This window comes from Mesoplodon mirus (assembly GCF_964341445.2).
Source record: "Mesoplodon mirus genome assembly, chromosome: 10".
NCBI lineage: Eukaryota > Metazoa > Chordata > Mammalia > Artiodactyla > Ziphiidae > Mesoplodon > Mesoplodon mirus.
This window is the reverse complement of record NC_138986.1, coordinates 18,836,511-19,355,636: the sequence shown is the minus strand read 5'-3', so window position 1 is coordinate 19,355,636 and position 519,126 is coordinate 18,836,511. Positions and strand designations below refer to the sequence as shown.

At 37.1% G+C, this 519,126-nt stretch overlaps 2 protein-coding genes and 1 long non-coding RNA gene across 4 annotated transcripts; all 3 read left to right on the top strand.

Annotated features, from left to right (window-relative positions):
• Positions 1 to 35,563: 35,563 nt before the first annotated feature.
• On the top strand, positions 35,564 to 392,131 carry GRM1 (glutamate metabotropic receptor 1; the record flags this gene model as incomplete). 2 transcript variants are annotated; one of them, XM_082633883.1, is made up of 8 exons in its annotated part: positions 35,564 to 36,278; positions 143,979 to 144,228; positions 276,417 to 276,652; positions 327,573 to 327,819; positions 332,207 to 332,375; positions 342,832 to 342,958; positions 353,984 to 354,914; positions 391,198 to 392,131. In XM_082633883.1, 8 exons carry the CDS (start codon positions 35,579 to 35,581, stop codon positions 392,129 to 392,131), a joined length of 3,594 nt encoding a protein of 1,197 aa, XP_082490009.1. The 2 variants fall into 2 exon arrangements, with proteins under 2 accessions (XP_082490009.1, XP_082490010.1); XM_082633884.1 differs by lacking the exon at positions 391,198 to 392,131 and adding an exon at positions 383,681 to 383,741 and having other exon boundaries at positions 35,579 to 36,278.
• An 85,449-nt stretch (positions 392,132 to 477,580) lies between these two features.
• RAB32 (RAB32, member RAS oncogene family) lies at positions 477,581 to 497,465 on the top strand. The gene is made up of 3 exons (XM_082633988.1): positions 477,581 to 478,091; positions 492,362 to 492,639; positions 496,954 to 497,465. Exons 1-3 carry the CDS (start codon positions 477,842 to 477,844, stop codon positions 497,098 to 497,100), a joined length of 675 nt encoding a protein of 224 aa, XP_082490114.1. The 5' UTR covers positions 477,581 to 477,841; the 3' UTR covers positions 497,101 to 497,465.
• A 14,968-nt stretch (positions 497,466 to 512,433) lies between these two features.
• On the top strand, positions 512,434 to 514,058 carry LOC309811320. The gene is made up of 3 exons (XR_014295131.1): positions 512,434 to 512,531; positions 512,833 to 512,945; positions 513,992 to 514,058. It is a non-coding gene; the product is annotated as an uncharacterized lncRNA (long non-coding RNA).
• The last annotated feature ends 5,068 nt before the right edge of the window (positions 514,059 to 519,126 follow it).

The following is a 519,126-nucleotide window of genomic DNA, read 5'->3' as shown; positions in this document are numbered from 1 at the left end:
CTAAGTGAAATAAGCCAGACACAGAAAGACAAACTACTACATGATGTCATCTATCTGTGGAATCTAAAACATTTGAACTCATAAGAGCAGGAAAGTAGAAAGGTATTTGCCAGGGGCTGGGGGATGGGAGAAATGGGGAGATGTTCAAATGGTACACGTGTTCAGTTATGCAGGATGAATGGTTTCTGGAGATCTAATGTACAGCATGTGACCATAGTTAATAATATTGTATTGTATACCTGCAGTTTGCTAGAAGAGTTGATCCTAAGTGTTCTCACTACAAAAAATATAATAACCATGTGAGGTTATGGATATGTTAATTAACTTGATTGTAGTAATCATGTTACAATGTACATGTATATTAAATCATCAAGTTGGATGCCTTAAATACATACAAGTTATATTTGTCAATACCTCAATGAAGCTGAAAAAGGTGGTAATTGAGAAATTTCAACAGTTTGAACTACCCTCATCAAAAAATGATTCATTTGTAATCAAATAGGTATTATATATCTCATTGTATTATTTTGATCCTTTGAAAGGCAATTATCCATGTAGAAGAAACTCTTAGCCAAACGATATTACAATAGCTAGAAGCTTTGTGTGTCCCAAATATTTTTAACAAATGTGGGTTTTCTAGATTTTGTTTGACAAGGGGTGGGAGGAATTTCACCTGTTCTACCAGAAACCAATAAAGGAGTCCTGTTGCTTTAATGCCTGTTTCTCCTGTGCAGAATATTTGTTCAATTTTTTCCAGTTAAATTTAATATATGAAAATCAACTTGAAAAGCATAAATGTGTATCATTAAGGAGGGTAATTCATAATGGATATACTGGCAGAAATGAAATATTTAATTAAACATTGAAAATAAATCCAAATCATCAGTGAGTATTACCCTGATTACAAAGTCATCTTCTTATGCAAAATAGAATATTTATGAATGTGTGTTTTCAGTCATTTTGAATACAGATATGTATTTGGAAAACTCTTCAGATTTATTGAAGTTCCTCTGCCCTAAAGAACCAGTTTTAGTTATGTTTTTTATCATCCTCATCCCTTTTACAGTGCAAGCTTAAAGAGATGTAATATTTCTATAGTGACTGCTGGCTATATAGTCATTAGAAAATTCAAAATACTGAAATGAATGATGGAAAAAATATGTTTGTAGATGTAAATAAATCTCACTTTTAGTTTCTCTGTACCATATGCTTTATTTTCTAATTAGAGATAAATATATAACTATGTGGAAGCTACAAAAAATGTTTCATTGCTATTATGTCATAAGGTCTCTTTGCTATTTTAGAGTGTTTTTTTAAAACCTGGTATGTTAAAATCTTTTGTGGCAAGTATCAAAATATTGGTTTAGACAGATTTCCTAACTTAGTCTGAACTTCTCTTTATAATTTAATATCCTTCCATTTCTTGGAGAAGCATGAGTGCTTTTCTACTGTACAATAAGTCTCATAGGAAAATGATCATCACCCACGTTTTGAAGGAAAATGCTGTGGCTTGTAGAGACATTGCCTGAAAATTATAGTAAGCTTTGCTAGTTTGAATGAGGTTTTAAATAGTGCACAGAAAAGGTAAAAATACAGACCAAATTCTGTACAGAGTTGACTTCTCTGCTACCATATTGCTATATAATGCAAAGGAAAATTTATGAAGTCTGTGAGGCAGGTGTACCCTAGGCAGACATAGTAGAAGCACTAACAATATGAGAATAACTTAGAGGATATAGAAACCAACACCCCACTTCTCCATATCTAAAATATCCATTCACAGTTGCTTTGGTACTTGAAAGTATATAATTAGATATTTATTTCTTTGGATAAAGATATTACATATGCAGGAAATTTTTTTTTGCTTTACATATGATACATTCTGTTCAGCAAATATTTTACAGAATTGTATGTCAAATGCTTTACAAATTGTGGGAATATAAAGTTGAATGAGATAGAGTCCTTGTCAATTTCTCTCACTGTCCAGTAAGAAAAGAAAGCTGTGTTAAGATTAGTGTAATGAACTTTTGTATGCACTATGATAGAGTGCTGATTATTGTGAGGGCATAAATGAGCGAATGACAAACTATTGGGATGGTTAGAAACTGCTGAGGATAATCGAGTGTTAGGTAATTGAGTGTTGAAGGATTAATAGGTATGTTCCAGGTAGACAAGGAGATAAGGTATCCTCAGTAAAACGAGCCTCTTGAGTATGAAGGCCTGGAGGTGGATTCTTTGAAGAAATTGTAGGCTGTTGCACATGGGTGGAATGAAGGGTGAAAGTGAATACGTGGTAAGGGAAGAGCAAGAAGTGAATTAAAATGGGGGAGTAGCCAAGGGTTTGATTATGGGAACATTTTATACCGTGATAAGGCCCTTGGAATTTATTCCATTATGAGTATGGGGGGCATAGAATGATTTTAATCAGGGAAATTATATGGTCAGATTTGTGTAATAGATAATTCTAGTTATGCTGTGGGGGACAGAACGGATGGGAAGACTCTGGAGACAGATTATTAGAACTTCATTGCAGCTAGTGAGCCCAAATTTGGTAAGGAATTGGACTAAGGCAGTATCAGGAGGAATGGAGAGGAGGGGAGCAATCTGTGAGTCAGGTAGTGCCTTTTATAGAGATAAGGAGTACATCGGCAGGTAGATAAGGGGTACATCAGCAGGTAGATAAGGGTACATCAGCAGGTAGATAAGGGGTACATCAGCAGGTAGATAAGGAGTACATCAGCAGGTAGATAAGGGGTACATCAGCAGGTAGATAAGGGGTACATCAGCAGGTAGATAAGGAGTACATCAGCAGGTAGATAAGGGGTACATCAGCAGGTAGATAAGGGGTACATCAGCAGGTGGATAAGGGGTACACCAGCAGGTAGATAAGGGGTACATCAGCAGGTAGATAAGGGGTACATCAGCAGGTAGATAAGGGGTACATCAGCAGGTAGATAAGGGGTACATCAGCAGGTAGATAAAGGGTACATCAGCAGGTAGATAAGGGGTACATCAGCAGGTAGATAAAGGGTACATCAGCAGGTAGATAAGGAGTACATCAGCAGGTAGATAAGGGGTACATCAGCAGGTAGATAAGGGGTACATCAGCAGGTGGATAAGGAGTACATCAGCAGGTAGATAAGGGGTACATCAGCAGGTAGATAAGGGGTACATCAGCAGGTAGATAAAGGGTACATCAGCAGGTAGATAAAGGGTACATCAGCAGGTAGATAAGGAGTACATCAGCAGGTAGATAAGGGGTACATCAGCAGGTAGATAAGGAGTACACCAGCAGGTAGATAAGGGGTACATCAGCAGGTAGATAAGGGGTACATCAGCAGGTGGATAAGGAGTACATCAGCAGGTAGGTAAGGGGTACATCAGCAGGTAGATAAGGGGTACATCAGCAGGTAGATAAGGGGTACATCAGCAGGTAGAGTTTGGATAAAAAGATGATTTCAGTTTGGGTCTTGCTGAGTTTCAGATGCCTGTGGATAGAATGCACAAAAGGGGCACTTGATTTAGGCAAGTTGAATAATTAAATGAATGACCACATGAGAGTAGGACTAGAGAAAAAGTCTGGCCTGGAGTTGGAGATGAGCACACAGGTGGTAGATGAAGTCAAGGGAAATGATAAAATCACTCAGAGATGGCTTGTAAAGCAGGAAGAGATGAAGGCCAAGAATAGAGCTCTGGGGAACACCACCATTTAAAGAGCAAGTATAAGAGAAAGAGCTGAAAAGGAGACTTAGAACGTGTGGGCTGAGTTGTAAGATGGAACACCCAGAAAGCATAATGTCATAGAAACTGAGTGAAGAGAGACTTTTAATATTGGGGGGAACAAATGCTGGAGAGAAATCAAGTATCAGAAAATGAAAAAGATTCTATGGGTCTCTCAGGAGGTCATTAGTGACTTTTGCTTGAGGAGTTTAAGTAGTGATGAGGGGTGACTTGCTTGCAGTAGGGTGAAGAGTGAATGAGAGGTGAAGAGAAGTGGTCATCCAGTGTAGATTTTCTTTCTAGGAGGTGGTTGTGAGTGGAGAGAGATGTAGCAGGAGGTGAAGAAGAATCTAGGGTCATTTTTTTATTTACTTTTTAATTGTTTGTTTATCTTACTTATTTTTAACAGCTTTCCTGAGGCATAACTGACATATAAACATTGTATATGTTCAAGGTGTACACCTTATAGTAATTCTTGCCTGTGTTTGATGTCCATTCCCACCTTTAGCACCACTGTCTTCCCAAACAGGGATCCATTCTGCATTACTCATTCTGTTCCTCCAACAAACCTACCCAAAACAAGTACTGAACTAGGAACCAGGAGACCTGGATTCTGGTCTCATCTTGCCCCAGTGAGCTTTTTTTTTTTTTTTTTTTTTGCGGTACGTGGGCCTCTCACTGTTGTGGCCTCTCCCGTTGCGGATCACAGGCTCCGGACGCGCAGGCTCAGTGGCCATGGCTCATGAGCCCAGCCACTCCGCGGCATGTGGGATCTTCCCGGACCGGGGCACAAACCCGTGTCCCCTGCATCAGCAGGTGGACTCTCAACCACTGCGCCACCAGGGAAGCCCCCCAATGAGTTTTATGATCCTGGACAAGTCACTTAATTTCTATGACTTTGTTACTTATTTTTAAATCATAACAGCTGAAAAGACCCTTTCCATCTCCATCTTTCTATATGTCTTTGACCACTCTTGCATACAAAGGTGTAAACATACTTGTTAATTGATAACAACTTAAATGGCATCTGTTTTTAGGATCATTTGTATTGTAATAGTATTTAAAACGTTTAAGAAAAGTTCAAACAATTTAAATTCCAGACACAAAAAAGAGGTGGGGGATTTTGGAGGGCACTATACTTCCCTGGTACTTGGAAATCATACCACATAGACACCTTTTCCATGTATAGAACTCACTCTTACTGATTATATTGTTTAATATGAGAAGCTAGCTAAGAAACAATAACCAAAATTTGTTCCAGGCCATGGTAATGAGGCAACTTTTAAACCCTGCTGGTAGTAACAGTTGATTACAGCTCCATCCTTTCAGAAATTCCTTGTCAAGCCCCAAATCTTAGAGTCATCCGTGATTCATTTTTTAAAAATTCCACTCCACATTCATTCCTTCAGAAAATCCTACTGGCTCTACTTAATAATCCTATTGACTCTATCCAGAGGCTGACCATTTCTCACTACCTCTATTGCTACCAGCCTGGTCTAATTCAGCCACTATTATCTTTTGTCTGTATTATTGCACTAGTCTCCTAACTGGTCTCAGTACTTCCACACTTGCCTCTCTACAGAATATTCTTCTCAAAGTAGTCAGAGTAATCTTATTAAATTGTAAGTCAGATCATGTCACTTCTCTCCTCAAAACTGTTCAATGGCTCCCCTATTTCACGCAGAATAGAGACCAAATTCCTTACAATGGCTTGCAAGGCTCTGTATAAACTGTTCCCCATTTCTTTTCTGACCTCATCCCCTACTGTCTTCTCCCTCATTCACTTTGTTCCAGCCAGAAAGACATCCTTATGTGTCTTCAGTCACACCAAGAGCCCTCCAACCTCAGGGCATTTCACTGGATGCTTCCTCTGCTTGAAACACTCATATATATCTTCAAGGCTCACTCCCTCACCTCCTTCAAATATTTGTTCAAATGTCACCTTCTCAATAGGCCTATCCCATTTAAAATTAAATCTTACTTTCTGGTCTCCAATTTACACTTCTGTACCCTAATCTGCAGTTCTATTTTCACTAGGGTACTTGTGACATATATAATTTACTAGTTCATTATGTTTAATATTTATTTTGTTTCTTCTTGATAGAAGGAAATCAGAGATTTTTTTGTGTAATTCACTGATCTATCCCAAATCACTTAGAAAAGTGCCTGGCATGTGGTAGGCACTCAATAAATATCAATTGTTGTTGAATTGACAACAATAACATCAACAGTGACTATTATGGTCTGAATGTTTATTCTCTCCCCACAAATCCATATTTTGAAATGTAACCCCCTAGGTAATGGTATTAGGAGATGGGGCCTTTGGGACGTGATTAGGTCATAAGTGTAGGGGTATCGTGAATGGAATTATTGCCGTTATGAAAGAGGCTCCGCTTAGATCTCTCGCTGCTCCTGCCACGTGAGGATACAAACAAAGTTTGTAACCTAGGAAAGGGCCCTCACCTGGCTGTGCTGGATTTCAGACTTCCAGACTCCAGAACCTTGAGAAATAAATTTCTATTGTTTATAAACTACCCAGTCTTTTGTATTTTATTATAGCAGCCTGAACAGACTAAGACAATGGCCACCTATATTTACATAGCAACTTAGAGTTTTTAAAATATATTTATGTTTCAGAGGCTGTAATAAATATGACAATGGTGTGGGGCTCCTCCTAATGAAACCTTGTCAGCTAGATTAGTATGAGATTCACCAGGGTAAGCAGAGCCTTAAGGAACTGGAAAGAAGGTATATACAACACATATGATAAGCAGCGACCCTGCAAAGTCCATTATGCTCAGCTGCTTTTGTGAGAGTGGCCAGTTGAATTAATGGTTTGTTGGTTGGGGCTATAGAAAATAGAAAGTATTGTTCCAGAGGTGAGGTAAAGAAGCCATTAAAAAATGAGCATTGGGCCTCCCTGGTGGCGCAGTGGTTGAGAGTCCGCCTGCCGATGCAGGGGATACGGGTTCGTGCCCCGGTCTGGGAGGATCCCATATGCCGCGGAGCGTCTGGGCCCGTGAGCCATGGCCGCTGAGCCTGTGCGTCCGGAGCCTGTGCTCCGCAACGGGAGAGGCCACAGCAGTGAGAGGCCTGCGTACAGCAAAAAAAAAAAAAAAAAAAAAAAAAAAAAAGAGCATTGCCTAAGTCACAATTTCATCTATATCTGTCTCTTTTAGAGCATTATAATCAGAGAATATTGTGTTTGGTTGGCTAAGACACCAGTTAAGAAACAGAAAAATTTGTTTACTTTTCAAGTTATTCCCAGATTTGTGTATATGTGGTTTATACATTGTGGATACAATGGGGAAAAATACCATGCAAGAAATGAGAATAGATATACTGGGAGACTAGGGCCTTTCTTTTGAAACGTGCACATTTAGTCTGTGATACACAGCTTAATGATTCCTTAGTGGTAACAGAAGAAAATCCCAAACGAATTTTGTTTTTGAAATATTAACAAATTTAGCCTGAGAATAGTAGCATCAAAAATATCTGTCTTGGGCCTCCCTGGTGGCGCAGTGGTTGAGAGTCCGCCTGCCGATGCAGGGGATGCGGGTTCGTGCCCCGGTCTGGGGGGATCCCATGTGCCGCGGAGCGGCTGGGCCCGTGAGCCATGGCCGCCGGGCCTGCGCGTCCGGAGCCTGTGCTCCGCGGCGGGAGAGGCCACAACAGTGAGAGGCCCGCATACCGCAAAAAGAAAAAAAAAAAAAATATCTGTCTTACATAACTTGTGGGAAACAAAGCTGCTTGAACCTGCATAAGCAAACAAGTATTTTGTTTCTCCGTGAAAAATCAAATCTCCAACCAGAAAATAACCATTTACTTTTAGCTGCAGTAACTAGACTATAAAGCAACTAAAGGACCGGTATAGCTCCCTTGGGCAGAAAGAGAAAGAGGCTGTATTTGTAAATTCTACGTATGGTTATTTATCTCATTTAATTAGTTAAGTAAAATTAAATAAACACGATTTTGTAACTGGAACATATGTTGTGATAGGAAGATTAAATATAAAAGAATTAGATTTCAGGATATAGGAATATGCAACTCTGTTTCTAAAGTAAATCTGGAATTAAAAGTTGTATAGTTGTCTAGAAATATATTAATTATGTATTTAAATAAATAGTTAGAATATGGAAAATAACACAAGTTGAAAATATATCATTAATGTAATGAATTACCAACTCTATTGTTCTTGTTACATGCATGATGGGCTAAATTTAATTTTTAAAAAGCTTTTTCCTTGCAAAAATATGTATGATATAAAACTGTTCTTGTAAGCTCTTCTAAAAGACTCTACTGAAATTACCTGTTCAGCAAATAATAGTAGAAATTAATGTCACATAGCAGTTTCTCCCAAGTTTAACCATCTATATCTCTGCCAAGACAGATGTTCAAATTATGGGGATTCTTTTGATGTCATATGTGACTTTACTTTAAAAGTTAGTCTAACTCTGATTTTTCCATTTGTGACACTCTTTAGAACTTTATTTCATTTTTTACTGACTCTCTAGCTCCAGCTACAGGAACTAGATGCTTGATAGGAACTGTTTAGTTATTTTTAAAGAAAAATTATTTTTTATTTCCAATCCCTTGAAGTCACAGCTATTGAAGATAATGAGACCAGTGAGTAATTATTCCAGAAGGCAATATTTAACCTCTCATACTGTTAGAGAGACTGTCATCAAGGTAGAGCGTGTTTACATGTCCTAATATCTGGGAGGAAATTATCTGGAGATAAATATAATTTTTTAATGAAAAATGCATGGCCGTTAATAATTTAACCATACATTTTTAAAGCATTAATTTTATCAGTTGGGAAGGAATTTATATGCAATTAGAAGAATTCCTGATGGATTGTGGCTTATATAAGAAAGGCAAGAAATCTGAACGAAGGTGATGACAGGTTGCGTATAGCAGCTCAAGGATAGCATTTCACTTTGTTAGCATCTCCACGCTCTCTCTCAGTGGCCTTCCAGACATAGTCTCAAGACGGCTGCAGCAGCTGCAGGCACTGAAACCACACAACCAGTATCCTGAGTAGAAAGGGCCAGGGACATAAAATTTCTTCTTGCAAAGTCTATCTTTTTATATGGGGACAAAAATTTTCCCCAAAGTCTCCTAGCAGACTTTCTCTTATGTCTTGTTGAGCATAACTATTGTGATATGGCCCCTCTATCTCCCAGAAATTTGCGAAAAAATATTTAATGAAGGAAAGTGGTATAATAGGATTTCTGTGACTAGTTTTTATTAATCATGGGTCATTTTCTAGGGCTAACAAAGGACTTACCTTCCCTGAGATGAAGGAATCTTAGCCAGCTACCTGAATACAACTAAGATTCTGTTAGGGAAGACTTGACAAGATATGGAATAAGATTTTTCCTGATGTTCTGCAATTATGGCTAACACCCAAAGCTGGCAATAAAAACAAAAAGTATTACACCTATTGCAATCTATACCTATAAGCAGTTGGGGCTGGCCATCATCCTTGGGTTTGTATGTCAAGTACACGGTTATGGTCATATCTGTGCTATAGTGTGTGTCTGTTTATATAAGTATAGAGGTATGTACAAATTACTTAGTAGTTATGAACTCAAAACAGAAAATAGAAAACTTATATTAAAGGACAGCAAATATTTGAAACAAGTGAAGGTCAATACTAAAAGCCAGGCATCAAGAAATATAACTGTGTGGAAAATTGATGCAGTTAATAGGATATCAGTGTTACACTGATACAGTCCAGGAACTTTACTCATGGAGTAAGCATTATTCTTATGGAGCATATATTCTCCTTATTTACTTGCTGTGAATCAATCACAGATTTTACTTTGAGTTTTCTAGAAGCCAGTGCAAAGCAGAAGCATATTTTAATATGTGATTCAAGGCAATATAATGTAGGAATTAGTTACTTGCTTAAAATATGGTCCACTTAACACTAAGACCAGAAAGAGATGTCACCTGAGTGTCTCAAAAGAACACTTGTACTACAGAAACAATATCCTCATTATCATCCTTATTGAAGAGCCAATGATGAATTTCCTAAGGTGCTATAAAAAATGAAAATGTAGATGAAATGGAGTAGCAATAGCCATTTTGATTACAAAACTAAGTGTATCACCTAAGACAAACATTATACTATTTTTCAGGGGGAACTATTAGGATTTTTCTTGTGGCTCCTAATTTTATGTTTGAATGCTAGGGTTATCTGAGATTGAGGAGATCACAAGTAAATTTGGCATTTCCATTGTAGTTTCCTCTCCTGAAGGGGAGCGATGTGCGTTGTTAACATAAAGTATAATCTAATTTGGGAAGAAACGAAGCTCACTGGCTTTTATTCAGAGTTAAATACTCACTTGTTTGTTATTTCTAGTTCTTAAAGCTCAAGATAGGGACTCCCCTGGTGGTGCAGTGGTTAAGAATCCACCTGCCAATGCAGGGGACACAGGTTCGTGCCCTGGTCTGGGGAGATCCCACATGCCACGGAGCAACTAAGCCCATGTGCCACTACTACTGAGCCTGTGCTCTAGAGCTCACGAGCCACAACTACTGAGCCTGCGAGCCACAACTACTGAAGCCTGCGCTCCTAGAGCCCATGCTCTGCAACAAGAGAAGCCACCGCAATGAGAAGCCCATGCACCACAACGAAGAGTAGCCCCTGCTCTCCGCAACTAGAGAAAGCCTGCATGCAGCAACAAAGACCCAACACAGCCAAAAATAAATAAATTTTAAAAAAACTAGAAAAAAAATCAGTATGAGATTTAAAAAAAAGCTCAACATATTAGAACTGAAAGCATGGTTTGATAATCACTGATCACTGCAAAAGAGTTTGGAGTGTGTGTGTGTGTGTGTGCGTGCTTTGACCTTTAATAAATATTTGTTGAGTAAATGAAAAGATGGATGAGTATATTGCTTTTAGTCATTCAATGGTCTGACTCATGAACTTTCTGGTATTATGCCTTATGTCTGAGACAAAATTTGAGCACTTCCTATTAAAATAGAGACACTGAGCAATATTACTAGAATGCTTTATAACATGGCTTATAAAATGACACAATTTTTAATAGCTTGAATACAGGATACATATGTGATTGCACAGTAACTCTTTTACTTTTAAGCTTCAAAGTGAAATCAATTACAATAAGGACCTGACCCAAAATTAAGATCTGAAAATACTTAGTAACCAGTCATTAAGAACAACATATATCTAGAAGCTATTTTCTTTAGCCGGCTGTTTCTGTGTTGAAATCCATAATTGTCAAAAACGAAGCCAAACAAAATTAGAGGCACAAGGGAAAATAGTAAGCCAACTGAAACTCCTTTGTACGTTAGAGACTTTCACTCTCTTTTTGTTACATACCCTGGAGCAGGCTACCAGGACTTGATAAAATTTCTGATTTGGAAATCCTAAAAAACAATAAACAAATAAAGAAGAACAGGTGTTGTATCTTTTTACTTATATCTTATGCCTTTTACCTTATCTCTTTTTACTAAGTCATGTTCCTTTTCCCCTTTAAAACGAAGCTCAAAGTTTGCTGCCTCTGTCAAGTAGTCTCTGACTCTTTGACCATGATCCACTATTGGGTGTCATTTCAGCTCTTAGGGGTTTAATGAAACATTATTTGTCATTCATGGTGATGTTACATCACATTGTTCTTATACCTTTCTTGCATTTTAAAATTTGGAATCTTTACCTATTTTTGAATAGAAAACCGCCAAAGTAATACAAAAAGTGATGTATCACTTAGGTGATTTGGATTTCTAGGATTATTTTGTCAATTGGTTAACACTAAAATGATTTGATTTTGCAAAATATGCTCCTTAGGGTTTATTAGAACAGTAGATCCTGACCAGGAATACTGGGAGCACTAGAGGCTCCTCAAAGATCACTTCGTGGGCAGCTAGAAAATATAATATTTTTTTTTATTGAAGTATTGTTGATTTACAGTGTGTTAGTTTCTGCTGAACAGCAAAGTGTTTTTATATATATATAATTTTTCATAATCTTTTCCATTATGGGTTATTATAGGATATTGAATATAGTTCCCTATGCTGTACAGCAGGACCTTGTTGTTTATCTATTTTTTATACAGTAGTTTGTGTCTGCTAATCCCAAACTCCTAGTTTATCCCTCCCCAACCCCTTCCCCTTTGGTAACCATAAGTTTGTTTTCTATGTCTGTGAGTCTGTTTCTGTTTTGTAAATGAGTTCATTTGTATCACATTTTAGATTCCACATATAAGTGATATCATATGATATTTGTCTTTCTCTGTCTGACTTCACTTAGTCTGATAATCTCTAGTTCCATCTGTATTTGTTGAAAATGGCATTATTTCATTCTTTTTTATGGCTGAGTAGTATTCCATTATATATATATATATATATGTGGTATATATATATATGTATATATATATACCACATCTTCATTATCCATTCATCTGTCGATGGACATTTAGGTTGCTTCCATGTCGTGGCTATTGTAAATAGTACTGCTATGAACATTGGGGTACATGTATCTTTTCAAATTAGAGTTTTCTGTAGATATATGCCCAAGAGTGGGATTGCTAGATCATATGACAACTCTAGTTTTAGTTTTTTAAGGAACCTCCATACTGTTCTCCATAGCGGCTGCACCAATTTACATTCCCACCAACAGTGTAGGCAGGTTCCCTTTTCTCCACACCCTCTCCAGTATTTATTATTTGTAGACTTTTTAGTGATGGCCATTCTGACTGGTGTGAGGTGATATCTCATTGCAGTTTTGATTTGCAGAAAATTTAATATTTTTTAAAAAGTCTAATGGAAGTTTTGTTTATCTGAAGTAAGACCCCTTAGGCTAAATAAACCATTAGATTTTCTTGGTTTTGCCTAGATTATATCAATTCAACAGCATAATTTTGCATTGTTGTAAATAAAGCCTTTTAATTCTTGGTATCCATGATGGGAATATAGAAGGATTGGTTACCATTTGGATAGACCCTCTTCAGGTCTTTATTAAAGGTAGTATATATTCTACACTTTAGATATTCCATATATGATAATTTATATTAAAAAGCATAGATCACCCCAATTATTGCTTTCTATAAATGTAACCATAGGAATAACAATATAATTTTAAACTGTTTTCTCTAATAACAGAAATCACATATTGAGTGTCTTCTTTGTGAGAGGCAGTCTTAGTCACTGTTCATTCATAATCTTGGTCTTTAAAATGATTCCATGCTGTTATTATTTGTATTTTAATATTAAAGAAATGGAGACTGATAAGGCACAAGTAACTTGCTAAATGTCACCTAGTAAGTAGGCAGAAAATCTAGGATTCAAAAACAGATCTGCCTGAATCCAGAATGCATACTCATACATCTATTCTACGTTGCCTTTTGATGAAAAATGAATGGAGATACAACTTTTATAAGATTTAGAAGAAATATAACATGCAGGCAAGAGTGTAATCCTCGTTAGCTTTAAATTCTATGGTTTTCTCATGTCTAGTTAAGTATCGCTTTTCTATCAAGGAGCTTGATTTAAATTCTGTTTCTGTCCTTTCTGTCTTTTAAAAGCATTTCCTTATCTCTGCCTTTTCCTGCATTTAGAGTTCTTTAGTTTATGAGAGATTACTTTAGCCTCATACTGATTTCTAATTAGTGATTCATTATCCCTAGGCCCTATATATGACAGCCTGGGTCTCAGTGCTGTTTATGAACTGTTTTACTCTTTTCCACGTGAAAACTGAAAGAATAAAATGGTATATCTGATCTTCGTTTTAGAGCAAGCTTTTGTCCCTGTAATAATGTCCTCCAATAAGTTACAGTTAACTCATGGCAGAATCTGTTTACTACCAAAAACTATGACAATCTTATTATACTAACATGGCTTCTTTTTCTCTCCCCAAGTCAATATTTGTAAGATATGATGCTTTATTTTAAAAATTAAAAAATTCAGCCCATTTTGAGTTCAGCTGTTCTTAGTGTTTCACAGTCTCCTTTCTTCTCCCTTCTTTTTAATAACAGTTTTTAGATTTTTTTATGATTTTATTTTGGCATGATAGTTACTCCACTTTAAAATTTTTTAATTAGTTGCTCTAAGGTTTATAATATGCATCTTTACCTTATCACAATCTACCTAAAAAAATGTTGTAGCACTTCACAGTAGAATGTAAGAAACGTTCAAGAATATGCAACAGTGTATTTCCATTTTCTTCCTCCCATCCTTTGTACTGTTCTCATACATTTTACTTCTGCATTTATTTTAAACCGCATAATACATCATCACACAATTATCTTTTACATAGATTAAAATAAGGATAAAACTGCTTTTATAATTGTACATATATTCCCCCCACCCCCTAACCCCTGTATCTGGCATACTTTATTTATTCCTTTGTGTATACCTAAATTTCTGTCTGGTATCATTTCTTTTGCCTGAAGAGTTTCCTTAAATATTGCTTGTAGGCCAGGTTGGCTGAAATAAATTCTCTCAGCTTTTGTTTGTGTGAAAAAGTCTTTATTTTGCCTTCATTTTGAAAGATATTTTCCCTAGATATAGAATTAAGTTGGCAATCTTTTATTGTTTGGTTTTGGGCTTCAAAGGTGTTGCTTCATTGAGTTTGGGCTTACATATTTTTTGATAAGTCTGCTGTCATTCTTTTATTCATTCCACTCTATGTTATGTTGCATTTTTCTCTAGCTGACTTCAAGATATTCTCTTTACTTTTGGTTTCAGTGTGCTTAGATGTGCTTTTCTTTGTGTTTATCTTTATTTGGATTCCCTGAGCTTTTTGGAACTGCTACTTGTTGATTATCTCTCTTTGGATTCCCTGAGCTTTTTGGAACCGCTATTTGTTGATTTTCATTAATTTTTCGTTCTTGGTCAGTGTCTCTTCAAATTCATCTCTGTGCCATTTTCTCTCTTCTTATTTAGTTCATATATATAGGATCTTTTGATATTGTTTCAGAGCTGTTGGATTCTATGTTGTTTTTTCTCCACTTTTTTTTTTCCTCTTTGTGTTTCAGTTTGTTCTCTGGCTACTTTCAATTGCCCTGTCTTCAAGTTCACTAATTTTTTTTTTAAGCTTTGTTTTGTCCGGTCAGTTGATAAGCACCTTGAAGAAATTCTTCATCTCTGATTTTTTTTCTGGATTTTCCATTTGATTTTATATTTCCTAAATCTCTGCTGAAATTTCCCACATTTCCATGCATATCATACACCCTTTTGACTAGATCCTTTAATCTATCAGCCATAGTTATATTAAATTATTTCCATAATAGTTCTAGTTCCAACATATGAGACATCCCTGTATCTGTTTCTGCTTACAGTTTATCTCTAGACATTGAGTAATTTTTTCTTGCCTTTTTATGTCTAGTAATTTTTAATTAAATATCTGACATTATATGTAAAAGAACAGTTGAGATATAGGTAAATAATATTTTTACTCAGAGTAGGCATACTTATTTTTCTGTCAGCAGAAGACTGAGTTAATATAGTCAGGAGTTGAACCAGATTTAGGTTTTGCTATTGCCCTAGTTATCTTTAGTACACCGCAGTCTTCATACTAATCACTAGGGACTGCTATTTTCTTGTGGATATCGTGAGGCCTGGAGTAAGGGGGCATTTTTCTCTATACTCCTGCTGTATCCTCAGCTTTCAACAGGACTTGAACAATTGTGTCTCTGAGGAAGTCTCTCTACATGCTTCCTTCCTCAGCAGTAGACTGCTGTTTCTTATGCCTTGATGCAAGGCTCATGGAGTATCTGTTTGTTTTTTTCTTTTTTTTCCATTTCTCCTGGATCAGCCTCAATATTAGTCAAGTCCTATGTTCCTAAGCTTTAGGAGTGGGGATTTTTCCACATATGATGTGCTTTTGAAAGAGTTGATTCCTTGACAAGGTCCTTTTCCCCCTTTCAAACTTTAAAATATATATATAATCATTTTTATGTGTTTAATCTTTTCATTATTATCAAGGATTTGAAACTAAATTCTAGGCTCTTATCTTTATATCAGGTCTAATCATCCTGGGTGGCTTAGATACACAGCTAAACCTATCCCTGCACCTATTTTATTCCTCATTTTGCTCCATCTGCCTCTCCCACTGTTTTCCTTTTCATCACCTTAACTTGAGTTGTTGGCCAATGACAGAGAAAAACAAATAGATTGGTGCCACAAAATGCATAAATTCCACCCTGAACTGAATCCTCATCTTGTCTTTAAGTTTCCGTATTCAGTTCTCTTTCTGTTTATCTAAGTGGTATTTCAACTTTAGTTATGCTCTACTTTACCAACTCCCTGGCATTTAGTAGGAACTAAGGACGTGATCATATGGTCATTGACCTCACAGAATTTTTAGACCAGTGCTGGATATTGATCAGATTTGGCAATAGCACCTTATATTTACCATTCTTCATTTCAGAATAGCATCTCATATTCCTCATGTCTTGCTGTGAATCTGTTTGTGCTTATCTTTCTTAGAGTTTGTTCATCTTCTTGGATGTGTAGATTAGTGTCTTCTATCAACTTCGGGAATTTTTTGACCATTATTTCTTCCAATATTCTTGCTGGCCCTTTCTCTTTCTTCTCTCCTTCTGGGACTCCCATTATTTCATGGACTTGTACACTTGATGGTGTCCCACAAGTCTCTGAGTCTCTGTTAATTTTTCTTTATTCTTTTTTTCTTTGTGCTTCTCAGACTAAATCACTTCAATTGAGCTAACTTCAAGTTTGCTGATTTTTTTTCCTTCTGCTTGCTCAAATCTACTTGTGAATTTTTGTTCATTGTACTTTTTAGCACCAGAATTTTTTTGACTCATTTTCATAACTTTTATCTCCATTAGTATTCTTTGTTGAGACATTGTTATTACAGTTTCTTTAGCTCCTTTCAGTTGCTTCCTTTTGTTCTTTAAACACATTTAAGACAGTTGATTTAAAGTTTTTGTCTGGTAATTTCAATGTCTGTGCTTCTCAGGGACAGTTTGGTTAATTCTTCCTATGATTAAACCGTACTGCCGACTTCCCTGGTGGTGCAGTGGTTAAGAATCCGCCTGTGAATGCAGGGGACACAGGTTTGAGCCCTGATCTGGGAGGATCCCACATGCCGTGGAGCAACTAAGCCCATGAGCCACAACTACTGAGCCTGTGCTCTAAGAGAGCCCATGAGCCACAACTACTGAATCCCGTGCCCCTAGAGCCCGTGCTCTGCAACAAGAGAAGCCACCACAGTGAGAAGCCCGCACACCACAATGAAGAGTAGCCCCCGCTCGCCGCAACTAGAGAAAGCCCGCACGCAGCAACAGACCCAACACAGCCAAAAATAAATAAATAAATAAATAAATAAATAAATTTATAACAAAACAAAACAAAAACCAAACTGCCTTTTTTTTGCATACTTTGTAATTTTTCTTGCAAAGTGGACATTTTAAATATTATAATGTGGTACCTCTGGAACTCAGATTCTTCCCCTCCTCAGGATTTGCTTTTGTAGTTTGTTGTGGATTGTAGTTGTTTGTTTAATTACTTTTCTAAACTATTTTTGTTACTTCTGTACTCTGTTTTGTGTGGTCTCTGACATGTTTAGTTTGCATTCAGGTCATGTTTTGATAGAGTTTTCCTTGAATGCCTGGAGCCAAGAGGAAAGGAAAAGAAAAAGGAAAGGAAAGCAAAGAAAAGAGGTCTTCTAGTTTTTGCAGATTTGCTCTGTGTGTGTTGGTGGCACTACTTCCACTCAGCTGGGCTGTTTACACCTCTACCTTAGCCTTCACTTCCTGCTTGTGCTAAGCTTAGAGATCATCCAGAGGTGAAAGTATACAGTCTTCTCAGGTTTTTTTCTGAGCATGCATCCTTCCCTGTTCATGCATGTGGCTTTTTATATTCCCCTGTTTATGTGATACTTTTCAATGTTCTAATTTTCCAAAGAAACTCCGCTGCTTTTCTTCCCAGGCTTTCCATAGGTCCATTGTTCCTCTCAATTGTAATCTCTGGCTTTAAATGACAGTGGTTTGTTTATTTGCCTTACAAAGTTTTCAAGGAATTCTCTCTGCATAGCAACATTTCTATTGGAGAGTTCTGAGTTAGGTGAAACAAAGGCAAGTATCCTGAATCACTGCTTCAGGTAGCCCTCAGATAGGTCACAATGGACAAACACAATTCTTTGAAAACAAAGTCCTCTTTGCTCTTTCACAAACCAGGGGCCAGTGTCCCACAGTGGGAATGTAGGCTGCTATCTTCAATATCACTCCAAGCTGGGGAGGGGGATGGGGCAAGAGCAAGTATAAATGCCATAAAGGTTTCCTACCATTTTAAAGTTGCCTTTTCCCCGCCTTGATGCAGTATTCACTTGATTGCTATAAATCTTTGATTCTTTTTCAGAGTTCTGACAAAATTGATTTTGACGGCTTTTGCATTACTTTTTGGTGTTTCTGTGGAGGAATGGGCCCTTGGAGTTAACTATTCCATTTTTGCTGACATTGCCTCTACAAATGGTTTTATATTTGAAATGTTTTTAAAAACCAAAAGAATACTATTTCATGGTTTGTGAAATTTATATGAAATTAAATCTCAGTGTGCACAAATATTTACTAGAATACCTCCACACTCATTCTTTTACCTATCGTCTGTGTCTCCTTTCACACTACAATGGCACAGTTGAGTAGTTGTGTCAGAGATAGTATGTTATTCAGCCTAAAATATTTGTAATCTGGTCCTTTACAGGAAAAGCTTGTTTTCCAACCCTTGTTTTAAAATCTCTCAGCTTCTAGTCTTCTCTTTCTCTCTTCCAGCCTCCAAATTGTTATTATAAAAATCTCATCCAAAATTGTTTTTACTTGTTTGAAATCTTACTTTCACGTATATGGTGCTTCTCAATCTGACCTCAACTTGCTGCTTAAGCCTTAGCTACCATCCCTTCTCCAGGTTCATCCTAATTATTTTGCACTTCTTATTTCTTCCCCTTAAATGGCATGCTTTTTCATAATGTCTGTATATTGGCATATGCCATTATTTCTTAGAATGCCCTTTCAAACTTTTCTCACTTGTGAAATCCCAAACTTTGAGAAAATAAAATTCTGTTGTTTTCAGCCACCAAATTTGAGGTAATCTGTTATGGCAGCCAGCCCTCACCTTCTAAAGACCCAGATCAAATGTTACTTTATGAAGGCTTACCTGATTCCCCTAGACCTAGACAAAATTATTTGCTCATTCTTCTTTTGTATTTTGGCATTAGCCACCTTATACTTCAATTTATATGTTTAAATATTTATCTCACCTAACAGATGTGACCTTGTCCAGTGTAAGAACTTATACTTTTGTCCTTCACACTTAGTATGTTATGTGGCATACAGTAGTACTCAATGTTGAATGAATGAATCATAGTAGAATATCAAGTGACATATCAAGCATTGCTTGGAGTGAGGTTGTTAATATTCTACATTTGGTTCTGCCACTTAAAGGCTCAGTCAGATGCCACTTTGGTCCTTAGCTTGCTCATTGATGTACTATGAGAGTAGGACTAAGGCTTTTCCCAGCTCTAAAATTTTAAGATGTATTGTTTCTTTTGGGTGATTTCTTTCATGTCATTCTGTTTTTGTGATTAAATATGGAGAATAATATCTTCTAGATTCTTTAAAAAAAATTGCTACACTACTAACACTTTAAAAGGACTTTAAAGATTTACCTCCTTTTATTTGTGGAGCAAAACTGGAAATAATTTGATAAGGATATGTGAAAGAATTTCTGTTGATACTTTCATGATATGCAAATTTTTAGCTTTAGGGGGTGAAATTTTTATGTTTTAATAATGAATATAAATTAGGAACCAAATTTTTTACAGAAAGTATTTTACAATAGTAGTTATTTATCATTCGAGGTGTACATGTAGGCATTAAAAAATAGATGCATATAAAATACATCAAATTTATTATATAAAAGACAACTCTAATATACATGACTAATTTATTGTTTGTAATCAGCTCTAAAATTAGTGTTCTTTTTATATATAGCTCAAATTATGTATTTTCCCCCCACATTGTCTGTTTTCAGTATTTCTGTTGTGGTAAAATGCTAATATATCAGTCAATTGATGATATATGCACTTTGTATCCACATGATAGGAAAGCCACTTAGAAGCCAACAAAAGATGTTATTTGTACATTATTTGCATCAATGAAGATGCAAATATATATAAGCCCTTCTTCAAAGTGCTATTAAAACTTTAACTCATCAAATCACTTACAAGGAAATTATCCCCACAGAGAGATAGAAAATAGAATTTTCAGTATAGTTACGGAATCAAGGCTAAAAGTGAAGCTGAATTAGAGTCAGAAGTTGAGAACCCAACTTCACAGTGAAGCCAAGTGTTGTTTTGAAAAAGAATTAGGAATCCCTATAAAAGCTCCTTAATTTGGGACACACTTAAAAGCACTTTACCTGCTTAAGCTAGAAGGAAACCTAGAAATCCCTTGCATTCCATATTTAGGTTTTTACTTCCCATGTTGTTCTCAGAATTATCTCTTGGGAATTCCCTGGTGGTCTGGTGGTTAGGACTCCGTGCTTTCACTGCCGAAGGCACAGGTTCAATCCCTGGTTGGGGAGCTAAGATCCCATAAGCTGTGCATGGTGTGGCCAAAAATAAAAAAATTAAAATAAAAATGAAAGTATAAATAAAAATAAAAAAAGAATTATCTCTTTCACTATTTTTCAATACAACACATTTTTATTGAGGATCTATTATGTGCATGTGGAACTGTACCATAAGTTACATGAATACAATTTGATCTGATTCTTAAACTCAAGAATCATGTAGTTTTTCCTCTTGATCATGTAAGAGATGTACAGTAAAGATATTTTCTTGCTGTAAATATATGTGACACAGTTCATAAGAGATCCAAAAAGGCAGCAATTAATGCAGGTCAGTGTTTTCTGAAGGCCTCCAAACAGGAGATGAGACCAGAGTTGGGCCTTCCAGGATAGATGAGATTGGCATGGCAGGGAGAAGATAAGCTTGAGGTAAAGAGATAGTAGTAAGAGTACCATTTGTAAGGACAGTGGAGAATGCATTGGTAAATGGATATTAACTGTGGGATGTGAGTCAGGCTGGAGATAGCTGCATTTAAGTCATCTTAGAAATATAGTGTTGTGTCCTTTAAAATCTCATGCAAGATTGAACTCTACTAATTGAAAGAACCTTATGGTTCTTTGAAGTAGAAAATACCCTTATGAAGTCCAACCCCCAGCTTTATAAAAGGTTGGGAACAAATTATTAGGCTTAAATAAGATTTGCAAGTGTGATACATACATCACGAGTCTCCCTACACAGGTACTAAGGTATCTCGTATTGAATTGAAACCGGTAACTTCATTTTTGAAGTTGCAATGTACTTCAGTTCATTTAATCTCACTCTTCTACAATGTGTAAATTACTTATTAATCAATCTCAGTATTTACAGTTACATATAACTGTACTGGCATTGGTATTTTCTTATTTCTTTGTAGAAAGATCAATTGATGGATTAATCTATTGATTAATTAATAATTTAATTTCCTGTACACTGACCGACTACAATCTTCAAAAGATAATTGAAGATGTTCTTGGATGTTGCGGGACCTGGATTGGGAATTATGGCCTACCAAATTTCCATATCCCCATTAATGTCCCTGTTGCATTTGCTTTTATTGTTTCCTGCTGTTAAGAGAGCAATTTTCATCTAAAGTTTGAATTGCTTTAGGAACATGAGAAGAGTTAATGTTATTCACAGTAATTGTCAGGGAAGAATGAGGCGCAACTGTTACCGATTTTTTTTAAAGAAAATCTGTGCATCCACTATGGAAAACAGTATGGAGATTGCTCAAAAAGTTAAGAATAGAACTATCATACAATCTAGCTATTCCACTTCTGGGTATTTATCTGAAGCATACAAAACCAACATGAATTTGAAAAGAAATGTGCACTCTGATGTTCATAGCAGCATTATTTATAATAACCAAGATATGGAAACAGCCTAAGTGTCCGTAGATGGATGAATAGATAAATATGTGTATATATATACAGAATGGAATACTACTCAGCCATAAAAAGAATGAAATCTTGCCATTTCAGATAACATGGATAGATCATGAGAGTATTACGTTAAATGAAAAAGCTCAGAATGTGAAAGACAAAAACCATATAACCTCAGTCATATGTGCAGTATAAAAAAAAGAAAACAAAAAATGCAAAAAATAAATGAACAACCAAAGCAAGACAAAAAAACCTCATAACACAGAGAACAGATTAGTGGTTACCAGAGAAGAGGGTTGAGGGTGGGTGAAAAGAGTGAAGGAGTAAATGGGTTAATACATATAAAATACTTAGAATTCTTAGAATAGTGCCAGCATTCTCCTACCCACTTGGCCAAATCTCAAGCCTGGTTAAACCCATGCAACCGCTTTCTGTATGTTTGCTTCTCATAGTTGGGCATCATTGGTGAAAATTACTCAACCAGTCAGAGTGGTACTCACTAATAGGTAAGTGGCCTAGTAAGCCTATTGCTAGTTAGTGCTGTCTTCTGGTAAAAAGCTGATCAGAAGCTTTGATGGTCATCTGATTCTCATCTGTGTATGGCAGGGTACTTGGGCTTGGCTTCTTTCTTGGGGACCCTCCATATAAGCATTATTTTTGGATCTATCACCCATCAGATTACCCAAAGAAACATCTTTCAATTTCCTGCACAGAAAACATAAACCCGGATGCCAATTTTCAGAGTTGAGTAGGGGAAGAGAGCAGGAGAGTGGGTCTTATCATCATCAGATCTCTATTCCCCCGCCCATCCCCTGCGACTTGAGGGAGGAGGGGCAGTCACTTGGCTATGTGGAGTGAGTAAGGGGATTTTAGGATCTAGCTGCTTCTTAAACTTTCAACCAATTCTCTTATTTTTAGCCTCACCCTCATCTCTACTCTTGGAGGTAGATGGTGCATCCAATTTCTGAATGTGGGTTTTGTGGTATAACTGAAAATTGCTTATGGATTTTCTCACTGCCAACCTATGATTAAATTTGCCTGAATCTTCTCAATCAGTTGCCTTTCTTCTATACACATTTTTTTAATTACTTTTTTTCTGATTTCCTGTTCTCATTGCCTTACAGATTTATGCCTTAAACTTTTCTTTATTATCATTTCAATGAGGTTTGTTGAGGGAACAAAAGTAAACTAATGTGTTCAGTTTGTCTTTTTTATCCAGAACTAAATAACATTTTTAATTAGATTTTTTTTCTGTAACCTGTTAGTATCTGGGAAGGAAGTTGGTTTTGGTATATTTGTTTTATATTTCACACCTGTGCAAAACTCTCTTATTAATTCTAAAAATTAATTTGGGACTTCCCTGGTGGCGCAGTGATTAAGAATCCGCCTGCCAATGCAGGGGACATGGGTTCAAGCCCTGGTCAGGAAGGTCTCAGATTCCACGGAGCAACTAAGCCCATGCACCACAACTACTGAGCCTGCGGTCTAGAGCCCATGAGCCTCAACAACTGAGCCCGTGTGCCACAATTACTAAAGCCCGTGTGCCTAGAGCCTGCCTGTGCTCCGCAACAAAGAGAAGCCACCACAGTGAGAAGCCCACGCACCACAACAAAGAGTAGCCCCTGTTCTCTGCAACCAGAGAAAACCCACATGCAGCAATGAAGACCCAATGCAACCAAAAATAAATAAATAAATAAATTTATAAAAATAAAAAATAAAAAAATAAAAATTAATTTGGCTATACTATATCTAATTAACTATTCAAACCACTTCAGTCTGTCCTCTGCTCCCAACACTTGACCAAAATTGCTCTTGCTAGGACCACCCATTTCCTCCATATTGCTAAATACAAAAGACACTTTCTGTCTAATCTTAATTTATGTGTTTCAGTAATATTCCACAGAATTTATCCATTCCTCCTTTTGAGGTACTCTTTTTTCTTAGCTTCTTCAACATATAATCCTTCCAGGTTTCCTTATACTTTTCTGGATGCTCTTACCCTTAGATAGGCTCTCCTCCTTCAGCCCATTTGGAGTTTCTTAGAACTTGTACCTGGGCTTTTTTCTGCTACTATTGTTATCATCGTCACCACTAACAACTGTCATTATCATTATTACTACCATATAATTAGTTTTGCAGCTATCACAACTGTTTTAGAACACCATGTTTCTATGACATAGAGCTTGAAAAATCAAGATTATAAATTTCCTAACTGTTCAAGGAATCGACAAATCTACAGACATATCATTTCTTGTATGGTAGGAAAAATGATGTTTAAGTAGGAAAAATTATTAATTACAACACATGCAGAAAACTTCTAAGAAATTCTTATATTTCAGTATTTAAGAACTTGGCAATAATAAGCTTACTTCAGAGTTTCAATCTGGCCTGATAGATGGCCAACCAAACTAGACATTCTGGTTTGCTGGGGTCAGATACTAGAATCAATAGAATTGTTTCCAACTATATTAATTATACAGCATAGTATACTGATTGTTAAGTACTTCTGTGGTGAACTGGATTGACTGGTTTGGCCATACAAAGGATTTATATATTGGTATTGATCCAATATATCCAAAAGGCTTAAAGAATCTTATTTAAGTATGGAAAATAGCTTTATTATTAAGCCTACAAAATAATTCTTTCCATGAAAATGTTGAACTTTAGTGAATTACCTATACCCAAAGAATAGACCCTTTTGAACCAGATGTTATCTTCTCTAGCACCTTATATTATAACAATAATTATAATGATATTGAAAATTATTTATATTGAAAATGATGAGTCAGCCTACTAAGCACTTTCATGTAATTTTCAAAACAACTCTACCAGTGTAACTATGATTATCCCATTTTCTTGAAGAGGAAACTGAAATTTGAAGATGCTGCCACTTTCTCATGGTCCTACAATTAATAAGGTATGGAGCTGGGATTCAAATATAGGTCTGATATGACTGCAAACCCTTCTAATTTGTCAGCTATGCTGCTTTCCTTCTTTTTACATGTAGCAGTAGGAAATATATATATAAAATTATATATATTATATATATATAAAATTTCCTCCAGGTAATCTTCTTTTATAGTTAAATTTTACATTAGGGGACAATTTGCTTGTTTCTTTTTCCTTCTGAATTTATATGTGTAATTTGACCTTAATTTTGTGTTTAGAATACATTTTATAATATAATTCTAAATCTCAAACAGTATTTATCATTTGTGTGCAGAATTCTGTGTGTGTGTATGCAGTTATTTTTGTTATACCACAGTTATTGGTAAATAAATATAAAGGCATTCAGACACTTGAAAACAGTTATAAGACTCATTTTCTGTTTCCTCACTCCCATTTTCCACAATCTGATGTCATTCCTTCTTGTAAAACTGCTTTGGAAATATCACCACTAAGCTACTTTTTGATAAATCCAATGAGCTATTTTTGGTCCTTTGCTTTTTTCAGTTCTTAGTACTCTTGGTTGCTCTCTTCTTGAAGGACTCCTTCTCACTGGTTCTTTGACCTTACATTTCTTACAGTTCATCTGTTTCTGCTGTTCCTTCTTCATCAACTTTGTGGACTCCAGTTTCTCTACTTTCACCATAACTAGTATTTTCTTCTTACTCTGTGTATTCTGTGGGTCATTTTATCAAGTTCTGTTATTTTAACTTATGCCAAGTGTCCCCACAGATATTTCTTTTATACATATATCATTTTTACCCCTATATGTGTACACATAGTTTCTTATGGGGGCATTTCCTTTGGAATGTCTCAAAGATACTTTAATGGGTCTCAAATGAATCTCATTATCTCCCCCTACTCCAAAATTCTTTGTCCTGTTTTCTTTTGTAATAAATGAGACGACTATCTGCTAAACTTCACTGAAGTCCAAAGTAGGGAACTATTTTGACTTTCTTGCTCTGTCTTCACAGCATCCTCTACCCAGCTCTCCCTCTAATTTTTGTCCTTTTATCCATCCTCACTGTCAATGCGTTAGTTTGGTTCATCATCATCTCTCACTTGATTACTTGTAATAACTTCTTTTTAAATTAACTAATTTTATTCAGATATAATTTACATACAGTGAAATACACAGATCTCAATTGTACAATTATCAGATTTTTGACAAACGTATATACTGTGTAAGTAACATTTTCATCAAAATATGGAACATTTCTATCACTCCAGAAAATTCTTTTTTTCTCCTTTCCAGTTAATCCCCTCCCCCCAATCCAAAGGTAATTACTCTTTTAATTTCTGTTTGTGCAGATAAGTGTGACTATACTTGAACTTTAATATTCTTTTTTTATAACAAATTTAATCAGTTATACATATACATATATTCCCATATCCCCTCCCTTTTGCGTCTCCCTCCCACTCTCCCTATCCTACCCCTCCAGGAGGTCACAAAGCACCAAGCTGATCTCCCTGTGCTATGCGGCTGCTTCCCACTAGCTATCTACCTTATATAAATGGAATCAAACAGTATGTGCTCTGTTGTCTTTTACCCAAAATAATGTTTTTGAGATTCATTCATGTTGCTTCATGTATCTCTAATGTTTCTGTTTATTATTGAATAGTGTTCTAGTGTATGAAGATATTACAATTTTGTTGATATTTGAATCTAGTTGTTGTCTACTATGAATAAAACTACTATGAGCATTCCTATAAAAGTCTTTTTCAAACATATGTTTTTATTTCTTTTGGGTAAATAGCTAGAAGTGAAATTGTTTCATCACAGGACAGGTGTATGCTTAAATTTACAAGAAATTATCAAACATTTCCCCAAATTTTCTGTATCATTTAACAATTCCTTCAGTATTTTATGACATTTCTGTTTGAGTCATATTCTTATCGCCATTTGATGGTTTCAGTCTTCATAATCTTTATAATTTTTACTGTTTCATGTGTGTGAGGTGGTACTTATGAGGTTAAAATTTGTATTTCTCTGATGACTCATTAGTCATGTTGAGCACTTTTTCAGGTACCTACTGACCACTTGTATATCTTTTCTCGTGTGTGAAGTGGCATTCAAGCCTTTTTCTTATTAAAAAAATTGGGTTATTGGTCCTTTTATTATAGATTTGTGGCAGTTCTGCAATAGTCTAGATATGACCTTTGCCATATACATCTCTCTATATATATCTGTCACATATTTCCCACCTGTAACTTGCATTTTCATTTTCTAGTGATGTATTTGAGGAAGAGAAATTTTTAATTTTGATGAAGTACAATTTATCAATTTTTAATTTTATGGTTGGTACATTTTGTGTCCTAAGATTTCTTTTCATATCTCAAAGTTACAAAGATACGTTTCTCTGTTTTTTCCTTAAAAACTTCTTTATAGTCCAGCAGCTTTTAAACAATTCTTTGTTTCTCATATTGTTCAGGCCCATAATTTCTCTCCAGTTTAGTCAGAGTCACTTTTCCAAATCTTAAATATAATGATGTTACTTATCCTTCACCCACCAATTTCAACGTCCTGGGCGTTGTTTGATGCCATCTCTCCAAACTCCTTAACATGGTTTATAAAGCCCTTCATCACGTCTTTCTTTTTTAAAAGACCTGCCTTCCCCTATCCCCACCCTCGACTATTCTTTGCATTAGTTTTGCCAAACGATTTATACTTCCCTCAAAGCACTACATGCTCTTTTTCTTCTGGGCTATTGCACTTTCCCTGCCTAGACTGTCTTTTTGCCTACTCACTCCCCTCTCCACCTAGGTAACTCCTATTTGTCTCTCACTCGGTTTCTTTCTTTCTTGTTTTTTAATATTTATTATTTTGTTGGGGTATAGTTGCTTTACAATGTTGTACTAGCTCCTGCTGCACAGCAAAGTGAACCAGCCATATGTATACACATATCCCCTCCCTTTTGGATTTCCCTCCCATCCAGAGTCACTTTCCCTAAGCAGACTTTTCCTGATCTTTGAACACTGATGCCCCTCCCACATGGTCCCAGAGTACATTGGGGTTTCTACTCTTATAGTGGTTTTCATACTATTCTGTACTGGTTGTCACTAAATCCCAAGTTCCTGGAAATCCAGAGCTGTGTCTTGTTCACTGTGGTATCTGCAGTACTCAACAGAATTCTTATCACATAAAAGGAGTAACAGAATACCTTAGATGGTAGTTAGAGCAGGTGAAGATAGCAAATGTGACCCAGTAAACTTTGATTCCTTGAATCCATCATTATTTATAGTAGATATTTAATAACCATTTGATTTGTTTTCCATCTTAGTATAATATTTTAATACATCAACACATATTCATTACAGAAACTTTAAGAAAGAATACAGAAAAATGAAATTATTTATTATGCTACCTTCTATAGCTAATAACTATTAATATTTTGATATAATTTCCTTCCAGTCTTTTTTAGTTGTATATGTGCTTTGCATGCTATTTAAAAATAAAACAAATAGTATATGCAGTTTTAACTTTTAATAACTTTCTTAAATATCCACTGAAATGAATGCATACACAGATGTGATTAAAATAATGATGATTTAAAAAGATAGACTCATATTTTTATATTCAAGAGATTGTTGTTTCCTTCCAAAAGCCACTGATTTTGCAGTGTTCAAACATTTTTGGAGCCACTCTTCAGAAATGCCTTTAGAACCAAAGAAATATAATTTCTTCAGAATCACACCTGATTTTTTTATTCAAAACTTATCAGTTTATTGAACAAATACTTAATGAGTTATAGACACATTTTTTAGGTTCTGGAGATTCAACTGTAAGCAAGACACAGTTCTCTTCCTTCAAGGATCTTGATTACTTTTTATTATTTAAGAATTTTCATGACAATTTTCTTCTCCCAGAAAATTAAATCTGCATGCAAAGATGATTATTTGCTATGATTAATATTTCAAAAACAATACATTGCTGTTTATTAAGGACTTTCATAACTATTCCAAAATATTTTTATTAACTGCATTATAGTTGGATTAAGTCACTTTTGAAAGTGATCACAGCAATTGTGAATGAGACCAGGTGAAGCACAAATTTTTAAAAAATCAGTAATATTATTTCACAGTATTATCTCATATAAAAGTGCCACATAAGCACTTTTTTCATGATTTCCTTTAGAACTGGAAGCTTTCATGGATAAGTTGAATTCGACATAAATTTTGAAGAAGGGCAAGTACATATAAAAGAAATGAAAGGTGGGTGAATTTTTTTTGTGGCGCAAGAAGCATGAGCTGAGGCAAGGGAAAATGTAAGGCTTATTTGGTTAGAAAAAGTGTGAGTAGGAGAATGGGATGAAGTTTTATCAGTGGCTTTCAACTAAGGGTCAAATCAGAATTAGCTAGGAAACTTTAAAATGTGTCTTTAAATATGTCTTCATTATTCTGATAACCCCTTGGGCATATCTGAGCCAGAGTCTCTTTCTCTTAGGACTTAGAGAATGAGAGAAGGGAAGGGTTGGTTATGAATAGTTACCATATTTTGCTTCTGTGAACCTCTTCCCCAGTCAATGGACTTTGGGTACCAGGTTAAGGAATTTAGACATCAGTCTGTTGGCAACTGGGACATATTATAAGTTTTGAACCATGCGACTGAAAGGATAAACACTATGTTTTAGGTAGATCAATATTTTGGTGGTTTGCTTGATGGATAATAACCATGTAGCTTTTTGTTACAGTGAGATGGGAGTACAACATATTGTTGTTAAAACAGGAAAATAATTTAATTTGTTGTGTTGGTGAAACTGTAGTAAGATAAAGCCTTTTCTAATGAAGGTTTTTACTGGATCTGAGAATTTAGATACTTTTTTTGCTTAATTGTTCAAAGTTGACTGTGAGACTGTGCAAGTAGGTTACTGCCATTATTAGAACTGTTATAAAAGATGGCTATTTTAAGCAAATAGAACAATCACCTGTAATGCTTATGCCCTCAACAGATGAAAGGCCCAAAGGAAAGTAATTCAAATTTATTTTCTTTATTAAGCATTTTCTGAGAAGAGAGCCTCAGTTCAAAGCTTAAGGAAAAATGAAGATAAGTATCATTTAGCTCAGTTAATGTAGTCAGTTTCTATAAACATGAATTTGGAATAAAGGTAGTATCATGAGACAGTGCTCCTAATTTGTTCACTAAGCTCAGGCAAGGATCAGATTCTTGGTGTCTCAATTTTTCCATTTGTAGGACTGGGATAATATACCTATTTTATGCATCTCATGTGATGGTTCTGAAAATCTTTTCAAATGGTTATTCTCAAATCATATAGCTGCAACATTAGATAAGGTTTAGTTTCCATTTATGTATTCTCTTCTTTTTACCTTTATAAAATTTCTAAGTTTTATTTGATATTGGTTAACATATGCAGTACAGTAATGAAAATGGTTTCTTCACGCTGGGAACAAATTTTAATACTTCATGTGTAATAAAGTTTGTAGTATAAATATGTTTCTAAATTATTTAATACTAATTAGGTTGGTTACTTGAATTTGAGAAACAGTTGCTAATTACTCTCTCTACATTATATGAAGAATAAATTAGAAATATCAGTAAACTGCCTGGCTTTGATCTTCTTAAAGAAAGTCATTAAAATGAGGTGATTTTTTAGCATTCAGGGAGAATGTATCCATTTATTTATTCAACAAATATTTTAGCACCTATCATGAACCAGATGTCTGTATTGTTTTAGACACTGGGGATACAGAGGGGAATAAAACAGACAGTAATTGTGGCCCTCATTGAGCTTCCAAAATAACTGTGCTTGCCTTATTTGCCTCAATTGTATTTTAATACTTTAAAAATAAATGTTTGGACAGTTGTGACAGAACAGCATGTGGCCAAATGTATGTTTTCTAGTGCATCCACATTAGTCCACAGAGCCATTGATGAGTTCTAATTGCTTATGGAAACTGATATTTTTGGTTCTATCTCTGCATAAATGGTTATAGCCTAATTCATTAGGTTAATGAAACAATTGAATATATGTAATAAATTTGGCTTATTTTAGCTCTTTTAAAATATTTTGTTTACTTTTTAAATCAACCATGTTTTATAAAAATGTTTTGAATTTCTGAAAGGAAGAGGTTTTATTTTACAATTTGTATTGTTTTTGATCAGAGCATGAAGTCAATGAAGATATGGCAATTTCCCTCTTGATTTAAGCAATGTAGATAGCCAAATTGGATAAATAAACTGAAAATTCTCACTGGGGCTTAAATTATCTTGCTGAACCCATGAATTAAATATAAGAATGTAAGAAATGTCACACTAGATTAAGTCAGCTGTCCACAGAGCATGATATTTTATGGAGAAGCATGATATTCGCTCCCACAATGCAGATCTACCTTGAACATCCATTATATTCCCTTAGTAATACATTACATATCAATAATCAACAAATCAGTTTTCTACAAAGACCTTCTTTAATCCTATTTCTATTTTCAGTCAGTGCTACCTTTTCAGTAGTGAGTTTATTACTTCTTGTGTGTACTTCACTTCCATATTCCAATGACTGTGTAAACTTTAGTTTTCAAAATACCCATTAGCATACCCTCAAATTTGGAATATGTGCCTGGCTTATCCCTTCTTTCCTTTCTCTGTTTTTCTTTCTTTAAGCCTTGTTCTTGATCACCTCTTACTTTTCTCGTTTGAAGAGTCTGAATTTTTAACTGATTTCATGTGGAAAACTTTACAGCCTTTTGTTCATTTATTATCTAGACCAGCTCCTCTGTGATGTTCTTTATGATGGAGAGCGATGAGAATTGTGCACACATTCCTAAAGAAAGTGACCACAGTTTTGTTTATGGGCAATATCTGTTTTATTACCATATAAGGCTAATGAGCATTTTGTTGTCCTTATTGTTATAGCAACACATTTAAATCATTGTCTTGAGATAGTATGTTTGATAATCTTCTGCTCGATCTCCAGTATATTTTTTTATTAAATAGATTCCCCAAACCAAATTACTCCTAACTCCTTACTACTGCCCTGCTACAGATCACATACTGAATGTAAGATAGTACCCTACCAGCACTGAATAAATATTCATACTGATAGTACTTCTGGATTCATACACTTTAACATTCTGTGATAGAGTAGCTATTGACCTATATTTGTTAATTTGTATATAATTCATTCTTTTAGTCATTCTCTTCAGTTCTACTAATAGAACCTTCTCTAACATGTCTCCACATGCGTTACATCATGTTTTCCTTGGTAAAGTCTTAATTTCCAGAAATTAAGCATATTTGGATATGAAGCATATTTGGATCATCTTGTCTTTTACTTTCTTGGGCCTTCTTCTTGACTGATTTTTGTCTTTGTGCCTTCTAAAGTTTGTATAATTATCAATACAGTTAAATGATAATTTCAAAGTGATGCAGTTGAAGTTAAAAATTTCCTTAGCATCTATCATATATAGTTCATGCATATGCAAAAATACTCTATGTTATGATCGCAAGTTGTTCTCCTTAAAATGTTTTGTTTCAGCCAATCTGAATGTGTAGGTTTTACTTGGACTGTATCGAGAACAAATAAGTCTGAATATTTAATTATTCCTTCAGTAGCAGAATCTTTTCTAACCTATGTCAATGTGGTATATTAAAAATATTTCTTTGAGGAACTATATTAGAGCTTCAGAGACATTGCTTTCTCTACTCCTGCAAATCATATTTGATGGTTTATATATGCACTGAAATCTTTGTACATTCATTGTATCTATGAAATATTCCAGGAAAATCATGTTTAGGGCTTAACTTACTAGAATAGAGTTATCTAAAATGGAGTTTAAATGGCTAATAGATGAAGTGAGATACTGTGGGACACCGTGAACACCTGTGACTTGCTCTTAAAGTTGACATCTTCCTAAGGGTACAAGCAGAGAACTATTTTATCCTATGTGTGAGACAGAAACTTACCTCTTATTTTCCTTGAGTAAATATATAGTTACTTCCAAAACTGAGATCTTTTAGGCCTAAAGGATGTGTCCCTGGTTCCATGTATTATTTGCTGAAAAAGAAAAAAAATTCCTATACTCTTTAGGTTACTTAAGAAAAATCCAGAAAAATCTGACACTTGGAAAAAAGACCAAAGTCAGAACAAGAAAGAGCTTCTGTTCCTGACTGGGGGCATTTCCTGTCCTGTTTCATGGAACATGCTAAAAAGTTTTAAAAACTGCCTCATGTGGTTTGTCCCCTCCAGCCTGACATGAGCAAGGTGATTATAAAGGGACCCAAATATGCTGATCTCTATTCTCTGCACATGGCACAAATAGAAAGCTTTGAGCAGTGGAAATGCGCACTGTCACTTGTCTTTCTCCTCTGAAGAAGCTGGGACACATTCTGCTCAGCCAACATGTTCCCAGAGGAATGTGATTTAACTTCCACTTTTCACACTGTAAGAAGCAACACTGTAGACCTGTCCGGGAGGGTGATGGCAGCCTGAGAGGAATTTGGATAAGTGTTTTTCACTCCAGTGTTTTCATGTGACCTGACTCTCATTCTCAATTTAGTTACATCTTGACCTGGAAAATGTAGCCAAGGTTTGCCTCTCTTCATTTGCCTTCCCTTGATTCATGTTGTGCCTACCTCTCCTTCCCCTACTCCCACCCCATGCAGCCTCTTCCCCCTTTCCCTTGCAACCTACTAGTAGAGCCTGTATAGATGTCTTCAAATGCATTTACTCTATTTCCCTCAGTAGGGGTTTTACTTCCAGGGAGATAAAATGTGTTTGAGTCCCTGAAATACATACAAGGAATATCCACTGTAAAGCAGCCGAAGCCATTCCCCACTCCTTTCTCCAGATCTGACTATTCATATAGCTGGCAGCTTCTTTAAGAACCCTCTAGTAGTAAAGGAATTAATATTCTCCACTTATCCCTAGATTTTATCCCCTCCCCCCTCCATTAAACGACTGATTTTCATGCGTGAGATAATAGACAAGCCTTGGGTGACCTGTTTTTTTGTTTGTTTGTTTTTTCTCTCCCTCCTCCCTCTTTTTTCCTTGCGGTAAAATAGTGCTGAAGAAAGAGGGCACTAGTGTACAGCCCAGATCTCATCCTTGCACCGTCTGGATTAGAGCTGAGGCGTCTGCGAACCGAGCTTGGCCGCGGTACTCTGGCCCGGGGACCACAGCGCTGCCTACCCGGACTCAGGTCCGTCTCAAGTCCAAATTCTCCAAGCAGACCCAGGTGAGCAGACACCTCCCGGCGGGGGAACCCACCCACAGTGGCAGACACAAGTCCCAGTCTATGGGATTTTTCTCCTTGTCCCAGAGGCATCCTCGATGATTTCTTTCTTTTAGTCCGGCTTCCCCGGGAAGCGTCGGGACGCATGGGTGCCTGGGTTGCCTTTCTTCTTTTGCCTGCCTCACCTCCCGTGCTCTTGCTCCTCGCCCGCTCCCTTTGCTCCTTTCTCGTCTGAGTCTCACCTTGAAAAAGGGAGCCGGAGAGGGACGAGAGAGAGAGCCAACTTCAGCCCCTCAGGCGGCTGAGATTTGGCGCCTTTGCCCCCGAAGTGGTAGGGTTTGAATATACCTGGAGGAGCACTAGCTGCAAGGCGAAGAGAATGAGGATGGAGGGGTACTGGGGAAACGAGGAGGTGTGTGTGTGTGTGTGTGTGTGTGTGTGTGTGTGTGTGTGTGTGAAGAACGCAGGGAGGGGGGTTGAAAGAGTGAAGTCGCGGGGTGGCGGGCTTGGGGGCTGGGGGTTAAAGAATTGCAACTCGCTGGTCAAAGCGTCCGCAAACGGCGCTGCGGAGGAATGCCTCAGCCGCTTGACCAAGCACTGTCCAGGGTTCTGAACGCGGCAGGACTGAGCTGCCGCTGCCAGAGCAACCCGGAAGCTCCCCTCTGTTCCCTTTCTAGCAACTATGCAAAGCCAAAGGTCTGGATTTAGGGAAGTGCGGGGACCCCTCCATTCCCTCTCCATCCTGGGTCGCGGGAAACAAGTTACCTCATCCGTACCCTTTCCCCCTAAACGTCTACAATAAGCTGACTTCTTGCGGGGGGAGGGAGGGGGGATGTACCAAAATCCGACATGCGGAGACTTTACCAGGCGTTGCCTTAGTAACTAATATGGATTTCCTCAAGCTGGCAAATTTATATTTACTACTTAGGTAGTATGTTAGGGTCTCTTCAACCCCTCAAAGTTAAAGTAAAATGTGCATCCCTGGTTCGAGTTTATTTTGAAGTAGCGCTTCCGCCTTCATAATGAGAGTTTCCAAATTTCTTCTGGGGAAAAAAGTTGATCTTTTCAAATCCGGAAAGTTCTCTAAGGTCGAAAGACGTAGCTCCTTTTTCTCCCTCTTCCCTCCTCCCCCTCAAGTCAGTAATCGTGAGGGTATTTGGGGACCTGGAAGAGACTTGGAGCTGCAGGAGGGGACGGGTCGGCGAGGCTTTGAGCCTCCGGGGACGGAGGAGGGTACTGGGGGCCGAACGCGCCACCTTCCGCCTTGACCAGAGCTGCCGCCCAAGCTGTCCCTCCAGCCGCTATCATGATGTCCTTCCAGCCCATATCATGAAATGCACCGGGCAACTCTTAACCAGCACTGACCCCAGAGTTTTGACACACGTCCTGTAATAACGGAGCTTTGACTTCCTTCCTGTTTTGCCGGCAGCGTCCAGCTCACCCGAGCCACCACGACTCCCATGGTACCATTGGTCAGTTTACCTGGATGCACCAGTGAAGAAGGGGGACTCGAATTGCCCTAGAGACGCCGCCAGGGCGTAAAGGTGGTCGTGGAGGACCAGAAGGAGGAGGAGGAGGGGAAGGAGGCAGGGGTGCAGAAGCTGAAGTCGTCGGACGAGCGGCGTTGGCGAGGTGGGGAGAAGCAGGCGTCAGGCGTCGGGTCCGCACCGTGAGCGCGCAGAGCCTGCTGGCTGGACCAGCGTGGGAACGCGGCTGGCCGGCTGTGGACGGCGTCCTCAGCATAATGGTCCGGCTCCTCTTGGTTTTCTTCCCAGCTATCTTTTTGGAGATGTCCCTTCTCCCCAGAGGCCCCGGCAGGAAACTGTTGCTGGCCGGAGCCTCGTCTCAGCGCTCAGTGGCCAGAATGGACGGAGATGTCATCATTGGGGCCCTCTTTTCAGTCCACCATCAGCCTCCGGCCGAGAAGGTCCCCGAGAGGAAGTGTGGGGAGATCAGGGAGCAGTATGGCATCCAGAGGGTGGAGGCCATGTTCCACACGTTGGATAAGATCAACGCGGACCCGGTCCTTCTGCCCAACATCAGCCTGGGCAGTGAGATCCGAGATTCCTGCTGGCACTCCTCTGTGGCTCTGGAGCAGAGCATTGAGTTCATCAGGGACTCTCTGATTTCCATTCGAGACGAGAAGGACGGGCTCCACCGGTGCCTGCCTGACGGCCAGACCCTCCCCCCAGGCAGGACTAAGAAGCCCATTGCCGGCGTGATCGGCCCGGGCTCCAGCTCCGTAGCCATTCAAGTGCAGAACCTGCTCCAGCTCTTCAACATCCCCCAGATCGCATATTCCGCCACAAGCATCGACCTGAGTGACAAAACTTTGTACAAATACTTCCTGAGGGTTGTCCCTTCTGACACTTTGCAGGCAAGGGCGATGCTTGACATAGTCAAGCGTTACAATTGGACCTATGTCTCCGCGGTCCACACGGAAGGTAGGCATTGCATTTGGGGAAGAAAAGTGCACAGAAAGCCAGGGCATTGCTTGATGTGCGCTTGGGATCATAGTGTTGTTCCTGTTTATTTCTAGCACTGTGGGAAGAGACCTTACCCTTCTCCGTACATGCCCATCCAGGCATTGCCTTGCATCCTCATCCTCCTATAACTATAGTGTAGGAAAACTGTCCCATGGTGTTTCCGGGGGTAGCAGGAACCAAAAAGACACCAAACTCAACATGAGCAGTGCCCAGTTGTAGTTTTTGGACTTACATATTTGTTTGCCCTGATATTCTGAGTTTGTGTTTATTTGCCCAAGATGTTATACTACCCTTAAGTGACTGGCTATGATTTTCCAAGCTTAATAGACTAATCCAATGTGAGCAGTTAGAAAAACAAAAAACAAAAAGCAAACTGCTGTCCCCTAAACTGGACTTGAAAGCTTTATCTTGTCATGAACAGCTGAAGGTGCTTCTTTGTTCTGGTGTGCCCCCTTCTTACACATTTATAACTTACCTGTAAATATTGGATTAATACAGTCATCTCCCTCAATATATCAGAAACTTATGTTTTAAATTCTGGGGTGCCTTAGATACAAAGGAAAAGTAAATAATTTAAATAGTTTATTATTTTTTTCCTACTTAATATGTTAAAATTGTCCATATGCCCTCACTCTCCCCAAGAATTATCTTGTCTTATGAGCAACAGCACTGATGACCTCTTGAATTTGAATTTTGGTTTCTAGGTTGTTTGTTTGTTTTCTAACACAATGACTTTGCATATTAGAATTTAAAGTTAGACAAATTATAAATTACTAATAAAATGATAGTAGCTATCATGTTTAAAATAGCTTTTAAAAGTGAAATAGATTTTACCTGAGGTTAAAAACTTTGATTTATACAGAGTCTTACAGACATGAATTCTCAAATAATTTATTATATATAGATTTTCTTTACTCCTCTCATCTTACCCTATACTGATTGTTGGATAAAATGAAACTTTTGAGTCATCTACTTTTAACTCCCTCAGGTTTATAGAGAAATTGAGACCCAGGTTACGAATTAATGTCCAGGACAATTCACGTGTATATGCTGGCATATGGAAGAGAATCTTGAAGGTATTGCTGCATTTATATTTCTTAATATCAAATTATTAACAGAAAGGCCATAGGTATGACTTCACGTTCTTTTAACAGTTACACAGTACTCAGTTACTGGTGTGAAGTCTGATACAGAAATTAAGAAACATTCTTACTGAAATGGTGATATGGTTATGTTAATGAAAACTGATGCTTTAACTTTAAAGGGAGCAGAGCTTTTAGGACAAACAAAAATTGTGTCGAAATTTCAGACTTCGATTTTGGAAAAAAAAAAAAACAACCAACCTTCCTGCTGCAGTGTTGTAAGTTCTAAAAACTGACTCCTATTTCTGAATCTTGATTTTTCATAGTGAACTACCTACCTCTTTTTCAACAAAATCGCATATTATTTTTTTAAGACACAGTTAAGACACAGTTAAAAGTTCAGATTTTAACTCCTTACATTTTTATGGTTAATGGTTAATTTCCTACATTTTTTTTGTTTAGTATAGTTTCCTCCGGTGCTTAGATGGACCATCTTGAAAGCACAAGTTAAAAATGTGTTAATTATCAGCATTAGAGCAATCTCTCTAAAAGGGAATGGCAAAAAGTAGATTGAATGTGATTTATTTAATTATTTAATCGTTCTCCCTCAAATGAGCTAGGTAATTGATTATAGATATTAAAAGTGTAAATACGTCCTTCAAGAAGAACTAATACATCATTTTTACAAGGTAGTTTTATTTTCTATATTTTATTATGTCATTTTATTTTGGGGGTGGAGAGGAGTGGAGAAAAGATTCCCCCTCCCCCCTTCAATATGTTTTCCAGTTGCATCATTTTGCTAAAAATAATTGCTAATAGTGCTTTCTGACAACTAGAGTTGTCTTTTTGGAAAATTAATTGGACTTGTGTTTACAAATTTTGTTGAGGAAGGGCTGATATTAAAATTCCACCCTTGTGTTAGTTTGGATTACTTTGTTCCCTTTCTGACTTCTGACTTGGGTTGTGTGGCAGGGATAATGTCCGATAGCATTATAATAGTTGATTACAGACTAGATTGTGTTCATAGAACAGCATCAGAGCTAACTTTCGTGTCTATTTTATTACTAAGAAATGATGCCATTCACCTTGCCTTTTATATATATCTTATTTCTTCTCAAAGAGAATTTGTTTCCTCTCTTATTAGATATAATTCTGTGGAAACTAAATTGCTTTTATTTTCTTCTATCTGCAAAGAAATATAACAGTGTCCTTTGTATAAGCTCCAACTGAAAATTTATTTTTTTCTGAGGTTCTGCCCTCCTGATTCTCAGGGACTCATAGTATACTGGCCTGCAGGCACTTTCTTGCATCATCTAGTAATTTTCCTGTCTTCAGACTGATGGGGTCACCTACTGGTGACAGTTCCCTGTCAAAAAGCATCTAAGACCACATATCAGTGTTGTCTCTGCCATCTGGGCCCTATTCAGGAAGGAAGCTAGATTGCCTGGTTATTAGCAGTTTGGAGTTTAGAAATTCTGGGACCTCCAGTGACCTTCACCTCTCCTTTCCAAATTAGCCATTCTCTAGTCAGTTTATCATCACAATTTCTTTTATTAGAAGTTAGCCTAGTATAGTTAACATCAAAAGTAATAGGTGACTAGATTAGCATACCTTCATTTCTATGGTTCATATTGCTTGACTTTAAAACCATAGATGGAGCATCCTATTCTTTCAAAAGTTTTATATCCCTTTATTATTTTACTTTATATTGAAGTTAAGCTTGGAGGTGTTTTCTGGTTTTGTTTTAATCAGTTAGAATTCAGTTGTTACAGTCTTTTACATACTTTTCAATCTTCTACCAAGTCATTTGTGCCACACTTGTCCTCTTGTCATAACTGTCAGTTTACCTGACATAAAAAGAGGATCAGTTCACATGAAGTTACCAGCAACAGGCTCTCCAGAAGATTTTTCAGGATTATTTCCTGAGAGGAATATTGAATTAGGATCTGTCAAAGGGAGGGTACTGAAGCAACAGAGCCTTGTCCACAAAGAAAAATCGAGTGCACTTTGGAGCAAGGTGCTCACCTGGCATGTGTCTTTAAATATGCTAATCATAGAATACAAAAATAGCCTACTTCTGTGAAGAATATCTCAGCCAAGGACATTGTATTCCATCCTTCTGATAAAATGTAGATTCCCCATCAAAAACCAAATTTATCATTTCAAAAAATTGTAGAGAACAATACTTAAAAAATAATTCTAGTTGATTAAATCAAAGCTTTGGATGAGTCCAAAAAGAATATTCTTTGAGTATGTAGCTTCAGAAAGTTAAGTTTTTGGGTTGAATACATTTTCATTTGTTTTAAACCTTTCTCTTTTAATATTTTGTCTCATAGTGTCAGAGGAGTATATGATAAGGGATTTGGTGATGCTGCTGTACGCTTTTGTTTAGTTATGTTTTCATTGTGGTGCACCTTTTTTTTTGGACATTTGCTTACACTTTACATGAGATTGGCCTTCTTTGGCTTCTCTTCAAAATCTGATCTTTTTCTTTTTAGAAGCTTTGCTCTATTTGATATAAAACACTCTAAAAGTCTAAAGGAATCAGAGGAAAATCCTCCTAAATCATAAGAACATCAGTTAACTATGACTTTAGCTAATGCAATTACATATAAGAATTTTATTTCTACTAAATATCATATTTTTCTATATATGCACCGGCAACTTTCTTTATACTTTTCTTATCTCGATTCCAAACTATTTTCACAGTAAGTCACCTTAATAAATGTTCTGTTTTATCACCATATAAGGAGTAGAATGTCTTGAAAGGTTATTTAGGCCAACCAGTTAAAGATGCTTAAAACACCATTATTACATCTTTGCCCAGAAGTCGTTCCCATATGCTCTAAGTTTCCTAATTGTGATTAAGATTTCTAATGAGAGTTGGAGAATATACAACTTAAATTCAGAGGCAGAATTTCACCTATTAGTCAGTTTTTCTATTTAATGACCTGACTCCCTGAAGTTTCTATCGACTACTGGGAATCATCCAAACAATTCAAATTTCTCTTCCATGTGATATTTATTATCAATGAACTCTCTCTCTTTTATGCCATACCTCACCAGTTCCTTCACCCATATATTCTAATTTTTAGTTCCCTTATAATCATAGATAACTCAAGTAGATCTTAGATAAGTTATTATCCAAAAGTCTTTTTAAAAATATGAGTGGATACTAGGCTACATCTCCTTTCTTTTATGCTTGGGTAATTTTTAATATTGTTATTATTATTATTATTCTAAGAGTAAGACTTTGTTTTTGTTTCCTTTTAAATGTAGAATATTTAGCTTAAATCTGCCTTATCAATAAGTTGTGGGACTTTGATTATTTAATTCATCTTAGCATCCCAGCTTTGTGTCCTCAAGATTTGACTATATATGATAAAACTGAGTAAGAGAGAGTCAAATATAAATTCCCATAGCCCATTACTAGCAAACTACTAATCTGGGTGGTCACTCAGCCTGTTATGAATTTCCTTGACAGTAAGTGTTTTCATTACATACTATACTACTTTATAGATAAATAAATAAATAGCATAAAAGTAGAAAAATCATCACAGAATATTTACAACTGTAATAAAAAATTACTATCCCAAAAACTGTTTATAAGAAATTTGAAGACTTGGTCTCAGTTACTAAGTTCTTTACACTCTAAAGGGATTACAGTTTGAACACATGTAAAATGAGTAAAAACAAATTATTACAGTATAGACATTTAGAAACATGAGTTTATATGTGTTTAGGAAACACTGAAAGAAAATATTGGTGAGTGTAATTAGCTAGAAAAAAGCTGGAGAAAAGGGAATTTTGATTAGTTTTTTAACATGGCATTTGTAAAAGATAAAAGCAGTAGTAAGAATGTCCCCATGGGGAATAAAATAAGCAGGTCTTCTTGGCTGGAGTGGAGAGTGTGGGCTGGGAACTAATAATAAAAATAGCAACTCAAATGGGGGTTCTTATATTCTGTGATTCCATGACTGTTTATCTATATGAAGGACAAATAATGGAGAATCTTAAAGCATAAGCCAAAGAGTTTTGATTTCAAGAAAGAAATGTCAAAGCAGAGTTTGATATGATTCAAAGATAATTAAAAGAAAGTAAATTCTTACTGAAATGTGTAGGGAAGCTGCATTGGATGGGGAGGGAGAAAACTAGCCATGAAAGTTGATGTTTGTAGAATTCTAGGTACTAGGCTGTTAAAATAATTAGGAAGAATAAAAGTACTTCAAAGGAATACTTTATAGGAGAATTCGATGTGCCAAAGAGTTAGAGACAAATAGTCAAAGATATCTTCAGTTTTGCAATCCTGAAGGACCAGGAGAATTTTGGTGTAATTAACAGGCCTGCAATAAGTAGGTTTTAAAATCACGATTCTTTATGTTTAAACAACATGGACTTAGATTTAATATGTTCAACTTGCTGTGAACTTTGACTAAGAGCACATACATTACTAGCAAGAGTGGGTGTCTGGACAGAATAAATCCAGGCACAGTCATAAGTTACCCTATTTGTGATTTAAAAAAAGTGTTTGCATCCTCCCTTGTTTACCGAGAACCTTGATTCTCTTGACTGACTAACCTGGGTACTTGAGAGTTGACTTCTTTAAACTCCAACCTTTTACACTTTAAACATGTTACAAGGTGGTCTTTGCAAATTATATTATATAATTCCCTGGCATCTTTTAAAGAGAGTGCTGAATTTAATAGGAACTTTTTTTGAATATATGAAGTAATCATTGTGAACGTCAACTGTTACATATGCTGGGATACAGTGGTAATCTTGAAGCCTGTTGAAAAACATAAAGCCACTCACTCTTATCAAAAATGGCCCAGATTGTCATACTTTTGAGTTTCTGTCTTTGTTATTTTTTCTATATTGACTAGACTTATTAAGCCATTTTCTAAGTTATTTAATCAGTATTTAGTTAACAGGTTCTATGTACAAAGGATTAAGGTGAAATACAAAGATGAAAAAATGAGACACCTTTATTATTTTGAGAAATCTTGAACTCTTCTTGATTCTTCTGCCATACCATCAATCACCCTGTGGCTTCATTTGCTTTGGAACAAAGTTTACAAGCAGCTGGCCTGCATAGGGTAGATGGTGATGGCAACTTCTATTTTGTGTTTCTATCATGTGGCTTTGCAGTTGCCATTCCTCTTTAAACACTACAATTTTTTTCTCCTGGTGGTCTATGGAGCTAATATATAATGATGGTTTTATGGATTTTTAATAACTTTCTGGGAGGTGGCTGGAGTGGTGTCATCATAAAGAAATTTGTCAGAAGCCATATTTTCAGCAAAGACCACAGAGGTCTGGGAAACCGTGGCTGAGGACACAATAGTTTAGTAAGCACCTCCAACCACTGAAAAAAATCAGCTCATAGTGCATGCTGTTCTGATATTATTTTGGAAGCAACATCTCAGTAGGAGAGGTTGTCAGTTTTCAGAGAAGCTGTAGTTGAAAATCGGAGTCAGGCTGAGACATAAAGTCTTGTCAGAATGATGTAGCTGTCTTATCCATCAAAGAGCTATCATTAGGTTTTAAACTTATGTAGAAATATTTATGTACTTTATGTGTGCAAGTTCTACTAATTTTCATGCTTAATTGTCTTCTATAAATGTCTACATTCTAAATTTTAATTTTCATGAAAAATTATAATTTTAATTTTCTTCAGTCTCATGGGAAGTTTTGCTTTCTTAAACTTAAGGCATTGTGGTACCAAATACAGCATTAATGCTTTTATGAAGAGTATTGGCTCAAGTAGAAACTTGGTGATCAGAAATGATCATTTATCGATTTTAGGATCATCTATTTTAGTTACTTCATGGCCAACAAATTGAAGATTCAAGGCAACTATCTAAATGATTCAGATAAAAGCCTTAATTGTCAATTGAAGGACAAGGAGATTTGGGGGAGCATTTCTTTTTTTGCCAAGTAACTTATTTTGCTTTCTAATGAAGACATGACCATTTATTCATTGATAAATTCATGCAGCTGCTATGTATCAGACATTGGTCTTGGCACTAGGAACACATAAATTAAAATAATAATAGTTATTATTACTATTTCATTACTGTTATTATTATTGTCCTCAAGGGTCCTATAGTCTGTTGGAAGAGACATAGAAATATATAGGTAGTTAAAGGCTTATGGGTTACAGAAAGTATATTTAATCACTTGAAAGAATAAATGCATAAAAGACTATGGGAAATAATATACATTCATCTCAGTTTTATTTATAAAATTGGAATGATAATCACTACCATGTTATTTACTCACAGCAGTGTTTCAGAGAACAAGGAAACAGTATGTATAACTAGCTTTCATTTGCTTTTGTTAAACTGCCATCAGTTAGCCTTTCTTAGCTGATGAAAGTTGAACACGTACATGAAATCAGTTAATAAGGTGAAGACTTTTGAATCTAAAACTTAGTAACATAAAATAAAAATGCAATTCATGGTTAAGATAAAAGTTCAGCTTGTGCTATAGGTTTTAGAAACCTTTCTCATGTTGCAAATGAGAAAACAAAGGCCCCAGGGAAATAAAATGACCTGCCTAAGACAATAACATTCATTAGTCACAAAGCCAGGACTTATTCAAATTTGTGTTAGATACTTTCCTAACCCAAGGATCTATTGATTGTTTATTTTTAAATCACATGGGCCACTCACATGCATTCCTCTCTCCTGTGAGGTAGGTTTATATCATCTGGCCCAGCTATGTTCTTCCCAACATTGCTGCAGTCATTTAGCAGCTTGCAGGAGACTCTTCTGTCACTTAAAACTCATTCTCACTGCTGAGAGTCTTCCTTTCAGTACTCTTGGGTGATTCCAGCATTCATGTGTGTGACCCATTGATACCTACCCTCATAGGTCGTTGATCTCAACTCTGTGTCCTTCACCTTCACTTCAGCAGCCCACCCACTCTGTCCACAGTCTGGCACCTTGAACTCACCAAGAACTCATAGCTCTAATCTCTTAAACGCCAAAAAGCCCTTGAACAATACAAGCCTATTTAACTTTTCTTGCTTCCAACTCACCTGCTCTCCACATTCCCCTGGAAAGTCTGCGTCAAGCATTTTCTCATTTGATCTGATTCTTCCTTGGATCTGAGCAACTCTACCTCTATATTTGTGCTTATTACCAACTTGAAATAAAGGTGCTTTCTCAGAGGAAATGAATTTCCAGCTTAAAGTGTCTACTCCACATGAAACTCTAGTTGAGGAGATTATAAATATGTCATTCCCCGCCCCCCCCCCAGCTCCTTCAGTGCAGAAAAATAAAGACTGCAAAGGAGGACTTTTTTTTTTTTTTTAAGAAAAGAAAGAAGGAAACATTCTATCCCTGTGAGGTCTGTGGTCAAGAGTGGGAGATCACATTCACTCAGACAGCTCTGTGGTACCATCTCTATAACAAGTAACCAGGGGTGCTGAATAGTGAATAAGGATGTGAAAATTAAAAAAAGATGGGCAGGGGTGGATTCCAGGGGTCAGAGATAGGACTGACCCAAAGTTTCATGGAATCAGCCATGTTTAGAGAGCCATCAAGGTAAAAATGTCCAAAAACAATCCCTTAAGGTTATTGTGCAGATGAAATGAGACCTGTGTATAGAGCTCAATAAGTGTCAGATCTCATTATTCTTACCAGGCCACTGTAACATTAAATAAGAAGATGTCCTTAGTGCAGGAGAGCCTGTATGAAGTAAATACAGGAATGTCTTGGAGTGAAGGTGTGCAAACAAAGAGAGAAGGGGTATATCTTGCTAATTTGTTGACTCTGAGCAGCACATTCAGCTTCTTATTCTCTTCCTTCATAACGATTGCATCCATAGCAAGTGGCTCTAAGTGAAAGCTCTTTGGTTGTATAGCTTATTCTGCAATTATTGCTGGATACACTGAGGCAGTTTCCTCTGTTCTTTTTGGTACTCTAACACATTATACAATTTATACATTATAAAGGGTAGAACAAAAAATATCAATAGACAAGTTGCGGACAGTATGTTCAAGAGAAGAAACTGTTTACAGTAGAATTTAACAGGTGATTCGAGGATATTGAAACAGTAGAAACAAATTACAATAAACAAATAATATCACCTTTTCCTGGCTAAATAAATATACAATGTATATTTTCACTTTTTGGTCAACAGATATTACACTGTTGGGGAAAAAGACAATTTCACATTTCTCTTTTAATTGAGTAAATGTTAGTGAGCATCTTCTCTGGGCCAGGCCCTCTGCTATAGTCATTGATGACCAGAGATAGATGAACTATAGATAATCCCTCTATCAGGAAGCACACCATATGGTGATTACCATTCAGTTTGATAAGTGCAACCATAGGAGTTGGTATGAATTAGAGAGGTGACAGACAGAGGTGTGACCAGCTTTCTCTGGGCCAGGGAAAGAAATGAGGAAAACCACATAGAAGCTTCCAAAGGAGGTGACATTTGAAGTTCACTTCATTAGAGGAATCAGAGGAGGACACAGAGAAGTGTAAAAATATTGATGTATAGAACTAAGTATGTTCAGGAAACTCTAAATATATCACTAATTCTGGAATATATGTTCAGGGAAAGGAGTGGGGAAGGATCAAACTGAAAATGCAGGAAAGGCTGAGGTCATGAATGGACAGACTTGACAAGCCAAGGAATTTAGACTCAATTTTGTAAGTTTGGTAAGCCAGTGAAGGATTTTAAACAGGGAGGAAACATGATCAGATTTATATATTGGAAAGGACATCCTGAAAACTTTGGCGAGGACAGATTAAGAAAAGATGTCAGTTTAGAAGTTAGTACACAAGTTGACAGGCCATTGGTAGTTGGGGGAGTGATGGAGAAAAAGCAGTTTAATCAACTTATTCAAGATATGATAAGAGCTTTACTAAAGGAAGTGTCAAAGGGAATGGGTGGGAAATAATGGATTTGACAGCCGTTTAGTAGGGAAATTAGGATTTAGTGACTGATTGGCTCTGAGGATCAAGGAGAATGTCTAGAATGACTCCCGTGTTTCCATTTTATACAATTAAATAGGGAATAAAAAGAGGAAGCACAGATTGGGACAACATGAGTTTTAGATGGGTTCAGTATGAGGTATCTATGGGACAATAAAGTTGAGTCATCTCATAGGCCAAATATCTGAAAAGGGAGGTAGATTTGAGATTTGTCAGCAAATGGCTGTGGCTAATACCACAGGAGTAGATGAAATTGCCAAGGGAGAGAATATAGAGTGAAAAGAGAAGAGAGCTAAGGGCAGCACTTTGAGGAAGGTTAAAATGAGGAAGAGGATCCAGAAAAGGGATGGAGAAGGAACAGTTAGAAAACTAGAAGGAGAAAGAGGAAGAACTAGGAGAGAACCAGACATCACCGAAGCCAAGGGAGGAGAAAGTTTCAAGAAGAAAACAGTGACAAATATCACTGAGCTGACAGGGGAGGGAGGGTTACTGAACCAGTGCTCCATGCCAGTAGCCTCTACTTCCTCTTAGCTTCTGCCCTTCAAGAATCCCTTAATTTCTAAACCCATTGGAAGGGCAGAGGCCAGGAGGAAGTGCAGGCTGCAGGTATACAGCCTTGTTCCCAGAGACTGAGAAGGGAAATTGAGAGATAGGATGGTACCTAGACAGAAATGCACTTCCAAGTGAAAACATTCTCTGGGATGCAAAAGACTTGAGCAGTTTTGAAGGATGATGGAAAAGAATGGTAGAAAAATAAAGTTTGAAGATAATTGATGAAGCAAAGTTGCGGAGGAGGCAAGAAGAAATCATGGCTGGGCCACACGAATGGGAGAAGTCCTTCCCCTGGGTGATGGCACTCTTAAGTTTGGGGAAGGAGAGAAAAGAAGGGGCAACCTTTGTTTTCTCAATTATTCAATGAGGCAGATGGAAAGGGATAGGGAGTAGGTCAAACACAAGTGGAGCAAATTTTTAGAGGACCCAATTGTTACTGGAAACTATGAATTTCTAGTAGTGTCAGTTTATACTGTTTTGATATTCTTTCCAGTAGTGTATAGGCCCCAGATACAACGGAGGAGTCTCAGCTTTCATAGCAGTTCATTAACTTGGCCACCTGCTAGCCCAATGTCCAAAACACCAGAATATTTCTCTAGTTAATGACATAGGATACCAGGTGATCACCAGAGATCATAGCCTAGAATTATCCTTTATCCAGCTCCTGTCACAAGGCCAGATGAGGGAATTGTAACTTAAAAATATTGTCTAAGAGATCACTATCAACCACTTTGCATAAATTAAGTTTCCAGAATACCAAATACCTAACTCTATTTACTCTTCCTAAAGAATTGCATTTTCCAAATTGCATTTGAATACTGTCCCTTTTCATTTTTTCAAGGTCAGAACAAGAATTGGAAATGTAAATAATGCTTTATAGTTTTCATTTTTTGTTGTTGAAGATTTTGATTATTATGTTGTTCAATGCCCCTTGTATAAAGTCCGTCGTTAACAATTCTTTTTAGACTTTAAATATGATGAAATCATTTCTCTCTTGAAGAGCTGACATGTTTCATCTTAAATGGTAATGAGAGTATTGCCTTTTCCCTTTCTCTCTTTGCCTGCCAGGAAGCTCAAACCTAAATTTGATGCTCAAGCACAGAAAATGTTTAGTTTATATGTGTGAATATTAGCGTCTTCCACCTTACTTCAACAGCATTATTTTTTACTTTCTATAATTGCAGAACCCCTCAACTCCATTTTAAGAGGAATGAGGATATTAATACACACATGTATAAATGAAAGTGACTCTAATGTAGATACAGATCCCTACTGAAGTTTTTGTATGTTATGAAACAGACAGTAATAGAGGCTGAGAGGTTTTCTTAAATGTAGAAGGTTGGGAGGTTATGTTACACTCATAGTTGAATATGTGAAAGATGGAAGAAAAATTTCTTGTATGTTTAGTGTGAAGAATCTTTGAGCGTTGATCATGGACCAGAGGAGAATCATACTCCTTCAACTTAGTGAAAAAGGCCTTCCTCTGGCTCACGGATTCTCTGCTCACTGCTGTCTTTTCCTTTTTTCGGTGCGTTCTGGGTCTGCTCGGTGGCCATGCTGGGGTATGTTGCCCCATTTTGGCAGGGTGTATACTGTGGGTGAAACATGCTCTCTCTTTTCTGAGGTCAGTGCTGAGTAGGGCTGCTGTGCCTCTGTGAATTTTCAACAGCCTCCTTTCCTGTTCTCCCCTCTTATTCTTAGGAAAAGATAAATCTGTTTATAAAGTGACTGCTCGGTGACAAATGGATAGGCAGCCTGCTTTCTACCCACTTCCTAACTTTTCCTGGTGTTCTCATCATGTGCCTGCCAGACCATAATTCCTTGGGAAACTAAGCTTGATGTAGGATGAAACATCCAAAAGACCCTATGTCTCTTACACCTGTTAGGGAAGATGGTCATTTAATCACAGTGTAGAGGGAGGCCCTACACATTAGTATATGTGAGACATGAACTCCCCTTTGTTTTTGGTTAGCTATGGTAGATTTGAAACCGTGAAAAGGCAAATTTCATTTTTTCTTCTGTGTTGGTACGTGCCAAAGGAAAGCTTATGTATGCAATATCCTTGATCTGTCATTTTAAAAGTAAAATTTTACTTGAAAAGAAGTGACTTCTTAAAATTATAAGACAATATTGAGTGAATGATTACTTTTTGAAGTGCTTATATTCTCCTTTTCAGAAGATTATTTTTAGGCTCTTCTAGGTGCAGAGGAATGCACTAGAGCAGTGCTTCTCAAACGCTAGTGTGCATACAGATCACCTGGAAACTCGATAAATTGCAGATTCTGATTCAGTAGTCCTGGGATGGACCTGAGAGTCTGCATTTCTACTAGGCTCTCAGGCGGTATTGATACTGCTGGTCCATGTACCACAATTTGGGTAGAACCTCTGGAAGCCCCTTCTGATAATATATACATTTTATGATAGTGCACTGTGATGGTTTATGAATTATTTCCTTCAGAGTCATTTATACATGTCTCAAGGCAATACTCTATGCTCCTGAAATAGGCAAAAAATGACTTTTAAAATGTACATATTTAGTAAATAATACTAAAGATATTTATCTATTCATTTCTTACATTCAGTGATTTTTAAAACTATGCATTAACTAGCCTGAATAATTGCTGAATGTAGCAGTGTAGTTAATCAAATTTCTGGTTACATGTATGCCTTCTCCTACTAGAATATTCTGCCCCAATAGAATATATCCCCTGATGGAAGGTAAATTTTTGGAGTGTGGGTTCTTTATTTTGTTGAGTTCACTGGTGTATCTCCAGCAATTAGAACAGTGCCTTGCACATAGCTGACACTCAATAATTTAGTTGAATTAAGTGAGGAGGGTTGTTTCAGTCCCTTTTTCTGCCTTAGTAAGAGGTTTGATGATTTAAGAGCTTGCAGGGCTTCACATCAATTCTCATTGCCTAGCCCTATCAGTGTAAATGAAACAAGATAGTAGACTAATTTTTCAGTTTCCAAGGACCAACAACCTTGAAAGTGTTTGGTTGTTACTAAATTCTTCATAAGTGATTTTTCTTTTTGTTCACTTCTTTCTTATAACAGTGGAATAAAGCAAAGAACATATCCAATTAATTGCATGTTTCCTGGGTAAACTCTTCTTCATTAATATCCCTCTTTACCTTTCACCTTTCTAATTATTAAGGAAGATCACTACATTTACTGTCAATTAAAACTCTCAAGTTGTTATATTTTTCTCATTTTCTTCCTTTTTATGCATACTGGTGTCCAGTACTAATATTCCCTGTAGAACCCACATGCAGTAGGAAGTGTACTGAGTGGGAGGAACAGGGTTTGGTCTCACTTCCTCCATCGGGTACCCGCATGACTTTGGACAAGTCAACGAACCACTTTAATTCTGCATTCTTATCTGTAAAAGGTCAGGCATGGCTTTTTTCTAGGCCTCCTATGAGGTTCATAGGAACCGATGTGGAAGTGCTTTTGAAACTGTAAAGTTTCATATAAATATAGCTAGTTGCGTTATATTATACCATAGCTTATATTATTATTTTCTCCCTTTAATTATTAATAACTGCCTCCTGGCTTCTGCTTTTCCCCCAAAGTTACAAGCAATCACTTCTATTTAGCATTTATTTAGAATGATAGAGTTTTCATTGAAGGAAACATTTATCTAAGTCCCTGATATGAAAAGAAAAACTAGATGACTTACCTGAGGTTGCATACAGAGAAAAGACTTCCACTGCAGCCCAGGTTTTGCTCTCTCTAAGCCCTGAAGCATCTCCAAATCATTTACCTTCATATATTCTGCCTACTCTCTAATTTTCTTCCATCTTTAATCTTCCTCTTTTGCCTTGAAGGGCAAGTGTCAGCTTTATATCAATAAGCCAACCAGTTAATTAACTTATTCAACAAATAAAGATCCTACTAATTATCCGGCAGTGTACTAGGCATCAGGTATCAAAAATGAATCCAGATTGCAGATGTTAAGTTTGGTAATGTAGGGAAACATCCATAATAAATTATCAGCTATTTTATTTATAGTAAAAAAGATATATATGAATATATGTTCATATTGTTATACAGTAAAATAATATTGTCTATGTGTCCAAATTTTATGGAGATTCTGTAGCTCATGCCATTGCTTATGGTCCAGAAGGAGAGATAGAGAAATAATTGTTGCCACATCAAAGAGGCATGGATGAGAAGAGGATGAGGAGGGGGTGTGGAGTTGTGGAAGAGTTGATTTGAAAATTTGACCCAGGTGTCAGAGTGCTGAGCCTGTCAGAGTTTAAATTTGTCTTCCACCTGTTAATTTAGTCAAAATAGAGTGGACCCTCTTTTGCAAATTTCTACCAAAGAATGATGAATAGGGACTTATTTTTAACTTTTCCTGCCCACTCATTTTTCTGGTCCTTTCCCCCTCCTTTAGGCATCTGTGCTAGAAAGTGATACCTTTGCAGGGAAGCCACCTTCTTTGTTTCTCTGGCAATATGTCATTAATCATACAGTCCATTTACATTTTCTTAGCAATATAAATATTTGATTGTAAGAAGAATGCATTGCAACGTTTTGCAGCTAGAGATGTGGCCTTTGTGGACATGTGGGCCGCCTCTCAGTGAACCAAAAGGCATATTACAAGCTGGTTGCTCAGCTGTGAAATGCCACTACTTAGGTCATATGCCTCAGTTAAAAAAACTGCCAGGAGTAATGCCTTCTTCTTGGCGGAGAGGCGTGCCACCTGTCACCCAAAGCTGCCGTCCCCTCTGGCATCATGCACGGATAACTTTGATTCACTTCAGCATATGGGGAGGTTGTGTTCCCTGCCTTTTGCAGCATATTTCTCCATGGTATTTATCTAAGGTAGAATTCACTCTGTAACTCATTGGATTGAGGATTATTGCCCATCCATATAGGGGCCAAATCTTAATCTAGAAGAATAGTTGTAACCTTTGGGAATAGCACTTGATGAAAAATGTGAATTGTCTTACATGTGAAAGATAGCATATGCCAGGCATATTGCCATATGACACCTAGCCCTGAAGCCACCCTTGTTGACATGACAAGATCATACCTTATGTCACTCCTTAATAATTCAAGGATTCCCGGAAATTGGCCTTAGAGAACACACATTCTGGATCCACTAGATATATTGTCCCATAATTCTTAAGGCAAACAAAGCAAGAAACATAATTCATATCTTCACAAGCAGGTAAAACACTTTTTACAGCATTTACCTTATTTTATATTTCCTCCATACCTCTGTAAGGTCTTACAGGGTGTCAAGCACCAAGTAAGTACTTGATTAATACAGTGTTGAATGAAAAACCAAATGGTGGTCTGTTACAAGGTAATCTAATTGGCATTTGGGCTGGCCATGATATTGGAAACCTTTGGCTTCCTATTTCTCTAAGAAGGATATATTGAAAAACCAACAATGCCTTACTTTTATGAAGAGATAAATGTTCCTTCTGCCATAATAGTGCCACCTTGACACAAGTGTCATACTTAATAGTTTACAACATGTTTTCTCTTGCATTTTTGAGTGGTTCAAGAAAAAACTATATTAAAATGCGTATCTTCCAAAAATTTTTCAAATATAATTCCTATTTTGGGGCATCTCTTTTTTTTTCTGGGTTGAATTGTATCCCCCTCAAAAGTCTTGAATCTTAATACCCAGTACCTCAGAATGTGACCTTAATTGGAGATCAGGTCTTTGCAGAGATAATCAAGTTAAAATGAAATCATTAGGGTGGACCCTAATCTGATATGATAGCTGCCCTTATAAAAAGAGGAAGTTTAGATTTAGAGAGAGACAGGCAAACAGGGAAAACACCATGTAAAGATGAAGGGAGAGTTCAGATGATACATTTACAAGTTGAGAAATGTCAAAGATTGCCAGCTAGGAGGCATGGAACAAATTCTCCCCCACGCCCCTCAGAAGGAACCAAGCTTGTTGACACCTTAATACTGGACTTAGAATAATAGATTTGTGTTATTTAAGCGACTTAGTTCATACTTTGTTACAGCAGCCCAAAGAAACTAATACGGTTCTCCTCAGATTATCATAAACCTGGTTTAGGTTTAGGCACTTCCTGAATGAGCTGAGAAAAGTTAGTCTTTATGGTACAACTGATGCTCATCTGGTTTATAGACTGTTAGTTGCTTAACCTTTAACCTTCTCCCACCATGTGACCCGCTGCCTTCTACCCATAAATAGTAATATGACTTAGATGTCTGTTATTATTGAAAAATAATAACAATGCCAGTACCATTGATCAAGCATTTATTGTGTGCCAGGCACTGTGCTGTGACTTTATGTATATTACTTCATTTGATCCTCCTAGTAATCCGATAAGTTAGGTACTGTTATTATTCAGGAAAAATTAAAAATGTTTTTCTGAGTCATACAGGTGAAAAATGACAGACACAGGGTCAGAATGTGTGAGTGAGTCTCATTCCAAGTGTCTGACCACTATATAATCTGTATGATAAGGCACTATGGTACTTAACAGGCTTATGACTTTGGGGCTAGATATTGTCAGCATTTGAATTCTTACTTAAATGATAAGGAAAATGTAAACAACCAGGGCCCAGACTGTATTAGTATGAGTCAGATGATACCTTTAAAAAAATCAGGTCCTCGAGTCATACTGTGTGCAATGTACCTGTCCTACTCAACCAGGAAGACCACCTATCCCAGCCCATTACTTCACAAGAGGATAAAATAAATGCACACCAGCGCTTCCTTTTTAGTCCTTTTCATGTTCTGCAATGAGTGTTATTCCACACTAAAGCTTGCCCCTGTTTGGCTGTAGGACAGGCAGAGGGAGTATTACCAGAGCATGAAGGTGGCTACATATTGATTTATTTTAAAGCATAACCTGATACTTCTTGAGAAACCTTCAAATTTGTAACTCCTAGAAATGATGATAAAAAGACATGTCTTCTTTTTGTGTGTGTCCGGAAAAATCCTGCAGTTAAATAAAAACCCAACAACATACCTATATTTCTAAAAACAAGGGATATTTTTCAGTGGGCAAGGGGGAAGAAAGTTTTTATTTTCTCTGGAAATTTCTAGGGCTTTAGTCCTGGGGAGTTTACTACATTTTTAAGTTTAACAAATGCTCTGAACTGACTCATTCTCAAAAGCAGAAAGCACACACTGCCAATTGATTTTCCAGTAGAGTGTTAGTTCATTTGGAATCTATCCTCTCTTGTTTGGTCTCTAGTGTGATTATGGGAACATGTTTGTGAGATTCTTGGATTGTTGTAGGAGGAATTCTGGTGTTAGGTGGAGTTGGACTGAATGAACCCAAAGACCTGAGAAGCTAGGATTCTATGGAGAGGGGTTCATGGAATCTACGGCTTTGTAATAGAGTGGTGTGACCATCCCTTCCTGGGAGAAGTGGACCTCTTACTTTGGTTTACCGATGTGACTATCAGCCTTTTAAATTTTGAATCTTCTATTTGTAGTTAGTGTTCAAGTAGAGGCAAAACACGAAGTGTGTGTATAAAGAGGGAGATTCATGGTTAGAAGGGAGGCCTCTGGAGTTAGACAGACCTGGCTTCTTTTCCCATCTCTGTCATATTTGAGCTTTGTGACTTTAGGCAAATCACTTAACCACTCTAAATCTCACTCCTTCAATCTGTAAACTGGAGATTATAATTATATTTATTTCTCATGGGATTAAACCAGATAATGACTGGCAATAGTAAGAATTCAATGAAATACATATGTATGTACATATAGGTTAATAAGGTGATTGTGTGATATGGCATATTCTACTTTGGTTAGCTTCTCTTGGTAATGACCTTTCCTCTCTTTGTAAATATAATACGTTTCAGAGCTAGCATAGAATAATTTGGTAGAGGGAAAAAGGGAGGTGCCATATAATTCCCCTCCCTTAACTACTTTTCATCCGGGGCATTTTGAGTGTTTAATAAGCTCCTGGTAAAAGATAGTATCTTTGGAAAGTGTAGCACTAAAACCTATTTTCAGTTATTACCTCAGGGTTATCAGATAAGCATTTAAGGTGGGCAGAGGGGCCAAGAGGGGAGAGCCAGTCCTGCATGGGCCAGTTGCAGGACATCAAAGGTTATTTCTATTTTAAAAATTGTATTTGCTTCTAGCTATGAACACATGTATAACATGTGTTTCCTGAAAGTCCCTGATGATCATCTTTAATCATCATCACTATTGTTTCCTAAGCACACTTATATAATCTTGGTTTATAGAAAGTAAAGGCTTCTATTCTCTGCAAGGTTGAAATCTGAAATGGATGACACTAGGAAGGAAGTAGTGAGGTTCAAGTCATGTCAATAAGATCATGAGACTGAAAGTAGATATTTGTAGTCCTGGTTGTAACTTTCTTGAGGGTAGGATCCATTTTATTGTTTTTGTGATTCTTATAGCACCTACTAAGACTCCTTGCACATAGGTTGCAAATGTTAGTTGAAATAAATTGATCTTTGAAAAGTAGGACTTGTTTCTCAGAGTTGTGAGGCTGTGAGGAAGAGATATTCTTTATTTATCCTAGGAAAGAGGTTAGTGATTTGGGATTGTATTCTGTGCCCAGATGTTCCCAAACATTATATTGACTTTATTACATTCCCTTTCCTTACTATTTTCTGGGCCATAGACTCAGCCCCTCTTCTGTTTTTATATTAAATCTTCACTTTTTTGCTTAGGGCTGTACATTAGAATCTTCTGGGGAGCCTTAAAACCTATAGATGCCTGACTTCACCAGCAGAGGTTCTGATGGAGCCTGGAAAGCAAGTAGAGGTGTAGACACATGTGTGTGCAAGGCTTTCCATGGGATGAGGGTCTGGAGGTAGAAAGCAAAACGGGGAAGAGTGGGTCTGGCCCTGCAAATGTAAAGGGTGAACCTGTTCTGGTATCATCTCGTATCACCTGTCCCATTCTTCCTCACACTCTAGCCATGGGCCTTTTTGCCATCTTTGAGCACATAAAGGGTGCCCCCTCACAGAGGCCTTGGTGTTAGTTGTTTCCTCTGTCTGGTATCCACCTCAGATCTTTTAGTGACTGGCTGCTTCTTTTCATTTAGGCCTTAGTTCAAGTGTCATTTACTCAGGAAAACCTCCTCTAGCCAGCATATCACCCTTCTCCTCTCACTTTCTATCCTATTGCTTCATTTTATTTACTTTATGCCACTTAACGACTATCAGAAATTATCTCATTTATGCAATTGTTTATACATTTATTCTTAGTCTCACCTACTAACAGGACACTATTGTATTTCCAGAGCCTAGAGCAGTGCTTGGCAGCCAAAAGTCTTGCAATATATATTTTTAACTGTTGAAGGGTTTATGTTTACAACAGGATTGACAAATATGTCTAGACATTGCTAATTGACTGTAGTATCTTTTCTCCTGGGTTCAGTAGCATAGTTCTTCCAACACAGTTCTCAATCATCCACAGTTAGCTTCAAGATAAAACCCTTTTTTATATCCCTAGTTTCAAAGGTAATTTTTGTACACAGATTTTTTTTAGTTGAGGAAATTGAGACTCAACTAGGAAGCGATGTCTACTTGTCCATTCATTCTTTCGTTCATTCCCTCAAAAATATTTATTGAGAATTTAGAATACAAGAAGCAAGATTCAGGTTTTTCCCAACGTATTTCCAGTGCTTGGATCTTGTGCTATGCTTGGTTATAATATGTTTTTCAATATATGTTAGCTGAATTTAATTCAATAGGGACCTTAAAAAGATGCACAATTACTTTTTATAAGGCTCCATATGATAAATGCAAGTAGAAAGATTATGGTGTAGATTATAGGGTGAAATTAGAGGCTGAAGAGTTTTCAGATCATCCATTCCAATGGCCTAATTTTGCAGATGAGGAAGTTGACACTCAGAGAGGATAATAGTTTATTTTCCATGAATGCTTGCAGGATGAATAAAGGACTAGCACACTGAGTGCTGCTCAAGGTCAAGTGATTCCTTTGTGGTGCAGCAGGTATCAGAACTCCCTTGTCAGTCCAGGGATCTTTTGTCTCCACCAGTGAACCCCAAATATGAGTTCTTAGAACCATCTGAGGTTCTAAACTTGCTGGGGATGGTGTCCTGGGACTTGAATTTTTACCGTCCTTCTATCCCAGGTAATTCTATCGTACAGTCAGATTTGGGGACTACTGTATAAACCATACTATTAATATATGAGTTTGCCTCACCTATACCTGCAGAGATGAAGAGGTTACACTTAATGTATGGAGAGCTTTTATAGAATATTTACAGAACTTTAAAAAAAAACTAATTTTTGCTTAGCTGCACCGTAGCTGAGCTAAATCTCAATAAACTCAAGACTTGCTTCTGACATTTAATTAAATTCGACAGTTATTGAGTGTGAGGGATAGAAAAATGAGTAAAACATGCTTCTTAATAGAGTCTTTAAATCCTGCTTAAATAGAGAGAAATAAGTCAAAGATTCCTGATATTCTCTGAATTTTAGATAATCATGACTTGTCTGGCTTCTAGCAACATGTCTTGTACCTTATGAGGTATACAAGGATGCTTAATTTGTTCTGATATACTGTTAGATGAAAGTATCAGCTTTTTACTTACTCAAACTATTGTGGAATTATCCACCAGTTTATAAGTACTCGAAGTATTCTTTTATTATTTACATCTTATGGTTGATTGGAGGAGGAATGGGAAAGACACCATATTTTGTTCCTCCCATATTTTCATATTGAACAGTAATGTCATAGATTTAATTATATTATTGATATAACAATTACATAACAGAAGTAATTTTTCTATGGAGGTAAAACCTTCATAGTACATGTTGCTTTTTCCTAACCACTTTTCACTTTCTATGCCTTATATTTAAAAATATCCTATCCATAGCAGTTCCCTATATGATCTCCACAGAAGGTTGGGCCTGACATGTTTTATTTCAGGAGACATAAAAATTCATTTCTCACATTTATGGAAAAGAAGAACAGAAGAGAAAGACTGTAGAGATAGTCATTAGGCTTAAAGAGGCATTGGGAAATTCAGTGTACACTTGGGTGCAATATGTTTTCATATTTGCTTTTTAATGGTCTACCAGAAATGTTTCATAGCAAGAGCAGGACAAGGATTCAACTTCCAGAACAGTGGATTTTTTTTTCCCCTAGAGGCTTACTGGGACTCGGCAATTGTAGGAGAGGGATGTCTGGGTCACTATGAGTGTCACCAACAGTCCTCTCCCTTATCTTCTGTGGCAGGGAAGATGTATGGGTAGGTGTGGAAGGCAAGTGACAGGCAGGGGTGATTGTGGTGTGTGGGTGAATGGGGAGAGCTGAGCCCTGGCTAAATGAAGAGATAGGAATGAGGAGGAACAGATTTGTCTTGGGTCTGGGCTAAGCTTCCAATACAAACAGGGACCTACCTGTCTTGTTTATGCTGTATTTCTGGAGGCCAGAACAGTGCCTGTCACACAGCAACATAATTAAAAACATGTTAAGGGACTTCCCTGGTGGTCCAATGGTTAAGACTCTGTGCTCCCAATGCAGGGGCCTCGGGTTCAAGCCCTGGTTAGGGAACTAAGATCCCACATGCCACGTGGTGTGGACAAAAAAAAGAAGAAAAATAAAAAACTTTAAAAAAATGCAGTAAATGAATGTTTAGATGAATAACTGTTTGTACAATTATGCCAACTATTTTGAAGAAATTGAGATTGAACAGATAGGATTAGCGATATTCAGATTAATTTCTTGGTTCTAGCATAATACCTTGCATGTAGTTGGCACATAAGGAAGTTTGTGTCAAGACTCTAGCATTGTCTATGCTCAACATCATTAATTAGAGAAATGCAAGTCAAAACTACAATGAGATATCATCTCACACCGGTCAGAATGGTCATCATCAAAAAAATCTACAAACAATAAATGCTGGAGAGGGTGTGGAGAAAAGGGAACACTCTTGCACTGTTGGTGGGAATGTAAATTGATACAGCCACTATGGAGAACAGTATGGAGGTTCCTTAAAAAACTAAAAATAGAACTACCATACGACCCAGCAATCCGACTACTGGGCGTATACCCTGAGAAAACCATAATTCAAAAAGAGTCATGTACCACAATGGTCATTGCAGCTCTATTTACAATAGCCAGGACATGGAAGCAACCTAAGTGTCCATCAGCGGATGAATGGATAAAGAAGATGTGGCACATATATACAATGGAATATTACTCAGCCATAAAAAGAAACGAAATTGAGATATTTGTAGTGAGGTGGATGGACCTAGAGTCTGTCATACAGAGTGAAGTAAGTCAGAAAGAGAAAAACAAATACTGTATGCTAACACATATATATGGAATCTAAGAAAAAAAAAGGGGCTCATGAAGAACCTGGGGGTAAGACGGGAATAAAGACACAGACCTACTAGAGAATGGACTTGAGGACACGGGGAGAGGGAAGGGTAAGCTGTGACAAAGTGAGAGAGTGGTAGTGTATATATGGACATATATACACTAGCAAATGTAAAATAGATAGCTAGTGGGAAGCAGCCGCATAGCACAGGGAGATCAGCTCGGTGCTTTGTGACCACCTAGAGGGGTGGGATAGGGAGGGAGATGCAAGAGGGTGGAGATATGGGGATATATGTATATGTATAACTGATTCACTTTGTTATAAAGCAGAAGCTAACACACCATTGTAAAGCAATTATAGTCCAATAAAGATGTTAAAAAAAGACTCTAGCATTGATATTGAGATAAGAATTATAGATTTTAATATTTTAAATACATTAGAAAGGGCTGAGAACACAATTTTTAAAATTTTTCAGAAAGCATGTTTCTGTGTTCATTTTTTGTATTTTAGAATAATTTTTCCTGAGAAAGAGAACTCATTCCATTCAAAACTGAAGTTACTCCAAAATTATGGTTCCCAGTTCCTAACATATTAACTTGCTTATTTCTTCTTTTGTAAACACCAAATTTTGGATTGAAACTCTAAGTACAAATTAATATGACTATGCTGAAGTGCATGTAGGCAGCATGTAGAGCAATAAATGATTTCCCTTGATAGCTGTAAAGTGCATAATCTTTTGTTTTGCATTTGTAAATAAAATGAAATAAAAATGATTGCCAACAAAAAGGGGGAACACAACTGTATGAAATAACTTGGAGAAATGGAAACAGGATTGCCAGTGGTAAAAGAAATGTCTGTTTCCTCTATTTAGTGAATTTTAATGATTTTTATTTATATACAAGCTCATTAAATAAAAAGGCAGAACAATTGACTTTAGTCAATCACTAAATTAATTTGAAGGGAAGCAGTTAGAGACTAATCAGTGAGAAAAACCTTCCAACTGATTCATTAGTTATTAACATATCTACTGTTTATATAAATTCAGTCTCACTCAATACCATACAAAGAATGCTTTCAAATAATGTACTGTCGTGGGCTTCCCTGGTGGCGCAGTGGTTGAGAGTCCGCCTGCCGATGCAGGGGACACGGGTTCGTGCCCCGGTCTGGGAAGATACAACATGCCACGGAGCGGCTGGGCCCATGAGCCATGGCTGCTGAGCCTGCGCGTCCGGACCCTGTGCTCCGCAATGGGAGAGGCCACAACAGTGAGAGGCCCGCGTACCGCAAAAAAATAAAAATAAAAAATAACGTACTGTCGTAATTTTTCCCCTTTTCTCCCTAAACCTGCTTGCGTGTGTGTAACCACCGTCAGATCAGAAATCCCATTTCTTGTCTCTGTGACATAATGGAAAAGTTGATATTGTCTGGAATATTGTATCATTCTATAAAATTAGTTTTTAAATCTGTTTTAAAGAAACCAACTGCATAGCAGCAGCGACCACAAACTCTAATGTCTACAGAGGACAAGGGGGTGGGGATAAAGGGTGAGGCTCAGTATGTGGGAACGTGAGGGATCAGGAGGGCAGGAGTTACGTCACCTCCAGCCAACTGCAGCTGAAGGAGAATGTGGGCTGGCTGTTGCCAGTTCTCTTATTTCAAGAAAAGCTATAAATTGGAATTTCTATGTGAAGTGTCTCTGTCTTTAAATTTCAGCAGCTAATTAATTTTTTAAAACATCATGTAGACCAAGCAAAGCCTAGGTATGTCCTGGCAGCCTGTCTGTGGCCACTGCTTTAGATGAGCAGCTGTTGTCCGACCAGCACCGCCCCTAGGCCTGGATTCTCTGAGTTCTAAGTAAGAACTAAATGTGGGGTCCTGAGCAAGTCACTCTCATTTTTAAAATTATGGAATTTGGGCCAAACAATATGTTATTTAGTATCTTTTCAAGTTTCACAACATCTATGATTTTATAAGGCGCAAGAACTGATCTTCACATTCATCACCATTCTTATTTTCACTGACTTATGTGATTTCCCCAAATGTTTGAAATCTGCCTACTGTTGGCCTGAGAGTTGTTTATGAACACTTGTTGAAACTGACCAGAGAAAATACTGTCAACTTGTCTCTGAGACTAAGCACATTGTTAGCAGAGTTGCAGAACTTGGCTATCCCCTGCTGTAGTAAACATACTAATAAGTTCTCACCAGAACTGTGAACAGATGCAGTTCTTGAAAACACAGTGTCCTTGTCACATATACTTGTCTGTTTCTCTTAGTAAGGCAAGAGTTGCTTGTGGTACCCTAGTAGATACTCTCCTTTTTGTCATAACTGGATCATAGCTCAGGAATTCAGTCGAAACATCACTGTAACCAGTATCTTTTAATACACAGATCCAAGCCCTAAGGGTAGATATACAATAACATAAAATGACAAGTTTTCCCCCTCTTTTCATTTCTGTCACATAATTTTTTTTATTCTATCACATAATTCCTTGGGGCCAAAAATAAGACCAGTACATTGCCTTTGTAGTCACTTTTGAATGTGAAACTTTAGGTGGTTTAAATATTATATAATAAATGTATCCACACAACATCTTATGTGGTAAATTGGGAACCATCCCCAGTGTAGTGGAACAACTTAGGCACGACACTTAAGTACCTCTGTCTTTGCTGATATCTAGCTGCATGACCTTGAAAGTTGCATACCTTTCTGAATTTCTATTTTTCATCTATAAAAATGCTGTTTAAAAAAATCCCTATCTCATAGAGTTGTGAAGATCACATGGGAAGCAATTAGATGTGAAAGTGCTTTACAAAACATAAAACGCTGTATGTCAGTGAGATAACATGCTAATCAACCACTTACCTCATTCCAACATGAGGAATGGAAGTACAAATTGAATAAAGCAGCTTGTATATTGCATGCTGCTGCTGTAATTCTTTGGGATTTGGAATTGGCCTCAAATTCTCTCCTATCATTCCTGCTTCCCTCCATTTAAAACCATCTCTCATATCTCAACTGTTTAATTAATTTGTCACTGGATATATGGAATCAAACTTGGAATCTCAGAGAAGAAAGATTTTGTTTGTTCCTTGAAGGACTTTAAAAATATTCCATTGGATTTATTCTTTAAAAAGAGTTGTGTCTAATCTCCACTTTTTTCCCTTCTCTCTGGACTTCTTTCAGTTTTTCTACATTAGTGTTAGAATTGAGGACCTTGGGTGATTATAACATCATATACACAATTATTCAGAGAAAACACTACTATCTTCTTTTCACATAATCTTACATAATAAACAGTTTTCTAAATTTCTACCTAGTCTCAATATCTGCAATTTAAAATGGTGCCATGATATTTGAGAACTGGATGATTGATACTAAAATTCCCTTAATTTTAAGCATTCAGGATATTTCTGGTCTGTTTTGTTTTTGTTTTTCCTCAAACACATCCAGTAGTGTGCTGCTCTCTAGAAAACTTCTCAAAAAGCCCTGATTTGCAGCATTTGCTGATTTCCATAGTGTACAATCCCCCACTATATTTGATGTCAAGCTAATGAGTTTATGTCACTGAACTTGGAGTTGGGAAGAGATGCCCAAATGGATCTCATGAGCCAGTATGAGCAGCTCCAGCCCATAACTACACAGTGTTATGATGATCATATTAATAAACATGGAAAAGAAAAAGCTCTAAGTAGTGTTTTATCATTGACTTCCTATTATTGATAAACTATACTTAATGTTTATATAGTATTTTATGCAGCGAATACTAAGTATATTCATTATGTATATATCCATATAATTCCATATTTTTATTAAAAGAATAAAGTAAATAGATTCTTAGATTTCAAGATTAACTTCATTTGAGTTTTCTTTAGTTACAAAAATTATTTATATTCACCAGTCTCAAGCTTTTTCTAATTTAACTTATCATTATACCTTTAAAATATTTCAAAGCTTACCTCAGTCATATTCTATCATCCATTTCCTCATGATGTGCTTCTTACTTCATCTCATAGTGTACAACATTGAGAGAATTTTGCAAAAAATTTATTTTGGTATTACAGTTTCTGAGATGTCACGTCTCAGAGAGTCGCCCAAACCTTTGAATGTTGCTTCCTTGTCCTTTTGTAGGCACAGTTACAGGAGAAAAATCTATGGAAATCCCAATTTGATTTCTTTTGAAGGTGAGGTTTTTTTTTTTCCCCAGCCTAGATGTTTTTTCAGTCTAGTGCTCTTGACTTTTGTGGCAATAATAAAACTTACCAGTATGTATCTAGATTGTCAAAGTTCCCCCATCCCATTTTGTAAATCCTCTCAGTTTCCAAATCTCCCACTAGTTCTGGTTTTTGTTCTCTCATTGTTTGTGATAATTTCTGCTACCCTGTTGTCTTCTTTGCTGTCAGGCATTGCTAGTCTATGTCTTGTTTTGCAAATATCTTTTAAATTTGTCTTTTATTTTTCATCATTCAAAATTTATTTTTGTTCTATATTTAGGTTTGTTCAGTGTATTATCAGTTTAGTTTTCTACCATGCTGTTTCAGTATTTTTATTCCAATGTTATTGTTTTCTTTTTCTTTTTTTTTTAATTGGACTACAATTGCTTTACAATGTCGTGTTAGTCTCTGCTGTACAAAGAAGTGAATCAGCTATATGTATATGTATATCCCCTCCCTCTTGGCCCTCCCTCCCACCCTCCCCTTCCCATCCATCTGGGTCATCACAGAGCACTGAGCTGAGCTTCCTGTGCTTTATAGCATTTTCCTGCTATCTATTTTATGCATGGTAGTGTATATATGTCAATCCTAATCTCCCAGTTTGTCCCACCCTCCCCTTCCCCCCCGTGTCCACATGTCCGTTCTCTACATCTACGTCTCTATTCCTGCCCTGCAAATAGGTTCACCTGTACCATTTTTCTAGATTCCACATATATGCGTTAATATATGATATTTGTTTTCAGTGTGATTTTTTTTTCATCTGTTACTCTATGTTTTATTTGGCTATAATCTGTTCTTATCCTTTTCCCTTACCTCAGTCAATTCTTGTTTAATGGGAATGATATCCTTTTAAAAACCTCATTTTTAAACATCAAGTAGATATTTTCTAAAACCACTTTACATTTACTCAAAAAACTATTTTTGAGGCTCCCTACCCTCTGCCATGCCTTTAAAGAATTGTTCCTTTTCTTTCTGCACCACAAATTTTCTTTCATGGACCCATGCTGCCTATTTTTCCCATTGTCCATCGTTGAGTGAGGCTAAGTCTGACCAGGTCTGATAGGTCAAGGCAACCAATAGGCAGGACTTTCCTTAGAGCTGCCATTGTCTGCTCCTCTGCCAGCAACCTCCATGTGCAGACCTAGGATTGGAGGACAGGCTGACTTCAGAGCACTGGGCGTACTTCTACTACAAAGTGTCAACAGAGCAGCCATTCAAAAAATGATAGTTTCTCCTCCTAGCTATGAAGGGAGTGGTCAGAATTCAAATGGAAGGGAAAGTTCCTTAAAGTGTATGAGCAGAGCTTGGATTGCTACTTATGCTGTTTCGTAATTCAGTCCTATCAATATGAGAGTTTGTAGAAATGTTGACTAGATTCTAGAAGTTCATTTTATTTGTGTTAACCAGTTTCCAAACCTACTGAGAACATTTTTTTTCCTTCAATTCGGACATTTTCTTGGACTTTTCATAAGGATTTAGGAAGGGAGCTTTCTATTACTTTTATTTCCAGATCTATGTAACCTCTGTACTCAGTTTCTACTTAGAAAAAAAATCATTGATTGTTTTTTGTTTTGTTTCCTACCTCATATTTTACTTATGCAGTTCCACATACATGATGAAGCCAGATGATTTTTCAGGGCTATGTTTTAGACTTTTATTTTAACACAGGCTAAATGATACATCATACCATGTATTAACAGTATGGACCCTTATGTATTTCTTATGTTGCATACTTAGGTCAAGGACAGTCACACATACTACACTGGAATCACTGCAAAGCCTGTATTAAAAGGATAGGAGTAAATGACATTTAAATAAATCGCATACTCAAGTATAGTCAATCTATTATCTATGCCAATTAAGAGGTACAATGAACAGAAATATAAAGCAATCCAGAAATCATTAATGCATTATTTTGAATTCATATACATTACAACTTTTCCCTGTTTCATATTTGCATAATTACAATTTCACCTAAACTTATATGCAAATTAGCTTGGATTCTCTGAGAACATACCAATTGCCTAGATTAGCATGCTGGCTCATAACCAAAAAGAAAAAAACAACCCAGGATATAAAATTCAAAGCAGATAATTCTCATAATGGATAATCTGCAAATAGTTCAGAATTGGCAAGTCTTCCCCAGGAATCTGTAAGAGTTCCTGGAATGATGTACGTGTGTGCATAAGTGTGTGTGTATGTGTTTTTCTGTATTGAAGGTGTAATTAATATTAGAAATAATTTTATTAATTCTAATTGTGCTATATATTTTTCTGTAGCATCAAATTGAACATTAGAGTTGTTACATGGTTTTCATCTAAATTCATTAAGTTTGTTTTTATAGACTACTTCAATCTAATTTAAAATACTTAAATTAATAAATAGATTAAACAATATAAGATTTAACACCAAACTCTGCAATTCTGTACCAATGTTCTATCCATGCTTTCTCTATTTTCAGAAAATATTCAAACATATGACAACGTTTGAATCATTTTTTACTAAAACGTGATGTTTTTCCTGATTCTTACTGTATAATACCTGTCTGACTTCCTTGATCCACTAATTTTAAATTTCTCACAAAAACAAAAAAAGGAGGGGTCAAATCATAATACCTTTGAATCTCCAAATAACTCTTTTTAGACTCTGTGATGTAATAAATGATGTCAGTGCATTCAATTTTTCTATGTTTTTTTTTTTCTCCTCCTCCTGAGGTTAAAATTAAAATCTGTTTCCAAGGTAGGGAGAGAAGACCCAATGTGTATGTTGTGAAGAAAGTCTATTTGGAGTTAAACTTCAGGCCATAGCTAATCTGAAAAGTGGATAATCAGATAATTGAAAATGATCTGTCTTGAAAAACATAATTGCTGTGAACCCATGGTATAGCCTACCCAGTTGAGAGTATACCAAAAGAGGAAAATCTGTATCATGGATCAGAAAGTATTGTGAAGTAGTAAAGGCAAATAATTGGCTTGAATTCTTGAGATTCTACTTTGTGGTTATAATTACTTACCTGTACAAAATATGATTTTGCCCAATAACATCTCCTTATTAAAGAAGTAAATGTTACTTATTTAACCCAGCAATCCTTGAACATCAGCTGATAATTTTATGTTTTTTAAAAACGTATTTTGAAAATCTAGGCTATGCTTTCTTTTAAAATTTTATTATTATATTTTTGTTTCAGGTTGGCTGTTTGGAATTTCTCTGCTTCTTGACCTATGTGTTTCTTAGGAGGCTTCTAAATTCCTAACAGTTTTTGAACGATTGAACTCATAGTCTTTCTATATCAGTGGGGTCCCAAACATCAAAATGACATGTGGAATTCTGAAATACAGAGATTATCAGACTTCTTTATAGACCTACTAAAGGAGAATAGCCAGAAGTGGAGTCCCAAATTATATCGTTTTTCAAACTTTCCTGTTGAATATTATCACTTTTTATGTTTGGGAACCCTTGATTTTTTTTTTTTTTTTTTTTTTTTTTGCGGTACGCGGGCCTCTCACTGTTGTGGCCTCTCCCGTTGCGGAGCACAGGCTCCGGACGCGCAGGCTCAGCGGCCATGGCCCACAGGCCCAACCGCTCGGCGGCATGTGAGATCTTCTCGGACCGGGGCACGAACCCGTGTCCTCTGCATCGGCAGGCGGACTCTCAACCACTGCGCCACCAGGGAAGTCCGGAACCCTTGATCTTATACAACTCTTAGGGCACTTGTATCTTAACTTACTGGTTATTTTTGGACATTTAATTAAATCTCCTTTGCCAGATTGTAAGCTTCTGAACAACAATTCTCACATTATATTACATTAATGCTGAGGTTTAAAAAAATTTTCTAAAATAACTTTTGCATGTTAAACATTAAAAACATTTTTATTACTGAGTGATTCTAGATTCCTATTAGGAATATGAGAGTGTTTTTTTAAATATACAGATAAGATTCTAATATATTAAAATATTTCCTATTTCCTTTATAATTTTTAACAAAAATTATTCAGATTCCAGTCTGAATGGGCCAGTTTCCAGTCTCATCCACTGGGCTTCCTTGTAATCAGTGTCCAATCTATAGAATTACCTTGGTAAAGTCCATGAATTAAATAAATTTCTTTCTACCCTTAGCTGTGTTTAAATAGCAACTATGATTCCAAATTGAATTTAAAATGTGGATTCAACATTTTCATATGATGAAACGTTTTTAATGTTGTTTTATGAAAGTATGGAAACTCCTGGAAAGCCAATGAAGCAATCTACATTGAGGTTTAGTATGCTTTTTTTAGTATCATCATCAACATCACGACCATTACTTCCTCTCCCACCATTGTTTACTATATGCTGAATGCTATGCAAGGTGCTTTAAATATATAAGCTCGTTTACTCTTTATAACAACCCAACTAGGGAGGAAGAAACTGAGGACTAGAGAGTTTATAAACTTTGCCCAAGGTCATGCAGCTATAAAGTAAGGAAGCTGGAGTTTGAAACATAATCTCCAAAGCTCATCTTTTTTTTTTTTTTTTTTAAAGAAGATGTTGGGGGTAGGAGTTTATTAATTTATTTATATTTATTTTTGCTGTGTTGGGTCTTCGTTTCTGTGTGAGGGCTTTCTCTAGTTGTGGCAAGCGGGGGCCACTCTTCATCTCGGTGTGCAGGCCTCTCACTTTTGCGGCCTCTCTTGTTGCAAAGCACAGGCTCCAGACGCGCAGGCTCAGTAGTTGTGGCTCACGGGCCTAGTTGCTCCGCGGCATGTGGGATCCTCCCAGACTAGGGCTCGAGCCCATGTCCCCTGCATCAGCATGCAGATTCTCAACCACTGTGCCACCAGGGAAGCCCTCCAAAGCTCATCTTTATCTGCTATGTTTTTCTGTCATAGTAAACACCCCCCAAACCTAATAAAAGTGTTTATTTGCTATGATTCCTTGTCTGTGTTTGGCCTCAGGGAAACCAAAATAAATAGGACCTGATCACTACCCTTGAGGAGCTTATAATCTCAGAGAAGGCCCTCAAAACACTTCTCCATCTTTCCTCCAGTGCTCTTAAAGTTTTTTTTTTTTTTTTTAACGAGTTTATTCCTTAATTGTCACCTGGACCAATTTTTAAGGTCAGTTAAAATATCCTAGAAAGCTCTCATAAAGTTTAAAGCATAAAAATATAAGTGAGAGAATACATTAGGGAGAGAATGGGCACATTTTGAGCCACTTAATATACGTGAATTCAATGAACACTTATAGCAATCTTGTGGTATGTGTTTTATGTAAGGTTTATTAAGGGGAAAAGTGAGACTTATAGAGGTTAAAAGATATGGTGAAGGTCACTAACTTGTAAGTAGAAGTGCCAAGATTTTAATCTTGTCTGGCATCCAAAGCATTTTTGCATTTCCTTGGAATCATGCCCTTTCTGTCTCCCATGTGGTTTAGGTGCCTGATGTCTAGTCTGGCAACTACAGAAAAAGGAGGGTTCCTCAGGGGGTATGAGATTTATAGAGCAGTAGCAAGTTTTGCTATCATACCAGGTAAATTACTAGAATGTATGTTAAAAATATATATATATATATATTTTTGTGTGTGTGTGTGTGTGGTACGCTGGCCTCTCACTGTTGTGGCCTCTCCTGTTGTGGAGCACAGGCTCCGGACGCGCAGGCTCAGCGGCCATGTCTCACGGGCCCGGCCGCTCCGCGGTATGTGGGATCTTCCCAGGCCGGGGCATGAACCCGTGTCCACTGCATCAGCAGGCGGACTCTCAACCACTGCGCCACCAGGGAAGCCCTAAAATACTTTTAAGATGTAAAAGTAAGAGGTACCAAACCAGACTTAAACTTTGTTCTGACATCCATCCCATAAGAAATGTGGCTAAACCTATTTGTCAATGCTTGGCAGCAGAATCCTGACCTTATTAGTCATCCATGAATCCACTTGGTTCAAATGCCTCTGTAAATGATTATCAGGAAGGATATTAGCCTGAGACCTTATAACATAAATATTAGTTGAAAATGGCTAAACTTACACCACATAATGAAAACTATCAACACTTAAGCGAAGCGTAATTATATGCAGCAATTATAAGTACTATAAGGCAAGGTTTGATATAAACGTCTAATTTAATTTACTAAGGAACTATTGAAATATTTAGCTTTATGGAGCTGGAGGAATCACTTTGCTTTTGGTGTTTCTGGATTTTTCTTCCAAATTTGTGAGTCATTCTCTTTGTTCATGCTGTTCTTGCTCACCCTGGTCTGCTCTTTTCATCCAGGTTATTATAACATTGATGGGAAATTCTTGGGCTCTGTCCATGTGATTATTATTCAAAGGTCACTTTAAGTACAGAGTCTTTCTCTATTGTTTTTTAAAGGGAATTACTTCTAATATACTTCTGTTAGATAACTTCCATCTTAGTTCTTCTCTTCGCTGTGGTGCTTTAACACTGCCCTGGTACCCACTGTCTGCATGTTTTACTCTGTGGCAGAAGGAAGGGATTTTTACTCTGTTTATTTTCTGGAGAAGAAATTTCAAATAGAAGTCTACCTAGAAATGGATCTCATGTCATACAAAATTATGGATGCCACATGACTTCATGCTTAATACTGCCACAGATCTTCATTCTCTTAGGCATTCTGAAGTTTTGCTCTATAATCATAGTTTTTCTAAAATCACTTGTGCTTAAAAAGCAAGACTTTTTGGAAAGGTAGTGTGGTCTCTTTAAGATGAATGAAGCATTATTAAGGTCTCTTTTTCTTCTGTTCTCTCATGTCGGGTCCCCAGGAAGCAGACTTTGAGACGGAGATTAGCCTGCAGGAAAGCTTATTAGGAATGCTTTAGAGATCCACATCTATGAGGGAAAGTGAAGGAAGGAAACAGGATTGGGTAGAGGGATGTGGTGCAGTAACATCAAAACCTTGGTCAACACAGGACAGGGAACTCTGCAGGTGGAACATTGTACGCATCGGAGATGTGTTCATTTAGGCGGAGGGCCTCGGCATTCATACCTCTGCATTATCACTGGTTGCAGGCTGCCCTTGACATTGACCTTGGGTAAGGGAAATCTTTCAGTGGAGGCAATTCTGGAAAAAGGTTGACAGCTGAGAGCTGTCTCAGTAGCTGAGGAATAAATCCGTTATTGCTAAAGACAGGATCTTGGCAGTACAATGCAACATCCATGACACTAGTATTTAATGAAGAGGAAATGATGACATACATTAAACCAATCTTTCTCAACCTTTTCAAAATCATTCTACCTTTTGTTCAACATAGAATGTGACTCTAATATATGTGTGTGGGGGGTAGTGTGGCTCTTGGTTGATTATCTGCACACGTTGCATATTCCCACTGGACAAGAGTATATCCTGAGCCCTGCTGTTCATTAGGAGATATTTCTTTTCTTTTGCTTTCCTCCTCTCCTAAATTCCCTTCCCAGCATCCCCTATTCAGGACTCTGAACAGTGACATATCCTGATATTTTCTGCAAAATATCAGGATAAAATCTGCACAGCAATGTTGTGATATCCCTTTCTCCTCTTGTGCATTATTCTATAATATCCTGCACAGTGCCAGGACCATACCAAATGCTCATAAAACATCTAGTGATTGATGTGAAAAGGCAGAATCAATGGATAGTATTCATTTATACTTTCAAAAATTTTAAACAAGGGTTTAAATCAAAATCAAAGAAAATGAATAAATAGAACTTAGATTGGATTTTTTTTTGATCCTGAAAATAAATTGAATTGATACTAATTCTGAGGTCAGACAGCATATACAGCTATCAGATACATATCATACATAATCCGTGTTGAAATATGGGAGTCACTAATTTGTGCCAGGTAGAGAAAGGAAAAAATCTTGTGGATGAAAGAAAATTGATTCTAAAGCAAAAGGCAATGTTAAGGGATCAAAGGAGGAATTGCTGACAAGAGCAAAAACTCTTTATAAATTTCTGAACACACTTGATATATTCACCAGTGAGCATTCAGTCAGTTTTATGATATGCTGGGTCATATGCCAGGCACCTGGCATACAAAGATGAATAAGGAATGCTACCTGCTGTCAAGCAACTTGCAGTCTGGTGGTGATGTACAATGAAGATGTGCACAATGAAGATGTGCAATGAAGGTGTCTCAGTGGCCACCTGAATATGCAGGTCCAAATGCTTGCTCTCTTAGGTAATACTCCTCTAACTCTCCCACCTAATACTCTGTCCCTCATTGAGATTAATATTATAGGTTAGTAAAATAGCTATAGAGTAAATGCAATTACATATTATCAATAATTATACTTACATATCTCAGGTGTGCTTATTAGGACTAGGGATATTTATTACTGTGATTGGAGGGACTGGGGAGAAATTGATGGATCTGAAAGGGAGAAGATTAACTGATTACGTGCCAAACTCTATGTTAAGTTTGTTGACTTTGGTGGCTAGAAGTGGGTAGCTTGCACCAAAGCTTAAGAAGTCAAAACATTTTTAGTGTGGGTTAGAATGTTATAGAGGTTTAGATGATAACATTTTAAAGTATTCTTTCTTAAAAGGAGAGGCTTGCACTTTTGAATACGATGTGCTGTAGTAAAATGTGGAAGTAGGATAAGGGTCAAAGGCTCCACCACTTATTAGCTATGTGATGGGCAAGTTGTTAAACTTTACTTTTCATTTGTATTTGGGGCTAATCCTTGGCTTATTTATATAACAGAATCAAAGGACACAGCCAATATAAATACACTATAAAGGATAATAAAATGTGATAAATTATTATAAAATTATAGGCTATAAACTATCAAATGTGATCTAAAAAGGAAATCTAGGAGTCATTGTAGGTTTTTGTCCACAAAACTAGAAATGGTGAGGGGGAAAGCACCTGAAAAGCCTTACAGGTATCATCAATAATAATTTTAAATGGCCATAAGAATATTAAACATCATCTGGAAAGGCACTGGGAAAAATAGTTACAACTGAGCAAAACCTTGTGCATACGCACCTGGAAAGATAAAATTCTAGCACTGAATTTTGAGAAAAAAATAAACACATGTGGATCACAAAAAGAACCGGTTGTGAAGACAATCAAGTGTATATAGAGACATATATATACACAGAATGAGTAGAAATTTTGATATTATTTAGTCTTGAAAAGTTGATGACTAATGTAATCTATGAATTAAATTCTGTAAAAATCACCAAGATTAAGGATTGTATGGATGTTTCATCATTACAGGAATACTAGATTTTGGGAGCAGTTATCCTTTGAAGTTTGAAACAGGTGCTGAGATAAAAAGATGAAAATTCTACTTTACCTAGGAGGTCATTATCTTGAAAGAGCACATATGCTGGAGATGGACTGGGTGAGAGCTGTTGTGCCCAGATCATCTCATGTCCCTTCTTATCTTCTCTAGAGTGGGGTTGTAGTGGGAGTGACAAGATCCCGCAACCTTTTCTTTCTAAAGGCGAGGGGTGCCCCATTTCTGAGTTTTTGTTTCGTACCTTTCTAGTTACCTGATTTATCCTTGGTGGAGTATAAGAAGTGAGTAATGGGGCCCCCATTATGTGGCTACTGTGCTCACTTACCTCTTAGCCCTCAGGCATCTTCGATGCCTGAGAACGTGAAGGGTTATCAGGATTCCCTTGAATTCAGGGCCACTAGTCTGCCTGGATTAAACTCCACCCAGAGACCTGGACGTCTTTTAATGAATTAACCAGTCATTCGTGGGATATTTCGTGACCATTTCTCCTGTGCCTATGGCTGTACTCACCTTTGGCCTGGGTACAGTTAGCCATTTCCTGGCAGGTTTCTTCATTAGAAAATTGTTGTTTGTTTTTAGATGTTGGGTTCAAAGCAATATTGCCCAACGAGACTTATTCTTAATTTGCTTTGGCTCCTTTTGTTTTTGGCTGTGATTACTTGGGCTTCTCTCTTTTATAGGTAGCAACAATGTTTTATTGAATAGCTCAGAGTAATAAATTATCAAATATTCCACAGAAAATGCCTATTTACTTTCACATAACAGTTTAATGACATTAAAACTTGGTTCTGTGACAAATAGAGAAATCCAAAATACCTGCCAAAATTATACATAATCACAGGCTGTGGCAGCTTAGGGAAAAAAGTTATGCTGCCAAGTAAGAGCATTTTAATTTATAGAAACTAGAATTTGCTTTTCTTCCTATGTCTCCTCTACATAATTTTCCACTTTATCATTTAAATAAGGATCTATTTTTCCAGAGTTCATATATTATAAAACTACATGATCATATTTCCTCAAACTGGATTCCGTATATCTCAGTGCTTTGATTGGTTCCTGATAGTGTTCTGTATGGAAGAAATACTAGATGTTAATCCTTTGCAAATAACAAGGAGATATTTGAAACACTCCAGAAAAAATAATATACCATTGCCTTGATTAACAAAGCAATCCCATAGAACATTTCATTGTGAAAAAGCCCAGTGTCAGACTCTAAAATGAAGGAAGCACAACTATTTCTCCTCATTTATTTAGCAAATATTCATTGATTACCTTCTCTGTGCCAGACACCGTGCTAGGTCCTGGGAATACATCAGTGAGCAAAATAAACTGTCCTCAGAAAGCTGCTATCCTACTGGGAAAAGACAATAAAAATGATAAATAACTAAATTATATAATATGTTCAAAGCTAAGTGCTTTGAAACTATAGGGCAGTGTTATGATGACGAGGAGAACCAGAGTGCACTAGGTCTTAAATAAAGTGGGCAAGATAGGTTGCACTGAGCAGGTAATATCCATACAAAAAATTAGAGATGAGTGTATTAGCATCCTGTGGCTGCTATAACAAAATACCCCACACACAGTGGCTTAAAACCACAGAAATTTATTGTCTTACAGTTCTGGGGGTTAGAAGTTCTAAATCTTGGTATTGGTAGGGCCATGCTCCCTCTGAAAACTGCAGGTTAAGGACACCAGTCATGTTGGATTATACCCCACTTTAATGACTGTTTTTTTTAACTTGATTATATCTGCAAAGACCTTATTTCCAAATAAGACCACATTCACAGGTAGGAGGGATTAGGACTTCATATCTTTTCGAAGGACACAATTCAATCCATAACAATGAAATAATCAGTCATGCAGATATTTGTGTTTTGAGTTTAGGGTTCAGTACAAAGACCCTGAGCAGGGAACATGACTGATGTATTTGAGAAACAGGAAGCTGGCCATTTTTCTTGTACAGAGTGAGTGAGCGAGGGGGAGAGTAGAAGGGAGTGAGGTCAGAGAAGAACCAGGGAACAGCCCATGAGAGGCTTTGTGAGCCATTAGTGGGACTTGACTTTTTAATGCAGGTGAAATTGAGAACTTCTGAGATTTTATTTTCATAGAAAGTCTGGTAACTATATGGCAACTATATTGAGAATACATTATGGCGGCAAAGGAGGATACCAGGAATCTGATTAGAAGCCTATTGCAATATTCCAGGTGAAACAGGATGTTGACTTGGATCAGGGTGGTAACAGTGGAAGTGGCAAAAAGTTGCTGGATTCTGGGTATGTTTGAAAGATACAGCCCAAGGATTTCCTGATAGTTTGGATGTGGGTGTGAGGAAGAAGACTCAGGGATGATTCCAAGTATTTGGGCATGAGTAATTGGAAGTTTGAAGTTTGGAGGCAGGATTAGAGGCTCAATTTAGGTCATGTAATGCCTTTCAACATTGGAGTGGAGATTTTGGGTGGTTAGCTGTGTATAAAATTTTGGAGCTCGTGGGAGATACTGACAGATGAGCTGCTTCTTGGCAGATGGTATCTGTATAAATTAGGAAATGGTACCTCTTCTGGAGAACAAAGCTGTGGACCAGGCAATTTAGCACCCACCTTCTCATCTGCCTGGGAGATTCATGCAGTGTTAATGATGTATACACTGTTGTGAGAATGGTGTCCACCAGGCCATTTCCGTAGGATAGTCAGATTCTGATTTTTCATTCCTATAAGACAGAGTGAACTTGGACAAGGTATGCGGAAAGTAGGGGTGTAAAAGTAGGGAAAGAAAGTGATGCTAAGATATTATTTCTAGGGATGCAGGGGTCTATTCTTTATGGGCCTTTCCTGGTGCTGAGAGATTCCTTGTGGGAAACCAGGAACCTTCCCATGGATCAGGGACTAGTTAGAACATGCAGATTTTTATTTGTTTGTACCTACCAATGACACACTTGGTCTCATTTTATATCCTCATTTTAAAATTTATGAGTGAGAGATACTTACTGGTTATCTACAAACTGTTAAGATTACTAGGTTTTGATGATAAAATTTAAACAAGGGCATTTCAAGGCTTATTGAGAACTCTAACTCAGTATTCTGCTAAGAAGTGTGGTAGCTGCTCAACACTTGGCCTTTTCTGTGCAAGCCCTCACATGAATTATTAGACTTACTGCAAATTTCAAAAAGGAACCTTTGCTATGCATGTATTATCAGCCTTGTCCTGAGTTGGTCATGCTTGTCATTTGCTATTCTTTTGGCATTGTGATTAAAAATGACCCTTAATTTACCTTTCTCATTTTCAATTAAATTTATTATGCCTTTTGTGATTGAAGCCACAGTATGGAGTGAGTGATACATATTTAAAACAGAAATACGTGATGCCCAATTTTCCAGTAAATAGACTTGAAGACACTGAGCATTGTGATTTGAATAGAAGTATGAATTATCCATAGCATCATTGCTAAGGCATGTGCAGACAGGTACACACAATACATCTATTCCTTTCATATTTTACTTGGATAGTAGCCCCTCATGGGGGTACCGGAGATGGAAGAGGGCAGCAAGATATTTTACTTCCACCCAAGTGGGTTTTAGTCCGTTGCTGCTCTGTTCCAGAGGCTAAACTTATCCACTCCTCTTCCTGCACTCTCCTTCTTACCTCCCTTTTCCATCTCCTCACTCACTGCTGCTCCACTTCAGCCCTGAGGAGACAGAAATTTTCCACAACACAAAGACAACTTCAAGGAACAGACTGGTGCAACAGAACAAACACTGTCTGGACTGAGCATCAGAGATATCAATAGGTATCTGTTGAATTTCAGAAGGAATAAAAATAATAGCAAATTATCCTCTGCTTACAAAAATTAGAGAATAAATTTCTTATCTAAATAGTGAAGAGGCAAAAATCTAGCTTCACCTAAATTTTTACCAGGAAATTCAGAAGACATCCCCTCACCTTCAAAAATTATTTCTAAATTAACTGGCTCATTTTTTACATCCACACAGATTTACTGAATGCCTTCATATACCAGGCACTGGTCTTGGCACAGAGCTAATTCTCTACTTCACGTAGACAGAAGGACTTGGACTAAGAGGTCAAGGCAAGGCAGAGTGACTCAGTGTTTGTTGTGCTGATCAGAGGAACCAGAAGGGCAGCTGATGAAGACGGCCCGGAAAAGGTCAGATACTAAGCCAAGTGGGAGAGAAAATGCAGAGAGTGGACAAAGGTGTTCCATATTAAAATGAGACACTGGGTTTTGCTTTAGTTACTTCGACAAAGCAGATGCTAGTTTTTGTTTTTTTTTTTTTTGCGGTACGTGGGCTTCTCACTGTTGTGGCCTCTCCCGTTGTGGAACACAGGCTCCGGACACGCAGGCTCAGCAGCCATGGCTCACGGGCCCAGCCGCTCCGCAGCAATGTGGGATCTTCCCGGACCAGGGCACGAACCCGTGTTCCCCGCATCGGCAGGCGGACTCCCAACCACTGCGCCACCAGGGAAGCCCCAGATGCTAGTTTAGTTGACACATTCAACAAAATATAAACAAATGAACATTATTAGGAAAAAGATTTCCTTTTTTTTCTTCTGTTTTGTTTGCTGTGAAAGGAGTAGGCATTGTCAGCAAAAATTTTACACAGGTTGGAAATGTTTCCTAGTGTTTAGTGTAACATCACACATAAAGCACCTTCATTATTCAGGTTGAGATCTGCTAGTGAGATGGAAGATCAAAGACAGGATTTTTCTTGCTAAATTCTTCTCCTGTGCCGTGTCTGAAATGGCTTCTTTATGTTGTTTCTGACGGCAGTCTGAAAGACCTCCAGATGAATAACTCACTTGAGATAGCAGCTGTGGAAATACATTGTTTTAAAAAATGAAAGATACTGGCTGTTCAGCCCCAGCGCTAAGACCGGTATTTGGATATGTGTTGGTTCAGCCAATGTCTGCTGGGAGTCATTGATAGTCCTAAAATGCTGGGACAGAGATATTAAAGAAAATGAAGGGAATGCATTTATCACCATTCCACTGGCATGAATTGTTGATGTAGAGGTAAAGAAAGATTTATATTATCACTAGATTTAGTACACTTGTATGATGCATGGGGCAAAATTATCTTATTTATTATTATTTATAGTATTTAAAACTATTTCAGCAAGAACTTAGAAAATGAATGTTGTTGGAACACTTTAATAATCCCAATCTCATGTTTTGTTTCATAGAGCCTTTCTTATGGCTCTAAGAACATGGTACCATTACCATTCTAATAGATGTTGCATAGAAACACTTGTTGCAAAGTTCATGTGCTGGATATCAAGATGATAATATGCAGTTTCTGGGGCTATTCTTAGTTTAAAAGCAGCATCCCATTCAGTGCCTTGGATATGAGATTTGTGCAACTTTGAGGTGATGGGTGGTAAAGGAAGGCCCTCTGTGAATAAAATGGGAGAGAAGAAAGGGGAGAAAGAAGAAAGGAGGCAAACTCCTCTGAAGAAAAGCCTCAAAATTAATCTTCCTTATTGGAGCAGGTTGTTGGATAACAGTTTTCCTGTTTTTTTTTTTTTTTTTTTGCGGTACGCGGGCCTCTCACTGTTGTGGCCTCTCCCGTTGCAGAGCATAGGCTCCGGATGCGCAGGCTCAGCGGCCATGGCTCACGGGCCTAGCTGCTCCGCGGCATGTGGGATCTTCCCGAACCGGGGCACGAACCCATGTCCCCTGCATCGGCAGGCGGACTCTCAACCACTGCGCCACCAGGGAAGCCCTGTTTGTTTGTTTTTAAATTGTTGAAACTTTATAAGAAACACTCCCATTATTAAAATGTATCTTGTTCCAATACTCAAAAAATAATACTTTTTTTAGCTATATGAGAGAAAACTAAGGCACAGTCAGGGAGTCTGTCCAAGCCCATGCCCTCTTGCCCTTCTATATGGTACCCAGAAATGCAGAGCAAGGACTCTTGAGTGCAAAAAGCATTGAACATGTCTTTTCTTTTTAAGCAATCAATAAGAGCCATGCCTTCTCAATTGTGAGGATATATAACATTGATAGCTCATGGATCATCAGAAATGAAAAACAGACTGATGTTGTCTTTTTAAGCCAAGAGTTGTAGAGGAGCTATCAACTAGAATTTTCGTTTTCATTGCCTGTTGGTTCACATCCATCAAATCTCTTTAAAGCTTTGGAGAGGTTAAGAAGCGGCTAAGGGTGGTGAAACAGAAAACTGGATGTCACTTTGTACTTTGTTCTCATTCTCTTCAGTGAAAATGAGGCTTGAGAGACTCTCTAAATCTTCTTTAGAGATTTGCCACAGTGACAATGCATAATTGTAAAGTGAGCATGACAATGGCTGACTGCCACCAATAAAGTTGGTAAATGTGTGATTTTGGTGGCTCAAAGAACTACAGTATCTTCAAGAAATTTTGCAGAGACAGAGTCATAGCTTCCACTGGGGATGGTGATTTTACTTTGTTAGTATATACAAGAAGCTGATGTTGAGGTCAGTGGAGCAATAAGTTTACTCACTATTTTATGCGTTTTGCTAACATAAAAATTTTATGTATACTGTCATATGGGTGGCGTGATAATACTTTGAACTATTAACCAATTACTTTCCTCTCTTTCTTCTGAGTATACAAGCTTCTGGCTACACTGCTTCAAAGAAGGAAAGATAAAAAACACATAAGCAAAGATATTAAATCTTACCTGCTGTGTTTCAAAAGATTAGGTCCTGGTGGGGGGAGCTGAGGTGGAGACACAAAACATAGAATTATGATGCAAGGAGAGCCAGTTCTTCATTCCTGAAACTAGAAAGCGTCCTTATGTGATGAAAGGAGGGAGAAAGCTACAAGGTAAACAAAAGGGTTAGATGTTGTGGGTTCCTGAATAAGGACCCTCTACCCTACCGTACTCCCCTGGGCCGAATCTGCAGCCCTCAGATAGTTTTGGGGGATCTCAGAGCAGAGAGGATCTAGGTTTGAGAAAATGGGGTGGAGCACAGGGGCTGGGAAGAAGAAGGGGGAATGCAGGTAACAAGACTATCTTTTTGTGTTCCCAACTGTGTCTTGGAAGCAAAAGAGTAGAAATGGCTGTTGGTGTCCAGGCATACAGGGCTAAGACCATTTTATGATTCTCTGTACCTCAGTGAGGGTGATGAGCACACTGCTATCTGTCTGCTCTTAGGTAGCTTTGGACTACCTTACACATTCCCACAGAATTTCCCACAATCCTCAGTGGAGTGGGAGCAGCTAAATGTTTTCCAAGTGCCCAGGAGGGATATGGGGATGGCTGGAAGAGCAGCACCTGAGCAGCCTTGCTCTTGGTGGTAGTGAAGGGTGATGCAGTAGCATCCCATGAGAGTAGATAACCAAGGGCCAAGCAGAACAATGTCCATCATGGCAAAGCATCATTTAAAACACATCGAGTTACTAAAGTTCTTTGAGATAAAGGGGCATCATGAGCGCAACTTGCTCACAAATGGTTGGGGGTGGGAATGGGAAAATGGTAAAGCAATTGTGATGAAATATTAACACTTGGGGAATCTGGGGGGGTCTGCAGAAATTATTACTATATTCTATACATCTGAAATTATTTCAAAATAAGAAACTAGGGAGAGAGAGAAAGAAAGAGAGGGAGAGGAAGAGAGAGGGAGAATGATAACCAAGAAATAAAAATGAAAGCTTACAGAGAGGTCTGCGTTGTATTAAAGATATGCAGATTCCATATATATGTGTTAGCATATGCTATTTGTTTTTCTTTTTCTGACTTCACTCTGTATGACAGACTCTAGGTCCATCCACCTTACTACAAATAACTCAATTTCATTTCTTTTTATGGCTGAGTAATATTCCATTGTATATATGTGCCACACCTTCTTTATCCATTCACCTGTTGATGGACACTTAGGTTGCTTCCATGTCCTGGCTATTGTAAATAGAGCTGCAATGAACATTTTGGTACATGACTCTTTTTGAATTATGGTTTTCTCAGGGTATATGCCCAGTAGTGGGATTTCTGGGTCGTATGGTAGTTCTACTTTTAGTTTTTTAAGGAACCTCCATACTGTTCTCCATAGTGGCTGTATCAATTTACATTCCCACCAACAGTGCAAGAGGGTTCCCTTTTCTCCACACCCTCCCCAGCATTTATTGTTTGTAGATTTTTTGATGATGGTCATTCTGACTGGTGTGAGGTGATACCTCATTGTAGTTTTGATTTTCATTTCTCTAATGATTAGTGATGTTGAGCATCCTTTCATGTGTTTGTTGGCAATCTGTATATCTTCTTTGGAGAAATGCCTGTTTAGGTCTTCTGCCCATTTTTGGATTGGGTTCTTTGTTTTTTTGATATTGAGCTTCATGAGCTGCTTGTAAATTTTGGAGGTTAATCCTCTGTCAGTTGCTTCATTTGCAAATGTTTTCTCCCATTCTGAGGGTTGTCTTTTGGTCTTGTTTATGGTTTCCTTTGCTGTGCAAAAGCTTTGAAGTTTCATTAGGTCCCATTTGTTTATTTTTGTTTTTATTTCCATTTCTCTAGGAGGTGGGTCAGAAAGGATCTTGCTGTGATTTATGTCATACAGTGTTCTGCCTATGTTTTCCTCTAAGAGTTTGATAGTGTCTGGGTATACTAACACATATATATGGAATCTAAAAAAAAAAGTGACATGAAGAACCTAGGGCAAGACGAGATTAAAGATGCAGACCTACTAGAGAATGGACTTGAGGATATGGGGAGGGGGAAGGGTAAGTTGGGACAAAGTGAGAGAGTGGCTTGGACATATATACACCACCAAACGTAAAATAGATAGCAAGTGGGAAGCAGCCGCACAGCACAGGGAGATCAGCTTGGTGCTTTGTGACCACCTAGAGGGGTGGGATAGGGAGGGTGGGAGGGAGACCCAAGAGGGAGGAGATATGGGGACATATGTATATGTATAACTGATTCACTTTGTTATACAGCAGAAACTAACACACCATTGTAAAGCAATTGTACTCCAATAAAGATGTTTAAAAAAAAGAAAAAAAAATTATTTTAAAATTAAAAAAAAGGTATGCGGTAAAACATTTATTCAAAAATAGCAGCCCTGAAGTACTGAATTAATAATAACCAGGAGCCTACCTCTTTTCATCTGAAAAAAGAAAAGGAAGAGCAGACTTAGAGAGGCTTGAGGACACACAGGGGCAAGAGTTGAAGAAGAGTGTTAAGTATTTTTTTTAACTTTTTATTTTATATTGGAGTATAGTTGATTAACAATGTTGTGATAATTTCAGGTGTACAGCAAAGTGATTCAGTTATACATATACCTGTATCTATTCTTTTTCAAATTCTTTTCCCACTTAGATTGTTACATAATATTGAGCAGAGTTCCCTGTGCTATACAGTAGGTCCTTGTTGGTTATCCATTTTAAATATAGCGGTGTATACATGTCAGTCCCAATTCCCTAACTATCCCTTCCCCCCACACTTCTTTTAAGTTGAAGTTAATATAAAGTGAACTGAATGTGACCTGAGGCAGCCCATAACTTACAGAAAGATAAGGTTTAGAAAACTTGAACTTTTGGTGAGTTAGTTAGGGGTCAAATATCTGATTTTGCCTAGAAGCACTTATTTAAAATTAAGTTAATATCGTTATTTATTATTGAATTAATTGATGAAATGTGTACAGTTTTATATAATCTTAAGCACTGTGTTCTAGTTGTTATGGGGACTATAATGAATATGGCTGAGTTGTAGCTATAAAGATATGATACTTTCAAGGTGTCTGTGAGACTTTAGGAGTGATACACACACACACACACACACAAAACTATGGAACAATAGAATGTAAGAATTACTGTACAAAGCATATAAGTAAAATGTTAAGGCAGCAAGATAAAAAATATTTTTATTGGAGAGCAAGGAAAGGTTTTGTGGAAGAGGTGGCATTTCAGATGGGTTTTGCCAGATCAGTAGAATTTTAGTGGATAGAGATGCGATGTTAAGGGTGGCCTTTATGAAAAGATGAATATAAGATAAAATATAGACACAGGTGAGGGTTCTGAGTACTGGGTGGATAGGTATTCTACACAGTGCTACTTTGGGAACCAGGTATGGTGGAGTAGGTAGGTACATCGGCAGATTGGAGCATATTTTGGAGGTCTCTGATTCTTTAAAGGAATCCGGTGGTTTTATCTTTTTAAACATTTCATTTCTTTTTCCATCTGGAGTTTGTTTTGATATCTGTTTTGAAGTAGGATCCTTTGTAATACTCTCCGTCTTCCCCCCCCTTACCTAGTCTATTGTCCTAAACACCATTCATTAAATAATTATCTTTGTTTCCTTCCTTTCTCTACCCTCTTACAAATCCAACAAATCTCTGAGTTCTATCAAATCTACTGTAAATAATCCTCAAATATTTCCATTTTCTCTATTGTCATTGTCAACACTTCAAGCCATAATCATCTGTTACCTGAACTACTTGAACAATTTCTTCTAGCCTTCTAGCTAGTCGTGGCATCTACCTGTTCCCCCTCTGATCCATTTTAAAAAAGAAAATCAGATCATTTTTCTGCTAAAAATTCTTCAGTAGCTTCCCAGTGCCCTCATATAAAGTTCAAAATCTAATATATCACAGAGTCTTGCATAATTTTCTCCTACCTACCTCTGCAGTTTCATTTTTTACCACATTCTCATTATTCTCTGTGCTCCAGTCACAGGGAACTTCTTTCTGTTCACCATGCCCTTCTCTATGCCAGGATGACTGTTTATCTACTGCTTCAGACCTCAGCTTGTAAGCCACTTTCTCATGGTAGCCTCCTTGGATGCCCAAATATAGGTTGGTTCATGCTTTAAAATACTCCCATCGTGCCCCACACATCTTCCTTTACCGTGTGTGTAATTACTTATCTTGTAGTACCATCTTCCCCACTAAACTATAGACTCAATGAGGCAGGACCTTGCTTGTTTTCTCTTCCCAGCACCCCGCATGGTTCCTAGTACATGGAGATGATACAGATATATTTACTGACTGATCAAATCCATCCCTTCCCCTATTGATTTATGATGTATTCTTTGTCATATATTAATATATTTTATTTTAAAGTCTGTTTCTAAGCCATATATTCTATTCCAGTGATCTTGATCTCTCTCCCCTCATCAGCTCTCTATCTTCTGTTTATCATCATTCATCTACTTTTACTACCATTTATTTTAGCTGCTACAACTTTTTTTTTGCTATGACTTTTAAATATATTTTGAAGTCATCTTAAAAAATAAATATTCATCAAACCTATTCTTTCCTGTTTATTTATTTTGTGAGATTAGCCTACAAATCCTTAGAATTTTGACTAGGATTATATAAAGCTGTATTTTAGAAAGAACCGACACCTTTACAATACTATCAGTACTTTGCAATACTTTTCCCATACAGAAGTATGATAAGCTTCTACATTTAGTCATGTGTTTCTTCAAGTCTCTAAGAAATGTTTGCAATTCTTTTGTAGCTATAAAAAACCTGGAAGACAATACAAGTGCATGTTTATTTAATATCTGGACAGAAAATGATTTTCTAAACATTAAAGCAATAGAAGAGCTAACAATGGAAAAGGAGGATTGATATAACTACATAACAATGAAAACAACAGCATATGTTTAAACACATTATAAATAAGATTAAAAGACAAGTGAGAAACTGAGAGAATAATTGCAATAGTGATGCCAAATGGTTTCTATCCTTACCAACTAAGAAATGACACAAATTGATAAGAAAAATACTAGTTTTTCAAAGAAAAATAGACAAAGAACTTGAGCAATTTTCAGAAAAGGAATTTAAAATGTCATAGACTATTCTTTTAAAGCAGTTCTATTTCTGACATGTCACTGTTTGCCTCAGCTGTTTTTAGGTCACATTAAGACTCTTTGGTTGAATGATACCTACCAGGTATTTAAAGTAACTAGATCCTTTGTTAAATATAGGTTACAAACTTTAAACTTTTTTTTTTTTTTTTGTGGTACACGGGCCTCTCACTGTTGTGGCCTCTCCCATTGTGCAGCACAGGCTCCAGACGCACAGGCTCAGCAGCCATGGCTCACGGGCCCAGCCGCTCGCGGCATGTGGGATCTTCCCGGACCGGGGCACGAACCCGTGTCCCCTGCATCGGCAGGCGGACTCTCAACCACTGAGCCACCAGGGAAGCCCTAAACTTTTATTTAAATATCTTCTCAGTGCTTTCCTATTTAGATATATAGGGGAAAAGAGATGAAAGTAGCATTTTCTATATTTCATAGAGAAAGGAGAAAGACTTTGGTACTTTATCGACTGTAGACATGTATAAACCAGTGTTCTTTTCAGTGTATGTTGATTTCAATACCCTAAGTGTTTATTAGCATTTTCTTTTATTGTCGTTAAGCCAAGTATTATGCTTTTAGTGGCTTTGGGGAACAAGCACCTGAGTTTCCTGGGATAATTTCTCTTGTTATACACTTTTAAAACTGAGAATGATACTTTGAGGTAACTGCTGAAAATCATCGTGGAGTTGGTGAGTTTATTTAGCAAAAATTGACAAAGTTATTACTTTATGCTGGGGATACAAAAACAGAAGACTGTGCCAGCTATCAAAACAATACTGGAGTGTGTGAATGGTGTATCTTGCTTTGTTATGATAGGTGATATATATTAGATTTGAAAGCAGCCAACGCATAATACCCCTCTTCTCTTTCCAGCTCAGGAATGATTACGAAGGAATCTGAGAGATAGTAATCTAAGTATCACTTTTCTTTTTTTTAAGGTGAAGTTAGAGTATTTGGCTCAACCTATGGCGATAATAAGTTACACAAATTCTGATTTGCTATTCCTCCCCTCAGCTCCCCACTGAGTTGAATCCATCCAATCTAAAACTGCAGCTTTCTCCCCAAAGGACAAAACTTGTCCCAATTAGCTTACAATATTGTGGCAGAAAAGTGTGTCCCAGAGGCAGACCATTCTGTAAGAGAAAGTGGCTGAGCTGCGCATGCTCAGTCTTCCCCAAACCGCTAAGCCCGTAAGCCAGTCATCCTACCTTGAAGAGAGGCCTGAGAGAGGGGTCAAATACTATTTTTACCAAAGGAGTAGAGTTTTCTCTCCTGTATAAATGTGTGAAAAGTAGGAGATAGGGCTTCCCTGGTGGTGCAGTGGTTAAGAGTCTGCCTGCCGATGCAGAGGACATGGGTTCGTGCCCCGGTCCGGGAAGATCCCACATGCCACGGAGCGGCTGGGCCCGTGAGCCATGGCCGCTGAGCCTGTGCTCTGCAACGCGAGAGGCCACAACAGTGAGAGGCCCACGTACAGCAAAAAAAAAAAAAAAAAAAGTAGGAGATAAGCACTACCTCTAACTCTCCCCCAGCTTTTTGTTTTCTCAGTCCACTGAGTTTAATTCCTAACCCTGTGGTCATCAGGGGTGTGACTGTCTCCCTCAGAGTGAGGAGATCATAAATTTATCCTACTCATACCTTCGGGAACTCCTACGCCCAATACCACCATCGTTCCTAGTCTGTCTTCCTGACATCACTGGTGGGCAGTGTAGATGTGCAGTGGATCCAGAACTGCACATCAGTTGAATCACTTCTAAGACCTTGCTGTTATGTAAGCCTAGCAGTCATTCCCTATTCTAATCCCAAACCCAAATTATGTCTAGCCTTGTGATCAACGTAACTCCCTGAAAGTTATTCACGGAGATCAAATGGCAACAAAAAGCTGCTCTGATAATATTACAATGGCAATGTACAAGTATCTACAAATGTGGATTTTTCCCTCTTTATAAAATTCACATGCCAAAGAGATATCAAAATCACCTTGCTTTTGTCTAAAACATTAAGGTCCACAAATTTTAAGCCAAAATTTAAAGGAATTAATTTTCAAAAATCATGTCACCCATTTTCTGTTTATGTTCAGTCTCAGGTAGAGGCAACTACTCCACACTCTAGGTAGAATTGGATTCCTTTCATTGGCTGCAGCTTGAGCTGTCTAGTATTGGATTGATAAGGTTCTTTTAACCTTAACCTTTCCTTGTGCCTCAGTATTTTAATCTTTTTATTTGACATGATTGTAGATTTTCTTGCATTTGTAAGAAGTAATTATGGAGAACTCCTATGTATCCTTCACCTAGTCCCCAATGATAACATCTTACATGGCAGTTAATATCATATCAAAACCATGAAACTGACATTTGTCCAGTCCATAGATATTACTCAGATTTCATCAGTTTTACATGCAGTTGTGTGTGTGTGTGTGTGTATAATTCTGTGAGACTTTGTCACATGTGTAGATTTGTGTAATACCACCGCAATCAAAGTATGGGACTGCTTCATCATCATAAAGATCCCTCATGCTACCACTTTATAGTCATACCCACACTCTTCAGCTGTGTCATCTCTAATCCTTGGCAACTATTAGTCTGTTTTACATCTCTATAATTTTGTCATTTTGAGAATGTTGTATCCATGGAATCATACAGACCTTTTGATGTTAGAGTTTTTCACTCAGCATAATGCTCTTGAGATCCATTTAAGTTGTTGCGTGTATCAGGAGTTCATTCCTTTTTATTGTTGAAAGGTGTTCCATGGCATAGATATATACAATTTGTTTAACCATCCCCATTGAAGGATATTTTAGTTGTTTTCAGTTTTTGGAACTTTACAAATAAAGTTGCTGTGACCATTTGTGTGTATGCTTTTGTGTGGATAAACTTAATTTCTTTCTAGGGTAAATACCCAGAAGTGCTATTGTTGGTTCACAGGGTGAGTATCTGTTTAGATTTTTTTTTCATAGAATATGTATATGATGACTTTATTAAAACCTTTATGAATAGTCTTATTGTAATTCAAACATCAACAAATCCATGATCTGCAGAGTCACTTGTTTGTTTGCATGTTTATGATATCAACAGTTATTTATTGGGTACTTGTATTGTGCCTCAGGATGCATGGGGAGGGAAATACTGTCCTTGCTCTTGAGGAATGCCCTGTAAACATCTTAGAGATGGAACAACTGAAGCTTAGCAAGGTCAGGTGACTGGCCATTGACCAAACACTGGTTGGCCTGGACCATAGTTAAGATTTTTTTAGACACTGCTGAACTATTTTCCATTTGCACCAGAAGTGTATGAGTGTTAAATTTTCTCTACATCTTCACTAGCATTTGGTGTTGTCACTATTTTTTTTAAAGTTTTAACTGTTCTGATAGATGTTCAGTAATAACTCATTGGGGTTTTTGATTTGTGTTTCCCTAAAGGCTAGTGATGTTGAACATCTTTTCATGTGCTTATTTTTCATGTGTGTATCCTCTTTAGTATAATGTCTCTTCACGTTTTTTTGCCCATTTCCAAATTTTTTTTTTACTGTTGAGTTTTGAGTCTTTTGTCAGATATGTGATCATATGCCTCATTTTTAAAGTTCGATAAATAATTAAACACTTGACATTACAAGACCAAACCCACAGAGATGAAAGTAAAAATTTGAGCTACTCGAACTGTAATCCCAAGCTAAATAATGTTTCCAGAACCCAGTGTTTAGGCTAATGCAGATTCCTACTATTGTGGCCCAAGATCACAACAGAAATTCCATGATGCTTGAGGAAAAAGGTAGGCAGAGGCAATCTTGCCAGGATATCAGTGTATGCCAGTGATCTAGATACCATGATACATAAATTTAAACTCAACTGGGGGAAAGTGGTCATGAAGATGTTAGTTTGGAAATACGCATTTACTATAAGTGGGGAGAAAAATCTACTTATCTATGAGCTCATCTACTTTTACAGTGGCTGCCACCTATGCCTCTGGCTATGAAATAGGCCTATGAAACCCACTTCCTAGGAGCAATTTCCCGCTGTCCCCACATCTGTTTCTCCCTTAGCTGACACCTTAGGAAAAGTTGCTGTTATTTATTCTAAAAGCTGAGCCTTTAAGAGTCCATCAAGGGGGGTAGATTTATTGTTTTATAAATTTAGGATAATATTATTCAACTTTGTTGCATTTGCATTTCTCATTCAACAATACCTTTGGAAATCTGTCAAATCAAGTGATATAAATTTATTCTTTACAAGGACTGCATAACATTCGGTGGTATAAACACATGACGATTTACCTAACCTTCCTTAGTCTACACAATTTGATTTCTGTGGAGGCACAGATGGCATTCTTGGTGTTAATACTTTTGTATAATCCCCTCCCCTTGAATGTGTGGAGGACCTGTGGCTTGCATCTAACCAACAGAATATGGCAAAGGTGATGGATGTCACTCCAGTGACTGTTACATTATATAAGACTATCTCACTAGCAGACTCCCTCTAGAGACTCTCTTTACTGGCTTGATGAAGTGGCCATGTTGGAGAAGCCCATCTGGCAAAGAACTGCAGGGCTCCTACAGATAACCAGGCGACATTTGAGAGATGAGGACAGTGTCTAGCCAAGAGCTAGCAGGAAGCCAGAGACCTCAGCCCTGCAGTCACAAGGAAATTAATTCTGCCAACAAACTGAATGAGACTGAAAACGAATTCTTCCCCAGTCAAACCACCAGATGAGAATGCAGCCTGGATGATACCTTGATTGCAACTTCATAAAACCCTAAGCAGAGGAACCAGTTAAGCTGTGCCTTGAGTTCTGACCCACAGAAACTGTAAGATGATAAGTGTGCGGTGTTTTGAGTCACTAAATTTGTACTAGTTTGTTACCTAGCAATAGAAAACCATAGAACTTGCCCCATTAGACTTTATTTATTTATTTATGACTGGAAATAATGCTCAATAAATATTTTTGTTTATTATCTTTATATATTAATGTTTCTATTTTATAGGATAGATTTTTTTCAGGAGTGTAATTACTGTTTATATTCTTTTTAATTAAAAAGATATGATGTCAGATTGTGTTCTAAAGAAGTTCTAACAATTCACATTTTACCAGCAATTATAAGAGTATACCTTTAATTAGTAATAGTTATTACTACTAGTAATAAGTTTATAATTCTTTCCCATCTGATAAGTATAAAGGGGTATTTCATTGTTACTTTAATTTATATTTCATTGACCATCAGTGAGTTTGAAGATATTTTCCTGTTTCTTCATCAAGAGGGTTAGCTCTTCTGTGAATTTCTCTTTCATATTTGCCAATTTTCTCCTCTTGGTATTTTTTTTTGTCCCCATTTTATTTTATTTTATTTATTTATTTATTTTGCAGTATGCGGGCCTCTCACTGTTGTGGCCTTTCCCGTTGCAGAGCACAGGATCTGGACGCACAGGCCCAGTGGCCATGGCTCATGGGCCCAGCCGCTCTGCGGCATGTGGGATCCTCCCGGACTGGGGCACAAACCCGTGTCCCCTGCTTTGGCAGGCGGACTCTCAACCACTGCGCCACCAGGGAAGCTCGTCCTCATTTTATTTTGTAATAGGTCTTTGTGTATTATAGATATTAACCTTTAGTCTTGTATATTGCAGAATTTTTTTTATCCTAGTCTGCTCTCTGTTGACTTTGCTTATTAGAGAATTTCATGGTAAAAATTAAAATTTTTGCTAAAACAGATATTTTTATTTTATTAAGAACTGCTGAGTCTCCAATTTTGTCTAAGGAGATCTGTCCCCTTATTTTCCCCACCTCCAGCCCAAAGATATTTATGCTTTTAAGACTTTTTTCTATCTAGAATTTCTTTTTGTACCTGGAGTAATTAAGATTGAGATTTATTTTCTTCAAGGTGTGTAGCCAGTTGTACTAGCAAAATATAAATTGCCAAATTAACTCAATAAAATTTAGAAAACTTGAATAAATGAATTATAACAAAAGACATTAAAAATTAAAAAATATATTTTTGAAAAGCCCCAGTGGATTTATAGCTGCATTTTAACTGCCTGTAAATAACAGGTAATTCCAATGTGATTTAAACCTTTGTTAGTCAAAATGTGGTCCTAGGACCAGCAATGTCAATATCACCTAGGAGTTCATTACTAATTAATGCAAAATCTCAGCTACCACCCTGATGTATGAATCAGAACCTATATTTTAACAAGATCCTAGATGATACATATATACATTAGTGTTTGAGAAGCACTGATTTAAATCATTGCAGGTGATAGAAGATTTGGAAAGCTCCCTCTAAGTTTGCAAAGTAGTTGCCATAGAGTTCCATGCAGTGATCACTTTTTATGGTTTTAATTGCTCCTGCATCCTACATTTCCTTTCTTCTTCCACACTTTGACTACTTTGGTTTATTATTATTTTCCCTTAATTATGCTTATAATATATTTATCAATTTTACTGGTCATTCAAAAAAGAACCATCTTTTTGATTCTGCTATGGTGTTCTCTCATTAATTTCAGCTTTTAGCTTAATTAATTCTTCTAGTTCCTTTTGGTTTAGATTTTAGCTAATTTTAAAATAAATATTAAGTAGCTTTCTTTTTTTTTTTTGCACAATGAAGGCATATGATTTTTATGCTTTCCTCTGAGTATAACTTTTGCTCTTCTCTTTAAGCCAAAGTTTTCTTTTTCATTTTCCTTTTTTTTCTCTTTTGTCTAAGTGTAATCTAGAATTATGATTTTTAATTTTAAGTAAATAAAATATTTTTTATGTAACATGCTTGTTTTATGATTAGACTGAGTCCTCTTTAAAATAGCTCAAGATTTCATTTGTGTACAGTTATATATTTGAATTTTATAAATGTTGCATGGACATACAAAACTTATATACTCTCTATTTCTATTGAATCGATGACTATTCAATTCCTCTGTGACTTTACTTTTTAATTTAATTTTTGTCTCAAATCTGTGCAGAAAAAGTCCTTATTTAGTGCTCTGGTTATAGATATAGAAAGAGATCAAAGATTGCTGATTACTATTCTTTTTTCATCTTCTACCCTGAGATCTCTTTTTTGTTTGTTATTTGATTAAAAAGTTTTTTTTCAGACAGTGCACTTGTTGGCAAAGTCTCCGAATTGTTTCATATTCATAAAAAATATTCGATATGTGAATGTCTTCTCTCCTTTACTTTTTCTTTGTTTTCAGGCCCAGATATTTTTTGTTTATAACATAGTTTGCCATTGCCCCTTTGCTTGAATTTCTGTTCATAAGATCAGGATGTGTTCTCCCATGAGAACCATGTCTGAATGCAAGTTATTGCCCTGCCTACCTTCCCTTTACTATGGTGCATCTTCCTTGGTCACTGTCAGTTGTCCAAATTTCATACATTTCTTGGTCATGTGCCTTCAGGACATAAACAATAACTGCATTCCTATTATAATAACTGTGTTTCCTTAAGGCTCATCTATATGATTTCCCATAATAGCCTGAGATTGTTCAGATTTTTGAGAGTGGTTGCCCACTTGCTTTTACTGTAGATTCTCTATAGGTAACTTTAAGAGTGTACTTCTTAGTAATTTCCTGCATCATAGTTCCTTCTAGGGAAGCCTTCCGAATTGCTCTCTGAGATCTTGCTTCTCTTGCTTTATTAGATTTCATTGGGTTTTTACTAGAGCTGTCTGCTCTAGTAAATGCTAAAATACTTCTTCATCTTCAAGCACCCTCTTTATGAGCTGTTAGACCTAGGTTCATTTTTTTAACTTGCTATTTTTCTAGCCTGGCCTTCAAGATCTCATTTTTTTTCTTTGACAGCTGTCTAGCCTGTACTCTAAGATCTTAACATTCCATCGTAGGAAAACTCTTTACCTCCAGCTTATTCAGCATCATTTTTGTTCACTATCTCATTGCTTCTGTTTGCACTAAGGCTGTAGTATAACTAGCCAATGCAGCCCCTCCTTGGCTTCCTCAGTAAGCATGATTCTTAACAACAATATGTTCCAGGCCTGGGCATTTTAAGTTCCTCTTAGTCTCTGAGTTTGCAGTTATTTCATTTGTGGCTTATTTTTCTTCATGCATAAAACAGTTGTTCCTTTTTAGTTTTTGCTAATAGCATCCATGTCCCTTCTGTGTGTGAGGCCCTAGTAAACCTCTGAAATGAAAAGCTGGTGTTTTAGTCACTTCAATAGCAAGTTACAGCCTCTTTGAGGCCATTGGTTTGGAGGATGATTCTCAAAAACTTGTGAAAAAGCTATATGAATCCAATAGGTTAGTTTCTCCATAGTTTTTAACTCTTGTATTTCAAAGCATACAAAAATGCAATTCGAGGCAGCATATTTAGAACTATATTACCTATGCCTGGTTTGAGACCTACTTTAGTAGAAGTCTGTGGCTGCTTCTGTACTTTAGAGACTCAGCCTATGTATTTGACTGAGAAATACAATAAAACAAGTTAAATGTGATTTACCCACAAATGCCTAAAGAGCCTGTGTGCTAAAGCTCTGCTTACTTTAAAGTTAGCCTTTACTGGAACAGAAGAGACTCTTTTACCCATAATGTAATCCCTGTTCCATTGGTCTTTTTTAAGCCATAGCTGTGCTGTGCTGTATAAGTCAGGTCAAGGTTAGCCACAAAGAAACACACAGACCATGATTACTAAGCCCCACATTCCCTCAACAATTAAAGTCCAGGCACATAGTTACAATAAAAGCCATGGTAAACCACTGAGGTAAAAACCCAGATGGCTTAGAATTCCTAAGGCATCAAAGGTTTCCAATTTCATCCCTGTCTTTCCATGCACTGGCCATATTCTGTCCAAGGGTTTATTACTCTGTGTTTCCAGACCATGAACCAGTAAGTTAGGGCTGGAAAAGGCCAGTCAACAACATTCCTCTTCTCTTCCTGAGTTTGGGAAAAAAAAAACCCAAAAGTACATTCAGGAATTCAAAAAGATGTTGGGAAGAATATCTGCTTTTATAGTGACGGCAATTAGAGAATGTTTCTTGACCTGTAGCTGTACTCTGCTCTCGCTCATATGTTCCCTCAACCTGTGAATTGAACTTATCTCCTGATAACTCAGGCCTTGTAAAGACAGAACCTTCCTAGTAAAGTTACTAATGGATGAGAAGAAAAAATGTGTGCCCTAAAGATTTTGCATTCTGAAACAGACAAAGGAGCTGAACTATTTGTCTCAGTTCTTTCTTCCCCTTATCAAGATCAGTGAAGTCTCTCCTCCCTTGTGAAAGTATAGGTGAAGAAGCAGAGAGAGCCATCCCAAGAATCAGAGCTCTCTCTCCACTATGGAAATGTGAGGAGTCAGGGGGCAGGTAAGCTCCCCGCCCAACTTTATGACAGTGTTCATATAAAAGCTCTTCATAGCTGACGAAGTACTTAGCTCTCATTAGGACTTGGGTTGAGAAACAGGAGTGTGACACGGAGGCTGAGCTATGTCAGAGGAATAGAAACGTGCTAGATGTTTGGTAGCTGGAAAAGTATTTTAGAGTCAGGAACAGCATAAATGAGGAGAGTCATAAAATTGAAGGGTGTGTTTAGGGAGCAATGAGGGGTCCAGTGCATCTAGAGCACTGGGGAAAGTGGCTAGAGATGAGGGTGGAACGTCATGCTGAAACTAGGTTTTCAAGTGCACTTTCTTTTCATACTAAAAACTTTGGAGTTTATTGTATAGTTACTCACTTAAGGTTTTAAGTAGAAAAATGATTTTGATATTTACATTTATGAAGGATAACTCCATCAGTAGCTACAATGGTGAAGGGACAGCTTTGAAATGCAGATATGGAGTTCGGCAGATAAACATGGTTGTAGTTAAGAATTGTGAACAATTCTATGTCTGCTCTTTTCATAGAATTAAGAAACAAACACCCTGATTAATTTAGAGAGTTGAATATACTTTAATTAATGCCATATGGATGAACATTGCGAACTCAGAGAAGGACAGTCTAGAAGAGAACTAAATACAGTGGCATCTTTGAATTGTTGAGATTGCATGCTGCACCCTCCATTTACCCTATATCAGTCACCCAGGCTATGAATTTTCCTTTGAAGTAATACCAAAGCCCATGATTCACTTTTCAATTTCCCAACCAACTCCATTTTTTCCAGACCCTCATTACTTTATACCTTGGTGATTTTGGCCTGCATTAATCATTTGATGATCTTAACATCTTCATAGAGTTTTGGTTCTCTATTATCTTTAGAGATTAAATTTATGGTGTGATCTCTTCTCACTTGCATGGATCTGGTTGAGAGTTTACACATACAGAGCCATATGGGGGCATGAAGTATTGGCTTTATTACAATGTGTATATAGATGAAGGACATATACAGGCCTTCTGATTCTCTTGCAAATTTAATTTATCCGTCTTGTCAAAGGTGAGATGCTCTGACACACATTTGAGGGGGCCTACTGCCTGGAAACTGGAAGCCCAATGCCAAATGCATCTGAAGAAGCAGAACCTTCGGATAAACAAAGGAAGAGAATAAACCTTCCTTCTAACTTTTGAGCCCAAATGACTCCCACTGGCAGAAACTTAGGCTCTTACTGATTTCACCAAATTGATTATTTTTCTCTTTCCAAGAGGAGGAACAGCTTATAGAGTCTGAAATGTTTCTAGTGACACCAACCTTCCCCTTCCCAGAGACTGGAATAACATTTTCTAAACTTTTAGTTGGGGAATGAATTTAGGGGTAAGCAGGAGTAGGATCTTACACTGCATTATTCATCTTATGTATTATTTTCTAATGTTTTAGGGTGTGTGCCTTTTATGTCTAGTTTGGAACCTCTCTTGAGATCAGAGCCCATGTATATTGCTTCAGTTTCTTCTCACATCCATGAATATTCTGAACAGATATATTTAGATTTTGTTGGAAACATGCAAAATGGGGTGTCATGTGGGAAAGTCTCACTGCTACTCAAGATCTAGGTAAGATTGACTAGAATGCAATAATTCCATGTTTTTGCAAGATTTCTGTCAGTTTTCAGGGCTTTACATTTTCCTGGTCTTGTCTGAATGCTGGTCTTCTGCTTCCATATGTGCTGTCATAGTTGTGCATGAAATTAATTCAGAAGTGGCCCTCAAAATATTTTTTGGTTTACACACACTCAAAGCATTTGTGAGTTTACTAGGTTAGACTGGTGAGCTGATAGTCGAGGAGAGGGGTCTCAATGAATAACTCAGTCAAAACCTAAACATCCACATTATGCATTCCTGTTCTCTAAACTCCTTTGCATTTACTCTTTAGATGGAGATTTGCTGTCTTAGTCCCAGGCCCATGCATTATGTTTTATATCCTTCTCTGAGCCTCATTTTTTCCTTTTTTTGCTTCCCATGTTTCCTTTCCATATTTCCCTAGAAATTCTAAATAAGCAAATCTCTATTTTACTAAAAAAATCTAGGCTTCTCCAGCTCCTTTTCCTAAATACACATAACCAAATCCATTAAGGTGCTCAATACAGGACTACCAGGCACCTATGATCCATTAAGTCTATGATCTATTTTGAGTTAATTTTTTATGTTATAAGGTACACAAATGATATTTTATAATTTCATTTTACAATTCTTCAGTACTAGTATATGGTTATATGATATATAATATAATAATAGGGTCTACCCCCTTAGGAGTGATTTATGATATATATAGCAGATTATTTTTTCTGTTAGACTTTGGATAATATTCTTTCATTTCTATATTAACTTTTTCCTACTTTATGATAGAAAATGCATATTAAAACTGTATTAAGAAATCTCAGCATTCATATCATATTAGGTCTTCTAAAATGTAGAATAAATGCGAGTTTGAGAATAAGTAAAATTTTGCAGAATTTTATTAGGGACCCAAAATTTAAATGTTTGCCTCTGCTAAGAGTGCTTATAAAAAACCAAACCAAAAACAAAACCCCAAAGTTTTCCAATATTGATTGGTCATGTGCCTTTCTTGTATACAGATACATCTGGGATACATAAAGATACAACCAGGGACAAAGAAGTCTAGTGGAAAAGTTAACCTTATTAAGTTATGGTTAAACACAATGAACTCCAGGTCTCTACAAACAGGAGGAAGTGAGAGGGATACCCAAAATATACAGGCAGTGTGTGTGCTGGGAATAGTAAATCTAAGGTGACTATCCATTTTCCTTATCTGAGGAAACTGCTCCCTCCAGGTAACTAACAGTCAGTAGTCCTGGTCAAGGGCATAACTTTTCCAGTAGTTACTACACTCAAATAAACTTACAATTCGATCTCTTTTTTTCATACTTGTATTATTAGCATTTCTATTCTATAAGTTCCTGGAATCAATTACAATATTATCTTATCTTCATGTGACTGCTACAGCACATATTACTGTATTTTTTATACTATATTCATCATTTCATAAGTTTGGTAACACCAAGAGGTCTGCATTTCAAACAAGTTCCTTTGGTTACCCTATGTAAGCATAATTAATCATTTCATTGTCAATGGAATGATGTCAAATTTTGGGAAAAAATTTATTCTAAATGGCATGTACTCAAACACAGCAAAGACTTGAACACTCATTTGAAACTATAATTACTTGCACTGGAATAGGATAACAATCCATCTCATTGAGATTTGCAGCTGAGGATCTACTATAGGCTCATGACTGAACTCTCAAATCTGAGAAGATGCTCTAAGGATCATGTACTAATTCTAAAAGGGGGCTCAGGGCAGTGGTTATGTAAAAAAAAAAGCTGGCATCTCATATGAGCAGCCATTAGACAATTCTTCCATAGAGTCAAAGGTAAAGTTTCACTGGTAATCAAAATTAAAAGCTACTAATGAATTCTGATGTTTAAATAGTAGTACATTGTCCAACTAAATGATCTGTCTGACCAAGGGGATAGAAGTGCACATAAGGTCAGCACTATATTGCATGTGTTTTTATCACTGGAATCAAAATTTCAAGCCAGTGTCCATAGAATGAACGTATTATATAATCCTACAATGTCTTTTTAAAACTTGGTCTTACCATAAAAATTGCATATGATGCCTTCAGTTTGCTGGCATCACCCAAAGATAGCCATAATGTGATCCTGATTCTACATCTAGTGTGAGCCCCTGTCCTGGTCTGACTTCTCCTGATAGCAGGGTGTACCCCATTGACCCTTGCCTGATTAGCCTAATGGCTAAAGGAGTTGGCAGACTTGGCACTTTGAGGTAGGGGAACTAGCATATCTGTGCTCATTTTCATGTCATTCTCAGCTATTTGTGAAGCACATGGAATCTCAGGAATGGAAGGATCTTAGAAGTCATTTGTTTTCCTTCTGCATCCCTTGCCTTTCTTCAGGTCTCTGCTTCACTTTCATATCTTCCATAAACTCTTCATTAGTGCTCCATCTTTACTCTGCAAACTTCGAAGTAATTTCTCCCCACCTCTGATCTTTCTTGATTTTTGTGCTTCTTCTGTGCACTCACCATTAGCTGGTAGCTATCACATTTCTGTCTTATCCCTCAGAAGTGTATTCCCTGAATCATCATTGCATGCCATATCAGACTTGCACAGTGCATGGTCCAGGGTCAGGCTCAAAAAATGAGATGCTGTGTGGGATCCATGAGAGCTAAGAACACGGGATTCTGGCATAGCAGCTTATGGTGACATTTTGCATCCTGTTTGGAGAAGATCTTAGAGCTTGATTTACAAGCTCCTCAGCATCCCTACCAAGTGAACTCCCACCCTCTCCTTGAACACCTCCCATGATGATGAACTCATCTCTTCTCAAGGCAGTCCTTTCCATTTCAGAGATCTCAAGTATGACTCTCTTCCGTTCTTTCCTGAGAGTACTCTGACCTCAAGACTTAGATTTATTATCAGCTGAAACTGCTTTAACTTAACTAAGCTAAAAATATTCTCTTGTTTTAATCAGTCTAAAGCCTAGAGCTGTCCACATTCTACCTGACTTTGCTGGAATTTTCTTCAGCTTTTTCATTTTAATTGTTATTTCTTTCACAAATTCAGAGGGCTGGAAGAGACCTAGAGAGTAGCTAGTTCACCCTACTTAATTTTCAGAGGATCAAATTGAACCTCGAGAGAGGAAGGGACCTGCTGAAGGTCACACAGCTTCAGTGGCCTTAGTTGCAGTCATCAGCCGCCCAGGGAGTGTGGGTGCCTTCTCAGCAGCTGGCCTGCTTAAAGGAGCCAGTAGCTATTTATGCCCACATATTTCACATAGGCAGTAATACCATATGCCATAACAGACGGTTTTCACTTTTGAAATACAACATTAATGGCATGAACTTGGTTACAAACATAAAAAAACTGTCTCCCTCCTCAACCCCTTACTTCTTTACTTGCTGGCATATCGCCCATGACCAGGCAGACCACTCTGTCTTCTGACAACTGATTGAGGAGTGATGTTGGGTGGGTGGAATTCTTATGAAGAAGAGAGAATCAGAAATTCACCATAGGAACATGCTTGAGTAATAATTTTGATGATATAATTTTTAGCTATGAGACAGTTTTGATTCTCAGAAAGGGATAATTTGTTATAATGTTAAGTAGCATTTAATGTTATCCACCAAAATGCCTTTGGATTTAGCACAGGAAACAGATGATATTTGGTCTCAAAACACTCTGTGAATTTACTTTTTTTCACAGATTGTTGCTTACTTCTTAAAAATTGTATGTTCTACTATGCCAGGGAATAACAGTTATATTAGATTATGTAACTGACAATAGTAAATTGGGGAAATAAATGGTTTGGGTGGAAAGGTGGTTCTGTTTATGTGGAACATACTCAAAAAGGTTCATATTGTCCATGTTTTATCTATGTTCTGGAACTAAAATATGGACAATATGTGGGACAATCTGCTAAATTTTAGGGAGACTTTTGCCTAATGTTGGGGGGAGGTTCCAAAGTGAATTCTGATTATACTGTTTTCCTCATCTCTCTGACATGCTGCTTCAGAAAAACTCTTTATATCTGTGTATGAGGTTGTTTTATTTTAAATTCATGTTCTGACTAAATTAGTTGTTTTTGATAATTTCACAATTTTTAGTAGAAAACAGTTTTAATCCTCTGCAATAGAACAAATATATGAAGATACAGGACTGGTATTTGCTAGTACAGGATGGGAAGTACCTCAAGGACCTGGGTAAGGAAAATTTGTTAAACAGAATTTCATCAAGGTTTATAATTCTGGAATGTATTTGCAAAGCTGTGTGATGGACCACATTTTTTCTGTCTTGTGCTAGAGTCACTTTAACCCAGTTACTTTGTAAAAGCTAAAGCTACATCTGTATACTCAAACGTGGGTTCACATTGCCTATTCAGTAGGTTCTTCCTTTACATCCCTCTACAAAGTAAATGTTCCACTTTTATCCATCTCTTTTACAACCTTTGACCATATCTAGGACTTCTATCTTTTGCTTATGCAGTTTCCTCATTTTAGAGTGCCTGAGGAACTTGTTTGAAGTCATGAACTGGTAAGGGCCAAATCTGGATTATCTGTCAATCTCCTTCAAATGACAGTCTGTCCTGATTTACCCAGCCTGAATGAAGTATTCCTACAGCATATTACTTACACCTCCATTAAGCATTTATATGAACTTCATTTTATTCAATTATGTATTTTTGTACTTTGTTTAGTTTTTTTTAAACATCTTTATTGGTGTATAATTCCTTTATAATGTTGTGTTAGTTTCTGCTTTATAACAAAGTGAATCAGCTATACATATACATATATCCCCATATCTCCTCCCTCTTGCGTCTCCCACTTACCCTCCCTATCCCACCCCTCTAGGTGGTCACAAAGCACCGAGCTGATCTCCCTGTGCTATGTGGCTGCTTCCCACTAGCTATTTATTTTACATTTGGTAGTATATGTTAGTCCATGCCACTCTCTCATTTCGTCCCACCTTACCATTCCCCCTCCCTGTGTCCTCAAGTCTATTCTCTACAGGTGCATCTTTATTCCGGTCCTGCCCCTAGGTTCTTCATAACCACTTTTTTTTTTTTTTTTTTAGATTCCATATATATGTGTTAGTGTATGGTATTTGTTTTTCTCTTTCTGACTTACTTCACTCTGTATGACAGACACTAGGTCCATCCACCTCACTACAAATAACTCAATTTCATTTCTTTTTATGGCTGAGTAATATCCCATTGTATATATGTACCACATATGCATTATCCATTCGTCTGTCAATGGGCATTTAGGTTGTTTCCATGACCTGGCTATTGTAAACAGTGCTGCAATGAACATTGGGGTGCATGTGTCTCTTTTTGAATTATGGTTTTCTCTGGGTATATGCCCAGTAGTGGGATTGCTGGGTCATATGGTAATTCCATTTTTAGTTTTTTAAGGAACCTCCTTACTGTTCTCCATAGTAGCTGTATCAACTTACATTCCTACCAACAGTGCAAGAGGTATCCCTTTTCTCCACACCCTCTCTGGCAATTATTGTTTGTAGATTTTTTGATGATAGCCATTCTAACCGGTGATACCTCATTGTAGTTTTGATTTGTATTTCTCTAATAATTAGTGGTGTTGAGAAGCTTTTCATGTGTCTCTTGGCCATCTGTATGTCTTCTTTGGAGAAATATCTATTTAGGTCTTCTGCCCATTTTTTGATTGCGTTTTTTATTTTTTTTAATATTGAGCTGCATGAGCTGTTTATATGTTTGGGAGATGAATCCTTTGTCCATTGATTTGTTTGCAAATATTTTATGCCATTCTGAGGGTTGTCTTTTCATCTTGTTTATAGTTCCTTTGCTGTGCAAAACTTTTTTCATTAGGTCCCATTTGTTTATTTCTGTTTTTATTTCCATTACTCTAGGAGGTGGGTCAAAAAAGATCTTGCTGTGATTTATGTCAAAGAGTGTTCTTCCTATGTTTTCCTTTAAGAGTTTTATAGTGTCTGGTCTTACATTTAGGTCTTTAATCCATTTAGAGTTTATATTTGGCTCTGGTGTTAGGGCGTATTCTAATTTCATTATGTTACGTGTAGATGTCCAGTTTTCCCAGCACCACTTATTGAAGACTGTCTTTTCTCCATTGCGTATCCTTGCCTCCTTTGTCATAGATTAGTTGACCATAGATGCATGGGTTTATCTCTGGGCTTTCTATCCTGTTCCATTGATCTATATTTCTGTGTTTGTGCCAGTACCACATGGTCTTTCTCATTGTAGCTTTGTAGTATAGTCTGAAGTCAGGGAGTCTGATTCCTCCAGCTCAGTTTTTTTCCCTCAAGATCGCTTTGGTTATTCAGGGACTTTTGTGTCTCCATACACATTTTAAGATTTTTTTGTCCTAGTTCTGTGAAAACTGCCATTGGTAATTTGATAGGGATTGCATTGAATCTGTAGATTGCTTTGGGTAGTATAGTCATTTTCACAGTATTGATTCTTCCAATCCAAGAACATGGTATATCTCTCCATCTGTTTTTGTCATCTTTGATTTCTTTCATCAGTGTCTTATCGTTTTCTGAGTACAGGTTTTTTACCTCCTTAGGTAGGTTTATTCCTAGGTATTTTATTCTTTTTGTTGCAGTGGTGAATGTGATTGTTTCCTTAATTTCTCTTTCTGATCTTTCATTATTAGTTGTAGGAATGCAAGAGATTTCTGTGCGTTAATTTTGAATCCTGCAACTTTACCAAATTCACTGATTAGCTCTAGTCGTTTTCTGGTAACATCTTTAGGATTATCTATGTATAGTATCATGTCATCTGCAAACAGTGACAGCTTTACTTCTTCTTTTCTGATTTAGATTCCTTTTATTTCTTTTTCTCCTCTGATTGCCGTGGCTAGGACTTCCAGAACTATGTTGGATAATAGTGGCGAGAGTGGACATCCTTATTTTTTTCTTGATCTTACAGGAAGTGCTTTCAGTGTTTCACCATTGAGAATGATGTTTGCTCTGGGTTTGTCGTATATGGCCTTTATTATGTTGAGGTAGGTTCCCTCTATGTCCACTTTCTGAAAAGTTCTTATCATAACAACTGGAGAGTGTTGAATTTTGTCAAAAGCTTTTTCTGCATCTATTGAGGTGATCATATGGTTTTTATTCTTCAATTTGTTAGTATGGTGTATCACATTGATTGATTTGCATATATTGAAGAATCCTTGCATCCCTGGGATAAATCTCACTTGATCATGGTGTATGATCCTTTAATGTGTTGTTCGATTCTGTTTGTTAGTATTTTGTTGAGGATTTTTGCATCTATATTCATCAGTGATATTGGCCTGTAATTTCCTTTTTTTGTAGTATTTTTGTCTGGTTTTGGTATCAGGGTGCTGGTGGCCTCATAGAAAGAGTTTGGGAGTGTTCCTACCTCTGCATTCTTTTGGAAGAGTTTGAGAAGGATGGATGTTAGCTCTTATCTAAATGTTTGATAGAATTCACCTTTGATGCCATCTGATCTTGGACTTTTGTTTGTTGGAAGATTTTTAATCACAGTTTCAATTTCATTATTTGTGGTTGGTCTGTTCATATTTTCTATTTCTTCCTGGTTCAGTTGGAAGGTTATACCTTTCTAAGAATTTGTCCATTTCTTTCAGGTTGTCCATTCTATTGGTATAGAGTTGCTTGTAGTAGTCTCTTATGATGCTTTGTATTTCTGCGGGGTCCATTGTAACTTCTTCTTTTTCATTTCTAATTTTATTGGTTTGAGTCTTCTCCCTCTTTTTCCTGATGAGTCTGGCTAAAGTTTTATCAATATTTTTATCTTCTCAAAGGACCATATTTTACTTTTATTGATCTTTGCTATTGTTTTCTTTGTTTCTATTTCATTTATTTCTGCTCTGATCTTTATGATATCTTTCCTTCTACTAACTTTGAGTTTTGTTTGTTCTTCTTTCTCTAGTTCCTTTAGGTGTAAGGTTGGATTGTTTATTTGAGATTTTTCTTGTTTCTTGAGGTAGAATTTTATTGCTATAAACTTCCCTCTTAGAACTGCTTTTGCTGCATCCCATAGGATCATTGTGTTTTTGTTGTCATTTGTCTCTAGGTATTTTTTAATTTCCTCTTTGATTTCTTCAGTGATATCTTGGTTGTTTAGTAATGTATTGTTCAGCCTCCATGTGTTTGTGTTTTTTACGTTTTTTTCCCCTGTAATTGGTTTCTAATCTCATAGTGTTGTGGTTGGAAAAGATGTTTGATATGATTTCAATTTTCTTAAATTTACGAAGGCTTGATTTGTGACCAAAGATGTGATCTGTTCTGGAGAATGTTTCATGTGCACTTGAGAAGAAAGTGTAGTCTGCTGTTTTCAGATGCAATGTCGTATAAATATCAATTAAATCTATCTGGTCTATTGTGTCATTTAAAGCTTGTGTTTCCTTATTAATTTTCTGTCTGGATGATCTGTCCTTTGGTGTAAATGAGGTATTAAAGTCCCCCACTATTACTGTGTTATTGTCGATTTCCTCTTTTATAGCTGTTAGTATTTGACTTATGTATTGAGGTGCTCCTATGTTGGGTGCATATATATGTATAATTGTTATATCTTCTTCTTGGATTGATCCCTTGATCATTATGTAGTGTCCTTCCTTGTCTTTTGTAACATTCTTTATTTTAAAGTCTATTTTATCTGCTATGAGTATTGCTACTCCAGCTTTCTTTTGATTGCCACTTGCATGGAATATCTTTTTCCATCCCCTCACTTTCAGTCTGTATGTGTCCCTAGGTCTGAAGTGGGTCTCTGTAGACAGCATATATATGGCTCTTGTTTTTGTATCATTCAACGGGCTTGTGTCTTTTGTTTGGAGCATTTAATCCATTCACATTTAAGGTAATTATTAATATGTATGTTCCTATTACTATTTTATTAATTGTTTTGGGTTTGTTTTTGTAGGTCCTATTCTCCTCATGTTTCCCACTTAGAGAAGTTCCTTTAGCATTTGTTGTAGAGCTGGTTTTGTGGTGCTGATTCTCTTAACTTTTGCTTGTCTGTAAAGCTTTTGATTTCTCTGTTAAATCTGAATGAGACCTTGCCAGGTAGATTAATCTTGGTTGTAGGTTCTTTCCTTTCATCACTTTAAATATATCATGCCACTCTCTTCTGGCTTGTAGAGTTTCTGCTGAGAAATCAGCTGTTAACCTTATGGGAGTTCCTTTATATGTTATTTGTCATTTTTCCCTTGTTGCTTTTAATAATTTTTCTTTGTCTTTAAATTTTGTCAATTTGATTGCTATGTGTCTCAGTGCATTTCTCCTTGAGTTTATCCTTCCTGGGACCCTCTGTGCTTCCTGGACTTGGGTGGCTATTTCCTTTCCCATGTTAGGTAAGTTTTCAACTATAATCTCTTCAAGTATTTTCTTCGGTCCTTTCTCTCTGTCTTCTCCTTCTGGCACCCCTATAATGTGAATATTTGTGCATTTAATGTTGTCTCAGAGGTCTCAGGCTGTCTTCATTTCTTTTCATTCTTTTTTCTTTATTCTGTTCTCTGGCAGTGAATTCCACCATTCTGTTCCAGGTCACTTATCCATTTTTCTGCCTCAGTTATTCTGCTATTGATTCCTTCTAGTGTGTTTTTCATTTCAGTTATTGCATTGTTCATCTCTGTTTGTTCTTTAATTCTTCTAGGTCTTTGTTAAACATTTCTTGCATCTTCCCAATATTTGCCTCCATTCTTTTAACGAGGTCCTAGATCATCGTCAGTATCATTATTCTGAATTCTTTTTCTGTAAGGTTGCCTACGTCCACTTCATTTAGTTGTTTTTCTGGGGTTTTATCTTATTCCTTCATCTGGTACATAGTCCTCTGCCTTTTCATTTTATCTATCTTTCTGTGAATGTGGTTTTCATTCCACAGACTGCAGGACTGTAGTACTTCTTGCTTCTGCTGTCTGCCCTCTCCAAACCACTTATTTCAAATAGATAACATGTAATCAAGTGCCTTGATAAGTTGCTTATCTATTTGAAAAGGAAATAAATATTATTGCTCTCCTGTAAGGAAATCTACACAAATGGGCTAGGATTACTGGTAACCACAAGTAGTCCTAAAGCGTTAAAATATATCTTGCAGTATTTCTGAATTGAAAGAAAAAATCCAGCTTTTAACAGCATTTTTCTTTTTTTCATATTGACTCTTCTTTACAGGTACTTTAATATTATAATTAATATACTTGAACATGTGCCTCATCTTAGGTGTATAGCTAAGCATGTTAGCTTAGCTAACATGCTAACAATTCTTAGCTAACAATTCTCACAATAAGTTACTAAGTAAATGTTATATTTTCCCACTATTGTCTAAAGTTAATCTCACCACCTATATTTTTCCCCCAAGTCTTTTCATTGAGAAATATAACTTGCACATGGAAAAGTACATAAAAACCCATATGGACAGTTTTATAAATAACTATAAAGCAAATACCTGATTAACACTATCCAGACTAAGAAATAGAACATTTTATATAGAAGATTTGGAACAGCTACTGAAGGCAGAGGGAGCAGAAACCAGCCAGGCAAACTCATACCAGTTGCAAACTCATTCCTTTCCCCTTGTGTTTATACTATCTTGATTTTTATAGTAATACTCTCTTCACTTATCTTTATGATTTTGCCAACTATGTATGCATCCCTAAATAACAATGTTAGTTTTTTTGTTTTTCAACCATGTATAAATTGAATCATATTATATGTATTCTTTTGTGCCTTGTTTCTGCTTAACTTTATGTTGGAAAGTTTCATTCATGTTGTTGCTTGTGACTTTGTCCATTCATTTTTTAATATTTCATAGTGCTGATTAAATGAACAGTCTATTTATCCATTCTACTGATATTGGGATGTTCCCAATAGTTCTCATAGTTCTTGGCTATGAACAATGCCTCTTGGTGCACACATTTTTTTAAAGTGTGTATGTAGCAGTGGGATTATTGGGTCAAAGTGTATGTGTGCTTCAACTACACTAGATAATACTGCATTGTTTCCCAATGGAGTGTATGAGTTTATATTCCCACCAGCAGTGTATGACAGTTCCTAATGTTCCAAATCCTGGCCAGTGCTTAGTATTAGACTTTTATGCCTTTCCAATATTAGGGATGTTTAGTGTTAATTCATTGTTTTAATTTTCACTTACTCTAATTGCTAGTGACGTTGAGTACCTTTAAAAAAATAAATTTGGGGCTTCCCTGGTGGTGCAGTGGTTGAGTGTCCACCTGCCGATGTAGGGGATGTGGGTTTGTGCCCCAGTCCGGGAAGATCCCACATGCCACAGAGCGGCTGAGCCCGTGAGCCATGGCCTCTGGGCCTGCACGTCCGGAGCATGTGCTCCGCAGCGGGAGAGGCCACAACAGTGAGAGGCCTGTGTACTGCAAGATAAATAAATAAATAAATAAATTTATTGGTGATTTGAATTTTCAATTTTATGCAACTCTTTCAAATTCTTTGCCTATTTTTTATTGGATTGCTTGTGTTTCTTTTTTCATTTATTTGTATTTCTCATCGAGTTGACTGTGTATTGAGATCTACTATTATCAGTCTGCAAGTATCTTCTTCTGCTCTGTGGTTTATCTTTTTACTTTTTCATGGAGTCTTATAATAAGCAGAAGTTCTTAATTTTATTGTGCAAAATTATCTAATTTTCCTTTATAGTAGTGATTTTTCTGTTTTATTAAAAACCCCTATCTCAAGGTTGTGAAGATATCCACCTATATTGTCTTCTAAAAGTTTAAAAATTTTGCCTTTTCCAGTTAAATTTTTAATTCACCTGCAAATGATTGGTATATATAGATACTCAATCTTTATTATAGTTACATTGGTTGAAAAGTCTGTCCTTTCTCCACTGCTCTGGAGTGCTAACTTGTTATAAATCAAGTGTTCTTTTGTGTGTGGAGTTGCTTCTGGACTTCAGTTATATTCCATCAATATAAATGTCTACATTTGCAATAAAAATTCACCATCTTGATTACTGTAGCTTTATATAAGTATTGATATCTGGGCAAGTCCTTCTTAGTTTTCTTCTTCAAGTGTGTCTTGGTTATTCTTGGCCTTTTTAATGCACAAGTAAATTTGCTTGTTAAGTATCCCCACACACACAGAAATAACCTGATGATATGAATCTATAAATTAACTTCCCCAGAGAAATATTTATACTAGTAAACTTGCCAATTTTTGAATTTGATATATATTTCAGTATTTTTAAAAAGTGTTTATGTACATTTCCAGATACATTTTTCTTTTCTTTTTTCCCCAGTTTTATAATATATGATTGATGAATAAAAATTGTATATGTTTAGGTTCCACAATGTAATTTTTTAAAGGTGTACAAGTGATGATTTAATATACATATACACTGTGAAATGAGATTATTTCAGTTTGGGGGGTCTTCTTTAATGTAATTCAGTGACACTCTATACATTTTTGTTAGACTTTTTCTGAGGCACTTGGTATTTTTTGATACTGTTATAAGTCCACCTTTGTTCTTGAACATAGTCCATCTGAATCTTCCAAGACTTTGCTCATTATTTCTTCTAACTCGTATCCTCACTATTTCTTCCTCCACTAAGCTAGCCCCTTTATTATATGAGCATACTCTCCATGCATTTAAAAAAATCTTCTAGAAGCTCCCTATCTACTCTCCTCTCTCGTTCCTTTTATGGTCAAGAATTTGGACATGATAATCTGCATTCGAATGTCTTCTTTCTTCCCTCTCAGGCAGTCACCTTCCAACCTGCTGTGATCTGATTCACTGCCTCCACCACCACCAGCACGTTGTATCTGTTCTCTTCAAGGATGTCCTGAAGATTATAGACAGGGGCCATTTTTTTCAAACTTCTTATGTTGACGTTTTTGGATTATAGAACATTATTGATAATGATAAAACTATTGGTAATAGTCATAATAATTATAAAACAGTGAAAATAATAATATCAGTGATAAAATTTATTTTTGAGTGTGTTTTCATGGCAGGACTCTATATCTATTATTTTTGAAAACCAGATGTTATTATCACAGATGAGATGGCACATTCTATTGTTCAAGGTCATGATGAGTAAGTTCTACAGTCTTACTGAGATAGTCTAAACTCTGTCCAGTACTTCTCTCTCCCTTAAATTCAGAGCTCTTCATCTCCTCTGGTTCTCCTTTTGCCCACCCAGCCTCTTTTTCTTAGTCTTTTTCTCATGTTTCTCTTCCACTGCCCATATCTTCAATGTGAGCTCCTCCCCATGGTTTTGACATTTGTCCTCTTCTCACTTATCCTATCTCTCCCTCTGTGATTTCATCCTGTCCCACAGCATTAGCTATCATTAACCACACTAACTTCTTTATATCTAGGACCTAGCTTGGTACCTAGCTCATAGCTAATTGAATGATAAGTGAATAAATGAATGAATAAGTGAATGAGTCTGTACACTTATGTCTGCCAAATTCATATTCCTAGCTCAGCCCTGAGCAGATCTAAAACTATCTTGTATCTTTACTGGATGATGTCCAGGTATCTGAGCTCAATATTTACAAAACTGAGCTTATAATATTTTCTTCCCCAGCCTGCTCCTCCTCCTATATATCTTTCCTGGTTAAAAACACCACTCTTCATCTATTTGCTCATTCACGAAACCTGGAAATCACAGAACTCTTTTTTTCTCATGTCAGCCTCAGAACTCAGCAATCAAAATCTACCAATGCAGATTTCTTGCATTCTGGTCTTTAGCACCCTATCTCCTGGTGCCCTCTTTTAGAACACTTTTATGCTTCATATGTTGGTGATTTTGATGGGCTCGTCTAGAAGGGATAGAATAACTACAGATTTTACTCTTTCTGGGGTAAATAGAGTTACTATTTTTCCATGTGAAGAAAATGAATCCTTCTCGTTTGACAGTTTTTTTTTTTGAGATTGCCCAAGACAGAGTCATATAAGTATCCACTCCTTAAAATTGTTTTCTTTTTTAACACTTTTAGGTATATAAAATAATGGAAGAAAAAACTTGGAAAGAAACTGAAATATTCAGCTGGAAGTTGGATATTCAGATGCTTTGGCACTTAGTTAAGATTTTCAAATTTTTCATTTCCAATGTTCACATAAATGTGGCTGAGAATACTAAACTGTGCACTTCACTAAAGTTAACTGGTGAAAAAACCAAATATCTAGTTTTCTGTTGCTTAAGTCTTCACAAATGGAGTCACATTAAATTCTCACTGCAAGGGTCTCTGTGTACAGTTTCTAGGATGTCCTTCTGGGAGGGGGTCTCTGGGGCAATTGTCCATTGGGAATGCTGGCACAAGCCTGGAGAAAACAAAAAAAAATGCCTAGAGAAAACAAAGAAAGTGAAGTCAGAACAGAAACTTTTATACCAAGCATGGTAATATTGGCAATTACCATTTTTTTCTTAATGATATAAGTACATCTTGAGCCACTGGAAGTCCTACCTAATAGACATTATACATAACTCAGGAGGCTGATTTATGAAATTCTTTTTAGCAGAATTTATACTGTGATGGACACTGTGATGCTAGGACCAGCTGGCAGTATCTCTTTTGGCTGTCAGAGCCCTCCAGGGATTGGCCAGGCTAAAGAGTTCATGCCCACCTCTGATGCAGATGAGGGAACACAGAAGCCCAGCTCTCCTACCCCACCCTAGGACATTCCAGCCTCAGAATTCCCTGTAGTGTCAGCTAAGTCTTCCATTGCGACAGCATCATAGCTTGACATCTTCCTGTGCACAGTCTTGCTTCTTTCTCTTTCTTTTCACTTCCTTCCACTGGTGTTGATCCCAAGAGTTTTCTGTAACAAAACATCCTGCGTGTTAATCTTCATCTCAGAGTCTGCTTCTGAGGAAACCCAATCTTTAACACCCTCCCCATATAAAAGTTTGATGCATCTTTGGCAGACAAGCACAGCACGAATGTGAATGCTGTAAGCCTTCCCTAGCATAGGAAATTCATAAAGGTTACCAAATAAATAGATTCTTTCATTCTGGCAACATTTACCCATTGAACACTCCCAGGGATATAGAGATGAATAAGACAGGATTCCTTGTCCTCTCATGTAGAAGATAGGCACACAAATATTCACAATAGAGCATAGTAAGTGCTGTAACAGAGGACTTCACTATGTGCTCATGGAATACAGATGAGGGAACAATTAAAACTGCTCGAGCGTTCCTGAAGATTTCAATGGAGGAAACGTTTGATCTGGAAATTAAAGGATAAAGAGGGGAAAGGGAATTCCTGGATGGAGGAGTAGCATATGAAAAGGCATAAAGGCAAGAAGGAAATGACATGTTTAGGGGGTAGCTTTTTCAGCAGCTGTGTAAAATGGCTAGGGGGAAAAGAGGGGCCAGGCTGGAATGAAGGTGAAGGAAGGCAGGAAGTCATGAAAAATCATCCTAGAAGAGTAGTTGGGGTCCAGAGCTAAGGAAGGAGTGGTTGCCTAGTGATAGTGTGTAAAAAGCAGAGATAAAGAAAGATACCTAAAGAAGACCAATATTTCGTATGGGGAGCACTGAGGTAGAGCTGTTAGTGAAAAACAATGAAGAACCATCAAAGTGATAGAAGGGAAACTTGGGAGAGTATTACTGTGAAAGGTGGGAGAGAAGAGAATTTCAAAGAGGCAATGGTCAACATTGTTACATGTTCCAGAGCTGTTCACTGGGATGAGGACTTCAAAATAAGCCACTGAGCCCACAGCGGAATGGGCAAACAAATGGAGATATATTTATAAATAGAATTCATGCAAGAGAAAACAATAAATCTTGCAAACGTGTTGTTGGAGATTAAAGTCAGATAAACTATGAAGGCAGGTTTAGTTAAACCTATAGTGCTTAGGAATACCTGCTTAGTTGGTAAGAATGTAAAAAAAGCTAGAGGAATAAATAAATTAGGATACTGATTACTTGAAAGAAGAAGGATAAGGACCTGGAGTAGGCATGAGGGGAGCTGCTAGGATCTCTTTCTTGATCTGAGTGATATTTTTATGGGTATTTTCCATGGGAGAAATCTTTGGGCTGCACATTTATATTTTGTGAGTTTTTCTGTGTTGTAGTTTATATTTTACAATAGGTAGGATGAAAAAATAAGCAACTGGGGGCTTCCCTGGTGGTGCAGTGGTTGAGAGTCCACCTGCTGATGCAGGGGACACGGGTTCGTGCCCCAGTCCGGGAAGATCCCACATGCCGCGGAGTGGCTGGGCCCGTGAGCCATGGCCGCTGGGCCTGCGCGTCCGGAGCCTGTGCTCCGCAACGGGAGAGGCCACAACAGTGAGAGGCCCGTGTACAGCAAAAAAAAAAAAAAAAAAAAAAAAGCAACTGGGGTGATTAATTTCAGAGTTGTGGTAGCTTTAGTGAGTAGTTTCAGGAGAGTGGTGTGTGGTGAAGATCTAACTGTGTTGGGTTGAGGAACTAAAAGAACAGAATCCAGAAATGAAGATTATCTTTTTCACATACTGGTGGGTGATGGAAAGAGATAATCTGCCATTTTGGAGTAAGTAGCCTTTAAATTAGTAATATTACTAAGCTAAATGCCTGTACTTAAAATGTATAACACAAACAAATAGACAGGAGTGAGTTATAAATAATGGAAGAAAACATTGTAATCAGTAGTTAAAAATCATGGTGACAAGCAAATAACCTTATCTTTTTCAAACCAGGTATTTATACCTGGCCTTGTTTATAACTGTTATTTAATGTGAATGATTCTTAGAAACTTGGAGTTATAAAAAGGACTACTTGAAAAGGAGACAAATAAACTATTTAAAAGGACATGCAACTCACAAACATATGTCATTAATAATTTGCCTCTAAGGGACTGGAATCTTTGGTATATTAGTATTTTTCAGTTTTAGCATAGTATTTGTATTTTGTAATAGTTTTTATAAAACAAATTACAATATGTTTAACTTCATGAAAACCAGAATTTTGAAGTTTGCACTATTGCAAATGTTAAGAAATATTAAGAATAAGAAGGGACATGGAAGATAACTCATTCAACTGGCTTATTTGACAGACTCTGGGACTTGGAAGTTTTGGAGACTGAATGTCAACATCCAGGTCACACAGTGATTGGAAAGCTTAGCTAAAGCCCAGATCTCTCCCCTCTTAGTCCAGAGAGTCTTAGAAATAGCTCATACATTAAATCTTTGTGCAACAAAAGAGTCCAAACAGTCTCTGAGGTTTTGTTACAATGGAATTTGGTCTGCACCAATAACTGAATGTTCTGTATTTGGAAATTGTTTTCTTTCAAGTTATAGCTTTAAAAGATTTAATATATGGTTAAGTAGTCTTGGAATGGTATCATTTATTTAGGGAGAACTCATCTCCTTTGCAGAATGTGATTGGAAAATATCTTGATTAATGGACACTCACTGTAAATGCAACTCCTAATGCAAGCCTAGAGTCTGAGACAGAAGGTCAGCTGCATAGCCTTGTCAGCTTTCATCGCAATATGAGCACAGTTATGTTGTCTTATTACAGAACCTCAGATATCTTTGTGGATGACCAGTGCTTCTCTTCTCATGGTAGAGGGAGAAAGAAATCTCTGGCTGATTAAGCAGTGGTTCTCGGGCTGTATTCTCATACAAACCCTGGACTTCAGTAAGCTTATTCTTAGTCTGCCCTTATGCTTCTTATAGGAAAATTACCCTCCTTGAACAGTAGTGTCCCTTGTGACACACCATATGGCGCAGGGGGAATTTTTTCAATTTAGTTCTCATTAGAATTTTTCTTTTTTTATTTTATTCTGCCATTGACCTGTCATAAGGTTATGTCTCCCAAACTGAGGAGAACTTTGTCTCCAGGCAGACTGTAGATCTTTATAGCCATTGACCAATTCTGTAACTGTTAATGGAATCTTCTAGTTTATCACCTCAATAAACCACTTTCATCATCTGTAACTCTCAACTAGCTTAAAACTAGACAACTTTGTGGGATTACTCCTTATGTATCAGAACTGATTCCTCTACTAGACTGTAAGTACCCTGAAGGCAGATTATGAGGCTAAGTAATTTTGTGCACACAATGCACCTAGAATGGTGATATGTGCAGAGTAATAATTATTCGTTAAGCAAAGATAAATGCTTTCTAGCCTTATCACTTTATTGATTTAGTACTTCCAAGGGTAGCTAACCTGCTTTTTAACATCTAAGCAGAGGATGAAAATATGATTATACGTGCTTTCTCCTCTCCTGGCCTCAGCGTCCCTCTAATGTGCCTTCACTCCAGTAAGTTGAGTTTGCAAGGTTCCCCTTGACACTTTTCCTGCAGTGTGCTGTCCCTGTCACCAGGAGGATGACCTTCTTTGACTCCTTTTATTCTCCCTCTTCTAGGATTAAAAGCATTTAGCATGCTTTTGAAATTTTTTGGTATATATTTATTTTAAATAGTATTACTCTCCTATAAGAGACAAAATACAGAAATATAATAAAGGAGCAATATATAAAATAAATAGAAACATCCAGGCAAAATGTAGTAGTATGCTAGCTTAAGCAGTTATTTTGCTATTGTCAGTTTCTCAGGCTTTAATGTTCATGTACTTATCTACAGAGCTTCCAGGCACTGAAAAAGAGCCCCAGAGCTTGGCTAGGTGGAGACTCCTTACAGGCTTCCTGCAAGCAATTGGAGACTTTTCTCCTACTGGCCTGAGGTGACTTCCTGGAGCCTTCACCTTTTGAGTCTGAAATGGAATTAAAATTGTCCCAGAAATTCTGTGCACTCCGGGGAACTCACTAAGTCCCTTTCAAGTGGTTGTTTATTTTGTTTCCTTTAATCACCTCTCAATTACATTTATCTCACAAAATGGTAGCTATTTGTACATTTGACAAGAAGATTTTGGGAAAATGGACACTTAAAATATATCTGTGGAATCCCGGAGGCACGCTTCCTATCTCTCTTACCTGAGAACCTAATTTCCAAATCAGGACGTGGTTATCTTACTCATATATGGGGATGCATTTTTCTCCTTGTAAGCCTCTCCTTGATTTTCTAATTACTGGGTCATAATCATAAAAGTTTCTCATTTATGTAATTGTTTACTTATATTAACTGGCATTACTTAAGTTTTCTGCTATTTAATTTGCTGTCTTCTATTTATGCTACAGTTGTCTTTTGCTTTCAGAGAGCTATACATTTTTCAAGTGCTTTCACATAGACATTTATACACATATATATATGAATATATATGCTATATGTTATAATCATATTATGTGTTAACTTACATTATATTATTATATTACACATCAGTAATATATTATATATTATTCATATATATATGTTTCCATTAATCATATTAACACAGTGAAGTAGAGCAAATTTTACTAATGTGAAAATTGAAAATCAAAGAAGTTATATGATTGCCAAGCCACCTAGCTGATAAATGGCAATGTTCGTACTGAAATGTGGGTACAATAATTCAAAATTCAGCGTACTTCAATCATCTTCTACCAGAATGTTCTCCCTACCATCCCAGAGATGGCAGGTGTGTCCCTTCTGTCTGTGTTCACCCAGTTCCTTTTTTCTGCCAATCCCAAGATGACCCATTTTCCAAGGCTCAGTTCAAGGCCAACTTCTTCTTGAAAACAGTCTCTGACAAGCCAGTCTGGAGTTATTTTTCTATAAATACTTGTTATTATGCCATTTACTTTATATTTACTCATAAGCTCTTTGTGTCACTATTTGACCATGCCAAATTAGATATTTGGAGATAAGGAAGAAAACATGGGCTTTGAACACCTGGACTTGGGTTCAAGTCTTGATGCTGTGAACAAGGGCTGTGATCATACTGGTAGGGGTGAGGTTGCTGAGGAGGGGAGGGATCAAATCATGTGGGGCCTTTAGTTGTAGTAAGGAGTTTGAGTTTTAATTGCTATAGGAGGTCAATGGAGAGAACAACAAAGCCCCCATATAGTTGAGGGTGCTGAATGGGTTGACACAGAAAAGCAGTTAGCATAATGCTTGACAGTTAGGTGTTCGAGATATTTTTATTCCACCTTCATATACATATTTTATTATTAAACTGCACTGTAAGCTTCTTAAATACAGGGGCTGTTTTCCACTGTACTCTCTATATAATGTGGCACACTGTGACACAGAAAACCTGATAAAGTTCATTTTATATGAGTGTCAGCCTAGTGTGCTACTCAGCAATAGCCTCCCATGCATAGACTTCCACTATTCTGAGTAATTCAGCCAAACTGCCTAATACTGTCTGTGCAACATTCCCTCATACACGAGGTTACCAATGAGTTTTGTAATAGCAACTTGTGTATAGTGGAGTATGCAAGTATGCATAATTCTCACCTCAATCTATATTTAATTGCCATTCTGGAAAAACATTGACTTCTATATGGTTATCCAAAAAAAAAAAAAAAAAAAGGAGAGAGAGAGAACAACACAAATATAAGGGATGAAGAATCCATTTAGCATTTTGGAAAAGGAATATCTTCAGAAAAGTTTTTTTCTTTTTATTTGCCACACCATCTGCTTTTCAGATAAGCAGAACTAGTGAGTTCTTTATTGAGATACATACTGTTACTTAGACCTTGAAAATTTATTTCTTTTTGAAAATGCCAATGCGTATGAAATTTTCTGTGTTTCAGAGCATGTATTCTTTTTCTTTCTGACAGAAGAGACATCAAGATAGAAACCCCTCTATCTGGACTTCCCTGGTAAAGGTTTCTTTCTGAAGGACAGCTTCCCAAGAGCCATTTGTCACTGTTTCTATGCATTCAAGAAGTGGGAAGATTCTTACTTTTTTCCTTTGTATGTTCACATTCAGATCACTCACTCAGGGACATGCACAGGTTTTTTAGCTATCTATGTAGCGGTAGAAATAATCAATAGAGAGAATAAAACTTTTATAGTTTAAAGGCAAATCATTATTTGATGAAATTCTCTTCATCTCCTTAAGTCTTCAAGCTACATATTTCTTTTTGACAAAAACATCAAATAAAATCTACCAGAAAACCATGAAATCAAAAGTACTTTTCTTCCTTTGATTTATCCAGTCTTTAATTGTTTTAAGTGGGATGTAACATTTGTTTCCCAACCCAAATTGAAACTCCTTGAAGGCACAGCTCATGCCATGTAGTCCTGACTCCTCCATAGTGCCAAGATCTTGTTAGACACTCAACACACATATAGTAAATTGTACAGAATATTTGGAGCCATTAGACTTGTATTGTTGTTTGATGACTCCTTCCTGCAGCTTAAAACCTGACAATATTCCACTTGTGACAGTAATTAAACTATTTTTAGTCAAGATAAGGCCCTGTTAGTCTTATGAAAATAAAAATATATGGTTCATTTCTCTCAGGTATATTGTGAAAGATTTGACTGCAAACCATTAGCCTGTAGCCATTTTATATGAGAGAGAGTGGGTCTGGGGCAGGTGTTTTGAGTCACCAGTCCTGAATACTCTCTCTGGGCTGAGAAATGCTCTGCTTTGGACATGGCTTCTTGCCATCAGTCTCAAAAATTAAGCTATGTACTCCTCCCAGATCTTAGCTACCCTTAGTGAATTTGTGGATCTATATGTTGAACTCCTCAAATAATTATTGCATTTGTTGATAACATGTTGAAACTGAAAGAAGAGATATAGAGGATGCTTATTTAACACTTTGAACTGTGGACTCTGATGCTTAATTTTACTACCTCAAGAATTTGAAAAGGAAGATCTCATTTCTTAAAAACAGCTATGTTATTAGGGACATTGTTTTAAGATTTCAGTATAATAATGATATTTTAGAGCCTATTAAATTGGGAAAAGTCTATTAAATAATGAATACTGAAAGTTGCAAAGAGTTTGAAACTGGTATTCTTCTACTTTGGTGGTAGATTGCTCTTCCACAAACTGGAAAGCAATCTGGCATGTGAATTGAAAATAAAAATATTTATAATCTTTTTCTGAGGAATTCCATTTTCTATAGAAATAATTGGAAATATGGAGAAAATTATATGCTTGAAAAAATTCATTGAGGTGCTATGCATAATTACAAAAAGCAAAAATAACCCCACACCTCAAAATAAAGGAACAATAGTTGTGGAATGCTTATGTAAATTAGGATAGCTCCACTCAGTGGAACATTATATGGCCTTCAAACTCATGGTTAAATGGCAACATAAACATGGTAAAAAATGTTTATTATACAGTAGTAAGTGATAGTAAGCTGCCTCTTAAAATTATTCTATATTAATATTAACAGTATTACTGGTTAGAAAGAATGTATTATAATTACAATATTAGTTGTATTTGGATGATAGGATTATTTATTTACTCACCCAACAAATAGGCTATGTAAATCACATATCTCATGTAATCCCTGAAATAATGCATTGCTATTCCCATTTTAAAGATTTGGAAAACACATACAATAATATGCTTTAGACCAGAATTTTAGACTTTAAGTCTGTTGTTTAGTCATTATTCCAGTACTTTGGGTCCTGAAGATATGCTAGGATCTTTATTTTTCCTTAAATCTTATTCATTTTATCAATTGCATGATTAAGGACTAAACCACATGAAGATTCTTTCAATAATCCAGAAAGTCCGCACTTCAGATGTAATTATAGTTCTCGTAAATTCCTGATTGAGACAGTTGCTATTTAAGAGAGAAAACTGAGCAACTTTCCTCAATCCTATAGATTTTTAAAGTGCTACCTGTGTGACTTTAGGTAGGTTACTTAACTTTTCTGTGGTTCATTTCCTCATCTTAAAAAGGTGATAATAATCATACAGCTATTTTGAGGATTAAATGAGTGAGTGTGTGTACATAATATTTACAGCAGTGTTTGGCATAGTGAGTTCTCAACACGTGGCAGCCAGTACTGCAGTTCTGTTGATCTAGGTGTAGCTTTATACTCCCATTATTCATTCTCTATATTTCGTGATTATATTATCTGCTTATTCTTAAAATTAATTTCAGCACTAACTGTTAAATTTCAGTAAAAAGAAAAGCATTGAGAATTAAGCTATAATTTTATAATATTGTGTTCCCATTTATATAGGTTTGGCACATTTCTTATTCAGTTTATCCCTAGTAATTTTAGACTTGCTACATCACTTGTGAATTAGAGTTTTTCATAACATTTCTTAATTGGTTATTAGAAAAACTATTGATTTTGGTTGAATGAGCTTGTATCTGGTCAACATTATGTGCTTTTGTTTTAGTTCTAACTAGTTTCACAGTTTTTCTCTGGTATTAACTAGCACACATAGTCTATAAAATAACTATTGTTTCTTTCCAGCTAATATTTAATGATTCATCTCTTTTTTTGTCTTGTTGCATTGGCTATGAATAATTTCTTCTCTTGTCTTTTGCATTGACTATAAACAATGCCACATAATTACACTGTAGTTACAGTATGTAACTACATTTCTACAAAGAAACAAAAGTATCTTTGTTTTGTTTAAAATCTTTCCAGTGTTTACCTCTTAATATTTTAAAATTTGTATTTGATAGGTACCATTCATCAACTTAAGAGAATTTCAGCTATCTTTAACTCAGTTTAATTTTTAAAACTCAGGAATAAGTCTTGAATTTTATTAAAGATTTTTGCCTCATGTCAGGATGTTCATGTAATTAGTTAACACAATGACTCATTAATACATTTTTTAATGTTGAATGATTCTTTTACTTCTAGAATCAACCCAGGTTGGTAATTAACTAATGTATTCTTTTAATATTCTTCTATATTTTGTTGGCTCATATATTATATTTAGGAATTTTCATTTGTTTTTCATAAGAGATAAGCATCCCTAGTATATTGTGTGTGTGTATGCACACGTGTGTTGCATTTTTTTCAGTTTTGTGACCAGCTTTGAATGCTTTTCTAGAATCAAACAAAAAGTTTACTCACTTTCATTTCTTACTATTGTTTAAAGCTTGTAGCTTTGATAATATTAACCTGGAAAGGCACCTGAGCTTAGCATATTTTGCAGGGAGATAAATCTTTAGTTTTATTTTCAGTTCCTTCTGTGTTATTGACCTATTAAAAATTTTTCAACCCCTGTTAGGTTATTGTGAAAATTCATATTATTTCCTGTTCCATATAGATTTTAAGGTTTTGTCATAAGATTGTATTTTATTAAAACACATCTTTGGTATATGTATCACTATATCTCTCACCCCTCACTTTGATGAACCAGTGTGGTTCACTTGTGCTTTTATTTTCTTTCTTTGCTTTTTTCCTTGATCACATCTGGAAGAGATTGGTCCATTTTTTCTATTTTTTTAAAAGTCTGCCATTGGTTTTGTTTTTGTTGTGCTTATTTTGGTATATCATCTATTTTATTAATTTTCTGTTCTTTTGTTCTTTTTCAAAATTCCTTGGTTTCATTTTGCTCTATTTTTTTCCCTAGACTTTTGTGGTGGATGCTTATCTATTAATATTTTGACATTTGATTTGGATAAAAATTATGTTTTTTATATCCTCTTTCATATTCATATAAAGCTTTTTACTATAAACCTACTTTGCTATTAATATATTGCTGTTATTCCTTTTAAAATTATTGTTGTTGATATATATGTCTTGTGGGTACATCTATTCATTTCTCACCTTTCTGTGACATTTTATTTATTTATTTTTGTATCTTGCATATATTTGGATGTTTGTTGGTCCAATCTGAAAGTTTCTGTTTTAATAACATCTAATTTACATATTTTTATTGTGATTACTTTTATATTATGTAGTTCTTCTACCATATTATTTTATGATTTCTTATTATTTTCTTGTTTATTTTCTTTTTTAATGTTTTTGGTCAGATTGATTACATTGCATTTATTCTCTAGTCAAGAACTGTCTTGATATTCTTTTATTTCAGTTCCACTAATGAATATATTTATATAAACATATTTATCTTATGTTTTCCTGTCAATTTCAAAACAATATCTATAGCCTCCAACCCAATAAGAAAAATCAGCGTAAGACCTAAATAGACATTTCTCCAAAGAAGACATACAGATGGCCAACAGGCACATGAAAAGATGCTCAATATCGCTAATTATTAGAGAAATGCAAATCAAAACCACAATGAGGTATCACCTCACACCTGTCAGAATGACTATCATCAAAAAGTCTACAAATAACAAATGCTGGAGAGGGTGTGGAGAAAAGTGAACCCTCCTACACTGTTGGTGGTAATGTAAACTGGTGCAGCCACTATGGAAAACAGTAGGGAGGTTCCTTTAAAAAGCTAAAGCTAAAGCTACTATATAATCCAGCAATGCCACTCCTGGGCATATATCCAGAAAAGATGAAAACTTTACTTTGAAAAGATACACGCACCCCAGTGTTCATAACAGCATTATTTACAATAGTGAAGACACGGAAACAGCACAATTTTCCATCAACAGTTGATTGTTTTAAGAAGATATGATACACACACACACACACAATGGGATATTACTCAGCCATGAAAAAGAATGAATCATTAACATTTGCAGTACCTAAGGAATATCATACTAAGTGAAGTAAGTCAGACAGAGAAAGACAAATATTATGTGATATCACTTATATGTGGAATCTAAAAAATAATACAAATGAATCTTTATACAAAACAGAAACAGACTCAGAGACATAAAAAAACAAATTAATGGTTACCAAAGGGGATAGGAAGAAGGGGAAGGATAAAATAGGAGTATGAAATTAACAGATACTAACTACTATACATAAAGTAGATAAGCAACAAGGATTTACTGTATGATACAGGGAACTATATTCAATATCTTGTAATAAACTGTAATGGAAAATAATTTGAAAAAACGATATAACTGAATCACTTTGCTGTATGCCTGAAACTAACACAATATTGTAAATCAACCATGCTTCAATAAAAAACTCTATAGCCTCCATACCTCACTTCCCTTCCCCTCAAAGAGACTGAGAACATTCATTTTCCTTTTTCTTTCCCCACTCCAGGATTTTGTTAAAAATTAAGAATTTAAGGGACTTCCCCGGCAGTCCAGTGGTTAAGACTCCACACTTCCAATGCAAGGAGCGTGGGTTCAATCCCTGGTCAGGGAATTAGGATCTCACAAACCACGTGGTGCAGCCAAAAAAATAATTAAGAATTTAAGCTCTTGGGTGTCATTTTTAAGCAAACTCTCTCTCTCTCTCTCTCTCTCTCTCTCTCTATATATATATATATATATATATATATATGTACACATATACACATATATAAAATATATATTATATTAAAATATATGTTATATATGTACACATATACACATATATAAAATATATATTATATTAAAATATATGTTATATATGTTATATAATATATATTAATATATATACACTATTAAAATGAATTACTTATTAATAATGATTTATGCAGCTTTTTATACATTTTACTCAATTCTTTACCACTGTTACTTACATTCTATATTTTCTTTTTCTTGAATTCATTTTTAATTTTAATATAATGCATCATGAACTTTTTTTAGAAAAAATTACATGGGTAGCAAATTTTATGTCTTTATGTATCTCAGATGTCTTTACTTTTTTACTTGAATTATTATTTAGATCAAAATCTTTTTCTACCAGCAACTTGTAGATATTGTTCTTCCTTCAGCTAGACTCTTATTTTGTAGGTAACATAATAATTCTGATGCCAGTCTGATCTCAGTTCTTTTGCAAATATTTTTGCTTCCTTGGTAAGATATCAGGCTTTCCTCCTTATTTTGGCACTTGCAATTTTTTTAGGTGGTATCTAGATTATACTTCACAACTTACTTCATCCACACCACAACATTTCTGTAAAAAATTCATCAAGCCCTGCTATCTGAAGATGCTAGTACTTCATCAGCTCTAGTAAATTTTCTTTTATTATTTTCTACTTCTTACTTCTTTCTTCTTATTAGGTAGATGTTAGGTCTCCTGGATTTATTCTCTGCCTGTCTTTCTCTTATAATTCTCATCTCTTTGTCCTGTTGCATTGAACACTGGAGATTTTCTCAGCACAATCTTTTATTTCACTATTTCAGCTTTAAGCCTATATCATTCTGATATTTTATTTGAATTTTTCATTTATATAATCTTAGTTTTCATTAAAAAACACTTTACTGAGGTATGATTGATATACAAAAAGCTATGCATATTTAATGTATACAACTTGATGAGTTTGGTGTTAAGTGTATATCTGTGAAACCATCACCACCATCAAGTCATAAACATATCCAATTGCTTCCTTTCTATAGTATTGATAGATTCATTATTTTTTTGTGTATGTAACATCTTTTCAAATCTCTAAGAATTCTATTTATTTTATAGATATCTGCTATTTCTTATATGAGCTTTTTTTCCTCAGATATTAGTTCCTTGGTTGTTATATACCTGTTTTGACACTGTTGGCTTTTCTGTGGTATTCGTATTTATAATTGAGGGCTGAGGTTGGTAAGTAATGATAGCTAGAGATGGTTTCCCCTACAAAAGTGAGTAAAATAATTCCTTCCCTGAGTGAATTTAAATTTAGTGAATACTTTCTTCTTTGAATGAATTTATGGAGGAGTTTTGTGTAGAGACAGGGTACATGGTTGTGACCAGAAAGATATTTCTGCTAGATTACCCAGAAAGTTTGCTTAATAGATGTATGGGCTGCCATACATCTATTAAGGAAACCAGAAGTTACCTGGAGTACCACTGAGATACTCTTCTTTTCTCCAATAACTTCTGGAAGTTTCTTATGGCAGATCCTTTATTTTATTTAAAGAGCTTTTCTTGAGGCTTTAGTCAGAGGGTCATGATACAATCAGCAGTTCAGCTTTCCATCCAACTGGAGCTCACCGTTCTACTACCCAGTTGTGCTTCCAGTCCCTGCTGTCTTTGATCTTGGTGTTCTTCTTGGATTCTGAAAAGAAAGAACACACTTCTTTAGTACTGTTCTCTTCTGCATTTTCAGTGCTACAGGTTCAGCTCTATCAGATTTTACTATCAATCTGATCCCGTCTGCCTATATCTTCTAGAAATTCCCCACTATTCTGGTCTGCTGCTGGCACCCTTCCCAGGTTCCTAGTGCTACCATGGATTCATTCTTATTTTTATATCTCTTCTGTTATTTCAGTGACATTATGGGAAGTAAGAAAGATTAATACATATGCTCAGATATCCATCATAAAGCAGAAAAACAGTTTTTAATAATAGCAAAAAAATTTCTTCTGAAATTTTTCAGAAATTTTTCAGGAATCAGCATAGTCTATGTTACAAAACTCATAATTTTTCTTTCAGTTTAAGCTTTGACTGTTTCAGAAATATTAAGTGCCAGGTACTATACCACATGATTTGTACACATTTTTCTATTTCTTTATAGAAATTCAATGTTATTTTCCTATTTTACAGATTAAAAAATACCTGAGGAATTTGAAATAGTAAGTGATTTTAATCAACATGATGCTTTCCAAAGCTGTATTTTTTTAAAAGGACAAATTGATTTAAATATAGAACACTGGAGACTTCATAGCATAACTTAAAATACTAAGTTTTATGACGTTGTAATTTGGTTCAAGACTACTGATAAACATAATATTTTCCTTATTATAGATTTCAAAGAAGACCTTAAATGTTTGTATTGATTTTGGAAGAGATTGTCTCTAAATGAACTAAATATTTAATTTCTCCAGATATATTATTTTATTGACAATTTTGCGTATCCCTTTTGAGACAGTGATTACTATAATACATTAGTAAATGTGTATATATTTATCTACATTTATTTCTATATCATATGTTGGCAGCAATTATTTCCATGTTTTAAGTATCAGCTATGCTTATTTCTGTGGCATAAGGATTCGTCATACTATACTAAATATTTCTTTTAAAAAATCAACAATGGTTCAATGATAATATTCATGAATAGGGATGAAACTGAGGGCATTTTGGTCCCCTCCTAATTTTAAAAAGCACCTTATCTTTTAAACTAGTCATCTGTGGTCATTTATAATTTAGAGAATCTAGTCCAATGTATTTCTTCAGTTTGCATTAATGGCTGCAGAGCTCTGAGGAAAGAAAAATTGCTTAGGATTCTCAAAATAAGGAAATTTAAAAAATTCCAGTTCATCATTTAAACAAAAAGAGAAAATTATCTATGAATGGTGTGAGTAAACTTACTTTAATTATCTAATGCTAATGACATCATTTAATTGACAAAAGAATTCTTTAAAATATTTTAACTTGGTGTAATTTACAGTCACTCCAAATAGCTTTGAGCTTTAAGAATGATCCAGACTACATTTTATATTTCTTCTCTAACTTACCTTTGGTAACTGCCACTTGCAAATTCATAGAGTCTAGAATTAGATAAAAATATATCTTTACCATTCCCATCTCTGAAAAGTTAATTTCACTTTATTTTTAACTGATATTATTTCAGTTGGGACAATTAAATATGCACAGAGAATACTGTCTGCATCTTAGTTCAGTTATTATATGAGACTATATTTTCTCTATGTTCTGGCTATTTTTGGCCATTTGCAAACCCTTCATTGTAGTATAGCTGATACTTAGATTATAAGGATAATTTCCCCTCTTCTCCCTTCCCTTCCCTCCCTTCCCTTCCCCTTCCTTTCTTCCTTCCTTCCCTCCTTCCTTCTTTCCTCTTCCTCTCCTCTCACTATTTTTTTTTCTTTCTAGCTGTCATCACTTTATTCTTAGACCGAAGGTGTAATTTATAAATTGGGAGTTTAGGTCAATATTCTAAGTATATCTGAGGCTAAGATAATAATTATGTCTTTATCACCTTTAATAGCTTCTTTAAGCCACTAAGCTCTTCTATTTTTTTTCCTCTTTTCTTATTCTGAGTTGTTTTTTATGCAAATGCTTATCATACTTGCATATGTTCCCAGATTTTTTCCATTTCACTTATTCAGACTCCTAATTAGTGTTGAATTACTCCTTCATTTTATCACCTAGTTCTTGAAGGAAGCACCCTATTTTGAAAATGTTTAAAAGCAATGGAAGTCAAAACATTAAGTGAAAATGAATTCGTGATTTAATTCAACTGATGAGAGTATTTGTCTTAGCTTCTTAAACTTCAGATTGTTTTATAATCACTTTTGTTTTTAATCTGCTTTTTAAAAAATTTTTGAAGTGACATATTCCTACCCATTTCTACTTATAGCCATAAATGAGAGAAAAATAATTTTCACTTTCAAAAAGTTTCTACTTAATTTTTTTTTTTTTTTTTGCGGTATGCGGGCCTCCCACTGTTGTGGCCTCTCCCATTGCGGAGCACAGGCTCCGGACGCACAGGCTCCGGATGCACAGGCTCAGCGGCCATGGCTCATGGGCCCAGCCGCTCCGCGGCATGTGGGATCTTCCTGGAACAGGGCACAAACCCCTGTCCCCTGCATCGGCAGGTGGACTCTCAAACACTGTGCCACCAGGGAAGCCCTCTACTTAATATTTTTATGTAGATCCTTAGGGAGGCTTCTTATAACAGAGGGGCCAAAAGTTGACCCAAATTGTGAATAAACTGAATTAATGAAGCCTGAACTAAATGCAAATATGATTTTATTTGGACCAACACTTGAAAAAAAAAGGGATTCTTAACAATGAATTTTTATCTTTTATTTCTGATTATAAGCATAGTCCACAGTTACTACAAAACATTTCTAAAATAAAGGAAAGAAAAATCAACCATAATCTCACCACCAAGAGATATTTACTGCTAACTTTTTGATATATTGCTTTACTATATCTTTTTGGCATATAGATGTTTGTACACAAATATACACATATTTTAAAACATACTGTGTATATAGTTTAACCTTTAAAAATTATCAATTTTATCAGTTTAAATTGGAGACAAGCTCATTTTCTAAAATGACTGAAGCAAAGCATCAAAATAGTCTCTGAAACTAAACAATGATCTCAACTCAAACTGATCTATTACCGAAGAGTTTTCAAATACTGGCATGTTTTAAATATATCATTAGTTGTAGCATATCACTTGAATTTGTAATTATTGGGGGGTAAGGGAAAGATTCCCCTGTGTGTTTGGTTACTGAAATTCTGATTTTATTCCTTAATTTGAGAAGCTCCAATAAACTTTACTATTGAAGAAAGTTCTAAACTTACTATGAATAAGCTGTTTTAACTTTGCTGTTTTCAAAGTGTTTTAAGATTTTAAGTTAATGCAAAAACCACTCCTATGTAGAAATAGAAGTTAACAGCTCTGGTGTGTGCTCCATTTTGACTAAGCCACTCTCAGGAGTAAGGGAAGATTCAAGGTTGTTGAAAATATATTGTACTTAGCAAATTTAATTGAAAAAAGTCCATAAGTACATTGTTACAGCCCCTCCCAGAGTCTTGGAAGGAGCCTATGTAAGTGAGCAGCCCTGAAGCTTAAAGGACATATATACGCTACCAAACGTAAAACAGATACCTAGTGGGAGGCAGCTGCATAGCACAGGGAGAGCAGCTAGGTGCTCTGTGACCATCTAGAGGGGTGGGATAAGGAGGGTGCGAGGGAGGGAGATGCAAGAGGGAAGAGATATGGGAATGTATGTATATGTATAGCTGATTCACTTTGTTATAAGGCAGAAACTAACACACCATTGTAAAATAAAGATGTTAAAAACAAACAAACAGACAAAAAACCAATAAAACTAAAATCTGATTCTTTGAAAAAAATTAAAAAATAAAGCTTCATATTAAAATTTCCTTGGCTCAGAAGTTAACATTAGTTTTCATTTGAGAAGCATAGTTACATTTTACAACATTATGTTACTAAGTGTGGATTTATAGTTACTTAATTCCATGGAAAGAGATGGTGGGGAGAGTTTAGGGATATATTAAAGGTTCAGCAGGTCAGTACTAACAGAGGGGCTTGTATGTACCTGAAACTTCAGGTGATAGCCTAATAGGTGGAATATTATTGTTGCATGGTTAGTCCAGGTTCAGAAGTCAGGAAAGGCAGTCTAAGCTGGTAGCCAGATGAGGAGAAGATCAGAGCAGAAACAGAAATTCCTAACTCAGGAGCCAAGAAAATAATGGGAAAGGCAGAACAAGGTGGATATAGGTGCCGTTGCCCATGGTGGTGTTTGCTTCTTAGATGTGGTGGGTGGAAGGTCACCTGGGTTCAAATGATCGGAGATGGGATGAGGTCAGCTTACAATGTGACAATGAGCCAGGCATATACTCATGACGTTCTTGCTTAGGACAACTTTCTGAATTTGAAATTGTGAAAAGACAATGTGATTTGGAATCGGAAAATCTGCCTCTGAGTTCACTTGCTACCTCTTAATATCTGTGTAATCTTAGGCAAAATTCAGTTTCCTAAAATTTAGTGGCTTAAAATAATAAAATTACTTTAGTTCATGAATCTGCAATTGGGTGGGGCTCACTGGGGACAGCTTGTCTCTGCTCTACTTGGCATCAGCTGGAGTGGCTCAGAGGCTGGGGGGCTGGAATGATCTGTAATCTCACTCACTCACCTGTCTGTCGGTTGATGCTGGCTGTGTGCTGAGACCTCGGGCTGTGGCTGGAGTACTTACACACTCTCTCTCCATGTGGCTGCTTGGCTCTCTCATGGTGTGGTAGCTGGTTTCCAAGGGCAAGTATCCCCAGATGGCTGGGTAAAGCTCTATCACATACATGACTTAGATTCAGAGGTCATGCAGGTTGAGTTCAGGAGAGGGAACACAGACTCCATTTCTCAATGCAGAAGTGACAATGTCACATTGTAAGAACACATGGATGGGATATATTGGTGTCACCATCTTTGGAAAATACAGTCTTCCACGAGGATAATAATAACACATTTTTATTGAACACTTAATATGCACCAAGGGCTAAGTGATTGACATACATATATTACGCCATTTAATTTCTCACCATAACACTCTTAGGTAGGTAATGTTACTGCCTCTATTTTACAGATGAGGAAAATGAGGCACAGTTGAGTCTAAGATCACCAAGAATTCAGCTGATGAGGAGTGGAGTCAATATTGGAACCCAGGTCCTTAGAGCAGAACTGTTTTCAGGATTAAACAAGGTCACATACATGATAGAGCTTTGTGAATTATGAATTTGCTATGCAAATTTAGGTCTTTTTGAGGAAAAACTTTGGGAAATTTTCAGAAATATTAATATTTCAGATTTAGTACAGTGAATGTGTGTCTGCATAGGTTGCAAAATTACTTTAATAAAAACTATTAATAATGGAGTTATTTGATGTTTCCAGAAGGTAAAGCTTCTGAGAGTTTTCTTTTCTTTTATACTCTCTGATCATTTCATTCCCTCACCCAACATCTTTGGCCATGCCCTGTATTTTCATTGTGGAGTCAGAGGATGTTAAAACTATGAGAAGTCTTATGTATTATATGGTCCAACTCCTTAATGTATTCATAAAGTCTTTAGTTGTGGCCTTTAGAAACTTAGTGACTTTTGAGAATAAATACTGATGTAGAGTATTTTTTCCTCTGATGTTCTCAAAAATGTAACATTTTTTACAGTTTATACAATCCTAAAGAATGACAGACTTGGGGTGACTTTTTATTTTATTTTGGAGGTTAAATATTTGGGTATTTTCATTATATTATTTTGCCATCTATTAATATTTAGTAAAATGGCAATATGTGGGTAGTACAGGAAGGAAAACAGAATATAACACTCCCCATGTTCCTAGAGCTTGCGTTGCATAGGAAGCAGCCTCCAGAAATAGTGACTTATTTCAAACTAGCAGAGATTTAAGATAAGTTAGCAGAGATATTAAGTTAGCAGGGATATATACCTTTCTTCTTAAAGTGTACTTGTTTCATTAAACAAGACAAAGAATGCCCCTGTGTGTGTGTGTGTTTGTGTGTGCATGTGAGTGTGTTTGTGGCAGGAAATCAATTTCAATTATTCTATGAAACACTACTCTGCATCTGTCCTACATGAAGGCTACTGAGAATAGTTTATGGGTAGGACAAAGCCAGAACCTCCCTTGGAGGCATTTCTGTAGTTCACTGAACACAGAATAACTTGGGAAGATGGCAAGGATTTGTGGCCTCTGGTTTACCTTGAGATGAATCGCAAACTCAGTTCTTACTTAAGCTAGGCCACTGTATCCCTGTTTGAGACAAGGTCAAGTTTTGATGGCAGTTTCATGTTGTTACAGGTCGCAAACTCTAGCTCAATACTGTCCTGTGTGGCCGATATGAGGATCTCAGTATCACAGAGTCTTCTCCTGCAACAGAAAGAGCCCAGCTTGATTTCTGTGTGGGTGGGGCTTTCTAACTTCCTGGGGAATTTGGATTTTCAGCTCAAATCATGATTTGGCCAGAACCCAGATCCCTCAGGCTAGAGGAAAAGATGTCAGGAGCTTTTATTTTTTTTTGTTTCTATCCAGAACAAAAAAAATCACTCAGAACACAGGCATTCATTTGGCAAGCTAGACATTTCTATTGGTCAGACTATAAGATGTCAGATACGTTGGGTTTAGCAAGGTAATTATAGGAAGAGAAATGGCAGTTGTCAATACTCAAGCCTGATGTTGCTTCAGTATATAGTTAAGATGATTAGTGTAATTAGAAATCATGGAGAACTTTACCACAATATAGCTTCAAATTGCACTGTTATGGCTCAAGATTTTGAGAATTGGTTAAAAAATGTTTAATTTTATCCCCAGTGTTGTTTCCTGAGGTTCTAGGGTTTAGTTTTTCCTCCCACTCCCTCCCTCCTTCCCTCCTTCCTTCCTTCCTTCCTGAGAAAAAAGAAAATAGCTTTATAAGGCATTGTATCAGTCAATGCCTTATAAATGAGTTATAACTTTTCTGTATTAAATCTAAATAAATAACAATAAAAGTAAATAATAAAATTTCTTAAGAATAACACTTGGAGGGTGTCAGACAGCCAAGGGAAAGTAAATGTTGAATAGTTGAGCATTAGGTAACTACATAGTTTGGCTCTCTGTTTTTTAAGTTTTAATATTATTCTTTAAAGTTTCATGGTATGGAAAGCCTAACACCATGCTAAGATTTAAAGAAAACTTTGTGATGAGCTATTTCCTCCTTTAGTGAACTCATGTTTTACTCTATTTTATTAATAATAAATTTATTTAGTATTTCCAGAAGGTAAAACTCCAAAGATTCTTAGTTTCTCATTAAATCATCATTAGTTGCAACAAGAACACCCTAAGAAAGGAGGCAACTAATTTCTGAGACTTTCAATATTAGGAAGCAAGGGGTTTTACCTCAGGCTGTGATGTTGTGCAGAGTGATGCATTTGTTGGGCTGATCCTCTCTAAAGTTCATTCTAATTATCAGAGGGAAATTTCATGCACAGAAATTTATCATCATCATAGATCTTCATCTTTCTTTGTTAAATAATTCTTCTTATAGTGGAATTAGCACTCCTAGAATGACTGATGACCTCAGATGAAAGTTCTTGCCACTTTTCTATCCAACCTCATGATAGTAAATTGGAAGAGCCTAGTTAGCCCTGTTTCTCCCAGACCTGCTGTTCACCTCTGGAAGAAAGTTAGCTCCATAATGATTCTACTAGAACATTACATATGTTTCTGAAGTTAGAAAAGTTAAACACTATCTACTCCTTTAAGTGCCTATTTAATCAATTAAGACTTGGGGACTGAGAGGACGGCATACATTTCATGAATGAATTTGTCTCCACTGTCCCAGAATGTGATAGTATTAAAGTAGATTTCAGGACTGATTTTCTCTCACTTATATTTCTTTTTTTGTCTGTATAATTCTCAATAATAACCTAGAATTCTATTTTATGTGGTAGAGGGGGTGGTGGTAAAAGGGGTGGTGTCCCCAAAGTTAGGAGCCCTGGGTTTTGATAAGATACCAGCACTAACTTTCTTTGTGATTTTGGGTAGGTTTATTCACTTTTTTGGACCTCACTTGTAAAATGAAGGACATAGACTAGATAACGTCTAATGTTCCCTAAGTTCTAATATATTTTATATATATAGTGTTTTATATGATATAATAATTACAATATTTTATATAATATAATGTTATGTATAATATATACTATTATACAAATAAATATATAATACTTATATATTTATTTCATTAAAATTACATATATATGTAACTTTTAAATGAAATGCAGAAAGTACACACTGTCACTTAAGAACCTACTGTCACAGGCTGTAAAGGGGCAGTAATACATGCCTCCCAAATTCCTCTTGTACTTTAAATCCAACATAATCACATTCCAGTGGGACAAAGAATTTATCAGGCAGACTAATCATGTATTTACTGCTTGAATTGGTCAACAGTTACTCATGAGTCATCCAACAAGAGTTATTGAGTTGAAACAGGCACTGTGCTGGACAAAGGTGGTACAGACACAGCCCTTACTTTCACCAGGTACACACACTAATGGAGTATACAGATATTAAGCAAATAACCACACTAGTAACTACATGATTACACATTTATCCATATCTCACCATAAGTGCTATGAAGGGAATAAATGGAGTTTATTGTCATTGTGATGAGGGAGCCAAGGTAGGGCCACTTTCTCTAGGGTGGTTGGGGAAAACCTCTATGAGTAAGAGATAGAACTGAGGGGCTGAAGCCTGAATGATTAATAGAAGTAAGTCTGGCAAAGGCAGAGGGAAGCAAATGAGTGGAGCCTCTGAGCAAGGAAAGAGCTTTACACATTTGAAAATGAAAAGCAGTCCGTTGTGGCTGCAAAAGTGAACTGGCAAAGTGACAAGAAGCGAGGCCAGCCTGGCAGGGAAGCTGGGGGTCATGTGAGACCTTTCAGGCCATGAAAGACTTTTGGATTAAATCCTAAGGGTTGGGGGGAAACCACTAAAGATATCTGAACCAGTAAATAAATGGATCCCATTGTATTTAAAATAACTGTGATTTCCAGGTTTGGAGTAGATTGAAGAGGAATAAAAGTGGACCTAGGGAGACCACAAAGGTGATAAGGAGAAGGAGACAGTGAAGGCTTGGATTAAAGTAAGGGTAATGGATAAGTTCAACATACATTAGAGAACTGATAGATTATTCATGAGCAAGAGTAAGGAAATAAAATGGTTTCATTTTAATGGACACAAGAAATACATCTAAATTAATTTCCATTAATGACAGCTTTTTAATGTATCATACACACGCACATATATATATATGCATGTGTGTGTCTGTGTATGTACATGTGTGTATTTGGAATTGTCATACATTTTATTGTTTAGTTATTCCTCTTACTTTTTTTTTAAACTTTAAAGACCTCTAGTTACTCCTATATTCAAGTGGGTCCAGGGAACAGACAAATGAATAAGATATTGTTTTAATACCCTTACTTTCTGATCCTGTAGATGCTCTCTCCTCTGGCCTGCACTACAGTACCATCTGTAATCATCCCTTTGCATGTACAACTCTTCCAAAAGCCTAGGTTTATCTAGCACATGGACCGTCTTCCATTCATTTGTTTGCCCCTGAGGGCCTTGCTTTGCCCGGCACACACATAAGTGCTGGAAGATATTGAACAACAAAATGATCATGTTCATTCACAGGATGTAATACTTGTTTTTCTGTGTCCCCTGGTGATGGTGAGAAAACTGGAGACTAGAGAACTGCTTATTTGAGTTTCTACATTTCTGCTCTCATTTCTCTATAATGAATCAGATATTGGAGAGCTGTGATTTGGCAGCCATAGAGCTTGCAGAGTGTCATTGGAAGAGCTAAATCAACAATACCTGTGTGGTTCATCAACTTAAAACTCTTGGAATTGGAAGAAAGCCCAGAGGAAATCTAATCCTACAACGGATTCACTCTGCACTGCAATGTCATAGCTGAAGGTTATCTAAAACACTTGATTCCAAATATTGGGTTTCTCAGAAATAATGTCTCTTTTCTTAGTTTTTATGGATGAAAACAAATGATGATTTAATACCAAAATGGGAAACGGGACCTTGGCACATTCTTATTTTTTTAAACTAATAATTGAATTATATATTGTATTAATAAATAGGGATAAGGAAATGTATACCGCATATAGATGAAGGGAAATTACAGTGGATGATTTCCACTCAGGTTCTTTATGAACTCTTCCTTTATATTTTATTTATATATAATATTTAACCCTAACTTTGTCATTAAATGTTCCCATCTTCCGTGTTCATCCAGTTCCTTCTTGGTGGTCCTCTTGTCAAAATGTACTGTAAAGATATTAAATAATAGACATAAGGAATTATTCACCACTAGAGGGTGTTTGTAAATGGTCCAAGGATAACGGTGGGAAAGAACCCAGGACCTAGTGTATTGTGGAATTGACACACTCTGCCTTCTGTGCACTGCTCTGCTTTACAACCCCTCATATCCATGGCATCTTGATGCCTCCAGTTGCCCACTGCTTTCAGAAAGATCTGCTAAACCAAATCAAATTAGGATGTCAGGGTTTTAATGGGTTATCTTTCCCAGGAGGATTTTTCTTTTTAGGAGAAAGAGAAATCATGTGTTACAAATGGTAGAATTTCAGGTATCAGTGTAGGAGGAATCCTGAGCTACAGCGGCCCAAGTGCTTTGCTTACACTTTTAACAGCATTGTTTGTAAACCTTATTCCAAACCTCCTGGCCTGAAGAGCAGATAAAATGCCCTGTGACATTTACTTGGTTATGTTCTTAGTTGGCCTGTCAATGATTCTGCCTTGCTCACCATCACACATAGACGCAGCCTGTCACCCTTCCTTGAAGTTTCCCTGACCAGCTGACTGATCCCTACAGGCTCATATTCACACATCTGGTGCCCCTACAGCATGTCAAATAGGACTATGGGCTCTGGACTCTAATTGCTGGGCCTGAGTTTCCTTCTCTCTCATTTACTGTGTGAGGGAACATAAGCAAACTTTCCAAACCCCAGTTTTATCATGTGGAAATGCCCTGTTGTGGGTTTCTGAGGACACAAGGATATAATGGTTGTAAATGGCTTCTTCTGGTGCCTAGCACACAGAGCTCAAGAAATGTTAGCTAAATAAATAGCAAACTCTCATATGCTAAGATTTATATTTATTAAATCATTTAATTCTTACAACAACTCTAAGAGGTGCTTTCCATTATTATTTTCATTGTACAGATGAACCAAAGCACGGTGAGGTTAACTGACTTAACAAAAGTCCCATGGCTAATAGGTTGGGGAGTAAGAATTTGAGCCCAGGGCCCTCTGGTTCCAGAGTACCTGCTTTTTACCATTCTGCAATGCTACCTCTCCTATAAACAAATGATATTACTTCAAGAGCATTGGCAAAGCCACTGGAAAAGTCCTCTGTATAGCCTCAGTCCAGGTGAAACACATGTCAAACTAAGGCGCTAGAATGCAAAGTGGTATGGAATGAGCCTTTCCCACCATGGTACAGAAAACTGGGGCTAGCCTTACAGCCTGATAATAAGAGCCCTCAGATATTATCCAGTGCCACCCCTTCGCTTTATAGATAAAGAAACTGGAACCCAGGGTACTCCAGGTATTTGTACATGGTCATAGTTAGACCGAGGCAGAACTGGTTAGGTTTCATAGGCACAGATCCAAGGGCCTTTTAATTCACTACATTTCCTGCACGAGGCTCTCACGTCCTTTGAATTAAAGACAATTTTTCCTTCATAGGCTAATTTCCTTTTGACCCAAGGTAAAACCTATTTTGACTTGGTTCAGTGGAAAATTTTACTGATGATGTAAAGATACAAAGGTGGGGTTAAATAGGAGGAGACCAAGGGCTTAGCAATGGGGTTGGGTTAATTCCACTGAGCAAAAGGTGGCTAAAAGTAGCTACATGGAGGGGTAAGGGAACAGCTGACTCCTGCTGAATGTCAGTCCACTGATGCTGGACAGTATGTCTCTCTATTACTTCGGGTTCGCCTAATGAGCTTGTTCTGTAAGCAGCCTTGTTTTCTAATATGATGGTTGTTTCTGCAGGACTGTGTCTCGTTCCCTGCTTTTTAGTGACTGTATGCCTAAAAGTGAGTACTGGCAAAAAATAAACCTACAGGCAAGATACATTTTAAATGGTTATTCAACAAATGCTTTCTCCTCTCCTACAGTAATGTACTTGTGAAAGAATCAGATTGGGGAAGGATAAAACTGTTGAAAAAAATTTTGCTAAGCAGGTGCTTACTCTGGGTACTGAGAATATGGAATATGTTTTGACATGAAGCTCTAGATTATGAAAGAGTGCTGATTCATATTGTTCTAGAATCACCAAATGCTTATGTTGTAAGGAAGCTTAAAGATCTAGTATGAACCCCATACTTTGAGCATGAGGAAAAGAAGACAATGACAAACAACTCAAGGTCACAGCTGGTTAGAGATAGGCAAGAATTTTTGCTCTCATCCTGGAATTCTTATAGTGAAATATCATATAGAGGATCAAGAATGTGTTCATCTGCAAGTAGCAGAAAACCATTCTAATTGTGGCTTTACAGATTGAGTTTCACCTTCCTCATTCAAGAAGACATCCAGGGGCGGCCAGTGCAGGGCTAGAACGAAGTGTAGTGGTCCTACTGGGTAGCTGGGCTGTTATGTTTTCTGCTCCCCCAGCCTTCGTGTGAAGGCTTCATCCTCATAGTTGACCCCTCATTGTGACAACATGGCTGCTGCACATCTAGGCCTGGGTCCACATACTGGTGTAGAGAAAGAAGGGACAAAAGACCTAAGAAGCATGTCTGGCATCTGACCTTTTCAAAAATTTCCCAGAAGCCTCACCTGGCAACTTCTGCTTAAATCTCATTGTCTGGAATTGGGTCACTTCTGCATCTCTAGCTGCAAGAGAATCTGGGAGAGTAGGTACTTTTGACTATGCGCAGTCACCCTGAACAAAAAGGGGTATTTTTTTATTAAGGAAGGATGGGGGAATGGATAATGCATAGAAAACTGCTAGAGTATGAAACATAAAGGATGTTGTAGGTAAGTAATTAAGGGCTATAGGCTTCAGGGTCAGACACATCTGAGTTCAGATTCTGGCTCTGACAATTTTTGGGTAAATTACTATTTTCTCAGGCCTCAGTTTTCTTTATAAATGGAGAAAATTATGGCAAAATGAGGCAACAAGGTTGTAGTGAAGTTAAACAAAGATAATTGTAAAACAATAAGATCAGTATAAATTTTCACATTATACCACTGCTTTAGGATCTGTAACATTAGTGTTGTTTACCCTCACTCAACCAAGTTATATTTTGATTTCTTTTACCTTCAATGAGATAGAATATTCAGGACACCAAGACACAGAAACTGGTTAATCAGATTTTACTCACCTTTATTCCCTATTAGAAATAATGTCCAAATGATACTTAGACATATTTCACACTGCTTCTAACCTTTTACTCAAAGGGAGAGACTTCAGTGGGCCAATCATCCTGGCCTCAACCTGAAGTGCTTCCTTATCATGGAGAAGAGATGACCAGGCCTTCAGCCCAGACCTTGTAAGGAATTTAAATCAGAGAGGGTGTTCTGAGCCTTTTATATCTTTTCTTAGGGCAGAAACTCAGTAGAATTGAAATTTACACCTCCCAGACTAAATCTCATTGACTTTTTTCAAAAAGAAGTAATAAACAGCATTTATTACCTTGGTATATCATACTGGTCTTATTGCTGTTCAAATCTCACTGACTCTTAAAGAAAAAAAAGTGGAGACTAACTACTTCTTTAATAAATTAAGGGTACTCATATCAGATTTTGGAATTTCAAACAGGAAATCTGTATATTTTAAACAGACTCTCTCAATCCAAATAGGTATGTATCACAGGAAATGGCACATGGTTTATGGTCAACTTTGTTGAAGAACAGTAACTATAGGGAATTCCCTGGTGGTCTAATGGTTAAGAATCCATGCTTCCACTGCAGGGGTTACAGGTTCAGTCCCTGGTCGGGAAACTAAGATCCTGCATGCCCCACTAAGTGACTATAACACTGGTATTTCTTATTTCTTATAGGAAGAAAAATTGTTACATTGTTCTTGTGAGAGGTTCATTTCCCTTCTGGCAAAGTTTCCTGAATACCCCATAATAGCTATGCTTGGCATGATAGTCAGATAAAAACTATACCCTATGTATTTTTATTTCAAAGATTTTTATTAACAACATAATACATGATTATTTAGTTAAATTAGAAAACAAAGATAATAAAATATAAAAACATAATTATATATAATTCTGAAAAAACTGTTAATATTTTCTTGCATATTCTTCAAACTTTATATATATACATATATATTAAAAATTGGCTTTATATTTTACACACTATTTTAAACTTTCTTGTACTTAACAATATGGCTTTCCTTTTACGTTGAGTACAACTTTACATCATCCTAGAAAATGGTTGCATATATTCTTTATTCCATTCCATTATAATTATTTAAACATCTCCTATTGTAGAGAATAGTTTTTTTTCTTTTTTTTTTTTTTTTTTTTTTTGGTTTCTGTTATATTTTCCAATGTGTGCTGTGCTGGAGTTCCTTGTAACTGGAACTTGATGGACAATGAAATTATTTTCTTCAAACTAAATTTCTGAGTTAAAAAATATGAATGTAATTTAAAACATTGTTACTACAAATTTTCCACCAAAAAGGTGGAACAGTTTCTACTACCATTAACAGTATATGAGTGCTCATTTCCATGAACTTTTGCCAACACTAGGTATTATCTAAAAAGGAAACTATTGTGTGTGTGTGTTGGGGTTACTTTTTCTGAACTTGTTACTAGATACAATTTTCCCAGTTGTGATTGTATATTCAGTATCACATAGGCAGGGATAGTGGACAGGTATGATAGGGGCTGCTTCTGTGAACCTGTTTTCTCCATGTGAAAACTGAAATGGAAAATGCCACTTTTCTGCAAGAAGGATGATGTCCTTTTGTATTTTTATACCACTTACATTTTGTCTTCTCTTAACTTCTTTCTCCATATCATAAAGAACTTGAGTTAGAGAAACAACAAGCTGGGTTATTGCATAAAGCTCTAAAATAGATACAGTGGCTGAAACTTAAAGAAGACTCAGTGACAAGAGACTCAAAATAGACAAACACAGACTTCTGAATGCATTGTGTAAACACCAATAGTCCAAAAATAAAATGGAGAAGGAATTGCTTTGGGCAAGTATGACAGAAAAAGTGATCTAGGAATAACTTGGGAACAAGGTGACCATGAATGGAGAGCTGAACACTTCAGTTAAAGAAACAGTCACAAGCTTGGGTTTTATAAATAGAAACACAGAAATAAAGGAATTTAAAGCTCTTGAGTCAATGATAAAGCCTTATGTCCAATTTTAGATTCAACAACTTTAGAGAAACATGGAGAATAAAAGTAGGCACCATCCCCTGAATTTTTCTTTGTTCCAGGAACTTTACATTCATTAACACATATACTTCAATAATCATGACAAGTCTTTAAGATGTATGTTATGACCCCCATTTGCACAAAACCTAAAGAAAATACTTTAAGGCTATCTCCTCATCTAGGATCCAGGATTCAAACCAGGTTGATCTTCTTCCAAGGCTCATCCTCTTATTTACTCAGCTATAAGGCATACCTGAAAACATGATGGGGCAAAAGGACAAAGATTAATCAGTCCTATTGCATAGAGATGACAGTCACCTTTTGGTAAATCTCCTTCTTCCACTTGGATGCTATAACTCTACCTGCCCAAACTGGGGTAATTAAAGGTGAGGTTGTGAAATTTCTGATAAAAAGGATTCTCTTCTGTTTTCTCTGATCACCTTGTGTCAAGCAGTTCCTTCACTGACCTTGCATATAAAATCCCTTATGTGCTTCTAAGGCAGGTGATGACTCATTCACCTCTGACTGACCAGACCCATAATGCTGACTGCAGGTGTGTGGATGGAAGCAGGGAAACATAACACTTTCTACGTATTAAGTGGGAGAACCAAACAAATTAAAAGGTTGCCAGGAAAGGTTAAAATAATAGGAGTTGTTTCCCTGGGAGGAGAGAAAGCTGAACTGTGGCTTCCAGAAAGACTTTTTTAAAAAAAAAGAAAGAAAGAATTCAAAGAAACTGATACCTGCCTCCACTGAGAGTGAAGAGGATATGAATTTACATTTTGTTGTACAGGATTTAGATCAAAGAGAAGAATTTCTTGATAGTGATGATTGTTGAATATTGGCAGTAGATTTCCAGAAGGTGCTGTGAAATCAATTTCCATCAACATAGTTCTTTCAAAAATGGGATATTATCTTATTTGTCCAAGATGTCCCAGGAGGCAGAATGATCAGTTTTCAGGACCTCGGATAGGGACTGGCCCATAACGCAAGGGGTATATTATCATCCAGGAAGCCTAAGACTACCAAAGAATACCAATAAAGGGATATAAGCATGAAATAAGGCAGAGATTAAGGGAGTCTAGAGCATAAGACTAGTGAATCTTTGAAAGTAATGCTGTTCCTTCTTTAAGGAAAGTGAAGAAGTATCTACCTATTTTCCCTGTATAAATGTTTCCCCTCATATAACTGAGGTGTACATACGTAGGGATGAGATATGTTGAATGCTGTTGTTTTACCAAGATAATTTATGAAGATGCAATAACAGGATTTGGACTTCATTCAACATAATGGATGAAGTGTTATTTTAGCCACCAAATGGAGTTCAGATTGTTTCTTAAATATATCTTCAACATTTTAAGAGTAGAAGAAAAAACAATCAATATAAAGATTAGCCTTAAGTGCCTCCTTTTTGCTATGATGACAGTTTGTACAGGTGATTATGAAATGCAAGACAATTTTATTTCATAGCTTGTTTGCTCAGTGTAACTTACCTACCAAATCACTACAAATCAATCTTTTATGAATGAGTATCTGTTAATATGGTCTGATAATCATATCTAACTTCTTCAAAAAATCATATGTAGCTTAGAAAATTGAGTTTTAGCCATTGTCTTTTCTTCTTGAGATAGTTCTAATTTTTACTTCTATTTTCAGTACCTTTATTAACTTTGCCCTTGTACAATGTCCACTTCTATTATGTTTAAATACTTTTATTATTCAAACTATAGGGATTTCTTTGTAAACCCCATGTTTTCTCTCATTAATCTCCCCATAAGTTCTGTTTAAAAGCTTGTTTTATAGAATATCTTGATTTACCCTCTGTAAATCTTTTTCTCATATGTTTCAATATATTTCAATTTTATATTTTATGGGCTTTGTCAGATGCCACTCTTACATCTCTCTCTTGCTCTCTAGGTTTTAGGCAACATCATAACAGTGATAAAGTCTGTTATAAAATCTGTTACAACGCAGCAGCGTATAGCACATTTCCATGTTGCAATCCTGTAGTGGTATGCCAGATACTTCACTAGAGATTTGCTATACAGAATGGCATTCTACAAACCATGAACCTTCTGCTCCAATGGAACTTCTCTAGTCATTGCCTCTAAAAATACCTTTTGTGGATTCTCATTCACTTCCATTTACCCTGAAAGCCAATCCTTTGCTTACATTCTTCAAGAACTCATTTTCATTCCTTCTTTTCCCAAGAGTTATTCTCTGATCATCCTTGCTCTCTCATTCTGAAATTTAGTATTATGGTATTTTTCATTTCCCATGTAGCATATACAGCTTAGTATTGTTGCTGTATTTTGTGTGCTTGTGTCATGCCTTCATAGTTGTATTATAAGTCCATGTAGGAGGCAGTATAAAATGGTGGTTATGAACAGGAACTTCTGAGTTAGATGTTGAATCCTATATTCATCACTGTTTGATCTTAGGCAAGTTACATAACCTCTTAGAGCTTCCACATCCCCATCAGAGAGTTATAACTTCTATATGGAGTTATAATGAAAAAATGAAGTGCCTAGGTATTTAGCACAGTGCCAGAGGCATAGCAAATATTCATCAAATTGAAGGCAAAGTCAATGTCCAATAATTCTGGGCAACTCTTTAAAGAGCAGAGCCTAGGGATTTTTTTCCAAGTTGAGAGCTTGATAATCTATTTGATAATTGAATAAAAATATGCAGCTCACCACCAGCCCTGAGTGTTAACATTTAATAGTACTTTTAAGGGTTTTATTATGTCAGTTGTTTATATATTCAAAACTCCTTCCAGGGTTACACAGAGAAGTATCTAAATAAATTCCTCACTACCAGGAAAGGCAAGAGGAGGTCTGGGTGGTCAGATGGAAAGGGGAGGGGAGACAGAGGATAGGTTCCATGTTGAGTGTTTTATTTTAAGTCTGGCATTCCTTGATCATGACCAAGGAGTCAGGCAAATAATACATGTCTTCTAGTTTTCTTTCTATCTGTGGAAAATCTGTTTATATTTTAAGATCCATAATAAAAGCACTTTCTTTTTTTCCCAGATTTTTGAGGTATAATTGACAAACAAAATGTGTATGTTTAAGGTGTGCAATGTGGTAGTTTGATATATATATACATTGTGAAATGATTACCAGAGTTAAGTTAATTTACACATCCGTTACCTCATATAGTTACCTCTTTTGCTGTTTTTCTGAGAACATTTAAGATCTACTCTCAGCAAATTTCAAATATATAATATATATTATTAGCTGTAGATTATTATATATGATATATATATTATATATATAATTACCTGTATAGTCACCATACTGTACATTAGATCCCCAGAACTTACCCATCTTATAACTGAGATTTTGCATTCTTTGGCCAACATCTCCCCAGTTTCTCCATTCTCCCACTTCTAGTAACCACTGTTCTACTCTCTGGCTCTATGAGCTTGACTTTTTTAGACTTCACATATAACAGATATCATACAGTATTTGTTTTTCTATGTCTGGCTTATTTCACTTAGCATAATGTTCTCCAGGTTTACCCATGTTATTGCAAATGGTGGCCTTACCTTCATTTTTACAACAAATATTCCATTTTATGGCTTATATTCCATATTTTATGGATAATATTGTATGGATAATATTCCATTCCATATATATGTATAGTATTCCATTCCATATATATGTATATAATATATATATGGAATATAACACTTATTACGTTTTCTTTATCCATTCACCCATCAATGGATGTTTAAGTTATTTCCGTATCTTGGCTATTTGAGATACTGATTACATTTCCTTTGGATATACACCTAGTACAGGGATTACTGAATCATATGATAGTTCCATTTTAAAATTTTTGAGAACTTCATATTGTTTCCCATAATGGCTGTGCCAATTTACATTCCTGCCAACAATATACAAGGATTCCTTTTTCTCCACACCTTCCATACCACAGGTACTTTCTTTAGGCAGCTTTTTCTGATTCCTAACCCATAGCATCTCTATTAGATATTTACATTTGAGTTAGTCATGTCATTGCTACTAAATGAAAGTAACATGGTTTTAAGCTTCCTAGAGGCGATTTTCTTCCTTTTTTATATAGTATTTGTATGTAGTACTATCATCAACATAATGAGTACAAATAAGATAAAATTTATGAATGCAATGTTTAAAATATAAAGATTTATAAAAGTACAAGTCGTTCTTATATTAGAGTTACTTTGTAGACTGTTCCAGTTCTAACACAAACAAGCTTCATGCCTATTGGCGAGCCACTTCACTTGGCCCAATTTCCTTGCTGTAACCTGAAGGGTTTGCACAGAGCATGTCTAAGGCCTTTACTAGATTTAAAACACAAGGATTTTCTTATTCAAATACATAGAATATTTTTGCTCCTTTAGTCTGCATGTATTTTGATAAAAGAGTAAAATCTTTTTCTGTGATTGTAGTCCAAAGGTGGCACCTTAGCAATAAAGTTGTTCCCCTTGTAACACCATCTTATGATGCCTTTTCAGTGCCTTTTGCTGAAAGAGTTGTTGGTGATGTCTTTGTACCTTGTAGATTCCTGAACCTGCATTTATTATTGTAAGCGGCATTTGATTTCCTTCCTCGTGCCCTCTTCTGCAGGCAGATGAGGCATTCACTTACCAGCTGCAGTCTTCCCCCTTATAATCAGTCAGTGCCTCTTGTCTGAGCCATGATGTGTGACCACAATCCATAGAGCTGAGGATTTTGTCATGTGTTAAATCTTCCATTTGGGCTTCACTGGACTGTATTAAGCCACTGAAGGTGGTTAACTGAAGAGGCAAAAACATTAATTTGGTAATTTAATCTTATGAAACAGGAAACGAGAACTCTTTTTTTTTCAAAAAATACAGGAAAATCTTATTAAGTTTCATAACAAAGTCCATGAAACTTTTATAGATATTGAGATTTAAAACTTTTATAGATATTGAGATTTATAGCTGGTTTTTGTCTGCATATTCTGGTCTGGCCAGGTGCTCCATTTACTTTGCTTACTCACTCTTCATGGAGATGTTGCAGGACTTGCTATCACCATGAGTGTCTGCTCTTAACCTGGCAGCCAACTGAAGCAAGCCCTCAGATGAACACGTCTCATTGTGCTGGCTGACCTCCTACCCCAATGTTCTGACTTCTCCCACGTTGCTAAAATCTGGAACAACCACTAGTAATCATGGTTGTAAAATAGGGCAGCCGTCCCTCATTTCTCAAAACCTGTTTCACTGTGGACACCCTAGTTATATAGTTTTCCATTATTTTCACAGAGTTGATAGTTTGATTACATTTGATTATTCTCTTTAGTCCATCCAGATCTTCCTTCAGTCCCAGTTATATTTACAAATTATTTGGCAAGTCTGTCCTCTTCATTCCCTGTGACTAATGAGTCCTTTTCCTAGCTTGTTACTGCTGCTGCTGCCAGGTTGTCTTGAACATCTGCTGATTGTTTCTGGACAGGGAATTACGGGGAGAGTGGAATGGATGCTTTCAAAGAGCTGGCTGCCCAGGAAGGCCTCTGTATCGCCCATTCAGACAAAATCTACAGCAATGCTGGGGAGAAGAGCTTTGACCGACTCCTGCGCAAGCTCCGAGAGCGGCTGCCCAAGGCCAGAGTGGTGGTTTGCTTCTGCGAAGGCATGACCGTCAGAGGCCTCCTGAGTGCCATGCGGCGCCTGGGAGTCGTGGGCGAGTTCTCCCTCATAGGAAGGTAAGTCTCAATCTCTCTCTTTCTCTCTCTCTCTTCCTCTCTTTCACACACACACTTTGGCGCACATATACTTGCTCTCACAAAACTGGACTTCCTGATTCCAAAGCGAGTGAGATGTGCATTCCTTCTGGATCTCACTGAGAGTGGGGCTATTCCTATTTTCATGATAGACAAGAGCAGAGCAGTCGATGACAAGATGATGAGACTATTTCAGAAAAAGGTGGGAAGTTTTTGCTAGAATGTTTTGTCCTGGCAAATTATTCTTTTCATTTGCTTCCCCCCTTCCACCCCTCCTCCTCCCAAAACCACACGAATGCTTTTCTCTTCATATTCCTAAGCATAGATATCTTAATGAGGTGTTGGTGGATGGAAAGTAGTAGTGAAGATGGAAATACACATTAAGATCTGAAATTTAAAGGGCTAGTTGAGTGCAGGGGAAGACATGCCGCTGAACTCTGGAACTTGATAATATAATATCTTACACTTATGGGATGGCTAATAGTGATGTTTTCAGCATGTAATTTCTGGAATTGCAGGTCGTGGGTTCCAAAGTCTATGTTCTTTCTAAATCATATGTACTTGTGCTGGAATGGAGATTTTCAGTATCATCGTATTTTTCATAGGGTTTTTGACCTAATGGGTATCTTGTTTGGTTTACCATCTTCTAATACTACATAAAGGAACTGATCAATTTTTCCAAGGAACCTACTAAGTTTACTTGAACGAAAGCTTCCACTGATCTCTGACTCTGTCACGCTCATCTTCCAGATCTCTTTTTCTTCTCCATCTTCTCTTTTGGCTAGAGTACAATATTTTTTCACATTTTGAAGTACCTTAACCAGTGACCCTTTTCTCTAGGAAACTGGGCAGTGGTGGTGTGGATATCCTCCCTGGACCTTTCCCTTCTGACATTGCACTTGTGATAATGACTGCAATGCTAATAAAATTAATCTCACCTTCATCTGGAACTAGAGGTACAGGACCTATCAAAAACTTTTGAGTAGAAGGTAGGGTAGAAATACAGCTAAATGAATAAAGAAAGAGAGGAATGATCTCTAGGCATGAGGAAGTATGAAGTCAAGGTCAAAGTATAATTCAAGATTAAGAAAATTATTGAATTTGGGTGAAATTGGCACACTGCCATAAAATGTCTTTTTGGCTTCTTCAACATGATGCAGTTGTGTGAGGCCATTTAAGAAAGCACCTCTAAAGAAAGAGTATTTAAAGAAGGAATGTTACTTCCTTCATGAGTGAAAAAGGATGTAAGCAGCATTGTTGAAGTGTTACATGGAATAAGGTTCTTAATATACGCCTCAGGACAGGTGGCATATAGATATTCAATCTTTTAATTGATTTTGTAAAAATGACTGCTTTTATGAAGGGTGCTTGTTTTAAAAAAAAAATCTCATGTTTACCATTTTCAAAAGAAGAAAAGTCTGTTTTGCAGGTTTCCTTCTGTTTAATATCCCCAAAGAGAGGCTAGCTACCTAGATTCTGGAAATCTTGAACAGATGTAGCAAATATGTGAGCTTTGGGATATAAAGACTGCCTAATTGTGAAATATATTTATACAAAATACTGCAGTGAGTAATTGGAGTGTAAAGAACTCATTCTATTATCATTATTTAAAAACAGGTCAAGAATAATAATGTAAACTTATCTCTCTGGCTCTTGCTTACCTGCTAATAACGCAGCTGAGTCCCTCCAGGTATTTCTGAGTCTCACATGTGCTTGTTTGTGGTGGTATCACTTCCTTTACTCCTCTCTTTCTCTACCTCATATCTTCTGGGTTCTACTGATGTATCCTAGAGATACTATCATCACAACAAACACCTGTGCTCCTGAGGACGCTGCTCCCTGTGCCAATAAAGCACGGAGCCCTGGAGATATCAAAGCTATGCCACGCAGTGCTTCTCTGACTTTCTGGGCTATATTCCATGTGGGTCTATAAAAATGATATTGGCTTTTACTCTCATATCTTAGAGGATTTTGTGGAAAACAGCCCTTTTTTCATTCTTTTTTCACAGCTCTCTCCCTTCCCTGGTAAAGATATGAATCCAGGGGGCACTGAGCTGGCAATAAAGACAAGTAGTAACACTACAGTGTACCTCGTATCAGCTTTTCCTTCAGATGCTTGATTCTCCTACTTCCTGTGGGATGAATTCTAACCCAAGCACTCCTCTGTTCCTCATGCCAATGGACATTTGGTGAGCTTGGTTCCCTAATTTCAGCAGACGTGTCCAGAAGGGTTCCAGTTTAACACCAAGCTGCAACTTCTAGCTACGTTTGTAATGCTGTCAAATATATCTCTTTCCTATTTAAAGGAGGTTTAATTTACCAAATGATAAAATCCTTTGAGGTCAGGAGCCATTGTTTAGTTTCTTTCAGAATATGTGGTATGATTCTGGATGCTGCCAGATTCACAAGAGGGCATTGTGTAGATGGTGATGGACCTCTTTTCACAGAGGTGAAGATAAGTAAATCATGGTGTAGATTGCAGCAAGAGACATTTAGTTAAGAAAAAAAATAGAAATTCCTGAATGGAGGTTTGTACTCCTTTGCCTCCCATGACTCCTCTTTTCTCTTACACTTCACATCCAACATAGAAGGAAATGTTGTTGGTGCTACAATCAAAACATATCCAGACTTTGACAGCTTAATGCCTTTCTTGCTGCTACCATCCTACTCCAAGCCAACATCATCTCTCACTTGGGTTATGGCAAAACCTCCTAATTGATCCTTGCCTTGCCCTTCCCTGCCATTTATTCTTAAGGCAAATGGATCTTTTAAAAATTTAAGTCAGATAATGTCTTTTAACCTTACACACTCAATACCTGAAAATGGCTTTCCATTTTTCTTATGACAAAGTCCTTGCAATGGCCTTCAAATTCCCACATTCTGTCATTGGGACTGAGTTTTTTACAAAGGAGTAATAAACTATAATGACAGAAATAGAATTTTTAAATAGAAAGTTCTCCAAGATATTAAAAATATCCTATATTTAATGAATGTATGTAATGGAAAAACAAAACAAAACATGAGCTAAGAGTTCAACTCTGCCACAAAGTAATCATGTTATCTTAAGTCATGTTTTGTCTCTGAGTCTATATTTTTTTCTATAAAAATTAATGACTTGGCTCCAGATCATCTTTAAATATTTTTCCAGCCCTAGAATTTATAATATATTAAGCCCATATGACTGAACCATGTTCAAAGGAATGTATTTATAGATTCATTTTTTCTAAAGTTATTCATGAATTTGGATTAATCAATTTACACATTTCACGAGTCACCTTGTTAAAACAAGGAGAATTCATTGAATACAACTACTCAGAATTAGTGTCTTAATCTGTGGTCATGCAACGTAGCCAGCATATCCACATGAAAATCAAACCTTTGACTCCGAACAAACTGGAATAATATTCTCACCAAGTAAGTTAATTAACCATAGTCAAGTTACTCATCACACAGAAGAACCATTCTTTCTTGTTTCTATGAAACTGCCTCTTTCGAGATCCTTTTCAAAATTGGGCACAGCATGTCTATAATTATATTTTACTTATGATGGTGATGATGATGATGATAACGATGATAACATTTATTTAGGACTTACTGTATGCCAGGCGCTGTTCTAAGCACTTTTTATACATAAACTCATTTAATCATTGTAAAAATATGATGAGATAGGCGCTAATATTATTTCTATTTTAATGTATGGAGATGTAAAACACTTGTCAAAAAGTGTCACAGTTGGGATTTGAACCTAGGCAATGTGACTTCAGATTTCATGCTCTTATTCACTAAGTTATATTGTGTGTGTCAAGCTATGATTGTTTTGTTTAAGAGACACTGTCTTTACCCTTAGTTTTCTCTCAGTTTGCTCTCTCTTCTAGAGATTTATTTCATTGATTAGACCCACATTCTTTGGAAAAATAAACTGAGGTATGTTCATGAGAAAATTATTTTACATTTCTAATTATTCTGTACATCTATGAATCCTTTTCATTTCTCTCTTAGTATTAAATGTTTTATATGATATTTCAGTAAAGGTGCCATTCTTTTCAAGCTCATTATTTTCATTTTAACACGAGACTCCACAATATCATTCTCTATTTGCATACAGTCTATATCTATGGAACTATACCTATGTAAAAGCTAATTTGGAATAAGTGGGTGATATTTCTCTGAAATCCTCAGTAATAACTATTACAATTCTAAAAATTAACTGATGGATTTGTTCTAATTCCTATATTGCTCTTTTATTTGAAGAAATTGAAAATAAGCATGGTTTACATGTGTAAACACATAATAGCTACGATTTATTGAAGTTTTGATATGTACTAGGTTAATAATATATGATATCTCCAGTCCTAACAACAACTCTGAAAGGTTGATTTAGAAGGTAAAGAAGTTAAACAATTACCCCAAATTCCTAAATTAATAAGTAGTGAAGACAGAGTCCAACTTCCTACTATACCATAGCATCATGCAGATATGTAAATATCGAATTATAACTTCCTCAATGATAGGAACCACGTTTTATATACTTTTTATTTTCTTATCATGCCAAGTGAAGTGTTTTGATGTGTTAATTATTTAATAACTATGTCAGAAAGCTTGGAGTGTCATAGTGAGAACAGGTAGCTTCATTGTATGACCCTGAGTTCCCTTTCATTTTCCAGGATCAGTTTTACCTAGTGTGGTAAGGGTTGATGTTCTTCAATCAGCCTCTATTTCTAGAATTTTTCTGTAAAATTGAGACTAATATTTGCTTACCCGTCAGGTTGTTGTTTTTGTCTAATCACAAAATGCTTACTTGTCTGTTAAACCAAAGCTGAGCATCAATATTGGGTCCCTTAAAGACACACTATTTTCTGAGGGCGAGTGAGAGCTTTCTGGCTTTAGTCCTACGCCTAGTGTTGGCAGTATCCTGGGCTTTTACCCTGCCTTCCTCATCTTGGGAAGCCCTTCTACTAGGTTTACATTCTACCTTTTTAGGAGTCTCTGTTTAGATATACTTAGGTATACCATATTTAATTATGTATTTCCTATCCCCTTCTACTGCATTATGACATCTTATTTCTCCTGTAAGAAATAAGCATCCAATAAAGATAATTAGGTCAATAACTTTCCATCTCATCCCCTCTCTCTACTGTATCCTGGTCAATCAGTTTATAAGTATATGGTCCTTACATTTCACATGCCTATCCCTTTCTTATTGGTGTGTGTTGTTTTACCTGTCTTCCCTCCCAACTCTGTAATCTTCTCACCTACTAGATCCACTTTCCGTTATCTGTCACTGCAGAGAAATCCCCATGCCCCCATCTAAAACCTGATCCATGAAAATACTAACACGATGATTTATGAGTTGAAAGCACGATGAACAACTTTAGGCACATATTCAGAAAACTGATTGAAATGAAGCAGTTACTTTATCTGGAAAGAAGCTTATAGTTTCATTTTAAAACAAAGGAAGCTCTTGTTTTTTACAAGGTACATTTTGTCTTTTTCTTCCAGAATCTAAACACATATTTAGAAAAGTGACCTCTATACCCTTGAAACATAAGATGATATACCATTGTGTTATGTTCCACACAGTTATATTTTTAATGAAAAATGAGTTGTTTTAGGTCCCACCTTTCCATTTTGGAAAAAATGGGAAATATCTAAAGTTTGCAGACTTCAGGCAAAATTGCAAAGGTTATGTGTTTTAAGTAAATGTGGACTTCCAGTGAAGTGTGACATCCCCCAAAATGGATTATAATCAAGTTGCTGCCAAAGCTGATGAGCATTTTCTGACACATAATGGTCACGACTTATAGATTCACAACCTGGCCTTCTCTAGGCTCCCAAGGGTGGAAAATGATTACTAACCTGCTGACAGACTATCGCTTCCTTAAAACACTCCTGCTCCAGAGGCAGATTAATGAGAGCTTTGTGGAAGATTACACTGTTAGAAAAAGACCATGAGAAATGTGTGCTAAGGAAGGAGAAGGGATTTAGTTTAGAGTACTCTGGAGAATAAACATCATTTGTAGGATATTGACAGCTATTTTGAGCATAGATCTCAGCCTCAGAAATGTTCAGGCTTTCCACAAAATTGGGGCGGTTGATTTGCATTAAAGTTAGTAATGATTAACTCTTCCTTTATACCAACAACTATCTCCACGTTTCAGAAATTGGACACCTGAAAACTAAAAGACTACTATCATGGTCTCTACTTGCCTAGGAGGTATTAGAAACACGGAAGCAAAGGATTTGGGGTGCCTCTGTATCTATAAGGCACTGGCTCAAATTTGAATGAATGAAAAAGGAGGTCATTTTGATTTACCCAAGTTTGTGTTTGAGGCTGATTGAAGACTACAGGGAATTTATCTTAATGAATTTTCAGAGTTCCCTATGACAGTCAGTTCTCAACCTGGCTGCACATCACACTCAGTAGGCGCTCTTAAAAATGTGGATTCCTGGATCTTACCCCAGGCCGTTAGTAGAATTTCTTGGTGAGGGATTTGGATCTTCTTCTTTTTTTAAAAGGACTAAAGATGAGTTAAATTTCAGAACCACTACTCTGTGATGCCTACATCAGTGTTTTGCACTCAGGTGGTGTTCACTATGAATGAATTGCTTACAGGGCATATTTGAAAGGGAAGATGAAGTGAAAAGTTTAACTCCACTGCCTGTCAATCCACCATTTTAGCTCCAGTTTTCTTTTTTGGATTGTATTTTGCTTTATTATTTCTTGAAATTTATTTATTTTAAAAATTTTCTTTTATAAGTAAAGATACATTTGAAAGTAGTGTATAATAGTAGTAGCAGTAGTAGCAGTAGTAATGGTAATAGCCATAAACACTTTGTAACTCTGCTTATTTCCTGTGCTTCTGTCTCCTCCTGATGCCCAAACTGGCCTATTGAACTGCCCCCTGAAAGCACTGCCATGTCCCAGTTCTCAGACTAATCAAAATGCAGAGTAAGGAGCACATACACTTGTGGCAGATGTAGCCTCTGCCATCTCCAAATCTAGGGTTGCCCGTGGCTGATCAATGCACTACTATTGATGAGTACAATTGATCCTTGAACAACACAGGTTTGAACTGCACAGGTCTACTTTTACATGGATATTTTTCATTAGTAAATATTACAAGTACTACGTAGTCTGTGGTTGACTGAATCTGCAGATGGGGAGGAAATGCAGATATGGAGTGCCGACTATAAGTATACATTATAAGTGGATTGAACCCCACGTTGTTCAGGGGTCAACTGCAGTATTCTGTGGCATGAATATGCTTCAATTTGCTTATCCATTCTCCTATTGATGGACATTTGGGTTGTTTCCAGGTTTGACTATAATGAATAATGCAGCTATGAATATGATTTGTGTGTTTGTGTGGACACATATATTTAATTCTCTTTAGGAAATATCTAGAGTGAGATTATGGGTCACAAGGTAACTGTATATTTAACTTTATAAATTACTTTATAAGAAACTGCAGAACTACTTTCCAAAGTGGCTATAAAATTTTACAGTTCTACCAGCACTGTATGAGAGTTCTAATTTTTCCACATCTTCAAAATAGTACGGCCAGTCTTTTTGGCTTTTAGCTATTCTAGTGGGTGTCTAGTGTCATGTCTTTGTTGTTTTAATTTGCATTTCCTAAAGACTAATAACGTTGAAAATTTTTATGTACTTATTTGCCATTTTAATATCTTTTTTTGGTAAAATCTCTTGCACACATCTATGTCCATTTTATCAATTTGTTTGCCTTATTATGAAGTTATAAAAATTCTGTATAACTTCTGGACCCAAATCATTTATAATATATATGTATAGCATATGTTTTCTCAATATGTATCTGAAAATTTAATTTTGTTCATAGTATCTTTGAAAAATGGAACATTTAAAAATTTGAAAGTTATCAGTTTCTTTCTTTATGGTTTATGCTTTGTGATCTAACAAAGATAGCTTTATCTACTCCAAGGTTACAAACATTTTCATAGAAGTTTTATAATTTTTTACTTTTATAGCTAGATATGATTAAGTCATATATTTGGAGTTAATTTTCACATATATTGTGAGATGAGTGAATACTTTTTTTATTTTGGACGTAAGAGTATCCAGCTTTTCCAGAACTATGTATTGAAAGGACTATAATTTCCCCATTGAAGTAACCTGTCATTTAGTTGAAAACAGTTGACTATATATGCATATATATTACTTATTTCCTATCCCTCTGCCCTATTTTAAATTAATTGAATATGTATATATAGCATTCCATTTTATCTTTCCTTTTTTACTTAACTAGCTATCATGTTATTTTATGAATAGTTGATCTTGGGTTTACACTATGCTTTTTAAAGTTATTATTGTCCCCACCTTCTAAGAATATTATACCACATCACATATATTATAAGAACTTTGTAGCAGTATATATACATCTCTCCCTCCTGACCTGTGCTCTCTTGTCATGAAATATTTTACTTCTAATTCTATTCCAAAATTCAAAATACATTGTTATTACTTTTGCTAGAGTGGTCAATTAGCTATCCAAGAAATCAAAAGGGAGAAAAATTATCTTCTATATTACCAGTATAATTACTATCTGTGATCTTCTTCATTCCTGTGTAGATCCATATTTTCTATGGATTATTTTCCTTCTGCCTGAAGAATTTCCTTTAACATTACTTGAGGAGCTGGTCTGCTGAGACAAATTCTCTCCACTTTTATTGTCTGTGAATGTTTTTATTTTGTCTTAATTAAAAAAAATTTTTTCTGGTATAGAAGTCTAGGTTGATAGTCGTTTTTACTCCCAATGCTTTAGAAATATTATTCAAATATATTTCTGACTTACATAGCTTCTGATGAGAAATCTGCTGTAATTCTTTTGTTCCTCTACTGTGTATTTCTATTATTCTTTTAAGCATGTCTCTTTATCACTAGTTTTCAGCAGTTTGAGTATGATAATCCTTGATGTGTTTTTTGTCATATTTGTTTGACTTGGGGTTCATTGAACTTCTTAGATATGTGGGTTTGTAGTTTTTTTAAAAATCAAGTTTGGAAAATGATTGGCTATTCTTTCCTAAAATATTATTTCTGTGCTGGCCATTCTTTTTCTTTCTTTCTTTCTTTCTTTTTAACATCTTTATTGGAGTATAATTGCTTAACAATGGTTTGTTAGTTTCTGCTATATAACAAAGTGAATCAGCTATACATATATATTTATCCCTATTTCTCCTTCCTCTTGCGTCTCCCTCCCACCCTCCCTGTCCCACCCCTCTAGGTGGACACAAAGCACTGAGCTGATCTCCCTGTGCCATGTGGCTGCTTCCCACTAGCTATCTATTTTACATTTGGTAGTGTATATATGTCCATGCCATTTTCTCACATCACCTCAGATTACCCTTCCCCCTCCCTGTGTCCTCAAGTTCATTCTCTACATCTGCGCCTTTCTTCCTGTCCTGCCCCTAGGTTCTTCAGAAAAAAAAAAAAATATATATATATATATATATATATTTTTTTAGATTCCATATATATGTTTTAGCATACGGTATTTGTTTTTTGCTTTCTGACTTACTTCACTCTGTACGACAGTCTCTAGGTCCATCCACCTCACTGCAAATAACTCAACTTCATTTCCTTTTATGGCTGAGTAATATTCCACTGTATATTTGTACCACATCTTCTTTATCCATTCATCTGTTGATGGACACTTAGGTTGCTTCCATGTTCTGGCTATTGTGCTGCAATGAACATTGTGGTACGTGACTCTTTTTGAATTATGGTTTTCTCAGGGTATGTGCCCAGTAGTGGGATTGCTAAGTCATATGGTAGTTCTATTTTTAGGGTTTTTTTTTTCATAATAGCAATATTTTTTATTGAAGTATAGTTGATGTACAATATTATATAAGTTACAGGTGTACCATATAGTGATTCACAATTTTTAAATGTTATACTCCATTTATAGTTATTACAAAATTTTGGCTGTATTCCCTGTGTTGTACAATATATCCTTGTAACTTATTTTATACATAATAGATTTTACTTCTTACACCCGTACCCCTCTATCACCCCTACCCTCTTCCCTCCCCCTAATGGTGACCACTAGTTTGTTCTTTATATCTGTGAGTCTGTTTCCTTTTTGTTATTTCACTAATTTGTTGTATTTTAGATTCCACATATAAGCAATATCATACAGCATTTATCTTCTCTGTCTGACTTATTTCACTTACCATAATAATATTAAAAATAACAATATTAATACTACCAACACCAATATGATTTTCCATTCATTTTTAAAAGTCATTCACTGAAACACTGACAGGAAACTCTGGAGCAAGGGTGGAGCATTCCAGTATGGGCTTCACTTTGGTGTGATGTAGCTGCTCTGTTTCATCGAGAAACTCCCCAAATGCCCTGTCTATTGATCTTTCTTCTTGGGTTTCAGTTTGCTCATAAAGGATTCTCCAATCTCCAGCCAAGAGGAAAAAGGGGCTGTACCATAAATACATTTCCATGTTAGTCCTCCTTTTCAGTGCTGTGCCTCCTCCTTAATTAAGCCTCAGATCTCTGAGTCCTATGTCTCTCTAGAATGTTTTCATAGAATAGCTGCAGAAAAAGAAGGATAACTCCTCTGCTGCTCAATTGCGTCTAACTGGAGGTGGGCTGGAGCCAGCATGAATCAACCCTCTGCAGGTGATGTGCTCATCCCTTCCCAAGTCTGAGTTCAGTAACATTATATTAGTAGCTTGAAATTACCCATGATGGGAGTACTTGCACCATGAAAATTGGTAAACAGGGCTTTGTGTGTGTGCGGTGGGGGGGAGTGAACAGGGGCAGGTAGAGAGCTGGGTACCAGCACATTGTTCTTGCTTCTTATTAGACAACCTTTCAATAAACACACGAGTTTTCAACCCTATCTCTAATGTCAGTCTTATGTTAATAGTTTTTTTTTACATCTTTATTGGAGCATAATTGCTTTACAATGGTGTGTTAGTTTCTGCTTTATAACAAAGTGAATCAGCTATATGTATACATATGTCCCCATATCTCCTCCCTCTTGGGTCTCCCTCCCACCCTCCCTATCCCACCCCTCTAGGTGGTCACAAAGCACCGAGCTGATCTCCCTGTGCTATGCGACTGCTTCCCACTAGCTATCTATTTTATGTTTGATAGTGTATATATGTCCATGCCACTCTCTCACTTTATCCCAGCTTACCCTTCCCCCTCCCCATATCCTCAAGTCCATTCTCTAGTAGGTCTGTGTCTTTATTCCTGTCTTACCCCTAGGTTTTTCATGACATTTTTTTTCTTAGATTCCATATATGTGTGTTAGCATACGGTGTTTGTCTTTCTCTTTCTGACTTACTTCACTCTGTATGACAGACTCTAAGTCCATCCACCTCACTACAAATAACTCAGTTTCGTTTCTTTTTATGGCTAATATTCCATTGTATATATGTGCCACATCTTCTTTAACCATTCATCTGTCGATGGACACTTAGGTTGCTTCCATATCCTGGCTATTGTAAACAGTGCTGCAGTGAACATTGGGGTGCATGTGTCTTTTTGTTTTTTGTTTTTTATTGTGGTACGTGGGCCTCTCACTGCTGTGGGCTCTCCCATTGTGGAGCACAGGCTCCGGACGCGCAGGTTCCGTGACCATGGCTCACGGGCTCAGCCACTCCGCGGCATGTGGGATCTTCCTGGACTGGAGCATGAACCCGTGTCCCCTGCATCAGCAGGCGGACTCTCAACCACTGCGCCACCAGGGAAGCCCAAAAATATTTGAAAGGAAAAAAATATGTAAGTTTCCCTTCAAGATAAATTAAATATTGTAGTTCTTTCATGTTTTCTAAGCAACAAAGAAATTATATCTGATATATATCAAAATAATTAGTTGGTTCAGTAAATTCTTAGAAACAATAATTAAATCCTTTAACTAACTTATTTCTCTAAATCAACCAGTAAATTACATCAAATAATTACTCTAAAAAAATAGATTTTAGATAAAAGGATCTGAAATACTTGGATTCTGACCCCAGCTTCCCCATTTACTGCTAAGATACCTTGAGTAGGTTTGTAATCTTTCTACAAAGTGGCACCAATACTAGTACCCATTACATAGAGCTATTGCAATTTTGAATGGAGGTAATAGAATTTAAATGCTTAACAGAATTCCCCTACGTTGTTATTAAACCAATACATGTTAGCTATGAAATTTAGTCCTATTACTAAATGGATACAGTCTGAGCCTTCGTTTCTTCTTGAAGTGTTAAGTATTTGGCTTCAAATCTGTTGTTATTTTCCTAACGCAGCACCAGGAGAGGAAGCAACAAAGTAAGTGAGCCCTCTATGTATGACCTTTGGACCATTGTTCCAACATATGATTTCCTAATCCCAACCCAGTGGAGTAACAAGAACTGACATGTATTCTCACTGTGACTTTCTTTGACAACTCACAGCAGGCTAGAATAGGATAGGATAGAATAGACTGAATCATTTTTTAATCTTAAAAATTTTAGATTCTCTTCATTCTCTGTCTGCTTGATATATTCTGAAAACAGTTTGCACAAGTTAAATTTCATCTTTTTCCTTCTAGAATACTATTAAATGTGTATTTAAAAAATCTGGTTCTCTTTTATTTTCTAGAAATCTATAAAACATGTACATATATATATTCACACGTTTAATATTCCTAAATTTCTGTTTTGGAATTTTTATATCACTTTAAAATCTGATATTAACATATTTGCAACTATTCTGAGCTAGATAACTTATGAGTGATATTTTGATATCATTAATTTCATTAGTTTCTCAGTTATTTTTTACATGGCATCTTTGCCTTCATTGGGTGTTTTTCACTGATATTCTCATTAATTGTATTTTTGCAACTTCAGCTTGGTCATTTATAGTCCTTGCCTTGAAAAATATATTTTAAAACAGAGATGTAGCCAAGAAAAATGACTGTGAAAGACCAATTTCTCATAGTCATATAAGTACTGTTCTTTATAAGCCTACAAATGGTAATTTATTTTTATAATATGCCAAAAGAACTCTTCCTTTTTGTGTATTATTTTGCTAAACTTTACTTTTTTAGAATAGTTTTACTGTTTTTAGAACAAATTTACAGAAAAATTGCTGAGATAGTACAGTTAATTCCTATAAACCCAGTTTCTTTTACTAATATGTTAGTATACTTTGTTACATTTATATCTTTTACTAACTGAAGTCCATACTTTACTCAGATTTTCTTAGTTTTTACCTAATGTCTATTTTCTGTTCTAGGATTCCACATTACATTTAGCTGTCATGTCTTCTTAGGCTCCCTTTGGCTTTGACAGTTTCTCAGATTCTCCTGGTATATGATGACCTTGACAGTTTTGAGGAGTACTTTGTATTCTGTAGAATGTTCTTTAACTAGGACTTGTCTGATTTTTTCTTCTCATAATTTGACTGGAGTTATAGGTTTTTGAAATTAAGACCACAGAGGTAAAGTGACAATTATTCTCATTATATCATATAAAGAATAAACTCTATCAACATGACATCACTGTTGATATTAACTTTGATCATCTACATTTTTGATCATCTGTATTTTGATATTAACTTTGATCACCTATATTTTTTTAAAAATAAGTTGCTCATTTAAAGGCCATTCTCATTTGGATACCAAATATTATGCAGACATTGAGTTGATGTATTCATGTTTGGGAATGTCTGCTCTAGACCAACTTTCCCACTGTTTCATTATGTGCATCAGCTTAAGGTGAAGTTGAGTAAGGGGCAGGCTTCTGATTTTAATTCAAATCCATTAACCCATCCATGGAGGGATTCTAATCTGGGCTGGATGTATAGGAGTGAAAGTGGGGGTTGAATATAATGACTTGGAAGAGGGTCTTATAAGAAATAGACAGTGGTCAGAACCCAGACACATGGACGCTTAGTAATTTATTTTCAGATAGGAAATAGAGTACCAGGTTACAAACCGCTGGAGAATCTCAATTATGAAAATTGGGAGAATAGAGGGTGCTGAAAAAAATAAAATCAGCACTCTTGCGTGCACATGCTTTCTTAGGACTAATGCTGGTACTGCAATCTGGACCTAAGGCAACAAGACTGATCTCAGACCCCACTGTCAGAATTTCACTAGTTGCCCTAGTCAGGACAAGGCTTAGTTGGGCTTGCAGAGAGATAACCTTGGTGACCCCAGCAAAGCATTTGGAGAAGGAATGGACTGGTTTTAATACAGTGTCAGTAGATGGAACACTGATCATTCATTTATGTGAAATAAAATTGAAGGACAGGTGTCCATTGTTCAAATTGTACAGAGTCAGTAACAAGCCCAGAATTAGAACTCAGAACTCTCAATTTTCCTGTTCTTTATTCCTTTATAGTTTGAGTTTTTATAAATCTCTATAAAAGGTTTTTATACATTTTTGTGTTATTTCTTTGTCTTATTTATTTTATCCATATATTCTGTTTTTTTTTCATATTACAGTACCAAATCGTACAATTGGAGATGAAAGGGCAAAGCTAAGCATCAGTCTATTTCTACTGACTATGCAGGAAAGAAAAATAGTTTTAACTGATTCTCAGATCATAGGTTATACTTAGAGAATTATCTCTTTTAAAGCAGAAAAACATATATATTTTTTTGCCTTTACAAACATTATATCTTAGAGCCCTTGTGAGAATAAATATGAAATACATATTGTATGAGGTGATATCATTTGATGGAATTCCTTTCTAGTCTATCTTAAAAAATAAACTAACAGTTTTCTTTTGTTTTTGTCCTATAGGTTTTACAACTTTATTTTTACTTTTTAAAAATCAAAATAGAATATAACATCCAAATGTCATAAATTTAAATTTTGTTAAAATTAATTTCTTCATAGGATCTTTACTAGCTTTTTATGGTTTATTTTTTTTCCAGCCCATAGCCTGTTTTTTTAACACACTGAATTTTAGACATAAAATGATCTAATACCTTAATATGTAACCTGAAGCAAAACTGACTCTTGAGTAAGAATTCACTTTTAACAAATGTTTTAAAAAGTAGACCTTTCTAATTAGCTCTTGTTATAATGGCAGAAGATATATAATCCTGGTCTAACTAGAAATAATCTCAATGTGATAACACACATAAAATCCATAGGGTTATGAAATGTAAAATTGTACTAAAACATCAGCTAGGGAGCATTTAAGCCAAGAAAAGGATGACAGTATGACACTGTTTTCACTGCCCATCAACCAGGATCATTTGCAATAACACACCTCAGGTACACAAATAGATGTGTAGTGCACATGGATAACAAATGCATTTCAACAAGAGATTTCAGTGAATATAAAATTAGCTTAGAAGGAAGCTAGAGAACTTAAAATGTTCACACATAACTTTCCACCTCTTAAAGGAAAAACAACAAAACAAAAATCCACAAACTCTTTAAAGAGCAATGTTGAGAAATGAAGTGTTTGAGGCACTGAATAATGACATCTTCGCGATAGCTTCAATACACTAAACAGAATATGTCTTATGTCATCACCTTAAGTTATGAACATGTTCAAGATCAAGAAGCAAACCCAATAACTGCCAGTTTTCAAGTGAGAAAAGAAAAGGAAAAAAAGGTGGATGTATATAAAATACAATTTCACTCTGCCGTGATTACTACTGTATTCCCAGTATATATACACAACACTTAGTATATAACAGTCACTTAATATATTTTTTGACTGACTTCTGAAGAAAAAAATATCAGTAGAGATCAGAATGTAGCAAACAATTAGAAATTCATAGGTTGACTCAAAATGTCATTATAGCTCAAGCTGTCCATTTCTCCCTTTTCCCAAACCACTAGCAAGTATAGGAGATTTTCTCCTGGCCCCTCCTTTGTCAAAAGCACTATGAAATGAATGTCTGGATCTAGTAACAGGTAAGAAGAGGAGGTGGATAAATATGGGTCAGGATGGTTGGCAATAATAATAAATTTATGATAATTTTTAAGTAGATGTCATTTATTAGATAAAAGCAGAAGGAAAGAATATCATTAATAAGAGTAAATAAGAGATTGTTCTTAAACACACAGTAGTAGAATTATAGGGATATAAAAGTAGCATAGGGACATCATTAACAAGGAAAAGTGATTGAAAAGGAGTAGATGTTTTAGTCATAAAAAGTTGTGTAAAGTTATATCAAGCATTTCTATAACTTATCCAAGAAGGTCTCATTTCATTGAAAGTAACCGATTGTTCACAGCATGAAAAAAATTATTGATCTACTTTGTAACTGTGAACTTTAAACTTTGTGCCCACATCTCATTTTCATAGAATATGCTTTAAAATTATTTTATGGTGAATCATAGTTTTATGACCTAGGGCTTACAAATTTATTTCATTAATAAACAGGAAAGACAAGAAACTTGATTGATTGCTAGAGTGATTTTCTTTTTCTTTTAGCAAATTGTTTCCTTCTGAAAAAAATATGTGTTCTAGAGTCCTCTTTAGTAGAATTTCTAAATGATAGGTGGATGAAACTTTTCCTCTTTTGAATTTGTCTTGATTACAAGAAATTAGCTAATTCCATCTCTCAGTTCCCCCCAAGTCAGTTACAGCTGTACATGCAGCATTATCTGAATTGGAAATATCCTTCAAAAAATCATTCATTTGCATGTCCTATTGCAAGAACAGGCAATAATTACTTGCCCTTTCTTGTTGCTCTTTAAATAAAATACTTGACAACACTCTACATAAATATGCTTTAAACTTTTGGATTAGCTCATCCATGTAGGATCCACTCAGAAAAAAATTTTCTTAGCTTTGCTAGATGGCTAAATGGAGGACCCATTTCTAGCACTGCAGATCTGCATATCAGTTTTATTTTTTTCTGGACCAGAATGAGACATGGCAGTTGACAATATAAAACAAGTCATATGCACAGGGGTTAAATCAACAAAATATTCCACTCCACTTGTTTTGAAAAGAGGCACTAACTAGTGACCAACTATTCTAAGCAAAATGGGTATCAATATTTCCTCATAAAATTGGTAATAAAAATATGTTTTGCCTTATTAATTAGAGTACAAGTTTGGTTACCACAATAAAAAATGAAACTAACAGTTAACAATCTGGAGGTAGGCAGGTTCAAGGTTAGCAGGGCTCCTCTCCTCCATGAGGTGTTCTAGAGATTCGTGTTCCTTCCAATATGTTGTTTGATTATCCCCTCTGATGTTCTCATCTTCAGAGTTCAAGGGGGCTATCTATGCCATCCATGTTCCAGTTTCAGAAGGAGGAAAGGAGATAAGCATAGACCTTCCTTTAAGAACAAGACATGGAAGTTCTACACATCCATTACTCTCCTCATATCCCATTGTAACTTCGTTACAAGGCCATAGTTAGCTCCATGAGAGACTGAGAAGTCTGTTCTTTCTTTTGGTTGGCCACGTGTCCAACTAGGAACTCTTATTATGCAAGAAGGGGAGAATGAATTTTTGTCAGCAGCTATCACTTTCTGTTCCACTTCCCATATCTTAAAGTTGCATAGAGGGTCAAGTAAGGTGATGGATGGAGAGGAGCTACGAATGTTAGCTGATAAAACAGTAAAAATGGTAGTTACTGGTCTTGACATCAGCTACTAAGACCTGAGTGAGAAAACAGCTAAATGACCTTAACTAATCCCCGAATTTTAGTTTCTATCTATAAAAAAGAATTAGGTGATATTTATGTTCCTTTTCTATTCCTTGTATTATGATCTTAAAATTGTTTTTGTGCCTTTTGTTAAGTAGTTCTCTGGTCCTTATCTAGGGTCTTTGTGCCTAGGATGATTGCTTGGCATTATCTTGTCTAATTCAGATACTTTATCCTCCTTACTCATTTTTTCCTCCTTAGTCTGACTCCAGACGTTGGCTGTTCCAATTACTACCCTCACTTCTGTCTCTTGCTTACAGCATAAATATTTACATTTGGATAAGTTCTTTGTGTGGTTTCTATAAAACTAGGAACAAAGTTGAAAACAAAAAGATATACCTCAGGAATTATGGCTATAATCAGGCCATTTAGTCTATAAATCACAGTTGGAGTGGGCCGTTAAATAGGTCTCCTCCTACTGAGAACCCTAAAGCATTGTAAAATGTAGGACCTGGAACACTGGCTGGATTTAGCCAGGAATTCAAGATTAAAATGGGTTACCTCAGACATATAATAACACTCGTCAGGTGATAAATTTTATAGCATTATCATAAATCTTGGGTTCAGCCTAGGTACTTAGCTTCTACCTATCTTGTTTTAAATCAGTTTGAAAGAGACAGAGGGGGAGACAATTACAATTACAGAATCTTTGAGTCAGAATAAAATGTAAAGGTCATTTCATTTAACTTCCCTTCCAAAGCAGAACTCTCATCTTCTCAAACGTGTTCATTCTATTTTTGTTTGATTGTAAACTCACTGCTTCCTGAGACTGCCTATTGTTCTATTGTTCACAATATTGAGAAATCCTCTAGTCTTGTGCTGATATATCTTTTCTCTTTTCTAATTACCTATATGTGGATTATCTGAATTAGACCTCATTGATTGCTGTGAGAATCCACAAAATTTCATTCTCCTTGACTTGGAGTTTCGTTACTAAACACGAAAATGCCTGCATGAATTGTTTCAGTACCAAATCTTTATTGAGTGCATGAGGTAAGCCAAGCACTGATTTCCTATAGCAGTGTGTCTTATGCTAGTCAAATGGGTTATGTTATGGTGCAGTAACAAACAACTCTAACATCTTCGTGGCTTAAAACAAAAAAGGTTTATTTATTGCTCTCATTACCTATTGTCTCAGGTTTTGGGGGCTCTGCTTCATGTTGTTTTCATTCAGGGATGTGTAGCCTGATGAATCTTTCATCATCTGTAAGACTACTGGTTAACATGGAAAAAGGATAGGAATGTGTTAGAATACTTCCTTTAAAAACTTTCACCCTACAGAGACCACACAGCGTCCACTCACATTTTACTGAATAAACTGTCTTATTAAAGAGAAGTACAAGCCTACCATGTACAACCCTACTTCTTGTCTGAAAGAAGGCAAGCCAGAAATATTCATTCTCCAATAAAGTATTGATGAAAAACATGTAATATTTGGTAAACAAATGGTCAACTTATTTTTATTATCATGTTCAAAATATACTTTACTCTTCCCAAGGGAGACAACCCAAAAGTCCCATCTAGTGATAACATAAATCTCATAGACTAGGACATCTGGATAATGTCTGTACCTGATGTCTGGCTGTACATCAGGTCTGAATATGACTCCCTTTTATCTGGAGACATATAAATTAAAGATATGTTAGTTTCCTCTTACACTCCAATATACTCTGGTCATAGTAAAATAGGATAACTTCAATAAGCATTCTGGTTTGGAAAGGGAATAATGACAGACATACAGCAGATGCTAGTCTGGTCCAGAACAACTCTACTATCCCATAGAGTCAAAATTGTAAAATCTGCCTACCTTGGGGATAGAAAAATTCCTTGTATAGGGCTCTGGTTCCATTACCTGGGAGTAGCCCCCTTGCCCAGTGGTCCTCTGGGAATTCTTTATTTTCTGTGATTCTTTGCGAACACATCTGAAAAATTGAGAGGCAGTATATGCCCTCTTTCAGAGCTGAGTAGCTTCCTAAACCTACTTTCTGCCTGTAGATGATTGACAGCTCAAGGATTGACTTAAGTATAGGTCAGTGGCAGTTTTTTAAAATCCAGACTGGTGATTCTTAATGGCAATAAAATTCTCTGCAAACATTGTGAGTATCTAATCTAGTTGATTCCAGTCAGTGCATTGTGCTAGCAATCCCTCCCACAGTTCTTTGTAAAACATGGTTTTTAGGGTAGGTATATTCTTTAACTTTCTCATTCACTTATCTCTAAATCTTGAATTATTGCAGATACTTTGTACCACTTAGGCTTGGAGGAGAGCTATACTATTCAGCTCATTTTCTGGGAGATCCACCTTTAGTTCAGTCTCACTCTGAGACACATTCATCCATTCAGAAATTTATACGAGTACCCTTAACATGATCCTTGCCTGTGAGGCTGAGTTTTACTTGGCTTATATTGCTCAAAGACTACAAATTTTATTTTGGGCTGGGAAGCATTTTTCTCTTTTCTCTATATTCCTGAATTTGGGGACAACTTGCATTCCTTTTTGTTTCCAAACAAATATTTAATCCAAAAGTTAATATTTTCCTGACCAAATCTCTTTCTTATAATGCCTTGCAAAGTGTAGCTAATAGCTACCTATATATGCCAAATATTTTTTCTCCAACTTCTTTTCCAAAAGTTTGAAGTTCATTGGGTACATGATCTACCTACCAAATTATTACAAGTGGCAATTTTACCAGATGTTTCCCCACTGCTTAACAGATAATAGTTTCCGATAACAGCTTCTTTTGTACCTACTGCCTACTAGTTGCTAAACCAGTGTCACATTTTGCAGCTTTTCTTGTTACAGCTGTCTTCTCATCTTGTTCAATGTCTATGTCAATCAAGATGTGCTATATTATGCTCTGGTAAAGAACACCCACAAAATTTTAGTGGTCTATAACCACAAGGACTTACTTTTTGCTCACACTATATGTCACTATATGTACATTGGGCTATAGTGGTTATAACCTATATTGTCCTCACTTGAGCATATAAGTGAGGGAGCCTATTTGGAGTGTTGCTGAGTATCATGACAGACAGATGGGAACTTTAAAGGCTTCTGCCCAGAAAAGCAAATGCCGGTTTTATTCACATTTTATTGGTCAAAACAAGTCACATGACCCCATTTAACTTAAAGTGAGGGAAGAAATGCAATATTACTATATGTCTAGAAGCAAAACCAGAAATACTGGTCATCAACACTAATGACTATCCTGCTCCTTTTAATTTATATAAAAGATTAGTTTGTTTCAAGTCTAGAAGGTCTGAAGCTCTAACTGTGCTAACTTTTGCACATGTAACATCTGAACATGATTTTATTATTCAAACATTTGTGGAGCTAGAATATATTAATCAACTAGCCATAATAAAATATTTTTTTGATACCAACTACATTCAGGATAAAGAAAAAAAATAAAGGCATTGAAAAATAAACCAAGATTCTCCATCAAGAATATTTATTTACTAACAGGGATCTAGAAGGTATGGTATTTTCCAAATGAAGACATTCATAGTTCATGCCACTCCATGAAGTCTTTGATCAAGTAGAATTCATTTCTAATTTTCCTTTACTCCCCTTTCTTGTATGTGAGGTATACATTGGGGCACATTTGTGAAGATGTCATTTAAAGGGCTTAGGATTTTATTAATTTGTTCAAGGCAAAAGACCATTTTCTTTTTAAAACAATTCATGGTACTCAGTAATGCACTAAGTACATGGAGAGGCAGAGACATTTCATGAACAACAGTAACAACAAAAAATGATACCCTTTTAATACAGAGGTTAATTTCATTGAAATGTGATTTATATTCACTAAGAAACAGAAGAAAAATAACTGCAAAAGAACTAGGCACAAAAAGTGTATCAGATGAGCTATTTGTTTTAAAAAGCAAGAACAAAATAAAACAAAACAAAAGCCAAATAAACCTAGAGGATTTTGACAATTATTTTCTATAGTTAGTAAGGATGACCAGGAAAATCATCATTCTGGGGGTTAGTAGCATAGTTGTTTTCTTATTGTTATTCATGTTCTTATTTTACTCTTAAAAAATATTCTCAAAACTGATGTTCAGTTGGTTAAATGGCAAGACTTCAGTCTTACACAGGATGTCTTTTTTGTAAAACTAAAGTCCATTATGTTTATCTCTGCACATAGTTATTGCAGCCATTTGAAGTGTTTCAAAAAGGAATTAGTTTTCTCTTAGAGCCCTCATGGGTCATAGAATTAACAGGAATCTCAGAAACCCCTGTGGTCACTCTTCCACTGAGATCACTGCGATAACATTTCTCTCGTTTTCTTTCTTTCAGACTTCTTCTCTTTCAAATCCATCAAGCACCCCATTGTTGAATCGATTTTTCTTGAAACCCTTCTTTGTCCATATCAGTTGAAGACACAAACAACTTTTATTCCCTGCTGTTTACAGGACAAAGTCCAGATTTCTTGTGCTTGCATTCAAGATCCTTTACAGTGTTTACAACAATTTCTTTTCTCTTCCAAGAGAAAAGAAATTCTCTTTATCATTTCTTCAAGGTGCCACAGACATCTCCATTTCTGGGGACCTGAAATATTCTCCCTGCCATGGCAATTTGTACTCAGACTCAAAATCCAAGTGATTTTTCTCCATGAAGACTGCCTCATATTCTCCTACTCTTAAAATTGATATTAGATGTTTTTTATTTTCTTCCCTCCCCCAATAACTTACATATGCTGTTTGTACAAAGGGGTGCAATTACCAAGTAATGAAATGATTTCATGAGCCAAAGAATATATTTTTTAAATTCCTCACAAGACCAAGCTTATAGTAAGTGCTGAATTAATCCTTGTTTATTGACCTTGAGACATTGGTTTAGTCTTCATCTCCTGGAAAATCCATAAATTAGCAAAAAGATTAGACTAGATTATTTTCTCATTCTCTAAAGCCAGAAACTCTTTTTAATGTTCTTCCCATTCACTCTCTGTCTCATTTCCAGATTAAAAAGAACTTACTTCAAAAATTCTCGAGAAATTTTTTCTTAACTGGATAATACCTTGCTTGTTATTTATGAATGTGAATTATAATCAATTCTGATGTTTTAAAAAACTGGACTTGACTTCCAAATACTCTAAGTCAGCAAATAAGTGTGAGGACAAGCATCTGTACTTTAAAAAATTCCACAGGGAATCCCAATGGGAGCTTATCTATTCAGAACCACTGTTCTAATAGCTTGGAACTCTCGACCTATATTTTTTAAAAGAAGAGACCAATCTAGTCTTGATCATCTTAAAATGCTCGTTATAACCTTCATCTTCCTCTTTTTCACTTTACCTTTCATGCAGTGGTTCATAGCACATTAATTTTAGGTACAAAGTATTGGTGGCTCTAAGACTGATTTTCATCAGACACAATTCGGTCTTTTCCATCCCCATTGTTCCACAACTCTTCAAAACATCTCTTATAGACCACTTGAAATGGAATCATCCAAGTGACTTTGTAAATACCTCAATTCTTGGTCTTCCCAACAGACTTATTCTCATGTATACTAAAGTTTGAAAACCACTCTAAACGTTATTCACCATTCTATGATGTAATTGAGTATATCAATGTTAACAAACCTGAAATCATAGATTGACATGAAGCTTCATAGGAGAACCTTGAAAGAATGAATAGTTGTAGCACATTTGCTTACTTTGCTAATTTAATTACTTAACGTTCAAGCTAGACCAATACATAAGTAGATGACCAAAATATTCCATAGCTTAATAAGATAAAAGCTTGATTCTCACTTAACAGTTCAGATGTGAGTGGTCCAAAGCTGACAGAGTGAATATGACCCATGAGATCATCCAGAGACTCATGCTGAAGACAGAGTTGTCTCTGTCATCCTGAACATGTGACTGCCCCATATGTTGCCATTTCTTGGTCAGCAAGAGAGAAAAAGATTTCTCAGAGCAAGTAGACTTTTCTTTAAAAAAAAATGAAAGTGGCATATATTAGTTCAGCTCATGATTCATTGGCATGCACTTAGCCACTACTCACACCTAGCTGTAAGGGAGGCTGGTAGCCTCTCACTAGGTAGCCATGTGCCAAGCTACAACTCCAGGATTCCTGATAGTTAAACAGAGAAGATGGAAGTGGATGCTAGTGGTCCATGACTCGTTTCTGCCCCAGATAAGCTCTATTAGTTTTTGTCTTTGCCTTAATTTCTCACAAGAAACTAGCGTTTGGGGGGAAAAATGTGATATCTGAAAAATAAAGTGTGTAAAAATTATAGTATATAGTATATGTAATATATAAAAATATGTTTTTTAAAGTGTTCTGAGAGCCAATTTCCAATATGTGTGTGTGGGGGGGCTGGGGGGGTTCCCACACCAACAAGCAATTCTCAGACACCAGCTGGGTGTCCTACCATTCAACTGAATACTGACAACATCTACCTGGAGATAGTATCCGATTCCATAGGCTAAGGGCTTAGTCCTACATGACTGCTCCCCCTCCATTTCAGGCTCCAGTCACAAGTCCAAGTTGTTACCTGGGCTTCTGATCAACTGGCTATAGATCAGAGGTTCCAAGACCCGTTCCTTGGGTTTGTCTAATTTGTTAGAGTGGCTGACAGAACTCAGGGAAAATTTTACTTAATAAATCCCCAGTTTATTATAAAAGGATGTAACGCAGGAACAGCCAAATGGAAGAGATGCTTAGGGCTTAGAGCTTCTGTGCCTTCTTTGAGCATGCGCCCCTCCCCCAATCTCCACATATTCACTGCCCTGGAAGCTCTCAGAACGCTGTTCTTTTGGATTTTATGAAGGCTTTATTACATAGGCACGATTGATTAAATCATTGTTCATTTGAGAGTGATTCAACCTCCAGCCCCTCTCCCCTCCCTGGAGGTGGGAAGTGGTGAAGCTAAGAGTTCCAACCCTCTAATCACAAGGTTGGTTCACCTAGCAACCAGCCACCATCCGCCATCCTTCAGTGACCAAGGGGTTTTCCAAAAGTCACCTCCTTAACATAACAATAGGCACCTTTATCGCGCTTATGACAGGAAAGTGCAAGGACTTTAGGAACTATAAGCCTGGAACCAGTAGACAAAGACCAAATATATATGAGAAGTATATTTTGTCATTTGAATGACCAAAATATATTTCTTATAAATCACGATATCACAATTTTAATATTTATTTATATTAGTTCCTTTATATTAATAATTTAAGTAAATAACTTAAGAAATAATTTATATTTCCTCCTTGTAGTTTGGAGCATCATTAAGCAAATTATCCTACTGACAGATAACTATAACCTTGAATCAAAAGCCTCACTAATATGTAATTAAATTATATTAGTATTTCTTTGATCTACACACCCTGCCATTTCATTGCAAAAATAATTTTATTTGGTATGATTTAATCTCTTTCCAAAGCTAGTCTAGTTTTATGAGTCTTCATTCAAGGCCTCATAATACTTTTGTTTTACTTTTCTCAGTAATCTGGCTGACTAGTGTGAGTTGCTGTTTGCCCTCTTCCACTCTCTTTGAGGAAGGGCACTCACTCCTCTGCTTTTCTCCACTTTCCAGAGGCCTCCTCTGTTCTCTCTGTGCACTCAGAGGTGGAGCTTGTGGCTCTATAATATCACCTGCCAATTCCAAGTTACCAGAAGATTGTAGTATAGATGCTCTGTTGATTTGTGTAAATCCTGATTTTGTTTAACATAGCACATGCCTCTTTTCCCTGTTTTTTTGCCTTCTTATCATATCAACTTTCTTATATGTCTATTCAACATTCGGTTGTTGAAAACGTGCTCTATACTAGGTCACTGGACCAAGGGCTAGAATTGGAGAAACTGCTCCTGCCCTTAAAGAGTACATAAGGTAGTAGTAGAGACAGAAGTTAAGCCATTATGTACAATAATATTATGAGTGTTGAGATTAAAATATAAATAGGTATAATGGGAAACATTTGAAGTTCAGTAGAATGACAATTCCAAAGCCCCTGCTTCTTAAGTTTTGATATTTTTTCCTAAGTACCATTTTCCTGCTTTTTGTACCATTATTGTTTTTCCTGTTTTACTTAGTTGAAGAAAGTTTTCTATTAATTTTCTTTCATCTCTTCAACCTTAAGACCCTTGATATTGTTCCTATGCAAGTGGACTATTTTTCTGTTTTCCTCAGTGACCTGGCCTATTTTCAACATCTCGTAGGATTCCCACCAGCACTTTGAGCCACTCACAGCTCTAGATTGAACCACTATGACATCCTGCTGCTTTTCCCATCTGTCCCCTATTCCTGTAGAAATTCTTATTACTGCTGAAGTATGAGTTTAATGCATGAGCTGACCTGTTAGACTCTCTTGCCTCTGAACTATTCTTCCATCTGTATGCTTTCTATAAGTATCCTGACATGTCATTTTTAAATATTGGCACTTTTGCTTCCTGATCTCAGCTTCACAAGTAAAATAAACAATGTTTTCACATCATTATCATTATACTTCACATTTTAGAGGTTTTTACATATTGTCAAAATCATTTCTGCTCTCCACATTTTATGAATAAAAAGCAAAAGTCCAGTGAGGTTATGTGATTTGACTGCAGTGCTATAGTTAGTAGGAAATTAGGATTTAAACTCAAGCATTCTGAGTTTAAACTCCCCGAGTCTACTACATTCTTTGCAGAAGCAACATTTTGGCCTTTTCCACTAAGGTTATATCTGCTATGAAAAACTTCTCTCAATCTTTATCACCTGAGATATCATAAATCATTTTCCTCCTATTAACAAATAGAAATTATGGATATATTTAAATTTTATAAAAATTATGAGTGTTAAAGAAAGGAAGGGAATCGCTGGTGCTGGAATCAAAGGGAAACTTAAAGCCAGAATGGTAAGTTAGACTGTTTTGCTTTGGCAGCTCTAAGACTGGAGGGCAAGGATGTCATATTATGTCTGAGTATAGGAACTTGGTGCTAATAAATAAAGCTGACTGATCATTGTTGGAATAAGATATATAACCTTGGGGCTTCCCTGGTGGCGCAGTGGTTGAGAGTCCGCCTGCTGATGCAGGGGACACGGGTTAGTGCCCTGGTCCGGGAAAATCCCACATGCCTCGGAGCGGCTAGGCCCGTGAGCCATGGCTGCTGAGCCTGTGCGTCCAGAGCCTGTGCTCCGCAATGGGAGAGGCCACACAGTGGGAGGCCCGCGTACTGAAAAAAAAAAAAAAAAAAAAAAAAAAAAGATATATAACCTTGAAATTAAGTAAAAGAAAGGGAACTAACAGCCATGCTAAAGTTGCACCCCTACAAAGAATGCAGTTAAAGAGGAAGTAGGAAAAGTTTACTCACCTGCACAAGAATGTAACAAAGAAATAGACTCTACCATAGCCCTCAGTAGGAAAAAGATATTCCATTGAGAAATTGAAGCCCAGTTCAGAAACACAAATGGGCATGGAGTCTGAAGTTATTTTGCAAATGTTTTGCTGGACTCCTCAAGACAGACAATTAATTAAAAAATATTCAGAACTAGTGAACACCCTGAGGGTTTGAAGAAGCAAGGACAAAACAATTATGTAACACCCAATCCAGGGTGTATCAGACTTATACAGGAAAAAAATTCCCACTAAAAATGAGCTCATGAGAAAAAATAGAATGCACACAAGGACATATTACACCTTGAGAGAGTTAGCCAACACATATTTAAGGACTAGCTCTCTTGGAACTTGACCTATTAAAGCAATTGAATAGAGGTCATGTAATAATCACTGCACTATTAAAATGATTTAAGAAGCAAAAGGAGGATTAGAGTCATAGAGAAATAAGAGAAGACAATGACAAAGTAGCTTTCAGGTTTGACAAAGAACAAAATAAAGCATCTACCAATGAAGAAAGTAGTCACCAAAACTAAAATTCATGAAGTGGTTATATAGAACATTATACAACTGAAGAGATTTTCAGTGAAATAAATCTGAGAATTCTACACAGAGTGAAGCACATAGGATAAAGAGATGGGAAATACGAAATAGAAGGTAAAAGAGGTAGAATGGAATGAAAATATGATGATCAATATGAACCACCTCTAAGAGTGAGAGTGTGTAAAAGTCATCATTCGCTCTGAATGTTTTAATGCATAGAATAACCCCCTGTCTCATATTCTAAGATCATGATGAAACCTTCACCTGATGCAGGATTGTGGGCATGGCTGGAAATTTGGAATGAGAGTTTAAGTGCACCCAACTTTCTGAGAATGGGATGGGGAGAGGTGTGGGTTTAAGAAATCCTAGAATTCATTTATTTTATTGCTGTAAACTTTAATAACTCTAACATTATTTTTATCTTTCATCTAAGGTATATATGATTGTGTCTGTCTGTGTATATCTATGTAACTCAATTCTGACTACTTGTCTGGCTCGTCATTACATTTGGAATCTGATGTTTGAAAACTAATGCTTAATGTACCTAGAAATTAAAACTTCTTTTTTCTGCCAGTCAGACATGCCTGGCTGGCACAGTAGAACAAAAAGATCATCTACCTCTTGACATGAGCTTTTGAAGAATTTTTCTCCTTAACTAAGAATGGAGAATGTAAATATATAGAGCAACTATTAACAGATTAACAGATCAATACAGTAATAGCAGGAGACTTCAATACACCACTTTCAATGATAGAGAGATTATCCAGATGGAAAATCAATAAGGAAATATTGAACTTAACTCATTAGATCAGATGAACCTAACAGACATATACAAACATTCTATCCACAAGAAGAAGAATACCTATTCTTCTCGAGTGTACATAGAACATTCTACAGGACACATCATATGTTATGCTGCAAAACAAGTCTTAATAAATTTAAGAGTACTGAAATCATATCAAGCTTCTTTTCTGACCACAATGGTATGAAAATAGATATCAATTACAAGAAGAAAACTAGAAAATTCACAAATACTTGGAGATTAAACAATATACTCCTGAACAACCAAAGGGTCCAAGAAGAAATCAAAAAAAACAAAACAAATCTTGAGACAAATGAAAATGTAAACACAACATGCCAACACTTATGGGATGCAGCAAAAGCAGTTCTAAGAGGGAAGCTTATAGCAATAAATGCATACATCAAGAAGAAAGGAGGATCTCAAATAAACAATCTAACTTTATACCTCAAGGAACTAGAAAAAGAAGAATAAACTAAGCCCAAAGTTAAGCAAATGGAAGGATATAACAAAGATCAGAGCAGAAATAAATGAAATAGAAACTAAAGAGATAATAGAAAAGATTAATGAAACTAAACTCTTTTTTTAAACATAAAGAAAATAGACAAACTGTTAGCTAGACTTACCAAGAAAAAAAGAGAGTTCAAAGTAAATAAAATCAGATATGAAAGAGAAGATATTACAAGTGATACCACAGAAATACAAAGGATCATAAGAGACTACTATGAAAAATTATACATCAGTAAATTGGACAACATAGAAGAAATGGATACATTTCTAGAAACATACAACCTTTCAAAATTGAATCATGAAGAAATAGAAATCTGAATAGACCAAATACTTGTCAGGAGATTGAATCAGTAATCAAAAACCTTCTAATGAGGAAAAGTTCTCTCCCTCTCCACAGGTTCTTCCTCTTAACTCACTGTCTTAGAGAAAAGTACCCCATAATACTGCTATGTCACACACACACACACACACACACACACACACATCTATACATACGTTTGGTCACCATGTTTTGCTATTTTACCTCTTAAATAGTTTTTGGCTCTGCCCGTTCATCTCCATCTCCAGAGCTCCAACCTTACTTCAGCCCTTCATCATTTCTCACTCAGATTACTGCCACAGCACCTAACTGAATTTCTTGACTTCATCCTTGCAGTTTTATCTCCCCCATTCTTGACTCTATTTTCACTTCTTCCTCACATTGCAGTATCACAACATGCCATTCCTCTGATTTAAGTGTTTGAGGTGGCTTGTAGTCTTTGGGATGGAGTCCAAATTTCTTGGCATCCTATTCATGGCTCCTTGTGATATGACCCCAAATTACCTCTCCAAATACCATCATACAACTGGCTTATCCTCTGTGCACCTGTAATTCTCTCTCTGCCACCTCTGTGTCTTTGCATACTCTATCCCTGCTGTTTTGAAGGGCCTCCATGCCCCCTTTGTGTAAGTAACTCAAAGATTTTAGGAAGTTTTACTGAATCATTCTCTCCCAAGCCTCTTCCTTAGTCTGAGTTAGGATGCTCACACATATGGCCTCATCCCCTTAGTGTCTCCTTTTATAACACCTTGTGCATTTTGCTGTCTTAGCACTTACCTCAATGTGATGTGATGATCTGTGTACTAGTATGATTCTCCCAAAATAATTGTTAGTTCTTTGAGGGCAAGCACCAGGTCTTATCTGTATTTGTTTTCCAAGCATTTAGTAGAGTGTCTGGCACAGACAATGAAGGCTGTCCCATAAATGAATGAGGTGGTTACATAGTTATTTTCTTTGGAGGGGTTCCTTCCTCTCTTGTCAGTCATTTTATTGCTTTTATTTCCAACTTAAACCAGAGTCTTTCTCTCTGATCGCTTTTTCTAAAGTAGTCAAAGTGGATTTGATTTGCTTCTAATAGCCTTTCAGTTTCAGAATCATATCACTGTCCATTTAGGCTCCTCTACATGAGGCCACAGTCAATGATTTTACCTAAGTTGCAGGGAGAAAACATTGAATTCTCTTTTTACTTTCCATTTTTTATTTTTATTGTTTCTTTAATTAATCTTTTGGTTCAGCATTGCCTCTCTGACTTTTCCCCACTTCTCTCCTCTTTCAGATATTTTATTTGTTCCTCTATACCTCTTTGGTTTGCTCCATTTTCTCTTTGCTTTTTCTTATGCCGAAGCTAAAAGCAGTCTCACCTTTTGTTTTTTCCTATAGGTCAATCTCTGGTCCCTGACAAATTAATACAAACTTTTGTATTGAATATGTAATGGTTTCTCTCTGTGCTTAAAAAAGAACACACAACACACAAACAAAGTTGGAAAAGGAATATTTATCAGAAGAGAAGTAGGAAAAATTGGAATAAACGTATTGATCTATCACAGTCTTTTGATTGTGCTAAAATGAAACCAAGTAACTAACCATCCAGAATACTTACTAGCCTCTTCACACATAAAACTGCTTAACTTCCAGCATAAACAAGGCTTACTGCTCTCTAAGTCAATATCCAAATGCTGGAATTTGCCTTATGAAAAGGGAAAATCTGTATAATAATAATTTTATGAAATACTCTTTTTAATGCGAACATTTATAGTAATATTTTGAAACATAAGTTATTCACACCAATTACATGACAGCAAATTGAAATAGAAAAAATGGGGCTATTATCTGGGTTTTTAAATTAATGCAAACTATTTATAGAATAATAATGGAACATACATGGAGGAAATATGTTATCCTGGTTACCAAGGAGGGTCAGTGAAATCATACGGAGCTGGGTTAGAATTCTGGCTCTGCAACTTTTGTCATTTGACCTTGGGTAAAACTTCAGTTCTTCATATACCAATTTGTCTAGGATTAAATGCATTAAAGTATTTAGTACAGTTCTTCATGTGTAGAAAATACCTAATATATGTAAGTAAATCAGTAATATAATAATTAATTGTTTTTCTTATTCTCCTTTTCTCTTCATTCTCATCATCTGACTTACCTACCTAGTTTTAAAGCTCTCACTATTCTTACCTCTTCCTAAATCAGTACTTTTCAAAATGTGTATTGTGACCCATTGGTGGGTCATGAAATCAATTTAACGGGTTGTGATCTGCATTAAAAATGTAATAGAATTAAAAAATTAGTGAATTGTATGTACTAAAAGTATTCTTTTCTGAAAAATTTCAGTTATACATATGATTTGACTGATATTTTAAAAGGATTCTTCTGGCTGCTGTGTGTAGAATGGACTCTAAGTAGGTACGGATGGAAGTAGGAGCCTATTGCAGTCATCCAGGGGAGAGATAATGATGAATCAGTCTAGGATGGAAGGAATAGAGGAGGTGAAAAGTGGCCAGATTATGGACATATTTCATGAATAGAGGCAACATGTTTTGTTAATATAACTGGATATAAGGTATGAAAGAGTATTTTGTACCAAGCAACTGAGAGAATGGATTTGCCATTTTATAAGATGAGGAAGTCTACAGGAGTGATAGGTTTGGGGGGGGTGCGGTGGGACAGAGAGCTGGAGTTTTATTCTGGACATGTTAAATTTGAGATGCTTATAATTATGGACATGGAGATGTTAGGTATGCAGTTGCATATAGAAGTCTAAATTCAGAGGCAAGTTCTGGGCTGGAGATGCAAATTTGGAAGCCATTAGGATATATATGCTACTTAAAGTCATGAGTTTGGATGAAGTAACCAAGGGTGTGAGTGTAGTTGGAGAAGGGAAGAGGTCTGAGATCTGAACCTTGAGGCACTGTGACATCTAGAATTTGGGAAAATAAATAACTGCAAGTAAACAAAGAGACTAAGACACTGCAGCCAGTGAAAGAGAGGGAAATACTCAGGACAGTATGGTGTCCTAGAGCCAAGTGAAGAAAGTTCAACAGGAGACAGTGATTACCTGTGTCTAGGGCTATCAGTAGATTACTCTGGCGGTAGAGTGTAGGTAGTATACAAGGCAACTGGTGGTAATTGATGACTCTCACAAGCACCATTTTTTTTGAAGTAGAGACAAAAGCCTTCAGTATATGTTTTGTGCATACATGGGTTTTTAATAAGTGTAATTGTTATGCTATAAGTCTCTTTGTCCTTTCTGTTTCTTTCAATGGCATGTTTTAAAAAATTATTCTAGGTTGTGTATCTAGGTTGCCTTTTACTTGTTCATTCTACCACATTTTAAACTCCATTTTCCTAATGATTGAGACCTAAGTAGTTTCTAAGCCACAGCTATAATGAACATTCCTGTCCCCTTTTGGACCTGTGCAAGTACAGTAATTCTTTGAGAAAAATACCTTAAACTGTAATTACTGGATCATAGCGCATTTACAGACTCAACTTTCACAAGATATTGTCAATTTGGTTTCTTGAGTAACTGACCCAGTTTACCTTCCCACCAGCAGTATATGGGAGTTCAGTCTCTTCATAACTTTCTTCTACACTTGGATTTAGCTCCTTTTCTGATCTTTTTTGTCATTCTAATGAGTATTCTGTGATTCTCTCAATGTTTTAATTTGCATATCTCTCATCATTAATGGCTTAAAATATTTCCATATCGATGTTGGCAATTTGGACTTCTCCTTCTATGCATTTGCCTAATCATATATTCTTTGTCTAGTTTCATGCTCTTTCTGAACCACTTGTTTCTTCTTATGATGTCCAAGTTACCCACTAATGACATTTTCTTTGTCATTATTTGCCAGCTTCCACCACATATGTCTACCTTTCTTTGGGACTTCAGAGTCTGTGTTATAGTTTTCCTCTTTATTTTATCTTAAGCCTTCAAATCAATTGGATTTAAAATCCTACTGACACTTTGATCTTATATTTCTCTCACTTTCTCAGCTCCATTGACCAGATCTCTAAATTCAACCAGCAACTGGAGCATCTTTCAGAATTTTCTACCTTCAATCTTTCAAAAGAAGAGCTTCTCTCTTTTACTACAACCATTATATCTTCCAGTTATCCCACTGACCAATCCCCTATTGAACTTCCTAACACACTGACTAACATCCCTCAGTCCCCATTTGGCACTCAGGTGCAGACACAGTTCTGTTCAAGAAAAATCTAAGGATCCTTAAGCCAAATATTTCACTCTTCAAGAAACCACACAGTCCTGCATTGAACTCATGTGGCATTAAGTTGGTACTACCCTACATTGTCACTGTTTCTGGCTTAAGTGTCCGATTAGGTTGTAAGTTGTTTGAGGGCAAGCATGTCATCATATTCCAATATAGCATGTGAGTTTAGAACATAAGCCTGCTGGTCTTGGTTCAAATCTTGGCTCTGCCCCTTAATAGCTGCGTGGTTATTATATCACTTTGTCCCTCAGGTTATTATACCACTGTTGTGAGAATTAAACAAGTTACTATATGCAAAGCTCTTAGAAGAATGTCTGAAGATTGTGCTGCTCAATAAATGTTAACCATTACTGTAAACATCACTGTCTCCTCTACTTCCATCCCAGTAACTTTTTGTATATGTTAACAATGCACATTTTAAAAATGACTTGAATGTGAATGTAATATACTATAAGTAGTAGGTGAAATGACAGTTGGGAGTAAAAATGGGAAGAGGCAACCATTTTATATCACTCTTTCTCTGTACTTTTGCTTGGCCCATAAAATGAGAACTTCACAGATATTGTGAGGAAGCTACTATCTCTCCATCTCCTCAGGCCTGCCTTCTAGGAGAAAGGCTAACTTGATTGGTGAGATGGAGAGAATTGCTAAGCATGCCTTCTTGAGCTTTATTTTTGCTCTTTCTTTTTACCCACACTTCCTGCAGACCAAGACCTTTCTTCTTCTCGTTATAGTAAGCATACTGGTGCAGGCCTTGCCCCTGTGTAGGGAGACACTCTTTCCAGAGGAAGTAGGAAAACCTGTGTTTTTCTTGTGTACAAACCAAATTCTCTAATCCAAATTTAAAAGCAATAAAGCTATTGAATTCTTATCTAATTTCTGTCCTTTATCACTTTGTTTATCCTCTGAAAATTTCCAATAAGAAGGGAGATACATAGTAAGATAAAGTAAGAGAGAGAAAATAAATATGAAGAAACAGATAGAAAGGGAATTGGCCAGCTGAAAATGATAGACTGGAGACTTTTTTCATTTTTTTTAGGACAGGAAAGTCCATGGAAGAACAAGGCTGGTGACTGATGATGAAAGGAATAGATCCAAGGAGGTGTTGAGGGGACTGTAGATAGTTACAAATAGGGACCACATGCCTTGACATTTCTGGGATAATCTAGGCTTATGCTTGTCCAGTTTAACATTTCTCTAACAAAGGTATCCCAGGTTACATAATTAGTTATATAATTACCATAGGCATTATAGAAAGGACAAGGCTCTTCCTGGTGCATGATTATGGGCAAAATAGATGAGCTGTTTCATGAGGAATGTGATTTTTAAGTGATGAGTAGCCACGTGTTTCTAGTTTTAAATGAAAATTGTGTATTATAAAGCTTCTTTGAGGAAACATCGTCATTAATGCAAGGATGGCCAAAAAGACTGTCTTTGTATATCTATTTCAGTGGTTCTCAAAGTGTGGTCCCTGTAACAGCAGCATCATTGTTACTTGGGAACTTGTTAGAAATGACAATTCTCAAGAGCCCCTCAGAATAACTGAATCAGAAACTCTGAGAGTAAGGCCAGCAATTTATAGTTTAATAAGACCTCCAGGTGAATTTGATGCACACTAACATTTGAGAATCACTAGCCTAGTTTATATGTAATAACTGTGAAAGGAGGAATATTATTGTGCTGTAATCTGTCAATCAATCAACTATTTTTTAAAGAATCTACAAAAACTCCCTGTTGGGTGCTTTATCCTATGAAAGACAAAACAGAGTGCAAAAATATAAAAGAAGTAGTCTCTACTCTTTGGAAGGTTACAATCTAGTTTGGGAAGATTGCACCTACACCCATAAGAAGTTGTCTAGTAATAGAAAATGGTAAATAACTAGGTAGACTAAAATTTCCATCAGAATTCAGAAAATAACTCCCAGTGGGAGAGCTTAGTCAGGAAATATTTTGTGGAGATCATAGAACAGGGAGAAGAGAACAGAGGGGAAATGGCAGGAACTGGTAGAATCTAACTGGGGAAATAAGATCAATTCACAGCAAACAGTGTTCACATCAGTAGAATGTTAGGGTATTTCAATGAATACCCTAATTCAGTGGTAAAGAGATTGAAAAGAGATTCAGAGGTAAAATATATTTTGGAAATTTGGGATTAAACAAAGTTAAATAAGTATTTTTTAACTGTATATACTTCTCAGAGTAGTTGAAATTCTAAAGTCCAATGTAGAGCTCCGAAAGGGATTATGGTACTTGTTTAGTTGTAGTTCTCGGAAAAGCAGATGCCAAAATGGGATTAGATCCCTGAAAACTTTCTGAAGTGGAAACTCCTTGAATCATCACAGTGTATGTAACTTACTAAGGTATCCAACATGCCAGCTACTTCTTGCTTATCCTGTTACACTAGAATTATGTCGTTGATGTAAGAGATCAAAGCAATGTTCTGTAGGATGCCCAGACAATCCAGATCTCTTTGGACTTTATTATAAAAGATGGTGGGAGAAATAACATAGCCCTTATACAAACTGTAAATGAATATTGTTCATTCCATGAAAATGGGAACTGTTTGTGATCCTCTTTTCTACTAATAAAAAAGATCACATTTACTAAAACAGTGGCAGCATACTACTTTTAAACTTTGCCAATCTGCCCTGGCAATGCCATACCCAGCATAGCAGCGGAGATGAGAGCTACTACTTGATTGAACCTGCAATAGTATACAGTCTCACTTCAGGATCCATCTGGTTTCTGCAAGTGCTACTCCAGGGAATTAAACAGAAATGATAACATCACCACCCTTGAATCTTTGAACTTTAGTAGTGGACATAACCTCAAATTATCTCCCACCCCCAGAATAAAATATGTATTTTCTTTACTATTTTGGCTGGAAGTTGGGCGGGGGGGGTGGTTTCAGATGTTTTCACTTATTCTTTCCCAAGACAAATGAACCAATGTGGTGGTGATTCCAACTGCCAAGTATATCTATTCCAATTACACACTCAGGGACTGGAGAAACTACCATTGCCTGGGTCCTTGGACCTAGTGGGTCCACTGTAAACTGGACCTTAGCTGGGACTTCATTTATTACCTGGCCATCACAAGCCCCCAGTCCAACAGAGAGGCCATAATGATGGTTTGGGTTTCTGGGTATCAATGTCAGTTCAGACTCTATGTCCAATAGTCCTTGAAATGTATCATTATTCCCCTTCACTAGTGTACAGTTACATGAATATATGGCTAATGGTCCCTTTGGGAAGAATCAGAGAAATGCAGGGTCCTTACTTCTAAGGAAACAGCTAATTCTTCAGTCAAAAATTTCTAGATCTGAAAATTGGCCGAAGTCTGTGAACTGAGCAAGGGATCGTGGCTTTTTACTGAGACTATTCCCTTCAGCCTTCTGCTCTTCCATTCTTGCTTTTTTGCTTGTTCTAGATATTAAAGTGTATCCTTGTTAGCTTCCAGTCTGTTTTATCTGGAAATGCCATACTCTAAAACCATCTTCACAACTCCTTCTAAGCCCCTTGGCTGATCCTCCAATCATTTTGGTTGTTACAGTAATTTTAGCCTCCTGGCTTCTGTAGCTAAAGCACCATCCCATGGCCTCTAATATTCAGAGCTCCATCATTCCCAGTGATATTAACAAACCCATCTCTGACTGCCTCTCCTATAGTCAGACCTAGTCAGCAGAGGAGATACACCACTGAAAAATTATGTGGTGCTCGTATCCCTCTTACTAGTGCATTGCTGGTAGTCATTGGTGTGTCCACTGGGATTCCTGTGGAACATAATTCTTTGGAGGATTGTCTGAACACATGTAATGTGTCCATGACAGAATGCTCACTTTCCTCAACCTCTTTATTTCTTATTCTACCATCTGCCAGGTTAAGTCAGCCATATCCATTTCACTCAGCTTTGACTATTGCTTTCTTCAGGCTTCTAAGAGCCACCATAAAGCAAAGCACATTTTCCCTATCCCCTGGTGTCCTTGCCAAGGTGTTAAATCCCATGTCCCCAAGCCAATGAATTCTTGTTTATCTAGTCTTGTACTATGACCTCTCTATTAAGCCCCCTCAAAATTCAGCCCCGGGGATAATTCCCTGGTTCCTTGCAGTGCATGCTAGCTAATTCTTGCAGCTCCTTCATATATAATCTTTTTTCTCCCTTTTCAGACCCAGCCTGTCCCCAGCAGAGTTATGCTGGAATTTCTACAGCATATTTAAGCATGAAAGAAGTGCTAGCACTTTCTATGGAGGAGTGGGCTACCTTAAAAAGCTTTGAGCATTCTGGGATGTCTGAAGAGCAAACACCCTCAGAGGCATTCATTCATCCAGATGTCTTCATCCAAGTTTCAGGGTCCCAAATTTTCCCATTTTGGGCCTTAACCTCAATATAACAGACTTGCCTTGACTGAACATTGAAACATTCCTGGAGCTCTGCAAGTCTGTTAGGTCTTCAGCCTGCTGCTCATTTGTGTGTGCCTTCCACTGCAGGACATGAGGGCCTCTTTACAGCTACCAAAAAGGCTCTCTTGCCCTTGTACTTTGTTATGGGCTTCAGTTTCTCCTTGTTCTTCTGCATGACATCAATCCAAGGTAGAAGTACCCAGATAATTCTCTGTCCTAGACATTGTTCCCATACTCTCTTTCAAAGGCCTGAATGCCTATACTGAGAGCGTTCCTCCCTGTCACCATTAATAATGTCTTTAGCCATTTGGCCATCACCTCTGGCAGGAAATCCCCATGGCCCCCACAGCATGCTGTATGCTACATTCTCTTTCCTGCTGGGCAATGAGTGACTGGGTCTCCAAACTCCTTCTTTCCATCTGTTTTCCCATGTCACTCCTGTTCCCAAGTATGATATCTCATATCCTCTAAGAAGTAAATGCCAAGATGAGAATAGACGTTCAGGAGATTTTTTTTGGGGGGGGTGGGTGGGTTATAGTCCATGAAGGACAAAGGGGAGGGAGAAGGAGAAGGTAGGAAGAGCCTTCAGACCACAAGGCAGTCTGAATCTATAAAGGAGAGGGAGAAGTAAATAGAAAGAGTCTCAGATTATAGTGAAGTTCTAAGAAAATGTTGTCAGATTGATGGAGAGTTTCAGGTCTAAATTGTCAATCAGAGGGCACTGTATCTTGTGTTAGTATTTTTTCTGCTCTAATTTCTTGGCCATGAACAGCTCGTGGGAAGCATCAGCTCAGTGCAAACATGGTGGTGGATCTCTGCCCCTACAGCAAGAGATATGAATGGTACATTTCATGGCTGCCAAGGGTCATGTGTTTCCAAACTTATTTGATCATGGGCCTTCTTTGTAAAAATATCTTCAGGAGATGTTTTGTGGAGTATACTGTGTTAAAATTTGAATTACTGGCATAAATCACATTAGGAATGCATGTGACACCTCTTTAATGTCTTTGGTTTTCATTGCTTTTTTTTTGGTTAACAGAAAGCTCTGTATTTTTTTCATATTTTTATACAAACATCTATATAGCAGATTATCATGTGCCAGACACTGTTCAAGGTTTCTATAAGTATTAACTTGTAACAGTACATTTAAGATGGAAACTATTATTATCCTCATTGTACAAATGAGGCTTAGGGATGTTACATGACTTCCCAAGATCATATAATCAGTAAGTGGCTGTGTCAGAAGTTGAACCCCCAGAGTCTGGCTCCATGGTACGTGTTCTCAACCACTGGGCAATGCTGACTTGTAGGCATTCTTGTGTGTCTGAAACCTTACCAAAGAGCCTGTGGAAGCTAATGCTAAACTGCACCTAGCAGGCCGTCATGGATGAAGGATCCTCGGTGCCTGGATGACCCAAATAAGCAGGACTCTAGCAGCCAAAGAGAACATTCCCCAGTGACCATGCACACAAATATGCACACTCTGAGTACATATTTTTTTGTACCATGGATCAATATATATACAAACCTATACATACATGCCCCATATACATCAAATGTATTATGTAGCTATGCCTTGCCTTATAATATATGTTCATTATAAGTATACACAGTCAGAACTTTTCCAGTATTCTCATGAATGCAGTAGTAGCTGATTAGTAGGGAATCTTTGGGGTTTGAAGCCAGACAGACCTTAACTCTTATTAGCAGTGGGATCTTGAGCAAGTTCCTTTCCTTCTTTGAGCTTCAGTTGTCCCATCAGCATAAGTAGCTATTATAATACCTATCTCACAGGATTTCTCTGAAGATTACATCAGATAGCAGAAGTGAAACTGCTTAGCACAGGCCCAGTATTCAGGAGTTCAGTGAAAGTTTTGTTAAATTGAATTAAATATTATCTACCATTCTTTTTTTTTTTTTTTTTCTTTTTGCGGTACGCGGGCCTCTCACTGTTGTGGCCTCTCCCGTTGCGGAGCACAGGCTCTGGATGCGCAGGCCCAGCGGCCATGGCTCACGGGCCCAGCCGCTCCGCGGCATATGGGGTCCTCCCAGACCGGGGCACGAACCCGTATCCCCTGCATCGGCAGGCGGACTCTCAACCACTGCGCCACCAGGGAGGCCCTACCATTCTTAATATGAGTTTCTAGTGATTATAAATGAAATGAGCATGGATCATATTAACCTCAGCTGGCTTCAGAATATACATCTTGCTGGTTTTACTATGACATCCAGTCTTCTTGTTTTCCTTTAGGCTAAAATATTCAGGGGACCAGAATTATCTTCCTAGCTCTCATACTGTTTAGCTGTGCAATTCCAGACAAGTGACTTTCCTCTGTGGACACCAATGTCTTCTCTTGTTTCTGGGATGAGATTTACAAACTCAGGACCATGGATAGATGCCGGGCTGGCAGCATGAAACTCAAAAGAGAACTAAAAAAAATGCAGTCATAGGCTCTCCCATAAGGATTCTGTTGTGTAGCATTTTGTTACTTAGGGTAACAGTACCTACTATAAAAAATAAATACTTGAATTTTAGTAGTTTAATACAGACAAGTTTGTTTCCTGGTCTTGTTAAGTGTTCGATGCAGGGATTCCTGGTAATTATACTGCTCTCTTCTCTATGGGAGTTTTATCTTTAATCTTCTTGCTTTGTTGTCTCCCAGGACATTGGAATCCCATACTTCCATCTAACAGACAGACAAAGTTCATGGAGTAGTGCATGCAGGATGTCACTCATCCCTTTCTCTTAGATCCCACTGACCAGAACTTAGTCAAATGGCACACCTAGATTCAAAGGACTGTAGGAAATGTAGCACCTAACTACAGAGCCGCATTGCAGTAAAGGCTTTATGCTGGAATGAGGAGTACTCATTTCTCCTGTGGACAGCGAGCTCTTTCTACTATAGTCAAGTTTGTAAATCAGTGGACTCATTGGCACCCAAACTCCCTTCTGGATAAGATCAAGTGAGCACACGTCTGAAGCGCAGTGTGTCACAAGAGTCTTAGTTAACATTTATTTAACAAGGTTCTTAAGACTTCTTGAAACTCTGAAACTAGATTCTATATTCTTAATGTTATTCCACAGGAAAAAAAATACAGAAAAGATTATGCAGAACTTTATCTCTCACCTAAATTTCCCAAAATTTGGATGTTGGAGTATTAATTACTAATTGTCACTCTTTGTTAATTCCCTTATCTTTTGAGTGTGTGTATGGCAAAAATCTTTCAAATCAAAAGGAAATATATTTTTTCAATCACTATTTTTACTAAACTTTTCATCAGAATAAACTCCCTTGTCTTCAACACATGTAGATTATGTGTTATTTTTGAATATAATGTTCTTATTGAGTGTTAATTGCATGCACCTACAGCTTTCAAAGAAGTGATAACTAGATACTGTCAAACTGATAACAGTCTTCTCTCTACCATTACGCATGTGTTAATTTATAAGGTGCATTGGCAGGAACTTCACAAAACCTTTATTTTTGGACTACTTGATGATGTGAGTGAAGAAAGAAAAATGCAGATATACTGCTCCCATTTAAAATGTTGTAATAAGGCAATGGGCAGTAGTGCTCTAGCACACAGGTTTTTATTGATAAAAGATTTTACCAATTTACCCTAATTTCTTGAGCTTTCAGAGTTAGCACAGGAAGTACATGTAAACTCAGAAAAATCTCTATCTGAATGTATTTTCCTTTAATTTTCTTAATATACATGTTCTCATTTGGAAAGCTCTCATGTAACTATAGTTAAAATCATTTGCAAATACTCAGTCTACCATTTATATTTCTATGTAACTTCATAGGGCCCCATGAGATGGGTGTGGTTAGTATAGCCCACAGCATCAAATTTATAGGTGAGTCTAATAGTATTAGGGTATGTAGTGTCCCTGTTGAGAACTTCATCTTTATAATAAATTTTATTAATTTTGTGGTAATTCAGAAACAATTAAGATTTAATTTAAATGTTCTTTATAAAAGAAGAGCTTACTAAATAAATTAATAACACAAATATTACAAAAGAAACCCTGTTTATTAATAATTAAAAAATCAGGGGGTTCCTTGGTGGTCCAGTGGTTAAGATTTCGGGCTTTCTCTGCTGTGACCCAAGTTCAATCCCAGGTCGGGAAACTGAGATCCTTCAAGCCATGTGGAGCAGTCAAAACAAAAATCAGACTTTAAAGCAACTTAGAAACCCTAGTTATGTGTGCTTTGTGAGTGCTCACCATTACAAACATTCAGCAGATTTTTTTCATGTGTGTTCAGAGTTCTGGAATAGCTACAGGGAACAAAGCCAAGGTCTAAGGCAGCAGCCCTGTTTTAGCCAAACTACAGCCTGCCTTGAAGTTCATGTAACATCTTAAGACATATCCTCAAATCTTCTGAGGACAGAGGCTCTGTATAGGGTTCTTGCATCCTAGCTCCTAACACAGAGATGGCCCCTTTACATGGTGTTATGTAATATTTCATTAATGAATGAATGAACATGTGAAAAATACATACATTTAAAAATATTTAGTGAGTCCATGATTTTGAACACTTAAATTATTTCTAATTAGTGAAGTTCAAAGTAATGTGAAAAGTGGCTCTGGGATACTCTGGGCTTCAATTTAAGGTGTGTTTGAAAGTACTAAATGTTTATAATAAGAAATTTTGTTTAAAAATGACAAAGGAAGTCATTGAGCTATGGTTCCTTTTCCTACAAACTAACTTCTTTTTTCCTTTTGAGCTACTGTTTTAAATTCTTTCATAGCATACAACATTTATTTTAAAAGTAACATTCATTTCATGGGAAACTCTTCAGTGTTCTGCCTTTTTCTTTTCTTTTTCTTTACTTCTTTTTGAGGATTTATTTAACCCAGCATGTATATTTCAGGTAAGTAAAAATCTAAGACGCAAATTCTTAATGGTTAGCTTATCTGACAGCTGACTCAAAAGGTTACGGCAGCAGAAATAGCATGGTGATAGTAGCAGAGGATTGGCCGATTCTTACAAAAAAAATTTTTTTAAACTTTATTTTCCAGTTAAATAAGTTGGAACCCGAATTGTTATCATCACAATGCAGTATATTCTTCTCCCTGAGGAGTTAAATGCAGAAAGACAAAATAACTATACTTAGAAATGGAACATTGAAATGAAATTTCTTTATTTTTTTTTCCTTTATAAGTCAGATCTGGCCCTTTGTCTACTTTGAATCCTTTTCTGAGCCACATAGGTTTTCTAAAGGCAAAATGAGGACAGTACACAATCTTTGAATTGTAAACAAACTGAGAGTCAGCCTCAGCTTTCCCCAATCAGTATTTGTCCACTTACCTGGTTCTCCTCCCACACACTCCACACAAAACATGTGGGCACGTGCAAAGCCATGGGTGTGCTTTCCCAGGGCAGTGGGAGCAGAGGTCCCTTTGTGGGCAGCATAGTCATGTTGGCCTAATCTCTATAGGATGTGGGACCTTTTCAGCCCACGTGGAAAGAGCTCAAAGGAAGGAGCATGCTGATTCCCACAGCCGAAGAAGAAAAGGGTGGGTGTCTATAAGGCATGGTCAGCATGGTTGTTTCTATTCTAGGAAACAAACTCAGGGTTATAACTCTGAGACCCTTATACTGGGGGCTGTTTTTGCTGGTGAGTAAAAGGCAGAATCATTTGGTCAGGAGCAACAGGCAGAGAAGCAGGAGGAAACATCACTGCTGTATGGAAGAAGATAGAGCCTATACTGTGCACCAATACGGAAGGGTAGTTTTATTTCTTTCTTCCCAGGCCAGTCCTACATATAGTCCTTACCTTCTTCATAGACACTCCCACTGAAGGGAGAAGGAGTTGCTATTCCAGGCCTGAGATCTTGACACTATCGGTGGGCAGTGTTATTATTCCTTAAAGGGTACAAAGCTATGCCTATTTATTATTCTCTTTCTGGTTTATTGTGGCTGGCTCTTAGGGCCTCTTGGAGCTTGCTTAATGCACACATTCATATCTCCCCTACCCCTTCTCTCTCTGTCTCTGTCTCTCTGCCTGAAATATCCTTCATCCCATTGGTCCTTAGACATAGACTTGGAAGTTGTTAGGTCCTTCAAATAATCTTTAACCAGAGCTCTATTTTAAGTATTTGCACAGTTATTAGTTAAGTAGTACTTCATTTCTTACTTCCCTGCAGAGAGAAGTAATAATGGGCAGAACAAAATGTAGACATTTCTAGATACCTGGCCATAATACCGTCAACCACCACCAAACCCCCATCTATACAAAATAAAAAGGCAACTCAAAATATAGAGAAGCAACTTGTTTTGGTGAGAGAGAAAAAAAAAGGCATTTGGGGTCAAACAGACCTGGGTTTGAATCCTAGCCCAAACAGTATCTGTGGGACTAAGGCAACGTATTCAATTTAACATTATATATATTAAATTATTTGTCTGAGCTTATTTTCTATGAAAAGGAGTTTATAATATTTGCCTTGAAAACTTCTTGCAAAAATCAGAGATAATGCACAGCCTTTGACATATAATAGTAGATACTCAATATATAGGAACTTTTATTTCTAATCAGCTTCTGATGATTTTCCTCCTTTCTGCTGTCCCAAATGACCTCTTTCTCTCTTTCATACACGACCCTCAGGCTCCCTGCCATCTTTCTGTTATATCACTTTTTTCCTTAAAGGTTACCTTGATTTACTGTCCTCAGATATTACCTGTGCAGAACTACAGTTGGTTGAAGTTTGAGCAAAGAAAGACACAAGTCCTGTGGGGTTATGGTGACTTATAGCTACAGACATGTTATACAGGTAGTCTCCCATCAAACACCGTGATGATCCTAGTTGATAACCCAAGAAAGCTAATAACATGACACTTCTATAGTGATATTTCTTAAATACGTTTCCAATTTTTACTTAGAGTGAACAGATAGAAAGAGTGTCTGTTAAAAAACTGTACATAATTTTTTTGTGTGTAGAAAATAAAAGATTTGTTATATACATCGAAAATAGCACAAAATGTTAACTTATTTGAATGATCTTTCTTTACTTTTCACAACTTTAAGTCACGCGTAAACAAGATACATTAGTAATTCACATAGAGAAACGGTGTTAATAAGACTAACATCCTTTATTTCCTTTATTTTTTTTCTGTTTGGTTAAAAAAATAGTCTTTAAAACATACAAGAAATTACAAGGAAATTATAATAGCAATACCATATCATCACTGAACAAAGTCTAATGATGCTAATATTTTCACTCTTTTAGTTTTTTGTATATATTTGAATATATGTATATATATATATATATGTCCATAAAATTTCTCCTCTTATTATAAATACATTATACGTTAATCTAAAAACCTGGGATAGCCATTCTCATTCCCAGTCTTCTCCCTTCTTTTGAAAAGGTAAATTCTGAAAATAGATTTTGGTATATGTGGTTTTACCTTGGCAATAAACATGTCTTTAAAAAAAAATAGTGTCTAGATAACAATTTACCTTGTCTCTGCCCCCTGCCAATTCTTCTTCACTCTACTCGTGTTGGAGTAAGACTTGACTGGCTTTATTTTTGTTGCTGTTGTTGTTATGCACTTTGAAGTTAAGATATAGGACTTTTATCTTTTTTTTCTGTTTTTTTGTTTTGTTTTTTTGCGGTACGCGGGCCTCTCACTTCTGTGGCCTCTCCTGTTGCGGAGCACAGGCTCCAGACGCGCAGGCTCAGGGGCCATGGTTCACGGGCCTAGCCGCTCCACGGCACGTGGGATCTTCCCGGACCGGGGCACGAACCCGTGTCCCCTGCATCGGCAGGTGGACTCTCAACCACTGCGCCACCAGGGAAGCCCAGGACTTTTATCTTTTTATTGTATATATTATATATATGTCACATATACATATATATTATATTACATTTTACATAGACTTCTCCCTAGAAAAAACATAAATTACTGCTAGTATTTTGTCAATCATAGTCCTTCATTTTGTGTTGCAATTTGAATAGTCTCCTGCTCTCAGTTTAAATCACTTTCCCTCTTAAATTTTTATAACTGCCAATAATTATGAGCAATATAGTATATTTAAAATAATATATAATGACTAAAACAATAAATTTTTGAAAGATTGTACACTGATATGAAAGTATCATTAATGGGTAAAAACCTTAATATAACCATTGTATACTACTTTAAAATTTTCTTACATTTTACTAAACAGTTCTATAACTATTACTTAATTAATCCTGACAGAAACCCTATAAATTAGGTACTATTAATACTCTAGTCAAGATAGAGATCTAATCACTTAATTTACCCAAGAGTATAAAGCTATAAGTTGGAGTAGCCAGTGCTCAAATATGAATCCTTTAGATCTAAATCCTATGCTCTTTCCTGTGACCACTGCAGTTAACAGTTATTTTTATTTTTAGAATATTGAACAAATGCTCCAAATGTTAGGTTAAGAGTCAGAGAGGCAAGAATAGAAAATCATCCACCTGGGATGATTTGTCCTAGAGAGTGCAATTAACTTGGCCCCAAATGCTTTAAAGATCTGGGACATTTCTGACTAAGTAGGTGAAGGTTGGCAAAATTTGCCAGTTTTTTTCACTCTGACTTCATTCACTTCTTTGTACTTTAAATGTGGTTTCATAGAACAAAGAAGCGATAGAGCCTCACATAAAGGTTGACAGTTCATGGATGGCTCCAGGCATTTGAAATACCTTTTATTCTACTACAAAGTGTTTCAGAGAAAACATATGGATTTCAAGGTTTCATGGAAAATGGGTTGGAGGCAAGTTACACAAAGTAGGATGATGGTTTGGGATGCAAGAGTGTATTTCATTTATGGAAAGAAGATGTTAAGAAGGTCTGAGGCATTATCATTGAAATGAGAGTATCAATTCATTAGGATCCTGCTCATTTACATTATAAATCCAATTGGTATTATTAATTTGGTTTCTATGATTCAGTGAAACCTGGTGTTGCTGATGGGTAATGGATACTTTACTTTCAAAACATTTTTTAGAATGTCAGGAGGTTAACAGGGGCAGGAGTACGGGGAGGGTAAATAAGCCTTATGTTGAAATAAGCCTTTTAACTTCATGGGTCTTTTTGTGCTTAAGGAATAGAGTGATATTACAAAACTGTTTTAAATAGAAAGGGACCTTGAAGAGTAGAACATTGCTGTTTTGCACAATGGGGTTATATGCAAAGAACAACGATGCTGTATTTTCTGAAGGTACTGTTGTTTTGAGATGAAAGATTAGGGTAGAATTATAAACTATTACATTTTCAGCTGCAATATCACAGGGGTTCTCTTGGCTTTTCTATGTTCAGAATTTTTAAGTGACTGAGAGCATATTGAGTTGGAATGTTTGCAGAAGTGGGAAGAAATCAAAAAGAAGGAGCTTAGAATTAGAAGCAAGACCTTAAGAAGAAAAAGAGAGAAAAATCAAGTCAAAAAGCTTTGTAATTTGTCCCAAATTTTACAGCTTCTATATCTATATTCTTGAACTCTATTTCCTCACAGTTCTATAAATTCTACAAAATAAAGAGGATAATAACCCTAATCTATAGAGGATAATAACCCTACTCTATAATGTTAATATAGTATTAAACTAGAAGATAAATAAGTGCTTAACACAACATGAAGCAGACACACTATAAGATACTATAATACTATAATTATGATGATGGTAATAATACTAATAATAATTCTACAGCCTATGTGTTTTCTTTTTACCATACCACACTGTTGTAACACAAGGTGATTCAATGGTGAGACCAGGGTTGGTAGAAAGCTGCTGCTTCTTTGTTCCTATAATGCTAGGAAGTGGCTGAATTATGGATAGGCTGGCAGAGATAGAGAAGGGCGATCTAGGTGGGTAGAAGAGGGAGGAACATAAGTAGAACAAGAGCCACAAGCCTGTCCATGGCACTGTGGTGCAAGTTAATATCCTTTTAGCAGACATCCTGAGGTCACCTCCTACCTCATCACTAGGGAAAGGAGTGGGAAAAGGGCTTTTTACTTACCAATTCTTTATTTCTGAGTAGATCTACACAAATAAAAGAGACCCATTTCAGGGCAATCCAACAATTCTTCAAATTCAGGGGTTGCTTGCATGGCACTGAGAACTATACTTCTGACTCCCACGGTGCACAGGCAGACATGTGTGTGCTGAAGAATGAAGACTCATACCAGGAATGGGAAAGAGCTTTTTAACCTCACAGTTAAGCTTATGGGGTAAAATAGAGTGCCTGTTCTACACACCACCCCTCTGAGGTGATTCTTTCAGAAAAAAACTTCTCAATAGAAAGTAATTATAATGTATTCAAATCCATCTTCCCTCCTGCTCTCAGCCTTATTGATTCATTCAGCTTCTATCAGTGTTACTTTCTATTTGAGTTATATAGAAGAAAAAAAACATTTGGTTTAACTTGCTATAGCACTTTTCAAAACCCAGGCATCACTAGAGTTCTTGTTGAATTTGTCTTTGGCCCAGAGAGTTTTTAATCCCTACTCTTGGCAGAAGTGGACAGTTCTGACATTTGGCCATTAGTATTAGGTGACCTGTGTGCCTCCAGTAAAACTTGAAGAGACAACCCAGTCTCTTTCTGATGACAGAAAGAAAACAAACTAAATCAAGGGGAAAAAATTACCACTTGCTATAGCAGATGGACAATTTTTATTTTAAGATAAAAGAGAATTTTTTAGAAAATGAAATTTTTCTTGGGTCTCTTAGATGGGAGAAGTCTGATAGCACTTAATCAAATAAAATCAATTTGATTATCAGGAGACACTTTTATTGAGATACATTTAAGGCTCCAGTTTAATTGCTGAGTAGTGTGTCAAGTGGCTAGAACAGAATCCATTAAGATTTTATTTAAAAAGCATCCACGAACTTTCATCAGACACATCAAATTATATCTTTCAAAAATCCGTGATGATACTTAACTTTCTATGAGCTAATAGCTCAGATAATAAATAGTACATAAGCTATGAACAATGGTGTTTATCTTTAAACTTTTTCTAAATGTTAATTATACAATTCTTTTTTCCAATTTCATTTTTACATTCCACTGACTAGCCTGCCTCCTAGAAAATTCCCTAGTAATCCAGAGGACAGCATGTATATTAGGGCTCAACTAGAGAAACCAACCATTAGGATACATACATATTAAGAGATTCATTGCAAGGAATTGGCTTCTGTGATTGTGGGGAAGGGCTAAGCAAATCCAGAATCAACAAGGAAGGCCATCAGGAAGGAGATGCTGGAGCTCTTGGACATATTCTTTCCACAGGCAAAATTTCTTCTCCATTGGGGAAGCCTCAGCTCTGCTTTAAGACCTTTAAACTGATGGCATCAGGCTCACCTAATTATCTAGGATAATCCCCTTACTTGAAGTCAACTGATTATATACTTTAATCATACCAACAAAATAAGTTCATAGCAACACCTAGATTGGGGTTTGATTGAATAACTGAGGACTGTAGCCTAGCCAAATTGATACATCAGAAGATTATCACAATGTGTCAAAATGCAACAGATCCATTTAAATAACAAAGAATTAGTATTCATCACCTGCTTGAATAAAAAAGAGCTTATCTGTGCATTTCTAAAAACACAGTTTTGAAGATGCTTCTTCATTACCTTCTACTTTGCAGTGTAGTTCCAAATAAATAAATTAATGCATGACCTGGGTGAGTTCTTCACTTGGACACAATCTCTGAATTACATAAAATCTGTTTTTTAATGCCTCAGGACTATAAATATCAGTGCATAGCTCTGATTTGGAGAGGAGGGAACATGGGCTTATTTTCTTCTTTTCCTTCCCTATTGTTTTTCCACTTCTAATGGAGAAAACTGTTCTTGCATTGAATTAATTATTTGCTGCTGCAGTAAAGGATTTTTTCCCCACTTATTCATGTTTAATACATGGCAGTTAAGTTCCCAGGCTAGCTCCTCAAAGTCCCGTTCAAAGATCAAATACTATTCTCATTAGGTGTACATTCCCTAATTTAGAGATTTCTTCCTTATGGAAACTAATTTTAATTTACAACTGCCTTATAGGGTATATATACTACTATCTGTTCCTTCCTATACTCATTCATTAACTTATTATCCTATTCCTAATTGGATAATTATTTCTATTTTTTTTTCTCATAAGAAAACATTCACTGAGTTTCTACCATGTCCTAGACTTGATACCAGATGTTGTGGTATAAAACTGCAAAAGTGAGGGAAACAGCCTCATGGAGATTAATTTATATATTCAATTCAAGTTCGTTGGTACTATGATAAAGGAAGTAAGATTCTATGGGAGAATGTAGCAGGGAGACCAGGGGGGTGTTTTTGAAACTCCTCCAGGAGGAACAAATACCTAAAGAGATATTCGCCTGGTTTAGGACATGTGACAGTGTTGAAGAGCAAGAAGAGTGGAAATACATGTGCAAAGGCCAAGAGATGAGGGAGAGCATGGTGGGCTATGAATGCTAAGAGAAGTTTTATCAGGCTGAAGAATAGAACTCAAATAACAGTTTTCAAATGTCCAGAGATGAGAATGGGGAGGTACGTAAAAGCTAGATACTGGGAACCCTAGCTAGCCATGTTAATGAATTTTGAACTTCACCTATGGGCATCAAAAAACCATCAGTGGGCTTCCCTGGTGGCGTGGTGGTTGAGAGTCCACCTGCCGATGCCGGGGACACGGGTTCGTGCCCCGGTCCGGGAGGATCCCACATGCCGCGGAGCGGCTGAGCCCGTGGGCCATGGCTGCTGAGCCTGTGTGTCCGGAGCCTGTGCTCCGCAATGGGAGAGGCCACAACAGTGAGAGGCCCACATACCACAAAACAAACAAACAAAACAAAACAAAAAACCATCAGAGAGTTAGAAATAATAGAGCCAGAAGCATTTTAGAAAAATCTCTCTGGATATAACATGGACAATAAATTGGAGAAGGGGACCCTATACATTCAGCAAGAGTAGGGATGTTTCTATTTTGGTCATGGCTGTATATATTCCAAATGACTAGCTCATTGTTTAGAATACAGTGGGCGCTAATTAATTAATAATTGAATATTGATTGATTAACTGTGTATAGTTTCCTTGCTACTTGCAAAGGAGACAATGCTGAATGAGCCTGGCATGATCTAAGCTATCATGGGTCTGGTAGGGAAGGGAGATAGATAACATCAATACTTTATAAATAGAGTAATTATATACTGTTCTAAGTGCCATAAAAGAAACCAAAGAATTGTTCTAATAGAGAACAACAGGAAGTCCCTACAGGTAAGTTTGTCAGGGAAGACCTGCTTAAGGAAGTGGCAGCCTAGAGATATACATTGTAAAATATATATTTTAAAATAACTATGAAAAGTAAGGTCAAGTGGAAACTATTGCAGTGATCCAGGGAGCATGTGATGGGTGTCTATGCCAGGGTAGTAGAAATGATCATGGAGAGAAGTGTTGGATTTGAGGACATTACTGATCCTATAGGACCACGTCATTAACTGGATGTGGAGACTGAAGAAGTGGGAGGGGTTAAAGGATATCAGCAAGTAGATGGTGGCACCATTTCTTGAGGTAGAGATTCCAGAAGTAGAAGTAGGAAGACATTCTGTGTTGGAGTGATGATAGATTCTGTTTCAGACACTCGGGTTTGAAGTGATTGTCAGATATTCTTGTAGAAATGGCCAGATGGAAGTGGGATACACAGATCTGGAGTGCAGGAGAGAGGTCTGACTTGGGGCAGAAATAGGAAGAAAGCAAAGAGAGTAACATCACAAAAGCCATAGGGAGGTGACATTTCAAAAAGTAAGTGGTAAAGTGTCAAAGTTTGTGACCCAATCAAGTAAGATAAACATTAGAAACTACTGCAAATTGTTGGATATGGATTTTAGGATAGTGGCTAGTTGAAATCTTCTGTAGTTGGAGTTTGCCATATGGGTACTTCTGAAAGATCATGGGGCAGAAGGGAGTTGAAAACTCTAATTTAGATAAGGAAAGAAGTGAAGGAAATGGATTGGGAGCAAATGTAAGAATCAAGGAGTGTACATCTTGAGGAAGTAGAAGAATTCATGTACTAGAAGTAACTGAGGGGAGCAGAAAATACATGACATTGTGAACATAAAGTGGAGTGTCTAAATATTTGGTTTCATTGGTGAGTAACCTTGAACTGATTATAAGGTCCAGAGTGTGGTTGTGATAGTTCTTTTTGCTGGGGAACATTGAGGCCTGCTAAGAAACAGCTGTGGTGTGATGGGCTGAACCTCTGAGATATCCTAGAGTTTAAAAGAAGGAGTAAGCTTCCACCTGGATTCATTGTGAAGGCCCCCAGATGCAATACATGAAGTCTCTCAGTGCTCAGGCCACGGCTGATATACACAGGCAGTCAGGGAACTCTGGCTGGGCCTTGGCTCATGTCCAGACGCATAGGCTGCACACCCATCTTACACTGATGGTGTTATTTCTAGGTGCTCACCAAGCACTGCATATTTTGTTATTTCTGGAATTTGCTATAGTTAAAATTTACTTAGTCCTTTCTTTTATTAAAAATCATGTATTGAGCCCAGAGACAAAGATGTAGTCACTGTCCTCAGACAACTCTCAGTAAGTAGAGGGGTGGAGGATAAGTAAAAAAATAATTGTGGGGCATCCCTGGTGGCGCAGTGGTTAAGAATCCGCCTGCCAGTGCAGGAGATACAGGTTCGAGCCCTGGTCCAGGAAGATCCCACATGCTGCGGATCAACTAAGCTCGTGCACCACAACTACTGAGCCTGCGCTCTAGAGCCTGCGAGCCACAATTACTGAGCCCATGTGTTGCAACTACTGAAGCCCATGAGCCTAGAGCCCGTGCTCTGCAACAAGAGGAGCCACCACACTGAGAAGCCTGTGCACTGCAATGAAGAGTAGCCCCCGCTTGCTGCAACTAGAGAAAGCCCACGTGCAGAACGAAGACCCAACACAGCCATAAATAAATAAATAAAAAATAAATAAATTTATTTAAAAAATGTTGTGCTGCAGTGTATGAATAATTTAATGGGGTTATGTCCAAAGTACTATGGGAGAGTAAAGGAATAGCTATTTCTTTTGGATATAGAGTGGAAGTCTTCAGAGAGGGTGGAATTAGACATTGTCTTTGAAGAATGATTAGCTCTTCACCAGGGGAAGAAGCAAGTGGAATTCAGGAAGAAATTGTCTGAGGTAAGAGCATGGAAAGAGACAGGAGAGAGGCATAAAAGAACACAGTATTCATGGGAAATAGTGACAGGACTGGATGAGCTTTAGCACAGAGTTTGTAGGAGACAGAGGAACTGAGACTAGGAACACAGCATGGTGGTACCTTGTGGTCTGCCTTGCTCCAACAGGGTATTCTGACTCTGCTAACCCAGAGGTCCACTTTATAATGTATTTTGAGGACTAAAACAGTCCCATTTTATGAGGACAACCTTATTTCCCTTCCATGGTCTTGCTGTGCTGCTGCTACTCGAAGTTTGTTATTATTATACTTGTTATTCTTTTCTGTAATGTTCACTCAAACCACTGTTTCTGCCTTATCTAGTTGTCTTTTTTCCAGAAGTCCAACATAATAAATGTACCTAAACCATGATCATTAATAATTTCAATTTAGTTTTAACAATATAAAGAGATCCTAGAGTCTTCTAATTTGGTCTCCTCCTTTAATGACAGCTAGTCCTAGGAGGATCAAGAAAGTACTTTTTCCCCATCTAGATAGGATTTCTCTTTTTATATCTTTTCTATCTGGCCCCCATCTCTTTTTGCTCAGCTATTTTATGCCCCCTTTCTCTATTATTTTTCTCCATCATACTTCCTATTATACAAATCTATAACTGCCTTCCTCCTGCAAAATTGTCTTTCAAATAGCTACAAAAATATGTGAATGATGTGGTAGAATAATCCTAATTTTTGTGCCCTTACTCTGAGTTCTTACTAGGATGTTCTTCCTGTAAAGAGTGATGTTTTATAAAATACAGAACAACCACTATTACCATTATTCTTAAAATAATTTTCTATTTTTAAAAATTTACAACAAAGCTATAAGTCTTCTTGTCTTAATGGTATTGTATATTATGGAAAATTATTCCAATACTCTTCTGTAAATCTGACCACAGTATGTATTAGATTTGTTCATATGAAAAAGGTACTAATACCGTTGCGCTTTAAAATTGTTTTATCTTTTTAGGTAAACATGACTAACTCTAGAGACTGAAAATCAGAAATATACCTACCACCATTAAAACTGTAATTTTTTTCTTTTTAAATTTACTTTTTAATAAACTTATATCCAGTTTTTTATGAAACTGGAGTGGATAATTTAGTGGAAGAAAAACATAGTAGGCTGCTACTTTGAGAACAGTATCAAATATTACTGTCTCAGAAATGCCACTTAAAATCACCTGGTCTGCTATTGTCATTTTCTTTTGAATGGTGAAAGTTTCTGTTGCCATGTCAACTGCTTGATGCAAAGTTCAGTATTCCCTGTTCTCCAGTGAAAAAAGATATTCTTCAGCTGACTGGCTGTCTTAGAGAAGTTTATTAAAGCTGGCTAGAGAGTTTAACAGTGTAATGGAAATGGGGACTAATGGAAACTATGGCTTGAAAGTGCAGCACTTAACGTGGAAGAGACATGTTCCTCTAAGCTGTAAAATATTCACATCAGAGTTGCCGTACTCTCATGAGCTGCCTCACACACTTTAGTCAAGTTATCACTCAACAAATTGTTGGGAACATTCCATTGACATTGGAGTCTTTTAAGAAACCTTTCCCAACTAAGCAGCACTTGCTGGAGGCTACCTGTTTTCTGAACAATATGGTACTCAGACAAGCAGCCCACTTAGTTTTATTTTGTAAAGTGTCTTCCCAGATCCTATAGCACTATAAAGCTAGAGAGGATTGGTGCTAGAAATATCTAAATATTCTAACCAACAATCATTTATTGAGGAGCTAGTATTGTATGCCAAGTACTGTGCTAGGCACTGATTATAAAACAATGAAAAATGCTGGGGAGTCTTGTGGGAGTCTATAATTCAGTTGAGAAGACAAGTACATGTAATTACCAAGTGATATGGGTTCTTGTATTTAAAGAGTATAAATGAACCACAGGCCAGAGAAGTAAAGGAGGAGAAAGCAAAGTAATGAAAATCTCTCATTCATTGTGGCACACAAAATACCTACTAGAATAAGTTAACCATTCTGTATATTCTTGCTGAAAACCTTTGCAGTGTGGCTACTAAATGGTAGCTTGTTCATTGCCAAATATTTTCACCCAAAGAGCAGTCCTTTCAATTGGTACATTGACTTCATTAATCAATATTTCTTTGGAGAAGTCTGTTCAGAATCATTGTCTTAAAGACTGATGAGTTGGCCTGATTCTTCTTTGACAGTAATTTGAGTTCAAAATGAGTTGGATGTTCCCTGATTTAAGAGTTAATATGATATGGTGGCTTTTTCAGTGTTGTAGCTAACCCAATGATGCTTCCAAATAAACGTGAAGAATCACAAAAGTTATTTGTTGTTACCCATTTAAAGATTAGTTAACGTCTATATTTCCTTTGTGTCATGATACCAGTAAGACTCAGGTAATTCAATTTTCAGACGTCAGAAACATATTAGGATTCTGACAGTGTTTCATAAACACAACTTAGGGCATCCTTCCTAACTGCTCACATTGTTTCTCTTACTGATAAAATCATGATACATAAACATTAGCACAGGTTCAATAGACCTCCCAATTACTAATATTTTAAGATATTCATTTAGCAATTATATAATGACATGACCTGTCATGAAAAATAATTAATATTTATTGTGCTATCATAGTAATTAGAGTAAGAGACAGATAATGCCAACAATAGACTCATTCATTTATTCAATAAGAGAAGAATATAGGTACCTACTCTACACTAAGCACTGTAATACAGCATAGAAATGTGACATTAACTAAAATATAGTCCCTACCGTTAAGGATTCCACAGTCTATATGAAGAGATAGATACATTCCCAATAGTAACAATACAATATAAAGGTACTGATAGGCACATGTAAAATGTATTTGGGGGGCATAAAGAGTAGAGGAATATTTGAAGGATGAAGGCTTCACAGATAAGGTGATTTTCAAGCTGAATCTTGAAGAGAAGAATAGTTTTTGTAAGGCAGATAAGCTGTATTGTAATAGAAGCAAAATTCTTTTATCATATACATTTTGTCAAATATTTTGCTATTCATATCTCATTTCTTTGCAATATAATCATAATAACCCTGTGATTATTAACTCCATCTTAGAGACAGAAAAATTACCAGGCTTAGAGAGTTTAATAATTTGTTGAGGTCCTCATCCAGGGCATGGGGTGGGTGGCGCTCACTTAATAACAATCTCTAACCTGCCAAAATGAAACCATTTCTTACTGTGGTGGTGAAGTACTGAATAGACACAATACAGACACAAACTTCTTTTTGTGTGTGTGTGAAAATATTTTTGAAGCAGAAGATCACTTGCAGATGCAAATTATACTTTTAAATATTTGGAATAAAGATATTCTCTGAAGCATGTGTCCTGTCATTGATTCATGAGTATAGAGTCTGAACTTTGCTAAGGAAACTTTGAGAAATCATAAATTATGTATAAATTAGTGACGTGCTTGCAAGATTCTGACAAATTCAGTTAGTATCAGAAGAACAGACATAAATAAATGAATTCCTTGCTGAATAAAACATATAAATAAATCAGAAGAATGAACGTGAAAGGGTCCAGATCCTGCTTTAATTAAACGGGTGGCAGAATATACCTGCCATAAAGAGTTGGCTTCTCTGAATACATCTATAATTCCAGATATAATATCTTGCCTTTTGTTAAGACATTGTGTGTCAATTTCTGGAGACTCACTAGGTAAATTTAATATTTAAACAAAAGTGAAACTGAGAAAATGCTTTCTATCACAGGTATAGTTTGTTTGTAACTTACATCTTTCTTGAAATAATATTATAAGGAAAACAACATGGTTTTAATCACAGTTAAATCTGTTCTCTTATTTCTTTCTCTTATTTCTATAGTGGAATGACTTGGAGCCACCTACCCATGGTTTGTCTGATTTTTCCATCTTCGAAGAGCCAAATTACATTATGTTTTAGAAATGATTTTGTGACTCCTTTTTTCTCTAATTCCCTTGATTGCTCAAGGCTTGGTTATTTTTAAAAGCTTTAGATTTTTCTTTGCACTCATTTCTCACTTAGAGTTTGAAATGATATGATCAAATACATCTGTTTTAAGAAAGAGCATTCAAATCACAATCTGGGTGGATGGGTTTGAAGTATTTTTTTAAGTAGAAAGCATTTTATTAACTAAAGTTTCTGCCCATGGTAATATTTTACATGTGTGAGACTAAAGAGAATATGTTATCTTTGTAGCAGCTGGTGTCAGAAAGTCTTTGTAGGAAGAGACCAGCCTTGTTGAGAAGAGGCTTTGATAAAAACACCAGAGGGTAGGAGCAAGACTTTGGAGACTCAGGTAAAACTTGCTCCCAGGTTTCATGCAAAGAGAGAGCAACTCTGAAAAATGAAGAAGGAATGAAACAAGAGGTAGGGCAGTCAGTCTGTGGGGCAGCGTGGAGCAGTAGTTTTCAAACTACAGGTCACATCTCATTAGAGGTCCATAATCTCAATTAATAGACAGTGACCAGTCATAATAAAAAAAATGAAAAGAATAGAAAATATCACTGCATAACATGTAGTAAAGATGAAGTATTATTTTTAGGAAATATTAACATATATATATCATAAGGATTAATTATTGTTTTGTAATGTGTTCAATTTTATGTGTATCCATAGTGGGTAAATATATTTCTTATAAAATCTTGGTAAAAATAAATTATGAATAATGTTCTAAAGAGAAAAGGAATTTGTATTAATGGCAAGTTAGGGGTTTACTTTGGGGAAGGAAAAAACCAAGAGTTTGCAAATCCTCTCCATCTCCCTTGCTAAAACTTGAGTAAATTCTACTTTGTTTACAAATACTTTCATACAAATGAAATTTGTCATTGTTGTTGTTTTGTGTGTGTGTGTACACATGCACCTGAACACACATGCAGGATTATGTAGGTGAAGTATTATGAACAAGGAGGGTTTCAAGAGAGTAGGAAAGAACCACTTAAGATTTATATATGGACTATATATGTATATTTGTTAAGTGTCTTCCATATATCCACATAAAATGTATACTGCATTTAAATTTTTGGATACATTTAAGTATATCATTTTGAGATCAGAAACTAAAATTCAAATACTTATATTAGGAATGGAAAGGAACATAGACATAGATAGCTACTTCATTAAATTATCAATTTGATATTGAATATCCTCACTTGAAATGAAATGTATATTTAACTGAATGTGTAATATCAGGTCCAATGCTAAAAGTCATTTTATTTTTAATAAATATTTCAACATTTGCTGAATTTTAATGTGCTATCAGACTGTCAGATTCTGTGATTTTTTATAGCTAACAATATTGTATTATATATTGAAAGTTGCTAAGAGCATAGAATTTTTTATCTTTTTTAAAGTATAACTGACTTACAATATTATATTGATTTCAGGTATATGACATAGGGATTTAATATTTTTCTACATTACAAATTGATCACCGTGATAAGTCCAGTTAACATATGTCACATACAAAGTTATTACAGTATTATTGACCATACTCCCTTGTTGCACATCACACCCCTGTGACTCATCTGTTTCATAACTGCTTAAGTTTGTACCTCTTAATCTCCATCACCTATTTCACTTATTTCCCTACCCTCCTTCCTCTGGCAACTACCAGTTTGTTCTCTGTATCTATAAGTCTGTTTCTGTTTTGTTAAGTTTGCTTGTTTTGCTTTTTAGATTCCACATATAAGTGAAAGCATACAGTATTTGTATTTCTCTGACTTATTTGACTTAGCATAATAATCTCTAGGTCCATCCATGTTGTTGAAAATGGCATGATTTCATTATATTTTAAGGTTGAATAATATTCCATTATATATATATATATATATATATATATATATATATATATATTCTTTAGCCACTCATTTATTGATGGACACTTGGGTTGCTTCCATATGGTGGCTACTGTAAATAATGCTGTAGTGATCCTAAGGGTGCACATATCTTTTTGAATTGGTATTTTTGTTTCTTTTGGAAAAGTACCCAGTGGAATTGCTGGATCATATGGTAGTTCTATTTTTAATTTTTTGAGTAACCTCCATACTGTTTTCCATAGTGGCTCTACCAATTTACATATCCACCAACAGTTCACCTGGGTTCCCTTTTCTCTACATCCTCACCAACACTTGCTATTTATTGTCTTTTTGATAATAGCCATTCTGAGAGGTGATATCTCATTGTAGTTTTGATTTGAATTTCCTTAATGATTAGTGGTGCTGAGCATCTTTTCATGTATCTGATGGCCATCTGTGTGTCTTCTTTGGAAAAATGTCTATTCAGGCCATCTGCCCATTTCTTAATTGAGTTGTTAGTTTTGTTTTTTGTTTTTTTTATGTTGAATTATATGTTTTTTGGTATATTTTGGATGTTAACCCCTTATCAGATATATTGTTTGCAAATATCTTCTCCCATTCAGTAGGCTGCTTTTTTGTTTGTTTGTTTGTTTTTGATAGCTTCCTATGCTGTTCAAAAGCTTTTAGTCTAATATAGTCCCATTCATTTATTTTTGCATTTGTTTCTGTTGTCTGAGGAGACCTACATAGAAAGATATTGCTAAGACTGATGTCAAAGGGCATACTGCCTACATTTACTTTTAGGGGTCTTATGGTTTTAGGTCTTACATTTAAGTCTTTAATCCAGTTTGAGTTTATCTTTGTATATCATGTGAGAAAGTAGTGCAGTTTGATTCTTTTGCATGCAGCTGCCCAGTTTTTCCAAGGCCATTTATTGAAGATGTTGCCTTTTCCCCATAGTATAACCTTGCCTCCTTTGTCATAGAGTAATTGACCATATAAATGTGGGTTTATTTCTTGGCTCTCTTTTCTCTTCCATTGATCTATGTGTCTGTTCTGTGCCAGCATCATACTGTTCTGATTACTGTAGTTCTGTAGTATAGTTTGAAATTAGGGAGCATGATTCCTCCAGCTCTGTTCTTCTTGCTCAAGACAATTTAGCTATTTGGAGTCTTTTGTGTTTCCATACAAATTTTAGAATGATTTGTTCTAGTTCTGTGAAAAATGCCATTGGTATTTTGATAGGGATTGCAGTGAACCTGTATATTGCCTTGGATAGTATGGTCATTTTAACAACATTAATTCTTCCAATCCATGAGTGTGGCATATCTTTCCATTTGTGTCATCTTCAATTTCTTTCATCAATGTATTATAGTTTTTTAAGTACAAGTCTTTTATCCCTTTGTTTAAATTTAATCCTAGATATTTTTTGAAGCAATTGTAAATGATTGCTTTCTTAATTTCTTTTTCTGAGATTTTGTTGTTAGTGTATAAAAATACAACAGATTTCTGCATAGTAATTTTGTATCCTGTAACTTTACTGAATTCATTTGCTAGTTCTAATAGCTTTTTGGTGGTGTCTTTAGGATTATCTACATATAGTATCATGTCATCTGCAAGCAGAGACACTTCCTTCTTCCTTCCCAATTTGGATTTCTTTTTTATTTGTTGTCTAATTGTTGTGGCTAGGACTTTCAATACTATGTTGAATAAATGTGGTGAGAGTGGACATCCTTGTCTTGTTCCTGATCTTAGAGGAAATGCTTTTTGCTTTTCACTTTGAGAATGATATTGGCTGTAGGTTTGTCATATATGGCCTTTATTATGATGAGGTATATTCTCTCTATATCCACTTTGTTGAGAGTTTTTATTATAAATGGGTGTTGAATTTTGTCAAAAGCTTCTTCTGCATCTATTGAGATGATTATATGATTTTTGTTCTTCAATTATTTAATGTGGTATTTCACATGGATTGACTTGCTTGTAGATGTTGAACCATCCTTGCATCCCTGGGATAAATCCCACTTGATCGTGGTGTTTGATCCTTTCAATGTATTATTGAACTTGTTTTGCTAACATTTTGCTAGGGATTTTTGCTTCTATATTCATCAGTGATATTGCCCTGTAATTTTCTTTTTTTGTGGTATCCTTGTCTGGTTTGGGTATCAGAGTGGTGCTGGCCTCCTAGAGTCAGTTTGGAATTCTTTCTCCAAATTTTTGGAATAGTTTGAGAATGATAGGACTTAACTTTCTTAAATGTTTGGTACAATTCACTTGTGAAACCATCTTGTCCTGAACTTTTGTTTGTTGGAAGTTTTTAAAAATTAATAACTCAATTTAATTACTGGTAATTGGTCTGTTCATATTTCCAACTTTTCTTGATCCAGTATTGAGAGAGTGTATGTTTCTAGGAATTTTTCCATCTCTTCTAGGTTGTCCATTTTATTGGTGTATAATTGTAGTAATCTCTTATGTTTCTTTGTGTTTCTGACATGTCAGTTGTAACTTCTCCTTTTGCATTTCTGATTTTATTTATTTGAGCCCTTTCTCTTTTTTTCTTGATGAGGGTTGCTAAATTTTGTTTATCTTTTCAAAGAAACTACTCTTAATTTCATTGATCTTTTCTATTGTTTTAATCTCTGTTTCATTTATTTCCACTCTGATCTTTATTATTCCTTTTCTTCTACTTACTTTGGGTTTTGTTTGTTCTTCTTTTTCTAGTTTCTTAGGTGTAAGGATAAATTTTTTATTTGATATTTTTCTTATTTCCTGAGATAGGCTTTTATCACTATAAACTTCCCTCTTAGGAGTTCCCACTTCTGCTGTGTCCCATAGATTTTGGAATATTGTATTTCCAAATTCATTTGTCTCCAGGTATTTTTTGATTTACAGATTTCTTTGTGACACATTGGTTGTTCAATGACATATTGTTTAGCTTCCATGTGTTTGCATTTTTTGCAGTTTTTTTTTTCTTGCAGTTGATTTCTAGTCTCATAGTGTTGAGGTTGAAAAAGATGCTTGGTATGATTTCAGTTTTCTTAAAATTATTGAGACGTGGATAAAGAATTTCATTTCTTCCAATTGCAAGAAATTGTTTTCTTAATTTAAGGAAACCTTAAAAAATTATACAGCAACCTTGGAAAATTTCATTTTTGTCAGCAATATTACTAAAATACACCTGGACAAAAAAATTATTGTAGTGGAAAAACAAAGCAATCCCACTGTCTTTGGAACACCTTCTTCATCACCAGTGTATCACCCTCTTTCTGCCATGTTTTACACCACATTAAAAGAAATCACAATGCAATGTACTGTGATTCTAGGCTTACATTTATAATCTCTGTATAGAGTACCACATTCTAATACCCTTTTATATACACTATAATCATTATAACCCATGTTCAACCACAGGAAAGTGAGTTTTCTACATTTTAAATATGATTAAGATCATAGTTTACTGTTTTGATGCATTTTAGCTGTATCCTTACAGCCCAGACATATAGTATAGATTCTTAATGTTATGTAAGATCCATTTTTAAGGGAGAAAAATAACCCTAATAACTTCATTACTTGTGCATAGTTTGGGTCTGTCAGAAATCCAGCTGTGTTACCATAGAAACCTCATTGGCCTAGATGTGATGTCATCACCCAACAAAGCTAAACCATTCTATTATAAACTGTTAATACAAATAAATATTGAATCATCTAATTATTGGTTACAGATAACATTTCTCCAGTGTTTTACTCTAAGGAGTTTAAAAAAACCCATTAAATATAATTGGTCAATAATGAAATACCAGAGTGAGGGTGGGGAGCATTTACTGGAATGTTGAAATGTATTATATTTTTAAAAACAATACAGCAAATGACTTCTGAAAATATATTCTAGTGACAAAACTATCTTAATGATGTTTAAAAGAGCTAAGTACAACTTGCTAAATAAGTCCTATGCTTCTCATCCTAATGACGGAAGGGGCTTGTAGTCATTGTGTTCAAAGAGCAAAACTCAGAGGTGCAATCATAAAGCAACTTCATTTTTTTATACAACTCTCCCTTTAATCTTGCAATATCTCCTCAACCAATAACTGCTGCTTGGGTTGGGAGAAAGGAAAGGAGAAAAGACAAGAGAACAGAATGAGAACAGGTCTTATTTGACTGAAACCGGTGAGTTAGTATCAATCCTCTGGAGAGTTACCAGGGATCAAAGCTGACATTTACTCTTGGAGAATTTTCATGGGTTCTAGGGAGACTGTCACCCTGCCCCTCTGGCCCCCACACCCCAGCACAGGAGATGCATCATCTCCAGCTGGTTGCTTGTTTTCTCCATCATCCCTGGGCATCTGGAAATATTTCCAATCTCTCTCTGCTAAGATCCCCTTAGCCCTGTAGGTAGTGCTTCTTGGAAGACCTAAGAAAAATACAGCCTTGTTTTCTCTTTTGCATGACCAATATCTCATCTGCAAAGATTGTGAATCTGCAAAGATTTTGGTGCCTTTGACTCATCAGTGGGGGTGCAACTTTCTTGTTTCAGCTCCTTTACAGGAAGCTCTAGCCTTTTACCTATTAGATAGCTCAGACATGGTGTCTAACAAGATCCAGGGCTGTATATTGAACTCTCTTGTAGTTTCCTTGAAGTCCTCTTACTAGTTTAGTAGAAAGAGCAAGAAGGTGGGGGAGGTACTTACAGTATAATAATCTCCAGGGAAGTCCTACTTCTGATGTTCTTTTTTCTCCAGCCAATTCAGCTTCAGTCATATCAGGCTCATAATATGAGAAAAGGGTAAGGGTAACAGAATTGGTTTTCAGTTAAAAAACAACTCTTTTTTAAAGTCATACATGTATCCTACCTCACTTTTGCATCTTGGGGTATTTAGCATCTATTTTCTTAGGGCCTCAATAAGAACTAAAATAGTTTCCCACGTTAGCATCCTGGTATAGTGGCCATTAATAGTCTCCTTATTTGGATAAAGTATAAATGATACCCTAATAATAAGTTAACACACAAATTTTAATCATAAAACATGAAATAAAATTTTGTGACTATAAAAGTTTTATATACGAACACTCAGTCCATTTGTAAATGATACTATTATTATAATATTTAGATGTTCACCAAAAAATTTGGAATTATATGTAATTAAAGTTAACTGTACTTACCAAAACTAATGAATAAAAAATTATTTTTTAACCATGCATTGTACTAGTATAAATGAGTACTGGCAAATCTGAACAACCAGGTAAATTCTTTTCTTTTGCCTAGAATGACTCAGCCAGATGTCTGTCTTGCAACTAGTCATAACCTGGAACATACCTTTGTTTGCTTTCAAATGTCTTCAAGGGGCTTCCCTGGTGGCGCAGTGGTTGAGAGTCCGCCTGCCGATGCAGGGGACACGGGTTTGTGCCCCGTTCTGGGAAGATCCCACATGCTGCGGAGTGGCTGGGCCCGTGATACATGGCCACTGAGCCTGCGCGTCCGGAGCCTGTGCTCCACAACGGGAGAAGCCACAACAGTGAGAGGCCCGTGTACTGCAAAAAAAAAAAAAAAAATGTCTTCATGGTAACTATGCTCTGAATATCCTTTGGGGAATGTGAGTTGGGTAGAAATGCTCCATTTCAAGGATCGAGGGCAAATTCTGATTCATTTAAACTAATCAGTTAAATAATCTCTTAGCTTCATGTTTTGCTCAGAGATAAGGATATGAAAAAAAGTTTGGATCAGTGAGGCACAAATGAAAAGTTTGTTGGTAACTTCTGTGAAAAGCACTTCCTCTTTCTTTCCAGTGAGCAATTCAGAGAGATAATTTTTCTTTCTAATGGACATGAACTGAGAAAAAAATATACCCCTAACAGTTATTGGTAGGCATATTGAATCTCAGAAAAGACTAGCTTAAAGTGATAATGATATTGTGAAAAACAGGAAAGAGATAAAAAGAAACTAAGATTTTCATGTCATCTTTGAGTCACTGTAACAAAACTAACCCAAAGTCTGCCTTTCCTTTGGACTCTTAAGTTATCTAAGCAATAAATTCCCTTTGTTCTTTAGGACAGATCTAGCAGATTTTCTGTTTTGCAATGAAAGCATCTGTACTGATCCAATGCCTGTTCAGAACACCATCTGAGTATCACTAGCAATCCAGCTATTGGGAGTATAATTGGGTGTTCATTATTAACACCAAGGGCATTTGGGCTTTCTTAATTAACATGGCTACTCTATTTGTGCCCTGATGCTTTATTTGTTCTACAATTGACCTGTAGGTGATTGGCTTGAAAAATTACTGCTCATGTTGTTTCTTCTTCTACAGTTATGATTACAAACACTCTAATAGACAGACTTGCAAATATGGTCACCTGTGATTCTATGCTAACTTTGTTATTGGTCTCTGGACATGGGTCCTGGTTGATTCTTTTTCACTTGCTCTTCAGGCTCTGACGCAAAATCTATTGGCAATTGCTCTTTTCCCCCAAGATTGTATCTTCAAGAGATGAATAAATAGGAAACTTGTTCATCTAAAGAACCATACCCTAAGGTTACATACAAATAGTCCTCCAGAAACTTAAAGGAGAAAAGATTTATGTTTATGTTAGTATTATATTGATTTTATTTCTATGTTAATATAATATTAAATGAGAAAGCACTCTCCATCATATATATGAGATCCTCTTAAATATTTTTCCTCTATAAATATATAGAAAAAAATATATACAGAAAAAAATTTCAAGGAATTTCATAAGATTAGACAGTTCTGTGGCAATTCTCTTTCCTCCCTTTAAGAAGGTATCTTAGTTTGGATTACCCTAAAAGCAAAATATAAAACAAGGATATGGCTGTTGGTAGTTAGTATGGGAGATAATTCAAGATGCTGGGGTGAAGGAGCAAGGAGAGTGACATAGAGAAGGAGAAAAAGTCAATACAAAGTATAATATTGATCTAGCTAATACTGTGGACTATTGGGACTCACTAGTAGGATTCTCTAAGGAACCATGTACAATGGCCTAAATTGTGCTTCACATCCCTATTCCTGCACCATTCAAATCCATTACAACTTTTCTACCTGGTGGAGACTTTCTACCAAAAAGATAGTCACTGAACATCATCCCAAAAATGGCTCTAGGAGATGGGTTAAGTTATTTGGAGTTCTTCATTACAGGAATAAAGGCCAATAACAATATTAATACGGAACATAAGTAATTATCTGCACATATTTACCTTGAGTTTAAAATTAAAATGACTCCCCCACCAAGAGTAGTAAATTGGTTATCAGGTTAAGTTCCAGGTAAAAAGAAATAGTTCCAATGGATCAAATTTTAAAGCCTAATGTTCTGAGAATCTATTCTGGTTTGTTGAAAAGTATGCAGAAAAAATTTTTTTCAAAGGCAACCATTTTAATTTATTTGTCATTAGCCAATTGGGACTAGCTGTACATACATGCTTTTAGGCATTGACTTTTTGAAAAGAAGTGACCCTCTTTCTAATGCAGCAGGGAAAACTTAAATTTCCAGATAAAAGTGTTTTGTTTTGTAATAAAAATTTTTTAAAGTAAAAACACAGCGTTTCTACATACCATGAATAAGAGGTCCTAAGTGATTCTTTTATTTTATAAGAAGGAAAATTGCATAGTTTATGGCATAATTACCATTGATCAGAATTATATTCCACCAATTTAGGCTGAGTAGGACTCCTTGCACACAGGTAAGAAGGAAACCTTGGCAGTGGGATTATTCGATGCTTCTTATACGAATGGGCCATTTCTGTTCTTGGTTCATAAATCTATACTATAGGAAAAATAATAATACTTGCAAAAATTATCAAAACCTAAATAATGTCACACCTTAAAGAAAACCAAATAGCAACAGCAAAAATAATAACAGTTAACATAGTTCCAAAAACTTGTTGAATGGATGTCCTTCGTATATACATTGTTTTTACAGATATTTAAAATGTCCTGACTGTTGAGTTTGATTTTCTCCTTGTCACAAACAGTGAGGTAGCCACGAATTATAGCTAGGCATATTTATGTATTTTATCTCCGTATCTAATAACAATAACAATGTTGTCTATCATTTATTGAACAATAGCAATGTGTCAGGCAATATACTAAGTGACTTAATATGTTATTTAACTTAATTCTTCCACTAATCCTCTGAGCAGATATCATTAGCTTCATTTTGTAGATGAGAAAATAAAAACCCAGAGAGACAGATTAATTTGTCCAAGGTCACAATAGTAGTACATAAAGGAACTTAGATATGATACAAAGTCTTTCTGAATCCAAAGCCAGGGATCATTGCATTATTATCCTCAAGTCACAAACTGATGACCTTATTAGGAACTTAGTTAAATCCATTTGCCATAGTTCTCCTCAAACAATAACAGGGGTAGGATTTAGCAAGGGTATATCTTCTATGAAGACAAAGCAATGTTCAGGTATAATTGTCTGTACTGATTAACATTTTATTTTGTTTCACTTGGGACAATATTTTTTCCCTTTTCATTAGACTTTATTTTTCAGAGCAGTTTTAGTTTCACAGAAAAATTGAGCAGAAAGTACAGAGTTATATATCTCCTGTCCCTTACCCTCAAGCACAACCTCCCTCATTATTGACATCCCACACTAGAGCGGTATGTTTGTTAGGATTGATGAACCTACACTGACATCATTATCACCATAGTTTACATTAGTTTACATTACATTACATTAATTTACATTCCATAGTTTACATTAGTGTTGTGCATTTTATGGGTTGCACATCAGTGTTTCATATTCTATGGGTTTTGACAAACGTATAATGACAGATCCACCATTATAATATCATATAGAGTAGTTTCACAAGAATATTTATAATGCATATATCATTAACTTTTGATCCAATAAGTAAGCACTAATGAAACTTAGAAATTTGAAACCTTAGAAATGACATCAACTGACTATGTCCTGATCCATGCAAGCTTTATATGCTACCAACTTACCAATGTTTCTTTGGGACCAGTCTCAGCAATAACATGCATCAAATGACCAGATATGACAATTAGGTGAATTGCAACCATGGCTTCATGTGAAAGGAAACAGAAACATGGGCAGCCTCCTTTAAAAGATGAGGAATTCTTTTATTTTAAAGGGGGGTCATCTTATGCAGTAGGAAGCACCACACATTCATTGCATCTAAACTGAAATCGCTGTGCCAGGAAGTTGTGCATTGCCATTTATTTTGAAGGTACTGGATATTTTATTTGGCAAAACAATTCATTTAGTTTTAAAGAGCATTCATATGTGCCCATCAGAATACAGAGAGCTGGACTTAGAGATTTTTTTCTCTTATGGTTGTCAAATGAGACCAAGAATTGAAAAAACTTAGCCTGTGAGTTTTCTCTGACATTTATCTCTTGCATGGTTAAGTAGTACAAAATTTTACGGCCTCATATACCTCTGCAAAGCATTTATCAACTGTTGATTAAAACCCCAAACTGCATTTGATCTCTTTTGAGTTACTTTTTTAGCCCACACTTTTTGCTGAAACGGGTTGAAAATTGATCGGGAATCTATGTTTGGTTCTTAAACTTGAACAGCGGGATGACAGTTGTAACTCTGAAGAATACAACTCTCCTTCAACTGACAACATAGATAAATTGCATTATAGGTGCATATAAAAGAACTCAATCAATCATAAGTTTACTGTAGTCTGTACCCTGTCAAAGCCTCTCTTGAGATGTCTAATCTTTGACAGACAGTCTACCAGGCATATGAATTATTGATTCCTGTAGCTTTTCCAATTCATCTTTTTATTCAATTATACCATCTATAAACATGTCTATAAACTTTATTATCTTTGTGGCAATCCCATATTCCTATCCTTGCTCTATTATGATTTCCTACCTTCCTCTACAACTTTAGTAAATATATGTGTTTGTAATTTCCACCTGAGAGTCTAGAAAACTTATTCATTATTTAGAAGTTGGGAAAAGAAATTTTAGTGTAGGGCTGAGTGAGTAGAGAGCTCATAGACATCTTATCATTGTAAGCTTATCAATGTTAGGCCTTAAAAAGAGGAGGTACATTTTAATAGCACATGAAGGTCAGTTTTAAAATTTCATTTATTTTTAGTTTTTGGGAAGTTGTGTTCTCTGACACTAACGAAAAAAGATGGAGTTACAGTTTCAAGGATGTGAGCATTATTTGAGATTCATAAAATTTATCATTATGCTAATTCACATATACCTACCTTTGATAGTCTTCTAGCCTCCCTGAAAGTTTCTGAAGTTATAATTGAACCTATTGTAGCTCCTTTTATAGGAGATATTTATAGTACACATTTTGCATTCATGTGAGTCTTGAGGGTAGGGAGGGTTCCACCTTCTGTTACAGGAGTCTCAGGGGCCCAGACATTCCTGTTCTCTGCCCCCAACAGAAGAGGGTCAGATAGTGATAACTGAGAGTGATGGCAGAGAATCTGAAATGGACTGTTCTGGTGAATAACTCTGCTGTCTGGCCTCTCTGGACTCCAGCCAATTCCTGAGCCTGTTTCTTAAGTCTTTTGTTATGCGTGAGCCATCCAATAAACTAAATAAAATACTTTTTTGCTTAATTAGCAGGTCAGATCCTGTTGCTTGCCACCAAAAACTCTGACTGAGTCAGCATTTAGTGATTCTCTGTAAACTTTGACATATTAAAGCTGCATGTTGAGGAAATTTAGGTATCAGGTGGCATAAAAAATTCCTGGAGGGGCTTCCCTGGTGGCGCAGTTGTTGAGAGTCTGCCTGCCGATGCAGGGGACACGGGTTCGTGCCCTGGTCCAGGAGGATCCCACATGCCGCAGAGTGGCTGGGCCCGTGAGCCATGGCCGCTGGGCCTGCGCGTCCGGAGCCTGTGCTCCACAACGGGAGAGGCCACAACAGTGAGAGGCCCGCGTACCCCACCAAAAAAAAAAAAAAAAAAAAATCCTGGAGAGGAATTCTAGTCTGAAATGAACCTGTAATGATCTGAATGGTATGGCACAGGTTAACTTCTCTGGGCACAAGTGGCCTTGTCTGTAGAATTAAAAATATGGCTAGATCAGTGACTTTTGTCCCTTTGGGAGCCCTAGAGATTCATAAGAACTTTCTCTTGGCTATGGAAAGAGAGCAGAATGAGAGAGGGCATGATTAGGAAGTGCCGTGGAACTTAATTTCCTCCCACATTTTACAAAGTGTATCCAAAATCATATTCAGTTTTACCCATTAGGTTCTGTTCACGATTGGTTTTGAATAATGGATCCCTCAATATTTTTAAAAAATGTAATAAAAGATGTCTAAGATGTGTTCTAACTTCCTCATTCTATGAATCATGTTTTGTCCTAGAAATCTCTTCTGCATAGTATTCTCCAAAAATAATGAGAGGAAGCAAAATGTTATAAGAATAAAACCACATGTTTCAAATAAAAACAACTATCATTTATTGAGTTCTTACAGTATACAAAGACCAGTGTCACAACTGCTTTAAATGAATAAATCATTTAATACTCACAACAACCCTGTAAGTTTGGCACTATATCTAAGATCATATAAGTATAGGAGGTAGGATTTCAACCCAGGCAGACTTGCTCCAGAGTCCATAATCTTAACTGCTATTCTATATTCTTTCTGCTTAGTAATAAGACATTAGAAGCTCAAAGCAACATATCAGTTGCTCTTAGGAATAAACGAATAAACAGGAATCTTTGGGAAGTTGTAACAATGCTCATAGTGAAGCTCTATGGGATGCATTTATCAGATCCAATATGAATGGGCTGGACAGACAAAAAAGTGGTTGAGACACCGTTTTCAGCAGTTTGCATAAATTGTTTCCTGCTAAACCGCTGACATGTTAAAAAAAGACTGTGAATTGTCTATTTGTCCTTTCAATTTTAAAAGTTTCTGGCTTCATGTATTTTGAGACATGGAGGTACATATACATATAGGATTGTTATGTCTTCTCTTTGGATTAATTCTTTTATCATTATGTAATTTTGCTCTTTATCTGATTGTGTGATAATTTATATAGCTAATTCATCATTCCATTTTTAATAGTTTCATATTTTTATTTTACTTTTTAAAGTGTACACTTCTTTAAAGTGTATTGTTAAATGGTTTTTATGATATTTTCAGAGTTGTGCAGCTATCTCTACTCTTTTGGTTTCCGAATATTTTTCATCAACTCAAATGAAACCACTATAAGCTAGAAAGAAACCACTCACCTGTTAAGTCACCTCCCCATTATGGCTGGTTTCTTTCACTTAGCATAATGTTTTCAAGGTTCATCCATGTTGTAGCTTCTATTATTACATCATTCCTTTTTATGAATGAATAATATTCCATGCATGGGTATACCACATTTTGTTCATCCATTGATGGACACTTTGGTTGATTCCACATTTTATTCTTTTACTTTTAACCTATCTATGTTTTTATACTTAAAATAAGTTTCTTATAGATAGCATACAATTGGGTCTTGGTTTTATATCCATTCTAGCATTTTCTTTTCTTTTACTTAGCTTATTTAGACCACTGTAATAATTAATGTGATCATATTAACATTTGTCATCTTCTCAGATGGTTTCTATTTGTTTCATTTGTCCTTTTTTTCTATTTCTTTTTTCTCTTGAGTTTTTAAAAAATACATTTATATCCACTATTATCTTACTTTTTATATCTATTTGAAATATTTTTTGTGGTACCCTTCCTTAACTTTACAATATTCATCTTATTCAATAAGAATATGCCTTCAAATAAATTTATACCACTTCATATGTAGTGTAAGACATAACAGTGAACTCCTAATATTTCTTCCCATATTTGTATCATTTTTGTCATAAATTTATTTTTACATATTTTATAAATTCATTGCAATTATTTTTGCTTTAGACAGTTATCTTTTAAATAAATTAAAATGATAAAAAATGAATCTTAAGTTCATCTTCATTACTAATTCTCTTCATTTCTTTTTATGGATCCAAATTTTTCTCTGTCATCATATTCCTTTTCCTAAAGAACTTCCTTTAATGTCATAGTGAAAGTCTGCTGGCAATAGATTTTCCACTTTTTTTCTAGAGATATGTCTTTAGTTTTCTTTTATTTTTGAAAGATGTTTTCATTGGGTATACAGTTATGTGTTGATAGATATTTTTTGTCTTTCAGCACTTTAAATTACATGTTCTGGCTTGCATAATTTATGATGAGAAATCTGTAATTCTTATCTTTGTTCCTTTGCATATAATATGTCTCTATCTCTGTGACTGGTTTCCAGAAGTTTAAATGTGAGATGTCTTGGGATTCATATGTGTGTTTTGTGTTTATTCCAGTTGCTATTTCTGAGCTTCTTGGATTTGTGTTTTTGTGTTTATCACTAATTTTGGAAAATTCTCTGCCATAATGTCTTCAAATTTATTTTGTTTTGTTTTCTTTATCTTCTCCTTTTGGGATTCCAATTACCAACATGTTAGGTCATTTGATATTTTTCCACAGAAAAATTCCTTTTTCTATTTGTGTTTTAGTTATAAATTTAGTTATTTAGTAATTTGGTTAATATTTATCATCTATCCTCAACTTCATGATTTCACTTTAATTTCTAGCCAGAGAGTTATTCCTCAATGTCTTTTTCACCCTCACCATGAGAGTTTCTTAATGACTGTGGCTTAGAGAGGTTCTTTCTGTATGCTCTTGTCCTTCCCCTAGTAGTACACTGCTATTACTTAAATCAGGTGGTAGGCACTGAGGGGACATTCTCTGTTGTTCTGGTTCAGCCCTTTTCATAGGCAGCACTTTGTCCCTGCATCTCAGGGGTGGGGCCATCTCAGTGACTCTTCTTCTCTTTCTAATGGTCTGGGCCCAGTGTACATTTCTGCTCCTCCCCCAGTGTTAGAGAATATTATTTGTTCCATTCTCCCAACTACATTGGGTTTTTCCCTGTGCCTTAAGTGTGATGGTGTTTTTTCCATTTCCCCAGAGACTTAAGGTGTTTGTTCCATAAGAAAGATAAGGGAAAAGGATCCACGTAGGGCTTTGTGTCCTTCCTGCAGGGATGCTGTTCCACTACCTACCTTCCTGACACTTCCTCAACACTCTTGTCCTGTGAGGACATCCAGTGAGGTTTGTGGAGAGGAGACTGACAGTGGATATGGTTCTTTGGTGTGTTGGTTCCCACTAGCTCACTTTCTACCTTCAGCACACTGGCAAATTTTAGTAGAATTACTCTCACCTTCATGTTTGGCTTTGAGTATCCAGCATCTGCCTCAGATAATCGAGGGTTAGTGTGCTGTTTCTCCTTGCAAACGTTTGTTTTCCTCCAGATTTAAGGTTACTTGCTTGTTCTGTGACTCTGCTATCTAATGGATTCAAGAAACATGGTGATTTTGAAGATTTGTGCTTTTTTTTTTTGATGTAAGGAAGGAAGTGACATTATTTTCAGCTTACTACATTCCAAGCAGAAGCTGGAATTCCTGATGATTACTTTTCATAAATGTAACTCTAATTCCCTTGCAATCTCTAATGCACCTCACTGAAAATCACTGATATACAGAGAGTAAAGTCTCACTTTTATAGAACTCTTTAAGTCATATTTTTATTATGCTTCACTTTGTATGGAGAAACAGTATATTTTAGTTTGTTTTCCAAATGTAAATTATAGTATCTTGCTAAATATCCTCTTTTATATCATACTGCCCCTTCCAGAGAAGATGGTGTCTCAGAAAAAAGGGAGGACTGCCCATTCTTACCACTTCTTGCACATATTACCAATGACACAGACATTTCTTTGTGACTAGAGTAATGGGGGTTAATTGGTGTCATAGTGAACAAGCAAATAAGACTAAGCAGTGGCAATCTCTATATCTTTTCAGGCATGAGAAGCCATGCTTTCTGATAGGGTGACATAATTGGGTGTCCAGTGTTGATATATCCCATTGTTTTACAAGGGAATAAACTCAGACCATATATTGAAAACTTATGCAGCCAGCTATGCTGGACACTAAACATATATTCCAAAAAGCATTTGAATAAATTGTTGCTAATCTGGCACTTTTATATCCAGGTATGGATTGCTGAAGTGCCCTCAGGTTACAAATCATAGCTACTAACTAACGAACACTATGAGCCTGTGGCTTCCTTGATGCCCAACATTTTGTGTGTGCATATCATGTTGCTTTTTGCTGAAGCTTGCTGTGACAAGTTAGATCCCATCTGTCTGCTCAGTAACAAGCCAAATGACAAACATAACACAGGAAACGTTGTTTAGATATCCAAAATTGTTTTCTACCATTTGGTTTTACTAATATGCTAACATTTAGAGCTGATAAATAAATGAAAGGTGTATAGGACCTTGAAATTGAGATGATCTTTATGAGAAATGCAAGATGGCAGCAATATATTTAAATGGACATTTGTTAGCATTCATGTTGTTAGGCATTTTATACTTAATTCCCTTACCTCTCTCCAAAAGATTCCAATGCTGTGGAATAAATTATCTGTCATATTTTATAATAGTAGGGAGCAAAGGGGCTGCCTCCCTCTCTGGAGCTGGGTTTTTACAGGAAGATGTGGACATGTGGTATGATTGATATTTTGTTTCCTGATCTAAAACTTTTTTTAATGAAGAAAAAGAATTCACTCTTCACTGGACATTTTTTCTACTATAATTACTGGAATACTGTGGTAGGAAAATTTCTCTATAAGTTAGAGTTGGGTTTGTGTGAATTTTATATCCTTAATTATTCCTAGTAGGAGGTGAAACATTTTTTCCCCTATGACTTCCCATTACTTTTTCCATAGTGGTACAGCTGTACTTTAGAGATGCTCTGTATTTTTTCTTTAAGATGAAATCAACTGAAAAGATTTAAGAGTTTAATAAAATATCTTAGCCACAGGGAATATACATTTGACTACTTTTGTGTTCCTTCCCTAGCATATATCCCTGCTTCTCTTCACTTTTCATAAAAACCTCGTATATAGAGGGTTAAAGATAAAAAATATGCTAATAAATGCACATCAAATTCATAAAATCAGATCAGCTGACTGTTGTATATTCTCCTAATGATGGTGTTTGACTATGACATTCTCCCTCAACCTTCTTACCTTTCTAAAAACTGCCTAACTTTGAATCCAAAGCATGCATGAACTAAAACATTATGCAGTTCTTACACAAAAGATTTATAAATACCCACTATTATTGCTGTTATTAATATTCTTTTGTTTTAAAGAGAAAAGTACCAGCTCCTCTCATTTCATAGCAAATAACACAACTGTAAGAGCGGTTGCCAAGCAACCTGCATTCACAGCTCAGATGGGCTGAATTGTTTATATTCATATGTGGCTAAAATTGACCCACTCTTTCTCTGAAAAAAATATATGAAGTCTTTGAGATAGTTCTATTTAGATATTAGGGTGTGGGTCATGGCATTATTGTTCTGTTGGAGGTTCTGAAACTGACATATCCAACGTACATAACTCCTTAACTACTTAACTACACTTGTCACATTACAGTATAAGTATCTGGGTTGGGATCTGTATCCCCATTAGACTATGAATTTCTTGAAGGCAAAGACTGTATTCTACTCATCACACAGGAAAGGGTTCTATATGTAGCCAGCATTCTATAAGTGTGTGATAGATGCCTCAAAAATAATTTTATACATGTCTGTTCTATATTCTTTCTACAACAACATTTTCTTACTACAACATAGAAGGAAGAAAGAAAAAACACATTGAAAAATACAGCAATATTAAATTGTGATAAGACAAAACTGAAGCAATAAGTTAAAAAATACTGGAATTCAACATTTTAAAATTAAAAGAAACTTTATGGGACATTTATTTCAGTGGTCTCAACCTTAGTTCTCATTTGAATCATAAAAGGAGCTTATAAATTTAATTGGTGAAGTTTTGAGTCACGGTATTTTTAAAGTTCTCTAGCTATAGAACCAGGATTGGGAACCACTGATATAGTCCAACAGTCTCTTTTATGGTGGAGAAAATAGCCCGAGAAGAGTGAGAATTGTGCAGTGGTGGAAGGAGCACAATCTTTAGAGTCACCTGCCAATGTCTGAATTTAGCCATCCGTTCCTTACTGTAAAGTGGAGATAATAATATTTAGTTGTGGTACCGTTAAGGAGGTTGAATGGGATGACATGTATAGTGCACCTAGAGCTGTGCTTGGTGGGAGCCAGACAAGGACGGACTCTTCCCTCAGCAATTTTATCTAAGATGCAAACATGATGTGAATAGAACCTTGGTCCACTGACTTCCAGAAATCTTCAGTACCATGGAAAGCAGCACAGGATAGCTCTAGTTCTGATGTTCATATTGGAATGGAGCAAGCATTAATATATCTGTCAAGATCCCTGCAGGAAACACATGAGGCATCAAAATGGGTAAATGAAGATAATTCAATGAAGAGAATTTTTTCCAAAGACGTGGCAAGGTCAAGGGAACCACCAAGAAACTATGAAACAAGGAAGGGCCTGCAAGATTAAGGGGTTGGGGGTGCTACCTGAGGCTGTAAGAAATAGGCCACCTGGTAGAAGCTGCATCCCAATTAGAGGAAGAGAGCTAGTGGCTCAACTGCAGCCTGGCAGGAAGGGAGCTGGAAATGAATCTCTCTCCTCCTACTCTCTAATTTTCTGCTAGTGATCACAGTGCTTAAGCAAGAGGACAAGAAGCCCAGCTGCAATTCATAAGGCTCAGTCTCCTGGGGCCCAGAGCACGGCCAGGAAGGATGGAGAAAGCTCTGGAGAAGCAATCAGAAGGTATCCAGGCAATTACTGGGCTTCTACCCCAGGCTGAGCATTTTATGAGCATGATGCCTTTAAAGGCTGTGCTGCTTTGGGGCTAATCCAGTTGAACGTAAAATGCCCCAAATTAATGACATTCTCTGTGGCAGACCCTTGGTTGACAAAATTCATATATATTCCTGTTAACTTTGCCCTGAAATAAACTTTCCTTTGTCAGTGAGACCTGAACTTGACTACTGAATGTGGATCCACTACAGAAGAGGCACAACTTCCACTCTGGCAAATGGCTGCTTTGGTAGAGTCAACTGAGCAGGGAAATCAACATGCAAAGCCTGCTAGCCAGGGACACACAATAACCAAAATCCACTCCTGCTTCAGCAGCTGCCTGATTTTCCTGAGCCGTCTGTTCACCTCTTTGTTTTATAATTTATCCATCTACGTAATGAGAAGAACACCTGCTTCTCATTATGAGATTGAGATGTTTTGAGGGAAATGAGGCTCATTCTTATAGAAGAAAAATGCTGTCTACATAAATGCAAAGTTGAAGCAGGAGTCATTCTACTAGCACTTATTTTCATCAATAAACGGGACATGTAGAAGATACCTGACATTTTATTTCTTTTAATAAAACCTTTCTTGATAATCACCTGAAGAATGAGAGGAAAATAAGGCAGCCTCTGTCTGCCTTTGAGGAGTTTGCAATTTTGTGGGAGGAATCAGAAATGAAACATTTATTAAAAGGGAATAATATTAGATGGAGGTTTTAGTATCCTTTTAAAATTTGCTCTTGTGTATATCAATCTATTGATATCTATGTCTGTCTATCTATCTATCTAAATTTTGCTTGTAAACTGGGATCTACATACACTCTCCCCACTTCAAATGCATCAGAATCCTGATGGGAGTCCCTCTTGGTTCCTCTCCTACATCACAATGCTTTCTCTTAGATTCTCAGGGTTTTCCATCCACTTACATCATACCTTGGTTCTTTCTTCAACACCAACTGATTCCCCATTGACCTGCACCCTTGTTTTGAATAATTTTTCCTAACTCAGTTTTTCATTCTTTTGTGTTAAATTGCTCTATAATAGCACTACCCAATATCCTCAACCCCATCACCACCTGACTAGAGAGAGATTTTAATCAGTAATTTTATAAAATATCTTTCGAGGACCTGGAGACAGTAAATGTTCTGTTGCTCGTTTCTCTTTGTCTAATGCTGAAGGGCCTGGCTTATTCAGCAACCAGAATGTTGGAATCAAGAACCAGGGACACCTTAAGCTTATGAAAAATTCTCAGATTTAGGACAACTTAGTTAAGACGTCTCTCATAACAATATTAAGAGGAAATGAGAACCTCATAGTTGGCTTGAATCTGAGCTGGAGGTAAAAAGGGGTAGCATTCGCAGGAACAGCTTAGGCAGATATTCAGGGTCAGGTATTAGCACAATGTGCTCTGGAGCACAGTGACAACACTGTCTTGCCAGGGTGAAGAGTTCCTGGTGAGATGTGATTCTATCACCTATGATTTATTGTGTACCTACTGTGCGCCTGGAGCTCTGTCAGATAACTTACATATACCACCTCTGTTATGGGCCAAATGGGTACCCCACTCCAAATGCATATGTTAAAACCCTACCTTGTAGTGAGGTGGATGGACCTAGAGCCTGTCATACAGAGTGAAGTAAGTCAGAAAGAAAAACACAAATACCGTATGCTAACACATATATATGGAATCTAAGAAAAAAAATGGTACTGATGAACCTAGTGGCAGGGTAGCAATAAAGACATAGACATAGGAGGGGTTTCAAGATGGCAGAAGAGTAAGACATGGAGATCACCCTCCTCCCCACAAATACATCAGAAATACATCTACATGTGGAACAACTTCTACAGGACACCTACTGAATGCTGGCAGAAGACCTCAGACTTCCCAAAAGGCAAGAAACTCCCCATGTACCTGGGTAGGGCAAAAGAAAAAACAGAGACAAAAGAATAGGGAAGGGACCTGCACCAGTGGGAGGGAACTGTGAAGGAGGAAAGGTGTCCACGCACTAGGAAGCCCCTTCGCGGGCGAAGACAGGGATGGTGGATGGGGGAGCTTCGGAGCCGCGGAGGAGAGCACAGCAATGGGTGTGGAGGGCAAAGTGGAGAGATTCCCGCACAGAGGATAAGTGCCGACCAGCACTCACCAGCCCGAGAGGCTTGTCTGCTCACCCGCCGGGGTGGGCAGGGGCTGGGAGCTGAGGCTCGGGCTTCGGTTGGATCCCAGGGAGAGGACTGGCGGTGTGAACACAGGCTGAAGGGGACTAGTGTGCCACAGCTGGCTGGGAGGGAGTTCGAGAAAAAGTCTGGAGCTGCCGAAAAGGCAAGAGATCATTGTTTCGGGGTGCGTGAGAAAAGGGGATTCAGAACACCACCTAAACGAGCTCCAGAGATGGGCGTGAGCCGCACTATCAGCGCGGACCCCAGAGACGGGCATGAGATGCTAAGGTTACTGCTGCCACCACCAAGAAGCCTGTGTGCAAGCTCAGGTCACTATCCACACTGCCCCTCCTGGGAGCCTGTGCAGCCCGCCACTGTCAGGGTCCCGTGATCCAGGGACAACTTCCCTGGCAGAACACACGGCACCTCAGGCTCGTGCAATGTTAAGTTGGCCTCTGCAGCCGCAGGCTTGCCCCGCATCTGTACCCCTCCCTCCCCCCGGCCTGAGTGAGCCAGAGCCACCGAATCAGCTGCTCCTTTGACCCCGGCCTGTCTAAGAGAAGAACAGACGCCCTCAGGCGACCTACATGCAGAGGCAGGGCCAAATCCAAAGCTGAAGCCAGGAGCTGTGCGAACAAAGAAGAGAAAGGGAAATCTCCCCCAGCAACCTCAGGAGCAACAGATTAAATTTCCACCATCAACTTGATGCACCCTGAATCTGTGCAATACCTGCATAGACAGCGAATCATCCCAACTTGAGGATGTAGAAATTGGGAGCAATGATATATAATTTTTCTTCATGTTTTCTCTTTTTCTGTGTGGATAACAGGCTCTTGGGGCTCCGGCCAGGCATCAGGGCTATGCCTCTGAGGTGGGAGAGCCAAGTTCAGGACATTGGTCCACCAGAGACCTCCTGGCCCCATGTTATATCAATCGGCAAGAGCTCTCCCAGAGATCTCTGTCTCACTAAGACCCAGCTCCACTCAACGACCAACAAGCTATAGTGCTGGACACCCTATGCCAAACAACTAGCAAGACAGGAACACAACACCACCCATTAGCAGAGAGGCTGCCTAAAATAATAATAAGGTCATAGACACCCTGAAACACACCACCAGACATGGACCTGCCCAATGGAAAGACAAGATCCAGCCTCACCCACCAGAACACAGGCACTAGTCCCCTCCACCAGGAAGCCTACACACCCCACTGAACCAACCTTAGCCACTTGGGGCAGACACCAAAAACAATGGGAACTACAAACCTGCAGCCTGCGAAAAGGAGACCCCAAACACAGTAAGTTAAGCAAAATGAGAAGACAGAGAAACACACAGCAGATGAAGGAGCAAGGTAAAAACTCACCAGACCTAACAAATGAAGAGGAAGTAGGCAGTCTACCTGAAAAACAATTCATAATAATGATAGTAAAGATGATACAAAATCTTGGAAATAGAATGGAAAAAATAAAGAAACGTTTAACAAAGACTGAGAAGAACTAAAGAGCAAACAAACAATGATGAACAACACAATAAATGAAATTAAAAGTTCTCTAGAAGAGATCAGTAGGAGAGTAACTGAGGCAGAAGAACGGATAAGTGACCTGGAAGATAAAATAGTGGAAATAACTACCGCAGAGCAGAATAAAGAAAGAAGAATGAAAAGAATTGAGCATACACTCAGAGACTTCTGGGACAACATTAAATGTACCAACATTCTAATTATAGGGGTCCCAGAAGAAGAAGAGAAAAAGAAAGGGACTGAGAAAATATTTGAAGAGATTATAGTTGAAAACTTCCCTAATATGAGAAAGGAAATAGTTAATCAAGTCCGGGAAGCACAGAGAGTCCCATACAGAATAAATCCAAGGTGAAACATGCCAAGACACATATTAATCAAACTATCAAAAATTAAATACAAAGAAAAAATATTAAAAGCAGCAAGGGAAAAACAACAAATAACCTACAAGGGAATCCCCATAAGGTTAACAGCTGATTTTTCAGCAGGAATGCTGCAAGCCAGAAGGGAGTGGCAGCACATATTTAAAGTGATGAAAGGGAAAAACCTACAACCAAGATTACCCAGAAAGGACCTCATTCAGATTTGATGGAGAAATTAAAACCTTTACAGACAAAAAAAGCTAACAGAATTCAGCACCACCAAACCAGCTTTACAGCAAATGCTAAAGGAACTTCTCTCGGTAGGAAACACAAGAGAAGGAAAAGACCTACAATAATAAACATAAAACAATTAAGAAAATGGTAATAGGAACATACATATTGATAATTACCTTAAATGTAAATGGATTAAATGCTCCAACCAAAAGACAGCTGATTGGATACAAAAACAAGACCCACATGTATGCTGTCTACAAGAGACCCACTTCAGACCTAGGGACACATACAGACTGAAACTGAGGGGATGGAAAAAGATATACCTTGCAAATGGAAATCAAAAGAAAGCTGGAGTAGCAATTCTCATATCAGACAAAATAGACTTTAAAACAAAGACTACTACAAGAGACAAAGAAGAACACTATATAATGATCAAGGGATCAATCCAAGAAAAACATATAACAATTGTAAATATTTATGCACCCAACATAGGCGCACCTCAATACAAAAGGCAAATGCTAACAGCCATAAAAGGAGAAATCGACAGTAAAACAATCATAGAAGGGAACATTAACACCCCACTTTCACCAATGGACAGATCATCCAAAATGAAAATAAATAAGAAAACACAAGCTTTAAATGAAACATTAAACAATATGGAGCTAATTGATATTTATAAGACATTCCATCCAAAAGCAACAGAATATTCTTTCTTCTCAAGTGCTCATGGAACATTCTCCAGGATAGATCATATCTTGGGTCACAAATCAAGCCTTGGTAAATATAAGAAAATTCAAATCGTACCAAGTATCTTTTCTGACCACAATGCTATGAGACTAGATAATCACTTACAGGAAAAAAACCTGTAAAAAATACAGACACATGAAGGCTAAACAATACACTACTTAATAACCAAGAGATCACTGAAGAAATCAAAGAGGAAATCAAAAAATACCTAGAAACAACCAACAATGAAAACACGATGACCCAAAACCTATGGGATGCAGCAAAAGCAGTTCTAAGAGGGAAGTTTATAGCAATACAATCCTACAAGAAACATCTCAAATAAACAACCTAACCTTACACCTAAAACAATTAGAGAAAGAAGAACAAAAAACCCCAAAGTTAGAAGAAGGAAAGAAATCATAAAGATCAGATTAGAAATAAATGAAAAAGAAATGAAGGAATTGAGAGCAAAGATCAATAAACTAAAAGCTGGTTCTTTGAGAAGGTAAACAAAATTAATAAACCATTAGCCAGACTCATCAAGAAAAAAAGGGAGAAGACTCAAGTCAATAGAATTAGAAATGAAAAAGGAGAAGTAACAACTGACACTGCAGAAATACAAAGGATCATGAGAGATTACTACAAGCAACTCTATGCCAGTAAAATGGACAACCTGGAAGAAATGGACAAATTCTTTGAAACGCACAATCTTCTGAGACTGAACCAGGAAGAAGTAGAAAATATGAACAGACCAATCACAAGCACTGACATTGAAACTGTGATTAAAAATCTTCCAATAAACAAAAGCCCAGGACCAGATGGCTTCACAGGCGAATTCTATCAAACATTTAGAGAAGAGTTAACACCTATCCTTCTCAAACTCTTCTAAAATGTAGCAGAGGGAGGAACACTCCCAAACTCATTTTATGAAGCCACCATCACCTTGATACCAAAGCCAGACAAAGATGTCACAAAGAAAGAAAACTACAGGCCAATATCCGGGATGAACATAGATGCAAAAATCCTGAACAAAATACTAGCAAACAGAATCCAACAGCATATTAAAAGGATCATACACCATGATGAAGTGGGGTTTATCCCAGGAATGCAAAGATTCTTCAATATATGCAAATCAATCAATGTGATACACCATATTAACAAATTGAAGGAGAAAACCCATATGATCATTTCAATAGATGCAGAGAAAGCTTTCGACAAAATTCAACACCGATTTATGATTAAAAAACCCCCAGAAAGTAGGCATAGAGGGAACTTACCTCAACATAATAAAGACCATATATGACAAACCCACAGCCAACATCATCCTTAATAGTGAAAAACTGAAACCATTTCCATGAAGATAAGGAACAAGACAAGGTTGCCCACTCTCACCCCTCTTATTCAACATAGTTTTGGAAGTTTTAGCCACAGCAATCATAGAAGAAAAAGAAATAAAAGGAATCTAAATTGGAAAAGAAGAATTAAAGCTGTCACTGTTTGTAGATGACATGATACTATACATCAAGAGTCCTAAAGATGCTACCAGAAAACTACTAGAGCTAATCAATGAATTTGGTAAAGTAACAGGATACAAAATTAATGCACAGAAATCTCTTGCATTCCTATACAATAATGATGAAAAATCTGAAAGTGAAATGAAGAAAACACTCCCATTTACCATTTCAACGAAAAGAATAAAATACCTAGGAATAAACCTACCTAAAGAGTCAAAAGACCTGTATGCAGAAAATTATAAGACACTGATGAAAGAAATTAAAGATGATACAAATAGATGGAGAGATATACCATGTTGTTGGATTGGAAGAATCAACATTGTGAAAATGACTCTACTACCCAAAGCAATCTACAGATTCAGTGCACTCCCTGTCAAACTACCAGTGGCCTTTTTCACAGAACCAGAACAAAAAAATTTCACAATTTATATGGAAACACAAAAGACCCCGAATAGCCAAAGCATTCTTGAGAAAGGAAAATGGAGCTGGAGGAATCAGGCTCCCTGGCTTCAGACTATACTACAAAGCTACAGTAATCAAGATAGTATGGTACTGGCAGAAAACAGAAATATAGATGAGTGGAACAGGATAGAAAGCCCAGAGATAAACCCACACACATATGGTCACCTTATCTGTGATAAAGGAGGCAAAAACATACAATGGAGAAAAGACAGTCTCTTCAATAAGTGGTGCTGGGAAAACTGGACAGCTACATGTAAAAATGAAATTAGAACACTTCCTAACACCATACACAAATAGAAACTCCAAATGGATTAAAGACCTAAATGTAAGGCCAGACACTATAAAACTCTTAGAGGAAAACATAGGCAGAACACACTATGACATAAATCACAGCAAGATCCGTTTTGACACACCTCCTAGAGAAATGGAAATAAAATTAAAAATAAACAAATGGGATCTAATGAAACTTAAAAGCTTTTGCACAGCAAAGGAAGGCATAAACAAGACAAAAAGACAACCCTCAGAATGGGAGAAAATATTTGCAAATGAAGCAATTCACAAAGGATTAACCTCCAAAATTTGCAAGCATTTTATGCAGCTCAGTATCAAAAAAACAAAAAATCCAATTCAAAAATGGGCAGAAGACCTAAATAGACATTTCTCCAAAGAAGATATACAGATAGCCAACAAACACATGAAAGAATGCTCAACATCATTCATCATTGGAGAAATGCAAATCAGTACTACAATGAGATATCATCTCACACCAGTCAGAATGGCCATGATCACAAAATCTACAAACAATAAATGCTGGAGTGAGTGTGGGGGAAGGGAACCTTCTTGCACTGTTGGTGGGAATGTAAATTGATACAGCCACTATGGAGAACAGTATGGAGGTTCCTTAAAAAACTAAAAATAGAACTACCATACGACCCAAGAATTGCACTACTGTGTATATACCTTGAGAAAACCAGAATTCAAAAAGAGTCATATACCACAGTGTTCATTGCAGCTCTATTTACAATAGCCAGGACATGGAAGTAACCTAAGTGTCCATCGACAGATGAATGGATAAAGAAGGTGTGGCACATATATAGAATGGAATATTACTCAGCCATAAAAGAAGTAAAATTGAGTTACTTGTAGAGAGGTGGATGGACCTATAGTCTGTCATACAGCAGAAAAAGGAAAACAAATATCGTATGCTACCACATATATATGGAATCGAAAAAAAAAAAGTTCTGAAGAACCTAGGGGCAGGACAGGAATAAAGATGCAGGTGTAGAGAATGGACTTGAGTACACAGGGAGGGGGAAGGGTAAGCTGGGACAAAGTGAGAGAGTGTCATGGACATATATACACTACCAAATGTAAAATGGATAGCTAGTGGGAGGCAGCCGCATAGCACAGGGAGATCAGCTCGGTGCTTTGTGACCACCTAGAAGGGTGGGTTAGGGAGGGTGTGAGGGAGGAAGAAGCAAGAGGGAAGAGATATTGGAACATATGTATATGTACAACTGATTCACTTTGTTATAAAGCAGAAACTAACACACCTTTGTAAAGCAATTATACTCCAATAAAGATGTTAAAAAAATAAATGTGTTCTAGAACTTCTTTCTTTAACCCTCTCACAATAAGGCATCTTAAACATCAACTCTTTGACATTATCCCTTCTTTCTCCCACTCTAATTTTAATTGACTTAAATCCCTAAAGCTCCATCAGCAAAATAACTTCCAAATTAGTTTCCCCATCCTCTTTGCATAGTGCTTTTCTAACCCTAAGATCCTTTTATGTTTGTCCTTGCATTAACTTTATTTTCAGATCTGAGTGTCACATTCACAAATGGGCAGCCCTAGAGAAAGTAGATCATACATTATTCTCCTTTGAATTATTCATGACCTAAAATTCAAATATTAGAAGTGAGGGACAGACTTGCTGTTTGGCAGTTCTTAGTTGGAAACTACCTTAGGCCAAAAGCAGCAGATGCTCTGTTTTCACAGTTGTTCATAAGCATCAGAAGAAAGTAAAGACACCTTGTCTGTCTAATCTGGTCTCAGCATTTGATTTGGGCATATGGATGAGGGCAGAATTTGTGCAGAGTGATCTTTATAAATCAACTCGGTTCATATCTCTCATCCACTTGCATCTGTCTAATGGCTTCCCATCTCATTCAAGGGTCATGCCAAAATCCTCCATGGTCCATTCCCCTCTGACCTAATCTTTTAACCCTCATTCTAGTCTCTCTTTCTTGATTTTGCCCCGTGCATTCCTACTTGGGCACCTTTGCATTTATAGTTCCCTCTCCCTGAAACACACATCCTCAGACACTCCCAAGGCTCACGACTTCATCTCCTTTATGTCCTTCCTCAAATGCATCTCAGTGAAGCTTTCCCTTACCATCCTCATAAATGATCACCCCTCCCCTGATATTTCCTTATTTTTTCCCTAAGAAGTCATATCTGTCTTACATTTGACATATTTTAACTTATTTTTCTTATTATTTTGTCTTGTGAAGGTAGGTATCTTTGTTTTTATTTTTCACTAATATATCCCTTGAGTCTAGAACAGTGCTTCAGTAAAATATATGTACAAATGGATGAACAACAAACTGTATATAAAAGAAATAGAGATAATAAAGGAGAGTGTCATTAATTTTTTAGTGGTAGTTCAGCTAAAGTATCCAGCCTCTCTCGTTTGTTGACACTGATGCATTTCTTGAGATAATTCCTGAGCTGTTCACATTCATTTCATACATCTTGAGAGTTCCAGAACTCTGGTTTATTGCTAAGGGGATGCAATTAATAGGATGATATAACTTTTTTTTCCCTTAAAATACATGAAAATATTAACAAAACAGTCTAAGCTGTATTTTCTCTCAAAATGCATAACCTTAAAACCTTCTATAAAATCTCAATACTGCTGAACTTTACGTTGAATTTAATAGAAAGCTATTGATTTTGATTCACTCAAATAAAATAAGAACTATTCCCTGACAAATCCGCTGCATAAAATTATTCTGCATGTGAAATATATCACTGTCTCCTATTGCCAGCTCAATGTACATTATTTAATAGAAAGCACATAAACTTTAAAAGTCACTGTGACCTGGTCTGAATTCCATACCTGCAAGATAACCTTTGGCAAAATTACCAGATCTCTATGAATCTCATTTTTCCCACTAGTAAAATAAAAATAATACCTACATCACAGAATAGTTTTGTGGTTTAAAAGACACAACACATATATATAAGTCTAGGATCCTTTAATTAGAATTTAAAAAATCAACTCTGACTAATGAGCAAAAAAAGGATTTATCAGAAGGAAGTCAGGACTTAACGTATTGACATGAAGCTAGAGAATGGGGAGCAATGGACAGAAACTAAGGCAGCAGGGACCATAAAAATGGTCTCATTACCTAAACAGAGTGGTCTGGATGCAACCACTAGAAAGGGTATGTGCCAGCTATTTATGTTTTTCATCCTTGTGTCACCTGCTCAAGACTCTAAGTCCCAGGAGAGAGTATTCAGTTGGCTGATTTGACCCCTTCCAGCTTCTATACCAGGAAGCCAATCTAGGAATTTCTAGCCCAACAAGACCTCAGAAGAAAATCGGGATGCTGGGAAAAGTGGAACAGATTGATGACTTTAAGGGAACCCATTAAATTGATGACTTTGGAGTGGTTTTGACCATAATCCACAGCAAAAAATATATTTTACATCATGACCTAGGGTTCACAGATGTACATATGTATTTATATATAACTAAGACAAATGTTCTCTAAACTGAACTTATTATACTCTGTTTTGTATTACTTTATTCTCTTCCACTTTTTAAAAGCCAGTTCATGGCCCACTAAGTTGATTTCATGACTTAAGAATGTGTTGCAATGCACAGCCTGAAAACATTTTCTTATAGTATATATAATCTTAACAAATCATAGATACTCTGTAAATGTCAAGTTCTCTCATACCATCTTTCCTCCTTTATTCTGCCTCCCACTCTCCCATCAAGTAAAATTGCACACAGTGGCTGAATGACCAAGATATCTGAAACCTCTTTCATTTTATTGACATAATGATATAATGTTAATCATATTTTCCTAAACAGTGGAGTTTACAAAAAAATCAGAAGTTTTAAGAGACATAGAGTATAAATAAAAGCAGTATTGAAGAATAGTAAAATGAGGAGAATAAGGTATGACTTAAGTCTCAGGAAAACTAAGATTCTCTTCTTGAAATAGCATAGAATAATTTTCTGTTCCACACACACAACATCTGTTGCTGCTCTCTGGAATAAGACTTGGAAGATTAAGCACTCTTAATTTCTTAATTTTCCCTGTATTGAAAGAGCTATTTGGCTTTCTTTCAGGACAGAAATATATTTTGATCTAAATATTGAGTTAACTGGTTTGGGGGTTTAGGAGCTGGAATTAGTAAAATAATTGGTTCAGTTCTTCATTTCATTTGTGTGTGTGTGTGTGTGTGTGTGTGTGTGTGGTGAGACTATCACCAAAGCATTAGGCTCATGATAGATTCTGCCAAAATGACTTGAATGTGTGTTTATATGCTTCAAACATAAGACAATTAGAGAATTTATAGGTTTAAAATGTTATGAATTAAATTTTGGTCTCTGTATACTATTTAAACCATCTCAAAAGGGCCTCTTTCCCCAAATGACAGAATCCACTATACCTCCATATTAGCTTGCCTCCTCTGGTCTTCACTTCTCAGCAATCTCTTATTTACTTTTTATTGATTCTCTATCCCATTTCCAAGGAGAACTGTGACAATCCCCTTGTATTCAAGCCTTTGGTGCTTAATCTCTCCTTGTCAAGCCCTGGAGTAATTTCTCTAACTTGTATTTGAGGCCTGCCTAGTTGAGACTCCTCTATTTCTATCTTCATATAACTCCGTGTCTCTCCCCCGGAAGAAGACTCTGATTTCAAGCCTCATATTGTTCTCCTGTTTCTCAATCTCATTTCCTCTTCCCTCTTCCGGAACCCAAGTCTACTAATTTTGTCCCCTCTCATTTGCTTCTTCAAATTGTCCTCCTGTTTTACCCCTAAGTTCTTCATGACATTTTTTTTTCTTAAATTCCATATATATGTGTTAGCATACGGTATTAGAGACACAGACCTACTGGGGGTGGGCTTGGGGATATGGGGAGGGGGGGCTGTGACGGGGCGGGGGAGAGGCATGGAGGTGTATACACTGCTGGGCGTGGGGTGGATGGTTGGTGGTGGGTGGCCACGTGGCGCGGGGGGATCGGCTCGGTGCTTTGTGGCCGCCTGGAGCGGTGGGATGGGGAGGGTGGGAGGGAGGGAGACGCAGGAGGGAGGGGATGTGGGAACAGATGTATATGTATGACTGATTCACTTTGTTGTAAAGCAGAGACTAATAAAAAAAAATTGTCCTTCTCCACTGGAACTTTCTTCTCTTTTTATATATGTTCTCAGATACCCTCAGCAGCAGTCCCCAACCTTTTTGGCACCAGGGACTGGTTTCGTGGAAAACAACTTTTCCCGTGACAGAGGAGTGGGAATGGTTCAGGCTGTAATGCGAGCTATGGGGAGAAATAGGGAGCAGCAGATGAAGCTTTGCTGGCTCGCTTGCCTGCCGCTCACCTCCTGCTGTGTGGCCCGATTTGTAACAGGCCATGGACTGGGACTGGTCTGCGGTCTGGAGTTGGGGACCCCTGAACTAACAAACTACCTAAAACACACTGGCTCACTTTTTCTGGTCCTACAAGTGATCGTACTTTCACTCCCCTTTCCTTCAGATGCTACTTTTCTTGAAAATGTATACTTGTTGCTTCTACTTCTTCATATTTATTCTTTCCTGTGTCTCTAGTCAAGCTTTCACCTCCACCAGTCTACTAAAACTCTTCTCTGGGTCCTCACAAGAAGATCTAAGAGGTGTTTTTGTTCTACTCGAGGTCCTTGATGTTGCACTATGCCAGTTCCTTGACTCCTTCCTGGAATCCTTGTCCTCAAGCTGTACCCCAAGGAGCACACATTTCCCAAAGCCCTCTCCTGCAATCTCTTGCCATAGGTGTTAGGTACGTGGACCGTGGAACTGCAAGGCCTCAGGTTCAATTCAGGATCTGACACTGTGGGTTGTGCCATGTTACCAATCTACTTATCATTTCAACCCTGTAAAATGGAAATAATAGTGCCTATGTACTAGGGTTTTAAAAATATTAGATGAAACAATAAAGCACTTAGGAAGTCCTTTGTTGGTAGTAAATGTGAGCTATCATTTTTTCTTCCCAGGAAAATAGAAGCCCTTCTGTTGGGGACGAAGGAACATTTTTTGCCAGCTTCCTATAGGGAGAGCTCCTGCACTAAACTACTCTAAGCCTCCATCTGGACTTTCACTCTCTCCTCCTCTAGTATGTTCAGGAAAGAGCTTCAGCATTTAGTTTAACCTCTCCATTTTTTTTTTTTTTTTTGCCTTTCTGATTTCCTCCTTTATACCCTAAATTTTGTAGAGCATTCTGCTTGTAGAAAAGTCTATCTAATGCTAGGAATCCATATTAGGAAATTCATTGTTGCTGCACCCATAAACCGTGATCTTCAACACTTTTTATATTCATCTGCCCTCTTCTTTATCAATTTCAGTTGATCCAGAATTTGACCCGAGAAAAGAGGGTGGCAACTCATGGGGCCCCCTCAAACCTCAAAACTTATTGTTTTATTTTTGTCTATTACATTTGATTCTAAACTCCAGTCTTTTCCTGCTGTAATCCATCCTACACATAGCTGCCTATAATCTTCCTAATGAAAAATTCTTATGATGTCATATCTTTTACAAAAAATACAATTGTTCTTTGTTATTTAGAGAATTGTGTGTGAATTTCACTGAGATATTCATGGTTTGATTCTCCCACTGCTGCTTTTGTGTTACCTAGTGCTCCAGATGAGCTAGATTTTTCCCTGAAGAGCACATGAGTTTTCTACCTCTGTAATTTGGCTTATCCTGTTTCTTCCACCTAGAATAGTCTTTTTTTTTTTTTTTAAGCACAGGGAGATCAGCTCTGTGCTCCGGGGCCACCTAGAGGGGTGGGATAGGGAAGGTGGGATGGAAACACAAGAGGGAAGAGATATGGGGATATATGTATATGTATAGCTGATTCACTTTGTTGTACAGCAGAAACTAATACCACATTGTAAAGCAATTTTACTCCAATAAAGATGTTTAAAAAAAATAGAATAGTCTCTTATCTGTCTTTACTTTTTGGAATTCTAGTAATATTCTGAGACCATCTCCACTGTTATCTTTTCAGTAAAGACTTTCTTGATCCCCCAATCTGATATAATTTATTCCTTCTTTTGCATGTATTTTTCAATTTTATTACGGAATATATATATCCTTACTTTAAAGTTTATAATAGGACTATTTTATTTGCCCTTGTATAATAAAATTATAACCTATTTAAGGGCATGGACCACAGTCTCCTCTTCTTTTTAAGCTCTGTAGTGTCTACTGAGCATGGGACCCTGTAATTAGTAAGTGCTCAATAAATATTTTGTGATTTAAATTTAAATTAATAAATAATAAGAGATACTCAAGGAACACTTTCTATCAATTTGCTCTTTTGTTAAATGGGTTTTTTTTTTCCGCCAAGAAGATAACTGTGGTTTTTAGTCACAATAATAAACCATTTCTTAACTAAAAGGCACAGTGGTTACAGTAGCGTGAATAATCTTGAAGTTTTCAGGCTGAAGAAGTTGATTTAGGGTCCTGAAACTTACAACAGAATTAAAGGCAAAAGGGAACATTGGAATGCTGGTTTGAAGATAGGTGGTTTTCATGGCAGCAGTCAGATTCATGCAAAATTTTTGTTGAAGAAGAGTTCTAAGCACTCAAAAAGTACCCTGCAAAGCTTATTTTCTTTAATTCATCCCATGAAATTTTTTTCATGTACCTACATGGACAAGGCACTGAGTTACGCATACTAGATATTCAAACCCTAGTTTAGAAAGACCATAATGTCAAAAGTAGGCAGCCTATTATATCAGAGAAAAGTTTTCATGGCACTTTGTCTTTCTCATCATAAATATGTTATTTCTGCTCTCTTTCTCCCTTTCTTTCTTTCCCTTATCTCAGTTCCCTTCTTCCTTTTTATGTCATTTTAAAATATACTGCCCTCTTTTCTTTCTATGTATTTTATTTTATTCCCGACTTACCTACCTGTGGGTTTATTCCATCAAAATGTTCCATCAAATTGACTTCAGAGAGGTCACTGTAACCAAATAGCCTACAAGTAGACCTCACTACATGCAAAGCAGTAGTAAAATCCATGAGAGCAGAAAGTATACCTCCCATACTTGGTATTGTAGTCCAGCATCTTGTTCTGCATTGAAATATTAGATACAGTTGCTGAGTGATTAAATTAACAATAATGTAAATGCATGAAGAAGCCCTCCCCATCACATCTAGCATAATGTAAACTTCTTGCTCTGAGAAATGATGTAGATGTTTCTGTTCAAGTGCCCACTAGCTGTCTTTCCAGAAGAGTTGTGCTGATCTCATTACCTGGACAGGATCATGGTTAAAGGTTAATGGTTCTATAAAACTCTTTCCCTCTCATCAATTGTCTTTGCTTACTCCTACTCAATTCATCCATCAGGTACTAGTTTAGACAGTTGATTTTCATAAAACTCAAATCTAGGATGGGTGCCCGATTTCAGTTAACACTGCATTTTTCCACACCATGCTTATCACACTGTTTTTTTTTAAAAAAACAAGCTTATCACTGTTAGTTGACTTGTCTATTTCTCCCTTGACTATTTTGTCCATATAAGCAGGGACCTATTCTTCCTTGCTCTCTGCTATATTTTCTTTCTTTTTTTTTTTAACACCTTTACTGGAGTATAATTACTTTACATTGTTGTGTTAGTTGCTGCTATATAACAAAGTGAATCAGCTGTACATATACATATATCTCCATATCTCTTCCCTCTTGCGTCTCCCTCCCTCCCACCCTCCCTATGCCTCCCCTATAGGTGGTCACACAGCACCGAGCTGATCTCCCTGTGCTATGCAGCTGCTTCTCACTATCTATCTATTTTACATTTGGTAGTGTATATATGTCCATGACACTCTCTCACTTCGTCTCAGCTTACCCTTCCCCCTACCCGTGTCCTCAAGTCCATTCTCTAGGTCTGCATCTTTATTCCTGTCCTGCCCCTAGGTTCTTCAGAACTTTTTTTTTTTAAGATACCATATATATGTGTTAGCATACGATATTTGTTTTTCTCTTTCTGACTTACTTCACTCTGTATGACAGTCTCTAGGTCCATCCACCTCACTACAAATATCTCAATTTCGTTTCTCTTTATGGCTGAGTAATATTCCATTGTATATATGTGCCACATCTTCTTTATACATTCATCTGTCGATGGACACTTAGGTTGCTTCCATGTCCTGGCTATTGTAAATAGTGCTGTAATGAACATTGTGATACATGACTCTTTTTGAATTATGGTTTTCTCAGAGTATATGCCCAGGAGTGGGATTGCTGGGTCATATGGTAGTTCTATTTTTAGTTTTTTTAGGAACATCCATAGTGTTCTACATAGTGGCTGTATCAATTTAAATTCCCACCAACAGTGCAAGAGGGTTCCCTTTCTCCACACCCTCTCCAGCATTTATTGTTTGTAGACTTTTTGATGATGGCCATTCTGACCAGTGTGAGGTGATACCTCATTGTAGTTTTGATTTGCATTTCTCTAATAATTAGTGATGTTGAGCATCTTTTCATGTCCCTCTTGGCCACCTGTATGTTTTCTTTGGTGAAATGTTTATTTAGGTCTTCCACCTATTTTTTAATCGGGTTGTTTGTTTTTTTGATATTGAGCTCCATGAGCTGTTTGTATATTTTGGAGATTAATCCTTTGTCCATTGTTTAATTTGCAAATATTTTCTCCCATTCTGAGGGTTGTCTTTTCACATTGTTTATGGTTTCCTTTGCTGTGCAAAAGCTTTTAAGTTTAATTAGATCCCATTTGTTTACTTTTGTTTTTATTTTCATTACTCTAGGAGGTGGGTCAAAAAAGATCTTGCTGTGGTTTATGTCACAGTGTTTTTCCTATGTTTTCCTCTAAGAGTTTTATAGTGTTTGGTCTTACATTTAGATCTTTCATCTATTTGGATCTGTATCCTTTTCCTGTAACAAACTGTAACCATAAATGTAACAGGTTTTTGCATCCCACAGGTCATTCAGGTGAATCATCAAGGCTGAGGGTTGTTTGGGGACCATCCCGCACCCCAACACAATATTGTACAAGAGAGTTCTATCCATTAATTTAAAATGGCACTTCAGAAATATTTCCTAAATGCTCCTAAAACCAACAAGACTTTTTTAAAAATTAAAAGCCCAATGTTTAACTTCAAATTACATTGAGGAAAAAAATACGATCTATTAAAAGTAGATCCTATCCTTAGACCATCTGAAATATTTTTATACTTATTATCAATTTTACAATTTTTAGTGATTCCAGATAAATTAGAATCAAGATCAAAGTAATTGCTTTTTCTCTCATTGGTTTATTAGCATAATACCCACTTGATAAAAATCTCCCAGAGAAATATCATTATGTACCTTCAAATAATATTATTTGGAAGACCCAACAAATGCCATATATACTTTATATATATTATCTTTGGTTTTTAATTTTCAGTACAACAGGTGATGTATTACTAACCTTGCTTTACACAGGTATAATTTGTTTCATTGTGTTTCATTTTATTGGGCTTTGCAGATATTGTGTTTTTTACAAATTGAATGTGGTATTAAGTCTACCACTGCCATTTTCCCATAGCATTTGCTCACATTGTATCTCTGTGTCACATTTTGGTAATTCTTGTAATATTACGAACATTTTCATTATTATTATATTAGTTACAGTGATTTGTGATCAGATATCTTTGATATTACTCTTGTAATTGTTTTGGAGTGCCATAAACTGTGCTCATGTAAGATGGCAGACTTAACTGATAAATATTTTGTGTGTTCTGACTACTCTACTGACTGGCTATTTTCCAGTCTCTCTCCCTCTTCTGGGACCTCCTTATTCCCTGATACATAACAATATTAAAATTAAGCCAGATAAAAACCCTACAATGGCCTCTAAGAGTTCAAGTGAAAGGAAAGGTCACACATCTCACACTTTAAGTCAAAAGTTAGAAATGATTAAGTTTAGTGAGGAAGGCATATCAAAATCCAAGATAGGCCAAAAGCTAGGAATCTTGCACCAAACAGCCAAATTGTGAATGCAAAGAAAAAAGTACTTGAAGGAAATTGAAAGTGCTCTTCCAGAGAACACATGAATGATATGAAAGTGAAAGAGCCTTTTTGCTAATATGGAGAAAGTGTTAGTGGTCTGGACAGAAGATCAAAACAGTCACAATATTCTCCTTAAACCTACATAAGAGCAAAGCCCTAATTCTCTTCAATTTATGAAGGCTGAGAGAGTGAGGAAGCTGCAGAAAAAAAGTCTGAAGCTAGAAGAGTTTGGTTCATGAGGTTAAAGGAGAAAAGCCAACTCCATAACATAAAAGTGCAAGTTGAAGTAGCAAGAGATAAGTAGAAGCTGCAGCAAGTTATCCAGAAGATGTAGCTAAGATAGGTAATGAAGTTGCCTACACTAAACAACAGATTTTCAACATAGACAAAACAGCCTTCTTGGAAGACGATTCCAACTATGACTTTCATAGCTAGAGAGAAGTCAATGCCTGGCTTCAAAGCTTCAGAGGAAAGGCTCACTCTCTTCTTAGGAGCTAATGTAGCTGGTGATTTTAAGTTGAAACCAATGCTCATTTATTATTCTGAAAATCCTAGGGCCCTTGAGAATTATACTAAGTCTACTTTGCTTGTGCTCTGCAAACAGAACAACAAAGCCTGGATGATAGCACATTTGTTTACAACATGGTTTATGGAATATTTTAAGCCCACTCTTTAGACATACTGCTCAGGAAAAAATATTTCTTTCAAAACATTACTGCCCGTTGACAATGCATCTTGGTCACCCAAGAGCTCTGATAGAGATGTGCAATGACATTAATGTTGTTTTCATGACTGTTAACACAACATTCATTCTGCAGCCCATAGATCAAGGAGTAATTTTTACTTTAAAGTCTTATTATTTAAGAAATACATTTTCTAAGGCTATCACTGCCATAGACGGTGATTCCTCTGATGGATCTTGGCAAAGTTGATTGAAAACCTTCTGGGAAGAATTCACCATTCTAGATGTCATTAAGAACATTTATAATTCATGGGAAGAGGTCAAAATATCAAAATTAACAGGAGTTTGAAAAAAGTTGATTCCAGCCCTCATGGATGACTTTGAGGAGTTCAAGACTTCAGTGGAGGAAGTCACTGCTGTTGTGGTAGAAATTGCAAGAGAACTAAAATTAGAAGTGGAGCCAGAATATGTGATTGAACTGCTGCAATCTCATGATAAAACGTTAATGGATGAGGAATTGCTTCTTATAAATGAGCAGAAAAAGTGGTTTCTTGAGACGACATCTACTCCTGGTGAAGATGCTGGAAAGATTGTTGAAATGACAACAAAGGATTTAGAATATTACGTAAACTTAGTTGATAAAGCAGTGGCAGGGTTTGAGTGGATTGACTGCAATTTTGAAAGAAGTTCTACTGTGGGTAAAATGCCACCAAACAGCATTGTATGCCATTGAAAAATAGTTCATAAAAGAAAGAGTCAATTGATGTGGCAAACTTCATTGTTGTTGTATTTTAAGAAATTGCAGCAGCCATCCCAGGCTTCAACAGCCCCTACCATGACCCTTACCCAGCATCAAGGCAAGACCCTCCACCAGCAAAAAGATGACAACTCGTTGAAGACTGAGATGATGATTAGCATTTTTAGCAATAAAGTGTTTTTTAGTTAATTGTTCATTTACACATAATGCTCTTGCATACTTACTAGACTCCTGTATATTGTAAACATAACTTTTATATGCACTGGGAAACCAAAAATTTGTGTGACTCACATTATTGTGATATGTGCGTTATTGTGGTGGTCTGGAACTGAATCTGGAATATCTCTATGGTATGCCTGTATTTGAGAAAAAATTGGCTTAGAAAGTTAAAGAAATTACACAGGTCATACAGCTGGAAAGTGGCAGAGGTACTATTTGGAATTAAGTTTATACTGTTCTATTACAACATAAATTAATTCTTAATGATGTTACCTATTCCTTGTCTAGCAATGGACAGAGTAAATGACTTTTACATTTTATTTCTGCCTTAAATGTTTAATGGAAATCACCAATGAAGTTGTCTAGGACTACAGATTTCTTTGTGGGAATATTTTTAACTAAAATTAATTTTTATTAACAGATATAGGACCATTTAAAAAGTTTCCTCTTGTGTCCGTTTTCCTATTCTGTGTCTATTAAGAAATTTTCCAATTTCTTCTAAGCTGTCAACTTTATTGGCACATGATTTTTTTTTAAACAAAACCCTGCCAGTACTGTTTTAGAAGTGTTTTTTTAAATTAATTATTTAATTAATTTATTTATTTTTGGCTGTGTTTTGTCTTCTGTTGCTGCATGCTGGCTTTCTCTAGTTGTGGTGAGTGGGGAATACTCTTCGTCACAGTATGTGGGCTTCTCATTGTGGTGGCTTCTCTTGTTGCAGAGCACAGGCTCTAGGTGCATGGGCTTCAGTGGTTGCAGCACGTGGGCTTCCATAGTTGTGGCACGCAGGCTCAGTAGTTGTGGCTCACAAGCTCTAGAGCACAGGCTCAGTGGTCTTACTGGTACACGATTTTTTAGAATAATTTCTTATCCTTTTAATGTCTGCAGAATCTGTAGTGATATTTCTTTTTTTCTTTGCTGCCGTTGGTGATATATAGTCTCTCTATATTGATTTTTCAAATAATCATGTTTTGGTTTTTTCTATTTTTCTTTATTATTTGTGTTTGTACCTCAGTTACTTCCCTTCTTCTACATATTTTTGATTCAGTTTGACATTCATATGCAAAAGTGGTGACATTCACTTACAAAAGTGGTGACATATTTTTTTAATCTCTCTGTTTTTCTTTCATATATTCTTAGAGATATAAATATGCTTTTACCCCTGCCTTGATTACATCCCATAAAATTGACTATCTTGTGTTTTAGTTATCATTCAGTTAAAAATCTTCTAATTACTCATGTGATTTATTCTTTAATTTATGGATTATTTATAAGTATGTTGCTTAATATCAAATATTTGGTGATTTTCCACACTTCCAATTGTTATTGATTTCTAAATTTAATTCTACTATGGCTAGAAAACATTATCTGTATTACTTGGAGTTTTATTGCAATTGATGCATGTGGCCTAGAAGTGGTCTACCTTGGTGTTTCATGTGCACTGAAAATAATGTGTTATCTGCATTTGTTTGATATAATATTTTATAAATGTCTGTTGGGATAAATTTGGTTGATATTGTCATTATTTTACATTCTTGCTAAGTTTTTGTCTACTTTTTCTATCAGTAACAGAGAATAGTTTTAAAATATATAACTATATTTGTGGATTTGTATGTTCTCCCTTTACTTCTCTCAGCTTTGCTTCATGTATTTGGAAACTTTGTTATTATCATTGTTATGTGTACTTGGTGAATCAACAGTTTTATCATTATAAAATATCCTGCTTCACTTGAGGGGAATATTCCTTGTTCCAAAGTCTACTTTGACTGATATTAATATACAGTTGACTTTTGAACAACACGAGTTTGAAATGCATGGGTCCACTTACATGCAGATTTTTTCAATAAATACATTCTATGGTACCACACGATCTGTGGTTGGTTGAGTGTGTGGATGCAGAACTACAGATACAGAAGGTCAAAATTGTGAAGTTATACACAGATTTTCAACTGAGCAAGGCTCAGTGCCCCCAGCTCCCATGTTGCTCAAGGTTTAATTGTAGCTTTTTATGCTTACTGTTTATATGATATATATTTTTAAGTCTTTTTGCCCTCAACCTATTTCAAGCTTTATATTTAAAGTGAATTTTTAAAGACAACTTAGAGTAACATCTTATTTTTAAAATTAAAACTAACAATAATTTCCTGTTAATTAGGGTGTTGTCTCCTTGTACATTTAATACAACTATAGATATGGTTTGGTCAAAGTCTACTACTTTGTTAAATGTTTTCTATTTGTCCTCTTTGTTCTTTGTTTCTTTTTAAAAATTTAAAATTCACTAAAAAAATTGGTAGAATATACATAACATAAAATTTACCATTTAAACGTTCCTCCTTCTTTGGAATGAAATATTTTTTTGCATTCCATTTTATTCCCTCTATTGACTTTTTGTTATGCCTATTTTTAAAGTGATTGTTCTAGGGATTAAAATGTGCACCTTTAATTTGTCACAGTCTACCTAATTTAATTTTATATTACTTCCTGTATACTCTTAGAACCTTAAGACAGTATACTTCTATTTTCCCATGTCCCATTCTTCATTATATTTTTCTCATATAATCAACTCCTACATATGTTATGACTTTCCCCTATACATTGTTGCTATTTTTGTTTTAATAGTCAATTGTTTCTTAAAGATATAAAAGACAGAAAAAAAAGCCTTATACATTTTCCCACATACTTTCCATCTCTAGAAATCTTTATTTCTTTGTATGTATGCAGGTGGTTTAATTATTTTCTTTTCAGTCTGAAAAACTTCACTTAACATTATTTGTGATTGAAGTCTGTTGGTGATAAATTCTCTTGCCAAAAAAACTTATTCTACTTATTTAAAAAGACTTTTAGGAACTTTTTAGTTTTTGAAGTCCCACTTGTTTATTTTTGCTTTTGTTGCCTGTGCATTTGTGTCATATCCAAAATCTCCTTGTCAAGACAAATATCAAGGAGATTTTTCCCTATATCTTCTTCTGGAGTTTCACAGTTTCAGGTGTTACACTTAAGTCTAATCCATTTGGAATTAATTTCTGTGAGTGGTGTAAGTTAGAGTTCTAGTTTCATTCTTTTGCATGTAGATATCTAGTTTTCATACCACTGTTTATTGAAGAGACTATTCTTTCCCCATTCTTGGTGTTCTTGGTGCCCTTCTAAAAGATTAGTTGACAATATATGCATGGATTTATATCTGGGCTCTCAATGCTGTTCCAATGGTCTGTGAGTCTATTTTGATACCATACCATACCATTTTGATTGTTATAACTTTATAGTATAGTTTGAAATAAAAAAGTGTGCTGCCTTCAGCTTTATTCTTCTTCATAAAAATTGCTTTAGCAATCTGATGTCCTTTGTGTTTCCATTTTAGGATTGTTTCTTCTATTTATATGAAAAATGCCAATGTACTTTTGATAGGGACTGCATTAAATCTGTATCACTTTGGGTGGTATGGACATTTTAACAATATTAATTCTTCTAATCCATGAGCATGGAATGTCTTTCCATTTGTTTGTGAAAACATTCAAATAGTCAATAGGTATATAAAATGGTGTTCAACATTACTAATCATCAGGGAAATGCAAATCAAAACCTCAGTGAGATACCACTTAATGCCTGTTAGGATGACTTTTATGACAAAGACAACAGATATCAAGTGTTGGCAAGGTTACGGAGAAAAGGGAACTCTTGTCCATTATTGGTGGGAATGTAAATTGATACAGCTGCTATGTAAACAGTATGAAGTTTCCTCAAAAAAATTAAAAATAGAACTACTATATAATCCAATAATCCCATTACTGGGTATATATCTGAAGGAAAGGAAATCACTACCTCAAAAAGATCTGCACCCCCATGTTTATTAAAACACTATTTACAATATACCATGTATGAAAACAGTGTGTTCTTCAATGGATGAATGGATAAAAAAGATGTGATACATACATATACTATGGTATATTATTTAGTCATTATAAAGAAGGAAAGCTTGCCAAAAACATGGATGAATTTAGAGGACATTATGCTAAGTGAAACTGGTAAGACAGAGAAAGACAAATACTGTATGACCTCACTTATGTGTAGAATGTTAAAAAAAAAAGTTGAAGTTGAACTCATGGAGAGTATAATGGTGGTTATCAGAAGTTGAGGGTGGGCAGGGATGGAGAGATGCTGGTCAACACGTATAAGCTTCAGTTATAAAATGAGTAAGCTCTTGGAATCTAATTACAGCATGTGCCTATAATTAATAATATTGTGTTGTGTAGTTGAAATTTGCTAAAAGAGTAGACCTTAAGCATTCTCATTACACACACACAAAAGATGACTATGTGAGGTGATGGATAATTAATCTGATTGTGGTAATCATTTCACAAAGTATAAGTGTGTCAAATCATCTTTTCTTACTTTAAATACATACAATTTTATCTGTCAATTATACATTAATGAAGCTGAACAAGTTAAAAACAAAATAAATGCAATGCATGATCCCAGATTAGTCCTGGGTTTAAAACAAACAGTAAAATGACATAGTTGGGGAAATTTAAATTGCATTTCAGATTTATTACTTGATAAAGTCTCAAGATTAAAATTTCTTATCATTGTATTTTGGTTACAAAGGAGAATGTTTATATTCAGAGACACCTGATATTTATGGATAAGGTGTCATGATATCTTCAATTAACTCAGTTCAGGGGAAAAACAGATAAAGAAAATGAGTCAAAATGCTGACAACTAGTGACTCTAGATGAAGAGTATTTGTATTGAGGGCTTGTTGTACTAGTTTTGCAACTCTTATGTGAGTTTGACATTTTTTTCAAAATAAAAATTTGGGGAAAATACCTTCAGTTCATCATTTTTATACTAGATATAGAAATCTATGTGAATTTTTTTTTCTCATTACTTGTCTTCTGCCTTGTGTTATTTTCCAATGACATTGGCATGGTCATTCTTATTGTTGTTCACCAGTATGTAATGGGTCTATTTTTCTCTGGCTGTTTTCAGAGATTCTCCTTTGTTTGGTTTGCAGTAATTTGATGTGACTAGATGTAGTTTTCTTTGTATTTATCCTTTGTATTTTGTTGAGCTTCTTCAAAGCGTGAGTGGATTTTTTTTTATCAGATTTGAGAATATTCATTATTACTTATTCAAATATGTTTACCATTCCCATCTCTCTCATTTCCTTCTTGGACCTCAGTTACTTGTATATTAGACATTTTAGTATTGTCTCACATTTCTCTGAAGCTATGTTATTTATTTATTTTGGTCTTTCTTCACTCTACGCTTTATAGTTCTGTGTCTATTGCCATGTCTTTAAGTTCACTTTTTTCTCCCTTTTGCCATGTCTAATCTTCTGTTAAACTCATCCAATGAATTTTTTAAATTCTGGTATTATATTTTCAGTCCTAGAATTTACATTTGTTTCTTTTTTATAGTTTCCATTTCTCTTCTTAAATTCCTTGGGAGCTTCCTCATTATGTTCATCTTTTCTTACAAATACTTTTAAGGTCCTTGTCTACAATTCCAATATTGGTGTCATTAGCAGGCTCTTTTCTTCTGCTTATGTGTCACATTTTCCTGTTTCTGCACATACCTAGTATTTTTTGTTCTTTATTGTAAGCAGGTCATTACTGTTACATTGTTGAGGCTCTGGATTTTGTCTTTGAGTTGTTCTATCAGCTAGATAATTTAGTCATGGACCAGCTTTATCCTTTTAAGGTTTGCTTTTAGACTTTATTAGGGTAAAGATAGAGCAGGAATTCTTGACTGCACTATTGACAGTTTGGACTGGGAAATTATCTGCTTTGTTTAGTTTAGCATCCCTGTGCAATTTAATATTCCTGTTCTCTACCCACTAGATGCCAGTCACACTCCCCCACCAAACATAACAAATACCAAGGTCTTTATATATTGCCAAAGGTCCCCTGGGAAGGGGTCAAAATCACCCTAGTTGAGAACCACTGATCTAGAGTAGCCATTTCTCTGGGACCAGAATAGCTCTTCTCCTTATATGTGATCTCAATAGAATGATCAGGATATTTAGTGAAGTTTCTCCACTCTGGCTGGTGAGAACTCCAAGACCTTTCAACACTGTGTGGTCTCAGTTCAGCTCATATCCCCTCAATAGCTGTATTCTGTCAGGCTTCATGGAATCTTGCCTAGTGCATTTTCAGTTTAGTATTCAGCCAAAGACTTAAGAGGAGCAGATTTATGGAGTTCCTTCTCAGTGCAGCTCCCTCACAAGTGTTACTCTGCCTTGCGAATTCCACCAGTACCTGCTACCCTGAACTCTGAATTTTATTTCTTCCACTCACCAAGACATCAGTTCTCTGTATGGGCTCTACTGCCCAGTGCAGTGATTTGCATAATGCTCCCTGGCAGAAAGCTGAGGTTATTGTGGAGATTGTCTTGTGTGGTTCCCTGTCTTAATGACCATTGCCCTGAGCTATGTTTTCTCCTATGCTTGAAAGCAGTTGCTATCTATATTTGTCCAGTTTTATTGTTGTTTACAGTGAGAACTTAACACAGGATGATTACTAATCTTTCAAAACTTATTCTCATAACTGTCACTCTCTTTGCAACCTGAATACTTCTAGTTGGCTAACATGGTCTCAAGAACTTTTCCACTTGTTTGTTGTCAGGTTGAAAAAGCATCATACCATACCATTGACTGTGTTTCTTTGACAGCCTTACTGAGTTAATAGTTATATCCCTTGATATACTCAAGGAATCATGGACCCTGAATTATATGATTTTTCTCTCTTGAACACATGAACATTTTCCATGTACTGGATTGTATCTCTTTTCTCTTAATCTAGCCCACAACTTCTTTTACATTTTTATGTATTTATTTATTTTATTTTATTGCGGTACACAGGCCTCTCACTGTTGTGTCCTCTCCCGTTGCGGAGCACAGGCTCCGGATGCGCAGGCTCAGTGGCCATGGCTCACGGGCCCAGCCGCTCCGCGGCATGTGGGATCTTCCCGGACCGGGGCACGAACCCGTGTCCCCTGCATCTGCAGGCAGACTCTCAACCACTGCGCCACCATGGAAGCCCTGTATTTATTTATTTTTAATACCAACCTCGCTCACCTTTTCTTGCCTTTGGGAAATTACTTTACACTAAAAAAGCTACGTCCTTTGACTACGGTTATTTTATTAACTAACATTTGTAAATAGCACTCAGTTTTTTTTTTTTAAATACAACAGCAGCAACAACAACAAAGCTCTGGAAAAATTAATTTCTGATGAGTACTGTTTTCCCCCATTCTTTTTGCTTATGATTTCTTCTGCGTCTACCTTTTGTGATTTCTAATTTCATCATAAACCAAATTCTCAGCCTTTTTTTTTTTTAATGATGAGTATAATAGTGAGTAAAGTAATAAAGGACTCGGGGACCAGGATTCCAGCCATGGCCTTAACACATTTGGTCTCAGCCTCCAAATCCTTAATGGGCTAGATGCTCTCAAAAGTCCCTTCCAATTCTAAATTCTATCTTGGATCTTAAGTTACCTGAAATGTCTCTCTTTTCCCAAGCTAGCTAACTTGGGCTGTGAAAGATATTATAGTTATTGAAAATGCCCTTTTACTATAGTCAACAAAAGACAAAATGTGATAATAAGTTTGAAAGCAATTAGAAAATGTTTAAAGTGTTTTAGTGATATAATTTTTTATTTTAATTGTTATGATTTCAGAAAGCAGAATACAGTCTTATTCACTTTTTTTTGTTCCTGTGTATCTTATACATGATAGATCTTGACTTCTTTCACATTTTTATATTTCTGGAAATGGAAAATGAAGGCTAAATCACTTCATGTGACAAAAGAAATATGGCTTCAAAATGTGGCCTTTTCTGTGACTCTCTCACTGCCTCTTCCATCCGTTTCATCTGGATTGTAAATGAGTTGATGCCCACCTTGGGCCTACACTTATTCTTAAACTCTAAAAAGTTGGCTTTTGTTCATGTGTGCATCTGCCAGCCTTGGGTCAAATGGAGCTCTGTACTAGGTGCTATGAAAAAGAAACTGCCAAGATACAGATATCTGCACCAAAGGAGCTGAAGTTCCAGTGGAAGAGTTTGACAATTATAAATCCAGGTGATCAGTGCACAAGGTACTAGGGAATCAAAGGCAAGAAATCAAATTCAAGAAATTTGAAAGGGTTTTTCATTTCAAGCTTGGAGTTGAGAATACTTTTGGCACTGGCTTCTTTCTGGACCTCAAATAGACCAAAGCTCTTTCCTGTCTCAGTCTTTGCTTATGCTGTACCTGTGGCTGGAATACTCTTTCTCTATACCTTCACTTGGTTGGCTTCTTCCATCATCCAAAATTCAGCTCAAATATCACCTTCTTTAAGTTCTTTCCTGTTTACCTTATCCAAAATAGTCTCCTTAATATAATTAAGTCTCCTTAATTATGTAATAGTCTCCTTAATGTAATTCCTCTAAAACTTTACTTTTCAGCTATTTACCATTATCCACAATTAACTTATTGTGTCATGGTTTATTGTCTCCCTCCCCAAATGGTAGGAACCTGACAATTTTGATTACTTCTAGGTCCTTATTACCTAGAACATGCCGTACTCATAAAAGCCACTCAAAAAATTTTGGTTGGATGAAGGAAAGGCTGAATAAATAAAGTAATTAGAAAATAAGTGTATTACCTACACTGCCCCCCCCCAAAAAGTTGGGCTATTAGTGCAAAAAACTTACCCTCAATATTAATTCAGAAAATATTTATTGAGTCAAGTACTGTCATGGGCCAGAATTCATTTTATACAGTAAAGAACATTCTCCCTTACTAAGAAAAACGTTGTGTTTTGTTTATTTCTACAGATGGTCAGTAAACTTGAACTATACAAAATCTTAGGTCTCAAAATGAATTACTTAAAATGTAAGCATACACAACATTCGCAAGAATGATGATAGTGTTACCAGTAGCAAAATCTATTGTGATAGGTTAGATAACTGAAAGACATATTCACTTACCTCCCTCCTTGCTCCACAAAAGGATGTGTATTTCTCTGTCACATTACTTGCTTAGGCCAGTGAAACATTAGCAAACCTAACACATGAAGAGATTTGAAGTTGCTTGCACCGCTGGACTTGTTCTCTTGTGCTTCTGCCATCACCACAAGGAGAGCTTTCACAAATAGCCACTACTCCCTTACCCCCAGACCGTGTCCACGATGAATACATAAGGAGCAGACCTGAGCAGCAAGGCGAGCTTGAAGAAGAGCATCCCAGCAGAGTCCAGCTTAAATCAGCTGAACACATCCCACCTGCAGATATATATATATATATACAATGGAATATTACTCAGCCATAAAAAGAAACGAAACTGAGCTATTTGTAATGAGGTGGATAGACCTAGAGTCTGTCATACAGAGTGAAGTAAGTCAGAAAGAGAAAGACAAATACCGTATGCTAACACATATATACGGAATTAAAAAAAAATGTCATGAAGAACCTAGGGGTAAAACAGGAATAAAGACACAGACCTACTTGAGAATGGACTTGAGGATATGGGGAGGGGGAAGGGTAAGCTGTGACAAAGCGAAAGAGAGGCATGGACATATATACACTGCCAAACATAAGGTAGATAGCTAGTGGGAAGCAGCCGCATAGCACAGGGAGATCAGCTCGGTGCTTTGTGACCGCCCGGAGGGGTGGGATGGGGAGGGTGGGAGGGAGGGAGATGCATGAGGGAAGGGATGTGGGAACAGATGTATATGTATGACTGATTCACTTTGTTATAAAGCAGAAACTAATAAAAAAAATGAATGATAATAAATGACTGCAGTTTTAAGCCACTGATTTTTAGGGTGGTTTGTTTTAATTCACAAATAACCCATATACCTACTAGAATGTAAAAGTCAGCCAGATACAAGTCCCAAAGTGCTTTTAATTCCTGAGTTAAGAAATTTAAATATACGTGTGGCCCTTGGTTTTATGCTATTGGGTATATGGAAATTATTTAGGAAAACATCAAATGGGCCTGTGAGCTAGAAAGGCACAACAAGGGGGATTTTACATATTTATGCAAGAAAAGAAGCAAGTTCTGCTTTCATTAGTTATATTTGCCTTGTAATTTAAAGTTAGTTTAGCATTTTATAGAAGAGCTTTGGGTTGGCCTGTGGTTTTTATCTCCTGTATTAAATCATGCATCCTTAGAAATAGACTGGGATAAAATTAAAATAATGCATATTTATTGAACTCTAGCAATGACAAACACAGTTCCAAAAGCTCATTATTCATTTAAGACTCTGCAAAAATATAAGATAGAGATATTAATCTTATTTCACAGATAAGAAAATTAATATTCTAATCCCTTAAATAATTTGTCCAAAGTTATAAAGCTGGACAGTGGCATAGATGAAACTCCACTCAAGCAGCATGGTTCCAGGATCTATATGCTTAACTTCAGCCTTAGAGTATTTCTGGCTTATGACTCATATATTACTCACATCATATATTACTCATATATGATACAGAAACATCTGGCTTCTCAGTACTGTTTCCTTCAAAAATTCCAAATAGCTCAAAATTGATTTTAAATACACGCAGTTTTGGCAATGGAAGGTTTGCTAAGTGCAGGTGTTCTGAGTGGATTCCCTCACATTGAGCCTTCGTGAACTGCCTGCTTGGGCTTCCATCCATGAGAATAGTGAAGGCAGCAGAACATCAAAGATCAGCACATGGGAGATGGGATTTGGGGGGCTCAGGGCCTCAAAGTGAGGTGGGGATGCTATGAGAACTCTGATCGTCACATATCTAGCCTCCTCTTTGTAGCTGATCAGGAAATATTGGTTTAAAATTAATAAAATTAAGATAGTAATAATGTGAATAACCTGTTTAGTAATAGAGATGGCAATGACATATTTAAAGTTGCTTTTAGAAAGAAAGAAAAATGTTATTTTCTTTAGTGGATACGTACAACTTTCTTTTATCTACAAGCACATACAGTAAAGAGAGCACTTGTGCATAATTGAGTATTCTTTGTCCCAGATTCTAAAATAATAATGCATGCTTCATTACAACAATAATGCAAAGAGAGGATTAGAAAATTAACTGGTGTGAATTTTAGGTTATGTAGATACTGGAAATTTTAGCTTCAGCTAATCTACTTTTTACTTAGTGATGGATAAGTTCATGGGAGCAAATAAGATATAAAATGAACAAGTCCTGGTCCCAAGCACCTCACCTAACAAAAACAAATTTAATAATTCACAACGTTTCCTTCAGATTGCTCTGTTTTCCACTTTCCATACAGTTATAACATTTTAAAGATGGAGGAGACTTTCATGTCATCTAGACAAATGTCTATTCAATTCTTGAACTTAATCTGATGGAGGAATGTTGCATTTCTGGGGAATAACCAATGCAGCACACCTGATACATTTGCTTCATTATCTCAAACTTAACATGTAAACCAAACCCTTAACTTCTCCTTTTTTGACTTTCCCCATCACTGTAAATATCACTGCTATCCACCTGATGCTCAAGTCAGAGATAGAGTCATTCTTGCCCCACCCCCTTCATCCTTCACATCTAGTTCATCACCCAGTATTTCTGACTCTATTTCCAAATATATCATCGATGTCTTTTTTTTTTTATGTGTCTGCCTTCCTATCACAAACTGAGTCCCAGGCACCATAATCTGTCATCCATATTGATTCAGTAGCCTCTGACTAATTTCTCTGGTTCTGTTCCTACAGCTTTTTAGTCTGTATCCCTGCAAGCTAGAGTGGATTTTTCCTTCAATGTAAATCAAATCCTTTGCGCTTTTCTGTAAAACGCTTCGCCCTTCAATAGATTCATATTGTATTTAGAAATAGCTATAAACTTGGGCCCTGCATCCTCTGCTATCCTCATCTCTTTGCACAGTGTTTATCTATGATGACCTTCTTTGATTGCATTATATATATTCCCATTACCACTTTAGGTTAAGAATTACATGATATGATGCTGTTTATTTATTCCATGCTTGCTAGAATTTGAGAGCAGGGCCTGTATCTATTTTATTCAATGGCTCATAGCACAGTAACATAATACCTGGGAAATATGATATGTGTATTTAATATTTTAAATGTATGCTGACTGAAATCTATATTTAGAGAATTCTAGCCTATACAAAGTTATTGAGTTGAAATTTATCTCTCATCCAAATGTTGGTCCTGTTATAACTTTAAGACATATAAACTAAGTTATATTCCTTCATATAGTTATAGATTGTTCAATATATCTTAATCTATCTTTGCTATCACAACCAAATCACATTGCATTGATCAATAAGTCTCTTGTAAAAACATTGAATTTAAATAGTTTTAGAAGCTAAAAATTCTATACATTCTAATTATTTTAAAAAGTCATTGTCATCTAAATTTCTTCCAAATTTCCAAAAGTTGTCTAGTCTAAGAAAACTCAATATACAAAAAGGTACAAAATGAAAAAGGGTTTATGAAGATGCATTTTAAAAAATTTACCAAATGACACTTTGCTGTAAAAGGGCTTTACATTTAAATAGCATGTTACCTCAATATAGCATCTCTACTTGCTTATTTTTTAGAAACATAATACATTGATAAATGTTTAGGATTTTCTCTATAAACTAAATCAAAGTACTCCTGTTTTATTAATACAGTAAATTCAAATCCTTAAGTGAATCACTGGAATATTTGTAAGAATGAATCCTTAGATTTTGCAAATGTGTCAGCTTTCAGTTAAGTTCACAATGTGCTGACTGAAAGGACTGCATGTTTAGATATACGGAAGGAACAGAAAGATTGGAAAGCTCAGTTGTTAACAAGTTTTTGCTAGAAGGGATTTGAAAGTCGGATTTTAAAAACTGTACTCAACTGACATTGATGGCCTCTGCTAGTTACTAAAAGCATAATGAAAAAAATGTCCTGGCAGAATGTGCTGCTCCTGAAAAATAACTCTAAAAACTGACAGCCTCTTGTATAGATTTTTGAGAAGTAATAAAGAACCTCAAATGAAAATAATGTTAAATGGCAGGCATATTATCCCTCTAGGGGAAAATGTAATGAAAATCAAATGTTTCAGTGTTGTATTAATGTTAAGTGAGATGGTGAAGTGAAAAATTATTCTTTATATTTGATTAATGTGGACAGGCAATCCAATAATTTTACCCAGAAGAAAAAGAATACAGCATCAGAAATTTTGAGGAAAAATTTTGCTCAAGTAATCTAGATTATTGCTTTAATTTTGCTATGAAGTCACTGACTGTTGGCCAAGAAAGAGTTTCTTTTTAATGAAAAGAGGTGTTTCTGTAATAATAAAGGTTTAAAGATTCTTCCCAGAATTTTAGCTGGGGGCTCTATGAAACCAGTGCAACCCCCTTGGCTTATTCTACTTTTTATTACTTCATTTAACCATTTTGGCCTTAAATTATTTTACCACATTTAAGAGGGTCTTAAAGTACACATACAAAATCATGTTACTTAAATTAGCTCAACTCATAAATCAAACTATTTATGGCTATTTGTGTAGGCTTTGATATTCTGACTTTATCTATCTTCTGTACTACCACATAAAAGAGATTTTATTGTGCACTATCTCTAAAACAGATTTTATTATGTTGCTCTTGTTCTTCAAAACACTCAGTCTTCCACTGCACCTGGCATAAAATGTGAGCTTCCTAGCCTACTGTGCTACCGTTTTGATAATGTTGTCCCAGCCTAAGTTTACAGTACAACTTTGAGCTCTCAGTTTTACAACCTCTTTTAGGACCTTACCCTCCAGACATGTTTTTCCTTTACATAGCTTATTTATCTATACTATCCTCTCCTTCTGACTTGTATGACCACCACCACCACCCCGCAAGTTGTCTAACTATATGACTCATACTCTTGTTCCAAGACCCACCTCGACAGTAACCTCCTCTCACTTGCTTTCTGTGGTAGGCAGAATAACAAGTATAAATAAATAAATAAATAAATAAATATGTCCCTGTCCTATACCTGGAACCTGTGAGTATATGACTTTATGTGTCAAAAAGATCTTTGCATATGTTAAATTGAAGATCTTGAGATAGAGAGATTATCCTGGATTATCTGGGTGAGTTAAGAGTCACTATAAGAGAAAGAGGGAGGCAAGGGAGTTAGAGAAGGGGGTCTGATGATAGAGTGACAGGTCAGAGGGAAGTAATTTCTGGCTTTGAAAATGGAAGAGTGCTACAAGCCAAGGAATGCAGCCAGCCTGTATAATCAGGAAAAGGAGAGGAATTCATTCTTTCCTACTGCCTTCAGAAGGAATACAGCTCTGTTGACATCTTGGTTTTAGCCCAGTGAGACCCACTTTAGAATTCTCCAAAGCTATAAAATAATAAGTTTGTGTTGTCTTTAGCCACCAAGTTTGTGTTAATTTATTACAGCAGCAATTGGAAACTAATACAGAGTTTAATACTTGGAAGTGGGTGCTGATGTGTTAGAAATATGTAAAAATGTAGAATGAACTTAGAATTGGGCAATGGGTAGAGACTGGAAGATTTTTGAGGAGGATGATAGAAAAAGACTAGACGGCCTTGAATAGATAGACTCTTAGTAGAAATATGGGTGTCAATGATTCTGCTAGTGAGGACTCAGAAGAATGTGAGGGAGGCTGGTAGAGAAAACACCTGTTGTCTGTCTTAGAGAACACTGAGGCCATCGAGAATAGCTGGTAGAAAAAACATTAGAAAGATAGTGCAGGTGAAGGGTCAAGTGGAAATGAAGAATATTTTATTTAAAAAGTGGAGAAGAGAGGATTTTTTACATATAGTGGCAGGGAACTTAGCTGAATTGTGTCTTGCAGATATATGGAATTAAAACTTGTAAATTATGAACTTGGATATTTAGCTGAGGAGGCCCCAAGCAAAATGTGAAAGGTGCATCCTGGTCTCTTTTGACTGCTTATAGTAAAATGTAGGAGGAGGGAGATAAATTGAGGGAAGAACCGTTAGGCAAAAATAAATCATTTGAGAAATTCGCGGTTTATCTAGATTGTAAATATGCTAAAGTTAGGAGATTCACTGTCTAGAAAGTGTGCTCTGGAGAGAAAGCCAAGGGTGTGGCTGGATGACCTTTCGCTAGTGCATTAGAAGGATCAAACGACCAGACTATTCAGTCATACTGAGGGCTTTCTGAAGAGATTAGGCATTCTGCCCATGGATCCCCTCAACCATATCTGAAGGAAGCAATATAGAGATGAAATTATGTAGAAGAGATATGTGGAAGAGCTTCATGTCTAATGGGACAAATTTCCTTGACATACACAAGAAATCTACAAGGTTTTTGAGTATGTTCCACAAACACGAAACACTGACAGCTTTGACTAAAAGGGACAAAGAGAGTAAGAAATGAAAGAAAACTGTCAGACTCACAAAATTGTACAGGTAGGAAATAGGAAGGTCAACTTTTCAGCTGCAAACATGTTATACTTCATACAAAAGGAAGACTATCTCTAAGGGCAAAGAGCCTCAAGACAAAAAGGCAGAACCTTGGACCACAGAGGATTACTCCCAGGCTTTGAAACCTATGTTGTTTACTCAGCTACATTTTTAATTTGACTTTCCTTCCATTTTTTTTGAATGGGGATGCTTATGACTGGTACCCCATGCCTGACCCAATATTGTATTTTGGAGCAGATAACTTGTTTTCTAATTTCACAGGTTCACAGATGCAGAGGAATTTTGCCCCAGGATAGATCAGATCTTATTCATATCTGATTTAGATGATTTAAATGACCAGACTTGGGAATTTTGAGCTGATGAGATTTTGGATTTAAGTTGATGCTGTTAATGGGTTGAGAGTTTTGGAGATGTTGGAATGAAGTGAATGCATTTTACATGTGGGATTGATGTGAATTTTTATGTATCAGAGGGCAGACAGTGATAGACAGTATAATGGCCCCCTAAAGATGTCTACATCTAAATGTCCCAAACCTGTGAATATATTATGTTACGTGACAAAGGTAATTAATGTTTCAGATGAAATTAAAGTTGCTAATCAGCTGAATTTAAGACAGGATTTTTGCCTTAAATTACTCCTTCTCTAATATTAAAACTATATTACATCATTTCTTGTTTACATTTATCTGGTATGCTCTTGCACATCTTTTATATTCAACTTTTTGAAAAATTTTATCTTAGGTGAGTCTGTTTGATCTAGCATAATTTTCATTCTTTCTTTGGAATCCAATTTAATATTTTATTTTTATTATAATCAGTGAATTAAGCCAATATTCCTTTAATTAAAATGACAAATATATTTAGTCCGATTTATGCCATGTTATTATTTTGTCAATTCATACTTTTTAAAGCCTCTCACTGGGTGTTTTCTTTGCTTTGATTTTTTTAGTGTGGATGTGTGTATGTGGGTGTGCATGTGCAGTTCTTCTGATATTTAGGAAAGTTTTTGTTATTTTTCTAGGATTTGATTTTGTGTTTTATTTTTTAAATATAATTATTTCTTCAAGTATGACATATATACAAAAGAACACATGACATGTGCACAGCTAAGTAAATTTTTACAAAATGGAAACAGTCATTTAATTATTGCCAAGCTAAGGAAACTGAATGTCCCTAGCACCTATGAAGTCCCCCTATATCCTCTTCCAGTTGCTACCATGCTTCTATACATACCTATGATTCTGACTTTTAAGACTATAGATAATTTTTGATTGTTTGGAACTATATATAATTTGAACCATATAGAAGTTACTCTTTTGTGTTCTTTTGTTCAATGTTATGTTTATGAGATTCATCCGTGTTACTGCACATAGAATAGTTTGCTTATTCCCATTGGTCTGTAGTATTCACTTGTACAACTATAACACCATTTATCTCCTTTACTTTTGATGAACATTTAGGTTGATTATAGTTCTTGGCACTTAGAAACACTGATGTTGTGAACATTTCTGTTCATTTCTGATGGTGTGCATATGTATACATTTCAGTTGAGTGTATAACTAGAAGTAAATTTCTTTGCATAGTTTACACGTATATTCAGGTGCGACGTTTTATGTATATTTTCCTGATAGCTTTTATCAATTAAAATATTTTTTCTCAATTTTATTTTCTGTTTATGTGTGTGTTCTAAATCTTGAACAGATATTAAGCTTTATGTAATATTTTTTCTACATCTATTTCGATAATCATATGAATTTTCTCCTTATATATGTTATTATGGTGCATTACACTGATTAGTTTCAAAAAATTAAGCCATCTCTAACAAATTAGGTAATGGAGACAAAATGGAAAAAAATCCGAGAGACACAAAGTACCAAAATTGACTCAAAAAGAATTATAAAATCTGAACAAACCTATAAGTAAACTGAGATTTAATCAATAATCAAAAGTTCCCAACAAAGATAAGTCCAGGACTGCATAGCTTGACTTGTGAATTCTACCAGTCCTTCAAGAAAGAACTAACACCAAATTCTTTTTCAAACTCTCTGAAAATGGAACAGGAGGAAACACTTCCTAATCCATTCTGTGAGGCCAGAATTACCATGATGTGAACTTAGTTATAACTACTGATATATTTGGAATTACTGCCATCACCTTATTTTGTGCTTCCTATTTGTCCTACCTTTCCAGTACTGTATCTTGATCCTACTTTTCTGCCTTCTGCTGGATTGCTTAGGAGTTGATTTTTTTTAAGAGTATTTAATTTTGTTTCTACCATTTTTCTAAGAGTAGGATCTTTGACCCCTTTCCTTTCAACCATTTTATAACACTATGTTTTTGGAATTTCTAATAGCATAGAGCTAGGTTTTCAAATGTAGATTTAGAATAATTGTCCTTTAAAAGGAAAGTTTAATCCTTTTGTGGATTTAATGTTAATTTAATAATCTTGACGTGCACGAGTGTGCGTGCGTGTGTGTGTGTGTGTTATTATGAGCTGATCTCAGTAGGTTTATTTTTGGCTGAGGATTCAGAGTTCCCTAGATTTTGAAAGGATCATTAAATATTGACTTCCAATGGCATTCCACTTAGATTCTAGGGATTTTAAGTGATCTTGGGCCAGTTTTTACGTTAATTTCTGTGCTGATGGCTCTTGTACCATATAGGCTATGTAAATTTAAACATCACACACGTGTATGGTGACTTTTTCCCTGTGTGTTTGCAATCCTAGTCTCTGGACTAACTTGAAGCCTCCCGAGTCTGGTGGGCAAAATTTTCAGTCCCTCTATAGGATTTTGTAGCCCATTAAAGCTCAGCTCCCAGCTTTATGCTAGGGTGTCAGCTTCAAACACCTGAATTCCACAGTTCATGGAACAATCTTTCACATCACCAAATGGATATTAGAAACCATTTTCAGTTCCCTAGGACCTCATTTACAGAGGCCAAATCCTTATGGGCTACTTAGCACCTCAAGCTTATTGTTTAGCTTTGGTTCCTCTCACCATTTTTAGCACGTGAGAATTAGTTTTTGCTTTTTGGTTGTATTTTATTCTGTATTTCTAGATAATTGCAGTAAGAGGAATATCTATATCAATTTAGTTGACCACATTGTGAGAAGTTTTAGCAATTAAAAAATCTTTTTTTTTTTTTTTTTGCGGTACGTGGGCCTCTCACTGCTGTGGCCTCTCCCGTTACGTGGGCCTCTCACTGTTGTGGCCTCTCCTGTTGTGGAGCACAGGCTCCGGACGCGCAGGCTCAGTGGCCATGGCTCACGGACCCAGCCGCTCCGCGGCATGTGGGATCTTCGCAGACCGGGGCACGAACCCGTGTCCCCTGCATCGGTAGGCGGACTCTCAACCACTGCGCCACCAGGGAAGCCCAAAAAACTTTTAATGATAAAACACTTCAGCATAGATTTAAAAAACTAGGGTGAATTCACAAGTTATATAGCTATTGATCCAAATTTGGTAAGGACATTTTTTTCCTTCAAATAGTAGGTTCTAGAAATTAGAGATTAGGATAATTTGCATTAGTCTGTTAAAAGAATTTGTTAGTGAAGTTACTAAACCATTGGACTTGTTTTTGAAAAGCCACAAATTGGTGTGCTTTGACCTTTTGTTCTAGTAAGAAAAATAAATCAGTTTAAAAGAACTGCAAGTGATCCTGACAGGATGGTTGTCAGCTCAGAATATAAGAAAGCAACATTGGAAAACTAGCCTTCTATATACGTACTGCTAAATTCCCCAACACTGTGGATTTCATATGATCATTTCTTAGTCCTTTCTCCCTTCCTCCCTCTGTTCTTCTCTTCCTTCCTTTCTTCCATAAATATTTACTGAGGACACAAAGTTATATTATCTATAGCACTGAAGAATTATTCTTGTTGCCTGAGGCCTCTCATCTGGAAGTTCCATTCTAGTTGTCCAATGGCCCTGCAAATCAAGAAACTGCCTATCCACAAACGATTGCTGAGAATAACTCAAGATGTTCAGAACTCATTCATTCTCTACTTCCACTTTATAAATCTTTGTCATTATTATTCATGATACCTACTTCTCTGCCTCCATGTATATTTATGTGTCCTTTCCCCATGTGACATTACATAAAATGCGGTTAGAGTATCCACTGTCTTCCATCAAGGAATGCTTCTTTTTTCTCTCATCCACAGAAATGTGCCTAGCTCTTGCTTTAGTCCACAGTTTTTAAGCAGACCCTTCCCCTCAACCCCAGGACTGCTTTAGAAACAGCGGCCACTAAAAATAAATGGTAATGAAAATTTTAGTGAGGAAGCAAAACCCGTTGGATAAACTCACTTTTAACTCTAGTGAATTAAGAAACAAAAGCTTCAGATTCCATTCAAACCTTGCAGAATTTAAGCTCCAAATGGGTCTGCTCTGACTTAGTCGTCTGGAATTCTATGGTCAATAGCTTGCTATAACACAAGATGATTTTGGAGCCATATTGAGTTTTCTCAGAACATGATTCTAAGATTTTTCTGAAGGCACTTGGGAAAGCTCTATGGTTTGAACAGTGATGTACTTCTAGGCTCCTAATTACATAAAAATAGGGTGTGCTAGATGAGGTGCAAGTAAGAGCTGTGACTTGCTCTAAATTGCAATGGCCTCACTGATTTCTCCAGTTTTGCTCTCAGAGATCACTTGTCAGCCTAGGTAATCAAAATGAGACCACCTTCATATCAGCTTTATTTCCTAACAAGGACTTTAAAACAACTGAAAACACTTAAAATTTTAAGATATCTTAGAGAATAGCAAATATATAGTAGACAGCTGAAAAACAAAAAAGCATCTATTCATATGTCTTCTGTTCTGATAAATGGAATGATTTTGAGCCTATGTTTCTGTGGCAGGTGGGTAATGTTCAGCCATAGCTGTTTGGTCCTGCCTCAGGGCCTTTGTGCCAGCTACCTAAAGCCCTCTTCCCTCTGATCTTCACGCAGCTCAGGTCTCAGCATGAGGGTTGTCTCTTCAGAGACGTTTCCCTACCACCCAGTGCTTTCTCTGGCCAGCAATGTAAAATGGTGGGCTCTTTGTTCATATCATATGACTCTTTAAAAACTGTCTACCTAAACTGTATCACCACGTGAAAATTTTTTGTTATTATTTGTCATTTTAATATCTCTTTTCTCCCTCACTCCACATATGAATTTATGTGCCTAATAATGTTTATTAAATGCCAGACATTGTAAATTATACCTTATTGATTACTTGATATTTTGTATTTCTAAAAATATTCTTGTGCTAGTTCTTGGAGGAGGTGAAGTTATTTAGAAATAATTTGGGTTTTTTTTCTTTTCTTTTTTTTTTTTTTTTTTTTTTGCACCTTGATTCTAAGCTTTGTTAGATAAAACCAGAATAATCATTCGTCTAGGGCAAATTTTCTACAGCTACTGAGGCAAGATCTTAGTATCAATACTTTAGCCATCTCCTTGTGAAACATGATATATTCCTTTCTACCTATTGAGAACAGTTACTATTCCCAACTCTGTGTGACCTCCAGGCACTATTCCCTCAAATTCTTTTGGTTGTTTGTTTCCTTGGGCTTAGGTAATTTCATCACATGCATGGGCTGTCTAATATTCAACAAAATACTTTTGGGAGCACTGCAGACTGTTCTCTCCCAGCAGCTTTCCCCTCTGCAGTACTTTCCCCTCTGCAGCCCTGTGAAATCTGGCCACTTTGGTTTCCCCTGACTCCCAGCTCTGTCCACCTGTCCACTTAACTCAGTGACTCCACTGGACTGGGCCTGAGTCCATTCCTTCTCACTCCCCCATCTCGCTTCTGTGTTGTGACTTGGAAATCTCTAAGCAGTAAGATCAAACAATTGTAGGGCTCATCTCATTTGGCACTCACTTTTCAGAGATCACTGTCCTTCATTGTCCAATGTAAAATGTTTTGAGAGCCATTGTTTTATATATTTTATCCAGTGCTTTAGTTTTTTCAGATGGAAGACTGAATTTAATACTTGTTACTCCATTGTGGCTGGAAGTAGAAGCCCCACCTATGAATTTAAATTTAAATTTAATTTTAAGAGTAGGGACATTTCTGGTCTTATTAATCAATGTGTTCTCAGGATCTGACAGAGCTTGGCACTAAGTAGGATATCAGCAAATATTTATTAAATGAAAGAATGCAAAAGATTTGAATCGGCTAATATTGAAAGATCTAAATTTGTTTTTCAATGGATACTCTAAATGAATTACATGAAATGTAAAATTAAAAGTACCATATACATATATATTATCTTTGTATTAATTTTCTTGTATTATTAGAATGATTTACTAAGGTATTGTTCCAGGTATAACTCAACTCATCACTTATCATTAAGATTTCAAAGCTGAGAGGTCTAAAGCATTCATAAGTGCATATGTCTGTAGCACAAAATGGGCAAAAATAGTTCTCCAATTCAAATAATTGCATGTATAAACTATAAATCTGTTTTTAAAATTAATAGTATTTATTAAAACTATTGTGGTCTGTTTTTGGGGTGTTTTATATTTTCTGATCCTTCTTAGAATGTAGTTATCTATTCTTGAGAAAGAAAAAGTAAAGTGATCCAAATACCTAAACCATGTAACAATATCTTTCAGAAAAAAATAGCTGTTTATTAAAAAAAATAATAGCTTTTAATTTCTATTATGGATATTTTAGGACTAAACAATAATCATTTAAATAATCTTTAGCTCATCTAACAGGTTAGAAGTTCACAACTAACCCTGCATTTCAGAGAAAATGTCACAGCATGTTATAGTTAGTGGTATGCTGGTAGATGTTTAACAACTGCCTCTCATAAAAAAAAAAATGAAACAAAGTAGAACAATAAAGTCTTGATTTGTAGTGTTTGCTCTTTGTTATGTGTTGAATTGTGTCTTCTAAAAAGATATGTTGAATATGTTGACTACTAATCCCCAGTACCTCAGAATGTGACCTAATTTGTAAATAGAGTTGTTGCAAGTGTACAGTCAAGATGAAGTTATACTGGAGTAGGGTAGCCTTTAATCCAATATGACTGATGCCCTTGTAAGTGGAGCAGAGAGACAGAGGCACAGACACACATAGGGGAACACCATGTGACAACAGAGGCAGGGATTGGAGTGCTGCAGCTACAAGCTAAGGAGTGCCATGGGTTGAGGGCTGCCACCAGAGACTCAGAAGAAGCAAGAAAGGAGTCTACCTAGAGGAAACATGGCCACAGGGGACCATGATTTCAGACTTCTAGCCTCCAGAACTTTGAGAGAATAAATTTCTGTTGTTTTAAGCCACCTGGCATTATGGCCAGTTTCAACCTACTGCCATGAAGTCACTTAATGCAGATCTGGGAAAATATGATGACAATGGGTTCTTGTCAGTTGGTATGAGCCACCTCTAGCATACCAGGGATCATAGTATTTTCTATGAATTCTTGAATATAAATTAGTTCAGAGTCTTTTATCCATTAATTCATTTCACATATATATAATGAGCACCTAGTATGAGTCAAGAACTAGTATAAATTCTGGGGTTATATAAATGAACAAAAAAGATAAAACCCTCTCTGCTTATGTGGAGCTTCCATTTTACTGGAAGGATATAGAAAATATATTTATATGGTATGTCAGATAGTGATATTTTAAGGAGATAAAGGGAGTAGAAAAGAGGAATAGAAAGGACACAACTTTAAACAGGGAAAGACCTCTATGAGAATGTGATATTTGAGCAGACATGAAGGAAGTAAAAGAGAAAGCTATGCAAATATTCAAGTGATGAGAATTCCAGGATTCCAGGCAGAGAAAATAGCCAGTGCAAAGATCCTAAGGCCAGGGTATCCCAGTGTGGCCAGAGCAGAGCAAAATGTAGAAAAGTAGAGATGAGAGAGGTAGTGGGGATCAGAGTGTGCAGGGTTTTTTTTTTTTAAGGTACTCTTTGAAAGACTTTGGATGAGATGAAAAGGCCTTCTGGGTTTTAAACAGAGGAGTGCCAGGATCTAGTTTATGCTCTAATGAGAATCCGTCTGCCTCCTTATTGCATTCTTTTTCTAATAAGTCTCTTGCCTCCCTTCAGTTGATTCTTAACAATTATCTGGGAGAGTGCAGCCTTTCACACAAATGGCATAGGGACCTGAAAAATAAAGGTTCAGCAGCAATAAAACTGCCAGGGATTTAAATGAGAGAGTGAAGAATGGTAGTTTCAATCTGTAAAATTTTGCATGTTTCCCAACAAAATTAAAGCCTCTACTGGTAGTCTTGACTTCACTTACCACACACATTTTTTTTTACATCTTTATTGGAGTATAATTGCTTTACAATGGTGTGTTAGTTTCTGCTTTATAACAAAGTGAATCAGTTATACATATACATATGTTCCCATATCTCTTCCCTCTTGCATCTCTCTCCCTCCCACCCTCCCCATCCCACCCCTCCAGGCGGTCACAAAGCACCGAGCTGATCTCCCTGTGCTATGCGGCTGCTTCCCACTAGCTATCTACCTTATGTTTAGTATTTGTCTTTCTCTTTCTGACTTACTTCACTCTGTATGACAGACTCTAGGTCTATCCACCTCATTACAAATAGCTCAATTTCGTTTCTTTTTATGGCTGAGTAATATTCCATTAAAATATGCGCCACATCTTCTTTATCCATTCATCCAATGATGGAAACTTAGGTTGTTTCCATCTCCGGGCTATTGTAAATAGAGCTGCAATGAACATTTTGGTACATGACTCTTTTTGAATTATGGTTTTCTCAAGGTATATGCCCAGTAGTGGGATTGCTGGGTGATATGGTAGTTCTATTTGTAGTTTTTTAAGGAACCTCCATACTGTTCTCCATAGTGGCTGTACCAATTCACATTCCCACCAGCAGTGCAAGAGTGTTCCCTTTTTTCCACACCCTCTCCAGCATTTATTGTTTCTAGATATTTTTTTCTTTTTTTTTTTATTAGTTTCTGCTTTATAACAAAGTGAATCAGTCATACATATACATCTGTTCCCACATCCCTTCCCTCATGCATCTCCCTCCCTCCCACCCTTCCCATCCCACCCCTCCAGGCGGTCACAAAGCACCGAGCTGATCTCCCTGTGCTCTGTGGCTGTTTCCCACTATCTATCTACCTTACTTTTGGTAGTGTATATATGTCCATGCCTCTCTTTCGCTTTGTCACAGCTTACCCTTCCCCCTCCCCATATCCTCAAGTCCATTCTCAAGTATAAAGACACAGACCTACTTGAGAATGTTTCTAGATTTTTTGATGATGGCCATTCTGACTGGTGTGAGATGATAGCTCATTGTAGTTTTGATTTGCATTTCTCTACTGATTAATGATCATTCTTTCATGTGTTTGTTACCACACACATTAAGATAGAGTTTCTGAAGTGTCCTTTTTTGAACTGTAGTGATAGCATAGTCTTTACCGTAACAATTTCTAAGGCATAAAGGATAGAGTGTCTAGAACAGTGACTCTCAAACTTCTTCTATTTTTTTTTAAGTCCCAATCTAGGATGGAGTTGTACTTTGATAAAATACAAAAAAAGGTAAATTACTAAGAAATTAAATATAGCATAAAGACATGCAAATACAAGCCCAAATTTGTATTATTAGATTTAACAGGAATAAAATCTCATTTCAGTAAATATAATAAAAATAAGCAAAACAAAGGAGAAAAGAAAGTTCCAAAAAATGTATCCATTTTTCATTGCAAGTGTGTGCCTAGGTGATTAGTAGAGAAAATTACTGTTACGCTTGTAACTTTTAGATGTTCTATAATTATAAATAAACAAAATGTTGCAAGGGAAGTAGAGGAAACCTATGTTAAATACTTATGTACACACTTTGAACAAAAACCAGGCATGTCAATATTTTAAAAATTTAATATAAGTGATTTATTAAATTATCTAATCTTGATTGGATAAACAAAGATACTTGCATGGGATTATGCATGTATAAACTGCTTCTTTATTTCATTTTCATAAAATTCCTAGTAGAATAACCAGCCTCACATCAGCTTACTGATGGAAATGGAAGAAGAGATTTTATAGCAATTTCAGCAAGTTTGGGGTATTTATTTAAAATTTTTGAACCAAGTAAAGCAAGTGAGGCTGTAGTTTAAAAAGTCATCTTCAATCCTTTAACAGTAGCCAGCTCCAATAATTTATTCCATAACTTTTTAGTTCAATTTAAATTATCTTTTGATGAAATATGTGAATTCTGGATTCATTAATTTTTTATATGAGGATTTTTCAGCAAATAATAACTTTAGTGGTATTCCATCTACTATGAACTGAATTGAGTGCCCCAGATTAATCTGTTGAAGCCCTAACCTCTGATGTGGCTGAATTTGGAGATGGGACCTTTAGGGATTTAATTAAGGTTAAATAAGGTCATACAGGTGGAGCCCGGATCCAATCAGATTAGTGCACTTGTTAGAATAAACACCAGAGAACTTGTTCTCTTTCATTGTGTCTCTGTATGCATCAAGGAAAGGCCATGTTAGGACATAGTTGGCAAGCCAGGAAGAGAGCTCTCAGTGAAACTGAGTCAGTTGGAACCTTGATCTTGGACTTCTATTCTCCAGAACTGTAAGAAAATGAATTTCCATTGTTTAAGCCACTAGTCTATGGTATTTGTTAGGTAGTCCAAGGGGACTAAAGCAATCAAATTCATAGTGTTTGCTGATAACACTTTGCAGATGATAATATCAAGACCATTTCCTACTTATTGACAATTATTTTAAAATTAAAACTGTGATATAGCAATCTCCAAAAAAAACTTGTTCTTCAAAATTTCTAACTTTTAATTTTGCTTTTTGATCTTAGCTCCCATTTGGAAAAATAATCGAATTATTTCTTTTCATAGAAATATAAAGATTACTAAATATATCCAAGATATCAGTCAATAGAGCAAGTCAGGCTTTCGTATTAGTATGTTTAAATATTGGAACCAACCTTATTTCTTATCCTGATGAAATACTTAAGAGTTTATTTTGCAGTTCAGACACTCTTGACACAGCTTCTTTCTTTAATACCAAAAATAGCTGTATATGGTCAGTTTCCATATTATCATAAGTGGTTGTGTGGGAAAAGAAAATAAGAAAAAAGAATCCCTAATTTGTAGCATTTACTGGTTTGCTTGAAGTATGTATCACCATCATAGATAATTTCAATCTACCAACATGAATTTACTGAATACAGCATTCAGAAAAAGTGCTAACAGTCAGTTCTAATGAGCCAACTTTTGGTCTTACATAACTCAAAATTTGTGCTGTGTCACCAGCGTTGTTTACTTCAGCTGACTTTTTTTAATCAAGACTTTCTCAGTGAGGGAAGCATTGCATTGATTTACATTCTCTCACAAGCTCCTTAACTTAAGTAACTACTTCAAAATGTTTTCCTGATGCTGGCAGTTGCAGCATCAGAACATTCCTTTATATAAAACATAAACTGTCAACCACATTTCTTGACAAAACAATTCTTCATAATTTTATAAAATTTAGAGCTACTTGTGTTTCTCAGCCATAAAGCTAAAAAAGATTTTTTTTAATTAATTTATTTTATTTTTGGCTGTGTTGAGTCTTCGTTGCTGCGCATGGGCTTTACTTGCGGCAAGCGGGGGCTACTCTTCGTTGCAGTGAGCGGGCTTCTCATTGCGTCATCTTCTTTTGTTGCAGAGCATGGACTCTAGGTGCACGGGCTTCAGTAGTTGTGACACATGGGCTCAGTAGTTGTGGCGCATGGGCTTAGTTGCTCCACGGCATGTGGGATCTTCGTGGACCAGGGCAGGAACCTGTGTCCCCTGCATTGGCAGGCAGATTCTTAACCACTGTGCCACCAGGGAAGTCCCACTAAAAGAGAATTTAAATCAGAGCAGAGATTTCTTTCTTCAAATCTTTATCATTTTCAAACTGCACATATACTAAAAAAACTGCCACAAAAAGGAATATCTACACATTCATCAACTTACAGTGAAAGAATGCTTTGCCAGCTTTATTTATTCAGTGAGTTGGTTTTCCATATCATTAGGCAATTTTGGAAATCATCCAGCTATGATGGCATCAGAAAGTAGTACTTGAGTTACCGTTTTGCCAAAATCACTGAACATTTCTAAGTAAATGCCTCTAACGTAGTCATTCACTAATGTCTTGTCAACCGTATATATATTTAATTCTTAGCAATCGCAAATGCCACTTCATGTAAAACCCATGAAACACTAATGTTTATATGTAGAATATTGAACATATGCTTTTATTGGCCTTTAATTCAATGCTTTTTCTTTCAAATGATTCTTTTGGTTTTAAATTTTAATCCTTTATGTTTTGTGTATACAGTAGTCCCTCTTTATCCATGGAGGATACATTCCAAGACCCTCAGTGGATGCCTGAAACTGTGAATAATACTGACTCCTATATATACTATGTTTTTGTCTATACATACATATCTATGATAAAGTTTAATTTATAAATTAAGCACAGTAAGAGATTAACAGCAAAAACTAACAGTATACTGTAATAAATGTTAGGTGAATATGTTGACTTTCTTTCAAAATATCTTATTGTACAAATGTATTGCTTTTTACATCTTAACTAAGCACTTTTCATATACTGTGGTTGTAACTTTTGCAGTTTGAGGTGTAATAGCAAAACTATCACAAATTTCTTTTTCCTTCTTCACAATTTCATGGAAAGAAGATTTGTTCTTACTGTAGATCTTAGCAACTTCAGCATACAATTTTTTTCTTTCCTTATTAAGTTGAGAACTTTTCACTTAAACGAAACATCTCACTCCTTCTCTTTGATATATCGCAATTACCAACATCACCACTCTTGCACTTTGAAGCCATTGACAAGTAAAATGATACTTGAACACAAGTAATACCTCAACAGTCAATCTGATAACTGAGACGATATGGCTACTAAGTGACTAACAGGTGGGATATCCTAGAAAAAGGTTGACTCACGCCTTGGGCTGGATGGAGCAGGACCTCAAGCAATTTCATCATGCTAATCAGAACAGCATGCAATTTAAAACTTATAAATTGTTTATTTCTGGAAGTTTTCACTTAGTGTTTTCAGACCATGGTTGACTGTGGGTAACTGAAGCAGAGGAAAGCAAAACTGTGGAAAAGGGTGGCAGGGCTACTACAAATGACTAATACATTTTGATGATTTCACGAATTCATTAGATAAAACAGTCCCACAGATAATACACTATGGTTTCAGCACTTCACCATCAATTAGGAATAAATTCAATATATAAACCAACATATTTTCAAGTAAATGTCATTGGAACTCTTTTTACCCTATTTCTGTGGAATCATTTCTGCTGTCCACATTCAAATACTATTGCCACATTCAGCAAATTGTATCTTTTCTTGTAAAAAAAAAAAGTCTGATGAAGCTTGTACAGCCACATATAATTGGAGTTAAAGTAAATAATGAAAATTTTATTTATTTGCTATAGAAAGTAATGTTATATGATAAATTATAAAACAGTCTATTAAAATTTAATGTGATTGTAAAAACAAATTGATAGAAATAAGTGCTTATGTATTCTCAGATATCTATATAATTTGGGGTTATATTTGGCAAAGTAACCGTAAAAGGTCACACAATGTAACTGAGTTCTACTGCATATGACTGTGGATAGGCTTGAGGTATGGGCCATTCACCATAAGAATTGGAAAACAAAGTGGTTAAACCCTGTTTATTCAAAGACATGAGTCCACCAGTCATGTTCTTAGATCTTGCAACAATGTCTAACTGCTGTAGGTTTTTCTAAATGCCTCCTCTCAGTCTCTCCTCATCAACTGGTAAAAAAATAGTTCATGAACTGGCACCAAACTTTGGACCACACTGTGGGCAGCACTTTGTAGAGAAGTCTCTCCTACATGTCGATACAGCTCAGTACATTGGTTGGATCATGAGAAGATTGATGGTAAAGAACTGTTATGTCTAGTAAGACTTCATCATGCCCTACATGCTGTGATAAGTGTTTTATATGGATTATCTAGTTTAATTCTCACACAACTCTTAAGAAGTTGATACCATTTCCATTCCCATTTTATAGGTGGAGAAACAAAGGCTTAGAAAGTTTAACTAACCAATTCCTATTTCATATTGTCTCTTCGGGTTAATTGAATGAGAGACAAAATGGGGTGCTACCTTGGCAGTAGAATTTGAAGGAACTCAAAAGACCTACTTGTCCACAAGTAATTCCGCATTGGCCCACCCTTCTTTCACACTGGCTTGAAATTGTAACTGATACATGAGAAATGGTCTGTAGAAGGTTTAGGAGGGGCCTCCACATTTGCATGGCTGTCTGCAATGTTTATCAGTAGTTGCCCTACATTTCTGCTGGGAGAGGAGGATAATTACAAGTCTCCGGGTGGCAGATGATTCCAGGCTCAGGGTGCCAGAGGTGGGTTAGGGTTTAGGGGTCAGGAGCAGATGGAGAGTAAGGAAACCTGATCTGACCTTGATCTTTACAAGGAGCTTCAGCTCCTTGATAAGTAATTCCCTTCATTCTTCCTCTTTTGTCTTTTGATACCTTCCCATTCTCTCCCCAGCCTCTGTTTTCCACTGAAACAGAGTAGCTTTAGAAGTAAGGCTTCTGTTTGAATTCTATAATAATTCCAGATGTATAGGACAATAAAACGTGACTCCATCCCCTCATCCTCTCTTGTGTTTTTCAGTAGACTGAGTGACCTCTAAATGCCTGTCCTAGATAATTAAATAAAGAGACCTACATTTTGTGTTAGTTCTACATTCATGGTGAATTGGCAGTAACTAATTTTAAAATTAAATATAAACTAATTGTGACCACTACCCCAATTCCTGATTCAACAACACTGCCACTGTGCCTTCATAATACAATGTTATTAGCCTGTGTGTGTGCATGTGTGTGTGCACATGTCTATGTGTTTGTTTCTACAGTTTCTGCCTCAGAATTCTAGAACCAAAGAATCTTCACAAGTACTTACACTCTAGGTACTTTCTAGAAAAACCCTTCTAAAACAAATCTAATTGTGTCATATTCCTGCTGAAAATCTGAGTAGTTTTTACCACCATAAAAATGAAATCCAAAACCCTTAACAAGGATGTTAAGGTTCTTCCAGATCTCACCCCTGCTTGTCCTTTCTTTCCTTACCTTGCACACTCTAAGTAAACTGAAAGCTTTGCTGTTGTTTCAAAGCTTTGTTCCCTCTTTAGCTGGTCTCTCTCCCATCTCCCTCTTTCCCTGTGCAACTTCAACTCCTCATTTAAGTTTCATCCCAGATATTATTTCCCCTTGGGCAAAATCTCCCTTGGCATGACTCCTTTGCCCCTTCTCTATGCTTCTGTAGCCTGTCTTCCTTTTATTTCAGGGATTGCAGCTCTGTGGCTATTGCGTATTCAGCAGCCAGACTATCCCACCCCTGTAATTGCCTTGATGGCAAGGGCCTTGCCTTTACTTTTGAGCAATGTATCAAAGCCGTAAGCAAATGCTTAAGTCATACAGGACTCTTAGTGAATGAGCGTTGAGTGAATAAAGCTAGTCTCAATTATTATTGAAAAAGCTGCCATAACCTCCAAAATATTTCTCATAATTGGCATCACTTGACTTAAATTACATTATCCTACATTTCTTCAACCTTTGTAAATATAGCTAGCATTTTAATTTATGTAATGTTGTGCTTGTTTACATATGTTTTTGTAAATATTGTTTTTATTATGCTTTTCTTCTGTCCCTGGTTATATGGTAAACTTTGGATTATTTTTAAAGAATTATAGTTTTATTATCAGGTATACACAATCACTTGAATTCATTACACAAATCAAATTGCTTTACTCTCTAGACTGTAACTATTTTAACTGAATGTAAATAGGATTTTCTAAAATGTTTTTGTACAATTTTTTAAATGAATACTATTGCTTTTCTTTTTACTATCAATTAGCTTATTAAATTATTTTAACTGATATAATGCAAAATAACACTCCTGAAGCTCCTGTCAAGTTGTAATAGGTAAAATTAGAAATAATATTCCCTTGTTGTTAATATCAGAATTTATTGAGTGGAAGAAATCTTATTATTGTACGTTTGGATTGTGAAATTTCATAAGACTAGAACAATGCTTTTGTGGGAAGTGAAGAACAATCTTGTGAAAGAATTGTTGTATAAAAACGTTGAGGGGGTTAGGAAATAAGGAGTCTTGTATATTTATGAGGAATACTTAAGACGTAGTTTCCTGTTAAATGTTCACCCCATTTATTCACATTATGCAGTTTCATATCCAGACCCCAGATAGAAAATGAACTCAAAATTGGGAGACAGATGGAGCAGCAGAAGCTGCTAGAGTCTGTGAATGTGCCTCACAAGAGTCCAGCCCTGCCTAAGGCTGATCAGCACCCAGCACAGCAGGATTCACTCCAGACACTTGGGGTGAGCAGATGCCTGCAGGTCATCTCTGCTGGAGCACAGTCTACACCACTACAGCCACTACCACCACCACACTACCACCATCAACAGGGAAAGAAAAGACCTATACCAGGTATCAGGAGAGCTGCTGGCTCTCCGTTCCCAAGTGTGCTTCACAGAGAATTCACCAAAATAATATCCTTGTAAAAAATCCCAATACTATAACTAAAGAGTGAAAATCTTTCAAAATCCCCAAATATATACATTTGACAAGTGGTACATAGAAGAAATGATTAAAATATATACAAATCAGGAGTTGCTTTATGATTGTTTTTCTGTGACTTTTGATTTATCATTCCCTTATACCTCGCCTGTGATAGATTTAAGATCTCATACAAAACTTTAGCAATTAACACTTCAAGATATATTCACCGACTAATCCGACTAATCCTAGTTGAATATTTTCTCTATCACATCTCGGTTGTCCCTGATTTTATAACCTCTTCGATCTAACACCAACTCTAATTTCTAGAAGGGAGTCATCTATGGTGAGGGTGGAAGGGCTTTGAGCAATGGCAAGGGGGATTTAGGGCTTCACCCCACTAAACCATATGACTTCAAGTTGTCTATATTCATAGACAAGGGTTTACTCCTATGATGCGTTCCTCTGTGTTGGTTGCAAAAGGGCAGGAGGTCACACTTTCTCTGCTTCCAGCACTGACACATGATACTTGCTTTTATAAACTTAATGATTTTTCTAAAAATGCAAATAAACACTAGCGAAGACATTTCATACACTTTAAAAAATTGTGGGTTTCTTGTTCAGACTATATGTGCACATAAAAGTCTCATATAATATTAAACCTTGGGGAGAAACACACTCCAAGCCTAACAACATCAAAAAGTAATTATTTCCTTCAAGTTATGTCATCTTGATTTTAAATATACACTCATAGGCAGAATTTCTTGAAAGCCTAACTGGTTTTATTTTTACCCTCCTTTTCAACATGACATGAACTATAGCTCTCATCTTCAAACTGCTATAGATGTAGTTGTGATATAAATGTGAATAAATCCAAACAAACTAGTTCAAACCTTTCTAACCAGACTGAGGATATAGAAAGATAAATGAGTGGGCTTTTTTTTCCTTTTAATCAGTTTGATTGGCCATCATGTTCAGTGATGGTGAGTAGAGGACTTGTCCCCCAAAATACTCAGGTCATTTACCACCAGAGGGCAGACCTGAATTACCTCATTAAGTAATAGCCTTACAACACTTTGAGGATCTCCTGTAGTCCTTAGGCTAAGAGTTCCTAGGGTGGAATTTTGCCCACATCCCCATCTCCTGCTAACTCCTCTCTGTGCTCCCATGAACAGACACTCTAAATTCTTTGAATGAGCCTTGCTCTTTCCTATATGTTAGATAATCTATCAGGAATTTTCTTTACCAATCCCTCCTCCTGTCTGGACCTGACTAATGACTACTCATCCTTTGAGTCTCAGCTCAGACATCACTTTCTTAGGAAAACCGTTCCCAATCACACCTTTCTTCACCCACATTCACGTACATACACACAAGACTAAGTTAGACTCAAGCTCCTCCTTCCCATAGTTTTGGTCACTTCTCCTTCTTTACCTCCACAGTGTTTGAAATTCTTGCTTAATGTCTGTTTTCCCACAAGTCTGTAACACTAGGGGGAAGAGAATAATATTTCTCATTCTGAACTGAATCCTGAGCATAGCAGAGCATCTGGTACATAGTAGGTGCTAGGTAAATGCAGAAGGAAGGAAGGAAAGAAGGGAGGGAGGGAGGAAAGAAGGGAGGAAAGAGAGAAAAGAAATATCCATGCAAACTATTAAAATTTATATTCTAGCAGATTTAGAAGAAGCATACAGATATTCTCTGGTCTGGCTGGTTAGACTACAATTTACCTCAAAATTCCTTTAGTTCTGGATCATATTAAGTCAACTTACCTTCTGCATTTGATCTGTTGAAAATGTAGCTCCTATGTGGTTCACTGGGAAGATTCTGGAATGAAATTATACCAATTAGCTCAGCTAAGTGGAGGACACATTTATCTAAATTGGTCTCAGGTAACAAGGAGAGGAATGAGCTATGGTCTGTCATATATGTTTGGCCCAGCTCTCTGCTCTGTGAGAAGCAAGTGATAAAACACTTTCTCTGGCAGAGACTGAAAAGTTGTGTTCCAGAAACTGCAGGGCTACATGCAGGGCTACCTCTACCTACTCTGTGGGTAGAGGAATATATCCACTCCTTGACCAAGGCACTCTTAATGTTCTTCAAAGCTTGACTAGAATTTAGGCAAATTTCTTCCTTACTTTGGGCCCCAAGAATTCCCTTTTCTTAGAGCATTTACTTTTTTTTAACGTCTTTATTGGATTATAATTGCTTTACAATGATGTGTTAGTTTCTGCTTTATAACAAAGTGAATCAGTTATATATATACATATGTTCCCATATCTCTTCCCTCTTGCATCTCCCTCCCTCCCACCCTCCCTATCCCACCCCTCTAGGTGTTCACAAAGCACCGAGCTGATCTCCCTGTGCTATGCGGCTGCTTCCCACTAGCTATCTATTTTACGTTTGGTAGTGTATATATGACCATGCCATTCTCTCACTTTGTCACAGCTTTTTACTTTTAAAGGCATTCCAGTGTCAATTCTTTCTCTGCCCCTTTGAAATGTAAAATTTTTCCCAGCCTCTTGCTAGTTTTACAACAGAGAAATTGTTTTCTCAGGCGCCTGGGAGCCATCCCTTTAAAATATGATCATTAAGAGTGATAGCAGACACCTATCGCCCAGTTTCTGTGGGAAGGTGGGAGCCTAATTTAGATAAATGGCAATTATCAAACACAGATGGTTTAATCACATTGACCAAGCTCCACTCAGTGTCATCCAGCACTTCCTCACTAGCTTATCCTAACACTTCCACCTTTTGTTTCAGCAGGATTGAGTTCAGTATCTTTGGCCTATTGAAATAGTCTTGAATAAAGTCTTCTTTGCCTCTTTAACTCTGTCTGGTGCAATTTTTCTTTGACCCCCTCTTGGGAAGGAATCATAGCCACTCACACGAGGTTGGGCCTAGCTCATACACACACTTGAATTAAACTGGAGATATATCATTCATGGCAGATGTGAATGTTCTAGAAAATGAGCAAATTTAAAAAATTTGAACCTACAAATGAAATGTCAGTGAACTGCCATTTAGTGAGCAGGAGGATTATTTTTATTTTGGGGAGTCAGATTGTTTTCTTTTAATGCTGTTATTTTGAAATAACATTAGGGAAAAAAAAGCATCTGGTCATTTCTAAGAGATGCAAGTTTGAACAATGTCCAGGAACAAAATCTGTGATTGTCATGTTTCTAAGCTAAATCAATTTTCTATGCTATATAATGCAGCTCGTATAATGGTCTTGACTGCAACCTTGATACCTTGCCTAGCTCTTATTGAGAAGGTCCTGAGTACCTGGGTTTTATTTTCTTCAGGTTTAGAGAACAACCGATGGACTTTGTGGTCTAGTTGTAAAGAGCAATGGGCTTGGGAGCCAGACTGCCTGGATCTGTATCCAGGATCCACCAGGACTCAGCTATTTGCCGAACATCTGACTCAGTAAAAATGAGTAGTGCAGAATCTGGTGACTAGTAAATGCTCAAGAAACGTTAGTTCTTGTAATTGTTACTGTCATCATTTCATCATCACTTTCACTAGTGTGAAAAACAAACAAGACCTTTTGATTATATAATTTTCTATTCTCCACAAAAATAAAAAAATGTCATTGATGGATAGCAATGTTGGCTTAAAATAGACTTTAAATCTTGCTGAATTGCTTCATTCATGCAAAACTCATAGCTCTATTTGTGAGACTTTTGTCTTTCTTTCTCCCCACCCCAATCCCTGCATTTTTTAGTGATGGCTGGGCAGACAGAGATGAAGTCATTGAAGGTTATGAGGTGGAAGCCAACGGGGGAATCACGATAAAGCTGCAGTCTCCAGAGGTCAGGTCCTTTGATGATTATTTCCTGAAACTGAGGCTGGACACTAATACGCGGAATCCCTGGTTCCCTGAGTTCTGGCAACATCGATTCCAGTGCCGCCTACCAGGACACATTCTGGAAAATCCCAACTTTAAAAGAATCTGCACAGGTAACTCGTGTTTACAGCATCACAACTCAGATTTTGGTCATCTCTTCCAGTTTGTTCAGTAAGTATAGAAAGTGCCAAGGCTGGAGATACAAGAACTAAATTGCCAAATTAATTTATAAAATAGCTAAAATGAGGAGGGAGTATGTATTGCTCCAAGGATTCATGTTTCTATATTCTGGAAACATGGAGACTGCTTTGGTCTCTGGTGGGACAAGTTATAAGAAAAGATAAATAAAGGAAAAGGAAACTGAGAATTCAGGTATTTAGTATTCAGGCCAGAGGGAAGAGATTGAACTGCAGACATGCTTAGGAGATGCTAACCACAGATATAAGTAAGCAGCACTGGTTTGATCCTTTTTTCTTCTTTAGGACTTGCTTTGATATAAAAGTCAGCAGAAGATAAGATGTCACCTAGGGGCCCACCACCAATGTGGGTGTATATGGGCACAAGTGACAAGAAGGGACAGATACTTCCCATGCACTACTCACTAGAGGCATGACAAAGAAGGGTGGCATATTGTTAAAGGTCTTTCAGGGCTTGATGAACTCCACAGGATGTCTCCCTTCTCCCTGCCACCAGGAACTACCAGAGCATTAAATACTCTATCCATGACAAAATTTGTATTGTAGCACAGTGATGTGACACATATTTCCTATAACTAGACTGAGAAGATTTTATTTAGAAATGTCTAGAACCCATTCATTCACATAGCACATACAAACCACTGAATACAATCCCCTCCCCCCACAAAAAAGGACAGAAAGGTGTATAATTCATGACTCTTGACCTAGAGAAACTTGTGGTCTCTTTGGGCAAATCAAAACAGATAATACGCATGATATAGATAAATAACAACTGAAGACAATGAGTTTTTATAAGACAGGGTAAGAATAATGACAAAAACTATTTCTACTTTTAATAACATTCACATTTTGATATTAGAAAATTATTTAAAATACCAAAATATTTAAATGCAGTGATTTGTGTCTAACTTGATAAAATTCAGCAGAATTCACTGGGAAACTGCTTGGTGTGAATCTATTTTCAATCAATCAAGGTTTTTAGAACTTCTTTGGTATGGCTTCTTGGGAGGCTAAGAGCTAGGAGAAGAGGAAAAGAGTTGTTGAACAGCTAACCACCTCTGTCACATACCTCTACTGACTTCTCTCTTCTCTCAAATAATAGACCAATAGAAGTTAAGAATTCTATTGGACCAATAAGCCACCTAGTGCATTCCCCTTATTTGCAAAATGAAGACTTTGAGGTTAAAGGGGCAACATTTCCTTAGGTTCATTTAGTTAATGGCAGCAATGGAATTAGAACACTCACCTCCTAAATACCACAGTGCTTGACTACTTTGAACTTAGAATTTAGTAATAGATTGTCTTTTATTGTTTTCTAATGAATGTTGTTTTCTTAAACTGTAAGATCTTTGAAGATAGGGAGTTCTTGTAACCCTCATAGAACCTGTACACCACTGATCTCTGGAACCTCAGTCATTTCTTACTAATGTATTGATCAGTTAATTTATGTTGTTGTCAATGAGTTTTACTTTATTTAAGGAAAAGTTAGGACTATGATTTTTCTAAATGAGATATATTTCACTGATTCAACGTTCAACAAAATGTATTGAGCACTTAGTATATGCAAGGCTTTATTCTAGGAGATGGAAATACAGCAGAAAACAAAAGAGGAAAACAACTGTCTCAATAACCTTACATTTCAGTGCAGGGAAATAAATAGAACAAAAATAAATTAAGCAAAATATATTCTCATTTAAGTGATCATAAGAGCATGTTAAAAGAGAATGGCCAGAAAAAGCCTCACTGAGAAGGAGACATTTGATTAAAGATGTGAGAGTGAGCCATGCAAACACCTGGGAAGGGCATTCCAAGCAGAGGAATAGCAAATAAAAAGATGCACCTGCATGCCCGGCTTAGTGGGAGAACAGTAAGGAGATCAGGCTGCCTGAAGCCAGTGAGTACGTTGAATAACAGGTGATAAGTCAGAGAGGCACACAGGGGAACAGTTCCTGCAGGACTTAACTGTCCCTTGTGAAAACTTTGGCTTTGTTCTGAGTGAGATGGAAAGCCACTGGGAAGTTCAAATACAGTAGAGACAGGATCAGCCTTACTTTTTCTGAACAGAATTACTCTTGCTGCAGTTTTTAAGTTTTCACAAAAGGGGGAAAGTCAGAAGAAGGAAGCAGAGAAGTTAGGAGGTTGCTGTAATAATGTAGGTGAGAGTGTGGTGGATTGGGCCATGGTTTTGGCAAGCAAGATGGAGAGAGGCGATTGAATTCTGAGGATATTTTGAATGAGAGCTGAGGGGATTTGCTGATAGAATTGTGAAAAATGACTCTGGTCTGAGCAACTGAAAAGATGTTGTTGCCATTGACTCAGATGAGGAAGACTCCAGGAAAGCCAGGTTAGGGAAAAATCAGGAGCTAAATTTCAGATGAGTTAAGTTTGAGATACCTGTTAATTATACAACTATATATGTCACTTTGATACTGTGTTTCATTAGTAGAGTTCAGAATATTACTTTTTAAACATGTTTGGATGTCTTTATTTAAGGATTTCCATGAAAATATCTTGAGACCTGAGCTTTCAAAACAAAAGTTAGAATTCTGCAGCCATGTACAATAATACTTTTGGGTTTTCATTTGTCAGAGTATATGCAAATGTCAAAGTTAAAATCTAAACTTGGTTAACATTCATAGCAAGAAAAAAAGATTGGCACACTCATGAATTGTTCTTATATTATGCTTGACTCTCAAAGCTATTTTTAAAAGCTTCTTATTTGATTATAAAATTTGATAAACATGTTTTTATTTGCATTTCACTCTGGAGTCAAATTCAGCAAATATTTCCCTTTGTTCTTAGTTCTAAGGAAGACAGAAGGCTTATTTAACTTCTCTACTTGGAACTAATTCATAAAAGTTATTCATCTTTTCTGCTGCAAAAATCCGAGAATTTTATGTCTGTGTGCATACATTCATGTAAAATTACTCTTCAGTCTTAATCTGTGTAGGGAATTGGCTTCAATTTTATTGTAGATCAACATAAAATTTCACTTCATGTATCATTCTTATCTACTTGATATTCTTGAATATCAAATGAATTCTGTAGTCTTCTAATGAATATGCAGAAACACTTATGAAAATTAATATAAAGAAATAGAAGTAACCTTTCCATACTATTCATAGCTACACTTTCTGACATTTATTTTTACCTCTTCTAATTGGGTCATTTTGGTGTTTTGCAAAGTTTTGATATTGCAGTTAGTTTCCATAGAAACCTTTATTGAGCTTAATTTCAGATGTCACTATTTAAATAAAGAGTTTACCTGCTCTGGATTGTCAGTTTGAATATTAAGGGTCCTGTGCCCAGGCTGAATAATTTTGGAACCACTGTGGCTAATTAAAAAGTACTTCATTCAAAGTCTACATCACTGCTTAATTAGTTGAGTATATCAAGGGACTGGAGAGGTGTTGGAAAAGCACTAACTAAAACATCAAAGACTAACTTCTAAAAAATTAATCATTGTGAGATTGATTGGTTCAAGATGGCGGAGTAGAGGACGTGCTCTCACTCTCTCTTGTGAGAGGAACAGAATCACAACTAACTGCTGAGTGGTTATCAACAGAAAGACACTGGAACTCACCAAAAAGATACCCCACAACAAAAGACAAAGGAGAAGCCAAAATGAGATGATAAGAGGGGTGCAATCACAATGAGATCAAATCCCATAACTGCTGGGTGTGTGACTCACAAACTGGAGAACACTTATACCACAGAAGTCCACCCACTAGAGTGAAGGTTCTGAGCCCCACATCAGGCTTCCCAACGTGGGGGGCCAGCAACAAGAGGAGGAAATCCTAGAGAATCAGACTGTGAAGGCTAGTGGGATTTGATTGCAGAACTTCGACAGGACTGGGGAAAACTGAGACTCCACTCTTGGAGGGCACACACCAAGTAGTGTGCACATCAGGACCCAGGGGAAGGAGCAGTGACCCCATAGGAGACTGAACCGGACCTACCTGCTAGTGTTGGAGGGTCTCCTTCAGAGGGGGGGTGGGGGTGGCTGGGTCTCACTGTGAGGACAAGGACACTGGCAGCAGAAGTTCTTGGAAGTACTCCTTGGTGTGAGCCCTCTCAGTCCAACATTAGCCCCACAAAAGAGCCCAGGTAAGCTCCAGTGTTGGGTTGCCTCAGGCGAAAAAACCAACAAGAAGGGAACCCAGCCCCACCCATCAGCAGACAATCGGATTAAAGTTTTACGGAGCTCTGCCCACCAGAGCAACAGCCAGCTCTACCCACCACCAGTCCCTCCCATTAGGAAACTTGCACAAGCCTCTTAGCCTCATCCACCAGAGGGCAGACAGCAGAAGAAAGAAGTATAATCCTGCAGCCTGTGGAAAAAACACCACATTCACAGAAAGATAGACAAGATGAAAAGGCAGAGGGCTATGTGCCAGATGAAGGAACAAGATAAAACCCCAGAAAAACTACTAAAGGAAGTGGAGATAGGCAAACTTCCAGAAAAAGAATTCAGAATAATGATAGTGAAGATAACCCAGGACCTCGGAAAAAGAATGGAGGCAAAGACCAAGAAGATGCAAGAAATGTTTAACAAAGACCTAGAAGAATTAAAGAACAAACAAACAGATATGAGTAATACAATAACTGAAATGAAAAATACACTAGAAGGAATCAATAGCAGAATAACTGAGGCAGAGGAATGGATAAGTGACCTGGAAGGCAGAATGGTGGAATTCACTGCCAGAGAACAGAATAAAGAAAAAAGAATGAAAAGAAATGAAAACAGCCTAAGAGACCTCTGGGACAAGATTAAACGCAAAATCATTCGCATTATAGGGGTCCCAGAAGGAAAAGAGAGAGAGAAATTACCCGAGAAAATATTGGATGAGATTGTAATTGCAAACTTCCCTAACATGGGAAAGGAAATAACCACCCAAGTCCAGGAAGCACAGACAGTCCCACACAGGATAAACCCAAGGAGAAACTCGCTGAGACACATAGTAATCAAACTGGCAAAACATAAAGACAAAGTAAAATTATTGAAAGCAGCAAGGGAAAAATGACAAATAATATACAAGGGAACTCCCATAAGGTTAACAGCTGGTTTCTCAGCAGAAACTCTAAAAGCCACAAGGGAGTGGCATGACATATTTAAAGTGATGAAAGGGAAGAACCTACAACCAAGATTACTCAACCTGTCAAGGAGCTCATTCAGATTCAATGGAGAAATCAAAAGCTTTACAGACAAGCAAAAGAGAATTCAGCACCACCAAACCAGCTCTACAAAAAATGCAAAAGGAACTTCTTTAAGTCAGAAACACAAGAGAAGAAAAGGACCCACAAAAACAAACCCAAAACAATTAAGAAAATGGTAATAGGAACATACATATCAATAATTACCTTAAATGTGAATGGATTAATGCTCCAACCAAAAGACACAGGCTCGCTGAATGGATGCAAAAACAAGACCCATATATTTGCTGTGTACAAGAGACCCACATCAGACCTAGGGACACATACAGACTGAAAGTTAAGGGATGGTAAAAGATATTCCATGCAGTTGGAAATAAAAAAAAAAAAAAGCTAGAGTAACAATACTCATATCAGATAAAATAGGCTTTAAAATAAAGAATGTTACAAGAGACAAGGAAGGACACTATGTAATTTTCAAGATATCAATCCAAGAAGAAGATATATCAATTATAAAGATATATGCACCCAAGATAGGAGCACCTCAATACATAAGGCAACTGCTAACACCTATAAAAGAGGAAATTGACAGTAACACAATAATAGTGGGGGACTTTAACACCTCACTTACACCAATGGACATATCATCCAAAAAGAAAATTAATAAGGAAACAGAAGCTTTAAATGACACAATAGACCAGATAGATTTAATTGACATTTATAGGACATTCCATCCAAAAACAGCAGATTACACTTTCTACTCAAGTACACACGGAACATTCTCCAGGATAGATCACATCTTGGGTCACAAATTGAGCCTCAGTATATTTAAGAAAAATGAAATCATATCAATCATGTTTTCTGACCACAACACTATGAGATTAGAAATCAATTACAAGGAAAAGAATGTAAAAAACACAAACACATGGAGGCTAAACTATACATTACTAAATAACCAAGAGATCACTAAAGAAATAAAAGAGGAAATCAAAAAATACCTAGAGACAAATGACAATGAAAACACGACAATCCAAAACCTATGGGATGCAGCAAAACCAATTCTAAGAGGGAAGTTTGTAGCTATACAAGCCTACCTCAAGAAACAAGAAAAACTCAAACAATCTAACCTTACACATAAAAGAACTAGAGAAAGAACAACAAACAAAACCCAAAGTTAGCAGAATGAAAAAAATCATAAAGATCAGAGCAGAAATAAATGAAATAGAAACAAAGAAAACAATAGCAAAGATCAATAAAATTAAAAGCTGGTTCTTTGAGAAGACAAACAAAATTGATAAACCATTAGCCAGACCCATCAAGAAAAAGAGGGAGAGGACTCAAATCAATAAAATTAGAAATGAAAATGGAGAAGTTACAACAGACACCGCAGAAATACAAAGCATCCTAAGAGACTACTGCAATCAATGCTATGCCAATAAAATGGACAACCTGGAAGAAATGAACAAATTCTTAGAAAGGTATAACCTTCCAAGACTGAACCAGGAAGAAATAAAAAATGTGAACACACCAATCACAAGTAATGAAATTGAAACTGTGATTAAAACTCTTCCAACAAAAAAAGTCCAGGACCAGATGGCTTCACAGGTGAATTCTATCAAATATTTAGCAGAGAGCTAACACCCATCCTTCTCAAACTCTTCCAAAAAACTGCAGAGGAAGGAACACTCCCACACTCATTCTATGAGGCCACCATCACCCTGATACCAAAACCAGACAAAGATACTACAAAAAAAGAAAATTACAGGCCAATATCACTGATGAATATAGATGCAAAAATCCTCAGCAAAATACTAGCTAACAGAATGCAAAAACACATAAAAAGGATCATACGCCATGATCAAGTGGGATTTATCCCAGGGATGCAAGGATTCTTCAATATATGCAGATCAATCAATGTGATACAACATATTAACAAATCGAAGAATACTAACCATATGATCATCTCAATAGATGCAGAAAAAGCTTTTGTCGAAATTCAACACCAATTTATGATAAAAAGTCTCCAGAAAGTGGAGATGGAGGGAGTGTACTTCAACATATTGAAGGCCATATATGACAAACCCAGAGCAAACATCATTCTCAATGGTGAAAAACTGAAAGCATTTCCTCTAAGATCAGGAACAAGACAAGGTTTTCCACTCTCACCACTATTATTCAACATAGCTTTGGAAGTCCTAGCCACGACAAACAGAGAAGAAAAAGAAATAAAAGGAATAAAAATTGGAAAAGAAGAAGTAAAACTGTCATTGTTTGCACATGACATGATACTATACATAGAGAATCCTAAAGATGTCACCAGAAAACTACTAGAGCTAATCAATGTATTTGGTAAAGTTGCAGGATACAAAATTAATGCACAGAAATCTCTGGCATTCCTATACACTAATGATGAAAAATCTGAAAGAGAAATTAAGAAAGCACTCCCATTTACCACTGAAACATAAAGAATAAAATACCTAGGAGTAAACCTACCTAGGGAGACAAAAGAACTTTATGCAGAAAACTATAAGACACTGATGAAAACAATTAAAGATGATACAAACAGATGGAGAGATATACCATGTTCTTGGATTGGAAGAATCAATATTGTGAAAATGACCCTACTACCCAAAGCAATCTACAGGTTGAATGCAATCCCTATTAAATTACCAGTGGCATTTCTCACAGAACTAGAACAAGAAATTTTACAGTTTGTATGGAAACACAAACGACCCTGAATAGCCAAAGCAATCTTCAGAAAGAAAGACAGAGCTGGAGGAATCAGACACCCTGACTTCGGACTATACTACAAAGCTACAGTAATTAAGACAGTATGGTACTGGCACAAAAACAGAAATATAGATCAATGGAACAGGATAGAAAGCCCAGAGATAAACCCATGCACCTATGGTCAACTAAAATGACAAATGAGGCAAGGATATACAATGGAGAAAAGACAGTCTCTTCAATAAGTGATGCTGGGAAAACTGAACAGCTACATGTAAAAGAATGAAATTAGAACACTCCCTAACACCATAGCCAAAAATAAACTCAAAATGGATTAGAGACCTAAATGCAAGACTGGACACTACAGATCTCTTAGAGGAAAACATAGGAAGAACACACTTTGACATAAATCAGAGCAAGATCTTTTTTGATCCACCACTTACAGTAATGGAAATAAAAACAGAAATAAACAAATGGGACCTAATGAAACTTAAAATCTTTTGCACAGCAAAGAAAACCATAAACAAAGCGAAAAGATAACCCTCAGAATGGGAGAAAATATTAGCGAACGAAGCTATTGATAAAGAATTAACCTCAAAAATTTACAAGCAGCTCAGTATCAAAAAAACAAACAACCCAATCCAAAACTGGGCATAAGACCTAAATCAATATTTCTCCATAGAAATTATACAGATTGCCAACAAACACATGAAAGGATGCTCAACATCACTAATCATTAGAGAATTGCAAATCAATACTACAGTGAGGTGTACTTCACACTGGTTAGAATGGCCATCATCAGAAATCTACAAACAATAAATGTTGGAGAGGGTATGGAGAAAAGGGAACTCTCTTGCCCTGTTGGTGGGAATGTAAATTGATACAGCCACTATGGAGAACTGTATGGAGGTTCCTCAAAAAACTAAAAATAGAACTGCCATACATCCCAGCAATCCCACTACTGGGCATATACCTTGAGAAAACCATAATTCAAAAAGAGTTATGTACCACAATGTTCATTGCAGCTCTATTTACAATAGCCAAGACATGGAAGCAACCTAAGTGTCCATCAACAGATGCATGGATAAAGAAGATGTGGCACATATATACAATGGAATATTACTCAGCCATAAAAAGAAATGAAATTGAATTATTTGTAGTGAATGGATGGACCTAGAGACTGTCATACAGAGTGAAGTAAGTCAGAAGGAGAAAAACAAATAGCGTATGCTAACACATATATATGGAATCTAAAGAAAAAGAAAGAAAAATTGGTTTTGAAGAACCTAGGGGCAGTACAGGAATAAAAACACAGACATAGAGAATAGACTTGAGGATATGGGGATGGGGAAGGGTAAGCTGGGACGAAGTGAGAGAGTGGCATGGACATATATACAGTACCAAACGTAAAATAGATAACTAGTGTGAAGCAACAGCATAGCACAGGGAGATCAGCTCGGTGCTTTGTGACCACATAGATGGGTGGGATAGGGAGGGTGGAAGGGTGGGAGATGCAAGAGGGAAGAGATATGGGAATACATGTATATGTATAACTGATTCATTTTGTTATACAGCAGAAACTAACACACCATTGTAAAGCAATTATACTCCAATAAAAATGTTAAAAAAAAATGAACACGCACACACACACACAAATGACTAGAAGAAAAACAGAAAACAAAACAAAAAAACACTAAGTATGGTACAGAGAGTTTTCATGATTTTTGTTGTTACTATTTTGGAATTGTTCCCCCACTGTAGGTTACTAAATATGTAATTATTGTTCTACAAACATGACTGTTTTGTGCTTCCTTGAAAACAAATATTACCATTTTCTAGATATATGGCAATATTAAGATTTGCTGTGGCTGGCAGCGATTAACTGTATGAATTACCAGGTTCATTATATCCTCACCAGCCTTTTTCATAATCTAGTGTATTTACAGCCATAATTTTACTTTCTCCCCTTATTCTTTGTACCAGTGGGGAACAGATTGTCACAATGCTTTTTAAAGCTAGTATATCCTTGTAATTGGTTATAATCCAAGACATAATGAAAGAATTTTGATGGCATCTCTAATGCTTACCAATAGATGAGCACTAGTAAGATAATGACAGCCAGTCTGACTTGACAAAATTTCAAGACCTTCTGGGCATGTGTATTATTGCCCCAGTAGTTTGGAGACTGCCATTTACAATTTTTAGATTGGTACTAATTTTTACAATATTTTTGCCTCATCAGGTTTTAAATATTATGAACATTCTATTTTGTATTAACTTATTATGTAAGGTTGTATGAAATTGGTCCATTATAGTTTGATCCAGATTAAGATCATCTATGAACTGAAATACGTTCCAGTTTACTTCAGCCCATTAGGTCCCAGGGTAATAACTTCTCTTTGCCTTTATAAGCCCAAATACCAGTATTCACTCCTGAAGAATATCATCAGCCTTTAACCATGACCTCGTGAATCTGGATTGACCTTACAGCTTATTAGTTCCAAGTCTAGGTCTCAAGAGGCTTGATATACTCCCATTCTCTTTCTTGGAGTCCTCCCTCAGCTATATGTACAAGCCTGAGTTAGCCTTCCAAAAGGTGAGAAATAACATGGAGCAGAAATAGGATAACTTCTCTACTGAGGTCATTCTGAGTAAGCCAATTCCCAGCCAATCCACTAGCTTACTGTTGATATATAAACAAGCCCAGCTGAGATGAGTCATGTGCAACCCAGAGCAGCTGAACACCCCAGTTGACTCCCCCAGATTCATGAACTAAATAAATGCTGTTGTTTTAAGCCACTGAGGCTTGGGGTAGTTTGTTATGCAGCATTATTGTGGCAATAGATGACTGATAATGGGTCTCCATAACCCTATATCCCATGACCCTCACATGGAGCAATAGTTGGTTTAAATAAACTGAGGAACATAATTCCTCAACTCAATGCTGGTAGAATTCTCAGTCTTTCCTCGCTGCAAGAATAGTACAATATTGCACCCTATATCTCATGGAACAAAGCCAAACATTTTTATAGATCCTGCAATGAAGATTTCAAAGCCCCCTGATCCAAGGCAGTAAAGCTATTCTTAGGAATTCTGTTGTGCATACAGAAAGTGCTGATGAATGGGTCACAGTTACAGCTGAGCCAAAGAAACACCCTTAAAACAAAACTGTCATAGGTTCTTGGACTGTGCTGGTAGAAGTTGCCTTATGGAAATAAGTTTCAAAGGCCTTAGATGTTCTTAGTCCTTTTGAGTTATAACAAGTTACCCTAAACTTGGTGGCTTAAACAATGAACATTTACTTCTCATAGTTCTGGAGGCTAGAAACTCTGAGATAAGGGGTGCCAGGATGATCAGGTTCTGGTGAGGGCCCTTTTCTTTGTTTCATCACAGAATGGAGAGAGGAAGCAAGGTCTTTCTCACAAGGGCACTAGTCACATCATGAGGGCTCCATACTCAAGACCTAATTATCTCCCCAAATCCCTATCACCAAATACCATCACATTGGAGATCAGGGTTTAAACATAATAATTTTGAGGAGACACAAACATTTAGTCCATACCAGGTGTGTTTATATCTTTTGGTTGGAAGAATGAAAATAAACTGACCTGTTTCACATCCAGACATTATAATTTCTCAGACCAATCTCATTAGACATAGATGAAGTCCTGAAAATAATACTGTACTATAAGTATAGTCTTGGTCTGCCTATTTCTTTTCTGTTTTAAATTTTGGTTGATGGGTCTGCCTATTTCTTTTTTTTTGTATTTTTTAATTTAATTTTTAAAAATTTTATACAATTTTAAAGTTACTTTCCATTTACAGTTATTACAAAATATTGGCTATATTCCCCATGTTGTACAATACATCTTTCAGCCTATCTTACACCTAATAATTTGTGCCTCCCACTCCCCACCCCTACATTGCCCCTCCCCCACTCCACTGGTAACTACTACTTTCTTTCCTATATCTGTGAGTCTGTTTCTTTTTTGTTGTACTCACTAGTTGTTGTTTTTTTTCTTTTAGATTCCACATATAAGTGATATCATACAGTATTTGTCTTTCTTTGTCTGACTTATTTCACTTAGCATAATGTCCTCCAAGTCCATCTATATTGCTGCAAATGGCAAAATTTTTTTTATAGCTTTGTAGTATTCCACAGTGTGTGTGTGTGTGTGTGTGTGTGTGTGTGTAGATATAGATATAGATATACCACAGCTTCTTTATACATACATCTGCTGATTAACACTTAGGTTGCTTCCATATCTTGGCAATTGTAAATAATGCTGCCATGAACATTGGGGTGCATGTGTCTTTTCAAATAAGTGTTTTTGTTTTTGTTTTTATAAGTATATACCCAGGAGTGGAATTGCTGGGCCATATGGTAGTTTTATTCTTAGTTTTGTGAGGAGCCTCCATACTCTTTTCCACAGTGACTACACCAACTTACATTCCCACCACCAGTATACAAGGATTCCCTTTTCTCCACATCCTCACCAGTATTTGTTATTTGTGTTCTTTTTGATGATAGCTATTCTGACAGGAGTGAGGTGATATCTTACGGTGGTTTTGATTTTCATTTCCCCGATGATTAGCTATGCTGAGCATTTTTTCATGTGCCCGTTGGCCTTCTGCATTTCCTTTGGAAAACGTCTATTTGGTTCTGCCCATTTTTTTAATTGGGTTGTTTTTTTTTGATGTTGAGTTGTATGAACTGTTTATGTATGTTGGATATTAATCATTTATTGGTCATATCATTTGCAAATATTTTATCCCATTCAGTAGGTTGTATTTTCATTTTGTCAATGGTTTCCTTTGTTGTGCAAAAACTTTTCAGTTTAATTAGGTCTTTTTGTTTATTTTTGCTTTTATTTTCTTTGCTTATGAGACAGATCCAAAAAGTATTGCTGTGATTTATGTCAAAGAGTAGTCTGCCTATGTTTTCCTTTAGGAGTTTTATGGTATCTGGTCTTACATTTAGATCTTCAATCCATTTTGAGTTTATTTTTGTATATAGTATTAGAAGATGTTCTAATTTCGTTCTTTTACACTGCACAGAATTTACCACTAGGAAACATATTCAGGTATGTTGTCCAGTTTTCGCAACACCACTTACTGAAGAGACTGTGTTTTTTTCTTTGTATATTATTCATGCTTCCTTTGTCATAGATTAATTGACCATAAGTGTGTGGGTTTATTTCTGGGCTCTCTATCTTGTTCCATTGGTCAATGGGTCTGTTTTCTGTGCTAATAACATACTTTTTTGATTATTGTAGCTTTGTAGTATAGTCTGAAGTCAGGGAGCATGATTCCTCCAGCTCTGTTCTTCTTCCTCAAGATTGTTTCAGCTACTCCAGGTCTTTTGTGTTTCCATATAAATTGAAAAACTATTTGTTCTAGTTCTGTGAAAAATGCCATTGGTATTTTGCTAGGAATTACATTGAATCTGTAGATTGCCTTGGGTAGTAAGGCCATTTTGACAACACTGTTAAAGAACACAGTATATCTTTCCATCTGTTTGTGTTGTCTTCAATTTCTTTCCTCAGTATCTTAGAGTTTTCCAAGTATAGGTCTTTTGCCTCCTTAGGTAGATTTATTCCTAGGTATTTTATTCTTTTTGCTGCAATGGTAAGTGGGATTGTTTCCTTAATTTATCTTTCTGATACTTTGAGGTTGGTGTATAGAAATGCAACAGATTTCTGTATATTAATTTTGTATCCTGCCTACTTCTTATTAATACATTCGACCTGCACTGTCAAATGTGGTAGCCACTAGTGTCTGTTTATATCAATTTCTATTTGTTTATTTATTTACTTATTTATAATTTACATAACATTATGTTAGCTTCAGGTATACAACTATGCATGTAATGGTTTAATATTTGTATATATTATACTCATACCCACTCCCATCAGCAGGCAACCACTTATTGGTTTTATGTCACTAGAGTTAATTTGTAATTTCTGCACTTTAATGGAATTGTACATTGTGAACTCTTTTTTGTCTGCCTTCTTTCACTCAGCACAATTATTTTGAGATTCATCATTGTACTGCATGTATCAACGGTTCATTCCTTTTAATTGTTGAGTAATGTTCCACTATATGGATATATCACAATTTGTTTTATTCATTCACCTGGTGATGGGCAATTGAGTTGTTTATAGTTTTTGATATTACAAATCAAGTTGCTATGAACATCCATTTACAAGTCTTTGTTTGGACATATGATTTCATTTCTTTTGAGTCAAGTCCTAGGAGTAGAATGTAGAAAAGTAACTTCTTTTTATTTCCTCCTTGGTCTATTCATTATGGAGATATGGAAACAGGAATATGAGTCAGTTAGGATAGACTGGGCAGTAACTAATGAACCCAAATTCCAGTACCTTCAAGGTACAGACTTAGTTCTGGCTCAGGTCCCATTTCCTCTGCAGGTTTTCTATGCCTTTTCTCCAGGTTATCTTTACTGCAAAACCAAGCTGATGGTGAAGATTCTGTCTGGAACATTGCCCATTACTACAGAGGAAAAAGAGGGTATGGAAAATCATGTGCTGGTTCTTAGAGTTTCTACCTGGAATTGACATTCGTTACTTTTAATAATATTTCATTGACCAAAGAAAGTTACATCAGCCTGACCTGATATCAGTGGGTGGAGAAGTATCATACTTTCCTTGGAAAAGGCAACAAATGTTGATATTTTGTGAACAACAATAGATCTACCATACTCTGTCTTTCTGGTTGAAATTATTTAGGTAAATTATTTAGATAAATCTAATTTCTTCCTGCAAAATACATTCATCTACTCTCCAACAGAGACAACGCAAGTGACCCATCCAATGATCAGGCTCAAAGTTTAGGATTGTATAAAATTCGCTACAACAGGCCAGACATGGCTCTTCTTTCATGGTCCCATGTGTGAGAGAGACAAGTTAGCTGTCCTTCTGCACCCAGTGCATAATGGGGGAGAAATGAAAGAATTGTAAAAATAATCATTTTGGAAAAGGCAAAGTCTTAGAGATACACAGCAGTGATTGGTCCACAGAAGTTCTAAAATTCCACTCAGAAGATATCCCAAGTGTCCTTTACTGGCACTGGGAAACATCCTCTGAGTGAGCTCTGATGTTTTCCTTGGGAGAAGTTCCAAGTCTGCTGTTCTCCATGGACTTTGCATCCAGTCTCAGTAAGGTCCCTCCTTTTCAATCATCCTTTTTGTTGTCTTCTGATGAGGCATTTGGCATTGTCTTCTTTGGGGGCCAAGCAACTTTTTCAGTCTGCTTCCTGGCCCTAAAATCTTGGGGCACAAAGACCATTTTAAGTCTCCAGTGGTCACAATATCTTTTAGTCTAGGCTGGTAGCTTTTTTTTTCTTTGTAAAACTCTTTCAAAAACTGTAGCTTTCTTTTTAACTAGGTTATCCATCACAACATGTGCCAGTAGCTATGCCTACAATTCTTTTTTAGAGAATCCTCACCTTCTAGTCTTAATTTTAGAAACATTGAGCCTAACCGACTTCTAATGAAAAACCAGTCTTTGCCTCTTCTCTCTTAGCAATTTTGTTCATCTGAAAAATTTATGGGTGCAAATTAATTCCTAAAGAGACTTTAGTATAACAATATGAGTTTTGATTTGGTCTTTGTCATGAAGCTGAATTTTCATTTGTCCTTTGTAGCATAAAGACCTCAGTTTTATCTTTTAAGAATTAGAAATGAGAATCCATTTTACTTTAATCTCTGTACATTTAATTTTCCTACCTCCTTACCTAAATATGAAAGCTCCTTTGATAAAATACCTGCCTTCCAAGTTATTACAAGTCACAATGTTATTGAATGTTATATCACTGTATAATAGTGGATTTATGTCCTTTTGGATCCTGGTCATAGTTTCCTTGCCATTTGCTACCTGTTTCTGTAAGCTTCATGTTTTATGGTTCACTGTTGTTTTTGTTGTTGTAGCATCCACCTAATTTTAGGTACCAATTTACTTTTTGGTCAGAATAAGTTAGGGTACACTGTTATAACAAATTACCCTTAACTTAATGTCTTATATCAGGAAATAGTTATTTCTCATTCATGCCACATGTTCATTTTGTGTTAGTTAAGACTACTCCATGTCTTTGGCACTCTGGGAGCCAGTCTTATAGAACAGCTACTATCTGGAACATTAATAATTGTAGCAAGATCAGTGTAGTCTAGATTTAAAGCTTCTGCTAAAGTTGTACGTGTCACTTCACTAAAATTTAATCGATCAAAGCCACTGTTATGGTGCAGCCAAATACCACTAGAGGTAGGAAATATAATCCATCCCAAGGGAAAGGCATCTAATATTTGTGAGCAATAATACAATCTATAAAACTATTAAACCAAGATTAACACTACAGCCATAATCTTATGTGCCTAAAATATATGTATGGCTAAGAGTTTTGGAATTTTAAACTCAAACTTTTAATTGGCAGAATTACTGTGTCAAGATGCCTTGATATATTTTTGCCAAAGATGAAGAAAAATTTCCTTCCTCTTTACCAGGGGCTAAATTAATTGTAGGTCATTTTTATTAAAACAGTGAATGAAAGATTCAGAACTCCAAACAGTGAGACATTAGCCAGAAGGGTGTGTCAACAAAATGCCTTTCTTTTCTAATTAAGGTAAGATTAAGTAATAATTAGGTATTACTGTACAGAGTTTTCATGTTTCCACCGGTGATGTCTTTGTTTAAAGGCTCTGGAATTGGAGTTTATTACCATCTTAGGAAGGACAAAAAGAAAGGGGTTCCTATATAGTCAGACATGGCAAATTGCTCTAACCGAGGGGTCTTTCTTCCTAGACTTGACCTAAGATGATTGACATTCAAGGGAAGTGATAGGATTTCCTTTCTCATGTGGGGCATGAGAGGTCAATATTACCTCTTAGCAACACAGTTATTTCTTGCAAAATAACATGCATGCACAAATTCTTATGACATTGTAAAAAGGTTGTTAAATGTCTCAGGGTTATATTTCCCCCTTCTCATAGTAATTTATTTACATCAACCCTTAGGTATAAAATGGCCTCAGCCTGGCTGCATCATCTTCTCTTAAGTGACAGTTTTCCAAGTCTCTACATTCAAAGGGTAAGAAGATATTGTAATGTAGCAGATGGTTAAGAATTCTCAGCCGCAACCTTCTTCACAGGATTATCCGAGTCCCTGGCACACAGTTATTAGGCATTATAGTTTTTAAAAGTCCTAAAATAATATGTGAAAATTAGTGTCATTTAAATTTTTACCTTTCTTATTATCACTGAGGCTGAATATTTTCTCAGATTTTATAATTTTTAAAACTTTTATCTTCCAAGACGTCCTTTATCAGAATGCCCTTTCTTGAAATTAAAATTGTTTTTACTTTTTAAATTCTTGTTATAAAACTTGTACTTTCTCATTTTAAAATCTGTACACAATAAAGGAAATCAGTCTTGGCCTTTGAGTCTTTAAAACATGTCATTAGTGACTTCTTCAGTTTGCAGGTAAGATTAAGTCATGAGCGCCTGTCCTAGACTGTAAAGTGATGTGATCAAGTTAGAGGTGTGGTTATATAGCTATTAGAATTAAGTTTATTGAAAAGAAAAAATACAAACAAAAGTCAAGTAGTACTTTTGAGGATATATCTAGGTATCATTGTTTAAAAAAAATAGGTGATATGAATAAAAATGAAAACACAAAGAAAAAATATACAAACTTCCATTTATAAAATAAGTTTTGTGAATGCAATGTACAGCATGGTGACTGTAGTTAATAATACTATACTGCATATTTGAAAGTTGCTAAGAGAATAGGTGTTACAAGTTCTCATAACAAAAAAATAATAAACATGATAAATAATAGATGAATCAAGATGTATAACGATGGAACTATGTAGAAGTCTTCTAGTTATTTGGCACAGCACATACAAACAAAAGATATTATGAAAATCTGTACATAAGGCTAGACCATTTAACAAAAGTTTATGTATACATGTCTGAATGTGTTTTATGCATTAATAACTAGCTTTTTTTCCAATAATTATTTAAGGCAATCTACAAAAGTTTCAACAATATGACTTTTAGTGAAATGAGCAGAAAATAAATATTCCAGAAAGTTAGCTATGGTATAAGTGTATGGTATAAGGTACCATATTTATGGTATAAGGTGATTTATATATGTTTTGATTTTTTTAAATAAATACTTTTGTAGAATAGTTTTAGACTTAACAGAAAAATCGTGAGGATAGTGCAGAGATTCTACATACCTCACAATCAGGCTCCTCCATTACTGACATGCTATATTGCTGCCTTAGATTTGTTATAATTAATGAAACAATATTGACACATTTTATTAACTAAAGTTCATATTTTATTCATACTTTCTTAATTTTTACCCAATGCCTTTTTTTTTCTATTCCAGGATACCATTCAGTGAATATTACATTACATTTAGCTGTCATGTCTCCTTATGCTCATCTTGGTTGTGACAGTTACAATATGACTTGTTACAAAATGGAAATTTTGTAGAATAAGGGCAGGGAAAAATGAGATAAAGTCAAAGTAGTGTTTAGAAACAAAATACATGTCATGAGATTACGTTCTGTGGCTAGAGATGGACAACAACTCTGACTTTGAGCCACAGTGTCCAAAAGACACAGATATACAAGTTGCTTATCATCCTTCATAAAAATGAAGCTCTTCCTGGTATGGAGTCCTGAGATAACTTCCTCCTGGAGCTGTGATTAACAGACCGCTTTAGGACCAATCATTTTTATGGAAAATAAAAAATGGCTTATTAGGGCTAATCCCTGTAACATACTGAAGGTAGGCCAAGGTCATGATGACCACATGCATTTCAAGTGTGAGGAGGAGGGAAGACTGTGGGGTCAATGCAGTGAACTATGTAAGCTCATTAGAGGATTGAGCATTTCCCCTATTTTTTTTTTTTTTTTTTTTTGGCTGTGCCACACGGCTTGCAGAATCTCAGTTCCCCAACCAGGGATTGAACCCAGGGCCCCAAGCAATGGATGCAGAGTCCTAACTACTGGACTGCCAGGGAATTCCCGTGCATTTCCCCCTAAAGAGCTGCTCCTATATGGCTTTTCCCAATGCTTCCAGGGACAACAAGGTAATTCAGTAGATTTCAAATTGGTGGTTTCAGGTTGGACCCTCCTGACCCCATCTCACCCCATTCTTTCCCCAGCTTCTTCTTTGTTGAAAGACAAGCGAAGGACTTTAAACATAGTCACTGTGTGGGGGCATTTAGCAAAGGAAGACTAAAGGTCAGGGAGTTGTTGAGGCTGGTGGAACTATGAGGGCTGGATTTGACAAGCAGGTATTACAGGCACCCCGCAGACTGTGGGATTACCACCTGCTTCATTCTGCCTGCTTCACACTCTGTTTGTTCATCTTGGTCAGGGGCAGCTGCTCATAAAAATGAATAATATTTTCTTTGGCCACATTATGTCTACAGTGCAAGGTTGCCAGAAGTTTGAAAGTACCATCTCTATTCAATTATTATGTGTCAAAAACAAGATGGGATTTTCTGTAATTGAAATTATTTATATTGTTCTCTAGTTTAAAATTCCTCTGTGGACAGTATTGCTAATTAAAGCACTGCTGCGACTAAAATAAAAGTGTGACCTACTATCCTCAAGCTCCTTTAAAATATCACATACACACACACACACGCACACACACACAAACAAAGACCTAGTCTAGCCTAGATGTGGGTTAGTAGATCATTATTTGATTTCTGGCCTTACTCCTTGATATGGGTGGCTTTGAAAAAAATTTTTTAATATTTGGTGGCCTCAGTTGCCTCATCTGTAACATGGTAAGTATATACCAATGTTAAAGTGCAAATATTAAAATTAAGTGAAATAAATTATGTGATGCTCTTACACAAATATTTAAATAGTAATATTGTCTTAATGATATTAACTCTCTATGTATATACATAAATATAATACATTTAAAACCATTTTACTTACCTAAACATGACATGTGACATCTATCTTATATATCACAATTTTTAAATCATTGTGTTCTTTCTTTTTTTTTTCACATATTTATTGGAGTACAAAAGCTTTACAATCTCGTGTTAGTTTCTACTGTACAACAAAGTGAATCAGCTATACATATACATATATCCCCATATCCTCTTCCTCTTGAGCCTCCCTGCCACCCTTCCTATCCCATCCCTCTAGGTCGTCACAGAGCACCAAGCTGATCTCACTGTGCTATGCAGCACCTTCCCACTAGACATCCATTCTACATTTGGTATTGTAAATATGTCAATGCTACTCTCTTACTTCATCCTAACTTCCCCTTCAACCCCATGCCCTCAAGTCTGTTCTCTGCATCTGCGTCTTTATTCCTGCCCTGCTGCTAGGCTCATCAGTACCGCTTTTTTACATTCCATGCATATGCATTAGCTTGCTTCACTCTGTACGACAGACCCTAGGTCCATCCACCTCACTACAAATAACTCAATTTCATTCCTTTTTATGGCTGAGTAATATTCCATTGTGTATATGCACCACATCTTCTTTATCCATTCATCTGTTGATGGACATTTAGGTTGGTTCCACATCCTGGCTATTGTAAATAGTGCTGCAATGAATATTGTGGTACATGTCTCCTTTTGAATTATGGTTTTTTCAGGGTACATGCCCAGTAGTGGGATTACTGGGTCATATGGTATTTCTATTTTTCGTTTTTTAAGGAACCTCCCTACTGTTCTCCATTGTGGCTGTATTTACATTCCCACCAACAGTGCAGGATGTTTCCCTTTTCTCCACACCGACTCCAGCATTTATTGTTGTAGATTTTTTGATCGGCCATTCTGACTGATGTGAGGTGATATCTCATTGTGGTTTTGAATTGCATTTCTCTAATGATTAGTGATGTTGACCATCTTTTCATGTATTAGTTGGCCATCTATATGTCTTCTTAGGGGAAATGTCTATTTAGGTCTTCTGCCCATTTTTGGATTGGGTTTTTTTTTGTGATATTGAGGTGCATGACTTGCTTGTATATTTTGGAGATTAATCGTTTGTCAGTTACTTCATTTGCAAATATTTTCTTCCATTCTGAGGGTTGTCTTTTCATCTTGTTTATGGTTTCCTTTGCTGTGCAAAAGCTTTTAAGTTTCATTAGGTCCCATTTGTTTATTTTTGCTTTTATTTCCCTTACTCTAGGAGGTGGGTCAAAAAGGATCTTGCTGTGATTTATGTCATAGAGTGTTCTGCCTATGTTTTCCTCTAAGAGGTTTTTTTTTTTTTTTTTTTTTTTTTCTGTACATGGGCGTCTCACTGCTGCGGCCTCTCCCGTTGCAGAGCACAGGCTCCAGACACACAGGCCCAGCGGCCATGGCCCACAGGCCCAGCCACTCCGCGGCATGTGGGATCTCCCAGACCGGGGCACAAACCCATGTCCCCTGCATTGGCAGGCAGACTCCCAACCACTGCGCCACCAGGGAAGCCCCTCTAAGGGTTTTATGGTGTCTGGACTTACATTTAGGTCTTTAATCCATTTTGAGTTTATTTTTGTGTATGGTGTTAAGGTGTGTTCTAATTTCATTCATTCACATGTAGCTGTCCATGTTCCCAGCACCACTTATCGAAGAGACTGTCTTTTCTCCATTGTATATCCTTGCCTCCTTTGTCATAGATTAGTTGACCATAAGTGTGTGGGTTTATCTCTGGGCTTTCTATCTTGTTCCATTGATCTATATTTCTGTTTCTGTGCCAGTACCATATTGTCTTAATTACTGTAGCTTTGTAGTATAGTCTGAAGTCAGGGAGCCTGATTCCTCCAGGTCCTTTTTTCTTTCTTAAGATTGTTTTGGCTATTCAGGGTCTTTTGTGTTTCCATACAAATTTCTTGTCCTAGTTTTGTGAAAAATGCCATTGGTAATTTAATAGGGATTGCATTGAACCTGTAGATTGCTTTGGGTAGTATAGTCATTTTCATAATATTGATTCTTTGATTCCAGGAGCATGGTATATTGCTCCATCTGTTTATGTTATCTTTAATTTCTTTCAGCAGTGTTTTATCATTTTCTAAGTACAGGTCTTTTGCCTCCTTAGGTTGGTTTATTCCTAGGTATTTTATTCTTTTTGTTGTGATGGTAAATGGGATTTTTCCCTTAATTCCTCTTTCTGATATTTCATTGTTAGTGTATAGGAATGCAAGAGATTTCTGTGCATTAATTTTGTATCTTGCAACCTCACCACATTCATTGATTTGTTCTTGTAGTTTTCTGGTGGCATCTTTAGGATTTTCTATGTATAGTATCATGTCATCTGCAAACAGTGACAGTTTTACTTCTTATTTTCCAATTTGTATTCCTTTTATTTCTTTTTCTTCTCTAATTTCTGTTTTGGCTAGAACTTCCAAAACTATGTTGGATAATAGTGGTGAGAGTTCATATCCTTGTCTTCTTCATGATCTTACAGGAAATGCTTTCTGTTTTTCACCATTGAGAGTGATGTTTGCTGTGGGATTGTCTTATATTGCATTTTTTTATGTTGAGGTAGGCTCCCTCTATGCCCACTTTCTGGAGAGTTTTTATCATAAATGGGTGTTGAATTTTGTCAAAAGTTTTTTCTGCATCTATTGAAACGATTATATGGTTTTTATTCTTTAATTTGTTAATATGGTGTATCACGTTGATTGTTTTGCATATATCGAATAATCCTTGCATCCCTGGGATAAATCCCGCTAGATCATGGTGTATGATCCTGTTAATGTACTGCTGGACTCTGTTTGCTAGTATTTTGTTGAGGATTTTTTCATGTATGTTCATCAGTGATATTGGTCTATAATTTTCTTTTTTTGTGATATGTTTATCTGGTTTTGTTTTCAAGGTGATTGTGACCTCGTAGGACGAGTTTGGGAGTGTTCCTCTCTCTGAAATTTTTTGGAAGAGTTTTTGAAGGATAGATATTAACTGTTCTATAAATGTTTGATATAATTAGCCTGTGAAGCCATCTGTTCCTGTACTTTTGTTTGTTGGAAGATTTTTAATTACAGTTTCAATTTCATTACCTACGATTGATCTGTTTATATTTTCTAATTCTTCCTGGTTCAACCTTGGAAGCTTGTACTTTTCCAAGAATTTGTCCCTTTCTTCCAGGTGGTCCATTTTATAGGCATATAGTTGCTTGTAGTAGTCTTTTATGATCTTTTGTACTTCTGTGGTGTCAGTTGTAACTTACCCTTTTTCGTCTCTCATTTTACTGATTTGAGTCCTCTCCCTTTTCTTCTTGATGAGTCTGGCTAAAGTTTATCAATTTTGTTTATCTTGTCAAAGAACCAGCTTTTAGTTTTATTGATCATTGCTATTGTTTTCTTTGTTTCTATTTCATTTATTTCTGCTCTGATGTTTATGATTTCTTTCCTTCTACTAACTTTGGGTTTTCTTTGTTCTTCTTTTTCTAGTTGCTTTAGTTATAAGGTTAGATTTTTTGTTTGAAATTTTTCTTGCTTCTTGAGGTGAGCTTGAATTGCTATGAACTTCCCACTTAGAACTGCTTTTGCTGCATCCCAAAGGTTTTGGATCGTCGTGTTTTCACTGTCATTTTTTTCTACATATTGTTTGATTTCTTCAGTGTTATCTTCATTATTTAGCAGTGCATTGTTTAGCCTCCATGTATTTGTGTTTTTTACTGCTTTTTTTCCTGTAATTGATCTCTAATCTCATAGCATTGTGGTCAGAAAAGATGCTTGATACAATTTCAATTTTCTTAAATTTTCCAAGGCTTGGTTTGTGACTCAAAATGTGATCTATTCTGGAGAACGTTCTGTGTGCACTTGAGAAGAAAGTGTATTTTCTGCTTTCAGGTGGAATGCCCTAAAAATATCAGTTAAGTCTATCTGGTCTATTGTGTCATTTAAAGCTTGTGTTTCCTTATTTATTTTCTGTCTGGATGATGTGTCTATTGGTGTAAGTGGGGTGTGAAAGTCCCCCACAATTTTTGTGTTACTGTCGATTTCTCCTTTTATGGCTGTTAGCATTTGCCTTAGGTATTGAGGTGCTCCTATGTTGGGTGCATAACTATTTATAATTGTTATGTTTTCGTCTTAGATTGATCCCTTGATCATTATGTAGTGTCCTTCCTTATCTATTGTAACTGTCTTTATTTTAAGGTCTATTTTATCTGATATGAGAATTGCTACTCCAGCTTTCGTGTCATTTCCATTTGCATGGAATATCTTTTTCCATCTCCTCACTTTCCGTCTGTATGTGTCCTTAGGTCTGAATTGGGTTTCTTGCAGACAGCATATATATGGGTGTTGTTTTTGTATCCATTCAGCCAGTCTGTGTCTTTTGGTTGGAGGATTTAATCCAGTTACATTCAAGGTGATTATTGATATGTATATTTCTATCACCATTTTCTTAACTGATTTGGGTTTGTTTTTGTGGGTCTTTTTCTTCTCTTTTGTTTCCCGCTTAGAGAAGTTTCTTTAGCATTTGTTGTAGAGCTGGTTTGGTGGTGCTGAATTCTCTTAGCTTTTGCTTGTCTGTAAAGCTTTTGATTTCTCCATCGAATCTGAATGAGATCCTTGCTGGGTAGAATAATCTTGGTTTTAGGTGTTTCCCTTTCATCATTTAAAACATGTCCTGCTACTCTCTTCTGGCTTGTAGAGTTTCTGCTGAAAGATCAACTGTTAACCTTATGGGGATGCCCTTGTATGTTATTTGTTGCTTTCCCTTGTTGCTTTTAAAATTTCTTCTTTGTATTTAATTTTTGATAGTTTGATTTATATGTGTCTTGGCATGCTTCTCTTTGGGTTTATCCTGTATGGGACTCTCTGCACTTCCTGGGCTTGATGGGTTTAACTTTCCCATGTTAGGGAAGTTTTCGACTATAATTTCTTCAAATATTTTCTTGGGTCCTTTCTGTCCCTCTTCTCCTTCTGCGACCCCTATAATTCAAATGTTGGTGTGTTTAATGTTGTCCCAGAGGTCTCTGAAACTGTCCTCAATTCTTTTCATTCTTTTTTCTTTATTCTGCTCACCAGCAATTATTTCCACAATTTTATCTTCCAGATCACTTATCCGTTCTTCTGCCTCAGTCATTCCACTATTGATTCCTTCTAGAGTATTTTTTAATTTCAGTTATTGTGTTGTTCATCACTGTTTGTTTGCTCTTTAGTTCTTCTAGATCCTTGTTTAATTTTTCTTGCATTTTCTCCATTCTGTTTCCGAGATTTTGGATCATCTTTACTATCATTACTCTGAATTCTTTTTCAGGTAGTTGCCTATTTCATCTTCATTTTGTAGGTTTTTACCTTGCTCCTCGTCTGTAACATATTTTTTTGTAGTTTCTTTTTTTTTTTTTTTTTTTATGGTTGGGGCTGTATCCTTGTCTTACTGGTTGTTTGGCCTGAGGTTTCCAGCACTGGAGTTTGCAGGCAGTTGGATAGAGCTGTGTCTTGGTGCTGAGATGAGGACCTCTGGAAGGCCTGACTCTGATTGATATTCCCTGGGATCTGACATTCTCTGTTAGTCCAGCAGTTTGGACTCGGAGGTCCCACCACAGGAGCTTGGGCCTGACTCTGGCCTAGGAACCAACATCCCACAAGCCATGTGGTGAGGCAAAAAAAAAAAAAAAAAAAAAAAAAAAAAAACAAGAAAAAAAAAGAAAAAAGGAGTAGTACAATAACAAAGAATAAGAAACAAAATAACATTCGAAAGATAAAAAAATATATTAGGAAAATTAAAAATATAATTGTAACAACTGCAACAAAGTAAAACAAAACCACAACAGAAAATAGAGAAAAAAGAAAAAGGGAGAAAGGGAAAAAGGGGAACAAGCCAAAAGGAACAGAACAATAACAAAGTATAAAGAATAAAACAAAATTAGTAAAATAAAAGATTTATTATAAAAAATAAAAATATAAATGAATCAACACTAATAAATCAACAAGGTAAAACAGAACTCCAATCTAAAAGAGGAAAAAAAAGAAAAGAAAAAAAAGGCCTTGGCTATGGGACATTGAGTTTAGGCAGGGGCAGGGTTTAGGGTGGAGTGGGACCTGGAGTGGGGGGGTGGTGGTGACATTTGAGTGTGGGGTGAGACCTAGGCTCGGGACCTATGCAGGAGGAAAAGGCCTTGGGTGCTGGGCCGAGGTGGTGTGATGTTCAAGCGTGGGGTGGGGCCTCTGCTTAGGACCTTCCTAGAAGGAGAGAGGCAGCACGTCCAATGGGGTCCTTCAGGAGTGTGGAGCTCTGGAGTTTGGAGGTAGGGCCCTGGGTGAGGGTGTGTGGGTGGGGTTTAGGCCCAGCGCCATAGGAGGGGGTCTCAGAGGGGGTCTCTGAGTGTAGAGGTTGGGCGCTGGGGGGAATGTAGGGGTGGGGCTTGGGCTCTGCACCACAGGAGGGAGGCTCCAAGGGCAGAGGATTAGGCCCGGGTGCCCAACAGGCTCCCTGGTGCCTAAGTGGCCATGTTCCCTTCCGTTCCTCCATGGACCCCCCCACCATCTCCCCCAGGGTCTCCCCCATCCCCTTTGGACCCCTAACCATGGGTGGGTCCCGCTGGGTGTAGGAACTCCTCCCCTCCCCCAGCCACCCCTCAGGGGTGCCGGTCCTGTAGGCCTGGCCTGTACTTTTGCTCCCCCTTCCTTCCCTCCTGCTCCCTTAGGACCCACATGGCTGGAGGGGGCCTCAGTGGGCAGAGGATCAGGCCCAGGATCTCAGCTCTCCTGGGGGCCCAAGTGGGCAGGGGAAACCTGGCCACACTCCCTTTTGATCCTCTCCCCTCCCAATTGTCCCCCAATTTCCCCCTTCGGGCGTGGGATCTCTTCCCCTTTCCCAGTCGCCCCTAGGGTCACAAGTCCCGCCCACCTCCACTTCTCCTCCCTCTTCACTCCCCCCAGGCCCCATGTCCTACCCGGTCACTGGGGGTTCCTCCCGTCCCCTTAGGTGTCCGTGGTTTCCCTCCAGTGCCTGGTAGGTGCCCTAGTTGTGCTCATTATGTTCTTTCCATGTTTGTCATACAATTTAGCTGACATTTCTTTCCATTCTCTTGAATGTCCCATCTTTCCAGTTGTCAGGTATATTCACAGGCTTCCAGAATAGTCAGCTCAGGGGAACTTTTACTGCTTCTGAGAGGTTGGGAATTCTATCCTAACCTTCATTTGATTCCTTACCTGAGGAAAAAGGAGGCCAGGACCCCAAGGAGGATACTATCTTGGGCCTCAGTTGTCTTTCACCCTCAGTAGGTCAGGTGAGGTCAGCAGCTGGTGGCAGCCTGTCCTGTCCATCTGTTGGTAAATGCCATGTCAGTGGTTTCAGTGTGCATACTTCTGACCCCACCTCACCCCACCTTGGACCATCTGTTATCATCTGTTACCTTTGAACTTTCCCTGAGGCATCTCTGTATTTCTTGTAGCTATTGTCAGGCTACTCTCTTAGACTATAGTTTCCTTACAGGTTGTGAATGCAGGATACACCTTTGCATCTCCTCCGTCACCAAGCACAATAACAAGGTGGGTGTGAAGTACATTGAGCTGAATGAATGGATGAAGGATGAGATTGAACATCACTCAGAGATTCCCTGGCCCAGCAAAACTCTTGTTGCATTAAAGCTCCTATTACCTATTGTAAGACCAATGATGTCTTGGGTGTATGCACACAATTAACTTGAATGTTGCTATAGAGACCATTGATTTATTTAAAATTCCTTGATATTCAGATTGCAACAAACAGGGTTTAAGACATATATTCTGTAGGAGGACAGGGGTCTGAGGGAAGAGCTCCACATTTTGTGGAGTTAAGATTCTCAGATGTCCCTTTCTCTTGACTGAGGTAGGGTGCTGTGAAGAGAGGACATCATGAAGGCAGTGATAAGAGTTTGGATGCTTTGGAGGGAATAATCAAAGACATAGATATAGAAAGAGGCACCAAAAGTGAATCTCTGCAAAATTTTAAATGTAACTTTTAAATGATTTCCCTACAAATTATTCCTCAAATTTTCTAAGGTTTCTTCCTGACTGGCCTAACATGTTAGTGCCAAATAGGCTTTTTATTAGCTTCAGGGGGAAAAAAACGGTGCAAAACTATATAAACTGTAAACATAGTTTACCAAAGTGCATGGCAGGAAGTCTTTTGAATGGCAGAAAAGTTGGCTGTGTGGTCATGACTGGGTAGCCTGAGGAACACTCTGTCTCCCTTTAAAAGTGCTGGTGGAGGGCTTCCCTGGTGGCGCAGTGGTTGAGAGTCCGCCTGCTATTGCAGGGGACATGGGTTCATGCCCCGGTCCGGGAAGATCCCACATGCCGCGGAGTGTCTGGGCCCGTGAGCCATGGCTGCTGAGCCTGCGCGTCTGGAGCCTGTGCTCCACAACGGGAGCGGCCACAACAGTGAGAGGCCCACGTACCGCAAAAAAAAAAAAACAAAAAACAAAAAACAAAAACCTGCTGGTGGAGAGGAAAAATGTTGAAGACTGATGGTGCATTCGTCTTCATTTTTCCTGTGAAAAGTATTTTTGTTTGTTGTTTTAGACATAGTCATTTTATTTAGCTTTGAAAATAACTCAGGAGAGAAGTTTTCAGAGAGAATTGGTGTACTTTTTTTTTAAGGACCTTCTAAAAAATTTGGATTTTTTAAAGAGAAGTTTAGGTTACAGCAAAATTGACAGGCAAGTACAGAGATTTCCCATATACTCTCTACCCCACACATGCACGGCCGTTCCCATTATCAACATTCCTCATCAGAGTGGTACATATGTTACGACTGATGAACTACACTGATTATTGTCATCCAAAACCCATAGTTTACATTAGGGCTCAGTCCTGGTGTTGTGTATTATACAGGTTTGTACAAATGTGTAATGACATATACCCACCATCACAGTACCATTCAGAGTGTTTTCATTACCCTCAAAATCCACTGTGCTCCTCCTTGTCATTCTTCCTTCTCCCTCTCCTCCTGCCCCCGGCATTGGCAACAACTGATACTTTTACTGCCTCAGTTGGAATTCATGTACTTTCAAAAAGTTTTTACTGGGAAAATAATGTTAAAATAACAACAGAAATCTATGGGAAATTTTTGCACATTCCCAATACGATATCAAATTTATTTTCACTTGTCTTTTTTACATTATAAACTTTATCTTATGTATAACCAGTTCCTACATGTTGTAGTGATATTGTTGATCCAATAGTATAATTTAAATTTTCAATTTTATTTTAGATTAAAATAATCTTTTTCCTTCTTATCTGTCTTTCCTTCTCTTACCCACATCTAAACACTGCATTGTCACCCTGATATTTTCCCCACTCTACCAATTACTTTTATTTTACAATGCTGCTTTATTTAAAATTCCTTGTTGTTTAGATAGGAATGAAAAGGGGATAATACATATATTCTGTAACAAGGGCAGGATCAATCAACTATTTGATTAAGTCTAAGTTAAATATAAGTAAATCTACCGGATGTTTATTCTATACTATTATGTCCCAAATGCTGTGTGAGTGTGTAATGATATGCTATGTGGTGCACAAGATGAGTAAAATGATAGCTGCGCTCACAGAAATTTATAGTCTGATTGAGGTGATGCGACATATTCACATGATTCAATTAACTAACATGACCTAAGCATATATAATAGCACGATAGGCTGAAATAATGAAGTGCTAAATTATGAGATACAGAAACTGATATGAGATCTAGAAACTGACAGGACAGGAAAGTCCGAGCTATAAGAAATGTGCTAACTGTGAAGTTTACATTCGTGCAGGAAGAGAACGCAGAAGGCCCTGCCTCTCAGGAGGACTCTCAGAAGAGGAACTGATGAGGGCACCACTGTGGCAGAATTTAGGCACCAATAGGAATGGGTTTCAGGGAACTGCCAGGAATGTTCCATCAGCTGTCCGTGGAATGTGTTCATCCTAACTTAGAACACTCTTAGAACCATATCCCACCCCAGCCAGGGCATAAGGGTTTGCCCCAGCCCAAAGAGAAGGCACTAGGAGAGGAAGAATCAAACTCTGTAGAATAAGAAGATATTGTGTTTTTATACTTAATCTTTTTCTAGCTAGGGGAAAATGGATAATAAACAGGAAACAATGGGAAAAGGTATTGTACAAACCAAAGAACAGAGTCTAGTTCACTATTGTGTGTCAATATATTTTCTTTCTTTTTTTTTTTTTTTTTTTTTTTTTTTTTGCGGTATGCGGACCTCTCACTGTTGTGGCCTCTCCCGTTGTGGAGCACAGGCTCCGGATGCGCAGGCTCAGCAGCCATGGCTCACGGGCCTAGCTGCTCTGCGGCATGTGGGATCTTCCTGGACCGGGGTATGAACCTGCTTTCCCTGCATTAGCAGGCGGACTCTCTACCACTGCGCCACCAGGGAAGCCCTCTATATATTTTCAAATCCTGTTAATAAATTCAGAAGACTGTCATAAGCAAGGGATATAATTAATTCTTACCTGGAAAAGTCCTTTTAAGACCCCATGCTTAGGAGACCGACAAATGAATTTCTATCTCTAGTGTGTTGCTTACTAGTTATGGGGTCAGGAGCAACCTTAGTTTCTTCAACTCCAGAATAAAGCCTTAATAAGCAGTGTACAAATAGATGTCAGTTTTGTTCCATTTTCTTTTGAAAGAAAGCTTTCTAACCTCATACATGTTTATTTTTGAAGGTGACTTTAAGCTTCTATAAGTGACAGTAAAAAATTAACTGTCTGGCTGACAACTGTCTTTAAAGGACTGCCTTAAAATCAGCTGGTTGATAGAAAAATGGGCTTTCAGACTGTTCAATAGCTTGGAAGTTGGAAAAAATCATAGAACCAGAATGGAGATAGCACACTGTCTGGTTATCATTTCAGGGAAATGAGGATTTCTTTATTTCTTAAATATTCAGAGAGAAGTACTCTTTGAACACTACAGTATTTATTGAGGTGGTAGATTTCATGAAATATAAAAGCTAGTTGTCTTCTCCTTGGGGTTCTCTTATTATCTACTTTCTGTATTTGGCTGGAGGCTAATACACCAGGTGTATCAGCCAGTGAGAGTTGTATTCGTGTTCTACTGCCGCCTTAACAAATGATCACAAAGTTAGCATCTTAAAATAACATCCAGTTATCATCTCACAGTTGTGTAGGTCACAAGTCTTGGTGTAACTGGCCCAACTGAGTCGTGTGGAGTGTCTCACAAGACTCTGGGTAAGAATCCTTCCTAAACTCATTTAGCTTGTTGGCAGAAATCTGTCCTTTGCAGCTTGTCCTTGTATCTTTGCTGCCTGTCAGCTAGCAGTTGTTCTTATAGGTTTCCCACATACTTTTTCCTGCTTTCCATATGACTGCTTCAGCAAGGATTGGTCAAATCCCTCTCACACCAGATCTCTCCAATTCATCTTCTGCCACACTTCTCTGACTCCAGTGAGCCAAAGTTCTCTATTTTTAAGGCTCATGTGGGTTAGATTGGATCTACCTGGACAGTCCAGAATAATCCCCTTATTTTTAAGCTCCTCAACCTTAATTACAAAATACCTTTGCCATGTAACATAACACTTACAGGTTCCAGAGATCTGAACGTCTCTAGGGGGCCCTTCGGCCTACCACAAGAAATTAAAAACTATCACTTCTTATCCATTTTCAGAACATATTGTCTTCATGAAAGACACTTTTAGAATTTTAGTTAAAGGATCTTGGAAATATAACCTCTCTGAGGAGTAGTTGCTGGCAGTTGAACAACACTGATTTACCTCAAATATGTGCTTACTGGTTGTTTTTTTGGATTCTCTCCTAACATGAGTAACACGTGTTTTGCTCCATCTCTGTTGTGGTTCTTTAGGACAATGATCAGGAAAGAAATTGCGTACAGATTTTATTACATTTCCTGGTGGTGATGTGGGCAGGCATAGATGCAGAATCATCTGGCATCATTTGGTAGGATTCAGCTTGTAGGAGAGACTCTGGTCATCTGATAAGAGACCATTCCTGTCACTCAGGATATGTTGCTCCCAAGAAGGAGTTAATGTTCTCCTCACATGGGTGCAAATAATGGCTGCAATGGCTACAGCTGCTCAAAAACCCTAGAGACAAAATCTTAAATCCTGAGCTGCTGATTCTTACATCCATGGTTTATTACTCATCATATTTTTTTGCCTAGGTCAAGCAAAAATCTCTGATATTCTTTCTCTCTTTCTCTCTCTCTCTCTTCCACGCCCCCCATGTTTGTTTCATTCAAGTCTAGAAAAATAGAATGGGAAAATATCAAATCACACATTATTATTATAAAATCCTCTCTTTTCAGCCTGATTTTCTCTTCTTCCTCCCTTTGCCTTACTCATCCTTCAGCCATTTCACTGTTAATTAGAACTTCTACCAGGAAGTCAACAGTGGCAGAGAAGTGAAACATAGGTACATCTGACCCTAATTATTTGCCCCAATGTAAGGTTTAGGAAATGAGAAAGTGAAAAACAGTGACCAGAAAGAATTAGGCTCTTCAGTCTTCCTTACTAGTCCCCAGAATGCCAGTGACAATCATGGGTAATTGGGTGGCTTCATCGTCAGCCAGTGGATTACCTTTAGTGTGGAGATCTGCACATACTTCAAATTCATATTGCAAAGGTTGGCATTTACCTAGATCATCTTTTCTTATTTTACAAGGTGAGGAATCTTCACCCCGAAAGATTTACTGTCTTGTGCATAGCCACACAACACAAATACTGTGTAAATTTTCTCATGCAGTATCTACAAATTTGACCCTATTATGCTCCTGAAAACATATGGAGAAGCTAAGGCCAAAATTTGTTAATGACTTACAGTCACACTGGTTAATGTGAACAGGCTAAGACCAGAATGCAGATCTGCTGTTCCCTCTTCATATACACTTCCCATCAACTTATGTCTGGCCAGGTGTGGAAAAGTCCCAGGGAAAGCAGGTGTGCTGTAATAGAGTGGTTATTTGGGGTGGAAAGCATCTGATGTATCATTATCTGCATCTTCACATGCTATTAGTGTGCCATGATGTCTTTTTGTCCACTAATAAATCACCATAAGCTTGAGGCCTTTGTCTTGACAACCTAATTTTCTCTCAGGCCAAGACCACTCCATGATCCTGGTGATATATGACTAGACCTCATCCTTGAGTAAATTCCTGTGTAAAGAATTTCTCTCCATTTGAAAATCTTCTTCCCTTTGGAATTCAGCCAAAATTTAATGAGAAAAATTATCTATTATGCAGTCTCGCTCTTAAAGCAAATCTAAGTCTCCAGTTGCAGAATTCTTGTAGGTGCTATCTGCCTTCAGTTAGGAATAATTTAGAAAATGAATAAGAAATCCCTTTCATTGACTGACATCTTGCAGATTAAATCTGAAGCCTCTTGAACTTCATTACGGCTTCATGAATATTGTAAGGCTTTAAAATTTGGCTGTGGTTTTGAAACTCAGCCAAGAAGGTATTAATGCTTGTTAGAACTTGTATTTATGTAATGCCTTTTCTTCCAACTGATTTAAAGCACCTAGCACATTGTTTCAGTCTATCTCCATAATATGCATATGGGTTATTAAGTGGAGGCTTCATTATTCCCACTTTATAAGTAGGAGGCATAGGGGTCAATGAAGTGACACCAACTAAAAAGGACACGTAATTCTCTATTACATATTTTCCAGCTCTGAATCCCTATTTGGGAAAGCTGCTTTCACTAGTAACATGCCTCTTATTTGCATTACATTGCATTAGCTATGCATTAAATCTCTACTTCTGTTTCAGCCTTATTCCCAGCTCCTGCGACCCTGTCCCCTTCATTTGCCTACCCACTTGATTTCCATCAATAACTTCCTACTCCAACTCCTAGGATATCATTCTTAATCTTTAAAGTGCATGAGAATCTCCCAGGGTACTCTGGCCTCAGTAATGGTGATTCTTTTTTAATAGATACAGGATGGAGCCCAGGAACCTTCATTTTAGCAGATACCTTAAAAAAATTCAGTGCTGATAATAATTGAGAGAAGTGCCACACAAGCAATCCTGATGTGGAGTAGAAAAGCCAGGAAGAGTTCTAGAGTCTTGAACATATTAACTATGGTCTAGTACATTACAGGCCATTTGTCCTGTTATGTTCGTTGGGTTTCTGAGAAGCAGAGCCAGAGGCAAAGATTCTTTTGCTAATAATATATTGAGGCATGCTCTCAAGAGGAGAGGGAGGGATTTGGGATAGGGCTGGGGAATAAGCTAGCAATGTCTCAGCTGGAGTCTGATCCAGCCTGATCCCACAAGGATGCTCTGGAATACAGATTGACCACAGAGTTAGCAAGGAGGCCAGTTTTTTGAACTTCAGAGTTAGTCAGTCATTGGCCAAGTTCTTATATGGAGTCGGGACGGGAGGGAGGTGTGGTCTTCCTGATGAGGCATCTCCAAGTTGTCTGAGAGCAATTCTTCACAGAAGGCAGATAAGGGTTGTTATCCGTCACACTGCAGCATCTGGGGTATGTGTATTCTGGCTGGTAAAGGTGATCTGGGCAGAGCACTAATAGTATCTGCTACAACCCTCAGCTTAACAAGAATCACCTTTATTCCTCCTAGTCTTGAGCTCCTGGCTTTATCATTTCCCCACCTTGAACCACCCAATCTAATACTAACTCTATATATTTCTGTGTCTGAGTCCCCTCCCTGGTACATTCTATAGTCCCAGAGTTCCGTATATAATTGATCTTAATAATCCCTTTCCTAGACAGAGAAATCCTGCCTTACAACCTGCCCATTGAAAGAGTGCTGACTCTGGCCACTGTCAGCTTGCAGGTATCTGCATGGCTCTTCCATTGCTTCCTATTTCCGGAGTCCCAACATGAGTTCTCGCTTTCCTGCTAAACTTATTTGCCTGACTCTGTCCCTAGTTTTAGGAGGGAATTCCACATTGCATAACTCCAGGGGCACAATTATTATTGTGTTCTCTGAGAACGATGCCTTCCAGAGACTTGTAATCTGGAAGCCCGGGCAATACTCCTTGGACACAGGGTTATGCTTCCAGACTGGTTTTCTGCAGGCAGGATCTGGCAGCCCACTTCCCAGTTTCAGCCCCTCCCAGGCTCTCATTTCCCAGGTTCTGTCTGGAGATATCCATATGATATTAGAGATTCTACGGATGTTTTTACTTCTCTATACCTGTTGCTTTCTACTAAATTTCCTCTAAGGTTGTAAAATTATAAGTGACCATCAGATGTTATTACACACTCCAATATATGGCAAACTGATAATGAAATTGAATGTTTTAACAAAATTACTTGGTAGAGATATTGCTAAAATATTCACAGGACAAAATAAACAAAGGAACTAAACTAAATGTGGAAAGAGGAGCAGAGACGTTAAGCCAGTTTCCTAGACCCTGAGATTTCTTCCTACACATGACTTGGCCTTTTCATACAACTGTGCACTCTGAGGTGTCTGTGAGCTATGGCAGAAATCAGAAACACCACTTCTAGCAACTTTCCTGCCAGGAAATTCTTGCTCTAAAGACACAGCACAGTGATGTGCTTGGTAAATCAGACTTATAGTTTGTGCTTACTTGCAACAAAATTCACAAAAGTGAAAAAATTATAACTACTTGAAAATATTACAATAAATATCATTATTTAAACTTAAAATAATGAGGAATTAGGAATACACAATTCAAAATAATTAAAAAGGTTTACTCCCCCTTAGCAACCAAAGAAAACAGAAGGAATAATTTTGCATCTATCAAACTGTCAATTATTTTACAAAATGGTAGTAGGCAGCGTTGTTCAGGATATGTTAAAATGGACACTCAAATATGCAGCTGATGATAGAATAAATGGTACAGTTTTTTGGTGGAAAAATTTTCAATATGCATCAAGAGTCAAAAGAAACATCTTGAGTGAGCAATTTTACTGCAAAGAATTTATACCAAGAAAATGATCAGATATGCAATCATACAAACATTTGTGTACAAACAAGAAAAGTAAAAACTTCCTTTATTTCTAACCCTTAAGAGATCAAATATTAGTTAAGTGCTAGTTTATATATTTTTAAGCACTTTATTTTTTTAGAGTAGTTTTAAGTTCACAGCAAAATTGAGAGGAAGGTACAGAGATTTCCCATATACTCCCTGCCCCATGCATGGCCTCCCCCATGATCAACATCCCTCACTAAAGTAGTAAATTTGTTATAATTTATGAACCTATGACACATCGTAATCACCCAAAGTCCCTAGTTTACATGAGGACTTACTCTTCGTGGTGTAAATTCTGTGGGTTTGGACAAACATATTATGACTTGTCTATTCCTATTCATCTCACCGGCCCCCATCCCCAGACTGTGGCAACCACTGATATTTTTACTGTTTCCATAGTTTTGCCTTTTCCAGAATGTCACATGTTGGAATCATGTAGTATGTAGTCTTTTCAGATTGGCTTTCCTTTACTTAATAATGTGCATTTAAGTTTTCTTCATGTCTTTTTATGCCATGATAGTTCTCTCTCTTTAGCATGGACTAATATTCCATTGTCTGGATGTACGACAGTTTATTTAACCAATTGCTGGTATGTTTTTATCATGGAAGGTAACAGCCTCATTTTACTGACCTCTGTCAGGTATGCTATAAGTTGATTTTTTCAATGGTGATAGAACCCAAGCTCAAAGTTTGGAGGTTTGGAGAACAGAAAAGTCTGGGGTTGAGTGGACATGAAAGAGATGGAGCAGGGTTGAAAGTACTTGCGTCTGACAAGCTTAGGAGTAACAAGACTTCTATGTGGCCTGTCCCTGCCTGTTTAAATTCTGAAGTTTATTTGGGGCCCAAGCCCCAACTTGGGCTTGGAAAGCATTAACTTTGCTTTCTTTGCCTGCTTAGTTTGCCTGTCTTCCTCCAAACCTCATGGGTGTCTATGACTTAGAGTAAAACTCATGAGTTCATGCATGTTTAAAATAGTCACTGATGTCTGGACAACCATCTAGGAGATGAGTCCTGAAAAGGAGTGATAGTGCCAGGAAGAAGCCTGAGCCTTCAATGCTGAAAGATTATAGGAACTTCCTTTGGCTTATGGCTTCAGTCTAAAACTCTCTACTGGGTATTTAAAGTTCAATGAATAATAGCTGTTATTATTGCCGTCTTTATGAACTAAGTTAATAAATGTGTGGATATTTACTGGCTCATCCACAGTTGGTGTCCGCACCCCTATCAATGTTTCTGCTGCATAGGAAGCCCCTGCTTCCTTCTCTTTTCTTTACTCTGTGTCTTACCGTTATTTAAGAGCAGTCTTATGTCCACCTCCTGCATGAAGCTTCCCTATAATTCCACAGTGATTGATTTCTTTCCTCAATTTCTATCTTGGAGTTGGACCCACACATTTTGACTCTTTAAAATATACACATAGAGGTTGACAGTTGGAACATGCGCCATAGATGGCTGAGTGAGCGATTTTCAAAGTGAGAATGCAATCACCGCAGTATTAAATTCTTATTCTGTTAAATAACCTAAAGGAATGAGCTGGCATTCTCATTTTAATTTTATTCTAAAAGCTATTAAAAATCCCTATTATTCCAGGTACTGACATCTTCATTCCTCTTCATCCCATCAGAGAACCAAATGTGTATGTGCCTTGAACAGGTCTCTGCCAACAGCACTCAGTCCACAAGCTTAAATATGGAACATGAATTTGGTTCTACCTTTTAAGAGATTTGAAGAACTTTCTCATTTACTGCTTCAGACTGAAATAATTGCCTGAACTTCCCCCCTTCATTTTGTGTTCCGTTTATACACAGCTTGTTATTTTATTCCTACAGAGGTTAAGAGCTCCTAATTTGACTAATATGTTAAATAGACACTTCATTTGTATTAGTTTGTATTCAGTCATTTCAAGTAATAGCTTGTAGTCATCATATCAGGTTTCCTTTTGAGTGTTCTTAAATGTATCCTAGTCTCCATCAATAATAAATAAGCCTCAGTTAGATCATGATCCCATTCCTGAGCTGTCAGTAATTCACTATGAGAACAATTGAGATCATGTAGATGACAATTGTCTAACTCTTGTTATTGCATGAAAACGAGCAAGGTATGATTTCATTGCAGGTAGAGTCTATTCTGACAAGATGATGGTGGTTTTGCAATTTTCAATAGGAATCGGGGATGTTTTATGGTGGATTTCTTGCAGCAAAATGGCTCTCAGACATCCTTGTTCTTTGCATCACAAGATGATCTGGACTTCTAAAGCTTGTATCTCCTTCACATTCAGGAAGCCAGACAAATAGAAACTCACCAGTAAACAAGAATATCCCTTGGTACACAAAATAATCCTTTTCCCCCTGGACCAATATAACTTGAAAAAATCCACCAATGAATTTTTATGCTTTCCTGTCTGTGTGAGTAGCTGTTGGGATTCTGATTCAGCAGTTGTGGAGGCAGAGAAATCATTGCTGCCTTTACTTTAGAGTTCTGTGAGCTTTCAAGGGGCATGACTGAAAAGTCAATGCCAAGTGTTCATAGACAAGATGATTTTAATGGTTTTCCTGTTGACCTCATCACTAAAAGAAGCTGTCATATTTGATCAATGTGGCAGTGTCATCCTGATCAATCTCTTCCTTGGTTTTCTCTTCCCATATATTTCTGATCGCCTACAGGGTGAATATACATGCCCTGGTTCCAGTGCTCATTTCTCAACAAACTAATCTCTGTTTTGGCCTTCTTATCTCTAGTTAAGGGTAGAATTCACCTCTGCTGCCACCTTTTTCTTCCTAGCTGCATAAGAAATCAGTGCAGGGGTACCAATGCCACATCTCTAAGCCCACTCAGAATGCTGTGACAGCTCAGCATGCCCTGTGTTAAGTAGGAAGCTTCCTCTTTCTATGTTAAGTTCATTTGAAGAATGCTGCAAAATATCAGGCCTTAAAATAGTACCATGCTTTGAATACACACATACAGCTGTTTAATCCAAAGCATGTGCAAACATACACACACACACGTATGCATAAACACATGGTAATAAAGAGTTCTGCTATCACTGAATTTTACACCCAGAACCAGAATTGCCGTCAAATAACACAGGCTTTGGTATAAATCAGCCTAGATTTCTTCTACCTTTACAATGAGTTACAGGTATCTATTGTTTGTTCCTTCAATCTAGCCTTGGCTGTCACTAACCCCATCCGTCAATTCTGCTATCTGAGTTTTGAACCTTAGTGGTTAGTGGGTGCCAAGTTCTCTGCACTCTTTCTTCTTTCTAGAGTTGGCTACTCTTTTATGGGTGTTTGAGAATCAGGTAGATACATTGAAAGGTGGGGAGGCACACATATTTTATCTAAATTCCACATCCTAATTGAAGTTAATTGTCTTTATTACACTAGAAAAAGTTCAATCTGAGTACAAAAATGAACAAGTGCACTTGTGTTCACTTGTACACAAGCGTAGATGAAGAATCATCTTGACCCCATCTGTGTTTGTCTCATATCCTCATCTAAGAATAAGTTGAAACCACCAGGGAAAAATCCTGATATGTTGTTCAATTATTTCAGTAGGACTGAATCCCATGATTGAGGCATCATCCAAGTAGGGTATAACACCCGGCATCCTAGAAAGCACTAAGTTGCATAGTCAACAGAAACACTGTCTAAGAGATGCTAAATTCCACATGTTCTCAAGTGCACATTTTTTTTAAATTTGATTTTTATTTTTGGCTGTGTTGTGTCTTCATTGCTATGCACAGGCTTTCTCTAGTTGCAGCAAGCAGGGGCTACTCTTCGTTGTGGTGCGTGGGCTTCTTATTGTGGTGGCTTCTCTTGTTGTGGATCGTGGGCTCTAGGCACGTGGGGGCTTCAGTAGTTGTGGCATGCGAGCTCAGTAGTTGTGGCTTGTGGGCTGTAGAGCACAGTCTCAGTAGTTGTGGCGCACGGGCTTAGTTGCTCCGGGGCTTGTGGGATCTTCCCGGACCAGGGATCGCACCTGTGTCCCCTGCATTGGCAGGAGGATTCTTATCGACTGCACCACCAAGGAAATCCTCAAGTGCATTTTTGATGAGTGTGTTTTGATAAGCTTGAGCAAAGTCAGTTTGCAAAGATTTGACCCCAGCAGTCTAAGTTAGCAGACTAGGTTAACTACAGGCACTGAGCGTGTGTGTTGCTTGAGACAGTTCCTTGTGATACTTTGGAGCTTCCTCAAAGTCTATTCTTATGTTGTGGCTTCCAAACTGATATTACCAACCAAGACTGTATGCCTGCCTCAAGGGCCACTTGTTTAATTAGATTCTTCAGTTAACTTTCTGTGGGTATTTCCCCTTAGAAGAAGATTTACTTTCAACTTTTTAAACGCATGGACTACATTTATGCCCAGAAGAATTGACCCTGCAGCAGTCTGGAACCTCAGATAAAACCCTGGGGAATCAGTTAATCATTTCTTGTGGCTGAGGGTCATAGAATCTAGAATATTGATTCTTAGTGATGGGTTTCCTCCCAAATGATTTTTATCTGTTGGATTTAGCCTTCTCTATGGAGTGTTGAATGGAGCATCTATAGGAAAAAGTCATGCAAAAAAAATTCTGCCTCTATATGAATATCATCCATGTGAAATAAATCATGACAACCTCACCATGTGATGAAATGTGTGGATGTTCTCTTTATAGATTATATATAATCTACAATCAGGGGCAAGTTTCATTCTGCACACCTGAACATTTATTAATATAACATCAAATGCAATCTGTCCATGAGCCTGCTGAGTGGAATGTCACTCTTGGGTTACAACTGAGCAAAAGACAGGGCAACATAGTACTTAAGAGTGAGAGGTCTAGAGTCAGCTGGGTGTCAGGCTAGTCACCACCACTGTCCAGCTGTGTGATCTTGGACAAGTCCTTGGATTTTCCATTAGTAAGCTGGGCATAGTAATATCACCCATTTAATAAGTCATCGTGAGGTGAATAGATATTATATGTAAAGCACCTGATTAAGTTCCTGTCACATAACAAGCATTCAATCATGTTACCTCTTGTTACCTGACACTAGTCCAGTTTGGATGTTAATGTTTGTATATTTTTAAAAAATAATGTTTGTATTTTAGAAGAGTTTTCAATAAAAGTTGCAGAGTATATCAGAGAGTTCTCAAATACCCTGCACTCAGTTTCCCCTGTTGTTAGCATCTCATATTACTATGCTACATTTGCCACAATTAATGAGCCAACATAGGTGCATTACTATTAACGAAACTCCATATTTTTTTTTTCTTATTTCATCAGTTTGCCTTTTTCTGTTCCAGGATCTCATCCAGGGTATCACATTATATTTATTTTTCATGTCTCTTTGGCTCCTCTCAGCTGTGATAATTCTCAAATTTCCCTTGTTTTTGATGACCTTGACAGTTTTTAGGAGTACTGATCAGGCATTTTGTAGAGTGTCACTAAATTTGAGTTTGGCAAACGTATTTCTCATAGTCAGACTGAGATTATGAGTTTTGGGAGGAAGACCCCAGAGGTGAAGTGTCTTTCTCAACACAATGTACGAGAGTACACCCTATCACATTGATAATGTCAACATTGATCACTGGCTAATGAAGCATTTATTAAGTTTCTGTTTCTATCTTTTTTTTTTTTTTTGTACTGTACTCTTTGAAAGCAAATCACTAAGTGCATCCCACACTTAAAGGGTGTGGAATTATGCTCCACCTTCTTGAGGGCAGATTCGCCACATAAATTATTTAGAATTCTTCTGTACAGGAGATTTGTCTCTTCCCCATTAATTTTTTAATTTAATTCTTTATTTATATCAGTTGGACTCAAGAGTATTTATATTTTATACTTTGGCTTATAATCCAATACTATATTATTGATTTTCTTGCTCAAATTGTCTCAGCTTAGGCCATTGGGATGTCTTTTATTTGATTTTAGTGTTCTTTTGACATCTCTCTATTGTTTTATTTTTTAAGCAACTTCCTTATTTTCTGGCACTACAAGATGTTTTAGGCTCATCTTTTATACTTCCTCTCCCAGCCCTACAACTGGTTATTTCTCCAAAGGAATTCTGATCCTTTTTATTAGAGAATGGTGTTAGAATCCGAGATCTGGGCATTAGGCATGCTCATTATGATTGGGGTGTTTTTGCTTCAGTGGGCAGAGTTGGGAGGTATATAAATATATATCAACCCACATATAAACATATGTATGATTATTTCTATATTATAAAGCTAAATTTAAATTCATACTTATGCCTTTACCTTGATTCCAGTACCACATGGTTTATTCTAGCTTTTCCCCTTTGCTTATCAGTAACCTTCCCCACTCCAACTGTGATAAACTTGGATTCTATCATCTGTCATCCATTTATTCATTTTTTCTGTTTTGCTTTTTGTTTTTTTGGCCTCGCAGCTTGTGGGATCTTAGTTCTGCAACCAGGGATAAAACACAGGCCCCCAGCAGTGGAAGCTCAGACTCCTAACCACTGGACCACGAGGGATTTCCCTATTCATTTATTTTTTCAAGCTTGGTATATGTGTAGAGCTATTTCAGCATTGTTTACCCATACCCTATGATAAACAACTTTACCAGTTAGAATATAGAGCTTATATTCCACTCCTGAATGTAATTTTAATAGATTTGGATCAGCCCTGTGACCTCTCAAGGAGTCGTTCTTAATGAATCTGTTTTTGACATTCTTGTTTCTGTAAGTATGCCCTTCACAACCTGAGCAGAGTGATTGATATATCCAAGCAGATTTGCATAAGGTCTGAACCCTGTATGTGTTTTAGCAATAGACCCTGTTCAGAGCTTTTTGCCTGTATGTGCTTAACAACGTTAATCTTAGGAGCTACTCTTTTAATTTCTGTGACAGATATTGATTGAAGTCTCACTAGCCATGAGTTCCTATTCGGCTCTTAGAAATTCCAAATTTCATTCTTTCAAGAGATGCTGTTGGGAGACACCACATAAAAGGCAATACGTCATTCAAGAAATCCCAGCCAACATTGGGACAGATAGCGTTTTGGTCTACATGAGCTGTTAAGTCTACATAAAATATCAGTGTAAAATATCAACTAACAGTGCCCTGCAGAAATGAACCTTACATGAAAATCCACAGTATATCTCATTCTTAGGTGATGCGGGCATGGTAATAAACCTTATGGCCTGTATTTAAACCTGTGTTTAATCCTGTGCAGAACATGGAAAGCTTCTATTCCAAGTTTCCATTTTATCACTTGGCATATGAATTCCAGGAAAAAGGCTGAAAGATAGGATATACTTAATATATCCCAAAGTAGACTCTTTTAATGGTACAGCATTTTGTCAAGTTATAAATACTGTACTGTATTAATCAGAAGTCAGTCATAAAAGTGGATTTGCAATACTGACACCATATAACTTTTAAGGTTTTGTTTTGTAATAAACAGGAGCCTATATTGGTTATCAGAAGATGCTGGTAGACTCTAATAGGTCAGAGATAAGTAGATTTTTCACAAATAGGTCTTATATTTCTGCAAACTCCTCTCTGACTTATTAGCTCAATCTAAACACTGAAGCATGAAACTAGAGATACTACAAAAGGGAACTTGAAATGGACCATAATAGCATTAAATCATGGAACTACCTTACATTTGTAAAAGAAAGCATGTTTCCTATCACCCATAAATAAGTAGAAGTGGAGCTATGAGCATAGATATGCCTCCTTAGCATTTAGAAGAGACCAAGATGAATAGGCTTGGCAAGGATTCTGACCCAGCAGGTTGTTGAGACAGGAGTTGGTTCCTGATGAATTTTAACAACACCCTAACTTCCCACGTTGGCTAAAGCAGCCAGCTCTCTGTAACATATTCCTTCTCTATGATTACCTGCCAAATGCTTATTGCAGACCTGTGGGGAGTGGTTTATAACTCCATGACACTGTTTTGTGCCAGATCAATAAAGACAAAGGCACATGAGAAGCTGCCCTTATTTTCTCTCTGTAGAGAAACAAAGAGCCCCACAGTTCAACTGAATGTTACTGACTAATCCTCAGTATCACTTAAACTCTCCAGGGCTTGTCCTCATTTGTTTTTCACATAACACTATAATTTTTTGAAATATGAATTAGCTAAAATGCAGTTGTATTTTCAGGGAATTGAAAGCTTACCATACATTATCAGCAATTTGCTGGGAGCCGGCTGTGTGTGTGTCATATAACTGGGGGATTTCTCTCTTTAACAATAGATTGTGATGATGTATTTAGAAAAATGTCTGTATTGTTCACATATGTTAAAACCAGGTGGGTTTAAGCAATAGAAATTCAGCTAATAACACACGCTCAAGTAAATGATCCTTACTTTCTTCTTTTCTATCCTACATAGGAGTTAATTTACATTTTAATAAACTGGATAGAAAATAATGGAAGGGTCATATTTTTCTGTGATGTGAGCTGAGAAAATTTTTAAGGAAAGAGGAAAGTATAGATTCAGAGGGAAAAAAAAGACTTCAAAGATTTTAAACTTGAGCATGAACAAGGTTGGACTGTTGTGAATCTTACCACAAATTCTTCCTGGAAAATCATAAGGAAAATTTAATAGCCGGGCCTTCAGGAAAACTTGCCAGCACTTTAGTCCTTTGAGGTCATTATTTTAAAAATGACCTGATTCATTTTCTCTCAATTAATCTGATACTCAGGTCATTTAAAGTAACATGAATTTCATTTTCTTTGCTTGATACGTTAACAATATAAAACAATTACAGTTCTTTCTATTTAGATCTGAATGGAGATTGTATCAAATTATGTATTGAATATATAATGCTCTCAGTTAAAAAGAAGCAGTGGAGAGCTACAAAAACCAAGAAACCAGAAGAATGTTTTCTCCAGGGACAGTTATATTTACTAATGTCTCCCAAAACATTTCCTTGTTATGATGAGATAAAAGAATGCTTGTTTTGTTTCTTTGTATTTTGAATTTAATGCTGAGAGTCTAGATTTTAAAAGGCAACATAACTAGACCTACATGCATAGCGGTAAGGTTGTACTAATTAAATAGAAAGAATAGGCATCAACAAAAGTACTCTACTGGAGTTCAACATTCTTTCAATTTATTTTCCACGTTTTTCCACTTTGGACATTCAAACTGAGATGATATTACTAAAAATTCAGAACTAATATACATCAAACTAATTGTTTTTCCTAACTGATGTCTCATTGTCTGTTATAGAACTGCTCCAGCAGTTGGGCAGGGCTGCTACTGTATGCATAGTGCCACATGGCAGGGATCGGGTCCAGCTCTGGAGGCCACTGCCTCTGTCCTTGTTAGCTGTGTGAACTTCAATTCAGAACCCCTGGGATTTCAGTGGCACAGCCAATGTATTTCCTTCCCAAATTTGAACCCAACTAAGGAGTAGACCCAGGAGTGAAACAGATGGAGATAAAATGTAAGATATGTTTTATTAATAATATGATTGCATACATAGAAAGCTCAAAAGAATTTATAAGAAATTAGAAATAATAAGTAAATTTGGAAAGCTTGCAGGATACGAGGCTGAAACACAGATATCAATAGCATTTCTCTACACTAGCAACAAATAATTTAAAAAATGTTCAAGTACACCAATTGTAGTAGTACCATAAAAATCAAATACCTAATATCTGCATAGTGAAAAATCACAAAACATTGCTGGGGTAAATTAAGGAAGCTCTGAACAAATGGAAGCCTCTGTAAATGCTCTATATCATGATATGGGGAGCAGTTACATGGGTATGTACATATGTAAACATTTATCAATAAATTAATAAACATTTATTAATAAATTAATAAACATTTATTAATATTATAATGTACAGTAAAGATTTCTGCACCATATGTGAGTTATACCTCAGTGAAGAAGTTTTTAAAAGTTAACAGAAAAAACTAACTGACAAACAAACAACAACAACAAAAAAAGCACAACCAACTGGAATAGGGACATGGATCAGATATGTGACCACAATACACTTTTCAATACTAGATTAACCTGTCTAACCTACTGGCACAACTGTCGACTACAGCCCACATTTACCAAAGTCTGGAGAACCAACCAGAACCTTTGAGAATTGTAAAGTGCAGGCCTCCAGATGAGAGAGAAAGGGGCTGAGCTAAGCATGCCCAGTTTCTTTTTCTCAATCCTGCAAAAAGATGGATCACTCCACTCTTCCCATTGAGTAAGACAAGAGGCCTGAGGTGGTACTATGTAAGAATCTCTTCACAAAGAAGCATTAATAGAAGGGAAAGGGAAAGGAGAACATTTCTCCCCAATCATGATTTCAATTATCTGTGCTTTAATCTTCTCATTTGTAAAATGGTCATAATAGAACAAAACTCATACAGTTTTGTAAGAATTAAAAAAAGATAGTATATGTAAAGGACTTTGCTAAGTACCAATAAGTGTGGAATTGGAGAAGCAACTTTAGAGGGGGAAAGACATCTTCAGAAAGATAATCTGATCTACTTGTGATATTTTTTACATTAGGAAACTGAGACTCAAGGAGGTCTAGACCCTTGTCCAAGTTCCATGACTAGTTGGATATGTATTGTTGATATATTATAGCAGAACTGCCTCTAGTGTTACTGACTGCAAGTTCATGTGCCCAATGCACAGTGAGGCCAAACAAACTGAAAAGTCAGTTTGGAGCTGAGAAAGGTTTATTGCAGGGCTGAGCAAGGAGAACAGGTGGCTCATGCTCAAGAAAAACCAGAACTCCCCACTGGTTTGGTGGGGAGAAGTTTTTATAGGCAAAATTTGGGATGAGGGCTACAGGGTGTGTGATTTTCTTCTGTTTGGTTGGTGGTGAGGTTACAGGGCAGTGTTCCAGGAATCTTGTTCTCAGCCTGAAGTTACCGTCCTCTACCTGGGTGAGGGTCTGCCTGCAGAAGAACTGGAAGATATTGTTATGTATATCCCTTAAGGAGGAACCAGGACCCTGCCCCATGGCTGCACTATTGTTTCTTTTTTTTTTAACTTTAGAAAAAATTTATTGGAGTATAGTTGCTTTACAATATTGTGTTAGTTTATACTGTACAACAAGTGAATCAGCTATATGTATACATATATCCCCTCTTTTTTGGATTTCCTTCTCATTTAGGTCACCACAGAGCACTGAGTAGAGTTCCCTGTGTTATACAGTAGGTTCTCATTAGTTATCTATTTTATACATAGTATCAATAGTGTATATATGTCAATCCCAATCTCCCAATTCATCCCACACACCCCCTTGCCCCTCGGTATCCATACTTTTGATCTCTACGTCTGTGTCTCTATTTCTGCTTTGTAAATTTTGTAGAGACATGGATGGACCTAGAGACTGTCATACAGAGTGAAGTAAGTCTGAAAGAGAAAAACAAATATCGTATATTAACGCATATATGTGGAATCTGAAAAAATTGGTATAGACGATCTTATTTATTTGCACTAATGTTTCTTGACTGCTCCTCCTTTGTTTTTGCATTCCCTCCTTTCCCCGATAAGCAACTGTTTGAGTCTGCACTTTGGAACTCAGGGAAATTCAAGGAGGCTGAATGAAGCCTATTTCTTTCAAACAAGAAACTGGGGACATGGAAAGAATTCATAGCCAGGAGAGCCCCACAGGGTCCTGCTCCATTTCACTAGGTCCCAGGTGTTTAAGTGCCTAGTCCCGAGCTCTTTCTTTCTGCTATACCACTCTGCTGAATAGCCATCCTAAATGGCAGCAGATGGAATTGCCAGCCCTTCTCCCCACCGCCGTGGATTTCCTGTTTTCAGAAGGTACACTGTCTGTTTCTACCCTCATGGAGGCTCTGTGTGCTGCCATACTCAGGCAGCAATTTATAGCCCTTGTGTTTTGCAATAAGAACAAGATTACTATTTAGAATCAAGGTAGCTATTTTCACAATCTGCTGTGAAGTAGTTAGGCAGGTATTCTTTTGAAGGTAAATAAACACAGTCAACTACAATTATTTGATTCCATTTAGAATATTAGAAAATGTAGTAGTTTAGTGATACCCTAGTGGCCTGTAATGGTTAATGCACCACAGAAAATGAATTATAAAATCCCCTTCTTACTAATAACTCTGAGACTAGTGTTATTAAAAAGGCACTAAACCCCAGGGAATTAGAGAGTTTTTCACCTTCCCACCAAGTGACAATAATATTAGTTTGGAGCCTCTATTCGCTGGTCATGAAAATATAGGATCTTTGGGCAGAAGGAACACCTGTATCTTATTCTGTTTATTTGATGATAAATTCTTGCAGCATCATCTGGGACTGTTGCTATGGCAAAGAAAATGGTCCTGTAAAGGCCAGGTGATTTTCTAACTCTGTCACACCTTCCCAAATGCTAGTTCATCATGAATTGGGGTAGTAGCTGAAGAGAGACTTCTTACTGATGGGAGGTAACATCCCCTTCATGTGCAGGCCCAGGGGACTGGCAGGGTAGGGAAGTGCATGTGTCACTTTAGATTTACACAAACACACAAGCTGTTTGTGTTTATTTGGAAAAGGGTTTGAGTCACAAATATTCCCTGAAAACATATGCCTAGCCTCCTGGTTTTCTGTATGATAAATACTGACAGGATGAGCTTCTTTGTCTTAATTTGCAGTTAATAGATTGAGTGCTAGTACTTCTAGTCAGAGAGACAGCTGTGCACATTTGGAACAATCCCAGGGAGAAGACCTCAAAAAGCTTGAAAATGATACTGGTGCACAGAAGGATGCCCTGTCCTCAGTCGCCAGAAAAGTGTCTCCTCTGTAGACTTCTATATCTACACCCACGTTTCTGCCAACTTACAGAAAGAACAAGTATCAAGGGGGCATTTTGATACCATTGCCCTTTCCTCACTTATAAATGGTGGGATTCATGTCCCTTTGGCAGGATTATCATGATAGCATTATTTGAGTATTTTATATAATAAACACAAAAAATAGTAGCCAGTATTACTATTAATGTGTATATTTCCCATTAAAATAAGACAAATGTAAAATTAGTTTAAATTAAGAAGAATATTCCACTAATTGTTTATCGAATAGGTATCAATAAATATACATATGTATACATGAATGTATATATATTTACATGTGTTCTTTTATATATTTTTCATATATATATACATATATACACACATATCTTACTCATAACATCAGTAAATAGGTACAGTTGGAAGTCAGCATGGCTCAAGAAACACGTCACCATTTGACCAGTTTGCCTTAATTACACTGGTGTTTCTGGAATAATTATTACTCACGTCACTCACAAAAGTAGCCCAGTTTGGACAATAAGTTATATAATAGTCCTAAATAAGGATCAAAAGGAAAACATTGATCTCAAAGAAATCCAAGACCAGTTACATTCCCAATGTTGATGAATAAGGCATCCACTAGACAAGACAGCTTAAGAAATTTGTACTGGGGACACCAAAATAATTTTTAAAATATATAATACATCTTTAGTAGCGTTTATCAAAACAAAAACAAAACAGCAGACTCAGTGGTCATAAAGTTTGTCCCTAACAGAGAAAAAAACGCATATTTTTTGACAGTTTGCTCCTTGGGTTGACTTTAATAGCTGCTACTTCAAGTAAATGGTTTTAGTAGAACCGTTTAAGTAGCTGCTAGAACCCTTTCAGTTACTGCTGCATTGAAGGTTATTTTGCCATCCAATTTTTGTCTATATTTTTTCTTCTTTAACTCCTGGTAATTTCTCTAATTCTAACAGCTTTAACATTTAGCTCCAGCACTTGGGAGTTTCGGGCTGTATTTAAAGGCTCATTTAAAACTTATCAGACCGATGGCATTAATTTATCTCTTTTATATCCCAATATAAAAAAGAGGGAAAGCAAACTAATATTTAAGACCCAGGGGTTCTGGGTGGCAGACATAAATTACCTTATTTCAATGACTTTGCAGTTTTTTCGAGGAGGATGTTTGCTTTCTGCTTTACATAACCTTCTAGACTTGTTCTGTGCAGTTTGATTTTAAAATGCCCCTTCTGCCTCTCTTACTCCTATTTCCTCTTGGGAAGTGTTCTTTCAATTAGGAAAATATTACTTTAGCAAATCACACTTTTAACAAGCTCTTATTAAGCAACACTGGAAGATGAGTTAAAATTGAATTTGTTCCCCCTTCAACCTGGCCTGGGTATTTTGTATCTCATTCTTAGGGTAGATGCACATGTACCTTTTTTACATTTTCAACTATACCTAAATAGATTAGCCTTAAATAGAACTCTTTGTAAATGTCTTATTTCGTCTCAAGCTCAACGTCAGAGTCAAAACTCTTTACCATTTCTTCTAAGTACTTCAAGCTCTCTAAGTTCCTAAGATACTCTGTTATTCTCCAGCCCAGACACCTTAGGATTCAGTGACCTATTTAGGCTGTCACCTGTGACATAGGTGGAAATGATTGCGGAGTATTTGAAATTCACAGGTAAAGCTAAAGGTTTAGATTAAATGTGTAGTATGACTCTTCCATCAAGAAACATTTTACCTGAGTTTCTAATAATTAGCAAATCTTATTCAAATATTTCTGTACCACCAACCATACAGAAGAAGAAATTCATACTACCTAGCTCTTCTTTTTACTCTAGGTTTTTTTGGTTCTAGAGATGATAAAATTAGTGGAATCATCAAGAGAAAATATTGGGGTTTAGATAATGCACAAACTGATTTACAATGGACTGTGGATTGTCACAAAGGATATAAAAAATGCTTTTCCAGGACTGTGATATAGGGAGACTTTTAATATAAGTCTTTGTGAACCCAGAGGAAATAAGAGCTATTTTCATTGCTCCTTAAGGATTTCCCTGCAATATGTGAAAGTTCTTTATTTTCACCTCTGTGGCGTTTGTTTTATATGTTATAAAGCTGTTATTGAATTCAGAAAATAAAATTGAATAAACTATTTTCAGATAGACTACAGCAGAGATAGTCACAAATACAAAGCTTGAACAGGTAGGTTTGGCTTTCCCTTCTTCTGAGAGCCCTGAAAAGCATTTGAGAATTAAACATGCAGGTTTAGACTTCATTACTGCAACCTTGGTAGTGATCTGTTTTTATGTTACAGGCAATGAAAGCTTAGAAGAAAACTATGTCCAGGACAGTAAGATGGGGTTTGTCATCAACGCCATCTATGCCATGGCACATGGGCTACAGAACATGCACCATGCCCTCTGCCCTGGCCATGTGGGCCTCTGTGATGCCATGAAGCCCATCGATGGCAGCAAACTCCTGGACTTCCTCATCAAGTCCACGTTCATCGGTGTGTCTGGAGAAGAGGTGTGGTTTGATGAGAAAGGGGACGCTCCTGGAAGGTAAAGCAGTCTTTTCCATAATGGATCTAAATAACCCTGTGATCCTCTTTGAGCCAGACAGATGGATACTCTGGCTCCCTTTGGTTCCATGGTTTCTGGGTGCCACGAGGATGGATGCAAACGAGGATAGACGCAACAAGATAGCTAAAAAGAAAGGGCTAATGTTAGATGGAAATTACATTATAAAACGTTGAAGAACTTCTTATTGGTAAATACCCACAATCCTGCATCCTACCAGTGCCACGCCCCTACCTCCCCACACACACATACAGCTATCATCCCTGGTCTTCCCTTAGAATGCCTAGGACCTCCCTGCAAACCCAAGGTACTAAGGAGATTACATCTGACCAACAGGATCCTCCCTGGCACTGCCAACATCAGGTCAGCCTCCTTCTAACTGATTAGTCCCAATACTATACTGGTTGTGGAATATTTTAAATTGTTCCTGCTTAAAGAACTTAATATATGACAAGAACCAAGTCTTACATATGTATCCATTTTTTTCAGGTAAACTTATGTTCCTGCTAACATGTTTCTTGGAAAAGAAAGAAAAGAATTTTCTGTCTGGTATTGAGTCTCTATGGCTTCCAAAGAATTAATCAAGAAGCAAAGGAAAATTAAATCTAACTAACTATATATATTTTTCCCAAGTCATTTTATATACAGTCTCTTCTGCAACACTTGCTTTTATAGTACCAGTTAGCTCATATGTAATTTGTATGCAGAGAATGATATCAGTATAAACAGTAGTTGTGTTCTTTCATAGGAATTTTCTTAGGCAACAGATGATCAGAATAGTGGGATAAAAATTAAAACCTGCAACAGGAAAGAAAAAAGGCCCTCAGTCTGGCTACTGCACAGTGTGCCCACAATCTTTTTTTTTTCCCCTAAGCCCTGTTATCTTTCAGTACATAATTTTGCAAAATGAGAGATTTTAGAAAAGCATACGTTGTGATAAAACAGATCATCAAATCATTTAATCCTCATCGCTACAGGCATATCATTATCTTCTTTTACAGATGATAAAACTGAGTGTCAGAGAAACTAAGAAACTCACCTAACGTCACGCAGAGAGTAGCTGGTAGAGGCAGTGCAGTCCGAATCTGACACTTGTAATCTTTTTGCCACATCGTGCTGCCTTTTAGCTAATCCTAAAATTAGGCAAAGTTGCTGGCAACTTTCTTAATGTCATTTCAAATGTACTGGAAGAGACTATTTGACCCTACATAATTCTTCACGTATCTCTTCCTTTCATGTAAGCTTAAAGTTCTACGTTTAGAGAGTGCCTTGAGGGGCCTAAGTGGATTCTCCCTGTCAAAATCCAACAGCTCCAGGAAGGATAAATGCTATAAGTAATACTCAGCAATTAAAGCGATGAATTTATCAGATTCCTTCCAAGCTGCCAGTGAGGTGGGAGCAGCTTTAGATGAAAATGAGAGTGGGAAGGATGGAATGATGCAGGGCCTGGGCGTGTAGAAAGCTTCCAGGAGCTGAGCACCTTAAGAAATGGTACCAGAGGAAAAAGTGATTCAGAGCACTGACCGCCCCCACCCCGCCCCCCTTTAAACCCGTGGTTGTAATCCTGGGTCCTACTGGAAACCGGGTTCTATCAAGGATTGGATTTGGAATGGAAACCTTCCTTCATGATTCTATAAGATACACAATATGCCTAGGACAGAGCCAGATGCATTTCCCACACAGTGTAGACATGAGTTTCCTCCTCCTCTCTCTATTTGTAAACTATCCAAAATATACCACAATTTTAGCTTGTTTCTCCTTCATCTTTAATTACATATTTAAATCAAGAGTTTTCCCCTGGGTCCCTTTTCAAGGATCATTTCCACAGGCTTGAAATTGGTCAGCTTCATCTGTATTCAATTTCTATTTCAACCACCTCCCTCTGTTTCTATCTCCTGTCACACCGTCATTCAGGCTTTTGGTCCCTCTTGTAATTATCTTAGTTAATCATCATGTAACATAGATTGAATGCATTGAAAGGATGCTGTAAAGTTGTAATTCACAGCATGAGGATATTCCAAATAACCGCCAACGTGCGAGAAGGGACTCTGGGGTCAAGAGAAAAGAGCAGTGTTCATTAATACACACAGCACTGGGGAAGGACTCTTTTTAGTAAGTCAGTATTTTTTCCCTTGGTATCTTCAAGCATTTTTTTTCTCCAGCTTTTGGGACTTTTTAAAAGTATGTTTTCATACCAAAATATTGTGAATTTTTCAGTTCCTAAATGCTAATTAAGCGTGAACTGATTTCTCCTTTTGAAATGAGGAAGTTGAAATAAAAGTCTTAGGAAACTGATTTATAGGAAAAAGATATTCTAAAGCTAGCATTACACCTAAGCCTGCATTGAAAGTATGTAAGGAGATTTAACAATGTAATATGGAGTAAAACATAAAGATTAAAGGAAATGAAAAAGGGAATTACTCATACCAAACACTCACAGCAGGCTCTGTAACCATAAGGACTTTACAATGGGAAGATATTGGAGGTGTAGATTAGTGTCCTTGATCAGCAAGATGAATGCGAGCCGCCAGCCCACAGTTAATACCCACGTGGATACCACTCAGGGAGTTACTCTGAGAACATTCTGGTTTGTCTCAGCAACCAGAGGAATGAGGACCCTCTATTAACCAAAAATCAGAAAGCAGAGAGGTGAATAACGCACTCCAGTTGCACCATTCTCTCTTCTCACTCCACGTAAGTTTTGTTCACCTGGAAAAGTAGGGGAAAGACTTCCTTTATGCCCCGAGAGTCCCCTTTTCCTTTAGGGAGCTGCTATTTATAGAAATTGCCAGAATCTGATTGTGGAGAAGCCACTAGCCATCCTGTGGGTGACAGGATGCATTTGCACATTAAGAACAGGCAGCGAAGCTATTAAAATATATTAGTTGTTTACCTAAAGAACTAGGCCAGATATGGCCAATAGGTTTCAGATGCCAGCTAAGGTTGATTGGTAGTAGCTTCCTGGAGTGCTGGGCTGAGGAGGATTCTGAGTCTGTATCAGGGTTAGAGGGAAAGAATTCCAAGATGGGTTAGGTAGGGATATTAGGGAGAGGAGGAAGAGAGCTGAGGAAGAGGAATATGTGTTAGTTAATTGCCATCTATTTCTTTGGGTCATGCACAAAGAGTAAGAGATATTGCCTCATATTCTAGTGCAGGAGAGTGAAGAATGCACAGGTACTACAGGAAAGAACCCCACTTTGCAGAGCCACTGAGGGAGAGTCAGGCATCCATTTTTGTGCAACTGCCACTTGAGTTATAGTTTCCTTGGAGTAAATAGCAACATGGAAAGAAGATTGAAGAATACCAGAGAACTGTCAGTAACCGAGAGATAAATGACTATGACAACACAAAGATGTTCTCATTTTCTTATAGTATGGAACTAACCAGAGTATTTTAGCGCATTAATAGTGCTACTAACGTGAATGATATAGTGACATTGCCTTACATATGTATTTCTCCCAACTGCGAACAACCTTATGTTAGTAAATTCCCACAAGAACCCCATGAGCCTTACAGACTTTAGTGACATTCCTAAGTAGTATAATCTACTATTAAAACATTAGGAAAGAGATTCCAGCTTATACATTCTAATGTCAAATGCTGTGTTTTTTCCACCAAATTGGAAGATGCTCTCCACTGTCCACACTGGGAAGTGACGTATCTGGTCCCCAGAACACACTCTGGCTACAGTGAAGATTTCTAAATGTAGATTTTACCATTGTGCAGCGTTGCAGCATTTGAAATAACTGAAATAACTGACACCAATTACTTGGATTCAGAAATGTTTGTCCTGATCAAGGAAGAGACCAGTTTAAATGTCAAGGCTCAAGATGTTAAGTCCCAAACACCCTGCTAATTAAAGGTGCATTTCTCAGATTTTGGGCTCTATTAGCACCTAAAATAAGTTCCAGACTTGGTAAAACTCACCTCTTTTAATCCAGTGTAATTAAAATGGCAACTGAATGTGAAAAAGGAATTTGGAGTAAAAGTACTTAAGCTAAAAATTAGTGTTCTGAAGAATTTTTACTTGATTAGAGAATAATCTAGTGAATAATGATTTGAAGGTTATGGTGATTGACTCAGCACATATAGAATTTTTTTGAGAATAAGCAGAGAGAAAAGTACAAGAATAATATATTCTTTAATGAATATAGATGATACACAAACAGAGACTGAAGAATGGAATACACATTTTGGAAAATCAGAGGATACATAACTAAATAAACTAAAATATTGACAGTAGCTGGCATTAGGACATGGGATGATTCTAACTTTTCTCTTTCTCCTCTCTATTATTACCTATTTACCAAATTCCTTTGGTTTCTACATCATGTCCATATTCTCTAAGACACACATGTTTTCTTTGTAGGTATGATATCATGAATCTGCAGTACACTGAAGCTAATCGCTATGACTATGTACAAGTTGGAACTTGGCATGAAGGTGTGTTGAACATTGATGATTACAAAATCCAAATGAACAAGAGTGGAATGGTACGGTCTGTGTGCAGTGAGCCTTGCTTAAAGGGTCAAATTAAGGTAAGCCAGCCACACATGCATTCTTGGATGGTGTCCATGAGGAGACCTCCTGCCTGGGCATAAGCAAAGAAAAACACAGACATTTTTCTTTGACCAGACTGTCCAGAAAGGGTGCACCAGGCATACTGTTTCTGTTCTTGTGCTTAGCAAAAATGAGGAAGACAAAGAAAGATTGGGAACTGGAATAGACAAACCACTGGGTTATTTAGAATAGTGTTTATTTGAATCGTAATGATGAGCTGCAATCTTAAACACAATATAGAAAACAAGGGGATGAATAATCAAATTAAAATTTAAGACAGAAGTAAATGCGGAAACGAGAGCCAATGATACTGCTTACTCATAGTTCTAGCTATTGTTAAAGAAAGCAGAAGCTGAACGATGCCAAATAAATGTATAACTAAAATAAAAGAAGCTGAAATGAGGTAACACAAAAGCATTGCTTACCACTTCTCTTTTCTCTACCAAGTTCTTTGAATTTTCCTGAAACTGGTATTTTCCAGCTAAGAGAGAGTCTTCACTTCTAATTATTCCCAGAAGTTTGGTTTTTGTTTTTTTTTCCAGGTTGGGGCAAGTGAGTGATCATGATATTACTGTATACTTAAAACTAGAGTAAATAAACCTCATATACTGGGCATTTGGCTGAATGGAGTAGAGAGAATTCTTGGTGAAGAAGACATGGAAAGAGCACTCTCTGAATCCCATGCTATTTAAAAACCAAACTGGCTGACGCACTAGGAAATGGAGCGTAAGGGAGTGATTGTGAACTGGCAGGAGTGTGGCTTAAATGACCTAATAGGTCTTTCCCATCTCTAATTTTCTGTGATTCATCTCTGGGAGGAGACAGGCTGTCAAGTAAATGTCAAAAAGCACAGCTGGGGCTGGAATGTATACTGTGTGAGGCTCCTGCTCTCTTGCCACGTGGCCACGCTGCTGTGCCATTCGCAGGAGCCATAGAACCAGCCATGCAAGGGAGAGGCCCTGAGAAGTATACTTAGGGGCCTTTAGGGCAAGAGTCTACTAGTGCTGGTACAGCAGCTGGAAAAGCTTTATCACTACTGATCAAAGAATGTGGAAGATCTGGAACCTACAACATCTTTTAGCAGCTGAGAAGAGCTGTCTGGGTGGACTCAAACTCTCAGTAGAATCAGTCACTTTGAGTGTGAAAAAAACTTCTGAGGCAACTCACCCTAGTTGCAAATGTCACTGCCTTCTCTGCAGGTGTGATATTAAAAATATTTAATAATTGTCATGATAACCAACCAATCAGAATGAACTCCATTTTAGTGCTATGACAGGGTGCTAGAGGCCTCCTGCCATGCCCACGGTTAATCCTTGAGTTGTTGGATCATGGGAAGATTTAGGTGAGGAATCTTACATGGATAGGGTAGTATGGGGCAATCAGGGGGCTTGGAGAGACACCATTAGTTTCCAACCAGTACAGAAGCATTTCAGTAGTGTAAGAATGACTCCAGCCAAACCATTGTGTATGAGCCATACGTCAATGCTGCTTCTCCCCAAGAGTCCATTTCTGATTCTTATCCAGATGGAATGTTTCACATGGGGCTGTCTGCTGGTATTAGGAATATATCCTCTAAAATTGAGAGGCCTAAAACTTGTCCTTGACTCTTACCACAGGATGCCAGACCACTGGATTCTGGGTTAGTTATCTTCTCTGGATTGTAAGGAAAACCAGGGAGACCTGAAGTCCTATGGTTGGGACAGCCCAGAAGCCCTGGGCTTTATGCTCTTCTGTGACCCAAAGGGTGTCACGTGTTCATCTCAGACCCCCTCCCCAGCATGGGTGGCAGCATTGAATCTTTAGGGCAGACAACTGCTGTGAAAAAGTTTATGAAACTACACAGTTTGGTTATTCAGAGTATAAGAAAAACAAACAAACAAACAAACAAATACAACCCTGGCAAGAGAAAACGAATCAATCTAAAGATGCTCTGCCCTCCAGCTCCCTTTCAGACTTCCCTCCTGTTACTCTGACTGCTGGCAGGCCATGAATGGGAGCTTACATGCCATGTGTAGTCCCATTTGTATACTCCAGAAGATAGACTTTCCCCCACCCCCAAGTTCAGAGGAAAGGCTGTCTGCATGCATCTCTAAGCTAGATGCTGAAGTATTTCTGGCATCACATTTGCATTACATCCATGCAGTGTTATCGAAGGAGATCCCAGAAATCTTTGCTGAGCCATTACACAGCACTTGCTATAAATGCAAATCTCTTGGGGTCCAATTTTCATAATATTGTGTAACCTGCAGGATAAAGGTATGCCTGTTCTCAATAGCACCTGGAGTGGAGGTGAGGGGGGATGTTCGTTTGTTTCCCATAAGCACCATGGGAGGTATGGAAACAAAGGAAATCTGAATCCCATTTACCAAATAATAGCATTTATATTCTTACATCATCAGTTTGCCATCTACCAGGTTCAGGATGCAGAGCCAGGTCTCTCAGTAGCCACTACAGAGACTAGAGGGAAGCAACTTAAAAGGTGATTGTAGGGCTTGCCCTTGTATTAACTGAGAAACATAACCTTTAGGAAAGGCTTATTCAGTTTAAATATCAAATGCCACTTAAAATGTCGAAATAACCATTTGACTTCTTTTGTGATAACCCATAAAACTTTCTTACGGTAATTTCCTTTGAAGTAGTTAAAAGTCCAGTTTTCTTATGTTATTGATTTTAGAAATATAAATATAATATATTATAAGTATAATATTTTATGGAGGAGAAATTGATTTCAGTCATACCACAAACAGTGGTAAATAAAATCACACTTTTATTGTTGTGTCTTATATTAGTCAGGTTTCAGTCAGGAAAGAAAGAACCCATGCCAGGTGGTTCAACAGAGGAAATTTAAGGTACAAAACTGGTTATAAAAGTAAAAGGGGGAAATGAGGCAACTCAGAGATGAGCAACAACAGGAATCATTCCCACCTCTGGGCTAGAGGGACACAGGGAAGGTCACAGATACTACCTGAGACACCTCCTGAGGTGGGAGGGGAGGATACCTTGATACGAGGCTTCTCCTCTCTCCGGCCCTTCAGTCTCCCATTAGGTTCTTCCATTCTGCCAACCATATGGAGGAGACGCTGGAAAGAGAGCCTGAGCAATGTAGTGCGCAGATACTTAGCTCAGGTTCCCTTGAACCCTGAAAGCTAAGCAAGGTTAAGTGCGAATGCATTACTGGGAGATACAATCCCAGGGAAGCAGAAGTGAGAGGAAAAGGGAAGGGAGGCATGGAAGCATGGCGGAACACCTCTACCACTAAGGTGAAGCATCACTGAGCAGGACGCTGCCTCACTGAGCACAGCTCAGCCTCACGGAGGTCTCTGGACAGGCTGCTCGGACTGTCTGTTGGAACAAGGAAGGGAGAAAAATGTATGCACTCCTGTCATTCTATTTTCTGCTTTCTGTGGTCAGCGTTTGCTCACAGGAAGTGACGTCATCTGACCCCTTTAGGCAGGTGCTGGGGAAGCCAGTGTCCATGTCCTGCTATGTGGACCTTCTTTGAGTTTGGAAGCAGCAGGGGGAGAAGTCTCTGTGGGTCTTACACAGTCTGGTCTGGGCTCCTGCTCTGCTGAATTGCCAAGGAGGCAGTTCTAGAACTCAGTGTCTCCTCCAGGGGAGAGAGAGTCACCTGGAGATGCCAGAAGATGACACAGTAGTGGTAGGCTCTGAGGTAGGAGTTGCAGAAGCATCCAGAACCCTCCAGAGCCAGGGGCCAAGGGCCTAAGAGACAGGTCAGGCAAAAAGAATTTGAGGCAGCACGTAAAATATGGACAATGGATCTGCAAGCAAACAGCAAGGGCCTGGCACTTGTATTGGTCTCCCACACCAAGCCTGCTGCTATTTTCCTTGGTGTGGGGAAGGCAGGAAAGAGGTAAGAAGGGGTGGGAAGGCAAGGAGGAGACAGTGAAAGAAAGGAGAAGGGAGGCAATAGAGATTGGGAACTAACATTTATCAAGCATATTCTTGTGCAAGTACAAGAATGGATGACATTGTCTCAATTATTCCTTAAAACAACCCTTTTAAAGCAGATATTATCACCCCATTTTATAGACAAGAAGTCAGAGGCCCAGAGGGCTTGAATCACTTGCCCCAAGCTTTCTCAGCTAGTGGTTAAGAAATGCCGAGCTGAGCTTGGAGCCAGTCCAAAGCTCTTATCAACCCACAGCCACATGTTGTTCAACCATCTTTCATTATATGAACTGGCATATTTCCTACAAATGCAAGTTTCCATTGCTAAAGCTGATTTTCTTAATAGTTTACAACAAAATTATAAATAGAGATCCACTTTAAAATTGCTGAGGGAACAGAATCTAGAACTAAGCAGGCAATAAATATTAGTGAAGCTGGTCGGGAGAGTCTGACAAAGATGGGGAAACCAGCAGAGAATCCCAGGGAAAGGGTCCCGGGGATTGCTTTCATTCGCCTCCTATTATTTCTTTTCCCCTCTCTTCTCTTCCAGTTTTTTCTTCCGTTTAGTTCGTTTTTGGATTCTTTACTCCAAGATGATGGTTTGAGTCTGGGAGTTTAGGCATGGAAAGTTGAAATCACTACTTCCCCCCTTCTCACCTGGCCTATCAAGATAGAATTATGGAGACCATATCATAAATGGCTCTTCATTACACATGCCATATTGTCATATAGTAAAATACACCCTATATATGTGGAGAAAAGCCCAGATACACATATTTTTACAAACTATATATTTCAGAATTGGGTTAACTATTTTTTCCCTGAGCCATCTGAACATGAGGTGCAGATATCATGAAACTTCATACCTCAGCTTTTGTCTTCTACGAATAAGTTCAAGTCTCACATGGCCATAAGACCAGCTAAGAAAGTTAGCAATAACATCATCAACCACAGCTGTCCTGTTCCCCTCAACTTCCCCTTTTTGTGAATCAAAACAAACTACCCATTTAACTTGTTCATAGTTAATGCAACCATTTTGGCAACCAATGAAACAATGACATAGTTCCTTCATTATGTAATATTTTCTAAATTCCACTGCAGGATGACAGGTTCTCAACAATGTTGTCCAGAGGAATATCAAAATTCCTTTTCTGAGAAGCTTATGATTACATAATGATGATGTGATCTGCCCCAGCTACTAAAAACATACTGGCTAAAATTTTGAAAAAAGTTGAAAACAAAATACTGGGTTCCTTTTTGTATTTTATTATGTATGCGAAAGCATGAAATCATTATAGTGTCTCTGGATGAGAGAAAACTTTGCAAGCACTGGTCATAAGGAGAAATTCTATGGAATCATCATTAATTTATTCACAACCACTCTGAGTAATACCTACACCTTCACCTCTCATGATTTGACCAGTGTTTAAGATGGTCTCCTGGTTACTGAACTTTTTGGTGATCCCCTTAGCCTCAGATCTAGCTTGTCTGCCACTTTTGGGGACAGGTGCCGATAGGACCTGCTGCTGCATCACATGACACCGGACGGAGAAGGAACACAGCAGAGCTGTTGTGTCTTGCAGGTGGCGGTGGCCAAAGCAGGCCTCATTTTCTTTTTTAAGTAAATATTTATTGAAGTATAACACACGTAGAGAAGGAAGGCAATAGCATGAGTACACTTTGGACTCTTACTTCTGGGTCTTTTCTTTAGCTGATCCCACTGCCTAGAACTCTCTTCCACTAGATAAACTTAGGGCACAGACCCTAAAGTTGCCCCCCATCAAGATCCTGCAAGTGCAGGGTGGGCATGTGCACAACACTGAGGGTTTTAAGGGCCTCTTTAAGTCTGGTCCCTAGGCACTAGGCTTGTCTCACCTTGGTCCCTGCCCTGAACCCTATTCCTCTTTCTTGCTGTAGTTTTCTCAAAGCCCTTTTCTAGGATGGCACTCCTCAAGGATGGGGATATGATCTGTTTTATTCACAGATTATGAATGCATAATGTGAATGAATGAATGGATGAATGATTGAATGCATATGCCCTGCATAGGCATTTCATTCCTCCTTCTAGCAGTATACGTATTACATTATGTCAGATTTGGAGCTTCTTAACCTCAGTGATCATCAGGTCTTTTCATTTATTTGTCCCCATGCATAGCACCATGTCTGGCACACTGGGCCACTAAATAAATGTTGGTTAAGTAAATATATATCTGCCAACTTCTGAGATATAATTTGGTTCTCAGCATAACATGTCATCATTCTGACAGCTGTTTTTACACAAGGAAGAGCTTAGTTCTTGAAAATAACTGGTGATAATGTGTCTGAGGTTTGCACAACTTACTGATCCTCTCTGCAGCTGTTTCTTCATCTGCAAAATGTAAATAATTAACTTCACTATGTGGAGTGGTTGTGAGGTTTAGTGTAGTTCTGTACAGAGGGCCTTGCACATGGTCTCGTTCAATGTATGTCCATTTTTGTGATCATTTTCTATTCGCATATGATTTTTGTTACATTTCCCCTGTAATAAATTATTATGTAGGGATTTTCTTAAACTGATATTTTTCTATAATTCTTTCAAGGCTCTCTTCAATTTCCTCCTATTTTTTATTCTCTTTGAATTCTTCATTTTCATTTCTTTTGTTTATGTAATATTCCATATTATTTCCCTCTTTTCTTTCACATACATTATTGAGTAATTATTGAAAAATTAATATGTACCAATAACTATGCTAGCACTGTGAATGCAAAAGAAACTTAAACATGGCCCCTTCCTTTGAGGAACTCATAGTGTAGCTGGAAAAATTTGTATCAGCAATTAGAGTCCATTGTTGCCCAAACTCTCATGCTGGGTGCCATGGGGACACAGGAGGGTAGGACTAGCCCTTCTCTCCCTCAGCTGATTTTCCTACAGTCCTAATCAGGTAGGACCAGTGTCTTTATTCTGTTTAGTCTTCCAGGCATTTCCCTTCTGAAGCAAATTTCTCTCTTTCTTTTGATTTATCATTACTTTTCCTTCATTATATTCTCTTGATGTTGTTTTCTTTCTTTTGTCCTTTTTCTAAACAAAGCCTATATTTAAAAAATCCATTTCAAGTTACTTCAGAAATGTAGTTGTAAATTTAACACTTGATTTCCTATGTCATAGATACTTTAAGACTCCTACAGTGTATATGGAATTGAATCATAACCTTGTGTGAAGCAGCAGGTCATCTAGTCTTACTAACAATAAACAGAGCACCATGTACACAGGACGTGTCTTGGGAAGTCTTGGTCTTTCAAGGGCAATTTCAGAGAAATATCAAATCTCTTATCATGACTCAGAGCTGTCATAAAAAGTGTTTTACGGTAACAAAAATGAGACAATACATTATTCAGTTATTGAGTGTATACTCCATGCAAAAGAAATATCCGTTAGTATAAAAATAATTTAAAATATCAATACCTGTGATATGGAGGAGATTAAAACATAGAGACAATAATTTAAGAAATTTTTTAAAGTATCTGAATGAAACATATCTACCATATACATGGGAAAAAATTAGAGGACAAAAGCTAACTAACTTGTGGTAATAAAATACCAAGTATATTTTAATTATAGAGAATTCCAAATAAGGTAGTGTTTCAAAGGGCTCACTGTACCAGAAATACTTCCTGGAGCATGTGTCAGGACTCGAAAGTAGTGACATAGATGGGCTGATGGAGGAAAGGTGATATTCTAAATGGAAAGGAATATCCTTTCTTTTATTAAAATATATTTATTTCTTTATTGTTGCATGTTAAAGCCATGGATTAAACAACACACACACTCTCTCTCTTTTGTCCTTCTTAAAATCTATTCTCTAAACAGCAGCCATAATAATCCTTGTAGAAAGCAAGTCAGATGGAAAGCAAATTAGATGATGTATCTGCCCTACTTGAAACCTCCCTCCAAAACAAACAATTATGTGGACATTAATGAGGATGTAAGCAGGGGATGGCACAGAGGCTGCTCTTCCTTGTTTGGCAGACTTATGTAAGAGATTATTAACAGTCAAACTTAGGTGCAGAAACAAGGACCAGGGACTAAGTGAATGACTCACCAAAGAGCTTATACTTCAAAGGTATTAGAAAAGGGAGACACTGACATTCCTTGAGTGGCCGAATTACATTTTTAAAAAAGATTCAACTCAACACTCGTTCATTGGCCAGCTACTGTGTGTTCTTGGTACATTTATTGATGACTATGATCTGAAAACAATGAAAGTATGGCATGATTCCCTTCTCTTGAGGAGCCCATGGGCCATCAAGATGATCTTGGCAGCTGTGTGCATGTAACTCTGGAGTGAGAAGTAATTAGAGGCACATTATATGACTAGGAGACAGGGACCAGAATTCAGCTTTCTGAGTCTAGAGGGGTGGCTGAGAGATAGAAAAGACAAATCCCATATTTTAGACATTGTATGGCAAAAGTGCACATATTTGGTGGCTGAAAAAGAAGTAATAAAAAAATAACTCCATTTGAGCAGTTCCTTTTTCATTATTTATTAGAGGTATAAGCCAATCACTTATTCATTAATTTATTCAGTCATTCAAACCCTAATCTTAAATACTTCCCATGTGCCAGTTACTCATAGGATCTACCTTTCACCAGTCATTCTGCATAAATAAATTGTTTAGCATTATTATCTTTTGAAATTGTCTCATTCATAGTATTCATTTTATAGTTAGGAAAAAGATAAAGCTGACTGAAAAGATATACACTATTTTGTACTTCTTATACTCATTAAAGTAAAAAGCAGTACTCATTTATTCAATTTTTCTCATGGCACTTAGAAAAATTTTTAATTTGGAATATAGATTTCTCATGCTTATTCTAAGGATAGGTGTGAATTTTTCAAAAAGACTTAATCTGAGTCTACTTTCTAAAGTTATTTGAAAGTAAAAGAAGAAAAAGGAAAGCTTTTACAGTTTCTGAAAATATAATGTTATTTGATATTTTTCATGTAATTCTAAAATAGTGGTATAAATTTCGACCTGATTTGCAAGAAGATAATTTTATTTTCACAAAAGATAGAGTTTGTATGATTTTAAGGTATGGCAATATTTACAGTTTAATTTCTGACTTTACATATGAGAACATTTGATTATGTCTAATGTGTTAGGGAAGGACCTCTGTTTCTAGCCATGAGGGAGTAACAGAGTACAGATTTTGTCTTCTGCTGTAAACAACCAGAAAACTTGACACAGTATATGAAATAACTATGTTCAGACATTGGAAAACAGTGCATGACCTTGAATTCAAGGAATTGAAAGGAAACAAACAAGGTGAACCCTAAAATCACTCTGGCTTTCTGTCTGGAGGCAATTTCCTAGTTGTTGTTTAGTGAGAAAGAACACAAACAGAGCTTGGCTATCTTGATAATTTAAGAAGACAGAAATCAGAGTTTAAGAAGCCCAAGGCAGCCAGAATTTGTAGTGCAGAGGAAGGAAGAGGATGGATCTATACAGAAAAAGAGTCCCAGAAGTTGGCATATGAGTTTTCATGAGTGTTTGACTGAATCTGTATTGGCAGGGTAGAATTCAGAATGTCCAGGTAAAGAACAATTAGTGGAGAGCTGGATTCCCAGAGGTCACACAAGGCCAAGAATTGTCCCAGTTTCTACAAGCCCTAGTGGAGACACTTTGCTGAATACACAAAGAGTTAAGTAGAGATCCTAGCACAGTCATAGTTTATAATGAGGCTAAACTATTCCTAGAGTAGGGACTATTCTAGACTTGCCCTAAAAAATGAAAAACAAGACTCAAACTGAGTCACAGGTGACTTAGCTGCCTTCTGGAACAAAGGCCAATACTACTTCAAGAAAAAAATCCAGCACTCTACACCTTATGTCCGGCATCTGGTTAAAAAATTTTAGACAGGTGACAAAGCAAGAAAATATGACACATTACCTGAAGGGAAAGCAAGCAATAGAAACAGTCCCAGATATTATATTGATGATGGAATTAGAAGTCAAATTAAAATACCTACTGTAAATACATATGAAAGGATTTAAAAGAAAACATGCATATCACTAGAAGACACATGGAAATATAAGAACATAAAATAGAATTTATACAATGAAAACCAAAGTATATTAGAAATAATTTTTTAATGGATGGGATTAACAGCATATTAGACATTATGAAAATACAAATCAGGGAACTTATAACAATATAAAAAGAAAAATGTATTTTTACTTTTCTAAGAATTATTAATACATATTAATATACATAATGATACAATTCAGCTGTTTAATTCCTTTTATAAAAGAAATTATTATTGAAAAGCTTCCAAATCCAACATGGAATGAACTGAAATTCACATCTAAACTCTGGTACAATAAGGTATATCCCAATCCATGTATTTAAAGTTCCTCGACATATACGATTTTTTGAAAAGTTATTTTTCTAAAAAAATCATAGTTTGAAAGCAAGTCCTCATCTGAAAAAAAAATGTCTTTCTGGAGAAACAATCTGTAAGGCATATGAAATATTGCTATGTTATAGGTCATACGGAAAGGAGAAGTCAGTTGCTGCTGGATTTGCACTGCCTGCAAAGAGAATGAATATGTTCAAGATGAATTCACCTGCAAAGCCTGTGACTTGGGATGGTGGCCCAATGCAGATCTCACAGGTAGGAGCTGCCTCTCTTGTAAGCCCTGTCCCTGACTGTTGACCTTTCCAATGTGCCTATTGTTTAAAATGATAGTGATTATCTCATGTCTTTTTCAATGTTTATTTACATTGTTACTGCTCATGTCAAAGTGTACATATAAACCTCTTATACGTTTTCCATAATCTATATTAAAAGTTCATTTAAATGTAAAAGTGTATTCAAAGGTTATTCTTGTATACCAGTTGTTCCTGTTTTTCTTTTTAAAAATTTTATCTGAAGATATTTCTAGTCACCTGAATTTATATTTGCAAATATTTCTTGAACATCTATATATGAGGCACTATTGCAGGACGTAAAGGTACAAAAATAAGTGAAACACAGCCCCAGCTTTATTTATTTAAAATATATCAGGGAAGAAACATGTAAAAGTATAAAATAAAATAGTTATTACTACAACAGAGATATTTATAAACTACTGTAAAGTTTGTTAGGCAGATGAGGAGATGAAAGAAATTCCAGACAGAAAGTAGAACATGGGAAACATGAAAACATGTAATACATTTGGAGAAAACCATGGAACAAGTATATGGGGTTGTTTGGTAAATGCAAAGCCTAGTAGATACGTGGTCAGAAGTGAGACTGGATGAGTACACTGGCAGCAAATGGTAAGGAGCTTCTGTAGGACCTTTTTATAAATGTTTGGATTTTGGCTTTAAGCACAGGAGAACCACTGAATTTAAAGTGGTGAATAACATCCTGATATCTGTGTTTCAGAAAGATGACCCTGGCGGTAGTATGGAGGAGAGTAGTGAGCCTAGACTAAAAATAGAAGTTAGGAAGCTATTATGTTGGTCCAAGTGAGTAAATTCAAAGGCTGTGAACTAGGGCAGCTGCTACAGCCATGGAGAGGAATAAATGAAGCAAGAGATGATTTCCTCATACAATCAATGGGACTCCTGTGGAAGGATTACATGAGTTTACATGCCTTCTAAGAGCAATGTTCAGTATATGAGTTTTGATTTCCAAAGACCCTGGTATGAGTTCACAGATGAGAGGTGTTTCACAGTTACTTTTCATGAATTTTAAAAGTGATAAAGCCGGGGCTTCCCTGGTGGCGCAGTGATTGGGGGCCCGCCTGCCGATTCAGGGGACACGGGTTCATGCTCCGGTCCGGGAAGATCCCACATGCCGCGGAGCGGCTGGGCCCGTGAGCCATGGCCGCTAAGCCTGCACGTCTGGAGCCTGTGCTCCGCAACGGGAGAGGCCACAGAGTTGAGAGGCCCGTGTACCGCAAAAAAACAAACAAAAAAATAGTGATAAAGCCATAGAAACTTTGTCTTTGAGTTCATAGAGACCTTGTCATCTGAGTAATGCAGTCCCTCATTTTAGAAGGACAAAGCTGAGGCCTAGAGAGGTATACTTGTGTGCCCAAGGTCATGCAGCTAGTTAGAAGCAGGTCGTAGTTCACTCACCACTGATCCTATGCCTCCCTGTGTGCTGCTGATAATCATTAGGGTAACATTCATGACTGTTGTTTACTTTTTGACTTGTTCCCAAATAAGAATATGAAACTAAGAAATTGTGTGGCTTATTCAATGGGCATCAAAATGGCTGGCTGAGTAGAATCAGGTCACATAATTAAAATTATACTTTGTAAGTGAGAGACCTTGTAAAATGTTAACCCTGTTAGAAAATAGACTGAGTATCAGAAAGCTTTTAGAAATCACCTGGTACAAAGGCCATTTTTAAATGAAAAGAAATTAGATCAGAATATCTTTGAAGGTACAAACTATACTTCACCTGTTTCTTTATTCTCTAGCTGAAAACTGGCTTTCAACTTCAATGTGCCTAAAAATTACCTGGGAATTACCCATCTACAGAGATTCCCATTCACTATTTCTGAGACAAGACCCAGCAGATTCTGAAGCACTTAGTCCCCGTTCCATCGCTTGAGAAACATTACTCTCTGGTTCACAGCCTGATGCCTTGAACATAATTGCTGCCTGATAAATATTTGTTCTATTGAGAGAATTAGAAAGAAGAAGGGACTCACCCTCAATAGGAGAAGCTACCACTAGAATCTAGGGGTTTTTGTCCCTGGGTCTAATGCCCTTTCACTATGCATTTATCTCATGGTTGCATGCAATGGACTGACTTGGAAAAGCTTTTCCAACCTCATTCTGGACACAGGCCTCCTTTCCCACTTGTACTGTGTCTTTTTTCACAACTTTACCCTCCTTTGTAGTGTGTGCTTCCTGCCGGTCCTTATCATCTTGAGAAAGCCATCCCCTTAGATCACCATTGTGCTTGAGAACTGGGCTTGACTTCAGAGTCAGCCCTCAGCTATTTGACTGAGACCACAACTGACCAGGAAGAGGCTCAAAGACAAAACCATCACCTTTCTAAGGTTAATCTTAAACATCAGAAGTCCTGGCTTTGAGGTACAAGAGTTTTCCTCTTGTCTACACTTTTGGGGCTTCCTCCAACTTTTCCTACTGCTTCATCTTCCCTTTAAATGGGGGCTTATCTCATACATGATAAAGAACTTCTATTTAACTTTAAAACATTAAAATACAAAACATTTTTTAAAGATCTAATATGTTATAATAATGGAACTCAAAGTCATATGTTTTATTCCCTAGAGATCTTCCACTGTGGATATATTGTCTGCCCACTGCCAAATGATCACCATCATTGATTAAGCCTCTTTGACTTAGTAAACTATTAAAAAATATCCTCCTTGATTATAAATAGGTGAATTTTAATGCAGTTATCTTTCTAGAGAATTTAATCTACTGTCATCCATCATATGTGTAAAAATCACTTTAACATTCAAATGAGTTGAGCAAAGCAACAGCTCAGACTGCCTTTATCTGATAACAACAGGCAAGTGACTACTTTCGGATCATGTATCCAAATTATGTTGTAAGTCTTATACTTAAGGTCTTTCAGAATATGCATCTCTCGTACTCATTTACACTTTTTTTTAACGTCTTTATTGGAGTATAATTGCTTTACACTGTTGTGTTTGTTGCTGCTGTATAACAAAGTGAATCAGCTATACATGTACATATATCCCCATATCCTCTCCCTCTTGCATCTCCCTCCCACCTTCCCTATCCCACCCCTCTAGGTGGTCACAAAACACCGAGCTGATCTCCCTGTGCTATGCACCTGCTTCTCACCAGCTATTTTACATTTGGTAGTGTATGTATGTCCATGCCACTCTCTCACTTCGTCCCAGCTTACCCTTCCCCCTCCCCGTGTCCTCAAGTCCATTCTCTACATCTGAGTCTTTATTCCTGTCCTGTCCCTAGGTTCTTCATAACCTTTTTTTTTTTTTTTTTAGATTCCATATATATGTGTTAGCATACGGAAATGGATAAAGAAGATGTGGTACACATATACAATGGAATATTATTCAGCTATACTTAGTTTTAATGACACCTACTGTTTCTGCATCCCTTCCAGTCTTACACATAAATGGAAAATGAGATCTGATTTGCCACTTACTTGGTGCCATGTCAGGCTCAGAGCAAGGGCGCAGTACATGGCAATGTGTTTTTGATTGTTGCCATAGTAGCAGTAGTTGTGAAAAGAGAAAACTCACAGAGAGAGAATACAAAAAAAATCAGTAAAAATATTCAGAGGAGTATATGCATTGCCTTTAAGTAAGTATTTTATTTTCATGGGTAGATTTTTTTGACTGAATTTTAGTTAAAATGAGAAATCATTCTCTTTGGAAAATAGTGTTTTTTACTGAAGGTGAAGTTTGTTTAAAATATGCTTAAAATCATTTTATGTGATAGCTACTTTTCATATATGCTTCAAAGACTCTGATATTAATGAATAAAACATGTTAGTGAGTTTTTGTTTTCATTAGAGTATGTTATTTTTTGGCTATGAAGAAAAATATTGTATATTTCTTAGAGGAAGTGACTTCTGAAGCTGTTTTAATAAATTTTTCATATTTTCTTCTTGGGAATATGCACATTTTAATTCAGCTTTTAAATTTCACACTTTACTTTTTATGATGCATAAACAGGGATCTCTTCTGCCATGATATACAACTTGACAGTAGTTTAACAATCTATGGGCCAATTATATGTAATCCAGTGCTACTTACTCCTTTTAAAAAGTCAAATAGTATAAAATAATTCCTCAGAAAATCAAACTACACTAAATCTCATCAATAAAAAATAGAAAATACTAAGTTATAGAACTTAACTTTTTAACTATTTTTCTCCATCCAACAGTTACTGCCACCTCTCATATTATCTACTCATTTATTCACTTTTATATTATACACTACCACCTACTTCATGCCAGGTATTTTTTTGTTTTTGAGAAATTGGGACATATGGGTGAATGAAACAAGGTTTATATTCTGGAAGAGAAGCTTTATATGAAATCAGACATGTAAACAGGTAATTATAAGCCTTGCAACAGGAGTATGTACAAAATTTCATGTAAGTACAGAGAAAAAAGCCATCATTTTTCCCTGGGAAAAGAAAAACCTTCACAGAGGAAGGGACATTGAGTTAAACATTAAATAATAATTTCATCTTGTAGGTAATTTATATTAATGTAATAATGTTAAAGAAAGCATTTCAGTGAAGCCTTATGCAATCATGAAGTACTATTGTAAATGTTATTAAATGCCCCAACACACTTTAGGTAGAATAATTGTGGTCTATCTTTATTTCTTGATTCATATTAAATTTGTCTTTACCTAATTGGAAAGAAGTCAGATATTAAATTTTAGCCTCCTCCAATGCATTTGGACCTTACTAGTGAGCCAATGTTTGTTTCAAAAATTAGGAGTAACCCATTGCCCTCAGATCAGAGTTATTACCACTTCTCTTGTATTTTGCTCAGTAGTTTGTAGTCTGCTTGCAGAAAACTGACTTGTCCAATGGTTCTGGATTGTGTAGGGTAACTCTAACCATAAACGCTGCCAGGTCCTTAAGTTCTCTGCGCTTTAGATATAGTATGTACAACTCTCATTAAAGTCTTCTCCTTTTGGGTGCTGGGGGTCAGGTAGGCTCAGGACACTCACTCTTTACCACTGGTTGAATTTAACCGCCATCCCTTCTAGTCTTGGAATACCCAAACACACTTGGGGGTTGGGCGACTCTTCTCTTTAAACCTCAAAACAGGACAAATAAGTACATTACATCACATATATGAACAATATGGATATTTTGTCTAATTCTCTCAAGATATCAAAGCTAGCACTTCTCAAATTTAGGGTGTATTAAAAAATAAAAAAGAAAGGAAAGGAAAGAATAAAAAACAACTTTTAAGAAGCTTATTCAAAATGTAAATGATCAGTCCCAATCCTCAGGTGATTCTGTTTTGGATGGTCCTGGATTGGCCTTGAAAACTTTGGTTTCCACATGGGGAAAATAATCTAGGGTCTTCACACGAGGTAAAGTAATCCTCGTGGTGGTGTAGGTATATTGCTTTGAGGTGTTGTTATGACAAACTGCTACTGTTACAACACAAGAATATTTATACTTCTATCATAAGGATGTTTTTCTTCATTTGTCTATAGTACACTACATAGGATAGGCTTAATTTACAACTAGACTTAGAAGACTCTATGATTATCTGTTGAGATGGCTGAGTATCCATCTTTGGTTTCTGGCTACATTAAGGGCACTGGGGTTTATGATATACAGTTTAAAGTTTGAAACTCCACTGATGGCAACCAAAGTCAGTTCATTTACTGATGGATTTCCCCTGACATATTTTATTAGACAGGTTGTCTTGGCTCTATGACTTGAGGGTCATAAAAGACTTCACTGAGAACTTCTATCTTGAGCTGTCTCAAAACCAATGTTCATTGTGCAGATTTTGGTAGCTCAATCCACAGATGAAGTATGCCCTTGTAGGAATAAGGGTCCTAGAGAGCTTGCACCTGGATACCTCTTGATCCCTGGCTGCTAAACTGAACTTTCTCTTACTGTACTTTACCTTTTGCCTTTAAATGAAAACATTACATAAGCATGTTCTGTGAGTCTTCTGAATTCTTTCAAAAATTTGAACTTGTGAAATATTTGCCATATACAAAGCTTATTGTTATAATATACTTGACAATAGCTTGATAAAATTGAATTACTGAGTTAGAGTAATGATTGTCTCTAACAAAACCCAGGTTTAGGCAAGTCCTTATTACTAGTGTGGAGAATATTAAAGACAAACTCAGGTTTGTATAGCCTTTATCAATAAAGTAGAAAAGTATGAATAAGCAAGAACATACAAAGGAGAGTATGATATATATAAGAATCTTAAGATAATCTTGCACAGAAGACCACTGTGTAGTCATCAGCTTGCTTCAAGGTTCTTGGGTTAACAGTTAATTTTAGTGAGCCTTCAGCTTCTGGAGGCTGTGTGCAAACCTCAGTTTAAAATCACTAAGGGATGTCAGCAGTATTAAGGTTCCCTTTTAGTTGTCCAGAGGTTTGGGAATGAAGATAGCCTTATATAATTTAAATTCATGAGTAAATGTTCCAATGAAAAGTTCCCATATCACTAAATTGGTAAGTTGGAACATGCTTGCTAAGACTACATGTCTGATCATATTTTTGCCATTATAAGTATTGTGGCTTTTCAATAGGGGAATGCTTCAACCCATCCAGAAGATAAATACACTATTTAAGCTAGTATATATTTATAAACCATAGAAGGAGACAACTGTATGCAATGCATTTAGAGTTACTCAAAGGATTCTTCTGCAATTGTATCAGTCAGTGCCCCCAACCTTTACAGTTTTTCCAGATTAATTTAATTGCAAATGAAGCATGAACTGGCCACATCTGCTATCCTGGGAATGTTTTCCCACTAGTGTTTAATTTTGTGGCCAATTTGTTTCTACTGAAATGAGTTCTTTCACTTTTTCCATCAGAATTTTATCTAGTGTATATTGGGTATTTCATCTGGTGCTACGAGATAGCCATCTAGTTTTGCCAGAATTATCCTTAGGGATCTTACAACACAATCATTCTGGTGTTTCTTTTAAGAATCTCTTTTCTGGCTAGAGTTTGTGTACCTACAATTGAATTCTTGAAATTCTCCATGGATTTGTTCTTATTAATAAATTATTTGTTGTTCTATATGAGACTCTGTAAGGACTCTTAGAGCAGTCTGTTTAGCATGATTGTCTCTGAAATATTTCTATTTTCCTTCATAGTACTAGAACGGTATTAGCTTTTATAGTACCTTTTTTTTCTAACTGCAGGTCTCAACCTTTATAGCAGCAATTATTTTATATAACATCAACACATCAAGAAATTAATTATTCTTAGGCAAGGAGACTAAGCATTGGCTATAGAACTAAGAGGTTGGGTAAATTTTCTTTTAATGGGTAAATTTGTTATATATTGTTGTGTAACAAATTACCCCCACACAAATCACCCCCAAACTTAGTAGCTTACAGTGACACACATTTATTATCTCACAGTTTCTGTGGGTCAGAAATGCACAGTATAGCTGAGTTCTCTGCTTCATGATCTTTCACAAAGCTAAAATCAAACTGTCAGCTAGGGATGGGGTCTAGTCTGAAGGCTTGATTGTGGAAGGGTGCACTTCCAAACTCACTTAGTTATTGGCAGGATATAATCCTCAAAAGATTGTTGAATTGAGGGCTTCAGCTTTCTTTTCATTTTATTAGCTCGTTATTTCATGGGGACTGTTCTCAGTCCCTTGCCATGTGGACCTTAGCAGCATAGGAGGTTGCTTCATCAGAGCCAGCAAGAGAGTCTGAGTCTGCTACTAAGATGGAAATTATCTTATGTAACCCAATCACAGGAAGGGCATCCCATCAACTTTGCTATGTTCTATAAAAAAGAAACAAGTTATAGGCCTCGTTCATAGTCAAGGAGAGAGTATTATACAAGGACATGAATCCCAGGATGTGGGGATTATTCGGAACCATTTTGGAAGCTTCCTACCACAATGAACAATGATTTTTTGACATTGCTATTCTGTTAATACATATAGATCATAGTGTAGCATTTTCATATTTATACAAAAAAGAAAGATTTGTGATGATCTAGGTATCTATGATAATCTGTATACTTATGTGTTCTGTTTCAATCCATCTTCCTATTTCTGTGGAGTCTTTCATCCATAAGAATTCTGAAACAAAAGCTGTTACTTGGATAATGTCTTAAATTATACATAGTATAGGTATTTTCATGACTAAATCAGATATAATTTGATCAGGTGTAAGAATTATAGCACATTTTGTCTGGCAATAAATCCTGTATTTTAAAATTGTGGGTTTTGTGTCACCAAGAATAATGTATTCTTATAATAATAGTCTCAAAGTCCCAGTTATATGTTGGAGCATAGGATTATCAAATATTTTCACTATTTGAGTGGTTTTATTAAACCAAGGTATTTGATGTTCTATTAATAGTGAGATGATTAGTAGACATAAAGGCACCTATATCAATAAGAAAGAGATATTGCTTCCCCTGGGAGTTCAGAGGACAGGGAGTTCTTGGGTGTCAATGTCTCCCCTGGAGTTAAGTCATTAGACAGATTTTAGGTAGTTATCCTGAGTTTTACTAATATGGGGTAATGGTTCTTTAAATTACTCTTTTATTTGTGATATCTATAGGTTTTCTTATCTATAGGTTCCCAAATCACAGAGAAGAGAGACCCTTTTAAATGTCTTACCTAAAGATCCATGATTATATTGATTTCTTGTTTATTTACTATATAACTCTAACTGGAAATGTCTACTCACATATTAGATATTTCCTAACTTGGTAATTTTAAATTTTAACCTTTTTTTTTTCTCTTTGATGGCCCTAATTCGGGTCTGAGCCCATTTGTAGAGAGGCTCTAGTCCTTGTTATGTCAGTTATTGAGTCTACCCTAGAATTGTTTGAAGGTTTCCTAAAATCTATCTTCCATCCTTAATTTGAATCTTTATTGAAGAAAAAAGTCTGAAATTGCTTTATGTAATGCATTTTCTATTTTTATTTTTTAAATGTTACACCACTGGGTTATTTAAATCTTCCCTTTTGTAATGTGCTGCTTTTTAAATATTTTCCTACATGAGGCTAACAATTAATTGATTTAGTTGGTACATATCTGTAGTGCAGTACAATACATATCTAATAAAAATCCTGAATTCTGCAGAAAATATTTTGCCTGTGTCCCTGAAGTTTATGAAAATCATTAATTATAGCTCTTAATTTGGCTGTAGACCAGGGTTTTAATTCAAATTCAATAGATCTGACTTGTGTTCTAGAAATTTAAAATGCAGTATTCTTTTCTAATAAAAACTCCGAAGACAGAATAGCTCATTTACAAAACCAGGTTGCATAGAAAAAGAGAAATGCAAAGAGGGTAGCTTTCAGAAGGTTACAAAGGCCTTGACAAAGACTCAGCTGGAATTTGAATTTTATTTAGCAGCCTCAGTATGCCAATTAATTAAAGGAGCTGAATATCGAGTATTAAGTATTTTATCTCTAAATGGGTCTATAGTTGTTCTTAAATATTTTAATTTATTGATTGTGTTACATCAAAAGTTCCCCATAATGGTCATTGTTATTCTAACTATATATCTATCTAATCATCTTTCTAAACTTTATCAAGGAAATGGGAAGATTTAAAATTAAATGTTTTGGAAGCAGAAGTTCTTCCAGGAAGAGGCTGAGACTCTGACACAGACAAACCCCTGACACACAAAAGAGAGAGGCCAGGGCTTCCCTGGTGGCGCAGTGGTTGAGAGTCCACCTGCCGATGCAGGGGACATGGGTTCATGCCCCAGTCCACGAAGATCCCACATGCCGTGGAGTGGCTGGGCCCGTGAGCCATGGCCGCTGAGCCTGCGCGTCCAGAGCCTGTGCTCCAGAACGGGAGAGGCCACAACAGTGAGAGGCCCGCGTACCACAAAAAAAAAAAAAAAAAATAGACCACTATGATCAGTCAGGAGCATGTGCTTCTGAGTGGTTTGCACTCATGTATTAAATGTGAGTCTGATCCCAGCTGGGTGATTATCAGAAGCCAGGGCTGACACTGACCAGTTAACGTGCAAAAACTGTGTTCGCTGACGGGAGCTTGTTGAATGACTGAACAGGTTTAAAACAGGTTCTGGTGGTTCCTCGCTCTCACGGCTACAGAACAATAAGTCTCTTCCTAAATTTATGGAAATACACATTTTTATTCTCACAATTTGGGAAATATGGCCCAGACCAATCACAAAATTCTGTGAAGGGGTTGTTGCCAGGACTTGACAAATGTTTTTCTCTCTGTGTAATACAAAAGAGACTTTATTCTGGAAGGAAAAGATAAACCAGGCATTTAGGAACACAGCACTGTCTCTCTTTTCAAGAGATGGGTGAGGGGAGATTTCATTCTTCTTTAGTATGTCTATTAGAGGTTGATAACTCAAAGGCCCTCAGATGCCACGTTCATAACTAAAGAGGTGAGACTTAGAGTGAGTAATATAATATGTGGTAAATAGGAGAATGCAGATTCTTGTAAAGAATTCAAATGAAATTTATGTTTAAAAAGTTTGCTGGTTGGCCAAAAAAAAAAAAAAAAAGAATAGAAAAGAAAGAAAATGCTTGTCTATGAGCTGGACTTGCCTCTGGACAAATAGCTGCATAAAAATAAAAATTTTGTTAGTTTATTTCTTACTAACTTATTCTATTACACTGTGACCATTTAACCTTCAATGGAAACACAGTTTAGTTTCCTTCTTTTTCTTTCATTTTCTGAAAGTGTAAAACCAAGTTCCATCCATGGAGCAGCATCCATTTATAACACTGGAAGCAAAATTATATTTATAGGCTTAAGTATGTCACATTAGGCTTGTGATGAGATTAGGTTTGGGAACATGGTTGTCCAGAGAAGACAATGGTGTATGCCTATTTGTGTGATAGAGAGGCATTTAAAAAAAAATTAAAATAGCTTAAATCATGGAAGATGTGAATATAGCTATGCCTCTGGTAACTAGTAAGCACTATTATTGATCAGCAAAATCTTAGATTCATTTTACAACTATTTTTCTCATCACAGGCTGTGAACCCATTCCTGTCCGCTATCTGGAGTGGAGCAACATAGAATCCATCATAGCCATTGCCTTTTCCTTCCTGGGCATCCTTGTTACCTTGTTTGTTACCCTTATCTTCGTGCTGTACCGGGATACACCAGTGGTCAAATCCTCCAGTCGGGAGCTCTGCTACATTATTCTAGCTGGAATCTTCCTCGGTTACGTGTGCCCTTTCACTCTCATTGCCAAACCTACTACCACATCCTGCTACCTCCAGCGCCTCCTGGTTGGCCTCTCTTCTGCCATGTGCTACTCTGCTTTAGTGACCAAAACCAATCGCATTGCACGCATCCTGGCTGGCAGCAAGAAGAAGATCTGCACCCGCAAGCCCAGGTTTATGAGTGCCTGGGCCCAGGTGATCATTGCCTCAATTCTGATTAGTGTGCAGCTAACTTTGGTGGTAACCCTGATCATCATGGAGCCCCCCATGCCCATTCTGTCCTACCCAAGCATCAAAGAAGTCTACCTTATCTGCAATACCAGCAATTTGGGTGTGGTGGCCCCTTTGGGCTACAATGGACTCCTCATCATGAGCTGTACCTACTATGCCTTCAAGACCCGCAATGTGCCCGCCAACTTCAATGAGGCCAAATATATCGCCTTCACCATGTACACCACCTGCATCATTTGGCTGGCTTTTGTGCCCATTTACTTTGGGAGCAACTACAAGATCATTACTACCTGCTTTGCAGTGAGCCTCAGTGTAACGGTGGCCCTGGGGTGCATGTTCACTCCCAAGATGTACATCATCATTGCCAAGCCCGAGAGGAATGTACGCAGTGCCTTCACCACCTCGGATGTAGTCCGCATGCATGTTGGCGATGGCAAGCTGCCCTGCCGCTCCAACACTTTCCTCAACATTTTCCGAAGAAAGAAACCAGGGGCAGGGAATGCCAAGTGAGTTATCTGACCTCGGTTTGCCTGCCCTCTCTCTCTCTCTCTTCTATTTTCTTCTATTTAACTAAATCACGTTCTTCCATTTCCCCAGTGTTTTTCCTGTCCTTTCTTAATCTTTTCTTTTTTTTCAAATCTCACATTCTGTTGCAGTAGGAATGTAGTACTAAAGGTCTTCGTTTTTTTCATTTCTTTCAAAGAGCAAGGAACGTGAAGCAACAACCAGCTGAGCATATATTTATTCTTACCTGCAATCTGCAGACTCTGTTTTGTCCCTAATGTTTTCCTTTTGCGTGGGTCCTCCTTCTGTGGGATCTGGTCAGAGATGCAATCTCTAGTTCTAATTTCTAGTTTAGATCATGGTTGAGATAGTTTCTGATTTATTTTTATTACTTTGGAGCCACACCATTACTCATCTGGGTTGGAGAGGAAGGAGTTTAGGCACCTGGGGAAGTTTGATTATTTCAAAATTTGAGTGCAGCTGAGCACCAAGTATGTCCTGAAATAAGTTCCCTTAAGCAACTGTCTTATCGTGCCCCTCTTATTTATTGAACTTTAATGTGTACTGTAAACTTCCATAATGCTACACATGAATTGACCTATCTCTACTACAAGGTTATAACCAGAATGGTTTCCTAGCCATAAAGTACCAAATGAAATAAGGAACCAGATAAAGGTGAAGAGCCCCAAACTTGAGAGTCAGCATTAACATCAAAGTCCAGATTATTTCTATTTTGGTAATTCTTCTGAGTAGTTTATGTAATACACACATTCCTATCTTTTGCCTGACTCTATTTTGCAAAGAAGCATATGCTAAAATTTGCATGTGTCATCTCTTTCTGAGACCCATGAAAACAGATTTCATGTCACATTTACAACTTTTAAAATAGCATGGGTGCTTGAAGTTCTAGTGGTAGTTGAATTATCCAAAAATTAAACGATTTTCCCATTAGCAGTATTAATTTCACTTTTTGAAACAACCCTTTGAAAGTGAAGAATTTTAATAGTAATAATTATAACATATACATTGTTTTAGAACTATTCTGTGCACCTGAACATGTCAGCAAGGTAAGGGGAGGGGAATGGGTGTTGTTTTCCCCAATTTTGTAGGTGAGGACACCAAGCCACTGTGAATTTGTGTGACTCTTAAGTAAATTCCACTTAGTTAGCCATTTTTTGCCTAAGTCTAAACTGGCATGAAATTTCTCATTTTCACATATGTCAAAAAACCTACATGCCTTAAACTTCTGGGTTTTTTATCTTTACTGGTCAAGTAGCACATCTTTTACAAAAATCATATAATTGGCTTGAGGATCAGATGAGGGAGTCTATGGGAAAACATATATATATATATATATATATATATATTTTTTTTTTTTTTTTTTTTTTTTTTTTTGCGGTACCCGGGCCTCTCACTACTGCGGCCTCTCCCGTTGCGGAGCACAGTCTCCGGACGCACAGGCTCAGCAGCCATGGCTCACGAGCCCAGCTGCTCCACGGCATGGGGGATCCTCCCGGACTGGGGCACGAACCCATGTCCCCTGCATCAGCAGGCAGACTCCCAATCACCGCGCCACCAGGGAAGCCCGGGAAAATATATTTTTGAAGTTCATCAAGTTTTGTTATTATTTCAAATAAAGACATCCTTTAATTTTTTCAGTGTTAAGGATGAAGCCAATAATTTACACCTACTTCTTGCAGTATCAATTTCAAGTTCTTCATGAGATGCTGATTATAAAAGTTGCTTAGCCGGTTTTTTTCCCTTTGCCCTGATTTTTCATTCCTGCCAACATCCTCTAAGTTCTAGTGAGCATGAAAGCAAACAACAGTGCCATGAAATGAGGGAAAAAATTAGAGCATAGCCACAGAGTCCAGATGTACAATGGCATCATGACAATTACCATTAAGAGGGAAGGAATGAGAGGAAACAAAATGAAAAGAAGGGAGAAAACACTCTTTAAACTTGAATGTTTGTAGAGACTAAGATTTTCTTTATCACTTCCCGTATGGCTTTATGAGGGTTCCATTCCAACATCCACCATTACCCAGAGCCATGTTTTCTAACTGCCTTTATTATGGTTCTTCAGAAACTTTCATATGATTTTTGGTCATGAGTCACTTCTGAAAGCTGTTATTATAACCATTTAATGGAAAGAGAGAATCTATGTGATCAAGATATCTTTTGGTACTCAGGATTATGCGTTTTTGAAAGCTCTCTCCGGGATTCTATGTACAGACAGATATGGGCACCTGTCCAAGAGTGAGGTGACTAATCTTTAGTACACATTGCTTGGCTGCTGGGATAAAATGAAGTTAGCTTACCACTTCTATAGTAGCCAGGCACTGTGTTTATTCTGACTACCTTCTCACACCTGGAACTGCTTTCCTTAGACATTGAGAATATTCCCTTCATTATTATGAATTTAGAAATTAATTTCATTTAGAATCATGCTTTTGAGAGAAAAATCGTCTTGGTCTAAACGGGATTGGTTGTCTAGGAAGCGCTGCTTTCACCAATTAATGCATTGCTCAACTATTAGCTGTAAATTATCAAGCACTATCAGATTATTATAGTAAGGAATAATACTTCTAATTAGTAATTCTAACACACAGCTTTCTTCTGTAGCTTCTCCAAAGTGTACCATACAGCTGAGCTGATCCACAGAGGGTATTTGAGGCTAAAGTTCTATGGAAAACAACCATTTATTTACTCATTTTTCTCCCTTACTCTACCATTGCTTCTCTTGTAGCTCTCTATAAGATTGCACTTTTGAAATATAAAAATAATCCCAGTGCCTCTGTCTTTACCTTTGTTTTTTTTTTGTTTTTTTTTTTGCGGTATGCAGGCCTCTCACTGCTGTGGCCTCTCCCGCTGTGGAGTACAGGCTCCGGACGCGCAAGCTCAGTGGCCATGGCTCACGGGCCCAGGCGCTCCGCAGCATGTGGGATCCTCTGGGACTGGGGCATGAACCCGTGCCCCCTGCATCGGCAGGTGGACTCCCAACCCCTGTGCCACCAGGGAAGCCCTGTCTTTACCTTTTTATTGCTGTTTTATGACTTCCTGACCTGTCTCCAAAGTTACAAAAACCACAAACAATCTAATATTTTCTACAGCAACAAAAATCCAGCAGAGTTTTGCCAACTGAAGCAAGGGGCTGAAAACTCTGGGGAACATAACACCCAATGAGTTTATTACCATTCTGGATGTGTAATCCCTACATTTATGGTGCACTGTGGGTGTTCGGCAGTCTGCATATGTAGCTATAAACACAGAACAGATGCTGTAATGAAGAGCTTCCAACTGATCTGTTTGATATTATTCTGAGGAGTTGCAAGTCCAACTATATTCTCATACCAGCCTGTTTCTGAGATATAGCAGAGGGATGATGTTGTGTGTCTGCTTTTGCAAAGTTTACTTCAATTTGTTATTTTGTTCACAGCCAGATATCTGACACAACCAAAGGTTTGGGCACTTGCATTTATATTTTCTGAAATATAATTTAGGAGGATTTTAATCAATAAATTGGGTATTTGGATTACTTGAATTACTTATAGTTAGAAATCCTATTAGGCATAATCCTGCCCAGGAAGATCAACTGAATTACAAAATTACAATACTTTTGACATTGCTAATATCTTTAGCTGTTAATGTATTTGCATGGGAAACTATTCAGACCTTAATCAATATAAATATAGTGGTAAACTTCTCTTTCTTGGCAGTAGAAGAAACATAGAAATCCATAGACATTCATAAGTAAGCAAGTTATTTTGATCCAAGTTACTTATCACTTACTTTTAAAGCAAAATGAGTTAACATTATGCAACTAAAAAATTAAGACATTATGTAAATGGCATGCTTTCTTTTAAAAAAAAAGTTATACCAATGGCTAAAAGTCAAACTAACACTTCTAGTCATTTTTTTGATAAATAACTCTACGAGTGCCAAACAATGTGAGGGCGCATGGAGCTGAAATGTGACAGTACATGCCTGTGACTTTTTGGGTGCATAATTGCAGGCAAAACTAAAAACAATTACAATCACCAAAAAAAGGCATTAAATTGATGCAAAGAAGTAATTTTAAAAAATAGGTTTCTAAGTAAATAGTGTATGAGTATGTTCTTGTGATTGTTTCTTAAGTATTTGTATATATGTTGTTTTTTCTTTTAGCATCTTTATTGGAGTATAATTGCTTTACAATGATGTGTTAGTTTCTGCTTTATATCAAAGTGAATCAGCTATACATATACATATATCCCCATATCTCCTCCCTCTTGTGTCTCCCTCCCACCCTCCCTATCCCACCCCTCTAGGTAGTCACAAAGCACCAAGCTGATCTCCATGTGCTATGCGGCTGCTTCCCACTAGGTATCTGTTTTACATTTGGTAGTGTATTTATGTCCATTCCACTCTCTCACTTCAACCCAGCTTACCCTTCCCACTCCCCATGTCCTCAAGTCCATTCTCTATGTCTGCATCTTTATTCCTGTCCTGCCCCTAGGTTCTTCATAACCATTTTTTTTTTTAGATTCCATGTATATGTGTTATCCAGTATTTGTTTTTCTCTTTCTGACTTACTTCACTTTGAATGACAGACTCTAGGTCCATCCACCTCGCTACAAATAAGACAATTTCATTTCTTTTTATGGCTGAGTAATATTCCATTGTATATATGTGCCACATCCTCTTTGTCCATTCATCTGTTGATGGACATTTAGGTTGGTTCCACATCCTGGCTATTGTAAACAGAGCTGCAATGAACATTGTGGTACCTGACTCTTTTTGAATTAAGGTTTTCTCATGGTATATGCCCAGTAGTGGGATTGCTGGGTCATATGGCAGTTCTATTTTTAGTTTTTTGAGGAACCTCCATATTGTTCTCCATAGTGGCTGTATCAATTTGCATTCCCACCAACATGGCAAGAGGGTTCCCTTTTCTCCATACCTTCTCCAGCATTTATTGTTTGTAGATTTTTGATGATGGCCATTCTAACTGGTGTGAAGTGATACCTCATTGTAGTTTTGATTTGCAATTCTCTAATGATTAGTGATGTTGAGCATCCTTTCATGTGTTTGTTGGCAATCTGTATTTCTTCTTTGGAGAAATGTCTATTTAGGTCTTCTCCCCATTTTTGGATTGGGTTGTTTGTTTTTTTGATATTGAGCTACATGAACTGCTTGTAAATTTTGGAGGTTAATCCTTTGTCAATTGCTTCATTTGCAAATATTTTCTCCCACTCTGAGAGTTGTCTTTTCATCTTATTTATGGTTTCCTTTGCTGTGCAAAAGCTTTTGTTTCATTAGGTCCCATTTGTTTATTTTTGTTTTTATTTCCATTTCTCTAGGAGGGGGGTCAAAAAAGATCTTGCTGTGATTAATGTCAAGGAGTGTTCTTCCTTTGTTTTCCTCTAAGAGTTTTATAGTGTCCAGTCTTATATTTAGATTTGAGTTTATTTTCGTGTATGGTGTTAGGGAGTGTTCTAATTTCATTCTTTTACATGCAGCTGTCCAGGTTTCCCAGAACCACTTATTGAAGAGACTGTCTTTTCTCCATTGTAGATCCTTGCCTCTTTTGTCATAGATTAGTTGACCATAGGAGTGTGGGTTTATTTCTGGGCTTCCTATACTCTTCCATTGATCTATATTTCTGGTTTTGTGCCAGTACCATATTGTCTTGATTACTGTAGCTTTGTAGTATAGTATGAAGACAAGGGAGTCTGATTCATCCAGCTCCATTTTTTTTCCCTCAAGACTGCTTTGGCTATTCGGGGTCTTTTGTGCTTCCATACAAATTTTTAGATTTTTTGTTTTAGTTCTGTAACAAAAGCCATTGGTAATTTGATAGGGATTGAATTAAATCTGTAAATTGCTTTGGGTAGTAGAGTCATTTTCACAATATTGATTCTTCCAATCCAAGAACATGGTATATCTCTCCATCCATTTGTATCATCTTTAATTGCTTTCATCAGTGTCTTATAGTTTTCTACATACAGGTCTTTTGTCTCCCTAGGTAGGTTTATTCCTAGGTATTCTATTCTTTTTGTTTAAATGGTAAATGGGAGTGTTTCCTTAATTTCTCTTTCAGATTTTTCATCATTAGTGTATAGGAATGCAAGAGATTTCTGTGCATTGATTTTGTATCCTGCTACTTTACCAAATTCATTGATTAGCTCTAGTAGTTTTCTGGTGACATCTTTAGGATTTTCTATGTGTAGTATCATGTCATCTGCAAACAGTGACAGTTTTACTTCTTCTTTTCCAATTTTTATTCCTTTTATTTCTTTTTCTTCTCTGGTTGCCGTGGCTAAGACTTCCAAAACTATGTTGAATAATAGTGGTGAGAGTGGACATCCTTGCCTTGTTCCTGATCTTAGAGGAAATGCTTTCAGGTTATCACCATTGAGAATGATGATTGCTGTGGGTTTGCCATATATTGCTTTTATTATGTTGAGGTAGGTGCCCTCTATGCCCACTTTCTGGAGAGTTTTTATCATAAATGGGTGTTGAATTTTGTCATAAGCTTTTTCTGTATCTATTGAGATGATCATATGGTTTTTATTTTCAATTTGTTAATATGGTGTATTGCAGTGATTGATTTGCATATATGAAGAATCCTTGCATTCCTGGGATAAATCCCAATTGATCATGGTGTATGATTGTTTTAATGTGTTGTTGGATTCTGTTTGCTAGTATTTTGTTGAGGATTTTTGCATCTATATTCATCAGTGATATTGGTCTGTAATTTTCTTTTTTTGTAATATCTTTGTCTGGTTTTGGTATCAGGGTGATGGTGGCCTCATAGAATGAGTGTGGGAGTGTTCCTTCCTCTACAATTTTTTGGAAGAGTTTGAGAAGGATGGGTGTTAGCTCTTCTCTAAATGTTTGATAGAATTCACCTGTGAAGCCATCTGGTCCTGGACTATTGTTTCTTGGAAGATTTTTAATCATAATTTCAATTTCTTTACTTGTGATTGGTCTGTTCATATTTTCAATTTCTTCCTGGTTCAGTCTTGGAAGGTTATACCTTTCTAAGAATGTGTCCATTTCTTCACGGTTGTCCATTTTATTGGCATAGAGTTGCTTGTAGTAGTCTTTTAGGATGCTTTTTATTTCTGTGGTGTCTGTTGTGACTTCTCCTTTTTCATTTCTAATTTTTTGATTTGAGTCCTCTCCCTCTTTTTATTGATGAGTCTGCCTAATGGGTTGTCAATTTTATTTATCTTCTCAAGGAACCAGCTTTTAGTTTGATTGATCTTTTTTATTGTTTTCTTTGTTTCTATTTCATTTATTTCTGCTCTGATCTTTATGATTTCTTTCCTTCTACTAACTTTGGGTTTCATCTGTTCTTCATTCTCTTGTTCCTTTAGGTGTAAGGTAGGTTGTTTGAGATTTTTCTTGTTTCTTGAGGTAGGCCTGTATTGCTATAACCTTCCCACTTAGAACTGTTTTTGCTGCATCCCATAGATTTTGGATCATCGTGTTGTCTTTGTCATTTGTCTCTAGGTATTTTTTGTTTTCCTCTTTGATTTCTTCAGTGATCTCTTGGTTATTTAATAATGTATTGTTTGGCCTCCATGTGTTTGTGTTTTTTGTGTTATTTCCCTGTAATTGACTTCTAATCTCATAACGTTGTGGTCAGAAAAGATGCTTGATATGATTTCAATTTTCTTAAATTTACTGAGGCTTGATATGTGACCCAATATGTGATCTATCCTGGAGAATGATCCATGTGCACTTGAGAAGAAAGTGTAATCTGCTGTTTTTGGATGGAATGTCCTATAAATCTATCTGGTCTATTGTGTCATTTAAAGGTTGTGTTTCCTTCTTAATTTTCTGTTTGGATGATATGTCCATTGGTGTAAGTGACGTGTTTAATTCCCCCACTATTATTATGTTACTGTCGATTTCCTCTTTTATAGCTGTTAGCAGTGGCTTTATGCATTGAGGTGCTCCTATGTTCAGTGCATATACATTTATAATTGTTATATCTTCTTCCTGGATTGATCCCTTGATCATTATGTAGTGTCCTTCCTTGTCTCTTGTAACATTCTTTATTTTAAAGTCTATTTTATCTGATATGAGTATTGCTACTCCAGCTTTCTTTTGATTTCCATTTGCATGGAATATCTTTTTCCATCCCCTCACTTTCAGTCTGTATATGTCCCTAGGTCTGAAGTGGGTCTCTTGTAGACTGCATATATATGGGTCTTGTTTTTTGTATCCATTCAGTGAGCCTGTGTCTTTTGGTTGGAGCATTAATCCATTCACGTTTAATGTAATTATCAATATTTATGTTCCTGTTACCATTTTCTTAATTGTTATGGGTTTGTTTTTGTAGGTCATTTTCTTCTCTTGTGTTTCACACTTAGAGAATTTCCTTTATCATTTGTTGTAGCGTTGGTTTGGTGGTGCTGAATTCTCCTACCATTGCTTGTCTGTAAAGCTTTTGACTTCTCCATCGAATCTAAATGAGATCCTCGTCAGGTAGAGTAATCTTGGTTGTAGGTTCTTCCCTTCCATCGCTTTAAATATATCATGCCACTCCCATTTGTCTTGTAGAGTTTCTGCTGAGAAATCAGCTGTTAACCTTATGCGAGTTCCCTTGTATGTTATTTGTTGTTTTTCCCTGTTGCTTTCAATTATTTTTCTTTGTATTTAATTTTTGTTAGTTTGATTAATGTGTGTTTTGGCATGTTTCTCCTTGGGTTTATCCTGCCTGGGACTCTCTGTGTTTCCTAGACTTGGGTGCCTATTTCCTTTCCCATGTTAGGGAAATTTTTGACTATAATCTCTTCAAATATTTTCTCAGGTCCTTTCTCTCTCTCTTTCTCTTCTGGGACCCCTGTAATGCGAATGTTGTTGTGTTTAATATTGTCCCAGAGGTCTCTTAGGCTGTCTTCATTTCTTTTCATTCTTTTTTCTTTATTCTGTTCTGCGGCAGTGAATTCCTCCATTCTGTCTTCCAGGTCACTTATCCGTTCTTCTGCCTCAGTTATTCTTCTATTGATTCCTTCTAGTGTATTTTTCATTTCAATTATTGTATTGTTCATCTCTGTTTGTTTGTTCTTTAATTCTTCTAGGTCTTTGTTAAACATTTCTTGCATCTTCTCGATGTTTGCCTCCATTATTTTTCCGAGGTCCTGGATCATCTTCACTGTCATTATTCTGAATGCTTTTTCTGGAAGGTTGTCTATCTCCCTTCATTTAATTGTTTTTCTGGGGTTTTATGTTCTTCCTTCATTTGGTACCTAGCGCTCTGCCTTTTCATTTGTCTATCTTTCTGTGAATGTGGTTTTTGTTCCACAGGCTGCAGGATTGTAGGTCTTCTTGCTTCTGTATATATGTTTTTAATGAGGGCAAAAGCTAAGTGAAATACTGAATGAAATGATGCCTTGAGGACATTTTCTTCTGGATCTGCTAGAACCTTTTTTTTTTTGTCTACAGAAAAGGTAAATAAGCCTACAGAACTAGTGCTTATGCCCTGGGTAAGCCTCTTCATTTGTCTTTCCTCCTTTGATTAGGAAAGGAAATATGACAGTGAGCCAACAGACATCACAATCAAATAGAGGTAACATGTTCTCTTTCATACAAAGGATTCATTCATTCTTTTAGCTTATAAATGAGAAAATCTGTCATTTTGAAATTACTTTTCCTTTAATCATACAATAAAAGGCTTTAAAAGTTATTGTAATTCTTCCCTTGATTTTATAGTAAATATCAGAAGATTTTATTAAGTACTTGTCATAGAATTTCACTCCTGAGAATAACATTTATGGTGCGTCTACTGTTTATTCATTCACTTCTTTAATCAATGATTGTTTCAACTGTAACATATGCTTTGTAAAAGCACGTACATACTTGATATGGTGCTAGATAATATTTAGGATAAAAAAGATATAAGAGGTAGTCACAGAATGCACCAATCTTGCAAAATAGTAAGAGAGATACTCAAAAATAGAACTAAATATACTGGGTTAACTGCCATAATAGAGGAGCAATATAGCATTTTATGTGTCCAGGGAAGAAAGAGATTCAATCCATCTAAATGGAGTGGTATCTGTTGAAGGATGGGGAAAGACTTGTTAATAAAATTATAAAAGTGGCATTTAAACTTAACCCTATGTTTTTCAACAGGAGAAACTGTGCTATGGCGAGACCATTTCACATGTAGAAAATAACATAAATGAAGATTCAGAATTGTTAATGAACTTTTGGGCTGAAACATGGAATCTCTTATGAGTGAAGTACATGGAGAGGTGTAGTGGTGGGTAGATTTTAAATGCAGAAAGAGGACAGATTATAGATAATGATCAATGTTCTAAGAAGAAATTTGGATACTTTTCATATAAACCAAAAGTTGGATTAATGACTTTTGTGAAGTTTTATGATCATGTGTAACCTTTATGGGAAGAGATTGACTATAGACAGACTAGTTAATAGAGTGCTACAAAAATCCAAATGACAGGTTGAAAATAAAAGGCTTAAACTTGAGCAGTGAAATAAAAGTCAAATCCCAGGCATGCATAGGAAAACATTTTCTGAGCTTGATTCATTAGAACTGGAATATTGATTTTGGGGGGGAAGAAAGAAATGAACAATAGAATACAACTCTCATGATTTGAGCCTGGGTAACTGGAAAAATACAACTACCATAAAAACTGATAGGGAATACTCCTGTATTCTCCTGTCAGAATAGGACTGGGGAAATGTTGATAAGTTGGGTTTCAGACTTATCAACTGAAAATCCAGTAAAGGCATTCAAACAGAGGCATCCCTAAAGTATTGAAAAATTAAGTCAGAAGCTTAAGAGAAAGGTCTGAGCCAGAGCTCTAGATTTGAGGCTTAATTGTCAGAATGTTTACAGTGGCCAGAAGAGTGATTAAAACATGAGAAAAGAAGAAAGTAGGAGGAAGAACATTAGGGAACATTTACATTTAAGAGATAAGATAAATAAGGAAAACCTGAAAGCAATAAACAACACAGAATAAAAGAGGGCAGAAACAGAGGGATCACAGTATCAAGGAAACCAAGGAGACTCGTTCAGTCAGCTCTGTTGCCATAGTAAAATCCCACAGACTGGGGGCTTAAAAGACAGACATTTATCTTCTCACAGTTCTGGAGGCTGGAAGTCCAAGATCAGGGTGCCAGCATGGTTGAGTCCTGGTAAGACCTCTCCCATTGGGTTGCAGACAGCTGCCTTCTAGCTGTGTGTTTGCATAACCAATTTTCTGTACAAGCATGGGGGCAGAAAGAGAGAGAGAAGGGGAGAGGAGGGAGAGTGAGCTGTGTGGTGTCTCTTCTTATAAGAGTAATAATGAGGATCCCATTCTCATGACTTCATCTAACCCTAAATACCTCCCAAAAGCCCCACCTCCTAATACCACCATGTTGGGGAGTTAAGATGTCAACATATGGATTTCATGGGACACAACCATTCAGTCTATAACAGACTGTTTCAAGAAGAAAGAACTTGGGATCCTTGGGATCCCCAAGGATGGAGACTCTATGGTTATCCTTGAGTCGTTTCAGTGGTGTGATGTGAGTAGAATTTTTATAGCTGTAAATTGAGGAGTTTGTCATTAAAAGAATTAAGAAGTTTAGACAGTGTCTAAGGAAGCCAAGGAAAGAGAGAGAAGTGATATAATAGAGGAGAAATTTAAGCTTGTTCATAGTATCTGAGAAAGGAGCTGAGATAAATTGAAAATATAAACTAGAGATCATACGGGTTATGCTGGGCAGTCTGACCCAGAGCTGTGTCATTGCAATAGAGCCATTGGACATCAATTGACAAGTGTCATAATGAAGCACCAATTTTGAAGAATATGTTGGTTGTGGTTGATACTGGTTCTCACTTTACTACATGTGTGTTGCTTGTCATTAAAAAAAAAGATGGAAAAATTAAGCTAGAAACTTAGATGAATTTTAAGTAAAATCCTAAAATACAACTCTTACTACTGATTTTTTAAGATCTCTGGGCTTACAAACATTGATGGTAAGATTTGAAATGAGACAAATGAGCGAAAGCTGGAAAGTAAGGTATGCTGTCCTGGCATTATGGGTGGAGTTGGAGGAGTTACAGCTCCTAAGTACAGGTTGTTTGTAGAAGAAGGGTGTTGTGTATTCAGAGCCAGACTCAGTTGAGAATGAAACAGTTACCTTCATTCAGCTGTGATTGGAAGAGGCTAGAAATCCAAATCCTTGACTCTCTTCCTGACAGCCAGTCACAATGCCTGAGCCTGCCAATGTGAGGGTATTTTATTTGGGGTAAAGCCTTATGCCCCCTGAAAAAAGCAAGATGAAATGCCTTAACTCTCTGAAATATGTAACACGATGACCTAAAAGCACATTAGCCATAATTTAGAATGAAAACAGATAAGTAAATAAGTTGTGTGTTGAGGATTTGCCGTGGTGAGAGACCACCTTCAGAGGGCATGGACTTAAGTACAGGGGGAGAGATAAATGACATGAGGATAGGGAGGTGGGGACACAAATTTGCAGTCACCATTGTTTCCTTGATTTTTTCCTTCCTGTGAATAATATACTCATTCTACAAATGACACAGAGATAGCTACTTTTAATACTCATATTTTATGTTTTCAAGTTTTACACTGAGACCATGGGGCACAGATTTTGCTACAGCTTCAAAGAGAACATATTCCTTTTGAATATAGGCCACCTTTTATATTTCTTTCAAATTCAAATGAACTTGCATGACATACATATTCAAGTTCTCATACTTAATGTTTTATTCTCCTATATTTATAATGTGTAGCTTCTGAACTGAATTCAAAAATATTCCAGATGAATATCCATAATGACCCAAAGTAGGTACACATAACACCATTGTGTAAATAAAGAAACTAAGGCTTGGAAAGTTCAAGGCCATTTTTATAAGAGGAAGAATTGGGACTAAAATCATTGTTTTCTGGATAAAATCATTTGTTTTTATCACTTTAACTAAAATATAATTTTCATCACCTTTATGTCTGTTACCTCAATAATGTATTCATTCATTCATGTATTCAATAAAATGAATAAGACATGGAGTCTGCCCTTAGGAAGGTCATAGTTTATTGGTATAACACATCATTACAATAAAATCCAGTGAGTGAAATAATAGAAAATGGTATAATGTGGTGATTCAGGTGGGTGGGTAAATTTAGAGTCAGAAGTTTATTGAGTCTGGGTTTGTTATTTTTGCAAGGTCCTGATCTACGCTCTTTTTATCCTGGTCCTACTGTATGTAACAGTCACCTGTTAGATGAAAGAAACTATCAGAGGAGACACTGGAGGCCTGCAGGCTAAACATGACCATGGATGTCCTTAGATCATAAGAACAAAGCTTATACGTTCGTTAATTAAAACTCTCTGGCTTCAAGTTATAGAAGCCAACCTAAGCTAGCCTAAGCATACTTATTTTCCCTTTGTGTAAGTAAATGGGAAAATTTATAGAGTATAGCGCAGTGCCTAGCGTGTAGTAAAATTTCACTAGCTGTTAGCTAGTGACATTAAAATTATGAAAATGGGGAGGAGGTATGAACGTTCATATACTAGCATAAAACTCTGCATTACACCTTCATGTAATGACAGTTGTAAAAACTGGGTATACGCATCTTTACTCTCAACTTGTGATATCCACGCTATGTAGAATGGTGGAGCTGTGTGCCTGTGGAAAGCCCAGGTGCGCTGGTGTTACTCAGTGTGAGAGGTGTGAGAAGGAGCACACCCTGTTTGACATGACTTGGCAGCCTATCCATACTTGGCCACAGCTAAAGCAAGATGAGATCGTTTGCAGGCCATCCGTTAGCCTTAGTTGCATGCATCTGTAAGTGCTACCTACTCAAAAGGGAACGTGTTGCATGTGAACAACACAGTCGTAAAGCAGGTTCAAGAGCAAAAATATTAGCAGCCTGCACAATGAAGAAAGAGAAGAAAGTACCAGTGGATTCGGAAGCTTCATATCATGAGAACGGTGCCTATAGGCTCATTAATTAGAACTCTTTCACTGCAAATTATAAAAGCCAGATGAAGCTAGCCTAAGCAAAAGGCGGTGGGATATTTAATAGAAAAAATATAAGGAATAATTTCAGATATCTTATAGTAACAAGATTTGGAACGTTTCTGGGCCACAAGGGGGACCAGGCTTCTGAGGAAAAAGGTTCCAGGCATCTATGTCATCTCCTGGTTTCCTGCACACCTCCTTCTTCTCCTGATACATCTGCTTTCTCCATTTCTTGGGCCCTCATGATCAGTCCAAGGACAACCATCCCAGTGCTCCTGAGTTTACATGTTATCAGTCCAGTTACCAAAGAGCCAGCTTCAATTCCCTCAACCCACGTGGTTCTACATAACACAGACAGACACTCATTACTTCAGCCTGACTCAGGTGTCTATCCCAGGTCAAGGAGATGATGGACAAAGATGATATGAAGTCACAGAGTATAAAATTATCTTCCAGGGGCCCATCACTCCCGTCCTCCATGGGTAAGATCAAGGAGGCAGTTTGCAGAAAAGGGGTATGACTGTGACGTGAGCAGAAGCCCTGCAAGTGTCTCCACCAGAGTGATTCCATCTCCAGCTACCACCCATCCTTTCTTCTTTGGCATCTGAATAAGTAACTTCTAATCACCAGCATTTTATATTTAGAAAGGTTGATGCAAAGAAACTTCAAAACCTGCAGTTGGTAACCAGCCAGCCAAGTGATCACTTATCTATGAAAAATGTTAGTGACTGCTACAAACTCCAGCAGATATACCAACGGAGGGGCGAGAAAATGCATCACGCTGAGATGGCGCTTGTTATGAAGGTGTGAGGTGTAGAGTCAAACACATTTAAAAACTGAGCCTTGTCTTTGCTACTTTATAGAGAATCCTGGCTGTAAAATACTTCTAAGTCGCCTCAAGATGAACAAAGAGGAGGGGAAAAAGTGTTTTGTTTTTGAGGAAATATGGATTGTTAGGACATTGTCTTCTGAATGAATTAAAATACAGCATAAATTACAGGCCAACAATAACATAGTACTTATTGTTAACATTGGTCAATAGAATAGAAGAGGAAAATCAGCAGATATTTAATCCAGTTAACCCAAAAATGTGTCTATAATTTTATTTTATTTCAAAAGAGTAAGGGAAATCTCCTATAACTGAAGGCAACTTAACAATACCCTCTATGCAGATTACCTTCCAGATGAATGAGGAGTCTGCTGCTAACCAAATTAGGCAAAGTCCCTGGTGATGCTGCTAAAGATATTGAAAAACAACTGCTTAGGAGAAATCAATAATGATAGAAAATACTTTCCTTTCCCTGATTTTTCAGTTATAAAAATACATACAGTTAACTTGTTTCTAGTAAATGCTCTCAAACACTGTGGAAAGTAATGTCATTTTCCACTTGGTTAAACTTTGCACTGCTTATGTTATTTGGCTTAGGTGGATGTGGGATGGGGGAGTAGGAAAAGTGTTAACAAAGAAAAAGGAATGAAGACCTACATGATCAAAGTAGAATAAAAGAAGTTACAATAGGGGCTTCCCTGGTGGTGCAGTAGTTGAGAATCTGCCTACAAATGCAGGGGACACGGGTTCGAGCCCTGGTCTGGGAGGATCCCACATGCCGTGGAGCAACTAGGCCCATGAACCACAACTACTGAGCCTGCGCATCTGGAGCCTGTGCTCCGCAACAAGAGAGGCCGCGACAGTGAGAAGCCCGCGCACCGTGATGAAGAGTGGCCCCCGCTCGCCACAACTAGAGAAAGCCCTCGCACAGAAACGAAGACCCAACACAGCCAAAAATAAAATAAATTAATTATTAAACTCCTACCCCCAACATCTAAAAAGAAAAAAGAAGTTACGATAATGAGGCAGCTAGGGGAGGGGGGAGGGGGCAGGAAGGATGGCTGTAGATCCGTCACCAGGCAGCTCTGTGACTTTCGCCACTGATTCTGTCAGTGTCTTATTGTAAGAGATAGAATCGCAAGCAATTTTAGTAAGGTTTTGTTTAGCTCCAACTGTTTAAAATCAAAAGTTATTCTAAGGCCGATCCTAGTATAAAATCTCTCTTGCTCTGATGGTTAGAATGAGCTCAAGGCCTGCTGCACCCCTTTTTACATTGGGAAGAGAAGCACTGATGACTAATTGCTTCAAGCACCTACATGTGCTGGCCATTGAGACACGGGCAGGGAATACGGTGGTGAACAAAACAGATCCAGCCCCTGCCTTTGTGGAAAATGGGATTCTAGCCAGGAGACCAAACATTGAACATGTAATTACAAGTGTAGTGAATGTTTGTAAGGATAAGTACAAGGTGTTACAGGAGTGTTATTAAGAGGACCTAACCAGTCCCAGTGTGTGGAGGCTGGAAATGTTCCCAGGACTAAGAATTATTTAGACTGACTTCTGAAGGAGAAAAGGAGTTAGCTAGGAAAGGAAGGGAGTTAACGGGGTAGACCAGTCAAACAATCACAGTGTAAAGGCTCTGAGCAGAAAAACCCACTGATGACTGAAGGACAGGAGGCAATTCCAGGATGCCTGGAAGTGAGAATAAAGGAAAGTGTGATAAGTAGACAGGGAGGGCGGGCTAAGACCAGATCACGCAGGGCCTCCTTACAGACCTCAAAAGCGTGGATCTCATCCTATGAACAATGGAAGTCACCACAGTCACAAAGCAGGGGTGCACTGTGACTAGTGAGAAACGTGTTTTAGAGCTAATACTCCACCCTCAGTGTGGAGGACACAGGAGAGCAAGATGGGAGGTGGGACACTCTGGGAGGAGGCTGTAGCAGGGTCCAGGTGGGAGATAGAGTGGCCTGACCTAGGGCTCTGACAACTGGGGAAGAAGAGAGTGAAAAGAAAGAAATGATTAAAAGGTAAAAAGAAAAGTAAAAGTAAGATTGCTCACAAAATTCAGAGTAAATAGAGATGTGCAGTCACCTCAGGGTAGTTTACCTCCAAAGCCTATAATATATGAACTATTACCAGATTAAATGGGCTATCACATCTAAAATGTGGTTGATTTATAAGAGAGGGAGACTGATCAGACACAAAAGCAGAGAAAAGCAAACAAACATTGGAAATGGCCATAGACCTCTCTGATGCTGAGATGAGTGAAGAGGATGTTGAGTCACGGGCTCTGAAAATTTAGGTACAAATGACAAGGTGATCCCTAAGACTAAAATGATGAAGTAAGCTATATTGGCTTAATGCCATCAAATGTTTAAGTATTGACATTTGCCACACTCCACCCCTTTTTCTGATTCCCCGTGAGCAAGTAACTATTAATTATTGGCTTCCCCTATTTATATACATTTTGGTATTCTAAATCCTGTACCTTATTTCCTACTGCAAATGAAAATGAAATTCTGTTATATAGCAACCTCACTATATGAGCTTGTTTAATATAAGTCTCACCCTGGATGATATATTATCCTTATTGGGCAGACAAAATAAGTTGTGCTATGATATTTACCTGGGTGGTGAGTGATGGGAAGAATGACTGCAAGTCTGAGAACCAGATCCTCATCCGTCCCTGGGAAGATGCTTCCTTAGGAATGTGCACTCTGTGTGGTCCATACGATCACACTATGTTTCTCACATTTATCTTTCTACAGACTTCAGTTGCTTTATCTCTAACAGTGGAGATGACAATACTTGCATTCTATTTACTATATTCTACCAGTGAATAGTATAGTTCATAGGTCTTAAGAAGTAGCTAAAAATAAGTGTTCCATAGACTCCCTACTATATCTGTTCTCAGCTTTTCTGATCCAGAAATTCATGGACAGCTCATGTATTATCATGTACTACATATATATTATATTTATGCCATAATAAGAATCCTAGTTCCCAAGGAAATAGATGATAGAATCAGAATATATCATAAGTAGATGTTTATGTTATTCCACAGTAGCCATAGAAATGTCTAACAATTAATACTACCACTATCAATTAATCACTGGGAAGAGTTAAAACTAATTGTTTACATATGATCTCCTGATCTCCCCATTTTAAAATAGTTTCACTGTATATACATTATGAGCCATCCTTTCACACAGTATGAGACTCATCCATGCTCCTGCATGTATCAATAGTTTATTCTCTTTAATTTCTGAGTAGTGTTACCTTGTATGAATATACTAAAATTTATTTAATCTATTTCATTGATGGACATTTGGGCAATTTCCAGCTCTCGATATTACAAATAAAGCTACAATCAACATACACGTACATCTTTATGGACATAAATTTTCATTTCTGTGGGTATATGCCTAGCAGTGGAATTACTGGATGATAAGGCAGGTGTATGTTTAACTTATTAGAAACTGCCAAAGAGATTTCCACAGTGATTTTGTCATTTTACACTCCTACCAAGAATGTATGAGATACATTTTTTGTTGATGGTCTTTTACATGATAGCCATTCTAATGGGTGTGTAGTAGTATTTAATTATAGTTTTAATTTACATTTTCCTGATGATAATGATCTTGAGATCAGGAATTTTAAGAACCTGAGTCCTCACCGTTTACTTCATTTCTTCATTCTTGAAATGTATTTAACTCCTATTTTGATTCCTCAGTGCTATGAGACTACCTAAAACTGCACTGATTTTCAGCAGCTTTCTGCTTAGCTTTGTATCCTGTGCTTTGTGCAGCCTAAAGTTTGCAAAAATTTCTAAAGGAAACCCACCAAGTGTAGGTCTCACTTTTCTTGACCTCCTTCTCTTCAGGGTCTTGGCTTCTCAAGTCCTGGCTACGTTGGAAGACTTGAACTCAAATTTTTGTGTCTGCAGCCCTGTAAATATTTGTTTTTCTTGCTTCTTTACCTCTTACTTAAGACCCTCTGCCTGGACTCTCAATCTGCTCTTCTGTATCAAGAGTCATCAAATGTCCCAATGAGAAAAATAGCTTGAAGATTATCTGCTTACCTCTCTGAAGTTCTCTTCTTTCTGACTTATTGGTCCCTTGGATTCTGGCTGCCATGACAGCATCCCAATGTCTTTAAATGGTTTTTAAAAATATTTTGTCTGTTTTTTTCTAGTTGTTCTCAGTGAGAGAGCTGGTTTACCCCAAGGAATTACATCTTAGCTGGACACAGAATTCCTCTTATACCAGTTTTAATATCTCCCCTTCCTCTTTCTCAATAGGTTATGATATGACCAAGATTTCTTTTAGGGCTATGGTGACTGTACTTCTAACACTGTGAAAGAAATTCTATGATAATTTCCTATCAGTTTCTTTTCAGGTTTGCTGGGTGGTGACATGGGGATATTAATGCCTCTGTTTAAACAGAAGTGGTGGCATAAAATAAAGTTTAGTGAAAACATATATATAATATTAGTGCTTTAGCCAAGAATATTAAAAGCCTCACAAAGTTCTCAAGTGATCTAAGTTCTTTTTTGTTATCATGAATTTTAAGCTTCTTACCAAAGGAATAATTTCTTTTTTTAAAATTTTAAATATTTTAATTTATATACTTTCATGATTATAGGTCAATAAGAAATCCATTTTCCAGATTTTATTTCATCATAGAATATATTTGACAAGGATACATACAAACAGAATCATCCTTGGGCTTCCCTGGTGGCACAGTGGTTGAGAGTCTGCCTGCCAATGCAGGGGCCATGGGTTCGTGCCCCAGTCCGGGAGGATCCCACATGCTGCAGAGCCGCTAGGCCCGTGAGCCATGGCCGCTAACCCTGCGCGTCCGGAGCCTGTGCTCCACAACGGGAGAGGCCACAACAGTGAGAGGCCCGCATAACACAAAATAAATAAATACAGAATCAACCTTAATACATATTGTTTACTGGTGCCCGGCATTTCCACAGCAGGCTGGAGATGTAGTAAAAAATGCTTCCCAATGTTCAGCTTCATCAGCCACTTTAAATCTTTTTTCAAAACATCCTGAGGTGAAGACTTTAGTTTTTGGCAAGTTGTTTTCATCATCTCTTTCTCTCCCTCTGTGATAAACCAGAGCAAAATAATAAAAAGACTTACTTTGGCAGTTTGGCACCTAAAGTTTATCTGGAAACATAGCAGGGTATTTCTATTTTTCCTTTTATGTAACTTAAGCTGTATTTCGTTTTTCTAATTTTGAGCTTTTACTTTCTCATTAATAAAGATGCTTATATGTGAGAATGAACATTGAAAATATACATACAGTAAAACGTTTATTTACAGTATAAAGACTAAATTTACTACAAAATTTTGAATTAAGACTTCAGTACATACAAAATATTAGTATAACTTCCCAAATTCTGTAATTTATATTTGATATTTCTCCTTAGTAGCTCCTCATATATTTTAATATATATTTAGAATTTTTACTTTAATATTTTTTCAGCAAAAAAAAAATATATTCACAACTCCCATATAATACCTTAGTTTATTGGGGTAAAGCTAAAAGAAGAGGGAATTTTACTTCTGAATTATATATTATAAATTTCTTTTTGTAATAACAGTTACTGCTTATTTTTCATATTTAAAAAATGATAAATATTAATTGTCGGGAATTTGGAAAAAATAGGAAAACACAAAACAGCTAATAAAAATTATCTACAATTCTACCAATACACAGAGAAAAACCACCATTAACGTATTTATGTATAGTCTAGTTTTTGCACACACAAATACCTATACACATTATTTTTACTATTTTATTTTTTTAATGTAAATTTTGCTGGAGATTTTATGACAGTCAATATTGAGTATGAGAATTAATTTAGGAATTAGTAACAAAAATAATAAGTGCTTTTGATATTCCTGAAATTACCAAAGTGATAAAGAAGCTCAGGGCTATTTCTGTATTATTTTCATATTAGGAATATTTCTGCATTCTGTTTTGTTTATTCAATCACTTGTTCAACATTTACTGTAAATAGATGACCACATGTCTCTTTGTATGCCCAGGAAAGTCCCAGCTTATGCCTTTTGTCATGACATAATTTTTAAGAACACTTCCTTCACTCTTAAAAGTAATCAGTTTGCATGAGAAATCACATGTTTTTCTTTTATTTCCAAGAATTGGGGTAGGTAAAAGGGGGATAAACTAGCACGCAATGGTAAATCAGCCATGGATCCTGCCCTCCAGAAACTATGACTTGCCTACTGTTGAAGATAAGAATTAACTTATATAATAAGAAGTGAAAAGGATCACAGGAGAGAGGCAAAGATATAATGTACATTGCAGTGTGGTCAAGAACTTGATAAACATTTTAGAATTCCTGAAGGAAATATGTGCAAAATGTTGTGAAGAATAAGAATACTTTAGGTTTAGAAAACAGGTATGAAAGACAAAAGCTATCTTTTTTTCAGCATCAGGGGGCTGCTGAAGTGACAGGGATTAGTGAGAACTAAAATATCAGAAACAGGAGAACTGAGAAGTGAGCAGATGATCTGCAGATGCTTTTCCCTGGAGGCATCTGCCAACTCCAGGCTCTGGCAAAAGGACGACTATCCAGACTTGGCCCAAGCAGAGTGTCAGTGGAGGGAGGAGAGAAGACAGAAGAGATCTTGTAGTCACTGGAGGCTGAAGTGATAAAATAAAAGGCATGAGAGGCTTCAATACATGTCCAGCTTCTCCCTCAAAACATCTGCTGATGTTTGCAGTTGGCTGGATCAGAAAGGTTAAAAGATAAGCCAAACACCTCTGACATGGAGAGTCTATTTTCATGGAGCCTTTCAATGCTGAGGAGACAGGCTAGAAAACACTTCTAACAATCACCTGAATCTGCATTGACAAGATTGGAGACTCAAAGTTCTCAAACACCTGATTCAGGTTCCCTGTTAAGACACGTGCCTAATTCTGAAGTTGTGTGTGGTGGGGGACCAAAAATCTAAACTAAAAATCTTCGAAAAGCCAACTAGAATATCCCACAGTCTCTCAATGCTGAGGAGATAAAGACCCACCAAGTGAGCTGTACTAGTGCACAGCCAGATGCTCTGTTAAAAGTCTTGAAGCGATATACCCTACAGTAGACTGACTCCTATACAAACTGCAAAACAACTTTGCTCAGCTCAGTTTCTGACTGGATTGAGTTGATCTTTCCCATTCTACTTAGCAGAAAAAGTGGTGAAGTAACTCTGGTAGAGACAGCCTAGAACCTCTAGAACCTCTACAGAATCTTATTTTATATATTTATAATGTCTTATCTGATATAAAATGTGTTTAGGCATGGAAGAGTTAGAACCATATAACAACAACAAAAAAAAAAAAAAACAAGGGAAACAGACAATAGAAACAGACCCACAGGTGATACACTGATCACTGTTGCTAGATGTTAGAAAACTGAATCACCATTCTGAGCATTGACAAAGAAAAGACTGATCCATTTGGCTTGTGTTTTCTGTTTGAACTTTATCTCAGAGGAATTAAATAGCTGATAAGAATAAGTTCTTCTTTTAAAAAGAAATCTAGTCAACAAATACAGAAGGGATGATAGAATGATAACATCATTTATTAGTTTTGTAATAAAATAATTGATCTATATAATGTCATCAATTACCGCTAAAACCATGAGATGAAAGATTGATGGGGAGTTTTACAATGTGTGAGTCAGGTTGACAACATCTGAACCCACTGATCAATCTTAATATGACTAATAGAAAACACAATTTATGTGCTTCTCTGTGTGGTATAACAGAAAGAAAACTCTGCCTCCAACAAACTTTTCTCCCCATACAATTAATCATGAAGCTGATCAAGACTTCAGATCTAACTATCAAATCATAGGAAACATAAGTAACAGAGAAACATGTTAAATGACACTACAGGGACTCAATCTGTAAAATCTATAATCTGGATGTTTCTTCAACAAATAAATAGCAAGCAAAAAGGAGGAGAGAACATCTACAGATTTAAAAAGACTTATAAGACTCATCAACAAAATACAATGTGCAGCTCTTATTGGGATGATGTGAAAATCAAGAGTAAAATAAATATACATGAGACAATCAGGGAAATTCAAATATCATCTATTTAATATCAAATATTTAATATCAAATATTAAGGAATCACTATTAATGTATTTTAAGTATGATAATATTTTTTCCTTTTATTATAAAAATGTGTACCTATATTGTAGAAATATATACTAAATTCTTTATGGATGGAATTACATAATGTTTTAGATTTGCTTTAAAATAAATAAATGGCAGGTATAGATGAAATAACATTCACAAATATATTGATTATTATTGAAGCTGGATAATAGGGATAGGGGGTTTCATTTCAGCATTGTTTCCATATTTATATATTTAAAATAATTTTCATAATAGTCAGTTTTAAAGATGTCTGAAAAATGAACTGAATTAGAAAGAAGAGTAGGAATTCTCACATACCAGTGTAAATTCTGCAAGCATTTTGTAGAACAATTTGGCAATACATAAGAAAAACAAATGTGCATTTACCACAATCCATCAATTCTGCTTCTTTGTCCACCCCATAGAAAAGCTCTCTCATATGTGTGCAAAGAGACATAACCAAGCATGTTTACTTCAGTATTGCTTAAAATAGCAGTACGTAGGAAACAACCTAAATGGCCATCAGTGGGAGAATTGATTATATTATTGATAGTGTAGTATTTATTCAATTTAGTTTAAATGAATGAACTAGAGCTATATCTATTAACATAATACTATGCAAAAGGGCAAATTGCTGAATGGAAATATAGTGTGATGTTATGGATATGAAATCTAATAACATGCTAAACACTACCACATATTATTTATTAACACATATGACTACACATGTAAAAGTATTAACATATGCCAAGTGATGATGTATACCAAATTTTCTCTTGTAAAGGAGAGGATTAGTATTAAGAATAATATACAGAGGGCTTCAAACATATCCCTAATGTTTTCTGAATGAAAGAAAATAAGACAAAATGTTAATATTTGACAAATCTGTGAGGTAATTGAATTGAATTTTATTAAATTGTTCTCTATAGTATCTCACTTAGAAATCTTTACAATTAAGGACTTTAAAATAGAGAAATATTTCATACTGCAGTGTGTTTATATAAAGAGCCTTACTGTACTATGTTAGATGTGCATGTATTAAAAGGAAGAGTGGAAAAATTACCATTTACAGCGGGCCTATATATACAGTCAGAGCTCCATTTTCCACTCTGATGAATGAATGTTGAGAAATTAATATTTAGACTCAGATAATAGAAAGAACGCATTTGGCTTTGGAAAGCAATCAGAGGCACAAATTATCCTATTTATTTATAACAAGAGAAAAGATAGATATCTTCTGCTAAAATGGTCTTGAGTCGTTGCCGTCAAGCTTTATGATTACTTTGGACAGCTGCCACATTATTTCCATGGTGACGATCTGGAATTGTATAGACCATTTTATCTCTGCTAAAAGTCTCACCTCCAAACCTGTCATAGACATGCAACTTCAGATACAGACAGCTAACCTGACTGTACCTAGTTTTACCGGCTGCTGACATATCTACTCAATGTCTCTAATGTTGCTGGCAAAAAAAAAAAAAAAAAAAATTGCAACAGAGAAAACTATTTTCTAATTTCTTAGTTTTCTCAGAAAACTATTTTCTTAGTTTCTAGTAGAAAATATTTTTCTCCTAGAAGTTATTGAAATTCTTGAATAAGTAAGTGGTTAAAATCTATGAGTAAAATGAAGTGAAGTTGGAGATACTATGAATTAGCCTGACCTAAATACACACTGAGATTTAAAATATCAGTCTTTTGTCTGTGCCTTTGCTCCTCAAATAGAGTTGTCTTAAGCTGGGATAGCATTTTGCTATTTGGAAGCATTTTTACATGTACTATTTCAACAATCCTTCTTTATGGATGAAAAACTGAGTCTGAAAGAGGCAAATACTCAGTTGGAGAGTAGCTGGTCTCCTGAATCCCTGTCATGTCAGCTTATTGCTACACTATAAGGAGTAAAACTTGTCTGTAACAACTTCTCAAGTTCACATAAAGAATCATTCTTAGCATAGAAACCAATGTAGGGGTGACTAGCTGTAAAGCAAATAACACGCAAAAGCAAAGTCATATGGCACCAAGTACACTCAAAGACAGATAGTCTCTTATACAAAGAAAGGTTACTTGGACAATGGGAATAGATGGGAGAAGGTATGCATACACCAAGAAGGGATAAGAAAGAAAGAAAGAAAGAAAGAAAGAAAGAAAGAAAGAAAGAAAGGGAAAGAGAGAGAGAGAGAGAGAGAGGGAGGGAGGAAAGAAGGGAGGGAGGGAAGAAGGAAGGAAGGAAGGAAGGAGGGGGAAAGAGAAGAAAGAAAAGAAAAAAAAGTTTTGTATTTTCAGAAGAAATTGAAGATGAATCTTTCTAACTAAACTTCTGGGGTTTCATTAAATCCACAGTTTCTGACAAAAGATTCAGCACAGATTTGGGACTTATATTTGACAAGCCCACATATGCTGCATTTTCCCTCCAAGCTTTTACTCTGGCTTGTGGACTCTGGGGTTGGTTGAATATATGGTTCTACAGTTGTTAAAAATACCCCAAAGTCCAGCTCCTTCTCTCAGCTTTAATGCAGTCGATAAAATGGCCACTCTGGAATCAGATTTTTCAGGTCTTACCTGTAACTGTTAATAATCCTCTTCTTTCATAAAAGTAACATCTGTATGCACAGGTCATTTGCATTTCACTTCAACACAAAGTCAGAGACTAAAGAAATGGAACCATGAAGGAGATGCTGTAACTGTTTCAACCATTTCAATCAATAGTTAACGGTGGCTTTGGGATTGCTTGGAGTTACTATGTGAAATTTGGCTGTCAATATGGTTGAAACCCCCAAAGCAACCACAGAACTGTCCATAACTGCAAGAGTATTTCCAAGTGAGCTACAGAGGTCACAGAGCTTCCTGCCCCAGTCCCCAGGAGACACAAGTGCTGAGCTGTCCCTCATGCCACACTGTGTGCACCTATGCTAATGTCAGCAGGACAAGTCTCTAAGCTGTCAAGACATTTCCCCATGGTTTTTATCATCCATCATCTATACATTCCAGCAGACAGGACCAGCTGTTTCAATTGCATGGCCCAGTGCAAAATGAAAACCCATAGCCTCTGGTTGAAAACATAGAGGGAAAAATGTTAAAGGTACTAAAATATAAAGCCCTTTCCTTTCTTCTACTGTCTCTCTGTAGACCATTTTGGTTTCTTATTTGCTATGTAATGCTGTACTCCCTTGAGGGGGATATTTGACGAGGAAGAACAGACCCTGCCAGGCGCAGCAGCTAGCCACTCAGTGACTCCGCACACACGCTCAGGATGCCAGGTTCCCCTCCAGACAGTCACTGGGTAGATGCCACGGAGAAACTGAACCAGGCATCTCCCCTTTCCAGGTGCCTCCTGCCCCAGCCCATGGTAGATCGGCAACCCTCAAGGGCATCGCAACAACAGTACAGGGACTGGCAAGGTACATGCATGGAGGATGAGCGAGAGGCTCTCCCCTGCCGTGTTCCTCACCAAATGCACAGTGGACCTGCCAGTTCAGGGAAGAGTTGGCCACGGCCATCAGCTGCCTTGAGATGTTATTGGGCATGTGTACCTGATCCTGATCTGATCTTCCCACACCTGTTCCCACAGTCCCCTGGCAGGGGAGGAGGGTGGCAGTGATCATTGGGCAGGGGTGGGTAGTGGGAGGCTGGATGGGCTCTGGTCCCCAAGGGGGGGTGGGGGTGGGGTGCAAGGAGCAAGAAACTGAAAACCTGTCCAGAGAGGCAGGATCATGCTTGAGGTGAGGATTTAAACCCCCAGTGCATGTTTCGTTTCCACATGGAACATCACTTACAAAACACAAATTAAGTGATAAAATGATTATGAATATCAAAAGGATAACCACAGAGCACTAAACCCTGAATACAGGGCACTTCTGATGAGGGACCCACTGTGTGTCTATATTGGTCACGGGGACAGGAAGCCAGCCCTGCCAGGGGCCTGGCTTCCCAGCACCACTGGACCAGGCCACATACAGACATTATCTAAAGGAGAATTAATTGGAGGATTCAAGGGGATGCAGGCAGTTTAGCAAGGCAAAGCCACATGCTTTGAGTGTATTTTCTGCCTTCTTTCATGAGACATGAAGTTGCTTTAACATTAGTTTACAGGTGAAATGCCCTTTTCTACCAGTAACTTCATTATATATTCAAACATCATATTTTTATTCCTGGGCATCTACTACTAATGTTTTCATTGTTTTCATGATCTTTGTAATTTCAGGTGGGCAATTAAATGTCATATTACTTTGCCTCATTCAGTAACAAACATCTCTTTGTCTAATTTTCTTAAGTAAATTGATTACTGTAGCAGTAATAAAACTATACCAAGGTGTTTCAAGTTCTTATCTCTGGATGAGGACTTCAGATTGTTCTGGGTAGATCATGTACTTTCAAATGGTTTATTGAATGGTCCAAACTTGATGGAAATATGCATATTGATCATTTTATTTTTTCTCCTTCACCTTCAACTGTGCTATGAAAAATCTTTTTTCTCACCTTCTGCATTCATACTAGATTCCTTGCTTTCAGATATTAAAAAGATATTCCACTGTATTCTTGTTTCAAACCTCAAACTCACATCTCTCCTTCCCAGAACAATGTCAGGCTTCAGCCTGAAAGACTTGGACTGGGAAGGGACATGGTCTGCTCCTGAAATATCTCTGCCTCTTCCCTCTTCTGAATTTCCCTTTTTCTGCTTGCTTTGATGGGAAAAAGAGATAGGAGAGTTGACAAAGGTCTTTGACTTGCCTGGAGCTCTTGTGGTCCTCTTCTGATTAACACTGGATAATTGTCACCAGGATCTTGGGATAGGTGGCCCAAGGATGATTGACAGAACATTTGTGAGTTTCTAGAAAGCCCTATAGGGGCTTCATGACTGTGACCTTATCCACACCACTCACAGCACCTGCTGATGGTTCACCTTTAGCATCTTGTTCCTCAAATTCTCTTCTATGATTGGCTGCCCTCTTATGTGGAGAGACACCAAGATGGCTTTTTCCCACCACCTAGTAAAGTGGGAAACTCATGTGTCCTTAACTTGTGCGAAGCCCACGTATCCTCACTCCAACAGATGCTGGAAAGGCCACCTGCACATGGCCGCCCCATCATCCCGGTCAGGTCAATCAGGGCTCTTCCCCCCTTACCACGCACACACTCTGTGCTGTACAAGGAGACATCCAACCAGGGAATGAGATGACATTCTCCCCTGGTGGGAGGCTTACCCAATCTCTTGCCACTTCCCTTCTTCCCACCACAAGATACATTCCATCTTATGAGGGCCAAGAGATACATGTGACTTTATGCTAAGTGACAGCACTTCTTTTATGATAACATAATATAGAGTAAAATTAGCACTACAAGTCACAGTGTAAAACATAAACCCACAAGCATCCTTTAAGAGGGGTGGTGGGTGGGAAGATTTAGGTGGAGTCCGCTGCCTCCAAGAATAAAGGAGAGTGTCAAGAGTGGAGGGAAAAGAGCCAACTTGGGATAGACACATACACACAGCTGAGAAAGCATCTGCCACTTGGGAAGAGATGGTCCCACAAGGTAAAAGAAAGAATGCACTCCACTGATGTGACTTGCAGAATTGGGCCTGGCAGTAAGAAACAGCTGGGCAACACAAGGAAGATCCAGGATGTGAAGGTGCAGGTTACGTGGAGAGAGGCTCAGGAGCCAAGCTAGGCCCTACCCCAGCCCTGGCACCACCCAAGTGGTGTGATCGCCATCTCTATATACGTGTCTAACCGCTCACTCACTGGGTATCTTTTTCTTTTCCATCTTCAGGAAGAGGCAGCCAGAATTCTCGCCCACCAGACAGTGTCCGTCGGCACATGTGCAGCTTTGAAAACCCACACACTGCAGTGAATGTGTAAGAGAAGCTGCATGGAAAAAATAGTGGTTTGCCCCTTGCTTTCTCTCTCCTGGGTTTTCCTACTTTCTAACATGGAAACAGATATGGTGCATGCCATCGAGAACGAGGAACCATTTACGTGCCATGGTTTGCACGACTGCCTTAATTTGATCGTCCACCGTTCTTAAAGGGACACTGTCAAGCTGTTAGTCTTTTCGCTTTTTTATGTTTTGATGCAAGAGGCAACATTTTTTTCCCATTCTAGAGATTCACTTTTGTTTGTGACTCCCACTCACAAACTTGAAAGTGAATTTTCCCCCTTCACAAATTTGTCAGCTTCTCCTTGGCAAACAGAGCTCTTTCTTTTGTTTTCTTTCTTTGCCTTTTTTTTGCTGCTACACAAATGTTTGATATGATCCCGTCTGCATTAAGGTAAAAGCCATAATTTGAACTTATGGAAGGATTCCATAATGTCAGTTTGACGAGGTGGACACCAGCCTTTGCTGGGTGCCTCCTATGCCCTGGGGAGCACAAAACAAAAGTTCTGTGAGTCCCACAAAAAGTGAATTTTGCAAAAAACAAAACAAACAAAAAGAAAAAAAAAAAAAGGAAAGTAGTTATTTTCCCAGAACTTTAGTGCTTTTATCAGATTTTCTCCATCTGATAAAACCAGTGCATGTTTGGTCCAATTTTTGACCTTTAGGTCTTGACAGTGTCTCTTTAAGTCAACAAAAGAACATAGGCCATGTTCAATTCATTGTGCACGGAGTCTGTGGTCATTTTCAGCTGTTCCTTTACAGCCCTTCAAACTCCTGGGAGAGTCAAAGGTACACATTCCTGCAGCAGGAGGGAGCTCACTGATGAGGTGTCTGTGGCTTGAATAGCTCTTCAGATGAGAAGAGCCCAACTTGTTCAAATGTTTGCTACTGAACCTGGCTGTGGTGCCTGGTGAATGGGGCCCTAGCGTCTCTTCTCTTCACTCAGTGGAGTGCATTGGGAAGTCGTGTTCTGACATTCCCTGGAAAGGCCCCAGTAGAAAGTGTGTGGTCTCAGTCAAATCGTACTGACTCTTGGAGGGAAAAATAAGTGGTGGTTAGGAGGACTCCGCACATCTAGATCAGAGCAACTCTAGTCTGCTTGGATGCATTCTCTGTAATTCTCCCAAGTCAAAAAGCATTGAGTGTTTCTTGCACCAAGGGTTGAGTCTGACCAAGAACACAGGAAGGACATCCTGATTATGACAGCTGCTGGCTGCCTGTCAAAAGGGATTGATGGGACTAGTAGATGTGCTTGTCATGTCACGACAGCAGGGCCAGAGAGAGAAGAGAGTCACTTAACATTTCATGACTTAAAGGTGAGTGCCTAAAAGCAAAAACAAAGGCTGAATGTGGGTCCATCATTGGTAGGTGACAAAAAATAATGCAACAGTCAGCAAAGCTAGCAGGTTGGTTGTAAAGAACGTTTGAAATAAGATCTACTCAAGCTTTCTGGAGATAGTAAAGGATCAGGAGAAGATTGGTAGCTTCCAAGCTGTGCACCACAGACTGAGACTGACTATTTTTAACCTTGGTTGTTCCTGCGGGAAAAAAAAAAAAAAAAAAGATATGTTCTTTTTGTGACCTTTGGTGTCCACAGCTTTTGTGAACAAGCAAGGCAAAGGGACTAGTGATAGAAATAAAGCTGCCTACTGGATCATTATGGTCTGCCTAGATCTCTCCTGCCTCTGAGGAGTAATCCCTGCAGGGCAATGCAACTGCCCTATATTTCCAGGGAAAATGTGAGGACTCCAAGTATTGCTGAAGAGCGTCGAAAAACTTGCTATTAAAATTATAGGTCTGGGGGCTTCCCTGGTGGCGCAGTGGTTGAGAGTCCGCCTGCCAATGCAGGGGACGGGGGTTCGTGCCCTGATCCGGGAGGATCCCACGTGCTGCGCAGCAGCTGGGCCTGTGGTCCATGGCCGCTTAGCCTGTGTGTCCGGAGCCTGTGCTCCGCAACGGGAGAGGCCGCAACAGTGAGAGACTCGCGTACCGCAAAAAAAAAAAAAAAAAATTATAGGTCTGGAAGCATGGAGCATAGAAAAAAATGATAATGCTTGACCTGAACTTTCTTCAAAAGGAGCATAATTAGGTTCATCTATACCTCCTGGAGGAATATAATTACACCTGGTATACCTCTGCTAAAACAATGCTGCTGTACCAACATGATGTCGTAAATAAACTTTGGCACCAGAATTTCTTTCCTCAGCCAGCAATCATTATTAGGTTGAGCCGAAGGCCATTCAAAATGTACTTAGAAAAAGTTTAGTAACCATTGGAATTCTACTCTTTAGTTTGAAATAGATTTGTCAATTTTCTCAAGACAGTAGACCCTACACCTGGACACAGTTTATGGGCTCTTACATACTTTATTGAAGAGGTAATTTCATATGTGGATGTCTTTTTCTTTATTAATTCATTGGAGAAAGCACAAGGCTTAATAAATGCAAACTGATTTTCCTTATGATGTCTTTTATCCTGAATCATATAACTTTAGGATATTCAATGTGATGGATCTAAAGATTCTAAAAGGAGGACTGTATATTTAGACTTTGTGATATCGTATATTTCAGCAAGCCAAATGGTTTTCTGATTAGCTTATGATGAGGTTAGAATCAAAGAGGAGAGGGATAAAATTCACAATGCCATTTAAGATTTAATATCATCAGAAACTACCACGTTCTCATGTTATTGAAAAGCATTTGTCTTCACCAACACATTCAGAGATTCTCTACCTTACAAGAAGTGGTGATTCAATAAGGTGAGAAATTGTAAATATGTTCAGATAAGCTTCCAAAGATATATATATATATATATATATATATATATATATATATATATATATACAGAATATATACTAAATATGCAGATTTTTTCTGGAAAGCTTTCAGGAAGAGAAACTGGAGTCAGTGGGAGTTCTTTGTGTTGAATGCTAACTTGGGATTGCCTGGGAAAACAGGAGTCTGACTCAAATGGTTTCAAATAGTCCTATGCCTGATGTGCTACAAGAATCACTGTTCAAACTGCATTCTGGTACCAGCTTACTGAAGCAGGTGGAGGTGAGATACCTGGACAGGGCAGCTCTGGCATCCCATCTGAAGTGTCTCAGGGCAACACCACCTCCTCCTTGAAAGGCCAAATGTCCCAGTCGTAGCTGCAGGGCCGCAGCAGAACTGTCTGCAAGCCTGTGACTGTAGCTTGTTTACTTGGTGAGCCATTCTCTCCACACTGTGACCCAATGGCATTTCCTGTTTCCATTTTTATTTTCAAAGAAAACAAATGCTACCCTCTTCAGATTCCAAGGAGCGAGACTTCCCTCCTCTTGGGGAGGTCTTGCCTTGTCTGGGCTCTCTGGATGCCATCCTTACGTCTGTTGTGCAGCTATTAAGCCTAGTGGCAAAGACTTGCATTGGACGTAATGGAGACAGGTGTTGTGCAAGCTTCCCCCTCAGGCAGCTTGTGCAGGATGCGTCCCTCCTGAACTCAAACATCCACCCACAGTTATTCCCATTTTAGACATCTCTGGAGCAGAAGGCAGTATACTCTGCAGATGTAACTAGTACTTACCGAAACAAATAAGACAGACAGGTTCACTCTGAATACCAAAGGTAAACTAATCTGAAAAAAAAAAGATACACTAATCTGTTTACCCCACCCACTTCCAACTATTCTCTAAAGTGCTGTAAATATTGGGTTTTCTGTTTGGGGGGATTGTGATACTTACCTAATGAAAGAAACACCAAAGCAAGATTCCAAGCCTGCTGGAGCTGGAGCTGGAGCCGCTGCCTTCCTCCCACTTAGCTCTACAGGACTCTCAGCGCATATCATCCTCCATGTCTCTAGTTCCTCCTAGGCCACAGCGATTTCCTCCAATCACTTCAATATCAGTAAATATATTTAGCCACTCGAGGTATTTACTCCAAACCTACTGCATTTGATCTTCAAATATAAGATTGTTCAGTCTGATATCTGTCTTTTGAAGTCAGAGCGAGAAAGGTCACATGCTTTGTGACAATTTTGTGGTGTTTCTAAACCAGGTTGCTTTTCCTAAGATTAGGGAACCAAGTAAAATTAAATAATAGAATGAAGATGCTGATGGCTGGAACACAACGTATTAAAGTTATCCGGGTTTAAATAAAAGTCTTATTTCATAATAATATTGCATCTTTATAACGCATTTATTCCTTTTTTGCTGCCCCACATTTTATAAATTTTTCTCTTCTTAATATCACAGCAATGGGTTCTCAACCTTTTCAAATAGGATAATCATTTTCACACGAAAATGGTTATTAAACCTTCACCTGAACCTGTGATAGTAATTGTACCTTTATTAGTGGCCACTTGAACACAAAATATGAAAAAAGGCTTCTCAGAACTTAGTTACACTTGTATCTAGAAGTACCATTTATCATAACAGCATTTTGCATTTAAAAATAGCAGCCCATAATCTACAAAATATTAATATTGATTCAGCCTAAAAACAATGCTTTAATGTACATGTAGATTCATGGACCATTCAAGCTGTCTGTGAACCACAGGTTAAAAATAACTAATCTGGAAAGACCAAAGTTTATACCCGGTGATGCAGTTTCTATGAGATGGTGCCTTTCTTCCACTCTGGTTTTTAGGAAGCAATTTATTTTGTCCTTGAAAAAAAAAGGTTAATCTAATTTTCTTAATCTGATAAATTCCCTAGGGCATTATAACTGTTTCCTAATTAAACAGCACTTTATAGAAAATCTAGAGCAAGACTCTGAGGGGAAGGAAAGCTGCTGATTTTGACAGCCAGGGTGAAAATCTTCCATCACAAGAATAAAATTGCTATTGGATTAAATAGAACTAAATTGTGATCATATCTGTCTGCAAGATGATTAATAATGCCTTTTGCATGATTTAAAAAGAGGCTTATATAGGACCCCTGGACAAGGTGGAAAACTACCCATGTGAGGGAGCCAGAGAGTGAACTAAAAGTCCCAGCAATACAAGGTTACCTTTTTTGCAGGCATATATGGAGACTGGGCAATGTTTTGTTTGGATATCTAAGCCTACTGATTGAATTAGGTCAGACTAGCTCTCAAAGGAATCGGTTTTTAAAACACACACACACAAACACACACACACACCTAAATGACACAAGCAGCCTTTTAGTTTGGTGATTTTCTTAATGAGCATGGAGAGGCAAGCATCTGGAGAAGGAAAAAGTGTTTCCATTGCAATTGAAAGGGATGCAAAGCATTGCGGTTGGAAATTACACTAAAGCATATTTATGCAAGGCAAGAGGTAACTGGGCAGTCTTATACCTTCTGGAAGAGGCATATTAAATGCCTAAGGAGAGAAAAAGTGTGAGTAGAGTGGGAGATGGAGGAAACTGAGAAAGGTGAAAGTGGGAGGCAAGCTTGCCTAGAATTTCAAACTCAGAAGGGGAACTGTGGGTTCTGGTCTTGCCTTTGGCTGGTTGACTGCTCTTGCCAGAACACCACCGTCTCATTCTTTAGTTTGCTCACCTCAGGAGAGAGTCAGCTATTCTAACAAGAGAGTGTAGAAGTTGATAAGTCAGTACTTTCACATTTATAAGCAGGTATACATTCTTAGAGAATATATTAAGCATACGTTTGAGTGAAATATTAATCTTGATGTAGTATTTTGGAGATGAGATTTTTCTTGGACAATTAAAAATACAGCATAGATTATCAGATATATGGAGGAACTGCCTTCTTCCCAAATAATGAGAAAATTTTACCTGTTATATCTATTTTAAAACTTCTATATCCAGAATTTTCTATAATTGATATCAGACTTTCAACACAAATCTGTATTTATTTGACTCACTTCACTTTCAGGATTATAAAATTTGAAATGTCAAAACACTACCTTCATCATAAATGTGGAACTCACATATAATTTTTGAAGTAGTCATTCTTGTATTTTCAAAATGATTAAATAAACCCTTATGTTAACTATTGATCATTTCCTACATTTTTCCAAACAAAAGAATCCAATATGAAATAGTCTATTTCACATATCCACCTAAGAAAAAAATACTCATTTTCCCTCTTCCTTTTAATGTCAAAAATGTGTCATTATTGTGCTACTTTCTCTGTTGTTTTCATGGACACAAAGAAAAAGCAAACTCCTGAAAAACAATAAAAGAAGAAAAAAATGATTTCCCGATTTAAGTATTAACACTATTGTTATTAATAGTATGCTATGTTAAGGTACCACCATCTGCTAAAAGTTATACAGAAAATAAACTGAGTCCGAAAGTAAGACCAGAATTATTAGAACAGACAGAATAGAATTTGTAGTACTATGCACCCAGTACGTCTCATTTTTTTTTTCTTCAGAGATATATTCTATTTGGTTGGTTTTATGAGGATCCCATGAAAATGAAAGTTGGTAAGTGTGGAGGATTGCTGGTGCCCTAAGACTTTTCTTCACCAATGCTCAATGAGGAAAAGGCCCCAGAGAAGTCTGGTCTCAGTAACTTCTGCTTTGTCTGAATCTTAATTTTGTCACATTTGCATCAAACTATGTGAGAAGACTAAAGCAGGATATGGGTATTTGTATTTTTCTGGGCCTTCCAGTTCTGTCTCTTTCAAACACACCTCACTAAATGCTGCCAGTGTGAAAATCCCAAACTAGCTGCTATGTGAATTGTGAATACTAGCTGTATGTGTCAGGAATAATACTTTGAAATAAAAAGAGAGCCAAAAGTTAGGAAACTCTTAAGTGAAGCATGGGTCTGGGTTTTTCTGTCATCTCCTTTTTTTCTCTTCTCTACAGATGCCATGTGCATAATCATGCCACCCCTGTTAACACAGGAAATACCTGCATATCAGAATGGGCAACTGAGATGATGTATTTTATAACTTCACAGGACAATGAGAGTAGCTTTATCCATGTGTTTTAATTTGTTCCAGGGACTAAGAAGAAAGGGAGGCAATAGCTATGGTCATTATGCTCTGTTGTCCATGTGTAACTAAGATTTTATTTTTAATTTGTTTCCTCCATCAGTTTTGGAATCTTTCAAAGGCTTGCACTGAGCAACAATTTTATCATTGCCTTAGAGTGTGTGGGTGGGTGTGTAATAGCTGAGAAATCATAGACCTAAATGAAAAGAGCTGCTTCTACAACAAGCTGGCTCTTCTCCCCTACGACTTTTCTCAGAGTCAAAATGTCCTACCTTGTCTTGAGGTGGATGGAATCCCAGGTTGCTTCAGAGGCAACCTGTGGTCACTGCAGATTTTGGTATTGGATGTATAATAAGGAGAGAGTAGGGGTGTGGAGGACAAGCATACGTACCGTCGAGGGGGGGAGTCAAATTGCTTTGAGCTGGGCTAACAAATGTTTTATATGTATGTCACCCTGTGCGCATGATATATCTGCAAATAAACCCATCTCTATTTTATTCATAGTTTTAATGGCAAGTCTGTGTCATGGTCTGAACCAGGTGGAAGACAGGTGCCCAAGGGACAGCACATGTGGCACCGCCTCTCTGTGCACGTGAAGACCAACGAGACGGCTTGCAACCAAACAGCCGTCATCAAACCCCTCACTAAAAGTTACCAAGGCTCCGGCAAGAGCCTGACCTTTTCCGATACCAGCACCAAGACCCTTTACAGCGTGGAGGAGGAGGATGCCCGGCCGATCGGCTTCAGCCCGCCCAGCAGTCCTTCTATGGTGGTGCACCGACGCGTGCCGACCGCGGTGGTGAGCACCCCGCCTCTGCCGCCCCACCTGACCGCAGAGGAGACCCCCCTCTTCCTGGCCGACCCGGCCGTCCCGGCCGTCCCCAGGGGCCTGCCCCCTCCCCTCCAGCAGCCGCCGCCGCCGCCGCCAGCGCAGAAATCCCTCATGGACCAGCTGCAGGGAGTGGTCAACAATTTCAGCGCCGGAATCCCGGATTTCAACTCGGTGCTCGCAGTCCCCGGGGCTCCGGGGAACGGGGTGCGGCCCCTCTTCCCGCCCCCGGCGCCGCCGCAGCACCTGCAGATGCTGCCGCTGCAGCTGAGCACCTTCGGGGAGGAGCCCGCCTCTCCGTCGGCCGAGGACGACGACGAGGACGACAGCGAGCGGTTCCAGCTCCTGCAGGAGTACTTGTACGAGCGCGAGGGGAACACGGAGGACGACGACCTGGGGGAGGAGGGGGAGGAGCTGCGGGCGGCCAGCAAACCGACCCCGGAGGACTCGCCGGCCCTGACGCCTCCGTCCCCCTTCCGCGACTCGGCGGCCTCGGGCAGCTCGGCGCCCAGCTCCCCCGTGTCCGAGTCTGTGCTCTGCACCCCTCCCAACGCGACCTACGCCTCTGTCATCCTGAGGGACTATAAGCAAAGCTCTTCCACCCTGTAGGGAGGGGGCGTCCACAGGGAAAAGCAGGAGGGGTCAGGGAGCACCAGCACCTCCGGAGACTTGCAGAAGGCTGGGGGAGAAGCGGAGGCTGGAGGCGAAGGCAGGGGCAGGGAAGAGATCGCGGCTGCCGTCTTAGCAAGGCCAGCGCGAGAGACGCAGGACCCTGCCAGCCAAAAGCGATCCAGGCGAAGACTCTGATTCTTGAATTACTCAAAAAGCCTTCTCTGGGAAGAAAGGGAATTCTGACAAAGCACAATCCCATATAGTATGTAACTTTAATCGCAAGAATGAACAAAATCAACCAACATAATCTCTTCGGACCATTGTGCATAGATATACATGCCCACACCCTTGGCCCGTGTGGAAGGGGACAGCCCGGGAGGACCGCCCAGGTGCATCATTAGCTCGTCGTCATCGTATTCCCAGTGAGCATGGTGGAGTCAGACAGAGCAGGCGGGTGAAGGACGGGCAGGCGTAGAACCGCCTGGAGAACAATGATGGAAACCAGCTCGTTTCTCTCAAGCCCTTCTCCCTACTGGGCCCACAGACCCCTGGTCTTCGGGACACTCGGGAACTGGCCCCAAAAGGGGCCTCTGCTCTCCGACTGCACCCCATCCAGTGCCAGCCTTGCTGTCACACTGGGAGAAAGGTGTGTGGATACCTTGCTGCTTTGTGATTTCCCTCTATTTAGAAAACAGGCATAAGAGCAAAATTATCACCAAAAAGCGTTTCATCAGGAGTGCCAAGGGAGGGCAGAATGAGAAGCAAGACAGCGCATAAGCTTGGGGCTTTGAACAAAATCAGTCAGCAAAAATCAGCTTCCCATACCTGATGCTCGCTTACTGGTGATTTCAGAGGAAGTCCAGACAAGAGATTGTTCTGAGAGTGGCAGAAGACTTTTTGTGGATGTACTTGTGTGCCAAGGGGGCATTCCTTTGCCCTTATGTTAAAGAGAACAAACCATGTGGCAAAATTGTTACCTTCCATTTACTGTAGCAAATAATACTTACCAGTTGACCTTCTAAGATGCAGTATGTGTATCTGGTGCCATTGTTTCTCCTGTGCTACAGAAATAAATCCATCTTTGAACTGAATGGTGTACTCATAGCAACGATTATTGGTTTAAATGACAAATAATTCTTTCGAATTGTCACCGAAGTCCCTGTAACTAGCAAGTGAATGTGTTCCTGTGTCCCTATATACCTGTGATAATGAAATTTGTGCAAAGTAATGTCAATCTAACTACAATGAGAAGATTGCCTTCCGATAGAGTGTAGATATATTTATGTGCCAAATAACGTTTTATACACCATTGCCATTGGTATTTACAGGAGCTCTTTGAAGGTTTGACTGCTTTGGTCCAATGTTTTTCATATGCTGCTCAGATGGTCCCTCTTCTTCTAAGAGGGAACTTATTTTTCAGATATTTTATGATGTGGAAATACATTATTAATGAAGAGGTTTGAAAATTTGTTATACTAAAAGTTCGCAGAAACTGTGGGTAACAATAAAAAGGTACATTTTATAAACTTGCACACATCATTATTAAAACATAAGATTGAAATGGCAGTATTTACATTATTTCAGGTTTCTTTAGGGTTTGTTTGTTTGTTTTCTTAATTTTCCACAGCTTCTTGAGCTTTATGTGCTTAAAGCGTATACTAATTTCTAAGTCTGGTCATGATTTTCCAAATTATTTATTCATCACTTTTTGATCTCTTTTAATTTTTATTTCCACATTCTTTTATTCCTATATTTTCACTCATAACTTGTCTTTTTATTTTTGTTATTTGTGGTGTAAACTATCCACATACATGTAATCCAGTTGTTTCGTTTTTGCTCCCCCTTTTTCTCCCCAGTAAAAGAGATTTTTCTTGCTGTTTTGATTTCTTGTATTACTTGGGAATGAATCTTATCCTCTTAAGTATCTTTGTTTATGCCTTATGTTCAGTCGTGTTTAACATGCTTCCTTTATGTTGAAGCTGCTGATTTCTCAGCCAAAATGTTTCTTAGACTCTTTAAATACTCACTGCATCATTTGTTCAGAATTTAACATCCACTCCAATGTTTGAGGCTCATATTTCTTATGTCTTCCCATATTCTACTGCCAAGTTTAGTCAGTTTTATATCAAGAATAGACTGCCTTTCCTTTTAAAAAATTACTTTATTACACCTTTGGTAGAGGGACCTCATGACTGAAACATGGATTTCAGTTCCATATTTTCACTCTCATGAAGCAGAATGAGGAAAATGGATGGTTCCAATGCTTAATATATGGTCTACTAATTGGCAAACTAGCAAGGGAAAGTATACTATCTATTATTAGTGAAACAGGTTTTTTGTCTTAATGCCACTGACATATGTTCTTAAGATCAGGACTTGTGCATTCAGATACTTTTAAAGTAAGACTAGATCAGGAAAACTGCTTCTACTATTCAAATGCCATGTCAGTTTGTCCTGAGGTTTTAGTCTGAGACATTTGGTGAACGCATTCAACACCAGTCACATTGTTACTCTGAATGCCTACTATTGTCATGATTAAAAGTTTTCCTGAATACAATAGAGTACTAGCTCTTACATTATAATTGTTTAAAATTGGAAATGTACACATACGTATCCTATAAGAAAAGGACAGAAACTTTCCACCTTAATGTATGTGCTTATACAAATTGTATAGCTCTTGTAAAAGTGTTTTCCTTTGGCTTGTTACTGTCTGTTGTCAAATAATCTTGATACTGCTGTATAATAAATATTTTCTATTTATTAAATGTGTATGTTCACTCTCTCTACTGTGTAAGAGTGACAATAATAGAAACAGACTGACTGGTATAAAAAATAATTTCAATGGTTTTGTTTGCTCAGCACATGTCTTCTAGGCGAAAGCTGGAGATCACCACACAAAATCTACCGACCAGGTAGGTAACAAAGTGGAGTATAATTTGATCATGAGGAAGGCTGTATCTCTAACTCTAACGTTTAAAATTAAATCCAGAATTTAAATTTTCAGTGTTGTGGCAGATGTTGTCATCTACCTTTTTGATAGAATACGTGAGGCTTGACAAACTCCTGCATCTCCAGCAGAGATTTAGAGACAGAGGCATCTGAAAGCTCCATCTTTGTTTCATTTGTGCCCCGCACAGATTTTCTCCCCTTGGCTCACACTCTAGGGGCACCTGGTTTCTTACCTTGTTGATATCCTCCTGCTCATCCCAAGTTCCATTCCCTTATATTTAAATGGAGACATCACTGGTCCCCAGAACAAGGGAGACTCTTTTATTCACATCTCTAGATAAGATGCCTACAAAGTAAGGCATCTACCAAGTGTCATTCAAAGAGAAAACTTGATGGTACCAGGGCCACATCCATGAGAGTGTGGTGCATTTAGATGGAAAGAGCAGCCTCTATCCAGGAAGGCTGATGTTGAAGAAATTACCAGAATCAGGAGATGAGACACCAGGGGTTTCTTCATTGTGCCCAGAAAATAGAATGAGAAGTTATGAAATGGGAGCTTGGTCTCATGAGGAAAACCCATGGGAGAGAAAATGAGAAACAAAGAATAGGGGCAAAAAAGAAACAAGAAAAAAAAATGAAAATATTTCAGGTGTGCCGTCCAAAGAAACACCCATATACCATGGTGGGTCATAAGGGTCTCCACTTGGAAAGTCCAGAAGCTGCATCACAATGGAGACATTTGGAGAAGTTGAAATTGGGATCCAGATACCACAAACATTGTATGAGGAACTGCCCCAATAATTTCTATCCTGAGAAGCAATCGAAGAGAATGGAAACAACATTTTTTTAACCGACTCTGTGCCAGAAATTTTGCAGGTCTTTTGCATCCCTTCTCCTTTAATCTTCCCAGTACCTACTGCCACAAGGAATAGCTTAGAGAACTGAAAGAACTTGCCCAAAGTCTCTTAGCTAGTAAGTGGCTCAACAGGGAATTGACCCCCATCCTAAGCCAGCACAAAGCCTATGAACTCATGTTCTTCTCCAGAACCCAGGATAGTATGTAGGAGTTTGTGTCTGTTGTGACTGCTCCCCATTTTGTATTCCCATAGTATTTTATACACATCCCAGATTACATTATAACTTACATGTCTCTTTCCCTGAATAGATTTTTAGCTCCTTTTTGCTTTCTAATACCTTATTTCTGAGGCTTCAAGGCAAAGCAGACACTCAGTAAATGTTTGTTGAGAAAGTAAATGAGTATTGTAACACCATATAGTTTTCCCAGCCCAGTTCTCTGAAGATTTGTTCCAAGATCCTTATGGGGTCCAGAGCTCTGTGTTTCTACCTACCGGTCTAAATCTGCCAACAGGAACAACACATGTCTTAATCATGAAAAACAAGCTCTCCTTGTGGCATCAGAGAGAGCTGTCCCACTGGGCAGCAGGTCTGCTTTGCCTGCAGAAGAGGTTGGCAATACTCATATCCACTGAGCCCAGCCAGAGGTCTGGCAAGGCAGTGCTCGGTGTGGGAACCAGCGTCCTCTGCAGGAGAATTGCAGGTAAGACACAGACTGCTGAAGAAGGCACCAGATAAAGTGAGGACAAATAAGTCATCCATGGGGAAAGCACGGGCTGGGGGTTCCTTCCTTACAGAAGTACATCCCTTTAGACAAAGTAAAAGGCTAACCCGGCCACCAAGGCTTGGGAGAACATGGGAGAAAAGAAGAGCTTAGGTAGGGAGTTGAAGTAGTGATGCTATTAAACTGGAAACTGGCTTGATTTTCCCAGGGTAGCTGGAGAAGCAATGCTTATAGATTAATAGACAAGGAAAAAAAGCTTAAGAATGAGGATAACAAAAAGTGAGAAGAAAAATAATCATAGAAGTATAGAGCTGGAAGTAAATTTAGAAGTCACTTAAACTCTCACCTCAGTGAGGATTCTATTCCCTTGTGTCCTGTTCTTCTTCCCATGTCTGGCAGGGACCAGGTGAGAAGCCATCGCTATCTGGGGTAAGACAGCAGGAGGGACTGGGGGTAACAAGGCTTACTGCCAGCAGCTGTGCAAAGAGAGAGAGCAGGTGGCCCTGGATCCCGGAAAAGCAAGTCCAAAACTATGTTGTTAATACTCAAAGCTGGCCGGGAAACAGAACTATGGTGCAAATACAGAATGAAGGTCTCTGGGGAACCAGAAAAACAAAGAGGTAGGACCAGCAAGGTATGCAACAGGATGGCAGTCTGATGGAATTGCAGAGACAAAATGCTATTGACTTAAATGAGCTTTTGGTGAGAATCACAGAGGCTTGTGTGACCTGGTTTATTTTAAGGGATGGAATGGATTTAGATGACTTTTGCCTTCTGCCTAAGCATTTCCAGGGACTAGGATCTTGCATTAGATAAGGAAACGCTATAATTGTTAGAAAATTCTTCATTTTCCAGCGTCAAAATTTGCTTTTCTCTAACTTTTGTCCAATCAGAGTTCTGCCTTCTGGAAAAAGACTAACCACATTTAGTCCACTGTGCATGGGACTTCCCTTCAGCCACTTGAATACAGTGATTATGCTATTAGTTAGTGGTTTATTCTCCAAGCCAAACTGCTTTACTTTCCTTAACTGTTATCTTTGTTATTAGGTTCCTAAACTACTAATCAGGTTACGGTCATATTCCAATTTTGGGATATATTTTTTTTAAATGTTGCATCCAGAACAGGACAGATACATTGACTCTTTTGAACCATTATTCTAGCATTGCTACCTAGTATAGTGTTCATTTTGTTAGCAGTCCTGTCATATTTTGAGCTCACACTTAGCTCTGAGACAGCTGTAATGTTTAAGCCATTTACATGTGAACTGCAGGAAATAGATATGAATGAAGATTTTTTTTTAGGTTGCATTTTCCCTGGAACAGACCCTGACAGGAGGATTTGAATGCAAATGTGTACTGGGGAAGTGATCCCTGGACGAACTAGTAGGAGAGTGGGGAAATGAGGCAGCCAATATGGCTGCATTCCTGGACTCAGTCCTGCTGTAGTCTCTGGGAGACAGTAGAGAACATGACTCATAACTGTCTCCATTCCCCAAAGAGCAAGGGAGTTGGGAGCATTGGATCACCAATTCCTATCATAGTTAAGGACTGCTGGGGAGGGAGGTGCATGTCGATTCCAAGTGCTTCCAGTGTGTCTCACATGCAGGCTCCTATCTCCAGAGATAGCCTTCAGGCAAAGAATCGCAGATGCTGGCAGTTGGAAACCTAAGAGTTGGCCTATGTGGGGAAGGTGAGTGTCAAGATTGGACAGGGCACCAACAATACCTGCTATAGATATGATATGGAGATGATGATGGATAGATAGATCGACAGATATGTAGATAGATAGATAGATAGGCAGATAGATAGTTAGGAAGCAAGCAGATAACATACATGCCCACAAATACAGATACTGGTACAGGTAAGAATATGAGAACAAGAACTGCAGAGACAAGGCAAAGGTGTACTGAAGGACTTGATGTGAGAACAAATGCTTCTAGAATCATCCAGACTACTGGTTTTTTTATAGCAAAGGAAAATCACAAAAGAAAGTTTAAGTGCGACTGTTCTTTAAATAAATTTGTTCTTAGCCTCTGGGTTACTTCTTTGCAATGATTTCTTAAATTGTGTCATTTTTCTATTAAAAAATAAATTGCATGGTAGAAACTTAGAGAATTAAAGAAAGAAAATAAGTTATAGTCACATCATCCAAATATTAACATTACAGATATTTTGATTTTACCTTCTAGTGATTTTCATGCAAGTAAATTTATTTTTAACAGAGTTAGGATTGTCTTTCATTTATTTTTTTTCTCTGCTTTTTTTATTTAGCAATATGACTTAAGCAAGGATTTCCACTTGATCTGAGCTAAGGAATCACCTGCTCGTGGAGTTGGGCAAAGTTCCCAATCCCCATGGACCTGAATCCAGGAAACTTTTAGGTTCCCATCTGAGGTTCACATATATATATAGCAAATTCCAATATATAGCAGCACAGCTGATAGGGCAGGTTATGGAGAGGCGCAGTAGATGACCTGAAAAAGAAACAAGTCATGAGTAAGGAAAATGGAATCTGGGCAAGAATCAGCAACAGGGCTGGAGCAGACAGGGGCAGTGGTTATGCCCATCAGAACCTAGTGTACTTGACAATGGAAAAGGCTCTGTGGCTCAATGGTAAGAATGGATCTCTAGGGGCTAATGAGTCTTCCAGCCCCCTCCCCCAACCCCTACATATAAGAGTTAGAATAAGCCACAAGAAGGGGCAGGGATCTCCTTGTAAGCCAGCAGGAAAGATAAGTGATGGAGATCATGAGGGTCAGAGCCCCAGTCTTGGGACAGCTGAGCAGAGGGCTGGCCAGCCTGTGGCAGTTTAGTGAAATGGTACAAGGGACATCAATAACAAATCAGAAGCAGGTAGTACTGAGCTTTTAGCAACAGCAAGGAAGAGAACCTCAAAAGATGTTAGAGGTCAAAGCTGGGGCAGAGCCACTATGTGGGCAGTCCGACCCAGGAAAAGATGTGGATAAATGGCTGTGGAGAGGTGCAGGGAACAGCTATAGGGGCAAGTAAAGTAACTGCAGGCAGCAGCCAAAACAGATCACAAAGCAGCAGCTGAAACAGAGGAAGGCAGAGGTGCAGGCAGTATACAAATTATATCAAAGTCAATGCTCTCCCTTCAACGACTCAACAGAATTTAGAAATGCCATGGTATTTGCCATGTAGCAGGCAGGGAGTTAGGGTAAATCATTAAAGTGACCTACTTAGTATTCACAAGCAGCTCATAAAACATTTCTTGCTGACATTGACAAAGATACTCTATAAACTTTATTATATGTGCACCTTGCAATTTACTTAACCATTCTCCTATTAGATACTTAGATTGTTTATAACTGTTTGAGCCCTGTAAATAATATGAGGAATTATTTCACACCAAAGACTTTTTCTATATATAATATTCCTTTAGGCTGGTTTCCAATAATGTATTATCAGTTATTTGATTATAATTATTATTTATTCCCTCCCAAACAATATGCATTTTACATCACATTTAACTTTGTAACATCCTTTGAGGTAGGGTGTATTCTCATTTTGTAAATGAGAAAACTACAGCTCAAAAAAGATGAAGTAACTTGCCTAAAATTGCGAAGCTAGTGGGATATCCATAGAGATGGCAGTACATTTCCTGGGTTCCAAAGCTCACCCTCTGAACCACCATACTGTGCTGAGAATTATGCTGAAAATACTGCACTGAAAACTGTTTTAAAAATTCTTGATACAAGTAAGCACTCTTAGTTTGAATAGCAAAATGATGGAAAACTTAGATTGCCTACTCTAAAATCACCAGTTGGGAACTGGGTGTGAATTATCTCCCAAAGGGCTTCATGTATCCTTGGAGCTGGGGAATTTTGCTCAGCTCCACCAGCAGAATTACCACACATTGACTTACAGTGGAAATCTACCCACAGAAAAAAGATCTAACTCAAAACTGCCGTCTAATTATAGTAATTTATAAAGGTATTAGAAAAATACTTAAAGTAAAAAAGTATACTAATTATTGTATTCTATGGTTCTGCAATTTAATAAATGATAGGCCATTCTAATTTAAAGTAAATGTACTGGGAATTTTTTTAAAGGGTCACTCTGTTTTTCAGATAGGTAATTATTATTTCCAGAATGTTTACTAAGAGAATTTAGAGTTTAAAAAAAGCTAGAGAGGGAATGACCTCTCTCCTCAAAAATGTGAAAAATTTCATGAGTAGATTTGAAGATAATTAGCTAAATTTCAAATAGATGCCACCGACAATTATAAGATTGAGATCAACATTGTTCAGATATCACTGAAGCTTCAACATATTAGCTACCTTCTTTAAATAAATTCAGCTCAACAGATTTAAAGCACCTACATGTTTCTTTCACTGAAGGGGTACACCTGGTTTAGGGGAAGATTGCAATATATTTGAAAGAACCCCGGATTGGAAATCTTTAGCTATATATACCCGAAATTAGCTGCTTCCTTGTGGTTAAATCACTTAACTCCTTTAAGCTTCAGCATTTTTAATCTTTAAAATGATGAGTTTGAATTATATAAAATAATAATATATGTATTAAAGACTTATTATGTGTCCCTATGTCCCCAGCATTGTATCCTTGACATTGTTTAATCCATACACCTGTGCGAAGCAGGTGTGGCTTAATCAGGATATGCTACACTGAGCTACAGTACCAGGAAAGAAGGAAGGGAGGGAGGGAGGGAGGGAGGAGAGGAGGAAGTGAGGGGGAGGGGAGGGAGAAAGGAGAGAGGAAAGGAGAGGGAAGGATGGGAGGGAGGACTGAACTCTCAGCGCCTTAATAAAACAGCATTTGTTTCATGTTCACATAAAATCACACGCAGGTTGGGCCACCCTCCTTCATCCTGGTAGCAACTCTAGCTGGAACATGGTCTCTAAGTTACTGCAGTAAAGGAAATGCCGGAGCTGGAGGTTCGTCCCCTGAAATCTAACTTCAAGGGAGGCTGGAAAATGCATTCATCCTAAAGCCTGAGGCCAATGGTGAACAGGTTTCATGGTCTGCGCCACAGTCATTATCCTCAATCTACAGGTAAGCAAACTGGGGCTTAGATATACTAAGAAGCTTGCCTAGAGACACAAGGCGAATAAGTGATAATGACTAAATTCACAGGCTCACCAGAATCCAGGCTTTACCTTATCGATCACTAACCATGCAAACCCCTAAGTCTCCTAGCCTTTTCCACACTTTCACCACCTTGACTGCACACAGAGTACTTGCTAGTGCAGATTCTTTTGATTTGTTATCCTGTTTCAGGTTTTCCCTACAATGCATGATCTGCTTTCATGTAGCCACATAGACTAGCACATGGCAGAAATTTTTAGCACAGATTTCCATGACCAATCCTTACCATTGATCAAAACCCAGTATGATGGTGAAGAGTGCCTCCAGGACCTCAGGGAAGGTTCTGCCACCTCAGGTAACTAGATGTGACTTAAAATAACCTTCATCCTTCTGTAATGGGATACTTAATTTACCATAAGCAGTGGTGATGCAAGGGTAGCATTTTTAAGTGGTTGAGAACATCATTAAACTTCTTTTTTTATAATTTTTAACTAAATGAAAATTAACTTCTCTTCTTACTGCCTTTTGTTAAATAACTGGTTAAAACATCATGGGATGAGAAGATGTGAAATTCATACATTTACAAAATCATTGTAGAACCCTAGTGATAGAATAAAATACTTTTCTGGGAGAGAGGACTTTTAATCAGTGAGCAGTTTCTGCTCACTCAGGCTGGTAATACCTGACTTGACAAAATACAATCTATTTCTCCTGTAGAAGTAGGTATCATTTATTCCTTGATTAGATATGTTTTATTTCTACTTAACGGAGACAGTGGCTGCAGCCTCCCCAGCAAAAGACAGCCTCAGAGGCACAGTATCTGAGACTCAGAGAGATGGAAGCTATAAAGGGCCTCTGACCTTTGACCTGCATTCACAAGGCACCTAGTGACCCCCGTGGGTTGACATGCCTGTTCCCAAGATACAAAGAGGGTGTAATTTATGGCATTATTTACACTCACTTTTCTGATCAGGGTCTCTGCTGCACAGATTTTTAGAGAATTCCTTTTTATTCTAATAGGTAGTAAAATACTAGTCAAATTGTGTACTGTTTCAGCCTGTTCTACCTACAGAAAGACTCTAGATCCTCATAGCTTCTTGGTTGCAATGACTCTCCAGGTTTGATTCTCCTGATCTGAGTTCTGAAACCCCAGAGACAGTAAATACTATCCACCTTCCCTTTCACGCTCCACCATTCTAAATTTGCCTAAATATAAAGGCTACGCTAAAGGGAAAATGTGCACTCATGAAAGATTTAGTTTTCCCAGATTATCGTCTCTCCTGTTTACCATTTCTGTTGGAATAAGCAGATAAAATTGAATGACAAATTTCATTTTTGTCTGGTGCCTGTGTGTGAAAAATAGTAATACTGCAGGTCATTATGTATAATGTATAAAGCAGGTTTCACTTCAAATCAAAAGTATCTATATCCCTCTTCCTTACAACCAGCATGAACGGGTTTTAATTTTATGTCCAAAAAATGTTTATCAAAAGCTTAACAGGCCTTCCCTGGTGGCGCAGTGGTTGAGAGTCTGCCTGCCGATGCAGGGGACACGGGTTCGTGCCCTGGTCCGGGAGGATCCCACATGCCGCAGAGCGGCTGGGCCCATGAGACATGGCCGCTGAGCCTGCGCGTCCGGAGCCTGTGTTCCACAACAGGAGAGGCCACAACAGTGAGAGGCCCGTGTACCGCAAAAAAAAAAAAAATCATGCTCCTGCCTATAACCCTGTCTCACATTTTGTTTAACAAACCGATAGTTCACCCCTTGTGGCTCAGGAGGCCCCCATAGAATCCTCTGCATGAAGGAAGTAAAGCTACATTAAACACTAAACAACAATTCTTAAGGAAAGGAAGAGCTTTCTTCTCTCATCCTCATTACTCTTCATCTTCCAACTGGAACCAGCATCCTCCAATATCGGATTTAGACTGAATACCAAACGAGGAGGGTGGGAATCTGAGAGGCGATTTGGGAAGACGAGCCCTATATGCCCCCAACAACAACAAAATCACCAGCTTTATTCTTTGTATTTCCCTTTATATGTATATTTATATTCCCTTTATATTTCCCTGCAGACATGGATAATATGTGTTCCATCAGCCTCCCTAAGGCTCCTGTATTATCTGTGAAGAATCCCAATATGTGGTTCATTAAGGAGCTGTTTATAAAGAACTGAAAGCCAGGCATTGTGCTCGGTGCTAAGAATTCACAGGCAATTAAAAAACCAGACACGTATACAAAATGTCCAGGAACACAAGAGTGGGAGTGACCAGTTTCGGTGCAGTTTGGAGTCTTCCCTCTGCTCAGCAGGCATGGCTGCCTCTGCCTGGGTCTGCTCCATTGTCACCCACCCGGCTGTCCCGAGGGAAGAGAGCTGTGCGGCAAGAGGCGCTGCAGTCAGTCCATAATTAAGCCATATAATCAATCAATAAATAACAAATGTTGAATTGCAAAGGGAGATTGTCATCAATAGTTTCTTCGTATTCTATAACCATTAGTAATAGAAAAAATGCAGAGGAGATTATCACCTTAGGTGGCATTTAATGCTTCTGACCTATGATTTGTGAAATTTTACCACTATTTTGAAAGAAGAAATATAGCTAGGATCATGGCTTATGGATATTTTGGTTTGTGTGTGTGTGTGTGTGTGTGTGTGTATAATAAAAATTGTCCTAGGTACTCCTGAGGCTACAAAGATGAAAAAGAAAGAAGCCCACAGCATCGGGAACTATAATTGACACATTACATAAATGATGTCATTCAATTTATTATTACTTATTTTATTTATTATTTATTATCTCATTTGACTTAATCCTTCACAACAACCTCATGAGTTTTTATATTACTTTTTCTTGATTTGTAACCAGATATTACCCATAGGCCCATTCTCTTTTGTATACCAGGATTACCTCACCCTCAAATTTCTGTATAAAAACAGAATATCAAGAGTATTTTATGTTCAAATAATTTTGGAAACCCCTAGTTAAATAAAGATGCTTCTTTACCATAGAACATCTTAGCACTTTTATATCCAGCATTCATTGGAACTAAGAGAGTGAGTGATATTTACACAATGTGAGCTCAACTTGTTCGACCACAGAAACCCTTGTTAGCATGACTTTCTTTTGGCGACGCTATCTAGGAAGAAACCTTTTGCGTATACTGCTTTATACTGTCTGCCCTCAGAAGCTATAGTCTCCAAAGAGCATTGAACGAAGGCACAAATACCCATCTTAGAGGCAGAATGTGGTCAGTGCTCTCAGAGAGGTAGAGATAGAAGCCAGGGCAGTTCAAAGTAAAAAGAAAAATACCTCCAACTGCTAGAATAGGCTGCCCAGGAAATGTGACATTTGGTCTTTATCAACAGTGGCATCAATTTCCTCCCAGGATCCCACTCTCTTCTCCATACCGAAACCCAGTGATTAGCAATGTTAGCTGCAATTTGGAATCCCTCGGAAGCTTTAACAAATGCTAATCTCTGGGCTTTACTCCCAGAGTCTGATTTATCTGGTTTGGGGTGTAGTCTAGACATCAGGATTTTTAAATCTGTCCAAGTGATATAATGAGCAGTCAAGGCTGAGACCTTGGCAAAGTCTGTGACTTGCCTTATCCAGAATAAAAAACGGATGCTTTCTCTGCAAAACTTCTCATGCCATACCTCTCAGCTGTTCCCAGAGTCAAAAACCATAATCCAGGTATAGGTTTGAACCTTATTTAGATCTGGGCCAGTATCACGGATGCTTCCAAATTTGCCTCCTTCTTCTTTCAGATTTTCTCCCTTGAGGTAGGCCTATCATTTAAAATGAAGCCTACAGAGTCATACCAGTATCAGGATAATAGAGTTGTTAAGAGCACAGGCTCAGGGTCAGACTGCCAGAATTCAAATATATTTATTAGGTTTCTAAACTTAGGTAAGATACCTAAGAGTTTTTAAGCCTCAGTTTGTAAAACAATGTTAATAATAATACCAACCGTTATAGGATTGTTCTGAGGATTTTAATGAGTTAACCCTGGAAACACCCTGTGCAGTGCCCAGCACATATTTGATGTTCATTAAATGTTAACTACCTTCTTCCTCTGCTCCTTCTCCTCCTCTTTGCTCTTCTTCTTCTTCTTCATTATCATCATCATCATCATCATCATCGTCTTCATCATCATCATCATTATCATCATCGTCTTCATCATCATCATTTTCTTCATCATCATTTTATTACATTTTGCTTAATTCACACAATAGCCCAGAAGTTAGAGGAAGCTTGTTAAGACCCTGTTAGGAGCTGGAAGTTTCTTAGGGATGCAGAACCTCAGGCTCCACTCCATATCTGCATTTTCAAGGTGAATTATACACACATTTAAGTTAGAGAGGCACTGCTTCAGTTCAGTGATTCTCAGCTTTGCTCAGATTAGAATCATCTGGAAAGAGCTTTTAAAAAATTGATCCCAGACAATAAAATCAGAATTGTGGGGATGCAACCCAGGCATCAGTATTTTTAGACTGTCATAGGCAATTCCAGAGTGCAGCTAAAGTTGAAAAAACTGTGATTTAGGTCTAGAGATTACCAATAACCTCCAAGCTTCTTATTCTAGGCCAGCCTCGCTTTTTCTCTCCCTCTCTCTTCTTGTATCCCTCTCTCTTTCTCCCTCCCTCTCTTCTTACTGCAGCCAGATTCTATTTTCCTTTCCAAATTTATATGCTTATTCTTCCCTTAAACTTGCTTATGTTCAGATTCTGAACACTAACTTGAGCATTGATAACTCTCTCATTAGAAATAGGCTAAACTGGTATTCCAAACTCAACCCTTCCTCACTTCCTAGATATGCTCCCATACCTGTGATTACCTTAATTCCACATACAGCCTGATCCACACCACCTTCATTTTATGTCCTTTACACTCACATCTGCTAAAATGAAGGGTGTTTTAATTCCTAATAGGTAAACATTTCTGCACATAAAAAAATAAAAAATAAAAACTTTTTTTGAAAAACTGTTTGTCTAAAACATATTACCAAGAAGATGGATTGTGATTCCTAATTTTTATAGCTTTCAGACTTCTTTTACTTTCACGAGCACATGTGAATCTTACAACAGCCCTTTAAAGTATTCTAAACCCCATTTTGCCCTCATATGTAGTGAGGAGGAGTTAAATTACTTGCCCATGTCCACAGAGCTAGGAAGTGGCTAAGCCCGGTCTTAAACACTCACCTTCTGGTGTATTTCAGGCTATTTCTATCATACCACACTTCAAGTCAGAAGGTCCAGAATGTGACTCATCAAGCCCAGTGCCAGGTAGAGCCAACTAATGAGAATAAAGTAGGATCCTGTGATCTGTGCCTGTCTCTATTTTTGCCTAGTTATCTCAGAATGCCTAGCGATACCTGTTCTGTGGCTTAGAGAAGTTTAACATTAAACAGAAAATAGAGATCTGTGATTTTGAATCTAGTTTTCTTCAGTATTCTTTGCTTTCTTCACTAAAAAATTTACTAGTCTCTGGTCAGGCTTCTGTATGAAACCACTGCAATATTTGCCTGGATAATGAGTTTTCAGCATGTCTTTGACCTGGACTTTACCTGTTTCCCACAGCCTCTCACTGAACATGGCTCAGGAATAGAATGGAGGGAGGAGGGAAGAGACCTGCAAATAATAGAGAAACAAAATGAACAAATAATAAGTAGGGAACTGCACCACTTACCTCTTAAGAGCTTTGAATTAAATGACAAAGCACCTCTGAAAAAGCAACAAATCATTTCCACTCAAACAACCATGTTCATGGCAATTTTCATTTCATTCATTATATTATTTCTTTAGCTCCCGAATTTCTGTATACTTAAAATTTACTAAGAGGGTAGATCTTAATATTCTCATGATACAAAACAAAAACAACAACAAAGGTAATTATGGGAGGTGGTATATATGTTAATTACCTTGATTGTGGGGATCATTTCACAATGCATATGTATATCAAAACATGAAGTCATACCTCTTAAATATATACAATTTTTATTTGTCAAAAACTTAAATGTAGAACATGTCTATATTCATTTTCAGTAAAACTAAAAGTTTATGGTCACATACCCATATATGTACATGCTATTTGCATAAAATGACAGTTGCCCTGGAAAATAGAATAGGAGTTATTTATTTTTACCTTTCCTCTTTAAATAAAAATTGAATGTCAAAAATGGAGGGATAGGCTAGAAGTTTCTCATCAGTCTGTCATGCTTTAAATAAAGACTATTCTTAATACTATTAAAAATGCTCTTAACTGGGCTTCCCTGGTGGCGCAGTGGTTGAGAGTCCGCCTGCCGATGCAGGGGACATGGGTTCGTGCCCCGGTCCGGGAAGATCCCACATGCCGCAGAGTGGCTGGGCCCATGAGCCATGGCCACTGAGCCTGTGCATCTGGAGCCTGTGCTCCGCAACGGGAGAGGCCACAACAGTGAGAGGCCCGTGTACCGTGGGAAAAAAAAATGCTCTTAACTTTGTGATGAATGCCATTTTGAACACAACCCAAATCCAGCTTTTTAAGACATATGCGCAAAACAAATAGCAGTTACTTCAAGAATTTTATTGAAGCCAAATGAGAGTTTTAATGAAAGGAAAGGCCCAGGGTCTTTAGTTAGAAATTATCTCAGTCACCCTTTATATCAATAGTATCTCATCAGTTTCTCTATTCTTGCACAGCTTGTTCAAGAACAATATGGGTGTGTTTGTCCCAACCAATAGACTAAGATATCAGGAGGGCAGGTGATATGTCTAACACTTTTTTATATCAGAGCAAAGCCTTGTTCAGTGCCTTGTATATTACATACACACATATTAAATGCTGAATACTTTTAACTAACTTGAAAATACATTTAAATGATTGTACAGATTTGTTGTCTCTATCCCAATGCCTAGAATAGTGCTTGGTATCAAGTGGGCATTCAATCATTATTAATGAATGAATAAACATTTGCTAAGTGAATAAATAAATGATTTTTTTAAAAAAGTAAGTGTGCTTACCAAAGAACCTAATTTATTTAGCAAGTTCTCGGGAATTGAAGGAATTAAGATTTGCAAAGTGAAAGAGGAGCCATGAATAAGTGAATAAGTTTTAGTCTTGTTATCCTATATATTTTCTCAGAGTTTCTTGCTGTATCTCAACTACCCAAGTTTGATATCTATTGGACAACGAACTTTCAGGCCTTCAAGTCCCCCTATGACAATGATCAAGAATGAATGCTTTTCAGCTGGTAGTACCCAAAATTTCCAAAGCTTTATGTTTATTAATGAGTAACTTCCTGCAGTATGAAGTATCATGGAGCATTTTGCAAATGCTAAGCATTTGAGTTTGCTTCTAGCAGAGCCAGGGCCTTTAATAAATCCAAAAAATATTTTTTGTTGAAATAACATTCTTAAAATACCATTTAGTTTTTGCATAAGCGGCCAACATACCTGAATCTAATTGAGTCTTAGCCAGTTTTCAGGAATTATGGGGGTGGGGAGCAGATAGAGGAACAAATTAAATGACACTATGAAGAAGCAAACAGATACATCCACACTGTGAGACAGGAAATTGACTTAGTTACTTTAAAAAATTAAGGGCATGAAAACCAGAAAGGTAGTAGACATTGCTTTAGGTTGAGGTCTTACTGGACTTAATGTTACTGAAGTCATTAAATTGAAAGAAATATGTAAACTTTTTAAAAGAGTTTTTAAAGGATAAATGAAGACATTTGAAAATGGCCTGGATAATGCATGATATCAAAAGTTATTGTTGACTTCTGTCCAGCTCTGCATACAAGGAACTTGGAAGTTGTCGATCCACCCTAAGAACAAGTAAAACAAGTAAAAAGTTGACAGACTGAAAACTCAACAACTCTTCTGAGATCCATATGAAAGATAAGGCCACAGGTCAAGCCACAGTCCTCAAGATAGGAGAGGAAGCTGGACAGGCAAATACAGAGAATACCAATTTACCAGAGCAGAGACTCATGAGTGGAAACTACTCTGGGAACAAGTGCTGGGGCAGAAAAACTTGAATGTATCTGATCAATTGCTGGAGACTCTGTGTGGACAAGTCTGATAGTTAAAAGCTCCAATGAGACCCAATCATAGTGGAGTCTGTCCCCATCCCCCTCCAATTTTGTAAGATTTAATTCCAGGAGCTCATGCTTCCATTAGAGGGAGGAGAAAAGCAAGAATTTTGAAATATGCCAGAGCATTCTGTTCTTAAGAAGACTCACCTTAGAAGAAACTAGTTAAACAGAACCTAAACTGCTGAGGTATTTTCAGAACTTAACTGATGGGGAAAGTGAAATACCTAACCATCTCAGCCTAACTATCCTCTTCTACATAAGGGTTGGAGGGGGGGAGTGTGGTGGTGAAAAATACGAAAAATGCTAGTGAAAATCACAGTCCAGAAGCAGTCTCACTAAAAGACTGAGACCAAATCACAGGACTATAGAATGCTTCCCCTCCCCCAACACCTCACCACTGCATAGCTAAAGTCCTATTTACAGCAGTTTTTTGAAACCCCATATGTCATGTCCAGCTATCAAGAAAAATTTACAAGGCATATAAAAAGGCAAAAGAACACAATTTGAAGAGACACAGCAAGCATCAGAACCAAATATCGCAGAGAAATTGGAATTATCAGAGTGGGGTTTTAATATAACTATGATTAATATACTAGGTACTCTAATGGACAAAGTAGACAGCATGTAAGAACAATTGGTCAATATAAGCAGAGAGATGGAAATCCTAAGAACCAGAAGGAAAGGCTAGAGATCCAAAACACTGTAATAGAAATGAAGCATCCTTTGGATGGACTTAATAGTAGACTGGACACAGCTGAAGAAAACGTCTCTGAGCTTGAGGATATCTCCATAGAAACCTTCAAAACTGAAAAGCAAAGAGAACAAAACAGAACAGAATATCCAAGGACTGTGAGACAACTACAAAAGATGTGAGTTGCATAATGTGAATATCAAAATGAAAAGAAAAAGAGTAACAAACAAAAGAAATATTTGACACAATAATGTCTGACAATTTCCCCAAATTAATGTCAGACACAAAACCACAAATCTGGGATCCAGGAAGGTCACAGAAAACCAGGATACATACCAAAAAAGCAGGATACATACCAAAAACAAAACAAAACAAAACAAAAAAAATTAAAAAACCAAACCAAAGCAAAACAAAAACTATGCACTACACCTAAGCATATCATTTTAAATTATAGAAAATCAAAGATAACTTTAACACTCCTGAAAGAAGACAGAGGGAAAAAATATCTTACCTATAGAGAAACAAAGGTAAGAATTAAATACAACTTCTCTTCAGATACTGTGCAAATAATAACAGAGTGAAATATTTAAAGTGTTGTGAGTTTGTTGCTAGTAAACCTGCCTTGCGAGAAATGTTAAAAGAAGTCCTTTAGAAAAAAGGAAAATAACATAGGTCATAAACTTAGATCTACATAAGGAAAGGAAGATCATCAAAGAACGATTATGTAAAGGTAAAATAAAAACATTTATTTTTCTTATTCTTAATTGACCTAACAGATTGTTAGGTCTGTTATATATATATATATATATATATATATATATATATATATATATAATATATTATATATATGATATATGTATCATATATATACATACATATAAATTGCTTATATATAAATGAAATAAATGACAGCCACAATACAAGGGACAAGAGGGAAAAATTAGGATTATTTAGCTTTTATAAGTTACACTACATGTGAAGTGATATAGTTTTATTTGAAAATGGACTTGGACTAGTTGTAAAAGCATATTGCAAACTCTTGGGCAACCACTAAAAAATGTTTTAAAAAATGTTTTAAAAAAGAAGTGCATCTGATATTCTAGGAAAGGAGATAAAATGGAATCATATAAAATACTCAAAAAACAAAAGGCAGAAAAAGAGTAGAGGACAAAGATAAAAACAAAGAACAAGAGCAACAAGTAGAAAACTGTAACAAATATGGTAGATATTAATCCAACTATATTAATAACCACTTTGAACGTCAATTGTCTAAATGCACCAATTAAAACAGAGATTGTCAGCATGGATCAAGAAACATGACCCAACTGTAACCAAAAGTGGGGTCTGGCTGCTCACCACTCAAAAGCCAGTAAAGAGGCAAAGTTGGTGAAAAGGAAAGTTTGCTTTATTTTGGATGCCGGCAACCAGTAGTACTACTCCTCCCACCACCCCAACAATCAGGGGGCAAGAGCATTTACAGACCGAGGGAGGGGGCTACATACAGAAACAGCACAGTCAGCTCTGACAGTCATCTTGAAATTCGTCATCTTGATTGTTTTAAGTACATTTAATCTTCAGTTCCAGGGTTGGTTTGTTCCCATTTATTTAAGGCCGATTCTCGGAAGTGTGACAGCTTATGTGATGGCTACAGTCTGGTCATCATATAGTTAACTTCTTCCACCTGGCGGGGGTTTCAGTATTTACAAAACAGCTCACAGGATATGGCTCAGAATATTACCTATAGCTTAATCTCCAAAATACACAAGCAGCTCATGCAGCTCAATATCAGAAAAACAAACAACCCAATCCAAAAATGCACAAAAGACCTAAACAGACATTTCTCCAAAGAAGACATACAGACTGCAGACAAATACATGAAAGGCTGCTCAGCATCACTAATCATTAGAGAAATGCAAATCAAAACTGCAATGAGGTATCACCTCACACTGGTCAGAATAGTCATCATCAAAAAATCTGCAAACAATAAATGCTGAAGAGGATGTGGAGAAAAGGGAACCCTCTTGCCATGTTGGTGGGAATGTAAATTGATACAGCCACTATGGAGAACTGTATGGAGGTTCCTTAAAAAACTAAAAATAGAACTACCATATGATCCAGCAATCCCACTACTGGGCATATACCCTGAGAAAACCATAACTCAGAAAGAGTCATGTACCACAATGTTCATTGCAGCTCTATTTACAATAGCCAGGACATGGAAGCAACCTAAGTGTCCATCGACAGATGAATGGATAAAGAAGATGTGGCACATATATACAATGGAATATTACTCAGCCATAAAAAGAAATGAAATTGAATTATTTGTAGCCAGGTTGATGGACCTAGCGACTGTCATACAGAGTGAAGTAAGTCAGAAAAAGAAAAACAAATACCGTATGCTAACACATATATATGGAATCTAAAAAAACAATGTTCTGAAGAACCTAGGGGCAGGACAGGAATAAAGACACAGACATAGAGAATGGACTTGAGGACACGGGGAGGGGGAAAGGTAAGCTGGGACGAAATGAGTGAGTGTCATGGACATATATACACTACCAAATGTAAAATAGACAGCTAGTGGGAAGCAGCCACATAGCACAGGGAGATCAGCTCAGTGCTTTGTGTCCACCTAGAGGGGTGGGATAGGGAGGGTGTGAGGGAGATGCAGAGGGAGGAGATATGGGGATGTATGTGTATGTATAGCTGACTTTGTTATACAGCAGAAACTAACACACCAGTGTAAAACAATTATACTCCAATAAAGATGTTAAAACAACAACAAAAAAGATTATCTATAGCCCTTGAGAAGGAACTAAAGATCCTTGACTATGTTTAATGACTAAACTATTAATATTTGGTCTCCTTTGAATGTTTTCCTTTGTTTCTGCATTTTCTCACTTTTCTGATTAAACTTATCCTTTGGCTAAAGTTTGTCCACAGACAAAAGGCAGGCAGAGGACATGGAAGACAAAGACCATAGGATCCTGCCCCGTTTTACAACTGTACGTTATCTATAAGAAACCTACTTTAAATATAAAGACACATGTAGATTAAAAGTAGATGGATGGAGAAAAATATACCATGCTTGAACAGTAACCAAAGGAAATCAGGAGTAGCTATATTAATTTCAGACAGAGGAGACCTCAAGGGCAGGAGAGTTTTCAGGGCTAAAAAAGGGCATTATATAATTGTAAGAAGGTCAGTTATCCAAGAAGACATAACAATCTTTAATGTGGATGCCCCTAACAACAGATCATCATACTACATGCAGAAAAAAACCAATAAAACATTAAAGAGAAACAGATGAATCCATTATCATAGTTGGAGACTTCAACACCCATCTATCAGAAATGGACAGATCCAGTAAGCAGAAAATCATTAAGAATTTAATGAATTCAACAACACCATCAATCAACTGGATATAATTCACATCTATAGACAACCTCATCCAACAAAAGCAGGATACACATTCTTTGCCAGCTCACATAGAACATTCATCAAGATGGACCAAATTCTGAGCCATAAAGCATATCTTAAATTTTTTAAAAGAATAGAAACCATCCAATTCCTGCTGTCAGACCACAATGGAATTAAACTAGAAATCAACAGAAAAATAGCTGAAAAAATACCAAAACATATGGAAGTTAAACAACACATTTCTAAATAACACACAGGTCAAAGGAGAAATCTCAAGAGAAATTAAAAATATTTTGAACTATATGAAAATGAAAGCAACAAATTACCAAAGTGTGTGGGATGAAGAAAAACAGTCCTTAGAGAGAAATTTATAGCACTGAATGCATATATCAGAAAAGAAGAAAGATCCAAAATCCCCCTTAGGAAGCTAAAAATATGAAGAGCAAATAAATCCCAAAGTAAGCAGAAGAAAAATAATAAGAATTAGAGCAGAAATCAATGAAATAAAACAGAAAATCAACCGAGAAAATCAGCAAAACCAAAAGCTTGTTCTTTAAAAAGATCAATCAAATTGATAAGCCTCTAAATCAGGCCAACTAAGAAAAAAAAAGAGAGAGGAAACAAATTACAAATATCATAAATAAAAGAGGGGACATCATTACAGATCACATGGAAATTAAAAAGACTAATAACAGAATTCTATGAACAACTCTATGCCCACAAACTTGATAATTTAGGTGAAATGGACCAATTCCTTCAAAGGCACAATCTACCAAAACTCACACAGGAAGGAAAAGATAAAATACTCTCAGTGAAATCAGAATAGAGGGAACCTTTCTTAACTTGATTTTGAAAAAATCTACAAAAAACCTACAGCTCATATACTTAATAGTGGGAAACTTGAAGTTTTGCCACTAAAATCAGGTACAGGGCAAGGATATCCTTTCTCACCAATCCTTTTCAACAGTGTACTGGAAATCCTTACTAATACAATATGGCAAGAACAGGAAATGAAAGGTATACAAATTGGTAAGGAAGATACAAAACTGTCTTTGCAGATGAAGTGATCAGTGGTTTCTGGGTCACAGACGAAGGATGAACAGGTGGAGCACAGAGGATTTTTCAGGAGAGTGAAAGTCCTCTGTATCATAATATAATGATGGATACATGCCATTATACATTTGTCCAAACCCATAGAATGCAAATATAACATCAAGAGTGAACACTAAGGTAAACTACAAGTTTTAGGTCATTATATGTTGATGTAGGTTGTAACAAATGTCCCAGTCTGGTGAGGATACTGGTAACAGAGGAGGCCGTGCATGGGTGGCAGCAGGGAGTATGTGGGAAATCTCTGTACTTTCATCTCAATTTTGCTGTGAACCTAAAACTGCTCTAAAAAACAAATCTTAAGAAAAAGTTATTGTTAATTGTGTAAGGAGAGATAATGGTATTGTGAATATGAAAGTTAAAAATATCTGTATTAGAGATGTACATTGAAATACCGATTAAATGACATAATATTTAGAACATACATTTAAAATAATTCAAAAATAAAATAGAAAAAAGAAATGGTAAGATGCAAGTACAGAAAATTCTGATAACTATTGAATATGAATGATGAGTAATAGGCAATTATTATACCACTCTCTATACCTCCATGTTACATTTTATCTAATGTTACATTTTTAACAACAAGATAATGGTACACAATAAACACAGAGCCCAGAGTTACAGTTTTCCCTGAAGGTTACCAATTTCATCCAGGTCTATTTATCTTTTAAGAATTATTCCACATATCAATTATACTGATATATTACTCTATATTCTATGTATGAGACCATGCCATCTACCCTGTTTTGTACTCTGCTTTTTCAGCTATCTTGGGAACTGCTTAACATTACATATAGAGCTATATCATGCTTCTTAATGTCTGCCTATGATTTTATCTCACAATTTTAAGGAATGTTGTTTTAGCCGTTCATATGCATAATAGAGAAAATGACTTCGGGGTTAAAAAAAAATCAGTGGAAACATTTTATTCCCACTCTCTCATGGTGCATGCCTGACTGAGACAGAAGAAAAGAGGGCTTTTAGCCAGAAGGACATCATTAATGGGAAAGCTGGCACATTTTCATCCCTTCCTGGTCTTTGCTCACCCATACAGAACATCGAATGCCACATGTATATGGGTATGCCTGGGTATCTGATAAAACATGTTTTTTCTTCTCAAAATGAATGAAATAACATTACCCAGTAAGAAGATGGGAAAAATATTTTCAGAGGAGAAAATATGATTTTTCTGAGGTGAAAAGGATATAACTCTAAATTAAAGATTAATTTAAAAGAATTTGTATTATTCAGAAAATTGTAAACATAAAATAATTTTCTAAATGAAATGCAAATTTTTCAGAGGTTTGAAGCCAAAATAAGAAAGATAAAGCTATTATTCTAGTTTAACTTCCTCATTCCTTCTATGTTCTTCTAAGGTAACAATAATCATTGCTTAAATATTTTTAAATACTAAATTATGAAATATGAAACATTGTAATTATTAAGATTATTTTCTAGAAAGAAGGCTAAACATTTAACTGTAAGGGCAATTTGTACTTTATAGTTTGAATATATTTACATTCAATCAGGAAAATGATTAAATGACACCCAGGAATTCAACCAGAAATAATACATTACGAAAAATTTTGTTTTACTATTTCCTAGCAGATTGTTATATGGGGTAATAAAATTGACCTCACTATAAAGCAAAGAAAAGGCAGTTTTACTTTTTCTATTAAGAGCCATATATAATGTTCCTTGTGATCCCATACCCACACACATAAAAATCAGAAAAAAATCTATATATCTCGTATTTTTGTACTATTTACACAGCAATTTAACAAGAATTATGTGAAGTAGAAAAATATAAAAATGTAATATCTGTATATCTCTCTAACCATTTTCTCTTCCCAATAAATCTCACTCCCCCAAAGAATAAAATGTGCTTTGTGATCTTTATAGTGACATAATAATCACAGCTGAATCCATAATAGAATTAAACATTAGTATTGCCTTTTTAAAAATAATTTAACTACTTCCTGACTTGCTTCTGGAAGCCCTTGCCACTCCAGGGCACAGCTCCTTAGGGCATTATTTCTGTTTTTGTTTATTGTCTCTATCTGATTTTATTACTCAAACACCTAAAATAGAATAATGAAATTGTTTAGACAGGAGGCACTTCAAGATGTCCAAAAATGACTCTTTCGTCATGGTACTACTACTAATTACCATTTATTGAACAACTATTTTGTACCAGGCACTGTGCTGAGAACTTTTCCTATATTGCATCATTTAATGTGATAGATACACTGTAATTATCTCCAATTAATGGTAAGGAGAGAGTGGTTCATAAATGTTAATTATCTTGTTTAAGCTCACTGTAGGAACTAGTTAATTTTGTCTGCTCAATATCCATTTGCATTTCTTCTCATAACTCAGTTTTCCTTTAGGGAACCTACATGTCATCTGTCATCCCTGCTCTCAGTCAATGTAATTGAGTTGAGGCTGACTCTGACCCCTGCCTCCAGGGACAGAAATCTGCCCAAGGCTAGGCAAACTAGAAAGATTTATTGATTCAAGAGTTGACTCCTGTCCTAAATTGGACCAGTTGAGTAAATCCCAGGGCCCATGATGGTGCTTTGGGAAAAGAAGTGCCCTTATTCTGGGGAGGTTGCTGAACTGGTAAGGTGTAAACCTGGAGCTCATGGTGAACCTCTTGCCACAATACAGGGAAAATTCAAAAGTAGTAAGACAAATTCCTAATGAGATCGATCATGCCTAAAGTCTGAGCTACTCCCAGATTTGGGGTTATATAAATGAACAAATTCTACCCTCAGAATGGGAGAAAATATTTGCAGATGAAGCAACGGATAAGGGATTAATCCCCCAAATATATAAACAGCTCATGCAACTCAATACCAAAAAAACAAACAACCCAATCTAAAAATGGGTAGAACACCTAAACAGACATTTCTCTAAAGAAGACATACAGATGGCCAACAAACACATGAAAGGATGCTCAACATCACTAATCATTAGAGAAATGCAAATCAAAATTACAATGAGGTATCACCTCACACTGGTCAAAATGGCCATTATCAAAAAGTCTACAAACAATAAATGCTGGAGAGGATGTGGAGAAAAGGGAACCCTCTTGCACTGTTGGTGGGAATGTAAACTGATACAGCCACTATGGAGAACAGTATGGAGGTTCCTTAAAAAACTAAAAATAGGACTATCATATGACCCAGCAACCCCGCTACTGGGCATATGCCCTGAGAAAACCATAATTCAAAAAGACACGTGCACCCCAATGTTCACTGCAGCACTGTTTACAATAGCCAGATCATGGAAGCAACCTAAATGTCCATAGACAGATGAATGGATAAAGAAGATGTGATACATATATACAATGGAATGTTACTCAGCCATAAAAAGGAATGAAATTGGGTCATTTGTAGAGACATGGATGGACCTAGAGACTGTCATACAGAGTGAAGTAAGTCAGAAAGAGAAAAACAAACCTCGTACATTAACGCATATATGTGGAATCTAGAAAAAATGATACAGATGAACCAGTTTGCAAGGCAGAAATAGAGACACAGATGTAGAGAACAAACATATGGACACCAAGTGGGGGCAGTGAGTAGAATTGGGAGATTGAGACTGACATATATACATTACTATGTATAAAATAGGTAACTAATGAGGACCTGCTGTATAGCACAGGGAACTCTACTCAGTGCTCTGTAGTGACCTAAATGGGAAGGAAATCCAAAAAAGAGGGGATATATGTATACATATAGCTGATTCACTTCACTGTACAGCAGAAACTAACACAACATTTTAAAACAACTATACCTCAATAAAAAAAAATAAAAAATAATAATAATAACTGATAATAAAAAAATAAATAAACACATTTTTTTAAAGGGTGTTTGTGTGGTTCTGTCTTTTGGAATTAGTGATGAATGATTCAATCACTAAGCTGATACATGGCAGAGCCAGAAATTAAACCCAGGTTTCCCATTCTAAATGCTTTACAACACAGGACTGGGATTTGATTTAATCTGTCATTACCTCCAAAGAACTGGAACAAATTGGAACGTGATTTAGCCACAGAAGGTGACCTAGAATCAGACCTGAACTCAAAGATTTATACAGAATTAATTTAGTAAGGACATGCCACCAAGGGAAACTAATAAGGGAAGGGGATGCCAGAGCAGAAAAGGAGAAGAAGCCAAGAAAGGGTGAAGTTTCTGGCAAAGCCCCAGCCTCAACCTGATTTCTGAGAGGCTCTGAAGTGTAAATTACACTGTGGTTTGTCCTACCTTGGGCAGAGGACTGGGCTTCTGGATTAGGTTCCAGTCAGCCACTGGCAAATAGGTTACCCTGGGTGAAGGGAACACACGTTCCCAGGTACTTCCCCTCTCTGCACATATTGGAAACAGAGCTCCAGGAACCCAAGGGCCATCCTCTGAAGTACTACTATAGGAAGTAAATCCGAATCAGAGGACTCTTTCCTGGTTCTCTGCAATGATCAGCTTCTCTGGAGTAGGATCCTAGTTGTCAAAACTACAGGAAGTTCTCAGTAAGGCAGTGGGAAAATGAGGTACGACTTGTTTCCTTGTCTTCTTATAACATTCCCTAATCCATGGACAGAAACTTCTCCAAGTCTATGACTTTCTCATATTTATTTTGGTGGCAGAGACCATTTCCCCATCCACAAAGCTGCAACCGCACCAAATATCCTTAACTTTACTCAGCATGAATTTTCTCACATTTACAGTGGGGAAAACAACAGAGCCCATAACAATACATTGCATTAAAATTACATGATTAAATACATTGTTACAAAACCTAGTACTGAGCTATTTGCATGTTGTAGACAATAAAGGCTGAAATGAGTCCTTGCAAAATTCCTATGTAGAAGCCCTAATCCCCAGCATCTCAGAATGTGACTTTACTTGGAGATAGAACTTTTAAAGAGGTAATTTAGTTAAAATGAAGCCCTTAAGGTGAGCCTTAATCAAACCCAACTGGTGTCCTTATAAGAGAGGAAATTTGGACACAAAAATGACACCAGGAATGCTGGTGCACAGAAGAAAGACCAGGTGAGGACACTGTACAAAGGCAGTCATCTGCAAGCCAAGAAGAGAGACCTCAGAAGAAACCAAACCTGCCAACACCCTGATCTTGGACTTCTAGCTTCCAATAAGGTGAGAAAATAAATTTCTGTTGTTTAAGCCATCCAGTCTATGCTATTTTCTTATGGAAGCCCTAGCAAACTAATATACATGCATATAAAAACTGTCCCTTCCTTAGTTTCTCATTCCAGTGATCCATCATTCCTGTGTATGCATGAATAGAAGGTGGTATCAGGAAAAAAAAGTGTGTCCTCCTCAGGGCGTTTGGGTCTACCAAGTTGAGCATTTCAAAAACAAACCCTAGAAGAGAATGGAATAGGTTTTCCAGAAAGAAATATTAAATAGACTCATATTCCATATTCTTTGACACTGTAATATCAGCATGAAGGACATTATTCTCAAGGCTGTAAGCATGAGGATCAGATGGAATAAAACCAGGGCCCAATAGGGAGATCAGCTCGGTGCTTTGTGTCCACCTAGAAGGGTGGGATAGGGAGGGTGGGAGGGAGACGCCAAAGGAAGAGATATGGGGATATACGTATACATATAGCTGATTCACTTTGTTATACAGCAGAAACGAACACACCATTGTAAAGCAATTATACTCCAATAAAGATGTTAAAAAAAAAACAAACCAGAAAAACAAACCAGGGCCCAGAGTCCAAGTGCATTTATGCTCAGAGCATTAGTAAATGATGGGATGGAGTAAAGGTGAGATCTCCCTTTGGTCTCTTGGGTCTAATTTTGGTTCACCAGCTCTGCAAAAGCTACTCAGGAACACTAGGTACTTAATAGAAGCTAAACAATCCCTCCACATATTGTCTATGATTCTGAAAAATGAATCTAGAAAATCAAAGCCATAAATCTCTTTATAGCTGCCTTCCAAAGGAAACAATTTCTGAAATGATTTTGATTGGAATAGTAAGTCCAACAAATAAATCCAGAGATGCAATAAAGCCTTTCAAGATGGAGATAAAAATGAGTTAAAATATTAGAGCAGAGAAAGCAGAAATATACGCCCCTCTTTTTCAAATCCTACTCAATGTTCCTGCAGTGAAGAGAATGCCTGGTAGTATACAAAAAACCTCTTTACATACATTATCCCATTTGAACCTCACAGTAACACAGGATAAATAGAAAAGGTAACTTAAGATCAGAGAGCTCACCAAGTATTTCACCTGAGATCAAAACAATAAGTGAAGAGGAAAAAAATCAAATTTTATAGAATTTCTTATATTTAGGAACTTGATGCAACATTTAGAAAGATAAAGGTAAATTAGGTTCAGGTCAATAAAGAAGACTTGATTTAATGCACTCTTCTATCAAAAATATTGTCACTGTTCAATGGAACTTTAAGTTGTATTCTTCATAATTCACGGACAGTAATTAAATACAAGAAGCCAAAAGCAGGAATGGAATCAGGTTTCCTAAATATTGGTCACTCTATATAATATTCCAAGATAAAGAGCTGGAGGCAGCACTTTAGATCCACAAGTGATCTAGTTTTGTAGTCTCTTAGGAGACATAGAAAGATAAATTCTCCCAGCAGTTCTTTCTTGCCATTGTTCAGCCAGGAAAATCCAGCTATCTACACGTAGATGAGGGTCTATGTGAGTTGGAGACTGGTGAGGAGACAGAAACCATATCAACTGTGAGGTCTTTGGCTGTGTCAACTTGGCTGGGCTACAATCACCTGTTATTCAATCAAATACTAACCTAGGTGTGGCTGTGAATGTATTTTGGAGATGTGATTAAAGCCTATAATCAGTTGACTTTGAGTAACAGAGAATAAATCTGGGTAGACCTGTTTCAATATGTTGAAAGGCTTTAAGAGCAGAGCTGAGGCTTCCTTGGCAAAGAAGAAATCCTGCCTGGAGATAGCACTTTCAGCCCACGTACAAGTGTTCCTGCCTGCCATTCCTGACAACATGCCCTGTGGATTTCAGATTTTCCCAGTCAGCATCCACATTCATGTAAACCAATTCCTTGTTTTATATATATATAGGATCTCCTACTATTTCTTCTTCTTTGGTTGAACCTTGAGTCATATACCAGTTATTTGAACAGTAGAAAGTTAAAACAAATAATTAACTAGGTTAAACGTTATTAACTAGGAAACTGCAAGGGTAAAAAGAGAACTCTGAAATATGAACTTGCAAACGAAGGAAGCAGTTACCACCTCTAGTGCTCAGGGCACAAAGGACAGAGAGAAGCTGGAATTATGACACTTTAGCAACTTAGAGGAGAGAGTGACGTGCTTGTGCCTTTGAGTAGACACGGTAAGGCGGGACTGGAGAATGGAGGAAAACTACACTGGTACAGCTGCTCCTTTAGGATGGCACTGCAGTGACAGAATGAAGAATCAAGGTGAGGGTGATGCTCAGGGGAAGCACCTGCAGACAAGTAGGAAGCAAGCGGGACGGGTGAGTCTGTTCTTTCTCCTGCAGCTTTCTAGCCTCATTCTAGTGCCTTCTAACGTTGGAAACTAACAAGGATTGAGTTGGCAAAGCAAATTTGTGGTTTGCAGCTAACGCAAACTTTCAGAAAGATAACGATGAATTAGATTCAGGTGGATTACAGTCCTATCAATCAAGAAGACCTGATTTAATACACTGCTCTGTCCCAGAGGGAGGTTTGGCACTGAGAGAAAATGGCTTAATAACTGGAACAGGGTTTTCATATTGCCCAGAATATATACGTATATGAAAATGTGTATTCTCCCAAAGAAGAACCAGAAAAGCATATGGGTGGGCATACCTGTAGCATACCACTTTTTAAGTCTTCTATTCTATTAAATACAGCTAAATCAAAATTAACTTGTTGAGGAGGGGAATATTCCCCCCTACTCTTCTTGAGTTCTTGTGACTGGAAATAAAATCAACACAAGACATTAACAGGAGAAAAAGAGACAAATTTTAATTAATACACACAGAGGTCTCATAGAAATGGGGCCTAAAAAGCAGCCAAAGGAGTCAGCTTTTATACTTTTTTTTTTTTTTTTTTTTTTTCGGTACGTGGGCCTCTCACTGTTGTGGCCTCTCCCGTTGTGGAGCACAGGCTCCGGATGCGCAGGCTCAGCGGCCATGGCTCACGGGCCTAGCTGCTCCACGGCATGTGGGATCTTCTCGGACCAGGGCACGAACCCGTGTCCCCTGCATCGGCAGGCGGACTCTCAACCACTGTGCCACCAGGGAAGCCCCAGCTTTTATACTTTTTAGACAAAGAAACAGTACATTTGTAATAAATTGACAGGATAAAGAAACTTAGGCTTTGGGTGCCTAACTAGTGAAAAAACTGAACAGTTTGGGCTTGGGGTAGTAAATTAAAGAAGTAGTAAGTTTTCATTCTAAATCTTCTTCACCACAAATTCCCTATTTCTGGCAAAAAGGATGTCCTTCTACCTGTAGATGCAGGGAGTGTACCTTTCATATAGGAGATTTATTTCCTGATTTCAGAGAGACAGAGAGGAAGGTCAAAATGTCCCTCTCACATTGGTCATTTATAAGTACCTTTAAATTCAAAATAATCCATATGCCATTGAAGCATACTTTGTGGAGGCCTGCCCTGGGCCCCAACAATCTACTGCCATATTTCATTCTTTAAAAAAACAGCCATTTAAATCATGTTCTACTTAAAACCTCACTTCATATTCAAGACTTGGTAAACTGATTTTCACCCCTATCAGACCACTTAAAAGTCAACAATAATCACACTGATTGCCAGAACACTTTAAAAAATACTCAACCAAACTAATTATACTCTTTAAATTAGGTCAGAAGTGGGAACAGAGTAGGAGCAAAAGCTATCTACTTACGAGTTATGCAAAATCCCTACTGTGAGTAACAAAGTGCTAGTAGGAATTGAAAGTAACGTGATAAAGTGGTGGATATTAGAAAGTAAGAAATTATAAGACTTGGAGACCAGCTCGCATAGAGAACAAGGTAAAGAGGAAAATCTGAATCACCCTGATGTTGTTTTGTTTTGTTTTGAGCAAAACTAGGCAAAAAGCAATAACAAAAAATCAACAGGTCATTGAGTCTGGTTCACAGATGATGCCTGCAGAAAAGCTCTCACATTCCTTCTGCTCTCACTTTAGAAAACAGCCTGATTTCTTGAAAATGCCTCATTGTTTCATGTACCTATGACTTTTCACAAGTTCTGACTTCTGCCTAGAATGCCTTCCTTTCCTTATCTTTCCATGAACAAATTATTTAAACTTCCAGTCTTATTCAAACTTCTCCTCTCAGTAACATCTCCTCTGTCTCAGGGCTGCAACACTGCACAGCTCCAGGGAGATAATTCACAAGTGCTTCATATAAATAATGTCCCTTGGAGTTGTATAAATTGACAGCCTTCCTCTGACAGTCCCAGGCAAAGTCTGGGTAGGACATATTGCCTGTCTATCTATCTATCTATCTATCTATCTATCTATCTATCATCTATCTATCTATCTATCTATCCATCTATCTGTCTATCTATCTATCTATTGATATCTATCTTCTATCTATCATTATTAGTTCCCTAGGGCTGCTATAACAAAATACCACAAACTGAGTGACCTAAACAACAGAAATTTTTTTTCTCACAGTCTTGCAGGATAGAAGACAAAGATCAAGGTCCTGTCAGGGTTGGTTTCTAGTGAGACCTCTCTTCTTAGCTAGTAGATGGGCACCTTCTTCCTCTATTCTCACAAGGCCTCTTTTCTGTGCACTCATGGGGAGAGAGAGAGATCTCTGGTGTTTCTTCCTCTTCTTATAAGAACACAAGCCCTATTGGATTAGGTCTCTACCCTCGTGACCTCATTGAACCTTAATTGTCTCCCTGAAGAAACGATCTCCAAATACAGAACCATCAGAAGTTAGGCTTCAATATATGGATGTTGGAGGAACACCAATCATTTCATAACACTATCTATATTGGAGTCCTTACTACTTCACATTTATATTCTCATGTCTGTATGTCTTATGTCTCATTCTCATACCCACTGAGCCTGATTTCTTTAAGGTAAAAGATCATATGCTATATATCCTTGTTGTCCATTAAAAATGGCCACAAATACTTTGACATTTCTATTGGGAGATGGGATTTATTTTCCCTCTTTTTGAATTTTGACAGGATCTGCAACTATTTGGACCAATATGTTAGAGAAGAAGTAGCATTGTTTCAGGTTCCAGATCTAGGCCTTAAGAAACTAGCAGCTTCGACTTCCTATCTTTTATAACAATTGCTTTTAGATCCAAGTCCCCGTAATGTGAGGAAGCCCAAGTAGCACCACGAAGGAGACTACATGGTGAGAAATCAAGGCTGACTATGTTCTCAGCTGACAGCCAGCACCAACTTGCCAGCCACATAAGTGCATCAACTTGGAAGTGACCCCTCAGCTCTGCTGATACTATGTAGAAGAGAGACATATTGCCCCTAGAAGATCCTGGTCAAATTACACATTTGTTAGTAAAATATATGATCACTATTTTAAGCCACTAAGTTTTTGGCTGGCTTGCCACCAATAGATTACCCTCTGCCCTTTGTGCTCCTGTTCTCTGTGCTTAGCACAGGGTCTGAAGCATTCTGAAGTTAACATTTAATATATAAAGAAATAATGGAGGGCTTCCCTGGTGGCGCAGTGGTTAAGAATCCTCCTGCCAATGCAGGCGACAGGGGTTCAAGCCCTGGTCCAGGAAGATCCCACATGCCATGGAGCTACTAAGCCCATGCACCACAACCACTGAGCCTTCACTCTAGAGCCCTCAAGTCTCTACTACTGAGCCGGTGTGCCACATCTATTGAAGCCTGCGCACCTAGAGCCCGTGCTCTGCAACAAGAGAAGCCACCACAATGAGAAGCCCGTGCACCACAACGAAGAGTAGCCCCTGCTCGCTGCAACTAGAGAATGCCTGTGCACAGCAACGAAGACCCAACATGGCCAAAAGTAAAAATAAATAAAATAAATAATTTTTTTTAAAAGAAAAAAAATAATGGATATGCAAAGTCCCAGGCAAGATGAAATGAATGTTAAAGACATGCTTGATGTATAGTTTTGCTGGCCTGAACTTCTTGCCAGGTGGGAAATAAGACACATATACCATTACACATAGATAAGAACAAGTGACTCAAAAATTAAATCAACAAAATGTCACAGTGTACTAAAAAAAGAAAAACAAGATGTTTGAGAAGTGTATACTTTAGGAATCTTTATTTTGCAAACAATAGAAAACCTGACTCAAACTAGCTCAAATGATACAGAAAATTTATTGAATAATATTGATGTAAAACCCTGGAACAGGGTAGGCTTCTAGTCAGTCATGGTCTAGTGGCTCAACAATGTCACTCAAGACCTAGTTTCTCCTGACTTCTTCTGGTGTGTCTGTTTAAGCCTAAATCTGCATTCCTTGTAGTTATAAGATGGCAGCATCAGAATGTGGAGGGATTATATGCTTTCTTTCTAATTTCCAAGAGAAAAAGAGAACTCTACCAAAGAGTAATGAAGCTACTTTCCCAGAAATCCCCATCAAGCAACTGCTAGCATCTCAGACATATACCTATTCATCAGTCAATCTCTACGGCCAAAGGGATTGAATGTGCTAGTTGGTTTAAGTCAGTCAGGAGCCACTCCTGGAGGAGGACTGAACTCCATGAGGGAGGAGTGAGTATTTCAGCAAAATAAGGACACTATTGCCAGTATAAGGGAGGATGGATGCTGGATAGTCAAAATTCCCAAGTACCTATTTATGGATGTGATATTTGAGACAGACTTTGAAGAATAGGTGTGTATGAAGGAGGGGGTTTGCTGGTGAGGGGCCAACATAACCAGAGCTCAGTATCAGGAAGATACAATGAATATGAAGGAAACATCAAATGGTCTAGATTTATAGGAAGAACAAAGGGATGTTTAACTTGGGCAGCATGACTCATAGGAGGTTTATTTGCGGCTTTTTTAGATAGCCTTGAGCTCCTTACAATGATGTAAAAAATACTGGGTTTATAGATACAAGGGTATCTTCCTGGGAAAAAGTCCACAGATTGTTAAAGGTGTTAGTAACAAAGAACAAAACTAAACAAAACAAAAAGCAGCAGTGACTAGAACAGAGTATGGTAAAATTTTGGGGTGCTAATGTTGAAGTTCTTAATTGTCAGGGTACAAAGTTTATACTTAATTGAAAGGCTAGCACAGGTCCTTTAGAAAGCAGATTAGGAGAATACACTGATTTGGATGGAAGATAATAAATTCAACATTAGGTATATTGATTTTAAGATAATGGTAAGACAGTGTCTAAACAGGAAATTGGAACATGGAACTGAAGCCCAGGATAACCATTGAGGTTGAAGACACACTTGTGGAGCTTTAGAAACAGAAGCCAACATAACCATTGGCATGCAGCTACTATCAAAACAACAGATTCCACCACATTCTTTTATTGTAGCTCATGTTATTGTTCCAGTGTGCAATTCTCGAGCTCTCGGCTAAACTTAAGTTCTTTCATCTAATGAGGGCAGTGTGCAGAGAAATGAAATTGGCTTAGCAGAATTCATTTTGCATTAGCAGTGTTTCCTTCATAAAAACTCGTTTAATTCCATACTGCTTTAAAAAATGATACAGTGTCAGTGAGTCAACATGTTTCTCCCATGGGATTCTTAGCTCCCCAAGATGCAAACTGTGTCCTGATAATACCTATTAACTTTATGAGATGTATGGTTTAGTAAATGCCTTTTTAAACCTATTAGGAAAGAGTAGATTTTATTTTGGGGAAAAAAACCCTGCAGATTTGACATTCCGTGTTTTCTTTCTAATTTGTGGTTAAATAAGATTTAAATTCTATTCAATCATTGCTAAGTAGTTTTGTGCAGTAATAAATCCTTCAACTGGATAGGCCATGATGCAGATAAACCACTAGCACAGGTTAGAGTTGGAGGAAAAAGGAGTAGTATCATATACTATTCGGTGATATTTAATTGCAATCATTCAGGTGAAACTGGATATAATTGGTAGGTAATAAGCAGACTTGTTCTTCATTAGGCATTTAGGATTTGTCTTTCAACAGTAATGAGCATAAGTAAGTAACTTCAGAGTATTCACTAATGAATACTTATGTATTATTGAGTATTTGCAGAATGACATATGACTTGGAAGGAAAAGGAGAAGTAGCAGTGTACTGAATAAATAAAATACACTAAATAGAACAAATAAAAAACAAAAACTGTAAAAGTTATCTTCATTAAGCACTATTTGAATATTATCTCAATGCCCAAATTTCATTAGCCCCATTCTTCACTTTTATATATCCTTATAATATTATATTTTATCCTTATAATAGAAAAAGGACTTAAAAGCTGTGGTGCATATAAGATATTATAATCCTAATATGCATTGTCTTCCAGGAATGTCTGTGAACCCCCATTTACTTTTTTGCAGAGTCCAGATTAGCTCCCATTCTGTTGATATTCTAAATTATAGTATTTAAGATTCATCTTTATCTTTACTAGCATCTACCTTCTAATGAAAATCTTTTTATAGAAGGATTCTTTAGTGGTTTTATAAAGCTATTATCTCTCAATTCTTTCTTTCTCTCATTTTGTTTTTCATTTAGACAGTCATAGAAGGGCCACAGTGCTTTGAACCATGGCTTGCAATATGTGTCTTTTGCATAGCAATCTTACAACAAGAAGAATAGAGCAAGCAAAAAGACATCAAGAACATTTATCAAATTGTGATATTATTCACTTGGGCTTAGTGAGACAGCTGCCCAAATAAGTATAGTAGAATATTTAGGGTGTTGCATGAGGCTGTGGCTAGCCTCGTAAGAAATGACTGCATCTTACGCAAGAGATTCTCTGTCTCCAAGAAAGCTACATTAGTTTAGATCACACTTGGCTTCAGTCAATATTGGTTTAAACACTGTTTTTTTTTTTTCATCTCTAGACACAGCCATATATGTGGAAGCTAGCTTAAGCTGCATTTCTAGAGTTTTAGAAGACCAAGTCTACCAGTATTAGCCACAGATGGCATGTGCCAAGATCAGATAATAACAAAAGAAAGAGGTTTTATACCGAATAAATACAGACTTTCAAAAATCCGTTTATAACTAAGCTTTAAAACTACTGACAGGGATTTCCATCAGTAAGCTAGTTTTTGTTTTGTGAGGTGTAGGTTCCTTAGAGTAATGATTTCTAAATGTCTACCTACAGACCCATTTTTTTCCCACAGCGTTTCCATTAGTCTGTAGTAAAATAAATCAAATACAGGCAGTGCAATACCTTTATTACGTAATTAAATTTATTTCATTCAAAAGAAAGTTTTTCTCCTTCAAATGTAGGTCTTCCAAAAGTTTTTAGTATCAAAATGGTTTTGTATTATGAAATACCAATAAAGATGTAGGGTTTTTTGTTTATGTTTTTTATTATGTTTTTTAATGACAAAAATTGGCAACCAGACACTTATCCTCTTCTATTTTATTTGAAATTGTACATTTTATTTGAAATTGTATCCTCTTCAATTTTATTATAGAATCTTAGTTTCTGGAACCTGCTTAGTGTAGAGATCCCTACCAAGCCTTCTTTTTCTTTTGGCCGCGCCATGTGGCTTGTGGGATCTTAGTTCCCCGACCAAGGATCAGAACCCGTGCCCCTGCAGTGGAAGCGCGGAGTCTTAACCACAGGACCGCCAGGGAAGTCCCGCTGCCAAGCCTTTTGAGATCAGGTGGTCTCCTTGCTCTCCCCTGAAAGGCAGCCCCTTTTCAGTGTGTGTTCTTACGCAAACACCCTGTGATCTTACAGAATCTTGCAAACAATGGGAGCGACCCTCCCTCTAGACATTACACCCGAAATTCTAGCATGGGCCATCAGAAGGGTGGCTTGACATCTAGGGTAGCAGACCAAGGAGGGAGTTAACCTTGGCCAGAAAGAGGGGTAAGAGAAGAAATCTACCTCTGTCCTCATGCAAGGGCAAAATTATCTTATTACTTAATCCTTACATCCCATTTACAGAAAAACATAATAATAAGGTTCAGAAGGCTCCTGTGGTTTGTTTACAGTCTCATAGCTAGTGGCAGACCCGGAATTCACAAATCAAAAATCTCTGACTTTTCTGAGTTCCAAATGACTTCAGTTTTTAAGAAAAGGAACTGTTTGGGGGAGGATTGGGGGCTTATTTGCTGAGGCATACAGATTGCAAAGAATTCAAGTATATTTTATGGGGATTACAAGGACAAGGTACCCGACAATATAAATATTATTTGTGAAATATGATCCTAACATGTAATTTCATGAAACGATCCTTGGTTTACCTATGCCCTGAATGTTTTGCATTTATTTGCAGCTTGTTATTCTGCTGGAGATAAACACAGTCTAGTTTCTCTACTTAGTTCCACATGATTAAATGACTCCTCCACTTCACAGCCATTTTTTAATTAAAGGATATGCCTGCTCCCTTTTGGCTATGCTTCTCAACACTGAGAAAAGTCATCTAAGTGAATCAAGGCAAGATTATACTGCATAACCAAGAGGTTTGAGATAGCACATTTTTCTAAGGATATTGTGTTTGGCAATTTTGTAGCCAACAGACCTGTGCTGACTTTTCCAAAAGAGAGGATGCAGACAGCTTGTAAATTTATATGAAAAAGAAAACAGTTGGGAACACAGGGATTAGGTGGAATACCTTAAAGACTTCCCTTCACCCTTCAAAATAACATCAGTGCCGTGAAACAGAGTATTGTGTGAACCATACCTGTCAAAAGGCTTAAATCTGAAAACTGATTTAGAATAAGATTTTGATCTATTCATTTGATTTCCCATTGCTTTCTTCAATACCTTTGGCTTTCTTTCTCTTGCAAAACATTCCAGGCATTATTAATTCGTGTTTTTAAGGTCTCTAGATTGTTATTACACTGTGGGCCATTACACCTCAAATCCAAATAGGCCTTTGCTGACACCATTGCTATTCTCAACAAAACTTGTCTGTCTAGATTTTATATTGGCTGCAGATATCTGCAAAGATTAGCCTTAAGAATAAGCCATTTTATTTAGATTTATACCCTGTCTTGTGCACTTATTTTATTTCATCTTCCCTAGGAGAATTTTTAAAGAGGAACAAGTACGATATATATGCTACTGAGCTCCGGTGAGTTCACCCATCCGGAGACTGTAGATTTGACGTTTTGTTTTGATTTTGAATCTGGAAGCTAGAAAGAGGGGAGTCATGTGGATGGTGTGGGAAACAGTGTGGGGAAGTGGCAGTTATAGGGGCCAATGCTGACCTCATTTAGGATTAGTTCATTTATCTCAATGGAAAAACGTTGACTATTTGGAGAAATAAGAACCTTGAATACAGAGCTCTTAACAGTGTCTAACTGCGCAAATTATTCTTTCTGGGGATAAAAATAATAATGACATATTCTAAGGAGAGTTGATGATTGTGATGCAAAATCCTAAATAACCAAAATGCTCTACAGTTTCATTGCTATGTCCCCAGAGGGTCCTAAGAGCAGGAGGGTTTCAGAAGGACCAAGCAGAAAAAGAGCTGTATATTTGAGGAAAATTGGGGATCCCAGCTGCCCTCACTTGGGAAATAAATATTGTAATAAGATAACTATAAGCTATTTTGTGATTCAGGCTCAGCTACCGTGGTCCCTGCTTTCCACGGTTCCTTGCATCTAGACCCAGCCTCAGGCCTCCTGATTGCTGGGCCAGTCCTAGAAGAGGAAGGGCATGAGCAGGAACTCCCATGGTCCCTGTTTACTGGGATGAGAAATTGAGTCAGTCTTCAATGTTGAGCTCTGAGGTCCTGACACAATTGTTGAAGTCCCATGTTTTCCTGAGTTTCTATGGTTGCCTCTCAATCAAAACAAAGATCTGGACTCCTGGGAAGAGTGCAGTGTTCCTGTCTTCGCATTTGATCCAGGGTCTGGGTCTATTGCCTTGAGGTCTACCCTGTACACTGCCCAGCTATCCTGCCTGATGATCTAGTGTCTCTGGCATTAATAAATATTTTGTATGGAGATACTTTGGGCCATGCAAATATCTCATTCTTCAGCCCAATTTAGCATTTAACCCACAATAGATTCAGTATTTATTGAATTAATTATTTCTATAATAGGTACAAGTGGTGGTTTTTCAAGTTATATCACCTTTTTCTATATTTATTATTTGGTATTCCTTTGTAAAGAATACTTTTTCTTATCCCTATTTATGTATATATTCACTTATATTCATTCAACAGTTTATTACCCATCAATATGGTTATTTATTTTGATGCTCAAATTTTCCCAAATTTGGACAATGGGAGCTCCTTCAGGAATACATGAGACCAATCTAAGGAAGCTGGTGTTAGGTATTGTCATTTTTTTCTTTTACAAGTGAGTTTCTACCATTGATTATTTCGGGGCAAGGTTCAGGAGTCTGTACTTTTTTTTTTGGCGGTACGTGGGCCTCTCACTGTTGTGGCCTCTCCCGCTGCGGAGCACAGGCTCTGGACGTGCAGGCTCAGCGGCCATGGCTCACAGGCCCAGCCACTCCGCGGCATGTGGGATCTTCCCGGACCGGGGCACGAACCCGTGTCCCCTGCATCGGCAGGCGGACACTCAACCACTGCGCCACCAGGGAAGCCAGGAGTCTGTACTTTTAACAAGAGTCCTAAGTGATTTTATCCAGGTCACACTTTAAGAAAAACTGATATATGTTTCCATGTCCTTGATTTCAAGTTTAAAGAGAGAATTTCATTCTCCAATGTCACTGTTAGAGTACTTTTTTGAGCGTTAGAAACACTAAATGAATTATGTGTTTTAAAAGGAAATGAGATGCAATCTTAATTACCTATTCACCTTCCTGGGATGCAAATTAACACAGCATTATGTTTTTTCTTTACTATATAATGTATGCCACTTAAATACTTTTTTACATTCTCCCAGAGAGCACTTTATTGTCTATGCACTTTGCATCTGAATCTAAAATGAAAATTCCTGTCTCTAAGAAATATGAACATACTGATACTCTTGATTTATAAGAAGTAATAGGCAACCTTCTAGGACTGCAGGATTGTTAAAACCTGACCACAAATCCAATGGGCTCTACAAGTATTGATTCCTAGAAAACAATTATAAATAACCTACGCTCATATGCTATGTACAGGACTAGAAAAATGGCAAACATGTTCTTGCTATAATGGCACATTTTTCTTTTCCAAGTACTCAGAGTCATATGAATAGATTATATTCTTTTCTGCACAGCTGGATTTCTTTATATCCTCTGTAATTGAATAATCCAATGAAGAAAGTAAAGAATTCTTTCCATTTCTCAGATCATTTGTTGAATTAAAAACTGACAGAATTGTGAAGATTACATATGAATTCCATATTCTTTTTGTCCATGAAGATGTACAGGGTTGCATCTGAAGAGAAATAATAAGAAAACAAAATGACCTGTTTATTGTGTGTGATCTCTACAAGTATGAGCACATCAGCTGAGATGATGAATCTGAACTCCCTCCCGGGGAGGAGGGGCAAGGGGTGCCTTCACTTTGGATAGACAGTAGGGTCTTCAGTCACATGGTCCACCCTGGGCCTGATCAGCCAGCCACTCAGATTATTGCCATGCTTCTTAAGTGGCTGACATAGGGGAGGTCAAAGGTTTAGCCCACGACTTTAAAACCCAATTTCTCTCCTTCACACATAACCAGACTCACTGAATCCATCACATTTCTTTCACATCTGATGCCAGCAGTTGTCTGCTCTACTTAACTTCTAGGCCTTTGTATCTTGTCATTATATTTAACATCCTCTAGTCTTTTCTCGAGCCTCCTCTTTTGTGCATTCTGGCATTTGCACATTGAAGTTTATAACAGAACCCCAGCAGGGCTCTGAATAAATGGGCCATACTTTTAAAGTATGATGCGCATTTGGTAGGAGGCATCTGAACCACAGTTCTCCTACATTGACTTACAGAAATGAAAGAAAGGGCATTGTCACAGATGAAATCTGTGAATCAATCTCTCTCTCCCCCTCCTACTTTGAAAGAAAAAAAGGGTGGGGTGGGGTGAGGGAGACCAATATAGCAAGAGGAAGAATTTTTCTTAAGTATATCACAATAGAAAAAGTGGAAATTAACCATTTATACCCCAGTAACAGCTGTTCCAAAAGAGTTGGTATATCTATATCATTTCCCGATAATAAAAGTATTGACTGCTTGCACAATATTGATGGGATTTTTAACATCAAGCAACACCAGTGCAGAGTGAAGTTCAGAAGTAAGCAGCTATTATTCAACAAAGATTACCCTCTGGATGGTTCATTCTCCCAAAGACTTCTCTGCATTAGTAGATATGGTTTCAGAGTCCAATTATTCCTGAAATTCTCTGCCTGTGCAAATACATGTTTATCCTCAGTCATAGGTTTATTCAGTAAAGTGTTGTATATGTTGCTGAAACTCAGCCTCTGTTCACCGGTGCTAAATAGAAATGCGGAAATAGTTTTGGGTGAAGTAGTGAAGGGGAGCTTTTATTGCTTTGCCAGGCAAAGGGGACCACAGTAGGCTAATGCCCTCAAGACTGTGTGACCCACGCTGGAAGGGGGAAGTGAAGAATCTTATAGTGTTCAAGGAGCAGCGCATTATCAGCTTGTGGACATTCTTCTGATTGGTTGGTGGTGAGGTGATCGGGAGTCAGCATCACCAACCTTCTGGTTCCAACCGGTTTGGGGTCTACATGCTTGTGGGCAGCATGCAGTTAACTTCTTCCACCTGGAGGGGGTTTCAGGATCTGCAAAACAGCTCAGAGGACATGGCTCAGAATATTATCTACAGTCCTTGAGGAAGAACTAAAAGTCCTTGACTTTGTTTAATGACTAAAGTATTATTACTTTGTCTTGCTTGACTGTTTTCCTCTCTTTCTGCATGTTCTCACTTCTCTGCTTAAATTTATTCTTTGACTACAGCTTTTCTAGAGACAAAAGGCAGGTGGAGGACATGGGTGGAGGTCTTTTCTGGGAAGGTCTTATAGGATCCTGCTCGGTTACATGTACACATGACTACTGAGTGAGTGTGTTTAATCAATGCTCACAAAAGTAGCATAATTTGGCTCCAGGTAGCAGTAATGTTCTCAAGAGAGGAATGTGCTCTTAAGACAGTTCATTAAGAACAATGCAGGCCAAGTACTCTTTCAGACTTGAGTCCACCTATTCAACCATGACAACCAGCTAAGCTGGTAGTCAAGGAAGAAAAGAGAAAGAGTCTAGGCTACAACAGTCTTAACTCTGCTAACTTGTTTTTCACAGCCTGGGCTATGCCACTGGCATTCCTCAGAGGAATTAGCAATGTAATTGCCACTTAATTTCAGGGCTCTATCATAGGTCAATTTTTACTTTAGAGAATTATGCTGGGAAATGTGCCTTTGGAGTCTTATTTCCCTCTACACATCTAGGAAGTTTCTCTCTGCTATCTTAAAATAAATCCTTCATAGGAAAGATAGACTCAGGCTGTTTGACAACATCAGAAAAGCAAGAGCTGTCTAGATGCCCTTAAATTGATGTCTCTAGAAATGGAAACATTCACAGAACAATGGGGCTGGGAGAAATTTATAGGAAGCTGCTCACCATGAAAGAGAGGAGAGGAAAGTCTTAATGCCCGAATTCTATGAACAAGGAAGGAAAGACAGGCATGTTTTCTTGGGGAAAGGGAGGAGAGGTGTCAGTTCCTTACCTCCTCCCACTTCAGATCCCAGATTGTACTATTGTCCAGAATGCATCTGAGTCAACTCAGGGACAATGTCTCATAGTAGATTTGGACAAGATTTCCTTAATGAAAGGAAATGTAGTTAAAGCCAGCCTCACCACATACTTGTTCTGTAACCTTGGGCAAATTTCATAACATTCTTCATCTGTAAAATGGGAATAATACTAGTATTCAGTTACAACATAAAAGTTTGTTGTAAGAATTAAAGGAAAGAATGTGCATGAAGCTTAGAGTCTCACTCAGGCTCTTACATTTTTGGCTGGTATTGTTTAGAATAAATAAACATAAATTAACTTATCTTAATGACCTGTTTTGGCTTAGTATTATAACTATCAATTATATTACTGAACTATAATTGTCATTCTTTTGCTCCTTTTCAACAGTAATTTCTGCTAGCAGTTTGACATTTTTTTAATTATTCCTCTTTCTGCTGATTTGTTTAGTAAATCAGAATTGTGAATTGATAAATTTGATTTTAACTTGACAATTCACCTTACAGAGCAAAGCCAGGCTTCTGGTACATGTGTGGAAGGACAACTGAGGAAATTAACATTTATTGAATGCCCTCAGCAACCACTACATGTCTACATGGTACATGGTAAAATTTTCATTCATAGAGAAAAAATCCTAGACTCAGGGAGGTAAGATAACATTTTTAATATATTGATGATTGTCTAAACTTTTCAAAGATAAAAATGTCACAGATCACCTCATAAAAATAGTCGTAAGTATTGTATTTGTTGACTGAGAAAATAATTGAGAATAAATGTGTAGCATATAAGTTACAATTGGAACAAAATTAAAATGAAAGTAGGTTGTTTATTTTTATTCAGCTTATAAATTATCATATGTAGATTAGTCCACATCTTGGCTTCTTGCAGCAACTCTACGGACCTCTAGGATTTCTTAACCAACAGTTTAAAGAGCCACACACTGTATAATCCTTTTTCATTGATTATGTAATATGCTCCACAGCAGTTTTAAACATTTTTAGGTATTTGATTTTTTCACTGCCTTACTTACATTAGTTTACTAAAAATATAATATTTATAGAAATTGGATTTAATAAATATAAACTTCAAGGGACACTTTCCCTGCCATTAAAATAAGTACTTGCTTACTCATCTAGAATATGTGTGTTTCAGGGAAAATTTTTTGTGGAGCCCCACATTAACAAGAACTTACTTTTGTAAGCAATGAGTGACAATTTTAGAACCAACAATACTCAGAAAGTTGTTTTTAAACAAAAGTCCCTTATATTCTAGTCATGGTATTATTAGGAAATAAGTATCAATAGTTCTCACCAACATTGATTGAGAAATCACCAGCGCTCTATTGATGAGCTCTCTTTGAAGAAGAACTGGAAATCTCATCCCCTCTGACTCTATTTTAGAAACCCCCTCTTAATACAGCACTTGAGGGCAGACTGCCTCTGTCTTTATTACCTAAAATGACTGACAGTGATGACTTTCAGACACCATTTCCTTTTTTTTGTTTGTTTGTTTGTAGCAAGTGGGCAAAAACACAATTATGGTAAAAAAATATATATAGAGAGAGACTGTAAAACTTCTTTTATTTTGTTCTTTCCATTTTTATAATGTATGTAAATATAAGAAACAGAATATAGTAAGACTTACTGTACTGTGCTTTCTTAAAAGCAGTTTACAAAATCCATATGTTCAGAGAACAGGCAGTATTATTTCATGGAAAAGGGCCATGTCCTTATTCTGATACGTAAAGTTGAGTAGGCCTCCAAAATATTGTATAATTACTCAACTAAAAATGAATTACTTCCTTTTTGTGATGAGTTTGCCATCAGAACACACGTGTCATGAAAAACAATACTAAGTATGAGCCAAAATGGGATGACTCATATCAGTATTGCTATCACTGGCCATTTGACCTACAAATGTGGTGGAGTCAACAGAACAACCATCAGAAAATTTTAGAATGAGCCTGCTGAGATGGGAAAAACCTTCTTTGAGTATACCTGGGTCTTGGAAAAACCTAACACTGAATGGGAATATGGTATCACCATTGCTCTCTCCTTGTGGAAATTTGAGATCAGCAAGTATTATATGACTATCATGATGCCTTAGTACACAGAGATTTTATCAAAAACATGGTCACAGGCACATCTCAGGCTGACAGTGTTGCTGCTGATATTTCTAAATTTGAAGATGGTATCAGTAAGAATGTGTGGACACATTATCATGCCCTACTGGCTTACATGCTAGGTTTGAATCAACTAATTTTTGATGTTAACACAATAGATTCTACCCAGTTACTCTACAGCTAGAAGAGATATGAGGAAGTCAGCATCTACATTAAGAAAAGTGGTTATAACCTCAGCACAGTAGCATTTGCGCCAATTTCTGGTTGGAATGGTGGCAATGTGCTGGAGCTAAGTGCTAAAGTAGCTTGGTTCAAGAGATGGTAATTTACCATAAGGATGACAATGCCAGTGGAACCACACTGCTTGAAGCTCTGTATTGCATCCTGCAAACAACTCATGCAATTGCCAAGCCCTTTTGTCTGTCCCTCCAGGTTGCCTACAAAATTGGTGTTATTAGTACAATCCCTGTGAGCTGAGTTGAGACTAGACTGAGCGTGGTGACCACCTTTGCCCAAGTCAACATTACAACTAAAGTAAGGTTTGCTGAAATGCATTTTGAAACTTTGAGTGTAGCTCTGCCTGGGAACAACATGGTCTTCAATGTCATGAACATGTCTATCAAAGATATTTATTGTGACAACATGGCTAGTGACAGCAAAAATGACTTACTATGGAAGCAGCTGGCTTCATTGCTCAGGTGATTATCCTGAACTGTCCAGGCTAAATCATTGCTGGCTGTATACTTGAGCCGGATTGTCACACTGCTTATATTGCTTGTAAGTTTGCCAGGCAGAAGAAGATTGATTGCTTATCTGGTAAGAAGCTGGAAGATGGCCCAACTTTTTGAAATCTATTGATGCTGCCATCACTGAGGCTGTTTGTAATAAAATTATGTGTGTTGAGAGTCTCTCTGACTATCCTCCTCTGGGTCATTTTGCTGCTCATGATATGAGGCAGACAGTTGCTGTGGATGTAATAATGACAGTGGGCAAGAAGGCTTCTGGAGCGGGCTAGGCCAACAAATCTGCTCAGAAAAATCAGATGACTAAATGAATAGAACAGTGAGCTGTCTTAATTGGCTGTGGAAGAATAGCTCAGAGCTGTTTATCTCATTTGGCCATTTAAGTTTAATAGTAAAAGGCTGGTTAATGATATAAATGCATTGTAAAACCTTCAGAAAGAAAGGAACATTTCATCGACCATTTTTTGATGTGGTAGTTTTAAGTTGTTAGATTTTTAAATCAGCACTTTTAATGGAAATATCTTAACCAAAATCTGTCATAGAATGTTGAAACCCATTAAAACAAAGTTGAATAATAAACCGGTGTCTTCTTTTGGCCAACACCAAACCTTTCCATAAAATTGCTTAGGAAAGAGGCTGCCCTCTGCCTTCTTCTAAGATTTTTCTCTTTGACTTTGGTTTTCACCAATTTTAATATATATTTTAATATAATATATATTTAAGATAAATATTTAGTGACATTTATTTAGTTCTTGTCCTATGATGAATACATTCATTATCAAATAATGATCACCTTGTCATCATAAATCTCAGGGTAAACAATTCCCTCAATATTTATTGCTAAATAAACTTATGAGATTTGGGTGCCCCAAATATGTGGATCAGAAAAGCCACACACCTTAGAGCAGGTGCTTGAATCTCTCTCTAGAATTGTAGGTATTTTAGAGATGTCAATCTCAAAAACATGGAAATGGTTTCATATCTCTTAAATGAAGAGAAACTTGTTGTTGGGAAAGCATGTTATTTTGGCACCATAAAAAATGGAATTTAATATATTATTTTCTAATTTCAATGCTAAACTTTCTTAAACTTTGTAGGAGTAGAATCTTCTCAAATCCTCTAACATTCTGGAGGCTTTTCCTTTAATAGCCAATAAAATTATTTGATATTTCATCTCAACTTTCTTGAAAGCTCTAGCATGCTTTGTAAAATTTCCAAATATTCAGAAAGTCTTTGTATTCTCTTGGACACCTCAAGCTTTTATTACTGTCCTGAATGAGTCTTTGGTAAGCCTGCTTTGGCACTTCACGCTCTTGCTGTGTCCTCTGTCTACATAGCTTTACTCCAAACCAATCATCCAGCCTTCCCCTCATTTCCCAAGGCACCGCCAACTTAAATTTCACTGAAGATTTGGTAGTAGTATTGCACAGAAAATTATTTACAAATAAGAATTTAGACATCACTGTTCAGAAGAGTAACTTGGTGTCTCTAGTTCTTCTCCTTAGGCCCGATTTCCTGCTGTGTTGTTGGTCACCTTCTTTCTCCCAAGACCACTCTATAATCTTCCAAACCTTTTCTAACAGCCAGAACACAATCCCCAAATACTAGTTACTCTAACATACAGAGAAATGAATCTCTATGTCTTCTTATTCCTACTCATCTTGACCAGTCCTGGCCAACAGGTGCCTCCAAACACATCAACCTCTGCAGGACACACACACACACACACACACATACACACACATGCTTGACAATCTAATATAACAATTTATTTGCAGGCAAATAAATCAGGGCTTCTACTTTCCAGGATCTCACACACTTTGGGAGAAATATGTAAAAAAGTTATTACATTTCTTTGGAGGAGGAGAGAATAGGGAAATAAGAAAAGTTCACAAAACTAAGTCTTAAAGGAACAGTTAAAGTAAATCATTAAGTAATAAGTAGGATTCTAGCAAGGGAATTCAGAGAGAGACAATGAGGTAAGAGAGTCCCCTTGTTGTCAAAGACCATGACATGTTCTGGACATAGCTTGTAATTTGAGGTTGCTGGGAACAGAAAGTGTGTTTGTGTGTGTGTGTCATTTAGGAGACAGCCAAGTAAAGATATCTATATGGGCATCCTGAAAAAGGGGCTGGAGCTCAGAAGAAAGATGCAGACTGAAGATCAAGAAAAACAGAGCTTTCTAGCACAAAATCAATCATCTCAGAAGTACTCTAGCAGTATACCACTTAAATGTGTAATCTATCCAATTTCTTACGTGATGAGAAGCCAAATAGACTAATCTTAAAAGTACAAATTTTCCAGTAGTAGCATTCATCTACTTAGGTTGATTCTGCAAACAGGTAAAAATCATTTCTGTCATTATCAACTTTGTTAAGGCAATGAGTGTTACAAGTATAAAATTAAAGTATTTAAGGACCATCTAGAGAACTCCTTTGTCCACATTTTTTTAATGAGAGCTTGAATACAGCCTTATATAAAATAGGGCTTTATCTAAATAAATCAAGTGATTCATTATAACATAAGTATATATAATAAAATTGCAAGCACTTATAAAACTTTCCAATAGCATGTGCATTATTTAGTCCTCCAAAGTACTGTAATGTTAAGTTTCAGCTATAACTTTTAATAATAAAACAGCACTTCCTTTTATCAGTATGACACAGAAAATATTTTAGAATTTCTTCCTGATATATTTTTTTCTTTTAGTAACGTAGTACTTTTTCCCCCCTTTTCTATAGTGTCTTAAACATTAAGCCTAAACTGTGTAACTTAAAATTTTCAGGGAAGAACAGTGAAGGTCTAGTCTAAAGCCAGGTGGTTATTTTTCAGCCTACTACATTTGAGTCCTTATTTGACAATAGTCTTTAAAACCAGAATTTGTCAAAAGATTCTGTAAATTTTAATAGTTTCCCTTACACAACAGGTGGAAATAGTTTCATTCCCACATAAAGTTTTACCATAATTCATAGGTAGAAAAAAAATGTATGGGAATTCACACTCCTCCAGGAAGCAAGTGGAGCTGGGGATTTGTGTAGGGAAAGAGAGGAATTTAGAAGGGGTGAGACTAGGGTGTGGAAACTCATGGTTTCCGTTTCTCCCCAATGAGCACACACTCCTCAGCAGGGCTGATGTTAGAACAAATGGGTTCCATGTAAATTAAAAAAGAAAGAGAAAAAAAGCAACATAGACTAGAGAAAAAGCCAAAACAAAGGAAAAGACTGGATATCTTATTTACAGTTTCAGTGTTCTGGGGTGACAGATGAGAGATGTTAAAAAAATAGACTTTATTTTTAGAACAGTTTTAGACTTGCTGAAAAATTGGGAAGATTGTACACAAAGTTCTCATGTACCTCATACCCAGTTTTCTCTATTTTTAACATCTTACATTAGTATGGAACATTTGTTACAATTAATGAACCAATATTCACACATAATTATTAACTAAAGTCCATACTTTATTCAGATTTCCTTATTTTTTACCTAATGTCCTTTTTCTGTTCCAGGACACTACGTTACCTTTAGTCATCCTGTCTCTACTTAATTTTTTTAATACAGAGAATATATTTGTAGTAATTTATTTTAGTGTCCTTGTCTGCTAATTCTATCATATGCTTCAGCTCTTGCTAGATTTTTATTAATTTGTTAAATGCATACATTACCCTATGAAAGAGGTTACTATTATTATTCCCATAAGCATAGGGAGATCAAGTAACTTGCCAAAAGGCATACAACAATAAGTGATGGAGCCATGACATGAACCCAGGCAGTCCGGCTCCATAGAAGTGAATACAGACCAAAAATCTGTTAGTTCAAATCATCTTAAATTTCTTAATGAGTCTCTGAGATTTCAGTTCTCATCATTCAGAGCTTCAGAATTCTTGGGCCTCTATAAAGAAATGGAGAAAAATGAGCCTTTGGCCATGGTATCTGACATTTAAAGCAGTCTGGGGTCTAGTTTGAGCCTGACATTCTGCTGTGTGATTTCTGCCTCTGGCCTTACCTGTCAAGGGAGAGGAATGGACTAGTTTGTGAAAAAGTCACACCCAGCTATAACCTTTGGTAGCCAATGATAAGATGAAATGCAATTCTCTTGTTTTGGGCACTTTCAGGCAAGATCAGCTCAGGCTACTTAGAGACTTGTGTTGGTCTTTGTCCCTAAAGAATTTTGAACAAATTGTTGAATTTATCTTAGCTCAGTTTGTTTGTCTATAACATTAAGTAACCATAGGACCTACTTTACTTGGTTGTTGTAAGAATGAAAGCAAATACATATAAAATGGCTAACATGCTAGTTTCCTTTTGTCCATCATCTTTATACATGGAGTAGTCAAAAGACAGACCACTTCTAATCCTCCTCATCCTATGACTTCATCAAAATAAGATCCAAACTGGTAGAAATTTCTCTAAAAAAATCTGTCATAATAAAACCATAGGAGTCCAGTGCTGCAGTCTTCAGGAACCACAGTCTACAAGTGGCTCATTAATTTATATGCCAAGGACCTTCTACAGTATCCAGAGTCAAAATAAAGTACTAACAGAAATATCCCATTTAGATACATTAGTCTCCTTGGCCTTCATTCTGTTTATTGGAAATCCCTTCAGGTGTGCTTCCTTCCAGGGCTATCCCTGAAAACTCCTTTAGGTTATAGGAGCTCCCCTATAACTATGGTGCAAACGGTCCTAGGCAAGGTTAAATTTCCTATGATGCAAACTGTCCTAGGCAAGGTTAAATTTTGGATTAGTTACATATTTGTACAACTGTGTCAATATATCACTACCCACCATAGGGAAGTGGTTTTGACAGATGCAGGAAGTAGGGGAGGGAGAGAATTTAGGGCATTTGAGGACACCAGCAGAGGTCAGGCTCCTCAGTCTCTGGGGACCCCAGATATTACATCCCCAAAGTCCTCCCCACATCTTTATTATAGGTGTGGGAGGAGTCTGCATCTTTGGAAATTTCTTCAGAATTCTTGACCATGAATTCTGAAGGTTGCTGCCTTGATACATCTGCTGCATATGAAAAACATGGATTCTGTTATAACTTAAGTTATCTGATATTCATCATTTGAAATAAAATTATTGCTTTTGTTTTAATATCTGGCTGATAGAGGCGGGATTTTCTTCAAAGGCTTGTAACAAAAGAATAGATCTTTTTGACTTTGCCCTGATGCTGAGATGGCAGCCCTACCCGCATCTTCTCTGGAAACCGATTTGAACACATACAGATGAGTTGGCTGAGCACTACAGAAAGTTAGGTCATACCTGATACATTTCTTTCCCTCTGGGATGTCAAAAGAAAGGAATTTCAAAAGATGAATCGTTTGTAAACAAAACTACTCCCCAAGAATTTGAGAGAAGAAAAATCTTGCTTTTTACTATCAAAGAATGTTGATGTTACATTAAGAACATATGTGAACTTACTATACAAAGGTTAGTGATTGTAATTTTGCAGTATAAATTGTTTAATTTTGTTCAATAATCAGGATTAGGAGATGAGAAAAAGAAGAATGTGGGGACCAAGGGAAGTCCATATAATGAAACTAGGTATTCACTTCCATTCAGAATCAAAATTGTTAAAGTTACTACTGTGTCATTTCTTCACCCTACATAAAGCAGCAATAAGATAGCCCATCTTCTTGAAATAATCAGGCTCTGCATGCATTAGTACATATAGATTTCAAATAGCAATCAGATTTATTGAAATTATAATTATGTTCCAGCAGAGATTGTATAACATTTGAAGAAGAGCTACTGGTTTAAATGACAGGCGAAATGTGGAAGGGAAAGAATCAATCTAACACTGGAATTTTGCACCTAATTCATCAGAAGTAACATTTTCATAAGACAAGGTAATGAAAATTGTAGCAGAGAAAATGGGTAGCGTGAAACATTATCATTTTAAAGCCTTTTCACAGTTGCACATAAAAAAAGAAAAAGAAAAATATTGGGGGGCAGAGCAGATGGCTTGATGCACACTACCAATGATTTGTGTACACACAGTTTAAAATGACAGTCTTTATTGTCCCCTGAACATGGCTTCTGATGACAGAAGCAAAGTCAGCAGGCTTAAAAATATGCAGACGTGTTAATATAATTTTATAAATGGAGATTGCACTTCATCTATTAGAAAAAACTCAAGGTTATTCCTTACCATATGTCATAAAGATACTGGCTTACTGATAGATGAAAAATACAATCTGGAAAGAGCTATGAGACATCAGCCACCGACTTCTAAAATAGATGCATAAAAGAAGGAAGTACTGAGGGACACTTATCTTTAAAAAAAATATATTCTGGCTACCATTAGAATGAATCAGCCCCAGCAAACTCCTTTCAATTTAGAATGACAAAATCAGAAAAATAAAATAAAATACAGTTTAAAAAATTAGAAAACAAAACCAAAAAGGCGTATAGCACAAGGTAGCTTGCAGAGTAAGTGCCTGATTTCTTTAAAGAAATAATTCAATAGAAGATTTTGAGAGTATTTAGAGGGAAATCCAGGTATAAAACTGAAATAAGAACTTTTTTTAAATTAATAAGACAAACTATGCTGGAAAAAAGCTAATCCAAGTCTGCCTATAAATTGGAAGCACTCTTTTGGCAGGGGTGTTGGGTGGGGAAGAGGGGTCCAAGTGAAGGATATAAAGGTGTGAGTATGTAAAATTCCAAATAGGGAATATAAAACATATTCAGTAAAGATATCAGTAAACCCAAATTACATTTTTCTTCCATATTGTGTTCAGTTAAAAGAAAGAACCAGAGAATTCTAGAATAAAATGGAAAAAGAGAAAAGAAAGCTGGGGAGAGAAAGAAAAACAGGGAAGAGAAAAGACAGTAGATTTTCACGTGTGGATGAATAATAGACTGCTATTGGACACCGAAGAAGCTGAAGTCATATCATAGATGGTGCTGGAATATCAAAACACAGTATGTCCTTTGCCTGGTTACCAAATGGGGCAATTGGAAAATAAATGACAGAACTTTTTCACACCTTGCCTATTCTCACTCCCAGCCAGTATATGTCCACAGAGAAGAAGAGCACCTACGTGTCTTAAGTGTAAGAGCTAAGAACTCCTGGGGCTGTGCTGCGACCTGCAAAGCTGGAATGGATTTAAGCTTGGGGCCCCAGAACTCAAGCAGAAAATAACGCATATGCAATCTGGATGTCTCCCTCCTTCAGGTAATGCTGCAGAGATAGAGTCAGGGATGGGCTCTGGGAATCCATAAGCCTCTTAAAATTGCATGCAAATTTTTGCTTTGCATTCTTCATATACATTTTTCTAAAAAGGGAGAGCATGCTTGCATCAGTTTTTCACAAAGCTCAATCAAAACAAAAATGTTAAGAACCACTGTGGTGTAAAACAAATTGAACTTTGTACACAGAGCAGGGGAGAAGGTAAGACGATGGCTATGCACAGACTATAATGCTAAATTTATTAACTGCCTACCTATGTCAGGTGCTGTTACAATCCTATATTTATTCCTCAATTTGTAAATGATAAAAGTGAGGTGTGAGATAAATAAAAAGAAGGGGAAAAAAAGCAAAAAAAAAGCTATGTCAAATGTCACACAACTGGTTGATTCTCCAGATTCTCAATTTAGTCTCCATTGTAGTTGTTGATGTCCCACAGGGCTTTTCCTTAAAGCCTGTCTGATTTCCCAACTTCTTCGAGCATTCTCTTCCTCTGATTTCAATTGCTATGGGTATGTTGATACTTACCAAATCTATATGTTGAAGATACAACTTCCTCTGAATCTCCAGGACAGTAAATACAACTGCATATGAGACTTCTTCTCTTGTTAGAGAACCTCAAAGTCTGTCTGCTTTTCATTCATAATGAGATCATTTTCCTCTACCCTTTCAAAGCATCTGGAATCATCATTATCAACTATCTAATGGCACAGACAAAAAAATTTTAAATAGAACCATTAAAATTAGAACTACCTTTGATTCCTTATTGTATCTTAACACACAATCCATACACTTTTCCTGTTTGTTTGGCTTCCTAAATGTTTTTTCTAGTTCTGTAAAAGTGCCATTGGAATCTTGATAGGGATTACATTGAAACTGTAGATGGCTTTGGGTAGTATGGACATTTTAACAATATTAATTTTTCTGATCCATGAACAGAGTATTTCTTTTCACTTACTTGTGTCTTCTTTAATTTCTTTCATTAATTTCTTATAGTTTTCAGCATACAGTTCTTTCACCTCCTTGGTTAAATTTAGTGCTAAGTATTTTATTGTTTTTGATGCTATCATACAAGGGGTCATTATTTCTTTTCCAGGTAGTTCTTTGTTAGTGTATAGAAACACTACTAATTTTTGTATATTGATTTTTGTATCCTGTGACTTTACTGAACTAGTTGATTAGATCCAACAGTGTTTTGGTGGAGTCTTTTGGGTTTTCTATATATAAGATCACGTCATCTGAATATAGAGACAGAATGCCTTTAATTTTTTTCTTGCCTAATTGCTCTGACTAGAATTTCCACTACTATGTTGAGTAGGACTGGTGAGGGTATGCCCCCTTATCTTGTTTCTGATCTGAAAGAGAATCTTTCAGCCTTTCACCACCGAGTATGATGTTAGCTGTGTGTTGTCATATATGGCCTTAATTACATTGAAGTACGTTCCTTCTTATATCCAATTTGTTGACAATATGTATCATGAATGATGTTGAATTTTGTCAAATGCCATTTCTGCATCTATTGAGGTGATAATAAGATTTTTATCTCTCATTCTAGTAATATGATATATCACATTTATTGATTTGCTTATGTCAAAACATCATTGAATCCCAGGGATAAATCCCACTTGATCATGATGTAAGATCCTTTTAATGTGCTGTTTAATTTGATTTACTAGTATTTTGTTGAGAATTTTTGCATCTATATTCTTCAGGGATATTGGCCTATAGCTTGCTTTCCTTGTAGTGCTTTTTTTGTGGCTTTCATATCCGGATAATGCTGGCCTTGTAAAATGTATTTGGGGGGTGTTTCCTCTTCTTTAATATTTGGAAAAGTTTGAGAAAGAAAGGCATTAATTAATCTTTAAATGTTTGGTAAAATTCATCAGTGAAACCATTTGGTCCTGGGTTTTCCCTTGTTGGGAACTTTCAATTACTCATTAAATCTTCTTATTCATTATTAATCTGTTCAGACTTTCTACTTCTTCATGATGCTGTCTTGGTAGGCTGTGTGTTTCTAGTTATTTACCCATTTTTTCTAGGTTGTCAAATTTGTTGTTGTATAATTCTTCATAGTAGTCTCTTCTAATCCTTCAAATTTCTGTGGTATCAGTTATAATGTCTCTTCTTTCATTTAAAATTATATTTATTTAGGTTCTTTCCTTTTTTTTTCTTGGTGAGTCTAGCTAAAGTTTTGTCATTTTTGTTTTTGGGCTATGCAGCTCCCTGGGTGCTCTGGTTAGGCTACCTCATTGAGCTGGACTGGTGGCTGTGCTCAACAGTAGACAAGACTTCAAATTTGCTTCCCTGCCAAACACAGAGCCAAAAAACAGGCTCTACAAGTCAGTACAGCTCAGAATCAGGCAGAACTACCCACTGGACTTCTTGGTCAGACAGGGCCACAAGCTTGGCTCTGCAGAGCCACTGGCTGGGACCTCTACTAGGGCACAGCTGAAAGGAGGAATGTAGCCTGCCAAGATCTGAGTGTTGGTTGCTGTAACCCACTCCCCCACTTCTCCAGCTGAATCTAATCACCAGTGGTCAAGTCCCACCAATTCCTCCTGTGATCCCTGTGAGATGAGACTCCAGTGGACCTCCCATGTAGTGTTCCTCAATACTGGGGGATCTGGATGTACACCTCGGGCTCCACTAGAGAAACCTTAGGCCCAAGGGGGCCCTCTTGGTACAGCTCTTGCTGGCCTGTAGGGAGTGGCAATCTGGTTAGAGCGTAGCCATTCCTCTTACCCTTCTAATGCAATCCTTCTAAGTCTCTGTGATCCAAGGGGTTGCTTCAGCCACACTCCCATGTTCTGGGATTTTTACATGGTGACTTGCTCTATGAATAGTTGCTAGTTGGTCTTCTTGTGAAAGGGAACTGAAGTCAGAGGTGCCTATGTCACCATTCTAATGACCTACTTATATCTCTTATTCAAATTTGATCACATGATCTCCTCCATATATATCCTTGGCCTGATGAGCCTTCTGGAGATTACCATTTCCCATAGGATAGCATCCAAATGTTCTGTTTCCAAGGTCCTTCATAATCTAGTTCTTGCTCCAGACTTATCTTATGTAACTCTCCAAATTGCCATTTAAACTCCAGTCTCAGTGAAGTATTTGCATTTTCTCGAATGATCCATGTTCAATCTCATACTTTTGCTGTCTCCTCCACCAGTAATACTTACACTGCTCTTTCCTCTAACTAACTGCTACAAATGCTTCAGATATGGGCTTTAGTCATACGTTCAAGGAAGATTTTCTGGCCCCTCTGGAATGAGTTGGATGTTTCTATTGTGTGCTTACATAATACCCTGTGCTTCCTCCATCATAGCACTTATTTAATGGTCTTATTCTCCCACTAGGCAGTAACATCACTGAGCAGCAAAGCTATGTCTGTCTTGGTCATTCTTGTATTCTCAATGCTAACTTAGTATCTGGCAAATATTAGGCACCCCATTAATCCTGTTGAATGAATAAATCTAAACTGACCCTGAGAATGGATCCCCTTTACACCATCCTGACTGATGCTAATCTGGTTAGGGTTGCCAGATAAAATACAGTTTACCCAGTTAACACTGAATTTCAGATAAACAATAAAAAACTTTTGTATAAATGTGTCCTGTGCAATATTTGGGACATGTTCATACTAAAAAATATTTGGTGTTTTATTTGAAATTCAAAGTTAACTGGGTGACCAGTATTTATATTTGCTAAATATGGCTACCCCATTAACTTTGGCATCTGTCTGGCCCTGTTAGGGACTTTGAAGGTCTTTTTATTTCACACTAATAAGGCATTTCTTACAGGCTTCAAAGGTACCTGTTTTTGTCAATAAACTTCATCATGAACTTCCTGTACTGCTGAGGTTCTTCCCCTGACTCATCTTTACCTTTATTACTGACCCAACTTCTGGGTTTCCTCTTAGCTCACAAGGCCCACTTGCTTTTCCACTACTAGCCATGGCCTGATGTCTGCACCCTGATGATGTTTGGTCATTCACTCGTGTCTAGTATTAAACAGTTAGTAAGTCCATTGTCCTAGACTCTGCTTCTACTATACCCATCCTGGAGAATTATGGCTAAACTTAGAGATGAGAGCTCACAGGACTCCTTGTTACATTTATGGATAGTTCTAATTGTTAGGGAATCAGTCTTTGTGTTGAACTGAAACTGTCTTCCTTGAAGTTTTCACCTATTTGAGTTTCAGTAGAAGTTTGCTTCTTGAGTGTAGAAAATGTCTTATTCACTTTGGTATCTCCAGCATCTATGACAGTGACTGGCACATAGAAGTTTCTCATAAATGTCTGCTGAATAAAAATGAATATTATTGCTTTTGGAGCTACACTGTGTAAAGTGGATCTCTTATCTACAGTCAGTTTTTCAAATATGTGAACAATGTTATAGAGGTCTACATCAATCTTGTCCATTATAGACTAGGCAATCCCAGTTTCTTAAATCATTTTTCATTTGAGAAGCAGTGTACCTGGCATAGAAAAAGCACATGATAAATGTTTGTCTATTAAGAATTTATCCATATTTAATTTACAAGGGCAAATACTGATGATATGAGAATTTAATGTTAGATATAGCTTTACATGACATAAACAATACTATTGGGTTTACATTAAAAAAACAATGGTCAAAATGATCATTGTATCCCCTAAAAGTGAATACTATGCCAACCTTTCAGTGAAAAGGGGACTTAACAGAATATATATCGCCTAGATCTTTTGAAAATGTATGTGTGTGTACATATGGCCAAGTATGCACATAATTTGAGATTTTTAAATTTTGAAATACAGTACTCTAATTTTTGTGCTATATTTTGTAAAAACCTTTAACAATTCTCCAATCTTATTACTTGTCAATTCCTATGCTTACATAAATTGTCTAGATATAATTGGCATCAACTTTTAATATGTTATAGGATAGAGTAATCCAGGATTTTTTCAATGAAACACATTTTTCCATTTTTATTGCAATAATTAGCAAAGGGAATGATTGTTCCATCCATTGCAAAGAGAACTATAGAGAACAAAATAAAGGAGGAGAAACCAATGATTCAATCTAGAAGAAAAATCGTATTAGAAAATGGTAAGGGACATATCTAGGTGCTAGTTACACCTTAATTATGTTATTAAAAGTAGGGTAATTTTCAACGTTTCTTCAAAATTGCATATCGTCCTTCAGCTCGCCTACTAAACTGAAAGCTACATTTGATCATTTTAAGCAAGGAGAAAAACTAAGATATTTTTTATTATTAAAAAATATTTTTAAAATCAGAACTATTGCAACTTGTGCACAAATATGTGCAATTTAACCTGCCTTTTATTTAGACCCTGCACTAGTTTCTAAGATGGCATTTTGACTCTACTTTCTCCATTTACATTTGACTTAGGTTGTGAAATAGCCTGTCATCTCTATGGTCTAAGCACTATGAGTGGGGTAGGAGTTGGAAGAATCTTACTCTACATTAAAATTTGCACGTGGCCACACTTCCAAATCATGGCTAGATTAGTTGCTGCAGAAAGTTTGCACATAATTAAATGGATGGGAAATAAAGGGGATTCCTCTCAGCAAGATTCCCTAGAGGAGGTGTGTCTTAAACATTAAAACAGGGAAAAGTGATGAAGAAAGTTGGTTGCATCTTGTCCTTAATCAAGTGGTTCTCCATTAAAAATAAGAGCTCCTGAGTCTTGTTTCAGAAAGTATACATGCGTGTGTATGTGTGTGTGTGTGTGTGTGTGTGTGTATTTATATAGAAAAAGAGAAGGAGAGGGAGGTTTTATAAGCTACCATGTTGGTTTCAACCCATATGATAGCTCAGAGTAACACTGAGATTCTGCAGTACATAAAATTGTTTTTGTTTTTGTCTGTCCAGGCTGCTATAACAAAGTGCCATAGACTGAGTGGCTTATAAACAACAGAAATCTATTTCTCACAGTTCAGTTCTGGAGGCTGGGAAGTCCAAGACCAAGGGGTTGGCAGATTCAGTGTCTGTTGAGATCCTTCTTCCTGGTTCTGAGATGTCTGTCTTTTCCACATGTCCTCACACAGTAGACATGGATGAGAGAGCTCTCTGGGGTCTCTTTTATGAGGGCACTAATCCCATCCATGGAGGTTCTGCCCTCATGACCTAATCGCTTCCCAAAGCCCTCTCCTTCCAATACATCACATTGGGGGCAAGGATTTCAACATATGAATTGTGGTGAGGGGCACAAATAATCAGCTCATAACAGTTTTTTCCCCAACAAACACCACGACAGCCACTGTGTGTCAGAATGTTGGGATTCCCTGTGTTCTAACTGCAGATCACGTGTTTATCTTCCCCAAGGAAGTAAGCAGTGGTCTTCCCCTCTCCATCACCCTCACATCACATCTTCTCCACTTGCTATCCATTTTCCTAAATAGCAGATTTGAAGGGAATCCCTGGAGTAGGTTAAAATATGTTGCCAGAGGAAATAATGCTTCTATTTTAAAAGAAAAAGCAAGAAAAGGAAGACTCTGCTGGCTCCATGATATGCCTTCCGCCAAGCTGCTGTTTAGAAGACAAATCTATTGCCACCTCCAAGCTTTTCTGGGAGACTTTTGTGGAAGAAAACCCTCTGTACTGAGGCTTTTTCTCTTCTAGAGATACATCACGTGAAGAGTGGTCACTCTCCCATAAGACAAAAAAGATGAGGGCCCACGCCAGAACACTCATGAGGAGAGAGTTTCAGAGGCCAGTAAGATAGAAGGACTGCCATTTGTCACAAATGATGGTGAGATTTAAATTGCCTTCCTTCTTACCTGCCTCTCTGCTGTCAGAAGCCAGGGAGCCTGAAATACTTGGGGTTTTCTTTATTTGAATTGTAGCATTTGTTCAAACGGTATCCCTAAACCCCTGACTGAGCTACTAAAAATGACATGACTCCTAAGACAAATAATGAGTAATACTCTGAACAGAGCTATGGGAGAGGGAGGAGAACGTTTGCAGCTGAGATCTGAAGAAGAATCAGTGAGGGTTAGAGAGCACAAACGACTTCAGAGCCGATGTAAGAAACACTCTGCTGTCCAACTGTCTCCCATTTTGTCTATTCCCACCGACAAAATGAACAAGCTTCAGAAAAATTTGAAGAGATTGAAGAGATTCTCTGAGAGTTGCCCTTGGATGGCTTAAAATTAAGAAAGAGTCATGTGAAATGATTCTTAAAATAGAAGAATAATATCCAGGGGAATTGTACAAGACCACATAGATTAAACCACAGTTGATCTTGTAAACAGGAAAAACATGTTAATTGCAAAAGGTTTAGTTCCCATTGGAACAGTTTGATGATGTCAGTACCTTAACAAACAAAGAAAAAAGTTTGCCCTGGGACTTTGTTTCACACCTTCTGAGAAGCAGGAGAGATCTAAATATTCCCCAGCTTAGGTTCTTCTGAGCACAAAGCCATGAAACAAAGCCCTCAGCTTTTCATCACATTGGGACAGTTGAAAAACTATATCTCCCTTATGTTCATTGTGGGTAATTCTAAATTAAGCTCTAAATAAAGAACGCTAACCATCACTAATCAGGCATAACCCAAATCAATTAAAATAGATGGGATTATTTTGGCAGTTGGCATGATTTATTAAGAGCCTAAAGCTGGAGGTGCTTTGGTGTCAACTGGTAAAATCTTCTAGGGGAACTAATTCAGATGATACTGTATTAAATGATTTTTGGAGTTAATGTACTTCAGATGATTTTGCAAATTAAACTCCTAAAGTTAATTCTCATAATTCTCATAAAGCTAATTTAATTTTTATAGTTCAGGAAAAAAACAGCCATTTTCATCAAAGTGAATAACATTTACTTTGAGGGCAGTTGTCTTTGGATTTTAAAACAGAAAAATACCTCCAGCCCTCACTCTATAAATCCATTGAGATCTATCCTTAACACCTTCCAACAAAAAATCTACTCCAATGATTGTGGCAGCCATCCCAGAACATCCTGCAAGGATTTATTATTTATCTTTAAATTGTATTAAGATTTAAATTTGATAAAATTGTAGGAACTTTTCTCTGCCTTCCACTTCAAATGATACTACATGAAAAACCTATCCAACATTTTTGTTATTACTATTTATAGACAGGGAGAGACCCAGATTTCCCCAAACACGAAAGATTGATTTTTAAATCAATGATCTACTGGTAAGGGATGGATGGGATGCTCTTTTCTCAAAACATCAAGTCAGGGTTTCAAAGAACATCACAGAATAATAAATCACTGACAGAATTTGATAACCTCATCCAAGTCTATTCACCTTTACAGTCTCATTTCAACAGTAGAATTAAGGTCACAAATAGGTTCAGGAAACATTATGTAAAAAGTTAAGTTTGGGGAAATGACTATTTTCTACCCAGCCCACCTGGACCTTCTTAGGAATTCTGGTAAATAGAGAGGGGAGGGGTTAACTCTGATCCCATCTAGTACACTTGTCCAAAGCAATGATATTAAATCCTGTTTAATGGTGAAACAGAGATAATTTCCCCCCCCAAAAAATAAACCAGCTCTCCCCAGATTATAGCCCATGAGGTAAAAGTTGTCTTGTTTCACCCAATCTCCAGACCACATTGAGATTTAGAGTTTGACTCCAAACAGAGTTAGATCTGTGGTGGGAGACAGGACAAATTTAAAAGGTCAAGAGTTTATCGAAATATATCCAGATATTCTGGCAAGAAAATGAGGGTCTCTAGGGCAGATCTCAGGGTGTAGGAGCCCTGAGACATGCCATTGGCTTCTTAGAGAACTGGATCTGCAGGGAAAAGAATAGGTTAGTTTTTGCAAATCACAATAAAGTCAGAATCTATGATCCATTGTGCCAAAATGGATCAGGCCAAAAAAGAAAAAAATCAGGTGGAGAGAAATGGAAATTCCATCTCTACTTTCAGCAGCTCTTTAGAAGTGGCTAACAAATTTATTTTACTTAACAAACATCTTTAAGCACCTGAGTTGTGTACTGTGGTAAAATCAGTTCTACAGTTAGGCAGAGAAGCAGAGGGAGAGAGGGCATGACATAATAATTTAATTCTACCAATATATATCAAGTGCCTTCTTAGGAAGATGCTGGGATAAATACTCTACTTGTGACCTGAGCCCCCTGGGTATGAAATGGTTTCCCTTCTCATAGGAACACAGGAAGTTAACAGGTGCTGTCCTCGTGTCCTTCCTATCTGCAGTGAGGGAAGAAAAAGGAGTGTCTGCAAAGCTGTAGAAAGATTTTTTGTTGAGAAATCATGCTTGCTGGTGTCTTATACTTCTACAGATATGAGGGAAAAGCTTGTCCCTTTGTAGCTCAAGTAAGGCAATCGGAAATTATAATTGGATGCTACCATGGAAGCCCAGATCCTACCGCAGGGGCTATAAATAAAAGTGACGAGAACACCCTCTCCCTGCTGGAACTACTAGTGGGCTTCCCTGTGGGGTTTGGTTACAGACTGGGAACATAGCAACAGCTTTATCCAAGGCGGCTCCACCCACCCTGAGGTGTGGAAGCACATGTGAGCTTTGAAGAATCTCCCCCGTGGCAGGGGGCTGACAGCATTGTCAGGGCTTGCTGTGGCGTATTTAGCATCGTAGTTAGTGGGGAATAAAGAGAATGTATAGGCCTTTGGTTTTTCTTTTAATGTCCTGCCATTCCTGTCTCATCAAGATCCTAAAGAACCTAAGAACGTCTCACACAGGCAGCTTACAAGAGTGAAGCACCTTCTAGGATTAGAGGTTTACAAAAAATGAACGATAGTCCTTGTCCTTTAAGCACTCTCTGCTGGGACAAGAGTCATAAATGTCTAAAAATGAGGCCAGGTACACATGTAAGAGTTGAAAAGCTAGTAATCATAATAATAATAATACAAAGACAAATCTGGTCATTGTTGCAAAAAAAAAAAGGAAAAAAGAAAAAGAAATACACTATTTGGAAAAAAAGAGAAGGGAGAGATTCCTTCTAAGGCATTTGGGGAACAATTAATGGTCACGGTTTTGAAATTAAAAGTTTCGTCAATATCCAGATATTACCAGGAGAGGCACAAAAACTAGGGATGAAGTTCTAAAAGGGAAATAAAAGCAAGTAAAAGAGCTAGGTAATTATAGCACACCGAATAACTGAGTAAAAGAGCTAGGTAATTACAGCACACCGAATAACTGAGTAAGCCATTCTACCAGTTGGTGCTTTAGTTCTCTCACCTATAAACCCAACATAAGATGAAAATCAATCTGGGAATAACCGCTTCCTTCCTATTTAATGGAGAATCTTATGAGGATGACTGAATGGATCCCAACAGGATGTTTTATGCTCTTCAACAGAAAAAGTGATGAAAAGGCATTATATTATTGGAAACAGGTGCTTACCAACATAAAAAATTATGGTCTACTACCTACTCTGTGTTTCTGAGATAGGAAAAGAGATTATTTTGATGTATCATGTTTCATATGAACAGGTTTGCATTATGTGATATTCTAGGATCTTTAGAAGTTTAAAACACACTTTATAGAAGACATCATATTTAAGGCTATTTTCTTAATTTCAACAAAGTTATGAGAAGAGTTTTCACTATCAGAGGACATTAGGTTGGATGCTGGAAGCACAACAATAATGAAAATACTTCTTATCCTCAAGAAGCCAACAGAGATGAGGTAAAGTCACAAGCCAGTTAATGCACTGAGTTTCTGTAACAGACACACATACAAATGAATACAATGACAGAGGAGAAAAAGCAACTACATTGATCATAGGATTCAGAAAAGAGTTTACCAAGAAGACTGTCTTGGAACTGATCTCACAGACAGAATTTGGGGTAGACAGGTTATGGGTCAAGGGCAGGCCAAGCATATAAAAATACATGTAAAAGTTCAGAGCTATCAAAGACACAGAAAGGTAAAACAGTCCATGTGGCTGGTGTTTAGGTGGAGGTCAGTCGGGTAGTAGTGGCTAAATAAGAGACCAGTGGTCTAAAGGTGGAACATTTGACAGGACAAATGGCCCTGGCTTTTCAATACATCAGGGTCAAGAAAAGAAAGGACTGGCCTGCCTTTAAAGAAAAATCAAGGGACAAAACACCAGATCCTGGAATGGATTTGGCTTTGAAAAAACAATTGAAGGACAATTGAGCAAATTTGATTATGAACTGGGTATTAGATGCAAAGAATCTACTTTTGGTTACGTTTAAAGATATTCTGTTTTGTTTAAAGGTTTATACTGAAATATTTGGGAGTGGAACATCATGCTGTCTGTAATTCACTTGAAAATACTTAAGCATGTAAAAATAAAGTAAAAAATAATATGTCAAAAAAAAAAAAAAAAGAGAGAGAGAGACCAGTGGTCTGATTGCATGAATACTCTTTTTATTTAAATTAGTCCTTTCAGTGCACCCAAGTTATTTATTTATTTATTTATTTTCTGAGAGTGTCTGCATATGGACCCTTTTTATCCAGGATTTCTCAAGTGCTCTTGCCTTTAGATAGACTGAAATGGTGTCCTACATATTTCACTATCTAAGAATCAAAGTGCACACATTTATCCTCCTTGTATGTAGTTCACCTGCCTGCATAGTGTATCCACATGCCTAATTTCGAGGTGATTAATTTAATTCAAGGGTTATAAATCACTGACTGCTAATTACCTGTACCACTTCCCAGGGACTTTGTAACTCATATTCACAACAGGCTCTTTGTTTAATAGTTTAGCTAATATGAGAAACTAGTCGCAACAAAGAGATGGGATACTTCATCTTTAGATTTGAAAGTTTACACTTAATTTTGATAGAACAGAATGTTACTGAGGCCCAGGGCATCTGAGTCTCTCTGCTCCTGAGCTGTCAATGGCACACTTATCTGGTATTCGTTGGCTCACAAATGCAGTCCCCAAAGGGACTTTATGTCAACATACTTGTAAATTAACAAATTATAGAATTCCAGGACTGAAGATAATTCAGTAAATATTTATTGAGTGCACACTATTTTCCAGGCACTTCTCTGGGAGATGCAGACACAGCAATGAGGCAAACAAAATCCTAGCTTTCAAAGGCTCACATTCTAGATAGAAGAGGCCGTCAAGACGTACATACAGACAGACATAAAACAGGGAGGGGGAATACAGAGTGATGAAGGTATGAATGCTCTTTTGTATTAAAGATAAGGGAAGGCCTGCTCAGTAAGATGATGCTTTAGGGACCATCTGAAGTGTGGGAATATGCCGAGCAGCAAGAGCTAAGGTCATGTGCTATGGGTTGTTTAAAGGGTTGAGAGGAAGAGCAAGGAGGCTGACTTGACTGGAGCAACATCAGAGAGGGGGCGGGTGCTGGAGGGGATATCAGAGCTACAGCAGGACTCAGGTCATAGAGAGCCTTGTGGGTTTTGTTAAGGACTTTGGATTTTGCACTAAGTGAGATGAGGAGCCACTGGAGAGTCACGAGCAGAGAAAAGGCATGATCTGATTTATGTTTCCAAATGATCACCCTGGCTAGTATGGTAAGTAAAGACTATGGGGGACAAGAGTGGAAGCATGAGGCTGCTGCACTATTTCAGGGACATTTGGGTGGCTTTGTCTAGGGTGGATGTGGTGGTGATGTGAAGGAGATGAAAGATGGCTGGATCGTGGATCTTTATTAAAGTCACCAGAACTTGAAGGCAGGGCTCTTGTCTGCTTTATTCTCTTCTGTATCTGCAGCTTCCAGAACAGTAACAGATACATGACAGGTAAATATTAGTAAATATTTTTAAAATATTGAGTGAAGGTAATGACTGGAGGATTATATGCGGGGAGTGAGAGAGGAACGGAGTCGAGGATGGCTCCAGGATTTGGGGCCTGAACAACAGAAAAATGGGGATGACACTTGTTGAGATGGTCAAACATTTTGGAAGAACAAATTGTGGTGGGAATTGAGAGTTTGGTTCAGGCCATGGCAGGTAGGTGGGTGGATATAAAAGAGTGGAGTTCAGAGCACATGTCAAGCATGAACATTTGAGAGTCAACAAAACACAGACAATATATATAACCATAAGACTGGATGATGCTACCTAGGGGGTCGTGTAGGTAAAGAAGAAAACCAGGCTCCCTGAGGAACACCACCATATCATGGTTATTGAGGGTGACGGAGAATCATAAAAGTCTGAGAGAATGAAGAGAGAGGAGGGGGACCAGAGAGAGATGGCCCAGTAGGAAGAGATGAGAGTGTGTCAGTGAGGAAAGCTCCTTTGCTGTGAAAACGCAGAGAGAGGGCCAATGAGATGAGAACCCAGAGCTTCCCATAGACTAATTACGGGAAGATCACTGTTACCCTTACAACAGAAGATAAGAGAAGTACAAGTGGAAGAACTAAGGATAGACTGCTTTTGTAATTTTTTTTCTATAAATGGGGGAACAAAAGGAAAGAAAGAAGGTGGTAGCTGGAGGAGGGTGTGGGGTGGAAGGAATGGTCCAGTAGTGAGGAAAAACCTGATGATCGAAGGACACGCTAGGTAAAATTCAAGTCAGCTAAGGTAATATTTCATGAGTAATACAAATTAAACTTTAAAGTAATAATCTTTTGAAACTCATAATCTTTTTCTACTTACTTATGCTCTTACTCAACAAAATTGACTTCAAATACATTTGAGGATTTGTTGCCTCCAGCAATACCCCTAATTCGAAAGTGTGTTCTTTATTCCTGTCCTGCCCCTAGAGAATGGACTTGAGGACACGGGGAGGGGAAAGCTGGGACAAAGGGAGAGAGTGGCATGGACATATATACACCACCAAACGTAAAATAGATAGCTAGTGGGAAGCAGCCACATAGCACAGGGAGATCAGCTCGGTGCTTTGTGACCACCTAGAGGGGTGGGACAGGGAGGGAGGGAGGGAGACGTAAGAGGGAGGGGATATGGGGATATATGTATATGTATGGCTGATTTACTTTGTTATACAGCAGAAACTAACACACCATTGTAGAGCAGTTATACTCCAATAAAGATGTTAAAAAAACAGTGTGTTCTTGCCTGTGTGACACATAAAACAAACAGCATTATCATGTCCTTCTTCTCCTTCTTCTCTCTCTTTCCTCTCTCTTCCTCTTCATCCATAGGTAGGGCAGGTCAAAAGTGAGTAATCCAGCTGAGTTCATTTGATGAGGATATTGCTCACCAATCTTTTGCTCATTCCTGTTTCAGCACTTGTGCATTTCTGGATAAGCTGCCCCCTTGGCTGGGGAAATGACCTCTTCTCTTGACCTCCGCCTCCAGGTCCTTTCACTCCAAAAGGCAGAGGAGGCTCTCCTTTGTTACTATTCCTTGACAGGAAGAAACCTCATAATTATCAGCCAGAATCGAAAGCTGGGGTAGTGTCTAAACTGTTACAGAGTTTTACAGAAGTTAGTATGAAGGATGAATTATTTAAAGCCAAGTAAATTGCTAGAAAAATTTTAAAATTCATGCTATTATTATTTCTGAAACATGGTCAGCAGAGATACCTAAGCATATTAATTGGGATGGCTCTATAAAATAAACTTATCATGCAAAAAAGGCAATAAACCTTAGCATATTGGGGAAATTAAAATCTAATGAGAAAGCCTCTTCAATTTAATTCATTTCATTGAACTTTACGTTGCACAAGACACCATGAGGGGTTGTGTGAAATATATAATTGAATAAGAAGTAGTTCCCACCATTGAAAAAGAATAAAAAAACAAAACAAGTATATAATTATTTACAGCAACCTGTAACACACAAACACAGACACAAACTGACTAAATGCTCCTGTTTGAGAAGATAATCTTTGCACCCTCTCTGCTTTCTAAACAAGGAATTAAACACGTGTTTCACTCCATAACAATCCCCAGGATCACGAGTGGGTGTTTAAAGAACAGGCATACTCTATGTAGCTTATAGTCATTTACTGGGCTAAATTATGAAGTCATACATTGACAGAGAATCACACTCAGGCTAAGGAATCTCCACATTTTAAAAATCATTCTTAAGCTGAAAAATAATTGAGATATTTAAATATTAAGACACAGTCAAACCAGAAGTTTAGAACAAGTTCATTCCAAGAGACCACAGCTCAAACCTTGAATAAATGAGCTGCCCAGTGACCTTCCAGCTGGCTACATTTTCAGAAATCCTATTGCTTGTCATTTATATGAAAGATGCCCTTCTTTAAACCTATTCTTTATCATTCACTTTGTTTCTCCTTCAGAAACAGTTTGCACTTATTTGTTTTTTAATTTTTAATGATTTTTTGTAGTAGGATTTCTTCTTTGAGTTCGATAGGATTCACTTGAATCAACATTGCAGAAAACACACAAAGTGAGGGTGTTTCTGTATCTTGCAACCATTCAGACAACACTTGCCTGCATGTTGAAGGCTTAGCAGTATTTTTCACAAGTTTTCCCTCACACAAAGAATATTATCTTTTCTTTCTTCTTGATCTGCTCTGTAGTTCTCTATATTTTAGTTCATTTTTTTTCCCGTGGTGACTCAGAAATAATATTCGACACTCTCTGTCCCATGGCTTCCTATCATTCCTTCCTTTCTATTGCAGGATTTCTATCACTTTTCTGATAGTTCTGTGGGTGAAGTACCTCCCTCTGATGAACTACAGGCCCTTCTCTCAGAGTACTTGGTTTAATTACCTCCTATGTAATTTTATATTGAATTGTCTTTTTGATTCACTAGGCTGTGAGTCTCCTGAGAGCAGGAACCGATCTCTTATTTTTATATCCTCTAGAATAATGACTGTCACATAAGAGGTGTGCAATAAACACTAATTAATATTTATGAATCTGGAGTGAAAGGACTTCGATTGAGTTGTCTCCCTGACATTTACTCCCCTTGTGATATGGACGAAGCATTTTGCCTTTTTCAACTTGTTTCCTCACAGTCTCTTGTAGTTATTTTACTTGAGATGAAGCCATGTAAAGTGCTTTACATAACTGTAAAGTATGTATGCGTGCATGTTACTGTGTTAACTCTAGGTTTGGTATTGAAAAAGTACAGGGAATAGTGCAAACCAGTGGTTCTCAACCCAGGGTGAATTTGCCTTCACGGGGACACTTGGCAACGTCTGGAGGGATATTTGGTTCTCACATCTGGGTGAGGAGGGGTATTGCCTACTGGCATCTAGTGATTAGGCACCAGGGTTGCTACTAAATATAATATAATGCACTGCAAAGCCCCACAATAAAGAATTATCAGGTACAAATTGTCAATAGGGCCAAATTTGAGAGACCCTGGTTCAAACTTGAAAACATATCATAGGTAAAACACTTTTCTTAATATATCTGTCGCTAGACAATTGTCTGAGTTTTAGCTTTTGTATACATAAATAGGGCTCATCATATTAATGTATTTATAACTATTGGTATAACTCCCTATCTTTTGTAATACAAATGTGTTTGCTTACTCTCTGTTTAGTCTTCTAGAAACAGTAATCTACACATGGGAGAAACTTCTGATTTCCTCTTTTTTCAGGCACACAATGGGCTTATACTTTCCTAACTTCCTTATATGTAGACAGGCCTTCCTGACTAGTTTTAAACAAAGCCCTGTGAAGAGAAGTTACATGTGTCACTTCAGAGGCGAAGCATTTAATAGCTGATGCAAGACTACCCTGTTCTCTTCTGCTCTGATTTGATGAAGACAGAAGCAGCCTGGATTCCAGAGCCTCACATGGTAGACAGCTGCCTAGAAACTCACCCACATCCATATCAGATTTTATATGAGCAAAAATAAACCTTTTCTATGTTAAGCCACCACCATTTGAGGCTTGTTTTTTAAAGAAATTTAACTTAGAGTCACCTGACCACTACACTAATGAAAATGAGAACAATGTTGGTTGCGTCGAGCACTTTATACTCAACTTGAACAATTACTGGAATAGAACTTGACCTCAATAAATATTTTAATGCATAATTGTTGGAAGAAAGGAAAAGAAAATTATTGACCTAGCATCTTGTTTTTCAGAGTACCTTTGTCCAATTATGACAACTGTGCTGGTTCTGGACTCATGGTTTTGTTTTCAAAGGTCAGAGTCTAGAAATTTTGACTAAGGTATTTTGTGATATGTAATCCTTCAACCACTAACACATATTTGAATAATGTGTAGCAAATCTTGAAAGCCCCTTGATATCCTCACTGACTCAAAATGCCATAAATGCAGACGCTGGAACACACTGCTGAGACTTCATGGTCTTTTGCTACAAGAAAACTCCTAGGTTAATTAGTTATGAGTGCCAGGACATATGTGACATTATCACATCAACAGGGCTGAATTTGCAAAGCTTGCCCTCTTGCGGCCAAGCAGTTCCAATTGTTATGCATGACAGAGGATTGTTTACTTGCCCCTTTAAGCTGCTAACTGATGAGGGCAGGAGTCTGCAGTACTGCATAGTGAGGAGTAGGGACTCTGGAATCAGATGTCTGGGACCTACCACCTCTTACCTGTGTCATTTAGGGCCCATACTCTCATCTGTAAAATGTGGACAGTAAAAGTACCAATATTACAGAGCTATCCAGCTATAAACAGGTGTTACAGGTTTTAAAATAATATTTGCCAGAGAGCAAATGTTCAAGTAAAGTGAACTTACGTTATCTACAGTGACTTTGAACTAGTATTTGCATTTTCCTCAAAGTGCTATGTACATTAACTAGACAAGCAATTGCTACCTAGTACAATTGCAAAGGGGCACCATGCTTTACCAACTGAATATTTCAAAATTCGAAACAGATTAAATAGTTTACAAACATGACATAATCTGTGTTGAAATGTGCCTTTCAAGCCATATCTTTGTTATAAAATTCTCTATCAAACCATGAAAACATTCCCGTGAAGACATGAGAATGCAAGATTTGTATATTCACATCTTCTCAAATGAATTGTTCAGAGAAAAGAGGTATTTCTTAAATATTTTTTCTCCTATCTTTTCCATTTCCTTTTAAAATTTCCAGGCAATTGAATAAACATTGGAATGACTAATTTGGACATGAAAATCATATTGCAGATAGAAAAAGCAGATAAATTGGTTCAAAAATGGCCTTTGGTGGATTCCAAGAGGATATTCAATTCAATATAAGAATCAGTCATAAAGTTGATGACTGTGCATTTCCTGGCAGATCATGTCAACTAACTTTCTGAAGAAATAGTTAAAAGTGCATCTTGCCTCCAAACAACTGTAGGGCCCCCAAAGAGTCTGGAATACAAAATACCATCTCCTACAAACTGAGAAGAGATTATAATTGCATTTGGCTCTATGATCTCATGAATATTAGATTATCCTGCCCAATGTAGAAACAGAAGGCAATAAAGAGAATTGTCCAAACTGGCTAGAATTTCATTTATATTTTGCCAAGCTGTTCTACATTAGCCATTGAAAATTATATGAAATGAACATGGAATTAAAATTATAATTGTTACATAGTAATACATAACCTATGGAAAAATATTGCAAAATTTTATTGCCTGATACACCTAAAATATTTAACACATTTATAATTACTTAAAATTATACTAATAATAAGGGAACTTTGTGTTTTTGTTCTTAATCATATTATATCACTATAGACATTTAAGAAAAATGAGAGGTTGCTAATTTAAACAGAAGTGCACATAAAAAACACACTTACACATGCACAGCAAAGAACTTGGCAAGCAGGGAACACAGTACTAGGTATTCAATAGCTTCTTAAAGTAAGATTTATTTTTAGCATACTTTGTACATTTATAAAATGTACTGCATATTTATGAATATTATCTATATATCACTTTGTGCAGAAAGCAGGACATATATTTTTAACTCCATTTAAAGCTGAGAAAATGGAGACTTAGAGGTTGTGATCTTTTGAGATCACATAAGAAATGGTGGAGCCAGAAATTCCTCTAAATCCTATGCTCTTTATTTATTAAAAGATCACAAATTTTGTCAATGGATAAAGCTAGAATGTGAACCCAGGTCTTGGAATAAGGTCTAGTGGTCATTCAATATTCACTCATCAAATTTTTTTTATTGAAGTGTAGTTGATTTACAATGTTCTGTTTCTCGTGTACAGCAAATATATTCAGTTATATAAATATATTCCTTTTCATATTCTTTATCATTATGGTTTGTCACAAGATATTGAATATAGTTCCTTGTGCTGTACAGTGGAACCTTGTTTTTTATCTATTTTATATATAGTAGTTTGATTCTGTTAATTCCAAACTCTTAATTTATCCCTCTTCTACCCCCTTTCCCCTTTGGAAACCATAACTTTGTTCTCTATGTTTGTGAGTCTATTTCTGCTTTGTAAATAATTTCATTTGTACCATATTTTAGATTCCACATATAACTGATATCATATGGTGCTTGTCTTTCTCTTTCTGACTTACTTCACTTAGTATGATAATCTCAGGGTCCATCCATGTTGCTGCAAATGGCATTATTTCATTTTTTTATGGCTGAGTAGTATTCCATTGTGTGTATATATATATACATATACATATATATATATCACATCTTGTTTATCCATTCATCTGTCAATGGACATTTAGGTTGCTTCCATGTCTTGGCTATTGTAAATTGTGCTGTTATGAACATTGGGGTGCATGTATCTTTTCAAATTAGAGTTTCCTCCAGATATATGCCCAGGAGAGGGATGGCTGAATCATATGGCAACTCTATGTTTAGTTTTCTAAGGAACTGTTTTCCATAGTGGCTGGACCAATTTACATTCCCACCAACAATGCAGGAGGGTTCCCTTTCCTCCACACCCTCTCCAGTGTTTATTATTTGTAGACTTTTTGATGATGGCCATTCTGACTGGTGTGAGGTGATACCTCATTGTAGTTTTCATCTGCATTTCTCTCATAATTATCGATATTGAACATCTTTTCACGTGCCTATTTGCCATCTGTGTGTCTCCTTTGGAGAAATGTCCATTTAGGTATTCTGCCCATTTCTTGACTGGATTGTTTTTGTTGTTGTTATTATTGAGTTGTATGAGCTGTTTGTATATGTTGGAAATTAAGCCCTTGTGGGTCACATCATTTGCAAATATTTTCTCCCATTCCGTAGGTTGTCTTTTCATTTTGCTTGTGGTTTCCTTTGCTGTGCAAAATCTTGTAAGTTGGATTAGGTCCTATTTGTTTATTTTTACCTTTATTTCTATTGCCTTAGGAGATGGACCCAAAGAAAACATTTCTATGATTTATGTCAGAGAAAGTTTGCTTACATTTTCTTCTAGGAGTTTTATCTTATGTCTTATATTTAACTCTTTAAGCCTGTTTTGAGTTCATTTTTGTGTATGATGTGAGGGAGTGTTGTAACTTCATTGATTTACATGTGGTTGTTCAGTTTTCCCAACAACACTTGCAGAAGAGACTGTCTTTTCTCTATTGTATATTCCTGCCTCCTTTATTGAAGATTAATTGACCATAGGTGTGTAGGTTTATTTCTGGGCACTCTATTCTGTTCCATTGACCCATATCACTCATCAGTTTTTTAATGAGTACCTGCTACATAGATACTGAGTGTTGATGCTCTTGTAGTGAAGAAGACCAAGACCCTGCTTAGCCTTCATAATGCAGAGTGAGACACAGAGTTCTTAATGTACATATAATGCAGACTAGCATAGTACAGGGGGCTATAGCAAGAAAATATGGGCATCCATCCTAAGAAGTAGAAAGAGCAGATGATAAGCTGAGAACTGAAGACTTTTAGGTGCTAGAAAAGGAATAGAGGGGAAAGGGGAAATTCAGAGCAAATGCCCCAAGATAAAAGAAAGCATGGCATCGTAGGAAACAGAATGAATTTCAGTAATGAGTGATAGTGATAGTATGAGTGGGAGTAGGGTTGTTGACAAGCAAGAAGTGCCATCTTACAAAGCTTATACTTCAAATTGAGTTTTATGTGGAGCCATTGATGGTTTTTAAACAGGGTTGAGATATGACTGACTTGATTTGAATTTTAGAAGTATCATTGTGTTCTGATTAAATATGGCAAATTAAACATATGTGTTTCTCTCTATTTGCTCCTAAAATTCCAGTAACATGACAACAGATGAATTTTAAAAGCTTAAAAACCCAAAAGATCAAATAGATGGAGAAAGGAGACAACAGGAAATGAGAAATGACTACAAATATTTTGGAGGTGGAAAGCACACAAAGAGTGGTAACTGACATAACACAGATGAGAATGCAGAAATCTAGGAACTTGCAAGGGAAGAGCTTATAAGAAACAACATAATTCATAGTGCAAACCTGGAAAAACTCAGGAACTGGAGATAAAGATTCCCTTGAGGACAATGGTAGAACTCTAAGGTAGACTCTGAACAGTTAAAGTTAGTTTAATGTCACTTAAGTTCAATTCTTTAGTACAGGATGCTATTTTGCTAATAGCTTCTTTAATGGGATGATCTCTGCAATCCTGTACAGCAGGTTATTACCCATCCCCATGCGTATAGAATGCATAAGCCTTATAATCAGGAGAAATTATACTGGAAAGGATACCGTGCATGATGTAATAAATGAGGGGTGTCATCCTGAAAAGAGGTAGAGTGGGGGCATATCTCCAGGCTGAACATGGAGACTTCCATTCTCTCTAACTAGCAACCAGGCTTATAGTTCCCAGAAAGGAGACTGGAAAATTAACCTCTGGAAAGCTTGAGTAGACAAAGAGACAGGCTCTACAGATACTGACATGGAAAGAGGCAATAAAATAGCTGGGCCTCCCATCAAAGAATCCTACAGTGAACTCCACCAGTCAATAATCCCTACCCACATTCACAGAATTCCATTTAATGACACTGTCTCACTCTTAAATCAATGAAGTATTATTAGACATTTAAATATTGCCTCCAATATGTAAGACAGAGACATAATAAAGAGGAAAAAGGACTCCAAGAGAAATTTAGAAAGCAGAACAAAAATTTTTAAAAGAGAGAGAGAGAAAGAGAAAGAAAAAAAAAACAGTCAAAAAGAGGGTATATATGTATACGTATTGCTGATTCACTTTGCTGTACAGTAGAAACTAACACAATACTGTAAAGCGACTATACTCCAACAAAAATTGTTTTAAAAAACCAATCAATTTTTAAGGTAGTTATGAGAAATCTTTCTGTTTGTTTAAAAAGAAAATAGTACTTTTATAAAATGGAACAAAAAGCAAAGAAGAGTTCTTGGAAATAAAATATATGATTGCAAAAAAAAAAAAGAGAAATCAAGAGAAAATCATTCAGAAAGAAGAAACTTCTCCAAAAATGAAATATAGTGTAAGTGTGATAAATTAGATTATATTTTCAGAACATATTTCTTCTTTTTCCCCCATAGAGTAGAGAATATTTTCCCACTCCATTGGTGTTGGGCTAGGACTACAAGACCAAAAGAGTGTGTATATAAATGAGTGTGTTGTTTCCAAACCACAGTCTCAAGAGGCACATGAGTTTCTATTTGTTTCATTGAACATCTGTCATTTGAGAAGTCACTGGTCTAAGGAAGATAAGAAGTACATGAAGCAGATGACCCTGATCTGCCAAGTCCAGCTGACCCTGGTCAAACCTTATGGAGCCCCAGCCAACTATGGACTAATGAACAAGAAAATGAATGCTTGTTTTTGCATAACACTGAGCTCTAGAGAAGTTTGTTATGCAGGATTATTGTAGTAATAACTAATGTAAAATAAAAAAATCAACAGAAACAAAAAACATTCCATCCCAGATTTTAAATGACCAGATAATAGAAGTTTCACAATGAGAAAAAAAAGATCATTAAGAGGGAGAATTTCGAAAAGAAATAATACAAGAAAATTTCCCAGAACTGAGTGACAAAAATTTGCATATTGAAAGGGTCCAATGATTACAAAAAGATCTACACCAAGGAAAATCTTATGAAATTTCAGAATATCAAGAATAAAGAGGAGAATAAAACCTTCCATACAAAATAAATAGGTTACATATGAAAAAATGTTGATCAGAATGGCATTGGACTGGATAAAGTAATGCCAAAATTAAGAATTCAATAAACAAATGCCTTTGAAATTAAACTTGAGAGAGTAAAAATTCTAATATAGAATCATATAACTATTCAAACATTAAATCAAATGTAAGGGTAGAGTAATAGCATTTTTAGGCATGTAAGGACTTAAATATTTATTTTCAAAGCAACTTTTCTCAGAAAGTTATTAAAGAATATGCTCCAGTTAAGATGAGGTAGACTTGGGATCCAAGATGTCAGAGCTCCAACATGTAGGAGAAATGAAGAAAAAATCCAGAATAACAGCAAAGGAAAGTTCCAGAACAGCTGTGCAGCCAGTCTAAAAACTCTCAGTCCAAATTAAAGCTCCAGGATGAATATCTTCATGGAAAATCATGGAGTTAATAGTTTACCTGATACTATTGTATGAGAGATTTTGCAGGTCTTTTTGAGAGCTTGGAGGAGATATCAAAATAAGGACCTAGAACATAAAGAAAAAAAATAAAATGAGACATTATAAGTCACAGGAAGAAACCAAGATCCTTTTGAAAGGACTGGGGTTTCCTTGAGTATATTTGCACACAGAATATTTTTTACTTCATATTTGAATTATGCATAACACATGACTTAGTTTGAATTTCTTCAAAGCTAACTTTAAGATAATGTTTCAAGTGTGAGTAGTTTATTTAGAAAGTAAAGGAGTCACTGGCAAGGGAAAGTGGAGGTGAGAGGAAAGGAAAGAAGCTCACAAAACAAGGGAAACCAAAAGGTAACTGCAAACTGTCTTCTGCACCCCATAAGGCTTCATACTATCAAAATAACTTTAAAACCTACTTTTTTTCACTCAACATTATACTTTTGAAGATTTCTCCATGTATTCATGTTTCATTTATTTTATCTCTTGTGAGTTATCCCACTATATAAATATATGAATCATAGCTTATTTATTTATTCCTTTTGTTGTTTCTATTTTTTCCATATTACAGTCAATGATGCATTGTACATGACTTCTTGTGAACATTTATAAAAGGTCGAGTTTTGTTTTGTTTTCTGTTTTTGTTTTTAGCATAGATATTGGATTATTAGGTGTGATGGTTAATTTTATGAGTCAACTTGCCTAGGCTACAGTACCCAGATATTCGTCAAACATGTCTGGATGCTGCTTTGAAGGTATTTTTTAGATGAGATAAGCATTTAAATCAGTAGACTTTGAGTAAATCGGATTGCCCTCCATAATGTAGTTGGGTCTCATTTAAACAGTTAAAAGCCTTAAGAAAAAGACTGACCTCCCCTGAAGAAGAGGGAATTCCATCAGCAGACTGCCTTCAAACTTAAGCTGCAATGTCACCTCTTCCCTAGGTCTCCATCCTGTGAGACTTCCTTACACATTTTGGACTTGCCAACCTCTATAAACACGAAGTAAGGCAATTTTTTAAAATTAAAGAATCCCTCTCTCTCTCTCTTTATATTTATAGTGTATATGAGCCATAATTGCTCCACATCTTTGCCAACAATTGGTATTGTAAGCATTTTTTAATTTTAGTCAATCTAGAAAGTGTGAAAAGATTTCACATTGATTTATGGTTTAAATTATCATTTCCCTGGTGACTAATGAGGCTGGTCATATTTGCATATGTTTGTTGGCTATTTGAATCCTCTTTTGTGAAATATCTTTTCAAGTCTTTTTCTATCTTTCTTCTATTTTGTCATATGTGTTTTCATAATAAGTTTTATAAATTATATGCTTCAAAATTGAGCTTTTTAAAATTTTATAGCACATATATTTCCCTATTCTGTTAACTTACCTTGTACTCTCCTATTGGCTTTTTTTAAAAAATTAATTAATTTATTTATTTTTATTTTTGGCTGCATTGGGTGTTTGTTGCTGCACGCGGGCTTTTCTCTAGTTGCAGCGAGCAGGGGCTGCTCTTTGTTGCGGTGCACAGGCTTCTCATTGGGTGGCTTCTCTTGTTGCAGAGCACGGGCTCTAGGCATGCAGGCTTCAGTAGTTGTGGCATTCGGTCTCAGTAGCTGTGGCTCATGGGCTCTAGAGCGCAGGCTCAGCAGTTGTGGCCCACGGGCTTAGTTGCTCCACGACATGTGGGATCTTCCCAGACCAGGGCTCGAACCCTTGTCCCCTGCATTGGCAGGCAGATTCTTAATGACTGTGCCACCAGGGAAGCCCTCCTATTGGCTTTTTTAAGGAAAAATTTTTAAGTTTTATGTAGTTTTAGCATATTTTCCTTTGTCATGACAGTCTCTGTGACTGCTTTAAAAATCCTAACTTATTCTAAAATGATAAATATATTTTCCTATGTCATGTTCTATAACAGTGCTGTCTGAAATAGAACTTCCATATGATCCAGCAACCCCACTTCTGGGTATATTTCCAAAGGAAATGAAAACAGGATATCACAGAGATACCTGCATTCCCATATTTAGTGCAGTGTTATTCACAATAGCCACAATGTGAAAACAACCTACGTGTCCATCACGGGATGAATGGATAAAGAAGATGTGGCATATATATATATATACAACAGAATATTATTCAGCCATGAGAAAGAAGGAAATCCTATCATTTGTGACAACATGAATGGACATTGAGGGCATTATGCTAAGTGAAATGAGTCAGAGACCGAGAAAGACTGCATGGTGTTACCTATATGTGGAACCTAAAAAGGCCAAACTCATAAAAACAGAATATAATGATGCTTGCCAGGGGCTGAGGGTGGAGGATATGGGGCGATGTCAAGATGGACAAGTTCTGGGGATCTAATGTACAGCATGGTGACTATAATTAACAATACTGTATTATATGTTTGGAAGATGCTGAGAGAGTAAATCAGATGTTCTCACCACAAAAAAGAAATGGTAATTAAGGGATGTGATGGAGGTGTTAGTTAAGGCAATGGTGGTAATCATTATGCAGTGTATATAAGGGTATCAAATCAGTGCAGTATATACCTTAAACTTACACAATGTTATATGTCAATTTTATCTCAGTAAAGCTGGGAGAAAATAAAGAAATTTCTGCAATGGTAGAAAAGTTCTTTATGTGTGTTAACCAGTACAGTAGCCACTAGGCCACATGTGGATATTAAGCACTTAAAATATAGCTGGTGAGACTAAGGAAATACTTTTAATTTTTAATTTAATTTTAATTAATTTAAATTGAAATTTACATGTGGCCAGTGGCTGCCATACTGGATAGAAATCATTCAGTTATGTTCTCAGACTATAATAGGATTAAACTAGAAATCAATAACAGAAAAATAGTCGGGAAATCCCAAAATATTTGGAAATTAATATACTTCTAAATAATACATGGGTCAAAGAAGAAATATCAGGATACATTTTTAAATATTTTGAACTAAATAAAAGAAAACACAATTTATCAAACTGTAGGATGCAGTGAAAGCAGTGCTTAGAGGTAAATGTACAGGATTAAATTCATATGTTTGAATAGAAGGAAGATCTAAAACCTAATCTACCTTAGCAAACTAGATACAGTAAATTAAGCCTAAAGCTAGAAGAAAAATAGTAAAAAGTAGAGCAGAAATCAATGAAATTAAAAATAGGAAGTCAATAGAGAAAAATAAATAAAACCAAAAGCTAGTTCCTTGGGGAAAAAAATCAGTAAAATCCATACATCTATCCTCACTAACCAAGGAAAAAACAAATGACTGATACAATAAATGAAAGAGGAATCATTGTTACAGAACCCATAAAAAGAATAATAAAGGAATACTATGAACAATTCTATGGCCACAGATTTGATAATTTAGGTGAAATGTTCCTTAAAAGACCCAAACGAGCAAAACTCACATAAGGTGAATTAGATAACCTGACTATCCATGTATCTCTTAGGGAAATGAATCAATAGTTAATAAACTTCCAAAAGGTAAAGCACTAGATCCATAGTTTCACTGGTAAATTCTACTAAATATTTAAGGAAAAAATAATACCAAGTCTCCACAATCTCTTACAGAAAATAGAAGCAGAGGGATCGTTTCTATCCCATTCTATAAGTCCAGAATTATCCTAATATCAATTCCTGATAAACTGATATAAATAATTGAACAGATAAATAAATGAGAGAAAAGACAAATCTACCATGCAGAAGAATTCTAAATAATTTATGTAGTGATTCTGCCCTCAGGGAGGTGGAACACATCTCCCCGCTCCTTAAGTGTTGGTTATTCACAGCAATTTCATTCCAAAGAGAACAATATGGAAAGGGAGGTGAGGGGTTGGGGGCAAGCCTTTGCAGGGAAGAAATCCGAAAAACATTACCTCAGCCAAGTGATCAAGATTAACATCAACAGTGGTAAGTCATGATTGAATGTACCCTTGACTTATGAGAGTGGCACTGGACCTTTGTGGTCTTCCTATCCCCAAAACACATAACTCAAAATTTAGTCATGAAGAACACATCAGACGATGCCAATTAAGGCACACTCTACAAAATATAGCTGACACTTAACATCAGTGGGGGTGGGCCGCCAACCCTCCTCACAGTGGAAAGTCCAAGTATAACTTATGGTCGGCTTTCTGTATCCACCATTCCAATTAACTGCAAATCATGTAGTGTTGCAGTATTTACCACTGAAAAAAATCTGCATGTAAGTGGACCTGCACAGTTCAAAACTCTGTTGTTCGAAGGTCAGCTGTACCTAGCCAGTTCTCCTCAAAATCGTTAAGGCCATCAGAAACATGGAAAGTCTAAGAAGCTGTCACAGTCAAAAGGAGCCTAAGGAGACATGTTCACTAAATGTAATGTGGTATCCTGAATGAGGTCCTGGAACAGAAAAAGGGCATTAAGTCAAAACGAAGGGTATCTGAATAAAATATAGACTTTAGTTAATTGTATCAATATCAGTTCATTAACTGTGACAAATGTACCATAATAATGTAAGATATTAGCAACAGGGGAAAGCAGGTGATGTACATAGGAACTCTCTGTACTGTCTTTGAACTTTTCTATAAATCTAATACTATCCTGAAATGAAAAGTTTATTAAAAAAAAACTTAATGGGGGGACTTCCCTGGTGGAGCAGTGGTTAAGAATCCTCCTGCCAATGCAGGGGATAAGGGTTCCATCCCTGGTCTGGGAAGATCCCACGTGCTGCAGAGCAACTAAGCGTGTGCGCCACAACTACTGAGCCCATGTGCTGCAACTACTGACGCCCACGCGCCTAGAGCCCATGCTCCACAAGAGAAGCCACTGCAATGAGAAGCCCGCGCACCGCAACGAAGACCCAACGCGGCAAAGACACACACACACACACACACACACAAAACTTAATGGGGATATGTTGAAAACTTCCTCTCAAAAGCTGGGTTGCCTACTCTCTCCAATTTTATTCAAAATTTTATTGGCAGTCCTAGCCAATGAAATAAAATACCAAAAACAAGATGTATAAGGATTGAAAAGTAAGAAAAAAACAATATGTTTCGACACATAGAAGATGCAATTCTATAAAATTTTAGAATTATCAGGGTCATTGAATCTAAACTCATTCTACACAAATCATTTTTATTTTTATAAACCAACTACACACAATTCAAGACCTCTTCATATTACAGAAAGGTGTTAAGACTTACACAAATGATAGATATACCATGTCAATATTTTTGAAGGCTCGCTGTTTTCAATTTTCCTCAAATTGATCTACAGACTCAACGCAACTCCAACACAAGTACCATCAGGTGTGTTCGTGAACATTGAGATGCTGATTCTAAGATGTATATGGAAATGCAAAGAAACAAGAATGGCTATAACAAAGCTGAAAAAGAATTACAAAATGAGAGGTTTGATTTGCCAGAAAAGAAGGCTTATAATAAAGCTACAGTAATTTAGGCAGTTAAGAATTGGTGCAAGCACAGACACATAGACTAATGGAAGAGAAGAGAGCGTAGAAACAAACCCAATATTATATAAGCGCTCAAATTAAGACTAAGGTGGCACTGCAGAGGAATGAGAAAGGGTGGTCTTTTCAACAAACAGTCCTGGGACCACTGGTTATCCACATGGTAAACAAATGCAACTTGGCACCTACTTTCAATATTTCCTTTAGGGTAGGCCTGCTGATTAGTGTAGCTTTTATTCTTCATTCAATGATTACTCATTAAATGTCATTTTCCTATTTTACTCATAAAATTTATAACTATCTGAAATTATTTTATTTATTTAATTGCTCTTTAATGACCTATCTTGTTTCCAGTATAGTAGAAGGCCCTTGAGGGGAAGAATCTTCTCTATTCTGCTCATATCATTGTACTTGGAGTATCTAGAACATTTCCTGGCACCATCAGAAGCTTTTTAATAAATAAATGAATGTGTAAATGTGCCAGGGAAATTCAGAGTGAAAAGAGAAGGTAATCCCTTGATCTGGCACTTGAATGAAGAGGAGGAGTTTAGTTGGGAGAGCCTGGGGTTGGGTAAGGGTTGGAATATATTCCAGATGGAGAGTATAGCATGCACAGAATGTGAATAAATGTGAGAGGGTATCACAGGGTGACTTTCTAAATGAGCCATCCCTAAAGGCAGTAAGTGGAAATGTTTGTTTAGAACAGTTTTATTTTTTCAGTCACAAGTCTCAGATTACTTGTATTATTTTCCCTTCATTTTATGTATGAAAAAAAACTTGTTTCCCCACGAAAATAGCTCAGGATCCTAAGACTTATTCATCCTACCCACCCAACTCTCAACTTTTTCCAATTTAGGGCTGCACAAGCAAACGCTGTTCTGCTTACTCACATTACTTGGCATTATTTAAATCAGTAGTTCTTTAAGTCAAGTGTGTGTGCCATGCTCACCTATGTTTTTTGTTTTTGTTTTTTGTCGTTGTTGTCTAATACAGCTTTCTGGGCTCTCCTTTTGATAAAAGATTAAAAGAGAATGTCTGGGTAGGTTAGAGAGTTAGCTCCCCAGGTGTCTTAGTCAGCTCTGGCCGATATAACAAAGTACCATCAACTGAGCGGCTTAAACAACAATTTATTTCTCACAGTTCTGAAACTGGAGAAGTCCAAGATCAAGCAGCCAGCTTCAGTGTCTGGTGAGACACACTTCCTGGTTCATAGGTCACTGTCTTCTTGCTGTGTCCTCTTTTCCAAGGGCACTAACCTCATTCATGAGAGCTCTACCTTCATGACCTCTGAAAGACCTACTTCTTAATCCTGTCATATTGGGGGCTGGGATTTAAACATTCAAATTTGGGGGACAGAAACATTCAGTCCATAACATCAAGTGAGTCAGATACAAAGCAAATGTGGGAACTACTGAATTCTAATCTAAACCCTTACTGATCAAAGCATTCACATCACCTGGGAATTTATCTGAAATTCTAAATCTCAGGCTCCAGGCCCCATACACTTAATCTGCACTTTTACAAGATCCCAGATGATTCATATGAACTTTTAAGTTTGAGAAGTAAGTACTGATCCAAACCACTGTGTACCTAAACCTGAAGCATTAGCATCACCTGGGAACTTGTTTGAAATGCAAACTATCTGGCTCCACCCCAGATCTACTGAATCAGAACCTCTCTGGATATGGGCCTACTGTGCAATCTGTTGTAACAAACCCTTAACACTCAAGTTTGAGAACCACCAGATCCAAGCCGTTATCCTTCCTTTAGCTGGGACAATTCCTAATTTTAAATCATTCACCACATGTGATTTTTAGCACCACAATTCTATTTTTAATGCCAGTGGAAACCTAGGAGGGTTAAAGAAAAAAATAAAAGCCATAAAAATTTATGGTAATACGTATGTATGGAACAATATGCTGCACTTCTGGCAGTAATTGGAAGATTTCCTCTTTCCCCAAGCTGGAGATGTACTGGACGGGCTCTAGCTGAGTGAGCATAAAAGCCATAAGCTATTTGGCCATAAACGTCCTTAGAGACATATGCACGATTTTTCAGTAGCTATTCTATTGAAGGTTTTACTCCCACCTTGACTTCTAAATTTTAAAACGCCTCCACTTCTGAAAAACATTTTTCAGTGATTGTCAGAGTGAGGACAGGGTGAGCAGCCGCTTTAGTTTATTTAAGGAAGCTACCAGAGGCTATCAGCTCCAGGTGTCTCTAAACCTTATGCAGGGCAGCCCTCCATTTTATAAACACGGCAGGAAACCTAAGGCTTCCTATCTTTCTTCTTTTAAATAAAAGTCCTCAACACTGTATTTCAGTCCATTCCTAGGATCTGTCTCAGAGTCTCTACCACCGGAACACTTAAAAAGGCTTTTGTGGTTTGCTGAGGAAGTAAAACAAGATCGTTTTGGAGACCTTGTGTCTTCTTCCTCAGACTCACTCCTTCGTTTATACAAAAGCGTTTTCAGTCCTTTGTCGAGTTCAGAGTCATCCGTCCACTCTTTTTATTTCTAAAGTGGGCCGCTGGAGATCAAAGACAATGATCTCCAGGTGTTAAACTCCCTCAGGGCCGAGCCAGGGAAGGAGGCTGATTCCCAGGCCCGCGCCTTCCAGGCTGGGGTCGGCCTCCTGGAAAACCACCTAGCGCCCCTCCGCGCTCTGCGCCGGGGGCGTTCACCGCCGGCCTCGGAGGCCTGACCTTGAACCGCCTGGGCTCACCCCGGCTCTGTGAACGCTCGCCGTCGGCCCCGGGTTCTCGGCTGCCCCGCGGCCAGCAGGGGGCGGCCGAGCTCAGCGCCGCCCCAAGGAAGGGACGCCCGGGGAGAGGAAGTTCCCCGAGTTCTGGGCCGGCCCGCCGTGAGCGCAGGCGGCGGCGGGTAGAGACCTCCTCACCCCGGCCTCCCTAGCCAGGCCAGCCCCCGGCCCTTCCCCCGCCCCTCGCGGGCTGCGAGCGGCGGCGGGTTCCGGGTCCTGTGACCGGTCAGGCGCTGCGGCAGCGCGGCGGGGAGGGCGGCCGGACTCGGGGAAGTTTCGACGGCCGGCGGGGGCTCCCAGGGCGACGCGGGGAGGTCGCGGCCGGGCGGGGGCCCCGGCGCGGAGCCCGAGCTTGCCGAGAGCGGCCGTCTGGCTGAGCGAGGCCGGGGCGCTCATGGCGGGCGGCGGAGCCGGGGACCCGGGCCGGGGGGCGGCCGCCGCCACGGTGCCCGAGACCCGCGAGCACCTCTTCAAGGTGCTGGTCATCGGCGAACTTGGCGTGGGCAAGACCAGCATCATCAAGCGCTACGTCCACCAGCTCTTCTCCCAGCACTACCGGGCCACCATCGGGGTGGACTTCGCTCTCAAGGTCCTCAACTGGGACAGCAAGACGCTGGTGCGCCTGCAGCTGTGGGACATCGCGGGTAAGCGGGTGGCCCGAGCCGCGGACGCGCGGGGACCCCACGGCGGGCAGGAGGCGCCCGCCGGGTTTCCAGCCGTCGGGAGCCCGGGGCCGCTCGGCTGCTTTCAGTCTCCTTTCTGCTGTCTCTGTCCTCTGCCCGAACTCGCCTGCCCGTGTCAGTTTAGAAGAAAGGGACTAAACCACTTAGAAATAAATGCATAATGAGTAACCCTGGTTAGATGCCTCAGCTCAGTGTGTGGAGAGCTGTCATATTTTTAAGAGATGGAGGGGAGGCCCTGTGCTCTGGCGCTCTCACCCGACCAGAGGTGAGAAAGCCATGGGGGCTTTTCCCGAATTTTTAACTCTGAATCTTTTTTTTTAACTTTATTTTTATTTCTTTAACATATTTATTGGAGTATAATTACTTTACAATGGTGTGTTAGTTTCTGCTGTATAACAGAGTGAATCAGCTATACATATGTCCCTGTATCTCTTCCCTCTTGTGTCTCCCTCCCTCCCACCCCTCTAGGTGGTCACAAAGCGCTGAGCTGATCTCCCTGTGCTATGCGGCTACTTCCCACTAGCTATCTACCTTACGTTTGGTAGTGTATATTTGTCCATGCCACTCTCTCACTTTGTCCCAGCTTACCCTTCCCCCTCCCCGTGTCCTCAAGTCCATTCTCTAGTAGGTCTGTGTCTTTATTCCCGTCTTGCCCCCAGGTTTAACTCGGAATCTTGACAAGGAAGAGCGAAGGGAGGGGGCTGGCTCCTCTCATTCGCTTTAACGTTTCACAGGTGAGAACTGAGGTTCAGAGTGGTTGAACGACTTGCCCTAAGTGACACAACCAAGACTAGAAACCAGGTTCCTTTTCGGAAGGTTTTTCATCACCCACCTTGGGTCTGAGACACTTCCTTGTGAGCGAAACCCCATTCTTCATATACCGTGCTCTCATCCCTGGGGCAGGCCACCCAGGCGAAGATTTGGGAAAGTTTCCCTTGAAAGCTCGTGTTCCTCTTCCCTCCCTAAACCAGCACCTAGCCCCACTCCTGCCTCCCCAGCCGCAATATATTATTTCCCTGGCATTTCCTCTCGGTTGTCATTTGGGAGCGTAATATCCCTGCTTGAGGGGTACATATTCTCCTTGCTGTCATGTATGAAAACTTGAACTCCAGCTGGTGTGGTGGGTGGGATGTGCACATTGAAAAAGACGTTAACTTTGGGAAAGTTTAAATATGGAAGAGTTACCCTGTTCGGTCATCATCCATGTTAAGGTCAGTCTGCGTTAGAGCGTTCGGATGGGAGCATGTTCAGGGTTGGAGAGACCGTCCATCAGCCTCCGCTTGCACAACAGAAGCCTGTAGGTGTGGGCACCCAACTGGTAGCGGAGTCAGGGACACAGGTCTGTCTGCTGGGTAGTGCTCTTGTCATCAGCTGCTTATGACATATGAGAAGGTATTGAAGAATTATAACTTACATGCTCATTTATTTAAGAACAGGCTTCTCTACTTCAGATATGAGAATAAATTGATGTATATCACCACAGAGAAAGGGGGATAATCAGCCTTGGGCTCAGCTTTTTGTTGTTTTTGTTGGTTACAGAAAACCAAAAGTTCGTTTGAAAAGTCATCTTTTGAAGCCAGAGGCTTCTTTCGAAACACTTCCTGCTTTTTCATAGAGCACTTATGAATAATAGTATTGCTTCTCGACAAAGTCATGGATTCTAAAGGTTGCCTTACCATGTGATAGTCATTCTGTAGGAATCTTCAGTGTAGCCATCAATTTCCATGAAGATGATTTTAAATCCCTGCCTAGGAGGATTGTTGACTTTGCCTTATTCTTCATGTAAAATAATGTGGTGTTTAGCGATTAAATTATGCTTGGGTCCTACTGCAGGTAAATAAAAGATTTTTAAGGCACAGTTGTGTTTTTAAGCTTCAAGGAAAAAAAGCTTATATTTGGAGACTTGGGAAAGCAAAAGCATGAGTAGGAGTTTTCTTCCTGGGTATCACCTCTTTTTTCACCCTTCTTGAAGAGATCTATTTTGCCAGAAAGGGGACATAGTCAGTCTTTACCAGACTCTGGTATATAGAGGCCTAGATGGAATATCCTTGCACTTTTGCCGAAATCCAAAGCTTGAGCTTTTCCAGGAAGGAAAGCAGACCTTTAAGATCTCCAAAAGGGATTCCATCCAGCAAGTACACACCAGCAATTATCAAGATTAGAGGTAAACTTATGAGATAATTGGAAATTATTAGGCTCATCTTTTTAATAAGGTTGTCAGTGTTAATATATAAGGAAACTAAGAGCAAAAATGTTGTGGCTTTAACTTAAGGGTTAGGGAGCTACATCATTAACTAGGTTTGGTTTGAATATTTGAGCTACTAGTGAATCCTAGCACATCCCATTTGAATTAAGTAGTAATGGTGTAATGAAGGCAAGTTGAAGGTCACTCCAAAAGTTCCCCATGGCTAAACATAGTTGCCTTATGTAGTAACAAAGTTGAATCATATTCAATTCTCAAAGGAGGGAAATAGTCCTTGATGGCAAAATAGTAGGTGGAGCTGGCCACTTGATATGACTCACTTAAGGTGTGGTGTTATTACTATGTAGCGTTTTTGCTGTTGCTTTAGAGATGGGAAAGGTGCTAAAGACATTATGTCAAGTCTCTATACTTGGAAGCTTTGGCAAGTGTGAGAGGCAGGAGTTATCCAAAATGTTTTCTGTAAATGTGGCCAGGCAGTTTAAGCTAAACTCTTCAAATTGAGAACCATAGTGACTCTTGGGTACAGGCCTCACAAATCCTTATTACATCAAATGAATGTAGCTTTAAAATATAGATGCAATTTAATATAATTTTTGTGTTAGGCAATTGCTGTCTTTTACTTCATATCTGCTTTAAGACTGCTGCTCAGTACATACTGAAATACACTAAAATAGTGAAGTCTTTGATAAGATTTTAAAGAGAGTTTACCTAATGCATACTGAATTAGGATGCAGCATCTGATCTTCCTTTTAACGTGTATTATAGATGAATTAGTATTTGGCCCACTACTTATTATAAGCCTATTAGCAACTGTAGAATTTTCCAGGTAGGTTGAATGGCTGGTCCAGGCTAAATCTCTCTTTTTTCTTAAGTTTGTCCATTTAGATCTAATATAATATAATTCAGTCTTCATGCATTCATTGTTTTTGTAGAGGAGGCAGAATTTTATCCCTGCCCTCCTAGAGCTTTCAGCTGGGCCTGGGAATTAATGTAAGACAGATTAATAGCAGAAATTTATTTAATATAAGCTTTACGTGACACAGGAGCCTCTATAAGGAAAGGAAGACCCCAAAAAGTTTAACCTAGTATAAATGCTTTTATACTAGGTTGAACAATTGTAGAAAAATAACCAAACTCTATGGGAGGCTAAAGGAATATAAGAGTTATTTTAACAAGATCTGTTTCTATAGAAGTCTCTCAGCTTGACTCCCCATCTCTGGTGATGAGAATGTTTCCTTCCTTCCGGTATAGGGAGGACATCTTTCACATGGGAGTTTTATCTCCCCATTTAAGGAAGAAGAAGGGGAGATTAGAGCACCCTTCGTGCACTTGCTGTTTTTCAAGTGCCTTTAGTTCAAATAATTCTTATGCCAAAGTGGCATTTTGGGGGGTGGGCTATTCTGCCACCCTTCACTTTTAAGGATCAAAATTTCTTTATAAAAATCTGAGTAATACATCTTTGGGCCAAAGAACAAATCAGGAACAATGTATTCTGAATTCATGTAAATATTGTTTACCAAAGCATAAAATGCATGCTTGGAAGACGTTATAAATTATATAAACCATAGTTAGATTCACTTTTGTTTTTTGATTCACATCTGAAAATAGAATGTTGATCCTGTCTTTCTTGTTCTCTCTTGCATATTGCCAATTACTATATCTAGTGATCTCTTCTTGTCTTCTTTGATAACCCTCCAACTCTTCTTGAGCAAGAGTCTGGAATATTATCTCTGATGCTTTCTTGACCTTCAGAGTATCTGTCAGTCAGGGAGTATTAATATTCAAGTTTTTTTTTTCCCTAAATATGAAGAAGCAGTGCTTTGAGGAATTAGTCTCTGTTATTTGTAGTCTCTGTCTTAGTACTACAGTAACTGTCTTAGGGCTTATTGGGGGCCAATTGCTTAATAACTCATTTAAAGGAATTAAAGAAAATCTTTATTACATCTGACCCGTACAATCTTGCCATCTTCAGCCTTATTCTGGCTCAATTTCTGTGCTGAATTACAAGCAAAGCCTACTGTCCCATTTTACATCTTCAAATCTTCCTCAGTTTGTTAGTCCTGACACACCTTTGGGTGCCCCAGTATGGACTGTGCTTTCACAATTGCCCAGGCAGCAGGAGTTTCAACATAACAACATATTTGTGTTATTGCACATGAAAATTCCCCTGATAATGATAAGCCTGTTGCCTTTCCTCCTTTTGAATATGTTACCATTCTTAGTTGCCTCAATTAGTCCAAGTAAGCTAAAAGGCGCTCAGGTTAGAGGCAGAGACAGCCAAGTGCTGATAAGAAGTACTAAAATTTGACTTGGCTCCCAGCCATTTGCCTAATCATTCTATTGTTTGAACTGGATTATAGGCTTTCAGAGACCCCATGGTGTAAATACAGGGAGGTTTGGTAAGTTGACCAAGAAAACACAGGTAATCCACGGCACCGTACAGAGACAGGACTCATGTCTCTGTCAAATAGCACAGTGGATTTTTGGTTCACTGGATTCAAAACAGTACCATTAACTTTTCTCTAAATTTGCGAATGTTCTGGTCATCTCTATTTTAGAGCATGTGACTCATATTTGAATAATTACCATCTCTTTATGTCATCGATCCAGAATTTCCAGTTCTTATACTTAATTATGAAGCATACTGCTTCCAAAGCAGACACTTTTTGATTGGCTGCATCACTTTTTTTGGTACATTTTGAAAGACTGTTTCCAAACTGTGGACTTCTCTGAAGTTAACAAAGCTCTTTTATTGGTATATGGTTGCAGAGCACACCCTGGAAAAGCAAGGTAACAATTACAGATATTTGTCTGGTCTACTCTCATCTCATGGATTGAGCCTGAATGCCATGCGTTATTCCAGGGCTGCAATGTTATTTTCAGATATATTTTAGGAGAAATTTGATCTGTCATGTATATGTTATCCTGACCTTCCAACTTTCTTAAGCTTTTGATATATAAATTTTAATGGTTCTTATTCCCTTTTAAATTGTACTCAAGATTTTGTTTTTATTCAAGTGTGATGAGACCAACACATCAGGAGACAATTGCCATTGAAAGAAATAGTTTGTTACTCATAGTTCCCAAGAGGAGGGACCATGCCACACCACGCAGGACCGTGTAGGGAAGCACCAGGGTCATTCAGGAGGCAGAAGGAGCTCGGAGAAAGCAAAGCAAGGGCTAGAGCCTTTACTGTGGTTTTTGAAGTAAGGAAATGACAAGGCAGTGTAGGCAGGCTGAGCAAGCTTAGGATTAGATAGTTTGAGAGACTGCAGTTTGTTCTGGGCTATAGGGATGGTCCCTAGTTGTCTAGTACCTGGCCATGGGGTGATTCAGGGCAGGAGGATTATGTCCTGGACTGCAGGAGCCTGGAAAAAGAAAGCGGGTAGAGGATAAGGACTCAGGATTGGTTGGTTTGCATATCGAAGACATGCTCTCAACAAGTTATTTGCTCTCTCTAAGAACTAGCTAACCCTAAGAGGGGCAGTCCCTCCCCTGGTCTGCAAGGCACCAAGATGTCAAAGCATCATAAAATATAGAAAATAAAAAACCTGATTAATACATATTTCTAAGCACTTATTAAAATAGATTGAGAGATGAGAGAAAGTCCTCTTCCAAAGAAGAAAACTTTGAAGGCCTTTGATTTGGAGGCCAAGAATAGCGTATCCTTAAAATAGTGAGGATTTCACATTTAATCAACACTTAAGTAATAGAGAGTGGGCTAAGTTGACAAGTTTAAGTTGTATTATGGTTGTAGAGCTCTTCTCTTGGATGGTGAAAAAAGTGCTGACATATGTGGGGAGATTTCTGAAGGGTGAGACAAAAGATCAAGAAAAAGTTGCTTTAGAATTCTACTCAATTATATTTTCAAAAGAGCTTTTTGCACTTTTTGCAATCGATGCTAGAAACATGTGATTTCTTCACTCTTATTTTGAGAGAGACAAACCGCATAAAAATAAATGGATAGCAGGGCTTTAGTTTAAGGCTCTCTGTTGGTCCTTCTAATTGACAGATGATCTTACATTCTCTTCTTCCCCATTCTTTTCACTCACTTCTACCCAGATATTTTCCTTAAGCATCGTCCATAGTGATTTTTTATTGCTTTGAAGTTAAGCTAAATATATTGGGGTTTTTAGTGTGATTGTATGGGACCTCCTCCATCAGACTCATCTGAGGTGCTTAAAATGCAGATTCCTTAGCATCAGCTATAAGCAGAATTGGCTTCATCTGTCAAACATCCCCAAACATCATGGTTTAACAAGAGAGAAGTTAAGTCTCTCACCTACTAAGTCTGTAGTTGAGCAGTCCACGGCTGGTGAGCAGAACCATTCATTCTTCCTGGACCAAAGCTGACATTTCACCACTCAGCTATTCCCTGGCCACATTCTTCGTCTTTGTGGTCCAGTCAAACGCACATGCCTTGCTGCAAGGGCAGCTAGAAAACCAGGGCTTTTTCTGTTTGTTTTTAAATTGGACACATTGCTTTCCCAAATAAAATTCTGTGAAGGGATATTGGAGAGGCAACTAGCAATCCTCCATGCTTACCAAATCAGAATTCCTAGAGGTAGGGCTTGGAAATGTGTAATTTGCCAAGCACCATGGGTAGTCTGATTTATACTGAAGTTGAGAACACTTGTTCTGTCTTGTCTCTGCTGCAAGCTGCCAACAGACTTACCCCCCCACTGAGCTCCACGGAACAAGCCTGCTGTTCCCCGGGCTCCTTCACACTCACCTTCCCTGACCCTTAAGTTCCTGTCTGTTTCATATCACCTGCTCCTTATCTGTGTGGCTCTCAAGAGGTGATGTAAGGAGACAAGAGAAATTACAGGACAGAGGTGGTACATGTCTTGCTCTCATTTAATGCTTAAGAAAGGAAGAAGCCAATACCTCAAACTTCTAAAACTATTATGACTTTGGACACAAACCAAAAAGATATTTTGATTTTTTTCCTTCCTTTAAATTGATTAAAGTCAGGTGTTATTTTCATAGTCACCACAGAAGATGTAAATAGTTGAATAAAAACAGACCTTACACTGTGACCTAAATACCACAGAAGGCTGCTCATTTCAAATTAGCAAAAAGAAAAATCCAGACTCTGAACTGGCATGTATTGCGGAATAGGTAATTTTGAAGACTACTTAGTGATACTGCTACCATCTCAAAAGGAGTTTGTTTTCCTTTTAGTTTAGGTATTTAAAATTTTTTTCTTTATTCAGTTTTGTTACTCTTTTGCTTGACAGAAGGTGGTATGAGCAAAAATGGTGCTTTGTACATGATTTAAATGGCAGCTTTGCCTCTTCCCCTATAAAGCTTATTTTTCCAAGTGGAAATATATTTCCAAATGTAAGAATAGAATCCCAGAGTTAGGAAATTTTGGTATTTGACCCTCTCACATAATAACAGTTAACATTTATTAAAAGCTGTTTTATAGTCACTGTTATTCAATTTACTTTTATTCTCATTTATACTTATGATAATCTGGAGAAATTAGAATGATTCTCAGTTTACAGTTGAGTAAACTGAAACTCGGGAAGATTAAGGGATTTTCCTAAGGTCTGTACACCTGTAACTTGCAGAGTTAGGGCATGGATCCAGATATTTTTTCATTCCAAAGGTTTCATTGTCATGTTATATTATCTCCCTCTCATCTACACATGACAAAAGGGAAAACCAGACAAATGAATGGGATTGTGTAAAATCATGTGACTCCTTTTACCTTCTTCATGGTACAATATTAAAATATGAAATTCAGTACATATCAAATCCAAACTCATATGGTGCTAATTTGATGCATTAGCATTTAGACTTGTTTTATCTGTGGAGAATACAGCCACTTGTTTTATGGAAAATTGCATAAGCCAGTGGGGGGAAAATGGGCAGCTAGCAATATGGTCTCTTTTTAGTTACATTGTTTTATTGGTCAGTATTATGGTAGTTCTTTAATGTAAGAAAGTGTTTTTTTTCTTCTAACAATACCTATAGTTTTAGCATGTTAAATATTTAAGTGTAATGCTGGGGCACGTTTATAAGGGCTTTATAAAGTAGTAGTATAATGAGTCATTAACTAGATGCCCTAAAAATAACAAAAACCTATGTGACTACAAATTGTAACCTCTTACATATAAAACCCAAGACCCATTATGACATCACATTATTACCTGTATCAAGCTATAAAAATTTTTAGTGGATAGATAATTCTCCTTCTAGAACCAATGACTGGACTTAAATTAAATTTTGACTGGGTCTTGATCTATTACCCACCACCCACACAGCTTGTTAGAAGCGCTTCATCTCTGAAATGCACACTGAATTTTAAGGATTTGTTTTTAAAGGACTTTATATGCACTGACTAGAAACTATACATTTTCTCCCAATCACCTTGAGCAAGAATATGTAGCTCAATAATTCTTAGTGGGTGGGAAAAGATAAGCATTTATACTTGAAAAGCTAAGCACTAATTGTCCTGTTGCTCAGATTTATTTTTCATTGTGTAATTTATATCTTGAGTTTCAAATAACATTAAGAGACATTTAGATTATTTATCAAATGGGGGCATGAACATAAAATATTGAGACAAACATTAAAAAAATAAAAGCAGTGATTAAAATCATAAGAGAAAGCATCTCTGGCATGTGTTTCTGATAGCAGTTCAAAACACAGTACTTTCCTTTTCAAATCAGAGAGGAAATACTTCCCTTTTGAAAATTTGCATGCGCTATAAAGAGATAAGGCACACTGTTTTGTGGGTTTTTTTCCCTTGACTGGAATATGTATTCCTGGAAATGTATTAAATTATCTCAACTCCTTTTCAAAGCCATTAATGTTGGATACTCCAAATATTAGATAAGCATTTTAATCCTTTTGCCAGTATATATACCTTACAGGTCATCCATTTCAGTATGTACAAAGTTGTGCATTTTTAAATGTCTTCGAGCCTAGATGACTAGCACTGTGCTCTTTTTTTCCCTTTCTCATTGCCAAGATATCTAGCTATAATCAGGGTTTCTTCTTCTAGAGAAGGAAGTAACACATCCTTTTAAAGGATAACGCATTTCAGAGCTATCTGGAATATTTACGCAATGTGTCCACAGCAGTATGGATGAAAAACCCTGTCCCTAGCATCAGCATAAGTAATGCAGTCAGCAGTGGGGCACTTCCTTACCTGCTGTGGTAAAGCACTAGGGGACATAGAGCAAGGTTGTAACTTTTGTAGCAGGGCTGTGCTGTCCTTAAGGAAGGTCACTCCCGGGCTCATCGTACCTTGGATCTATTTGGAAACACAGGGCCATGTGGAGCAATACATACTCCAGAAAATACTTGGGTAACAGATCAGACAGTACATTTGATAACAAGTCAACCTAAGAAATTTGAGTAATGTCATCTCCCTGGGATTTTATTTTCTCATCTATAAAATAAGAGAGGTTGTACTAGATGATCTGGAGTGTCATCTTCCAGTTACAGTATTGTCCGTTACAGTGTTTTGTCAGGAAAGCATAAAGTGGTCCCTCTCGTTCCTGTAAGAGAAGATTACAGCTCTGGTCACAGAAGGTGGTGTCGCTTGGCATTCTCCCCACCCTGTCTGAACTACTTCTACAGACCTAGTGAGAGGGGGGTCTCCCAGGTTTTGCTGAGTTTCCATATTGCTATACGCTTTAACTCTATACACACATGCCATGAAACAAAACACGTGCAGCTGTCTTTACATTTAATAACTCTAGACTTTCCCTTCTACATGGCAGAAATCTCCTGCTTTTATATATGTATTTTCGGCAAGTAGAATCCTAGAATAATAAAAATTTCTCAGGCTAAACTTAAAATGGTTGATTGGCTGCCCCCTCAGAGTATTTTTTATTTTCTTTTCTAAAATTAAAAAAAAAAAAGAAATCTAAGAGTCTATGGAATTCTAATGCAATTCTAGTTTGGATGTGAAAGTCTTTCCCATTAGTTTGATCCTTAGCCCTTCTTTGAATCTAGGAAGGGCTGACTTCTGATGTGCTGTGAAAGGGGAAGTAGGAGAATTTGCGTTTCTCCTGGTGATGACTCAGAGCTACTGGGAAACTGCCTCGAGCAGTTAACATGGCTTTGACTAGGCTGGCCACCCCCATGGGCGTGCAACCTGAAAGTCACAGCATGGAAATAAAGTTTATGAAGATACTATATTTTCATGATGAGTTAGCATTTGAATGGCATTTCTTGATAATGTATCTTTCAAAAAAGACTCGCTTACCTCAATGAATAACATCCCCTTGTTTGATACCATAATATGCTCTTTGTATCCCTGATTATACCCAACACATCATGGTATCATTTTGTCTGTTTCCTCAAATAGACTGTGAGATCCTTAAGGTCATATTCACTGTTTCATTGTTTTCATCAGTGTCTAGCACAGTGCCTGGTACATAGGAGGAACCTAATACATATTTTCTAGTTGAGATCAGATCTAGATAGAAGAGATAAAAAGATAATTGGGAGCTGTACCAGCCAAGATAGACTAGGTTATGTTGGGGGGTCAACAACATTAAAATAATTATTTCTCGTGCTTTTTACTTGTCCACAGTGGGGAACAGAGGTGGGAGGGATGGTGAGGAACGTGAGGATGATTTTTCATTGGAGCCACTTGAAGACCCAGGCTAACAGAGGCCCTACCATCTCAAAATTGGGGTTCAGCCTTGCTGCTGCAGGACAAGTGATTCTGCTGGGAAGCAACACTTCTGTTCACATTTCATCGGCCAGGACTAGTCCACGGGCACAGCTGATTTAGTGGGAGCAGAACAGTGAGCTCCTCCGTGTGTTTAGAAGTGGAGGAGGACGGAATATTCATGAACATCAGTTTTGTTTTCCACTGGAATCCTTTGTTTTAGACAATAATAAAGGAATAGCTAAAATTACCCAAAGATACAGGATGCAACTCATACTCTAGTAGCAAAGTTTACTTTACTTCCCAGTTTAACAACTGAAAGAGCTTAGCAAATCTGTGCATTTAAACCTTTAAAACAGCATAGTTAAATCTAGGTTTCACCTTGTTAGGTTTTTGGAGAAAAACCTTTAATTTTATGTTAAGATTATTATTTTAAATGAATTCATCTTATCTTCTCCACTCCCTACTTAATTTTTTACTTGTTTTTACCAGTTCGAGAATATTTCTGAAGCATTAATGGATTACTTTTGAATTTTAAAAGAGATTATGAACTTGGTAGAATAGGAAATATATTTTTTTATTCTTTTGAAGAATAAGCTAAATGCATGGACTTGGCCTTGTGATGCTGGGTCATTTACGTTTGATCCCCATTGCTGTCTAGATTTGGTGATTGCAGAATCTTTAGAAAATCATTTTAGCATTAAATTTATAATATAGAAACCTAAAACATCAGAAGTGGGAGCTGGCTGGGACTTTGATGACCCCTAAAGATCTCTAAAGACAATTGGCTGATTTAGGCAGAGAAAGCTATTTCCTGGGGTAACTTGACTGTTGGGTGCTTGCTATTTGATTCTCTAGTACAGTTGTGCTTTTCTCAAGCTCATTTTCCTCTGCAAGCTGTTTTCACCGCTACAAGGTACAACACATAACTAGCTAATAGTTTAAGGCTTTGCCATGTGTAATCAGCACCATTTACAAAAGGATACTCAGGCTTTCATCGTGCAGTACATTTATTGAGCACTTAATGGTAATGCTTAGCTAATAGTTATTCAGTGTTTACTATGACCTGGCTTTTTACACTCTTTGAACTTGAAGTATAACCTACATGCAGAGACCTTAAGTGTATACCTTCATGAATTTTTATATACCACTTCTAGTTCAAGGTATAGACTGTTCCTAACGCCTTAGAACAGGAATCATTAAATTTTTTCTGTAAACTTCCTGATAGCAATTATTCTAGGTTTTGTGAGCCATTTACTCTCTGTTGCAACTACACAACTCTGCCATTATAGAGTAAAAACAGGCGTATAATACATGAACGGATGAGGATGGCTATTCTCTAGAATTTTATTTAGCTGGATTTGGCCATAAGCTATAGTTTGCCAAACTCAGCCCTAAAAAAATCCCAGGCAGGCATTTTACATTTAACCCTTCCAGTGACCATATGAGGTAGGTATTATTTTTTATAACTTTATTGTTGTATAGTTAACATACAATACACTGTACAATTTTATAAGTTTTGACATATGTATACCCTTTTGAAACATCACTATAATCAAGATTGCAAATATTTTCATCACCTGAAAGCTATTTGCTAGAGCATCCTCCTGTAATCCATCCTCCTGCCTTGCCCAAGGCAATCATTGATCTGCTTTCTCTTACTGTATCACTATAGTTTCTGATTTTTTAGAATTTGATATAAAGGGACTCATAGTATTACCTGTTCTCTCCTTGGTCTGGCTTTTCTGACTCAGCATAATTATTTTGAAGATTCATCCATGTTGTTGCTTGTATCCATAGTTCCTTTCCTTTCTATTGTTGAGTTGTATTCCATTGTATGGATATACCATAATCTATTCATTAGCATGTAAATAGACATTTGGGTTGCTTCCAGTTTGGGGCTATTAAAAATAAAGCTGCTATGAGCATTCATGAACATGCCTTTTTATAGACATGTGTTTTCATTTTGTTTGCAAATACCTAGGAATGGAATGGGTTTGTTGTACGGTAGGTATATGTTTACATTTTTAAGAAAGTATCAAATTGTTTCCCAACATGGTTGTACTATTTTAAAGTATTATTCTTACCAGCAGTATATGAGAGCTCCAGTTGTTCCACATCTTCACCAACACTTGGTATAGTCATACTTTTAAATTATAGCCATTGTTGTGGGTATAAAGGATCAGCTCATTGTGGTTTAAATTTGCATTTTCCCAATGGTTAATAATTTTGAGCATCATTTCTTATGCTTATTTATCATCATATAAATTCTTTGGTAAACTGTTCCAATCTTTTGCTTACTTTATTAAATTCTTTTAATCTTACTTTGGAGTTTTGAGAGCTCTTTATATTCTGGGTACAAATTTTTTTAATCAGATATAGGATCTGTATTTTTTTCTCCCAGTTTGTGCCTTTACTTTTCATTTGCTTAACAGTGTAATTGGCACTGTTTTGATTTGTCACATATGATGATGTTAGAAAGCACACCCTCTGCTGCTGAGACTGTCAGGGAGCTTTGAATCCTGGCTCTGAAACCTAAGGAAATGGATATTCTAAGCCACAAGGTCTTCCTCAAAAATGCCTTGCCACATACATTTCTGGTTTTCTTATGTTTTAACAAGAAAGTTAATATGAATACAGACTTGAATATGCTTTAGCATGGTTGGTAAAAAGAAATATTTGAAGGGATTTATAGGTGATTCTATGAACAAAACAAAAACAAAAGCCACCAGAGCTTAATAGCTCTTTATAACTTCTGGATTTCTGTACATTTACTAGTTTGGCACCCCACCCTCTATTCTAAATTAAAGGGGAAAACCATAAAATAGTGGTTTTGCATGTCTGCCTTCTTAGAGGAGAGCAGGCTTGCATTTTGAGTCAAAAGCGGGTTTGGCTGGAGATGTGAAGGAAAGAGGAGTTAAGAACATGAGTTCCTTTATCTCATGTTCACTCCTGATCTTTTTGACTAGCATTTTACCCACCACACTTATCTCCTTCCTGCAAGTCTTATTTTCTTCTATTCTTGTCTCTTCCCTCTACTCCCAGCTTTCTCTTTTCCTTTAGTACCTCTCTTCTCTTAGACCAAGAAGAGTGGAGGGGAAAATGATGGACTCTGTAGCTTTACGAACTGTCATCTCAGTGTTTATGGAGAATGTGGGGTACATGCACAGAACATAAAACTGGGTAACTGTGTACTCGGACCACATGATCAGCTGCTTCTGCTTTGTGGTTCGTGGTTCTGTGTGTATGTCCTCAATCCTACCAGTTTATGGTGCTGTGGAATGACAGATATGTATTTATGGCATTATTCTTAGGGTCAAAAGGATTATAAATAAATATCGCCTCTGTCCGGAGTATAAGTTTTTAATCTCTTATTATACTTATTTCTAGGACAGGAACGGTTTGGCAACATGACCCGAGTGTATTACAAAGAAGCTGTTGGTGCTTTCGTTGTCTTTGATATATCGAGAGGTTCCACGTTTGAAGCCGTTTTAAAATGGAAAAATGATCTGGATAGTAAAGTCCATCTTCCAAACGGCAACCCTATTCCTGCTGTCCTCTTAGCTAACAAATGTGACCAGAAAAAAGACAGTGGCCAGAATACTCCCCAGATGGACCAGTTTTGCAAAGAACATGGCTTCACTGGATGGTTTGAAACCTCTGCAAAGGTGAGGTCTGCTGTGCGTTTGTTATCTGCTCTGCTGTTAATTCGTAAATCTGACGTGTAACTTTAAAGTATTTAGATGGATTTACCTGAGTGGTTTTTGGAAACCTAGTAAAAGGTGAAGCATAGCATGGATATGTTATAGCTTCTTTCACTCAGCAGCAAGAATGCTTTCAGAATTGGGTAGTGGAGAGGTGAATAGAAGGGCAGATTTTACATTAAAATAAAAATGACTATTATTAGAACAAAGAACAAATGACATTTTCTATGAGTTTGAGTCCTTAAATGAAGTACTCTTCATGTACCTGGGATTTGTGGGGCATGAGGTATATTGTCAAGCACAACTATTTTTGATTTTTATAGAAGGCTTAATAAAACTTAGGGACATAGTTGTCCCTAGTGAAGATGTAAGTCATGTGCAGGACTAACAGACATTGAAAAGGTCAGAGAGAAAATGTATTCAGATGATGTTTGAAGAGTTTTAGATCAAATGTGTAGGAAAATTTGAACAAGAGGAAATTATCAACATTTGTGACATACTTCTTCATGAATAGTAGAGTGAGAATTTTTTCTTTCAGCCATTATGGGAAGCAGGATAAAATGTTTTTTGAAGAAAAACAAAAACACCTTGGCTGTTGAAAATCTTAACAGTCTAAATATACACGAAAGCAAAGGTGACAATACCAAGCACAGAATATTGTGCTGGAGGGGGTTTATGTGCATTGGACGTTTCACTTTAGAGGTCCAATAACAGTCAGACATGAGAGGATGATGAATTATTAGCAAAATTCTATGATGGCAAACTCAAAACCATGAATTTGATATAATCTTAACACAGTTCCAGCTTTTAGTATGCCTTCTGTGAATTTCTTGTATATATCCAAAAAAAATGCATTGTTCCTCCAAATGACCTACTTACTTATTACCAGGTTACTTTTAGCTTAACAGAAACCCATCCTAAAAGTGGAAGATTATTTGCTGCCACTGGTGATCAGAATAATGAAAGCAAAGCTATGGGAGACTACACAAAAAGTGCTCTGAAAATATTGTGATGGTGGGGTCATTGGAAAAAATAGTGTCTGCTGAAGACAGAAGTGTTTACTCCTAAGCTAAAGGCTATTTGTTTAAACAAATATATTCTAGTATCTTAAATTTCGTTTCATAAATAAAAAGTAGTAGTGGAAGAGAGATGAAGACCAGAGTTGCTGCATGAGCACTTAGCCAAACAGGAAGGAAGAGATTGCAGAAGGCAAGGCTTTTTATAGAGGCACTTGTTTTGGAAGCCATGCCCTCTGTCTGCTCTCTGCATCTGTGGGGATTTGCTTTACTTCCCAGCTTTGTTAGAAAAAAAGTAGTGGTATGTGTAAGTGTTTATTAGAGCATGAGATTTGGTGGAGAAGATGAATATATTACAGATAAAATTTCCTCTTCTGGTTTTATTTGAATTAATCATTCAGGTAATAAATCTGAATTTCTCCCCAGAGTCTAGAAGGAAGATTCATAAACTATAGTATCATGTGGCCAAGTCATCAGCTTCATGATATCTATGGACAGGGTTACACGTAAAGGTGAAAAGAAAAACATTCATATGTTCTGTGCCTTCCTACAAATATATTAGAAACAGCTTCTGCAAAATTTCCTTAGTGGTAAACCAGGAGTATTTCAAGAGAGTATCAGTAATATAAAATTTTTGTTAAAAATTTTAGTCAAGGCTTAAAGTACTGCCCAAGTGTCACTAATAACTATGCTTCTGAGCTGGCCAGCAGCTAACTTCAAATCTGATTTCTGCTAGAATACCAGTGATCTGAATTCTGATACAAACACAGCCAAAAGGCCAAGTTTGAATTCATGGGCTTCATTTTTTCACCTTTATGGAAAATAATGGATTTCCAATATGAGAATGTGTGACTAATTACAATGTGGGACTTTCTGTTCCTAATCAATAACAATTAAATGCAGTGAGAGAACATTATAATGATTTGGTATAATGGGGATGGTGGGGACTGAGGGACATTTGGGCATTCAAAGATCAATACTTTAATTGAAGTTAATGCTTATCTTGGGAGTGGAGGTAAGAAAAAGCTTGTGTTGGTGCTAGAAAAGATACCTGAATAAATAGCAGAGGTCTTGCAGAGTTCTCACTGTCTGAGAAAGGTATAACAAATAAGGGAGAAGGCTAGAATGAACCTCGTGGTATTGGATTTGAATTGGAAAAATCAACATATATGTATATATATACACACACATATATATAAATTCGGTATTAATGTGTATATGTGTGCGCATATACACACACATGCACATACATGTACACATACATATGTGTGTAAACAGATAAACATAGAAGCAGATACCAGTATGTGTATGGATACATACATATTCACTAGGTGTGTCTGCTGAAGAGGATTAGAAGCAATGACAGCACAGAACCAATGAGCTTTACAAGTCCTTAGAATTTGGTTTCTAAATACTGTTATCCAATAAAAAGAACTGAGTCTCCCTGGAGAAATGACTGATTTCAGGACTAGTAGGACAAGGAAAGTAAAGATGTGCCTGAGATATTTTGTGGTGCCGGAAGCTAAGGAAACGCTCACCAAGTGACGGAGATGCGTCAGAAAGACACAGGAGCCTGCTTATAGGAGCTCCAAAACCTAAGACAATTTGAGCAACAAAATAAATAATTATTGTGATGGACTTAATACACAGAATAAAATAATAATCCATGATATGAATAAACAAATGAATAAATGGGAGAGAAGAGAAAGCTCTTCCTAACAGTAGAATTCCAAATCATAAATGGAGAAGGAATGGTGGAAATAGAAAGTCACCATTAAACACAACAGTAATAATTGTTCTAGGGAAAAATTAATTGATGCCAAAATGAGTAGGGAAAGGTATGGTGAAAAACAGGATATTTACATATTTGTACTAACTGAGTACAAAGTGAAAAATAGTAACTTTTCAGTGGAGAAGCCTGGCAGACATGACTTCAAGCAAGTATGCCTCCTCATACACTGAAGAGGGCACATCATGTATGTCTTATTCCTGCCAACAATGCGTGACTTGAATTTAATGATAAGGAAACGTCAGACAGATCCAAACTGAGGGATAGTCTCTGGCCAGTACTCTCCAAGAGTGTCAAGGTCATGAAAGGCAAGGAGACTGAGGACCTGTTCCAGATTCAAGGAGACCAAGGGGACAGATCGCAAAATACAGCTGCTCACCTGCATCAGAAACAGGACAGTGAGACAGCTGATGAAATTCGAACAAGGTTGATAGAGTAATGCTGGCACAGGACTGTCATCTAATTTCTTGATTTTGATAGTTATACTCTGGTTACCTAAGATGTTAATGTCTGAGGAATATGGGTGAAGAATATATAGGAATTTTTACTACTTTTACAATGTTTCTGTAAATCTGAAATTATTTTAAAAGGAAAAGTTAAATACTTTTAATAAGAAGCACAGTTTTTGCTATATGTTACATATCATATATTTAATGACAGCTTATGAACCAGTCACACAAATGTTGTGATAGCTGGTGATTCCTTAGAGCATCCTTAATGGGCATCACACCCACAACATTGTTTCAGCTCAGTTTATACATGTCAACTAAAAGTCATAATTTGTACTCAGAGATGGGCAAGCGACACGTTGCATTTATCATATTTTAATGTGGTTTGAGCCCTTCAGCATTTTTTTTTTCACAATGTATCCTGAATACTTGAAGTAGATGTTCAAGGGCAGATTTTTGTTTTTGTTTTTATCTCTGTGCTTTCACTTATGTGGCTGGAAACCTATAGGAGGATGAAGACTCATTTACCATGGAGATAGTTCATTGAACCTCAGTGGCAAAAGTTTAAAACATTAAAAAACAGAACATCAGGGCTTCCCTGGTGGCGCAGTGGTTGAGAGTCTGCCTGCCGATGCAGGGGACACGGGTTCGTGCCCCGGTCTGGGAAGATCCCACATGCCGTGGAGCGGTTGGGCCCGTGAGCCATGGCCGCTGAGCCTGCGCGTCTGGAGCCTGTGCTCCGCAACGGGAGAGGCCACAGCAGTGAGAGGCCCGCGTACCACACACACACACAAAAAAACAGAACATCAGAAAGAGTGATCCTTTGTAAAAAGAAGAGTGTCTCAGTCACATTACTCAATAGCATTGAACTCTTAGCAAACACTTCAGTATTGGAGCAGGAGATGGAGCTGGCGTACTTATAAAGCCCCCTCTGACAAACTTTCCTAGTTCCTGGTAATACTCTAATGCCTTCCTCTAAGAATATTGATCGTGAGAATTGATCCTGGTTGTTTCTGCACTACAGGATAACATAAACATAGATGAAGCATCCCGGTTCCTAGTGGAGAACATTCTTGCCAACCACCAAAGCTTCCCTAATGAAGAAAACGATGGCAGAATTAAACTGGATGAGGAGACCGTGAAAAAAGAGAACAAATCCCAGTGTTGCTGACTCAGCATCTGCTTCTCTCCTGCGGATGCAGCCTGATTCGGTTGGAAGCAAATTCCTGAGACTGGATCATGGATGGTGGATATGCTGCTCTGTGAATCTTCAGGGCTGTGCCTTAAAACAACAAGGATGGCACCCCTGGGAGCCTGTGACAAAAGGGGACACTGGTGAAGGAGTCCCGCCAATGGGTCTGCCTCTTCACCTGTGAACACTTAGGCTTCTTTTGTTGTTGCCATCATATTCAGGATAATGTTTATGTCCTTTTTAACATCTTTTAAAATGACAGTTCTTCAGGATTTGTTAAGACTTGGAAGTTGTGGCTTTCAGTGTGAACACTGTGCTGGTAATAAACTTTCCCTGCAGCCTCACTGTGGTTTCCTGAGTCTGTGTTTTTGTCTCCCGTATCCCATCCTCAAGTTCGAGGGAGGCTTTTAGACCCTTTTAGCCACAGAAAGCTGGAAGTTTTTGTTTAGCAATTTATTTTTCTAGTCAAAGCTTTGGTACTTCATGTAAAATTGTTATCCTTAAATATTGTAATTTAGGGCTTCCCTGGTGGCGCAGTGGTTGAGAGTCCGCCTGCCGATGCAGGGGACACGGGTTTGTGCCCCGGTCTGGGAAGATCCCACATGCCGCGGAGCGGCTGGGCCCGTGAGCCATGGCCGCTGAGCCTGCGCGTCCGGAGCCTGTGCTCCGCAACGGGAGAGGCCACAGCAGTGAGAGGCCCACGTACCACAAAAAAAAAAAAAAAAAAAAAAAAAAAAATATATATATATATATATATATATATATATATATAGTAATTTAACTAGTCCTGGCTAGTGTGACATGTGGTTATTCCCCTTAACTACATTAAAATCCCCTTCCTAATAACTCAGGAAGCACTCACACCACACTGGTACTCTGATCTGGTTGGTACCAGTTGGAAACAATATAAATGAACATCTCTTCTTTTCTCTCCCTAGTCCGTTCTCTCCTTTCTTCTTCCTGTGTGTTTGTTTATAACTAAGAGCCTGATAGATATTACTGTTGCAGTTGTAACTAGCCTTTTCAAATCTGTAATAATAATGGTTAAGGAGAGAATTTATTTCAAAACATATACAATGAAATCGAGATTTCTATAGGAGGCATTGTGAAAGAAATTAGGTCATGTGTGGTTTTATACAAAGTTTTGAACATTTAAAGTATAGTACATGAGAAACAAAACAGGCTCACAATATTTGTATTGTCATTTAACCCAATTAAGGAAAAGAATAAATATTTTGACTGCCACTTTTGTTTTGAATTCATTTAGTTCTAGAAAGGTGATATGGGCATACTCTTCTGCCTTAGAAAAATCTGTCTTTTCACTTTTGCCTTTTATTTTTAAGGGGGTTAATGATATCATGTGAAAGGTCCAACTTATCCCTTTCAAAGGAAATTTAAAAGTATTTGTGACATACCAAAGACAATGCAAAATGAGGTCTTGTACATTAAGTATGAACTTGGATAGGAAATATCTGTACATTTATTGAGCAGGGGGAAAGAAAAGACTAGAAATCCTATTAATAAAAAAAAAAAGAAGACTAGCAAATTGCATTTGCTCTCACAGATGAACTCTGAGAATAAGTGGTAACTATCATGGACTATAAAATGTAGCTTGCCCTTCTCATGTTAAACCTGAGCCTTGGCTAGGAATCACATGTGTTTGTGTTATATATTTAAATAAATCAACTCTTTAACCTCTTTGGACACGTATTCTCTGTAGAATCAGATTTTCCTGAGGCCAAGGAATAGAAAGCAGACCCTGATTTAAGTAATACTAATTTAATTAATACAACCCTCTTAAGTTTTTAAAAATCATGCCTTAAATCTTGCTTTCTAGGAAATGTATGTGTCATACCTTAAATTTTTTTCTAGTCTAGGTACAAAGTAGGCACAACTTTTTAACCTTTTTTAAATTCCAGAGTCCAATAGTGTAAGAATTATGAAATATCTGTGCCAAAACCAAAATGTTAGAAATATAAAGCTTATTCTAGGTAGTCATTGAAAGACTGAATGTTCTTTTTCCATCTACTGAGTTTTATTTTTTACAGGAAATTCATCATGTTTACATTGATTTAGCAGTGGATTCAGAATCAGTAGTATTGCACTTTCTTTGCCCATCTTTACCATATTTGTTTTCTTCTCTTAGAATAATTTTAAGGATTGACAACACCTTAAATAATTTTTTTCTATAAACACTCAGGGTTCTGTATGTCAGTGTGAGGTAGTGTATTCTATTTATTATTTCCTACACTTTAGAAGTAAAACTGAGTAACTGTTTTCCTTTACTCCTAAATTCTCACTATAATTTATTTTTGCAACTTGAACATGAAACTTGAAGTGAGGGTGTTGGGGAAGGACAAGTTCTCCTCTACCCTTTCTAGGTTCTTCTGGGTGGTCTAAGAATTAAGTTGACATGAAACAGATTAACAGGAGAAAATCAAATTTAATTGCATACATACAGGGCCCCAAAAGAAAAGTGAGACCCAAGGACAGGTTGGGCAATTGAGGCTTATCTACTATCTGAGAGAAAGAGAAGGGGGTAGGGGTTTGTGACTTCAAAGGGGAAGAAAGCAATTCACTCAAAGATGGAAAATGTTTGGTAAACAAGTATTTGCTCTGCCATGCAGAGACAGTGGGACACAAAGAGGAATCTGGTCTTCAGGCTCTGCTGAGTGCCCCACCACACCTGGCCCATGTTCTTTGTAGGTATCTCGGGTGCAGAAATAAGCAGCAGGCCCTTTGTCTAAATTCTTTTAGTCAGTCAAGGGGGAGGTAAAAGAGACTTCCTGAGTCTCAGGTTTCTTAAAAATAATCAGCCTAATGTCATCCTCATGCCAAAGAGATATATTTTGGGGTGGCAAATTTTGCTCCCCTACAAGGGTAAGCTATATAAATGATTAAAGGAAAGAAGAGAATACTTTCATATAACTTATTCACTTAATTGCTGAATAGAAACTCCTCAGCCTCACTTCAGACTTAAATAGTTTTCTGGGAATGGAGCTCAGAAATCTGCTTTAAAAAAAATCTGGTGATGTCCATTTTGAAAACCCTGTGGAGTGGGTAGCAATAGTTAAAGTGTTATTTAGTTTGAAATCTATGTTTTTACATAAACCATGAACATGCTTAAAATATAGCATTTTCATTTCCATTTATAAATCAGTGTTGTTCAAAAGTCTGAATTCCTTAAACAGTGGACCAGCAGAATAAACTCACTTTCGTCCACTGCAGAAAATGGAGACCTAAGGGTTCTGACAGGCTGGACTAACCTACAAGTAGTGTAGCCATTTGGAAAAAGGAAGTCATAATCTCTGTGTCATATCTTTATTACACTGTTCTCCAAAATGATACAATCTGTAAATTAATAAGTGTGAAAACAAGAAATAAAACTACAAAAACTTTAGCATGTATGAAAAAATTTTGATGTTGGGCTAAGAAAATCTTTAAATCCTCAAATGCTTAAAGCCAAAGAGGAAAACATAGATACATTTGGTTATATCAGTATATCTTGTATAGCAAGATGATATAAGTAAAATTATTACAAATTACAGCAAAGAAAATATTTGTAATTCATTCAGTTGGGGGAGAATTAATAAGTCAAATAATAAAAATAAGCACTCTATAAGACAATGAGTAAAAATGAGCAAATAATGTAAAACCAGCACTTACAGAAGAGGCAGTTCATGTGTCAAATCTTAGTATCCAGGAAAATTCACCAAAAATGTCTGAGTTTGATTATATCTCTGATTTGGATGAACATATAGGAAAATAGATATTCATAACCTGCTGTTAACTAGATCTGTCTTGATAGATACCTCTGAGTTTTCCCTCACGGGTTGCTGTTCACTTTACACTTTTAGTCCACATCTTGCCTAGAAGTGGAACTGCTATTGATGGGGAAATAGAATTAAGAGCACAACCTCCTCCCAACCCAGAAAACCTCCCCACAAAGTTAGACCAGAATGAAAGCACTTATTATTGAATAAGCATGAAACCAGAACATGTTTGTCACAGGCAATATGCTAAGAGATTGTAAAAACAGGAAGAAATCTTACCCTTTCTTATAGCCCAGCAGATCTGACCCGTTCCATGCGTGTTCTCAAGGTACACAATAACTAGCCCTGAGATAAGAGGGCTTATCAGCCCCATTTTTCACACACAGTGAATCTTCAATTCACTTAATAACTGGGGTGACCGTTTGCATTAGCTGAGTTTATCCAAAGGAAAAATAAACTTCTTATTCTTTAGGGCGGGAGGAAGTTTTACAAGTTGGCATGAGGCTTCCACCAAAGTTAGGCTTCCCCCTCCCACAGAAACTGGGTGATGGATGATCACATTTCAAAGGGATGGCTCCTAGGACCTTGACAAGCTGATGAGAGACATTTAGCTTTAAAAATGATTTACATACATTCCAAAGAGACAGAGAGAGAACTTACAAGTTTTCAAGTGTAAATACTCTCAGAAAAAAAGGAGAGCACAGGCAGGGAGAGTCTCTTCCCTTATTTTCCACAGGGAGAATCAAGCCTCTTGATACTTTTAATTTGTACTTGCCCTTACTATCAACTCTGGGTAAACATTGGCTTATGTGTATGAAGGAGAATATGGAGGAGCTTGTTCACTGCAGCATTGATTGGATAGACATGCAAAATAATTAATCTGAATGTTTATCTGTAGTGGAAAAATGAAATGGACGATTGGATACCCATACAAGGAGTTACTATGCAGCAGTATAGCAACAGTTATATAAAAATATGTATGAAGAATTTAAAGACTTTGTACAGCTAAATACCAAGTTCCTGATTATAATTGCCTCAGAGAAAAGCTAGAACTGTGGATATTGGTCAAGGCTGACTTGAGCTGTTTAGATAATGTTTACAGTTTTATGGTACAGTTCATTTTACATTGGTCAGTATGTTCCCTACACTACCACTGAAATGAAGAGGAACATTTCCATTTAAAACATAATACTTAAAAAAATAAAAGCTGCTTTGAATGATCTTTACTACATTTAATAACATCACTTATAATTTGGCCCTTTTTGGATCTTACATATATTAGTTTACTTGCTAAATCAGTTAACTTTCCTAAGGTTAATAGCTGAACTTATTCAGCTCAGGGTTTAAAATGTACATCTACATTCGCATGGGGTGAATTTTTGCTGCTCACTCTTGCCAGTGTTCAAGAATAAACAATTGTGCAATTTAAAGAACAGGATTTATTCACATGTGAAATCATATGAACTACCCATTTCTTTTCCAAAACTGGATTTTGTTTTGAAATTTGAATATAGAAAACCACTATTCTTTTTATTTCTGATTCTCCAAGTTTTGTGTGTATGGTGGGATGAGGAGGTAGGAATGTAGATGATATAGGTTAGAGTTACATATAAAATAATGTTAGAGGGCTTCCCTGGTGGTGCAGTGGTTGAGAGTCCACCTGCCGATGCAGGGGACACGGGTTCGTGCCCCAGTCCGGGAAGATCCCGCATGCTGCAGAGCAGCTGGGCCCGTGAGCCATGACCGCTGAGCCTGCGCATCCGGAGCCTGTGCTCTGCAACGGGAGAGGCCACAACAGTGAAAGGCCCGTGTACCGCAAAAAAAAAAAAAAAAAAAAAAAGAAAAAGATACTGCTAGAACTACATAAATATTAGTAAATCAATCTATTGCCGCTGAAAAGTCATCTGAATACCATCTGGCATTGTCCTACTAGTCCATTAGCATTTCCCAAATCAAACTAATTATCTTTCAATCTTCTTTTCACTGCCAAACCTGCTCTAGAGGTTGAAGTGTTTATATATTACAAATTTTATGTTCACTCTAAGTTAACATGTGATGCTATCTTTTAGTAGTATGATTATTTTGTTGACCTTTGTGAACCACGCTACATTTATACTTGCCATTTCCCTCCCTTTAAGAAAACTTTGCTTTTGAGTTTTTAGTATAGCTTTAGTCATACTGTTATTGTGATTTGAGAGCCTACAGAACTTTAAAGAAATACAGTAATTGCTTTAAGTGAAGTCATAATAACATTGGTTGAACCTGGCTTCAATTTCAATTCAACGTAATGCTTCACTGTCTGTCTGTGGTTTAGAGATGAAATTCTGAGGATTTCTTTTATTCATTACAAACTGACATACTCTCCAAATTTTTTTCTCTTATGGAAATTTAGTACTATAAAGTACTGTAGTACTTTCGAGCCAGTTTGATTCAGAATGATTATAATAGCTGGGAGTAGAATCTAATTTTTGTAGCATAACACCTTTAAAAATTGAATATATACTCTAGGTATATTTTGTTGTACTACTTGAGCATATTTCTAGTCAATTCTATTTAACAAGGTGATTAATGATAAATTCATTGCCTGTTGCAATTGATGTGTGATATGTATAATAGTTGTCTCTACAAAGAAAGGAATTATGATTAAAATAGGAACTGATGACAGGATAGATAAATGGGCCATTCCTTAAATACATATAAAGCTAAGCATATTATATTCTAAAATAATGGTCACTGTTAACCAAAAATCAACTTATATTCAAAAATTTAAAGACCCATCTCAGTATAAAATGAAGACTGATTGGTAAATCAATGTTAAGTTTAAAATATTATGTTCCTATGATTTTAATTTATATATTATAATATTTCAATGTTTTGTCACCATACACTTTAATTTACCTATAAAAGGAACATGAAATGAACACTTCACTTTGTAGCAGACTTTTACATGACTCAATGAAGGACCCCAAAGAAGAATTTACTTCCTGTAAATTTTAAGATAGTTCTAGGATGAACCAACCTAAGCTGAATCAAGAGTATATGAGGGCTTCCCTGGTGGCGCAGTGGTTGAGAGACCACCTGCCAATGCAGGGGACACGGGTTCGTGCCCCGGTCCAGGAAGATCCTAAATGCCATGGAGCGGCTCAGCCCATGAGCCATGGCCACTGAGCCTGCACGTCCGGAGCCTGTGCTCTGCAACAGGAGAGGCCACAACAGTGAGAGGCCCACATACCACAAACAAAACAAAACAAAAAAACAAAAACAAAAAAAGAAGAGTATATGAAACCCACTCCTGTACCCAGCTCTTTAACTTGTTGTTATTTAAGACTATCCTGAGTTGTGGGTGCCAGACAGAATCTGATGTGATAACTAAGACTTCACTCAAATCAATGGTCATGTGCAGGCATGTGCTACCATTGGAATGTCAGCACCAAAATCCTTACTTACAGTTCAAAGGAGACAACGAAAAGTTTTCTGCTCTCCTTTAATTCCCCATGTAATATATTAAATCAACAGGTAAAGAAGGGAAGTGATATTTATTTTCTTCTTAAGGAGCTGGACAAGCTTCCAAATGGCTACTTCAAGTAGTGATATTTTTGGAACTGCATATTATGAAAGAGTCTGTCTTTTAACCTTTACTAAATGACACATTTGTAAGTACATTTTTGAAGCCTTCTTATTCTTTTCAAACCAAGGTCAATGGTGAACTTGAAAGAGAAAATGAAATAGGTCTGTCATATGGAATTACGTACGAGCTTCTGCACCCACTCAGTCTGCTTATATTAGAGAAGAAATTTAGCCAAATTCTGCTAGGTCCTTAAATGTAATTTTTCTTTCTGTTCCCAGGCCCCATGTTTTAAATAAAATATCCAATATGCCATAGTTTGTTAACTCTGTTCTAACATTAGTTTTATAAGTCACTTTAAAAAGTTGTAGTTCATTATTTCAAAAGCAGCATTAGTTTACAGGAAATTGAGGTTAACTCTTTAAAGAAGGAGTCTGAAATAAAGATGAGGCATTATACGTTGAATTCAAAATCATTGTCCTATTTAATAACCATGGTCGCTTGCTTCTGAAAAAGCATTTTGATGTATAACAAGATAATTTGCCATTTTTAAGAAAAATATCATTGTTAACTATGTCAGAACATTATAACCAGATCAGAATTTATACAAAGATATCAGAAAAAAAAAGATAGGAAGGAAACAGCAGTGAAAATTTTACCAGGGAACAGCTATATAGCCAACCATATTTCCAAGATTTATTTTATAAACCAGAGATGCATCAGAATTAGGAACTTAGGGAAGATGCACCCTGTTATTAATTGAATTAGGTCCCCCACAAAAGAAATGTTGAAGTCCTAACCCCCAGCACCTCAGAATGTGACCTTATTTGGAAATAGTATGATTACAGATGTAATTAGTTCAGATGAGGTGCTGGCATAGGGTGACCTCCCAATACAATATAACTGGTATCCTCATAAGAAGATGGCCACATAAAGACATAGACAGGGAGAATGCCATGTGAAGACAGAGGATTGGAGTTCCTTGACAGCTACAAGTAAAGGAACACCACAGATTGCCAGCAAATCACCAGAAACTAGAAAGAATCAGGGAAGGAGTCTTCTACAGGTTTTGGAGGGGGCACGGCACTGCTGAAACTTTGATTTTGGACTTCCAGCCTCCAGAACTATACACAATAAATTTCTGTTGTTTAAAGTCACCCAACTTGGGATACTTTGTTACAGTAGCCCTAGGAAATGAATACACACTCCAATACCATTTCTACTTACATTATTGGTCAGAGAAAGCTCAGAATATTTTTTGAACCCAAGAACGTTGCTGTTAGTAGCAGAAGGGCTTCTCAATTGCAGACTTCTGATCATTGTAGAGTTGTTTAATCTACTATTTAGTACTCATAACAATAACAAGTTATTCTTTAAGAGCTTCATTTAAGTTTTATTTGTTTGATTCCATTTAGAACAAGTTTCCTTCAAGAAAAAGTTCATTTTGAGAAATCTTCAAATCTTCTTAAGATAAAATTTTTTAAAAAAGATGTTAATTTTGCCCCATGTAGAATTGAGATGACAAAAACTCCAAAATCATGTACAATGACATCTGTGATAGATAATCTTGAAGCCAGATATAATAAATAATCTAAATAATAATAAGAAAAATAAGTCTTAGAGAAAAACCGAGTGTTCAAAACACATTTTTTCCATTAATCAAATTTCAAAACAAAAGACTTGGCTAGGATGTTGTAATGAGGCAATTTTCTAGTTTTGAGTGTGTAGAAACTAAGAATTTAAAGAACAATGTCGTGGGCCTCCCTGGTGGCGCAGTGGTTGAGAGTCCGCCTGCCGATGCAGGGGATACGGGTTCGTGCCCCGGTCTGGGAGGATCCCATATGCCGCGGAGCGGCTGGGCCCGTGAGCCATGGCCGCTGGGCCTGCGCATCCGGAGCCTGTGCTCCGCAACGGGAGAGGCCACAACAGTGAGAGGCCCGCATACCACAAAAAGAAAAAAAAAAAAAAAAAAGAAAGAACAATGTCGTTGAAAAGAGTGCTATGTTCTTCCAACCATTTTCAATAATTGAAGAGGAGAATTTTTTAGATTTTCACAAGTTATGAATTGTAGTAAAAATTCCTTTTAGAAGACATTAGTGAAAAAGCTTTTTTTTATTTCCTGAATTACATTCTGGTGTGCAAAAAACAAATTTTTTTTTAATGTTAGTGGTATTAAGTGTTCTCCTGAATCTTATTCTGAAAGCATCTTATTTCATGATATAGCGTCAGTGAAATATCATCACCACCATAAGTCAAGTCTTCAAGTCCAGAAATTGGGGGGAAATAAATGCATATTTTAGTTATTGTTTGAAAGGAAAAAAAGCACAATCATCGGTAACCTATACTGGAAGAGCAGGCCAAAAAAGAAAAAAGAAAGTTCAGTTTGTTTAGTTGAAGTGAACATCAATTTTGTATGATGGATTGCATATGATAGAGTAGACAGGAACTATCTAGCTGCTGGTGATACTAACAAACTATTTCTCTGCACTATAATATTAAACTTCTAAAATTTGATTACTAAAACATTTTTAATAATAAAATTGTGACCATTAAATTTTTGATGCAATTTTATATTTAATTTACATACCAACATTTCCTTCTGTGATGATAAAGACTTGGGTTATTCAATATTCTGCTGAAGTAAGTATACTGTATACCTTGAAATTAAAAAAATATGATATTAGTATAAGAATAGCCAGATAGATCACAGGGTTAGAAAGTCCAAAACTGAGTCTAAAAGCATTTGGAAATGTAGTATATGAAGGGATGTTATTTCATATCAGCAAAGAAAATTTGATTATTAATAAAATGTGTTGAGATAACTGAGTAGTCATTTAGGGGAAAATGTTGACTCCCTGGCTCTAATTTTTTATCCAAATTAATTTCAGATAGATTAATAATTTAAATGAAAAAATTACTAAGATAAAACATGAGATTTTTTTAAAATCTTGAAATTGGGGAAGTCTTTTTAAGTATGACACAAAATCTGATACTTTCAACCACACAAAAATAAATAAATACATTGCCAAAACTCATCATAAATAAACTCAAAAGATGATCCCGGAAAAGTGTTTTATGTTATAGTTAAACTGCTATTATCCTTGATTTTTAAAGAACTCCTACTACAAGTCAAAAAGACCAGAAAATGAGTGATGAATAAGCAGAAACAACTAATTGAAGAGGAAATACAAATGACCATTAAACAGATGAAACAATACTGAAACACACTCACAAAGATGCAAATCCAGAACTACACTAAGATACCATTTTTCATCTATTAGGTTGGTCAAAGAAATATTTACTAAAATTACTAGGGTGTGACAAAACAGCATCTCATATTGCTGAAGAGAATGAAAGGTGGCAAAATGTATATAAAGGACAAATGGACAATACCTATCAAAATTACAAATGCCATTTTACGTTGAATTTCCCATAGCCATTTATCCTACAGATATTCTTGAAAATTTGTAAATTTAGTTCATATTGCAAGGATATTCATTGCAGCAATGTTTATAAAAGCAAAATACTGGAAATTGTGGATTAGAAAAAGAATGCTGTGGTGGTATTACTTTCACAATCAGATAAAAACATTGATATACAAAAGGTATGAATCCTTTATATGGGAACATAACAATTTCATAAGTTATTCAAAAGTACTTTGAAAATTAAGTGCTAAAGCAACTCCAGTCTATTCTGAATGGTAGAAATAAAACCTTTCTTAGGCACTGTACATCCTGGATTTAGCAGTGAGGGATCAGTTATTGTCGTGGTGGTTGTTATGTGCCAGCTCTTAACTCTGGCTCTTAAGGCTCTGTGGAAGCAGAAGATAAAAGCTAAGGTAGAGTTTTAAACTTCGTGGTTTAGTATTGAAGGCAAATCTCTTGGCAAAGACTGGGCTATTTTGTGGCTCCAGGACTTTAAGGAAATCTGTGTCCAGTCATTAGCTAACTACTAACCTAATGGAATAGATATTTCAGCGGTCACACATGACAAAAGATACATACTTTCCAAAATTAGTTCAGAAAAATCATTAAACAAACAACAATGACAATAATCAGCAACATCAACAAACCTAGCTGGGGGACTGGAAGGGAGAGAAATTGATTTCCAGAGTTTCCCCATTATAAGATTCACAGTGCTCAGTTTTCAATGAAAAAATTACAATACATGCAAAGAAACAAAAAAAGTATCTCGGAGAAAACTCAGACATTGGACTATCTAAACAAAAACTCTAAATTAGCTATTTTAAACATGTTCAAAGAGCTAAAGGAAACCATGAATAAAGAACTAAAGGAAAGGATGAGACTGATGGCTCATGAAATAGAGAATATAAATAAAGAAGTTATAAAAAGGAACCAAATAGAAATTCTGGAATTGAAAAGTATAATAACTGATATGAAAAATTCATTAGAAGGTCTCAACAGCAGGTCAGATTTGAGCAAGCAGAAGAAAGAATCAGTGAACTTCACAATTGAAATTACCAAGTCCCAGAAAAAGAAAGAAAAAAGAATGAAGAAAAATGAACAGAACCTCAGAGACCTGTGGAACATCATAAAATGTACTGACAATCATAAGGGAAGTCCCAGAAGGAGATTAGGTAGAAAAGAGCAAAAAAGAATATTTGAAGAAATAATGGTCCAAACTTCCCAAATTTGTTGACAAACATTTATCTGTAGAGCTCAATGAGCTCTAAGTAGAATAAACTCAAACTCCATACCTAGACACATCATAATCAAACTGTCCAAAGCCAAAAACAAAGAGAATCTTGAAAGCAGCAAGAGAGAAATGATACATCACGTGTAAGAGATGCTCAATAAGATAAACAGCGGTTTCTTTTTAGAAACTATGGAGACCAGAAGGCAATGGGATGACATATTCAAACTTTCAACTAAGAAATCTATATCTGACCAAACTATCCTTTGAAAATGAAGGTGACATTAACACATTCCCAGATAAACAAAAAGTATGAGAGTTTGTCACTAGCAGACCTCTCCTAGAACAACTGCTAAAGTTATGTTTGTAGGAGTCATTCAGGCTGAAATAAAAAGACATTACACAGTAATTCAAATCCACATGAAGAAATAAAGAACACCGATAGAGATAACTAACTACCTAGGTAAATATAAAAGACAGTATAAATGTGTTTTTGTTTGTAATTCGTTTTTTTCTACCTGACTTAAAAGACAACTGCATAAATCAATAATAAATCTGTGATAACAGGCACACAATGTATAAAGATGTGATTTCTGATAACAGCATGAAGGTGGAGGATGGAGATAACACAGGAGCAATGTTTTTATATATTATTGAAATTAAGTTGGCATTGTTCTAAACTAAAGGAGAAATACAAAAATCTTACTACAAGAGACTGATTTAGTAATCAAACAAATGCCAAAAAAGAAAAGTGTAGGACCAGAGGGCTTTACTGATAAATTCTACCAAATACATAAAGAAAAATTAATACCGACTTTTCACTAACTCTTTCAAAAAACAGAGAGGACTTCCCTGTCAGTCCAGTGTTTAGACCTGTCGGTCCAGGGTTAAGACTCTGCACTCCCAATGCAGGGGGCTCGGGTTCGATTCCTGGTCAGGGAACTAAGATCCCTCATGATGCACGGTGCAGCCAAAAAAAAAAAAAAAAAAAAGGCATACACGTCTCAGCCAATAAATAAATAAATAAAACATCATGATATTAAAAAAAAATAACAGAGAAAGACGGAACACTTCCTAACTCATTCTGTGAGGCCAGTATTACCCCAATGCCAAAGGCAGAAAAAAGCATCACAGGAAATGAAAACTACAGACCAATATCCCTTGTGAGTATAGATGCAAAAATCTTCAAAAAAAAATTCTAGCAAACTAATTCCAGCAGCATTAAAAATAATTATATGCCATGACAAGTGGAATTTTTCTCAGGAATTCAAGATTGGTCCCACCTGCAAAAATAATCAAAGTAACATCATATTAATAGAATAAAGGAAAAAAAACACATGACCATTTCAATATATGCAGAAAAAGCATATGACAAAATCCAACACTATTTCTTGATGAAAACGCACAACAAACTAGGAGTAGAAGGGAACTTTCTCAACATGATACAAGCCAACTATTGAAAACCCACAACAAACATCATGATTAATGATGAAAAACTAAAAGCTTTTGGGAACAAGATAAATATGTCTGCTTTTGCCACTTCATTCAACATTGTACTGGAGGTTCTAGCCAGGGAAATTAGTCAAAAAAAAATAAAGAATTAAAAGACATCTAGATTGGAAAGTAAGAAATAAAATTATCTCTATTTGGAGAAGACATGATATTATATACAGAAAACCCTAAAGAATTCACTAAAACAATAGTAGCTTTAGTTTTAAATAAACTAGCTCTGCAAAGTGTCAGTGTTCAAGATCAGTGTACAATATACAAAATTTAGTTATATTTCTATACCACAACAATGAGCAATCTGAAAATGAAATTAACAAAGCAGTTCCATTCACAATACATCAAAAAGAATAAAATACTTAGGAATAAATTTAACCAAGGAAATATAAGATTTGTACACTAAAAACCACAAGATATTATTTTAAAAAATGAAAGATCTAAATAAATAGAAAGACATCCTGTGTTCATGGACTGAAAGACTTAATATTGTTAAAATGACAATAATCCCCCCAAATTATCTATGGATTAAATGCAAGCCCCGTGAAATGTCCAGTTGCCTTTTTTGCAGAAAAGGATAAGCTGAACCTAAAATTCATATGGAAATGCAAGAGATATCTGATCCTAAAATTCATATGGAAATGCAAGAGACATCAAATAGCCAAAACAATCTTGAAGGAGAAAAAAGTGGGAGGGCGTACACCTTCTGATTTCAAAACTCACTCCACAGCTACAGCAATCAAGACAGTCATAGGGTCAGTACAGAGTCATAGAGTAGGTGCTGTGTCATATAAGTTCCTCTACACTACATACAATAACAGTTTGCTGGACTTTTTAAAATTGAATTTCCCAATAAGAGGTAAATGTTAATGAAAGGGAAAACACTAAATCTTTAATTTAGATTTACCATTTATAACTTTGTATATTGAGTTTGCTCATACATGAGCATACCTGCTCTGACACTTGAACTGCTCCTGTTTGTGAAAAAGAAAAGGAAATTATGTTTGTGAAATTTGCAGAGCTCAGTATTAAGCTGCAAGTATGACATTGTAGCTTCTCTCTGTTGCTATGGACAAGTTACTTGAATGACTTCAACAGATTCTTAAACTGAACAGAAATTGCTTCCCACTCAGTTATAATTTTACCATGCAGAGGCTAGAAGTTGGGAATAAATAATGAAGGAGGTATCCAGGTTCACATTTAATGCTCTGTGTGGGTTGTAGCTGTTGGAGAGGGGAAACATAGCCTAGTGGTAGAGAGATCTTTCTTTATGATCTGAAAGAAATTCTGGTGGCTCTGACTTTACTTTCATGAAAGTAAGTGGGAAAGAAAAACCTGTATGAAGGAACAAATATGGTTGCTAAAATTGTGCTTTTAAGGTTGTACCTTACAGAAAGAAGTAAACAACCTCCAATGTTAAAAAAAAGCATAGAATGTGGACTATAGGTTGATTAGGAATGTGGCATTGTTTGCCATATAACATTATTGAGATAAAGATTGAAGAAATGGAAGGCATAAGAAATGTTTTTCCTCAAAACACCTTTTATGTTATCCATAGCTTGGTTTATTGACAAGAGGTCTGGTGGATTAAAGACGGCCACCATTTCTTTGTAATGCTTTCCTTTGAAAAGTAGAGTTTATTTTCCCTCATCCTGAATCTAGTCTCATCCTGTGACTGCTTAAGTAATAGATAATGGCAGAAGTGACACTGTGCCACTTCTAGGCTTAGCCTTTTAGAGCACTGACTGGCAGCTTTTGCTTCTGTCCTCTGGGAACACTCACTCCTCAAACTCTGCCTCCTAGAGCCCAGCTGCCATCCGTGAAAAGCCCAAGCCACCTGAGGGTCCATGTGAGGTGCTGCGGTCAACATGCCCAGCTGAGCTCCCAGCCTTCAGCCAGCATCAACCAACAGCCATGTGAGTGCGTCATCTTAGATGTTCAAGCCCAAAAGAGCCACCCAGTAGCTGTGGCCCCAACGGTGACAGCTCTGGCCTAGAACTACCCAGGCGATCCCAATTAACTTGCAGAATGGTGAGGCGTAATCAGATGGTTGTTTTAAGCTGTGAAATTTTGGCCGGTTTGTTATGTAGCCAAACATCAAAACAATCATCTTGCATAATGATGTGTGTTAAAAGTTAGGTGTCACAGATGGCAGAATGAACACAAAATTAGTAAATATGACCTGTATCAACGATTATGTCTACAATCTCTCCTCAGAACTTCTCCAGGGGAGTTTTAGCAACTCAGAAGACTGCTTTCAGACCTGATCCCTTTTCTAGAACTAAATTTACATCCCACTGGGTTCTAGACAAAAAGTGTGGGGAAAATCTGTAAGTACCTTTAATTTATTGAAAGTGCTATCTTTTCTTTAAACTTCAAGCATGGAGACAAAGCTTTTACTTAGAACGTCCTTAGTAAGAGTGTTCATTTGTTTTGAATAAGATGAAAACATAAGAATGTTAAAAAGTTTTTACATTGAACTTTTATGATGTCACTGATATATTTTTAAAAGTAGATTAAAACAAAGCAAAACAAAAGCAAACCACCCCAAAAGACAATAAACCCAGCAGCCCTAAAAGAAAAATTTAGGTTCAGTACACTATGAATAGAAATTCCTATATGTTGAATTAATTTTTGAATTTGGTTTCTGAGTCTTTTGTAAATAATAGGTCAGAATGAATTAGTGGAATAAAATCGCATTGGCGATTTCCTTTTAGATTAATGGATTTTACCTCAGATCCCAGTGTTGAGTTAAATGTAAACATGTGTTTCTGTGGATTGACAGCACACATTTTTCAATACATATAGTCCACTGAGAAACACAGTGCTCTCAGAGTTCAACCTGTCTTCTGGGAATGGTTTTGAGGAAACACCTAATTTTGAGCAAGTTACCAATGCACTCTCCCCTCAATATCTGAATCAGTAAAAAAAAAAAAAAAAAAGAATGATAACCATCCCTGCCCAATTTATCTGGAAGGACTGTTCTTCAAAATCAAGTGATCATATATTCATATATGATGAACATACTTAAGGAGCAGAAGGCTTTTTTTTTAAACTAAAATCATTTTGTTGTTGTTCTTGATAATTTTGCTTCCAGTAATTTCATATTTTTTCTTTCAATTCTGGAAACTATTTTAATACACTTTTCTGAGGTCCAACGCTGTTCATGTTTTAGATTGTGGCATCAGCCTGCTTTGCTTATATGGGTCTCTGAAGTTAACTGATATTTAACTGGAAAATAAACTGTGGCAGAAATATTGGGGAGAGAAGAGAAAAATAATCATATGTAGAGAAAATAAAAACTAAGGTGAAAAATTCAAGCATTCAAACTTCTAACAAAATCTCCTTTCTTTCTATCTCATTTCAACCCACCGAGGACCTGTACACACCTTTACTCCGCTGTCTCCGTTTCCTTGTATGTTTCTCTGGGAACTTTATATATATGGGATTCCATGGTAAATACTGTTGTATCTTGCTTCATTCACTAAACCTAAATTTTTTATGATTTATCTATTTATCTCTTTATTATTATAATATAATTATTATATAATAATTATATATTTATTTATATATTTATCTATTATATATTTATCTATTTATTTATATATTTGTCATTCATTCCTTTTTATTCCTGAATGGTATTATCGAATATATCACATTTTGTTTATTCTCCTGTTGATTGACATTTAGCTTATTTCCAATTTTTGCTGTCATGAATAGAGCTGCTATGAACTTTCTTGTAAAAATCTTTGTGCGACTATGTGTTTTCATTTCTCTTAGGTAAACATCTAAGACTGGAATTTCTGGATATTACGGTAGGTGTGTGTTTAACTTTGTAAGAAACTGCCAAACAGTTTTCCAGAGTCATTTCCCATCATCAGTGACTAAGAGTTGGAGTTGCTTGGCATCGTCTCAACATTTAACATTTGTACTGGTTAGTTTTTGCTGCGTAACAAATCTCTACATAACTTAGCGCCATAAAATAACACCAATCTGAGCCAACTCACTGGAACTTGACAGCTTAGGACAGCCTCACTTGTGTGTTTGATGATTACCTCATCATCAACTGGGATGACAGGCATGACTTGGCTTTGTGTGTTTCAGAGGCTGGCCAGGACTCATCCACATGGCTTGCTGGTTTAAGTCAGCAGATTAAAGTAAGCTCCATTCCACTTCCACTTTCTAATCCTCTGCTTGGTTCATGTTTGTTAATGTCCTAGTAGCCAAAGAAAGTCATGTGGCCAAGAACACATTTAAGGCATGGGGAAATGGATTCCATCTTTAATAGAAAGAACTGAAAAATCACATTGGAAAGGAGTATTGCTGCAGGGATAGGAAGTATTTGAGGCCTTTTAGCAATCTGCCGTTTAGCAGTCTTTGATCAAAAAGAATTTATAGTCTCTTCACATGAAAAAATATAATCCTGTCATTCCAGAACCCCCAAAGTTTCATTTCAATGATGGCATCAGTCTCAGAATTGAGAATATAATTATCTAAATCAGATCCAAATGCAGATGAGTTTCCAAGAACTATAGCCATCAGGTGTTCGTCTGGGAAACAGAGCTAGCATGAGTGTTAGTGGAATAAGGGATTCATTGTAGTAATTAGACCTTACACAAAAGTGAAAGTAGATGGAGTAAATGGAAGGGTTGGGATCAGAAAAAGTCATTAATAAGTCTATCTAAAGTACTGGTGCAGGTAGACAAGTTAGAGCTTGCAGGGAAGTCTGAGAAACTAAACACCCACTGCAGTAGGACCAAGAAAAGGAAGTTCATGGCGAGCTCTATGGGAACTTGTTGTCTTTGTGTAGCTACCAATTTTGTGGGTCCAGAGCCAAGCATGGTAGACCTGGGGTTGCTGTTGATCACCCTGGAAGATGAGTTGGACAACCTTGTAAAATGAGGTCATGCCATGACTCAGTGAATACATCTGTACCAGTCTGGCACTAAATCTGACACCAGCAAACTTTTGAGAGTAATGGCTACTGCTTTATTTATATAAATTATACAAAAGTTTCTCTTCGGGCCAAATCTAAAACAGAAAAGGAAATTCTAAGAAATATAGTCTTCAGCTTAACCAGGTTGACATAGAAAAATACAGTATACTGTTATTAGTTTTATTTTTTCATTTTAGGATCGTACTAGGTATGTATATACTCATTATATCTCATTGGGTTTCAATTTACACAACCCTAATGACTGTGCTTATTGGCTATTAATATTCCTTATTTTGTGGTTGTCTATGTTTTATGTGAATTTTTATTAAGTTTTTTGTCTTTTTATTATTGAATTTTAGCAAATCTTTATATAGTCTAAATACAAATTCTTTGTTGTATAAATACATTGCAGTGCTTTTATCCCATCGAGGTTTGCCTTCTAATTTTCTTAGTAATGACTATTTTTGAAAAGAAGTTTTTATTTTTAAGGAAGTTCAGTTTATTACACTTTTTATTATGTTTAATGATTTCTGTGTTCTAAGAAATCATTGGACACCTGAAGTTTGCAAAGATATTATTCAGTATTTTCTTTAAGGAGACTTTTAGATTGAATTTTTATGTTTAGATCTATATCCCATCTTGAGTTAATTTCTGTATATGGAATGAGGTATCTTGAGTTAATTTCTGTATATGGAGTGAGGTATTGGTCAAGCTTCTTTTGTTTTTTTCATGTAGACAGCCAGTTCTTCTGGTACTATATATTGAAAACCATATATAATTTCTTTGTGCACATTAAATTTCATTGGTGCCTTTATAAAAATAAAATTACCACATTTCATTGTGTATCTATTTCTGGACTTCCTGTTTTTACTAATCCATTCTTCTATTCCATATCAATAATTATTATGACTTTATAGTAATTCTTAAAGTAATACAAATCTTGCAATTTTTTTCTATTTAAATATTTTAAAAAATTATTCTGGGTCATTGGCAATTCTTTATAAATAGTACCAGATTGTCAATTTATGCCAAAAAATAACCTGCTTGAATTTTGGTTGGAAATGTGTTGAGTCTATAGAATTGAGGGGAAATTGACATTTTTACAATATTGAGTCTTCTAATCTGTGAACATGATGTACTTCTTTTTTTTTTTGATTCACATTTAAAAAATTTTTTATTGGAGTATAATTGCTTTACAATGTTGTGTTAGTTCTGCTGTATAACAAAGTGAATCAGCTATTTGTTTACATATATCCCCTCCCTCTTGGACCTCCCTCCCACGTCCCCCATCCCACTCATCTAGGTCATCCCAGAGCACCTCATTTATTTAGTCTTCCTTAATTTTAGCAATAAGATTTTCTGGTAGAAGTCTTATACAGCTTTTCTTATATTTATTGCCAAGAATTTTTCTTGCTGACATGGTAAGTGACATTGTTTTTAAATTCTCACCCCCATCCCAGACTATTGTCAATAGGACAGCCAAATTATTATTATTAAGACTAAAATTAGATGTCACTCTTCATATCATAACCAACAAATGGCTTCTTCTATTAAGCATAACAAACACCACAATCACTTTAATAGCCTAAAAGTTCAGCTTGTCTCACCTCCTACCATTATTCCCCTGTTCCCTCTCCAGCAACCCCACTGTTTCTCCACATGCCGCCCTCGTCAGAGGCTTCATTGTTGCTTCCTTTGTCTGCAGCAGCCGACCCCAAATATATGCATGGCTTCTTCCTTCACTGTCTTCAGGCCTCTCCTCACATATCACCATGTCTTCTGGCTCCTGACCACTTTATGTGGAATAAACCTGACTCAGCCCCTCAGCACCACCCCATCCAACTTACCTGGGCAACCTTACATTTTCATTTGTCCAAGGAATGCCCCAGCTTATGCCTGCTGACCTGACTTCCCATCTAGTTTTCAACTCCTTTTATTCTAAAAAGTGTCCCAATTTGAAAAATAAATTACTTATCACCCTATACTTATCTTGATTCACTTTTCTTCATAGCACTTATCAATTATGTGCCATATTGTACATTTGCATGTTTGTTTTCTAGCTCCCCCAAAGGTACTGTAAATTCCATGTGACAGTCTTTATTTTTATTGTTGACTGTTTTATCACCAACACGTAGAATATCACCCAACTTAATTTGTTGTGTTAAGTAAATAATTAATAAGTACACTAGCTGAATGACTTTGGGAACTGTTTGAACTTCCATTTTTTTCCTCTTTCTGTAAAATGAAGTCCTAGATTAAATGAGGCCGTTAAGGCCATTCCAGCTCTAGAATACAATAATTGCTTGTGAGACCTCATTCCTTTTTGATACAAGTTTCATTTAAGTCAACAGTGTAGAGGAAGAACACTAGAGCAATAATTTTCATAAGCTAGAGTAATCCTCCAAAGCAATAAAAGACATCGTTCCAAAGTAGAATTTCATTTAAGCAGCATGGATTGATTTAAAAATAATTACCTGGGTAACAACTTGCAGGAAGACTCAAGCATAAGTTCTTATTAATCATTTTCTGACCTAACTGAGTTTTTACATACATTTCTGTAATATTTAAAAATATTTTTATGGGGTGGGTAAAATTATGTATGGAATTCATCTTATGATAAAGACCCCCCAGATTTCTAGCTCCAGCCCAGACCTGTCACCTGAATTCCAGACTCATTTATCCAGATGCCTGTGAACTCTCTGCTTGCATTTCTAATAGGCATCTCAAACTGAGCACATGCAAACCTGAACTCCTAATTTTCTCCCTAAACTTTCTGCTCTCAAAGTCTTTCTCCCTTCAGTGGATGGCAGTTCTGTTTTTTCAGTTGCTCAGGCTAAAATCCTTGCTGTCATCCTTGATCCCTCTTTTATCTTACACTCTGCATCCAGTCTCTCAGCAGATCCTTTTAGCTATTCCTTCAAATGCACCAAGGATCAGACCGGTTCTCACCCTCCTATACTTTTGCCCTAGTGTAGCCAATACTGCCTTTCTCTGAATTACTGCAATAGCATTTTAACTAGTTTTCCCTAGCTTCTGCCCTACTCATGCCTCAATACCCACCCACGTGTATTTTCAATAAAGCACCCTGAAAGATCATTTTAAAGCCTAAACCAGATCATGTCACTTCTCTGCCCCAAATCCTCTAATTGCTTCCATCTGACTCAGAATAAATGCCATGTTCCTAATAGGAGCCAGTAGGATCTGCCACCTTGCTGCCTCTCTGACTTCATCTTCTCTACTTTTCTTCTTGTTCTATTTGTTCTAGTCACAGAGGCAGAGAACACACCACATAACCTCCCACCTCAAAAAATTACTTGCTATTGACCTTGCTTAGAATACGCATCCCCTCAGAGGTCTGCATGGCCTGATGTCTTATACACTTTAGGTCTCTCCTCAAATGTCACGGTACCAGAGTGGTCATTCCTGTGCCCTCCATATAATATAGCAACTTCCTCCCTAGTTCACACATTTCCTATTTCTTTTACCCTACTTCCTTTTTTTCTGCTTAGTAGTTAGCCCCACTTGACATACTGGAACAACATGATATATTTTGTGTCTGTTTGTTTTCTCTCCCC

Excerpts from the sequence above, each read along its gene's own strand:
- RAB32 (XM_082633988.1), top strand. The coding sequence starts at position 477,842 with ATGGCGGGCGGCGGAGCCGGGGACCCGGGCCGGGGGGCGGCCGCCGCC. Across the intron at positions 478,092-492,361 it reads GCAGCTGTGGGACATCGCGG|GACAGGAACGGTTTGGCAAC; the intron begins GTAAGCGGGTGG and ends ACTTATTTCTAG. Across the intron at positions 492,640-496,953 it reads GGTTTGAAACCTCTGCAAAG|GATAACATAAACATAGATGA; the intron begins GTGAGGTCTGCT and ends TCTGCACTACAG.